The 487,587-nt window shown below is 37.5% G+C and overlaps 1 protein-coding gene and 1 long non-coding RNA gene across 2 annotated transcripts; one reads left to right on the top strand and one right to left on the bottom strand.

Moving 5' to 3' along the window:
- The first annotated feature begins 15,129 nt into the window (after positions 1 to 15,129).
- LOC123393342 lies at positions 15,130 to 19,906 on the top strand. The gene is made up of 2 exons (XR_006608111.1): positions 15,130 to 15,779; positions 18,973 to 19,906. It is a non-coding gene; the product is annotated as an uncharacterized LOC123393342 (long non-coding RNA).
- On the bottom strand, positions 17,852 to 487,181 carry PLXDC2 (plexin domain containing 2). Its single transcript, XM_004757588.3, has 15 exons — positions 487,105 to 487,181; positions 485,953 to 486,740; positions 317,823 to 318,034; positions 260,811 to 260,957; positions 245,200 to 245,269; positions 175,915 to 176,037; positions 163,567 to 163,685; positions 148,165 to 148,264; positions 131,648 to 131,743; positions 131,377 to 131,458; positions 107,536 to 107,596; positions 95,164 to 95,314; positions 93,311 to 93,349; positions 64,842 to 65,002; positions 17,852 to 21,366 (listed from the first exon to the last, which is right to left on the bottom strand). Exons 2-15 carry the CDS (start codon positions 486,062 to 486,064, stop codon positions 21,250 to 21,252), a joined length of 1,590 nt encoding a protein of 529 aa, XP_004757645.1. The 5' UTR covers positions 486,065 to 486,740; positions 487,105 to 487,181; the 3' UTR covers positions 17,852 to 21,249.
- Positions 487,182 to 487,587: the final 406 nt, after the last annotated feature.

Raw genomic sequence — 487,587 nt, forward strand, 5'->3', positions numbered from 1 at the left:
CACTGTATAACATTGATTGATTTGTGGATGTTGAACCAACCTTGCAGCCCAGGAATAAATCCTACTTGGTCATGGTAAATGATCCTTTTAATGTACTCTTGGATCCTATTGGCTAGTATTTTGGTGAAAATTTTTACACACGTGTTCACCAGGGATATTGGTCTCTAATTCTCCTTTTTGTCTGGTTTTGGTATCATGGTAATGCTAGATTCATAAATGAGTTTGGAAGTTTCCCTTCCATTTCTACTTTTTGGAACAGTTCCAGGAGAATAGGTACTAATTTTTCTTTAAATTTTTGATAGAATTCCCCTGGGAAGCCATCTGGCCCTTGGCCCTGGGCTCTGCCCTGATTTCCCTGGGCAATCTTTATATCAGATAAAGTAAATTTTTAAGCCAAAGACTATAATAAGAGATGAGGAAGGATATTATATCATACTTAAAAGGTCTATCCAACAAGAAGATCTAACAATTTTAATTATCTATGCCTCTAACATGGGAGCACCCCACTATATAAACCAATTAATAACAAAATTAAAGAAACTTTTGACATAATACAAGAATGGAGGGGATTTTAACACCCCCATCACTGAAGTGATCATCCAAGCAAAAGATCAACAGGAAATAAAGGCTTTAAATGACACAGCAGACCAGATGGACATCATAGATATATTCAGAACATTCCATCCCAAAGCAAAATAATACACATTCTTCTTTATTGCACATGGAACATTTTCCAGAATAGATTACATCCTGGGTCACAAATCAGGTTTCACCTGGTACCAAAAGATTGGGATCATTCCTTGCATATTTTCAGACCACAATGCTTTGAAACTGGAACTCAACCACAAGAGAAAAGTTGGAAAGAATTCAAATACATGGAGACTAAAGAGAATCCTACTAAAGAATGAATGGCTCAACCAGGAAATTAAAGAAGAATTTAAAAATTCATGGAAACAAATGATAATGGAAACACAGCTGTTCAAAATATTTAGGACACAGCAAAGGCGGTCCTGAGAGGAAAGTATATAGTGATACAAGCCTTTCTCAAGAAACAAGAAAGGTCTCAAGTACATAGCCTAACCCTACACCTAAAGGAGGTGGAGAAAGAACAGCAAAGAAAGTCTCAACCCAGCAGGGGAAGAGAAATAAGAAAGATCAGAGCAGAAATCAATGAAATAGAAACCAAAAGAACAGTAGAACAGATCAATGAAACTAGGAGCTGGTTCTTTGAAAGAATTAATAAGATTGATAAGCTCCTGGCCAGACTTATCAAAAAGAAAAGAGAAAGGACCCAAATTAATAAAATCATGAATTAAAGAGATCACAACCTCCTTCTCTTTTCTTCTTCTGGATCCCCATTGTTCTAATATTGTTTCATTTTATGGTATCACTTATAACTCGAATTCTCCCCGTGTGATCCAGTAAGTCATTTATCTATCTTTTTCTGATCCTCTTTATTCTCCATCATTGGGCCTTCTATATCACTAATTCTCTTTTCTGTCTCATTTATCCTAGCAGTAAGAGCCTCCATTTTTTTTATTGTACCTCATTAATAGCTTTTTTAAATTTCAACTTTGTTAGATTATAGTTCTTTTATTTCTGTAGAAAGGGATTTTATTTCTCCAGAAAGGGATTCTCTAGTATTTTCTACACTTTTCTCAAGCCCAGCTAACATCTTTATAACTCAGAACTCTAGTTCTGACATCTTACTAATGTCCATATTGATTAAGTCCCCAGTAGTTGCTACTGCCTCTTGGTCTTTTTTCTGAGGTGAGTTTTTCTGCCTTGTCATTTTGTCCAGGGAAGAATAGATGAATGAGAGAACAAAATGCTAAAAGGGTAACAGTGACCCCAGAAAAATATACATTAACCAAATCAGAAGAGACCCAAAACCGGGGGGAAAAGAAAGAGGGGAAAAAAAAGTATGATTAAGCTGATGAATAGAACAGAGGCACACACTTGATTTTGGATGTGTTTTGGTCTGTTAAAAGAAATTACCTCCTAAAATTTTAAGGAAAGAAAAAATTTATATATATATAAATATGTATATAAATAAGGGTACACATGATGAAAGGATGGAATATGACTGTAAAGATAAAAATTTTAAAAATATTCTAAAAAAGGAGTTGATAAGAAGTTGGTTAAAGAAGGGGAAAAAAAGGAGAGAATGTGATCAGGCTGGAGACAAGAATGTGATCAGGCTGGAGACAGCCATATGCTAGATTTAGGATGTATTTTAGTCTGTTAGAAGAAACTGTATCCCAAAATTTTAAAGAAAGAAAAACTTAAATGTATAAAAAAAAGTCAGGTTAAATACAATGAAGGGATAGAATATGACTATAAAAATGAAAAGTAAAAGATTTTTGAAAAGGCACTGATAGGATAAAATAGTTAAAATATGTTAAAATAGGAAAGAGGAAACATTAAAAAAATAGGAAAGAAAAAAATAATGAAGATTTTAATAATTTAAAGACTAAAGAATCATGGGGGGAAAAGCCATGAATTCTATGCGTTTCATTTCCCTAGCTCTGCAATTCCGCAGTTCTCATTGTTCTGTGAACTTGGTCTTGGCTGGATTTCTGGCTGATCTTCTCCAGAAGGGACCTGTTGCACTGATTCTCCACTGTCTCTGCCCGAGGTGGAATTGCACCGCCCTTGCCAGGGGCTGGGCTAAGCACTCTGCGCAGTTTGCTCTTGGGAGCTTTTGTTCCCTGAGCACTTTCCATAGAGTTCCGGAGGATGGGAGTGAAAATGGCGGCTTCCCAGTCTCTGGCTGGAGGAGCAGAGAGCTCGGGGCCCCACTCCTCAGTGCACCCTCGGAGAAAAACAGTCAATCTCTCCCATCTCCCTCGTCTCCAGCCAAGCTCTGTGCTCACCCGGCCTGTGACCAAGCATTTCTATCTCTGGCTCACGGTCCCGTTTGGAGTCTCCAAACCCAGCAGATTCCTGCAGCTTGTTCCCGCCGCTCCTCCCTGGGAAGAAGGGGAGTCTCCCTGGACCTGCCGCTTGTGGGGTCCCTGATCGAAGAGCAGGGGTCTGACAGTGCCTGGGATTGTGGTTTAAGGTAACCCTGAGCTGAAAGCTCACTCCCCGGCTCGGTCTCTGCTGCTGGCTTCCCCATTCTAATACCTGGGGACTCCGCCACACTCAGATGCCCCCAGTCTTCCTGTGACCCCGCAGTTCCTGAGACCACTCTGTCCCCATGAGGTCTCCACCCCTGCTTAGCCTCTGGAGCACTGTCCCTCAGTGGAGCCGACTTCTGAAAGTTCGGATTTTGTGCTCTGCTGTTCTACTCTTTGCCAGGAGCTGCCCCTCCCCCCATGGTCTCTCTTCCCATCTGTTGCATTTCTTACAAAATCCAGAGAAAGTGGTCACTTTTCTGTTCCTAGAATTGCTGCTCTTCTTCTCTCTACCTCCCGTTGAGTTTGTAGGTGTTTAGAATGGTTTGATGACGGTCTACCTGAACTCCTGGGACCCAATTATACTAGGTCTCTACTCTCCACCATCTTGCTCCTCCCTTATCTAGATGTTGTTTTATTGTCTGCCTTGCCCCCTTAGAACATAAGCACATAAGGACAAGGGATCTTTATTGTTTTCTTCTGTGTCAAAGGCAGCCCAGAGTAGTGGCAAAGAATACTGCCCCCAGGTGTTGCATCTGGTCTCTGCCTCTTACTTGCTGGATAACTCTGGACTGATTGCTCCACCACTAAGTTCCTCCACTTCCTCTTCTGTAACACAGTATCTTAATCAGTTCCAAGTGCTGTAACAAAATAGTATAGATTGGTGGCTTATGAACAAACATTTATTTCTCACAGTTCTGGAGGCTGGGGAGTCCAAGATCAAGGTGCCAACAGATTTGGTGTCTGGTGAGAACCTTCCTCCCCTGCTCACAGAAGGCTGTTTTCTAGCTCTGCCATCACATGGGGTGGGAGGAGCAAGGGAGCTCTCTGGGGTCTCTTCTTCTTTTTCTTCTTTTTTAATGATTTTGTTTATTTGAGAGAGTGTGAGAGAACACAAGCAGGGCAGAGAGAGAAGCAGACTCCTCGCTGAGCAGAAAGTCCAACAGGGGACTCGATCCCAGGACTGCAGGATTATGGCCTGAGCCAAAAGGCAGGTGCTCAACTGGCTGAGCCACCCAGGTGCCTCTGGGGTTTCTTTGATAAGGGCACTAATCCCATTCATGTGAGCTCCATCCTCATGACCTCATCACCTAAATCCCCACTTTCAAATACTATCACATTTGGGATTTAGGTTTCAACCTGTGATTTCTAAGGGGACATAGACATTTAGCGTCTAGCACAAGAGAATGCCTGCCTAAGTGGGATAATAAGATTTCAATAATTTAATATTTGTAAGATGTTTAGATCAGTTCCTGGCATAAGAAAAGCAGTATGTGAATATTTGTAAAACAAATAATATTGCTGAATTTCCAGCACACAAAATAACGTGTAGCTCTTGGTGGGGTGATCAGTAAATAGTCATTGAATAAATCCTCAAAATACACAGCAAATGGAAATCCAGTTCTTCAGTGCAAGGGTGTGCTATGAATGTGTTTTGTTTGCTATACCCAGGTGGGCCTACTATCACATTACAAAGGGACATCTGCTGTGAGAAGCTTCCTGAGTACTAGGCGTCTTTGTGCAGAAACATTCTTATTGTGGCAAGCAGGAGATGCATGTCGCAGAAGGGGGAAGAGAGGATTGGCAGAAGTCTCTGACTCACAAGGCCTGAGAAGAACCACAAGAAATATATATTTGATCTGTCCCTGTTTCCTGGCACCGAGCTCCTAAATCCTTTGGAATTTCCTGAGTGATAAAATTGCTAGGATTGTCTTTTATTCTAGGGGGAGACTCTTAGTGGACGCTTTGATAGCTTCGGGACAGGGGCCGGTCACCAGAAAGACCAAGGTAGGATGAGAAGATTAGAACTTTTAACCTCCCACCCCCCAACCCCCCCCCCATCTCCAGGTAGAGCAAAGCACCTGGAAATTAGGTTAATCAGTAATGGCCAATGATTTAATCAATGGTGCCAATTATAATGGAATCTCCCTGAGAACTCCTAAACAATGGGCTTCAGGGAGCCCTGGAAGTGTGGTGTATCCAGAGAGGGCACGGAAGCTCTGAACCCTATACCTTACCCCGGGCATCTCTCCCACTGGCTATTCCTGAGATGAATTCTTCATGATAAACTGGTAATAGTAAGTAGTCTGTTTTCCCTGAGCTTTGGGACCACTCTCGCAAATTATCGAACCCAAGGAGTGATTGTAGATTTACAGTTGGTTTATCAGAAGTTTTGGTGGTCCAGGATTTTCTGTTGGTGTCTGGTGTGGGAACAGTCTGGTAGGGCTGAGCCCTTAAACTTTGGGGTCTGAACTATCATATGATCTCCCTGATATGAGGAAGTGGAGAGGCAACGTGGGGGGTTAAGGGGGTAGGAGAAGAATCAATGAAACAAGATGGGATTGGGAGGGAGACAAACCATAAGAGACTCTTAATCTCACCAAACAAACTGAGGGTTGCTGGGGGTAGGGGGGTCGGGAGAGGGTGGTTGGGTTATGGACATTGGGGAGGGTATGTGCTTTGGTGAGTGCTGTGAAGTATGTAAACCTGGCGATTCACAGACCTGTACCCCTGGGGCTAATAATACATTATATGTTTATTAAAAATATATATTTAAAAAACCCCGAAAACCAAAAAACAAAACTTTGGGGTCTGCACTAACTTCCAGCAGTTAGTATCAGGACTGAACTGAATTGTAGGACACTCAGTTGGTGTCCAGGAAGTTGGGAGTTGGTTGGTATGGGAAACAAACCAAGCGACGACACATTTGCTGTCAGAAGTGATCTGTGGATAGAAACAGGCAGGAAGCCGTGCCTTAGTCTATCAGTATGAAGCAGGTTCTCACAAGCTTAAAACGTGTTGCTTCTTAGGAATTACATTTGAAACTACCTTGAGATATGTTGGAAATGCGTTTCTCATTTTGCTTAGAAGCAGACATATAAAAATAGTTTTTTGAGTAACAGAGGTCTTGATTTTTCTGTAAAATTGTTAATAAGCAAATTTTTTAAAAGACAGGTACCTTTTTAAATTTTATAAGCAAACGGTCTTCCCCTAGGTATTGTATTTTCCTATTTAATATTTTATTTTTCATCACTCACATTGAAAGCTCCGTCCTTTTCACTCTGGTAAGTCTCTTGGAACAGGGCAGGGAAGAGACTGCCCTAGACCTGGGGAGAAATGAGACTTTTCAGGGAGAATAAGTAGGAAGAGTCAAAGGCGCGTAGCTTTCCTCCCATGCAATTTCTAGTTTGAAAGGCTTATTTCCCCGTTTCTCTTCCCAGGTGATTGTCCCTTTAAGGCACAATTTTTAGGACTAAGGACTAGGTCCTAAGGACTAAGGCAGCATTTTTGTGACAAAATCAATGTATCTTTCATAAGCAACAGTGATAACTAAGTTTTATTGAGTGTTACAGCATAACACGAAGTGAAACGTTTTAGTGAAACGTTTGTTTGTTACAATAATCTTAGGAAGTCAGGACTATTTTAATCCTCTCTTTGTAGATGAAGGTATCCGGCCCCAGAGAGGTGGGCCATGTGACGTCACAGACCTTGTCCCCTTAATTGCTACATGGGCAGGTATCCACGGACCCGAGCTCTCCTATTAGGGGCGCAGAGAGAAGACTTGTCTCAGGAAACGGACATATGTAAACCCAATCCATGCTCCCCAGTGAGCTCTCGATGATGCGGGGATCCTGGTTTGACATTTCTCAGAAGGGCAAAAAGCAGTCACCACCGGACTTCCCTTCCTGTCTTAGCAGGGACTGAATGTTTTCATGCCTTTGAGCCCTGGCTGCCAGGTCACTTATCAGTTGTGGTTTTATCTCAAGGAAATCAAACTGGACTGCAGCCATCTGTCTGAAGTAAGTGAACTCCCACCCCAGTGCCTCAATAAAGCTTCATATCAGGCCGTAAACTAAAACAATAGAAAGTCCGCGCGGGTACCCCCTCCCCTCCCCCTCCAGGCACATCCTTTCTGCCCGCTACTGTGTAGGGTCCACTGGGGAGTCTCCTGCGATAGCCAAGCTCTTGTTCCCACTGTTCTAACAGCTGTGCTCCTTTCTGCTTCACCTTACTACTGTTTAACCCGCTAGTTTGGTCCAAATAATGTAGCTTTCCTCAAGAAAAGGACTTCTCATTAAATTTCAAAAGACACCATTTTATGAAAGGGATGGTTCCCTTTTTGCAAGTCACCATTTGTCCTTCTGGCGATGTGCTCTTGCATGTTCAGGATCTCACTTCAAGGCATCCCGATGTGGATTTAAAACATTGGAGAAAGAAGTAAGATGCAAGGTTCTATGGCATTTAAAATAATTTATGTATCCCATCCTCGAGGCTTACAGCCAGACTGCAGCAGGAGATGCAGTTCACATTCTATCAAGGCTCGCACCACATTGAATCATTTTGGAACGAAATCTAAATTGCAATTGTAAAAAGAAATCTGGGGAGAAAAATAGCCCAATGTTATTGTGCAACTCCAAAATGGTTGTAAAGCTCACCAAGAAAAATGTCAGGAGTATATCTGGTAGAAGTTCAAAGGCTGTAAGGAAAGTTTGTTGCCGCTATCAAGAGTAATGCACACTAAAAAGGGGTCGATTAACATTTATCAAGAGATGCTGGCCTTTGTGAAGTGTATTTACTCTGGGAGGCCAAGCACATTTCCCTGTGACTTTAAAGTGCTAACAACTCCAGGCTGCGAATAAACCCATTCCTGGTTGGGGTGAGGAGGGGCATTGCCTACAGGGCCTAGATTTGCAGACTCTATATGGGACTCTCATTGGTTTTCTCTCTTGGACACATTTTTGAAATTTCCAAAAACCGTAAGGACCCTTCATTTAGATTTGAAGACACAGGAGTACAGATGACATTTCTTAATGTCTGGTTCGGGGAAATCGGAACCAGTGATGGCAGTGGGTTCTAGTCAGAAACTTTATCTTTTCTCTGTCCTGCACTCTCATTTGCCCTTCTTGGATTCCTGCTAAGCCAGTGGAGGCAGTAGGGTGTGTGTGTGAAATGTGGCTGGCTATAAACTGGAGGCATAGAGGAGTATCTCAAAACTTGCCTTCTGCCTTCCCAGCTCCTTCCACCTCCAAGGCCCAAGCTCCACTGCGCTGTAATGAGACAGCACTTAAGCAGGAAAGCCAAGCTCTCTAAATGCAGAGCCTTCTATAGGACGGTATCTTCAGTCTCCCCGATGACTAAATCAGGTGTTCATCTGCTTTCTCGAAGAGCTCTGAAATACTTCAACTGACTCTCAAATTATCCAGAAGCAGTTTGCTTTGAAATCATCTTACTGTGGACTACTTCAGATCTCTGAGGCTTTGTCGGTAGTTTCTGTCAATCTTGACTTCATTGTTTCCCCACTGGATCTGAGATCCAGTTCTACCCTTTACTGACATTTGACTGTAACCACGCTAGAAGCTTCATCGTGCCTCGTATCCCCACTGGCCTCAGAAATCATTTGATCTTTCCAGTTCCTTTCTGTAATTTGGATTTGCTGAGCTTTGTAGGAACAACAGATAGTCCTGACTGAGCATTTACTAACTCGTTAATTCTAAGGACAACTCCATGGGTTACTATTAACATTAAAAAAAATCACTTGGGGTGCCTGAGTGGTTTAGTTAAGCATCTGAATCTTGTCATGATCTTGAGGTTATGAGATCAAGCCCCACATTGGGCTCTGTGCTCAGTGCAGAGTCCGCTTGAGGCTCTCTCTCCTTCTCCCTCTGCCCTTCCCCCTATCATGCGTGCACGCTCTCTCTTTCTCTCTCTCGCTCTCTCACTCTCTCAAATAAATAAATCTTTTAAAAAATCATTTGTTCATTTATTTTAGGGACAGCAGCTTAAAGTCAAACTTCAAATACTTCAATTAATAAGTCTATCTCAACTATAAGGAAATTGACTATATCTGTCAATTTCCCATGTTACCGTCATCGTGGGGGAAGCTTAACCTCCACCTCAGGCAGTCTTGGTTGTCTGGATTGCCTGGGACTTTTAGAAGATGGAGAAGGGAGTTCTTGTTGTTGAAAGAGTTGGGTACACCCAGGCGGTTCCTGCTGATTTCATGGGAAAATGTGTCAGATTGTATTGTGCTACTTCCTTGGGAGAACGGGAACGTGTAATTTGCTGGAACGGGTGGCTGCAGGGGAGGGGGGCATTTCATACTTGCTGGTGGGCTTGGGTTTTATTAGGAGAGGACCAAAGACATGGAGGCTAAGATCTGAAAACTAAGAAAGAACAGTAGTCATAGAACGGTAGCCAGAACTGAGCATTTGTCTCCAGAATGGTCTCTCAGTGTTCTCCCCTGCAATTCACCCATGACTTTGCCTGTTGGGTGATCTTTCTAAAAAAGTTTGGTTTATATGGCTCTTCTGCCTCAAAATTTTCAAGTGCACCTATTGCTCTGAAGATACCCTGTGAGGTCCTGTGGACATCATTGAGGGCTTTAAGTCTCTGGCCTCTGCCTCCTCCCCAGCCGCCTCTCTGCCCTGGCCCGCCCGTTTGCTCAGAGCCACCCTCTGGTATGCTCATGCTGTCCCCTGGTGAAAGCCTTCTGCCCTTTCTGGACCACGTTCAGATATCACTGGCTCTACGGAAGTTCTCCTGACCTCTTTTCATCCATAATGAACTCTTCTGCACCGCACCCCCACCCCCCGTGCCCGGGACTGCAGCATACTGCGGAAATAGTTCTATTCTGAGACCTAAAATACTTAATTTGCCTATTTGTGTAGATATTTGCCTCCCCCACTAGGCTGTGGACTAATTAAAAGCAGGGATGTTGGTTTTTGTTTGTTTGTTTGTTTTGGTAGCTCTGGAATCAAGCCACTGCATAGCATAGATTAGACATTAACAAATATTTGTTAAGATCAACTGAGGCAGAAAATTTCCCAACTGCCTGTCAGAAGGCTTAGATTCTGGAAAGAGTGGTTTGGAATAAGGATCCCTAAGGAGAAAACCTGCTCTCTCGAGTTATAAGCGATATGTATCTATAGCTAATTTAAATGCTGTATGATCATCAGGAGCATTTTTTCTTTAACATTTTTACTTTCCAAGAAAATGGCACACTATAAACACCGGTTTAGATGTTTTTCTCTTATTAGGGAAAGTTGCACGAGTAATTTTTGATTTGCACGAGTAATTTTTCCCTTTTGGCAACCTATAGCCAATTTACACCACTTAAAATCGCAGTTCTGAATTTACTCCATGTTATCAAAGCTTCATCGATATAGCCCAAAAGACCCATACAGAGGTAAGACTTGAAAAACCATTATTGAATTGCCCTGAGCAATGGCTGGAGAAATGCCTGGGACTGACTGGGAGCCCCCACAGCAGCTTCCAGCATTTGCTTCCCAGTCCTGGGTTCAGGTCGGTGCACACCTGGGGTTGTGCAAAGGATGGTCCAGGAATGATGGGTGACAAACCAGGGAAAGGATCTTTGGAGCTCAGAACATTTCTCTTCAGATGTTCTGCATAAATTAGCTGGGGCACACATTCAAAAGCCCCTGGAGCAAGAGGTACCATCATTTCTAGTTCAGAACAAGGGGGATGGAATAAGAGAGAACCTTTAGTAATACATTTGGAAAACCACTGGAGCTCCCAAACGAAGACTAGTGACAAGGTCAGGAGCTCAGTGGAAGCACCTTGACTGATTCTAGGACTTAGAGTTCAACAGGCAGCTAGGTCCCACCTGTCTATCTAGAAATCAACCAGGGCCTCTGTACTTTGAGGGGCAGAGGCAGGAACCAAGCCTCCACCCAGCTGCGCACTATGATGTTCTAGGTCCTTCCTTTTCTCCAGCTTGCTCTAGCTGGTATCAAGGCAGGTTAGAATCAAGAGGATTTTCTACCTTGTCCTTAGCCCGTGCCTCTGGACACAGCAAAATTTCTTCTGTAAGTAAAATGTTCCAAAACTAGTAGTGGAAAGGAAACATAAGTATGTTGAAAGACCAGGATAAAAGTATTTAAGAAATTAAAACAAAATGATCATTTATTGTTTTTAATATGTAGTCAAATATGACAGCAGTATTACACAAATTGTTCCCTTCTCCCCTTCTAAAATCCCCAATTTGTTGACTCCAACTGTAAGTGAAAAACAGAGTTTAATTCTGAAAATAGGAATCAACAGAGACAACACAGATAACATTTGGTCACCACCAGCTTCCAGACCTTTTTAAGATGAACTGTGTCACCATGGCCATCGATACACCGGCTTTCTTACAAAATTTTTACTAGGAGAAAAAAATGAAGATTTCCCACATACTGTGAGCAGAACCAGAGTTGCAGAAAAACTTGGTTTAAGTAGCTGTGTGAGGAAAACATTAATGACTTATTGCAATCATAATGATCCCCAGGTAAAAGAGATGGCAAATTAATGAACTCTAAGGAAATACATTCAAACTTAGATAATTAATCTTACAGTGATAATAATCAGGAAGCTTGCAGAAGTACAGAGCATCTGAGTTCTTGAATTTAAACCATCGGTTTCAGTAAAGGTCACACCTCATCTGCTATCAGACACCATTAGTGCAAATTCATGTACAATCATTCTACATTTGCAGGTTCAGGTACGTCAAGCGTGAGGTCATCAGGAAGTATGTGTACGTTATTCGGCCATGGAAGAATGTAGGCTCAGAATGTCTCACTGACATGGCAGAGGAAATAGGAAAGACACCCAGAGACTGGAGTAAATTTAAAGTGCTCAGTTTTCCAAACCCTGGATTAAAGCAAAATTCTGGAAAACCTCTGCAAGATTCACCTTCACCTGAAAGACACGTCCTCGATGTGAGTATGGGGCTTTGGAAAAACAGTGAGAAACAAACTTGCCATGTGCTGTGCTCTCCCACGCAGTCTTTCCTTTTGTAGGGGCTGACTGGGTTTAGAGGGTCAGATTTCCCCCCAGTGTTCTCTTTCAGGAGCACAACAGTGAGCCTTGTGATTCTGACAAAGGGTACAATTCTACCCACTTCAAAATGCATTTAAAAATATTCCCTGCACTGGTGCAACTGGCATAAAACACAGACAGCCCCCAGGGTGCCTAGCTTCTTCTCTTTTCACACTTCAACATTGCAGATGACTACAAGCAGAATTACCAGAAACAGTAGTAAATTCCTGGCATTGGAAGTTCCCATGATCCCAGCTGGCATGCAAAAAAGGCTGTCTCTTTTTTTCCCCCTGAAAATAATGTACTTCCCAGGCACTGTCCAAATGTCTCAAATGAGGCCAATGAGAGATTTGTTTTGACCAGCCTATGAAAAGACTTTCCCCTTCTCAGCTAGGGCTCTGAGAGTGAGCTACAATGTACACAAAATGTCTGTGTCTAAAGAACCTTATTTCATTGCCCTAAAATGATTTTAACAGGTCTCAGCAAGGAAAGCTCTGACTTCACTTTGAGGGTATTTTCAGAGTAGTCTCGTGGAGGACACTGAATTTGGGTTTTTATTTCTCTGCTATAAATATGACAGTCTGAGCATGTTTTTGTTCAAACCGCCTTAAAAATGGTTGCTTGGACTTGACTATGTGTCTAGTTGATAGTACAAGAAGGTCCCGAGATGGTCAAACGTCACAGAGATTCAGCTCTGGGTCCACAGGTGAAAGTATCCTTTCTTCTCCTTTCCTCAGGAAAATTTATTTTCTTTTTAGTGCATTTTATTGCCTCTGTGTGGTTGGCTATCTCATGGTCTCTGGCACAAGGGAACCAAAGAACATGACTTGTAAGTCAGATGGAACTAAATGGAAATGCCTCTTTTTGGCCCTTAATTGACTGTAAGTAACCCAGTTTCCGAGAGCAGGGGCCTTCATGATTTTAGGATTGTGCCATAGAAGAAGTACAGGTGGATGATGGTTGAGTTTCAGATTAATTGGAGACATCCTTGACTTTCTGTATATGACCTGTGTTCTAGGCTAATGGGCAAGATCTGTGCTCCAGTGTCTGAATGTCTGAATGACCTAATTATGAGCCGATCTTTGTCTACTATTGATCTGTACATTGCTCTGAAGAAGGTGAAACTTTTGCTCGATAGCATACGTCAATCTTTAATTTTCTTGTGGCTCATATTCACCCACCCACTCCTATGTTTATACCTCTCCCCACATAGCAAACTTCTAAAATAGGTTTCATGCTACGTATCTATGCAACAGGCACAAAGGTTTATAGCTGCATCATCAGTAAGTGATATTTTGGTCATGAAAATATTGTTTTTGTAATGCTAGGGAAGAGAGAGACTCTCTTTTTAAAAAAATAACATATCATTGGGAATGAGAGAAATCACTGAGATTTTCAACCAGAATCAAAACAAATATATCACTATCTGCCAGTTTAAAAATTTTTGCTTTATTCCATTATATTTTTTTTACATAATCCTCAAATGTTAGTAAATTTTAGAAATTAGAAAAGGATGAGGACCAGTATATGATTTATATTATTCCCCATCCCCAGTCTTATATTCTGGATTTAAAATCACAGAATCTTTTATTTAGTGTCAACAGTGATCTGGAAATTCACTTATAATAACGAGTTTTGAGCATTTATTTCTCTAGACATAATTCAGTCATTCATAATAAATGCACTACTGAGAAGTCAAAGATGATGTACTTCATAAACGTGTCGGGGAGAAGTGATTCAAGAAATTATGCGATTTTACTTGAATAATTACTATCTTACAAAAATTACCATCTTCTTTGGAATCATCACTGGGAGAGCAGTGGCAGTTGGATGGTTTAAAAGTTATGTCCGGTTACAAGCAGGCAGATGCATTCCAATTTCCGCCGAAATTAGAAGATCAGCTTAATCAAAATGTTACGTGACATCAAACTGTCTGATAGGACCATGGTAGAGAAGACACACTGAGGGTCTCCTCGGCTGAAACTTTCTGGTTTCTAGGATTGTCTTTCAACAGTGCTTTCTGTGTGAGCTCCTCAATATTCTTTAGGCTTTGTAATCAAGGCTTTCCATTGTGTCAGCATAGTAGCAACTTGTAGTAAATGGTTATGATGCTCCCAAAGTCTGGTTAGCAAAGGGATTAAGGGGAGGCCCGATATTCCAGTTGAGGGTTTGCTGTTATTTCTAGGAATATATTCTTGAGTGGCTCTCTTTGTAAAACTCCACCAAGCTTTCCAACTGGTGCAGTATAGAAACAAGTGTGACTCACTTGATACACAGTTAACCCCAGAAAATCACTGATCTAACAGGAGCACTGACATAAGGCACATCAAATCATTAGGAACTTGGGCTTGACAGATTTCAATATCACCACTCGGAAATTTCCAATTTTCAATAGCTCAAGATGGTAATTTTTTATTCTAGAGGGACCATAAAAAAAAACAGGTATAGAAATAGAAATAACAGAATATCAGACATAGAAAGCTCATTCCAGATATACTTAAAATTCAATGTACCAAACTTCAACTTCTATGTGCATGTTGAAGGCAAAGATGAAGGACCAAGATTTGGAGCTGTGTGATATGACAGATAGGAAACTCCTCAAAACAGAGCCTGTGATACTGAAGTTGTATGACCCCGAGTCCCCACACTGAAGCTAACATCACAGCACCTACTATTATAGCAGCAAAACATAATTACCCAACAGCCTTATCTCTTGCTATGAAAAAAACCAATTTCCAAGTTTCCAGAGATAACCAATCTTCTGATTTTCTCTCAATAAATTTGTTAACCTGAGAGATGGGGAAATAGATAAGGATGATATTGGCTTGTAACTGAAGTAGTGACTTTTACGTCCTTTCTAACTCAAACAGTTTATGATTCCAAGTCTTACTATAAATAAAAAACAAAAAACGAACTACCCTAAAGTTTAAGTGACAAGTGAAAGAGAAACATTTCTTTTTTTTTTTTCTCCTGATATATTTTGCTTATTAGATAATTCAGCAGTTTTCCCAATCCCAATCTGGGGACATTTGGAAATATCTGGAGACCTCTTTAGTTGTCCGTGTGTGTGTGTGTGTGAGAGAGAGAGAGAGAGAGAGAGAGCAAGCGCGCGTTACTGGCATAAAACCAACAGAAGATGCCTAGAAGCTCTCATATGTGCCCTATAACACATGGGGCTATTTCCACCCTACCCTCCCACCCCACAAAGAATTAGGGGACCCAAAATGTCAACAGTGCTGAGGTTGAGAATGGCTGAGGCAGTCTAATTAGCGACATGATGATCACACACACTTAAAGTGCAAATGCTTCTTTGATATATTGGTGTTTTTGGAATACCTGAAAACTATGATGTTGAACATTCAGAGAATACTGGCACAAGAAAGCGAATGGTCACATCTAGTCAGAAAAAGTTCAAGTGACCTGGGAAGTCCTCCTGGGTCGGGGACAACTTTGGATGAGTCACTTTTTGTTCTCATGAATGAAACTTACAAACCATTTAAAAATAGAGCAAACAGAACTGGTACCCAACGATATGTCATATTTCTGAAACATTCTTCAGGCAAATACCCGATAGTTCCCTATATAAGGATAATAGACAATTGGAATTGGAAGTTGGATAGAGTAATATTGATCTGACCCTACTTGCGAAGTTGTGCTTGAGGATTCCATCATGTTACAATTATCATTCAATGTGCCTGATCTCTCACTGTTTGTATTTATCACTATACACCATAGGTCCAGCATGAGAACTTGGTTCCAGCAGGTACTCAATAAATATTTAAGTAAACTGAGTGGCTGAATGAGTGAACAAATAAAGGGATGAATCAAAGTGCTCCACAAAAGGTAAAGTGCTTTATAAACACAACATAATATGAATAGGTAATGCCACAGACCTCATACTATTTGCTCAAAAAACCTTCCTATGGCAAAAAAGTTCAAATGGTTTAAAAAACAAAAATTGGGATTATATATGTTGTAAGAAAATATACTATGAAGATTCTTAGTTTTCAGATGAATTTGGGAAGAATTGAAACAAATGTATAATGATCTTAAATGACAAAAAATAGTGTTGCTGACAGATGACCACAGGTAGGTGTGAGAAGGGCATGCAAAACCAAATAAAGACACTGTAATGGCTAGAACTTGAAATCACTGTTTGTCATAAAGATGTTACTATTCTGGGGTGCCTGGGTGGTTCAGTGGGTTAAGCTGCTGCCTTCGGCTCAGGTCATGATCTCAGGGTCCTGGGATCGAGTCCTGCATCGGGCTCTCTGCTCAGCAAGGAGCCTGCTTCCCCCTCTCTCTCTGCCTGCCTTTCCGTCTGCTTGTGATCTCTCTCTGTCAAATAAATAAATGAAATCTTAAAAAAAAAAAAAAAAAAAGAGGGGCGCCTGGGTGGCTCAGTGGGTTAAAGCCTCTGCCTTCGGCTCAGGTCATGATCCCAGGGTCCTGGGATCAAGCCCCGCATTGGGCTGTCTGCTCCGCGGAGAGCCTGCTTCCTCCTCTCTCTCTCTCTGCCTGCCTCTCTGCCTACTTGTGATCTCTGTCTGTCAAATAAATAAATAAAATCTTTAAAAAAAATTTAGGAAAAAAAAAAGTTGAGATAAAACTTATATAAAAAAAAAATGGTACTATTCTTATGAACATGACAGAGGAAGATTGATCCAAAGTTCTATATTATTCTATATTAAGAAGAGTCAATACTACAGATAAAGTTAGCCTTATTAAGACTGTGTCTTCTAAGCTACTTGGTTGGTCTTAAGTGATGAAGGGGTATAGGCAAGAAAAATGGTAACAGAAATTACCAGAAGGAAGTTTTAAGTTCAAGACCCAATTCTGACGCTGGAAAAATAACCATATCTTTCTGGGAGTCAGTTTTCTGATCTGTAACATGAAGAGCTTGGATTAGATGACTCGCCGTGATTCTGGCATATGAATGTTGATACCAAAATATGGGGCGGGTTGGAAAAGTAAGAGCTAGAGTAATCTTTGGGAATTAGTAAAGCTTACTGTAATAAAATATCTGAAAAATGTCCGAAGAAATACCAAGCAAAATAACATTTCACAGGAGGAATAACCATAATGATAGGATCTATTTCTCATTTAGTCTTATTTAAATATTAATTTCTTATCATGGAAGGAAAGTTTCTTGAATCAAGGTCTGGATTCTGGCAAACGTTTTCTCAAATGGGCAACAGACACTTGAGGACATAACCACATTTACACTCCTGCAGGAAAGGTAATAATGTAAGAACTTTTGGCCGCAGAAACTAATAAATTATACTAATTACATTATGTATTATCTGCATATTAGTATAATCTAAAAGAATAGTAATCCTTTCATTTGCATTTGTAAACTTTTATAGTTTAGAAATTGAGTTCCATGTATTTTTGTATTTTTATATCTTAGTATAGTGGGCCTTTATATTTGTGTTGCAGAGATAAATATTTGAAGTTATTTATGTTAGAGGTATTTCCTTCTAAAGAGAAGCCTCCTGGTCAGCCCCTGGGCTTGCCTTTGCTGTGAAGAGTTAACTGGGAAATTACAAGAAACTAGAGAGTCTAAGTGACTCTACACAATAAGGAATTGAACTAGAAGTAGCATAAACATAGGGACTCTGTCATGGTGGTGGAGTCAAAGTTGGGAGAGACATGACAGAGGGGAAATATTAAGAGAAAATATTAAGATGGGGGAAAATCGAGCAATTTCTCCTTTGGCATTTTCTCAAGAAAATTTTTTATTGATTTGTCTTTGAATGCTTTTAGGATTGATGGACTTTTCTTCCTCTGAATGCAAATTTGTGCTGAGAGTGGACCAAGGCTGGGCTTTATATGGGTTACAGTGATGGAAGGTTTTAAAAGCCTATACATCTGTACATTTAGTTAATCTGCATAATAATAACCTTGCAAAGAAGACAGAGCAAAAATATTTTTATTTTCCAAAATTGTAAATTGAGAGTCATGGAAGTTAAAGTGATTTTCCCAAGATAACGTAGTGGAGAGTCAAAGCTGTGTCAGCTGATATTCTTTTAATTAGAGCATGTTGCCTCTTTGAGATCAAAAACTCTTGGATATACCCAAGAACTACCAAATCTTCTTTTTCTTCCTTCTCCCTTTTGTTCAAGGACAGGGAATTGAAAGACCTCTACTCTACAGCCCTGTATAACAGAATTTTCTGCAATGACGGGAATGTGCTGTGTTGTCCAATATGGAAGCCAACAAGCCACATGTGGTTATTGAGCATTTGAAATGTGACTAGTGATTGAAGAACTCAGTGGCTTTTTAAAAAATTTAATTTTAATTAATTTTAATTTAAAGAGCCAAATTTGGCTTGTGGAAAGGATACTGGATGGCACAACTCTAGAAGCTCCATGTGAGAGAGATCAGTAAATGCTCTAGGTATCTCAAACTAAAATAATAATGGAGGTAAACTGTACTTTATTATTTATTTTTAGTTTTCTGTTTGTTAGTCTATCTTAAAGTCTAAACACTTTAAAACCAAACCAACATTGTGGTCAGTGCTATCTGGTTGGCTTAAGACATTTTTCTTGACCTTTATACCAAATGTTATTTCCTCTGTAGCACTGTGTATCAGATTTTTTCAGAAGTCTGTATGTGTTCCTTTGCTATTCTTAATTTTTAAAACTGTTATTCTCTACTATGTTCATAGTATTTAAGTAATGAACAGATGTACCCTTTCTAATATGTAATGTATGTAAAGTCCAAAGCATCAATGTCCATTCCGAATTTCTAGAAACAAGATGTACATTTGCTCCTCCTTTGCAGTAAATGGCCACCAGGAACAAATGAGAAATATAAAATAGAATAAAAATTTCATGAAAAAAAAAAAAAGGGATTAGCCAGCCTTTCCCCTTACCACTAAAAGATTCATAGACAGCAGAAACTTTTTACCACTTTTGACTCCTACTTTCATTAGGAAGGGTTCTCACACTTCCAAAAAGTTTTCCCCATTTCTAGATGCTTTTAGTTCACTGAACAATTCAATTTTATGTCTTTCTTGTTTATTCATTTCCAGAATTGCCAATTCTTTTAATAGAAAATGGAAGATGAGCTCTGAAGAAAGAAAGACAACATTACAACTTCAAAGAATTGTGTAAGGAGTTGGATATATACATAAGATTTATATAGCTGTCAATCTACTGCTATTGGAAGCCACACCTATCACAAGAGCTAGTGGAAGAAGCGTCATCTTATCCTAAAAGGAATCGTCTATGTGTTCTTTATGTCTTTGTAGAATACCAGTTGCACCAGTTACATTGGCAAGTCATTTGGTTATTGCTAATCTGACCAAACCTACTCCACAAGAAATAAGTTGGGATACTTCATACAAACTGGATGCAGATACAGCAGAGAGATTGTCATCACATCCTTCAATCGCCTTGTCAGGTTTTTTTCTTTTTTTTTTTGTCCTTTTTTGATATTATTAACTAAGTAGGTTAGGAAAAAATTACTAACCTCATCAGGTATTTAAAAATGTAAAGCAAAATATATGTGATGGAAGACGGCACTAGTTTATGTCAGACGACTGTGAAGATAAAATCGGATACTGTTCGTAGACCGATGGTGTGCTGTGCGAACACTGTATACAGATGCTGAGCTGTTAGTAAAAAGCTGCTTATGAGACATCTCTGCTGCTTGATACCTGAATCTGCAAATGTTGGACACCGTCCCCTAGAAGAATCTACAGAGTCTTGGCACAGGATGTCAGTTTCGTGGGTCGAGATGTTGCGGAATTGTACACACAGGACCTGAATTTAAACGCTGGGAGCTCAGTGTACATATTAACCACTTTCCTCCTCAAGCAATGCCTTTGCTTTCCTCATTCGTGGAGAAGTTTTGAAATCTGGATTATGATCATCGGGGCAAAATGTCAACTCCATCTAAAGAGCATTTTGCACCTGCATTATTTAGCCAGGGAGGGAAGGGTTTTATAGGAATGAAAAAGCGGCTCAACTAGGCAGGAGAACGATCGGCACTGCGACTAATTGAACCACTTTTGCTAAGTGACATAAAAATATTCTAATATTAAGGATTATTTTACAACTCTATGGAAGTATGCAGTAACGCGTTTCGCGTTTGTTTTTGTCTTGATGACAAACGCACTCTGAGTCACAAGAGCCTGCCTTGTGTTAGTTATAAACAAAAATATATTTATATATATATTTATGTAACTACTATGTGCTTTAAAGAAAATTACTGTATGATTCAGCAGGGTTCTTTCATTCTTTTTTATCACCAGGGATATGCCGACTTGAATGGCTTCGTAGACAGGAATCAACAATGGCATGGGTCTGAAGTCCTGAAACAGCACAAAGTAAGGAGGAAAAAAACCAAAAACCCAACCCCCTCCCCCCCGCCAATATGTTTAGAATCCCTTAATGTTTTTGCTTCCAAAATGATGAAGGGACTCTTGGTATTGTTTCCTTCAGCCAAGAGCAACTGTGGCTTCATAGGATTTGATAGTTGGGAAAACGTAGGCAATGTATCTTAAAAACCAAATGAAGTGTTTTATTCCGAGGCAGGAGAACCGAAAATCTCCTGTGCCACTCCCTCTCTCCTAACCCTTAGCCAAGGGCTTGGCAGCCACAGAAAGGGCAGCGCATAGAAAGGACACTCATTAACAAGGGAGAGGTAGGCACAGATAAAAGATTCATTCTGCAAAATAATGAACTTGTCCGAACAAGTGGATCTAGACCAGAAAAACAAAATCCTTTTGCCACATGTCTGGTGGAAAGATAGAAAAACCTCTTATTTTAGGTTTGTTTTTTGCTCCTGCACAAGCTGTTTCTCTTAGCAATCTTGAAACATTCATCATTGCTCTTTTGAGAGGAAGGGTTCAGGCTTTGGAACACAGTTATCTTTGAGACATCAGAGAAGAATATTTGAACCAAAGGTAGAGATCCCTCATGAACTAAAGCTTTATTATTATTGTCTTTTTCTCTATCCCTTTGCAACCCTGCACCTAAGCCAACAGCACTGTCATCTTGTACTTCTGGTAAGTCCACAGGAGATGTTCTGAGTGAACTATAAAATGTCATCCCACTAGGGAATTCTGTGTTCAATGGTCAGTGGTACCTTGTATAGGTTTTAGTTTTTCTTTTACCTTTCCAGGGCTGGGCTTGTCCAGAAATCTCATCTCCTTTAGGCTATAGCAGCTTAGGGCTCCTGTGTGTGTGTGTGTGTGTGTGTGTGTGTGTTTGTGTGTGGTGTGTGTGCACATCTTAAAGATATAGGCAAATTTTTAGTCTTAACACCTGTAAGCCAGCACTGGTGCTGTTCTGTCCTAGAAATTTTAGCACTGCTCTGAGACAATGAAACCTTCTTTCTCTCCAACTGGTTCAACTTCAGCATAGGCAGGATGACCTGAACCTCTTCGAAACTTCATCGCAGGCCATCTGCTTGGGCGTCTCTGAAACAGAAAATGCAAAAATAATGACTGCCAGGGTGACGGTCATATAATTAAAGAACATATCTGCCTTCATCTACTTGTTTGGAAGAGAGAGTGAGTGTGAGTGGTGGTGGCGGGGGGTGGGTGGCAAGGCACAGGGAGAGGGAAAGGGAATTCTCCAGCAGACTCTGTGCGAAGGGAGGAGCTCGATATGGGGCTGGATCCCATGACCTTGAGATCATGACCTGAGCCAAAACCAAGAGTCCATTGCCCAACCCACTGAGCTACCCAGGTCTCATGGTATTAGATTAACTTCCGAATTAAATTTAGTAATACATTATCCCACATTGCTACCACAGGTGGAATTACCCATGCTCAAAGCTCCACATTTGCATCTTCATTATGGTCTTATTAGCCCCTCTCTGGCGACTGTCTGTTTGCTGGAGCTGCCCCATAGGAGCGAGAGCTTCTCAAAGTCACAGTTTGTGCCTTTTGCAAAATACTTTTGTCTAAGAGATTCTGTAAGTGTCTAACTTGGAAAAAATGAATTTAGTAAAAAATAAGTCTTCTGAATATATAGACACTGACATTTCCTCTTCTCTAGAAAATCAATCACCTCATTTTATTTATTAATTAGCTCAAAAGCAAAAGGCCATACAATTCTGTACAGTTCTTAGAAGTCTGTCTCAAATCAGGTGCTATACCTTTTAGTAAACACACTGAAAGAAAATCATTTACTATCTTAAGAAATTATTTATTAAGCTGAGGCTTACCATAGAGGACTTTTTTGCACTTGAAAATGAACAGATATCATGCCCTGAAAACTGAACTGAACATCAGAGGGCAGAGGCAATCTCCAGCCTAGGAACTAAATAATGGCACAAGGAGATATTGGGTCCTAAAATATAGGTTATTGATTCTGACAAAAGGTGCGCCCTTCTCCCCAGCACTCTGGCCATCAGACAAACCTTCTGTGATTTATAAATACAAGTGCTGATATGAATTACTAAGTTACAGCAGCAAGAGACACGAAAACGCATTTCATGGCTCCAGGGACACTAGAAACTATTGTTTCATTGATCAGAGTCTCTGCAGTTCTGGAGTAGATGAGACAATGAGTGCTGAAGGACGTTTCTTTCTATCTGAAGTTTATTTCTGTCGAAAGAATTTTAATGGGCAAAATGTTAAATATTAGTGTAGAGATCCTGGTGTTCGGCAGCTTTCTAGATTTGCTAATTCCATTCCACAGGCAATGATTAATGGGCGTAGAAGAGTTTTCACATCAGGTAGGAATGAGTATGAGCTCTGCTTTCTAGGAAAATATCTACTGAGTCAATTACATTCTGCCTATTAATAATATTATTTATGCCTGTATAATATGATGTGGTCAGAATGCTTTATATTCATTAGTTAAGTCCCATGGTGTATGTGAGAAACTGAATTATCCTTATTTTCCAGGAAATGAAGTTAAAACAAAGAGAGGGCTAAATAGCAAATAGTGTGTCTTTGGTGGAACTAAAGCTCATCATGGATGGAAATACACTGACCATGTTTAGGGAGCAGGACACTATAACGCATGATCGTTCCTGTCAGTGGAAAAAGGCCGGACTGCCACTGTGCTCACTATTTAGAACTTCCACTTCGGTTTCAGTTACTTCTCATTTGGACTTTTGAAGGCAGAGCTGCCCTAGTCCTTCTCTGAGTCAAGTAGCACCACCAAATCTTTGCACTGAATCTCCACCTTGCCTGTCGTCCAGCTGGCAAGTATGGCCCTGGGAAGTAGCCCTAACTGACAACGCAGCACATAAAGACATGGTGCTGTCAGGGACTTAAAAAGGTGCACAGATTATCATCGTAAGGGACAACAGGTGCTGCCGAGGATATGGTGAAAAGGGAAGCCTCATTCACTGTTGGTGGGAATGTAGATTAGTCCAGCGACTATGGGAAACATGTGGAGGCTCGTCACAAAGTTAAAAACAGATCTGCCATATGATCCAGCAGTTCTAATTCTGGGCATATGCCCAAGGGAAATGAAAACGAATTTGCTGAGATCTTTGCACCCCCTGCCCCGTGTTTATCGCAGCATTAGACACAGCATTCTTCACAATAGCTAAGATGTGGAAACAACCCAAATGCCAATCAATGGATTAATGAATAAAGAGCTGTACAATGGAAAGTTACTCAGCCATGAAAAAGGAGGATATTCTGCCATTTGCAACAATATGGCCGGACCTTGAGCATATTATACTAAGCGAGATAAGTCAGAGAAAGACAAGTACTATATGATAGCACTTATATGTACAATCTAAAAGGTCAAACATGTTTTTTAAAAAAATGGTGGTTAACAGGAGATAGGGGCTGGAGGGATAAAATGAATGGTGTTTCAGGATACAGACACAAAATGAGTATTGAGCCACAGAGATCTAATGTACAGTATATTGAATATAGACAGTACTATTGTACAATAAGTATATAAAGTAATAATGTTGCAACCTTATTATATCAATGTATCAAAGTAATGTGTGTATAACTTAAATTTATACAGGGTTACAGGTCAAATTTATCCAATTAAAGCATTTGTTTCAAATAAAAAGGAGCATAATTGATGAGAATATTGCTGTTGCTGCTACATGTGAAAGTTGTATTTTATTAAGCTCTTAGCTGTATTTCATGTTTTATACCAGGCGCTTTACATATATAATCCCATTAAAATGCACAAGCCAATCATTTACATTTTGCACAAACCCATAAAGCTAACAAGTGGCAGAGCCAAGATTTAAAATGAGATCTACTTACTTCCAAAGTTAATTCTCCTTACTATAAAAATTGGTTCTTAAAATTCTGTGGTTTGTGTACGACTCTTGAAATTTGTGAACATGGTTCTAATTTTATTTCAGTCTTAAAAATACAACTAGCAACTTCAGTTATCTGTTAGTAAGTCAGAATTACGAACTAATAATTTTCTGTCTTAGATGAAAGATTGGCGGATTACTGGTAATGTTTATCATGGATTTTGTGAGCTCATAGCAGAGGTACTCAAAATAGAAAGTACAAAAATGTTGGGTAGTGAAGCTTTCTAACAAGATACAAATTTATTTTCTGAATTAACTGCATATCCTTAAGGAAAATATCTCTTGATTTATTACTACTTATTGTAGGAAAAAAAAATACCCCAAGATTTAAAATGACTAGAGACCTCGTCATTTACACATACTTTGGTTCAGCCATCAGTGGACATCACTCATATACATTTCTAGGAACATTAAATCACTGTATATACTGCTTTATAAATTCTTTTTTTTTTTTGCACTTAAGGACACAGTGAAAAAATTTATGAACTATCTCTGTACAAAATTATTTTAAATATCTTTTTTTTAAATGTCTTCATAATTAAATCGTGATTTATATAGATTCAGAGGTTTTTTTTCCCAATTTTTTGACAATATAAATAACTCTACAATGAATACCTTTGCTGATAACTTGATGGGAATATCTCCAGTCAGCTCCTTTTATAAACTCTCAGAGGTGGAATTAGTGGGCCAAAAGAGGACACACAAATTATTTACTAAACACTTGAAATTTCTAGTATGGTACCAGATGTTGTGTTGAAAGACACATGACCAAAAAAAGGTATAGAACGTGGTTTCCACATGGAAGATAAAACCATTTCTGGAGAAAGGGATTTTCAATGTAGATTGCAAAGGTGAGAAAATGCATTGAAGAATTAATATAGGTGTCAAAGATTCTAAAGACAAGTGAAGTAGAATAGGCATAATCTCACTACACAGTTAATTCAACACTATGTTATTTGTGCAAAAGTAAAAAAAAAAAATTACCTCTTTAGATTTTGACTACATTAAAAGGGCATTACTCCCCCCATAATAATACCTTAAAATTTATTTAAAAATCTAGCAAATACCATGCCCTGGGGTCTTAAGAATTTGATGTGATTTTATCCTCTTTAACAATTCCTTGATACCTCAATCTTAGCCCTAAAAATGCCGAAGAAAGAGTAATAACTTTACCCAAATTATGCTTCTTTTCTAAAATGCTTTCACATATCACAAATCAACTAATGATCTTAAATAAATCACTTTGGAGGAGGAGGGGCAAGATGGCAGGGAAATAGGAAAACCTGTTTCAACCGGTCCCCTAAAGTGAGCTACATATCTACCAGAACACTCTGAACACCCATGAAACCAGCCTGAGATGTAGGATTATACACTTCTGGATCTCCATGGGGGTTAGAAGATGCCAGTGGAGAGGTAAAGCAGAGTGGAGATGCTCAGACTGATATCAGAAGATAAACAGAAGGGGAAGGGAGCCACTGGAAAGTAATACCCCAATATGAAAGTGCCCTGTGGTTGGCGAGCAGCATTAACTTGGAGTCTGAATTAAAAAAAAAAAAATCATTCAAAAAGAGCAAAAGATCTTAAAGGGCACCTGGTCACAGGTACGGGCCTATGCCCACGGACTGCCGGTGAACACACATGCCAGAGAGAGTGTGGTGGAGCCTTCAGTTCCTGGTCCTTGAGCCCCCAGCTTTGCGCTGGGCACAGAGTCACCGCTCGGCTGGACGCATTCCTGCCTGTGTGTGGGAGAGTCTGGTGTGGGCGCCACTCGATGCTCTCCAGAACCTTTTGTGCTCTGCGTGCACTGTTCAGAGTGTACTCCCCGCCTGTGCCTGAGATAGCCTGGTGTGTGCATAGATGGAGGTCTCTAGGACCCACCCAGGGAAGGGACACTCCCAGCCCACACAAGAGAGAACCCTTCACGATCTCTGTCGGGATCCCTTGGTGGTGGCCTTCCAAGACCTGCTTGATAGTGGGGTCTGAGCACACCCTGAGTGGGCCTGGACCCCAGACAGCAGTCCCAGCAAAGGTAGCCACCAGAAGTGGGCTCCTTGGACCAATATCGCTTGTGGTTTTAGGGGCGGGGGTGCAGAGACAAGTGGATGCTTTGGGCGACCCCTGAGACTGTCGCTAGGGCCATGCACTGCCTGTGGAAGATGGATGGCTCAGCAGAGTTTGCAGAGTGGGAGTCTGTGTGTTTGGGACCACCCAGAGGGGAGCAGACTGAGGCTTCCCTCTGAGACAGAGGTCTGGGCACAGTTTGCTTTCCACTAAACCTCCAAAAAGCCGCAAAATACCGCCAAAGAACAAAACCTCTAGAGAGCAAAAGCCTGAAAAACTGCTTTCAACAGAGCCCAGCCCCTTCATAGGGAGTAGGAGGACTCAACCCAAGCAAGACTGACTGAAAAACATGAAGCAGGCACCTCTCCCAGAAAGCTAGCCAAAAAAACGAGAGGACAACCACCACAAGGTCCCCATAAAACTGTACAACCCCAAGATCAGGGGGAAAAAATACATTAAACTCACAGTATTGCCCTAAAACCTATATATTTCATAGATACAACTATTTTTTTTTAAATTTGTTCTCATGATTCTTGTTATAATTTTTTTAACCTACTTACCATTACAACTAGAGGTTTAACACAACATATTCCATAATAAACTTTTAACTTGAACTTTTTGCATACATATACCTGTTTTTCTTTTTTCTTCTTAATATACATGTAGATACAAGCTTCAAGGTAATCCTTTTTCCCTAATCAATACTACCCTTACATAAAAACCAGTTTTAATCTCCCTTTATCTGAAAAGTTGAATCCTTTAACAAAGATATCCAGATATACCCAGGAAGAACCAAAATATCCTACCTTGCCCACACCGAGGATTTATAACCACCTTCCCATCTTTTCCTTCTGTCAGTGTTTCTGTGTATGTTTTGTTCTGGTATTATATAAATCTATTCTTGGGGTTCATTTTGGCTGGGTTCTTTTTTTTTTTTTCCTTGTCATTTACTTCTGTCAGTCTCTTTGTCCATTTTTGTTTATATACCATATAAATCTTACTTTTGGAGCTCAATCTGGCTGAGTTTTCTTTTTCTCTCTCTCTCTCTTTTTTTTTTCTTTTTTTTTTCTTTTTTTTTTTCTTTTTGGTGGTGACTTCTGATTGCTCTGAAGTATTCCAGGGTGCACCTTGCCTGGATCGTGGTTGATATATATATTCAGCTATACATCCCCTCAACCACTTCTCACCAAAATGACTAGGAGGAGGAACACCCAACAGAGGAAAAATTCAGAGACTGTGTCCTCTTCATCATAACTATTGGATATGGACATAAACAGTATGTTGGAAGGGAATTCAGGGTAACAATTATTCAGGCAATGGCTAGGTTGGAGAAAACCATTAGTGACAACACAGAATCTCTAAAGGCAGAAGGGAGAGGCGACCTGGTAGAAGCTAAAAATGCTATCGATGAGATCCAATCTAATCTAAGTAACAGCTAGGGTAACTGAGGCAGAAGATAGAATTAGTGATTTAGAGGAGAAACTGATAGAGAAAAGGGGTCCGGAGGAGGAGGAGGAGGCCTGGAACAAACAGCTTAGAAGTCATGAAAACAGAAATAAGGAAATAAATGACGCCATGTAACATTTCAACGTCAGAACTATTGGGATCCCTGAGGGGGTGGAGAAAGAGAGAAGACTAGAAGATATAGTTGAATAAATTGTGAATGAAAATTTTCCCAATCTGGAGACTAGAACAAGTGTTCGTGTCCTAGAGGCAGAAAGAACACCCACCAAAATCAAAGAATCTAAAAAGACATCAAGACACTTAATTGTGAAACTCATGGATCATTATTTTATTTTTTTAAAGATTTTATTTGACAGGGAAAGAGGGAACACAAGCAGGGCGGGTGGGAGAGAGAGAAGCAGGCTTCCCACCAAGCAGGGAGCCCAATGTGGGGCTCGATCCTAGGACCCTGGGATCTTGACCTGAGCTGAAGGCAGTCGCTTAACGACTGAGCCACCCAGGCACCCATGGATCCTAATTTTAGACAAGAGTCTTTGAGGGCAGCTCGGGAGAAGAGATTCCTTAAGTATACCAGAATAACATCAGACCTATCCACAGAAGGCTGGCAAGACATATTCGGGGCACTAAATGAAAAGAACATGCAGCCAAGAATACTTTATCCAGCAAGGCTGACATTCAAAATGGATGGAGAGATAAAGAGCTTCTAAGACCAGCAAGGTTTAAAAGAGTATGTGACCATCAAGCTGGGACTACAAGAAATATTAAGGGGGGGAGTTCTATAAAAGAAGAAAGAGCCCAAGAGTGTCATAGAACAGAAATTTACAGAGACAATCTATAGAAACAAGGACTTCACAGGCAACATAATGTCGATAAAAATGTATCTTTCAATAATCACTTTCAAGCCTAAATGCTCTCATAAAACAGCACAGGGTTGCAGACTGGATAAAATGACAGGACCCATCCATATGTTGTCTACAAAAGACTCATTTTGAACTTAAGGATACATCCAGACTGAAAGTGAAGGGATGGAGAAGCATCTTACATGCTGATGGGCCTCAAAAGAAAGCTGGGGCAGTGATTCTCATATCAGATAAATTAGATTTTAAACTAAAGACTGTAGTCAGAGATAAAGAAGGACACTACATCATTCTTAAAGGGTCTATCTACCAAGAAGATCTAACAATTGTAAATATTTATGCCCCCAATATGGGAGTAGCCAACTACATAAGATAGCTGTTAATCAAGATAGAATCATATTGATATGAATACATTAATAGTAGAGGATCTTAACATGCCACTCTCAGTAATCATCCAAGAAGGAAATCAATAAAGAAACAAGAGCTTTGAATGACACATTGGACCAGATGGACCTCATAGATAAATATTCCACCCTAAAACAGCCGAATATTCATTCTTGAGCACATACGGAACTTTCTCCAGAATAGACAACATACTGGGTCACAAATCAGGGCTCAACCGATACCAAAAGGTTGAGATTATTCCCTATGTAGTCTCAGACCACAATGCTTTGAAACTGGAACTGAATCACAAGAAAAAGTTTGGAAGGAATTCTAACACTTGAAAGCTAAAGACCACCTTGCTTAAGAATGTTTAGATCAACCAGGAAATCAAAGAAGAACTTAAACAATTCATAGAAACCAATGAGAATATAAACAGATCAGTTCAAAACCTATGGGATATGGCAACGACGGTCCTAAGGGGGAATATATAGCTATCCAAGCCTCCCTCAAAAAAGCTGAAAAATCTAGGATACACTGGCTCTCCTTACACCTTAAAGAACTGGAAAATCAACACCAAATTAAGCCAACCCCATGCACAAGAAGGGAAATAATCAAGATTAGAGCAGAGATCAATGAGATAGAAACTAGAGATACAGCAGAATACATCAATGAAACTAGAAGCTGGTTCTTTGAAAGAATCAATAAGATGGCTAAACACTGGCCAAACTAATCCAAAAGAAAAGGGAGAAGACCCAAATTAATAAAATTATGAATGAAAGGGGAGAGAGCATGCTTAACACCAAGGAAATGGAAGTAATCATCAGAAATTATTATCAACAGTTATATGCCAATAAGTTAAGCAACCTAGATGAAATGGATGCATTCCTGGAAACCTATAAACTTCCAAAACTGAATCAGGAAGAAACTGACAACCTGAATAGACCCATATCTAGTAACGAGATTGAAGCAGTGATCAAAAACCTCCCCCAAAACAAGAGCCCAGGACCTGATGGATTCCCTGGGGAATTCTACCAAACATTTAAAGAAGAAATAATACCTATTCACCTGAAGCTGTTTCAAAAGATAGAAACAGAAGATAAATTCCCAGACTCACTCTATGAAGCCAGTATTACCCTGATCCCCAAACCAGGCAAAGACCCCATCAAGAAGGAGAATTTCAGACCAATATCCCTGATGAATTTGGATGCTAAGATTCTCAACAAGATCCTAGCTAATAGGATCCAACAGTACATTAAAAAGATTATCCATGGGGCGCCTGGGTGGCTCAGTGGGTTAAAGCCTCTGCCTTCGGCTCAGGTCATGATCCCAGGGTCCTGGGATCGAGCCCCGCATCGGGCTCTCTGCTCAGCAGGGAGCCTGCTTCCTCCTCTCTCTCTGCCTGTCTCTCTGCCTCCTTGTGATCTCTGTCTGTCAAATAAATAAATAAAATCTTAAAAAAAAAAAAAAAGATTATCCACCATGACCAGATGGGATTTATCCATGGGATGTAGGGGTGGTTCAGCATTCACAAATCAATCAATGTGATAGAACAAATCAATAAAAGAAGAGAGAAGAACCACATGGTCCTCTCAATTGATCCAGAAAAAGCATTTGACAAGATACAGCATCTGTTCCAGATTAAAATGCTTTAAAGTATAGGGATAGAGGGAACATTCCTCAACTGCCTAAAATCTATGAAAAACCCACAGCAAATATCACTCTCAATGGGAAAAAGCTGACAGTCTTCCCTTTGAGATCAGGAACACAACAAAGATGTCCACTCTCACCACTGTTGTTCAACATAGTACTAGAAGTCCTAGCAACAGCATCAGAAAACAAAAAGAAATAAAAAGTATTCAAATTGGCAAAGAAGAAGTCAACCTCTTTCTCTTCGCAGATGACATGATACTTTATATGGAAAACCCAAAAGGCTCCAACCCCAAACTACTAGAACTCATACAACAATTAAGTAATGTGGCAGGGTACAAAATCAATGTACGTAAATCAGTTGCTTTCTTATAAACTAACAATGAAAATACAGAAAGGGAAATTAGAGAATTGATTCCATTTGCTATAGCACCAAGAACCATAAGATACCTGGGAATAAACCTAACTAATGAGGTAAAGGATCTGTACTTGAGGAACTACAGAACACCCATGAAAAAAAAACAAGAAGACACAAAAAGATGGAAGACCATTCCATGCTCATGGATCAGAAGAATAAACATTGTTAAAATGTCTGTACTGCCTAGAGCAGTCTATAATTTCAAAGCCATCCCAATCAAAATTCCACTAGCATTTTTCAAAGAGCTGGAACAAATAATTCTAAAATTTGTAGGGAACCAGAAGAGACCCTGAATTGCTAAGGTATTGTTGAAAAAGAAAAACAAAATTGGGGGCATTATGTTGCCTGATTTCAAGCTTTACTGCAAAGCTGTGACCACCAAGACAGCATGGTACTGGCAGAAAAACAGACATATAGATCAGTGGAACAGAGTAGAGAGCCCAGATATGGACCCACAACTCTATGGCCAAATAATCTTTGACAAAGCAGGAAAAAATATACAGTGGAAAAAAGTCTCTCCAATAAATGGTGCTGGGAAAATTGAACAGCAATATATAGAAGAATGAAGCTTGACCATTCTCTTACATCATACACAAAGATGAACTCGAAATGGATAAAAGACCTCAACTTGAGGCAGGAATCTATCAAAATTCTAGAGGAGAACATAGGCAGTAACCTCTTTGACATCGGCCATAGCAACTTCTTTCAAGACATGACTCCAAAGGCAAAGGAAACAAAAGCGAAAATGAACTTTTGGGACTTCACCAAGATCAAAAGCTTCTGTACAGCAAAGGAAACAGTCAACAAAACAAAGAGGCTACCCATGGAATGGGAGAAGATATTCGCCAATGGCACTATGGACAAAGGGCTGATATCCAAGATCTATAAAGAACTCCTCAACCTCAACACTTGAAAGCAGATAATCATGTCAAAAAATGGGCAGAAGATATGAACAGACACTTCTCCAAAAAAGACATGCAAATGGCTAACAGATGCATGAATAAATGTTCATCATCATTAGCCATCAGGGAAATTCAAATCAAAACCACATTGAGTTACCATCTTACACCAGTAAGAATGGCCAAAGTTAACAGGACAGTAAACAACAAGTGTTTGAGAGGATGTGGAGAAAGAGGAACCCTCTCACAGTGTTGGTGGGAATGTAAGTTGGTGCAGCCACTTAGGAAAACAGTGTGGAGATACCTTAGGAAATTAAAAATAGAGCTACCCACTCTGAAATTGTACTACTGGGTATTTACCCCAAAGATACAAATATAGTGAAAAGAAGGGCCATCTGTACCCCAATGTTCATAGCAGCAATGGCCATGGTCACCAAACTGTGGAAAGAGCCAAGATGCCCTTCAACAGAAGAATAGTTAAAGAAGATACGGTCCATATATACAATGTAGTATTATGCCTCCATCAGAAAGGATGAATACCCCACTTTTATATCAACATGGATGGGACTGGAAAAGATTATGCTGAGTGAAATAAGTCAAGCAGAGACAGTCAGTTATCATATGGTTTCACTTACTTGTGGAGTATAAGGAATAACATGGAAGACATTGGGAGAAGGAAAGGAGAAGGGACTTGGGGGAAATCAGAAGGGGAGACAAACCATGAGGGACTGTGGACTCTGAGAAACAAACTGAGGGTTTTGGAGGGGAGAGTGGTGGGTGGTTGGGTGAGCTTGGTGGTGGGTATTAAGGAGGGCACGAACTGCATGGAGCACTGGGTGTGATGCATAAACAATGAATCTTGGAACAGAGAAAAAATAAAATAAAGTTTTTTAAAAAATAAATCACTTTGTTTCCTCATGTGGAAATTAATTTCTGAGGGTTTGTCCACTAACATTGTAGGATCCTTATACCTGCTTGCGTGAGATAATGGACTTTACCACTGGGGGGATGATAATGATCTGAAAAACTTTTCAAGTTCTTCTATCATTGTCCCTCTTGTCTCCCTCTGCTAACTTTAAGGATTTCTAGATTTACAGGAAATCTATACAAATTAGTTCTAACTGAAATTGCTTTTCTATATCAGTCCCCAGTTCAGAGATCTCATTATGAATGAAAAAAAAAAATGGAGCAGTTCTATGACCATAATGGAATCAGTGAAGATTTAGTTCTTATAGAAGAATCTTGAACATTGGCGGTAGAATATGAGGCATCCATTCAGAAGATAAGGATGTCTAGAAACTTGGGCATGATGTCTGGCTCTGCCACGGAGTGTGATGGTTCTCAACCTGGCATTTATACTTCTTTCTCGAGGCTTAAATATGTCCAAATCTGTGTTCTTTTTAGAATGGTTAATTCAAATTGTTAGAGAAACTGATAGGGGCCATGGGGTCACTTGCTAACAGAGCCGGATGTATGCTGAAAATTGAAAAATTCAAACCAGACTGTAATGTTAATTCATTACAGAGATTCAGGATGTAATGCCTTAAAACACTGCTGAGTGTAATGCGTGGGTGATCGCTAATTTCATTTCTGAGAATTATTTATGTGATTAATCACATTCAGAAGTATATGTTCACATAGATATGTTGGCACTGGGGTGGGCTGTGCAAACAGGTATTTTCCGTAATTACTCCTTCAGAACTATTAATTGAACAGTCATCCAGATCTGTCTCAGTGGTCTGTGGCAAGATAATTAGCTGAAATATCCACAAACAAACCTGCAGGGTACCCTCTGTTAGCAGTGTACACAAAACCACAGCTAGAGATTTCTCTGCAAGCTTGGAGAGCAGAGCAGAGAGGGTTTTTTGTGGGTTAGATGAGCCCTTGAAAGGAAATTATCAGGTGTGAGCATTAAAGGAAAGGGGTGAATTTTGAAATGCAAAGCCCAGCTAGAAGACACCAGTAGTGCATGATGCCACCTGACAAGCAGTTGTTCCAAAATTTCTGATGTTTTGTGCTGTTTCCTTCAGTGAATGGTGGGGGAGAGGGAAGAGGCTGGAATCATAAGGCTCAGACAGCGTCATGGACCTGTCACTTCCCAGCACAGCACTTACGCTAAGTCATGTGTTTTCCATTTGGAAAATCGAATGATCTAGATTATTGTTTTTCAAATTCTTCTTTTTTAATTAAAAAAAAAAATAGTTTAAGCCACGGACCCTTTGTTCCAGTGAAATATTACCTGGAAGCCTCAACAGGATCGAGGAGAATAGGTTTCTCCTTGTGATGCTCACACACTCTCCCCGAGTCCTGGGACAACCTATGGATCCCACACTATCTCAGAGCACATTCTGGCAACTCTAGAAACAAATCTGCTTTTCTCACACTTAGCTGTGTATAGAAATCACAAGGGATCTCGTTAAAATGCAGATTCTGATTCAGTAGGTCTGGAAGGAGGTCTGGAACTCTGCATTTCCAACAGGGTCCTAGGTGATACTGCTGCTGCTGGTCTACACAGCACAATTAAAAAATAAAAATAAAAAAGTGAGTTTCTAGGTGACAGTCTATACTTGGAAAAAAAATCAGCCAACATATAGTACATCATTAGTTTCAGATGCAGAGCTCAATAATTTATCAGTTGCTCAACATATCACATGCCCTCCTAATGCCCGTCACTCAACTACCCCATTCCCTCACACCCACCTCCCCTCCAGCAACCCTGTTTGTTTCCTTTTTTTTTTTTTAAGATTTTTAAAATTTATTTGACAGATAGAGATCACAAGTAGGCAGAAGGCAGGCAGAGAGAGAGAGAGAGAGAGAGAGAGAGAGGAGGAAGCAGGTTCCCTGCTGAGCAGAGAGCGCAATGCAGGGCTCAATCCCAGAACCCTGGGATCATGACCTGAGCCGAAGGCAGAGGCTTTAACCCACTGAGTCATGCAGGTGCCCTCTCAGTTTGTTTCCTATAGTCAATAGTCTCTCATGGTTTGTCTCTCTCTCTATAACTTCCCATTCAGTTTCCCTCCCTTCCGCTATGATCCTCTGTGTTGTTTCTTATATTCCACATGAGTGAAACCATATGATAACTGTCTTTCTCTGATTGACTACTTTCACTCAGCATAATTCCCTCCAGTTCCATCCATGTTGATGCAAATGGAAAGTATTCATCCTTTCTGATGGCTGAGTAATATTCCATTGTATATATGAACCACATCTTTATCCATTCATCTGTCAATGGATATCAGCACTCTTTCCATAGTTTGACTACTGTGGACATTGCTGCTACGAACATTGGGGTGCATCTGACCCTTCGGATCACTACATCTGTATCTTTGGGGTAAATACCTAATAGTGCAATTACTGGGTCATAGGGAAGCTCTATTTTTAACTTGTTCAGGAACCTCCACACTGTTTTCCAGAGTGGCTGTGGCACCAGCTTGCATCCCCACCAACAGTGTAGGAGGGGTCCCCTTTCTCTGCATTCTCACCAACATCTGTTTCCTGACCGGTTAATCTTAGTCATTTTGACTGCTGTGAGGTGGCATCTTATCACACAGCACACTTTGAATAGGAAGTGTAATGATTCTCTACAGTGTCTTCAAACAGGAACATTCTTTAGAAGTAGGTAGTAGAAAAAATTTCCTCTTTGACCTTCCCTGTGACTCCAGTGGACCTTTGTGGGAACTGAACATGTGTTCAAACAACTGGGTCAATCTTTCCATATTTAGCTTTGATAAAACTGAACTGTCCAGAGGGAAGGATTTTTTTTTTCACTTTTTCATTACTTCTAAATACAAATTATTCTCTGTGCCTTTTATTTTGTGTTGAATATTATTTCAACATAAGTTATGTTAAGTTATAAATATCTGGGTTGCCAGATTTGGCAAATTAACATGCAAAACACCAGTTAAATTTGAGTTTCAGATAAACAGTGAATAATTTCTCAAAACTATACTTCATTGGACATATGTATACTAAAACATTTTTTTCTCACTTATTATTTGAAATAAAAATTTATCTAAGTGTCCTGTATTTTATTTGGCAACCCTAACCACAGGAAAACATAATGGCTTTGGGCCCTGGGCCAGTCAAATTTGCAATCTAATTAAAATATACTACTCCTATTTGTGGCTGTAACTCTTTGCATCAGGAATTGTAGGTCACTTTTTCCTTAAAAAGAGTACCTCAAATTGATTGGTTTGTCTTCTGGTGTGGTCAAGAATTCCAAGCAATATCTCTTGTGTCAAGCAAAGCCTGGGTGTTCTTTAACACATTTTTAACTCATCTTATTTTAATTGCTTTTCTCATGTGAGAGCTCTTTATCATCCCGCAGTTGCCTCTTCTCCAACCTACAACCACGGGTATATGGCCTTCATTCTAGAACTGTCCTATGGATGATGTTGAAAATTCAGTTGATATCATCATAGCTGGTACATGTCCAAGATGAAAATGATCTCAATGCACATAGAGAACAGCCAAATACTGGGATTAACAAAATCATCATATTTTTCATCTGATTTTCCTAAAGCTAAAGTATTCTTTTTTTTTTTTAAAGATTTTATTTATTTATTTGTCAGAGAGAGAGCGAGCATGAGCGAGCACAGGCAGAGTCAGAGGGAGAAGCAGGCTCCCTGCGGAGCAAGGAGCCAGATGTGGGACTCGATCCCATGACGCTGGGATCATGACCTGAGCTGAAGGCAGCAGCCCAACCAACTGAGCCACCCAGGCGTCCCTAAAGTATTCTTAAAATAAATATTAAGTGACATCTGCCTCTTCTTGAAAACATTATTTTTGGTAGTAGTCATGAAATGAAATGAATAATAATAATTACCAAAAAAGAAATGCAGTGAAAAATCTTCCTGTTTTAAACTTCATAGATATAATCATGCCAGCGAAAAATATTACAGATGAAAAATAAAATAAATAGTACCATGAAAAGGGAAAAATAGACTGGCTTAATGTATTTTTTGACCTGCATTTAAATTTACTTCATTTAAAAATAGTCATGGTTTTAACAAAAATTTACCATCTTATTTTCTTTTCAAGTTTTTATTTAAATTCTAGTTAGTTAACATAACTAAGTATTGGTTTCAGGAGTAGAATACAGTGATTCATCACTTATATACAACACCCAGTGCTCATCTGAACAAGTGCCCTCTGTAATCCCCATCACTGTCTAGCCCATCCCCCACATCCCTCCCTCCATCACCCCTCACTTTGTTCTCTATCTTTAAAAGTCTCTTATGGGTTACCTCCCTCTTTTTTTAACTTCCTTCCCCTATGTTCATCTGTTCTGTTTCTTAAATTCCACGTATGAGTGAAATTATATGGTTTTTGTCTTTTCTGACTTATTTTGCTTAGCATAATACTCTCTAGCCCCATCTATGTTGTTGCAAATGGCAAGATTTCATTCTTCTTGATGGTTGAGTAATATTCCATTGTAGACATCTGGACTCTTTTCATAATTTGGCTATTTTTTTTTTTTTCAAAAAAGACACATGAGGGGGCACCTGGGTGGCTCAGTGGGTTAAGCCTCTACCTTCGGCTCAGGTCATGATCTCAGGGTCTTGGGATCAAGCCCCACACTGGGCTTCTCTGCAGGGACCCTGCTTCCTCCTCTCTTTCTGCCTGCTTCTCTGACTACTTGTGATCTCTGTCTGTCAAATAAATAAATAAAATAAAAAAAAAAGACACATGAGGAATTCTGCTAAATGAGTCAATTCCACAATATTCATATTGTAATTTGTACATTGTGATGACAGAATTGAAGCGACTCAAGTTCTGTTTCATCATCTTCACAACCATGATGCTATCATTCTTTACCTAGGAACCTACTATTTATCTTTTTGTGTTTTTATTTTTTTCTTTTTTAAAGTTTTTATTTGAATGAGAATCTACTGTTGTTGTTTTTTATTTTTACTTTTATTTACTTATTTGACAGAAGGAGAGACAGCAAGAGAGGGAACACAAGCAAGGGGAGTGAGTGAGAGAGGGAGAAGACTTCCCACTGAGCAGGGAGCCTGATGTAGGGTTCGATCCCAGGACTCTGGGATCATGACCTAAGCCGAAGGCAGACGCTAAATGACTGAGAATCTACTGTTTTAACACATACATACATCATACTATATGAGCTGGAGACCCGCTGAGCCTGAACAAGTACAAAGGACTCCAGATTCTTAGGAATTTACTTCCTAAATGAATGTATGCAGCTGAGTCTGTGGTCAGGGGCCCTGTGTGTAACTGGGAATTCTTGAATTAACTTCACTGTAGAGGACAATGTTTCCTAAAGGACAAGTAAAACAACTGCACTAAGTGGAAGTTTGTACATATATTATGGTAGCAAAACTCAATTGTGACTGAATCAACTTTTAGAGCTTAGATTAGCAAAAGTTTCGGACACAATTTAGAATTCCAGGCACAGAGAGATAATAAAATGCTGACCTTATTTTGGACAGGTTTATTATAATTACACCATTCTCTAGAGACAATGCACCCCCATATTACCTGTACCTGGTTGCTCTCAGTGCCCCCTTGGTTGCCTTGCTGTACACAAGGAGACTCACAGTAAGTATTTGCATCGACTGGCATTCTATAGTTTATGCCTCATGAGGGGTACAAGCATCCAGATTCTTGGGTAACAAATTTTCTTCCTGACTTTCTTTCTTCCTTTTTTGACTTCAGCTCATTATTGGTTATTTTGTTGCCCAAATGACAATGATGGGTGATAGTGACTATTAGTTAATTCACGTGGGTAAAAATGCATTCAGTCACTCAAGAAAATTACTATTTAAGCACTATGTGTAAAACACAGCACTGAATTCAAGACATTTACAGCATATTTAAGAAAAATCAGGGGCTTGCCTGCAAAACCTTGAATAGGAGCTAACCAAGAGTACAGGCTAAAAATGCACAGACAATAGGTTTGAAATGAAGTATCTGCTGCAAGTATTTGACAAGGAATTCTATGAGTTTTGAGGAAAGAGCACTTCTAGAATTTGAGTCATGATGCTTTTGTGGGCACACTGAATATAAAGACAGAGAGCAGTGGGGCACCTGAATAGTTCAGTCCATTAAGCATTCAACTCTTCGTTTTGGCTCAGGTCATGATCTCAGGGTTGTGGGATCAAGCCCCGTGTTGGGCTCCTTGCTGGGCATGGAGCCTGCTTAAGAGTCTCTCTCTCCGCCCCCCGTGACCTCCCCATCTCAGCTCCAGCTCACACATAAGCACACATTATTTCTCTCTCTTTAAACAAACAAACAAAAAAGAGCAGAATAAACCACTGGCTTGTGTGCTTTGTTTTTCTCCCCTCTACTTTATCCCCTCTGGCAATTTTAATGACTTTAACATTCTCTTCTCCGGGGAGCCTCCTGGATCATTTTGAAAATACCCACTTCTATGTCTTCCATGTTGCTCATTTACTCGTCTCGAAAGAGCCACCTCCGCAGCCTGGCCTCTCAGTCTTTTGGATTGTGGGTCCCTGCCTTCCATTGGTGTCACCCAAGCTAGACCCGACTTCTGCCAGCCTGAATTCCATGGCAGCCTGCCAATCACCTCCCTGTCTGTTCCCTCCTCTGACAACCAATCCTGGGTAAGTGCTGCCCTCTTCCTCAGAAATCCTTGCCTCTTTATTTTCCTATTCCAGACGCTAAGCAGTTCCAGCTAATAGAAGAGCGTCACAGATTCAGGTTAACCCAGCTGCAAAGAATGACACGCTTGCAACTGGGAAGTCAGTGATTACTTCTCTTCTTGTTAAATCCTTATGATACATACAAACTCCAGCCAACCCCATGCTGCCCTCTGTCAGTCTTGTGTATCATCACCCATTTTCCCCTAGAAGGCTAAGCCCTTAGGAAGATGCTAATCCTTTCCCCTTTCTCTTCATTAATGCCTTTATAGCTACTCATCCTTCCTTCTTATCTGAAATAAAAAGACATTCTTTTGCTGCTGCATAATTGCCTCTCCTACTCAATCCTATCTGTGCTATGAAGTTGCTCCATTCCTCCCTCCTCTTCCAGCACCTTAAAACACTCCTTTCTTTGTTTCTTTGGCTAATGCCTATACTCACATCAAAAAGCCCTTTATTTGATGTTTCTTTGTAACCGCAGTCCTATACCTCTCTTGAATGTCTGGCTGGATCCACTGCCTTCACATTACAAAACCATATTTCACATCCTTCGGTCTGGTGCCTGCTCTCTTCCCTGGATCTGCCTTGTCTCGTGTTATAAATGACCTGATTGCCAACTTAATGCTCTCTCTCTCTTTTTTTTCCCCTTATTCTGTGACTTCTTTAGAGCACTTTAAACTGCTGGCTCCCTTTCATTTTTGACCTTCTTTCTTTTGTGGGCTTTCCATCATGGCACATTCTCTTGCGTCTTGTGTACCTTTTCGCCCTCTTAAACACGTCTTTCCTGGTTTATAAACACTAACTGTTAACGTGGCCTAAGGTTTAGCTAGGAATATTGTAATCTCTCTATTCCCCATGGCATTCTACTTTATGTTCTTGAGTTTCAATTTCTACTTCAGTAACTTCCATTTTTTCTCACCTGACTGCTTTATCTCAATCCATTCCTTTTCTTTAGCTGCTTTTTCTGAGACGGTCAACTGAAATTGGACCACCAGCTCAAAGCAAACATGCTTCAGGTTCATCCCCTCATTTTCCTTCTTAAACTAATTTTATCTCCTGACATTTCTAATTCTGTCACTAAAAAATGTAATTTCCCAGTTGCTCAGATTTTGTACTTCGGGGTTTTCTGTAATCCTTTCTTCTTTGTTCCACATTCACTGCAAAGAATCAGGATATCCTCCCCACTCACCACTAGTCAGCTGTAGGAGTTTTGACAATTGCTTAATTTCTTGGAATCTCAGTTACCTTGTCTGTAAAATAGGGATATAACAATGCCTCCCATTTGTGGACCTCATTAGAAAGTACGGACAATCAAAGATCATTGTTTGAAAACACTTTCTGACACAAAGATTTATGCAAATGAAAATAGCTAAATTCTATCTTCTTCCTCCATGTGGCTCTTGCGTTAGCCCCATTCCAGCCTGCCCACCGTATCCTAATTCTGCTCCCAGCTATCATCTGCTCATGGACTGCTGACATAGCCTTGAACTCTCCTGAGAGGTCTTCTACTCTTCTTGCTTTCTCTAGCCCCACTTTCAAGTGTTATTTCTCCTTCTTCTTCTCCTCCTCCTCCTCCCTCTTCCTTTTTTTTTAATAGATATAAAGAGAGAGAGAAAGTGTCGGGGGAGGTGCAGAGGGTGAGGGAGAGAGAGAATCTTCATCATGCTCAATGCCTGATGCAAAGCTTGATCCCATGACCCCAAGATCATGATCTGAGCTAAAAGCAAGAGTCAGATGCTTAAATGACTGAGCCACCCAGGTGTCCCCAACTTTTACTTGTTTGTTACATCATCGATTCTCATTGCTTATAGAATGAAGTCCAGATTACATAGTTATTTAAACCTGTCACATCTAACCTGCATCTATGTTAAAGCCATTCCCATACCAATCCATAGATATCAATACAGAGTCGAGTGAGTTCATTTTTCTTGCCCTTTCATGATTTAATGCTTCTAAAAAATCAGAACATACCTACCTCTCTTCTATATGGAATGCCATCTTCTCTTTGCTTAGGCCTAGTATAGCATTTTTTTTTCAGCCCTCTACTCAAATTCTACCTCTTTGATAAAATTGCCCCAATTAATCTCCCTCTCTTTCTTATGGATTTTATAGTACTTGGCTGCACCCTTTATTCAGCTATTTCATACCTCTGTTATTCCTTTTATTATTATTGAATTCATATGTGACTGGCCTTTAAGATTTTTACATTCTATATCTCTATATATTTTATATCTCTACATAAATAATAAACAAGGAATATGAATATACATAGGGTGATCATATGATGGGCTTACTGTCCAAATTAGGACACTTCTGAGAGTGAACGGAGTACTACTAACAATTACATCAGACCATAGACATAAACTAGGACAGTTCTATGCAGACTGGGATGGATGTTTATCCTAGCTATATCCCTCAGTGATATATATATATATATATATATATATATATATATATATAATATCTCTATCTATATAATATATATTTTATATATTATATCTATATATTTATATATTATATCTAATATATCTAGATATAATATATAAAATATATATATTATATATTATATAGTATATCTCTATCTATATAATATATATTATATATTATATATTATATATATTTTATATATTATGTTATTTTAGATAATATATAAATAATATTTATATATTATATCTATACAATATATAGATATAATATATAAAATATATATATAATATATTTTATATATTATACATATATAATATATATAATGATACTGCATTTGACAGTATCTCTTGATTTTTCTGAACTACATGGCTACAAGTGGTTGTTTTCTACTAAAATAGAGTAATAATTTGCTATTAGTCCTTGCTATTTGTCCTTCACTCTGAGGACAGCAAGTTACAGTGAGTGTGAAAGTAGGCCAGTTCACTGCTGCACAGTGACTTGGTTAAAAGACAAGATAGTGCTGCTCTGGTCATAAATGTTCTAATAAAAGTGGAATGTGAGTTAGTGCCACTCTGAACAACAATAAGCCTGGCTGTGTTCCTCAAGGGGTTGCTCCCATAAAGTTACTTGTTTCTGGAGCATCACTGTGTTTCTGAGCGAAGTGAAAGGAAAGCAAGTAAATTAAGTTCTAATTAATGGTGACTTTAGGTTTGGTAAATAGTGAGCTGTTTTCTGCCCTAAAGGGGCATGTACTTTAATCTGCATTTAATCACAAGATTAGGCAACAACCCAAAAGAATGACCCAAGAATGGATGCCATTCATTTGACAATTTAGAGTAATGCTTTTCAATCAAACCAGGGCAACAATAGAACCATAATGTTTTGCTGGTATTTCATGACTTGCACCAATTTTTAAATGAAAAAAAAAATTGTTTTCCTTTTTTTTTTCACTTTCATTTTTCATTTCAAATTGTTTAAATGAAATTAAAAGTTTTAGATAAAATTTAAAGGGCAGATAGCATACTTTTTACCTATTTAAGGTACCACATTGAAAACCAGAGATCCATAATGAGGTATCTTTTTTAAATTTGAGAAGCTTGACCTATTTATATTGGAATTTTGGGTACGTACTATCACTTGTCAAACCAATTCAGAAATTGAAGTTAAAAAATACTTACGATCCTGAGAAAGGGAACAACAGAGCATTAGTATGGCAGAAAAATAAAAGTTAAGGAATGTGTGCTCTAGAAGATGAATTATAAAGGTATTGTAGATGTCTTCATAATGATGTCTATAAACAATGTTATAACTGACTAATATCAGTGTTTAATCCTTTACTTAGGGCCTCCAGCAATGTTCACTGTCCTTTACTAAGATTCAAGTAATTTCCACAAAAATTTGGTTGAGAGAGCAAGACATTCATCCTGTGTAAACACTGCTAACCATTCTATTGATATTAAATGAATCAGGTTATAATCCTAGAAGGAACTCCAATCCATACAGTATCTTAAAAGTTAGAAATAACAAAAGATATCTGAGATATATGATTTAGAACCTATAGAACAGTATATACAGTTATTGCATAACTGATATTATATCCAGGAGTTGGGATAATATGGTTTGTGAATTATTTAGGAGATTTGTTCTCTTTCTCTTTATTTGGGTAACCCACCAATATTTGCATAAGAAAAGAAGGCAGGTGTGTGAAATAATGAGCCTTCCAATAAATACAAGAGTAGGGGACAGAAATAAATGGTACTCATACAACTTTTGGCTGAAACAAATGACTATTTAATTTTTTCTTTCCTTTATTTTTAAAACTCCAGTATAATTATTAATGTACAGTGACTAATGACTATTTTTTAAAATAGTGCTTGTAGCATAATGCTGATGAAAGATATCTGGGAGTCACCAAATATGGTTTCAATTCCTGGTTGGGTTAGGAGTTGAGGGGTTGTGGAGTTGACTAAAATTCACAAAGTGACTAAGTTAAAACCTGGAATTTATAGAAGGTCTGCTCCCTTTGTACTATACTCTTGCTACTTCACCTTTGTTCCATTACCATAAACACCAAAGTCTTAAGCAAATCACTTCTCATCTCTTGTTATCCATGTCCTCATGTATAAAATGAGAAAGCCACCTAACACAGGTTCTCTGCTTAGTCTGAGCATACAGCTTCTACTCTGTCTTAACCCCTGGTAAATATGTGTCAATACTTTTTAAAAAGGACAATTTTTTAAATCAATGATGTTATTTTATGCCTTTAAAACATATTATGAATGACTAAACTATAATATTCCAATAAGATTTGCACTAAAAATGTCTGAATTTGTCAAATCTTATAACATCAAAGTTGCAATTTAAAAATCTGCTCATATTTTCAAAGCCTAAAAGTGTGTTTTCCAGGAAAATGGAGTTTAATTTCTCTTTAGGTGAGATGTATGATTGCAAATAATTGTGAACTTGACTTTTGTACATTTGATTTTTCCTTAAGTTTCCTGCTACTTTCAACTTTCTATCATTTCATGATCTGTTTATTGAAGTTCCACTTGGATTATTTTAGATGAGACTATTCAGCAAATATTTACTAAGCATTGTGTTTCTCCTTCAGGACAAAAACAATAAATAAGACAAATATACTGTCCCCTGGAGCTCCCACATCGTTATTAAAGTTCCCCCAAGAAGTAAAATAAAACAATACAATGAGAAAAATCTGATTTTGTGTTATAGTCAGTCCCCTGAAAGAACTGATTGGTCAGTTCTACCTATTAACCAGAGTTAATAGAACTTTAAATCTCAATCTCTGGTTACTGATCTGTTCCACTGAAATACCAGAAATCATTTCATTTGAAAAACAGAAATATAGTGAGGCACCTGGGTGGCTCAGTCAGTGAAGTGTCCGACTCTTGATTTCAGCTTAGGTCATAACTTCATGGTTATGAGACCGAGCCCTGAGTTGGGCTCTGTGCTGAGCATGGAGCTTGCTTCAGAGTCTCTTCCTTGGGGTGCCTGGGTGGCTCAGTGGATTAGGACTCTGTCTTCGGCTCAGGTCATGATCTCAGGGTCCTGGGATCAAGTCCCGCATCGGGCTCTCTGCTCAGCGGGGAGCCTGCTTTCCCCTCTCTCTCTGCCTGCCTCTCTGCCTACTTGTGATCTCTCTCTTTCTGTCAGATAAATAAATAAAATCTTAAAAAAAAAAAAAAAGATTCTCTTCCTCTCCCTCTAACCATCCCTACCCCACTTGTGCACTCTTGCTTTGAAAAAAGGGAGGGAGGGAAGGAAGGAGGGAGGAAGAAAGGAAGGGAGGAGAGAAGGAATAGATACATACTAAATTTTCCAAATATCCAAATGTATTCTATTAAACACATTTTGCAGCTGGTTAATAAAACTTTAAATCCAAAAAATAATAATTGTTTAGTTTTTAAAATATATTTTATTTTGCCTTTTCCCTTCCATGCTCCTGTAATTTTTTGATAAAGAATATCTTTCTTTTTTTTTTTTTCTTATATAACTTTCTGTCAATATGGTTTCTCCCCTAACAATTTCATTTCTTTTGGATTTGTTCAACAACCTCAGTGGTTTTATGATCTCAGTTTTCCTTTGATTTGGGTTTATTCAACACCCTCAATGGTTTTTAATCCATCTAGCTCCTTTGTGTTCTAAGCAAATTCTAATGCAATTTTATTATTTGTCAGAACACACCCAGCTCAGTGATTTTCCCAGATTTTTCATTGTTCTAATGAACTTCTTACATGTTTTTATATTTTATATAATATAATTATTATATATTATATAATAATATAACTACAAGCATATACTACACAATATATATAAAGTATGTGTATATATATACACACACACATATATTATATAAAATATAAAGATTTTAAATTTAATTATTTTCTCTATTAATACTCCTTCTTTTAATTTTTTTTTATTAAATGGCTTACTAATTTGAAGTCATTTTCTTGCTCACATAATAATCCAAGACAATTGTTCTTATAGACAGGCAATCCATCCACACATTTTACTTCTCAATTCCCTAGAGATTATGTGTATCCAGCGATGAAACAGGAGGAATAATGTGTAAAATTAATAAAAGCTTTGACTTAAAAATGGCACAAACCACTTTTTGTTGGTCATAGCCATACTCTAATATAAGACAGAATATGAAAATTAATTTTAAATTGTGTAATTACTTACCATTTGGGAACATGAATTATGGTGAATAGTTAGCTGTCTACACTATACATACTCACCTCATTTTAATGGTTTATATGAGATTCAGAGATTAACAAATATAAGACACTTAGTACAATATATGCCAGATCTAAAGAAATAATAAATTATATCTAATATTATTACTTTTAACATTATTATATTTTAACACTCAATAAAGGGGAACTTAAGTGTGCACATATAATTATGCACATTATTATATAACATATACATATAACATAAATTATAATGTGCATACAAAAACTAACAATTGCATTTACTTTTTAACTGAGGTATAATTGATACAACATTATATTACTGGTATAGTAGCAATTGCATTTAACAAATATAAATGCAATGACATGCAGAAAAATACATTTTGTGAAGATTTCCAAGATGTTTGTTGACACATGAAGCCAGTTGAAACAATGAAGTGTGTTATAGCGATGGCCACCTTCAAATGCACAAGGACCAGTCAATGCGGGAAGTCTCTAGATGTATTCTGAGTGGTGCCTGAAGGCTGAACTCAGTTTACCAGGTCTTGTTTGATATATCTGTGGTCATTATGTTTACCTAAAATTCCCTAGCTTTCTCAGGAAGGGCTCATAAAAACAATATTGCCAGAGTTCTTGCATGTTGGTAATAGTTTATAGTGCCCTTTATACTTGACAGTTGGTTTTATTGATTATAAAGCCTTGGTCTACACAGTCCTGCTTTAATATTTTTATCCCATTTTCCTCTCACACACAAAGTTGATGATGATCTAATTAATATTCCTTTATAAATCAGATGTTCTATTTGTCGAAGGGCACAAAGGATTTTCATTCTTTTAAAAAAAAATTCACTGATTTTACTAGAATAAATCTTAGTAGTGGTGGTTTTTTGGTCAGTCATCTCAGGTACCTAGTGAGTTCTTTCAACACTTGGACTTTTTTAAAATTCAAGAAGTTTGTAAAAAATTATAGTTTGTGGTACTGATTGATTGACTGCTTTGATTTTCTTCCTTAGGGATTCCTATTATTCACATGTTGGATCTTCTTTGCAAATCTTCAATATTTGTCATTATCTCTTGTGAAAGAAGATCCAAAATGAAGTAAGCATTGATAAGAGATCACTCATAGAGTTGAAAAGATACTGAGGAAGTAGGGCCTACGTACATCTCTTGTTTGCAATTCCTGGAACATCATGAACTTTTGACTTTTGTCAATTGCAAACTGACCACCTTCTGGAACACATCCTTCTACTTTGGACTGAAATAGGGATAATGTAACACTTGTTAGCTAAATGGCCAATCCTGTATTAGATAATCAGTTTAAATTCTGCCAGCACCAATCATAATTCTTTCAAAACAAGTTATGTAACCTTGCAGTTTTTGCTTTTATAAGCCCGCACTGTCTTGCAATTCAATTTGGAGCACACTTTTGATTTAGGTCAATTCTGTCTTCTGGATTGCAACCCCTAGGACCCCAAAATAAACACTTTTTGATGTTTTACAGACTCTTTGTCTCCATTGACATTCTCAATTTTTTTTTTATCTCCTTCTTTAATTCTTTTCAACTAAAAAAGATTTCTCTTTTAACCTTTCACTTATCCTTAGTCAGTAAGAATTGTGTGTGTTTGCTCTTCATGTTATTCTAGTGTTTTTCCCAAAATGATAGTTTGGTGCTCACCATAGTTTTTCCAAGTTTCTTTAGCACCAACTTGGGTTGTTCTTTTCCGTTTTGCATTATTTTCTTAATGCTTTCTACCTCGTTTTGAAATAGTACTTTAGAATTTTTATTAGATTTCTACAGCATGTCTTTTTGATGTGTTTTCATTGTTTGTAAGAATATTATTCTGCTCTTTGTTCTTTTTAAATTATAGCATTTTTTCACTCAATTTCTACCTCCAAAATCTGTTTTTGCTCATTTTTATGTGAATTTAGTTTCCTAACCTTTTAGAAAGTGGGCCGGTTCAAGTAACACTTACAGTTTCAGAGTTCCCTCTTCTGTTTCTCTTCAATGGTGTTAAAAACATGGGATGGGGTTTGCTTTCTGAAATTTCCTGATAATTTCCTTCTCCAACTTTTATGTGAACCTCTTTATTATTATTATTATTATTATTTTTTAATGTCTGTTGTCCTTATCCTACTCTATTTTGATTCCACTCCCAGAGTTTTCTCCTAGTGTGGGCACAATCATGGAAGATGACCCTGGAAGTCAGTGCTGAGAGTTCCTTGGACTCTAGCCTCTTTAGAAACTCTTATGCATGTCACTTGTACTCACCTGCAGCTGAAGTTGGCCCATGCCCTTCCTGTTTTCTGCTACTGTCCTTATAATTCACTTGCTGTATTTTCCAGTCAATGTCTAATATATATCCAGGTGTGCTGGGCAACTTGTTTTCTCACCTTTTGCCTTCTCTCACATAGGCAATGTTCTGACAACATTCAGATCTGTGGATATTGGTGGTTTGTTATTTTCTAGTGTAAATGCTGTCCACAGGTTTTTGGTTTTGATATCCAGTTTGTTCTGTTTTTATCTGGATATTTTAAAAGAAAAAAATTTATGCTTCTACCACCATTATAATTTCCTGGAAAGTTCCATTAGTACTGACTTTTGAGATCTAAAGGAGTCTTTTTGCATTTACTATTAAATTGCATCATTTATTGCTATAAAAATCTGTTACCAAATTGATTTGAGTGAAAATATTACTGAGAATTTTTAGTATTATACCTATTTTCATTGAAAAAGAAGATAAAACATAAACAATTGTACTATGGGTTGAGATGAATAAATGAATGAATATATAAATATTGTAGGTTTGTAAAGGCAGTGAGGCAAGGCAGAGATTTATGTATCTCTTTATTATTTGGAGATCAATAGGAGATCATGATATATTTCCTTAAGTGGAGATACATGGTGGAGAAGAGCTAACTAAGTAGCTGCTTAGTCTCCTCCTAGCTTCTCCTGATCCAGAGTATGGATTTATACTCTGCTCTATGTCAGGGAAACAAATCTGCACCTGTCTGGAATTTGACTCAACTTCGTTCTTTATGGAAACATGGGGCTTTCAATTTGAAGTCTGTGTTTGCTCTAGCTAAAAGAATGGGTGAGAAGAAAAAAGCATTTTGTCCATCAGCAGTGATTATAATATAAAGATACAAATGATCACAGATTCAAATAAAATAGGAATGTGAAAAATGCCAGTTTAAATTTCAGAAACTTTTTTGAATGTGAATATTGAAAAACTTCCTTAGGCTGCTTGGCAGAATGTGAGAGGGAAGGGAAGGAACAACAGAAGTGATTTTGAGTGGCTGGGAGCTTACACATTATACCAAAAGCTCTCAGAATAATCTTAGTCTGCAGAGAAAGTTAGAAAAAGAGGGAGATAGAAAAACACAAAAAGATTGATTTATAAGTAGAAAATGTCAAGTATGCTTTGCTTTTCCTACCTATTTAAAGAAAGCATACATATTTAACTGTCAACTTCTCTTCTTGGTAAAATTTAAGAAATGTGTTTGCAAAGAGGACTATCAGAGAAAGCAAAGAATAGCACTTTGGATCTCTGGCTCTTTGTTACTTTCTTCTGTTTCAAGTAACCCCTTACTGGGAAAGAGTTGTTTAAAGCACTTCACAAAAGCTGTTACTTTTCTGACAAATTCCTTTGTTTTTATGCAGACTTTTAAAGACAAACCTATGAATTGCTTGTCCTGTAGTGACAGGAACATCAAATCCAAGGCATCACTCAATACTATGAACTCCCTTAAAAGATGAAAAGTTAATGGGTTCCCCCCACAAGTATTACTTCCTAAAGAGTTACATTCCCTGAACAGAAGAACTTTGGTGTTGTTGTGTGGGTATGTATCTTACTTTTTTATTTTGGGTTACTCAAAAAATGAGATGTCTTCAAAAACTGTAAGTATCCACCATCACACCTTTTAGTTTACTTTGCTATTTTTGTACTGAAATGTATGCAATTTTGGGGGGTGGGAGGAAGCCAGAACATCTCTCACTTACAAGGACAGAATGAATTTTAAATTCATTCTAGCTTAACCACTTATTCAAATACTTGGATCACCTCTAGTAAGTCCTCAACAAAGGACCTTCTTGAATGCTTAAATATATGTGGTGGTGAACAGCTCATCACTCAGGAGCCTTTGAGTACATTTTTGAGTACCTGCGATTATTAAAAGGTGTTTATATTGGGTCTATACTTCTATCTTCATAGATTCTCCCTAACTATCTCCATATCCATTCTCCAGAACCACTAAGAATAAGTCAGATATGTCATTTACAGAACAGCTTATTAATACTGGTGGCGAGCTGGAATGCTTTTCTTTCTCTACTTTCTCAGCTAGAACATCTCTTTCCTTCATTCATTCCTGGCATGAATTTCACGTCCTTAATATTATCCTTCCATCTCCTCTGAACACATTTTACGCTGACCATGATCCTCTACAAGTATAAGGTGCAGAATGAAGTCTACCATGTTTGGTGAGAAGTCAGCCTGCTTTTCATACAACATGCCTTTTTAGATCGACAGCCACCTACTATAAATGATAAATTTTGAGACTCCTTTTCATTATAATTCATTGTTCTTTACTTAACCTCATGCTTCATCAGTCTCCATTTTAAACTTGTACATATTCAAGATTCAAGTCCAATTACAAGCTAATGAATCACAGATATTTCAAGGTCAACAGCAAGGAAAACTTGAAAAACAAGGGAAAAAACGATATGTGACTTAAATTTAAATATAAAACAAAAAACTCTGTCACACAATTAGGATATTAGCCCTAACTAAAACCCTAGTATTTTATGTTGCATGGAGATTTGAATAATTATCACAAATTTATTTTTGTTATAGAAGAAAAAGTTTTCTCCTTTGAATAAAACAAATATCATTTCTCTTTCAAAGTTTGTGCCAAGGATAATACTTGGCACAGAGTCAGTGTTCACTAAAAACTGTGTTTTTTTTAAACAGATGATTGGCTTTCTCATTAACATATAAATATTGTAATTAACTGAGAGTAGAGAAGGTAGAAACAGAATTATTCTGACTCTATATTCTCTTATTATGGGATGTAGGGAAAGTTCTTTTAATTTTAAATTAAAAATTATTTCATTTATGTTAAGAAAGTTTGTTAGAGCAAAATAATCTAACTCATTTGCAAATTATAATTACCTTTGGCTAATCACTTCTAATAGAATAACAAAGAACATGATTATTTCTATTATTTAAAATAAATACATTTCTTTACGTTTGTATTCCCTAGATTCTAAATATTTTTAATGTCCTAACTCAAATTTAAAATTTTAATTTTCTTACAATCACAAATCATTCCTGTATTATTTATATACTAAAGCATGTTACAATAATCAACTTACGTAATTTAATTTTGTATTTTATTCAGAAAAAAAATACTATGTAGAATTGGTGGGGGAAATCTTATATTTGAATAAATTCATTATTATTGTGAAGCAATAATTATTGCTAAATTTAAAATTTCTATTTTCAGCCTCTAGAATTTGAAAAGATTTAAGCATTTATTTTAACAAAGAACAGTTACCAAAGTCACCAGGAAGTAATTACTCAACAGTTGGTACTGTAAGTAATCTTTTAAAGAGTTAATAGGAGAGGACTAGATTACCTAATACATATATCATGTACCCACAATGACATAATTTAGGTTTATAGCTGCCCATCTGAATTTCAGCTCTGCAGGTTTTATTTATTAATTTCATACTTTCAAATATTAAGAGCTTCCCTGTGGAGATGTTATATGTAAAAATAAATATATACACATATATCATTTATTTCATGGCCTTCTGCACCATTTGAAATAACTTAGGGGATGGTAATTAAGAAGGAATTTGAGCAGAGAATTCAGGGCAGTAGAAAACATTTTATTCAGGGTTTTTTTTTTTTTTTAATAATTCTTCCCAGTGAAGGGAAGAAAATATTTCACTAAATTAGAAATGCTATTTTAGCTTTAGGAATTTAAATTAAAATGTTACCCAGAAGATTAAATTATAGACAGGCAGCTATTAAAAAAATCTTTATTTTGGTGACTAGTTATACAAGGGAATCCCCATGAATTTGAACGGATATCTCAAAAACATTCAGTGAGGCACAGGAAGAAAATTTCAGTGTTTCAGAACAGAAAGTGAGAAAAGAAAACCACAGACTACTAACACTGCCTAATTTTTCTTTTCTTTTCTTTTTTTATTTTAAAGCAAACTAGTTTCAGCGGCGTCTGGGTGGCACAGTCAGTTAAGCGTCTGACTGCTGGGTTCAGCTCAGGTCATGATCTCAGCGTCTTAAGATCGAGCCCCACTTCAGGCTCCTTGCTCAGCATGGAGTCTACTTGAGATTCTCTCTCCTGCTCCTTCTGCCCCTCCCACTCATGGTACTCTAACATAAATAAATCTTGAAAAAAAAAAAAAAAGCAAACAACTTTCACTGATTCTCCCCTATATTTTGCTATTTTTTTTTTCTGGAAATATGTCATTTAATAAGGTGGCTTTTTAATGAGAGCATCAAACCATCTCAAGTTTTCCTTCATCTTTCTTCCCTCCCAGCTACTCATCAAAAGTGAAAGCCATCTTCACTTTTTTTTTTTTTTCTTTCAACATTTTTTAGTTTCCTTTAAGACCGATTAAGATTAAGGAATACCTTGTAGGTAAAACTTCATTATAAAAAACATGTGACTTCCAGATTAAAAAAAGACTCGTGAGTCTATGAAACCATCTATTTATTATATAGATTATCCAACGGATCGTGTCTTCCCAATGCCCAAGGGTTATGCATCTAGCAGCTGCAAAGCAAGATGCCAAACTCTGAGTAAACACTTTTTTCTTCCCCAGCAGCGGCCTTTGAATCCTTGCCTGGCTCCTGTCCTCTGGCTTCTTTCCTGGAGGCACTATCGATTGCCAGGAAAAGTTGAGGGCCACAGCTGCCTGTCTTCCTTTAATCATATTCTCCACTGGTCCTTGTTATGCACAAATATTTGTTGGAATGGGGAATCCCTTCAGTGGCAAGCCTGCTTAAAAGACCATTGTTATACTGCTGCTGTAGGCGGCACAGCCCTCAGCCCAGGACAGGGAGTCCTGAGTTCAAGTCTCAGCTCTGAAACTAGACTTCAAGTGACCCCAGGACACTATTTCACTCTCCTGGGTTTCTATTTCTACACTGAGCCTGACTGTAATAAAGGTGTAGAAAGGACACTTTCCACTTAGGTTCCAGGAACGGATGATTTGGGGTGGTTTTGATTAATATGGATTTTATAGTATTGAGAGCTATGCGACTGGGGTGAAGAGATAAGAATCATCCCTCAGAATGTTAACTTTGGTGGCAAGTTGGGTCAAATAATTTTTTTAAAACAAGATTTCATTTTTTTAAAAAAAGATTTTATTTATTTATTTGACAGACAGAGAGATTGCAAGTAGGCAGAGAGGCAGGCAGAGAGAGAGGGGCGAAGCAGGCTCCCCGTTGAGCAGAGAGTCAGATGCAAGTCTCGATCCCAGGACCCTGAGATCATGACCTGAGCTGAAGGCCGAAGCTTAACCCACTGAGCCACCCAGGTGCCCGCAAGATTTCATTTTTTAGAGAAAAAGAGAGAGAGAGAACAGGTGAGCATGAGGGGGGGCAAAGGTAGAGGGTTGCCTCTTTTGTAAAACTCAACATTCAATTTGAAAGCCACACCTTGATTAAAATATGTTTATAATCTTTCTCTAGCCAGTAGAATGTAAGCTCATGAGGGCAAAGATTGTCTCTTGTCCTTTTTGTTTTTCTCTGTAACTTGGGTACTTGGCACATAATAGATCAATGAATTTGAATGAATGAATGAATGGACAACTTACCAAATTGCTTTGTCAGCATTTCCCTCCTCAAGCTTCCAATTTCCTCTCCCTGGTGCTAAAGATTACTTGGTTTTTTTATTTTCAAAAAATGTGGAGAGAATCAGACTTTCCAATCTGCTCTTCTTTCTTCAAGGTTTTCTCTAAAGCCAGCATTGTCCAATAGAAAAACTGTTTGCCACTTACATAATGTTAGAACTATCTGTAGCCACGTTAAAAAGTAAAACTAAGTGAAATTAATTTTAGTTGAGGTATAAATGACAAATAACGTATTAGCTTGAAGTGTATTATATAATGATTCAATATTTGTGTTTATTGTTAAATGATCATAGTAAGTCTAGTTACTGTCTGAAACCATACAAAGTTACAAAATCTTAACTCTTGTGATAATAACTTTTAAGATTTACTCTTCTGGCAATTTTCAAATATACATGACAATATTACAGACTATACTCACCCTGCTGTACATTATATCCCTATGACTTATTTATTTTCCAACTGGAAGTTTGTATCTCTTGACCCCCTTCACCCATTTTATCCACATCTCAACTTCCCTCCCCTCTGGCAACTATCTTTCTGTTCTCTGTATCTATGAGTTTTGTTTGTTCATTTGTTTTTTAAATTCTACATATAAGTGAAATCATATGGAAATTTGTCTTTCTCTGTCTGATCTATGTCACTTAGCCTAATACCCCAAGGTCCAACCATGTTATCACAAATGGCAAGATTTTAATTTTTATAGTTGAGTAGTATTCTATTGTGCATATATATGTATATGTGTATATACATACATACCCACACACATAATTCCTCCTTATCTATTCACTCATCAGTGGACTCTTATGTTAACTTATTTCCATTTCTTGGTTATTAGAAATGATGCTGCAGTGAATGTAGGGATGTGTGTATCATTTCAAATGAGTATTTTCATTTTCTTTGGATAAATACCCAGAAGCAGAATTTCTAAATAATATGGTATTTCAATTTAATTTTTTGAGGAAAATTTTTTTGAAAAAACTCCGTACTATTTTGCACAGTGGCTGCACCAATTTACATTCCCAGCAACAGCATACAAGTGTCCTGTTTTTTCTACATCCTGGCCAATAACTGTTATTTCTTGTCTTTTTGATAATAGCCATTCTGACAAGTATGAGGTGATATCTAATTGTTCCCTAATTAGTGACGATGAGCATCTTTTCCTGGGCCTCTTGGTTATCTACATGGTTTCTCTGGGAAAATGCCTATTCACTATTAATCAGACTATTTGTTTTTGTTTTGCTACTGAAGTATATGAGCTCTTTATATATTTTGGATATTAACCCCTTAGTGGATATATGATCTGTAAATATTTTTTCCCACTCACAATAGGTTGTCTTTTCATTTTGTTGATGGCTTCCTTTGGTGTGCTTCTTCTTTTTAGTTTGTTGTAGTTTCACTTGTTTATTTTTGCTTTTATTGCCTTTGTTTTTGGGGTCAGTTTGAAAAAGTCATCACCACAACTGATGTCAAGGAGCTTACCACCTGTCTTCTAGACATTCTTTGGTTTTAGGTCTTATATTCAAGTCGATATTTTTGAGTTAATTTTTTGTGTATCATAAGATAGCAGTCTAGTTTCATTCTTTTGTATGTGGGTGTCCAGTTTTCTCGATACCATTTACTGAAGAGACTGTCCTTTCACTATTGTGTATTTTGCCTCTTTTGATGTAAACTAATTGACTACATATGCATGAGTTTAACTTTTCTGGGCTCGCTATTCTATTCCATTGGTGTCTGTTTTTATATCAATAGTTTGATTGCTATAGCTATATAATATCATTATTTCAAGCCAGGAACATGATTCCTTCAGCTTTGCTCTTCTCTTTCAAGATTGTTTTCACTATTTAGGATCTTTTGCTATTCCATAAGAATTTTAGGATTGTTTGTTTTATTTCTGTAAAAAATGCTGGAGAATTGACATTGAATAGGGATTGCATTGAATCTCTAGATTGTTTTGAGTGATATGGACTTTTTACTATAATTTATTCTCTTAATCCATGAGTGCATAGTATTTATCCATTTATTTGTGTCTTTAATTTTTTTCGTCAGTATCTTATAATCATTAGCATACAGGTATTTCATCTCATTGGTTAATTTTTTTCTTAGGAATTTTATTACTTTTAATGCAATTGTAAATGGAATTGTCTTCTTAATTTCCTTTTCTGAGAGTTCGCAGTTAGTGAACACAAGCACAACATATATTTGTGTATAGATTATCCTACAACTTTACTGAATTTGTTTATTATAACAGTTTTTTGGTGGAATCTTTAGGGTTTTCTATGTATAAGATCATGTCATCCACAACTGGTGACCATTTTACTTCTTCCTTTCCAATATGTATGCCTCTTATTTCTTTTTCTTGTCTAATTGCTCTGGCTAGGATTTTTGATACTATATTGGATAAATGTGGCAAGAATGGGCATCCTTCTCTTATTCCTGGTCTTAGATGAAAAGCTTTCAGCTTTCCATGTTGAATGTGATGTTAACTACGGGATTGTCATATATGGCCTTTATTATGTTGAAGTATGTTCCCTTTATAGCCATTTTTTGGAGAGTTTTTATCATAAACAGATGTTGGATTTGGTCAAATACTTTTTCCTGCATCTCTTGAGATGGTATGATTTTTTCCCTCATTTTGTTTAATGTGGTGTATAATGTTGATTGATTTGCAAATGCTGAACCATCGTTATATCTCTGGAACAAATTCTACCTCATCATGGTGTATGATTGCTTTAATGTATTGTTGAATTTGGTTTGCTAATATGTTGTTGAGGATTTTTTGCATCAATATTCACTGGAGTATTGGCCCAGGATTTTCCTTTTCTGTGGTGTCTTTGTCTGCTTCTGGTATCACAGTAATCCTAGCTTTGTAAATGAGTTTGGAAGCATTCCCTCTTTAATTTTTTGCAAGAGTTTAAGAAGGATATGTATTAAGTCTTCTTAAAATATTTAGTAGAATTTACCAGTGAAATTGTCTTAACCTGAAATTTGGTTTGTAGTAAGATTTTTGGTTGCTGATTCAATCTTCTTAACTAGTAATTAGTCTATTCAGATTGTGTAATTCTTCATGATTCAGTATTTGAGGATTGTATGCTTCTAGGAATTTATCCATGCTTCTAAGCTGGTGTATAATTGTTCACAGTAGTGTCTTATCATCCCTTTTATTTCTGTGGTATCAGTTGTAACTTCTCTTCTTTTATTTCTGATTTACTTGAGCTCTCTTGGTAAGTCTAGCTAAAGGTTTGTCAAATCTATTTATCTTTTCAAAGTACCAGCTTATTGATCCTTTCTTCTGTCATTTTAGTCTCTACTTCATATTTGCGCTATTGTTATTTCTTCCATTCTACTAACTTTAGGCTCTGTTGGTTTTTCTTTTTCTATTTCCTTTAGGTGTAAAGGTACATTGTTTATTTGAGATTTTTTCTTTTTCTTTTTTTTTTTTTGAGTTAGGCTTGTTTTACTATGAACTTAGAATTCCCTCTTAGAACTGCTTTGCTGCATCCCATAGATTTTAGATTTTAGTGTGTTGTACTTCCATTTTCATTTGTCTCAATTTTTTTTTTTTTTTAAATTTCGCCACTGCCCCTTTGGTTTTTCAGCAGATGTTGTTTAAACTTCACTTACTCATGATTTTTCCAGTCATTTATTGAGGCTTTGTGGGAGAGTGCAAGTGTCAGGCATATCTACTGGCTTTAGTGGGGCAGCAAGAAAGTGTAGGGCTTGGGGAAGCCCACTGGCTTTAGCAAGGCAGTGGGAGGGGCTGGGGCATGCCTGCTGCTTTGGAAGGGGAGTGAGGCAGTGCAGGGACTGTGTGCCCCTACCGGCACCAATAAGGTATTGAGAGGGTGCAAAAATGGTGCTTACCAGCACTACCATTTCTGGAGGGAGTCCCAAAAACACCTTCAATGCTTTCAGATGGGAAAATGAATCTCTTTTACATATAGTTTAGGTGCTTTTCAAACTGCTGCTGCTATTGTGGGCCCTGCAGTGATCAGTCTGTGTGTGAGCCTTTTTTTTTTTTAATTTTTTATTTTTTATAAACATATATTTTTATCCCCAGGGGTACAGGTCTGTGTGTGAGCCTTTTAAGATCAGTATGTTAGTTCCCTATAGACTTTTAGGTCTCCTGGATGGCAGCCCTATTGGTTTTCAAAGACAGATGTTTTAGGAATTCATCTTTATGATGCAGATCTCAAGGGTTAGGGTGCCTGATACGGGGCACAGACCCCTAGCTCCTAAAGAAGTTCTGGATTTGTGAGATCTCTCCTGACTGTAAGTCGCCATGTTGGGGGTAGGGCTTTTGGTAAGCATGGCTTTTCCTTGTCTACCTGTCTCCATATGGTGCTTTTATAATTTGTTGTGAAGGAGCTGTTCACAGTTTTCCAGGTCTTTTTCATAGAGAATTGTTCTACAGGTTCAGGGTGTCCATGGGAGGAGATGAGTTCAGGATACTTCTGTGCTGCTATCTTGGACCACCCCCCAAGTCAATTTTAATAATATATTTTAGTTAACCCAATATCCCCAAGATATTTTCATTTTAACATGTATTTAATATAGAAATTATTAATGAGCTCCTATACATTCTTTTCTCATAAACTTCAAATCTGGTGAGTATTTTATATGTACCCCAGTTCAAACGAGTCACATTTCTTTTTTTTTTTAAAGATTTTATTTATTTATTTGACAGACAAAAATCGCAAGTAGGCAGAGAGGCAGGTACAGAGAGAGGGGGAGGCAGGCTCTCTGCTGAGCAGAGAGCCTGATGTGGGGCTTGATCCCAGGACCCTGGGATCATGACCTGAGTCGAAGGCAGAGGCTTTAACCCACTGAGCCACCCAAGCACCCCAGACACATTTCAAGTGCTCAATTGCCACTTAGGGCTAGTGGCTACCACACTGACAGCTCAGCTCTATACCCTTCTTTTCTCTAATCCTCAGGATAAGAATTATATTCTATATAAAGGTAAGCCTCATTGCTCTGCATTATCTTAGTGTCCTCGTGAGAGGCATTGTGCCTATAATTTTTGCTTTCTTCCCTATCATCTTTAAATGAGCCCTTTGTTCAGATTGCTTTCTCCATGAGGGTGTGTTCAGTAGTATTTTACAGCATCATCAGCATGATGTAGTATTCTTAGTTTTGCTTTACAAAAAAAAAAAACTTTAATATTTTACTCATAGAATCTACTTTCCAAGATAGATTTTATCATTAGGGTCTTATTCATTTATCTTCATTTTTATTAATAGAAAACAATCAAATCTGGACATAAATATTAGCCATTGTTTAAAAGACTAAGAAAAATCAAGGGCAGTATTCAACATAAATTCCAAAGCAATTTGTTTATAGTCCACACAGAATTCTTTCGTGGGGATTCTTTTTCATGTGATTTCTACTGTAGAATATTATTTTCTTGACCTTCAGCTAGATTTATTTTATGCATCTTAGTTCAAAATCTTAAATTGTGATATGTTTAAGTAACAGTGTAAACATTTATCTCTGTAACCCATATTCATGCAACAATGAAATTTATTATAAATCACAGAATCTATGCCTCGAAATGTTCAGCAAACACTAATGTAGAATCTAAGGCATATTTAATTCTTCCAAAGAGACAGTAGTTTTATTAAAATCTGTTAAAAATTAAGGTGCATGCGATTATTTGAATATTTGTTCTCTGCTATTTTGTTTCAAGATAATAAACTTAATTTTAAAAAAAGATTTTAAAGTACATTAGTCATTCTTGTGTAATATGATGGGTTTTGGTCAAAATCAGGTGTCTTTTTGAAAATTAGTGAGAAAAGTCAGGTAAACACAAAATGGAAGTCATCTAGTAAAAAGTTAAAGAAAATATTCAGCATAAAATGTGAAGAGGATGATGGAGGAATAGAAGATAAGTTCAGGAAAAATAGACTAGTCTGCCAGACTGAGTAAACACTGAATGTCTTAGGAGAAAGAAAGTTACATATGACTCCGTATATGACGACAGAGGATATGAACAATTTAATTGTTTAATTGCACAATATACAAGGTGCTGACCTGCTTTATCACAAGGACTTCTTGACTTTCGTCTAGTTTTCCCTTCATTTTAGTTATTTTATTGCCTTTTGTCACATTCACTTAGTATTCCATTTAAGGATGTATTTCTAGATTTTAATTCCCATTTTATCCCATTTTTCCCCTATTAAATATGACGTTTAAAAACTAAAGCCCAGGGACACCTGGGTGTCTCCATCTGTTAAGCATCTGCCCTTGGCTCAGGTCATGATTCCAGGGTCCTGGGATGGAGCTCCATGTCAGGCTCCCTGCTTAGCGAGGAGTCTGCTTTTTCTCTTCTCCTTCTGCCCCTCTCCTCATGCTCGCTCTCTCTCTCTCTCTCAATAAATAAATAAAATCTTAAAAAAAAAAGGATAAAGCCCATTTAGGTACTTTGTATGAGGGAGAGGGTTTGTGTCCATAAATAACTGGTATATATTTTCTGTGAGAACAAAACACAGATAACAGCCACTGTCATTCCCTTCACTAAAAGGAGACAAGAGCAACAAGAGCTACACAAGTTGGTTACAAATCCAGACAATGATCTTTGGCGATATTTCAGTGCCATTAAATGGCTTATTGCCTTCTTTTGATTTTACTTTTAAGAATCTATTCTGAGGACATAATCTATATCCTTCTATGTTTTTACACAGCACCTGAGGAAAGCCCTCTACACACAAAGAGGCAGCATGGCCCAGTGCTTGAAGATATGGTCTCTGGAGAGCCAGGGCTCAAATTCTGACTCCACCACTAGGCTAAATTCATGATGTTGAGCAAGTTACTTAAATGTTGTGTCTCAGTTTCATCATCTATGATATGAAATAAAAAGATAACCTTTATTTACCCTATGGTCTTTGTGAGGATTAAATGAGGTAGTAATATAAATCACTTCCACTAGGTGAATTCCTTAATGTTCACTATTACCGTCATTACAGTCATAACAGGGCTAACTATAATGGCAAAAATAACAACAACAAGAATAAGGAAGAACCCCAGTGCTCCATAATATGAGATTGGTTGCATAAACTCTGGCCTATTCATTCAAGGGCAAAGCCATTACATCTCATCACAGTATATACACTGTGTAGCACAGGAACTAAGACCTATAAGCATTCAATGCCATCTGAATTTCATTATGAAAAACACACAAGATACACACTGGGTTAACATTTTAATATCACAAAAATGCAATGTGTATTACGGTCAAGGGCCTGTCCCAGTAATGGGTAGAGGGTAATGCATCTCACACTTGATGCAGTTTGTGGCTGGCAGAAGGATAACCTTCCAAAGATATGTGTGTCCGAATAGCTAAAATCTGCCAATGCTACCTTCTACAGGAAAAGGAACTTTGTAGATGGGATTAAATTAAGGAGTTTGAGATGGGGAGATTATTGTGGATTGTCCAAATGAGCCCTTGCAAGGGGGTCTTGCAAGAAGGAGGCAAAGGGATTTAGAGTTTCAGTTGATATGATGCAGAAGCAGAGTTGGGGATGATTAGAAGGGCCAGGAGTCAAGAAGTGCATGCAAACTCTAGCAGCTGAAAACAGTAAACATCTTCTGAAATCTCTAGAAGGAACCAGGCTTGCTAACACCTTGACTAATTCTACACTTCTGACCTCCAGTGAGACTAATTACACCAGTGAGACTAAATCTGGACTTCTGACCTCTCAACCTGTTAAGATAATAAGTATGTATTGTTTTAAGCTCCTGGATTTGTGGTAATTTGTTACAGCAGCAATAGGAACCTAATATATAGTCAAGTAAGGCTCTTTTCTACTTCTAGGAAATGTTAGTACTTTCTGAATACCACCTGACAGCATAAGAGACAATCAATAAAGGCTACTGACTAAATACTGAATGGAATATTATACACCATCAAAATGTTTACAAATGAAAAAATGTTATTTAAAAAAAATAACAGTTTACATTTTGGGGAAATCACAGTTAACTAACTGGGCAAACACCAAATTCTGCATACAAAAATTCCAGTAAAAAATAAATTAAAATAGTGATAGTGATTGTTTCCATATGTTGACCCTATAAAGCTGACTCTACTTTTTCTTCTTTACATTTCTGCAAATTTTCTATAACGAGCAGGTATTGTTTTCATAATGGGAGAAAGCACATCAATTTCATTTAAAAAGCAGACAGCAGTATAATGAGGCACATGAAAAGCAATTTACATAATATTGGTAAATTCAATCTTTTTATGCACCAATGACTCTAATTTAATTAGTAATTCAAAACCTTCAAATTCCTGGGTCTAGTATGTCAGTTACTGTGAAGTCATGACGGGTCTGTGTTTTGAATTTGTCAACATGGGTCAGCTTTAATAATAGTAAAGCTAAGATTATCATCTTCAAAAAATCACCTGCTGACCAGCTACAGTGAGCTACATGGGGATAGCAAGCAGGGTTTCAAGGAGGAAGTGGTTTATGTAGAAATTGGCTGTCGACCCAATGGGAAGGAAAAAGGCAAAGGGAAGAAAAGCTCAGGAACCTGCAGAAAGATTCTGTTTACTTGAGTGTAGAAAGATAAGAGAAATCTTTCTCCAACTGTGGCTCTTTGACCTTGGAGAAACCATTCCACCCCTCTGAGACCAGTCTCTTCCTTTGTGTAATGGCGGCACAGAACAAAACTATCTCTAAGATGAATGCCAAAAAAAAAAACACCCCTAAACCCACAAAAAACAAGAAACAAACACAAAAATAAAAAAAAACTTTCACTATTCTTCAGTCTCACTTTGTATTTCCACAGGGATTGCTATGTACCTATGTGAACTGGGTCCTCTGCACCGTGCAAATGGCCGATTCCATCACCATCAGATATTTCACAGTGTCTTCATTTTTACAGTGTCAGAAAATAGACTGCATGGTGCATTAAAGGCTTCAATAAGTAAGGGGTTATAGCAGCAGCTTGATGTCTGCTTAGTCACCGAAGCCTTGTAGCTTGTCACTTGTCAACTGTTTGAGGAATGCATTCATGACCCAGGAAACTTTCCTACTTTCTTCCATGAAAGGAAGCAACTTGGCAAAACCTAAAAAACAGCTTTCCAACTAAATGAAATGCTTGATAATTTCACAATTATTTTGATTTTAAATGAGGATGCCATTTCCAGAATACCTATGTGAAATTTTAATGGAAGCTCAAAATCTCAAAGGATTTTTTTTTTCCCAGAAAATATTGATAGAGTACCTCTTATTTAAAGGAAGCTTTATTGTTTAATCCAAATATTAAGGGACTTTTAAGTCAGTAGGAGGGGGATGAATCAGGTTTATAGTTAATTCTAATGTGAAACAGAAACGTAAATGCCATAGAAAGACATGGATGAATTATAATGGATAGAATTTCAGAGGAGGAAGAGAGATCATGTCCAGCTTCCAGACAGAGATGGTTCAGGGAAGCTTAGGGGACACATGGCATCGAAGGTGTTCAGATCCTGAATCAAGAACTGGGATGGCAAGAGAGGTCTTTGTTGGTGGAGGAAACAGAATAAACAAAGTCTTGATGGCATGGAAAATTTGGAGCATGTATAGAGAAAAGTAAAAAGGGAAATGTGGTGGAAGATGTATGGGATAAAGATCAAAATGATGGACAAGATCTAGACCCCAAGGCCTTGAATGCCAACCTAAGGAGACTGCATTTTAGTCTACAGACATCTGAGAACCATATAGGACTTTTGAGCAATTATTTAACTGATTAGCTCTCATCTCTCCCTCTTAAAAGGAACAAAGGTAATTCTGTAGTTTAAAATTCATGATGATTTCTCATTCAACAAGTGAACAAAATTCAAATCCACCTTTCTGTATGTCACCCAATGAGTTGGAAAAGATTTCAGATTTATAGTTTTGAAAATCTAAGGCGGGGGGGAAGATTTCCTCTATTGCTTTACTATTTCTTTGGGGTTGGAAGAGCAGTAGCCCTATTAAGATGTTGGAATGAAAGCTGCACACATGATGTCCCAGGAATTCCAACTGACCGGGGCATAGAATGGGACATGAACTTTATCCAGTGCCCTCCCAGCATCCTAATTTCAGGCCTTTTGGACATCAAGGCTTGGCTTTAGATCCTTTAGCACAGCCCCTGGTCTTCCTCCCTGATTGTTCTTGGGAACTAGCACTAAATCTGCATTTTGTACATGAAAAGAGAACACCACTTCAGCACAGTGCTCTCTCTGTAGCTGAGTGTGCGGGTGTGCCCACATGTGCAGGCACATTCATATATAAACATATAAATATACACACATTACACAAAATGGTGATGGCACATACCCTTATCTTTTTGTTATACCTGTTACATGTTATTGTTATTTTGTAGTGAAAGCTCTATTTTTCCTAAATGGTTGACAGCACGTCCACCATATTGTATTATGAATCCAGCCAATACTCAATACTCAAAAAAACATCCAAGCCAAGTCCTGCAGCCTCCAGTACCTGCTGAATTTCTTTCTACGATCAGGTGAACAGCTGGTCTAACAGGACAAAAACATTATGGTTTCTATTTTTCTTCAGAACTGCGAAAGGCAAGATAGCTTAGCTTATTTCTTTAAAAGCTCCTGAGATAAGTGAACTTATCACATGAAAGCAATCTATCAATATGCTTGTGTGTGCACGCATGTGTGAAACCCGTCTGCTTGCGACTGCAAAATGCAGAAGTCAGGTGCTGCATATTAAATACAGGTGGTGTTAGCAAATACGTGGAGTTCATCCACCAGCTTGGATTTCATGTGTCATGCCCGACACTTACCTCAATAAAGAAAATGCTGGCTGCTGACGTTGGATGGTGATACATATAGACGGTCACGAGAATGGCTGCGACTATAATGAGGACCAGGATGAGAATTCCAACAATGAGGCCAGCATGAAGGGTGCCCCCTTTCTTCTCGGCTGCGCTGTCATCTGTAGAAGCTGAAAGAACAGCACAGCTGTCACAACGTTCATGTGTGTGCTTTCAGGTTTGCATTTTCATTAGAGGAGGTGTTTATAGTTTCAATAAAATACCATTAGAACTTTTTCTTTTACTTTCTGTACATCTCTTCCTTTCCATGACACCAGTTTTAGAAGTCTGATGCTCTTTATTTGGGCAATGTAAAATCCATGCTATTCATGATTAAAAATACATTTATAGTTGTGTTTTAATTTATAGTGCAATAAACAAAATTAATAGCCTTTATTCTAAAAGTACTGTGGAGAATCTAAAACTCTAATTAACTATATAATAAATTTAACTTTGATTTTTCTCATTAAACCACTGCCACTTTTACCTATGGAAAAATTGATTACTGTTTGAAAGTTCCTCTCTCATCTTCTTCTGGAAATTTTATATTGCAGTTTAATGCTTCTTTTGATGGGCTAGAAAGTCTGTGCATTTTCAAAAGTCTGTGCATGAGTTCAAAAGCTAATTTTCAAAATCTTTTTTAAACTGAAATTCTCTTTAAAAGAGTAACAGATGGACGCTAAATGACCCTCAGATAGTTTTATCACCATCTCAAGAGAACACACAGAATATCAAAATATTCCACTATGCCACAAACCAATATCATTTGGTCTGACTTTTACTGAGATGTTTTCCACTGTAACACCCATTTTCACAGAATCAGGAAAAAGAAATTAAATTTCTAAAGTAATAATTACCAACCCAAAGTCAGTCAACCAAATAAAGCTAATCTCTAAAGTCTTCTCTTGTTCTAAAATTCTGCAATCTTTGATGACTACTCAGGTATTTAAAGATCTTAAATTATATGTAGCAGGTAACTGTTTATGTGCACACTATGACTGATTATTTTGAACCATTAGAAAATTTGCTTAATATTCATAAAAGCTCTACAGCAGTAGATTCCTAATCGTTTTTTTTAAAGATTTTTAAATTTATTATTTATTTGACAGACAGAGATCACAAGTAGGCAGAGAGGCAGGCATAGAGAGAGGAGGAAGCAGGCTCCCTGCTCCCTGCTGAGCAGAGAGCCTGATGCAGGGCTTGATCCCAGCATCCTGGGATCAAGACCTGAGCTGAAGGCAGAGGCTTTAACCCACTGAGCCACCCAGGTACCCCTAGATTCCTAATATTTTCATTACTAATTTGCATCTTTGTTTTAAATATTATTTTTGTCTATTGAACCTCATTTAATAAGCACTGATTTATTTCTCTTATTTTAGATTTTTTGCTAATAAAAAGCAAACATGACTCCCTCCCAGAATGTGTGGTCAATGTGTAGTAACAGAATTCCAGATAAAGCAAAGAAACATGACTTCCCTATTATTCCTCTCCACCCTTTAAATTTTTGTTGTTATTGTTTGTTTATTATCTGCTTGAGACCCATGGTAGGTGTTTGGTAATTCTTCTCCAAATCTAATAAAGATCAATATCCTAAAGCTTTCCCTTACATAACTAAAATTTATTGTTGAAAGAAAATACAGTTTAAACAGTAATTCATTATATAAAAAGAGAGGATTTGGGGAAGAAGGAAGAGTATAAATATCAGGGATCTGTCTCCCTTTGTAGACAATAAGTATACTGGCAGAATGTGTCTGACAACTATCTTGGCACTCTGGACTCTTATCAAAGCCTTGCAACTTTCAGGAGAAAGGCTTGGATTGCAAATTACGGTTAATTTCAATTTCAGCTCTTAACACAATAGTGGCTACCCATCGTCCACCCCTCAGTTATGTGGCAGGCAGCTGCACACGTGTTCCTGAAATAGCATACAGGAACCAGGGCAGGCAAAAAGCACCCTGTCCTCCAGAGATCAGGGATCTGTGTTCTGACCACTAATTGGTGCTTCTCATCACAGAGGCACAAAGATGTAGCCATTGGTTTCTTGTACCTTCCTCCATTGTTGCAAACCCTTCCCCCTCTGGCTGAAGTAATTTCCAAGAGATTTAGAGAGTCAGGGCTCTTTTCACCCTCTTCCACTTCATTTTTCTCTTTTTCCTCTTTTGGGAGCTAGACAGTAAAGACTAGGACATTCAAAAACAACTGCATGTATGGAGTTAAAATAGATAGTGAGGGCACATGACTAGGAAATGGCTCAGAAAAGACCTGAAAAGACATTAAGATTACACCTCAGGCTGATCCTCAGCTAGAAACAGTCTGCAACAACAATAACAACATATAAGGCAATCAACAATAAACAAAAATAATATCAAAAAGCAGCAAGCTATGGGGAAGGGGAGGGGGAGAATCTGATTTCCAGAGTTACCACATTATTAGATTCAAATGTCCAGTTTTTAGCAAAAATTCACAAAACATGCAAAGAAACAAAAAGTATTGTTCATTCAAAGGAAAAAATAAATCAACAGAAACCATTCCTGAAAAAGAACTGACAGCAGTATAATAGAGTTTAAAATAATTGTCTTGAAGATGCCCAAAGAACCAAAAGAAGATGGGGAGAAAGTCCGGAAAACAATGTGTGAACAAAATGAAATATTAACACAGAGATAGAAAACGGAAAAAAGCAGAAAGAAATTCTGGAGCTGAATATATACAGTAACTGAAATGAAAAATTCACCAGAGGGATTCAAAGGCAGAAATGAGCAGGCAGAACAAAGAACCAGTGGACTTGGAAGACAGGACAGTGGAAATCACTGACTTTGAGGGACAGAAAGAAAAAGAGCTGAGGGGCCATCAAGTAGATCAACATGCACATTGCAGGAGTCCAGAAAGGAGGGACAGAGAGGGGGCAGAGAGAATATTTTAAGAAATAATGCCCCCAAACTTCCCAGATTTGATAAAAGACATGAATATAAACATCCACGAAGCTCAAGGGACTCAAGTAAGATGAACTCAAAATGACCCACACTGAGATTCATTATGACCAAAGTTTTGAAAATCTAAGTCAAAGAGAGAATTCCTAAGATAACAAAAAAGAAAAGAGTGAAGAAAGAGAAAGATGGTGGAGGAGTAGGAGACTGAAAGATCCAGGTCCCAGGAGTTCAGCTCGGTATTTATCAAACCATTTTGAACATCTACAAACTCAATAGGAGACAGAAAAAAAAAAAAAAAAAAAAAAAAGCAGCAATTGTAGGATCAGAAAAGCAACCACTTTCTGGAAGGTAGGACATGCGGAAAAGTTAATCCGAGACAATAGGTGGGAAGAGAGACTGTGGAGGGAGGGGCCAGCTCCCAGCAAGTAAAAGAGCACTGGAGCACAAAATTGGAAATTTTAGAAGTCAGCTCCACTGAGGGAAGTTGCTCCCAAGGCTTAGCGGGTGTTAGAGCCCTCCCAGGGACAGTGTGGTCTCAGGACCTGCTGGAACACAAAAAGACCAGGGGTGCCTGAGTGTGGCAGAGCTGCCATGTATCAGAGCAGAGAAGCCAGCTGCAGAGACAGAGCAGAGCAAGGGTGCTCTCAGCTCGGGGTTACCTTAAACTGTGATCCAAGGCACAGTTGTACCACTGCTCTTCTAGCAGGGACCCCACAAGTGGCAAATCCGGACAGACTCACCCCACCCCCACTTTCCTCCTCCGGGAGGAGTGGCATGGCAGTGCACTGCAGCAATCTGCTAGGTTTGGAGACTCCAAACGGGGACATGCAACAGAGATAGAAACACCTGGTCATGGGCCTGGTAAGCTCAGAGCATAGCCAGGGACCAGGGAGATGGGAGGGATTGACTGCTTTTCTCTGAGGGCGCACTGAGGAATGGGGCCCTGAGCACTTGACTCCTAGGGGGCTGGAGATTGGGAGGCCACCATTTTCATTCTCCTCCTCCAAAGCAGTATGGAAAGTATTCAGGAAACAAAAGCTCCCGAGAGTGAACCTGCACAGATTACTTAGTCTGGTCCCTGACAAGGGTGGAGCAATTCTGCCTCAGGCAAAGACATGTGAAAATCACTGCAACAGACCCTTCCCTACACAAGATCAGCAAGAAAATCCAGCCAAGACCAAGTTCATGGATCAATGAGAACTATGGAACTGCAGAGCTAGGGGAAAGCAACATAGAATTCATGGCCTTTTCCCCGTGATCCTTTAGTCCTTCAAAAGTAAATTTTTTTAAATTTTATTTTTTCTTATTCTATTTTTAAACATTTTTCCTCTTTCCCATTTTAATGATTTTTAAACTATTTTATCTTATCAATACCTTTTTAAAAATCTTTTAAAATTTTTATAGTTATAGTCACATTATTTTTTTTTAAGATTTTATTTATTTATTTGACAGACAGAGATCACAGGTAGGCAGAGAGGCAGGCAGAGAGAGAGGAGGAAGCAGGCTCCCTGCGGAGCCGACAGCCCGATGTGGGGCTCGATCCCAGGACCCTGGGATCATGACCTGAGCCGAAGGCAGAGGCTTTAACCCACTGAGCCACCCAGGCACCCCTAGTTATAGTCACAGTTTTATCCCTTCACTGTATTTAACCTTATTTTTTTGTATACACATAGGCGTTTTTTTCTTTAAAATTTTGGGATACAATTTCTTCTAACAGATCAAAATATACCCTAAATCTAGTGCATAGCTTTAGTCTAGTCTCCAGTCTAATCATATTCTTTCCTCTTTTTTTTTTTTAACCAACTTCTTATATTTTCAATTCCTTTTTTAGAATCTTCTATAATTTTCATCTTTACAGTCATATTCCATCCCTTCATCATGTTTACCCTTATTTTTGTATATATATAAGTTTTTCATTCTTTAGAATTTGGGAGGTAGTTTCCTCTAACAGACCAAAATACATGCAAAATCAAGTGTGTGGCTCTGTTCTATTCACCAGACATATACACACACACACAAAAAAAATATTAATATATATGTTTTTCTTTTTACCCCCAGGTTTTGGGTCTCTTCTGGTTTGATTAGTGTTTATTTTTCTGGGGTCATTGCTACTCTTTTAGTATTTGTTCTCTCATTCATCTATTTTTATCTGGATAAATTGACAAGGTAGAAATCCAACACAAAAAAAAAAAAAAGAGAGAGAAAGAAAAAGAAAGAATAAGAAGCAGTACCGATGGCTAGGGATCTAATCAATATGGGCATTAGTAACATGTCAGAACTAGAGTTCAGAATGACGATTATCAAGGCGCTAGCTGGGCTCAAAAAAAGCATGGAATACAATAATAGTAGGGGATTTTAACTCTCTCCTTACTGAAATGGACAGAACATCTTAGCAAATCAATAAGGAAATAAGGCTTTAAATGACATGCTGGATCAGATGGACATCACAGATACACTTAGAACATTCTATCCCCAAACAACAGAATACACATTCTTCTCTAGTGCACACAGAACATTCTCAACCTGGGTCACAAATCAGGTCTCAACTGCTACCAAAAGATTGGGGATCATTCCCTGCATATTTTCAGACCACAATGCTCTGAAGCTAGAATTCAGTCACAAGAGGAAAGCTGGAAAGAACTCAAATACATGGAGGCTAAAGAGCATCTTATTAAAGAATAAATGGCTCAACCAGGAAATTAAAGAAGAATTAAAAAAATTTATGGAAACAAATTAAAATGAAACACAACTGTTCAAAATCTTTGGGACACAGCAAAGGTGGTCCTGAGAGGAAAGTATGTAGTGATACAATCCTTGCTCAAGAAAAAAGAAAAGTCTCAAGTACACAGCCTAATCCTATACCTAAAGGAGCTGGAGAAAGAACAGCAAAGAAAGCCTAAACCCAGCACGAGAAGAGAAATCATAAAGATCAGAGCAGAAATCAATGAAATAGAAACCAAAAGACTAACAGAACAAATAAAACTAAGAGCTGGTTCTTTGAAAGAATTTATAAGATTGATAAGCCTCTGGCCAGACTTATCAAAAAGAAAAGAGAAAGGACCCAAAGAAATAAAATCATGAACTAAAGAGGAGAGATCACAACCAACACCATAGAAATACAAACAATTATAAGAACATATGAGCAACTATATGCCAGCAAATTTGAATATCTGGAAGAAATGGATGCATTCCTAGAGACATATAAAATACCAGAGCTGAACCAGGAAGAAATAAAAAATCTGAACAGACCCACAACCAGTAAGGAGATTGAAGCAGATATCAAAAGTCTTCCAACAAACAAAAGCCCAGGGCCAGACAGCTTCCCAGGGGAATTCTACCAAACATTTAAAGAAGAATTAATACATATTCTCCTGAAAAATGTTCCAAAAAATAGAAATGGAAGGAAAACTTCCAAACTTATTTTATGAGGCCAGCATTACCATGATCCTAAAACCAGACAAATAACCCATCAAAAAGGAGAATTACAGATCAATATCCCTGATGAATATGGTTGCAAAAATTCTCACTGAAATATTAGCTAATAGGATCCAATAGTACATTAAAAGGACTATTCACCACGACAATGTGGATTTATTCCTGGGCTGCAAGATTGGTTCAACACTCACAAATCAATCAATGTGACATAATACATTAATAAAAGAAAAAACAAGAACTATATGATACTCTTCATAGATGTTGAAAAAAGCATTTGACAAAGTACAGCATCCTTTCCTGATCAAAACTCTTCATAGTGTAGGCACAGAGGGTACACACTTCTGTATCATCAAAACCCTCTATGAAAAACCCACAGTGAATATCGTTCTTAATGGGGAAAAACAGAGCTTTTCCCCTAAGGTCAGGAACACAGCAGGGATATCCACTATCACCACTGCTATTCGACATAGTACTAGAAATCCTAGCCTCAGCAATCAGACAACAAAAGAAATAGAATGCATCTGAATCCACAAAGAAGTCAAACTCTCACCCTTTGCAGATGATATGATACTTTGTATGGAAAACCCAAGACCAGTAGTGCTAAAATTCATACAGGAATTTAGTAAAGTGTCAGAATATAAAATCAATGCACAGAAATCAGCTGCATTTCTGTACACCAACAGCAAGATAGAAAAGAAAAATTAAGGAGTTGATCCCACTTACAATTGCACCCCAAACCATAACATACCTAGAAATAAACCTAACCAAAGAGGCAAAGAATCTGTACTCGAAAACTATAAAGTACTCATGAAAGAAATAGAGGAAGACACAAAGAAATGGAAAAATGTTCCATGCTCATGGATTGGAAGAACAAATACTGTGAAAATGTCTATGCTAACTAATGCAATTTACACATTTAATGCAATCTCTATCAAAATACCATAAATGTTTTTCAAAGAAATGCAACAAATAATCCTAAAATTTATGTGAAACCAGAAAAGACCCCAGAGAGCCAGAGGAATGTTGAAAAAGAAAGCCAAAGTTGACAGCATCATAATTCCAGACTTCAAGCTCTATTACAAAGTTGTAATTAATCAAGGCAGTATGGTAGTGGCACAAAAACAGACACATAGATAAATGGAAGAAAATGGAGAGCCCAGAAATGGACTCTCAACTCTATGGTCAACTAATCTTCAACAAAACAGGAAAGAATGTCCAACAGAAAAAAAGCAGCCTCCTCAACAAATGGTGTTGGGATAATGGAACAGTCACATGCAGAAGAACGAAACTGGATCATTTCCTTATACCACACACAAAAATAGACTCAAAATGGATGAGAGACCTCAATGCGAGGCAGGAATCCATCAAAATCCTTAAGGAGAACACAGGCAGCAACCTCTTCAACCTTAGCTGCAACACCTCCTTCCAAGAAACATTGCCAAAGGCAAGGAAAGCAAGGGCAAAAATGAACTATTGGGACTCCCATCAAGATTAAAAGCTTTTGCACAGTAAAGGGAACAGTCAACAAAACCAAAAGAAAATTGACAGAATGGGAGAAGATGTTTGCAAATGACATATCAGATAAGGAGCAGTATCCAAAATCTATAAAGAACTTATCAAACTCAATACCCAAAGAACAAATAATCCAATCAAGAAATGGGAAGAAGACATGAACAGGTATTTCTACAAAGAAGACACCCAAATGGCCAGCAGACACATGAAAAAGTGCTCAACATCACTCAGTACCAAGGAAATACAAACCAAAACCACAATGAGATACCACCTCACACAAATCAGAATGGCTAAAATTAACAAGTCAGGAAACGACAGATGTTGGCAAGGATATGGAGAAAGCAGAACCCTCCCATACTTTTGGTGGGAATGCAGGCTGGTCCAGCCACTCTGGAAAACAGTATGGAGACACCTCAAAACATTGAAAATAGAGCTATACTATGATTCAGCAATCACACTACAGGGTATTTACCCTAAAGATACAAATGTAGTGATCTGAAGGGGCACATGCACCTGAATGTTTATAGCAGCAATGTCCACAATAGCCAAACTATGGAAAGGGCCTAGATGTCAATCAACAGATGAATAGATAAAGAGGATGTGGTATGTATACACACACACACATACACACACAGGAATACTATGCAGCCATCAAAAATTCTAAAACCTTGCCATTAGCCATTTTACACACACACACACACACACACACACTGGAATACTATGCAGCCATCAAAAATTCTAAAACCTTGCCATTAGCAATGACATGGATGGAACTAGAAGGTATTAAGCTAAGCAAAATAAGTCCATCAGAGAAAGACAATTATCATATGATCTCTCTGATATGAGTAAATTGAGAGGCAGGGGGTGGGGTCATGGGGGGTAGGGAGGGAAAAACATGAAACAAGTTGGGACCAGGAGGGAGACAAAACATACGAGACTCTTAATCTCAGAAAACAAACTGAGAGTTCTCGGGGCGAGGGGGGTAGGGATGGGGTAGTTGTGTTATGGACACTGGGGAGGGTATGTGCTATGGTGTGTGCTGTGAAATGTGTAAGACTGATGATTCACAGACCTGGTCCAAATAATACATTACCCTTGATCCAAATAATACATTATATGTTAATTTTTAAAAGTTAAAAAAAAAAAGAAAATAGCAATAATACAGACAACAAGCAAGGAATATTAATTCACTCATTTATTTAAGAGAGAGCAAGAGAGTGGAGGGCTGGTAAGAGGGACAGAGAGAATCTCAGGCAGACTCCACACTGAGCATGGAGCCTGATGCGGGGCTTGACCTCACTACACTGTGAGATCTGATCCGAGCCACAATCAAGAGTTGAACATTTTACTAACTGAGCCACATAGCCATCCCTGTTTATTTTATTTATTACAGAGAGAGCAAAAGAGCCAATGAGTTTAATCATTCCCTACCAAAAAAATCAACTAAACACAAAAGAAGACAGTAATGCTGGAGGCACATAGACACAAGTAGCAAAAATGATGGAAAAAGCCCCTCCTTATCAGTAATTGTTTTACATTTTAGTGGATTAAAGACTCCAATCAAAAAAACACAGATTGTCAGAAAGAATAAAAACACATGATCCAACTATACGCTGTCTATACAATACTAACTTCAGATCCAAAGACACAAATGGGTTGAAAGTGCAAGCATGAAAAATGATATTCCATATAAATAGTAATTAAAAGTCAGCAGAGGTAACTATACTAATGTCAGACTAGTAGATTTTCAATTCAAAAAGTCATGAGACATGGGGCGCCTGGGTGGCTCAGTGGGTTAAAGCCTCTGCCTTCGGCTCGGGTCATGATCCCAGGGCCCTGGGATCGAGCTCCACATCAGGCTCTCTGCTCCGCAGGGAGCCTGCTTCCTACTCTCTCTCTGCCTGCCTCTCTGCTTACTTGTGATTTCTGTCTGTCAAATAAATAAATAAAATCTTAAAAAAAAAGAAGTTATGAGACAAAGGACATCATGTAGTAACAAAAAGTTTCAATACAATAAGAAGATATAATAATTACAAACATTTATCTAGCTAATGACAAACCACCAAAAAATATAAAGCAAAAACTGATGAATCAAAGGGAGAAACAGACATTTCTATAATAATAGTGGGAAATTTCAATATCCACTTTCAATATTGGAAAGAACTAGACAGAAGATAAGTAAAGAAAGAGGACTTCCCACAATAAACCAATAGCTTGAATAGACATATACAGAACATTCTACCCAATGACAACATACACATTCTTCTCAAGTGCGCATGTAAGATCTTTTAGGGTAGACCATATGTTCAGTCACAAATTAAGTGTCAACAGGTGTAAAAAATAGATATCATACAAAGAAGTTTCTCCATCCACAGTGGGATGGAGTTAAGAAATCAGTAACAGAAATCAAACTGGGAATTCACAAATTTGTGGAAATTAAGCAACAAACTTGACCAATCAAAGTATTGTCATGAAATCATAAGGGAAATTAGATATAAATGAAAGCAAAAACACAAAAACCAAAACGTAGGAGCTACCACAAAAGCAGGGCTAAGGAGGGAATTTATAGCTGTTAATATTCACGTTAAAAACAAGAAAGATCTTGAATCAACAACCCAACTTTACAAGTTAAGAAACTAGAAGGAAAAGAACAAATTAAACCCCAAATTAGCAGAAGTAAGAAAATAAACAAGATGAGAGCAGAGAGAAGCAAAATAAAGAATAAAAAAATAATAAAGAAAATTAATGAAATTGGTTCTTTGAAAAAACAAAATGGGGACTCACACACTAGCCAGTCTAGCCTCAGAGTCTGGACCCTGAGCCTCTGATCACTAATCCCACAGCTGATAGTAAACTGTATTTACTGCTATTTCTCCTTAGTTCATATTATCAATTCTGGCAAAGAATTCTGAAACATCTTTGGTAATTTCAAATGAAGAAAAATTAACTTAAATATGGTTAAAGGATTAACATTGTGCTTTCAAGAGGGTAGGGGCTGTGTCTGATCTGTCACTTCTGTCAGACTATGTCTACTTTCATATGCACTGACAATCCATGTTTGTAAGGAGGGAAGGAGAGAGAGAGGAGGAAGAAGAAAAGAAAAAATCTGTTGAAAATGGGTTGCAGCTCTTGGAATGGCCATTTCTCCAATAAAAATCAAATAAAGTTTACAGCAATTACTTTATCTGGTCTTCAGTTACCTTTTCTCTGCAATGGAGTCAGTAACAGTAACTCTCCCAGAGAGGTGCTGTGAGAATCACCATTGAACACATAAAATACTTGGGAGAGTAAGCACTTAATTAATGTAGCCATTGTATTAATATTATTACTTCTACTATGAGGCAGTTTGAGGCAAATGATGGTGTCCAATTCATGACAGCACATAAACTATGTTTTTGCCCTTAAGATTTGTTACTTTTAAAGTTTGGCTTTATTCTTAAGTATGCTTGTATCATTGTACTTTGTGCAATTGGCGTTTTTTTTTTTTTTTTCTTACTTTTAAGAGTGTGATACATTACTGTCATGGGAAAATGGGATTACTTTAAAATGTTGCTTTGGAGAAAAAGTGGCAGAAAAAAATCTCCTCAGGTCAAGAGGGGAAGCCTTGACTTTTTCTTCAAATCCTATGTGTAATTCCATTCATTCATCCTACTATTCCTCTCCTCACCTATCCCCAGATCCATCCATCTAAACAGCATCTGGTTCTGTCCCTGGGATGAGTAGTCTTTTATAGGCAGCATGTCAAGTTTCAGCTTCACCGAAGCTGTGTGTGTGTGTGTGTGTGTGTGTGTGTGTGTACGTGCGCACACAAATTGGGAGAAGAACAAGAAGACACTTTTGAGTTAGCCTCAGGCTGCCACTTCCCAAGTGAACCAGAACCTGTTGAGGAAGCAACAGGCTTTTAAAAAGCGGTCCTTCCCAGGGAGAAGCAAGAGAGCCAGAAACATGTTTTATTCAGTAAGAGCATCGGTCAGTAAAATTATCCCCGACTTGTAGGATGTAAATTGCCAATCTTTAGAACATAAAATCATAACCGGATTTATATCTTGGAAACCTCACTCACTGCCTTCATTTAGGCATAAATGTTTACTTTCTCACTTATTACTTATTTATATTTTCAATAGTGGCTTAGTTTTACTATCTCCTTTCTAAAACACTACTTTGCAGTGTGGGTGTGGATGTGAAGACACCATTTCATGTCTAATGAAGTCTGTACAGAGTCTGGTTTGTTGCTGGTCAAATAAGTATTTAATGACATTTCTGGATGATGATTTTAACAAAATAAACAATCTCCATAGATTCAGAATAGTGCTAACCAGGAGACAAAATAAATATTGAGGGATCTACGACTGTGCATATGACTTTACTCTGCGTTGTAATTAGGGCAGACCATTTAAGGAGAAATACAACAAATTCAATTCCAAAATATTACAGAGGGATCCTTGTGTCCCAAGCGAGTGCTATTTCCAAATGCTTCGAATGGTCATCTGGATGGAGTGGCCATAATTACACAAATATTTCTGGAGAGCCCATTTTTCCATTTTCATATTACTTAAGCAAGTTTTCTGCATCTCTACTCTAGCTGCCTTCTCTACTAACAAGTATTATGATAGCATATAAAAGGTTGTTGAATCTGGAAATGAAGTGATTGCTCTATTCATGTGCTTTAATTTTAAATTCTTGCACTATTTGTTTGCAGGTTGGTATCGCTGTCCCATTAAATGGTACAGGGTTTGCACACTCACGGCTACCTGCAAACAGAATTTGGGAGATCACCCGCGTTAAAAAGATGACCACCTCAAACACAAAATCAGAATTTAAAAAGTGTAAACAAGTGCTATTGATTTTCATCATTAAAATTAAGTTCATTCACCTCGAGGGTGGACAGCTCAAACTGATTTCAATCCTTCAGAAAAGACCGTGAACAAAAATGTCAATTTTGGAAACAGTCATTCATTCCTGTGGTTCGACTGATTGTTCTTAGAGATGGGCATACAGAACTGGGTCAGAAAAACTTAAGCCTATTTCTGGCACAAACTTAAGCTCATGAAAGTCCATGAGTAGTTCCCAAAGATGACGAGTAACCTAGTCCAAAGACTCAGACTCTTACTCTAGTCTTAGAAGTATCTTATACTCTCTCATTCATGTCCAAAAGTGAACAAAAGTCAAACAACAATCCTCAAGCAAATATAGTATTGTGCACAGGACAATTCAAATCTTTAGCTTTTTTTTTTTTTTAACCTTATATCGTGCGTCCAAATGAGAGGAATTAATGATGAATGATAGTAAGATACCTTAAAACAGAGCCTCAAAGCCCCCAAAAGGAGGTAAATAGATATGAGAAAAGCCTATCAAATCAAGGCCATTTTTTTTGGCTACTCTGTTGAAGATACATTTTAAAACATAAATGAAACACAGAAAATCAATAGTACCAATGAGAATATACTCTCCTCTGATCCACTGAATGACCCACAAGTTCCTAGCTTTTTAATACTTTATAAAATGCAAATCAATATTTAGACATAGAAAAGGCTAGGAGAATTTTCAAATATATCTAAGCAATCTGCTATTTTGGGGTAAGTTTTAGCTACCATGATAGTAAAGACAACAAACTTTTAAAAGTTATTTTAAATATGTATTAAAAAATACTCTAGACCTCAGGCAAATGGTTTCATTTGCTGCACTCCAAGAAAGTTTATGACCTATTGATAAGAGGAAAAATGAAAGAAATAAGGACATAGAAGATAAGAGGAAAGAGGAGGAACAATTTGACAGGTTGTTTCTTCAAAGTATCATGTTCGATTTTAAACCTCTACGTCTCCTTGCTCTTTCTAAGACCAGTATTCTTATCAGGATTTATATCAGAAAATCAGGTGATACTGATATTTGGTGTTTAGAAGTATAGTTCTTCAATATGTTAAAAAGATTTTAATACATTGCTAAAGTGATCTGTACCCACTATTAAATTTTGCCAGTAATTAAAGTCCAGAAATAAAGTAAAACTAAAATAGACATATGCCTCATCTGAAATTTTATTCACTTTAGAACTCACTCTTCTCTTGGCTTTAAAATGAAACACTACAGCCCATAAATTCCACAATGTATTAATATCCTTTGGGGGCCCAAGAGACTCATGGGTTGGACAAAGTCTTGCACTAATCTGTACAAAATTCATAAATCTTATACACATGATGTCAAAATGTTCCTTTTTAAAGCTTCAGAATGAAGTTAAACTATGAGTACTTAGTGTTAGTCTTCCATTCTCGGATTAAAAACACACACAGACACACGACTTTCCCTGTGGAATATTATCTAATCCATTTATAACCTAAACCATGTAATGGAAGAAAATCAAGTGATAATAACATTTTTAGTTAAATTGACTTTCCTTTGGAAGTTTCCCTTGTAACTGATCTCATCTTGTTGCTCATCTATTTTTCCCCTTAGCGCTTTTAAATTTCTACATTCGTGATCATGACCTTGACTTCATTCTGAGTTGCTTCTGGTGTTTCTGTTTTTTTTGATGCTTGCCAATCTGTCAATATTCAGTTTTTAAGGGTCCCTCGGAACTATTATACAAGCTATACCTAATCCACAATACATGTCACTGTGACAATACATTCATAATTCACATTATGAAATCTCCATAGGAAAGATTAGGGTAAGTACTGTGAAAAGATATGAAAATGGGTGCACAAAGCCCTGCTAAGTGCATTATGTGTGGTGGGAACAATATCTGGCAGGGACAGCGGGCCCAGCTTCTCTCCTGCAGCCTGGGCTACAACAGGGCAGCTGTGAAATTCCGTTCAGGGAAACATAAGAGAACATTCTGGGCTAAAAGAGCTTAGGGGATGACAATCCTTTTTAACAATAATCCGTTACCTTTTATCTTAGAAAAATGAAGCTAAATAAGATTTCTGTGAAATCAGATTTTAAAAAATGCTTGATTCCATCAAAATGAGGGATTTTGGATAGCAGTCACTACCCAGCCGCTTCTAGCTTCGTTATGTGATTGGTGCTTCAGAGTAGGCACATGTGTGAGCATCGAAAAAGAGGGATTGACAGTGCATACAGCAGGCATAAGACCCAAAGTAGATCTCTGGAACAACCCATTATCATTTTTCACTTCTTATGTGTATATACTATTTTTTTTTAAGATTTGAGAGAGAGAGACAGAAGGAGGGAGAGAGAGAGGAAAAGAGGAGGGGGGGGAGAGAATCTCAAGCAGACTCCCCACTGAGCACAGAGCCCGATGTGGGGCTTGATCTCACAAACCTGAGCCAAAATCAAGAGTCAGATGCCTAACCCAGAGAGCCACATACGTGCCCTGTGTATGTACTACTTTTTATAGTCTACACACGCATTTAATATTTTCAGCAGCCAAGATCTTTATTAAGACCTAACTTTAAAACTTTTCTTAACATTAGCTTTCTATATATAAAGCTGTCCTTGAATACAGTTGACTTCTCCACCTAAAAATATATTTAAAATTTATTTTTGAAAAATAAGTTGTGTCTCTACTTCTATAAAATAACACAAAGAAAAGGAATCTTAGCATCTAAATTGCCCAGCCAAATATTAAACTACAGAGTTTCACAGAAATAGTTTGCTCTTTTAATTTCAGGCCAAGTCCTTGGCCAAGTCCAACCCTAAGAAATCAGGGTTTTAAAGCACAGAAAAAAAAGTAGATTTTCTTAATGACTATATTCACAGTGAATATGGAATACCAAAAATAAGGCTGATGACAGTACTTTTAAGATTGGGGGTTCAGAATAGAGTGACTCCTCAAACCATTTAATCCCACCCATTCCAGAATGAAGTCACCTATGTTGGCAGGTCATTTATACAAAAACCTATGGGTATCATAATGAATTTCTACTTCCCTACCAAATCTACCAGGTTTTCTCAACATGGAGGAAGAACCGTCTTTACCTTGCTCCTGTAAGTGGGTAAAGAGAAAGGTATGTCCAAACCACTTAGCTAACATAGACCCTTAGTATTTCCACTCTTCGTAATCATGGCATCACTGCTGGGTCATTAGCAGGTGTTCTTAAAATTATTCAAGGAGATTGGATCCATTCTCTCACTGCAGCTGAAGTGCATGAACCTAAGGGCATCTCTCTCATAAACAGTTTTTCCAGTGGAGAGATCAAGCTCTATTTCACATGTATACCCACCATTAGGAAAACAGGCCAGTGAGGCCCTTTAAGTGTTCACCCCCAGACCACAGCAGGAGCTGGACCATGGGACATGCAAGATAGAACCTATAGCCATTATTTGAAAAAACAAAAAGCCCAGCTGCTGAGGTGCAGTAAACTATCAAAATTAAATCAACCTTGCAGTGATTATCCGTATGCAACTTCTTTTGAAAAGTGCTGAATATTAAATCCGTATTATTAAATCAACCCCAAGTTCTTTGACATTTGAATTTATGCTCAATATTAATGAAAACCTTTGGGTTTCCTAAGAAAGCATGGCTTAATTTAGTTGCCAAAGATATCATTTTGGTCTCTATGTATGCCTTACAATTGAAACCTCAGTCCTTCATGTTCTCAACAACCATACGACTCTTTTGTTATTTATTGTGGTTTGATATATACTGTCCTCCGGGAGGGTAAATGGGCAGGACGACATGCATGTGCTATGCTTCATACAGAGAGAGAATCAGAAACTCAGAAAAAAAAAATGATTTGGGTCTGGAATTTCATTTTAATTTGTGTTACCAGATTGAATAAAGAGTGCCTACTCTCAAGGGTAGGAAGAAAAAATTAAAACAACTGAGAACCAGTTTTGCAGAATATTTATAGTTTACTGCTTTGCATTGATACGGACAAAACTTAGCTCAGATAACAACCCTAGCAAGGACAGAATCAGGTCACTTGCTTGAGAAGAGAGAAACTGTGTTTATCATAATTGCCTGCCCTGAGGTTCTAGAATATCACGTTTCCTGAAATACAAAGTTCCAAGGGTTGAATGTGGGATAGAACATGGTCAGTCTGGAAGGTGAGTTTCTAATCTTTTCCACCAAATAAGCTTTGTAAATGAATCTTACGGTTGCAAGGACCTTGGTCTCAAAATGTTGAGGGTCCAGGAGCCACCATGCTCATTGTGATGTTGATGGTTGGTTCTGTGTGCTGAGATGCTAGATATCTTTAACCAGGGGGAAATGGCAGACAAATAGCTACTTTGCTGACTGCAGCATTTGAAGCAATCCTCCCTGCAGGACAGGATGGCATTGGGAAGCACAGCACATGCTCTGACACGAGATCATTGGTGGTAAAACCCAGCTGCATTCTTTACCAACCATGGGACCCTAGACAGATTACAGAAATCCCAGGGTTTCCACTGCCTTGTGTGTAGAATGGGATTACGACAGTAGTTTCTTCATACGGTGCAGTAAAAATTCAATGAGCTAATATACAAAACCCTTAGAAATGAGCTAACATACAAAACCCTTAGAAAAGTGCCTGGTATACAGAAACAGCCCAATCTTCAGTAGATAATTTTATCATTATTAGCAACTACATGGGAAGGCTCCAAGAATAATTTAAAGTAAAATATGAATCACATAATCAGAAGTGTTAAATTTTACATCTACTAATTTGAGAAGCTCGTTTGCTAAGGGTATGCATTTTTCCTTTCTTTAGTTGAGAATTTCAAGAGGCTTGGAAGAATTTATTCATGGGATTTTTCAAAAAACTCTATCTAGTTTATGAGAAACTCGTTAAAATTTCTCTCTTTTCTTTTAAAGGAGATAAAACTTGCAGCCTAGAAAATCACAGATCTTATGTGTACAATATAACACATTTTAAAAATTTCCATGTCCCCTGAACTTTCCGTTTCTCTTTTCCAGTCAATTCTAACCACACCCCATCCCACTCCACCCCATGATGGGCAGCCACGAAACTGATTTCTATTATAGTAGATTGATTTCGCCCGTAATGAATTTCACAAACCGAATAATACTGTTTGTACTCTCTAGTGCCTGGTTCTTTTTGCCTAACATGATGTTTTAAAAATGTATCTGCATCATTGTATGTATCACTGGTTTGTTCTTTATTTGTGCTGAATAGTAATCCACTGTATGAATATACTCAATTTGTTTATTTTTCTATTGACAAACATGTGAACTATTTTCAGTTATTGGCAATGATGAATAAAGTTTCTAGAAATATTCTTGTGAATACTTTTGTGGATATGTTTTCTCTTGGATAAATACATAGAAGTGGAATTTCTGGATCAAAAGGAAGATATGTTATTAGCTTTATAAAATTTGTTATTTTTCCAAAGGGATTGTACTATAGCACATTCTGATTAGTAATGTAACAGATTTCTGGTGCACCAAAGCCTTATCAGGCTTAGTGTTTTGTCTTTTTAGTTTTAGATATTGTCATGGGAACATCATGGTATTGAGTCTCTTGCTTTTTTAAAGTCAGTCTGATAATCTATCCTTTTAATTGGAGTGTGTATTCTCTTTACTTTTAATATAATTATTGGTAAAGCTGGGTTTTTTCTCCCTATTTTTCTTCTTTGTGTCCATCCATTATGTGATCCATTTTCCTCCTCTTTTGTCTTCAGCCTAAACAAATACTTCTTAAAATTCCATTTAAATTTAGCTCTAACTTTTTTGTACTTTTTCTTTAGTGATTGTTGAACTTAATGTTAACATATATTAAAGCCACTTGTGGTTGAAATTCTATATAATTTTGTAATTGAAATAACATTTGGTCACAGAAATTTGTAGCAATATTATGAATTGATGTTAAATGAGGACTTCATCCTTACTATTCACTATACATTTAAAATCTTGCACGGTATTACTTGACTATGCAGAATAAAACTATGGTGAAAATTAGTCTTAATGGAATAGCAAGTCATTGAAAATCTACCTGTTGAAAAAGATTAAACTAAATTTACCATCTAATGGATTAAACTACTTTCTTTAATCACTATGTCTTTTTAAAAATAGCGTATCTTTTCTCTCCATCTTTCTTTCTCCCTTCCTTCTCCTGTCTTTTTTCCTTTCTCCCTTTCTTCCCTCCTTCTTTCTTCAGTTAGATCAGCATATTACATGATATACATGTACTGGTGATAGAAACACACATGAAAAAAATTAGTATTTAAGTCGCAAACCTTAAGAACAGTTGCCAAACTTTGTGGGCCCCAAATACACTTTGGCATGCCCTTTACACATTAATAGAAGGCCTCTTGTTCCATTCCCCTTGGAAATGTTTCATGGGTTCTCTCAGCTCCTAGACCCCACACTCTGACCTCTCACACTTACTCTCCCCATATTACTTTGTCTCCTACTACACTGAGGAAGCAGGATGCTCAGATGAAATTCCTTCCTTCTCTCTCCCACCTATTTCTTCTCCTCCTGTCCCTACTTGCCAATATGAAAACACTACTGGTCATCTTTTAATTCCTTTCTTTATGTCTTCTTTGTACTCAACATCTATAATATGCAAATAGGCTCCTAAAATAAAACAACATCATTAGCTACAGAAATCACTACTTTCTTTTTCACTGAACTTCTTGAAAAAGTAGCCTGGCCCTGTTGACTTCAATTTCCTTTTTGCCCATGGACTTCTCAGATTCTTTCTGGGAACTGGGCTACTGTGCATTGTAGAACTGTCTGACAAATGTTAAGTATTACCTAAATTAATGGTCACTTTTTCTTTCTTTTTTCTTTTCTTTTCTCCTTCCTTCCTTCTTTTTCTTTCTCTCTCTCTCTCTCTTTCTTTTTCTCTTTTTTTTTCCCTGCTTAGCCTGTATATAGCATTGACATTGACATTTTTCACTACTTTCTCCTTGAAATGTTTTTCTCTTTGGTTTTTGTGATAGCAGACTCTACTGGTTTTCTTGCTATCTCTTTAACTCTCTTTGCCGTTTTCTAAACAAACCTTTGTGTTCTCCATTTAGTTCTGTGCCATTCTCATTTTTATACCTTCTTTCTTTTTATACCTTCTTTCTGTGATCTCATTTACTCTCATAACTTCAACTGTCATTTCTATACTGATGAGGCCTACATTTACATCTTTTGCTTGTATTTCTCAAGTGAATTTTAAATTTGAAGAGAAAAATGCTCACTGGACATCTTCATTTGGATACTTCAAAGCCAATGAGGTTAAATTAAGTGCATTGCCTACCCTCAAAACTTGTCCTCTTCTGGTAACCTCTATTAAACATAATCATCACCCATTTAGATAACTAAGCTGAAGTCCTGGGAGCCACCTTGGTCACTTTCTACCTCATAAATCACACATCCAATCAGATATTAGTTATGTAGCTTCACTTCATTAAAAAGTGTTTCTCATGTCTGGTTTCTCTTCTTTATTCCTACTGTCAGCCACTATTCTGGCCTCTCAGCATTTCTTTTATGGATTACTAGTACAATCTCCTACGTAGTTTTGTTGGCCTCAGGTTTACTCCTTTCCCTCTGTTCCCCACAATCCCTCAAGAATGACCCACTAAATATGTGAAGCTTTTCATGGCATTCCCCTGTCTAGCGGATTTCAATGGCTCCCAATGTCTTTGTGTAAATTTAATCAACTCCCTTGACTGGCATAAAAGGTTATGAGTGCTAAAGCCCCTACTTACCTCCCAACCTCACCATCCACCACCACCCGTGTACATCTTTACCCTAGCCAAATAAAATGTGGTCACCCTTTAGTTACCCAAATAGATCTTGATGTCTCATGCTACTCAGCTTCTGTCTTTGCTGGTCCCTCTGCCGAAATGTCATTCTTCTGTTCCTTTTCTGCATAAATCCTTCATATACTTCAAAACTTGGATTAAGTATCTCTTCTGAGAATCTTTCTCATTATTTCAGTTTTATTCAGATGACTTTTCTCTGCCTTCATAGTTTTTCCCGAGTCTATCATTGTACTTTTCACACCACATTTAATCATTGGTTAATTTCTTTATGTCATCCCACTAGTACACTTGCTTCTTTATGGCGGCTACCAGACCTCATTTACCTTCGTATCTCCATCATTTACTAATGCACTAGCCGTGTAAGAAATGTTCCCTGAATAAATGAAATCAAGTCGAATCAAATGAACATAAAAGATAATTGGCTGGTGACATATATATTATTTTAGCAGCACAAGGCAAATTACTATGATCACTAGATATGTCATGCTAAAAAAAAAAAATTATAACTTTACACATGCTTGCCCCAAGAAGAGTAAAAAAAAATATTGGGTGGGGGGGAATGCTGCTCCTGAGGCCTCTTGTAAATCACTGGTTCCAAAATGTAATGATATATGGGAGTTTATTTCTTCTAACAGGCGATTCCCAACACCAGGTGTTGGGCAGACAGATAAAAGAGATGAGCACAGAAAAGAAGGAAGGTATCAGTCAGAGAAAATATGTAGGAAGACATTTTGCCGACGGCAAATGGAAAATATATCTAAAAGTACCTCTTAAAACCTTTTGAAAGTCATAGATGTGTATTTCCTGAGATGTTCTGCTACATCATTTCATTCTACATCCTATCATCAGCACAAACTCTGTAATTCCTACAAACCAACATAAAGAGGGAAAAGTATATTCCAAAGTGATTTCTTTTTCTTTTCCTATACTGGATAGTGATTTTTTAAACTATTAAATGCAATTTTTGTAGGTCAAATTTGGTAAAAAAAAAAAAAAAAGCAATTTCATTGGTTCAACAAAATACAGAAAGTGTAATGGTCTTTACTAAAATAATTTTGCAATAACTAAAATGGTCTAATTTTCTATTAATGACATAACAGACATATGCTTTAGGGTCCCCTATCTCTGCTGCACAAGATGTGTTCTCTCCATGGAGACAGAGGTAATTTGTTGTTTTCATCAATGAAAGCATTGTTTTATGGGAGTCATGACGTATAGGTGAGGACCAGTGCATGGATTCAGAGTAAGATATGTCACTCTTATTTTGGAGACTGTGGCATAAATAAATCAAGAATTCACTCAACTCCTGATACCCAAAGTGCTGTCTGTGAACTGATGGTGTTGGCATAGTCTGAGAGCTTGTTGGAAAAGCAATGCTAAGGTTTGGGTTCTATCCTAAAATGACTCTAGCAAAAAATGCATTTTACAAGACTCCCTCTTCGCCCAGTAATTCTGATGCAACTTAATATTTATGTGGCATTGCATCAGACCACTTGTTCACAACTCAGCTTTACATGGGATTCCCTGAGGGGTTAAAACACATGGATGCCTGAGTCCCAGCTCCAGAGGTGGATTTAATTGGTGGGAAGAACAGTCTGGCCACTGGGGTTTTTATAAGCTGGAATAATAACATTGGATGAGAATAGCTAGATTATTCTAATGCACAGAAAAAGTTAAGAACCACTACTCTGGGTGAAATTTTAGGAGAGAAATTCTTAATCGTAGGGGATATTCAAAATCACATTCGGTAGCATAAGACATTTTCACGTCATGGCACACATATACTTAGAGTAGAGTTAGTGCTACCATGAAAAGTAGCCAAACAAAGCAAAGGATAAAACCGAATGTCAAGATATTTTACAGTTTTTAGAAATAGAAAGTGAAAGATAATCAATAGCCGTCAAAAGAAAATAAGCTTCCCTTTCCGTACAAGACTGTGATCTGTGTGAAAGAAATAGACGAAACAAAAGGCAAGAGAAGGTGGGGGGAAAATGAAAGATATGTTACTTTGATGATTTATGTATTAAAGTAAAAAAACAATTCGACTGAATGATAAATGAAACACCAGACACTTGATCTGTCACTACAGACTAGATAATAAAAATATAACCTTAGAAGTATTCTAGTGAAAAAAATCAGAATAATGTTCTAACATTTTATCTTTGGGTGAAGAGTCTTAGGTTATGTTCAGAAATAAGAAACTAAACACAGAAGAATCAGAATTTAGACTCGCCATTTCATAGCAGCTCATTGAAAGTAGATCTGTATTTGATTCTGGAAATCAACCACTTTGCAGATTTGTACCTCAGAATTAACTTGATCATGTTCTGCAAACTGAATAATGTAGCTAATCCAGCATCTCTTTGATGGGGACATACCTTCTGACTCAAGGATGCAGCCTTTCAGAAACCAGGTGTAGCAAAATTCCTAGCAATAAGAAGAAATGACAAGCACAGAGCCACCTGCATAATACATCAATGCTCTCTGGAGTGCTGTTACTTTAAATATTATTAACAATTAAGAACTCATATTCAAATATGTTTTTAAAAAGACACTTATCCAAAGGAAGAACATTTGGAGGAACCAAGAGCAAATGTAGTTTTGGTACTTTGATCATTCTCAGTCAACACTTTTTTTTCTTTTTTTTTTTAGGAGATGGGGGAGTGGCAGGAGAGGGAGAGAGAGAATCTTAAGCAGGCTCTGTGATCATCGTGGAGCCCCAGGGTGGGGCTCTGTCTCACAGTCCTGAGCTCATGACCAGAGCCGAAATCAAGAGTTGGACGCTTAACCAACTGAGCCACCCAGGTGCCCCTAAGTCAACACATTTTATTTTTTTAAGGTTTTATTTATTTATTTGACAGAAGAGAGACAGGGAGAGAGGGAACACAAGCAGGGGGGAGTGGGAGAGGGAGAAGGAGGTCTCAGCAAGAGACCTCCTGAGCAGGGAGACCCATGGGGGCCTCAATCCCAGGACCCCGGGATCAGAACCTGAGCTGAAGGCAGATGTTTAATGATTGAGCCACCCAGGTGCTCCCAGTCATAACATTTTAAATAATAAAATCAAATCAAGGATTTTAGACCTTAAAATAATTTTAACATCTGCACTGTAGCAGAATGGTACAATTCATTTTGCCCAATTGAGTTGAATCTGGTTGAAGATTTTACTTCTTAATTAAAGGACCCTGCCATTGATTCAACTTGAAAACTTCCTTCAGCTCTGGATATAATTTTATCCGGGTCTAATCCTGAAGACATTTACGTTTCCATGTAGGTGGTAAGTGTCATCTGGAAGCAACCTAATCAAATGTCAAAGAAGGCATTTAATAGTTTGACCTACTATAATATATAGCTAGGTCATTCCTTAGAAATGTAACTCCTCTAGTAAGCTTTTGCCAGGATTTGAAAACCCAAAGAAGATGTGATTTTAAATGCTTATAACCACTATTCACAGAAATACATACATTTAAAAAACACATTCTAGAAACCCTTTCATGGTGAATTAAACCTGAATTTCTAGAGAAACCAAGAAGGCTGAAAGAATTTTAAATTGGATTTTGAACATAAACAAAGAGTTGCCCTGTAGTTTGGAGAACACCTGCCCATGATTGAGACCGCTGCTGAGTTCCACAGGAGAATGAACTTGTCGTGATTTTCATAGAAAGGATAAAATGGAAACTACTGCATCAGTACATGGAAAAGAAAATTTCATTTCCAAACACTTAGAAGTATCATCAGCTGTTATAGAAAAGGAAAAATAATATAGTAGGAATAAGTAAAATCCTTTATGGTGGCATTTTCTATTTGAAGTTTGATTGTAGGAGCTCTGTATTGTAAGAAAACAGTAATACTGAGAGGTTGTCAGGACTTGGAATCTGTATTAAGGAATTTGTATTATTAAATAGAAACACTGGTCTGCCACATACTAATAAAAACATACCAATAGAAACCAGGTCTGCCACATACTAGTCAGATAACCTAACCTTTCTGTCCCTTCATTTCCTCAGCTATAAAATGAGAATAATAGCAGGACCAACTCACAGGGGTGATGCCTGGATTAAATGACCTAACTACACATGACAGCATTTAGAAAGGTCCCAGGAACATAGTAAACACTCAGCACAGATATTTTTTCTTCTTTTTCTTTTTCTCCTTTACATCTTTCTCCTTTACATCTTCCTCCAACTATTCAGAGATAGTTGTACAGATGGACATAAAACTCTACCTTTATATTGGCTCTTCTGAGTTTTGTATTCCACCATTCACCATTAATCAACACTATACATCACTGAAGGGGTCTGTACCCAGTAGATATCATTCTCTTTGTTTATATTTTTTCACATTCTTATCTCCAAATTGCTCTTAGAATTGGTCTTAGAATTTCCATTCAACCCTTAAGGTGAATAAAACTTCCCCAACCCAAAAATTATCCTGAAACTTCCAGAAGTTCTACATAGTCCTACTCTAAAGGTGGCAGGAACCTCAAATCACAATTGAAGATTCATCAAGAGTGATTTAGCAGACTGTAACTCAGTTTGGGTCCTGTGAAGGAGAAGCCCTGTTGTGTGCCTTTGGTGTCCAACTGCTCAGAAGTATTTTCTACTTTCATATCAAAGATGAAGGAAAACGTCCTGGAAAGTAATGTATAATCACGCCAGCTGTAGATTCCACTAGAAATCAACTCTTTTAACACAAAGCAATGTCCCAGAAAGACTCAGAGGCAAGGTAATCCAATATCTAAAGGCAGCATCATTAGTTTCTAGCTACATATTGACTATTTTGAAAAAATGTCACCTTCTTTTTCAGGAATGTAGAGGCCTCTAAATTAAAATGCTTTTAGAAGCAGCCAATTAAATGAAATTAAATAAAGAAATAGAATATGCTAAATTTCTTTGCAACAATACATAGCAATTTAGAAAAATTTATTAGTTTGCTTTTAAAAAATTCTCAATAAATGTGAGAAAATGTTTACATTAGGCAACCTTTTTCATTATTAGCTCCATCTTGCAAAAATCTTTACCTGGGATGGGAAAGGGGAGAATAGTTCTGAATTTTGTTTTCAACATGTTTAATCAACTAATCAAGTTAGATTTAAATTGGCAATCTCTCCTCCATCTTCAAATTCCATGAGATAAAAAACAATGAAAGAATGATATCTTAATGAAGATGTTATAAAAAATAATGTGTAATTTCCCTTAAGTACTGTTTTGAAGGAATATTTATCTTAATACTGGTCAGTTTGGTCTGCTCTAACTGTACTTTTAGAAAAAGTGCTTTAGGGGCGCCTGGGTGGTTCAGTGGGTTAAAGCCTCTGCCTTCGGCTCAGGTCATGATCCCAGAGTCCTGGGATCGAGCCCTGAATCGGGCTCTCTGCTCAGCAGGGAGCCTGCTTCCCTCCCACCCCCCACCTGCCTTTCTGCCTATTTGTGATCTCTGATAAATAAATAAAATCTTAAAAAAAGAAAAAAAGAAAAAGTGCTTAATAAACAACCTCAGGCATGAAAAGAGTTCCTGTATATAGACACAGTTAAAGTGTGATATTTTGGAATTCTGGGGGATACATGCTGCACATTAACCATCATCTGAAAATCCAACAGTCAACTTTTCTAGTATAACAAAAAAGAAAAAAAACGTCTTCCATTTGCATCAGGAATTTACTTCACTTGATTTCTCAACTTCATAAGGCAGTTTTATGCACTGCATTAAGAAAATCTTCAATGTTTTCAGATTCCTTGCTGCACTAAACAAAACTAAGGATTTTCCTTGGGATTACTGGTAATATTCTGGGGTGCTATTTCCCAAAGTACATTTCACAAAACATTCAGTTCATGAGATGCAACTTACAGAAAAGTTTTATGACTAAATCGTGGAGAAATGCCCAACACTAATTCTTTATTTCCAACTTGAAATTTCTTTAGAATAAGTGAAAAAAAATCAATCAGGAAAAGACAATTATTATATGATCTCTCTAATATGAGGAACTTGAGAGGCAAGGCCGGGAGTTGTAGCGGGTAGGGAGGGAAAAAAATGAAACAAGATGGGACCAGGGAGGGAGATAAACCATAAGGACTCAATCTCAGGAAGCAAACTGAGGGTTCCTGAGGGATTGAGGGGGAGGGATAGAGTGGCTGGGCTATGGACATTGGGGAGGGTATGTACTATGGTGAGTGCTGTAAATTGTGTAAGCCTGATGATCCACAGATCTGTACCCCTGAAGCAAATAATACATTGCATATTAATTAAAATAATAAAAAAAGAATACATGCTTCTCGAAAGCAGAGAATTTGGCAACATCTTGTTCACTTATCATGGCCCCAAGACTGTAACAGTGCCCTGCACTTAGGCATTCAGCAGGAATTAATGAATAAGCAAATGAATATAAAAGCTTTGAACAGCTCTCTAGCAAAGAAACCTCTTTTAATTTTCTTTCATCCAGAGTATCTCATACCTATTTAATCACAGTAATCTTTTTTTTTTCTGTTAGCATTATGGAATATTTATTCTAAATGTTTAGAATATTAAAAAGAGAGAGAGAGAGAAAAGAAAGCATAGAAACGAAACCACTACCCATATTAAGAATTAAGTACAACAAATACAACAGAAGCCTCTTGGGGAGCAGTCCTCCGTTTCATAAGGTAACACCAACTTTAAGACTTATGTTCACATGAAACTAAGTAGCATCCTGCTCTGAGAAGTTCTGAACTGGGGAATTGTTATTACCCCCTCCAGTGCTAAGATTTTAACCTATTTCTAGCTTGTATATATGTTGCAAATGGTCATCTGTAAAGCTATCTGCTCACACTATTAATATATTAATAAGAAAAGAATGAATGAAATAAAACACTATGATACAGACCAAAGACAATGGATAATTGATGTTAATAATGATTACGTGAACAGGCTAATAAGCAGCTTATCTTTCAAATTGATTGATATGAAATTTAACGATGCTACAATATATACCTTACCATAGAGTCAACCTAAGAAAACATCAAAGTACTTGTTACTTAATGTCCACTGAGTAATTTAGAAACTATTCCCTACAGTTGCTAAAAGAAAAAAAGAAACCCTAACAAGGTACACATTGGAATTTGACTTCCAAAATCAGCTGGGGCTGCAAAAGTAAAGATCCAAGTCACAGGGTGGCCCCATTTACGTAAGAGAAGCTGCTAAGAGAAACACCTCCCCATCTTGAGCTGAATAAACAGTTACTGAAAAAAAAAATCTCTTTTATCAAGAGCCAGGAAACTGATAGAGAAGCACATAGGAGCCAACACAGTTTAATAAAAAAACAACTATTTTTTAAAATGTAGGCAATATCTTTCACAGTCTTAATTTTGGTAAAATTTTCTTCCAAATTTTCAAGGGCCATTACAGATATTGCTAAATTTTCTTAGGAAAATGTGAAGTATGAAACTACCAAGATGTTCTTTTTGCATGTCTAATTTTTGTCCCTAGCTTCACCTAAAACATAAAAGGCCTATAAAGTATATTTCCGTATTGGTCTGTTTCTCAATTTTATTTATAGAGAATGTTGAATAGTCAACTTAGAGGGGGAAAAAAACCCATTTGAACCCAATACCTACACCATGTAGATACTCAATATACAACTAAACCAAAGAATAGCACAAAAAGAAGAAAAAGATCTGTGGATAAATTTTCACTTTATAATTGTTCATTGGTGTCCTGTAGTTTTTTATAAGCAAACATGTGGATTAGAATTTCATTCCACTATTGAAACCGTTTCGATTTTCAAGCCAAACAATAAATTCTTCCCATGTTAAATACCAACAGAGATTGAAATATAACTTCACTCTATATTAGAAGCCCACAAATCCTTTCTCATATTTAAATGAATGAAATGAATTAGTATCTAAAGGTATTTAAAAAAGAAAAAAAATCAATTCCTACCTCCATTATCTTTTAGATGCAGTGCTATCTTGGTATCATCTGGAAGAGAAATTCAAAGTTATTGTAACCAAAAAAATTTTAATGATGCATTAATCTGATAACCAATAGTCTACCAATGCCTTAATTATAACATTAATAGATTTCAAAATCTTACTCAGTGAATTTCTTAGTGCAATGAGAGTGAAGTGCTAGTTTACACAGGTAATACTACAATTTCTTACTAAGATTTTAAGATCAAAACTTCAGTAAAACATAAGATTCTTAAGATCTTGAGAAAATTATAGTTATAATTTTAACTTAAAGTTCACTTATTTTTAATCTTTGAAAATGACTTATTGTAATTAGACTCTATAGTGATGGCCTTCAATATTCATTTAAAAAAAAAGATCAGGAAATTCTAAAATATTTATGAATTTAACTTCAAAGTTTAGGTGCTTATCCACTGCTAATAAATATGACCAAAATCATAAATGAAAAGATCTTGCCCATAATGAACAAAATAAACAAATAAACATGCCTTTTTTTTTTCTCTTGTTTAAGTGGTTATATTTTATTCTAAAGCATAGGATTCAAATTGAAGTAGTATTTTCATGGGGTAGAATTCAAACTATAAAAATATTTTACAGGCTGTATAACAACCCCAAATAAGATGGATTAAAATACAACACTGGCTTTAAAAGCAATAAGATGTATTTAGCAGCTGTCCTCATCTCATTTTATAGCTTTACTCTAGTTATCTTTTTTAAAGGATTTATTTATTTATTTTAGAGCAAGGGAGAGCTTGAGTGAGGGGAGGGGGCAGAGGGACAGGGAGAGAGACTCTCCAGCAGACTCCACACTGAGCACAGAGCCTGACTTGGGGCTTGATCCCACCACTCCGAGATCATGACCTGAGCCAACATCAAGAGTTAGATGCTCAACTGACTGAGCCATCCGGGTGTGCCTCGAGTTAACCTTTACTATCCAATTAAATTTCAATTAAAAGCAAAAGTTTCAAGTTTAATTTATTATTCAAATGAAAGCAAGTTTGATGACCATAAATAAGTAAGATCATTTCCCCCCCCAAAGCTCACTCTTGGCCAATTAGTCTCACATTTCTCCCTAGTGGTACCATTCAGAATATATGATTCTATTTTAGCTGATATACTTTCTTCCCCCAATGAGTTGTGCCCATACATCAATATTTTCTAGCATTTTTGTCTTCTCTCGCAGAAGAAATGTTTTTCAAGACACAGTGCCTCTCTATAGATTATAGACCAACAGATTTTATTGTCTGTATTTAGGTAAATATTAGAACAGCATATAAGTAGAATTATCTATTTTCTCTCTATGCCTTTTGCCTTTCTCTCCTGTGACTGAAATACTGAATTCAGGTACCACAAAATTTAGCAATATAAAAGCAAGTCTGTATTTCCTTTTTAGGGAGCACAGGTAGCCAGGATATTATAAAAAGCTCAATCTTAATAATAGTCACCATATATTAAAAGAATATTAACACATCTTTTTGTTCCATAATAATTTTGTCTTTTCCCCTTTAGAAATCCTTTAGAAGTCCAGTTTGCCAACGGATAGCTTTCCCTCTAGAGAGCTACTCCAGTTCATGTCAACACAGTGACTATCTCTTCCTTAAGAAAAAAGGCAAGGGTCACCTGGGTAGCTCAGTTGGTTAAGCGACTGCCTTCAGCTCAGGTCATGATCCTGGAGTACCAGAATTGAGTCCCGCATTAGGCTCCCTGCTTCTCCTGCTGACATTTCTCCACTCATGCTTGCTTTCTCTCTCTCTCTCAAATAAATAAATAAAATCACTATAAAAAACACACTTCTAAGAAAGAAAGCAGAAATATCGAGAGTACCTTCTGTGGGCAGGCTGGTGGGCAGCTGGGATGTCACTGCTCTTCTGGTGGTCGTTAGGACCCTGAATTTTGTGGTTGTTGCTTGTACGGTTGTGGTGGTTTGAGAAGAACTTTCCATTGGCTCTGTGTTCTCACACATCTTCTCTTTGGACTAACAAGAGAAAAAATGGGAAAACAATTTAAGAAAGATCGTATATGCATTTTAAAAAATTACAAGAAAGAAGCTGAGCTGTGAAGCACAAATTACTCTCAGATCAAGATGAGGAATCAGTTATTTTTGAATAGGACAATATTTGTAGATTATAGTAATTTACAAAGTATACAAAATAGATGAAAAATAAAATGGGATATTAGTAAAGCGTTTTCACCTTTAGATATTCGGATTTCATTATTTTTGTGGTTAACCTTTCATACTACTTTTTATCTTGCCTTAAATTTTATAGTGATTTATAAAAGACATAATGTCAAAAGGGAGAAGTTCATACAAGAAGAAAAACGTGTGCAAAAAGATAAGATTTAAAACATGGTTAGAGATGTGGAGAAAGAACGCATTTCAAATCGGTAATGCTAAATTCTAAATATTTGGTAAAATGCTCCATATTACTTTATTGTTTCAGAAACAATCTACCACAGGTAGAAAGAATATTTAAAATTTTTGTTTTCTTTTATGAAATATTCAAAATCAGCCGAGCAAAAGATTGAATGACCCTCCTATAATCCCTTAGCCTATTTCTCCTTATCACAGCTAGATTTTCAAAGACACCAGGAAAAGATGCATATTTTATTTTTTATTTACAGCCCACAAATATAAATCCTCTGACCTTCACCAGCAACAATCTCCAACATCCAAACTTTTATGGTTTAGAAGCTGGTGTTTCTCCCTACCTCTTTGCTCTTCAAAGGACCCCATCCTTCTGGTAGGTTTTAGAAAATAACTAGTATGCACCTGGGAGGTACTCATCTCACTTCTGAAAATTATTATTAAGTAAATTTCTTTCTCCAACTTCTCTTGTCATTAACAAAATACAATGCACTTATTACTAGTTCAGCAAGAACTCCTGAGATGGCTTCTTTCTCATTAATGGAATATGATACAAGTTTCTTCCCCATTTCAACTCCCAATATCCTATGGGAATAAAGGTAAAGGATCCCACATTTTCTCAGCCCAGTGGTCTAATGATCTTGCTGACTCTATGTCAGGTACCACCCTTCCCCTCCAACCCCCCAGCCTGGACCTCATAGGCAGTTGGAGATGCTTTTGTTCTGAGATCACAGATCCAGTTGTCCTCTTTTCAGTCTTTCCAAGAATCTTTTCACTCAGACTCTGTTTCTCCTTTGATGACACTGAAAGCCCAAGTACAATGATTTTCTCCCTTCAACCCCCTTTCCCCCCATTACTTCAACCTCTCTTTCCAATTCCTTCATCTTGCCCTGTTTTGTTTTTCTGCCTTTTCAGAAAATCCCCAAAACCAAATGGAGTAAAAACAACATCCAAAAAACAAACCAAAAATCCCACCTGCCTTCTCCCTGCCCTATAACAAAGCTAGAAGAAGCTGGAGAACAATCACACAACCCAGGCTTGGAACTCCATAGGGTTACCACCTCTGGGCGGCCTCAGTGGGCCTTCTGAGCTGCTTGGCAACACTGTCCTGTTTCCTGGTCTCCTCTCCCTCCATCCTCCATTATCAACTGCAAACCCTCTCCACTCTACTGAAAACTCTAATCCCAGAATGCCCCTCCTAACCTTACCCCATGGGCTCACCTTTTATTTCCTTGCTAAGAGTCATCAGCAAGATTTCTCTGCATGTCTTTACCAATCAGGATTCATGCTTGAATCTGTATAGACCTGTCCCTCTTTCTTTCTGTAATCATGGAGGGAGCCCAGTATTTATAGCTACTCTCTCAACCTCTACTTTGGCCCAACTCAGCCCACTTTGTCAGGTTTTTGTGAACTTGCTCATTTAATACCATTCTTTCTCTTCAAAATGTTTTCAATCTCAGGTTTTCCTCTGCTTTGTTCCCATTAGCACTTAAACGCACTCAAGCATGTCCAGTCTTATTTTAAATGTTCAGTCCTCCCTCTTCTCCTCAGTCCTTCTTCTCCTCTTCTGACATTCCCCTACTTTTCCTTCCATTCAGTCATACTTCCAGAGACAGGTCTGCTCTGGTCTTCACAGACTCCCACTTTTCCTACTTAGGAAAATCTCTTTGTCATCCAATACAAGTTAATTGAAATTTCTTATGCTGGTGGTTCTAATACCTCCTTATGCCCAAAATCATCTATATTCTTCACATCTCACAGCATGGGGCCCAGCTAGCTGTGCACTCTCTAGTTTTGGCTTTTATGACACACACTTGCACAAATTTTCTGATAGCTTTTTACAACTCCTTTTTATTTCTCTCTCTGTTATGTGTTATGTGTATAGATCTTTTTTGACTAATCTTTTTGCTATATGCATTCTCACCAGCAATTTCCACCATACCCGTGATTTCAATTCACATGTTTATGTCGATTTACATAAATCAGTACCAACAATACACATCTCTCTCAGATTTCTGACCCAAATATTCATCTATTGACTTAACTTATGCATGTGGGTGTCACAGACATCTCAAACTCAATAAGTCTCCAATGGAACTCATCACAAATTATTTTCCTTCTGTGTTTCTATTGTCAAAGACCAGTATTAGCAAATACCTAATTGTTTAACCTAATATCCTGGACTTGTTAGCTTACAGCAGTAATGGCAGATTAAAGACTCTAAATGGGCCTCCTTCTGCAAAACCAAGTAGCTTCTGGATAAAATTTGAATTTTAAAGTATTACTAGGATTTGCAGGAAGGAAAAAAAATCTCCAAGGGTACCTTTCTATTGTCTCTCCCCCAAAACAAAACAAAGCTAAAGCTGTAGACTATGTAGTAGGAGTCATATGCAGCAAGCAAAGGAAAAATGCAGGATTTTCCCAGAGGGCAAGCAATGTTAAAAATCAATATTGCTTCAAGGAATTCAAGCCTGTGCCAGCAGTAGATGGGGGAGATAAATTTATACCTCTCCTCTCCATACTAAATAGGGAGATATGGTGTCCCCTAAAATTCTTAGGTGCTCTTCATCAAACATTCTTTGGTGGAAAGTACCATCTATTTAGATCCTTGGGGTTCCCAAGGAATAGGATAAAATAAAAATGCAATTCTAATTAAAGGACACAATATAAAAACACAAAAAGAAAACAAAACACTGACAAAGTCAGCAAAAACAATGAACAACATATTTAAACTACCAAAATCTTTAGATACTGTGATCATCTAATATAAGATGCACAAAAATTTATATATGAAATATTTAAAGAAATGAAAGGCAAAATATAAAAATGAACTAGTAACATAGACTACAAAAATGTCTTGGCAGATTTAATAAAGTATAAAATTTAAATTTCAGAGGAGGAGTCAAGATGGCGGAGAAGTAGCAGGCTGAGAATACTTCAGCTAGCAGGAGATCAGCTAGATAGCTTATCTAAAGATTGCAAACACCTACAAATCCAACAGCGGATTGAAAAGAAGAAGAACAGCAATTCTAGAACAGAAAATAAACCACTTTCTGAAAGGTAGGACTGGCAGAGAAGTGAATCCAAAGCGATGGGAAAATAGACCTCAGGGGGAAGGGCCGGCTCCCGGCAAGCGGCAGAGCAACAGAGCACAAAATCAGGACTTTTAAAAGTCTGTTCCACTGAGGGACATCGCTCCAGAGGCTAAACCGGGGTGAAGCCCAGGTGGGGTCAGCGTGGCCGCAGGTCCCGCAGGGTCACAGAAGGATCGTGGGTGTCTGAGTGTCACAGAGCTTACAGGTATTAGAACGGGGAAGCCGGCTACAGAGACAGAGCCAACAGTAAGCTCACAGCTCGGGTTACCTTGAACCGGTCGCAGGCTTGGTGAGCTTGGAGCGTGGCCAGAGGCCACGGAAACAGGAGTAATTGGGTGCAGTTCTCTGAGGGCGCACTGAGGAGTGGGGCCCCAGGCTCTCAACTCCTCCGGGCCAGAGACCAGGAGGCCACCATTTGTATTCCTGTGCTCCGGAACTCTACAGAAATCGCTCAGGGAACAAAAGCTCCCAAAAGCAAACCCCAGAAGATTACTCAGCCCGGCACCTGGTAAGGGCGGTGCAATTACGCCTGGGGCAAAGACACTTGAGAATCACTACACCAGACCCCTCCCCCAGAAGATCAACAAGAAATCCAGCCAGGAACAAGTTCACCTACCAAGGAGTGCAGTTTTAATACCAAGGAGAACAGCGGAATTCCAGAGGAGGAGAAAGCAAAGCACGAAGTCATGGCTTTCTCCCCATGATTCTTTAGTCTTGCAGTTAATTTAATGTTTTTTTCTTTTTCAATTTTTTTCTCTTCTTCTGCTAAATATTTTTAACTTTTACGCTTTTGTTTTTTAATGTTTTTTAACTAGTTTATCTAATATATATATATATTTTCTTTTTTATACTTTTTCTTTATTCGTCTTCTTTTTTTAATTGTTTCTTTTCTTTGTTTTTTATTTTTCTTTCTTTCTTTCTGAACCTCTTTTTATCCCCTTTCTCCCCCCTCACGATTTGGGATCTCTTCTGATTTGGTTAAAGCATATTTTCCTGGAGTTGTTGCCACCCTTTGAGTATTTTACTTGATCCTTCATATACTCTTATCTGGACAAAATGACAAGGCGGAAAAATTCACCACAAAAAAAAAAAAAAAGAATAAGAGGCAGTACTGAAGGCTAGGGACCTAATCAATACAGACATTGATAATATGTCAGATCTAGAGTTCATAATGACATTTCTCAAGATTCTAGCCGGGCTCAAAAAAGGCATGGAAGATATTAGAGAAACCCTCTCGGGAGATATAAAAGCCCTTTCGGGAGAAATAAAAGAACTAAAATCTAACCAAGTTGAAATCAAAAAAGCTATTAATGAGGTGCAATCAAAAATGGAGGCTCTCACTGCTAGGATAAATGAGGCAGAAGAAAGAATTAGTGACATAGAAGACCAAATGACAGAGAATAAAGAAGCTGAGCTAAAGAGGGACAAACAGCTACTGGACCACGAGGGGAGAATTTGAGAGATAAGTGACACCATAAGACGAAACAACATTAGAATAATTGGGATTCCAGAAGAAGAAGAAAGAGAGAGGGGAGAAGAAGGTATACTGGAGAGAATTATTGGAGAGAATTTCCCCAATATGGCAAAGGGGACAAGCATCAAAATCCAGGAGGTGCAGAGAACCCCCCTCAAAATCAATAAGAATAGGTCCACACCCCATCACCTAATAGTAAAAGTTACAAGTCTCAATGACAAAGAGAAAATCCTGAAAGCAGCCCGGGAAAAGAAGTCTGTAACATACAATGATAAAAATATTAGATTGGCAGCAGTCTTATCCACAGAGACCCGGCAGGCCTGAAAGAGCTGGCATGATATATTCAGAGCACTAAACAAGAAAAACATGCAGCCAAGAATACTATATCCAGCTAGGCTATCATTGAAAATAGAAGGAGAGATTAAAAGCTTCCAGGACAAACAAAAACTGAAAGAATTTGCAAACACCAAACCAACTCTACAGGAAATATTGAAAGGGGTCCTCTAAGGAAAGAGAGAGCCTAAAAGTAGTAGATCAGAAACGAACAGAGACAATATATAGTAACAGTCAACTTAGAGGCAATACGATGGCACTAAGCTCATATCTCTCAATAGTTACCCTGAATATTAATGGGCTAAATGCCCCAATCAAAAGACACAGGGCATCAGAATGGATAAAAAAACAAAACCTATCTATATGTTGCCTACAGGAAACTCATTTTAAACCTGAAGTCACCTCCAGATTTAAAGTGAGGGGGTGGAAAATAATATACTATGCTAATGGACATCAGAAGAAAGCAGGAGTGGCAATCCTTATATCAGATCAATTAGATTTTAAGCCAAAGACTATAATAGGAGATGAGGAAGGACACTATATCATACTCAAAAGATCTGTCCAACAAGAAGATCTAACAATTTTAAATATCTATGCCCCCAACGTGGAAACAGCCAACTATATAAACCAATTAATAACAAAATCAAAGAAACACATCAACAATAATACAATAATAGTAGGGGAATTTAACACTCCCCTCATTGGAATGGACAGATCATCCAAGCAAAAGATCAACAAGGAAATAAAGGCCTTAAATGACACACGGGACCAGATGGACATCACAGATATATTCAGAACATTTCATCCCAAAGCAACAGAATACACATTCTTCTCTGGTGCATATGGAACATTCTCCAGAATAGATCACATCCTGGGTCCTAAATCAGGTCTCAACTGGTATCAAAAGATTGGGATCATTCCCTGCATATTTTCAGACCACAATGCTCTGAAGCTAGAATTCAATCACAAGAGGAAATTTGGAAAGAACCCAAATACATGGAGACTAAACAGCATCCTTCTAAAGAATGAATGGGTCAACCAGGAAATTAAAGAAAAATTGAAAAAATTCATGGAAACAAATAATAATGAAAACACAACGGTTCAAAATCTGTGGGACACAAAAAAGGCAGTCCTGAGAGGAAAATATATAGCAGTACAAGCCTTTCTCAAGAAACAAGAAAGGTCTCTGGTACACAACCTAACCCTACTCTTAAAGGAGCTGGAGAAAGAACAAGAAAGAAACCCTAAACCCAGCAGGAGAAGAGAAATAAGAAAGATCAGAGCAGAAATCAATGAAATAGAAACCAAAAAAACAATAGAACACATCAACGAAACTAGGAGCTGGTTCTTTGAAAGAATTAATAAAATTGATAAACCCCTTGCCAGACTTATCAAAAAGAAAAAAGAAAGGACCCAAATAAATAAAATCATGAATGAAAGAGGAGAGATCACAACTAACACCAAAGAAATACAGACCATTATAAGAACATACTATGAGCAACTCTATGCCAACAAATTTGACAATCTGGAAGAAATGGATGCATTCCTAGAGACATACAAACTACCACAACTGAACCAGGAATAAATAGAAAGCCTGAACAGGCCCCTAACCAGTAAGGATATTGAAGCAGTCATCAAAAATCTCCAAACAAACAAAAGCCCAGGGCCAGACGGCTTCCCGGGGGAATTCTACCAAACATTTAAAGAAGAACTAATTCCTATTCTCCTGAAACTGTTCCAAAAAATAGAAATGGAAGGAATACTTCCAAACTCATTTTATGAGGCCAGCATCACCTTGATCCCAAAACCAGACAAGGATCCCAACAAAAAAGAGAACTACAGACCAATATCCTTGATGAACACAGATGCAAAAATTCTCACCAAAATACTAGCCAATAGGATTCAACAGTACATTAAAAGGATTATTCGCCACGACCACGAGGGATTTATTTCAGGGCTGCAAGGTTGGTTCAACATCCGCAAATCAATCAGTGTGATACAACACATCAATAAAAGACAGAACAAGAACCATATGATACTCTCAATAGATGCTGAAAAAGCATTTGACAAAGTACAGTATCCCTTCCTGATCAAAACTCCTTAAAGTGTAGGGATAGAGGGCATTTGGATTTGCATCCATATCGGCAAAGAAGGAGTCAAACTATCACTCTTCGCAGATGATATGAGACTATATGTGGAAAACCCAAAAGACTCCACTCCAAAACTGCTAGAACTTGTACAGGAATTCAGTAAAGTGCCAGGATATAAAACCAATGCACAGAAATCAGTTGCATTTCTCTACACCAACAACAAGACAGAAGAAAGAGAAATTAAGGAGTCCATCCCATTTACAATTGCCCCCCAAACCATAAGATACCTAGGAATAAACCTAACCAAAGAGGCAAAGAATTACACTCAGAAAACTATAAAGTACTCATGAAAGAAATTGAGGAATACACAAAGAAATGGAAAAATGTTCCATGCTCCTGGATTGGAAGAATAAATATTGTGAAAATGTCTATGCTACGTAAAGCAATCTACACATTTAATGCAATTCCTATCAAAGTACCATCCATCTTTTTCAAAGAAATGGAACAAATAATTCTAAAATTTATATGGAACCAGAAAAGACCTCGAATAGCCAAAGGGATATTGAAAAAGAAAGCCAAAGTTGGTGGCATCACAATTCCGAACTTTAAGCTCTACTACAAAGCTGTCATCATTAAGACAGCAAGGTACTGGCACAAAAACAGACACATAGATCAATGGAACAGAAAAGAGAGCCCAGAAATAGACCCTCAACTCTATGGTCAACTAATTTTCGACAAAGCAGGAAAGAATGTCCAATGGAAAAAAGACAGCCTCTTCAATAAATGGTGTTGGGAAAATTGGACAGCCACATGCAGAAAAATGAAATTGGACCATTTCCTTATACCACACATGAAAATAGACAAAAAATGGATGAAGGACCTCAATGTGCGAAAGGAATCCATCAAAATCCTTGAGGAGAACACAGGCAGCAACCTCTTTGACCTTGGCTGCAGCAACATTTTCCTAGGAACATCACCAAAGGCAAGGGAAGCAAGGGCAAAAATGAACTACTGGGATTTTATCAAGATCAAAAGCTTTTGCACAGCAAAGGAAACAGTTAACAAAACCAAAAGACAACTGACAGAATGGGAGAAGATATTTGCAAACAACATATCAGATAAAGGGCTAGTGTCCAAAATCTCTAAAGAGCTTAGCAAACTCAACACCAAAAGAACAAATAATCCAATCATGAAATGGGCAGAGGACATGAACAGACATTTCTGCAAAGACATCCAGATGGCCAACAGACACATGAAAAAGTGCTCCAAATCACTTGGCATCAGGAAAATACAAATCAAAACCACAATGAGATATTACCTCACACCAGTCAGAATGGCTAAAATTAACAAGTCAGGAAATGACAGATGCTGGAGAGGATGTGGAGAAAGGGGAACCCTCCTACACTGTTGGTGGGAACGCAGGCTGGTGCAACCACTCTGGAAAACAGCATGGAGGTTCCTCAAAATGTTGAAAATACGACCCAGGAATTGCACTACCCTAAAGATACAAACGTAGTGATCCGAAGAGGCGCGTGCACCTGAATGTTTATAGCAGCAATGTCCACAATAGCCAAACTATGGAAAGAACCTAGATGTCCATCAACAGATGAATGGATAAAGAAGATGTGGTATATATACACAATGGAATACTATGCAGCCATCAAAGGAAATGAAATCTTGCCATTTGTGACTACGTGAATGGAACTAGAGGGTATCATGCTTAGAGAAATAAGTTAAGCGGAGAAAGACAAATATCATATGATCTCCCTGATATGAGGAAGTGGAGATGCAACAAGGGAGGTTAAGGGGGTCGGAGAAGAATAAATGAAGCAAGATGGGATTGGGAGGGAGAGAAACCATAAGTGAGTCTTAATCTCACAAAACAAACTGAGGGTTGCTGGGGGGAGGGGGATTGGGGGAAGTGGGGTTGGGTTATGGACATTGAGGAAGGTATATGCTATGGTGAGGGCTGTGAAGTGTGTAAAACTGGTGAGTCACATACCTGTACCCCGGGGGATAAAAATATACTATATGTTTATAAAAAATTAAAAAAATTAAAAAAAATACAAGTTTCATATTCTAAAAAAAAATTAAATTTCAGAAATAAAAAATACATTTTTTGAAATCACTACTTCAATGGATATGTTAAACAGTGCATTAAACAAGATGATGACAGAATTAATAAACTGGCAAATTGATCTGAAGAAATTTCCCACGATGCAACACAGGGAAATAAAAAGATAGATGATATAAAAGAGGACTTTCACGGTCCTCATTTCCATTCAGCCACTTACCTACTAATCCTTCCCTCACCCTCTCTGTGATCACCACTACTCTACCCACTGATGCAGCCCAGATTGCCAGCATTTTTGGCCTGGGTTATATCCATAGTTAACTTCTTGGGTTCTTGCCTCATAACCTGTTATTCACCCGTAGCCTGGGTGATTCTTCCAAAGGCCCTGATTAAAAGCCTTTCCCTTGCCTTTGTTACTTTTTAATTGAGGAATGATATATATACATAGCAGTAAATTAGTTTCAGGTGTATAACATAATGATTTGATATTTCTGTACATTGCAAAATGATCACCACCATAAGTCTACCTTACATCTGTCACCAAACGTAATTGCAAAAAGGTTTTTTGTTGTTGTTGTGATGAGAATTTTTAAGGTTTACTTTCAGCAGTTTTCAAATATGCAACACATTATTCTTATGTACAGTCACCATGCTGTACATTAAATCCTCAGGACTTATTTATTTTATAACTGGAAGTTTGTACCTTTTGTGCCCCTTCTGTAGTTTCACCCACCACAACCACCCATCTGTTCTCTATCTTTGAATTTGGGTTTTGCTTTTTTGTGTTTTGTTTTGCTTCAATTCCACATATAAGTGAGATCATACAGTATTGTCTTTTCTGTCTGACATATTTTACTTAGCATAATGCCCTCAAAATCCATCCATATTGTGACAACTGGCAAGATTTCCTTCTTTATATGACTAAATAATCTTCAGAGTGTGTGTGTGTGTGTGTGTGTGTGTGTGTACATTCATCCATATACGCCACATTTTCTTTATCCATTCACCCACCAATGGGCACTTAGGATATTTCCTTATCTTGGCTGTTGTGAGTCATGCAATGAACATGGGGTTGCTGTTATCTTTTTGAGTGAGTATTTCATTTTCATTGGCATAAATACCTGGAAGTGGAACTGTGGGATCATATGGTAGTTCAATTTTTATTTTCTGAGGAAACTCCTTTCTTCCCTTGTCTTTAGGATGAAGCCCAAACTCCTTCAACTTTCCATGTTTAGGACTTTGTTAGCCCACCAGTCCCAGTTCTCATCACTCCTCTCCTTAGCTCCAGTTACCCTTTCATCAATCATCTCAGATATCTTCTCCTCAAGCAAACCTCCCCTTAAGCTACTTAACCAGACCACGTCCTCACCATTACTCTCCGCCATGCCCTTCTCTATATGCCTCAGTGGTCTATCCACCTGCTGAACATACTTCTTCCATTTTTATGCTTTTGGTGCTTAGAATACTACATAGTAAGTGCTCATATTAGGATCTGCACTTATGGAGAAAATTCATCTCACAGGATCGGATAGAAAATTTAACCCTACTTTTAGGCACAGAAGATGGACGAGAGTTGGTGACTTTATTGTATTAGAAGAATATAAATGCTCACCGTAAAGCCATTAATATTGACAATTTAATTACAAAATTAAAAGGAAACACTGAATATTGAAGATACTTGACTTTGAACTCCTTGAGAATAGGGGGTAATTTAAAAAAAATATATAATTTCAGTGTTCAGCACATTCCACAGAACATGGTAAATTCTCCATAGATAAATTTAGGAAGGTTTAAAATATGATGGCTTCTTTATTTCCTTGGTTCTTGGTGGGCAAGAAAATTAAGATGTCTGAATTACACTCTTGATCTTTACACAATATAGCTATTCAATTTCAACATTTTCATTGAAGTAAATGTGATTACATGAAAGAAACATCAATCTGAAAACACAACCACATTTCCAGCAGTATATTTTCATTTTAAACGATGTTGTTCCATAAGTGAAGTGAAATAGATTAGTATATATCACTATAATCCCCCAAATGAATGTCAAAAAGTTGATTAAAGCTGCATAGTCAATTCTGCACTTAAAATTCAAGTATATTCTCGATGATGTTTTTCCTCAAGATATTTATAGGACATCATAAATAAAAACTTAATTTTTAAGAAAGGTTCTAATAACCATTGGTCTCCCACTAGTTTTAAAGAGAGCACTTTGACATGATTTGCTTTCGCTAAATGAGAAAACCTGCATCACTGTCTCCATCACGCTTGTCTCGGGGTTACTGTTTCCTTGTTATACCATTTCTGACTGATTTTACACCAATTTGCAAAAGTAGTCTCTTCATCCGTACTGTTGGTTTTGTTACTTGAGCTAAAGAGATGAACAACAGTTTCCGAGATCTTAAAAAGCAGCAAGTGTTTAAGAGAGCTACCTTTGGCTTATAAGATTTGGATTCCGGTTCTATTTCCTAGCCATACATCTAACTCTGCTACCCTTTGTTGCCCCCATCCCCACCATCTCCCCTCTCCCCTTCCTCTTCTCCTCTTGATAATATGAGTCAATAACACTCCCAGGTCTAAGGAAGGATATAAGACTAAATCGAGATAATACAGGTAAAGAGTTAAGCCCAATATGTGGCACATATTAAGGGCTTGATAATTCCTGGATATTTTTGTTAAATTAGATGTCATTTTCATTAAGATGTAGCAACTCTATATGACAGCTGGGCCCTAGGAATCTTGTCATGAAAAAGCATGTGTACCTCTTCAGGGCATCCACTGTCCACCCAGTCCTGCCGATGGCGATCGAATCCACTGGAACATCTTCAGAGAGGACACATTGCAGTTCAGAAAAGAAAGTAAAGGGGTGCACAAGGGGCAGGCAGGGGGGAAGAAATGAAAAGAATTGGTAAGTAGTTCATTCTCAAATTTTCAGTTTAGCACAACATAAACTTTCTTTTCTAGAACTGTTAACTGGAGCAGCAGTAAAATATTTATAGCATGGTGAGTAACAGCTCACGCCTTAGATAGTCATGCTATTAGGATTACTCATGGCCACAGATTATTCCACTGATGTCTTCTACACCATGCAGAACACCTGGGTCCCCAAGACCCAGGCCAGTTGTTATTCTATGAAGTTGGTTTTCTTTTTAGTTATACATTTTCTTTCTCATTACCAAAACAAATGGATATAGACAAATGTTTTGCAGGTATCATTTTTTAGGATTTCAGAGCTCTTTGTTTTCCTTAATTTTTTTTTAAGACCCATAGTCACTCAAACTCTCTACTGTGAAGGAAAGGGTTAACTCAGCAGGTTGAGGTGTTCAAACTCTCCTATTTCAAAGAAGAAACTGATCCTTTTCTGGCTGCCTATAGATAACCTCCAAGCCCTTGGGATATCTCACCTGATAAGATTGACTTTGTGTATCTTGGGTGTTGGGCTATGCAAGATAGTTTATGCTAATAATATGCTTTATGCTGAATGGCTGTTTTCATGCACCTGGGTACTGGGGTCATACTGTATCAGTTTGACCTCTTGGAGGGACTGGGGACTAGAGATGAGAATAGTCATAGAGAAATTCATCCCTATCTGATTGCCCCTCAATAAAAACCTTGGACACAAAAAGCATGAGTAGGCTTCCTTGGTTGGCGACACTTGGTGTGTTTTCTCAAATTGCTGTTGGGGGACGTAAGTGCTGTCTCTACAGCTCTACTGGGAGAAGACAATTGGAAGCTTGTGCCTGGTTTCTTATGGACTCTACCTTAAATACTTTTCACTTTTACTGATTTTTAATCTGTATCCTTTTGCTGTAACAAATGGCCACCTTGAGTTAAACAGCTTTTTGGAGTTCTGTGAGTCCTTCTAGTGAATCAGTGAATCCAAATGTGTGTTCGTAAACTCCTAACATCAGTATGCCTATGTTATCTCTAAATGGTCTAAATCAACAAACATTGGCTTCATAAGATTTTGTTTAGTCCTACTCTCTTCCTTGATTGGAATAATTTTCTGCCCTCCTTATCTAACCAGCTATATGGTCCATTTATATTTTTAAGACCCAGAAATTACTACCTAGAGTCCATTTTGATAAAGCTTCATAACTGCTCTGATCACATCTGATTTTACTATTTAACTTTCCCTTTTATATAAAACTTCATGTGCATATGTCTTATTTACCAAACTTGATTGTGAATATTAAAAAAATCTTTTATAAGATTTTATTTGAGAGAGAGAGAGCACAAGCAGGGGGAGAAGCAGAGGGAGAGGGCAAAGCAGGCTCCCTCCTAAGCAGGGACCCTGACATGGGGCTCAATCCCAGGACCCCGGGATCATGAACCAGGCTGAAGGCAGGCGCTCAATCAACTGAGACATACAGGTGCCCCGATTATGAACATTTTAAAGTTAGGACTGAATCATATAAAATCATACCTAACACATGATCTAACATATGATTTCTTTTTCATATTATAAATTAAAAATATTTTTACGATTCTGTTAAAATTAAGGATTTACATAACCCCTGAATTTTAATATCGAAGTATATATTTATATATGATATAAAAATCCATATTTATGAATGTTAATATAGATACTATATATTTTTCAAAATTCATGGAGGTCATTCAACTTTTGTCTTATGTTTTCTTATAGCACTACTTCGCAACTTTTTTTCACTTGTTTTGCAATGAGTCTACACGATGATGACTTTTTCTAAGAACACTCGCCAGAGATTATGTACCATGGCATGGATGAGCATAATTTAATTCAATTGGAATGTGAAAACATCTCTACTGTCAACAAAGAAGACCATATCTATCATTTTGCCTAGACATGATCCATTAGAGCTCTGCTCTTTTATGCCTACCATCTGTGTTGAATAAATTTAAGTGTGGAATAAACATCAGTGTGTGATCTGGCATCCCAAGTTTGAGAATCCCCAGTTGGTCAAGGCCCTCTCTGGTTACCCAAAGAGATTCTAACATTTGGAGCCTGTTTAATTCCAGAAGAGGTAGATGGCTGGTCCCTCTTCCCCTTTTTGTCCTTTCAAGCTTGTTTAAATATTGAAACATGTATTGACATTCCCTTTTGCAATGGGGATATATCGATTTTCTAAAAAAATATATTTTGGGAGGGACCTAATCACAAGTCATTTTGAGAGCTACAAGTAAATAAATGGAACAGATAATGTTTAAAACGCAGTTTGTTTGTTTGTTTGTTTGTTTTAAACGCAGTTTGTTTTCACTATGTCGCTCTATTCCGGTTATATTCAAAGCCAGTGGGAATTAGTAACGTTTATATTTTAATGAGACAGTACCATATCTTAAATTTACGGGTCAGCCAAAATTTCACCTTAAGCAATTAGCCCTTTAGGTTGTTAAATTAATCCTAGGAAAAGTACAGAAACAGTGCATTTTGCTTGATTTATTATATAAGCCCTGAGTTATATTGTGTGAAATTAGGTTCCCCTGAAAATACCTGATTCTATTAAGTAATTCATTCATTTATTCACAATTGATTCCCTATTAACTGATCTACAGTTTACTAATTGCTAGGGCATGAAGGACTAAGAATGGCAAAACATTAAAACATATGATTTGAAAACGCATACATTTTTTTAAAACTCACATTTTTGTAATTTAGAAAATTAACACAACTGGACGCGGAATTTTTGGTCTCTTTTCTAACCTAGTAATCTATATGGTATCTGAAAGCAATTATAAACAAAAGGGTGTGTGTGTGAGAGTGTTACAAGCCTCTAAGAAAAATCGCCTTTCTATTATCTCTGAATTCTAAAAAAACCCTCAAATATCCTCTTTAAAAACACTTACCTCTCTCCACTGAGCTGCTGCATTGTTTTTCCTAAGACCCAATGATATTAGCCATATTATGCTCCAGCATATTGATTTCCTGACATTCTTAACACTGTTAGTTAGCAAAGAGGCTCTCTCCTACACCGGAATCACCTTGTATTGCTGTTGAAAGCAAATTCATGAATGTAGCTGAGTAAGATTCTCTGGTAGGTTCGGTCCAGCAATTTTCATTGTAAACAAGGCACCCCAGGTGATTCTTACCACACTGAATTTTAACATCACTGATTTCCGGTTTGAAATGTCCACTGGCAGGCCCCTTGCCAATCCTCCTGTCCATCCTCTAAGACCTGTTCTCCTGCCCCTTAGCGCCCCTGCCCGAATGTGCTGTGCTCTTTCATCTCTGCCTTTGAACTCGCTATTACTTACTTCTGGAATACCTTCTTTGTCTCTAGTTAGTAAATCCAGTTCAACTCCAGTCTGTCTCTTCTAAGGAGCACCTTCTTTTTTCCCACTAAGAGTCAGCAACCCCTTCTCAGTGACCCCCAGCCCCTTATATCAAGTGCTAGGGTCTATTATTACACTCTGATTGGTTGTTTTTAGCTTATTTTAGACTTGGCAGTACATGGTTCAAAGGGGGGTTAGAGTCAAACCACTAGAGTTGGAATTTTGGCTTGGGAACAAAACAAGAATGAGATCTTAGGCAAGTTATTTTTCCTATCTAAGCTTGTTTCCTCATCTGTAAAACGAGGTAAGGGAGGTTATGCAAGGACTAAAATAGTGTTTGGTACATAGTCAACATTTAGTAAATATCAGCTGTTTTTAATACTGCTATATGTTTTTGTAGTATATGTGTAGCAAGATTGACAACTGTTGAAAATGAGTGAGATTTTCATTTTAGAGGCAACATTATTTATTATTGTTTATTATGTATTATTCTTATTATTTATTAATTATCTAGGAATTAATTCTGTGTACCATACTAATGTGAAATGTGTTCTATATGTAAAGTCCTTTATCATCGCATTTGGGACTTAGTATTACAGAATTGTAGGAGAGAAAGTCTAAGTTGCTTTCAAACACAGGTCAAATATTTATGCAATATTTATAGACACACAGAGAGTACGTGGTTTTGTAAATATTCCTCAAAAATTCATTTCAATGAAGTCTGAACTCCTAAGTATGATAGGTTTCCATTTTTTAAAAAAAATTTCAAGTTATTCCCTTCATCTCAGCATTACCTATTTCCAAAACAAATTGATAGAGAGCTGTACTTCAAATTAATCATAGTGTTCTCCCCTCAGTTTCAATGGGGTGTTGATTTCATAGTCCCCAGGAGCCATGTTAAGTGAACCCCATTCATTAAGTCAGCCTAGAAAACAAAGAATACTCTCCTGGTTTGCAGCATCTATCCAATCGAGAGATTAAAGTGTAAATTTTGTCTCTTCTCTAACTTATTTTAGTTCTGTAGAAAGGGTTTCAGAAATATGACTTATTTTGCAAGGGTAATATATTCAGGTGAAGGAAGTAGAGTAAGTTAAAATACATACATAAGGGTTAGACATAAAGTGCATCTTGTACTGCACAATTAAACACATGTCATTTTACCATTGAGATGAAACATCTGCAGAAGAGAAGTTAGGAAAGAAATGTCACAGAATCTTAAGACTTGGTTAGGAATTAGTTCTAAATCAGGAGTCAGCAAATGTTTTCTGAAAAAGGACCAGGCAGTAAATATTTTAGGCTTTGCAGGCTGTATAGTTTCTGTTCTACCTACTCACCCCTGCCATTACAGGTCAAAAGCAGCCACAAATTCCTAAGAAATGCGTGTGGCTATATTCCAATAAAATTTTATTTACAAAATCAGGAAGTGGGTTAAATTTGGTCCACTTCCGGTAATTTGCTGGCCTTTGTATTATTATATAAAAAATAGAGACCTGTAAAATTCTAAGACGAGGGCAAATACCTTATCAAGGTGTCTCATGATTTAAATGGTCCTTATGTGTATTTAACAAGGTGTGTTATCTTAATGTAAAAGTCAATTGTTCATTTAGTAAATTTCATAGTCTGCAGAAATATGATCCTACAGCATCAACGAAATGGAAAGATGCTTTAAAAAGAAGCAGAAGTATTTTAGATGAGAAACGAGTATGATGATATATAATGATAACCAGCCATGATTATAACTAATAACACATTTTATCATTGGGTAAAATAGGTGATAGGTAGTATGAAACTGTAAGATATGAGGAAATAATTCTGTCTTAAAATACTAAAAAATTTAATTGGAAAGATGTTCATAAAATTTAGAATATTAATTATAATAATTGTTCTTAATAAAAAATAAGTTAAAGAATTCTTATTTCCCTTATAGGGCATTCCTGTTTTTCCCAATTGGGCTCAGACATGAAATAGATGAGTCTACTTCTAAAATTGAGAAACCGGATCTTAAAATTCTCCAGAATTTTCATGCCTGAACCACTCATTGGATAGAGCTCTAGGAATAGCAGATGAACCTAACTAAACAGTATTGTATTACAGAGATAATATTGTGGGACAAATTATGAAATTTTACATAATTTTATAACCCGACCAGCCAACCAAACAACACAGGGCTCAAGGGATTCAACTAATTGGGGGCTCTAGGGGCTTAATCAACTTGGGGCTTGAGGGCATGGATCCCAGAGCCCTGTGATCATGACCTGAGCCCAAGGCAGATGCTTACTGACTGAGCCACCCAGGGGCCCCTGTTGAATAGATCTTTATCCATTGTTTGGAACTGCCTGTTTTCTTACATAATAAACTCATATGCTAAGCTCTATTTCTTAAATTTCTTAAATTACACACTCTTTCATTAATTGCTTTGTTCCTTCTTGTATAATTCCTATAATGGTTTCATCATTTAAAACCTAGTTTTTTATAGTTTTTATAGTTTATATATAGTTTATAGTTTTTTATAACATGATTTAATACCTAGTTTTTAAGTCTTCCTTCATTGATCTTATTTTAAATTTTTTCTTGAGTAGTTTCACTCATTTATTCTTTTCTGTGATTTTTACAATCACATTTTGATGTTCCAAATAACAGTCCTATTGTGAATTTGATAGAATGTGGAAATAACTGACATCTTACTACATTCTAGCTTTCCGTCTATTAAAATGTTTTTTCAGGTGTTCTTTTAAGTGCCTCATCAAACTTTAATTGTTTCCTTTATATAGGGCCTACACGATAAATCTGTTAGTAATTACTTTATCTATTTCTGCTATTATTAAGGAGTTTCAATCATTGTGTTTTCTAATGGTTATTTCTGACATAGAATGTTATTGATTTTTATGTAGTTATTTTATAGTTATTGATTTTTGTGTAGTTATTTTGTAGTTATTTTGTAACTGGTACCTTTATTTACAAATAATAATGTTGCTTCTCCTTTCCAACAGTCGTGTTATATTTAACTTTCTTCTCCCTGTGCTTTAACCAGAAATATAGAATTCTACTACACAGTAATCATATTTTTCCTTTCTTCTTTATTTTAATTGGAATGTCTCTGGAGCGTCAATGTTCAGTATATTTTTTTTCCATTTTTGTTAAGTAATACTTATTGTTATGTTAATATACTTCCTTCTGTCTCAATCTGCTTTTTTTACTTAGAAAAAAATGTTAGATTTTATCAAATATTTTTCCCTCTAAAGCTACCAGTTCTATTAATTGCATTAAAATATTTCTTTAAACCATACAATTTATTATTTGGCCACATTTTAATTATTTCAATTCTGTGGTTTTTGATTCCTAACTATTGGGGTTTTCAAAATTCTATACTCTTAAATAATACAGGATATCTATGCGTAATCTACAGCTAACATCACATGTAATCATGAAAGAGTGAATGCTTTCTTCCCAAGATCAGAGACAAGACAAAATGTCTACTCTCATCACTTCTAATCAACAAGGTACTACACAACTGAAGAGGCAAGGAGAAGCCAGAATCCGAAAAGTGAAGTTTTTGGAGACCGTCAAATCAAATCCGTAATTGCTTCCTGTCTTGGGTCTTTCCTATATGAATGCAAAATAAAATGAGAAGTTAACTCATACCTTGATTAAGTGGCAAAAAGAAGGCAGCCATACCAGATTACAGAAGAATTAGTGAACAGCTGAGTCTCATAACGACCCTCATCAGAGACAAAGTAATATTCATTATGATTTCAGAAGATTGAAAAGTAATGATTTTACAACTAGAATGAAAAAGTCAGCAAAAACCAAAAGGATATCTTAGAGTTAAATGGTTAGACTTAAGTGTATAAACTTTTTGAGTGGGGTGGAAATTGAAGGCTACCAAAAATATTAAAGTTGAGGTATTCCCCTTTATAAAACCCTGGGATGGTACATATTACCGCACAAAACCAGGTCATAAAGCATCTGTCAGCATAGTCAGTTTCAGAACTAATCTGCTCTAGGATTTGAAGAGGAGAGTAGCTGTTGGGTTTCCTTGGTGCTTTCCCTTCTATGAGATCTAACCGACGCTGCCTTCTTCCCCCGAGTGCAACTCCCGATCAAGGTTACAGCACTTCACCTGAGGACACAACATTTGTTATCCAATAAAAGTTATACAGTGAGAGATGAAGTCTTCAGTTTACTAGGGGCTATTACCATTTAAGATCAAACTTGTTATCCCAACATTATGAAGACAATATTTCTTCACTGATCTTAAATATGTCTTTGGCAACTACTCTGAGTCTGGCTGAAAACACGTTTTAACAATTTGGTTCCTTATTTATGAAAGATTTCCAACTCCTTTAAAACACTATAACTTTTAAAGAAAATAAATGAAAATCTGAGGCTGAGGAATGGTAATTGAAGAAAGACTGTTAAGACAATTAAATAGTTTTATTTTGTGTCTTCCAAATATATATACATCAATAAGATGCCACAGAGTTTTTATTTTAGGAAAGGAAGATTATATCATTGGTACTTTTTTCTAAGAGTGAAATTAATAATCTTATAGCTTTTAGAATGTGTGGTTCTAATGTGAGAATTCCAGTCAAAAAACTATGTTATTTTCCACCTAACTAAATGTGCAACTCTGAGGTCTTTTATCCAGGCATCATATTAGCACATCCTGAAGAAACTGAGAGCACAGCTCCTTGTCTCACGTTAGAGAAGAAAACTTCCCCTGCCACACGCGACTCCTTTTCAGAAACCGGGCACTAAGAATAATGGATTCTCTAGACGTGAATTAATAATTAATAACTGGCTTAGTAATTTTCAACATGCTACTGGGGCATTTTCAGAAAAACAAAACAAAATGCTGTCTCCTTTAATATGGGAATCTGGGGAAAAGAAAGGGAAGGAAGTCAAGGTTACGGAAAGTGTTGGAGCAAGTTAATAGTTGACATGTGTTTAAAGACGGTTAGTTAAGTAATTCTCAGCTCAGCCAGGCAATATTCCTCAGGATTATTTGCATCTGACTACTGCAGAAACTGAAGGCTTTATTACTTCCATGGAAAGAACTTGAGTTTAAAATCGAATACATAAGACTGGATTCAGGTCTTGACTCTGTGAGCCATGGCAAGTTATTATTGGAGATTCAGTTTCTGTAAAATGGAGATTGTGAAATCAACCTTCCCTGTGTTTTGGTGAGAACTAAACAGGATAATATAGACAAAGTGCTTTTCGGTGTTTGACATAGTAAGTGCTCAATAAATGTGAGCTATTTTATGCTTTTTTATCCTCCATGGCCCTTAGCACTGGTCACGAGTGTTTACTGAAAAAAATAACCTAATCTATAACCAAAAATGTATGATATTCTGCAAACCCTGACACAGCTAGCTTCATTAGCCACAAAAGCAAAGGATCTTAAACAAAGAGGAGAAATATTCTCTTTTTGATGAATGAATTTTCAGAATCTAAACATTCTTGCCAAGCATTCCACTTCACTATCTTGGTACAACAGAAGTGAGAGTTGAATCTGGTGGGAAAGGAAAAAAAAAATTTGCTCCTCATGGCTGTGAGCTATTGAAGTTAACAGTCACAAATGAAACTACTGGAGGTTTCAGGATTCCAATTTTTGACACCCTTTCTTCAACTCTCTTGGCTTCATATCAAGTGTTATACTTAAATGGCACCTTCCAATGCATAAAAGTGGACAGAGCAGTGACTTTTACTTTGAGGTTGGCTGAGAAAAAGAAATATAAAGACTCCTTTCACCAATAAACTTTAATTCCATGGAGCTCAGATTAATGGCTGCTGGTCTTTCAGTGTTGTCTGCCTTCCTGAGGAACATCTACGATGCATGAATTAAGTTACCTCTGTTCTGCCAAGATAACAAAGTTAGACTCGGGCAAGGAACTAGAAATCCCTCTGATGAGCCAATAGTCCCATCCCCCCCCCCCAAAAAAAAAGGGTCTTTGTCCTAATTTAAGTTCTGATATATAGCTTCAGAATTTTCCTTAGAAGGCTGAAATCTGCAGAGAAACGGATAAAGATGGCCTTTCTAGGGGCGCCTGGGTGGCTCAGTGGGATAAAGCCTCTGCCTTCAGCTCAGGTCATGATCCCAGCGTCCTGGGATCGAGTCCCACATCGGGCTCTCTGCTCAGCGGGGAGCCTGCTTCCTCCTCTCTCTCTGCCTGCCTCTCTGCCTACTTGTGATCTCTGTCTGTCAAATAAATAAATAAAATCTTAAAAAAAAAAAAAAAGATGGCCTTTCTCGTCTCTTAGAGAACCAAAGCATGAACTTTACCCCCATTTGAACCATAAACATTTAGCAAAGAACTGTAAGGGATACAAGAGACCATTACATTTGTTACCATCTTTTTGGGAAGAGTAACCAGTAAATGGATGCAGACAGCGGCAGGCCTCTCTCTCTTCTGTCTCTCTCATTGCTAAAGAGATTAAGTGTTTCTAATCTCAGTAGGTTTGGGTCCTTGCAAATAGTCTTCAGAAAGAGGTTGCTTTAGGAAGGTTGGTATTTCTAACCAGGAAAACCTGCATTAATCACAGATTTTCAAGCTTTGCCCAGAGTTCAGCATTTGCTGTCGCAGAGGCCTTCAATGACTGATGTCCTGGGCGAGAAGGAAATGGGAGGGCATGGCTGTGAACCTCCAGCCGGATCTAATTTTATCTGTTTTGTATTTGGAGTTTCGTTTTTCAAAAATGTTTCTCTAGCTTGAGAAGAAAAAGGTTGGAAATCATGATATTAAATCATTTGTACACCTCACCCCATTAATTAATCTAGGCTTGTTATCACTATATTTTACAATGTAACTAAATCTTTCAGACAAGTACTATGAGCTCATTTAAAATATGATAATATAACATTGACAGGAACTCCAAGAAAAGAAGCATTTTTTTCTTTTTCTCTCTGTATTGCCAAGAAAATGTAATTTAAGGCATTATAATGTCAGATAATAACACCTGACCAGCAGAGCACCATTTCTTAAAAGATATTTGTTTAATGATTTTTTGATAATGCACATTTATTCTTCAAAAGATATTATATTTGTGAAATAACTTTTCTAGGATCTGGGTTAAAATAGAATACCTTTTATACACTTGTAGTGGTCCATATTCGTTTATATTAATCATTCAACCTTGAAGAGTCATTGTTCCCTTTCATTAGTTTATTCTGATTAAAGAACATCATATTTCTCCATTTGTATCTTCAGCTCGTGATAAATTCAGTGTCATCTTCTAAAGTCTTAAGTGTGATAATGCCAAGTAAAAGTAAATTGATTTTGGTGGAAACACTTCCAAGACTTTTAGAGTTTGCTGCAATGGTTTTCTTATTATTTTAAAACTACATGTGAGACAATTTTGAGATACATAATATGCATATCTACGTAGCTGAGTTCAAGTTGCCTGTTGAAGTGTGAGTTGTAATATCAATGCTTAAGAAAATACTATGTATATTTTTAGCAGTGGCTTTTAGTATATAAAACTTTGTCTTCTTTTTCAGTTTTTATTATTCTCTCCTTACAAATCTGTGAGCTCGACTGGAAGGGTCTGTTCTAAGATTGCCCTGGTTCTTTCTGCAGACTACTACTAATGTATTAGTAAACTCATTCCACTTTAGGGAATGATTCTGGTCATAAAACAGTGTTCTGCTTCCTTATTTCCTTGCTTTATTCTACATCAGATATGCCAGGCATATAAAATACCAAATTACTAAATGCTAATTCTATTAGAGTTTTATGCAGCTCATGTGTACAAATGTTCTATGTCTTATTAAAGGCAGCAAAAAAAGAGAGAAGGATTTTAAGAATTTGGGTGTGAAGCAATTTTCTGCTTCATAAAATACAGTTAGTGTCACCTTATGTTAACAGAAACCTCCTTGGATACGTGGTTTATCTCTTCAGATTTGCTTTTCATGAAACTGACTTAGTATTTCAGAGCACACCCCTTTAAGCCAGATTAAAAAAATATATATATATTTATAGCAAAAGCTATATAGACATATGCAGAATGATATGTAGACCTGAATCGTCATATTATTCTCCCAGCTCACAAGATCCATCAATTCGGTCTTCAAAATCTTTTTTTAGTATTTATTCTTACACACTATCATGTTAGTCTGATGAGGTCCTTCAGTAACTGCCCAGAGTTTCCTTAGGTGATAATCATTAGAATTACCCGATTTATCCCAGTGTCGCTGTTACTTCAGTGACATAACCAGATAGTCAATGTTTGCTTCTAAGGTAATTTATTGAGAATACATATTTTGCTTTTTTCCCATTAATTGTGTTTGTTATATGTCCTCCATTGATCTGGGAAACTTTTCCTACAAAAGGTTAGATAGTAAATAGTTCAGGCTTGTGGGGCCCTATGGTCTGTGTCACAGGAATTCCTTTGTGGAGGAGAGTGGAACTTACGTAGGGATTCTAGCTCTGCCTCAGGTCCCGATATACAAATGCAGTTAGAAGGATTCTCAGGGCGATATTAGGGAGGAGGGCAACCGCTACACTTTTGAGAGTGGGGGGAGGAGACAGAAAGAAACAGGCCTGGGGACAACAGGCCTACACCCACCTGTCCCGAAAAAACCGGGCATGTGGACACACGTCTCAGGCATCTCTATTTACAAATACTGTGTTCGACTACAGTCAGGCCTTTTGGTCAATTTTCTTGTATATTTCTCTCCTTTCATGGGCATGTTCTTGCTCACTTGGTTATTTTAGACAACCCAAGTTTAAGCTTGCATACTAAAATTTGAGTCTCTGAAGTATTTTATACCCATGCCTTTGAAATACGGCATCAAGGATTACTGTCTCTTTTCATACGCCGAGTGCATGAGTCTGAGGTGTGCAGAGGTCTACTTACACTCCATCTTTGATATATGAGTAGAAAACTTGACACAGAAAAAAGCGATACAGGACTAATTCTCCTCTGAGAATAAACCCTTTATACGCCATTTTTGCTGGATGCAATTTTAATGGATTATTCACAAATCCCCCCCCTTAGAACATTATGTGCTATTTTTATTATTTTTTCCCAATTCCTAGTTTTTATTTTTTTTTCCTGAGGACTCTTTCTTGCCAATTGTGCACTTTGCACAAATATAATCTCAATTATTGTTAAAGGAAACTTCGTATATATCTTTTACAACAAACTATTCAAATAAATTTTGAAAGAGGTTAGTGTAAATTAGCTAATAAGACCCATTTGGTAGGCAAGGGAAGGGTCTTTTCCCCTTTCCTGATGAATATTGGCTTTAGATTACTTAGCAAAGTTACATATGCTAACGTTAGGCATGAGAGATTTAAGAAAAATTTCAACCCTAGCATTTCTTTTTTTTTTTCTCTCCATCTCTCTAACCTTCTGTCTTAAAAAAAAAAAAAAATTACTTTAATTCATGGCTCCACCAAAATTTAAACCAGTTTCTAGCTTTGTGACCTGGGCTAAGTTCCTTAACCTTCCTCATTTCTCATTTCCTAAATCGATGAAACAGGGACCTGAACACTTACCTCTGGATGGTCCTTTACAGACCAAGGATAGGATGAGATCAGTGAATTAAAAGAGGTTAGTGGAAATGATGGTTTTCATGTGATGCCTGACACTTAGTAAATACAGAATAAAAGGTAGCTATTAGAATTATGTTAAGCACCTCTCTATGTAAAGCATTCTCACACTTAAAACAAATTCCCTGTCCTTGCTTTCGAAGCTCATGTGGTTGGACAGCAGCAGTGGCAGAAAATCTGGGCAACGATAAAATAAACCTGTGCGCTAGCGAAGTGCAGCGGAGGGAAAGACGAATTCTGCTCAGGGCACAGGTCAATACAGAGGTCTTACCTGGTGGTCAGTGATGTTATTTTAGGACTATAAAACCTGTGTGTTTTTAGGACAGACTATCATTGCAGCCAACATCACGATTCTTGGAGAGTACTATTCCCCCTTGACTGTGAATTGTCACTGAAGGAAACATTCTAGAGATTGGGGGTGGGGGGGGAGTGGCTCTCAAGGAAGGAGAAGAAAAATGAATCTCACTATCCAGAATTGGCAAATTCCCTTCACAGTAGCTCAGAAAAGGAAAATTTGAAAGCTAATCTTGTTCAACCAATAAATCTTATTTTATCCTGAAACATCCTTCTTTTGCTTTCCCTAATAATCGGTAAGAGCTTAAGTCGGCTTGCCCTAAACTTATATAAAAAGATACATTTTTAGAGTAGTGCTATTCTAGATGTTCTTAGAACCAAAGAAATAGGGATGCCTGTGTGGCTCAGTCAGTTATGTGTCTGCCTTTGACTCAGGTCGTGATCCTACAGTCCTAGGTTTAAGTCTTTGGGGAGCTGGTTCCTCCCTCTGCCTCTGTCTCTCATAATAAATAAATAAAATCTTAAAAAAAAAAAGAAATAACTGGACTATTCTACACATTGTTGAATTACTGGATTTTCTGCACTCTTACACCAAAGACAGGATTCCTATCATAAAATTTCTCTGAAAATTCTGGGCAGGGTAAGGTTAGATCTCTAACTCAGGACGTGACAGTAAATAAGCTCTTTAGCATTAAGAAAATTTCATAAATATCTTAAGTAGTATTTTCATATCAAGAAATAAGACATAGTCATATTTCAACTTTTCTAGGGGGTAGATTTTAGCAGAAAGCAAAAAAAAATCAGAAACTATCCCACTGACATTTTAATCATTTTCTTACATAGGTCTCTAAAGACCTGGCTGGACAACAAACATTGTATTTTGAAAGTCTTTCTATACTTTCACATTGTATTCCTGGCAAAACAAGTAATTAAACCATAAACTACTTATTAATTTTTTTCTTTTTCACCATAGTGTCAGTCTTTTCAATCTGAATATTAATCTGAGGCTCCTGGATACTCAATAGTCATGTCAATTCTTTTTTTTAACAGAAACTGTGATTTTGTTTTTTGCTTTTAAATTTTTATTTCCTTGTCCTTTACAGATATTTTGTTTTTCATCATAATACAGCACTTATTGTTTTTCACTTGAACAAAATCAATCTCACTCTTGGACAATTAACTCTCAATTATTTCCAGGGGAACTCATTACTACATTAGTGCAAGCAAGTTAAGGGACTGGAATATGTAGTGTAGCACTGAAACGTCCCATTTTTAGATACTCCATATATGTTTTTAGGTTGCATTTGTTGATGTTTAATTTTCCAAATTATAACCATAGAAAATGTAGTCACCACAGCTGGTTAAAACATAAGTAAGACTTTAAAATCACTTGGTTTATCTTGAAAAAGCAGCTATAAACAGATGTGATACTAAATAATTCTACAGATTTTATTTCTAGCTTGCCAAATGGTGCTCAGATGGAATGAAAACACAGCATTCACTGGCGGGAAAATCAAAGACAACTTAAAAGAATGCCTTGATATTTCAGGTGGGACTTGGTTATCAGGAGACGTGGCTCAAGCACCTGTTGCTTTTGAGTTTGGAAAAAACGAAGTTGGTGCCTATTCTGTATTCACAACCATCTTCAGGGACTGGCAGATGGCCATGGCAAAAGGAGAGAGAGGCCAAAATGCAAAATAGAGGATTGATAAATAGAAGAAATGATAGACAAAACCACAGTTCAATACTTCCAAAATAAATAAATAGAATTACATGCATTATATATCCAAAAGGCTAATAAATCCAGTGGCATCTCTTCAGAGAAAAGAAATGTAGCCTATATATTCAGAATTGATAAGGGGCACCTGGGTGACTCAGTCAATTAAGTGTCCAACTCTTGATTCTGGCTTAGGTTGTAAACTCTTGGGTCCTGAGCCCACAGGTGGTGATCAAGCCCTATGTTGGGTTCCATGCTCAGGAGGGAGTCTGCTGAAGATTCCCTCTCCCTGCCCCCCAACCCCTGCACACATGCATGGGTCTCTCTCTCTCCCTCTCAAAATAAATAAATAAATCTTAAGAAAAAAAAAAAGAATTATAATTGTCTGCCTCTGAAAGTTTCTTTAGCTTCAGAATTTTCTGAAAGAATATCCAAAATTTCCTAGTATATTTTAACACATACATTTCTTTTCTTTGTTTTAAAAATATGTATTTGTTTGTTGATTGATTCATTCAGTATAGGTAATATGTACATGTGATTAAAATTCAAACTCTACAAAAGGAAATATGATGAGATGGTAATAATCTCTCTTTATGCTAATTTTCAATTCATGGCAATTTCCCCAAAGGTCAACTCTGTTACTGGTTATCTTATAGATCTTTTCAAAATGATTCTATCAGAGCATCCTTCAAAATCCTTTCATGTCATGAATAAAATAACATTATAGCTTATTACACTGTTACAATTAATTCACACAAAGAGAACTAGTACACTTTTGTTAAAGCTAGGTTTGGAATGCTGAAAAGAACAAAAAAACTTTAATTTTGTATTCTTGGGGTGCCTGGGTGGCTCAGTGAGTTAAAGCCTCTGCATTTGGCTCAGATCATGATCTCAGAGTCCTGGGATCGAGTCCTGCATCAGCTCTCTGCTCAGTGGGGAGCTGGCTTTCCCCTCCCCCTCTGCCTGCCTCTCTGTCTACTTATGATCTCTATCAAATGAATTAAAAAAACATCTTTTAAAGAATTGTGTATTCTTAAAACACAATTTTGTTTTTCAAAACAAGGTAATTAATTGAAATGCTAAGATCCTTTATTTGAATTTGAAAGGATTATAAATGGCACTAAAATAAATTCAAATTGAGTTTACCTCTTATGAACACTGCACATCTAAAAATTATCTTGGCTGTATGGAATTTCTAGAATTCACCTTAGAACAGTGAATTTCTCCTTTAGTAGCAGTGATTTAATAAAAATTCAGACGAGATCGGGCGCGTTCAGGGTGGTATGGCCGTAGACGATTTAATAAAAATTCAGAAAGCAAAGATGTTCCAGTGATTTTAACTAGCTAACAATGTTCCCAGTCTCCTGAATTATTTATTATGTACACTGTACTTATCCAAAAACTTCTTGCTTTCTTTTATCAACACTTATTTCATTAACTCCTAATGGATTTTAAAAACAAGTATTTTTATCTTCAAATATTTTTTTCTATACGTCTCTTTTCCAAAGTAAGAATAAGTGTTTCCACACCACTTCTGTGTAACCGCTGAAGGCTTACGAGACTCTCAGCCCATTTGTACAAGATCAGAATTTCCACTGTACAAGATCGTCTCAGATTACTTAGGGTCCCCAGAAGAGCTTTATTAAAAAGTTCAATTCCTGGACTCCACTCTGGACCTACTGAATAGGAATCCCTTGCTAAGATTCAGAGAAATCTGCATTTTAACAGGCTCCTGGGGCAATTGTAACTGTACTAATAATTGAGAACTACTGAACCTACAGCCACTCAGAATTAAAGAATACTAGAATCAAATATATCTAGATGAGTTAATGCATTCCACATTTCAAGATGTAAAGTCAAAGAGTTTATTGATTTGTCCAAGATCAATCAGCTAACATTGGCTGGGCCATTAGGAATTCAGACATTCAATCTAATCCACTTAGGACAACAAAACAAGACTGCCTCTCTACTATACATTTGGGGGGAATTTTGATTCCTTTTGAGTAAAGCAGGAATGCTTCCTCACTTCTGGGCTCCTCCTGAACTTTGGCTGGCTGGTTCTCCCAGACACAGAAAGTCCAATATTCTTGATAAGAACTCACTCAAGAACAAGAATCTCATCTGGCCTAGATGTGGGCTACTGGGCTCACCACTTTAAGCCCAGTTTTCAGACCGTTTCAGACCTTATTCACTGCTGCTGAGTATAGAATGAAAAATTACTGTTTCTCTGAGGACTTCAGTCATTTCTGACATCAGTCAGAAATGATAGCATTCTCTTCTTCCTGTCTATCATGACTAGGCAGCATGACAATAAAGGGTTCTAATTAATTTGTCATCAACTAAATAATTTTGTTGGATCTGATATTTCAGTAAGGACATAACTTTCCTTCAAAGACAAAAATAGATTATGTTAGTTATAAATAACTTCATATTTTGTATTTAAACCCAACATACAGTTTATTGAAAATGGTAACATTTTCAGCTACCAAAATATTACTAATCTATAATTCCAATAAGCAGATGGAGGTGATTTCAACTTGAAAGAAAGTCAGCATATTGAAACACAGATCAACAAACGTTTACTGCAAATTCTTAAAGCTTGGTGAATTCTAAATGTCCATCTGAAATTCAGGGCATTTCAGAGTAGAATTTATTTTACCCCAATCCAGAGTAATAAGCCTAGAGTCATAATTAATTTTGGACCAGGGCTGCTGGACTTCCCAAGTTAGGTGTGGACTTCACACTTGGTCACCAAAGCCAATGGATGTCCTTATGTGAAAGAATCATGTAAATGTGTAATATACTAGTAGCCTTGAATATGAACTTCAACCATACTCTCAAAATGGTTACAGGCTTTGCCCGGGATATAAAAGGTCCATTTAGACAGGCATAATTATACCCTGCTGATTAATCTTAATTGTATAAAGTTCAGAGTGGGCCATATATCCTAAGAATACCTGGAATGTCTTTCAACAATTGTGGGTGTTTTGATCCTCTCTTTTTAATCTTGAAATCTTGGACTAAATTGATTAAAACTAAATCAGACTAACAGAATGCTTTATACGGCCCTCTGAGGATTACAGTGGAGTTGCACCTTACTTGAAGGCTAGATATGGCAGTGAGTAAGTAGGCAGAAATCATACTGAGTCAAAACATGATTGAAATTCCCTTAGTACAGTCCGTTCAGGAGCCTGCCACTCTTTTCATAAAACTACTTCTTCCTCTAAAGTCAGTATGCACTGTTGGATTTTGGCTGATCCTAGATGAAGTTTGTTGGCTTTATTTTAGGATCATGTGGTGTGAAAAATATCTGTTGTTTCCTTAAACCCTAAAGTCACACTCAATCCTGCAAATGTGCCTATGTGTTTAGGGGTACATCAAAATAAAACCAAAGGAGATAGGTATATTCAAGTCTCCTTGGTGCTCCTATTCAGAAGCGTTAAGATTACTGATTGGGGAAAGGTTGAATTGGCTGCATTATTTAAATTTGTTCTCTCCATTTCTCTCTTCTCTCAAACCTAGGTAGTTTAATTTCTGTAAGCTAAACGAGCATGGTAATGAGTACATTCTATTTTCAAAAAATTAGTTGTGCCTCTATAGAGTTTTTCATCTTTAATTAATTTAGGTTGATGATACATTTTCTTTTTTTTTTTTTTTTTTTTTTTTTTTTTTTTTTAAAGATTTTATTTATTTATTTGACAGAGAGAAATTACAAGTACACTGAGAGGCAGGCAGAGAGAGAGAGAAGGAAGCAGGCTCCCTGCTGAGCAGAGAGCCTGATGCGGGACTCGATCCCAGGACCCTGAGATCATGACCTGAGCCGAAGGCAGCGGCTTAACCCACTGAGCCACCCAGGCGCCCGATGATACATTTTCTATCATTAATGAATTATTAGCCACTATCTCTGACTTTACACATTTCAAAATTTTTGAAATATACTATACATGATACTTTTTTCCCCCCATTATTCTTTTTGTTACTGCAAAGAAATCCAGTTCATTCGGGGAAAATAACAGCCAGTGCCATAGTATGTTCAAGGAAATGCAATAGAAATAACAGGTCGAAACAAATATAGAGTTATTCAAAAAGATTTTTCCCTCATCTCATATATCTTCTTAAGTAAACATGTGATATTAGTATTCAGTAGCTACATGTCTTTATCATTAGTAGGGGTTCACTTGTTCTATTTATTCTTTTGATGGGTGGAATCATGGAAATTATTTATTCCCAAATAAATAGGACCTGTAGTCCTATGACTTTGATCCAAGCTAAGTAAATAAAATGAAGAAAATTCTTTAAAACGGAGACACCAAGAGACTAATTCCTCAGTTCTTAATCTGCTTAATTATAAATACTGACATTTTATGCTAAACATCAGCTTAGTCCTTATGGTAGCCATATGGTTGATATTGACAAAGCCAATGTATGGGAACAGCCAACGTGACCAATTAGAATTCTCATGAAAGTGCAAATTTCCGGCCTTGATCATCTGCATGATCAGTCCATGGATTGCTATATTAGTCTAGGTATGGTGTTAGGTGCTGTGGAAGACACTAAAATGAGGAAAACTGCATTTCTGCCCTTGAATTTATGTTCTGTCATTTCTCCTTTGTTGATTCCTCCTTTTGTCTTCAACTCCACGTGGCAAAAATTCAAATTATACACAAGAGTACATAATCAGAATAAAAAGTAATACTCATCCTCATGCCTGTCTCCAGAGACAAACATTGTTATCAATCTCTTATGTATCTTTTTCAGAGGTATTCTCTGTCTATACAGACATGTATACAAATCTATTTTAAAATAGTTTTATATAATGAAATATTAGCATCATACCTCATTATGCCATGCCAGAAACTAGCTCCTGGAATCTCTTCTATTTTCAATTTACACTCTCTCCATAGCTGATCTCACTCAGCTCCATGAATTTAAATACTATCTATATGATAATGACTCTCCAGTTTAATGTCCGGCCACAACCTCTTCCCTAAATTTCTGGCTTATAAGTTCCCACTTACTCAACATTTCCACTTGAAGTCTGATAGACATCTCAAACTGAACTTGTCCTCAAGCGAGACGTTCAGATGATGAAGGCTAATGAAACCAACGTCCCTTCAAAAGGTTAAGTTGCTTAGCATGTTATCAACAAATAACTCTTGTTATTCTTACTTATTTTGCTATATTTTCCCTTATAATGTTCTGTTTATTGTTTTTGTATAGCACTCATCACTGCCAACTCTATTTTTTGCACGTCTGTTTGCTTAAATGCTTTCTCTTCATACTAAAAATGTAAGCTCCAGGAGGAAAGTTTGTTTACCCCTGGAGTCATAATTTAGGATATTAACCTGAACACAAAGACACTTGGAAATTTTTGTTGAAGGAGTGAAAATAGGAGATATGGTTGAAAATGGTTGATTCAGGTCTTCTCAGTTTTCAGTGAAGAAACAAAAGCATTCTCACCTACAAGTAATGGGCCACCTATTATAAGTAAACATTTTTGATCATGGATCTCATTAAATGTTCTATAACTCAAATTCCTTTAGACCTTGGAGAAAGCCAATACAAACATTTTACTTTAGTTTTTGCTTCCTGAAAAACAGGAATTAAAGGACATAAACAAGCCAATTAAAAATATCTTATCTTTTCGGAGCAAGCCCGACTTGAGAGTTCAATAATCACCACCAACAGATTATCATTCAGGGGTAAATGAGCACAAAGGAGAAAGTAAAAAGAATGGAAGAAAAAAATCTGAGAGGCTATTTTTGTGCTGCTTAGGATAAGACTTCTCTTGTTTTATTGAACTTGTTAATAAAAGCTCTAAAGTCTGGGGAAATGCTTCCGGGCAGCAAAAGCAAAGTTTTGAAGCTCACAAGTCTAAGGAGAAATTAATAAAATGCAGTGGGGAAATTAAATTGAACAAAAGTGCAATGAGCCATAGTTAAACCAATTAATTAAGCAGGTCTTGATATGTATATAACTGAGTTGTTGAAGAATTAAAAATAAATCCTAGATTTTTAAACCAGTGTTTGGTATTCAGCAAAACACCAAATGGTAACATGCAGAAAACTTGTAGTTTTTAAAGCAGTGTTCTTTGATGAATTCCTTCCTTATTCACATGCATCACCACTTTCCCTTTTTCAATTAATCTTTTTAAAGCAACCATGATGCTTTCAATAATGCACGAAAGTCTTATGCTTTGCTCGATTCTCTTTTGCCTTCTTCTTATGCCAGTTTCAAAGCCATGAGATTTTCCTGCAGCCTCAGTGACAAAAATATTTATTTTCCAGTATTATGTCTGCTACTTTTCAGGAAGTAATAAAGATTAACTCGCTTAGTTCATCTGCATCCTGGCAGGTGGGAGGCAAGGCAGGTGAGGGGTCAAGACCACAGGCTGGGAGTCACACAGATGTAGTTTTAGTCCCAACTTACCACTTATAAACTAGAAGACCCTGCAAAAACAACTGGCTCCTGTAAGCCTCGATTGCCTCCACTGTAAGAAGTCTGCACAAACTAAATACATCTGAAAACTCTTTGATACTATGTCTGGCAGAGAAATCTCTCAATAAAACAGAAGTATTAATATAATGCCATTTGCAACAATGCAAAATTGCTTGTTTTGGAACTTTGAACATATATTTAAACACAGATTGATTGACGGACAGATAGATACAAACATACCTATATTTTCACCAAAAATATTCTTTAAAAAAATAATGAAATGGTTGCTGGGAGATAGGTTTCTACACTAGTGTCCCAAACCTTCAACTACAATGATATTATTTCAGTTGAGAACTATCCTAATGGTAATCTGGCTGGGGTGGCTACCATTCCTGGTTTTCCTTTGACTTTCCTAGCTTCAGCACTGACAGTCTCTCATCTTCAGAAACCCTTAGTTTCCAGACAAATCTTTTTTTTTTTTTTAATTTATTTGACAGACAGATTACAAGTAGGCAGAGAGGCAGGCAGAAAGAGAGGAAGCAGGCTCCCTGCTGAGCAGAGAGTCCGATGTGGGGCTTGATCCCAGGACCCTGAGATCATGACCTGAGCCAAAGGCAGGGGCTTAACCCACTGAGCCACCCAGGCACCCCAGTTCCCAGACAAATCTAATCATGATTCCTTCATTTGGAACCTAATGATCATTCATTCATTCATTCCTTGACTCATTTATTCACTTTCTGCAGTACCAGGTACATTCTTAGGTTCTGGAGATATAAAGACCAATCACCCTTAATACAGTCATAGCCTAGCAGAGGCGACAGACTAACTAACAAGAAAGAGTCCATGAGAACTAAGGTGACTGCTGATGATGGAGTTTCTTCCAGATGTCTGAGAAACACTGGGGTTGGGCACCTCACGCAGACTGTGGTTTAGGGAGACCTCTCAAAGGGGGTGAGCATTGAGCTGGAACTTGAATTAGGTGCACGTCAAGCCAGGGCCTTCTACTAATTCTTTTGGGAGTATTTTATGGGTGAGCTCAGTGTTACTTTACTGAACATATTAAAGTGCCATCTCCTGAGATGTGTTTTGGCTGTCATCTAACCCAATTTTGACTAACTTCCAATGTGCATATAATCTTTATGGAATGTCAACAATATATGAATACAAATGTCCACAAACTCTTAATTGTAAGGCAGTTCTTTTCACTCTGGAGATATAGGAAAGTTAAAATCTACTTTGAAGAATGTTAATTTCCTGCTTGCTTTTTCGTTATTTGACATTCACGGCACAAAGGAAATTACAGGAACAGGTTGCACTGAAAACAAAACGAGGTTATAATAAATAATGTTCTAGCCACAATACTGTACTGGTTGCCCCAAAGTTAGCAAGTTAAACATGTTTCTGAAAGCTTGTTATCAAGGGCTTGGCGTTCTATTCTGTATACTCCAATAGCACTGAAAGTGTTCCCGACCATGTCTCTATCATTAGAGCAAATGCTGCAGCAAGATGATAAGACAAAGGCTGTTCCTATAAGAAGCTCTGACGCACAAGCACACAGGAAGAGCCTGAGGACTCAGTTCTTTACCAGTGGGGAGAACTCTTCATAGACTTTGAAGGTGGACAGGGACTTACACCCAGACAGACTGTAAACTCTCTGGTGGGGGGGAGTGGGAGGGTGGGCAGGTAGGGACCACACCAGTATTATTTGCTGCTACTTTCCCAGTGCTTGGAATATAACTGATGCACAAAATGGTTGAGTAAATAACAAAACACAGTTAAGTCTTTGCTCCATATTTCCAACAAATGATCATTCACTCTCTGAAAACCTCTGTGGACTAGAAACTCCTCTTTCTGATTCATGAAAAATCAGACCACGCATTCTGTTTATGTAGAGGTCGGTTAGGGTCACTTTATTTCCTAACTTTAGACCATATCTCTAACCTTTGCTAGTAATCTTTGCGATATTCACTGGAATTTACTAAGAATTTGCATGTGACCATGCATACACTGTCCTTGTTATAGTAATGGTATGTCATACCATGTTTTCTGAAGAATATGGGCCAAGAGCATCAATTTATAGACCTATCAGTCCACCATCTAGTTTAAGCCTTATAGAGATAATAAATGTATATCAGATAACTATTTTATTGACTGAGAAGGTTTTTGGTAATTTTGAGTAATCAAAGCAATTTTTGCTTTTTGGTCATGTTTTTTTTTTTTAAACTTATATACATTTGTTCATATATACCTAATCAACACACCTGACACATCTAAAATTCAATGGAAAAGATAGAAACAACAAATCTTTGTAAAATTTTTAAGTTTTCTGTATTATTCTTTTTTACCTTTGAAGTTTACTACACCAACTGCAGTTGAAGCCAATCTGAGAGGATACACAGGGGCCACAACCATTGAACTGGAGGCATGCTAGGAAACAGGACAGAAGAGGTTTATCAAGACTAATTGGCAGCATGGAGGAAAAAAAAAAAAAAGGATGGTTCAACCAAAATTAAAATCACCCACCTACCCCACACAGACACACAAGAGAAAGATACTCATGCATAAACAGATCAGATCATTAAACTTTCCACCTAGCTCTGGTCACATGGAACTTACTAGGTAATGGCGTCATCTCCACAGCTGAAATGTTGGTAATTTTTGACATCTGTAGCTCTACTCGGTGGTATTCATAAATTGTTCTTCTTCGGACATCTGTAAAAACAAAAACAGAATAAAGTCTTTCAAGATGTCTTTGCCTCTAAAACAACAACTGATAATGAATGTAGAATGATATACTTTCTACCCAAGCTGATTTTAAAATGAAGATTTAAAATAATCAATCCCTGTGAAGAGACTGATTATAAGAAAAAAACCTGAAAATCATGTGCTGGTATATCTGGAAGTCTTTTTTTAATCATTGAAGCTGAAATGTTGATTATAGTCTCAGATACCTCACTTAACTAACAGGTACTCCAAACCATTATTACCTATGATATACTGAAAAAAAAAATCACAGCCTAAATAAAATTACTTTTTATGAGAAGATGAGTCCAAGTGCTTTAAAGGTTTAGAAGGAAATTTAATAAGAGAAAAACAGAACTTAAATCACCTTAAAAATTTAGTGCTGATATTTATTAAATATATAATATCATATCTGAGGAAAGTTAACTAATAATAATTAGTTAATAATTAATAATTATATTGCATGAATGAATTTATAATCATTTAACAGCAAATTCAACAGTATCCCTGAGGAAAAGGCTAGATGAGAGACTCTGACACAAGGTTTAATAATTAAATGTCAGATAAATATGGCAAACATTTTATTATAATCAAGACTTGATGAAATATACTTAAAATCTCCTATTAAAAAAAGACCTGAGTTTTATGCTAATGAGTATGTCCTAGCTTGGTAAATAGAAGTGGAAAAATAATGTTATCAGCATTTTTTTTTAAGATTTTATTTATTTATCAGAGAGAGAGAGGGAGTGAGCACAGGCAGACAGAATGGCAGGCAGAGGCAGAGGGAGAAGCAGACTCCCTGCCGAGCAAGGAGCCCCATGTGGGACTCGAACCCAGGACGCTGGGATCATGACCTGAGCCGAAGGCAGCTGCTTAACCAACTGAGCCACCCAGGCGTCCCTGTTATCAGCATTTTATTTAGCTCTTGAAATGCCTGTGATGACCGTAAGCCATTTCCTGAATACTATCATATCTCTCAGGAATTATTCGGGAAGCTATAAGTTTATTGAGAAAAATATCATGGTCTCTAATCTTGGGATGTCATATGTCATCATGGTTGATAGTACACATTCTTGAACAGTGTTGGGTGGTTCAAATGCTAGCATTGCTGCTAAATTGGTATCTGTGTGACCCTGGGATCCTTTGCCAGCCTCTCTGTATCTCAGTTCCCTCATCCATGAAATAGAGGTAATAGTACCTATACCACTGAGTCATTTTGACAACTAAAATGAGATAATAAATGCAAATTGGTTAGGACAATCCCTTTCATACCGCAACTGCTCAATACATGTTCAGTAGGTCAACCATACATCACGCTAGTCACATGCTGTGTGTAATGGTCTATTTCTATAGACCTAAACTCACTGAAGACGCACGAAGGCTTGGAAATAAGGTTTCCAAAAATTGTCTTCGACATTAGCTTTAAGAATTAAAATTTTCACTAAGGTCAATTGACCCAACAGTGATCTCTCCTAGGACATAGAGCAAGAATATGGTGTCCAGGAGATAGTGAGGTGTCTTTTATTAAAAGTGTTCAGGAAATGTAGATATACCTACACATCCAGGAGCAAAGTTAAATATCTACTTATAACCTACACATATCTTTACTTTTATCCTTTCATAGCTTTTCACTCATTTCTGATGATTCACCATGAAATTCTACTCCCAAAGAGGAAGAAGGGTGGCCCCAAGGGGGTTGGAGAGGTTCTAGAGCCATTTGCCAAATACATTTTCAGGTTTATCAGATTGGAAAACACTGCTTAAGAACCATAATCTAATTCATTTCTTTTTGGTATAAGGGAAAGGTACATATATAATTTTCAAGGTATAAAGTTTATCAACATTAGAGAAAATATTAATTTCATGGTATTTATTAGGTTTCTTGAGGCACACTTTTTTTTTAAAGTTTTAAGGCACATAAAAGGATTACCCATGTTCTACTTTGTCTAAATAATACACCTTGCTATATACTGCTTTCCCTTGTATTTCACTAAATAATTTTATTCTTGGAAATAACACAAAATAACATAGCTTTGTCATGAGATCACTGGGGTAGGGTTTTTTTAAGTACCTCATACTCAAGTTTGCTCTATCATATTTGTAGGTGCTTAAAATACTGGTTTTCTCTTCATTTCATATTATACTTTGAAAATCTCAAACTACTGACATAATGACTGTGAGGCCTCTGGAAGTTAATTATTGATTATGCATATTGGGTTAAGGGAAGGTGACCTTTTTTGCTATGCTAATTCTATCACCTGCTCAGACCCCTCCAACTATGGGGATGAAATGAGTTTAACAAAACTAAATTTAATGAGAATGATTTTTGTTTGATGACCTGCCAATTAATGACAGCTTCCAAATGGTCATTTTTGTTGTATTTCAGAGATACCCCTATCAGAAACAAGTAATTAGGAATGTATTTACTGGTAGCTCCTGCCAATACTAGAAGCTTTCATTTGATTCCAGAAATGTATTTAGCTCATCTGTCTTCTTTAGAAAGTCAGCCAAAATAATTCTGTACCAAAAACTCAGTCTTAGTAGTACTTAGTAGTATAACTGTTTTCTTATAACTTTACAAAACCAAGTTTGACTATAATACCCATTAGGGGCTTTTAAAAATAAAAAAATAATAATAATAATAAAAGAAACTAAATCTCTGAGCAGACTAACATGTAGAGAATAAAGTTTAGTATCCAAAATCTTAAGGTGATATGATTCAAAGTATAACTAATGAATTACATTTTTTAGAAATTCCAAGCAATATTAACAGGAGAGAACAGAGTAATCATGTGGAAACACCAGGAATCCTCTCCCAATCAATATTCACTCTGGCCGAAATGAACACAGTTTAATGAGTACCCTGTGGCCTGGTTAACCATGATCTAGTTTATTTGCCCGTCTTTAAAGCTAACATTCACATAGAGAATGTATGAGTAATTTCCTAAATTGGCAGATTCTTCCATTTATATAAATATTTTAATATTGTCTGAACTGTCAAGTAAATGATTTGCTAGCATGGCCTTACTTATGCATTGCCAATTCTTTGTGACTGGTCCCAAATGGTTATTTCTTTTCAAGTTCCAAATGAGACCACAACACAGCACCATTCAGTGAGAATTCTTTAATGTAAAGAGTATGTACTGTGCAAATACAAGTTCATTCCCATCATGATGATATGGGGAAAAAAATAAGAGAGAGAGAGAGAGAGAAAGACCATTACAACAGTGATTTACAAAAATGTAATCCACTATCCAAAATAGTAGGTTGGTGTCATTACATCAAGCATCAAGAAGATGCTTTGCTTCAAACATTTCTTTATTCCTTTTGTACTTCAAATTCTATTAAATAATAATGTAATTAATTTCATCTAAGACAACATAAAATTTAGAGGGTCATGGAGTATTAATCTGTGCCTCTTAGATTTTCTTCTTATCTTTCCTTACTGCTTGTGAAGTTTCAGGCCATTACTAAAACCCAAATGGCTAGATTTTATAAGTTACTTAAACAAGCATAAAGAAAATCAGAAATGTCATCTAAAACCAATCTTCACTTTTCTCCTCCTTCCATGTATATTTACTAAGAACTTAAACAAGATGCATGTTCTGACTTCAGTAATCCCTCTGTGCAAGAAGAGAACCCGAATGAACACTGGGACAGTAAGTGGTCAAGCATTATCTGAGGGGGCTTGTATAATCTGTGGATGGCAGGCTCAATATCATGGTTCCCACCGACCTAGGAACATGGTGCTTCCTCTAGGGGAACATACCTCTTTATTCCTGAGACTTATGGGGAGATTTTATAATGTACATTGGTAATATCATGACTTTCTTCAATCCAATTGGGTGAAATGCAGTAAGATTTCTCATTTTTAAAATCAAGTTTTTAAAAGCTTTTAGTGCTAAATCATGCAGATGTTTGGCACTTATGTAAGAAAAATTGCCTACATTTCCAAGAAACTAAACTTCCTATAAAAAATCCAACTGGAAAAATTAACATTTGGACATGTTTATAAAGGTATCCAACCAGTGTTAGTTAAAAATGGAAAAATTCTCTGTGTAGTAGGGAAGTGTAAATTAAATAGAAATAATCATTATGTAATAGGGAAAAAATGAGAAATAATTAAGGCAAAGGAAAGTATAAATTTGAAGGCAAACATGATAGAGAAAAGAAGAAAATTGAATCTGAGGCCATAATTTAAAATTAAAAAGGCAGATAACCTTGATATAAAAATTAGATTTTTCTATTCAGATTATTTTTTAGAACTATTTTGACTACTTTCTTATTCCTTCCATAGTCAGGTAACCACTGCAAAAATGAGCTTTTGATTCACTTTACTGAATGACATAAAAGTACATTAAGTTGGGTTTCTCTTCCCTAGACCAATAAATCCTAGCCTAATAGGTACTCAATAGATATTTATAAAATACAACAAAAATTTTTAAAAAGATTTTATTTATTTATTTATTTGACGGAGATCACAAGTAGGCAGAGAGAGGGGGTGAAGCAGGTTCCCTGCTGAGCAGAGAGTCCAATGCTGGGCTTGATCCCAGGACCCTGAGATCATGACCTGAGCTGAAGGCAGAGGGTTAACCCACTGAGCCACCCAGGTGCCCCTAAATACATAAATGTTTAAATGTCTTGAATTTTTAGTAATGTATTGAAGTCCTTTCTGTGACTTTTAGTATTTTACATTAGAAATGACTGGTTAAATTGAGAGACACCATCTCTGTATTGGTAAAATTTTATTTTACCTGATATTGGTATAGGATAAAAAGGCAAAGAATAAATGAATGAAAAGATTTAAAAACACACACACACACACACACAGTTTAGCCACAAGTCCCTGAAAGAATTCTGTTTTGTTCATAGATTCTAAAAAACATTCTAAAATATGTTAAATAAACTAATCAGTGATTTCTAACATCCAGAAAATTCTTAAATACTTGCTTCTTTTTAAAAAAAAATCAAGAATACCAAATAGGGTATGTTTGCAATGATGTATTAAACAATAGAACATCACTTTGCATAACACTTTCTATCTTGGAAGAGTTTTATGAGAGGATATTTTATGGGGAAAATGTCATGATTTCTTTCTCCTTTTGTTGAGGTTTGAGTGGGCAAAAGCTTATGTGGGAACCAAAGCACCTGAGGAAGCTGGGCTGGAAAGAGAAGCAATTTTATCTGCTGTAAAATGAATAATTTTGAAGAGCTTTCCATTTTGAGGACCAAGAAGGAAAGATGACCCAATTTACTAAAGGATTTGTGGATCAGTCTGTCTTAAATGAATGAAAAGAACCTGGTAACTTTGAGAATAACAAGAGAGGCTCAGTTCTTCTAAAAGAGATTTAATTGAGTTATGAAAGAAAAAATATCTTCAGTTTTATCCAGATTATTTATTTCCTCCATAGTCGTCAACATGACTTTTTTTTTTTAATTACAGTTGCTAAGTAATTATAATGGAGGAGTCCTACTAGCCAATCAAAATTACAAATGGTTTTATTCGGGGGAAGATCAGTTATAATGAAATATTTATATTTGAAAATGTATTATTTAATCATATCAAAAGTTCTAAGGTTTTTTCAAGGCAAGGAAGAAATAAAATATATGTTCTTTAAATAATACATCTGCAATATAATATTTTATTTAAATATGCTTATATGGCCTATTATTACCCTGTCCAATATGGTAACCACTAGTCACATGTATCTCTTTAAATTAAAATTAATTGAGGAAAGAAAATTAAAAATTCAATTCCCAAATGTCTCTATCCACATTTCAAGTGCTGGTAGCCACACAGACCAGTAAGACCAATATTGAACAGTTTAAATTTAGAATATTTTATCAGTGCAGAAAGTTCCATTAGACAGTACTGGTCTATGCTATTATTATGTTCTCTGACAATTAAAACTTAAGACATTCTGAGGAGTAAAAAACAAATCATCTATCCTTTTGTTTGTTAAGGTTCTTTTTTTTTTTTTAAGTCTGTAAACATAATTTTGGTCAAATTCTTTGAAAAATTGCTACCTGGCCTATAAAGCTTATAAGGAGACCACATATGACAAACTATATACAACGTCCTCTAAGAGTTCACTGAATCTCTGACTGTGTAAAATATATTGACTCTCCCAATTAGCTGTGACTTTTACCATTGAAAATGCGAACATTTCTTATTGAGCTGTGAACAGTAGTAACAACGAACAAAGAGAAGGCAAGTTGTAGCAGGAACAGTGTCAATAAATTGAAGACAGCAGAGGCTGATGAGAAAGAAGCAGATAATGTAGGGATAGTGAGAAGAATAAAGCAGAGTGTTCTCAAGGGCTCAGAAGTAGCCGTTATTGTTAACTTAGAGAAGAACCATTTCCGGTTAGGTCGGCAGGTTTCCTGTGTGGTTTCTTGGACAAGAATTCTGCGTGTGTGTAAAACTAACTTTCATATTTCTAAGACGGCGTTGCCTTATGTTCCCAAATAAAAGAACTGAGAAGGCAGGAGCGGATTTTCTGGGTTTTCTTGCTGGAAATGTTATGCTCTTTAAGCTCTGAAGGCACAGAAAAGGTGAGGCGTGATGAAGAAGGTCAGCAGCCTAGAGATTCAGATGGAAATTCAGTGTTGAAGTTGGAGCAGAGAGAAACCAACAAGTATGAATGGTGCTAGTGAGAACTGTATGTTTATCCGGGAAGATCTCTGCACGCTGAGGAAAAGAATTTGGAGGGACATAAGCAGAAGCTGAGAATTGCTTAATAAAGCTATTTAACAAGAAATTATGGAAATGACACATGACCTATGAATATATGACAATGTGAAAACTTTCTGGTAATCAAAAGAATATTGAAGCAACAATGAAATATCATGTTCTGCTGATCAAATTTGCAAGGTTTAAAAATGATAATAGCATCTGGGAGCATCTGGGGAAATGGGATATCTAATAAAAAGCTTGTGGGGAAGTAAATTGGGACAACCTTTAGAGAAAGCAATTTGTCAAAGTACACACAAAAGAACTATTAACCGCCAATGGCCACATATTCATTTTTAAAGAGTTGTGTCAACATTTATAAACAAAGATGTTCAGCACCGTTTTACTGATAATTAATATGAAAAGCAACCAATATGACAAACCAGTGTTCAGACATGTCACATAAATTATGAAATAAAGGAATTTGTTGCAGCTATTAATGGCCACATTTTAGACAGGTATTTAGCAGTGCAGAAAGAGATGTGTTATATATATTCGGTGAAAAATATTTATAGCCCAATGCCAATTTTCTTTCTTTTTTTTTGTTAAAGATTTTATTTATTTATCAGAAAGAGAGAGGGGGAGAGAGCGAGCACAGGCAGACAGAATGGCAGGCAGAGGCAGAGGGAGAAGCAGACTCCCTGCTGAGCAAGGAGCCCAATGTGGGACTCGATCCCAGGACGTTGGGATCATGACCTGAGCCGAAGGCAGCTGCTTAACCAAATGAGCCACCCAGGCGTCCCCAATGCCAATTTTCTTAAAGTGCGTGTGTTTGCGTGTGTGTCTATTATAAACACGAGTCTGGATGCAGATACAGGGAAACATTATTGGTATCTCTCTGGGGTAGATTTACAAACCAATTAAATTTTCTCCTTTGTATTCGTTATTATTTTACAAATTTCTCTGAATTAATGTGCACTATGCTTATCATCACAAGTACATTATTACATCTGGATTTCTGTAATGAATAATTGAACTCATTGTACGTAGACCTGTCTTTCAGAAATGTACCTGTGGAGACTGAAACAGCTGATCTCTGTGTTCTTTTTCTTTCTAAAATTCTATAAAATATTTTATGAAAAATGGAAGGTGATATAGAGACCTCTGGACAGACAGACACACTGAGAAGTCAAAAACCATATGATACTTAGAAAGGATGAGTTTCAGGGCACCTGGGTGGCTCAGTGGGTTAAGCCTCTGCCTTCGGCTCAGGTCATCATCTCAGGGTCCTGGGATTGAGCCCTGCATCAGGCTCTCTGCTCAGCAGGGAGACTGCTTCCTCCTCTCTCTCTGCTTGCCTCTCTGCCTACTAGTGATCTCTGTCTGTCAAATAAATAAATAAAATCTTAAAAAAAAAATAGAAACAAAAACGAAAGGATGAGTTCAGAGCGAGGGTGCCGAGGTGTTTTCTCTGGAAATGCCCTGTAGACCCATTCTCATGAACATTTGTTCTAGATGTGGTCATCTTAGCATCACTATCTTTCTAAAGTGACAATGTTTTTTGTTTTGGGGTTTTTAAAAAAGATTTATTTACTTATTTGATAGCGAGAGATAGGGAGACAGCATACAAGCAGGGGGAGCAGCAGGCAGAGGGAGAGGGAGCCCGATGTGGTACTCGATCCAAGGACCCCAGGATCACCACCTGAGCAGAAGGTAGAAAGAAGCTTAACCGACTGAGCCACCCAGGCACTCTGTGACAATGCTGATGCTGATAAAGGAACGGTACATAAGGACACAAACACAGTGCTTACTTGGTGCCAAACACTTATGCTACGTATGCTTTGCATCATAGGTATTAAGATGACCATCTTGCTTGTTAAGTTATAAGAATTAAATAAGATGCTCAAGGCCTCATGATTAGTGTTCCCACTACCGTATCCCTTATTCTTTCTGGACTGTTAACTAATTTTTATCTTTTATTTTATTTTTTAGATAAGGGTTAATTTCACCATGTGGATTTTTCTTTCTTTTTTTTCTTCTTTTTGGAAGGAGCAAAGGAATTTCCTTGTAACCTCAGAAGTGTTTACAAATTTACTAACAATGCCTGAATTCCCTTTGATATTTTAAACTATGAGATCACCTGATTTTTTTTTTGAAAGGTAAAGTCTAGAGTAATAAACTATGCTTGAAAGTTGCACTGAAATCATTTACTATTTAGAAGTTTTTAAAAACTGAAAAAAGAGTTTTTTGTTGTTGACATTATTATGGAATGGTTGGAGAAAACTTCATAATAAATAAGTAAAACCTACCTACCAGCTATTCAAATGCTTTATCAAACTTTCACCAACTGATAAGAATGGTATAGCAAATGTGGTCCCACTGGGAAAACTTATTCTCAAGGTTATAGCTTACATTCCCATGTTGCCATGGGTAAATTAAGCTGAGGATCTAGGCTCTATAACCCGTGTAACCGAAATGATGAAAAGAACAGAAAATTGATCTTATGAGAACAGGGTCCTATGTAATGCACCTTGCAATAAAGAAGAAACGAAACCGCTCATTATTTAGGATAATGATCAGTTTTTCCCTAAATTCACTCAGGAGAAGAAAATGGGGGAACAGAGATGAACTATTTAAATTCCCTGTGAGAATGACTCCTTAAAATCAGGGTTTTTAAATAAGAGAGCAGAATGTTGAAAAGGATTTAAATATTTATCTAAATTCCGACTGCACAAATAGGTAACACACAAATCTCCAGGAATCATCTTACAGCCTCAGGAAAAAGTATAACATATTATGCTCATTTTGGGTTAACCGAATCTCTGGCATAAATAAGTATGCTTTTTTTTTTTTTTTTTTTTTTTTTTTTTTTTTTAAGGCTGAGAATACAATGCAACCATATCTCTCCTTCTGTAGAGAAGCTCCTGTAACAGACACTGTTACACCTTATAAATGTGGGAACAGATTTTGAAGGAGATTTGAATTTTTCTGTTCCCCAAAAGATTTTTAAATAGAACACATCAATTCTAGTTTTCTGGCTGAAATAGGGTCCCTTCTAAAAGCAGGGATGAGTGGACCTGAAACTCAGAATTTCCATTCTTTCTTGGCTACTTGCTTCAGGATGGGGAACAGTGAGGGCAACAGGAAATGCAAATGGCATTCCAGCAGGCGGCTTGCCTGAGGGAAGCCGTTCCCTAAACTTGTGCAATTTTTTTAGATGAATGCGGAGTCTCAACTTCAGACATCATTTTGCCAATTTAGTCAAAAAAATTTATATTTGGGAAAGATATTTTTCCTCAAAATGTAACAGTTATCTTATTACATTATAACAAGGGATGAAAATTTTCAATTTGGGTTCTATGGTGTAAGCACAAGTCTACCATGCTTCAGTTCTGAGAGAATATTTGCATGTTAAAATACATTGGTAAAATTTTTTTTTTCTTTTGTACTTGTGTGGGTCTTCTGGCCTAAATAATAGTATACCAGAACATCAATGTAGACCAAGATGTCTTTTGAAGAAGCTGAAAATAACATACTTTCTCAGAAGAAAAGCACTCACAAACTAAAACTAGTGTTTTACTTGTGTAATAATTGACTCAAGTCATGCTTGATTTAACATCTCTGAAAGTAGGAATGTGAAAAACACTTGTCCTCAAAAGGGAATCAGCTGGCTCTCCCAGGACATGGCCTCTTATTTAAGAGGATGTCTTTATGTGCCTCCACATGCTAATATATCCTTGCTTTGTTCACAGTATAATTCCTTTTTGAGAAAATCTGCCTTGATTTAACAGTTCCCTCGAATGTTACTTCCCAGTAATTCTCAGCTAATAAGGAGAAACTACCATGGAAGACTCACATTCTTCATGAAGCATTATTCCCACAGATGAACATCATTCTAAATCGTACTTGTAAGATACTTACTACATTTCCAGCCAATCCAAAAAAGTCTTAGAATTTGAAGTCTAAATAATTTCCACTCCATTTACCTTCTGTATTTGAGAGATGGCATACTTAAACAGAATTAGTTCAAAGGAAGACCGAATAGCATAGGCATGTGATAAATTAGGTCTATCCCTACAGTGAAATATAAGGTCTCTGAACAAAAAACCAAAAGAAATGATCTAAGCATGAGATGTATTTTATTATCATCTCTTGCTTTAAATAAGCATGTCTAGGACATAAACATCTTCAGTACTAACACAATAAAGCATCCCTCAGGAGTCTGCTTGAAACAGAGGCTTAAAAAAATAGAAATTTTCACACTGAGGAGTCAAGATGGCAGAGGAGTAGCAGACTGAGATGACATCAGGTCCCAGGAGTTCAGCTAGATAGTTATCAAACCATTCTGAACACCTACAAACCCAACAGGAGATCAAAGCAAAGAAGAGCAGCAATTCTAGAAACAGAGAATTGACCACTTTCTGAAAGGTAGGGCATGCGGAGAAGTGAATCTGAACCAACAGGAACATAGGCCGAGTGGGGAGGGGCTGACTCCCAGCAAGCAGCGGGACAACAGAGCACAAAATTATAACTTTTAGAAGTCTGCTCCACTGAGGGACATTACTCCAGAGGCTAAGCAGGGATGGAGCCCTTGTGGGGACAGTATGGTCTCAAGTTCCACGGGGTACACAGAAGGATGGGGGGTGTCTGAGTGTAGCAGAGCTTGCAGGTATTAGAAAAGGGAAGCCAACTACAGACACAGAGCTAAGGAGTGAGCTCTCATCTCGGGGTTATTTTAAACTGTGAGCTGTGGCACAGATGGACCACTGCTCTTTGAGCAGGGACCCCACAAGTGGCAGATCCGGGTACACCCAGATTCATCTGCCAGAAGAGCAGAGTGGCAGGAATCTGCTGGGTTTGGAGACTCCAGATGGGGATGTGTGCTAGAGATAGAAATGCTCGGTCACAGGCCGGGTGACCACGGAGTTCGGCTGGAGACCAGGGACGTGGGAGTGATTGACTGCTTTTCTCCAAGGGTGCACAGAGGAGTGGGGCCCCAAGCTCTTGGCTCTTCTGGGCCAGAGATTGGGAGGCCACCATTCTCATTCCCGTCCTCCAGAGCTCTACAGAAAGCGTTCAGACAACAAATCTCCCGAGAGTGAATCCGAGCAGATTGCCTGGCCTAGCTCCTGGCAAGGGTGATGCAATTCTGCCTTAGCCAAAGACATTTGAGAATCATTACAACAGGCCCCTCCCCCAGAAGATCAGCAAGAACATCCAGCCAAGATCAAGCTCATTGATCAAGGAGAACAACTGAATTCCAGAAGAGGGGAAAGCAAAGCATGCAATTCATGGCTTTCTCCCCATGATTCTTTAGTCTTGTAAAGTTAATTAAAATTTTTAACTTTATTTTTTTCTTATTCTAATTTTTTTAACTTTTCCTCTTTTAATATTTTTAACTAGTTTATCTTAACAATACCTTTCTAAAAAAATATTTTTAAACCTTCATTATAACTTTCTAAAAAATTTGTTTTAGACCTCCATTATTATATTCATATTTTATCCTTCATTGTATCTAACTTTTATTTTTTGTACACATATAGGGATTTTTCCTTCTAAAAAAGTTTGGGATACAATTTCTTCTAGTAGATCAAAATGAAACCTAAATCTAGCACAGGGCTTTGATCTAGTCTCTGGCCTGAGCAAATTCTCTTCACTTTAGATTTCTTTCTTTTTCCAACCAATATATCTTACCAATTCCTTTTTTAGAATTTTTTAAAAAAATTTTCATCTTTAGAGTCATATTCCATCCCTTCATCATGTTTACCCTTACTTTCGTATATATATAAGTATTTCTTTCTTTAAAATTTTGGGAGGCAGTTTCTTCTAAGAGACCAAAATATACCCAAAATCAAGTGGGTGGCTCTGTTCTATTCACCAGTCGTGTGTGTGTGTGTGTGTGTGTGTGTGTGTGTGTATGTGTATATATATATTTTTAATTTTAAAAAAATTTCCTTTTACCCCCTTTCTTCTCCCCCTGATTTGGGGTCTCTTCTGATTTGGTTACAGTACATTTTTCTGGGGTCTTTGCCATCCTTTTAGTATTTTATACTCTCGTTCATATATTCTTATCTGGATAAAATGACAAGGCCAAAAAACTCAACACAAAAAAAGAACAAGAGATAATACTGATGGCTAGGCACCCAATCAATATAGACATTGGTAATATGTCAGATCTAGAGTTCAAAACCATTGCTTATCAAGGTGCTAGCAGGGCTCAAAAAAGGCATGGAAGATATTAGAGAAACCCTGTCTGGAGGAAATAAAAGCCCTTTCTGGAGAAATAAAAGAACTAAAATCTAACCAAGCTGAAATTTAAAAAGCTATTAATGAGGTGCAATAAAAAAAAAAAAAAGGAGGCTCTTACTGTTAGGATAAATGAGGGAGAAGAGAGAGTTAGTGATATAGAAGACCAAATGATGGAGAATAAGAAGCTGAGCAAAACAGAGACAAACAACTACTGGACCATGAGAGGAGAATTCAAGAGATAAGTGATACCATAAGATGAAACAATATTAGAATAATTGGGATTCCATAAGAAGAATAAAGAGAGAGAGGTGCAGAAGGTATATTGGAGCAAATTATTGTAGAAAATTTCTTAATATGGCAAAGGAACAAGCATGCAAATTCGGGAGACACAGGGAGCCCCCCCCCTCAAAATCAATGAAAATAGGTCCAAACCCCATCATCTAATGGTAAAACTTAGAAGTCTTAATGACAGAGAGAAAATCCTGAAAGCAGCTTGGGACAAGAAGTCTGTAACATAAAATGGTAAAAATATTAGATTGGCAGCAGACTTATCCAGAGACCAGGCAGGCCAGAAAGAACTGGCATAATATATTCAGAGCACTAAATGAGAAAAACATGCAGCCAAGAATACTATATCCAGCTAGGCTATCATTTAAAATAGAAGGAGAGATAAAAAGCTTCCAGGACAAACAAAAACTAAAAGAATTTGTAAACATCAAACCAGCCCTACAGGAAATATTGAAAGGGGTCCTCTAAGCAAAGAGAGAGCCTAAAAGTAGTAGATCAGAATGGAACAGAGACAATATACAGTTAACAGTCACCTTACAGGCGATACAATGGCACTAAATTCATATCTCTCAAGAGTTACCCTGAATGTAAATGGACTAAATGCCCCAATCAAAAGACACAGGGTATCAGAATGGATAAAAAAACAAAACCCATCCATATGCTGTCTACAAGAAAATCATTTTAGACATAAAGACACCTCCAGATTTAGAATGAGAAGGTGGGAAAACAATTTATCATGCTAATGGGTATGAAAAGAAAGCTGGGGTGGCAATCCTTATATCAGATAAGTTAGATTTTAAGCCAAAGACTATAAGAGATGAGGAAGGGCACTAAACCATACTCAAAGGGTCTCTTAAGCAAGAAGATCTAAAAAATTTAAATATCTATTTCCCTAATGTGGGAGCAGCCAACTATATAAACCAATTAATAACAAAATCAAAGAAACACATCGACAGTAATACAATAATAGTAGGGGACTTTAACACCTCCCCTCACTGAAATGGACAGATCATCCAAGCAAAAGATCAACAAGGAAATAAAGGCCTTAAATGATACACTGGACCAGATGGATAACACAGATACATTCCGAACATTCCATCCCAAAGCAACAGAATGCATATTCTTCTTTAGTGCACATGGAACATTCTCCACAATAGATCACATCCTGGGTCACAAATCATGTCTTAACTGGTACCAAATGATTGGGATCATTCCCTGCATATTTTCAGACCACAATGCTCTGAAGCTAGAACTCAATCACAAGAGGAAACTTGGAAAGGACCTAAATACACGGAGGCTAAAGAGCATTCTACTAAAGAGTAAATGCTCAACCAGGAAATTAAAGATGAATTGAAAAAATTCATGGAAACAAATGATAATGAAAATACAACCATTCAAAATCTTTGGGACACAGCAAAGGCAGTCCAGAAAGGAAAGTATACAGCAATACAAACAAGCCTTTCTCAAGAAACAAGAAAGGTCTCAAATACACAACCTAACCCTACACTTAAAGGAGCTGGAGAAAGAACAGCAAAGAAAGCCTAACCCCAGCAGGAGAAGAGAAAAAAGAAAGATCAGAGCAGAAATCAATGAAAATTGAAACCAAAAAAACAGTAGAACATATCAACAAAACTAGGAGCTTGTTCTTTGAAAGAATTGATAAGATTGATAAACCCCTGGCCAGATTTATCAAAAAGAGAGAGAAAGGACCCAAATAAATAAAATCAAGAATGAAATAGGAGAGATCACAATCAACACCAAAGAAATACAATTTTAAGAACATATTATGAGCAACTATACGTCAGCAAATTTGAGAATCTGGAAGAAATGGATGCATTCCTAGAGACATAAAAACTACCAAAACTGATCCAGGAAGAAATAGAAAGCCTGAAAAGACCCATAACCAGTACGACCCACCAATTGCACTATGGGGTATTTACCCTAAAGATACAAATGTAGTCATTCGAAGGGGCACATGCACCCGAATGTTTATAGCAGCAACGTCCACAATAGCTAAACTATGGAAAGAACCTAGATGTCCATCAACAGATGAATGGATAAAGAAGGTGTGGTATATATATATATATATATATATAGTGGAATACTATGCAGCCATCAAAAGAAATGAAATCTTGCCATTTGCAATGACTTGGATGGAACTAGAGGGCATTATGCTGAGCAGAATAGGTCAATCAGAGAAAGACAATTATCATATGATCTCCCTGATATGAGGAATTTGAAAGATAGAGTGGGGGTTTTGGGGGGTAGGGAAGGAAAAAATGAAACAAGATGGGATCAGGAGGGAGATAACCATAAGAGACTCTTAATCCCACAAAATAACCTGAGGGTTGCTGTGGGGAGGGGGTATGGAGTGGGTGGTTGGGTTATGGGAATTGGGGAAGGTATGTGCTATGGTGAGTACTGTGAAGTATATACACCTGGCAATTCACAGACCTGGACACCTGGGGCAAAGAATACATTATATGTTAATTAAAAAAATAGAAATTTTCAAATGATGGCTAAATGCATGATCAGAACTACTACCAATAATGGTTTTCTGTATTTCTAATAATCTGAATTTCTAATATGATGAACAGCTGCCCAAGTAACACATATGCTTTTTTTCTACAAATGGAAACTAGACTAGATAAGTGAAAATGACTTAAACAACCAAAATGCTTATCTTCTTTGGTAGGTATAGCTCAACCAAAGCTTTTACTTACTTGAATTTATACTTTTATCTTTCTTTAGATGGCTATACAAACATGATAGACATAAAAATGGCATAAAGCTACTCTTTTGCTGATAAAACAAACAAAAAAAACAAAGCCAACCCCCCCCCCAATAAAACTCATATGCCCATCAGTCAAATAATGTCATTCCTTTATGCTCTTCTTATTAATGACAGAAATATACCTATGTCACCAAGCTAATAATCCCAAAGAAAACAAAATTACACACTGTTGGCCTGGCTGTTTAATTTTGCTTTACCTATATTATTAGTTGAAGAGTACCAGAGAGATAGCAAACTCCAAGAAGAGTTATAAACCAAACAATATAATTTTCAAGCAGCAATTGGTTAAGTGATTCTGTTACTCAATCTATCACAACTGCCTGAAGTCAGTCTCCTTTAAATTTACCCCACAGCAGGCTCAGATTTTGCAATTACCCTTCTACATACTGGGAATTTGCTGGATCCTGTGGACAACGACAAAGGCATCAGACAGCCCCACCTTCACTGGGTGATTGGTCGAACTTATCTGTGTGACCAAGACAGGAATCTGGAAAAGAAAAAGCAGATTTCTATGTGTTAGATTTGAATTTCATTTAGGGGTGGGGGCGGGGAGTGTGATCATCCTATTTACTGGATAAAAGTAGGTGATGGAGATGAAGGACCAGGGAGAGAGTGAGCGGGAAATATCAGAGAAGAAAGGCAGACAATAGCAAAACATAACATCTGTTTAGTGCTTTAGATGAGCTAAAGTGACAAGAGAGTTCCTGGTCTTATAGACAGCTGCTTGAGGATGAAAGTAAGTAGATTCTCAGGGAAAGTAACTGATGCCGAATGCCAAATCTCATCGCACATATAGGCGCACCACGAATACATTCAGTGCTGGCTGTCACTTCAGGAATTGAGACTCTTCTTGTATCATTTGCTTTCCTGAATTACTTTATATTACTTTTCATGGCTTTTTAAAAAAAATCCTTGTTTACAAGGGGCCTTATACATCCAATGCCTAGAGAAAGACAAATAGGTACACAGCTAAATATATATTTAACAAACCACTGTTGATTGATACATAGTGAAACTTGGCAAGCATTGATGGATGCTGAACTTCACTATTCTGATTCAAACCTATATGGAAAACTTATGAATTATTATGGGTCATCTCAAGGTCACATTTCCTAATTTAAACCTCAGTGGAACCCAAATCTGAATATGACAGACATTTTTAACATTTACAGTTTAAAAAAAATTAAAACATTCAGAATATATGAAATAGTTACAAAAGAGACAAAGTCTTAAAGCCAATTTTTCTAGATTTAGAAAAGAATCAATGGAGATATGATTACTATCTTCATTACCAGTTTTATAGACATAAAAATGGGCATGAAGCCATCTGTAATAAATAATGGGCCAAGAAACAACAAGGGAAGGATAAATGTACCAAAAATCTTAAGGTGGAATAAGCAGACCATGGGCATCTCTGGATAATTCATTTAAGACCATATTTGATCAGACCTTGTACAAAACATAATAAACAGCACAGAAATGAGAAGCCAGGAGAATAACTTGGGCAGAAATTATAATAAGGGCTGTACTACTCATTTTTGTCCATGACATGATGAAATTGTAAAAGGGCTATTTTGTTGATATTAACCAATTAAGAGGAAATTTTAATGTATCTGAAATTTATGGAATTATCTCCAAACAAGTAAATGTAAGACAAAATTTTCTCTTTATGTACTAAATTAGTCTGTTCTTAAACAATGTTACAGTATTGCCAATTTTATGTCAGTATGTCCAGTTCTTAACCAGCATTAAGAATATTCTGATGGGGTACCTGGGTGGGTCAGACAGTTAAGTGTTCAACTCTTGATTTGGCTTGGGTCATGATCTCAGGGTTGTGAAACTGAGCCCTGAAACTGGCTCACACTCAGTGTGAAGTCTGCTTGTACCTCTCCCTCCTTCCCCTCTTCTCTCGCTCTCTTTCTCTCTCTAAAATAAATAAATAAAAATAAATACACTTTTTTAAAGAAGTAATCTGGTATTTGGACAGAAGAAACCAAACAAAACCAACATTTCTGTCCCTAAAGGTTCATTTGCTAAATGAAACTCTGACATACTTTATTTAGTGATTACTAAGCCATACTCAGTAATATACGTAACTCCTTTTCTTAATGGACATTATATATTACCCAGTATTATACACAATGTTGAGGAAAAAGTGCTAATATAAGTGTAATTTATATTTAAGACAGACTTATAGGGCTGCCTGGGTGGCTTAATTGGTTAAGTGACTGCCTCTGGTTAAGTGATCTCAGGGTCCTGGGATCCAGCCCCCCAGCAGGCTCCCTGCTCAGTGGGGCCACTGCTTCCCTCCTCCTTCTGCCTCTCCCCACCTACTGGTGCTTTTTTTTCTCTCTCTCTCAAATAAAAATCTTTTTAAAAAGACAAACATATAATTAAAGAAGAAAAGATAAAAATTAGAAAAAAACATAGACGATATTTCCAGTTCCAGTTATATTTTGTATATCCTAATAACCACTAAGTCACAATTGCTAAGTAGCATTATGTAGACATGCCTGATCAGGATTAAGTATGAAATCTTTGCTAGCTTGTATTCGTCACTTGCTTTCATTCTCCAACATCTGTGACTGCAATTTCCCTCTGCAAGATGAGATATATTTTACCAGATAATTCTGTGGTAAGTGATTGTATTTCTTCTTTTCCCATACTCAAAGCGGAACTCGAGTTTGTATTGCTATCAGTTGGAAAATACTATTCTACTACCACAAATATTATATTTTTATACAAGGGCTTGTTTCTCGGGTCACATGTTTGGGTTCCCGCAGATCTCCTAGTATCTTATGCTTTCCCTTCTTTACACATTTTCTATTCTACCATTTTAGTCTTTCTTCCTTATCTCTTTCCTCAACTAGCTACGTTCCACTTCGATTTCCTTTGCTCGATCTCTTTCTATCCTTTCACTCCCTTCCTTCATATTTTGTCTGTGAGTCAAACCCTCTCCTCTTGTGCTTTTTATCTGTGGTGAACTGATTGTACTAATGGCCTCCATCAATGGCCTCCTTGTATCTATACCCTTTGCCTTGTCACTTTTGGTCCCTTCTCACTTGGACTCTGGCTCAGTAACATGGCAAAAGATGATGACAGCAAACGTGAAGCAAAAGAGAAGATTGAAAATGTACTTGCACACTTCCACCTCTTTTCTGGGACCCTGGCCAGTTCTATGATGATATATGCTGTTGGTCTGCTGTAAATATGAGAGAGGCACATGGAGGAATGTTTCCTTTGAGCAGAGGTCATCTTTGACCAGGTAGCCTCTAACCAATCCACCAGCTAACAGCTGGCACATGAATGAGACTGTTGAGATGAGCAAAGTCCAAACCAGATCAGTAAAACTGCCAAGGTGATCCATAGGTATCTTGTGAGAAATAAGAAATGGAGTTGTTTTAAGAAACTACATTTTGGGGTCATTTGTTACACAGTAATACTAAGCAATACATTTTCTATTCAAGATCCAATAGCAAATAGCTCTGGGTATTTCTACATAAAATGAAAAAGATTTTTCCTCCTTAGGTTCAGGGAATCAGATAAATACCTTCTTTACTTCTAGGTACAATTAAACTTGAAAGATGAGAATGTTCCAGTGGAAAAGTTTCATTTTCTGCATTTTATTTTCACTCTTCTATATCTCTTTATTTCCTAGTTTATGCTTTTTCTTTTGGATTCCAAAAAAATCAAGACCAATGTGTCTAAGTTACCTAGATTTAGACTCATTAACCTAAGGAAAATCCATCCTTATCGAAATGGGTAGCATAACAAGGTAGGTAGTTTTCTGTCATTGAAAACAACCTAAATTGGCCAGCCCTTCAGGAAGATAGTTGTAGATGACCTGGAAAGATGCTTTCAAGCCTCAGTTCGATGGCTTCACTCTATAGAATGATTTTGACTTTTCCAAGCTTCAACAAGTAAATTGTTAAGTAGGGTGAAATACTCTACCTGTAAAGACAACTGAGGTAGGTAGAAATCATCCTCTGCTCCTAAGAGAAACATTTTAACTCACTGCCAGTTTTCTAGTTATACCTATTCATAGGGCAGTAACTTCTGAGTGCTGTGTCTGACAAACCACTACTACCATAAACATTTCTATTACGCATCTTAATAGAATGTGGAAATATAAAGTAGAAGTCGATTTCTGAGAACATTATTTACTATACAAAAATAATTTTCCCTGGTGCCTGGGTGGCTCAGTTGGTTGAGTGACTGCTTTCAGCTCAGGTCGTGATCCTGGACTTCCAGGATCGAGTCCTGCATCGGGCTCCCAGCTCCTTGAGGAGTCTGCTTCTACCTCTGACCTTCTCCTCTCTCATGCTCTCTCTCACTCATTCTCTCTCAAAAAATGAACAAAATCTTTAAAAAAATTATTTTTCCTAAAAGGCATATACACTCTAGATGCTCTTTGATAAGCCAGAATTCATTCACTCATTTATTAGATATTAGCTAAATATTTTATGTATTACTGTAGGGATTATAGAAGAGACTAGAACAAACACCCTGCTATCCCTGAGTGTATATTCTATAGGGCAGAGATTGACATAAAAACAAGTGAATGTAAAAAACTAGAGTATCCTAAGAAAGTGTTAAGGAGGAAACTAAAGTGTGGTAAAGAGAGAGAAGGGGATTGGGCCTTCCTTAAAAGAAGGAGTCACAGAAAGTTTCTGTGATGAGATGACTTTTCTGTAGTCATGAGCTTGCCATGTGGATATTTGAGGAAAACTCTGAGTAGAAGGATCAGTACAGGCAAAGGTTTTGACTTAATTGTTTTTGGTGTCTTTCAGAATTAAAAGGTTATCACTGGAGAAGGAGGAATTACTAAGATTGTCAAAGGAGATGAGCGGTGGTAGAGGTAGATCATAGGGAGCATGCATTCCCACAAGCTATGGCAATGACTGAGGTGTATTTCACGTTGTAGAGTGAAGGTTTAGAGGATTTTGAACAGAGGAAGGATGTTCTTTTACATCTGAAAAAGACCAATCACCCTGGCTTCTGTGTGATCATGACTGTAGGGGATAAGGGGAGATGCAGAAGCTCATTAAGAAGGTATCACAGTTTTCTGGAAAAGAGATGGGTGGCTTGGACTACACTAGAGTGATGCATGTAGGAGATGGAAGTGATGGAAAGATGGATTCCAGATGAATTGTGAAAGCACTGCTATGAAGCCAGGTCACGGATTTGAGGAGGGTGTGAGAAAGAGGAGAGCCAATGATGTCACCATAGCCTTGGTCTGAGTAGAAGAAAGAATGGTGTTGAGGTCTTCATTGGGGTCACTGTGTTGTACACCTGGGGGGTGCTTTCAGACTGCAGGCCATGAGAAAGGAGTTTTCTGTCCATGAGAAGAGGCCACCTGGGCAGCACTGGAGAAGAGTACTGAGATGTCCAGAGATGGACAGGTGAGAAGCAGAAGATTTGGAAAAGGATGATTTTATGGCAATACCACTGGCCTCAAATGTTTTTCTTTATACTTTTACAGAGTTCATGAATACAAATACAGATTTTCTAAAACTGGGGTCTTTTTAAATATATTTTATTAAATATTAAAAGAAAATGTGCAAGAAGCTCTTGGTTCCCTACATTTTCCAAGAAGGCACCAAGCCATTTATGAAACAATTGCACATAAGGTTTTGAAAACACTATTTTTGACAAGTGAATTAAATGCTTTATATGGTAAAAGATTAATGAGGAAAAGATGAACAATTCCAAGTTTTCTCATAGATTTCTTTCAGAAATAGTCTGTCTCTTTCCACCTGAGATAGTCATATATCCTTTTTACCTTGCTTTTTTGGACTGTAATCTTTTTATTTCCAGACATCAAAGGCATGGGGCTGTTCTCTAAAAGGATCATTCATCCGCTCACTTACTGTGGGTAAGGAATCGGGCTGTGTCAGCTCTCTGTGAGCAAGTCAGACCAGTCTGCAGGATTCCATGTGAATATTTAATTTAGGGACCATTAGGATGAATCAGGAGGACTGTTAAAAGTCACATTGAACTTGAATTACTTTAACTAATAGCAACAGAGCAATTGTGTGTGTGGGGTGTGTATCTGTATATAAACCATCTAGAATTATAGTCAGTATCACACAAATTAGCATAAGAGAGGGTCTGATCTTTCATTAGCATAAAAAAGTCACCTATTCTATAGAAGACTCTCTATGTACAAGGATATGAAGTACTCAAGTCAGAGAAGCTAGGGCCAATGATGATGTCCAGGCACTCTAAAAATTTTGCTTTATGGGAAGAAGTATTTTTTTTATCCTTTCTACAAATTTCCAGTCATACTCAAAATATTTCCTAAATGGGGTGCCTGGATGGCTCAGTCATTAAGCGTCTGCCTTAGGCTTGGCTCATGATCCCAGGGTCCTGGGACGGAGCCCCACATGGGGCTCCCTGCTTGGTGGGAAGCCTGCTTCTCTCTCTCCCACTCCCTCTGCTTGTGTTCCCTTTCTCGCTGTGTCTTTATCAAATAAATAATAAAATCTTAAAAAAAATATTTCCTAAGTTACTTCCTAGGGTTTTCAGGAAGCCATTCTGAAATAGTACCAACTCTAAACTATAGAAGCTTTCTTTTATTTTTTTTAAGAAGAAAAGAAATGTACCTTCATTATTTTCAAGTGCCTCTAATAGCTGCCTTTTTATGTTTGAAGCAAAGCTGAATTTTCACTCAGCTTCTGTATGATTTGTATTGAATCATAAATTTCTGATAATAACTTTTACAATTACATTCATTCCACAGGATAGTTATAGCAAAGGAACATTAACATCAGCTGAAATATGCTTCCATTTCAGCTTACACAAGCATTTATAAATTCTTATTTTTTAGGTGTTTTAATTTTCGTTCCATTTTGCAGGACACAGAAAAGTGTATTATTTAAGTAAGTATAAATTTTTCTATAAGTGATGTAAGAAGCAAATGAAGTATATAGACACAGAAAGGAGCTGCAATAAGCAGAGGAAATTAAGACAGGAAAAAAATATTAGGGATAGGCCAAGGTAGGGCGGAGCATACTGGTCTGCAGGGGAAGGTTCAGAGACAAAAGCTGTTGTCTTCTTCCATGCTGTGGTGTCATTCTCCAGGACACAGGGGCCCAACACGACCCATAAAACGTGAAGTTTTACCTCTGTCTCTAAAACAGTTAGGGAGGTAACAGCATGCTGCTTCAATCAGAGGTAATGGGGTTTTATTTTCGTCTCTCTTCTGCATGGCAATCCTCACCAAAACATTCATTAGTTTCCATTATGGACCCAGCTATCTATCTAATAGGCGGTACAGCATCTCAGCAAGGGCTTGATTGCGTAGTGTGCCTTCCAAAGTAGGAATCACATGCCTATCACTGGAGAAGAATTACCCTAAACTCATTTTTGTTCACCCACTAATTAGCAACATGGCGTCAAGCAGGTTAACATATATACACTGAAGAAAACCGAAGGCTTACTATTTTGCCCATTCTCACCTGCATTCAGCCTTTAACTTTCTACCTCATCACCTTTAAATGTCAGATCTGGCTTCTCTGTTACTCAGTAGGGCATCCAATTATAATGAGTCACGCTTTTCTTTATTATGATCAAAACAACACATAAAGTCCTCAGTATTAGTGTTTGGTTGTCTGAAAACTGCCTTTCAAACAGAAAGGCTTTCAATTAAATTTGACAATATAAAAATCCACTTGCTTTCCTGCATATTGTTAACATTTTGCACAACTATTTTAGTCTTTTTTTAGCTTACAGTTACTGAACTCCTTTCATATGCCAGGTATTGAGCACTTGGGTATGAAAGCAAAGGAGAGCCATAAGCCAGAGATAAGTTCTTTTTTGGTTGTTTTTAATTTAATTTTTTTTCAGTGTTCCAAAATTCATTGTTTATGCACCACACCCAGTGCTCCATGCAATCTGTGCCCTCCTTAATACCCACCACCAGGCTCACCCAACCCCTTGCCCCTCCCCCCTCCAAAACCCTCAGTTTGTTTCTCAGAGTTAGAGATATGTTCTTAACAGCCTTCTCTCCCCCATCTCCATAATCACAGCCTATAGAGAATCTGGAAGCAGAATAACAACATACAGCTAATAAGTAAGGACAGCCCCTCTATTAAATAAGGAGTTTCAAGCTGAATCTTTATATAAAATAGTGCTGGCCTGGGGTAAGAACAAAGAAACTGCCGTGGGAGAGACTGCAGGGAACATAACTTAAGTCCACTTCCCAGTGAACTATTGTTACATAGAAATGCAGAGCAAGTGATCGAGGGCTTCTGATTTTTCAAGGGGGCAATACGAAACTGTATTCTTATTTAAAACCCTCTGATATCTAAATGTGTTGGCAACATGTCCATTTTGCAAACACACACTCACGCATGCACACACACACAATCACTGTGAGCTCTGATTTAAAGAGTGCCCCAAATGAACTAACAACTAGAGTTGGAGCTTCATATAAAATAAGACACTGAGGCAGACGACTGTCTGAAGAAGGTTGTGCAGTGGAGCTCAAGACCGTAAAGCCATGCTGGGAACTCTATCTGGGTTTATAGGTAGATGAGGGAGCTTGCCTACCCGTGGCCTGGGAATAAAACACAAGAGGAAAAGAGTGGGGATTGGGAAACTACTTAGAAAGACGAGAGGAATGCACAGTCCTTTCTCCTCAAGAAGAGACAAAAGAGCTCTAGGGCCATGGAGTGTGAGAGCAGGAGGAGAGGATGTGGCTTGATATCGGCAAGAGCAACCTCCCAGTGACCTCTCAGGGATGAAAGTGAGGAAGCCTTCAAGGAGAAAATGCACCACAAAGATGAAATACATTCACCAAGAAAACAACAGCTAGGGCCAGGGCCCGCATTACAGTAAGTTTCTGTTTCTGTTTTCTTTTTTTTAAAGATTTACTTATTTATTTGAAAGGGAGAGAAGAGAGAGAGAGAGAGCACGCACATAAGTTGGTGAGGGAGAGAGAGAATCTTCAAGCAGAGTTCCCACTAAGCGTGGAGTCCAATGTGAGGCTCAATCCCAGGACCCTGAGATCACGACCTAAGCCGAAATCAAGAGTTGTATGCTTAACCTACTAAGCCACCAGGTGCCCCCAAATTTCTCCTTTTAAAACTGTTTTTTCTAGGTAGATCCTGTTATTGGAACATTATAAAGAGAAAGTGGTTCAATTTGTCATTTCCTACACTGTGAAAAGTAAAAAGAAATTAAAACATCAGGAGCTTTTATATGTGATATAACTAAAAAAAGTATACCCACAAATGCAAATGAATTAGATTCAAAATAAAGGTATGCAGATATCATTTTATATTTCATGTATTTAAAAATATGGACAACACGATAATGTAAAATCATCTATGTCTACATCTTTAGAATGATTTCTTAAGAGTTTATAATCAGCATTTTATGTCATCTAAGTTTTTTCAACCTTGAATCATAAATTTATTAAATAAATGTTATTTGAATATAAATATATAATGTACAGGTATATATCTCAAACATATATGTGTATATATATGTAATTCTAGTAATTCTACTGGCACAGCTATAAAGTTTTTTGGATGCATATGTATTATATAAACTCATGTCCAATGTTCTCACACACAGAGCAGTACCCATAAAGGCAAATAACTTCATTTCAATGGCAAATGTTTCACTGCTCAGTTCTTTTGGGTTTCTAGTATTCTCTTGAATTATTTTTTTCCATAAATTCTACAAGCTCAGCAAGTGTTCATCTTTCAGTACTTACAGGATGATTACCATGAATGAAGACTCATTACAGTTTAAATAAGAGAAATAGTCTTACAAGAAATTTTCAAAATGTATTAAGGGTGCCATTTAAACCTACACCCAATTGGCTATGGTGATTTATTAACTATGCATTCTTCCACAGAAACAGTGGAAGTTAGTAGATGTTACAGTGGATGTTACACTAAGGTACATTAAGTTTAAATATTTAAATGATAAAATAGGTTAGAAGGTGATTTTACTTAATAAACAATAAAGTTCTTCTATACTGATCTCCTCTAAGATTTGCTAAAGTATACAGTCAGGTATTCAACTAAGAAAATGGATAGAATAGGCTGACTCACAGGTAGGGTATACATTTTCTATGATTTCCCCCTGCTGCCATATAGAAGGATTATATGACTTTTTTTCAATTGCACTGTCTGAAATTGATGACTACCCTATCCCTCCCATGAGCTGGTTAAAAGAAAATAACCATATTTGCAAGAGAAACAAAAAGAATCACATCCTCCCCTAGTATGTATCTAAAGTAACATTAAATTCAAAATACACGAGGAGAAATAATGTGATAAATTCAAAATAAAAAAGAGAAACACAAATCCGAGGAAATGTAACTTCTGAAATATTATGGTATACTACAAAAGACAGCATCAGGATTGTAAGAAATCTGATTTCAAACTCCTAATGTTTTTGGAATGAAATCTATGATTAGGTAGATACCTTGTTACATTATCAACGGTCCCAATTTTTAGGTCTGTATCTATCATAATCAAGCAAACAAGCATCATTATTCAATAGTAACTAAAAACAGTATAAAGAATATGGGCTCTTGGTCACAGCTGGTTATTAACAGAATAGGAAATGGGAATGGTGATTTTCCAAATTCTAATGGTTTAAGAAAGGGTGCATGTTTTATTTTTTATTTTATTTTATTTTTTTAAACTACATACAACCTCTTTTCATTTTTTTTAAATATTAATAAAGCAGGAGAACCTGGGTGGCTCAGTTGTTAAGCATGTGCCTTTGGCTCAGGACATGATCCCTAGGTCCTGAGATCTAGCCCTGCATCAGGCTCCCTGCTCAGTGGGAAACCTGCTTCTCTCTCTTGCACTCCCCTGCTTATATTCCAGCTCCTGCTGTCTCTCTCTTTGTCAAATAAATAAATAAAATCTTTAAAAAAAAGATTAGTAAAATAAATAAAATAAATGTTATGGAAAGGCAAACCATTCTTTCCTGTGCTCTCAAGAGGGTTATAGCATAATAATGACTAGCTTGGAAAGACTGTCCAAGATATTGAAGTGAGTGAAGCAGTTCAGTCATTTCTGTTTTTTTCTTTTTTTTTAAGATTTATTTATTTATTTTGGGGGGGGTACACTAGAGAAGGGGGAGGTGTAAAGGGAGAAGGAGAGAGAAATTTAAGCAGACTTCTCACTGAGCATGGTGCCTGACACAAGCCTCAACAGGGGGCTCAATCTCATGACCTGGAGATCAGGATCTAGAGATCATGACCTGGGCCAAAACCCAGTCAGATCCTTAACTGACTGTACCATCAAGGTACCCTCAGTTTAGTTATTTCTTGAAAAGGAAGTTCAGAGGGAGGCAGTACAGTACAGTGATTAGGTCTACAGGCTTTGGAGTTATATTCCCTTGGATGAATCTTTGTTTAATAATTTGAGAAAGTTACTGAACCTCTCTGGGTGTTTCAGTTCCTCTCTCTATAAATGATAAAAGCAACTACCTCTTGTGTATGTGTGTGTGTGTGTGAATTATATGAGATAAATTTTTTAAAAAGATTTTATTTATTTGACAGACAGAGATCACAAGTAGGTAGAGAGGCAGGCAGAGAGAGAGAGAGGAGGAATATGAGATAAATTTTAAGCACTTAGGTCACTGCCTGGCATGTATGAAGAGTTCAATAAATGTTAGATCGTATCAAATTAGGAGATGGTTATTAAAAGTGAATGGGACTTCTGGCTATGGCAGACAAACTTGTAAAAAGACCATTTCTCCTACTGAGATCAAGCAGGAAGACAAATAACATGGAAATCACCTGTTGAAGGCATCAGGTGGCCATCAAAGAGCAAAGACTTGAAAAGCCAAGATTCCAGAGAAAGGAAATCACAGAAGTGAATGCAATACCACCTTCCTATCAATGCATCTGGCAATTTACAAGCAAGATTTAGAGACTGAGAAACTGAACAGAACTTCAGATGTGAAGCTGAGGAAAACACAGGGGTTGAGAGCCATTAAGGCAAAAGGTCCTGTAGTAAAACCCAGGCCTGGGTGGAGGTTCCTGAAGGACTACTTTCTAAGAGTAAGTGCTAACCAGAAATACACCAGTCTTTATAAGGACTGATGCTCAACTTTGAATGAGCTTAGCCCTGGCAGTATTAAATAATCCGTTATATCCTACCTGCCAAACAGAAAAAGCAAACAGTCATTGGAGGAAGAAAGCATCATCCACAAAATCAAAGTATCTTTTTAGTGGTTGTAAACAATGCCCAACATTGGAGCAAAAATTATCTGGCATGCAAGGAGATGGGACCAGTGGATGAAAATCTAGAGGAAAAGCCAAAAATAAAAAAGACATGATAGAAAGAGACCCACAGGAAACCTAGATATTACTTATCAGCCATAAACTTCAAAGGAACTATTATTATTATATTAAGGAAATAGAGGGCAAGATGGTTAATTTTATCAGATAATTAAAATCGATGCCCAAAACACAAATGGATACTGTGAAACTGAAAAATGCATTAAAGTGAACAGTTGGTAATCTGACAGAAAATTAAGAAAAAGACAATCTGCTTTTTGGGTTTTCACTTCACCCCAAGTAAATGGTGTCTTTGAAGTGAGCTAAAATAAACAGCTGTGTAACAATGGGGAACTATAACTTAGAATAGAATTTTAAATCTTTAGTTCAATAATACAGAGGTACAACCTCAGGAGAGGTAACTTATTTATTTAAATCTCCACTGTTACTCTTACCAGTATGGCTAGAAGAACATTGGGATTTTGATGGGGGAGCACTTAATGACCCAAAGAAATCTGTATTCACTCCTATTTTAAACAGCAGTAGTACCCTCTTACTTCAATCCTATTATAAGCAAAATTGTTATAAGTGCAAATGTATGTTCTAATTTTGACCATTATTGATCTAGTTTGTACTGTAAAAAATTATACCATTGGAAAAATGACTATATGAGGAACATGGCAGAGTTGAAGGTCATCTGAGTGGTTAGTATGGGCAGAGGGTATGTTAAGAGTTAATAAAAGAAACATAATTATCCACTGGAATACATCACTAGAGGGAAATAAAAATGAAATTTGTGTCAATATGTTTATTCAATGCATTACTAATTTTACTCTACAATTAAACCAAGTGCTTTGTTGGTAGTTTCTGCATACATCGGATTTTTTTCTTCTCACTCACATAAAATAAAATAAAACAAAACTGGAATTAGCCAGTTAGGAGAAACTTAGTACAGAAAGAATTATACTTAGTTCCCTATCTGTAATGTTGGTTCTGCAAATTTAACCTGGACAGGAACACAAAATTATGCTCTTTATTAAGTCCTTATGATTTCACTAGCTCTGTAACTCAACTAGGAATACTTCTAACTGTATGAGATTGTGATTGTGTCATTTATTGGAGTCAGATAGAAAGATTATTAAACACCAAACATTAGCCAATATTTATTAAAAATAGGAATATATTTTGAATTGTTATACATAATCTTCTTGGGAAAGAAAAAAATAATGTTGAGGTACCTTGGCATCACCAAATTAGAGCCTTTAGTCCTGGATTTGTCCTTAACTAACTCTGCAACCTCAAGCATGTTATTTAACCTTTCTGATGCAGTCTGCTTAGCTATAAAATAAAGATAATTTTGCATGATCTAATTCCATAATTAAGCTATACACATTTATTAAATACCTTCAGCACCAGTGCCTTTATGAATATTAAGAATATATAATATTGCTGAAGAATAGAAAACTATATTGTATGTGAAAGCACCTTGTGAAGGATAATATATTATGCAAACAACTAACTATTTTATGCTATTTTGATCATAAATGTTTTCTAGAAATGTCAGAAACATCTAGTTTTCTTCTCAAGTGCAAGGGAGCCCTTACTGTGGCAAATTTTACAAATAGAAATTTACATCAGCAAAATAAAATGTATGACAATTACTGGAAAAAGTTAAGGTATAATATGAAATAAAAAGTTGCTTTCTAACCAGAATAAAGAAAGAACAATAAGGCCAACAATAAAGCGATGACTTCTTTAGAACTCTGAGTTCAGAAGGACTAGTGTTCAATAGGATAATAGTCTGGAAATACAAAGAAAGTGTTAAAATTGCCTATCAGTGTAATATTACCCATGACAAAACAAGAAAATCAGAGTGGAAAATTTTTCTTTGATTACAATAAAGAAACAAAAAACATTTTAGAAATACCAAATCCACTACAAAGAAGGAATAGAAAAAATGAACTGTTACTCTGCAATGTGAGACATCCATGGAGAATAGTATAAATAAAGATGATGATTTTTATAATCAAGACTAGAAAAGAGACCACAATAATAAAAAAAAATGTGTTTGGAAAAAGCCTACAGTTAGTGAGATTTAAGACCCTAGGCTTACTGACTCTACTTCTTTCCAGAAACTTTGCCACTGCTCGTTGAAATAGTTGAAATTTAACATTCTATAACGATACTCTGCAGTTTTAGGATTATACTAGATTATTATGAAAACTAGAATGAGTCCCTTTGAGCTATATTCTCCCAGCTTTCAAGTAAGGTGATACAAGAATATGAAGGGCTATGATATTAAACCAAAAACCATTAAACCAGCTGTGGATAAGAAGCACCAAGCAGATCAGATTCTATGATTCTATATTATATTCTATTTATATTATTACCCCAAGTAAAAATGCTCAATACCACATGGAAGAATTCTCCAAAGGAGTGGAAATATTTTAAATGATTATAAGATTTCCAATAGCTGACCTAGTTAACTGAAATAAAACTATCCCTCACCCTATAGAAAAGATGTATTTCAGAAAATTTGACCAAAGTGAATAATTTTTAAATTTTCAACATACTTATACTAGTCAAGGATGCATTTGTTAACAAAAAATAACCCTTCAAATGATATACTGAGTCTGTATTATTATAAATACCCATTAACCCATGGGTTAAAATACTTAGCAACTTTTTAAACTATCACATCTACTGTTCCTGGAATATTATTCTTTTATTCTTTCTTTTTCTGAAATTTTTTTCTTATATTTATTTTGTTCCCCTAAAGTTTAGGTTGTCTAATGGGCTGTGATTATATTGTCAATAGACTTTCTAAGCTAAACATGTTATTATTCTAATTTAGACATTCTGTAAATTTAAGGCGATGATTTAGTAAAACTCCATTCTTTGCTTTGTGAATTTGGTAAAATGAAACACACCATAAGTTTAAATTCCATTCTTATTTCTGTCACTTAGAATGCTAATTAATTTTGCCTAGAGGGTTGAAATATACACTGGCCAAAGGGATTGTGGGTCCTAACATGCCTTCAGTATTGGGTCTTGGAGCCACATAAGTTTTCATGTATAATAATACTTTTGGAGTTAGAATCAAAACATGTCATGGAAATTGAAAGGAAAAAGAAACAAAAATAAATATGATCAGATGTAGGAGAGAAGTTCCTCCAAGTTGGAAATACTTTTTCTTAGAGATATTTCATTATAATACCATCAGAATATAATTTCATAATTCTATGAAATCCATTAATCATAATACCAATGATATCAGAATACAAAACAAAATCCAAAGAATTAACTTTGGGAGGAATGACTGAGGAATGAATCTCAGTGCTATGTATCATATTCTGAATTAATTAATCACTGCTACCTAGTAGATTAAAAATTTTTTTGTATGAAGCAAAAGAAACCAAGACATGAGAAAGCGATTTGAGGTTCACAATTATAAAATGTCCCTTTCTTGACACTTGGAGAAAAAGATAGAAGTCAAGATGAAGGGGAAAGGACATCATCAATACATTACTTACTTCTTTGTATCCAAAGATGATGCGTCCATCCATGAGGAGGGTTGCCTGGAATGTGAAGCTTCCCAGGTTGTAATTATCCTGGAGATGTACATGGTCCCACTGGACAACAAGTGCTGTGCCTATAAACCCCATTGAAACAGAAGAAATGCATTGATAAATATATATCAATCAATTCTGGTGACAGACTTCACAAAACCATGGATATAGTCTTCAAATCTAATAGTTGTGCTTCTTAAATTTTACATGGTTAATTGGAATTCATTACTGAAATAGTTTTGGGGATATTTTTAAACAATTGAGTATTCTCTAAATATTCAGTAAAACCTAATCTCATAGTGAGGTTAATATTGAGCCCAGTATGAGGGAATTTTGCCTTAGGAAGTCCATTAATGTTAATGGGTACTGTCTGCTTAAATTTCTATGAGCCACTTTCAAAATGCAACCCAAGTGGATTGAATGAACTTCAAATACATTTGACAAATGCTGAGAAAGAAAGGGACACATTCAGGAAAGCTAGAATCACTTATAAAAGACCTGAAAATGTTTCTTCGATACTTAGAATTATACTCTTCCATGCTGAAAAAAATTCCTTCAGCACTAATGGGAATTTTCTTCTCTGGTACATAATACTGCATTTCTGTCTTTGTAGTATTGCTTCAAGGAGGTTGCAAGGCAGCTTCAAGGGCCCCAAGTAAAGATTTCTGAAGCCCCCTTGAGGTACATTGGGAGGAATGAATCTCAGTGTTATGTATCATATTCTGATAGGTCAATCAGCCAGAGTCAACTATAAAACTATTAACATGAAATGTGAAGTGAAATAGCTTAATAGCCACCGATGAGAAGTCACAGTTTTGTTTTAAATGACACTGTTTATTTTCAATTCTTTTCCAAAAAGGAAAAAAAAAATGAGCAGCTAAGACTTTAGCTTAGCTCTAAGTATTGGATTTTTTGGTTGGTTAAAAAAAAAATCATGTTTACATTCTGTAAAAATGTTTTACAGAAATGAAAAGTATTTTACAGAAATTGAAATTCACAGAACTAAGAGAGATAAACTTATCTCACAGGTCAGTAAACATCTGATTGAAAAGGAAAAAAGAACCAAGATTGTATGACAGAGAGCTTCTGGGTTAGTGAACATGTGGAATTGCTGGGAGAGTAGTGTGCTCCACACCTCCTCCCACGTGCCTTGTTCTATGGGCTTCTTCCATCTGACTGCTTATAACTTAATCCCTGTATTTGATTGATGTAAAACAGAATACTGTTTGCACTGTGTTTTTGAGTTCAACATAATGCTGAAAGCTTTTGACCAAGATGTGACACGGGAGGCTTCTGAATTTCCCTCCACCCATGGACACACCCAATGTACACACAGAACTACACACAGAGCAATTTCTTCCAAGAGAAATCTAAAAACTAGCCAAGTAACTACTGTAATTTAGGCAACTGAGAAAATACCCATATTGAAACTGCATATATCTAGGTACTGTGATCCTCTCTGGAGCCCAAAAGAGCCAGCGGGCACCTCCCCCACCTTCTTCTTTTTGCTCACTCTGACAATAAAAACAGGTAACCAACATCCTTCTGGAAAGGAGCTTGCACATGTCTGGCACCCAGCTTTGGTTGCTGTCACCCAAGAGACAGCCCCCCAGATCACCTGGTTCTGATAGACAACTGGATTTCCATTTACAAGTCCCATAGGACTCCAGCAGACAAAGAAACAACAGGTATGTGCATGAGTACTTGCCATGGCTATGCTTCCAGGGCTCAGCAGAGAGAGAGTAGACAAAAATGTCCATCATGCCCTGGAAGGGTGTGACTACATACTTTATAAGCTGTAGCATGCAGGTCTGGCTTTTAGTCCATTTAGCTGTTGACTATTGTCCTCCCTAGGACCCAAAAGAGTTGATGAGCACTTCCCTCACCATCTCTCTCTGGATAACTTCAATAATAAAACCAAGCTGCTAGTATCTACCTTGAAAGAGCTTGTTCACACATCTAGTGTCCTAATTTTTACAGTTTAGCCATCCAGGATTTAGGCAGCCAAATCACCTTGCTCTGATAGAGGATTGTATTTACAAGTCCTAGAGGATGTTAGCAAATAAGCAGTTTCTAAATGGGTGAAGGAGCACCTCCTTACAGCTAGTAGAGAGACCAGGCAAAAATGCCTATCTCCCAGTATCCCTCCGGAAGAAGTTTGACTGCATACTTTCTTAGCTGCTGCCTGAGGGTCTGGCTCCAGATCAACCCCACGTGTAGGTGTTGACTATGAGCATTCCCTTTGAAACACTGATGGATCTTGGCACAGTCTCAACCACAGGGAACCTCTAAGAACAAACACTGTGATTATCAGGGATAATCATAGAGATTTGAGAGACAACCTGGAGGTTGGGCTGTGCTTATTGATGCAGTTTGTGTCCTACATAAGCCACTCTGACAGGACTAGAGGACATGGGTATTTTATCTTATGTGCAGAAACTAACAGAGTCAAGAAAATGAAAACAAACAAACAAAAAAAAACCCCCAAAACAGAAAACCAAACAAACAAACAAAAAAAACCCAAAAAAACAACAGGGAAATATGTTCCAAACAAAAGAACAAGATAAATCTCCAGAAACCTACCTTAATGAAACACAAGTAAGTTAATTTACCTACATGAGTTCAAAATAAAGTCATAAAGATGCTCACCGAGGTTACAAAAGCAATATATAAATGAAGTGAGAATTTCAACAAAGAAATAGAAAATCATTAAAAAAGTACTAAATACAAATCAGATGAAGAATGCAATAATGATGTGAAAATTTTAATAGAGTGGTTCAACACTCTAGATGAAGTAGAAGAAAGGAACAATGCACATGAAGACAGGGTGGTGCAATTCATCTAATCAGAAAACAAAAAGAAAAGAGTGAAGATAGCTTGAGGAATATATGGGACACCATCAAGTGGACTGATGTTTATAACTTAGGAATCCAAGGAGGAGAAGAGAGAAGGAAAGGGGAAGAAAGCTTGTTCAAAGAAATAATGACTGAAAACTTCCCTAACCTGGAGAAATAAACAGATATCCAGATATAGGAAGCCCCAAAATACCAAATAAGTTGAATCAGGGAGGCTACCATTTAGACACACTATAATTAAATTATCAGAAGTTGAAAACAAAGAATCTTAAAAGCAGCAAGAGGAAAGCAACTGACTGCTTACAAAGGAACCCCCCATAAGAAAATGAGAAGATTTTTCAGCAGAAAACTTGCAGGCCAGAAAGAATATGAGGAGATATTCAAGGTGCTGATAGAAAGGAAAAAACCATCAACCAAGAATACTCTACCAAAAAGAGCTGTCCTTCAGAAATGGCAAAGAAATGGAGTTTTCCAAACAAAAACTGAAGGAGTTCATCACAACTAGACCAGCTTTATAAGAAATACTAAAGGGTGGTCTTTGAGCTGAAATGAAAGGATACAAAGAAGTAAAAGGAATTATATGAAAATACAAAACTTACTAGGGCAAAGGCAAATAGAAAGTTAATTCAGAATACTCTAATATTGCAACAGTAATGGATAAATCACTTATAACTCATGCATAAAGCTTAAAAGACAAAAGATATAAAATAACTATAATAATTTGTTAATGGATATACAATATAAAAATTTTTAAACTCTGCCATCAAAAACATAAAATGTGGGATCCCTGGGTGGCTCAGTTGGTTGGACGACTGCCTTCGGCTCAGGTCATGATCCTGGAGTCCCAGGATCGAGTCTCACATCAGGCTCCCAGCTCCATGGGGAGTGTGCTTCTCCCTCTGACCTTCTCCTCGCTTATGCTCTCTCTCACTGTCTCTCAAATAAAATCTTTAAAAACAAAACAAAACAAAAACCCAAAAAACAAACATAAAATGTTGGGGCACCTTGGTGCCTCAGTGGTTGGGGGTCTACCTTTGGCACGTCATGATCCTGTGGTCCTGGGACTGAGCCTCACATTTGGGGGAGGGGGGGGTCCCTGCTCAGTGGGGAGTCTGCTTCTCCCTCAGCCCCTCCCTACAGTGCTCACACACTCTCTCTCTCTCTCTCAAATAAATTGTAAAAAAATCTTCAAAAAACCCCATAAAATGCAGTGGATGTTATAATAAAATATAGAGCTATTGTATGAGTTTGAGTTAGTTATGAATGGCTTAAAAGAGATTGTATAAACATAAGATGTTTTATATAAGTCTCATAGTAACCACAAAGCAAAAACGTATAGTAGATATACAGAAGATGAAGTAGAAGGAATCAAGCACACAGCTACAGAAAATGATCAAATCACAGAGATAAAGAGCAAGAGAGGAAGAAAAAAAAAAGGAACTACAAGACCTCCAGAAGACAACTACCAAAATGACAACAGTAAATCCATACCTATCAATAGTTACTTTATATGTAGATGGACTTAAATTCTCCAATCAAAAGTCATAGAGTGAAAAAAGAAAATATATAGAGTGGCTGAAGAGATTAAAAAAAAAGAATTAAAAAACCTATTATATATGCTCATAAGACATACTTAAAACTAAAGGACACATGTAGACTGAAAGTATAATTATGGAATACAGTATGCCATGCAAATGGAAACCAAAAGAAAGCACGTAGAATTATACTAGATATTACAGACTTTAAGCCAAAATCTGTCATAAAAGGAAAAGGAGGTCATTATGTAATGATAAATGGGTCAATTCATCAAAAGGATATAACAGTTGTACAAATTTATGTATCCACATCAGAGCAGCGAAATATATAAACAGATCTGAAATATAAACAGATCTGAAAGCAGAAATAAACAGCAACACAGTAATAGTAGGGAACTTCATATCCTACTTTCAACAATGGACAGATCGTCCAGTCAGAAAATCAATAAGGAGACATTGGACTTAAACTACCTGTTAGACAAGATAGAACCAACAGAAACATGCAGAACAGTCATCCAACAGTAGCAGAATATATATTTTACCCAAGAGCACGTGGAACATTCTCCAGGACCATTCATATGTTTGGCTACAGGACAAATCTTAAAAAATTTATGAAGACTGAAATTATACATGTTTTTTGACCAAAATGGTATGAAGCTAGAAATTAAAAGCAGAAGAAAAACTGGAAAACTCACAAATATGAGGAGGTTAAAAAACATCTTCCTGAATAGCCAATGAGTCAAAGAAGAAATCAAAAGGGAATACTAAAAATATCTTGAGACAAATGAAATTGGAAACACAACATATCAAACTTTATGGGATGCAGCCAAAGCAGTTCTAAGAGGAAAATGGGGGATAGCCATAAATGCTTTAAGAAAAAAGAAAAATCTCAAAGACAGCCTAACTTCACACTTTAAGACAGAACTAGAAACAGAACAACAAACCAAGCCTGAAGTTAGCAGAAGGAAATAATAAAGATAATAAAAATATATTCAGATAATAATAGTGGAGACTCAAGTGAAAATAGGAAAGATCAATGAAATAAAGAACTCTTTTTTTAAGATAAAAAAATTGACCAAATTTTAGCTAGAGTAAGAAAAAAGAGAAAAGGCTAAAAAAAATCAAATGAAAGTGGAGCCTTGACTACTGATAACACAGAAGTACTAAGGATTATAAGAAACTACTATGAGCAATTAAATTATTTGCCAAAAAATTAGAAGAATACAAAAATCCTAGAAGAATACCACTACTAAAGACTGAATCATGAAGAAATCGAAAACCTGAACAGACCAATTACTAGTAAGCAGACTGAATCAGTAATTAGAAAAAAAGGAAAGTCCGGGATCAGATGGCTTCACTGGGGAGTTCTAACAAACATTAGTAGCAATCCTTATTAAATCATTCCATTGTAGAAGAGAATCACTTCCAAATTTATTTCACAAGGCCAGCATTACCCTGATACAAAGTCAGATGAAGACATTACAAGGAAAAAAATTCACAGAATATCCCTGGTGAACATAGATCCAAAAGTCCTCACCAAAATAGTAGCAAGCCAGATTCAAACATTTATTCCTGGAATGCAAGGATAATTCAACATATACCTATCAGGCAATGTGATACAACACAGTAGTAAAATGAAGGATAAAAAATATATAATTATCTGAATAGATACAGAAAAAGCATTTGACAGAATTCAGTATCTTTTCATGATAGACATTCTAAAAAAAATAAATAAAATAAAATCTATGAAAGAAAAAAAATTCTTAACAAATTATAGATAGAATGTATCTTAACACAACAAAGTCCATATATAACAAGACTGTAGCTTACATCATTCTTGAGAGTGAAAAGTAGAAAGTTTTTCTTCTAAGATCAAGAAAAAGACAAAGATGCCCACTCTCTTTATCCTAAATTGTACTGGAAGTGATAGCTAGAGAAATTAGTCAAGAAAAAGAAAGAAAAGAAATCCAAATTGGGTAAAAAGAAATAAAATTGTATCTGTTTTCAGATGATATAATATTATAAAATAGAAAACCCTGAAGACTCTACCAGAAAACTGTTAGAAATAATAAACAGTTTCCGTAAAGTTGCAAGATACAAAATCAATATACAGAAATCAGTTGATTTTCCATAGACTAAGAAAGATCAATCAGTAAGAGAAATTAAGAAAAGAATGCTGCTTATAATGACTTCAAAGAAAATAAAATACCTAGGAATAAATTTAAACAAGAAGATGAAAGATCTGTATGTTGAAAACAATAAGATATTGATGATAGAAATGAAGGAGACACAAATAATGTAAAATATTCGATATTCATAGACTGGAAGAATTCATATCATTAAAATGTCATACCACCCAAAGCAATCTACAGATTCAATGCACTCTTTATAAAAATTCTAATGACATTTTTTCACAGATATAAAACAGAATCCTAAAATTGTATGGAGGCACAAAAGATTCCAAATAGCTAAGCAATTTTGAAAATGATAAACAAAACTGGCAAACATAACACTTTCTGATTTCAAAGTATTACAAAGCTTTAGTAATCAAAACAGTAGGGTACTGGCATAATAACAGACACCTAGATTAATGGAACATAATAACCCCCAAATAAACCTGTTCTTATATGATCAATTAATATTCAGTAAAGAAGCCAAGAATATACAATGGAGAAAGAATAGTCTCTTCAATAAATTGTGCTGGGAAAAGTCGATAGCCACATGCAAAAAAGCAAAATTGAACCTCTAAATCAATGTACACAAAAATAAACTCAAAATGGATTAAAGGCTTGACTTTAAGACCTGCAACCACAAAAGTCCTAGAAGAAAACACAGAGGGTAAGCTCCGCAATGTCTCAGTAGGAAAGGCAGCAAGAGCAAAAATAACAGGTTGGGCCATGTCAAATAAAAAATCTGCACAGCAAAAAAAAATCAACAAAGTGAAAAGGCAGCCTATGGAATGGGAAAAAAAAATTTGCAGATCACACACCCAGTAACATGTTAATATCCAAAATATGCAAGGAACTGATATAACTAAATGGCAAACAAACAAAAAATGGGTAAATGACCTAAATAGCCATTTTTCTAAAGATGATATACAAATGGCTAACAGGTATCTGAAAAGGTGCTCAATGACACCCATCTTGAGGGAAATACAAATCAAAATCACAATGAGATATCACTTCACACCTGTTATGATGTCTATTATCAAAAAGAGAAGAGATAACAAATGCTGGAGAAGATATGGAGAACAAGAAAGCCATGTAGTCTGTTGGAAATGTAAACTGTCACAGTCACTATGGAAAACAGTATGGAGGTTCCTCAAGAAACTAAAAATAGAACTACAGTATGATCTACTAGTTCCACTAGAGGGTATATACTAAAGGAAACAAAATCACTTCTCAAAGAGATCTCTGTATTTTCTTGTTCACTGCAGCATTATTCGTACTCGCCAAATATGGAAACAACTTAAGTGTTGTAGATGAACAGATAAAGAATACACAGGCTGGAATATTATTCAGCATTTAAAAAGAGTGAGATTGTGCCTCCATGACCACAGAAATGAATTAGAGGGCATTATGCTAAGTGAAATAAGCCAAATAGAGAAAAGGAAAAACTGCATAGTATCACCTATATGTGGGACCTAAAACAAAACCGAGCACAGTTGAACTCATACAAATAGATTTTAGAGGACTGGTTGCCAGGAGCTAGGGGATGGAGAAAATAGGAAGAGGCTGGTAAAGCACACAAGCTTTCATTTGCATTACAAACAAGGTCTGAGGATCTGATGTATAACACGGTGACTGTAACTTCTAATACTGTGTTGTCTAATCGAAATTTTCTGAGAGTAAAACAAGTGTTCTCACCAGGAAAAAAAAATAAGCTAAAAATGTGAAATGATAAATGTGCTAATTATCTCTGTGGTGGGGATCCTGTTGCAATGTATACCTATATTAAATGATCACCTTGTACACTTTCAATATAGAAATGTATTTGTTTTTTTGTGGTAAAAATTCAAATGTCCCCAAATTTTTAAAACTTTTTTTTAGGTGTTTTTCATCAAAGGGAATACCTAACACATACCCTTACAACAAGTGAAAACCCAAGTCTCTTCTTTTTATGGGCATTGGTGTATCTAGACTACCATTTTTTAATTATTAGAAAGGCAAGACGTTAGTAATAGGCAGGAAATTTCCCATAAGCATTGAAGCACAGGGGTTTCTGATCAGGAAATGCCTCTGAACAGCATCTTTTTTCTCCTTAATGCATGTCTGCAACTCTCAAGCTCTAGTCTCTTCTTGATTCACTAATTTCTGTAAGGCACTTTGATGGTGCAGAGAAACATGGAATTAAAGGGCAGAAGACCTAGCCTCTGTCCTGTCTCTACTACTGTTTGCATGACCTTGGACACAACCTTCATGAACCCGTTCGTGCTCCTACAACATGGTGGAGGAGGGCAGAATAATTGCTCCTTTCTAGGGATTTCTACATGAAATACAAGAAAATATAGTTCCCTCAAATTCTATGGAAAAAAAAGGTCTACATAATTGAGTAATTAAAATGTTCTTCATGCAGATTCTGATGAAGATATTCTTAATACATTTTTGGCAGCAGGCTTTTTAAAATAGCAATAAATTTGCAAGTCAGTTTTTTGTTAAGTAGGGCCATCAGGCTCCCCAACATTTGTTAATTAAATGGCTCTACATGCACACTGAGTGACTCATACATAACTGAAAGATTATTTAAGTGCAAACGTTATTAGATTTAAAGCTACATATCTCTATTCCGTTTTGTCAAATAACCAGTATTTCAAGGTTCATCTTATATTAAAAGTTACTGATATGTAAAACTTTATGATCTACAAGATGGTGGGAGTGGGTTTTGGAGATAATCTTGTATTTCTCTAAGTAGCCCCTAACTTACCTTTGTTCTCTAGGTAGTGCCTAATACAGGTAGTAATGGGGTAAGTAAACCAGGAAAACACTTTCTTTGGACAATTATGATGTAAGAGTATAAACTGCCAAAAGAAGAGAAAAATGAACGGGGGGGGGCATCAGAGGGGGAGAAAAACCATGAGACACTGGGGACTCTGGGAAACAAACTGAGGGTTTTAGAGGGAGGAAGGGTGGGGGATGGGTGAGCCTGGTGATGGGTATTAAGGAGGGCACGGATTGCATGGAGCACTGAGTGTTATAGGTAAACAATGAATCATGGAACGTGACATCAAAAACTAATGTTGTACTGTATGGTGACTAATGTAACATAAATTAAAAAATAATGATAATAAAAAAAGAAAACCACGAATCAAGGAATGGAATTTACAGTCCTAAAGAGGGGCTTTAGCATAGTCTATCTCCTGGTTTAGGGACCGACAATTCTAAACATTTTCTTTCACTATCAGCACAAAATCTAGTGACGCTTTTCCTTATCTCAAAGATGAAGTTGTTATTTAAGCTCATCTCTCTGAGCCCATGAGTTGCTACACCATCCTATGTGCTTACTGGAATGAAGCTATTGGAATTGAGCATCCCTGCAGTGTTTATTGAACCCTAATCAAGTTATCTCATCAGTAATGGATGCCAGCTTCTCATTTCCAAAATAAAAACAGGCAAATAAGATGAACTCAGGCCACTTCATGTCACTGTCAACTCCAAATTTTCTGATTCTGTGCCCAGGCAGACTTCTGATCATTAGTAAAAAGTATACTTTTTTAATTTGCTATTTCTAAATCATCAAATTATTTTTCTACAAAGTGTTTTTTAACTTATCTAGTTTTTGTGCATTACTATTCTGTGGCTCACTTAGATTTCAGCCATTATCTATGCTGCCTATAATATCTGGAAGCATCATCTCATTTTTAAAATCTAGTGCTTTAATGTTTACAGAAATATATTAGAAGAAATTTTCTGAACTGCTGCTATCTCTTAAAGAAATTTTGTTTTCCTAAACTATTGAATTTCTCACCCTTAAGTGTTTTTTCAGTGATCCTAATTAATCAAAGTTGGAAATATTTCAGTAAGTTGCTACTGTATAAAAGAACTTTGTGAGCAGCCTTACAGTATTCAAAAGCGTTTCATTTATTTAATAAAACACGAACAATAAATGAAAGTTATCACTGTCATATTGTGAGACCTCAGTATTCCCTTTGGTCATTACACAGAAGATAGTTCAATAAAGTAAAATATAGAAACTCTTAAGTATTTCTAGAATTCTTAGAATTAAAAAACTATATGTATTTAATTTTTTAATTTATTCATTCACTGAATAATTATGGAAGACCTACTATGTTTTGAGTTCTTGTGTTAGGCAGTGAAGATAAAATGGTTTCTTATAGTCACTGTCCTTGTTTTCAAAGAATTTAGTGCCCGGTTGGAGTGCCATCTATTAATTTTTAGAAATTACTCAAACAAAAGTAAAATTCATATATTAAGAGCTACCTAGGAATCTGGTATATGAGAAAGTATGTGGAGGAGAGATGAGAGACTTACTTACTATGCTTTATGATTTTGATGCTAATATTATGAAAACTCTGTCATTAGAATCCTGTGCCCATTAGTGAATGCCTCCAATATCGCCAATAAGTGGCACAGCTTAGAAAAGAATCAACTTTCTTCAAATCGTTTTCTATTTACTAGGGTGATTGTGAAAGGAAGTTCATGGAATAAGTTTTAGATAAGCTTCTGGCTGTAGTTATGACTCAAGTATCCTTACAATCTATTTGTACATCTTTGGCATTAGCACCTTAACTTTTTTCTAAGAGGTAGGACAGAGTATAACAGTGCTTAAAATAATAGGAGAAGGTGATTATTATGGCTAACGTGGGAGTTACTTCGTACTGGAACATACTTTAGTGTTATTCAAGTTGTTTGAAATGTGTTTCTCAAGGTGTATAACTACCTATGTTTAGCTTCCTTTTTCATTTGCTATTTTGACCTGTAAAATGGCTTCATCACACTGGTCAGACGATAACTTTTAGTAAAATGATCATATTTCCTCAAAGCTGCTGTCACTAAGTCTATACTACCCACTAGTAAATTTCCTCCTTGGTCTTTAAGATAAGAGTAGAAATAACTGTTCACACCAAATAGTTCCATTATTTTAAAAGATGAAATTGTCATTTGGACAAATAAATACTGTTTTTATATTATAGCGTACAGACATTTCTATCTTTACTTTTCCAAAACAAACTTTTCTTTTCCTATTTTCTCTGCCAAAGTTACAGCCTTCCATAAGATCCAGATATGAAAATTTATATTTGTCTTCAGAACCTTACATTTTTTTAGATTTGAATAGCATCTAGTCTAGTTTTTCTCTATTTTCTATGTCCCCAGAAGAAATAGTAGGGATAGATTGTTGTCAGTGTCCTTGCTAAATCTCGGTAGGCTCTATTTCCTATTTTAAAGTCAGGAGAACTTAATTTTCATTAGTGCATTTTAAGTTTCACTACCTTATTTTTTAAAAGGTGTGTTCATGTTATGATGTATATGTTTCATAAGTTTTGGGAATTTAACATCAATATATTATGTCACTTGCCTCTATGTGAAGATAACAAATTATCCTTATTTAACTTTTTTTTTTTAATTTGCAGTAAGGACTCACAGCAAATAGCATCAAATAAATGTATCTGCTTTGTTTGAGATGCCATTTACAGCAACTCATTTATTATAATGCCTAACAGATGTTAACAAATATTTGTTGAATGAATAAATGAGTGAATGAATGAACGAGTGACTCTTGACTATACATTTCAATCCACATATCAACAGGTACAGTATAATATTTGTCATCGCAAGGCATTTGCATCAAGCACTTTCTAATCCAATTTACCAAAAGACCTCCAGGTTAACGAAAGATTAATATGAATCTGATTATCAATATTTAAAAGTACATATTCAGTAAAGAATAGGCTAACCAATACATACCATTATCAAAATATCTGACCGTTGAATTTCTGGATACACTGGGATCGAAATTTGCCATTAAAGGTGCTATGTACTGTGTGGCCGTTAGCATTCGATGTACAACTTCTCCAGTGTATATGAAACCTGTCATTGCAAAAACATGAAATATGTTAAGAAAAGCCCAGATGAGGTTTTATCTCCAAACTTAATTGCAGGCATATTTTGAAAATAAAATATCACAGTAGCTTAAAAAAAAAAGGCGTATAATTAATGTCTTCATGTCTGATCAACAATTAGGCCTGGGTTAAGTAACAAAGTCTCATAATTTTATAGTACCTTTTAGACTGGTAAATCAGAAATCTAGAATATGTACAATTTTAATTGTAGGAAATGTGAGTATTTTCTGGAAAACATCATTAGGCTAAAAAAGGCTAATCCAGTAGGTAAGTAATTCAAATATTCAATCTGCCATTATTAATCTCTTGTTATTTTAACACTAGCTGAACATGCAAGTCCTTTTTACAAGTGAGTGAGTTTTCATGAGGTTTAACTGCATTTTCATGAAGTTTAATTGCATTTTTCAAACTGTAATTTCAGTTTGGGATATTTTAGAAACCACACATGGATATCTTTAACATAAAGATGCAGAAAATGTTCTGGACCTTACTTTCAAAGTTGAAAGAATGTTTAACATCCATGGAAAAACTTACACATTTCTGAGTTTTAATAAAACTAGAACTGTGTCAAGAAGAAAAATATTACACGTTGCAGATAAAATCGTAAAACACCGATACCGCACAAATGCCACTTTATATACAGAATTATCAATTGCAGCTTATTCTAGTGGCTGGTTGATGAGAGAGAAGTAACTATGAATAACTTTATATTGAATTAACTTTCAATAGCTCCTATGTTACAACTCTGCCAACTTCCAATTATTCACACTGGCTTTATTTATTTTGTGGATTATCCATGACAAATTATTAATCCTATACTGACTTCTTGCCTCCAAGGTATTTAGCTTCCTAAAAGGAGAGTCAGCTCAGGGAATGATAACTAATTTTAATATTAATCTAAGAAATGCACAATTAAGAACATTTATTAAATAGGCACATACACATATAATAAAATAAAGCCCAGAGCAAATTATTTGTGATAATGCAATGTAATTTTTAGGCAATCACAGGTTAACTAGACACCTGGGACTACTGTAAATCATTTTTCTGTTTTCATAAGAATTAATGAATTAAATGAGCAAGACTTAAAAAACCCACAAAATTGTGTTAAAGCTTCTGTTGCCTTACTTCATGGTCTGAATAAAGCTTGCATTGGTGCATTGTGGTCTTTATCCTTTCAAATTTTGTTTAATTTCTGGGTAAGTTACTCAAAATTTAAAGCTGCAGTTATTTACTTTGAAATTAATTTCTATCTTTCTAGCAGTGTCTTCTCTCCTTTGACTTCCTTTTCATTTTTCATCAAGGCATAACTGAATTTTAACTATTCACATTTAAAAATGTATTTTTAACTAGTAAAATTTCTATCATGTATTTTAATCATTGATTATTTCTTGTTTCCCAAATGCCAAGTGGTATCTTTTTTTTTTTTTTAATGGCTTTTTTTTTTAATTTTTTGTGGTATCTTTCAAAATAAATTCCCTATGTCTTGAGCAGAATTTTGTACATTTGCAATTTCATATAACTCAAGTCTACTGAAAGATATCAAGATAGGGTGATACAGTTATTGCTTTTATTTTATTTCCCTGTAAATTTTCAGAGTCACCATCAATGTTGAAAGTCAATGTTGAAAGTCAACCCTAAAATTATCAGGATGAAGAATAACTATTTTTCAGGACATTTGAATTATTTTTTTCTCCTATCCTCACCAGCAAGCCATTATAATTTCACCATTAAGGTGGATACAAAAATTCTGTAAAGAAAATATTAAATTATATTCTGAGAATATTCTGTAAGGGACAGTGTCTTTGGATAGTTATTTCTCTATTCTGCATTCTCCATGTACTAATGGAAGAAACTTCACTTAATTTAAAGAAGAAAGGGGGCAGTAATTTAAGAAAGTATAATTGCGAGTCCACATAAAATTAACTTTCCAAAGCAAGTCTAAGAAAAGCAGCAGCAATTCCCAGGAAAACATTTGCAAAATGCAGGACGATTAATGATTTCAGATACCCAATTCTGACTGTTAATACTTTAAAAAATAAATATTTTTACCCCGACTGTTTCTACATAGATTTGGAAAAAAAAAAAAATTCTCCATTCTCCATCGCCCAGGTTTCAAATCATGCAAATCCTTAACAGCTACTTCATCAGGAAAAAAGTTTTCCAGAACTATGATTTCCCACATTTCGAAGATCAAATCTCACATCGTTCCCACAGAAATAAATAAAAACATGGAAGAAACTGTAAATATATAAAAACTATAATTATAATTCTGGATTTGTCTCTTATTGTAACATTAAAATAAATGAGGGCTGTTGTTACTGTGAGTAGCGCAGTTGCTACAACTACTAATAACCAGGACCAGGTACCATGATTGCAAACATGTCTGCCCCTACTCTCCATCCATTACCACTGTCGCCATGGCCACCACCAAGAACAATGTAAACAATCACCCAAGGATGCAAAAAAAAAACCCACTTATTCCACAGCATGAGTTGAATTTTGTGAATTCTGAGAACACTCACTTGTTTTCTATTGCAAGCCAACTGCCAGTTTTTGGGGACCAAGGAGTGAAATGCTTCATGGGGATGGGTTCCACTTACTTCCCATTACATTTCTAAATTTTGAAAATGTCACATCAACAGCAGCTAATAATTGAGTGAGAGAGAAACCTTACAGGCCTGCTGACAGCAGGCAAGTGTGATTAGGTATTGAATAAGAACCTGTTACACAAATGTAAGAGCCCTTTTGTGGAACAAAACTTTTCCAAAGACTCAAAAGCACTTAGAGCTGCCACTGTTCCATTTAGACATTTATCTCTTTTCTTTGGCTTTTTGGGGGCATGCTCAGTTGTGAAGAAAAATACATATGTCATTTTTTTGGTTGTTCACATTTTGGAGTAGTTCAAGCGAAAATATTTTTATTATTTTTTTCAAACTTGATTGTAGCCATGTGAAGGGCTAATCATTATAAACTATCTCCTTTGATCACACATGGTTCTTATTGAAAAGGAGTCTTGGGGAAGAAAAAACCTGTTTTCTTTGTGAAAATTCCAACACCTATACTTTAGAGCACGGTTATAGTCACTTTAAATCCTGTTTTGGCCTCTGTTCATTTAATTGGACAATTCTAGAGATCAAGGTAGAGATACCTATCTTCATTGCAATCCATAAATGATTCTTAAATCGGTAGGTCAATGACATATGAGTACAGAATTTATTTAATGATACAAGCAAATGACATCTTAGTGGTGTGACTAAGTTACTTGACCTCTTTGTGCCTTAGTCCCCTAATCCATTAAATGGGGGAGTAATCATGAGGTTGTTGTGATGGTTGAATGTGCTGATACGTGAGCAGCACTTAAAAACAGTGTTTAAGGTAAACATTTGCAGAAAATAAACAATCAGTTAAGTTAAATAAGTAAGCAATCATTCCCTCTAATTCTTACCTCTTGAAGTCTTTTTGTGTCTAACATATACTAGTTGATTGGACTTAAACTAGGATGTTTTTATGACTTCAAAACTGTGCTTCATACCCAAATAGTATGATACAGGTTTCTTTGAATTATTCTAGTTTGGATTAAGGTACACCACTGACTCTAACTACAGGGCAACAGATAATTAAAAGCTTTAGTATCTAAAGTTCTACATTTGAGATAACTTCCCTTCCCTTACATTATGATGTAGTATGCACCTTGTAAAAATATTAACATCCTATTGGCTGCAAAACGTTGTTTCATTTAACTGGATGTGTCATAGTAATAAAGGCTATATTTGCCTGTGAAACAATCCATGAAACTTTAATGTGTAAAGGGCTACATAAAATATTTTATTTCATCATCTTCCAGTTGATATTTCTGACCCCAGAGGAAAGGTTGGAGCTAATGTGTATGCCTGTAGGGCATTGAACATTCATAGTTAAATGCTGCCTTCAGAGTACAAATGACTGGTGTATGTCACCATGGTCATCTATGGGATGTCCCTATACCCTAATCAAATAGATCTGAAATTTATGGTCCTTGTTCCATGAGGATTTAGAGAACAGATTCCTCCTACTGACCCCTCACTAACTTTATATATGATCTGTTCCCTTTCACCACCCTATTTCACTGGGTCATGTTTGTGCTTATTGTTTTGTCAAATCGCTCAGTATTTGTGGCAGACAACTTGCTGGAAGCAAACAAGTCAAGTCTGAGCGTAATTCAATTTACATTCTGCACAAATGCCATTTTATGAATCATAACACATTCTATAAACTACCCCCTTTCAGACAAATACTTGTTTGTAGTGAAGTCAGCCTTTTAAACAAAACCATATGCAGCAGGAATTGCTAATTTGAAAATTAAGTTGTTGTAAGTTATCGGGTAACGTTAACTCTCTGCCAGCTGCAACTGTACAATGACAGGTTTCACATCACAGGCTCTTTCTGGACAAAAATGGCTGCTAACAGACCTCACAGTTCACTGTGAGGAGACTGGTTTGTACACATGACCTCGATGGTTAAAGAAAGAAGGAAAAAAGATAAAATAGCACTTCGAGGTTCACATGAACTTACTAACTACTGGTTCCTGGGAAGTAACCTATAATATTGTCACTCACCAAATATTCTCACTTTATAATTCCAACCAGCTGTTAAGGTAAAATATATCAAATATATTTTCTATAATAAAAAATGTAAAATATTATGTTAAAATAAATTGCTTCTCCTAGACTCCTTTATTTCACTGACTTACGGCATGAATGGGAATTGTAATTCACAAAATCCATCCCTTGGAAGAAAAAAGAAGCAACAACTGACAACTTGGTTATTGGCTGTGGATTATATTCAGAAACTACCAATGTAGAGATTTATGTTGACCATATAAAGTGCTTCTCTCCAACTCCAAGGAATGAGCACAAGCCACAGTTGTGTAGATGAGGAGGAAGAGAGACTTTTGAACTGCTAACAAAATTGTAGCCTATGGTTCTTGACTTCTCCATTTTGTTTCTCAAATATCAATGTGCCTTGTTCTCAATACACATTAATTCCTAGCGGTCATTGTAAATAGCACCCTTTGTCCCCCTCCTCCAGATGCTTCTGATTAGGTAGGGTTTCCAGAGATGGTTCATGCACACTGGAGATAGTGAATGATAACCCCTTAAGTTGTGTAGTGTGTGGACATCACAACTTTTCAAGAAAGCTATGATTGTTCTTGTTCAGCTGAGAATCAAGCTCATTCCCTCTGTTCAGATTGATTCAGGTAATATTTCCAAAGCCTTACTCCTATGTGTGTGGGGGGATAGGTAGGAATTGGAGGGTTTCTTTAAATTATTTATGCTTCCACACTGCGGATTCAGGGATCCAGTTGTCAAATATTGAACTCTCATGAGGCACCAAGTTATAGCTGGGAGTTACTTCCCAGCACCTGGGGGTCTGCTTAATTTGATGGTATGTTGCTCCATGTTTGCAAAGCCTCTCTCTTGAGTCCCACTTAGTCTCTTAGACCCTACTCCCTGCGGGCAGTCTTTCTAGAAGACAAATACTTGGTTTCCTGACCTATGAATATCAACTATCTTTGGCAGTTCTGCCCATTTACTGAAATCCAATTTGGAAAACTACACAGGATGCTTTAAGTTACCAGCTGGCCTTCCAACCATGTTCCATCTTGCTCTAGAGAGGGGAACTCATGCCCTGCTGTGCCTTTAACTTCATCCCCAGGGTGCTCCATTACCATGAAAAGTAATAAAAATTGCCCTGTCCTTTCCTAAGGAAATCCATTTTTTTTAAAGATTTTATTTATTTATTTGACAGAGAGAGATCACAAGTAGGCAGAGAGGCAGGCAGAGAGAGAGGAAGGGAAGCAGGCCCCCTGCTGAGCAGAGAGCCAGATGCAGGACTTGATCCCAGGACCCTGAGATCATGACCTGAGCCGAAGGCAGCGGCTTAATCCACTGAGCCACCCAGGCGCCCAGAAATCCATTTTTTTAAATGACCAGAAATAGCCCTGGAAGCAAGATGGCCAAATATAAAGAGAGGCAGTATTTAGGTAGGAAACTTTTTTCAGACACCATCAGACCTTACTCTACTTATTCACTAATCTGTAGTGTTGCATAAATACCAGGGAAATTTAAAATAAAAAATTTATATAACAAGAGAACATCTCCTTTGAATTCTTGCCTGGAACTGTGACCTGTTCAGCCTACAGTTTACAAAACAAGTTTTATTCCACATATTTGAAATTATAACTATGCCTCTGGACTTCTAAAGATGAGTTTGTTTCCCGTCCCTTCCTTGTCCGTCTGTTTTCAGTGCAAGAGAAATACCATTCATCTCAACAGGAAAGAAGCTCTGGAAGGGAGTACAAGAGCTTTGTTTTCTCAAAGACCACCATCTGCATTGCACCACCAAATCAAGCACTTGCTTCTTCCTCTTTTCTAGCCTAACTAAAGTATTGTTGCCACGTATCACCTCAGATGGTTTTAGTTTTAGTTCCTTTAGCATTTAAATTCTAGACCCAATCTACTGCCATATATATACTGTTTAGTAGATGATATTAAATAGTTTATATGCATATATATACATATATACACTCACACATATATGTACATATATGTGCATATATACACACATGTGTATATATATACATATATATATGTATATATATATAAAATACACATGCAATGTATTTGTATGTGTGTGTGTGTGTGCATTTCTCTCCATGAGGAGTCAAAGTAGACTGGACCAACCCAGGTTTGAGTTCATCTTTTCCAAGCTGTATAATCTTACATCATCACTTACTCTCACTGAGTTGCAATTTCTTCTGTGAAATTAGGTTAAAATTAATCCCATCTCAACAACACTGTTGTGTGCAGTGAGGAAAGACTACAGGCATATAGCTGCAATTCTACCACTCAACACATATATTTGGAACATCTGTATTGCCCAGTGACATTGTTTCAGAGTCAGAGTTCTGTGGAGGCTCGTTCTGCAGCTAGATTCCTCTCCTCGTCCACTCTTGTTCTCTGCAACCGTGGTCAGTTTCCAACTGTGCTACTTCCAGTCTCCTTGAGCCATGTAACCTTTTATGGCCTCTGAATTGTGATAGCAACTGTATTTCCCCAGAAGTGTTAGTAGTCTGGTCCCTTAAGAAGGTAAACTGTCAGTGAGAGGGACAAAAACTCTTGCAAAAAAACTCTTGCAAAAGAGTGTTGACTCCACTGTATATTCATATTACACTTTGGACTTTAGAGTTTCAATATGTCCTACAATTTGAACATTCAAAACACTAGATGCCCAAAGATAAACTCACTCTATTTGAGAAAAGAAAAGAATTTATGTATTTGGTTTTGTGTGTGTATATACATATATATATGGGTGTGTGTATATATATATATATACACACACATTTTATTATATATTTTTGTTTTATATATTTCACAATATTATATTATATCATGTTATGTTATATTATTCATATTCTTCTTGGTTGCTAAGAACCAACCTGAGATATTGACAGGAATCAGCTTTCAACACAGCCAAAGAAAACAAGCAAGTATTCTTTGATAGCAAAATGAAACTTCTGTTGTGGAGTAGCAGAGTTTTTGCATCCCTACATTATTCTTATATTATTCTCTCTTGAAAGAGAGAGAGAGAGAGTCTTAGAGTATATAGATTATAAATTAACACGTGAAATGTATATTGAATATCTTAAAATCTGAAGTATAAAATCCTTAATCCCAGTTAATAATCCAGTTAGCTTTCTTCCTCTCAAAGCATTTAGGACAGGTTTTTACTCACTTCTCTGACCCAGATGAACCCAACTCATCAATATCTTGGTTAATACCACCTAGACTAAGATTTTCAAGAATGCATTTTTTTTTAATTTTTTATTTTTTATAAACATATATTTTTATCCCCAGGGGTACAGGTCTGTGAATCACCAGGTTTACACACTTCACAGCACTCACCAAAGCACATACCCTCCCCAATGTCCATAATCCCACCCCCTTCTCCCAAACCCCCAAACCCAGCAACCCTCAGTTTGCATTTTTTTCAAAAGTATAATGTATTCTTCCATAAAATTTATGAGGTCTATTATAGGAAACACTGAAGTTATTGAGAGCAGTGAGAGATTGAAGGCACCCTTCAGACCTTCTTTCTACATCCATGCCTTAGGTTTCTTTTGCAACTCTCACTCTCAAACTAAATGAATAAACAAATAAACAAAAAAACTAAGTTTATTCAGGGTCATCTCTTCATAGTGTTGTCCCAGGGGTGAGTTCATTAGAAGATATATTCTTCCAGCACAGTTATTATACAGAATTGCTTGCATTGATTTGGCATATGGTCACTGAAGCCAAAAAGAAAAGAATGTGGTTAGTACTACCATTTATCTCACAGATTAGATCCTAATTCAAGTGTAAGAGATTCTATTTCCTATAGTCCTACTGTAAAAAAATTTGAATAAATTTACTTTGATCAAAATATGAACAAAGCATTTTTCCTTGACCTTGGGAGTCTTTGCAAGGACTATTTAGATTTAAAAATTCTTAAATACGTATGTAAATACTCATACACATTCAAATATGGATATTTTGTGATGTTCAACTAATTTCTATTTCTTTATATATATAACTACATATATTAATGCTTTTAAAGATAAATGTTAAAAGATAAAATTCATAACATATGCATAGAATATATGTTTATGTATATAAGAATAAGTGATAAGCACATATGTATCAGTTTATTTACCGTCTAGACTAAAATATATAGAATAAAGCACAAAAATGACCTTTAAACTGTACCACTAACCGCTTTTACACATTTTTTTATTTATCATTTCCTTCTTTTTTTATCATTTTTACACTGTATGTTTACAACCCTAAAGATGATTAGTTTTGTGTATTTAGACTTTACAATAACTGACTTAAGTATTTTTCTGAAAGTTTTTATTTTTGTTTAATCTACATTCATGAGGGAATCATTCCTGTTGCACATGTAGCTGTGTTTCATTCATTTTTCATTCTTATATCATATTCCATCATACAAAAATAGCACAATTAATTCATCCAATCAACTTTTGAGGATATTTGTATTGCCCCAATTTTTTACCATTACAAATCATGTTACCATGAAAAAATTCTACATGTGTCCTTGTGCACATATAGAAGATTTTCTATTGTATAAACCTAAGAAGCTGTATGGCTAGATCATAGGGCATGCAAAGGTGGAAGTTCACAAGATAATGCTGAGCTGTTTTTGGAAGTTACACCAATTGACACATCTACTGTGTGTGCGCATGTGTGTATATATACACACATATATGTATATGTATATACATATATGTATATACACCAATTGACACATCTACTGTGTGTGTGCACGCATGTATATGTATATATGTGTATATATATGGCTTCATATCCCCATCAGAATTTGGTATTTCAAACTTTCAACTTTTGCTAATCTGCTAGTTGTGAAATTATATTGTATTGTGGAACTTATTTAGATGACTTAATCAAAATTATTTGATTACATTCATTAATTACACTACTCAGACCTAAGTCCTATATGACTCACCTAAGAGTGAGTAATAATGAGATTATTTATTTATTTTTTTTCAGAAACTCACTTGCCATTGAACTTTCCTTTCTGTGAAATATCTGAAAAATTCTTTGCCTTTTTCTTATTGATTTCTAGGACCTGCTTTATAGCTTTTCAAAAAAAAATTCTGATACTACATATGTTTTCTGTTTTTCATACATTCTTAAAATGTTTTCTTAATCTTAAGTTTAAAAAAAATTCTTCCTTATTCTGATGAAATACATACCTATATTTATTTCTTTATGGTTCTCTAAATATTTTATAAATCTGTTTCATTATTTCTTCCACCTAATATTATTTTTGAAGGGTATAAAACATGACCCAAGTGGTGTTTTTTTTTTTTTCTCTTCAGGGATAGCCCATTATCATTTTTTAGAAATTTCATCCTATCCTTACTAACCTGCAATATCAATTTAATTATAAATCTAGTTTGCATAAATCTATGTGATGTATCCCTGGGGTCTCTATTCCAACCCACTGGTCTGTTTATTTCTGTATAGTTATCATAATGTTTTATTATTATCTGTTCCTCTGAGAGCATCGTGAATCAACTATCTATATTTTCCTTTAAGAATATGTGACTATCGGGGCACCTGGGTGGCTCAGTGGGTTAAGCCTCTGCCTTCAGCTCAGGTCATGATCTCAGGGTCCTGGGATCAAGCCCCGCATCAAGCTCTCTGCTCAGTGGGCAGCCTGTTTCCCTCCTCTCTCTGCCTGCCTCTCTGCCTAATTGTGATCTCTGTCAAATAAATAAATAAAATCTTTTTTAAAAATCTTCAAAAAGAATATGTGACTATATAAAAAAAAAGAGTATGTCGCTATCCTTGGTCTTTTACTCTTCCATATACATACTTCTGGATTAGTTTATCAACACATACCACACATGTGGACAAGTAAAATAACCGTGTTGGATTTTGGCTGAAATTGCATTGAAATTTTAAGTAAGCTTAGGAGGAATTTGCTCCTTTTTACTTTGAATCTCCCAACCATTAAATATGGATTATATATTTATTTAGACATTCTAGATATCTTACACTACTTTTTATTAAGAAAAAAGTCCTGCATGTCATTTTTAGATTTATTCCTATTTACTTAGTCTTTTCTGAAGATATCATTATTGAAAACTTTATATTCAGTCAAATTTTTTAACAATTTGTGGTGGCATTCAGAAACTCTTTTGCTTTCGTGTATTGATTTTACATGCAGCAATCTTACTCAACTAAAGAACTAATTCTAATAATTCATCTGTACATTTTTGGGGGCTTTCATTTACTTACAATCATGTGATTAGAAAATAATGACAATGTTTTTTTCTCTCCAATCATTATATCTTTTTTCCTTTTTCACCAGCTGAATATTGCTTGTTGTATTAATGCAGAAACAGTAAGTTATTTTAAGATAGATAAGCTATCTAGCTGATCTCCGGCTAGCTGAAGCAGTCTCAGCTTGCTACTTCTCCGCCATCTTGACTCCTCCCCTAAGATAGATATCTAAATGATAAATTGAAATCTGCAGAACATGAAAGAAATATAATTCAGAATTTAAGTAGAACAGTTAACACAAAGATATTTTATAAGACTAAAAAAATATTTTGTAAGGCATTTAGATGAAATGTCACTGCTGAGGAATAATAATTCTGATGATTTCTACTTTCTATGTCTTCTTATTTCTAGAGAATTCTCTCTACACCTTAGAGAGAAATAGATAAATTTCTTTCAAGCCATTAATCTGCAGGTATCTGAACACCTTTCTTTTCTTGCTACTTCATTAGAGATGCCATTTTTCCATTTCTTTTGTAACACTTTTACTTCAATTAAGCCTTCACATCTGATTATCCAACCAAGGTAAAGCAGTAGGAAATGCTATTCACAAAATCGCTCATTTGCTTCTCAACTTACAGTGGCTTTGACCAGAACAACATTTACTGGGAACAGGCAGAAATGGGTACATAGCAAACAAAAGGCACAAAACAGAAACACAACTTTGGGACATCCCCAGAGAGGAAAGGACTAATCCAACACTCTCTTTAAGGTTAATTGGTCCTTTCCTCTCTGGTAAAACCAGTAGAAAAAGACCTTCCAAGTGCAGCTGCAAAACATTTTCTAGCCTCCCAGGGAAAATTAAAGAGATTCTTAGATTTTTTTTTTTCCCCAACACCTTCACATTTATATCTGACAAAAAGGCCCAGGGGCAAAACTATCCTATATTAGGTTGAAAAGAGGCACTTCTCAAAGGGGATTGTGGGAAAGCATGGAAAGCATATTATAAATTGATAACCTGCTTTTCTAATATATTAGCCTTTCTGGAAGAGCAGCAAGAGAGAGTATCTCAAATGCACTTTTGTATATCTGCTTCAGACTAATCAGAACTGAAGGGATAAAGTTTTTGTTTTGTTTTTTAAATTTCATTTTATGTCTGCTAAGGCAGAGAATGAAAAGGTTTACCGTGCTGGGAGGAATTCTTTGTCTGGATGTTCATTTGCAGTTCCCGTTCAATGTGTGAGTGGAGGAGTCAAGGTGGCCGCAGGTAGAATTTGGCCTCAGAGACATAACTCAGCCATAATAGTGCACCTCACATATGTGTCCAAAGTTCAGTGAAACCAGGGCCATGTTTGCATTCTTGTATTTCATCAGACACCAGTGCTAAAGTGATACTTCGTTACATTTTTTAAAATATAAAAAAATAAAGAACATCTTAAATTTCCCAAAAATTGGGAATACAAAAGGCATGTGGAGACTAAAATTTATTGGGATTCATGGTTCAGGGTTCAACATTTCCTTTTTCATACATTGCCATTGTCAGACACCCTAGGCAGGTACTTAATGACAGTGAACTATTTAAACTTTCTCTCATGAAAAATCTGGTGAGTTATTATATACTACGGTGTGAATGGGATATAATCTTTACTATGTTAACCCCTCTCAGGAGTATTTATAGGCTATTAAGAAAGATGACCCTCCCTAACCTTAAAAAAAAAAAAAAGGTTCTCTTCTATTGTCACTTACAAGGGGTTGAAATCAACCCCCATGAGTATCCAGTCACTGCTGCCCTTAAGTAGAAGGTGAGCACAGGTCCCCCCACAACCCCGTACCAGTGAAGGGTGGGGGCTAAACTTCTGTGAACATGTGTCACCACAGCTCCTCAGGTGGCTGTTACCATCCTCTGTCAGCTCTTCTGTGGCCATGCAGCTCCTGACCAGTGGCTTTACAAAAAAAAAAAAAAAAAAAATCTAATTTCATTACATAGAGTCATTCCAGACACACTTCTTCTCTTTGAGGAAAAAGTACTAAAAAATACGCATTAAGAATTTGTTTTATCTCCTTATTAGATAAGCTTTTAAGAACAGAACACTCGGGTGCCTGGGTGGCTCAGTGGGTTAAGCCGCTGCCTTCAGCTCAGGTCATGATCTCAGGGTCCTGGGATCAAGTCCCGCATCGGGCTCTCTGCTCAGCAGGGAGCCTGCTTCCCTTCCTCTCTCTCTACCTGCCTCTCCATCTGCTTGTGATTTCTCTCTGTCAAATAAATAAATAAAATCTTGAAAAAGAACAGAACACTCATTTTTTTATACATGCTGCTCAGCTTGGCTTGGCAGAGTGCCCACCATACAAGTAATAAATTGGGTTTCAACAATGAGAATGGTCCAAACACCACAGCTCCATATATAAAGCCCCCCTGGTCTGGCCACTGCCCGGCTCTTCGACTTCCTCTCTCACATCTTCTCCACACCACCCTGTGCTTCAGCCACTCCCGACTTCACGTGGGCCCTGTGCATTTTATGTACTTTCACATGCTGAATTTTTCTGCCTGAAATATGCTTTCTTCCTTCTGCGCGCTGAAAAATCCTATTCGTTTTTCGAGCTTCAATTTAAATGTCTCCTCGTGTGTGTAGCCTTCTTTTATCCTCTCTAACCCCAGAAGATCTGATTACACCCTTTGGTCTTCCATCGCTATGCTCGTCCCGACTTCTGTTATAGGTCTTACCACAACTGGTGTACAATTGTTTATTTTCACATCCACCCTGTGGTCTGTTTGCCTCTCTTCTCATCTGTTACAAACCCTAGAAGACATGGACTAGAACTTTTTCATGTTTGTGTCTCAACATAGAGTCTGGCCATCACTCATGTACTTGTCCAATTTGCTAGCAATCATTGAGTGCGGCGTATGTTTGAGGGATTCCATGAGGCACTAAGGCTGGAGGAGGGACAGGGCCTTCCCTGCCCTAGCAGAGTGGTGTGTGATAGGGCTAGAGACCAGCAGCCTGGGGAGAGCCTCAGACTATGGGAGGCCATGCCAGCCAGGGCCTAGGTTTGGGGACTAAAGGTAATGGAAGCACATCGAAGGGCTGAAGCAGAGGCTTCACATGACAAGACAAACTATACTGAAAGAACATTCTGATAAACACCACATTCAGGAGAGTGTTTATTTCCAGAGAGGAAAAGTGGAGAACCATGGAGATGGGTACATAGTAAAATCTAACTGTGTCTGTTTTGCCCCCTACCTTCAAACTGGCTATTAGGTACAGTGTTTTATGCATTTTCTTTCTATCTATCTATCTATCTATCTATCTACCTACCTAGGTATCTACCCATCTATGTTTTTGGTATAGTTGCAATATTTCAAAAACTGTAAAGTTTATTCAGCAGAGTATAGACAAGCAGGAAGGAAAACGTAACTAAAATAGGGTGAAGAATTCACTGCCTATTTCAATGATTTGTGGAAAGATCGGATGGGCTTACACTAGGAGTGAGGTGGCCAGAAGGGGGTTTTCAGAAGTAAACTACTGTCCAGATGTTTCATTGGATACAAGGGGAGAGTGCCGAAAAGGGAGTCAAATGGAAGGTGGGGTGACAGTTACTAAGATGGGGACACCAGAGGAGGAGAAGCTAAATCTAGGCTTCACAGCTGGTTTCCGAATACAGGTGTGCAAGCAATGCAGTGCCATTTCTGTTGCTCATATGCAGCAGGTATCACAGCAAAAATCGGTCGTAGGGCTGATTCCTGTCACAGACATTCCCCCTTTGAATCAGTTGTTTTTGAATTAAGCCCTGTGCACTGAAGCGGGAACCTTGGGGATCTGGCATAATCAGATTCCTTTGACAGATACACACCATTTCGAGGCTTGCAAACGGGAGGGATTACCTGCTAATTTAACCATGAAACTGGATTTGTAGCTCTGCCCCAGATAAGGTGAGGCTGCATGGACACGCATAGATCAACTACTCTTCAGGGAGCTAAAAAAATCACTTCTAGCATCATTTATTCCATTTTGACGTGTCATATGTGGTTCAAAGAAAAACTGATGTAGAGCCTGGTATATATGACAAATGCATTATTTTCCTGCTGACAATGTATTTGCCTGCAACATTAGTATTTCATAAGGACTACATAGAGAGACACAGCAAATGCATTGCATGAAAAAGATTTTCCTTCTAACCTTCACGCAGGCCTCTCTTTGGAATAATCTAAGGCAGCATAAGTATTGACATAATGTTAAATAAATACAAGGCACTGATAGCAGTCTACTTAAAAATCTGTAAAACAGAGCTCAATAAATGTAATACTCGGACTGAAGTCTTATTTTGAGGGTTCCCACCCTAATACAGATGAACAAATATGAGAGCCTAAAAGAGTAAAAAAACTAAAAAGTGTTTTTTTTTTTTTCACTAACAGTAAAAAAATAAAACACTAAAGTTCCCCATAGGATATTCTCCCACTGAATTCGGGGGGTCATGGAGAGAAAAACGTGGAGTTGAAATGCAGGGGAGGAATTCTTTTTCCAGAAGAGTAATCAAGATTATTCAATGAGCAGAGGAGCTGTTTAAAATCTAAAGCTGGGACAGGGGAATGGTGAAGGCTAAAAGAGAATTTGAACTTTTTTTTATTTTCATAAGTGAACCATTTAAGTTTATATCTCAGTAGTGTTCAACAACTGAAAGACTCAGTCGGAGACTATCAAATACAATTCAAGTGATGACCAGAATGTTGTGAGAGTGTTACAAAACACGTAAAGGTATAGGTTAGGATCTGTGAACTGTCTAGATATCAAATTCTACACCTGGGAAATTCCTTCCCTCTGGGAAAATTATGTTTGTTAGGAGAAAGGGTTACCACGAAATTGGCATGCTGCGATTTCATGGAAAGTTTACAAAAACAGTTGGTCCTTCATTCCTTTTTTAAAAAAAATTGTGGTAAAACCACCTAACAGGAGATCTACCCTCTTACCTGTTTGAGTGCACAATACAGTATTATTAACTAGAAACATAATGCTGTACGGCAGATCTGCAGAACTTACTCATCTCGCACAACTGAAACTTCACATCCACTGGACAGCAACTCTTCCAGTAAGCCCTCACCCAGCTCCTGGGCACCACCATTTTACGCCCCGCTTCCATGAATTCGTCTCTTTTGGATACCTCATGGAAGTAGAATCACACAATATGTGTCTTTCTGTGACTAGCTTATTTGACCTAGCACATAGTCTTCAAAGTTCATCTATGTTGTTGCATATGGCAAGATTTCTTTCTTTTGTAGGCTAATAGCCCATCATATGCATAGATCACTTTTTCTTTACCCACGCATCTGTCAGTGAACATTTAGGTTGTTTCTAAGCTCGGCTGTTGTGAATAATTCTGCAATGAACATGGGAGTGCAAATACCTCTTTGAGATTCTAATTTCAATTCCTTTGAATAAATACTCAGAAATGAGATTGCTGGACCATGTGGTACTTGTAATTTTAGTTTTTTGAGGAAACACCACACTGTTTCCCATAGTGACTACACATTTCACATTCTCAACAACAGTATGCAAGAGTTTCAGTTTTACTGAATTCCCCTCAACGCTTGTTCTCTTTTATTTTTCTTATAAAAGGCATCATAACAGGTGTGAGCTGATATATCATTGTGGTTTTAATTTGCATTTTTCTGACGATTAGTGCTGTTGAGCGTGTTTTCGTGTATTTGTTGGCCATGTGTATGTCTTCTCTGGAGAAATGTCTATGGAAGAACTTTGCCCATTTTTTAAATTGTTATTTGTTATTTTGCTCTTGATTTGTAGGAACTCCTTGTATATTTTGGATATTAACTATCAGATATGTAGCTTGCAAATATTTTCTCCTATTCTGTAAGGTGTCTTTTCATGTTGCTGATGGTTTTAATTGCTGCACAGAAGCTTTTTAGTTTAATGTACAGTTGACTCTTGAACAACAAAGGGATGAGGGGAGCTTGCAGTTGGGAATCCATTTGTATATAACTTTTGACTCCCAAAAGCTTAACTACTAATAGCTTAATGTTGACTAAGGCCTAAATGATAACATAAACAACACATATTTTGTATGTTATGTGTGTATTATGTATAATGTATTCTTATGATAAAATTAGCTAGAGAGAAGGTATCATTAACGACAACATGGATGGAACTAGAGCGTATCATGCTTAGCGAAATAAGTCAAGCAGAGAAAGACAACTATCATATGATCTCCCTGATATGAGGAAGTGGTGATGCAACATGCGGGCTTAAGTGGGTAGGAGAAAAATCAATGAAACAAGATGGGATTGGGAGGGAGACAAACCATAAGTGACTCTTAATCTCACAAAACAAACTGAGGGTTGCTGGAGGGAGGGGGGTTGGGAGAAGGGGGGTGGGATTATGGACATTGGGGAGGGTATGTGCTTTGGTGAGTGCTGTGAAGTGTGTAAACCTGGCGATTCACAGACCTGTACCCCTGGGGATAAAAATACAAGTTTATAAAAAATTAAAAAAAAAAGAATATCATAAGAGAGGGGTGCCTGGGTGTCTCAGTAGGTTAAGCATCTGCCTTCAGCTGTGGTCATGATCCCAGGTTCCTGAGATGGAGCCCTATGTCAGGCTCCCTGCTTAGCAGGGAGCCCGCTCTCCTTCTCCTACTTGTTCTCTCTGTCAAACAAATAAATAAGTAAAAATAAAATCTTAAAAAAAAAAATCATCAGAGAAAATACATTTCCAGTACCATACGTAAAGAATCTAAGTAGCCCCAAGCAGTTCAAACCCGTGTTGTTCAAGAGTCAACCACAGTCCCATTTGTTTATTTTGCTTTGTGCCTTTGTTTTTGGTGTCGAATCCATGAAATCACTGTCCAGCTCAATGTCATGAAGTTTTCCCCAATGTTCTCTTCTAGGAGTTTTACAGTTTCAGACCTTATGTTAAAGTCTTAACTCCACTTTGAAATACTTTCTGTGTTTGGTGTATAATAAAGGTCCAATTTAATTTTTTTCACATGTGAATATCCACTTTTTCCAATACTACTTGCTGAAAAGACTATCCCTTCCTCATGTGTATTCTTGCTTTAACCCACTGACCCACCCAGGCTCTTCTTAGCCTTGTTGAAAAACCATTAATTATGTATATGTGGATTTATTTCTGGCTTTGTATTCTGTTCCATTGCTCTACAATCTGTCTATACGCCGATACCATACTGTTTTAATCACTATAGCTGTGTAATATATTTTGAAACCAGGAAGTATGATAGCTTAATCTTTGCTTTTCTTCCTCAAGATTGTTTTGACCACAGTTCTTTGTGGTTTTATACGAATTTAAATATATTTTTTCTATTTATATAAATGTGCAATTGGCATTTGGTAGAGATTGCATTAAATTTTTGGATTGTTTTGAACAGCATGGACATTTTACCTTCTTTGTTTATTTTTTCAATTGATAACTTTTTCAAGAAATTATTTATTTATTTATTAAAAGATTTTATTTATTTATTTGACAGAGAGAAAAGGAACACAAGAAGCAGGAGCTGGAGAGGGAAAGCAGGCTTCCCGCTGAGAAGGGAGCCCAATGTGGGGCTGGATCCCAGGACCCCGGGATCATGACCTGAGCTGAAGGCAGATGCTTAAACCATTGAGCCACCCAGGCACCCCAAGAATTTATTTATTAATGAGGCGGGGAGAGAGGCAAAGGTAGAGGGAGAAGCAGGCTCTCCGCTGAGCAAGAAGCCCAATGTGGGACCCCATCTCAGAACCCTGGAGTCATGACCTGAGCTGAAGGTAGATGTTTAACCGACTGAGCCACTCAGACACCCTCAACTGATACTTCTATTATTTATTTAATAGATCATCAACTTTGTCTCCTTACCTATCTACAATTGGAATTTCATTTCCATGCCAAGTAATGAAACAATGACAAAGCTAAAAAGAATAAGCTACTTCAAAAAGAGAAGTTAACAAATATCATGGAGGACAAGGGGTGTTAGAGAGGAGAAGGGAGTTGGGGTAAATTGGAAGGGGAGGTTAATCACGAGAGACTATGGACTCTGAAAAACAATCTGAGGGGTTTGAAGTGGCGGGGGGTGGAAGGTTGGGGTACCAGGTGGTGGATATTATAGAGGGCACGGACTGCATGGAGCACTGGGTGTGGTGAAAAAATAATGAATACCGTTTTTCTGAAAATAAATAAATTGAAAAAATTAAAAAAAATATTGGAATAAGTGAAAAAGATCGGTATGAAATAAAGACTGAAATTATGGTAGATAAAAAAAAAGAGAAGTTAACAGAGTTCATTTTCTTTTAACAGGCAAAATATAAAAATATGTACTCTTAGGGCACCTGGTTGGCTCAGTGCGTTAAAGCCTCTGCCTTTGGCTCAGGTCATGATCCCAGTGTCCTGGGATCGAGCCCCATGTCTGGCTCTCTGCTCAGTGGGGACCCTGCTTCCCCCTCTCTCTCTGCCTGCCTTTCTGCCTACTTGTGATTTCTGTCTGTCAAATAAATTTTAAAAAATTAAAAATACGCACTCTAGAATGCACAATGGCTTAGACACTAAGAAATTCAAATGGGATCTTGAATAACGGAGGCAAATCCAGGGCACAATAAAGAAGACCTGAGATACTGTGCAACTGTTTAAGGGTTCCTGGGGCTGCATCTCTCGGCCATTAGCTGAATCCTGACGTGGGGGAAGATTTTATCTAATGCCGAGTGGAGATGCGACAAGTGTTAAGCTGATTTAGGGATGGTGCATAGGAACCAAAAGGTTGGAATGTACTAAACACTGCTTAAACGTTCCACCCCAGGAAGAACTTACTTTCCAGGAACTTTAAGCTGGCACACCCCCAGCGCTCACACGGCTGACTTTATTTTCTGTGTTCCATTTGGCACAGCAAGTGGCAGTGTCTCCATCACCTATGATGGTGATGCAGACCCTGGCAGTGGCTTTTACCACCTCATTCAATGGGGGCTTTGGTTCCTTGGGTAAGTTTCCCATTCAGATATGCCCACAGGTCCATTACACACAATCTGTTTAGCCCGAGCAACTGCCTCAGTATACTTCTTGCTGCTCTCAAACCACAGTCCAAGCCCATTCAGCCAGCAGGGATGCCAGAAACCACTGTGGCCCGGCCAGTCTTGGCATTCTCATCAAACTCGTCAGCACTGACAAAGTCAAGAGGCAAGGAAGTTTTCATACCCTTCTTCTCAGCTTTGGACGGGTCTTTGATGATCTAGGCTCCCTCTTCATCAAACACAGAAGTGCCAGTCTTTATGTTGTTGAACACCTTAAGGAAGGCAAAAGCCTTCCACCACCAACAGTCACCTCACTGACTTTGTCCAGCATATTATGGACCAGCTTGGGCTACTAAGGTGGACATTTTAAAAACATTATCTTCCAATCCATGAACACATGACGTCTTTCCATTTATTTGTATTTTCTTCAATTCCTTTCATTAATGTTTTGTAGTTTTTAGTATATAAGTCTTTCACCTCATTGGTTAAATTTATGCTTAAGTATTTTTCTCTTTTCAGTGCTATTATAAATGGTTTTCCCCTCTGGTTTTCTTTTCAGGTAATTTGTTATTACTGTATAGAAACACTACTAATATTTGTATGTAGACTATATTCTGCAACTTTACTCAATTTAGTTATTAGTTCTAATGGGCTTTTTTGTGTGTGACATCCTTTAGGTTTTCAACATATAAAATTATGTCATTTGCAAACAGAGATAATTTTACTTCTATCTTTCCAATTCAGATGCTTTTCATTTCTTTTTCTTGCTAAACAACCCTAGCTTGGAAATTTGCATCACATTAACTGATTTTCATATATTGAACCATTCTTCCACCCCAGGGATAAATCCCATTTGGTAATGGTTTATTATTCTTTTCATGTGTTGTTGAATTTTTTGGTTATTTGGCTTGCTAGTATTATGCTGAGGAATTTTACATCTATGTTAATCAGGAATATTGGTCTGTACTTTTCTTTTCTAATAATGTCTTTGTTTGGCTTTGATATCTTGGTAATGCTGGCCTTATAGGATATGTTGGGAAATATTCTTCCTCTTTGGAAGAATTCACCCATGAAGATATGTGGTCTTTTTCTGTGGTTGGGGTTTATGATTACTGATTAAAAATAACCTATGAATCAAAAGCAATTCAGTAATGTAGCAGGATACAAAGTCAATGTACAGAAATCAGTGGCATTCTTATACACTAACAATGAAAATACAGAAAGGGAAATTAGAGAATTGATTCCATTTACTAGAGCACCAAGAACCATAAGATACCTGGGAGTAAACCTAACCAAAGAGGTAAAGGATGTGTGCTTGAGGAACTGCAGATCACTCATGAAAGAAATTGAAGAAGACACAAAAAGATGGAAGACCATTCCATGCTCTTGGATCAGAAGAATAAACATTGTTAAAATGTCTATACTGCCTAGAGCAATCTATACTTTTAATGCCATTCTGATAAAAAATTCAGTATTGTTCAAAGAGCTGGAGCAAATAATCCTAAAATTAGTATGGAATCAGAAGAGACCCTGAATTGCTAAAGTAATGTTGAAAAACAAAAATAAAACTGGCGGCATCACGTTACCTGATTTCAAGCTTTACTACAAAGCTGTGATCACCAAGACAGCATGGTACTGGCATGAAAACAGACACACAAACCAGTGGAACAGAGTAGAGAGCCCAGATGTGGACCCTCAACTCTATGGTCCAATAATCTTCGACAAAGCAGGAAAAAATATACAGTGGAAAAAAGACAGTCTCTTCAATAAATGGTGCTAGGAAAATTGGACAGCTATATGTAGAAGAATGAAACTCCACCATTCTATTACACCATACACAAAGATAAACTCTAAATGTTAAAAGACCTCAATGTGAGATAGGAATCCATCAGAATCCTAGAGGAGAACATAAGCAGTAACCTCTTTGATATCAGCCACAGCAACTTCTTTCAAGATATGTCTCCAAAGGGACGCCTGGGTGGCTCAGTTGGTTAAGGGGCTGCCTTCGGCTCAGGTCATGATCCCAGCATCCTGGGATCGAGTTCCGCATCAGGCTCCTTGCTCTGCAGGGGGCCTGCTTCTCCCTCTGCCACTCTGTCTGCCTGTGTTCACTCTCTCTCTCTCTCTCTCTGACAAATAAATAAATAAAATCTTTAAAAAAAAAAAAAGATATGTCTCCAAAGGCAAAGGAAACTAAAGCGAAAATGAACTTTTGGGATGTCATCAAGATCAAAAGCTTCTGCACAGCAAAGGAAACAGTCAACAAAACAAAGAGGCAACCCACGGAATGGGAGAAGATATTTGCAAATGGCAGTACAGACAAAAGGTTGGTATCCAGTATCTATAAAGAACTCCTCAAACTCAACACACACAAAACAGATAATCATATCAAAAAACGGGCAGAAGATATGAACAGACACTTCTCCAATGAAGACATACAAATGGCTATCAGACACATGAAAAAATGTTCATCATCACTAGCCATCAGGGAGATTCAAATTAAAACCACATTGAGATACCACCTTACACCAGTTAGGATGGCCAAAATTAGCAAGAGAGAAAACAACATGTGTTGGAGAGGATGTGGAGAAAGGGGAACTCTCTTCCACTGTTGATGGGAATGCAAGTTGATGCAGCCACTTTGGAGAACAGTGTGGAGATTCCTCAAGAAATTAAAAATAGAGCTTACCTATGACCCTGCAATTGCACTACTGGGTATTTACCCCAAAGATACAGATGGAGTGAAAAGAAGGGCCATCTGTACCCCCAATGTTTATAGCAGCAATGGTCACCAAACTGTGGAAAGAACCAAGATGCCCTTCAAACAGATGAATGGATAAGGAGGATGTGGTCCATATACACTATGGAGTATTATGCCTCCATCAGAAAGCATGAATAGCCAACTTTTGTAGCAACATGGATGGGACTGGAAGAGATTATGCTGAGTGAAATAAGTCAAGCAGAGGGAGTCAATTATCATATGGTTTCACTTATTTGTGGAGCATAACAAATAACATGGAGGACATGGGGAGATGGAGAGGAGAAGGGAGTTGAGGGAAATTGGAAGGGGAGGGGAACATGAGAGACTATGGACTCTGAAAAACAACCTGAGGGTTTTGAAGGGTGGGAGGTTGGGGGAGCCAGGTGGTGGATATTAAGGAGGGCATGTATTGCATGGAGCACTGGGTGTGGTGCAAAAACAGTGAATACTGTTACACTGTAGAGAAATTTAAAAAAAAGATATTAAAAAATAATCTATGAATCAAAAATAATTTAATTGCTAATTATAGATAGGTTTAGGTTTTCCATTTCTTCATGATTTAGCATTTGGTAGAGTTTATGTTTCTAGGAATTTATCCATATGTTTTTAGGTTATCCAATGCATATAATTCACAGTAATTTTTTCATAGTTCACAGTAATTTTTTGTGATCCTTTTTATTTCTGTGATGTAAGTTTTAATATCTCCTCTTTTATGTCTGATTTTGTTTGAGTCATTTCTCTTTTTTTCCCTAGCTAATCTAAGGGTTTCTCATTTTTGTTGATCTTTTTCAAAAACACCTCTTGATATCTCTATTGTTTTTGTTTTATTTCTGCTCTAATTTTTATTTTATTTATTTAAATAAATTTATTTTATTTATTTATTTATTTAAATTAAATTTATTTAAATTTTATTTTATTTTATTTCTGCTCTAATTTTTGTTTTTTCCTTCCTTTTGCTAATTTTCAACTCAGCTTGTGATTTTTTTCTAGTTCCTTGACATGAAAAGTTACTTTATTTGAGATCTTCCTTTCTGATGTACATGCTTTTAATTATAAACTTCCTTCTTATTTCTGCTTTTGCTACATCCCATACCTTTTGGTATGCTGTGGTTTTGTTTTCATTTGTCTCAAGTTATTGTATAATTTCCATTTGACTTCTTGTTTGACTCATTAGTTGTCTGAGAATGTGTTTTTTGAATTTCCACCTTATTTGTGAATTTTCCAGTTTTCTTTCATGCTATTAATTTCTAGTTTCTTCCTATTGTGGTTGGGATATGTTTGAAATATTAAGACTCTTTTTGTGGCCTAATATATGATCTATCCCGGAGAATGTTCCATGTGCACTTAAGAAGATTGTTTGTTCTATTGCTATTGAATGGGATAGTCCGTATATGTCTGTTAGGTTCCATAGTGTTATTTAAGAATACCATTTCTCTATTGATTTTCTGTCTGAATGTTGTTTCCATTATCGAATGTGGACTATTAAATTCTCTACTATTATTTTGCTATCTATTCCTCCCCTCAGTTTATCACTGTTTGCTTTCTATATTCAGGAGCTCTGATGTTGGGTGCACATATATTTATACTGGTTGTATCTTCTTAATGTATTCACTTGTTTTTAAAAAGATTTATTTATTTGTTGGAGAGAGAGTGAGAGGGCAGAGGGAGAGAGAGGATCAGAGAATTTTTGAAGATTTCATTTTTTAAATTTTTATTTGTCAGAGAGAGAGCAAGCACAAGCTGGGAGAGAGGTTGAGGGAGAAGTAGGCTCTGAGCAAGGAGCCTGATGTGGGACTTGATCCCAGGACTCTGGGATCATTACCTGAGCCAAAAGTAGAGGCTTAATCTGAGCCACACAGTCACTGTATTGACTCTTTTTACCATTATTTAATGTCCTTTGTGACTGAGTCACACAGAGTCTCTGTATTGACTCTTTTTACCATTATTTAATGTCCTTTGTCTCCTGTGAGAGCTTTCACTTATAGTGTATTTTGTCTGACATAAATATTGCTGCCCCTGTTCTTTTGGTTACCAATTACATGGAATGTGTTTTTCCATTCTTTTACTCTACATGTGTCCTCTAATCTAAAGCAAGTGTCTTGTAGATAGCATGTAGTTGAATTTTTTTTCAAAGATTTTATTTATTTATTTGACAGACAGAGTTCACAAGTAGGCAGAGAGGCAGGCAGAGTGAGAGGGGGCGAAGCAGGCTCCCCTCCAAGCAGGGAGCCCGATGTGGGGCTCAATCCCAGCACTCGGGGATCATGACCTGAGCCAAAGGGAGTCTTTAACCCACTGAGCCATCCAGGTGCCCTATGTAGTTGAATTTTTAAAATCAATTCAATCACTCTAAGCCTTTTGATTGGGAAGTTTAACTTATTTACATTTAAAGTAATTATTACTATTGCTATTGTTAGTTATTTTCAGTCTGTCTTGTAGCTCTTTTGTCCATCTTTTCTTGTCTTGCTAGCCACTTTGTATTTCATTGATTTTGTAATGATATTTTTTTCCTTTCACTTTTATTTTGTGTATCTTCTATCTGTTTTATTTTTGTGCTTACCATGGAGTTTTCATAAAACATCTTAGAGGTTTAACAGTCTACTTAAATCTAATACCACCAATATTTAGTCATTCTCAACTAATTTTAAAAACAAAGTAAATATGTCTTTCTTGCAATGACTACAGCCTGATTCTTTATAATGTTTATTGACAAAACAAACATTTCACTTTGACATTTTTGGTTTAACTTTTGAACTAAACTAAACCAGATGTTAGTTTACCAATGTGTATATTTTACTTGGAGAACATCTATGCTCCAAGTGAAATATATTTTCTCTGAATCTAACACAATTGTTTTAAAAAACCTAACACTGAAAGAAGAAATTTGCCTATCTTTCAAATTACAAAACATCCTAACAGTTGCTGGTATAGCTAAAAGAATTTCAATTTTTTAAAGTAATAGGATGATAAATTTCTTTTAAAATGTCATGAAGAATTTACCATCAAGGTTAAAATGAATTTATGTGAGAGTAATAGAAAATGATAGAAGGAGGAAGTAAACCAGGCAAGATGTCACAGAAACCCAAAGCATTGATGATTTCAAAAGAGGAGGGGTTTATAGTATGAATGCCACTGCTGAACTAAAGAAATAGAAATAGAAAGAGAATTAGATCAGGCCATCCCCTAGTATTGCTCATGATAAAGATCCCAGGAAAGAGGGATGATTAACAGTGCAAGGTGATAGTTAAATAGCTATAAGTGACATGGTCTGTCATTCCGTGGCCCTCCTTGACCCAGCACTAATTTATCTGTCCAGTTTTCTCCCCAGGGTAGGCAAGAACAGGTCTTCTACCCTGCACTGTTTTTCAGTTCCTTTCTGGAAACTCTCATCTCTGTTTCCCACTCCTGGGCAGCCCTTCTTCTGCATAAACTATACCTGTCAAAACCGTACCTTCTCCAGCTTTATGTTAAACATTTCTTTCAAAGCAATCTCCATCCCTGGCAGGCAGATGTCTCACATTCCTTTGAACTTTCATGTCCGTTTTCTACTTCCCACACCACTGAGAATATTTTTGTTATATATTTACATATATACACACACACACACACCCCAAACTACTATATATATGAAGTGTTTTTTGTTTTCTTTGATAGACATATTAATTTCTCTTTGAAGAGAAAGAGGATCTGACTCAGAATTTACTACATCTCTACGACTGCTTGGAAAAGAAAACTGTGCTTTGCAAATAGTTCATTCATCCTTCCCTCCACTTAGCAACCTGAGGGCTGACTCAGTTCAGATGCTGTTTTTGGTACGGATACAGCAGTGAAAAGATGGAGAGGCTCCTGCCCTCCAGGAGCTTACTCTCAGTGTTTAAGAATTGCATTACTAGTTATGGATTTTACCAGTTCTAAAGATTTATTATACTTCCTCATTACAGTAATATTAAAAAATATATTTAAGTATTCTCTTTTGAGATGATCTTATAATTATTTTATATCTGAAAGAAAATATCAGAAAGATGATTTTCAAAAGGAAAATTACTGATGACAATCATCATTCAGAAAATTGAAGACAAGGAGATATTTTCTCAGAAAAAATAATCAAACTGATCTAATTCTTTAGAGCTAAGCTTATAAACACTGGGGCGGAACATCCTAGAAGAAAAAAGACTCTGGTATAATGAGCTTTTAATGTTTTCGGTATATCACTGGAAATATAATCTATCAGCCTAAGAGAGAAGCTGCTTTTTCACTCAAGAAGTAACAACCTCCAACGTCCTCAAGTTGCCAATCTGTATGGAAACATTTAAAAACCACTACATGACAGTAAATCCCATTAAAGGCTGCAGTGTGGTACTTAGAAAAATAATGCATTATAAAAAATGATGACATACTGTCATTGACACACTGTCCCAAACTCAATAGCTATTGCTAAATCCATCCTGAAAATAGGAGACTGAAACATATCATAATATTAACTATTAGTATTAGCAGAAATTTGGGAGACTGTGATACTCTATTTCATAAAGAGAAAGAAATGGAAATATTTTAACATCCCTGAGGGTATGAGTTAGCATTTTAAGTCATCATGGATAGGAGTCGTCTCTTCCTCCTTCTTCTTCTTCTTTTAACTAGGCAATTTATTGTCACAGAATTAGGAAAGGCTCAAAATTTTCTTTTTCTCCTTCAGAAAATGATCAAGATATTTGTTGATCTCAGTTCTGACCTGATCTTTTCATCCTTTATATATAAACAACCACAAGAAATCCTCACAGAACTTCCTCATGATTGCTTTACAAAATCTTTAAAAACCTTCAGCATTTTTTTACCCCTCAGTCTTTTTTATCCACCTATGATTTGAATTTTTCATCTATCGCAAACTTGATATCCAATGACTATTTATAAAAATAAAACAACAAAACAAAACACACACACGCAAAACAGGTTCTGGAGAGCTACAGTACAATATAGGGCTCATAGTTAAAAATACCATATTGTCTACGAAGAAAAAAACTGGTGGTTGCCAGAGGGAAAAAACTGGTGGATATAGGGAATGGGCAAAATAGGTGAAGGTGATTAAAAGGTACAAACTTCCAGCTATAAAATAAATAACTCATAGAGAGGAAAAGTACAGCATAGGGAATAGAATTACTATTGTAATAATATTGGATGGTAGCAGATGGTGACTGCATTTATCATGGTGCTCACTGAGTAATGCATAGAAGTGTTGAATGACTATGCTGTACACCTGAAATAAATGGGACACTGCCTGTCAACTATACTTCAATAATACATATTTTTTTAAAAAATTAGCACTAGGGATGTAATATAAAATATAACTATAGTTATATACTGGTCTATGGTATATTTGAAAGGTGTAACGAGAGTCAGTCGATCCTAGGACTTCCCATCACAAGGGAAATTTTTTTTTCCTTTTCTTTCACTTTATTTTTTATGTATATGAGATGATGGATGTTAACTAAACTCATCGTGGCAATCAGTTCACAATATATGTGAAGTAAAATCTTAAATATACACAGTGCCATATATCAATTAGATCTCAATAAAACTGGGATTAAAAATGCTGGCCTGTATACTTAAAAATTTGCTAATAGGGAAGATCTTCTGTTAAGTGTTCTTACAAAAATACAGAGAAAAAACAATGAATGAATGAATGAATGAATGAATGAAAGGAAACTTTAGATTATGGATATGTTCATGGCTTTGATTCGGTGATGGTTTCATGGATGACTATTTACCCCCAACTCATCAAGCTGTATTTATTAGAGATCTACAGGTTCAGGAAGAGTCACATACTTGGAAAACTCCAAAAAACATTAGAAGACTGGGAATGAGTGATAATTTGGAAAGATATCAAATGAAAACTTGTTAATGAACTTTCCTCTAATTTTAATATTGATACTAACTTAAACCCACACTTTTCAAACACTGATGAACTGGTAAGCATGCTTTCTTGACATTATATGATTTTTTTTTTTTTTATTTTCAGCATAACAGTATTCATTATTTTTACACCACACCCAGTGCTCCATGCAATCCGTGCCCTCGCTAATACCCACCACCTGATTCCCCCAACCTCCCACCCCCTGCCACTTCAAATCCCTCAGATTGTTTTTCAGAGTCCATAGTCTCTCATGGTTCACCTCCCCTTCCAATTTTCCTCAACTTCCTTCTCCTCTCCATCTCCCCATGTCCTCCATGCTCTTTGTTATGCTCCACAAATAAGTGAAACCATATGATAATTGACTCCCTCTGCTTGACTTATTTCACTCAGCATAATCTCTTCCAGTCCCGTCAATGTTGCTACAAAAGTTGGGTATTCATCCTTTCTGATGGAGGCATCATATTTCAGAGCGTATATGGACCACAGCTTCCTTATCCATTCGTCTGTTTGAAGGGCATCTTGGTTCTTTCCACAGTTTGGCAACCGTGGCCATTGCTGCTATAAACATTGGGGGTACAGATGGCCCTTCTTTTCACTCCATCTGTATCTTTGGGGTAAATACCCAGTAGTGCAATGGCAGGGTCATAGGTAAGCTCTATTTTTAATTTCTTGAGGAATGTCCACACTGTTCTCCAAAGTGGCTGCACCAACTTGCATTCCCACCAACTTGCATTTCCCTTTCTCCACATCCCCTCCAACACATGTTGTTTCCTGTCTTGCTAATTTTGGCCATTCTAACTGGTGTAAGGTGGTATCTCAATGTGGTTTTAATTTGAATCTCCTTGATAGCTAGTGATGATGAACATTTTTTCATGTGTCTGATAGCCATTTGTATGTCTTCATTGGAGAAGTGTCTGTTCATATCTTCTGCCCGTTTTTTGATATGATTATCTGTTTTGTGTGTGTTGAGTTTGAGGAGTTCTTTATAGATCCTGGATATCAACCTTTTGCCTGTACTGCCATTTGCAAATATCTTCTCCCATTCCGTGGGTTGCCTCTTTGTTTTGTTGACTGTTTCCTTTGCTGTGCAGAAGCTTTTGATCTTGATGAAGTCCCAAAAGTTTATTTTAACTTTTGTTTCCTTTGCCTTTGGAGACATATCTTGAAAGAAGTTGCTGTGGCTGATATCGAAGACATTACTGTCTATGTTCTCCTCTAGGATTCTGATGGATTCCTGTCTCATGTTGAGGTCTTTTATCCACTTTGAGTTTATTTTTGTGTACGGTGTAAGAGAATGGTCGAGTTTCATTCTTCTACATATAGCTGTCCAGTTTTTCCAGCACCATTTATTGAAAAGACTTTTTTCCACTGTATATTTTTTCCTGTTTTGTTGAAGATTATTTGACCATAGAGTTGAGGGTCCATATCTGGGCTCTCTACTCTGTTCCACTGGTCTATTTGTCTGTTTTTATGCCAGTACCATGCTGTCTTGGTGATCACAGCTTTGTAGTAAAGCTTGAAATCAGGTAACGTGATGCCATTATATGATTTTACTTGAACTATCACACACAGATTTTCTTAACTGACACTAGCATCTCTCTTCTCTCCCTCATGTAACATGTATGAGCTATGTACAGTGCACAGGGCACTGGGGAAAGGATGGGAGATACACAGGACCTACTAGTACACCTGTCCTCAGTGCCTTGACTTTTTTTCCTAAGGCTCTATGTTAGTTCATTTTACAACACCTTTTCCTAAAAACTATAGGAAACCTCTTAGAGGTTTTAATCTGATGTAAATCCCCAAAAGGACAATTTGGAATGTGGTAATCCCTAAGTTTATCTGAATAAGGATTCAATTTTTTAAAAAATTGCTGACTGTCTCTAAGCCCTATAAAACACGATGTGATAAACACCACATTTCAGTGAAGAGGGCAGGGCAAAAGGATCCAGGAATACTTGTTGCTGTAACGACCGATTTTTCATTCGTGGTTATAGGTAATAAAGTATAATCTGTCTGTTTCGAGATCAATCAGAGCATCTTGAGTAGCAATCAGCTTTTGTCCTCAAGAGACTTGTTTATTCCCTGAATTATGTCCTCCCCTTGGTTATGATATAAGACCCCAAATTAAATTCTTTGAGCAAATAGAGGAAACACAGATGAGATAAAGGTTTTCTTCACTGAATTTCTAAGGATAATATTGAAAATCTATTTCAAGTATTTCAAAGTGTGAGGAAGATAGGTAGGTAGAGGATAGGAATCTAAGAAGTCTGATAGGGAGAACTGCCAAGTATGTAATTTGTATCTAGAGCCATTTACAAAACCTATAAAAAGATTAATCTGGAAGAATTACTAAAGAGAACTTCCTTAGGAAGAATATTCTAGATTAATCTGAAATTGTTTTATTTCAGATAAATATACACATTCTCAGTCCTAAGAGGTAAATATCTAAATATCTTGAAGTAATTTCTACTCTAAAGGATAGGAGTCCAAATAGCAAAAGCAAAAATATTCTGAACAGAACAAACTCTAACACACAAAATACCCTACCCTGAATGACCCCTTTCCTGGAGTGGCTTCTGTTCATCAGGAAGACTTTTGAAAGTTACCTTTAAAGAGTAAGTCTCCCAGAGCAGTTTCAGGACCCTGACTCTGACAGTGAAAGAAGGCCAGCCACAGCATATCACTACTCTTATGACAAAGTTTCACAAGTGTAGATTTAAACTTACACTGATTAAAATAACCAAAACAGACATTCAGATGTCACCCACGATGTGCTCATTTCTGCCTTCATACTTCTTCTCAAACTATAACTTTCCTCAACTTTCCATTAATCCATTTATCTTCCCTCCAGAAATCCCAAAATTAATTTATTCTAAGTGATCATTTTTTATTATTCAGTTTTTGAAAAATATTTATGGAGCAGTAGATATATAATGGAAAACAAAACAGATGTGGTTTCCAACTTGCTTTTTATTGGGAAAGATATTTAACCTAATAATCAGAAATAGTAATATATACTAAGCAATAGTGATAAATGCCATAATATGAAGGAAATGTACCGTAAGCAGTATCTACTGTATAGATTTTAGTATAAGTATATTGTGTATAGCATATGGTATGTAGAATATAGCAAATAGCACATAGCATATGCCATGTGTATATAGTATTTAGCACAAGGTAGCTAAATGAGTGCCCTGAGAGGGTGAGAGTTGAAGAGTGCTTAGGAGTTAAGGATGGGTTGTTGGGAGAGAGTTCCAGCCAGGGGAAACAGGCTATAATTGGCCCTGAAATGATAAGGAACATGGCTCCTTTGAGAGACTAAAGATCAGCATTGCTTGGAGCATAGGAAGCATAAAGGGAACTGTAACTCCAAATGAGGCTTCCAACTTGTCTCTCTTGTATTGCACAACTCCCTCCCTCCCCCCTGAATAATTCACCTTCCTCATGGGGCTTGATGAGGGTGGCAGAGACAGTTTGTCTCCAAGGACCACCCTGAAGGACATCACAGAGCAAATTCTTATACTGTGGCCAAGTAGGGAGGCTCCTTTGATGCCAATACATCAGCCAGAATAATCTTTCCGATATCTATCCAATTATGAAAGATCCACTGTTTAGATCCTGACCCCAAGCCCTCCCACGGCTCTTGAGATAGTGTCCAAAACTCCATCATGGCCCAGACCAACTTCTGTGGTCTGGCTCTTGACTCAGGTTGTTCAGATTGTCATCTTATAAGGCCTCACTCTGACTTTTGACTCTACTTTGGAAGAGAGTTAACGAGCTTCATGGTAGCAACTACCCTGTCTAGTCAGAGATATTCTATTTTCTTTTAATTCCACCTATGAGTCATATGATCAACATGGCCAGATGTTAAGTGAGTGTGGGATCTTCAACTAGCAAATTAATTTTGCAAAAAAAAAAAAAAAACAAACAAAAAACCTGAAGAAAGTTCTTAGTGCCATAGAAGTGAGCTGGGTCAAGAAAGCCACTGGACATCCAGTTTCTGGATAAACAGAATCTATTTATTTGTGTTCCCTGTTGAGTATAGTGTCTGATACAAAATAAACTGTTGTTAAATGTTTGTGGAATCAGCAAATATTTTAAACCATTCAAGCCCAACAGTGCATTTTAAATAATCATATTTTTCATGGGATTAATTGATCAATTACAGTATAATTTAATATCTTAGTATTGAAATAAGCAAATCAATCTGTGGAGATTAAGTAAATGATACTCTGGGTCACATCATTAAAGAACAGGTCAGGGAATTGAACTGAATCTGCCTCTGAATGCCATGATCTCACAAAGCACCAGCCTCTTTCTCAGAAGGTTCTTAATGATGATTTTTTAAAAAAGATTTTATTTATTTATTTGATAGAGATCACAAGTGGGCAGAGAGGCAGGTAGAGGAAGAGAGGAGGAAGCAGGCTCCCTGCTGAGCAGAAAGCCCAATGCAGAGCTCGATCCCAGGACCCTGGGATCATGACCAGAGCCAAAGGCAAAGGCTTTAACCCACAGAGCCACCCAGGCACCCCAGGTTCTTAATGATGATTAATGAGATGCCCAACCATGGTGACAGACAAGCTAACCAGACAGACAAAGGAAGGTCCATTGGGAGATCTGGTTGTTTGTTTGACTTTGCCAGTGCCTACGCAGTTATGTTCCCTATTTCCCTAACTTGCTCAGGGATGTCAGAAAGAAGCATTTGTGGGGGAGTGAGGGGAACAGCAGTCATGTCTTTGTTCATGGTGATCCACCCTGTGAATTATCACTACCTGGTTTTCCCAGCCACTCAGCAGTTCCCTCAAGCATCTCTGCCAATTGCTTAGAGAACATATGAGCTGAAATGCACAATGCATTCTGAAGCTAAATATTTGATTTTTAATATATATTTCACTGATTCCTGCCATTAATGTGCATAATCATAATCACATTTATCATTATATTCATTTGAAGTTGGCAGTGTGAAGATTACTTGTGAATCATTCCACCTGAGACTGAGAACATGTTTTCCTATGGAAATGACATTATACATTGTAGCTAATGTCTGCAGGCCAATCTAAAAATAGGATATTGATTTATGTGGCACAAATATTTATTGCATATGGAACATTTCTGGACCAGAATGAAGTAGCAAAAGCACAGAGACAGTGATTGTTTCTCCGTATACTAATAAAAAGCTGGTGGAGGTTGAAGTGGAACGTATGGATCATCTTATTCCCAAAGGTCAAGGAGTGGGAGTGATGGTGGTGCCACCCCAAGCCCAGAATCAATAGGACCTGGAAGCTCTTAAGATAGTAAGAAGACAAGACTGATCAAAGTAAGAGGTGACTGTTGAAAATGCATTCCGTCCTCCTGCCGATTAGTTATGTTTCTTTAAATTCATTTTTTTTTATTGCTGCCTGTGTGACCTGATTTATTTATGTCCATGAGCTTCAGTTTCTTTCCATGCTTGTTGGCAACAGAACAACTACATTGATAATTTGTAGGAAAGATTAGAGATCATACACTTGATGCCCCTAACATCATGACTGGCTCAAGTAGGCATTCCATGAACAGCATCTATCACCACTGTTATTTCTACAACTACTACCATGATGTCTACTGCCAGTCTCACCACCATGATTACTTTTACTATTCACTGATTAAATAAATGAGCTGACCCTAGAGGATTTGTTTCCCACCACAGCCTTCAAATGTACTCTACTGGATCTCTTTCCTTTTTCTTGACATCTCAGGAATCACATCATTGTAGGTATTAGTGAGTTGTAAAACTTTTTAGTATTAGGGTACAGTTAAGAAATGAAAGTTTCTACCTCATCTGGTTTAAAGCCAGTTTAAAGGTAATTCCCACGCCTCTAAGCTTAGAGTGAACCCCAGGGTTCAAGGACCGCAAATGCTGGTGGTCTGCCCGCTTAATCCCAATGCCTCTGGCTCCTTGGCTTCTATCAGCAGAAGGAAAGTGTGAAAGAAAAAGGGACTGATCCCTTTTTAAAATTAGCTAGTGCTCTTTGGATCTCTCTCTTCGGGGGCAGAATGTCATGGCAGGTACCAAAATCCATGAGGAAAATTTATGGATTTTTCAGAAAGTGCCACCCCCTCCTCCTGGGCTCTCTCCCACTGCCATTCTGACTTGAGTGAATCACTCAGGTTGACACTCTTCTTCCACTTACCCACTTACCCATGTCCAGTTCTCAGTGGTAAGCCCACAGACCTTTTGTGTTACCTAACATTCCAGCAGGGGAGGGTGTTGACAAGTAACTCAAGATGGGCTAGTTTCTTGCCATCTATTAAACAATGGGAACAATGAGCATTGTTTCCGCATATCACATCTGCCCTTTGCCCTTGCTCCCAGTACAAGCTACCTTATGCCTTCCCCTTCAGACTTCTCCAGGTGGAGTGTATGGGGAAGGAGAAACATCACAAGCTTTCTATACTCCCCTGTTCTCTGAAGACCCTTCTTTCTAATGAATGAGAAATTCTCTAACATAAAGTCTTCCATACTTTGGTCTCCTCTGGAGATATGCCTGGGTTCTCTCTTTAGACTCTAGAACATCTTATCACCCATTGTTTTCAGCACTGAGAGTTGACTATTGACAAAGAAGAATATGTTTCAGGTCTTTCCTTTTATCCAAGTATACTGGAACACATGAAGGAGCGCCATGGGGAGGAGGTAAGGAAGGAGAGTGAAAATATGCTCTGGCAAAGTCTTCTCTCTCACCTGCTCCCCTGCTCCTTGTTCACCCTCCAAGTATGGAGTTCATGCCCTCAACAAAGCAGCAGTACATTTGGAAGAAAAAAAACAAAAATTGCATGTGGTGAGGCCCCTGGGTGGCTCAGTGCGTTTAGCCTTTGCTCAGGTCATGATCTCAGGGTCTTGGGATCGAGCCCCAAGTCAAACTCTCTGCTCAGCAAGGAGCCTGCTTCTCTCTCTCTCTGCCTGCCTCTCTGCCTATTGTGATCTCTTTGTCAAATAAATAAATAAAATCTTTAAAAAAAAAATGCTTGTGGTTAAGGACAGATTGGACACCACATGGCAAGAAGAAAGCAGGTTTTCCCATAGTATAAGAGAAGGTGAAAGAAAATCCATATGTCTACACAGAAGATTCATGTGTAAGGCATTTGCGTAAACTGATTCATTAAAACCAAGAAATACCTGGGATACCTGGGTGGCTTAGTCGGTTAAGTGTTTGACATTTGGACTCCCAGTTTACAGTCAGGGTCCTAAGCCAGACAAGGATCTCTTGGAAGCTTGGTGGAAAAACAAACAAACAAACAAACAAACAAGATATTGTTATTTAATAGAATCCAAGGAAAGAAAGTATTTTATGAGGAGATAGTCAGCAGAGTCCAAGGCCACAAAAAGGTCCAGGAGAATGAAGGTCAGTCAACGATTGTGTAAGGTGTTGGAAACTACTTTAGCAGTTCAATTTTGGTAATGCTAAGCCTAGAAAGCAGTGTAAGAACATTAAGGACTTTTCAGTGAAGGTATCAATCAAAAACATTTTTTAGTAGAAGCAAAAAGGAAATAGCATAGTAGCTAAGGAAGGAAATTGAGTGAACCAAAGATTTTCACAATTTTCAAGCTATGAAGTGCATGACAGTAGTTGAGAAGGAAGTGGGAAACTTGAGGAGGCTAAGAAAGGAAGGACTGATCCTGAGAGTAGGTTCCTCAGGAGTTGGAAACTAAAGAATAAAGTGATTGATAATGATTGACAGGAATTTGTTTTTAGGCTTATAATTCAGTTTTTCCTTTCTTGACTCAGAAGTACCACAAAAGTTCTGATACTGCCTTTACTGAACTGAAATGTGATCCATCATTTTCACCATGATTTGGAAGAGTGTGGATGAGTAGATCGTTACACTCCACATTTTAGGGATTCTCAGACCCCGATCCAGGAGCCTCTCCCACACAACACCAAGCAATTCTCAGACACCAGCAGAATGTCTGAACTTCAACTCAATTCTGACATCTACCCAGATGCATCTATACCAGAACTCCACAGGTTAAGAGTTCAGTCCCACAAGATGGACATTTCCCAGCCCCTACTTCAGCTGTAGTTCCCAGGCTGCTACCTCTGTTCTGACCCGCTGGCTACAGGTTGGAAGTTCCAACACTATCCTCCATAGGTTTGATTAATTTGCCAAAGTGGCTTACAAAACTCAGGGAAAACTTACTTATATTTACCAGTTTGTTAAGGGATAAGATAAAGGACAAAATCAACATTTGGATGAAGAGATGCGTAAAGCAAGGTGTGAAAAAAGAAAACAGAGCTTCTATGCCCTCCCCAGGTGCACCAATCTCCCTGCTTCTCCACCTGTTCATCAACCCAGAAGCTCTCTGAATGCAGTCCTTTTGGGTTTCTATGGAGGCTGCATTACATAGCCATGACTGATTAAGTCCCTGGCCATTGTCTGATTCAACCTCCAGTCACTCTCCCTTCCCCAGAGGTCTAGGGCTGAGACTGAGACTTCTAACACTCTAATAACTTGGTTGGTCCTCCAGGCAACCAACCTGACATCCTTACCCAAAGGCTTTGGAAAGTTGCCTCACTAACACAACAAAAACCACCTTTATCTCCCTTATCACAAGAAATTTCAAGAGTTTTAGGAGCTATGAGCCAGAAACTGAACAAAGACCAAATACATAGGAGAAATACATATTTGGCCATTTCTTGTAAGTCACAGTATTGCTCCCCATCCTCTCAGACCTTTAAACATATTATATTATCTCTGTATACCATTTTTAGAAGCCACGAGATGCCATTAATACTTTATATCACCCTTTTTTCCTTGTGACTTATTTTCATCACTGCAGAAAAAAAATATTTTAAAGTAGATGGATTACAGCTGCTGGCCAATGCCTTGAAATCTTAATGATAACAAGTTCAAATTGAATTTACTAAACTAGCAAGTGAGGATAACATGCAAGATGATATAGTGATTGCCATGTAATTGCCAATATGATTCACAACCTGTTTAGATTTTTTTTTCTTTTAGTTCTTGTGCATATAACTTGGAATGCCAACAGATAGCATGGAATTGTTATCTCAATATAGATGTGTGCCCAGCAAAAACTGAGTTTCGGTGATGGTTATTTTTGAGATCAACAGAATCAAATATCAAAATTTAAAACATATCAAATTATTGGCAATATTATTTAACTAACCAAAAGACTCCTTTCCTTTCTTTCTGTCACTTGTGTTGTCATCAATTATACTAGGAGAAAGAGAGAAGAGTCACTGGGATGACATATTCTGAGCAACTGAGCTATAGCTAACTCTGAATTAAATTAAGTGTCTTCTGACTTACACAAATGTGTGCATTTGGCTGATAACTGCATAATGTTGATTGTATATCCACCCCTCACTTTGGAGGAAGAAGCTGTTTATATCACATCACCTCCATGTTATGGATTGTCTGTTATGTTGCTATGGAAACCTACTATTTCCTTTCATTATCACACCTCCCCCTACGTGTGTGTGTGTGTGTGTGTGTGTGTGTGTATGACAAATGGAAAATACATGTAGGATTACAAATTTATAAAAACTGCATTATAAACTCCTACATGCAGACTAAGCGTTTGGTAATGTGGGCTCAGTGAGAAAGAACAGTATTAGATTTTTTTCTGCGTGAATCATTGGTTTAACCAGAAATCCTTCAGCGCTTTCTCCCACTGCTACTTATGGTTCTCCACGAGTGGTAATATTTCCATGGATAGTCAGCATTTGCTAGAATGAGATTCTCTTACTCAGTGCGCCCTTATTGTATACTTATTTCCAGGGATGAGAAAAAGACAAGCTTTTTGTTCGTTTTCTTGAAGCTACTGGGTCTGATTCCTCCTACAAATTTTGTGACAGAGAATTAGTTGTCAGACTCATATTTTCAATCAATTCATTTTCTGAATAGCTAACAAAAGAAATCTTTGGCTTTTTCTTTTGTATCAATATTACATATCGGTTTTATATTTCAAGGCTTATTATATCACAATATGCTGTGTTATCTTTTCCATAAAAGCTATTTTGATTAAAAGAAATACTATACTTGAGAATGTGTAACTAAAAGAAAATAGTATGACAAAGGATGAGATTCATATGGAGTATAATGAAAAAAATCTCTTTAGCAACATAATCACTCCTTCAGTCAATTCTAACTAGATTTTTTTCCTCCCAGACTTTCCCCCTCTTCCAGTGGAGATGAAATACTGTGAAACTGGAAACATTTTATTATGGTTCAGACTCAAACTGCTTAGCACTTTTTTTCTTATTTTGCTGTCCGTGTTCATTTTACATTTTATTGCTAAACAAAGAAACACTAGATAATACCAATAATAATGAACAAACCTTGAAACATTCTTCTGAGGATCAATAGGAAATAGACTAGAAATGAAATACTTAAAGAGTCCATTTACTTTTTTGAGAGAGAGACAGAGAGAGAGCTCACAAGACAGTGGAAGAGAGAGAAGCAGACTCCTAGCTGAGCAGAGAGACCCACGCTGGGCTGGATCCCAGGACCCTGAGATCATAACCTGAGCCAAAGTCAGATGCTTAACTAACTGAGCCACCTAGCACCCTTCCATTTTTAATTTTTAAGTAAATCTTCAGTTAAGATTATTTAATCATGGTTTATTAAAATGATGGTCCACCATGCAGATAGTCATCTTGCAAATTAATATTTAATGACATGACAAAGTTGTCATAACATAATTAGGCCATATAAAGCAATTCTGAAACAGTATGTACTATAAAGTTCCTTTGATATGGCTGGAAAAATATACTACAAAATGTTAACAGTGAGAGTTTCTGGTTGTGAACAAAAACTGTGTTTTTGTTTTTGTTTTTTTCTTTTTCTTTTTCATGCTCCTCAGATTTTCCAAATATTTCAGAATGTATCAGTTAGGGATGCTTTTGGCTGCAATAACAGAAAATCTGACTACCCGTGGTTTAAACAAATACTGGTCTGTTTTATTTATTTATGTAGTTATTTTTACACTGTAACATAGCAAGAAGACTGGAATGGGCAGTTGTTGGCACTGTTTCAGCTGCTTAATAATGACCTTTCGATTTTTTTCTATATTTCGCTTTGCACCTTTTTCTCTTTATTGGCTTTTTTTCCTCATGGTCACCAACTATTATCTTAGAAAGGAGGAGTCATGTATGATTTCAAGGTGGAAGATGGGGCCAGAGATAGCTTAGTCGTGCCAAGTTCATGACTTCAGTGCCTTCACTGAAGCCGTTTCTGAAAACTAATTCCTAAACTGATGTCTTCTTACATGTCATTTGCTGGACCTGGATCACAGGGCCACTTGGAGCAGGTAGAGATAGACGGCCCCACCTGCTTTACATTCAGCTTAAGTCACTGCCTACATTTTATGGAAATGGTGACCTCTCGACAAAAGCAGAATTCTATCGGCGGGGAAAGAATTGGCATCACATGTCCATGGTGTCATAGGCTGAAGAAATGCCTCACCTCCCCACCTCAACACCAATATATCCATACTCTAATCTCTGGGACATTTGAATGTTACCTATGGGGCAAAAAAGTATCTCTGCGAATTCTTAGGTGCTGAGGATCTTGAGGTGGGAAAATTATCCCTGCATTCTCTGGGAAGGCCCTAAATGCAATCACTTGAATCCATACAACAAGGAATGGCTAGGAGGTCACACATGCACATGCACATACATATGAGAAAATGATGTGAGGATAGAGCAGAGAGAAATTAGAATATTCTGGTCTCAAAGACTGGAGAATTGTGATCACAAGCCAAGCAATTCACACCAGAAGATGCAAGGAACACACTCTCCTCTAGAGCCTACCTGGGAGCAAGACCCTTCCAACACTGAGCGTGGCCTACAGATGCTAGTTTCCATCTCTGGCCTCCAGCATAGAACACTGAGAGAATAAATTTCTGTTGTTCTAAGCCACCTGGTTTGTAGTATTTTGTTACATCAGCAAAGGAAACAAATACAGACAGGACAGTGAGGTTTTATGTCAGCCATCTTGACTATATATATGGCTATATATATATATATATATATGACTATAGCCATATATATAGTATATATATTTATATACATACATGCTAAGTAACACAAGTACATACAAGTACACTTGTAAAATAATGTATTAGTTTTAGAAGAATATTATTTTAAAAATAAGATAATTTGTGGAAACTGAATGAACTCTTCCTGTATTTCCATTTCAAGGAAATAATATATTTTCAGCATGGAACTGCACCGAATTTGAGAAAATCTTCACAGGATCCACAGGCATCTATAACCAATCTCTACTGACTTCTGCAGAAGTTACCTGGGAATTTTCAGAAGTGGATTTGGCTACAGAAGATAAATTACTGCTACTCTGCTGGCTCCACATTTTTTTTTCTTTCTACTCAGTTACAATCTTAAATTTGGAAAATGAAATTTATAAGTTAAAACAAATAGATTCATGCTAATCCAAAAGGCATAATTGGGACAAGTTTTAAGGAATGAATTAAGGAAGTGGAAAAAGAACCTTGCTCTTAATTTTCCTACAGCAACAAAGTTAAAATAGTAATAGTATCTTTAATCCACCATGGAAAATAAGTGAAGGATGACAGAATATTGGTATTCACTTCAAAGCTGGTTATTAAATTTTTCCTTTTTCCCCTCCAGAACTCAACATGACACTGGCTATTTTCAGACTATGATCTCTCTTTCATCAAAGTCAGCGCTAGCTGTGAAGACCACCTGCTCCACGTAATTACCTTAAGCACACTCTCAGTGTCTCCTGCTTCAAATGACCTATTTCTTGGTGAAATAAGATGTCTCTTAACTTTGGCTGTGTGAAATATGCTCTCAACTCTAAATTACTTATTCACGGGAGACAAATGCTCCTGGATCAATTCAGAGCACTGATCTCTCTCAGTGGGCCCCTGAGAACTCTATTCCCAGGGCACAACAAGAAAGCAATCTGCAGATTACCAGACAGAAATGACTACAGAGGTCTGAAAACCAGCCAGAGGAAAAAACCTGCAAAACTGATCTTCTCAAAATCTCACTCAGGTAAATCTAAGAAGGAAATTAAATACCTTTTTTGCATGTAGGAAACAAATGTTTAGATTCTACCTTTAGAGAGAACATGTTGTTTGTCCAATGTTTATAATTTTATATTCACCAGTTAGCACATTTTCCCCTGACTCTCTTCCCCAACACATGCATCATAAATTTGCATGAACTTTCAAGTTTTAGAATTTTTAAAAAAATTCATTATTAAACACACCAAACTAGTAATTCTTACGAAATGTAAGGTTGGAGTTCTCATGGAATGAATATTTTCCTGTGTGATTCTCTTCTGGCATTGTTGGTTGCTTCCTTTGCCTTAAAACTATCTCCTCTCTTAAAATATGGGTATGGAGCTTTCTTTTCCCCCTGACTACTGATTCTTTGTTTTCTTCATCTGTTCTCTTCTTCTGCCACACAGTTAAGCGGTCATGACCCTCTGTCTGTCTCTTCTCCCCTGTTGTCCCCCTGTTCTCCATTCCTCACTCCTGCCATCCTGCCCTGGCTTCTTTCCCCCTTTCCCGTCTTTTCCCTCTCCTGGAGCTCTTCCCCTCCCCTCCCCTGCCTTCTCTTTTCTTTCTGGAGGTGGGGAATGGTCCTCTTTTTCATCCCAATTTCCCTCTATAGTATTTTCTTCCATGGTAAGATTGCTATATTAGGTAATAATACCACAATTGATTTCTCTAGTCCTAATTAAAACAGAGGAGTATGCAAAATCACTTACTCAAAATTGAAATGTGCATAGAGGGATTTGTTACCCACAAGTCAGATCCTAATTAGGACAAGAAACAGAGTGGACAAACTTCTGAAGTGTCACACAGTGTCCTCCTTTTATTCCTGCTAAGATTCTACTTAAGTCAGCATTTGCTAAGTTTTCCAGAGAACCTGGTTAGGTAAGATGGTCCTTGAATAAAAGAGACCAGTGGTCAGATTAATTTGGGAAAAACCACATATCATATGCCCATTATGAATTTTAATAAACATTAATATCATAAGGACTGAAAAATATTAGAAGAAATAAGTTTATTTGTATTTAACCCAATATTATGCAAGCTGACTTGACCATGCAACCTTTTTATAAGTCAACTAATCTTGATGAATGTCTCGTAACTCTGCCTAATAATCCAGTGGCCCTAGATTGTGTGCCAGCCAATGTCTATACTGCTCGACAGAACAGAGAGGGATTTTTAGCAATTCTGAAACCCACTTTTTATGCAATCTTTTTCCATTGCCTCCTCTTCACCCCACCTTCCCCAGTGTACCTTATACTTGAATAATCACCAAATTATTTGAAATCTGGAAGATACCACTTATGCCTATTTTTTCATTTTTATTGTCCATGTGCTCTCCTAAATTTTTTTGAATTATTCACAGATGTGCAACTTTAAAAAAGATTTGCTTCATTAGTTTCCCCTTTATCCAAGTGAGTCATTTGTTTCCCACTGTGTTTGCATATCAATTTATAAATATCTCCAGAAATATAAAAATTCCACAGAATCCATTGCATTTAGTAAGTTGCAAACCTACACTGTTCAATAAGGTAGGATGAACTGTACAATGTGACTTTTGAACACAAAAAATGTGGCTGGTCTGAACTGAGATATGCTTTATGCAAAAATATGCATTGGATTTTGAAGACCGAAGGCTAAAAAAGTGGAACAAATTATTTATAATTTCAAGGTTAATTACATATTTAAATGGTAATTTTTTGATATATTTGGTTAAATTAACTTTGCCTATTTATTTCACTTTTTATGTGACTACTAACATTTTTTAAATTATATATGCTCACATTTGTGAGTGACATTGTTCCATTAGATGGCATTGTTCTACAGGGTGAGCACGCTCTTATCATCACAGCTCTTAGGTGTTACTTATAATTGACCCAACTGTTTCTTGAATAAATGGAATTCGTTAGCAAGGTAAACACAAAGTTAGAGAAGGTCCTGAAATTCTGAACATTTTGTAACATTTTCTTATGAATAATAAATGTGAATATTCCAAAAACATTGTCCACATGTTACACATTGAATACAATATGGCTTTAGTCTAAGTTATCATCATTACTTAGCTATTTTACTGAAAGACCCAGAAAATTATTCCCTTCCAGAATATATCCTAACCATCAAAGTTCACCACAACTTAATATTAGTTGAAAAAGCATACCTCTAAACAATATTAGGAGTACTATGAGTATGGGATTCCAATGGTACGATTTCTTATGTGAAGTCTTTTTTTTCCCTAGAATATTCAATCAAATGTCTACCCTGCAGAGTGGTTATCCTTTTACATAGAAGAGGAACAGAATTGTAAACCTCAAGATCATACTAACCCTTACAGATAAACCCTCTGTCATTCTAGGTTAGTGTGCACATAAAACCACATCAGAGCTTCTGCAACTTTCCACGGAAACAATGCTATTTATTGCACTTTGATGATGGCAGTGAAAGAAACTCAATCATAAGCCAACCAAAGTCCTCCAAAACTTCTAGTCCTAGAATTTCTTGCATGAATCACTTTGAAGGCACAGTCCTTGGCAGCAATGCATTAGAAAACTCTGGTTTAAGACTGGACAGAAAATTAAACCCATGTAAGTTTTAGCCTTAGCTGAATCTCTCCGTGCAACTTTGGGTGGGCTGCTGACTGTCTGTGTCTTTGGATGTGCCAGAACTAAAGAAATAATTCATAAAACTTCTGTGTATAGTAATTGGAACAATCTGATGCTGAGAATGATCTCAAGCTTTTAAACCATATCAAAATTGTTTTCATAAATGCACAAGACAGTATGCTCCTTTTCTTCAGCTAAAAATCCAATGGTTAATTAAGCAACAGATGAAGACTTCATTTACAGAGGATTTAATAGGTACAAAAATATTCTGTAAATTCTTTGCCTTGTTTCTAGGTTTTATCCAAGTATATCCATGTATATCCATGTCTTCTCCATGTATAACAGAAAATAAGTTTCTGTTCATGTCATTTTTGCTGTTTCTAGTTAGTGTGGTGAAATAAGCAAGATAAGTCAGCATGACAGAATGGCTTCACTTAAATTTAAAAGCAGTTTTTATCTTTTTGTTTTAAACTATGTTCTCTTATGTGTTTTAAAGATTGCATTTTATAATAACTAATTGTGAGATAAATGTGTTTTTTAAAAAATAAAAACTGATTTATTTCCCAAACTGAACGATCAACATTCGTGCACTTGGAAAAGTGAATGTAGACAACCAAAGATTGCTACTATCAGGACTATGAATATCTGTTTTGAGATACCCAAAGCTCATATGAAGTTTAGTAAGGGTGACAGATCCTCTATGAAAATCTAATTTGCTTATACGAACTTTTTGGAAAAGAGACATATGGTCAAAGAAAAAGTACAGATTCACATGCTGTGATACACCGATATTCTCATACATTCTTCTTAGTTTAGTCCAATAAAAGAATGAGGAAGGAGGAGGAAACCAGAATAAATACAATGATGTCTTTTTATGCAAGAAGTTGTTTTATAAAAGGAAACTTAATCCAATGAAATACTTGTTTTTATTCCTAGATTTGTTTCAGTCATGTAGTTATAAACTCAGGCTTATACATTATAAGAAGAAATGATCACATGGACATTGAATTAGTTTCTTAAAGCTACTATAAAAATTTCTACAAACTCAATGGCTTAAAACAGCAGAAATCTGTTCTTACACAGATCCAGAGGCTCAATTCTATTTTTTTAAAGATTTTATTTATTTATTTGAGAGACAGGAGGTGAGAGAGAGCATAAGCGAGGAGAAGGTCAGAGGGAGAAGCAGACTCCCCATGGAGCTGGGAGCCTGATGCGGGACTCGATCCCGGGACTCTGGGATCATAACCTGAGCTGAAAGCAGTCGTCCAACCAACTGAGCCACCCAGGCATCCCCAGAGGCCTAATTCTTAAATCAATTTTGTTGGGATGAATTAAGGTACCAGCAGGCTGTACTCCTTCTGGGGGTCTAGGGGACAATCTATTCCTTGCTTCCTCCAGCTTCTGCTGGCTCCAACATTCCTTGACTTGCGGCCACATCCCTCCAACTTCTATCTTCTGTGGTCATATAGCTGGTCTCTTCTGTCTATGAAATTTCTCTTTTTCTCTTCTTATGAGACCCATATGATAACATTTAGGGCCCATCCTGATAATCCAGGATAATTTCCCTATTAAGATCCTGAACTTAACCACACCCACAGACATTTTTTCCTTATAAGGTAGAATTTGCTGATTTTAAGGAATTAGAAACTGATAATTGGGTTGTCATAATTCAGCCTACCATAGATATTAGATGTTTCTTTAAAGAAGTTGAGACATTCATTTCCCAACCTCCTTGTCAAATACCAACTTGCGTGAGATTGTATACAAATCCCATATCCAGAATTTGAATATCTCATAAGCATTTTTAACATCTTTCTAAGTTTCTAATGCTTTCCTAGTCATTGCCATTCAACCAATATTTACTGAGCACTTACTATTCATCAAGCACCACTAATATTATAGAATTTATAAAAATATTTACCTAAGTTGGAATCTTTGCTTTAAAAGCCACCAGACCAAATATATATATATATATATATATATATATATATATATATATAGTACATTAACTGAACTATTACAGATTCTGAAAAAAAGACTTTTGGATAGAGCTTAAAGTAAACATGTTTTGGGACACCTGGGTGGCTCAGTCCATTAGTTGTCTGCCTTCAGCTCAGGTCATGGGATCAAGATTCCAGGGTCCTGGGACCGAGTTCCACACCAGGCTCCCATCTCATCAGGGAGTCTGCTTCTTTCTCTGCCTGCCTCTCCCCCGTTTGTGCGCTCTCTCTCTCTGGCAAATAAATAAAACAAAAATATTTAAAAAATAAAGTAAACATGTTTTGATTTTTTTTTATCATGGGATCAATTTGAGGCTTAATTTTAAAGCTGAAAGCACTGCCCTTCAATTACATACATTACATTCTATAGTGTATTACAGAACTACAATCTGAAAAGACACCTATTCACAGAAAACATTCATTAAATTATCTCTGTGTTAAATTCTCTAGAATATAATGGATTTTTTTGTGTGCTTAGTCAATATTTGTGTAATATTGTGGTTGGAGCTATAACACTAATTTATGCAAATATTTCTTTTTCTTTTTTTTTTTAAAGATTTTATTTATTTACTTGACAGATCACAAGTAGGCAGAGAGGCAGGCAGAGAGAAAGGAGGAAGCAGGCTCCCCACTGAGCAGAGAACCTGATGCGGGGCTCGATCCCAGGACACCGGGATCATGACCTGAGCCGAAGGCAGAGGCTTTAACCCACTGAGCCACCCAGGCGCCCCAATATGCAAATATTTCTTAACAGTCTTTACTATGACAGTTACTGGCTAGATGCTGGGCTGACAGCCATGCCCTCAGAGGCCTGGGGGTGAGTGGAGGAGAAGGCAGGCAGTTCAGAGGACTAAATGCTCCACAACAGGAGGCAAGGACAAGGTATGGAGTGTATAGCGGAGGAATACACATCTCAGTCTTGGGAGTCAGGGATGGCTTCTATGAAGAAGTCCATCAAGCTGAGACCTGAAGGACCAGTAGGGAAAATGCAGGTAAGGAACTGGAGAAGGAGAACCATGTAACAGAATCTGAGACAAGGGGCTCAGGTTATTGGAACCCAGAGGTATTTAAGAATGGCTGAAACTCAGTGTGGGAGGGAGGGGAGAGATGAAGACATGAAGACAGAAAATATGTGGAAACATTGTTGCACTGGAGAAAGATTAAAAAGGACAATTGTCCAAGCCTTGGTAATCATTAGACATAATAAGAGTTAGTGAGAAGAGGGGTCAAGAAAGACAGCAGGACAAAGCAGTAGGCGGTATTTAGTTCACAGAGGAAAGAACACAGGTGGAAGCGTGCTCTGAGGGTAAGGATGGGGTGCAGGGTGTTGAATTCAGTATTCCCTTTAAGGTTTCGGTGAGGACTCAACACAGAGATGCTCAGAACACTGATGGATATGTGCATCAGTAGAAGCCCCCAAAACTTCTGGGCTGGATGTATCTGCACATTGACTTTGTAAAACATAGAGGAGTTGGCAGAGATGAAGTTCACAAGGATGCATTCATCTTGACTACAACACAGGTAGCAAAATGATTTATTACCTATGGCCTCAGGATACCAGGTTTAAAGTTCTATTCATTAAACATTTGATTGACTATCCTAGGAAAAAATTCTTCATATTAGAAATTGTACAGGGGCACTTGGGTGGCTCAGTGGGTTAAAGCTTCCCTTCAGCTCAGGTCATGATCCCAGGGTCCTGAGATCGAGCCCCACATCGGGCTTTCTGCTCAGCAGGGAGCCTGCTTCCCTTCCTCTCTCTCTGCCTGCCTCTCTGCCTACTTGTGATCTCTGTCTGCCAAATAAATAAATAAAATCTTAAAAAAAAAAAGCGATTGTACAAATGGAATACCATACTCCTGATACTTCAAATATCATTTAAAGATAACGCTTTTTCAACTATTAACATGTGCTAAATTTTTACCTGCTATGATGGAATTTTTTCTGGGGTTTCCAATAAAATAGCAAAGTAATGACAGTTTATATCAGTAAGTTTTTGATATGTAACACGTATATAATATTTATATAATATTCAAACTTATTCAAGAAAATCTACAGCTCCAGAATTTCAGGACCCTCTCTAATTTCGTGTTTACCTGACTGGTGGATAACCCTATTAAGACATTAATTATTGTTTAGATAATTCATTTCTATAACATAAAGTAAAAGAGGGTGAATCAGTGAGAAGAATGTATGCAGATGGCAAGACAAGGGGAAATACATGCACTTGATTGTTTCTAGGGCATGGAAAGAGAGGAGCTGCAGAGTCTATCTTCCTCCATATTTTCCCTTTCATCTCCTTTATTCATTCTGCTCATTACCGGGGCCTTTTCTTGCTTGGATTTTATGGCTTCCTAAACCCTCCATCGTTTTTATCAGTGAACCTGATGATATCAGTTTTGTATTTTGCTTTATTTCCTGTGGAAAACAGCTCTTGTGACTTGATTTCATAGAAATCATACCAGAATATTAAATAATAACCTGATACCCAGATAAACTTAGACATTTTTTCCTGTTTACTATTTAATTTTTCTTCTGTGGTCCAAAAAAAAATGTGGTATAAGCCTGGGAAAGGAACCACCATTTATGTCTGTGGGCACCGGGCACCCGGCACTTAGGTCAGCTGGTCTACCCAGTGGTGAGGGCTTGGCTTCATCTGCGGTGAGCCAACTTCCCTAAAGCTCAGCTGTGCCCAAGCAATGCAAATCTCATGGTTTACCAGGGTGTGCAAGTCAAAGGAACGGCAAATGGAAATGCTTCTTTACCCAAATGCAAAAACATATTGGGAATAAAAGGAAAAAAAAAAAGAAGAAGAAGAAGAAGAGCAATGGATATGGCCCCCAATGCTCACTTTCATCCTTGCCAAGACAAGGTGGAGGCCATTAACCATAAAGGTGGGACACATTCTCTCAGGACACAGAATACATCCGAGTGCTATTTATCCTGTTATTCTTCTATCAGTTAACTGCTGTTCTCTTCTGGGCTCTCTTTCACTCTCAATTAACTTTTAAGTGTGACAGTTCTGACAATCTACTATCCCCTTCTCTCAGTCTCTTTGTTTCCGGTTTTCTGTCTTGGCCCAATTTAGGTTGCATTGTGTTTTAACCAGACCATGGAAATGAAGACCAAGACCCAGTTTTCCATCCATCTTTCACAAGATAAACTAGTGATTCATCAGTTGCATATAACACCCAGTGCTCGTCACATCAAGTGCCCCTGTTAATGTCCATTGCCCATTTACTCCATCACCCCACCAACCTCCCCTCCAGTAGCCTCAGTTTGTTCCCTAGAGTTAAGAGTCTCTCTGTTTTTATCTTATTTTATTTTTCCTAATACCAAAGACTTTTCTATGTAATGTCTCTAACCTGTCTTCTCGACCTTATCTCTGTGTGTCTCACGCACAAGTCACTGGACGACTCACCACCCTCCATGCATGTTGTAAACAGTTGACTTGCATTTGTACTTCCTCTTTCTGCAACTGATTCTCCCAGCTTTCCAGCTTAACCAAATCTTACGTTTCCTTCCTGAACCAAACCCAATGCTACTTCTTCCACCAATCCATTCATGACACAAATAGCAGAAACTCTTTGTTGTTTTAAAGCCTGGGCTTTCATTATATCTCTACAGTGTGTGATGTGTGTATGTGTGCGTGTGTGCAAATTTAGCAGCTGATCCTAGAATATAGCTAATTTAACATTTCCTCTTTTCACTATTTGTGAGAGGTTTTTGAAGGTGTGTTATTTATGGTTTTATTGGAGCACTAACTGAATCACACACTGTGGACAGAACATGCTGGACTGAGTGCTACAACTAGTAGTGATTACAGCTTGTGTCCCAGCATCCTAGAACCTCTGTTTCCCAGACAAGGTCAAATACAATTTGGGGGTGAAATTATACATGATAGTAATATTTCTAAATTGTGGAATAGATACATCCCTTAGCAAATGTAAAAAGCAGCTACATTTTATTGAATTAGTATTTGCTAAGGACTGTTCAATGCATTTTGTATGTATCATAATATTTTTAATTCTCATGATCATTTGCATTTTAGATGCTACTGAAATAACCAGTTTACAGACAAGAAAACTAGCAAAAGAGGGCAAAAAACTATTAATTGCAGAGGCAGTACTTGAAGTGAGGCCATATTACTCTACAGAGCTTACTCTACTCTACCATTCACCAATATATTCTGAGGTCTACAGGTGGCACACATGAACCCATCCACCTGACGTATCCCATAGTATATACCTATACAGATAAATGGTATATCTCTACCTCTCTTGAGGACAGAGATCACACATTTTAGGCTGTTTCATCAATAATGTCCAGCACTATTCCTTGCTATTTACAAGGGAACTAGAGGCTGAGGAAGTAGGAAAAAAAAAACAAAAAACCTAGTACTAACAATAGTTTCACTAAAATGCTGAACCTCAATAATTCTTTTCAACCCAGAAAAAGATCTCATTCACCCATAATTTCACTTTCTTGTTAAATGCAAGGCTATAAATTCTCATTTGTCTTGGGATTTTTCACTGAAAATGAATTTAGTACATATTGGAAACATTTAGCTCCTTCATTGCAGCTATATAAAGTAAGCATTGGCTCAGAAAGTGCAGCAAAAGGAGAAATCCTTAATCTACACTTAGGGACCACTTGTCAGAAACAGAGTTAAAGGAGATTTGAAACTCTTCCAGACCGCCTAGGTCCTTAGTGCTATGAAGTATTCAGATTTTCACTCTTTGACCCATTACTGTTTAGATCATATTTTTGAAAATAATAAAAAAGCAATAATGATTTACATAGCCTATACTACGGGGATTTATATATTCCATTTATTTCATTCTGCACAGGCTAAAATGTACTTCATTAGCATTTAGGTAAGATACAAGAAGGGTGGTGTGACCAAATGCCATAACCAATATATCCTTGATTAAAACACCGGTTCAGGGGGGTCCTGGTAATTCAGTCGGTTAAGCATCCTCTCTTGATTTTGGCTCAGGTCATGAACTTAGGGTGGTGAGATCGAGCCCCACATCAGGTTCCATGCTCAAACGGGGCGTCTGCTTGAGATTCTCTCTCTCCCTCTGCCTATCCCTCCAAAATAAATAAATATATCTTTTAAAAAAAACCCACTGGTTCAGGATATGTCAGAGGTAGTAGAGAAATCATTAACAAAAACATCCTAATGAAATAAACACAGGCTATGAAAGGCACAATGCATTAACAGAAATACTGCTTCTAGATGTAAACTACTTATTTTTGTTTTAAAGTAAACTGCAGATATGTTGCTCTGAGTTTTAAATGAACTACTTCATTAGGTTAAGAAATTACTTTCTCATTGCTACCAAGGGGCTCTTTATCAGGCATAGTGTGTCCAACTGCCAAATATCAAGGTCTAGACACTTAAACTGCATCTATTGGAGGAAGAACAATCACTTATGGTTAGAAAGTCTCTGTGATGGTCATTCAAGGTTTTACATATGTGGCTCAGCAAACAAGTATCTCACTGGAAAATGTAGATATTTATTGGCTTGAAGCCTCTGATTAAGGCAAAAGGAATGAAAATGATGGATTGTACTTTACTACATGGAAATGGACAAAGTGGCAAAATTTTTAAACATGATTTAGCAAACCAAACATTTTCGTGTTGTGTTAATAAATTTTCTTAACTATTCTCTGAGTTATAGGTAGGTTCTCAGTATCTTCAAGCTGAACAGCACACATGAAGGCATCTTCTTCAAGTCTAAGCATGCGGGTTGGGGTAGAATTTACAAATCTAAAAGGTGGTTCCCAGACAGAATGCTGGGGTTCATGCTGACCCGAAGAGCGTAGGTCCAAAGGAAGCACATTTGAGTCCCAGTGGAAACCATGGGCCTTGCACATATGACTAACAACCAGGAACAGATTGGTATGTCAGAAAATCACAACCCCGATAATGATATTTTCAACACTTTCCATTGTTGTTCTTATTTCTGCCCTTCCAAAACTGGGACTCACAAAATTCCTTCTTCATTTTGCATTTATTCATTATCCTTTAAAATTTAGAAGAAAAGTTTGTCTTTTCATATGTCCTTTTGCCTTACACTCAGGGTACAAAAGGCTCTCACAGAGAACACCTGAATGTTAGAAAAGCCATTGCTTTTAATATAAGCCAAGTGGAAGCGGCCGAGCTGTTACTCAGCCTGGCATTTACATCCCTTCTCTGCCTACGGCTATGGTGGGCTGCAAACTCGATTTTTCAAGGAGGTACTACAAACGTTGTTCACTTTCAGAATGAGTTATTTGAATAAGGTGGTTGTAACAGATACGGTCTCACTGAATCCAATCCTCGAACGGGACAAAATAGTCTTCTCTGTTATCCCCTTGCTGAGACCTTACCTACGTAGCATCGGACTACAATGTTACAATGCTACAAAACCCAAAATTTTGCATTTGAACCTTGCTGAGAGGGTTCTGCTGATCTATTCCTTGCTTTGCTTTGGGGAAATGCTGAGGAGACTATGCAGAAATCCCTTATTTCCTAAAGAAAATAACTTAAAAAAATAAGAGTGCGTAGGTGGGAATACATCCTATTATACTGTAGAGCACAGATTTGGGGTAAGAGTTAATGAAAGACATCAGGCACTAACTATCTCTGCATACTGCCAGACCACAAAGACGGAAGAACAAGTACATGTCCCCAGTGAGAAACTCTGGAGGACAGACACAAAACAGAGGTGACATTGAACCTTGGAAGGGCAAGCCTGTGCTCTGTAGTCTAAATCTTGCCCTGTCAAACTATTACAAGAAAGTAATTAGATCCGCTATCTAGGGATGAGTAGTGACTTTTTTTTCCTCTTAGAGTTTATAGGCAGCTGTAGTTGAATTTATGCCTAAAACCTCGAATTGCTTTCTCTATGGTGAAAATGGAAAGATTTTTATAAGTTCATTTTTACTAGAGTCTCCACTGACCAGATGTGAGTTACATAAAGGCACTGTGTTTCTTAAAATGTGTTTTGTCCCCTTAGCAAGCATAATAAACATGAGACTCACCAGGAGAGTTGATGAAACTCAGATTTCTGGGTCTTGCTTCCATAAAGTGGATCCAGTAGGGAATGTAGGTGCCTAGAGGTGGCTGGGGATGAGGGTTTTAGTCTCCACCATCCATATCAGGTTGGTCTTGTCTCCCCAGTAAAATGAAAATTACTTAAAATGTAAAACGTACATGCATTTTGAAAAGCGAAATGTTAGAAAATGTTGCTCTTTTTATTAAATGAAACAGAATCTATGCAAAAATGGTGTACCTGCTTTGCCATCTCAGCTTAAAGACCCTTTCCCAGGCTCATCCCCCATCTAACCAGGTGGCTGACGCTTCGCCCCCCTACACAGAACATTGACATCAGCCCATGGGAGCAGGTCTGGTGCAGGGCCCAGAAACCCACATTTATAAGGAACCTCCAGGTAATTCACAGGCAGTCTGTTACTCGTTCTAACGTTTTATCAGTTTAGTGGTGGCCAGCTGCCAAGCATGAAATGGTGAAAAAAACAGGGCTGCTGTTCAGTTTATGAAATTACGATTTTGTAAAACAGAAGTGAATAGCAGCTTCCCGGCCTCCCCCAGTTGGTGAGAGCCTGGTATTAAGGGGTGCCAAGCTGTGGGGGAAACACTGGAGGCCCAACCGTTGTACAAACACCCCATCATCGCTTGAGGAGCAAGCAGCGCGTGCTCTCGTCTGTGACCAGAAAAGTGTGCCATCTATTGTGTCTAGGAAAAGGCAAGTGATTTAAATACTCTGTGTGGACACAGAACAGATACGTTATTTCTTGGCCAAGGAATGCACTGAAATGAGGAAGCCACTTGGACAATATTTGAAAAGCCACACCTTTCCCAACAGAGATACTTGTACAGAGACAGGAGAAATGAAATTCCTTACTTCTAACACCGCTTCTCCTTAGTACCTTCAGTAGCTAGTCCCGGAACTCTTCCTTCACCACATACTAGATTGAGGTATTGGCCAGCTGTCCCATCAGGCCAGTGTTTCCTTCTGTGCAGAAGAATATCTACTGAAGGCAGCCGACAGCAGTCTGCTGTCCTTCGTGTCTTTCTTTCTGAACCACTGTGGGGTCTGGAATTCATCCCTTCTGGCCTGCACCAGTCCCTGACCTGATGCCTTCACCGCCATCTGCCCACCTCCCACAGTGCCCCGGTGAAGCACAATAACTCTCTGCTTGGGCTGCCTGCACCTATCACTCTCCCTTCTCATTCTACCACCCTGATGTAGCCAGTCCTGAAATCCAGACAAGCTTCTGCTTCTCGGAGGAGACTGGCTCCTGATTCTTATAGTTTGGCTAAAAGACAGGTTCCGAAGAATTAGGACATTGCTGAGAACTTAAATGTCACAATGTTCCAGAAAATCTGTATTCTGGAGTTGACTCCTGCCGAGTTTGAAGACAAAAGTTACTAAGCCCTTTGGACATCTGTATTAGTTGGCTCCATAAAAAAACACCATAAAAAAATACCATACACTAAGTGGCTTATACAACAGGAATTAATGTTCTCATAGTTCTGGAAAGGCTAGAAAGACCAAGATCAAGGTTCCAGCCAGTTTTGGTTTCTACTAAGGGCTTTTTTTCCTGGCTTGTAGGCAACTGCCTTCTCACAAAGTCCTCACATGGTCTTTCCTCTGAATGTGCCCAGGGAGAGAATGACCCCTCTGGTGTCTCTTCGTACAAGGTCATTAATCCCATTGGACCAGGGCCTTCCATGATGACCTCATTTAACCTTAATTACGTTCCTAGAGATCCGTCTCCACACCAAATAACACTGGGGGTTAGAGCTTCAGCATATGAATTTTGGGGGCCACAGATGTTCAGTCCATAACAAATCCTGAAATAAAAATATCCCAAGGCCACTGAAAGAGGAACTCCACCAGTTCTGGCCTTACTCATTTCTAATTCTCTTGCCCTTCCTTGTTGGTCTGTTCCCAGAACCCCAGTGCTTACTGCTTCTAAATCTGCAAGGCTTCTTACAACAGATACAAACTAGTCACATTTTCTTATTTCTCCTCAGAAAATATCCTGGAATTTGTTTTCAGTTTGCAATCATTATAGTGTTAACTAAGCAGTTGCTAATAACATAAAAATGTGTTGTTCATTAATTAGACTGAGATATCTATTAGTCTATAACATTTATTTATTTATTTATTATTTTTTAAAAGATTTTTTATTTATTTCTTTGTCAGAGAGAGTGAGCACAGGCAGACAGAGAGGCAGGCAGAGGCAGAGGGGAAGCAGGCTCCCTGCTGAGCAAGGAGCCCGATGTGGGACTTGATTCCAGGCTGCTGGGATCATGACCTGAGCCAAAGGCAGCCGCTTAACCAACTGAGCCACGCAGGCATCCCTTACTATAGCATTTAAACCGAAAATCACTAAAATTCTTTTCAACCCTCCTTTTCCTGCCATATTCCATAATTTGATATTAACTCAGGTTACTCTCAGGAACATCAGAGATATCAAGAGAGTTGTGGTTTCTATGTTTTAAGAGGGTATTGATAAATCCTTCAGCAAACAATTTAAGCAAATATTCTTAAATTGGCAATTTTATAAACACTTGCCACTATCTATAACTCTAAAACATAAGAAACTGTGAAATAAAAGTAATGAAAAAAGCTTTATACCTTATACTTTTTTATTATTATTATTAACATACAATGTATTATTTGCCCCAGGAGTACAGGTCTGTGAGTCATCGGGCTTACACATTTCACAGCACTCACCATAGTACATGCCCTCCCCAATGTCCATAACCCCACCCCCCTTCTCCCAACCCTCTTCCCCCAGCAACCCTCAGTTTGTTTTGTGAGATTAAGAGTCTCTTATGGTTTGTCTCCCTCCAGATCCCATCTTGTTTCATTTGTTCCCTCCCTACCCCACACAACCTCCTGCCCTGCCTCTCAAATTCCTCATACTCTTAACATATTCATTTTGTTTGATAAATATATAGGATTATATTGAATGAAAAGAAATACATGTATTGAGCAATTTATTCCTGATCAATTCTTACACCAGTAAGAATTTTAAATATTAATGGTGTTTGAAAGGGTAATACATGCACATAGTAATGACCTGAAATGCAAAATGATTGTGAAAATTATATCCCCTTTGTATTCCTGGTCTCCAGCAATCCACCAATTCTCCTCTTTAAGGTTAAATACTATTAATAGTTTCTTGTATGTCCTTCTCGATTTTTCTATGCACTTGAAAGCATATATACATTCTTCCAGATCATTTCAGCAATAGTTTATGATGCAGAAATACATGCCTGTAAATATACACATGCATACACATACATTTATTCTGTGACACTGTTCTGCACCTTGCTTCTTTCACTAAGTCATGGAGAATGATCTCATTCTGTTCAAAGACTCCAGGGTACTCCATCCCATGGGTACACAAACCTTTAGTTCACCTGTCCCTAACCTGAACATCCTCATTGGCAGATGCTCAGATTATTTTTCCAATTTTTAGCAACAGACATCCTTATACATTAGTTTACCTAGATGACCCATCTAGTGCACCCAGATGACCCATTTTTAGAACTAGAAATGGCAGTGACAGTTACACATTTTATATTTTAATAGACAATAACACCAGTAATGCTTGAGAGTACCTTTTTCTCCATATCCTAAAAAAACCTTTTTGATTTCCCCAACTTGCTCTTCTAAAATCTTTTCAAACCACATGAGTGGAAATAATATATAGTTTTAATTTATAATAATATAATATATACTTAATATTTATAGTTAATTATAAATATTATAATATTTATAATATAATATTATAATTAATATTTATATATAATTAATAATATATAGTTTTAATTTGTTTTCTCTTATTAGCAGTGAGATGACATATTATTCCATGTTTAATAGCCATTTTTTAAATTTTCCCTTTTAAAAATATTTTTTATTTTAAAACAGGTTTTGATTTAAAGAAAAGTTGCAAAGGTAATACAGAGCCTTTCAATATCCTGGACACCCTGTTTCCCATACCATTAACATCTAACAGTATAGAATCTTTGTCAAAATTAATTAAACAGTGATACATAATTACCACCAAAGTTATTAGGTAAACATACTGATTTTCTTAGGCTTCACATAATGTCCTTTTTCTGTTCCAGGTCCCAAAATACCACATTATATTTTGTCGTTATGTCTCCTTAGGCTCCTTTGGGTTGTGACAGTTTCTCAGACTTTCCTTTGCTTTTGATGACCTTGTCAGTTTTGAGAGGTACTGGTTGGGTGTCTGGAAGTCAGGTGTGGTTTTCTTTTAAGCCTTTTCTCTTTGCTTGCTTGCTTATTAATTTATTCATTCATTTATCTATTTATTAATTTTTCCTCCAGTTTAAAAAAATATATGCCTAGGAGCGTTACTTTGTGTTCTTGGTTGGCTTTTGGTGAGTTCCAGGTTTGATGACTGTTTGTGATTTTAGAAAGTTCTTCACCACTATTATTTCACATATTTCTTCTCTACTCTTTCTTTTCCTTTGATAGTCCTGTTATGTTTATGTTACATTTTCTATTATTGTCCCATAGTTCTTGGATGTTTGATTTTTTCCCCGTACTTTTTCCCTTCAAATTTCCATTTTAGAAGTTTGTTAGTTTTTAATGGACCCATGTTCTTGGGCTGTGAACTTCAAAGGTGTTTCCATTTGGAGTAGTATCCCCCACCCCCACCCTGGCTGTAACATTTTCAGTCTATTTCCTGGAAGCCCTGACTTCAGTTCAGCATCTATTGTTATTGTTATTTTCCCCTGGTAGCTCTAGAGGTAGCTCTAGAGGAAATACAAAAGCATCTTCTAGCTAGGCTAAGGTGTAGGGGAAAAAAAAAGTCCTTTCCCACAGATTAGGCCTTTGTTTTGGAGAAAGTTCTATATGTATTTCACAGTGATTACTCTTCCTCTCTCCCAGCAGAGCCATGAGGGGACCCTTTTCAGATCTTTACTCTGAGAATCTGACAGGGCTTGTGGAAGTCAAGCCCATAAAAGCTTAAGGGCCCCCACTAAGACCAGAGAAGCCAGGAGTTTCTTAGGTTTATCCACACTCCAACTCTTGAAATTACCATTTAAATGTTACTACCAATTTGTGGTGCCAGTGGCCTCTGCTCCACGTAATCAGACACCTATTACGTCTCTTTGGATACACCTGTCTTTCCAGATTCTAGGGAGGGTGGTTTGTCTTATAAGCTCAGCTCTCTGATGGGTCCCACAAAAGTTACTGATTTTCAGCTTAGGTAACTTTTTCCTATTGTTGGACTGAGAATGACAACATCTAAGGTCTTTGTAATGGGGAGCTGAGATCAGAAGTTCCTGTAATTTCCTTTTTAATAAATCGCCTTTGCCACTTGCTCATTGCTTGGTTGCCATATTTATCTTTCTCTTACAATAACTCCTTATATATTAAGGAAAATAGCTCGCTGACTGTCATGTGTGTGGTAAATACTTTTCTTGGTTTTTACTTCCTTTTTCTTAACTTTTGATGTTTGAATGTCATGACTTTTTAATAGAACCAAATTTTGATATACATAGTTTTATCAATATTTTCTTTTATGGTTTCTGGGTTTTGTATTATTATTATTATTTTTGGGAGAGGGTAAGAGAGAGAGAGAGGGCTGATGTGAGTGGGGGGAAGGAGCAGAGGGGCAGGAGTAGAGGAAGAGGGGGAGGGAGGAGATAAGAATCTCAAGCTGACTCCGCACTGGGAATGGAGCCCAGTGTGGGGCTTCATTTCACCGCCCTGAGATCATGACCTGAGCCAAAACCAAGAGACAGATGCTTAACTGACTGAGCCACGATGAGCCCCAGGGTTTTGTATTATTTTTAGTAAAACAGTCCCAATTCAGGATTGCAAAGGAATTCTCTCTAGTTTTCTTCTAGGGTATTTTATATTTCTAGTGTATTTTATATTTATGAGAGAAGAAATCAAGTTAACCCACATAATATATTTCAAATTCTATGAAAATTAAAAGACTTTAGCAATAGCATTGTGTATTAGTGGGATAAAGACAAAAAATAAATGGTGTTAAAATGAACCAGTAGCCATCTGCATTGAAAAGAAGTCAGATTCCTATTTACTTTTTATAATAATAAATATAAGGATTGAAATATGACCTTATTTTCAACTTAACATTTGGAAACTCAGAAACAGAAAAATAATCACCATTACAAAATGACCAGCATTGTTTCTCCTTCCATTTTATTTGCATGGTATTTTAAAATAAATACTATTGTACGTAATTGCAATTTTATATCTTAATCATCATCATGAGCACTCTTTCCATGTTAACACACCACCTTAAACTTTAATTCTTAGTTACGTAACATTTCATAAGTCTTTTTTTTTTTAAAGATTTTTTTAAACTTATTTGACACAGATACAATGACAGAAGGAACATAAACAGTGGGAGTGTGAGAGGGAGAAGCAGATTTCCTGCTGAACAGGGAGCCCACTGTGGGGCTCAGATCCCAGGACCCCAGGATCCTGACCTGAAGGCAGATGCTTAATGACTGAGTCACAGGGGCGCCCCTCATTAAGTCTTATTGTTTTTAAACTGTATATAAGTTAGGAATACTCAATAATTTCCAAATTGTATAATCAGTTTTATTCGATTTTATCTAGTGCTAAAAAAAGTAGCTTTAAAAAAATTCTCCAAAATAATCTCTAATTATTGAGAACTGGAAAGGTAAAAAGAGAGAATAGAGAACACTGCTTATAGGAGTGCACCGGTGTAAAGTTTTGGGGGTAGCTGTGTTTTCAATGCATTGTGGAGGAAACTGATAACTCAGAGAATTACTACCTCAAAGGGGGAAAAAAAAAAAAAAAAAAAGCAGGAGAAAAAAAAGTCAGAGCTGACTTAATGACTAAAACTTCATGGCCAACCCATAAATGGTAAATCTTACCCTATTTATATTTGCTATAATTAAAAAATGTTAAAGAGCTTTTACTCTTTAACAGTTACATAATCCTTTTATTTTTTTTTTCAAAATCTAGTTGTTCCAATTTCTCCTTATTTCCTATTTTTCTAGAGTAATCTAAAAGTGCTATGATTTTCTCTGCAAATTATTAACTAAAATGATGCTTGCTTTTTAAAGTAGCTGTGGAAAATGATAATAAACCAGTTAAAAAGTGTTTTTTAAATCTTCTTTGCCTTCAGCAGAAACCTCTCATTTGAACAATAATCCAAGAAGATTAAATAAAAATATCTCTGTAGCCCCTCAGCTAGTCAGACCAACAATGTAATCTTAATCTACCATAACCCCATTAGAAACAGCCAACAAAACATTTAGAATTATTATTTTTTAATGCTATGTTTAAGCCTCAGAGCTGTATCAGTTGAAATGAGAACATCATTTTGAGCTGTTTTCATAGTACACCTACTAGTTTTCTGTGAAGTATTAAGAATTAAGAAAAGAAACTGAAAATAATGGTGAGCGTTGAAATAATGGTTATCCATAAGAAAATCTGTCTCCTTATTCAAAGGCTAACCATCACACATAAATTTAACTAGAGAAATACTTCATTTTGCATTTGTGGTTGGGTGTTTAGTACATTTTCAAGTTGGTTATTAGCAATTAAGTGACTCTCAAATCCATAAAAGGCCATCTAGATGCTGCTGGGGGGGATGTCCATCAGTTAGCCATAACTAACCTGATGCTTTGATGACTTGTCCTCAAAGTTCTTATCACACAAAGGGTAGAGTAGGGAGCATGATATGTGTGGCCTGCTGATGATAATCATGCCTGCTATCCAGTTACAGCCTATCGTACCACAATTAGAGAAATATTTCAAGATTCTTCTGCCATGTGTTACAAAATTGTTACATTTGGTGAGATAATCAGAGTCACAGAATGTTGGTACTGGGAAGTCTTTAGAGAAGATCTGCACTACAGTTACAGATGACAGATATGCCTATGCGTATGAAGAGGACATCCCAAGTCATCTAGACCCTTTATACCTCCCACTCCTGAATGGATGAGTCAGCCTTTAAAATGGAGATAATGACAAGTTAAGTCTTTAGACGTTCTCTGAGATATGGATAATGACATCAAAGAAAACATGACAAACTACTTTAAGAAGCAAGCACAGCTTTATGAAGGAAGTATTTTGAAATGGATAAAAGAGAAAAAGTATATATATAAAAGAGTAGTAATAATAATATATGCTATTAATTAGCATTTTCTATGACATAGGTAACAATAACAGATTATTAGTTAACTTAAACTTGAACAAAAATCTTTCTGGGTTAGGTACTTTTATTATGCTATTTTATAGACTGGAAAATTGAGGCAAGACAGATAGAAAGTAATTTCCTAAAGATTATAACAGCTATGACTAGTTTGACTTATAAACTTATATATTCTGATTTGAATATCAGTATGTTTATCTTAACCTAGATGCCAGACTACCTCTCCAAAATTCAGGGGGAATTGAGGGAGCTTCTCTGAATTTATTCCTGAACTGGCTTGGGTCCAAAGTCAGTCCTCAAGTGCTTAGTATTTTTCCCCTTCTTTTCCAGGATCAGACAACGTTGGAGAACCTGCTGTGCATTGCTACTTTACTAATTAGTTACCTAGACACATTTTGTTTTCATTTGGGTGATATATTTGAGCATCTGTGCAATATTGTTATTTTTCTGAATTATTGATGAAGTGACTAGGACAGGATGCAAGCAAAATATTTGTTGCCAATATTTCAAATAAAGCCTGGATCCCTGAAAGGATAAATGGTGCTTTCCAGAGGCAAGTGTTCCTAGGTGAATGTCTAAGCACCAGGGATGGGTAGACTCCTCTGTGGCTGTCATGGCAAAGGAAGGTACTATTCTAGAAATTTCTTCCTTTGTTCTGCCCATATTTCTGTCTCTCAGATTTTTCTTGATCATTCCTAATGACTTGAGTCTATTTCCTGGGTGGCCCCAGTCCTATTGCTCTAATCTCCAGCCACACTTAACCTCGGTCCCAAAGAGTCAATTAATGGAATATGATGTGTCAATACCCAGAAGAAACAAAGGGGCTTGAGAACATGCAGTTCATAAAGTCATGGTGGAAAGAAATGTAGCAGTGTTGGTGAATCTGCTGAATTTAATTCTGGACACTAGACAGTCTGGGGAACAATGAATCATCTAGGAGGACTGCTCAAATGAACTGTCTCAGGTTTTCAGAGGGACTTCACAGAGAATCATTTAGATACAGCAAAGCAGACATCACAAAACTTATCTTTCTGTCCAGGAATCCTTGAGATCTTGTTTGTTACTTTAAATTAGTGAACCGAATGGGATGGCTTTATTTTGTCCAGCATCTATCCCTTTAGTACTTTCCCTTCATGCATCAGATCTCCAGAGACCCATAACTTCTGCTTTCTCTTAATAATAACAACAATGGTAATAATAATATTAAAAGACAAAATAACTCCATTCACTTTTTCACTAGATTCAGAAAGTTAATGGATGCATTCTGTTCTGTTCCATGAGGTTATACACTTGAAAGATGACAGACTTGGTATTTATAAATCAATCATCATAAGTAATAATGAACTCTCTTCCACTCTGAAGAAGTTTGTTATAACTGTTATTAATCAAGTCCCTCTAAAAAGTATGAAATATTATTTGGAACTACAATTAAAATATGACTACTTGAAAGTGAGAACAAAAGAAGAACTGGAAGATTTGCTAATACATATCCAGAAAACCCAATCAAAATAATACACACTGTGTTTTGTTTTTTTTTTTTAACCTCCCTTATTGGGGACTTAAAGTGAAAAAAAAAAAGTGAATGACTATACACCAAATTCAGGAAATTACTCTAAATTTGAATTTAACATACCACAGCTCAAAGGGTAATGGTGATTTTTTTTTTTTTGGGAGGGGAATGCATGTAGTAGGAGGCAGGGAAAGAAGGAAGGTAAATATTTTACTTTTGTCTTTTTGATGTTTTAAATGCCATGCTCTGACTTTTCATATCTTAAAGACTGATGACATAATGAACATTTTTTTTAAAGATTTTACTTATTTATTTGACAGACAGAGATCACAAGTAAGCAGAGAGGCAGGCAGAGAGAGAGGAGGAAGCAGGCTCCCCATGGAGCAGAGAGCCCAATGTGGGACTCGATCCCAGGACCCTGGAATCATGACCTGAGCCGAAGGCAGAGGCTTTAATCCACTGAGCCACCCAGGCGCCCCATAATGAACATTTTTTATTTCATTAGTTATCATGTAGCAAATAAAATAAAATCAATTTATATTCAATACCTTACATGAAAATAGTGCTGTATGTCAGTATATTAAAAAACAACAACAACAATAACAAAACCACAACAGAATAAAGAAAACAGAGAAGGGTGAATAAAACTGCTTTTGTACCCTCAGAAAAAATTCTAAGCAGTTTTTTTTTTTTTTTCATTAAACCTCCAATTAGATATTCATGTTGAAGGGAAGGGAGGGCAAATCCTTTGTACAATCAAGGTGAGTAATACATGTTCATCATTACCTTTTTAATTTATGTCATCTTTGATTCCGATTCTCGCATACAACTGCCAGCAATTCCACACACTATTTTAATTACAAACCAGCATCTGTCTACATACTTAAATCCTGGGGCCAGAATAATGTGGATATTGTCACCCTTTCTCTTCCCCATGATTTTGAATGCATCACTTACCCGTCCCCACATTTTGTGTTATTGTAGTTAGTATGATGTACCCAGGATGGGCTCATGAAAAAGATATTTCAAGTGATGGTCACAAGAATTAAAAATCGAATCCTGGGACGCCTGGGTGGCTCAGTTGGTTAAGCAGCTGCCTTCAGCTCAGGTCATGATCCCAGCGTCCTGGGATCGAGTCCCACATTGGGCTCCTTGCTCCGCAGGGAGCCTGCTTCTCCCTCTGACTCTGCCTTCCACTCTGTCTGCCTATGCTCGCTCCCGCTCTGACAAATAAATAAATAAAATCTTAAAAAAAAAAAAATCGAATCCTTACACTTAAATCTACTTTTTTTTAAATCTACTTTTTGAAATATTTAAAATATCACCTAAGCAGCCTAATAATGAAAAAGAACCAGTTAGAATATTGATAAAGCAAGAGAATGAAAGCAGTGTGATATATATTCAAATAACACAGCTTAGTGGTATCATTAATGAAATGTTTTTATGAGATGCACAGAGTACTAGTTTTTTAATGTCTGGAATATTTGTATTCTGAAGTATCTTTTAAGTAAAAAGATAAATGAGTGCATTCAAATTCTGTTACCAGTGAACCAGAAAATAAGATGGTATTTCCAATTCATTTTGTTATTTGTATGGATGATTGAAGCTTTTGAAAATTAAAATGCTTAACAAAGACTCATGCTTATAATTTATAAATAAATGGCCAGATATTTAGTTTTTATTTCCATTTTTAACTATAAACTTAAGTGTGTTCATAATTAAATACATACATATTTAAATATAAAGATGGATCACAATAACTTAGGCAGATGTCTGTGTTTTTCAACTATTTTCTGTTTTGAAATGGTGCTGGTCTTAGCAGTAACAAAGACATCTTTTTTTTTTTTTTTAAGATTTTATTTATTTATTTGACAGACAGAGATTACAAGTAGGCAGAGAGGCAGGCAGAGAGAGAGAGAGGAGGAAGCAGGCTCCCTGCTGAGTGGAGAGCCTGATGCGGGACTCGATCCCAGGACCCTGAGATCATGACCTGAGCCGAAGGCAGCGGCTTAACCCACTGAGCCACCCAGGCGCCCGTAACAAAGACATCTTTAAGGTCATTTCAGTCTTAAAGAAATTTGTGTCTAGGAGTGCCTGGGTGGCTCAGTGGATTAAGCATCTACCTTTGGCTCAGGTCATGATCTCAGGGTCCTGGGATTGAGCCCCACCTTGGGCTCTTTGTTCACTGGGGAGCCTGCTTCCCTTCCTCTCTCTCTGCCTGCTATTCAGCCTACTTGTGATCTCTCTCTCTCTCTCTGTCAAATAAATAAATAAAATATTAAAAAAAAAAAAGAAATTTGTGTCTATGTGAACAGAGAAAGAGGGGAGGTGTGGGGGCTGGATTTTAAGGAGGCATGGGAAATGGGAAAACGGTGTGGGAGGAATGAAGCAAATTGTGATTGAAAATATCCACTTTCACATTTCACTTTCTTTTCCCCCAATCTAATGTAAAATCAAGTTCAAGAGGAATCTATCGACACAATCGAAGAGAACTGACAGTCAATAGAATATTCATGTCTGTTTCACAGACACCCACGTGTCCCTACCTAAAAATCCCAGTCCCTGGTCTCTTTAGAATGGCCTACAGTCAACTTGACTTAACCTCACTCACAGTTTCTACTTTTCTCCCAAAGCCATTCACAGTTAATAACTTTTTCAATCTGTCGAGCATTTGTCAGATAGGTCCATCTGCCTCTCACACCTAGTCAGTCACAGAAGAGATCCATCAAAACTCTATTCACAAGTCCCCATTTGAGCTGTTCTTAGCTTTACTCACTGTGTCCTCACAGATCCTTTTGCCTAGAAACCTCCACAGCCCTTATGATGAAAGAACCCGACACTGTGTCTTGCGCTGCCCCCTCCGTCTTTCTTCACTGCACCCACCCTGGCCAAGGCACGGCGGACCTTGCGGAGATACCAGATCCTTGCTGTGGACTGCCTTCTTGCCCACACCCCCCCACCTTACCCTGCTCTCCCCGGCCAACACAGGCCAGCTCTGCTCTCAAGAACACCTGATAGCTGCTGGCTAGCAAGCAAATGTATAATGTTCAAGGTATTTGCCATCCCTCTTCCCATCTACTCTCTACTAGACTCTAACTCCAACCTTCCATTCAGGATAAACTGATATATTTTGTCAGCCTTCCTGATATGTTCACTATAGGTTCAGCGCTGTCCCTTCGCTCACCATCCCCTTGTCTGGACAGTCCCATTCCTCTCCACATCGCTTCCACCTGCCTCTTTGCCTACTAAACCTCTACCTTCCTTCGAGGCCAGTATGACAAACCTGTTCTCGGTTGGCCTAAAAAGAATGGTCTCCTCCCAGAACAACCTTCCGCCCCGGCAGCATCTACAGTGAGCCTCCTCTTATGCTCAGTCATATACCCCATCCTCTTCTTAGACTCTAAGCTTTGGAGCAGGACCCCAAACTTCTCCTTTGCATATGGTGAAGTATCACACACTGTGTCTTTCTCATGATAGGGACTCCAATCAAAACTGACTCAATAAATGAATAATAAAAGTGCAAAGAAGTTATTTATTTGAAAGCTTTCAGGAGATCTCTGGTTTCATTTTGAAGGAACTCAGATTAAGTGTGTAAATTATCTCAGCTGAGTCTCCTTTAAATAGGGTATGGGTTTATATATGCAACTTCCAGGCTAGCATATTTTAAATAGAGAAAAAAAGAGTTTCTTTGCATTAGTGTTCCCTTCAAAGAAGACAGAGATCATTCAAGGCACCAGATTTTTCACTTGTTTTGAGGATCGTTTCAAAGGAAAGTGGTACTTTGAAGCAGTAAAGATGATATAGCTATTGGTTTGGGTTTTTTTTTTCCTACCAACTCAGCTAAGGGAAATCTTAGTTCATATTGGCTGAATCACTGACATGACTTTTAAGGATAAAGTAACTTGAGAAGCTGAAAATCAAAGGTGCCCATATTTTTACCGCTGTGTGTATAGATTTTGAACAAATGTGATTAAGAATTCACTTTTTGAAATTCAGTCGAACACCAGTAACCCAAATGTCAGAAAATATGCCTAATGTCCATATTATAAAATAACCATGCTTCTATCATACTTTCAAGATGCTAGTAGGCATGATGTAATTCATGATGTCAATCTTACCTTTTTCTTTTTCTCTCATTCCTTCAACATATTAATTAAATGGCTATTAAATGCCATGCAATATACTAGCACAGAAATACACAGTGGGCTCAAAAAGACATGGTCCTATCTCCAGCATGGAAGCCTTTTCCTTAGAACACCAAAAATTGTCTCTGGCAAAGACTATAATGTGACTGATGGATCTCCAGCATGGAAGCCTTTTCCTTAAAAAGACAGGGTCCTTCTGTGAATTTGCTAATATTTAGTCCTTTTTTAAAAGCTTTTTTTAAAATTTAAATTTATTTATTTTCAGCATAAAAGCTTTTATTTATTTATTTGAGGGGGGGATAGGGCAGAGGGGAAGAGAGAGGAACAAGCAGCATCCATGCAAAGCGCAGAGCCTGACCTGGGCCTCGATCTCACAAGCCTGAGATCAGGACCTGGGCCAAAACCAAGAGCTGGATGCTTAACCAACTGAGCCACCCAGGTGCCCCATACTTGGTCCTTTCTTTACACATAATTTAATAGTTTCAGAACTGAAGCCATTGGCATTCCCTAAAACCTGCTCTTCTGCTTGAGTCTGTAATTTTGGTTGACAGCATCATTTCTCTGTTTGAAGCCACAGAATTGCCAAGGCCCTCAATATGTGTCACACAAACTATTGCAATATTCTTCCAATTATGTGTACTAACACAGTCTTTTTATACTTGAAGGAGTTACACAAATGTCTGGATTCAGTTTCCTAAGCTCATCACTTACCTTAAAAAAGTACTAACGACTCCAACTGACTCTTGAGGCAGTATATAAAATTGTCCCAATCTATTTTTATCATCTTAATAAGACATTTTTTTTTTTTTGTAAACCCGCTTTCAGCTTCACGCAAACTCAACTATTTGGTATCCGAAATATACCTTACCCATTTTTTGTTCTGTGTAATTACTCAAGATATTCTTCCATGAGACCTACTCTTCTTCCTCTACACGACCCTTGACACTGAGACATCCTTCAAGGAAGATCTTAAACAATCATTTCTCTATACAGAATGTTCACAGATATCTGAGCTTTGTCATCCCTGGAAACCTATATTTCACGATTTCTATTTTCTAAGGAACTGCCACATTCTGCTTCACTCTAATAGTCCAGTAGGCTATATAATCCCAAGACAGAGGTACCTGTATTTACCTTTGCTCAGAGTAGATACTCAAAAACTCTTATTTGCTTGTTGATATTTCCAGCTACAAAGCTTATTCTGATTCCTACATAACTCTAAGTCTTCTATTAAAATATGGCAGTACTGATCAAAAGGACTCTCTTATCCTTTTGAAAGAGCAATCATGAAACCCAGTACAGGAGAAAGACTCTGGTCTTTGGTGAATTAGGCACGGGCACTCGGCCTGAATTTCTTTTAACTTACATCTTTACTTAGGCTTCCATTTTTATGTTTTTCTCTCAGAATACAGGGATATTCTCTGGCCTTTTGCTTATTTCTGCTAGTAGCACTTAAGGATTAAATTTTTTCCTGACTTCTGGGATATACTATAAAGTACAATAATTGCCTTTCTAGGGTATTGTTAATCTCTAAAGCAACTCCCAAAGGTTGTGCAGAAAAATAACACTAAAGGATTACATAATGAATCTCAGTGTTTCTTTTTAAGATTCAAATGAGCTGCCAGTCAACCTAAGTGGCATTGAAGGCATGGGGGGAGGGCCGAAATAATTGAAGCTAATATACATGAGGTGATGTTTGTCCATATATTTATGTCAATCAATTCTAACATTAAGAGAAAAGAAAAATACTGTAACAACTTCCATAAGCACCCTTTTTTTTCTAGATCTCTTCCCATTTATACAATCTTACCATATTACCAAAAATGAGTTAAAACGCAGAAGGAAAAGAAGGGGAAAAGAGGTAGAAGGAAAACAGATGAATCTAAGCTGAAAATTATCATAACTACAATTTTTTTCTGCTGAAAAGTTTTTCCAATAGCTATACTCTTTCTCAGGTTTTATTTATACCCATGACTTTGTGATAGAAGACAATAGTTTTCCCAATAAGTGTCCCTATTGAAATGTAAAGTAAATTAAAAATAATAACTATAGTGAAACTATAGATTATTTAGAGTGAATGGGTAGAAAACCACTTACCCCCAGTTGCCACAGTGATTTCTCGTAGAAAATGGCCATAAAATGGAAAATCGAAAGATAGATTCACTCTCTGCAAGGAACAACAACCAGAAAAGAAAATCAATAATGTGCATAATAGTAAATGTAAAATGAAAAGTCTTCCACTTAAAAAAAAAAAAATGATGCTTCTACTTTGCACCACTATGACTGCAGTTGGCTATTTGAACCTGATTCCTAAATGACAATAAAGGATTTCTTTTTTTCTGGTAATTAAGTGTTCGAAGTATGTGAGAAGGAAAAAAGTTGTGCTGTGATGGTCTGTTGGTTTGTTCTTCGCTTACAAAAGGAATCTGGAAGTTTCTGCTGCAATTTAAGCTACCTCTCTTAATATCACTATTGCCTTTTAGTTGTCCACTGAGAATCAGTTCAGTTTTCATGGTAACCAATTAGTTTTACAGTTCTTTTTGGTTTGATTAGTTTTCTCCAAAATAGTAGAGCATGTTATCTGCCAAGTTTCATTGGATACAACATCAAAAAAAAGTATTTTATGTAATTATACATTCAATTTGTTTTCTGTACATCCCATAATGAAAGGTAGTTTCATGGAACAAGATACCCTGCACTGTGATTTAGACCTGCGGATATTTTTATTTTTGGTGTGATGAGCTCTCCAGATTTAGTATATTATGTCCACTTTCAAAAGCAGAGTTGAAGAATAAAAAAATGCTGGTTATCAGAGAACTACTTTTCTTTGCATAGAAGAAAACTAGAGAGACTCGAGAAGAAAGCTCATAAATTTTACCCTTCTCTTTTCTAAAAAGGGGATTGAGGCTTTTAATTTTATTTGTATGTATTTTAATTTATTATTATATATTATATGTATATATTATATATTTATATTATTGACAAATATTTATATATTATTGTTTTTATATATCAGATATATCTATACATTCAACATACAATTTATACAATAAATATACACACAGAGTATATATAGTAAAATAAAAACAAAACACAAGGCAAAACAAAAACCCTAGATTTTTCATAGTGAAGTGATATGAACCAGACATTTTATCATTAGACAAAAAGCAAGAAAAGCAGTGAGTTATAACAAAGGTGACCAACTGAAATAAAAGGATCCTGAGGGGAATTAATTAGTTGGTTTAGAACCCCACAGCACATACAAACTACATATAGCAAAAGGCTTTTTTGTTAAAATTCAACAGTCTCTATATTATAGCTCTCCCAATATACAAATTAAAAAAAAACAGAGAAGTACACCTAGATTGAATTTTGCTCATTCCAATTTTGCAAATGATTGCTTTTTTATATCCATCAGAGATTTCTAATGACTTATTTTGGCATGAAATTAATGATTCAAAATTTACAGTAACTTTCAATTAGTTTTTCATTTCCTCCTTTTTAATGAAAGTTGCATCTTCAGAAAGGGTTTATCACCATTTCTAATTTTTGCTGACTAATGGCAACAATAAAACCCATTTTCACTGCACTAACTGAAATGAGTGGTTATTAATTGCCCTCAAATAAAAGGTTTAATGGCAAAATCACTTATCTCACAAAGACATCAAAAATAATTTTTATAAAGGCACTTGCTGTGGTGTATCATTCTTCATCATTTTAATTTATTTTCATACTGATGAGCAAATTGGTAAAATTTACCATCCATAGGCATCCTCACTTCCAAACTAAGAGTTGGGTTTAAACATACATTGTTAACAAATGCTATTATTTACTACCACAGATGAACCGGAAGAATATGAAATATTCTTTCAATATTTCAGTATTTTTAGAAGATGGAGGTGCATAAGTATATAAGTTAAAGACTCTGTTTCTGAGAAGAAAATAGGCTCTGAAAGAAAATTTGCTATTATATGATCATGAAGAAAAATGGCTGAAATGTTTTCATGTATAAATTACCAGTTTACCTTAGTTACCACCATGACAACCTCAATGACTCTGATAAAGAACTTAGCAATGGAAATTTAGAAAGACGTTACCTTCTCAATACTTGTGAAATCCACTCATTTTTTCTGTGGGTAATAGTTCCCAAATGTAGGTGGTTAATAATTTCCTCATAGTGTCTTGGCTCCATTTCCCCTAGAATTTGTTCTCCATACCGTCTAGCATATCACTCCCCCACTTCATTCAATCTAGATCCTGCCATCTCTACAATCATATCAAAATAGTGACCATGAGTTCTAAGACCAAACACTAACTGGCCCCTACTACCTCACAAATTTCTCTTCCCATTTTATGTTCCAGCCAGTCTTCTAGAACATCTTTTAGTTCCTGTAACTGCCACCTTTAAGCCTTGGCTCTGGTACTGCTACATGATGTCTCTTCTGACTGTCATACTCTTTCAACCTTGGTTGGTCATGGCTTCCATATTCTTTAAGCCTTGGCTCAGTTTGGTTGGTGCTCTAAATATCAACACTGACATAAAGACTTAGGGGCAGATAGTTTGTATGGAGTTATTTTGGTTAAGTGTGAGAAGATTCATTACTTAAGCATCCTTTAGCTACGTAATAAAAAATAAAGAAGAAAGACCCCAAGTTGTACATTCAACAAGGGACTCTTCTGCAACCAGAAAGGCTAACAGAACCCTGGAATTTGTCACAAAAAGCCACTGTAAACAAAAGCCACCGTAATATTGAAACATGCTTTGTACTTTACCCTGTCTTGGATCTCACCCCTTAAGCAATATATCTATGTAGAGGGACGAAGGGTTCAGCAAACCTGTCATGTGATTATTAATTAACAGTCTGGGAAAAATATAAAATAAAAGCTCAGAAGTGAAATTCTCAAGAGCATGCGTGACATAAATAAGATCAACTGAATTTGCTACTTCCTTACACTCTGTGGAAAGCAGTGAATTATTTGAAAGGAGAAATGGTAATTTTGAGACAAGCAAGCACATATGACTTCTCCATATGGGGGAGGATAAATTTATGAAACATTCTTTGAAGAGTTTGTACAGGTTTATAAATAGATCCCAGGTGGTCTGGTGCAGATTCATGGCAGGTACAGCCATGCACAACTGTGACCTTTAAAACCACATCACAATCTCCCACAATGCACCCCATAAAATTGCTGTTGGGAACAGACTATCAGACTCAATTAGGGCCATCCTACTAGACCTCTAAGAGTGTCTGCACCTCTTACTGCCTCTTCTACAGATTCTTCTTATGCTAATTGCTGTCTGTTTCAGACTAATTATTATGATCTCTGCTAATTCTTTTTTAATAACACGGGAATTGTAATCCTAAGTAAACACTATTCTAGTTTAACTTGTTTGCCTATTTCTCACCAGTATTACAACAATAAATTAATTTGCCAATGCCTGTAACACTTTAAAGACAGAAGCCTCTTAATACAAGTTAAGTATATGGAGTGGGCACATTTATCATCTTGAAGGCCATTTTTTATAATGTCATTAATAAAAACTGCTTTTTTATTTTAAGACTTTTTTAAAAAGACATCTTATGTACAGTAATAAAGCTTCACTTTCCTGGTTCCCCCAAGTGTTTATTTCATTTTTAAGACATAATCCTGATAAAAAGAGCTTGGAGCTTGCTGCAAGAAAATCAGTAGTGACTAAACTTTAAGTAATTGCTGCTTTCATGAGCTCATGATAGCAAAGTGTCCAAAGAATTTTAGGGATAATTCACTTATTGGAGAATGAATTCATGAATCAATCATTAATATTTAGCTACATATTTTAACATTTTATTTTCAGTCATTCAAATCATTTGATGTTTGAGGAGCACACATTTGTATCTTGTAGCTGTCAAATAGGTGGGATATTATTATTATTATTATTGGCAAAATGTGGTCTGTATTATTTTTCCCAAAAACATTTCAAAAAATAATCAAATAAATCTTGAGACATATGATTTTCAATTTGTTTATTTATGGCAAGCCTTAACATTGAGAGGAACTGCAAAATTTAAGAAAAATCATGTTTTTTGCTTTATTTACATGAGTATATCTAGTGACACTAGATTTCATCTGGAATACCTGAATAAATGATCTCATTTCCAATACGATTTATATATCTAGTAAATAAGAATGATTCAATAATCATTCTTCTTAGGATAACGTTTTTGTAGCTAACTATGAATAAACTTAATTTCTTAATTGTGATATGATATATCCTTCCAGAATGCACAAAACAATTGAGTAATTTTCTTGAACCTGGGTAAAGTCCACATAAAACTCATTTACCTATAAGTGCTTAGAATCGATCACCAGAGCCTTCCTCCTTTACCAATCAGAAAACACACATTTTGTAATCTTCTTTTAATGGAGCCTGATGAAGCTTTATTTTTCAATTTGCAATGGTTCTTTTCTCGTTTTTAATGATCTAGCATGGGTTTGGACTCAGAGAGACTTGAAATTATATCCCTGCTTTGGTGCTTAGTAGCTGTGTGATTTCATAAATTATTTAGCCTACTTAAGCCACAGTTTGCTCATCTGTAGTCAAGACGTTTCTTCAAGGGTTTATTATAAGGATCAAATGACCAAATAACATGTGGACCTTCATAAGCACTGAGTCAATGATGGTGAATATTACATTACACACACGAAGGTGCCTAGCATAGCAATAGTTCCTTGGAACTAGTTTCCTAAACAAAAATAGCTCCCTATTTGATTCCTAACAAAGAGCTGGAAGTGATGGGATGTCTGTTGTCTCTAATATCAATGCAGGCAAACTGCTTTACCAATAGAACCAATATCACCATTAGATACTATGTTCTGAGCCATGTTATGATGCTCTCATGTTTGTTATATTGGAATAATCACAACTACTATATTTATTGGTGTTAGGAAAATAGAATTAGCATTAAATACATCAGCCATTATGCAAGTATTTTGTCTGTATTTGTCAAGACTGAATGCTAAAATTAGAAGTTGGAAGTAAGATAAGAAACAGGATATTTGCATAGTCACAAAGTATCTTGCAAAAGATACCTGATCATCACAAAAGGAAACATAGTAACTTCACAGTGAAGGAACAGAATCTGGAAGACATCACCCAAAGCTGGTGATCAAAGTTAACATCACTAGTCACGTACCTCCTGATATGATGCACAATGAAGGACAAAATACCATTTCTGTAATACCACAAAAAGTAATTTTTGCCAAAAGCAGAGACCCATGTTAAAACATGAAGAACAGTAGACAAACCCCAAATCAGAGACATTATATGAAGTAACAGACCATTACTCGTCAGAAGCATCAAGTTCACAAAAAGACAAAGAAAGTCTGAAAAACTATCATAGATTGAAGGATGCTAGGATATTGGACAAATACATGCAATGTAGGTCTTAGAGTGGATTCTAAATAAGAAAAACAGATGGTCTGGGAACAATTAACAAATATGAACAAGGCCTACAGATTAGTTAAGAGTATAGGACAAGTGTTGATATCTTGGTATCAATAATTATACCATGAATATATAAGGTATTGACATTTGGGAAGCTAGGTAAAAGCTATATGGGAACTCTTTCAATGTTTCTTGAAAGTTTTTTTAATAAGCCTGAAATTAAAAAACAACAACAACTTCACGCACACACAAAACAAAATAATAAGTTCTAACCACTAGAAGTACTAAAGCTAGAATTTTAATCCACATATGTTTGACCCCAAAACTCTTGAGTTTTTTTTTTAAAGATTTTATTTATTTATTTGACAGACAGAGATCACAAGTAGGCAGAGAGGCAGGCAGAAAGAGAGAGAGGGAAGTAGGCTCCCCACTAGCAGAGAGCTCGATGCGAGACTTGATCCCAGGACCCTGAGATCATGACCTGAGCTGAAGGCAGCGGCTTAATCCACTGAGCCACCCCGGCACCCCAAAACTTTTGAGTTTTGATCACTATATTATTCCATCCCCCTTCTTCTATACCAGGTGTTTCTTTTCCTACCTTTTATCAGACCTTCCATAACTGTGTTTTCTACCTGGGACCCTTAATACTGTCAGTTATTCATGTTTTTGTTCTTGGTAGACATAAGAATTTCCTTTAAAATGTAGTAATAATAAGACATAGTCAGAAGGCGCTTATATGCATGAAGCCAAAGCCATAAAAAAAGAGAAAATTGAAAAATGTACAGTGTTCTTCAAGGAAACTCGGGATCTCAGGGCCTGGATGGACTGAGCCGTGCTGGGTGGAGCCACAGTGAGCCATGCACCATGAGGCCTGATGGCCACACACAGGTCCCTTCTCAACAGACATGCACACAGACTGAACTCCTTTTTTTTTTTTTTTTTTGCACATGTGCGGCGTGGATGCTTCCATTTCCTACCCTCCAATGACAGATCCAGGGTTCCTATTTTCTAAACTTAGAGAACATTTGTTTTCTTTTTTACAATTCTCAATGGTAATTGCTTGTCACTGGTTTATTCACCCAGGCCACTGAAATTGATCTCCTCACAACAGTAACATAAACTGAGACAGGAGAGGGATACAAAGGTGGGCACATAGACATGTATGTATGCAGATGTAGAAACAGAAAAATTTAAGTGGACGGGTTTCCCCAATAAGCAACTCCTAAAGAGAGAAAATGGGTGATAGAGGGCATATACCTGTAAGCAGCAGCGATACCAACTTCTTTGATGGCCTCTGAAGTAAAAATCCTGTTTAGGCCATAAATGAGCTGAGTGTATTCCAGAAATAAAACAGCTATAGTGGCCAGTATAACTCATAATATTTTGACCATGGAAAAACTTTTTTTTTTTTTTTTTGGTAAAAATACAATGTTAACCACCTTTCAAAGCCCATGTGGACAGGACATGATTGTTAATCCAGTGACTAAAAACACTGGAAACCTAATTAAAAGATCAAAACGTTCATGGAAAGGGGCTAATCAATATGTAAATATAAGGACAAGAGACTGGCTATTCCTTTCAGAAATAAAGCCCATCAATTGAATTGATTTTCTGAGTTAGAAATTCTAACTGCCTCAGCACTTTTTTCCTAACAGAACTAAGAACTTAATTAACCCCGCATATTGAATGACGCTCTGCATGGGACTGTGCCTATACTGGCAAACAAAATGGACACACTGAGCATTTACCTGATGCTCTTTAAAGGAATTAGAGGTGAAGCGAACTGTCACCCTATCTTTTGACCTCTCGCATTGCATAGTTCCCAGCGAACACTTGGCTTGCGGTAGCTTGCCCTGTATTTGCACATGTTGAAAATTATTCAAAGTAGTTTTTGTGAATATTTGCCATTCAGGCAGGGTGCAGAACAACACTGTTCAGGGGAACAGAGAAAGAGTAACAGGATTGTATAAAGAAGTCCTAGGAGGGTGGGTGGGAGGAGGACGAGAACCAGAAGCCACGTCTGGATTTTTCCACACTGTTCTAGAAGCAAGGCAGTGGATTCCGTCAGGCGTCTCAAGCTGAAGGGCACATGAGAATCATCTGGGGGTACTTGTTAAAATACAGATTCTGATTCTGCAGGTCTTGGGGTGAAGGGGTTGAAATTCTGCACTTCTAACAAACTTCTAGGGCTGCTGATACTGCCCCTAGGGACCCCACTTGGAGCAGCAAGGCTCTATGTCACATAATGGTCTTTGAAACATAAAAAGAGTGTCGTAAGGAAAACTTAGCAAGCGTGAAATGTGTTAAAAGGGTAAATAGACTGCATTCTGGATAACATTGTCACTTTGCCTGGTAACACTTATATGGCCTGAAATTTTCCATTTCAGGGACTGAGGGATAGAGGTACCTGCTAGCCAGGCAGTGGCTCACTAAGCACTGAGCAGTGACTTGGAACCACAGGATACCAAAGGCAATGACACTTGTGTTTTGTCCTTGACCAGTGAACCTCCAACAGGGCAGGGCAAGAAAAATATTCCTATGGATGCTCCTTTGCTGTTTGCAAAGGTCCTCTCTTGCCTCAGTTGATTACAATCTGTCTTCCCTTCTTTCTCATCAGTGGAAAATAACTGTGTTAAAAGGGTTAAATGTTTGCATGATGATTGTTAACATTAATGTAACGGACATCTCTAGCACCATGCCAGCCACTGAGTTGAGCATTGCATAAATGGTAAATCATTTAATACTAATGACAACCTGGGACGGTAGATACTGTGTTCCCATTTTACAGATAAGAAAAGTGATGAACAGAGAGTAAATAACACACTCAAAGTCACCCAGGAGTAGTCAGCAAAGTGAGGAATCAAATCCAGGCAGCCTGTTTCAAAGTCTGTATATTTAAACATGATATCAAGTTGCCTTTCAACTGAGATGTTAAGATTTGGCATTAAACGAGGGCCAAGTTTATCAGAAGAATAAATAAACAATTCAAAACTTGATTACAGGTTGAAATTGAAATTTAGGATAAGTTCAGTTTTACCTCTTCATCTTCCTCTGCTAACGTCTCTTTTTTAACTTTTTATTTGGAAATCATTTAAAATTTAAGTTACAAAGAGCCTTTTATATTGTTTATACAGATTCACTAATGTCTAACATTTTACCACAATTGGAAACTTCTGGATTTTTCAAAATCTGTGAAAAATGATGCCTCCCAACACAGCTCCTGGGATTTGTTCCCTTAGAAAACTTACCTGTCTCTACAATCTACCCTGTAGGGGATTAGGGCTTAGGTGCCTAATCCCTGGCCCATTTATCAGCAATGAACCTTACTTGGCATTTCTTCTCAGGTAGCAGCTGCTGCATGATAAGACATTCCTGGCAATTCATCACCAACTGAGAGTGGCTATCGGTGGTTTACTTCTAGTCCCACTGGCATTTTAACAGAGCACCTCCAGTAAATAAGGAAATAGACACCCACTTTCTGGGTCTGGAAACTGAGGCACAGCAGAAATTCTAATGGGAAGCCAACTTATAAACAAACAATGAAAGATTCTGACTATTTTCCTTAGGGTAAGCAATAGGGTATAACTTGGTAAAAGGAAAGAGGCAAAAATAAAGGTAGTGCAAATTAGTATTATATATTTTTAAAGATTTATTTATTTTAGTGAGAGAGAGAGAAAGAGGCATGAGTGGAAGGGACAGAGGGAGAGGGAGAGAGAATTCCAAGCAGACTCTACATTGAGCACAGAACCCAGCACAGGGCTCCATCTCAAGGATCCTGAGATCACGACCTGAGCTGAAACCAAGAGCTAGATGCCTAACTGACTGTGCCAACAGGCACCCTGGTATAACCAATATTTTTAAAAGTTCTAAAATACTAGCTTGTCCAAGAAATACCAATTGCAAAATGTCTTAAATTTTTTTATATTCTATAATTTCAGATTTTTCATAGGAATTAAGTATATTTTCTTTCAGTAGTATTCACTCTTAAAGAATATTATATTCCATGTTTTGCTGACTTTTCTGTGTTATAAAATATTTCCTGCAAAAGAGTCACATGAAAGCTTTATCATTTTACAACTTCAGGGTGAGAATATGTTTTGCACTCATGTTTTGTAAAATTAAGTGTTAGTAGGTCTTCGTGGGCTCATGGAGACATCTCAGAAAAGATGATCAAAAATAGGTTGGAGAAGAGAATCTAGAAGGAAAAACAGGAGTAAATGAACTTATTTATTCCACCTGAGACATGGCTGTGGGGTCCCTGTTAGGAGCTTTATGATTATGAAAGTTTCATGCAAATGAAATCTCAGACCAAGAAGGTTCTAGAGAAGCCTCAAGTGTCTGCCTCACTTGTGACTTTGAAAGCTGGGCAGAGATTTATCGATCTAGAATTATTTTACAGCTGTCCCTGGTCAGAGAGTATGAATAAGGTTACCTCCAAGACTCTAATTTTACACAAATAATGGTAAGTCATCCACTAAAGACCCATATGGAGAAATAAGATTGAATTGAACTGAAATATGATGAATTAGAGTATGATTTCTTTTTAAAGTATGCTTTTGGATTGGAAAACTAAGACTTGTTACATGCATTAAAATTGATCACTGTAGGGTTCATAAAGCTATCTTTAAGACTCTCCAAAGTCCCTTCTCTGTCTGAAGTGGTTCCTAGATTCACAGGAAGATCTCAAGGGTAGCTTAAATAATTACTAATATACATCTATGTAGGTAATTGTATCAGTAAAACATGTTTACTAAACTCAGCATATTAGGTTAGCCTAAGGAACATTTAATCTATGTTATTAAAGCCATCAGCAGGAGAAGGAATAGATCTTTCTGTGTATTTAAAATGACTGGCTTTAAGGCAGGTGGACCAACATTTCCCTGGGATGCAGAGGAACAGAACTCAGCTACTCTCATCTCATGTTAGTTTCGTGGAGTGGAACAAAGACATGCCTTTATTTTCCATAAAAGTCCCTCAACTAAAACTTTCTTCAGGACACAGACAATTATTCTCAAAATTGATAAGTGACTTAAGTACAATAATAATAGTAAAATAACCTAATTAAACCAAAATTTTGGCAGAGAGACTCATGGAGACACAACTCATGCCAGTCGGTCATTAAACTAGTGGAAAATCCCAAGATCAAAGGCCAATAAAGCCAGGTTGATGAACGGTTAGGTCTTGCTTGAAATGGAGCAGCTCACATGACAGAAAGAAGCAAGTTTAGCCAACCAGTCACAGTCAAAATAAATAAAAGCAACTTATTGTTAGTGTGAACAGAACTCAGGCAAAAATGTGTGGTCTAGATTTCTGCCTAAAAGAGACAGCAAATTACACTGACTTCTGAGTTAATCATTTAGAAAAATAACAACTTCTCAACAGATTTTCTGGTGCACAGGAAAAAATTAAATTGTGCAGTATGAGAAAACAACTGATCAAATCACCACAGACAACCAAATTTAGCCCACCAACAGCAACATTATGTAAATGAAAGACCCATGGAAATGTTAGTTGGAATGGTGTTACGTTCCTGGACAAAAAAAAAAAAAAAAAGAGAGAGAGAGAAAGAGTGAGGCAGGGAGGGGGAGAGGGGAGAGAATCTCAAGCAGACTCCCCACTGAGCAATCCTGAGATCATGACCTGAGCCAAAATCAAGAGTCGGACACTTAACCGACTGAGCTGCCCAGGTATCTCAACTTAATTAATATTTTAAAATGATGGCTTCTGTGCATCTTCATATAGTCTGAGGATCTCCACTGAGAGTAGTCCAATTTTCAAAATTAAAAAAAAAAAAGACCACATCAAAAAACATACAAGTTCCATAAAAAAAAAAAAAACCTTACCTGAACTATGACAGAGATAGAGAGCAGAATTTCATTTATTTTTGCTTGGGTTTCTTATATAAAGAATCAATCTTTCTACCAACAAATAGATAAAAAAAAATGTTAAGCTAAGAGCATGCTTACATTTGGCCAAGAGCACACTGGTGTTTTCTTGGGGAAAAAAAAAATTATGGAGCTACAACATAGATAAAAATAGAGATGTATATCTATCTACTGGAGAATCCTGAAGAGCTCTTGGGATTAACTTATTTGGGGATTGTTTTTTGTTATAAAGAATAAGGCCTCTCAAATAGCACTGCCTTACAATCTCATTTTTATTTACTATTTTCAGCATCCTTTCAAATCCATTTCATTTTTATTCTTAAAGTAGCACTAGAAGGTAATCAAGGCAGGTATTTTTTTCCCCTTTTCCTCCAAGTTATAAAACTAATACACAGAGAGGCCAGAGACTAAGAAAATGAGTTTTGGAGCCAAGGTTTCATGACTTCCGTGACCCTGGATTCCTTCTACCAGGACAGTGGTACTTCTCTAGGAATTGTGAATCAGAATTTCATAAACTCTGTTTTCAGAAAGCAAAATAATTCTTATTTGTCTGGCTGTGGCATTAAACTTTGTGTCCCACAACAAATTAAATAATATGGATATAGAAATACAGAAGAAAATATCAAACGTGTGGAATTTGAAGGTTCACACAGAGGAAAAGAAACAAGTGGGATGAGTTCCTAGGTTTATAGTCTGAAACTTCTAGATCTGCAGTCTGACAACTGTGTGACTTTGAATAAAGGACAAAAAATCTAAATAAGTTCCAGTACTTGAATATCAAGTATCTGGCTCATTGCTTGCCATATGGTGGGGACTTAGACAAATTTTCACTATCCCTCGTCTATGAAAACATGCTTCTTCCTCTAATCTATCAAAGTTAAAACTAGGTTTTAACACCTGTTTTTTTTTTTTTCACAATAATGATTTAAGAAATGTGATTCAAACAAAAAGGACAATGGAGAGATCATAATCAAGTTATAGCACACATATGTAATATACATACTAATGAGTATGGTTTACATTCTCAAAGGAAAAAGAAATTAATGGGTTTTGGCTTGTGAAGGATTTGAAACGAATGATTTCTAAGTTTTCCTCCGCCCTGAAATTATAAAATATTATTGTGGAAAGGAGAAAAGGGAAAGCTCTTACTTCAATTCTACTCTCTTCCTTTTACTAGAATATTACTATAAGACTCCAAAATGCTGTTTAGACTGCCTTTGTAAATGATGGTGGTGGAGGGGAAAATATTTCTTTAAAAAATCATGCTGGGGGCACCTGGGTGGCTCAGTTGGTTAAGTGGCTAACTCTCGATTTTGGCTCAGGTCATCATCGTGGGGTCCTGGGTTTGAGCCAGTGACCTGTCTCTGTGCCTGCGGTGGGAGGAGGGTCTCTCTTTCTCCCTCTCCCCTTACCCCCTCCCAGCTTGAGTGCATGCATGCACATTCTCTCGTATCCTCTCTCTCTAAAAATAAATAAATCTTTTAAAAATTATCATGCTTTCAAGTCAGACATTCTTTTCCCTTCCTCTGAGCCATTCCACAGCAGCCTGGGAGGGAGAGTGAAGCTGCATCTTCAGGGACACCCAGTCTTTCCCAGTTTTCTCATTTGCCTCCGGCTTATCCAGGGCTGGGTTAGTTAGCCAAATGCTTTTGAGTCTGCCCTTAGATACAGATTTTTTTTCTCTTTTTTTTGTCTAATTTGTTGACAGAACGTATATCCTTGGTCATGAAAATTACACCATTGGGTGATAAGATTTGAGAAACATCCATCTTCCCTTAGAGCTTAAATTTAAGTCCTGTTTCCAGCTAAATTACCAGAGAGCTTTACACCAAGGATTATGATGCTTACGACATCAAACAAACCTAATTAATAAAGTGGATGTGACATGTCCTGTTTGTCATTTTCCCTTGTGCTAAAGCCCCTCAGTAACATCATGGGGGGAGTAGCAGCAGTTGGTGCCTAGGTTGTGTGTGTGTTGTGTGGGGGTAGGAGGGAGGGTGTTTATGGACCCTAGGGAGCCCCCTGGTCATAATGCATTGCAGTTCTGTCCTCAACCTGATTCTTCTCCCAGGAAGAAGAATTTGGAAATCTCAGACTAATATTTAACAGACACACTGAACAAAACAAGAATGTTTGTAGAAAAATTTTTAAAAATATTGTATTAACTAAATGTGTAAGTTCCAACATAAGAATATACTTAAGTGAAGGACTCTAAATGGTGAAGTTTTCCAGGAAAAAGAAAACAAAACACTAAGAAATATTATCAATTCTGTTGTTGTAAATGGAAGCCTGTACCTAGGGGTGTGTGTGTGTGTGTGTGTGTGTGTGTGTGTGTGTGTTCTGTTGATAGCGATAGGGAAAATGGGTATAGGACCAGTTTCTAACTCTAAGAAATGTTTTCTGATGGCTAAAACTCTTGTTAAAAAACAAAACAAAGCAAAATAAAACAAAACAAAACAAAACAAGGTATGACAATGACAGAGTAGCTAAAATGAAAGTTTCTACCAATGGTAAGTATTTTGATGTCTATGTAGGAACACCAGCTAAGTCACAAGCAGAAGCTCAAGCATTTGCATTTAAGCCAATCTTTGGTGTTGAAAGCAACAGTGTTTCTCCCACACTACCAGTAAGAAAAAAAATGGCTATTACAGCATCATGATTTTTCTTGAAACTAATCAGAGACTTGAGGCCACATGGCTACTAAGGGAGCCCTCTTCCCAACAGAAAAAATATTCTTCGAGGAAAGAATATTCAAGACATTCAAACTGCTGCACTTTTGGAAGAGCAGAGGAAATTATAAAAGTGTGTAAGCAGAAATCCACTAACAGTTTAACTGATAACCTTCATTCTTGCCTAGAGGTTTCATTCACAGCGGCTGACACCACAGTTGGGCCAATTTATGGAAACTTCCTTCAACGGGATGCACCCAACATGTGAACTTTAGCAAAGGGCATTTTACACTATTAGATACTGTAATATAGTGGGAAGACTGTCAAATGCAAGAAATTTCTGATAGACACTGTCCTAATCTAATCTTTCTCATTTTCTCTTCTTTTGAAAATCTGTTCTAAATCCAACAGTGAATCATTTCTGAATCTGTCATCTTGCCCGGGGTTGCCTGAATATGGAATAGAAAAGGGATGACGGAATTCAGTAAGGCGAGATGGCTCCTTTGTTTGCTTCTCAGTCTCAGAAAACTTGTGCTCCACACTGACAATTCAGTGAATCATCACACGGTAAGTTATTAATTTCCATTTTAACTGTTAGAAGTTGATTTCTTGGAAAGAAGAAAGTCTACATATATACAATGAAGGATTTTGGCTAAAACTTTTGATATAACCATCAAATCCGTGCCTCTTTAAATCATGTAAGCCATTGACTCTGTTAGTTCTATCTTTAAATCAGTAATGGCAATTACATTTGAAAGGCCGAAGTCATTGTGTTTTTACTTTAAGTCATATTAAACAGCAAAGACATGATTTCCATGATGGTAAGATCATCGGTGTTATCCATGAGAGCAAAACTAAATACTTTTGAAAAGTTAAATCAAGAATTTCTCAGAAAATGACTATGAAAAAGTGCTGTCTCATCATTTACTAGCTGGAGACCTTTAGGCAGGTTCCTTGACTTTTCCAACACTCAGTTCTCTCATCTCCAATACGTGGATGGCAATAATATTTAAATAAAAGGGGATATGCTGTGAAGATTGAAAAGCTAATCTATATAAGCCCGTAGTTGGACATGTGGACTAGGACATGGAAAACCATATACAGTAAGTGAGGCCTGTATTAGTATCCTGCCATTACCACTATATAGATGCAGAAACTATACCTCATTATTTAATTACATTCCTTGTTTAAGGAGCCAGAGCTGGTAAATGATAAAATCAGGCTGAAAAAATGTTCAGAGATTTTCAGATTTAATTTTTTTTCCTTTATATCAAACTTCTTCACTAAGATACATAATTTGACCTACATATGCCATTGGAATCATAAATGTTTATGGTGAAATCTTTTTTAGACCAAGAGATTAATAAACCTATGTAAAATGGGAGATATCAAATTCATGTAGTTTTTTTTTCCCAATGTTCTCTAAATTCATAGATTACAAGAAGACTGAAAATCATCCCAGATCAATCTTGACTTTGAATATTCAACTCGTCATTTTGCTAGGGAAATTAATGATTAATTTATTTAATTGATTATTAAATTGGTAGTGGTTTCTCAAAAATAATTCTTTTTCATTTTCTTTAAGATCTTATATGCAATTACTAATCTAAATTGCAATTGCAGAACGAAGTAATAAAAAGTGAACACAATAAACCAGGGCTGATATGCCAATTAAAGCAAGAATTTTTTCACGGTAGGAAAAAGCCCTTAAAATGCCAAAGCACTTACTGCAGCTTGCCGATGAGTATTGGACAATATTCCATGAATCTTCACTTTGTCCTTTTCCATTTGGTCTATGTTCACCCACAAACTCCGGCTGGCAGAATCAGAGGGACCATATATCCGAGATATATAGTAATTGTGATCTGTGTCCTCCTATAATAAAAGAATAATGCACATCAAGAACAGAGACAACATGGATAGGCCTTGAGGTTATTATGCTAAGTGAAATAAATCAGAGAGGGAAAGACAAATCCTGTATGTTCTCACTTATATGTGGAATCTGAAAAAGCTGAACTCAGAAAAACAGAGTATGACGGTGGTACCAGGGGTTGTGGAATGGGGGAAGTGAGAAGATGTTGGCTGAAGAGTATAAATTGCCAGTTATAAGACATTTGGGGGATCTAATCTACAGTGTGGTAACTACAGTTAATGAATCTGTAATTATACACTTGAAGGTAGCTAAGAGAATAGATGCCTCACTACAAAAACGAAATGGTAGTTATGAGATGTGATGGAGGTCTTAGCTAATGCGAACAGTAATGGTAGCATTAGTGGCAATCGTTTTGCAGTATATAAGTTTACCAAATCAAGAGGATGTACACTTTAAACTTATACAATGCTCTATGTCAATTATGTATTCCAGCCTCAAAAAGGCTGGGGAAAAAAAGCATGCAAGTCAATATACACCTAATTTATATATATGACAGAGCTGTAGACAGAGTTCATGAAAAAAAAAAAAAAAAGAAAGAAAGTCAACCCCCAAAGGAAAGAAAAAACCCTAGAGATAGTGTCCCTAAAATTCTTAAAAAATGAACAAAAACAGTACTATGAAACTAGACATGATACTATTCTTCAAAATAACCAGAGGCGTTAAATAACCTCGAAGGAAAATGAATTAGATTTAAAAACATATAAAATAACCTTCTTTAGAGGAAATTGTTAAATAAATAAAACATAGAGGAAAAATATTCACTCTGTTTACAATAGTCTATTTACCAAAGTAATTCTAGGGATCTAATTGCCGCCTGAACAAAATGTCACTTTTGGATCTATTTACTGAAAACCTGAACTATAATTACTACTGAGTGACAACAAATCCAAACTTCTCTTCTTTAAAACTTGGGCCAGATCTAAGTTAATGATTCTAGGAATGGAAACAACACATTTTTCCCCCTATAATTTGGGTTATTAAATTCTACTTTTATTTGAAGTCACAGTATTGATTATCACCATGATGCCCATCACAAAAACTTTAATTTTCACTCAATGAAGAGATTTAAATGTTTTAAAAGGGGGATATTGCTGAGGAACATCCAGAAAAATCATATGATTCTTGCCTAACTCAGATTGCAATGAATTTTACTTTTTTTTCACCATAAAATGTGAATGTGCTTATCAATTTGAGGAGTCTGCTAGATAAAATATATTTAAAAACATTCAGGTATATGTAAAGATAATGTTTGGTAAATAGAGGGTACATGATTTGAATAATAAGGTATGGAATGCGAACTCTGTTGAATGCATTTGTTACTGAAGTGCTAATTAAATAAAATACAATTATTCTTGCTATCTAGTCAGAACAGAAATTCCAAGAACCTTTTCACAAGTCATCAGGCTATTAATATATAAAGCTGTCTACATAAAGGAAAGGAATTTCCTAGGCAGTATTCTAAACAGATTTTTCCCCGTGAATAAAAGAAAAATTATGGCCCTAAATATAAGTCTTGAGAACAGTGATTAAATGTTAACAGTAAGATTAAAAAAAAATCCTAGGTAAATCTCCAGCCTCTAATTAAACTCTAGGTATCACATGCAAATTATGGGTATAACCATGATGAAAAATAAAAAAGTTCTTCAGAGAAAGAAGAGAAAAGGAGATACAAAGAAGAACCATGAATAAGATTCCATGCAGCCCAAGAGAGATTTAATATTCTAGTGGTTTTCTAGCACTCCCTTCCAGAACATTGTGACACTGACTGCCTGGGTTCTAGGAGGGGAACAAGCATTTTGTTGTGTCTCTAACATATACTCAGCTCCTCTCTGCTGTCTGGTGCTTCACCGCGGACGCTGTGATTGGGTACCCTCTTTGACACTGGGCACAAGCCATTCGACACCCATCATTCCACCGGTCACAACAGCCCATGGCATTAGAAGCACATAACCTAAAATAGACCAATTAGTGAGACATGTAGGAGTTTATATAAAAAGAGATAATTTGCCTTATTCTGATGGCTGAGATGGCTAGTCATATGACTTGCAACTATTGCCACCATTTTGCTACCATGAGGAACCCCCACCTGACGATAAAGCAAACACAGACAGAGATGAAGTCATCATCTCTGCAAGCACAAGAAAGCTAGCACCCCCATCCAGTGCATTTCGTGCACCCTGGGCTTTTCACTTAGTTGAATCATTAAATATTTGTTATGAAAACACCTTGAATTGAGTTATTGTCAATTCTGACAAACACATTTCCCTAACTTCCAACCAAAAGAGACTTAACTTAAGCAACAGTGAATAAGGTAATCTCTACAGACTTATAGATCTGGATAATAAACATCTATTCAATTCTGGTATTCCAGCTAATTACACGGCAGAAACGGACACTTGCATCTATACTGCTGGAAATCGTCAAGCCTGAATTATAAAGGATAATGATTCATTTTATATTTCAATGAATTGCATATAAAGGGGGTTTTGAAAGAAATAGTAAATAAGTTTAAATAAAAATTTTAATTTTTCTCCCTATTGCTAGTATTACTCTAAAGAGTTCAGCAAACTGAGGTCAGAGATGTGACCTTCAGGTAAATTAGGTATCAGAGTCTATGATGTTGCCAAAACTTACCATATAAATACCAAATAAATATTCTCTTAAAAATTATAGACTTTCAGTATAGAGTTCAATATAATTGCTACAATTGACATATTTAAAATGACTTTGGTATTTCCCTCAACTCCTAAGTCTCTATAATTAATCAATAGATAGTCTTAAAGTTAACATAAAGAATATCATTATGCTTAAATAATGGACTGTTTGCAAAAATACACATGATCTTTTTCTAATTACAATCACTGTTATGTCTAATAATAATGTTCATTTTTACGTAAATCAGAGCTGCCCAAAATTATGTCACATCTTTGAAAATATTGAGAAACTAAAGACTGGAGTTTGGTGTTTGACTTCTATAGCCCAAGCCTGCCAAGTTGTCATGGCAACTTTTATTCAAAGAGGAAGACAATTTATTGCTTACCCAGAATTTAGAGACACAAGTTGTTAAATTCCAGGGAGAGGTGTTTGGCTCAGTTTTTCAAGGAAAGCCATAAAATAGATATCTCAAAAATGTGACATTTTAGCCCTACTAAATTATTCAAACCACATCTTGTTCTTTATGGGAGTAATGGTACTTAAAGAGTTGTCAAAAACCACTTCAGGAACAAAGATTCCCCTTTTCTGCTCGAAAGCAAACTATTTCTAATGCCATAGAAAACAAAACAAAACACTACTGTGATATGCCTACTTGCCAATTCATTTAGGAAACCAACTGTTACTGAAAGTAGATGGCACAGTAGGTAGCTATAAATCCTATAAATCCATGCTTCTCAAATATGCCTGCAAATGTGCAGCTGTAAACAGAGGACATACACCAAAAATACAGGGGGGAAATCATTGTAACTATAGCTAACCATTCTGCAACAATCAGTTTATAATATTCCTAACCCACTCTTAACCTGTCTTCTATCATCGGTGTTTGGTGTTACATTGGTTTGATGATGGGTCATTTTTATGGATGACTTACACTGTCTCATACAGTAACAGCATCTGAATTCTAAATTTACTTCACTGAGAATAAAAACAATAAACAAAAACAAAACAAGTACAGGTTGTATGAACATCACTGTGCTGGTCATTTGAAATGCATGAAAATGAATAGATAGAACACATAATCAAAGTGCTAAATCAAACATTTAGCACTGGATCAGCTGGTTACCTCATGAAGACAGTTTTGCAATGAATAAAGGGATATTATGATTTGAATGGTTCTTATGAAGCGTGAGAATATATACCAAATATATTACATTCTCACATACATGAGTTCACAAGGACTACATACTGCACATAAAGGTAAATGTTTAAAAATAATAAATTACTACTTGTGTGTATTAAGTTCCTCAAAAATAGAGTTAAAAATAGTTCTCTATGTTCTATAAAAATTAATGTTGATAAAAGAAACTAAGAGAACATGATACAACCATAAAAGAAGAAAAATAATGAGCTGGTAGTATTCAGGGAAAAAATTACAGCAATGAATTCATTAGTAGCAGTAAGAAAAGGGGTGTGTGGGTGGCTCAGTTGGTTAAGCGGCCCACCCTTGATTTTGACTGAGGTCATGATCTCAGGGTAGTGAGATAGAGGCCCGTGTGTGGCTCCGACGTGACCATGGAGCCAGCTTAAGATTCTCTCTCTCCCTCTCCCTCTGTCTCACCCCACCAAAAAGAACAGAGTAAAAAATTAAAATTAAAAAAAGTAATTTATAAAAAAATAAATTACTAGTTAAAACATAGAAAACAGTCTTGAGAAATGTACACAATGTGTAATGGAAAAGAAGAAAATAAATACTGAAGATGGATAATCATATAAATTATAGAAAAGAAGAGATCCTGTATATCAGATAAATGATATATATACATATACACAGTGGCAGAGAGAAGTTTTTTTTTAATGTATTAGATGAACCATTTTTCTGAGGCAAAGAAAGACTTGAATCTATATACCATGCCCCAAGAAAATCTGCAATAGAATTTTGGAATATTAAGAAATTTCCTGGGGCGCCTGGGTGGCTCAGTGGGTTAAGCCTCTGCCTTCGGCTCAGGTCATGATCTAGGGTCCTGGGATCCAGCCCCACATCAGGATCTCTCCTCAGCGGGAAGCTTGCTTCCTCCTCTCTCTCTCTCTCTCTCTCTCTACCTGTTTCTCTGCCTACTTGTGATCTCTATCCAATAAATAAATAAAATCTTAAAAAAAAAAAAAGAAATTTCCTGGTGAGATTTCTTATAGGTTCAAATAAATAAATAAATAAATAAATAAAGGAGCAGGGCATTCCCCAAGATGGTGTTGTAAGAAGAACCTAAAATCACCTCCTCCCAGGGACACACCAGACTATGACAGCAGGATCATTTCCCTCTGAAAAAGATCTGCAAGCTGGGTGAATGGCTTCTCCACAGCAAAGGATAAAAACACCACACCGAGATGGGCTGGAGACAGAGACAGGTCTCCCCAAAATCCCACCACTGGTGTTGGGGGCATACAATAGGGAGGGGGAACTTACTGCCTGGTGCTTCTCCTGGAGGAGTGAGGAATTGGTGACAACCTACATCAGACACTCCAAGCCCTGCGATCTGCACCAGAGAGATGACCCCTAAAACATCCGGCTTGGAAAACTAAAAGTGCTGATATCCAAGGGATCTGAAGTGCTAAGGGAAACTGAGATTTCCTTTTAAAAGTTTCCAGTAAAGTCTCACTTACCTCCAGACCCAGTAGGGGGTGTGGGGGCGGGGACAGTTTGGAAAGCGCCTAAACTATACATGAAATTCATTTGCTAATCTAAAAATATTTGCTACAAAAATGAATAAATACCCAAAGAACAAATAATCCAATCAAGAAATGGGCAGAGAACATGAACAGACATTTCTGCAAAGAAGACATCCAGATGGCCAACAGACACATGAAAAAGTGCTCCATATCACTCGGCATCAGGGAAATACAAATCAAAACCACTATGCGATATCACCTCACACCAGTCAGAATGGCTAAAATCAACAAGTCAGGAAATGACAGATGCTGGCGAGGATGCGGAGAAAGGGCAACCCTCCTACACTGTTGGTGGGAATGTAAGCTGGTGCAGCCACTTTGGAAAACAGCATGGAGGTTCCTCAAAATGTTGAAAATAGAACTGCCCTATGACCCAGCAATTGCACTATTGGGTATTTATCCTAAAGATACAAACGTAGTGATCCAAAGGGGCACGTGCACCCGAATGTTTATAGCAGCAATGTCTACAATAGCCAAACTATGGTGAAAGACCCTGGAGCCGCACCCAAGAATCAAACAGCACGCCTCCACTGGATGCAAATTGCAAGAGGTTTATTGGTTACACAGGCGCCTGCAGACGCATCAGCCTTTGTGGGCTGAGCAAGCCGGGCTAAGTTGGGGAGCAGATTATATAGGCCAGGGTTGGGGTGGCGGGAAGCAAGCTTACAGAAGCAGATGCTTGGTTACAGGAATCTGATTGGTAAATTTAAATCAAGCATTGTCAGGCACTGGGTTTAAGGCAAGGACACAACAGTTTGTTCTGGTGGGCCTTGGCTCAGCACTCTGGAAAGTCCCAGGTACACTCTATTCCTCATTTGTCTTTTCTTTTGACAGACCGGGTGATCACAGACAATAGACATCCTGGTATGTGTTCCCATCCGGCTATGGGGACAATCAAGCCTTAAGCAAGGGGAGAGGGGGTGCTGTGGGGACATCAGGTTACTTAAACAAGCCTTTAGCAAGGGGAGAGGGGTCTTTCAATGGAAAGAACCTAGATGTCCATCAACAGATGAATGGATCAAGAAGATGTGGTTATATATATACAATGGAATACTATGCAGCCATCAAAAGAAATGAAATCTTGCCATTTGCGACAACATGGATGGAACTAGAGCGTATCATGCTTAGCGAAATAAGTCAAGCGGAGAAAGACAACTATCATATGATCTCCCTGATATGAGGAAGTGGTGATGCAACATGGGGGCTTAAGTGGGTAGGAGAAGAATCAATGAAACAAGATGGGATTGGGAGGGAGACAAACCATAAGTGACTCTTAATCTCACAAAACAAACTGAGGGTTGCTGGGGGGAGGGGGTTTGGGAGAAGGGGGTGGGGTTATGGACATTGGGGAGGGTATGTGCTTTGTGTGAGTGCTGTGAAGTGTGTAAACCTGGTGATTCACAGACCTGTACCCCTGGGGATAAAAATATATGTTTATAAAAAATTAAAAATTAAAAAAAATATAAAAAGAGGTAAAAAAAATTTAAAAAAAGAAGAAAATTAAAAAATAATGAATAAATAAATAATCAATCAATAAAAGCACCTGTTGTATGGGGCACCTGGGTGGCTCAGTGGGTTAAGCCGCTGCCTTCAGCTCAGGTCATGATCTCAGGGTCCTGGGATTGAGCCCCACATCGGGCTCTCTGCTCAGCAGGGAGCCTGCTTCCTCCTCTCTCTCTGCCTGCCTCTCTGCCTGCTTGTCATCTCTCTCTGTCAAATAAATAAATAAATCTTTTAAAAAAAAAAGGAAAAAAAAAAGCACCTGTTGTAGAGCCAGAGGACAGCTGAAACTCTCCTTGGAGATGGAGATACTGCCGAAGGCCATTTTTACATTCTCCACTTGCCCTGCTAGTGCAGGTAGATGAGCTTGAACTTGGCATCCTCCTCCCACCTTGCCAAGACAGGTGGGGCTGAGTGGTGATGATGGCACCATCCCACTGCCCTCCTGAGGCTGGAGGGTGCAGGCCCTTGCAGTATGTCCTGCTCCCTGCTTGGGGCAGGTGACCGCAAACGGTCATGGGGTTCTCCAGCTCCCTAACTATAGTCTGTGAGAGAAGGCAGTTACAACACTTTGCTCCCTGTTCCCTGGCTAGGGTTGGTAAGCATGAGTGGTTGTGGTGTTCCCCAATCCCAGCCTAAAGCAGACATGCGCACAGACAAGGAACCCTCCTGTTGCAGTCCTGGAGCCCACAGGTGTGTGCAGTGAAGACAGTCCCCGCCTCCCAGCACTGTGAGTAGCCAGTGAGCATGTCCTTCCCCCTACACTCTCTAGCTGCCTAGCTGAAGCCAGTGGGTGCATGCAATCCACACAGACACCCGCCCCCCCCCCCTTTGATTAACTGGCTCCTTGAAGAAGGTAATAATCAGAGAGTGTTCCTGGCAAGCCAACACAACCCAGTCTTCTTGTGAAGAAGGCCCACTTACTTAATCTGGAGCTTCAGCCTGAGAATCAGCTTCCAGTTTCCATGAATTCGGAGGCCATGGAGGTTCTCCCAAAGAATATAAGGGAGACACCAACCTTGCACACCCCCATGGCCTCCCTACAGCGTGAAAAGACATCCCAGAAAGGAGCTTACATACTCACCTGGAGCCCTGATTTTTGCAACTGTCACCCAGAGGACCCCTCTAGATCTCCTGGTTTGGAGGCCATAGGGATTACGATAATGGCCCCACAAGACTGTATGTATTTGCAGACTGTAAAACTGCTCCCTTGGGGCCTGGCTTCTTGTGTCTAGCCTGGAACTAAGGGCTCCGTGAGATCTGTCCACTTGGAATACGGATGGATCCTGGCACAGTCTCAAAAACAGGGGCAGACTAGGAATAAATTGGGGGACTTACAGAACTACAAAGAATCAAGAGACACCCAAGAGCTAGGACAAGTCTGCACAAGAAGGCTCATCACCTACACAAGGCCACTTCTTTAGACTGCGAGAGGTAGTTGTTTTCACCTGATACATGGAAGCACAGGCAGAGAGTCAAGGAAAATTAGGAAAGAGAGAAATATGTTGCAAATAAAAGAAAAAGGTAAAACCCTCAGAAAAAGACCTTGATGAAACAAAGAATTCTTTATCAGGTAGAAAAAAAAATTCAAATAGTCCTAAAGATGTTCACCAAACTCAGGAGAAGTATGGATGAACATCGTAGGAACTTCAACAATGAGGTAGAAAATATAAGAAAACATCAAACAGCAGGCACAGAGCTGAAGAGTACAATCACTTAGCTGAAGAACACACCAGAGGAATTTAAGGGGTCCAATAGCAGATTGAATAAAGAAAAATGAATCAGCAAGCTAGAAGACAAAACACTGGAACTCAAGAGGAACAGGAAAAAGTAAAACACACACACACACACACACACACAAACTTAATAGTGATGGCTTAAGGGATTTAAGGGACAACATCACTCAGAACAATACTTGGAAGAAAAGATGCTCAACATCACTAGTCATAAGGGAAATGCAAATCAAAACCACAAGGAGATATCACCTTATACCTGTCTAATGATTATTATCTAAAAAAACAAAAAATAACAAGTGCTGGCAAGTTTGTGGAATAAAGAGAACACTTGTGAGCTGTAGTAGATGGTTCAGCCACTATGGAATTTTGCTCAAAAAATAAAAATAGAACTACCAAATGATACAGCAATTCCACTCCTGAATATCCATTTGAAAAAAAACAAGAACACTAATCTGAAAGATATGTGCACCTCTGTGTTTACTGCAGCATCATCTACAGTAGCCAAGATATGGAAACAACCTAAGGATCCGCTGTTAGATGAATGGATAAAGAAGATGTGGCATATATACAATGTACTACTACTCAGCCATGAAATACAATGAAATCCTACCACTTGTGACAGCAGGGATGGACCTTGAGGGCATTATGCTAAGTGAAATAAGTCAAGCAGAGAAAGACAAACACCCCATTATTTTACTTCTAAGTGGAATCTAAAAATCAAAACCAAATAAAACCCAGAGTCACATTCAGGGAACAGATTGGTGGTTGCCAGAGGGTTGGGGTTGCAAAAATGGGTAAAGGGGATCCCAAGTATAAACTTTCAGTTATAAAATAAATAAGTCATGGAGATGTAATATTCAGCATCAAGATTCCCCACACAGTCCCATCAGTAATACTGCATTAACTTTATTTGGTAACAAATGGTAGCTAGACTTATTGTGGTGGTCATTTCACAATGTACATAGAGAAATTGAATCACTATGGTGTATATCTGAAACAAATATAATATTGTAGGTCGATTATACCTCAATAAATTTTTAATTAAAAAATGAAGCAGAAGCCTTATAGACATCTAGAAAGACAAACCAACTTATCCATAAGGGATTTCCTCCTCCATGAGAGGGAAAAACCTTTGATAGTCAATACTTCTCCATGAGATCCAGTGGAAACAGCATCTACATAATCATTGTGCAGAAGAAAATGATCACTAAAGCAATTTTTGTGCAACAAATCTGTAATCTAAGTATAAAGAAAACATATTCTTTCTTTCTTCCTTTCTTTTTTTAAAGATGTGTCTGGAGTTTTGGGAGCTTGACTACCCTATGTTCTCTTACACATAGACCTTGAGAGATTGAAAGTTCTAGCAGACTGTCACAGCTACTTGTACACCCTTGATTGAAATATGGTTCTCCTCTATCAGGGGAGGTAGTCTTTCTCCACTGCCTGGACAGCTTCTGGAGGGACTTGCATGGAGTGTTGGGGAGGAAGGGCACACCCACCTAGCCAGCCAGATCAGCTGAATTGACCCTGGCAATCAATGAGGTGACAGATGTCATAGCCAGGCCACTCTCGTATCTACAAGCACATTTTTAGTAAATAAAATACAGAGAGAATATACCATAAATGAGACTTTTTCAAAATGTAATGCTGAATTATATAACCAAATAAACCAGGGGGTGAATCAAATATGGTGATAGGAATGGAGACACTATAGTTAACATTCAGATGATGAGCCTCCACTCAATGGAAATTACATTAAGAAAAATAAGACAATTTAGTTATTACGGTTGTAAGTCAGAATGTAGATGATATGGATCATGAAACTATAAAAATAATCGAATATCATGTTCCATGCCAGGTAATAGAAATGTGAATCTAAGATACATAAATATAGTTTCAAAAAATAATAAACCCAATTTTTTAATTTTAATGCAAAAGTTAATTTTAATGCAAAAGTATGAGACTAGTGGCCCACAGATGGCATGTATGTTGCCAAAGGATAGTAGATATGGAGTTAAATTCATTATTTTTCTGAAATATAATACAGTGCAATCTCAATTTTATAAAATTACATCCATCTAAATATAAATGTGTATCTCTACTCTCCTACCTCTCTATTCTCTCTGATTATACACACACACATACACACGCACAGGTACAAAAGATACTTACCATATACTGATTGATTATTTCTAAGTAATGGGACCTAGGGGAGTTTCTTTTCCCTTAACTCTATTGTCTGAAATTTTATAATAAACATTACATATAACCACATTTTTTTCTTCACATAAAGCATTAAAAAATGTGAAGATGCTTTAAGGTATCAGTGGCTGTTTCCTGAAATTAAACCACCAACATATATCAAGAGACACAAGGCCACAATGTTATATACAGTTAATATAGAATTACTATGATAGGTGCTTTGAAAAGTGCTTAAGGAAGACTCCTTAAAGATATGATAAATCAGACATTCACACTCAGTGTAGAGCCTCAAGGTCAATAAGTTAAAATGGCTTTGTGAAATAGCTGATAGATAAATTTCCATTAAACATTTTCTTTAAAATATTAGCTCCAATAACCTAATTGATGTAGACTATAATCTTTTTCTCTACCTACTGTAAATGAAATCAGCACTAACAGAAGCAAAAATATTCATTTCTACTAAATTTTGAGTGAGAAATACTTAGTTTGAATCTACATAAAATGATTTTATGTTGTAAGTGTTTTATAGAAGCATGGCTAAATTATCTCTCTTCTTTATTCATTCATTTATGCAGAAATCATTTGTTTCATGTGTATAAGGTACAACATATTCTTAGTGGGAAACACTGTGATGGAATGTATGGGAGTTAATGTTGAAGAATTATTCAACAGCACTTCTAGATCTTGGCAATGTTTATAATTCTATGAGAAACATTTAAGGAGTCATTTATGTCTTTCTTTTAGCTATATCCTAGTGTAATCTGTGAGCTTATTTCTAGGACCTACTTTCAAGGATTTCAGAAAGAAACAGTAGGCTGCAGACACAGCTAGATTCTGGCGATGTCGTGGGTACAGGAAGGAGGGCGAAGAGAAAGGTAGAATGGTTCAAGACATTAAACTTGCAGCCGGTGATCTGATCTCTGGTTCTCACCGGCTCAGCTGCTAGTGAGTTCTGTCACTTTAGTGAAGGCTATGATGTGTTCAGTTCATTACAGTGGATTGAAGCTGTGAAATTCTCTGTGCACATAATTCCTCTTTTGCCAGAGGTAAAATTATAGAGTAAGGCGAGCCTCCTGGACTTGCAGCAGCAGCCCAGCGGAATGAGAGGCAGTTACCAGTTGGTCTGGGAGCATTGAGGATTGAGGACATCATGAGACATGGAACAGACAACATGGAAAGAGACGTGAGATAAAAAATCCCACCCGAACCCCCACCTTTCCCAATTACATTAATAAGAAGGTGATCTGTAGGGTATGTGATGTGGGCAGATACTTAAGTTATAGGAAAATCTTTTAACAAAAAGCAAATGATAGTATTTTCACTTTCTTTTACAGGGTTGCCAAAGAATCAAATTAGACCAATGTATTTAAACACAATTGAAAATCCTATGAACAGAGTTTATAAAGGAGTATTAAATCAAATTAAATATAGGCGTGATCATTTTATCAGTTCTTCGCAAAAGTTTCATTAAGTAACTTCCCAAACTGTAAGATTAGTTGAGGGGGGAGGAGATGAATTTTGAGGTCAGATTATTGTGCAAGACATAAAATATAGAATTCTGGCAATATTTCCACTATAAAAGTTTCCATTTCTCCCGTAACAATTTCTCACATACAGGAGATCATTTCTCATGCTATGTAGAGAGAGGCAAACTAAGGCCAAGGATACACAACACACTTATTGGTGATCTTTCAAAATAATAGGAACATTGGGAGTCTACAGTTCAATTAAGTGATTACCTAGATCTCCAGGAGTTTTTGAGATGTGGTGGCATGTGTTCGTGTTGACTGACTTAGTAAATGAAGCATAACATATTTTCCTCCTGCATATAGTATACTTCTATCTCTTTCTGATAGAAACCTTTAAATCTTTGCAGAATGAACCTGGGACACTATTCCAGGCTTCGAGTGCTCAGGAAGAAGAAGCAAGAGAGGCAGTCTGGAGCGGTCTTGAATGAATTAATCACATCTTTTATAAATACAAGCACGTGATCCCCTGTCCAATAGTGGCCACTGAAGAGGGGAATCACCAGCTTATAAGGAATCGTTAAGGGCTCCAACTATCTAGCAAAAACATGTGATTGAAAAAAAGAAGACTTAAAATCTGTATGAGATTTCTATTTACATGTACAAGGTTAGTATTAAAATAATGTATCTCAAAGGAGATTTGGGCTGAAGTACAATTTCTGCCTCTAAATAACCACTCTAAGTTCTGGACTTTACTCTGTATAAGAAAGGGTTGAGCTCAGTGTCTCTGAAAGTACCTTCAGCTAAGGTTCTAAGATCCAACAGCCACAAGGTAAATTAAGAAGTGACTGCCAGGTGTGGGTCAGAAGACTCTTCGTCTGACTTGATAATTCATTAAAAACAAGTGTACAGTTTGAAGAGCCAGTATAGGTAGCTAGTTCTAGTTCGTACTGGTATTATTTCAATAGGAACTTAACATCCTTATCGATGAGTTCTAATTGGCTCTCAGATTGAAGGCAAATTCACAGACCTGTTGTAGGTGGTATAAAAATCCCTGGGGAGACTGTGCATAGCATTTCTGCAAACTGAGTAAATCACAGGTCTTGCATACACACCCACTACTACTTTTCATATGTCCAATATAATTGTGATGGGTAAAATTTGTAATTTTACAGTGTTACTGAATACTGTGTAATTCATGGCATTTTTTTTTTAAATCGGCTGGAAAGAACCAATAATGGTGTGGAGGGCCTCAAGATGTTCTAATAACCTAAAAAGACCATCATAACTAAAAAGGATGGGGATTTCCATTCTAGATTTAGCATCTGTGATAGGGCAAGATCTCAGGTACCACCTACATACTATCATAGTCAGCTTAGGCTGCCCTAACAAAGTATTGCAGACTGGGCTGCTTAAATAACAAAAAATTATTTCTCACAGCTCTGGAGACTCAGAAGAACAAGATCAGTGTGAGAGTTTTCTTCCTGGCTTAGAGATGATCACCTACCTTCTCACTGTGTCCTTATGGGGCAGACACAGAAAGTTCTCTGGTGTCTCCACCTTCTCTTATAAGGAAAAAATCCCACTGAATTAGGCCCCCACCCTTATAATCTTATTTAATCTTCATTACCTCCTAAAGGCCCCGTCTCCAAATACAGTCACATGGGGGTTAGGGCTTCAACATAGGAATTTAACATAGTAATTTGGGGAGGACATAATTCAGTCCATAGCACACACAGATAGCTCCTTTATTAAGTTTGGATCCGTAAAACAGCCTGAGATTTTTTTTTTAATTTTTTTATTTTTTTATAAACATATATTTTTATCCCCAGGGGTACAGGGAAGTTGTGATGCAACATGGGGGCTTAAGTGGGTACGAGAAGAATAAATGAAACAAGATGGGATTGGGAGGGAGACAAACCAGCCTGAGATTTTTACCTTTGAAAACTGATGTCATTCTCCAGTACCAGTCAAAAATTGCCATTCAAGCTAACATAGGAGGACTTTGGAAAATCCACACAGTTCTCTGCTTTAGCCCATTTTGTAGGGGAAACAAACAAACAAAAAACCCTGAGAAACAGTGGACTAATTATAATTTCAAGAGAATTATAGAAAAATATATTCAGGAGAAATTTTCAAAAATTTTAACTCAGTTGAGAATTTTCACATGTCAACATTTGTAGAAAAACTGGATGGTTTTCTCCTACCAACTGGTAGCCAGTTGACCAATATTCTCAGTTCTAAGGTAACCGCTACTACCCCAATACTAAGCAGTCTGATATTTCAAATGACAGGTATTAATATACTTTTATTTAGTCAGGTTTATTTTTTTTCCATGCCCTCACCAAAAAGTTTTGCATCTTTCACAATAAAAACTTCTCTCTAAATAATGATAATATGACTCATATTATTTAGTTTTTCTCACTTCCAAAGTTTATAGCATGGGTTTTAAGGGAAAATCAGTATGTAGAAAAGAGAACAGGAATTAGAAGAAAATGTCACTTTAAAGCAAACTGTTGTGTGTGTGTTTCTTTAATACAAATCTACGCTTATTTGACCTGTGACAAACATACTTCACAAACCCAATAAAACGTGAAAAGAGGGAATGTTACTTCGTAAACTATAAATAAAGGCATATACTCTCATACTTTGAATGCGAAAATGAAGGAAAAAAAGAGTCCCTTTCTTTCAGCTTCCCCTAATGAAGAGGTGTTTTCAATAAGCTTCAACAGGTATCTGATATTGAATCAGATTTCTAGATTTTTCTTTCCATACTGAATTCCTTTCTCTATCCTTAACATCTATCAGTGGATTTTTTTCTGGCCGGTCTTTTTGTTTGTCCTTTATTTTAAAACTAAGTGAATAGTTAATCACATGTTTATGGGAACTTTTTGATAAGTGTTGCTAACACATATGATATTCCAAGGCCTCAGAGTGGCACATACTATACTTTACACAATGAATCCTTACAGTACAGTAACTCAATGAATGATAAAGAAACACGAAGTAGCTTGCCAGGCATCACAAAAATCCCAGGGATATAAAAACAGTTCTCTAAAACTTCAAATTCTATGCTTTCTCCACTTCCACAATACATTTTAGATATTAACTTTTTTTAGGACCTCAAAAGAAAAATTACATTTTGTTGAGTTTTTCCCTGAAGCTCCTCGGCCTTCTGTAACAGCTCTCTCACTGGCCCCCTGCATCTCTCTATTTTCTACAGCAGGGAGCAATCTTTTAAAAAGTAATCCTCTTAAAGCAAAAATCTGATCAAATCGCTCTCCTGCTCTAATGAGGCTTCTCATCAAACTTAGAACAAAATTCGAAGTCCTTACCAACACCCTGCTTTGGACACAATCTCTTCTACTTCATTTTCCTTATCACATCAATCACACTGCCTTTATTCACACTGTCATATTCCCATGAATATGACAATATTCCCCCAAATCGTACCATGCACCTGTTATTTTATGCATTTGGAATGATTCTCCTCTATTCTGTCATGCTTTAATACTTAAACTGCTTTAATTTCCTTTAAAACACTTGTTTTTATTAGATTTTTTTTCTTTTATCATATCTTCTCACCTTTTAAATCTCTCTCTCTCTCTCGAGTTCGTCACTATATTCTAGGAATTAGACATTGCCTGTTACATGATAGACATTTGATATTTATTTATGGTAGACCTTCTTTGTATTTTACAAGGCTAGTTTCTCTGGTTTTATCATTCTTGGAAAAGATGTCATAGCCGTAGATTCTCCTTCACAGCAAAAAAGAAGTGGCAGAACAGACACATAACCAATCCAATTTATTCAGAAATACATTTTATTCACTATTTAGTTTACTATTCTTGAAATTGCCATACTCTATTACAAAAACCCACAAGCCACCTCTATCAGTAGTCTACTGTTGGGTAACAAGCAACCACAAAACTTCGGGAGTTGAAACGACTATCCATTTGTTCGGGATTCTATCGAGGTAGACTGGGCTCAACTGGACATTGCCTCTGTACTATACAGTGTCAGAGGGGTTTGTTGCTGGTTTGTGCCAATTGGCAGTTTGGCTGGAGGCTGGCTGGTTTCTAGATGGTGTTGGTCACATGACCAGCGCCTCTAGCTCCATGTGCTGACTCATTCTCAAGGAGGCTAGATTGTGCTTATTCAAAAGGTGACACAGAATCCAAGAGGGTAAGAGCAGCAGCTTTAAGACCTCTGGATGCATTCCTCAAAAGTTGTGTAACATCACTTCCATCCTATTCTCTTGAGCAGAACAAGTCACAAGAAATGGTCTGGAATCAAGGACTGAGAAGATAGATCTGCCTCCTTTATAGGCGGAACTGTAGGAATTTTTGGCCATTTTTAACCTCTGCCATCACAGTTTTCTGTTCCTGACTGGTTGAACTATTTGGCTAAGAGTAAATATAAAGCTATTCCGTTCCCCAGGAGATACTGCACTATATTTACTTTGTTAAGAGACCATTTTGACAAAACCATTGAGCAACTTCTATTAAAAAAAAAAATATGGGCGCCTGGGTGGCTCAGTGGGTTAAGCTGCTGCCTTCGGCTCAGGTCATGATCTCAGGGTCCTGGGATCGAGTCCCGCATCGGGCTATCTGCTCAGCAGGGGCCTGCTTCCTTCCCTTCCCCTCTCTCTGCCTGCCTCTCTGCCTACTGTGATCTCTCTCTGTCAAATAAATAAATAAAATCTTAAAATATATATATATATATATATATATATATGATTTTGTTTGGCCCAGAAGTACTTTTAACAATGTAAATCTTCCTACAGGTATCAAAATAGATACCTGTAAGATCATTTCAAATGATAAATTCCTCTAGGATCACATCGTAGAAGGAAAATATTGTTGCCAACTCATTTAACTAAGGTAGCTGATGTAGAGGTCAAGCAAGGGCAGAGCAAAGGGAGGCGAGCTGCATAGTTTCATGAGTCATTAAAAATAAAGAGGCAAAAAGGAAAAAAAAAGCAGTCTGTTGAATAGTTTTGTTTTAAAATTACTGATGTTAGATTCCAACAAATACTTCCATAATTTGGTTTTGCTGACTTTGCAGTAAGAATCCCTTTCAGATCTATAAAGCTGGCATTTATATCTTACAATAAAATTACAGGATAGCTAGGAGAGATTTTATTTCAGTGCAGACTGAGAAGTGTGTTTTTTTGTTTACTTTTGTTTTTATTTTTTGGTTTTCTTTATTTTTTTTTCTTCTGTCTTAGAAAATCACACAGGGGAAAAATCAGTGTTATTAGCTTCTCACTTTCCTGAGAACTAGCTGAAGGTACCAAGAAAAACACATGCAGGTCAAATGTTCAAGAGATATATAGTCTAATGTAGGAGGATGCTGCAAAATGGCCTATTTATTTACAACCATTTCTTTTAGGTGTCATTCATTGAAGCTAACAAGTATTTATGATATACTGATTATATATAGAGGAGGCCTTGAGCCAAGTGCTGTGAAGGGCAAAAAGATCTTTATGATATAGTTCTCATTCTCTAGAAACCTGCAACAGAGTGAGAAAACGCAGGCACTCAAATTTCCCTATTCTAAACCAGTATAAGTTTGACTACTTATACCACATTATTCTAATGTAAAATCACTTTTTTAAGTCTTATAAGGAGAAAATCTCATTTAGTTGGTTTTTTTTTTAAAGATTTTATTTATTTGACAGACAGAGATCACAAGTAGGCAGAGAGGCAGGCAGAGAGAGAGGAGGAAGCAGGCTCCCCACTGAGCAGAGAGCCCGATGCGGGGCTTGATCCCAGGACCTGGGGACCATGACCTGAGCTGAAGGCAGAGGCTTTAACCCACTGAGCCACCCAGGTGCCCCTAGGATTTGTTTTGTTTTGTTTTGTTTTAAGATTTTATTTATTTGACAGAGACACAGCGAGAGAGGGAACACAAGCAGGGGGAGTGGGGGAGGGAGAAGCAGGAGCCCTACACAAGCCCCTTCCTGGGGCTCTATCCAGGACCCCAGGATCATGACCTGAGCCAAAGGCAGATGCCTTAGTGGCTGAGCCACCCACATGCCCCCTCATTGAGTTTGTGTGATTTAAAAAAAGGGGGGGGGGTATTCATAGAAGACAGTGTTTAATCTGGGCCTTGAAAATGATTTGGAACTAAAGAGGGTGACTCTAGTCAGAGGGACTGGTCTAAGCAAAGAAATTAGCAAGAAAGATACCCCAACATTATGCCGCATTATGGAAACTAACTAGAACAACACACACATACAGGGGAGTAACGTGAAATGAGTATAGTTAGATATGTAGAATTTAGATGGCACAAACCCTTGGAAGTCTGAACTTGATTCTGTGCAAAATGAGAGTGTTGGAAGTATTGGATTAAATGCGGATTTAGATAGAATTATCTAGAAAATAGGCTGGACTAGAGAAGGGAGAGATGATAATTTATCACTGGTTTGAAAGCTATTGCATTAGTGGGGCACCTGGGTGGCTCAGTGGATTAAGCCTCTGCCTTCGGCTCAGGTCATGTTCTCAGTGTCCTGGGATGGAGCCCGGCATCGGGCTCTCTGCTCAGCGGGGAGCCTGCTTCCCCTTCTCTCTCTGCCTAACTCTCTGCCTACTTGTGATCTTTCTCTGTCAAATAAATAAATAAAATCTTAAAAAAAAAAAAAAAGAAAAAGAAAGAAAGCTATTGCATTAGTCAAGAATGAAACCATACAGCCACAAGTGGGTTACTGAGAGGGAGGAGAAAAGGGAAAGAGGCTTTTGTGGGAAAGCTGCCAGAATTCAGGAAAGAAAAATGCATTCAAAAATGACTCTGAAACATTCAGTCAGGAAAACTGGGACCACCTGGTTAGTTCAGGGTTACTGATGTCAGTTAACATTTTAAAGCAGAGCTTGGCATTTCTACAGGTCATTTTAAGTGATAGAGGATAAGCAGTCAGACACCAAAAGAAACAAAAGTCATCCAAATCAGTAAGGAAGAAGTAAAACTTTCACTATTTGTAGATGATATGATACTATATGTAGAAAACTCCAAAGATCCCACCAAAAAACTATTAGGACTGATGATTGAATTCAGTAAAATCACAGTATTCAAAATCAATGTACAGAAAGCCACTGCATACAAATTACAAAAACAATCCCATTTACAATTGCAGCAAAAAATAATAAAATACCTAGGAATAACCTACGCAAAGAAGTAAAAGACCTGTATTATGAAAAGTATAAAACCTTGATGAAAGAAATTGAAGACGACACAAACAAATGGAAAGACACTTCATGTTCATGGATTAGAAGAACAAATATTGTTAAATATCTATACGATCCCAAAGCAATCTACACATTTAATGAATTCCTTATCAAAATATCAACAGCATTTTTTCACAGAACAAACAATCTTAAAATTAGTATGGAACTAAAAAAAAAACCTTAAATAGTCAAGGCAGTCTTGAAAAACAAAAGCAAAGCTGGAGGCATCACAACTGCAGATTTTAAGTTACATTATAAAGTGTAGTCATCAAAACAGTATTATACTGGCACAAAAATAGACACATGGAACAAAAGAGCAGAATAGAAAACCCAGAAATAAGCCCACAACTATATGGTCAATTAATCTTTGCCAAAGGAGGAAAGAAAACCCAATGGGAAAAGGACAGTCTCTTCAACAAATGGTGTTGGGAAAAATGGACAGCAACATGCAGAAGATAGAACCAAAAAACAAATAATTCAACTAAAAATGGGCAGAAGATGTGAACAGATATTTCTCTATGAAGACATACAGATGGCCAAAAGGCACACAAATAGATGCTTAACATCACTTAACAACAGGGAAATGTAAATCAAAACTATAGTGAGGTATCATCTCATACCTGTCAGAATAGTTAAAATCACAAATACAAGAAACAATAGTTGGTGAGGATGTGGAGAAATGGGACTCTTGTGCACTACTGGTGGGAATTCAAACTGGTGCAACCACTGGGGGAAACAGTATGCAGGGTCCTCAAAAAATTAAAAATAGAAATACCTTACTATCCAGTAATTGCACTACTGTGTATTTACCCAAATAATATAAAAACACTAATTTAAGAGGATATATGCACCCCTGTGTTCACTGCAGCATTATCTACAATAGTCAAATTATGAAGGTAGCCCAAGGTCCATTGATAAACGATAAAGAAGGTGGGGGGGAGGCAGTGAGAGAGAGAGAGAGAGTGTGTGTGTGTGTGTGTGTGTGTGTTGGAATATTATTCAGCTATAAAAAAGAATGAAACCTTGCCATTTGCACTGATATGGATGGAGCTAGATGGTACAATGCTAAGTGAAATAACTAAGTCAAAAAAATAAGAAGACAAGTACTTTATGATTTCACTCATACATGGAATTTAAGAAACAAAACAGACAAGCCGAGGCAAAAAAAAAAAAAAGTGAGAAAAACAAATCAAGAAACAGACTCAAATATGGAGAACAAACTGATGGTTAGCAGAGGGGAGGAGGTGGGTGGCGGGGAATTGGGTGAACCAGATGATGGGGATTAATGAATGCACTTGTGAAGGGCATCAGGTGATAAGAGGAAGTGTTGAATTACTGTACTGTACAGCTAAAACTAATGTAATACTGTATAGTAATGAACTGGAATTAAAATAAAAACTTAAGGATAAATAAATGCAAATAACAGAGGAAATTAAATGCCATTTATTTCCAAATACAGTGCATACCAAGAGTCACAGAAAGAAGGCCTTAGAAGCAGCCAGACTAACTGAGAAGACCCCCATATTCAAATAACACCTGTGTTTCTATCTTTCCCTCACGGAGGACTTGAATAGACGCTCAGAGTGGGATGATGCCATGAGCGAACGAATGCCTTTAAACTGTAGCAATTGTGCCCAAACTTGTACGTGTTAGAATCCCCTGGACATCTTTTAATAGCTAGAACATTCTCCAGGCCAATTAAATCAGAATCTGGGCTGGGGTACAGAGTGCATTCTCAACGTGCAGACAAATGTGCAAATCACTGAGCAAGAGCAAATATCACCACTTAGCTGAAATCTCCAAAGAGCAACTGAACATGTTCTGTGTCTACATGATCATGTCCAAATCAAGATCTTAGAAATACATAAAATATCAGCTTCTTCTTAGAGAGCATAAAAGTTTAAGAGTTTCACTTCTCTAATGTTTAAGGATTTCACTTCTCGAAGATGCAATGTTGAACTTACTACTTTCCCAACCACAAACAGCAAGATTTATATTTCAGAGAACTATAGGAATAATAAATAGTCCTTCATCTGTTTTTGAAATTGTGACCCTTAGAGCTCTAGTCATGCTGACATCCACCTCAGTAAAGAAGTCTGGGTCCAGATTTCTCTTTCTTAATGAATATCAGATTTGGAGAATTTCTGAAATGTTTTCTGAATGTTTCATAGGTTTTCTGAATGTTTCATAGGTTGCATTTGTACATGTCCCAAATAGTATAAATTTGGACTCCCCAAATCATTATTTCTGCTGCATTAATTTGATGTAAAAAATTTACATGTTTTTCCCCCCCTAGGTATACCTGCTTTGAAACAAGTCAAGATCAAGCAACATCAAAAGTGCAAAGGATATGTTGCATCTTTCTGAGATAACAACACGATGGTAAAGATCATTAGTCCGCAAGCCTAATCATCAAGCTCTGTATAAACATGCATTTGGAAGAATTAAACAATTATAAATTGAGTGTGACGATACCAAACACAGGTCCATCCCTGTCATTGCAAATGGTAAGATTTCGTTCTTTTTTATGGCTGAATAATATTCATATGTAAATAAGTAGTGATCCACATAAAGAGGCTAGATTTAGCTTTGACAAGTTTAACTTTGTGCGCTTTTAATCATTAGCACTGATCCACATAAAAACTGCAATTGAACCATTTTCCTGAAATCCCATTTCCCTTATTCTTTTCTATACTTTCAAAAGATGAGTCATGTGACTGACTTGACCACTTCACTCTTGTTTTTGGCATTTGATAGCCTGGGGTGGACACTTGGAGAGGAGAATAATCCTTTTTCTGTTTCCAGGTGTTCACGGTTCAAGTATCACCCAGCTGCCTTTTTAGATTAAATAACTTTCCTTTTGACATTAGGACACTGAAAACACTTATTCAGGAGAATTTCATTTTAAAAAGTACAGTAAACAAAAAAGACATAGTCCCTGCATTTATACAGTTTCCAGGCTAGTAGAAGAAAGAGGCACTAAGGGATTGTATTAATAACATACCCTAGGGCCACTTAATTTACTTGTATATCTCAAATGAAAAGTTCAAAAGAAACCAGGACAGGAACTCTTGGATGAATGTTCTTACATTAGAATTCTATATATATTTGATTACTTGCATAAGCAGAGAGTTTCCATTTCATGGATTCCATGGATTTCCTCTGCTCTCTGATCAGCAATGTAAATAAAAGTTGCTTAGAACAGTCACCAAGTGATGATAAAATGAATTCAGCTAATTTATAGATACAATTCAGAATATTGCTTAATGGTAAAAGCATTAAAAACAACTTGGGTAAAAAAAAAAAAAAAGAAGAAGAAGAAGAAGATAGAGTATGTCAGAGCTATCCTTGGGTTTTCCCAAGGAAGAAACACTACTACCCCAGAGACGAAGGATGGAGACAATGGGGAAAAAGACTTTTATGTTCACCCAGAGAGCCATGAATGTAATAAACATTCCTTAGAATCAGACAAGTGAGAACAGGCAGGGAGGAACAACATCAGTGTTCTGTTAAAACTAGGTAAAATCCAAAGTTCAGTCCAGGTCTTGTGCTAGACTATTTTGACTTGATGATTTATGAGTAATCAGTCCAATATGTATGACATAGTTTCTCAAATCCAACACATATTTGATTCACTGATGTAGTGGAGATTTTGTATAACTCATGATGGCCCAGAGACTGCAAAAATAGAGCCAACAATGGTCTGCAAATCACATAGAGGAATAATAGCTTAATTCTTAAAGCCAAAGATGCAAAACAAACAGAATGCCTCGGAAACTAAGTGATCACTTCCCCCCAGAATATATTCTTAAACAATTAAATCGTTCACACGAATTTTTTTTTTCATTTTTGTTTAAATTTTGTTACGTTTTAAATATTAATTCCAGTATAGTTTACATGCAAAGTTACATTAGTTTCAGGTGTACAACATAGGGATTCAACAATTCTATACGTTACTCCGAGCTCATCCTGGTTAGTACGTTACTCCGAGCTCATCGTGGTTAGTGTGCTCAGTTCCCTTCACCGATCTCACCCACTCCTCCCACACACCTTCCCTCTGCTAACCATCAGTTTGTTCTCTATATCTCTATGTTTAAGAGTCCGTTTCTTGATTTGTCTTTCTCACTTTTTTTTTTTTTGCTTCTGCTTGTCTGTTTCGATTCTTAAATTTCACGTGAGTGAAATCATGTGGTATTTGTCCTTCTCTGAATTATTTCACTTAGCATCATACTCTTTAGGTCCATCCCTGTCATTGCAAATGGTAAGATTTCGTTCTTTTTTATGGCTGAATAATATTCATATGTAAATGTATATTCACATTTATACACATATATATCACTTGTTTTTTAACAAATTGTTTAAAGATTTTATTTACTCATTTCACAGAGAGAGAGAGAGAGAGAGCATAAGCAGGAGGAGTGGCAGAGGGAGAGGGAGAAGCAGTCTCCTAGCTGGGCAGGGAGCCTGGCACGCACAGGGCTCAATTCCAGGACCTTGAGATTATGACCTGAGCTGAAGGCAGATGCTTAACCAACTGAGCCATCCAGGTGACCTCATACATAAAACTTATTTATGCATTCATCTATCAAGGGACACTTGGGTTGCTTTCATAATTTGGCTATTGTAGATAATGCTGCAATAAACACAGCAGTGTATACATCCTTTCAAATTAGTGTTTTTGTATTCTTGGGGTAAATGTTCAGTAGTGCAATTATTGGGTAATAGTGTAGTTCTATTTTTAACTTTCTGAGGAACCTCCATACTGTTTTCCACAATGGCTGTACCTGTTTGTATTCCCACCAAAGTGCAAGAGGGTTCCATTCTTGCCAACACTTGTTGTTTCTTGTGCTGTTGATTTTAGCCTTTCTGACAGGTGTGAGGTGATATCTCACTGTAGTTTGGATTTGCATTTCCCTGCAAGTGGTAAGTGATGTTGAGCATCTTTTCACATCTGTATGTCTTCACAGAGAAATGTCTGTTCATGTCTTCCCATTTTTAATTGGATTATCTGTTTTTGGGTTGTTCAGTTATGTAACTTCTTTATATATTTTGGATATTACCCTTTATCAGACATGTCATTTGCAAATATCTTCTCCCATTCCATAGGTTGCCATTTAGTTTTGTTGACTGTTTCCTTCACTGTGCAGAAGCTTTTTATTTTGATGTAGTCCAAGCTGTTTATTTGTCCTTTTGTTCCCCTTGCCTCAGGAGACATAGCTAGAAACAAGTTGCTATGACTGATGTCAAAGAGATGACTACCAAGGCACCTGGGTGGTTCAGTCAGTTAAGTTTCTGACTGTTGATTTTGGCATAATCTCAGGGTCCTGAGATCAAGCCCAGGGTCAGGCTCAGCACTGAGCATGGAGCCTACTTAAGATTCTCTCCCTCCCTCTCTCTTTGCCCCTCCCCTAAATTTGGATGCTCTCTCTCTCTCTCAATAAACGAGGAAAAAAAAAAAAAAAGAGGTTTCTGCCTGATTTCTCTTCTAGGAGTTTTATGGTTTTAGGTCTCTAATCTATTTTGAGTTTACTTTTGGTGTATGAACGTGGTCCTTTTATTCTTTTGCATGTTGCCGTCTAGTTTTCCCAACACTGTCTGTTGAGGAAATGCTCTTTTTCCCTTGGATATCCTTGCCTCTTTGGTCAAAGATTAATTGACTATATAATTGTGGGTTTGTTTCTGGGCTTTTTATCTTGTCTCATTGATCTGTGTGTTTATTTTTGTGCCAGTACCATACTGTTTTGATTATTATAGATCTGTAGTATAGCTTGAAATCTGGAATTGTGATAGCTCCAGCTTTTTCTTTTTTTCAAGAGTGTACTGATTATATTTTAGGATTATTTGTTCTAGTTCTGTGAAATATACTGTGGATATTTTCATAGAGATTACGTTAAATCTGTAGATTGTTTTAGGTAGTATAGACATTTTAACAATATTTCTTCTTTCAATCCATGATCATGGAATGTCTTTCCATTTGTTTGTGTCCCTTAAATTTCTTTTTTCTTTTAAGATTATTCCTTTGAGAGAGAGTGAGTGAAAGAGAGAGAGCACAGGCCAGAGGAGAGATACAGGGAGAGGGAGAAGCAGCTCCCTACTGAGCAGGGAGTCAGACATGGGGCGCAATCTCAGGACCCCAGGATCACAACCTGAGCCAAATTATGTTGCTTCATTGGTAGTGTATAGAAACACAACAGATTTTTTGTGTATTGATTTTATATCCTGCTACCTTTCTTACCTTATTGAATTCAGTTATCAGTTTAGCAGTTTTTGGTGAATTTAGTGTTTCTGTATATAGTATATATATATATACATATATATATATATATATGCACACACATATACATATATATGTATTCTGTATATAGTATTATATCATCTGCAAATAGTGAACATTTGACTTCTTCTTTGTCAATTTGATGACTATAATTGTTTTTTTCTTGTCTGACTGTTGTGGCTAGGACTTCCAATATTATGTTTAATAAAAGTGGTGAGAGTGGATATCCTTGTCTTCTTCCTAATCATTAGGGGAGGACTTTCAGTTTTTCTGAGTATGATGTTAGCTGTGAGTTTTTCACATATGGCCTTTACTGTGTTGAAGTATGATCCCTATAACCTACTTTCTTGAGGTTTTCATCATGGATAGATGTTGTGCTTTGTCAAATGTTTTTTTTGCATTTACTGAAGTGATCATATTTTTCTCCTTTCTTTTAGAGATACGCTGTATCACATTGATTGATTGGCAAATATTGAACCACTCTTGCATCCATGGAATAAATCTCACTTGATTGTGATGAATGGCTTTTTTAATGTATTGTTAGATTTGGTTTGTTAGTATTTTCTGAGGATTTTGCATCCATGCTCATCAGAGATAGTCGTTGTAGTTCTCATTTTTTGTAGTGTCTTTATCTGGTTTTGCTATCAGGGTAATGCGGCTTCATAGAATGAATTCAGAAGTTCTTCTACCTGTTCTATATTTTTGGAGTAGTTTGAGAAAAATAGGTAACTTTTCTTTAAGTGTTTGGCAGAATTCACTTGTGAAGATGTCTGGTCCTGGACTTTTGTTGGTTGGGATTTTTTTGATCACTGATTCAATTTCATTGCTGGTAACTGGTCTGTTCAAATACACGGTTTCTTCCTCATTCAATTTTGGGAGGTTATGTGTTTCTAGAAATTCATCCACTTCTAGGTCACTAAATTTGTTGGTATATTGTTTATCATGATATTCTCTTATATTCCTTTGTCTTTCTATTGTGTCAGTTGTTATTTCTCCTTTTACATTTCTGATTTTGTTCATTTGAGTCCCCCCCCTTTTTTTTTTCAAGTGAATCTGGCTAAAGGTTTATTGATTTGGGTGATCTTTTCAAAGAACCAGCTCTTGCATCCATTGATCTGTTTTATTTATTGCTTTGTTTTGTTTTTTAGTTTCTATTTTATTTATTTATTTACTTGACAGAGAGAGAGATCACAAGTAGGCAGAGAGGCAGGCAGAGAGAGAGAGAGGAGGAAGCAGGCTCCCTGCTGAGCAGAGAGCCCGATGCGGGACTCGATCCCAGGACCCTGAGATCATGACCTGAGCCGAAGGCAGCGGCTTAACCCACTGAGCCACCCAGGCGCCCTTTAGTTTCTATTTTTTTATTCCTGTCTAATCCTTATTATTTCCGTCCTACTATTTTCCTTTGTTTGTTTATTTCCTAGTTCATTTAGGTGTTAGGGTAAGTTGTTTATTTGAGATTATTCTTGTTTCTGCATTGTTACAAACTTCTTAGAATAGCTTTTGCTGTATCCCAAAGATTTTGGACTGTTGTAGTTTCATTTTCATTTGTCTCCACGTATTTTCTTATTTCCTCTTTGAATTCTTGGTTGATCCATTCATTGTTCAGTAACATGTTATTTAATCTCCGTGTATTTGTGCTCTTTCCAGATTTTATCGTGGGGATGATTTGTAGTTTCATAACATTGTGGTCAGAAAAGATGCATAGAATGTATTTGATATTTTTGTACTTGTTGAGGCTTTTCTTGTGGCCTAATACATGATCGATCTGGAGAATACTCCATGCGCAATGGAAAAGAATGTGTATTCTGCTATTTTAGGAGGGCATGTTCTGAATATCTGTTAAATCCAACTGGTTCAATGTGTCATTCAAAGCTACTGTTTGCTTATTGATTTTCTGTTTGGGTTATCTGTCCATTGATGTAAATGGGGTATTAAAGCACCTTACTATTATTGTATTGTTATCAATTAGTTCCTTTATGTTTGTTATCAGCTGCTTTAAGTATCTGGGTGTTCCTACGTTGGGTGCACAAATATTTATAATTTTAATGTCTGTTGGACTGTCCTCTAAATGATTACATAGTGTCCTTTGTGTCCTGTTACAGTCTTTGTTTCAAAGTCTATTTTGTGTGACATGTTATTAATCCCAGTTTTCTTTTCACATCCATTTTTGTGATAAATATTTCTCTCTCTTTTCACTTCCAATCTTCATGTGTCTTTAGGTCTGAAGTGAGAATTTTGTAGGCAATGTATAGATGGGTCTTTGAAATCCATACTGTCATCCTATGTCTTTTAATTGGAGCACTTAGTCCACTTACATTCAAAGTGATTACTGTGGCACCTGGGTGGCTCAGTTGGTTAAGCTTCTGCCTTTGGCTCGGGTCATGATCCCAGGATCCTGGGATTGAGCCCCATGTTCGGCTCTCTGCTCAGCAGAGAACTTACTTCTCCCTCTGCCTCTGCTGCTCCCCCTGCTTGTGTTCTCTCTCTCTCTCTGTTTGCCAAACAAATAAATAAAATCTTTTTAAAAAGGTAATTATTGATAGGTATATATTTATTGTATTGTGTTAATTTTGTTTCATGGTTGCTTTTATAGCTTTTCTCCATTTCTTTCTTCTCTTTCTCTCTTCTTTTATGATTTTTTGGCTTTCTTTAGTGATATATTTGGATTCCTTCCTCTTTATCTTTATATATCTATTACTGGGTCTATTACTATATATCTATTACTGGTCTTTCCTTACCGTTCAAAGAGTCACTGCTTACATTTCATGTAGGGCTGGTTTAGTGGTCAGGGATTCTGTATCTTTTGTTTGCCTGGAAGATTATTTATCTCTCCTTCTATTCTCAATGACAGCCTTGCTAGATAGAATATTCTTGGTCCAGATTTTTTCCTTTCAGTGCTTTGAATATATCACGCCACTCTCTCTGGCCTGCAAACTTTCTGCTAAAAAATCAGCTGATAGTCTTGGGGATTTCCCTAGTATATAACTATTTTCTTTTCTCTTGCTGCTTTTAAAATTTTCTCTTTATCACTGTATTTCTGCCATCCTAATTACTACCTGTCTTAGTGTGAACCTTTTTGGGTTGATTTTGTTGGGTCTCTCTGTGCCTCCTGGATCTGGATTTCCATTTCCTTCCCCAGATTTGGGAGGGAATCTGTTTCAGCTGTTATTTTTTCAAATAAATTTTCAGCTGTTATTTTTTCAAATAAATTTTCTATCCCCTTTTCCCTCTCTTCTTCTGGAATCCCTATAATGCAAATGTTATTACATTTGATGGTGTCTTTGATGTCCCTAAGTCTCTTCTCATTTTGCATAATTTTTTTCTCTCACCTGCTCTGCTTGATTACTTTCCATTACTCTGTCCTCCAGGTCACTGGTTCATTCTTCCAATTCATCTAGTGTACTATCTTTTCCGTCTAGTGTATTTTTAATTTCATTTATTGTGTTCTTCATCTCTGATTAGTTCTTTTTTACATCACTGTAAAGGATTTCACTGATGTCCTCCACTTTCTTCTTAATTTTGGTTATTTATTTATTTATTTATTTATTTATTTATTTATTTTAGTGGGGAGGGGCACAGGGAGAGGGAGAGAGAGAACCTCAAGCAGACTCTTCACCGAGTTTGGATCCCAATGTGGGTCATGATCTCATGACTCAAGCCAAAATCAAGAGTTGGAACACATAACCAACAGCACCACCCAGGCACCCCTTGTTAAAATTACTTACTTACTTACTTAATTAAATCATGTCCTCCACTACTTTCTTAAGTCCAGTGAATATCTTTATGATCATTTAGTTTAAATTCTCTATCAGCATATAACTTATCTAGTTGCCCAGCTCTGTATCTGTGGTGTATTAGGAAAGACAGCTACATATCCTGAACTTGAAACTAGTGGCTTTACAAAGCAAACGTTCTGTACTGCCCTAGGCGGCCGACTATTCACCAAAACCCGGCCCTTCAGATGTGTCTACTGTGTATGAAGTGTGCGCCCTGCTGTTGTGGCTGGACTGTTTTTTCCTTCAGTCCAGATGTATGCGACGGCTCCCTTTGCCTGTTATGGGCAGTGTTTGGTCCCTGTCCTGTTAGTGGGCCAGTCTGGGGACATCTTGGCCTTGGACATCAGACCAGGCATTTGCCAGAGATTCAATAGCACTCAACTACAGGGCACTTTCTCTGGGTTGTCCCCTCAGAATCTTTTGTTGGTGGGTGGGGCCTGCAGTCAAACCAGTTGTCTACCTCTAGCCCACTGTTGGGTTTCGATGACTGGTATGTGTTTATCTTTCCTTCTCTCTGGGGAAGGAGTCATTTCAGAGCAGTGCTGGCCACTGTACGGGCTGCTTGCACACCACCAGGCCTGCGGCCCTGCCCTCAATGGGTCTTGCCTAGAGTGTACTAGAGAGGGCAGATCCATTGACCTGCAGTGTTCTGGGGGCAGACAGTGTGACAAAGCGGAGGCACTAGCAAGCTTCGAGTGTTGCCATTCCTCTGCACTAAGAGCCTTACAGTGCACAGACTAAAATGGGTTGCCCAGAGGGGTGGATTGGCAGAAGCACAGCTGGGGGGAGGGGAGAGGCAGCAGTACTAGTAAGTTAGGTAGTGAGTCCTGCAGATAGCCATGTGTTTATGTGGGAGTCAGGATGGAGAAAGAAAAATGACGCTGGACTGTTCCTTTGCTCCTAGAGGAGCTTCCTAGTGATTTCTGTCCCTCCAGGACACACTCTGAGATTGGTAAATAACTCTCTGTCCCGTATGCTTCAGGTATCTTTCAAGCTGCTATTTCTGTGCTGTATCTCAGGGGAGCTGCATGTTGTGCTGTCTTTTTAAGGGTCAGGACTCAGTGTCTTCTTACCCACTGGCTCTCCCAAAGTTGACCTTGCTGATTTTTTAAAATTCTAGGTTTTAGGTCTTGCTGATTGTAAGAACTTGTGAAATTTAGCCCCTCTGGGTTTTCAAAGACAAATGTCATGAGGCTTCATCTTCCTCCGCAGGTTTCCTGGTGTGGGGGTTTGTTTCTCTCTCCTCTCCCTGCCATGGCATCCCTCCTACCCACACACAGTCCTGGTAGTGTTCCTGACTGCTTCTTCATACCTTCTTCAGTGGGGCCTCTTCTCTACATTTAGTTGTGGAGTTTATTCTGCCAGTCTTTGGGCCATTTTCTGGGTTTTTTACATTGATGTTACCATTATCTAGTTGTATTGCGGGAGGAGGTGAGCCTGGAATCCTCCTCTACCATCTTCCCCAGAAGTCTCTGCAAGCTAATCTTTTAAATAAAGAGTTTTAGAAAGTGCACACCCAGGGGTGCCTGGGTGGCTCAGTGGGTTAAAGCCTCTGCCTTCAGCTCAGGTCATGATCCCAGGGTCCTGGGATCAAGCCCCACATCGGGCTCTCTGCTCTGCTCTTTAAAAAAAAAAAAAAAAGAAAAGAAAGAAAGAAAGTGCACACCCAAAAATAACTTGTTTGCATAATTATCAAGGCGCTTATAATATAGACAAACATTTTAGAGTCTTAGTAAAGAATTTGCAATACCATAGTTTTCGAGGAGTAATGTGAAAAAAATAAGGATAACTTGGTAAATTTTTAAAGAAGATCCATTCAGTTATTCACCTATCCTTATTTATTCTAATATTATGTTCTATTTCTTTTTAAGGCTTTTTTTCCTGAAATGATAGGGATTTTAGATAATATATATTTTAAATGTCATTATTTTTCAAATGAAAACACTGAGTCCCTTCTTTCCATTTAGGTTTTGTAATGATACGCAACCTCTAGAGGCCACTGCCCCAGTGTTTTTCAAACCTTCCCCTTTTGAGGTAGGTTAGAACACCTTGAATCAAAAATACTGGTCCTACTCTTAATCTCACAAAACAAACTGAGGGTTTCCAGGGGGACAGCGGGTAGGGAGAGAGTGGTTGAGTTGTGGACATTGGGAAGGGTATGTGCTATGGGGAGTGCTGTGAAGTGTGTAAGCCTGACGATTCACAGACCTGTACCCCTGGGGCAAATAACACATTATATGTTAATAAAAGAGAGAGAGAGAGAAGTATTGGTCATAAAATAGCTGAGCTACAGCCTAGAGAATTTCTCAAACTTTGATAAAACATGTTTTGTTCATAAGGTCTCTAGGGAAGTTGCAAGGTTTCTATCTTCAAAGTCAAAACTCTCCCCCAGCCCACCCCACAAAATGGTAATAATGAATCTAGCAAATGAGACGTGCATGTGTTTCACATTTCTTCTTCTTGACACGGGGCTCTGAGGAACACCTAAGGTCATATTGGCTGCCCCTGAGTGCTGATAGGCTACCCTGAAGGCATAGAGAGCCATTGTAAACAACTCTAAGCAGGAGTGCAGAAGTGTCTGAAGTTTGTCTCAGTGTTTCTGATCTTCTAATGCTTATTCCAAAAAGCAGCTTCTGAGGGTCCCCTAGGGATCCAGCTATCCAAAGAGCGAATAATGCCCATGTAGCACTTTAGGCCCCAAAGAAATGCAAACTGCTTCCACATGGCTTTCAAAGACCTCTGAGCTTGACTTCCCTCAAGCCTCATGCTTCTTTCTTCTTGGGACTTGCTCTTTCTTCCCACCTTGGCATCTTGGCTCCCCTCAGTTCCTGGAATCCTCCTCCCTGCTCACCACCTTCTCAAAATGCTGCTTTCTCTATCTTGAATGTTCTATCCTGCTAGCTCCACCAGTAATGTCTCAACATAAACTTCACTTCTTTAGAGATGTTTCCCCAGCTATCTTAACTTAGGAGGCCTTCACTCCGAACTAATAACCCTTATCCCTGCACCCATTTTGTTCCTTCATATTTATGTCTCTAGACTTATTTCTTACTTTACCCCCATGAGACTGTAAGCTCTAAGAAGGCATGGTTCATTTCTGCTTTATTTACTAAAAAAATACTAGCAGCTAACAGTGATTAGGTATTTGTTGAAAGAATAAATTTTTAAATAATGGATGAATAAAACCCAGGAACCTTTTATCTTATAAAAAATGTAATAAAAAATATCAGTCAATAAATAAATTTGTAAAGTATGCATACATTTAACTATTTACCCAGTAATAATTTAAGGCATAGTTGCTAGTCCACTACTTGATACACAATAGTTTTGGGATGAATTCTTGCTGAGTACAATTGTGATTTCAGCATTTTAATAATACATCAAATAAATAAAATGTGGCCAGAGAAGAAAGATCTAAATGACTGAGGTTTATAGGTCAAGTCATGTAAGAAATGAATGGAGAAGAGAACCCTGGAAAACAAAGAACTTGCCTTACTTCACGCAATAGTCAGAAGGAAGATACAAGAGTGAATGTGCTGGGTATAAAAGTTGCTAAGGATGAAAAAAACATTTTAATAAATTAAGATGTCAAAAATAAAAGTTTCTCTCTTAAGACAGGTAAAATTCCCATGGAAAGACTTTGAACAAGGGCTATTGGGGATCTTAGAGATAAGTTTCATGAATCTGGGTAAGAAACACTTTTTATAATATCTCAGATTATTTTATCCATGATTAACTATATCTGAACTACGTTTAGTTCAGGCATATTAAAAAATATTTCCTGAAGTAATTGTAGTTAAATAAACAATTTGTTATTTAGGTAGGAAATAATCTAAAATCAACCTGAACTATATAAGAAAACTCTAAGGTTTTTTTTGTTTTTGTTTTTGTTTTTTTTGTAATTACCATTTTTCCTTTCTACATCTTATCTCTGTCTTGTATTAATTTATTTACGTCAAATCCCTTAGGACAATATTTACCATATGCAATATATTTTTTAAAGATTTATTTATTTATTTGAGAGAGAGAGAGAGAATCTCAAGCAGACTCCACACCAAGTGTGGAGCCTACCTCAGGGCTCGAATTCATGACCCCAAGACCATGACCTGAGCCAAACCCAAGAGTCAGACGCTTATCCAAAATGAGCCACCCAGGCACCCCTGTGACATCTTATTCTAAATAGGGTTATCAAGGGTGCAAGAAGAAAAACACCCATCATTCACTGCGGTTTACTGAAAGATGTATGCAGTTGTGAGTGCTTCTGTCCACACAGGGAAAATGTGGGAGAGAGGTGAAGAATGTAGTCATAGAGTTCCATTTCTGAGAAACTGCAGCCAGAACTTTCAGACCATTAAGAAAATACTATTTAGAAATAATAGACCATGAGTAGAGAGATACACAGAAAAATGAGGGTAAGGTCTCTCTCTAGTGCCACAAACAGGGAGTCCATGCGAATGAAGAAGACAAAGCTTAGTTTGGCAAACTTTTCTTCATGAGAGAAACTATCTTGAGCTCACTGAGAAATGTGTCATGAGGAAACGGGTGGAAAGAAGATGCAATTTGTGCAGCCAGGCACATGATTGGAGAAGAGTAGATTCTCATTAATAACAGAGTAGCCAAGTTCAGATCAGAAGTTAGGTGTTCAAACTGCAAATTTCATAAGGACGTCTTCTAGGAATTTCACATCATATGGTATTTTTCTACATACATCCAGTGTCTTTGTCCCCTGGGGTTGCAATAACTAAATACAATAGGCTGAATAGATTAAATAACAGACGTTTATTTCCTCATGGCTCTAGAGGCTGGAAGTCTGAGCTGAGGGTGCCCGCATGATCACGTCCCAATGAGAATCCTCACCCTGGTTTCCCACTGAGTCCTCATATAGCCTTTTCTTGGTGTGTGTGAATGGGAATAGAGCCCTCTCTCTCTCTTTCTCTCTCTCTCTCTCTTCCTTTTCCTGTAAGGCCAACAATGCTATCAGACTGAGACCTCCCCCTCATTTAATCTTAATTACCTCTCTAAAGGCCCCATCTCCAAATACAGTCACATTGGATGTTAGGGCTTTGACATATGGATTTGGAGGCAGTGAGGCACAATTCAGTCCACAGGACCAAGTATCAGGTATCAGGAATCAAGAGACAGAGCTGCAGTGGCGCAGTGCATAGGAAAGGGCTGGCTGGCATCAGGAGCTGGAAACAGGCCATGTGAATCCTTATCTTGTCTCTGTCAATAATCTAGGCTGAACCCAGTTTCTTCATCATACCTCTAGAACAAGTGTTTTGTGGAAGGTACCAATTACATTCAGAGAAACTGCTGTAAAATTGAAAAGCAACACAAAATTCTCAGATAAAATGTTTGCTCCCTGAAGAGTTATTTGGTTGAGCTCCATTCTTGTTTTCTTCTAAGTCTATGTGCAAATTAGAAATGATTATGGCAAGGGGCACGTGGGTGGCTCAGTGGGTTAAGCATTTGCCTTCAGCTAAGGTCATGATCCTGGGGTCCTGGGACCCAGACCCTCCACTGGGCTCGGTGCTTGGTGGGGAACCTGCTTCTCCTTCTGCTGCTCCCCTTGATTGTGTTCTCCCTCTTGCTCACTCTCTGTCTCAAATAAATAAATAGAATCTTAAAAATAACAAGAAAAAAATGTTTATGTCTTACATATATATATATATGTATATGTATATATATATATGCACACACATAGATATATATATCTCCTCAACACTACTGAATACATGGAGATCATATGATTGTACAGTTTAATCTACTTATTTATTATTTTTAGTAAGCTGGTTAGAGACACAGACAAGACCAGACTTCTGCTTGTTAAAAGTTGAGCCTTTTGCCAATGTTTCAAATCACTTTGATTTCCTAAATTTGTTGTACTTCTAAGTCTAAAAATGTCTCAGTCTTCTAAAAGAAGCAACAACAAAATGTTCATGTGAAGAAATGTCATTGCTTAAAAATAATATTTATATGTAATTAAGAGTATGTAGAAGTTTTTCTCTTTTTGTCTGAATACTTCTGAAACATAGACTACTGAACCAATCCTAAACAAGCCAGAGATTTCTCATGATAGTGGTTTCATATACTGTAATATTTTTGAGGAACAAGAAAATAATCTTGGAGACTTCCTTCAAAATAACCAGTGACATTAAGACCTCTAACACCATCTTCTACTTCTTGTTTTCAATAGCTTGTTTCCAATGGAAACAAAAGGAAGTTGTCCACTTAGACTGTATTCACATAAAAGAGGTATAGAGGAAAAGTAGGATAGAAGAAGTCTGGAATATATGATCTAGAATCATTTTTTTTTTTTGACACTGAATTCAGCTCAACATATAGTTTCTGCCTCTGAGATGCACAAGAAGGCAGCTATGAGGTGATTTCTGAGAGACAACATGGTATGTTTGTGTCAATTAAGAAACTGATTAATCATCTGTGCGGTATACACTAGCAACAGAATTTGTTGGCCCATTGGATAGATAGGCCTGTGGACATATTTTATTTTACCATCACTGTATTAGTCCACATGTGATTAAGAAAAACAATGAAAGAGGGGCACCTGGGTGACTCAGTTGGTTGAGTATCTGTCTTCAACTCAGGTCATGATCCTGGGGTCCTGGGATCAAGCCTCGCATCAGGCTCCCTGCTTGGCAGGAAACCTGCTTCTCCCCCACTCTGCTCATGTTCGCTATCTCTCTCAAATAAATCAGTAAAATCTTGAAAGAAAGAGAGAGAGAGAGAGAGAGAGAATCGCCAACATTTAAGTGTTTTGGTATCTCTTGAGAAACTACAAGATCTGCCATCTTGTGCCCATGTTCCCATATGGCCACAGTCTGCTGTCCCGGGGTAACAGACACCTCACTAGCTGGGTATTCTTACTCTGGTCTGCTACACTGCCCGTGTCCCATCGTTCTCCTACATCCAGGAAGAAATTCCCTTGACTAAATCATGCTGCGTGTGCCATTATTTATTTATTTATTTATTTTTTGGACTATGACTGGCATGACCCCAGGGACCAGAACCTGTCAACTGAATGTAAATTCAGTGATTATCTTTAAATATGGGACTGAAGAATCAGAACACTCAGAACCCAAGCAAGGCAATTTTAGTAAAATCACAGGAAAACAAACTTGCAGTGTGCTAGGAATTTAGGAAGTGAAATCTTTACTATATGGAATTCTGTTTGATGGATATCTACCTGAAGGAAAGGGAGTAATCAAACCGAAATGGTGGTTGGTACCGGCATTTTAAAAACGTAACTCGATTACTTCATGTTAGAAGTAGGCAGGTATATAATCCATCCAGCAAATGGAAGGAGAAACTCCAGATTGATCACATCACAGGGGAACTTGGAAATCTGTCTCTCCTGATTCCCTACCGGTTAGGACATCGGTTAGCCTGGGCATGGAAACCCGGGGCTATAGATGGAAGGAAGAAGTGGGTATGCCACCCTGCAAAGGTCCTGTGGTTGATGAGCTGCTCCCCCTCTTTTCTACTGAGAGGCCTGGGGCCCCTGCCTATGTGGAAGCACTACTAGGGTGAGCAGTCAACTGACAAAGCCCCGTTAGCACTCCGAGCGGGTCAAGATTCATAGCTGTGGTTTCAGGTTTCGTATCAGTAGCTTGGACAGAAAGCAGTTAAGCACATCTAGGTTCCTAGTCTCTGTCCTCAGGAATGTGTGTTTCCGCAGCATTTTAATTTCTGGTTTTCTGGGAGGGGAAGCAGAGAGAAAGACTGGAAAGGGGATAAAATCAGCCACAGGAGAAGCTAAATGACTAAAGAAAGAGCAGAAGCTGAGGCAGCCGGCTCTAGCACGGAGGATTCCTTTCCCGGCCTTTGCAAAATGCTGGGGGCGTCACTTCGCTCCAGTCCAGAACTCTGTTATGGAGTGACCCTGCTACATTCTGGCACACTGCTGTCTCTTACTTGGGTTTTGTATGTGGACAGACTCAAATCTGTAATCCCTCAAAAATACAGCTTTGGGGATGAGAGGAGAAAATCTGGGCAGGGAGCATGAGCTTTCCATCAGTACAAGGAGATGGGGGACTCCCGTGGAAAGAAGCTCTATTTCCAGATGGGCACTGAGGATGTGTCCCTGTGTCTGTACAGGAGAGCAGGAGGGGGGCTCCCCACCACAGCCACGGGATACGCACTTTCTCTGCACCTCTGTAACTGCCTTTCCCTTGTTCTTCATCACTTCCTTGGCAGAAGTGAATGGTACTCAGACCATCTGAGTGCACAAACAAATCTACTGTTGCACAAAGAATCCCAGCGGATGAACTATAATTGCATACCCCACTTCACTACTCATTTTAATGTGGAAATGGCCAACACAAACATCAAGCTTTTGCTGGTAATCTAGTGTTAGTCCTTGTCACATTCTGTTTTACTCACAGTCCAAGCCACAAGTGAGTCTTGGTTTGCTTGGTCAAAAAAGGAAGGAAAGTCTTTCTATCTTTTCTGGGTTTTGTGTTTAACCCTCGCTTAAATACCACTCTTCCTGCATCTAATAAAATCTGCTTCAGATCAATGAATGCTTTATGAACATGAACAAAATCTTCAGCCTTGTCTTCTCTATAAGAGGTTGTCATCTGAGTTAGACTTCCCCAGTCTGGCTCTTTTGAAATAGTCTGGTCATTTCATGGCTTTATGGTTTGGAGAAATAGCCACAGAGTTTCATTTGCCAAACCTTGCTTTAAATAGAGAGGCCTTTTCACTTTCTCTAGAAGGGAACTTACTTTATACCTCTCCCATGACCTTGCAGTAATGGAGACACAGGAGGGCAGATTTAGACCCCAAGAGGTCAGTTGTCTGTGAATTTCTAGACAAAAGCAATATTCAGCGGAGACGGCAACTTTACCACTAAGGAAAAAGAGGGACCACAGCGATCAAAACAGACCAGGAAACAAGCCTCACAGGGTCCAGGTACTGAACAGGGTCCATGAAGGGAGAGAATTGGCGGGCCCCATCAGAGCTGCTCCATTATCTGAAGCCCAACATCCTATGTCCTTTCCAGTTTTCATAATGTCTAATCCCCATTATTTAGAGAAACTCATTATGATTTGATTCCTTGTCCTCTCTTCATCTTCCAGCATCATAATCCAAAGAACATATTTAAAGCATTCACTGAAGCAAAAGGGAGACTTGGCCAACCTTCCAAGTAGGTGTTTAATTTTTAATGTCCCCATGGGAAAAAAATGTGCTGGTTGTATTGCTTAGGAAAATAGGACACTGAATTCAAATACAAACTAAGGGTCAGATAGAAGGGTGCTATTCAAGCCACCGTTAATTTTCTCCTATAGAGGGAAGTTTTATTAACCATGATTAGGACTGATGAACACACACATATATGTACTTGTACATACACACAATACATGCACACACAAACATCCGTAGATAACACACACAAACATACATTTACAAATTACCAAAATTAATATTTACAGGCTTTGAAGAAAAAAGTCTCTAGGATATGTCAACTTGGCCTACACATATGGGGTTTTTTAAACTAACTACCTACAATGCCAAATTCTTCAATTTTAATTTTGCAACTGCAGACCAAAGAAAGACAATGGCACATTGGTGTAGCAGCTACTGAGCAGATAGAAGATCACAAGGTAGAAAGCAGTGCTAGAATGAAAAGGAACAAAGCAAGAAAATTAATGTTTGTCCCAGATTCTGCTTCCATGCTGTCAACTTTCTCGTTGCTTTGTTTCAGGGACCGTTTCAAAGCAGGAAATCATTTCCTCTTTCTAGATTCTTTATTGCCAGCATTTAAAAAGTCAATAGGAAATCAGAAAGGACAGTCCCACAGTCGTTTACCATTTATTCTAATTTGCATTCACAAGTGCTAACCAACTTAAAAAAAATAATTCCCTTTGAAGACGGTTAAACATTTTTCTTAAGGACATAAAAATGCATGATTTTTTTCTTTTGTTCTTTTATGTAAATGATTTTGGTTGTATGCAGAATATATCATATTCTTTTTTTAAGTAACAAAGTGAAGAAATATACCTTTACAAAGCAAAATTAGAAAAAACCAAATCCTTCAAGTGGCCATTACAATTGTTCAGCAACAAAAATGCCTGAACAAAGCATGTCAAACACATGCTAAATCACAAGAAAACCTCTTCAGTAAGGCAAAATAACATTTTGACCATCCTGGCAAAAGTGATCTTGATTTCCATTTCAGTTCTGTGTAGACCAATGAGTGACTGACCTGTAGCTTCCTTCTGGTCTGTAAACAGACTCTTGTTGGATGGGTTGTCGGCAGGAGGGATGGGGAGGCTCTGAATACAGTGATTATTTCTGTAGATTTCTAGTAAAGATACCACTTTCCACAGGTTTCTGAGGAACAGTATATATACAAAGATTAGTCTAAATCTTTTGTTTACCGTGAGAGACAATTTTACTACCACCAGGCCCACTTAGTAATGTGAGGAAAATTTCTAATGATAATTATTATTTTGATCTGGCATATTTCTATATTTATTCATAAGGTTGTTTCCTCTATTCTTTAGATTTCTTTTTTTCCAATTTGAATATGACATTTTTCTATTCTGGTACAGATTAATTCCGCTCACTTATAAAATCATGACATCTGATTTCTCACTGGGCAGAGAAAGAGGATAAGTAATTCTTTGTTCAAATGGTATTTAAGAAGGAGAATAATTGTTTACACTTGATTTTTAAGATAATAGATCCCTATGTAGTACTATTTTTAATGAATGAATTCACTGTCTTTTTAAGTTCTTTGGGAAGGTTTGATAGTGTTTCTATGTAAACATTTCCAGAACATGACATTTTAAATGATCTTTTACTCTATACTACTTTTAAATGACAGAACAAGTTAAAAAACACATTCAAATATGACCACTGTGCAAAGTCTAACCTCAGATAATTGGAGACTATTACAACTTAAAATTTTCTTAGAGAATAAAAAAATCTGACAATCACAAGTCATTGCATTTAACTTTGAAAATTATAAAATGTTCCAGGCTAGAATTCACAAAACCCTAAAAGGTTAGGAAGAAGCCTTACTAACATTTTTTTTTTTTAAGGCAGAAAATCCCATCACCGGATGAAATGCTTTTAGTTTTAGAAGTACCTAAAAGACTGTAACTAAGAGAAATTTTTAAGTTAAACAGATAGAATTTTGCTTTGAAAAGACTTTCTTTCAAATACCTTTGGTCACAAGTGGGATCAGTACTATGAATCCAAAATACGACAGATGATAGATGATAGCTAGAGGTGTTGTCTAAAAGGTGAATGTTAGTGTTTTCTATAGCTTTACTCTTTGAGCTGGAGATTGGGTAAACATATGACATTTACAAAAAAAGGCTAGAAATAATTCATAAAAGAGAAATAATTTCAGTAGTGTTTAATCCCTTCATTCAACTCAGTGCCCTGGATTCCAAGCTATTATTTCAATTTAAGAGCTCAGGCCTGAAATACTGTATAGAAAATAGCTCAAAACAACTGTCCCCAAGGGCTGCAGAGTTCAATCCCTCTCTTGTTTCTAGACAGCTTCAGATACCTCTGCGTTGCTGAGGCATGAACAGAAAGGTTTTCTTTCTTTCAAGAGGAAAATTAAGGTATTTACTCTTTTCATTCTGAATGTTAACCACCCTTTCTTAAAAGGACCTTCATATATTTGATGCCTTCCTTAATAGAGTATAGAGTGCCACATTAGCAAATTTCTTTATGACAGAGGCAAAAGCGATGCATATGAATATATGTATGCATGCTTTGTTACAAAGAGACCCTTCTCTGCCTTAAAGCTGCTTCAGAAATACAAGGTGAAGGGAAAGTCCCCTGAACACTTAGTAAAAATATACATCATTGCTTAAAAATAAAAATGCAATTTTTCATACCTTCAGTGTAAAGAGTCAGGAAATTTTAGGTGTCTCCTGTATTTGTAAAGGCCAACTCATCTGTAATGTAAAGACTTTTGGTGTTTCCATCTAAGTCATAATATTTGGCAAAGACTCATGACATATCTTTGAAAAGGTCCACAGGAACTTTGGGGGTCACGTAAAGTTACAGACCATCACTGTTTATCAGAGGCCTGTAGTCTTTATTTTTCCAGTGCACTGGGGCTACATGACAGAGTGCAGGTTGATTTGTTAGATAAAATAAGTGGTGAGGAGGGAGGAGTCAAGATGGCGGAGAAGTAGCAAGCTGAGACTGCTTCAGCTAGCCGGAGATCAGCTAGATAGCTTATCTAAAGATTGCAAACACCTGAAAATCCATCGGCAGATCGAAGAGAAGAAGAACAGCAATTCTGGAAACAGAAAATCAGCCACTTTCTGAAAGGTAGGACCGGCGGAGAAGTGAATCCAAAGCGACGGGAAGATAGACCCCGGGGGGAGGGGCCGGCTCCCGGCAAGCGGCGGAGCAACCGCGCACAAAATCAGGACTTTTAAAAGTCTGTTCCGCTGAGGGACATCGCTCCAGAGGCTAAACCGGGGCGAAGCCCACGCGGGGTCAGCGTGGCCTCAGGTCCCGCAGGGTCACAGAAGGATCGGGGGTGTCTGAGTGTCGCAGAGCTTGCGGGTATTGGAACGGGAAAGCCGGATGCAGAGACAGAGCCGACAGTAAGCTCGCAGCTCCGTGTTACCTTGAACCGGTCGCAGGCTCGGTGAGCTCGGAGCGCGGCCGGAGGTCAGGCAGACGGGAGTAACTGGGCGCTGTGCTCTGAGGGCGCACTGAGGAGTGGGGCCCTGGGCTCTCGGCTCCTCCGGGCCGGAGACCAGGAGGCCGCCATTTGTATTCCCGTCCTCCGGAACTCTACGGAAAGCGCTCAGGGAACAAAAGCTCCTGAAAGCAAACCCGAGCGGATTACTCACCCCGGCCCCGGGTAAGGGCGGTGTAATTCCGCCTGGGGCAAAGACACTTGAGAATCACTACAACAGGCCCCTCCCCCAGAAGATCAACAAGAAATCCAGCCGAGACCAAGTTCACCTACCAAGGAGTGCGGTTTCAATACCAAGGAGAGCAGCAGAATTCCAGAGGAGGAGAAAGCCAAGCACGGAACTCATGGCTTTTTTCCTGTGATTTTTTTTAGTCTTGCAGTTAATTTAATTTTTTCTTTTTCATTTTTTTTTTTTCTCGCCTTCGGGTAAATTTTTTTTTTTTTTTTAACTGTTACCTTTTTCTTTTTAACGATTTTTTACTAGTTTATCTAATATATATATATATATATATATATATATATTTTTTACATTTTTCTTAGGTGTTTTTCTTTTTTTAAAATTCTTTTCTTTTCTTTTCTTTTTTTTTTTTTTTTTTTTTTTTTTTTTTTTTTTTCTCTTTCTTTTTGAACCTCTTTTTATCCCCTTTCTCCCCACTCACGATTTTGGATCTCTTCTAATTTGGTTAAAGCATATTTTCCTGGGGTTGTTGCCACCCTTTTAGTATTTTACTTGCCCCTTCATTTACTCTTATCTGGACAAAATGACAAGACGTAAAAATTCAACACAAAAAAAAAAAAAAAAGAGGCAGTACCGAAGGCTAGGGACCTAATCAATACAGACATCGGTAATATGTCAGATCTAGAGTTCAGAATGACAATTCTCAAGGTTCTAGCCGGGCTCGAAAAAGGCATGGAAGATATTAGAGAAACCCTCTCGAGAGATATAAAAGCCCTTTCTGGAGAAATAAAAGAACTAAAATCTAACCAAGGTGAAATCAAAAAAAGCTATTAATGAGGTGCAATCAAAAATGGAGGCTCTCACTGCTAGGATAAATGAGGCAGAAGAAAGAATTAGTGATATAGAAGACCAAATGACAGAGAATAAAGAAGCTGAGCAAAAGAGGGACAAACAGCTACTGGACCACGAGGGGAGAATTCGAGAGATAAGTGACACCATAAGACGAAACAACATTAGAATAATTGGGATTCCAGAAGAAGAAGAAAGTGAGAGGGGAGCAGAAGGTATACTGGAGAGAATTATTGGGGAGAATTTCCCCAATATGGCAAAGGGAAAGAGCATCAAAATTCAGGAGGTTCAGAGAATGCCCCTCAAAATCAATAAGAATAGGCCCACACCCCGTCACCTAATAGTAAAATTTACAAGTCTCAATGACAAAGAGAAAATCCTGAAAGCAGCCCGGGAAAAGAAGTCTGTAACATACAATGGTAAAAATATTAGATTGGCAGCTGACTTATCCACAGAGACCTGGCAGGCCAGAAAGAGCTGGCATGATATTTTCAGAGCACTAAACGAGAAAAACATGCAGCCAAGAATACTATATCCAGCTAGGCTATCATTGAAAATAGAAGGAGAGATTAAAAGCTTCCAGGACAAACAACAACTGAAAGAATTTGCAAATACCAAACCAGCTCTACAGGAAATCTTGAAAGGGGTCCTCTAAGCAAAGAGAGAGCCTACAAGTGGTAGATCAGAAAGGAACAGAGACCATATACAGTAACAGTCACCTTACAGGCAATACAATGGCACTAAATTCATATCTCTCAATAGTTACCCTGAATGTGAATGGGCTAAATGCCCCTGTCAAAAGACACAGGGTATCAGAATGGATAAAAAAACAAAACCCATCTATATGTTGCCTCCAAGAAACACATTTTAAGCCCGAAGACACCTCCAGATTTAAAGTGAGGGGGGTGGAAAAGAATTTACCATGCTAATGGACATCAGAAGAAAGCAGGAGTGGCAATCCTTATATCAGATCAATTAGATTTTAAGCCAAAGACTATAATAAGAGATGAGGAAGGACACTATATCATACTCAAAGGGTCTGTCCAACAAGAAGATTTAACAATTTTAAATATCTATGCCCCCAATGTGGGAGCAGCCAACTATATAAACCAATTAATAACAAAATCAAAGAAACACATCAACAATAATACAATGATAGTAGGGGACTTTAACACTCCCCTCACTAAAATGGACAGGTCATCCAAGCAAAAGATCAGCAAGGATATAAAGGCCTTAAATGACACACTGGACCAGATGGACATCACAGATATATTCAGAATATTTCATCCCAAAGCAACAGAATACACATTCTTCTCTAGTGCACATGGAACATTCTCCAGAATAGATCACATCCTCGGTCCTAAATCAGGACTCAACCGGTATCAAAAGATTGGGATCATTCCCTGCATATTTTCAGACCACAATGCTCTAAAGCTAGAACTCAAACCACAAAAGGAAGTTTGGAAAGAACCCAAATACATGGAGACTAAACAGTATCCTTCTAAAGAATGAATGGGTCAACCGGGAAATTAAAGAAGAATTGAAAAAAATCATGGAAACAAATGATAATGAAAACACAACGGTTCAAAATCTGTGGGACACAACAAAGGCAGTCCTGAGAGGAAAATATATAGCGGTACAAGCCTTTCTCAAGAAACAAGAAAGGTCTCAGGTACACAACCTAACCCTACACCTAAAGGAGCTGGAGAAAGAACAAGAAAGAAACCCTAAGCCCAGCAGGAGAAGAGAAATCATAAAGATCAGAGCAGAAATCAATGAAATAGAAAGCAAAAAAACAATAGAACAAATCAACGAAACTAGGAGCTGGTTCTTTGAAAGAATTAATAAAATTGATAAACCCCTGGCCCGACTTATCAAAAAGAAAAGAGAAAGGACCCAAATAAATAAAATCATGAATGAAAGAGGAGAGATCACAACTAACACCAAAGAAATACAAACTATTATAAGAACATACTATGAGCAACTCTACGGCAATAAATTTGACAATCTGGAAGAAATGGATGCATTCCTAGAAACATATAAACTACCACAACTGAACCAGGAAGAAATAGAAAGCCTGAACAGACCCATAACCAGTAAGGAGATTGAAACAGTCATTAAAAATCTCCAAACAAACAAAAGCCCAGGGCCAGACGGCTTCCCGGGGGAATTCTACCAAACATTTAAAGAAGAACTAATTCCTATTCTCCTGAAACTGTTCCAAAAAATAGAAATGGAAGGAAAACTTCCAAACTCATTTTATGAGGCCAGCATCACCTTGATCCCAAAACCAGACAAGGATCCCACCAAAAAAGAGAGCTATAGACCGATATCCTTGATGAACACAGATGCGAAAATACTCAACAAAATACTAGCCAATAGGATTCAACAGTACATTAAAAAGATTATTCACCACGACCAAGTGGGATTTATTCCAGGGCTGCAAGGTTGGTTCAACATCCGCAAATCAGTCAATGTGATACAACACATCAATAAAAGTAAGAACAAGAACCATATGATACTCTCAATAGATGCTGAAAAAGCATTTGACAAAGTACAACATCCCTTCCTGATCAAAACTCTTCAAAGTGTAGGGATAGAGGGCACATACCTCAATATCATCAAAGCCATCTATGAAAAACCCACCGTAAATATCATTCTCAATGGAGAAAAACTGAAAGCTTTTCCGCTAAGGTCAGGAACACGGCAGGGATGTCCATTATCACCACTGCTATTCAACATCGTACTAGAGGTCCTAGCCTCAGCAATCAGACAACAAAAGGAAATTAAAGGCATCCAAATCGGCAAAGAAGAAGTCAAATTATCACTCTTCGCAGATGATATGATACTATATGTGGAAAACCCAAAAGACTCCACTCCAAAACTGCTAGAACTTATACAGGAATTCAGTAAAGTGTCAGGATATAAAATCAATGCACAGAAATCAGTTGCATTTCTCTACACCAACAGCAAGACAGAAGAAAGAGATATTAAGGAGTCAATCCCATTTACAATTGCATCCAAAACCATAAGATACCTAGGAATAAACCTAACCAAAGAGACACAGAATCTATACTCAGAAAACTATAAAGTACTCATGAAAGAAATTGAGGAAGACACAAAGAAATGGAAAAACGTTCCATGCTCCTGGATTGGAAGAATAAATATTGTGAAAATGTCTATGCTACCTAAAGCAATCTACACATTTAATGCAATTCCTATCAAAGTACCATCCATCTTTTTCAAAGAAATGGAACAAATAATTCTAAAATTTATATGGAACCAGAAAAGACCTCGAATAGCCAAAGGGATATTGAAAAAGAAAGCCAACGTTGGTGGCATCACAATTCCGGACTTCAAGCTCTATTACAAAGCTGTCATCATCAAGACAGCATGGTACTGGCACAAAAACAGACACATAGATCAATGGAACAGAATAGAGAGCCCAGAAATAGACCCTCAAATCTATGGTCAACTAATCTTCGACAAAGCAGGAAAGAATGTCCAATGGAAAAAAGACAGCCTTTTCAATAAATGGTGCTGGGAAAATTGGACAGCCACATGCAGAAAAATGAAATTGGACCATTTCCTTACACCACACACAAAAATAGACTCAAAATGGATGAAGGACCTCAATGTACGAAAGGAATCCATCAAAATCCTTGAGAACACGGGCAGCAACCTCTTCGACCTCTGCGCGCAGCAACATCTTCCTAGGAACAACGCCAAAGGCAAGGGAAGCAAGGGAAAAAATGAACTACTGGGATTTCATCAAGATCAAAAGCTTTTGCACAGCAAAGGAAACAGTTAACAAAATCAAAAGACAACTGACAGAATGGGAGAAGATATTTGCAAACGACATATCAGATAAAGGACTAGTGTCCAGAATCTATAAAGAACTTAGCAAACTCAACACCCAAAGAACAAATAATCCAATCAAGAAATGGGCAGAGGACATGAACAGACATTTCTGCAAAGAAGACATCCAGATGGCGAACAGACACATGAAAAAAGTGCTCCATATCACTCGGCATCAGGGAAATACAAATCAAAACCACAATGCGATATCACCTCACACCAGTCAGAATGGCTAAAATCAACAAGTCAGGAAATGACAGATGCTGGCGAGGATGCGGAGAAAGGGGAACCCTCCTACACTGTTGGTGGGAATGCAAGCTGGTGCAGCCACTCTGGAAAACAGCATGGCGGTTCCTCAAAATGTTGAAAATAGAACTGCCCTATGACCCAGCAATTGCACTATTGGGTATTTACCCTAAAGATACAAATGTAGTGATCCAAAGGGGCACATGCACCCGAATGTTTATAGCAGCAATGTCCACACAATAGCCAAACTATGGAAAGAACCTAGATGTCCATCAACAGATGAATGGATCAAGAAGATGTGGTATATATACACAATGGAATACTATGCAGCCATCAAAAGAAATGAAATCTTGCCATTTGCGACAACATGGATGGAACTAGAGCGTATCATGCTTAGCGAAATAAGTCAAGCAGAGAAAGACAACTATCATATGATCTCCCTGATATGAGGAAGTGGTGATACAACATGGAGGCTTAAGTGGGTAGAAGAAGAATTAATGAAACAAGATGGGATTGGGAGGGAGACAAACCATAAGTGACTCTTAATCTCACAAAACAAACTGAGGGTTGCCGGGGGCAGGGGGTTTGGGAGAAGGGGGTGGGATTATGGACATTGGGGAGGGTATGTGATTTGGTGAGTGCTGTGAAGTGTGTAAACCTGTTGATTCACAGACCTGTACCCCTGGGGATAAAAATATATGTTTATCAAAAATAAAAATTAAAAAAAAAAAAAAAAAAAAAAAAAAAATAAGTGGTGAACACTTGGTGTGATTTAGTGTACTCAAGAGGTATTAGTATCTCTAAAAATTAAGTTTGCTTCATCATAGGGGCTGGCAGATTCATTACGCTCCAAATCTTTATGGGCATAATAAGCAGTGGCCCCGATACTCCCCCAGATATAGTAATAAAAATCATGCTATTGACACGCCTGTGCCAACCCAAACCTATTTAGTCTTTGAGCTATAATCACTTTCTTACTCTGTTTCTGATTCTGAAAAAGAAAAAAAATCACAGAAAAAACGAGTCCTTAAAGTTAATCAATTAATATAGAATGAGGGTGTCCAGTGAATGACCCCAAAAGCGGCCTCTCTATTGCCCAGAAGCTACCTATCTAAGGAGACACGTTATGCACCACACAATGAAATGTACTCAATCTGAACCCAGCTTTCTGTGGCACCTGGTAACCCCAGTCCAGGTGCTGGTCCTTCCTAAAGGACTGGCAGGTAAGCCTCATGGCTTGTGCCTGACCTTTGGAGATATATACATACATACATACATATATATATATATATATATATTTTTTTTTTTTAAGATCTTAATTATTTATTTGATAGAGATACAGATAGAGCAGGAGAGAGCACAAGTAGGGGGAAGGGCAAAGGGAGAGGGAGAAGCAGGCTCCCCACTGGGTAGGGAGCTCTATGCAGGGCTTGATCTCAGAACCCGGGGATCATGACCTGAGCTGACTAAGCCACCCAGGCATCCCGATCCTTGAGTATTTATTTCCCTTGTGCAATGCCAGTCCCATGCTTCTCTCCAAATAAAGGGGAAAACCAAATGGCACACAGCCCTGCCTGGAGCACTGACCCTCAGTGGGACCCTTCTTCATGGACTGCCCAGAGAATAGGGGACTCAAGCATCTGCTGTCTTTTTTGCTCCTGACTTCAGGCCCATACTTAGTGGACACTTGGGCCTTCACCCTAAGACCCTTGCTCAACATATTAAAAACTGTACACATTCTGGACTACCAAAATAATTAATCTGTTTTTTCAGTAAGATTTTTAAAAAAAAAAATCAATCTAAATAAATATCTAGACCTATGGCATTAAGCAGTACTATAGTTTTTGATATTGGAAATAATAATTTCCATAAAAGTGTGTTTTGAATGTCCCATTGGAAGTTGGTCTGGACAAAAAGGAAAAAGGATTGCAAGATAATACAATAAGAATTCAGTTGATTAACAGCTACCTGGTGTTCCCTCTGTTAGGGGTTTTCTCTCGCTGCCCTCGTTAATACAAAGAAAGGCAGAAAATAATAGCTGGGTCCTCATGAAAGGTAGGAAATTGAGGTAGGAAAACTCTGTGCAATATTTTTACAATTAATCTAAGGGGTCTGGGAGAGGGAGGTTAAATGTGTTCTCTTTATACATGAAGAACACAGGAATATTATTCACTCTAAAACATAATTCTTGTTCTGAAATAAATTATATGACTAATACACTTAATAATTTTACAACCTGTATGTATCACTTCAGAAACTATTTCCATGCTGTTCCTGCAAGTAAACTCAATTAGCTAATGGTGAAGCATCATAGAGATAATTCCGTTATTTTTTACGGAACTCTTTGAAGGGCGGTTATGGATCTTTTTTCATTTTTGTTTCAATAGAGAGCTGACATGTCAAGCTAAGAATAATCTATAATTGAGCAAGATATATGATACTCTATTTTAATCCTCATTATCTTTTTAGAGGATGAGCAATAATTGCAGGTAAGTTCTGCCTGACTTACTATTTTCAGTGCATTTTCTTCTCTGAAGACTAAAAGTCCTCATCAATATTCTAGAAGAAACCAAATGGGATTCAATCAAAAGTTTAAAACCAGGTATTTTTGCCAATGACCCAAACAGAAGGCATAAAAATAGACTTTGTTGTCAGTGTACGTACAACCTTTGGCAATATGAAGTTGAAAACATCAGGCCAGTTTCCAACCCATATGAGATGGGAGGTGTCAAGTGTGTGACAGGTCACCCTGCCAGGGAAGGAGATAATAGGGATCCATGAGGGACTCCTGGCATCAAGCAAGCACCAGAATCGGGGGCAAGATTTCGGTCATGGTGGCTGGTATAAGTTAGTGAGTCAAAATCAGTGTATTTCTGAAATTCTTATGGTCATCCATAACTTTCCTCTAACAACCATCTCATTTTACCTGACGACAGTTCTCATCTAAATTTAATTCATCTCTCCATCCCTCAGATTTGGGCTTTTGGATGCAAGTCCCACTCAGCTGACCCTCTGCCCCCAGCAGTATTTTAGGAGCATCAGTGCAATCCTGCCTTTCCCTATTTAAAAACTTTCAGTAGCTTCCATGTACCTTCTTGATCAATTCTCAATTTCTTAGCACAGTGTTAACACTTGTGTCCCCCCAAACCCCAGATTCATAAGTTGACACCTAGTCCTCAATGTGATGGCATGTGGAGGTGGGGCCCTTGGGACATGATTAGGTCACGAAGGTGGCATCCTCCTGAATGGGATCAGTGCCCTTATAAAAGAGACCCCAGAGAGCTTTCTATTCCCTTCAGCCATGTGAGGACACAGCAGAGAGACAGTCCTCCATGAACCAGGAAGTGGGCTCTCCTCAAACAACAAAATCAAACCTGCCAGCAGCTTATTTTGGACTTTCCAGATTGCAGAACTGTGAGAAATAACTGTATGTCATGTAAGTCCCCCGGTCTCTGGTAGTTTTGCTATAGGAGCCTGAAGAGATCAGGACACATCACCTAAAAGGGAGTTTAAAGCCTTGGTCCTGCCTATCTGTCTAAAACTCTCTGTCTAGAAATACCCGGATGCTTGGCTACCTTTTAATGTTCTCTTCCTCACTTGCTTTAGATGATGCCTTGTCTCTTTGTTAATCCCGGCTCTCTACAGAATAAGGGTCTTCTTCTAGGTGCTGATTAACTTATGCAGTACTTCTCCTCCTTTCCAATCACACACCCTCACAATGCTTGCTTTCTCATCTTCTGTGGAACCAAATCTGACACCTACATTGCATTTGGGAAATTTCAATTCACTATTGAGTGGAGTAAGTGTGCTTCTCCAGGATTAATCTGAGCACTCCCTTCACACGGCTTTCTGATTCTGCAACCACATACTGAAGCCTCTGCGAGTTTAAGATCTCCTAAAATGGAAATACCTCATTAAAAAAAAAAAATCTACACCAGCTTTTCACATTCATAATAAATATAGTAGCAGAGCTATTCAGTATCAGGTGATACTTTTCTTTCTTTTGGAAAATGTCACAAAGCTGCACAATCATATTCCTCTCATATGTAAGTATTATCTTCTGTGACTTCACTAAGCAGAACGGTGGCCCAGGAAAGAATAGGCATGGCAGTATTTTGTACATTTTCCTTAATCTATTTCTGTGAATGGGGTGATCTTTTACTAACCCATATTTATATTCATTTTTATTATTGTCAGGTCTTTGAATTTTTTTTTTTTTTTTTTGGTCTTTGAAATGAAGAAAGTCTTGCTTACACTTGAGACACAGCAGCGGTAAGATTTCCATTGATGAAAAATGTTCTGATGTATTCTCTATGTCGCAAACATACCGGGAAGAGTCTGCTGACATTCCGCATTATGGAATGTCTTTTTCTTTGTAATACAATCATCAAAGCAATCATAATCTTTTTTTGATAAAGTATTTGCCAGTGACTTCTTTCCTTTCAAGTGGATTGCTTAATTATGGATTGCAATAAAATAATATAGCATATATCATAACTTCATGTGCAGTGGTTAGTGACTGCTAACTTTTTAAAGAAATGTATTGTGAAATTCGTCAAAGGAAGATGTGGACACAATTGGAAATGTGCTATAGCAGAAGATCAAAAAGAGTTGTTACATATGCAAAAAGAAGAAAAACATTTGGCCTCTGGATTTTAGCTACAGCCATCATACATACTTGCTGACCATTCTCAATTACTCCTTCCTCAGATAAGAGCTTTAATGTGAACATAGATGATGCAATGGCTGTATATGGCCACAATTTTTAATTTGGTACCAAAACAAGAAATCCACAGACAGGTTGTTGACAGGCAACTCAATTTAACCTAAGATTGTTCAGGACACTTCTATCTTCAAAATCAATAGCAAAATCTGCTTTGTGGTCTAATTCTCTGCAACTCAAAGGGTGGCCTGTGGGCTGGCCACACATGCAACCGCTGAGAGGCACCGGGTTCACTCAAAATTTCTGAGTCCCTTTGGATCATGGAGCTACACTTACATGATCCATAAACCCTATTTTATTTTGAAAGATTCCCTTCTTCAAGCCATCCCAGTGCTTTTGAATCAGGCAAAAAAAAAAAAAAAAAATCACAGTTGACCATTCTTCCTAGAAACATTTTCATTGTACTAAAATGGAGAAGATGAAGCTCAAAATACTGTATGGAATAAGCAACAGAAACTCCAGGTTTGGTTCAGTGTGTGAGAGAGGAATTTGTGACAGATTTCTGTAAAGTGAAGAACTATAAGTTACCAACATGGTGATAGGAATTGGCTGATGAAATTGACCTTCATGAGCATCAATAATTCTCACCAAACACTGCTCAGGCCCTCCCATTCCAAAAGGTGCCACCGAAGCTGCAAGAGCTCTGTGCCAGCCAAGAGAGGAGCAACCACCATCAAGGTGAAGATACACGGACTGCTCGTCCACACTCGGGCCCCACACTGGGGCCATGGGATCCACAGAAGGCTGCTCTAACACGGTGATTCAGCCTTACCTAAAAGTCTTGGGAGACCTTATGTCCCCAAAGGAATGAGAAAAAGCAGCACACCAGTGACCGCTCTTAATCCCCACCCGTCAGAAGAAGGCACCGTCATGTGTCCACATGAACAGAGAAAGTATAAGAAGAAAAAGGCAGGCCTAGGTCAACATTCAGATCAGCAGAGGCATTTGCTAACTGTTGAGTCTCTACTTATTCATCAGGAAATGCAAATGGTTTCACAACATCTTTATATCTTCAGGGGAAGAATATTAAAAGGAAGGGAGGGAGGGAGGAAGGGAGGAGTGAATTTAAGAAAAAAGAAAAGAAAAAGGAAAAGAAAAGAAAAGAGAAAAAAGAAAGCAATGACAACAACAAGAAACTCTGACTGGAAGAATTTTCCAGTTTTCCAGTCCCTCTATTATCTGTTCTTGGGCAGAGCCAGAAAAAATACTGTCACCGAGTTAAGAGAATAACAGTCTTTGTTTATGTCTGAATGAATTTGTGCCAGAATAGTAAATATGCTATTGTCTTTTGTTTTTGTCTTTGGTGAAAGTGGGGTAGAAAGTCTAGACAATGGCTCTAGCAGGGGAGCCCATGCACAGGAATGCCATTCTGGGGGGTTGAAGGCTCACTGGGATACAGATTATTTTCACAGCCACTACTATAGTCAGGGCTCTGGGACAAAATAATTCCCACTCTTGACATCAACTCTGGAAGCATCTAAGGGAAAAAGCACACATTGTCTTTCATGCTCATTGCTTGTATTAAGCGATATAAATCAAAATGCTTATTCCCAAGAGATAAGAAAGACTTAGTCACAATGATGGCACAGAGTAGCCACTCTATCACCATTTGGTTCCTTTCTTCCTTATTTCTGTTTAACTCCATCAGGCAAAATATTTTCCCTAAAAGAGACACAACAATGTTCAAAAATGCCATTTTAAGGGCCAGGATAAATAAACTTTGCAGAGAAGTTTCAGATGTAGGCTTTTGTTTCCAGAACTAGAGGCAGTGCCAAGGAGTGACTTATGGGACTTTAGTCCCCAATAATCTCCATCAAACCCCAGAACCCCATCAGGATAAATAAACTCCTCAAATAAAAGCAGCCTTCTTGTTATGAAATCCAGCTTCAAGAGAGGTCTCCTTCCCCCCACAATGAAACTCTGAAGTCACTCTCACATTGATATTGGGGTGCTGCCACTGTCCAAAATCATCACTTAATCAACATACCATTTACTTTTTCCTTCTCTTAGAGAAAGCAAAGTCAAATAGAAAGAATAAATCTTGGGAGCTGGGTGGGCCTGGGTTTAAATACCAGGCCCTTTATTAAATACTAGCCCCTTTATTCATTAATGGAAGAGTTTAGGGAAAATACTAACACTAAATCTGAAATTGCCCTCATGTAAAGGTCACTGAGATTACCCAACGAACCTGGCGATGCAAGTCTCAGTTCGCTGATACCAGGACCAGATAAAATAATCTCCTTAAGGCCCCTGGCACATGTCAGCACCGAGCAGTCACCCACACACAGCTCCCTGCACCAGCACCATCCTTCTTCCTTTGTTTTATGGACTCAAAATCCCTGACATTATGGGTTCTCCTCTGTTTAAGGTAAGAAAAGAGAAAAACTGGCTGAATAACAACATCATAGCATAACAACAACTGGGATTGTGTTAGGAGGAGTGTTCATACATCCCCGAGCAAAGGGATTTTCTATTTTATGAACGATTCAGAAAATTCAGCATCCTGCGTAGAGATCACAGAGTTCAAGGAATGTGTATTCTCCCCTTTCAATCTCAGTAAGCTACCAGTTCTGGGCAGAAGAGTAAACACCTCTGATTCTGTTCCGCTCTCCTTTCTTTATGTGGCACCCCAGCTAAAGAGTGCTCAGGGAAGAATTATGTTGCCCTCTCCGAGTTGCTATAACAACACTGTTGCCAAAATAGCAGGCACTCTGCAGGAGTCAGAATAGCCTCTTACAGATATTATATGACTTCTGCTCCTGGCACCTCCTCTGTGTCCTGTTAAGGGGCCTGGCTGGGGCAGCCGGGGAGCATGAGTCCCATACCAGCTAAGGGGATGGAGAGGGGTTTTGAAAATCGCTGGGCCTCTTGCATACACAGAATCCCAATGACTTGTGCTTCACCTCTTCTGAAGATTCCTCTCACTCTGTAGGAACAAAATGATGCCTTGATACTATTTGGAGAACGATGTAGTGTCTGTTTCATGAAGTTGAGTTCTTTTCCTAAATAATGAGTATTTCACGGCAGTAAAAAGAATCTTGTCTGGTTCTAAAAACGTATAAACCTGCTACCTGGGAGAAAATATTCAGCTCAAGAGAGAATATTCAAAAGACAATATTCAAGAGACAATATTCAAAAGGTCAATGGCCAGACCACAGATAACCACAGAACTCTGACCTCCAACCTCTATAGCAACCAGTCCAGTAAGCCAGAATGTAAGCTTGGCAGCAATCGGCACTGAATGGGCAGGAGCTGATGAGCAACTGACAGCTTTCCTATTTTTCTTCCCTAGGTCCAACTCAGTATATATGCTCCCCAAATCGATCACAAGAGATGCTCTGCTTCCAATTGGCCCATCTCCAGCTCCTCCATGCCAACAACTTCCAGTGAGCGCATACCTGAAGACTTTTTTTAAAGACGTATTTATTGAGAGAGAGAGTGAGAGAGAGCACATGCATGTTCTCATGCCCACAGTGGGGGGGGGGGGGCAGAGGAATAGAATCTTCAAGCAGACTCGCTTCTGAGAGCAGAGCTGTAAACAGAGGCTTGAGACCCTGAGATCATGACCTGAGCTGAAACCATGAGTTGGATGCTTAACTGAGCCACCGAGATGCCCCATCCTTCTCTTTTTTTAAGTAAGAAATTTTCCCACTCCCTTGCCTGCTTTGGAGTCTCTGCCAGAGGGACATGATGGAAGCTGACTCTTGCTAGAGCAAACTGAATAAATAACCTCCATTCTCATTTGCGTGTTTTTTTGCTTATTTCCATAAGATTGACCTGTTTGTTTTTGTTAGATCTAGTGGACTAACAGGATCACATTTTATGATTTGCAATGCTAAGGACTATGAGAATTTAAGCCATGTAATACCACCCTTGAGGCCTCTGGGCAACCTTGTAGTCTGCCCAGAATGTGTCCTCAGTGAACTTCCATCCTCATCAAACCCATCTCCAACTCTCTTCCTCCCACTTCAGGGCTCCAACCATAATAAAGAACCGCTCACAGTCATGGAGTGAATGACCATTTCCGTTTGCCCAGAACTGCCTTGTTTCTAGCACTGAAACCCAAGGAAACCATTCAGCCCCAGTTCAGGGGGGACCATCGGTCACCCTATGAGACTCTCCAGCATGCCCCAGCATCTAAGACTCTGCCATCGCAGATGTCATTCCCTCTGCCCGGAATCGTCTTTTTCACCCCTGACAGGAAACCAGCCTGGCAAACTCCCCTCAACCTGCCAAGCCCCTGCCTAAATGTCCGTTCCCAGGCTGAGCCTCTTTGAACGGCCCAACCTCAGTCCAGCAGGTGATCTCTCCTTCCTCCATGACGTGCTCTAGCTTGTATATATCCTTGTACATATCACGTAGCACCGTGCTGATCTGGTACACAGCGACTGCCTTGCAGGTGCTGTATCGTGTTCCTCTTTGTGTCTCCTCTTGGTCGTCCCCACAGCAAACCAATGTTTGTGTGTTTTGTGAGTAAATCTACTCATAGGTGATTCAATGGCTTAGCTATGATGTATTTAGTTATTTCATATAGGTAAAATTATTGATTACTGAATTACTGAATATGGACTAATTATTTATTAATGAGTTAAATTAATCCTTACCAAAAAAATAATCCAAAAGCTCCTGATTGAACAAAAGGCGGAGCCTGTACCCTGGTGAATCCATTTCAGTTACCCAGATGATTTCCCTACCTCAATCTGGGTGGTATTGTCCTGCCCATCATCCAGCAGCAGGTCCGTGAAGCCTCTGGGCTCTGGGGAGTCTTGGCCCATGCTTGCTCGGTTGGAGTCTACTGCCTTGAGAGCATCCAAGCTCCTTTTCCACCGGTGGCTGAAGGCATGTGTGTCCACTTTCACTTCCTCTTCTGTTTGCGGGAAGACCTGAGCAACTTGATAGTGCCAGTCTGTTCGAGCAAGAAATAAAATAACGAGTTACCACTTGTTATGAGTCATACACATGCTAGCTAATAGAGCAGAAAGATAATTTTGCCTGTCATGAAGACAGGAAACTAACTCCTAGCAGGGAAATCTGTTTAATTGTAATATTTTGAGTCGGTATGAACATCTCTGAGTAGAACGGAATTTTCAAACACGCCATAAGTCGTGACAATGGTTAATGGGCAGATTCAGCAGAGTCCCTAAAACAGATGTGCAGCCCTAAAGCAATGCATTTTTATTCTCTCCCCTCCCTGCCCTCCACACACACACTTCATAAACATTCTCTAGTTGTTCTGAGAAAATAAGCTACAGTCCCAACAAAAGAATGAAACCTAGTGTCTGTTAGCACATTTGAAGAAAATAAAAGCCAGACATTATTAACTTGTGAGCTTACATTCCTTTCACACAAATTCTCCTAGGGAGGAAAGAGGCAACCGTGTATTCGAATGGGTTAAATAATATATGGAACGATCTTTGTGTAAATGTGTTAACCTGCCTTGTAGCTCACCAGTCCGATTTGGTCCATTGCCTACCTCATTTAGTAAGTAACACCCTCAGGAGGCATCGTGAAGGCTCTTGTTCATTTGTGCCTTTCTCACCTTGGGCTCTTGTCAAGGCGGTAAAGGATGACAGTGATAGGCACTTCGAGAAATGGATGGGAAAGCAAAGAGACCAAATCACAAAGGTATTTTAAAGCCATCAGCAGGGACTGGCCTCACTGACCCAGCTCATCCTACTACTACAGGAGGGAAAATAAGATTTAATCATTACTCCTAGTCTTTCATTTCAGTAGGTCAGTAGGGGAAGGTGTATCACAAGTATGGGAAATTCAGTTTCTGACTAAGAGGAACAGCCTTCTTCTACACAACTATTGCCCAAAGATATGAATTGACAGTCTTTATAACTGGCAGGATACAGGTTCAAAAAGGGCTACGAGAGCAGTGATTTAATTATAGCTGCGATGTTGCCCTCAATAGGAGAACATTCCAAGAAACGAAGATGTATTTAATGTGACTTGCAATACCATTGTATCAGCTACTTAGCACTCTAATAACTAAGTTAAGGCTACCACTATTAATCACTTGTAAATGGTCTAAAATATTCCCTTTTCATCAGGAAGGTGACAATAACTCTTCCAGACAGAAAGGATATTCCTTGGTTTCACCATGAATTTATCTTCTTCATGCCTTGGCAGATACAGCCCAGAGAAAAATACCACCATAGTTTTGGTAATCTACACTTTTCCCCGAGCTCATAAAATATTAGAGCTTAAAAGAACCGTGAAGACAGAAATGGCCAAGAGTTCCACAAAAAAGAAACCAAGAGCCAGAGAAATGAAGCACCATGCACAATTCCCAAAATTGTTGTAAGGCTAAAAAATCTCATGTACATAAAGGGTTGATCATGTTCCACCCTGACACACACGGTAAACATTCAATAATTATGTCTAATGAGTATTGTTACCATCACTATAGAAAGTGTTTCTTTTTTAACACTGTTGTCCCACTGGCCATTGAATGGTGCTCAGTAAATGCCTGTTGAATGACTAATGGATAAATGAACTGTTGACAGTCTCTTTGGAGCAAGAATGATTGGACCAGCCAGAATTAAAGGAAAAAATATTGTACAAAGATTCAAAAGAGCTGGGGTACATTTTTTTTTAGGTTTCCAGGATAGGGGGCCCAGCATAATTTAAAAAACTCTGTGCTTCGGTTGCCCTATATTTTAAGAGGGAATGAAAATATCTTACCTATGAAAGAGGACAGCTTTACCCGAGGATGTGTCAGGCTCTAAGACCTATGATTCTAAGCAACGCTACATAAAGCAATTTTATTTGCTTTATTTATATATCCTGCCTCATTACCAAAAAATATATGAGGCAGCTTACAACAAAAGCAAGCAATATAGTTTTATAATAACCAGATAAGACCTGCTGCCCAACACTTAGGTTGAGTTTAGAGGTGTGCGTTTGTCCTGCACTAAGGGGGGTGGCCCTCCGAATACAAATAATCATATCAGAACAACTAGAAATCTATGCAGAATTCTTGTTAGAATGTCAATCTAGGTAGGAAATGTAGCCAGTGTAATGCAGTTAAAAGATTAAATGCTCCTGGATTTAAAAATGTTTCTTAAAAAGAATCACACAAAGGGAATAGCTCCAAGCAGAGATTTGTCATTCCTCTAAAATGTAAATCAGGAAGTCTACCTAAAACTTCCCAGAATTAATCTTTATTAAAATCTTCAAAATAGAATTTTCAAAACAACTCTTGGTTTCTTTGAAATGGGTGCTATTGTTGGATATCAACTGCCTGATCTTAATGTTATTATTATCTTCTGAAGAATTATAATAGAAGACAAAATATGGCATTTTCCATGATGCCTGTAGGCCAGTAACGTTATAGTAGCCCTTGTGATTCTTCCAAGGGCAGGGAGAGATGGATGAATAAGTAACATTGGAGGGGATGTCTGCACAGAAAGTCAACTTCTCAACTGCCTGGAGTCCCCTTTTTCATTTTCCCCCTACCCTAGAGAACACATGAAAAGGCGCTTCAAAACTCAGGGGTGATAAAGCCCACGTCCTCCATTGTTAAATTAATTAAACAAAGAGATCAATAGATTGAGGTGGTTCTGATACCTGAGAAGTGTATGCAAACAAAGCAAATCCTATACCTATAAATGCCTCCAGGTTGAGAAATCGAGACCCAAGGATAACCAGTCTCACACAGCCAACTGTGCTTCTCTGAATCAGGTAATTGCTTAAGCCAAGCAAACAGTTTGCTTTCTTTTGCCTTTTCCCCCATGTAAGTCTCTCCCCCAGCCCCTGTTTCTGTGGCCCTCCTGATCCTTTCTAGCTCAGTGTTGCTGGAATGAAACTGATTTTTTTTACGTAAATTCGTGAAATTTTTAAAAATATGCCTCAGTTTATCTTTGAACACCACTTAAATTGAAATAGACTCAAAATGGATGAAGGACCTCAATGTACGAAAGGAATCCATCAAAATCCTTGAGGAGAACACGGGCAGCAACCTCTTCGACCTCTGCCGCAGCAACATCTTCCTAGGAACAACGCAAAAGGCAAGGGAAGCAAGGGAAAAAATGAACTACTGGGATTTCATCAAGATCAAAAGCTTTTGCACAGCAAAGGAAACAGTTAACAAAATCAAAAGACAACTGACAGAATGGGAGAAGATATTTGCAAACGACATATCAGATAAAGGACTAGTGTCCAGAATCTATAAAGAACTTAGTAAACTCAATACCCAAAGAATAAATAATCCAATCAAGAAATGGGCAGAGGACATGAACAGACATTTCTGCAAAGAAGACATCCAGATGGCGAACAGACACATGAAAAAGTGCTCCATATCACTCGGCATCAGGGAAATACAAATCAAAACCACAATGAGATATCACCTCACACCAGTCAGAATGGCTAAAATCAACAAGTCAGGAAATGACAGATGCTGGCGAGGATGCGGAGAAAGGGGAACCCTCCTACACTGTTGGTGGGAATGCAAGCTGGTGCAGCCACTCTGGAAAACAGCATGGAGGTTCCTCAAAATGTTGAAAATAGAACTGCCCTATGACCCAGCAATTGCACTATTGGGTATTTACCCTAAAGATACAAATGTAGTGATCCAAAGGGGCACATGCACCCGAATGTTTATAGCAGCAATGTCCACAATAGCCAAACTATGGAAAGAACCTAGATGTCCATCAACAGATGAATGGATCAAGAAGATGTGGTATATATACACAATGGAATACTATGCAGCCATCAAAAGAAATGAAATCTTGCCATTTGCAACAACGTGGATGGAACTAGAGCGTATCATGCTTAGCGAAATAAGTCAAGCAGAGAAAGACAACTATCATATGATCTCCCTGATATGAGGAAGTGGTGATACAACATGGAGGCTTAAGTGGGTAGAAGAAGAATAAATGAAACAAGATGGGATTGGGAGGGAGACAAACCATAAGTGACTCTTAATCTCACAAAACAAACTGAGGGTTGCCGGGGGCAGGGGGTTTGGGAGAAGGGGGTGGGATTATGGACATTGGGGAGGGTATGTGATTTGGTGAGTGCTGTGAAGTGTGTAAACCTGGTGATTCACAGACCTGTACCCCTGGGGATAAAAATATATGTTTATCAAAAATAAAAAATTAAAAAAAAAATTGAAATTTGGGATGTTTGATTAATGTGTCAAATTCTTATTTTCATGATGAATATTCAAACTAAGGCTTTAGCAGGATTACTGGGGAAGGTAAATTTCACAGACAGGGAGGTCTCCTATAGAAGACATGCATACATACTTACCCTTGTAATCCCTAGACAGCTATGGGATTTTGGTGGGGATTCCCATCCCCCACCCACTTAACTTTTAGCAGTATTTTATAATTTTTTTTCTCTCTTGCTTCATGGTCACATTAACAGCAATTACAGCTGTTGATTGGTTTGTTTCCATTATGGATACACTTGCTCCTCCTAGAATTTGCTACCTTCAACACTATAAACCTGTCTCTTGATTACTTGCTGGCTCTCATATTTACAAAGATTAAACAGGATCTAAGGAAGGAACTGAGGGTTTTTTTAATAAGAAAATTTGTGAGCTTTAGGGCTTGGCTTCTGTGAATTTTCTTTTGGTTGCTATTTTAGATCTAATTATTTTTCTCTGGTTATGTTATGAATAACAAGAGGAAACATTTCTATATGCTCATAATTCAGTACTCCATGGTTCATCAAGACTGGAGTATGAAATTGGCTTAGATTTTGATCCCATTTCAGAATGATTTTTAGACAAGATAAAACAAGTCAAGAATGAATGTTTTACAGAAATAAAGACTGAGAAAAATTGGCAAAACCACAGCATGGTTATCTACATTGTAAATTATTCCTGTGCTCTTCATTTGCTTTCAGACTCATAAAAATATTTTTAAATTATTCTTTAAATCACCACCAAAACGAATTACTCAGAAGCAAGCTACAGGGATATAAGTAATGTAATTTTTCCCTTCCCAGCTGTAGTGAAAACAAAAGCAACAGGAGGGATCTTTGAGTAGTCTGGCTGAACAGATTGTTTGTGTTCTGTCCACTGTATGTTAATTAAACCACTGATGGAAAACTTTCAAAGATAATTTTCTCCAACATATTTTGCTGTAGTTGTTAATCCCATAGTTCATGGAAATATTAAATATCTCTAAAGACTCCCATTTGGATATAGTAGAAAGCTTAAAGACATATTTCTTTATAGACATATTATTTCTTTAAAGATATATTTCTAAGAATAAATTATCATTAACACATTCTTGAGATATTCCATTCAATTAAAATAGCAGATAAACTATTACTGAAGAAGGTATTTCATTACATTCCAAATAGAACATTATTATGAAACCCAATAGTGTCTAGTTAATCTGAGAGTAAAAACACAAAATTCATCAGTATCCTCAAACCTTTCAAGTTTCTTTTGAACCATCATATACTATAAAATAATTTAAAACAAACAAAAAACCTGTACTGGGCTGGACAGGCTTATATTTGTGTCTTATTTGAATGATTTTATTAAAATCGCTTACATTTAATCAACAGTTACATGTTTAAGCATTGCTATATGTTGAAACCAACTTTAACAGTATTTCTTGTGTCTTGTATACAAATCATACAGTACGTGCCAAACCACAAAGAAATCCACATAAATTGACATGCATCTTATGTAATTGGGATCTATCTGTATAGCTTTTGACAAGCATTTTAGTGTATACTTTACAAGTGAACAAAACCATCCCTGTGAATCCTCTGCAGAAACATTAGGAGTGTTCACTGCTAAGAGATTTCGCTGCCTAGATCCATCTGAAAATAGATGAGAATAGATTAAATTATCTGATTGAGGTAGACTCCTAAATATGGCTTTCCATCTAAATCTACTATGGAAGTGAAGATGAAATTCTCTACAAATGGTTCTATCCTTGGTTATGTCCAATAATGAAAGGACTACACGAGTTTGGGGCTTTGACTGACAGCGTCACAGAGTGAGACAGCTAAAGGGGGTGGGGGGGAAGCATACAGAGTGTTCTGTTGAGAGATAGCAGAGTGTTTCAGTAGGCCCTAAACATCACAGTCTATTTTATACTTCTCACGGGATTATTTGAGCCCCAGTGGTTGAGAACCACAGCTCTGGACTCTAGTCCCGACACACATGCCTTAGAGCATGTCCTCGTCATCTCTTTCCTCCTATCTGATCTTACTGTCTTCAAACTCTTCCTTCTCCTATCTGTTCTCCATCTGCTACCAGAGACAACTTTCAAAGCTATTTACTTCTCTCTTCTAATTAAAACCTCCAATGGCTCTTTTACCAGCTACAAACACTCCACATTCTTGTTCCAACCACTCTCCCCACTCTTTGCACCCCTGCCCCCATCATGCCCTATGCTCCATCATGTAGAATTTCTCAATTATCTCTTTATTTGCAGTGGATATTGTCCCGTTTGCATGGAGGAAAACTCTTTCACCCCTGTCTTTGGGAAATCTCACAATTCCTTAAGGATCCAGCTCAAATATTCTCCTGTTAAAGGAAGTTTCTCTTACTCCCTTGGGAGAGCTGGTTGAAGTTTTTAATTATAATCCAATACTTCTCTTTACCTGCCTCTTTAAACACTCTCTGCCTATCCCCACTTGAATGTATGATTTTGCAGAGAAGAGTTAACTCAGCAGACCTGAAACAGCTATCCTTCGAAAATGCTGTTTGTGAGGTTGGCCCTTGGCTAAGCGTCTGGGAACTTGGAATTAGGGAGGGTTCCCGCTATTCTCTAATAGATAAGAGTAGCTCACTATGGCTAAACTAAACTGTTTGGACAAACAATATGGTTTATGCTGAACACCTGCCTTCCTTCTGGGAGTGTGGACTCTGGTACATGGTAGGCAGAAGGTGGTTATGTGAACAGCTCCCAGTAAAACATCGGGCACTGAGTTTCTAATAAACTCCTCTGGTTGATAATATTTTACATCCATCATCAAAGGTTTTTGCTGGAGAAATTCAATGTGTCCTATGTGCTCCTGCTGGAGAGGACTCTTGGAAACTTGACCTAGTTTTCCCCAGACACTGCCCTAGGTGTCCTTTCCCTTTGCAGATTTCTGTTTGTATCTTTTTGCTGTAATAAATCATAGACATGAGCACAACCATATGCTGAGTTATCTGAGTCCTCCTAGCATAACACCAAACCTGGGGCTGGCCTAGGAAGACTCCTGACACACAGTTATTTCAGATCAGAGACTCTATCTTACATTTTTTATTCCATCATTATAAGCATAGGTATTGACATATAGTAGTATCTAAAACCTTCTGAAGAGCAAATGAATGAATAAGTGAATGAATGATTGACCAAGCTGCTGCTCGTCTGAGACATAGTCTTAAAAGCTTATGTGTCTAATCTCTTGTCTAACTTCTTAAGATTCTTAACCACTTCCCTGAGCAGCTGGATAAAAGGATGGAAGAAAGAGAAAACTATGGCAAAAAAAAAAAAAATCTACAACAGCTTTTATTTATCTGACATGAGTTTGACTCAAAAATAGCTCTCTGGCCAGTTGGGTGATGTTCAGCAACACTTAAGGTTGCAATTTATCATCTTGGTTCTTTTTGGTTAATGAAGTCCATAAGAAATCCAATACATGTCTTTGAAGAATGCAGGCATGGCCCAGTGAGATTGAAAAGTTATGAAGTAGGGCGCCTCAGTGGCTCAGTTGGTTAAGCAACTGCCTTCGGCTCAGATCCTGACCCCTGGGTCCTGGAATCCAGGCCCGCATTGGGCTTCCCCTGCTCTGGGGGAGAATGCTTCTCCTTCTCCCTCTGCTTGCTACTCCCCCTGCTTGTGCTCTCTCTCGTCAAATAAATAAAATCTTAAAAAAAAGAAAAGTTACAAAGAAGAAGAAACAAGGAAAATTTTAAGTTAAAATAGGTGGAAAATTACAAGTTTAAAGCATTAATAGTTTTATTTTATTCTTATTTATTATTTATTCTTATTTATTAAATAAAATAATCAAACTTTTTAATATTATACAGAAAGACAGAATCTTATGGAAAACATTTCTAGCTTTATGAACAATCATGAATGAGATTTAAGAAAAGTTTAAGGTACTGCTACATATTTATTAAAGTTATAAAAATTAAGTACAAAGAATAAAATTTTGTTAACAGTTATAAAAGAGTTGTTTATGCATGGCTTCTAAGTATGAATTCATAATAATCATGGTAATGCTGATAAAATAATTAAACTTAATTTAGGATTAATTAAATATGATGCATTGTTCTAAATATCTGCATACATTAATGTACTTGGCATGTTTTATTATTAACCTGATTTACACAAGAGAGAATAAATGCATATGAGGTGGTAAGTAATAGATTAGAAAAGTAACCAGAGCTGGAGCCAGAGGCCTGGTCTTGATTGTCTAATCTGCCTCTGATTAATCTTTTGGGTGTCAAGTTAGCAATCTGTCACAAACTCTGAAGACATGACACAAAGAAACAATTTAAAAGGGAAAAAATAAATTAGACAAAACACACTATTGAAAATGGCAAAAATCTGGAAAAATCTGGCATGTGAAAGCAAAAAAGGAATAAAATATCCTGTCAAGTTGACAGCCAATGGGAGGAAATGAAACAATGCTAAGGTAAAAACAGAGCAGAAAGTAACAGCACATTAATACTGATTATGTTTTTTATTATATCTTGAAAGAATGGGAAGGACTTGAAAAAAAAATAATTCATTTTTGTCATTGTTGTTGAGGATTTTCTATTAACTGCTTACTAGAAATTTAAAAGAAGAACTGAATTCCTTCAAGTATACTGCATATGTGTTTTATGGGGATGATAACCTCCTGCTTCATAATAAAAAAGATGATTATCAAAGAACTCAGGCCATCAGCTGATTTTTCAGATAAACCTGTCAGAGTTGGAGAATAAACTCATTTCCATAATCTACAAATAATCTATAAAGATCTATAAAGAGAGGAAATAGCACTTAATTAAATCTGAGAATCTATCGTCTAATAAGGTGTTTGAGATCTTCTGAAGAAAACATTGCACGGACCCAGGATCCACATGGAAAACTTAGGTATGTGACTTCTTGCTATGTGGAAAATGAAAGGGGAATGTTTTATAGCCTATGGTCCCTTCCAGCTATAAAAGTCTATCATCTACATATTTTAGGCTATTTGGAATCCTATTAAATATTCAACATTTATTTTCAGGTTTACTATTTAATTTGTGAAAATTCATATATTATGAGACTTTAGAGTCTCCATAGCACAACCAAAAAGTAAAACTGTCTGGTAAAAATAACTTCACGCTTCTCGGTTGCCTATATTCAGAATGCCTGTGTGTGTGTGATTTTTTTTTTTATTTTTTAAGTTTTTGTTTAAATTCTAGTTAGTTAACATATAGTGTAATATTGGTTTCAGAAGTAGAATTTGGTGCTAATCACTTACATATAATTACCAGTGCTCCAGAACTGGCTGATTTAAAAATAAGGGCTTTGCACTAAAAGCTAAGCCCCAATGCATGAAAAGTATAACTCTGCTTGCCAAGGGAGATGGAAAATTCTGTAAACAAGGACTAGTCATGGCCAATAGCTTCTCTGGAAAAAAAAAAAAAAAAGTTGAGTCTTTTGAGCCAGACCAGGCCAGATGGAATCAATTGGTATAATGGTGCCCAGTGTCAAACATTATATCCAAATGCCTAGGGCCCAAATCACTGAGGGTCTTCTATTAAATTACAGCTGCCAGATGTCTGATCTACTCAGTCCTGCTGCATATTGTCTTCAGACCATATTCAGTTTGTGGGGTCAGAATCCATAATGGCCCAATGTTGAGCCCAGGCTGACTTAGCCAATGACCACAGATGACAGCCAATGTAAGCATTTCGATCAGATTGTTTTAAAAATTTTATCTGACTTAAATCAAACCATACCATTATGAGAATGGCCCCAGATTTCTATAGGTTAAATGCCCTCTAGAGATTTATGTGGACTTGGACAAGGGGTCAATAATGCCTACAATTTCCTTAGCACAAAATTATCCTCATTGTTCATGTTTTTTTTTTTAAGTTATAGTCCTAAATTTATAAATATAAGGTTAATATGGACCTGCATTTTCATTAAAAGATGACGGCAGTAAGTGTAAGCCATATCATATTCTTAGACTCAAACCCAGCAGTATTCTTCTGAAATCAGACTGATGATAAAGTTCAAGCTGAACAAATCAACAGATTAGCTGCATCTCCATTCCCTTCTTGCCCCCAAATAATGAGCAATGCTTTCCATACACGCCGGCAACAAAGGGATAAACACCTCGATCTGGGCTCTGCCCCTGGTCTGTCCCCATTAGCTAGCCAGATATTAGTTGTTGAATGCTGAATAGCACCCCTAGATAAAAGTGAAAAATACAGCCACAAAATCTCTACTTTTGACTTCCCTGCTTTGTGCTAGGGTTGAAAATACAGCGTAAACAAAATACAGTCTGAGGATATTCAACTTTGAGCCTCAGTCATTACACAAAACACACAAACACAACAGAAAACCATTTAAACCATTTAAAAATGTTAGGCAGAAAAACAAAAAGTCCTATTTCAGTTTTATGTAAATTTAAAAGACCAGCAGAAAAAACATTAATAGCACATATCAAGATTAATGCCATGTGCACTTCTATTCAATTTTTTGATCTACAAAATGACGCTCATGTATGGTTTATTTGAATATATACAAATACAACCAACCTAATCTATTTTTTTAAAGATAAGCCCTCAATTTAAAAAAAAAAAAAGACAAATGTCATAAATAGGTAACTCACAGCAAAGAAAATATAAATAGTAATAAATATGTTAAAGTAATTTCACATTATACAAAGTCAGAGAAATTCAACACAATTGTTTCATATATTAAGTTCACAAAAATTTATTGTAAAACTTTATTTGTCAGTACTTGAGAATTTTTTGAGGCAAATATTATACTCTCTAATATTGGTAGGTAGATTCAAATTTTAATAAAAATTTCATATTGGCAAATTTATAATCTGTAGCAAAAGTCTTCTAGGTTTTGGTACTATGAAAATATTCTAACATGCACAAAAAGATTTATGAATTAGTATAAAATCTATATATAATATGATTTGAACTAGGTAAAAGAAAAATATATACATTACACAATATAAAATTATATATATATTATATACATATATATACACACATAAAAAATGTATATAGGATATACATTACACACTATACAAATACACAAAAGCAGGGGTGCCTGGGTGGCTCATTCTATTGTCTGCCTTTGGCTGGGGTCATGATCTCAGGGTTCTGGGATAGAGCCCCACATCAGTCTCCCTGCTCAGTGGGGAGCCTGCTGCTCCCTCTCCTGATCACCCCTGCTTGTGCTCTGTCTCAATCAAGTAAATAAATAAAGTCTTTGAAAAAAATACACAAAAGAAAAAATAAGAGAGAAATACATTACAGTATTATCAGTCCTTTTTTCTGTGTTATACAGGATGGAAGCTGCTAAGTTTTTTTTTTTTTCCATTTGTTCTCATGGCATATATTTATTTTACCCATCTTCTACATTGTTGTACTTCTTTTTTTTAAGAATTGTTTATTTATTTATTTTATTTTTTTTCCTCAAAAAGCTATAACTTTTACTTTTTTTTATATAATTTTTTTTATTTTTTATAAACATATATTTTTATCCCCAGGGAAGGGGGTGGTATTATGGACATTGGGAAGAATTGTTTATTTATTTTTAAAGAGAGAGAATTCATGTGCACTTGAGTTGGGGGAGGGGTGAGGGAGAGGGAAAGAATCTCAAGCGTATTCCCTACTGAGCACAGGGCCCAGCACAGGGCTCAATCTCACAATCCTGAGCTCATGATCTGAGCTGAAATCAAGATTCCTACACTTAACTGACTGAGGTCCTCAGATGCTCCAAACAAAGCTGTTTTAATTAATTAATTAGTGTGGAGCCCAACATGGGGCCTGAATTCATGACCCTGAGATTGATACCTGAGCTGATATCAAGGGTCAGATGCTTAACTGACTGAGGCATCCAGGGACCCCTACAATGTTTCACTTCTATAATGGGCGGGGGGGGGGGGGACAAAAAACAAAAAACGAAATACCTAAGTCTCTACTTTCTGATGTTCAAATCCTAATATTCTGACATGGTTAAATCTTTCCTAACCATCAACATAGAATTTTCCAAGTGAGATTATTATAAAGTGATCTCATAGAGCTTTACTCAAAACTAATTGCAGTTGTTTTTCTCATAATTATTGATTTAATGCCATTTCTATATAAATGGCCATGAGCTTGTCCAGGAGAGCTTGTGTGCCTTCCTGTTACTATAATAATGTTCACTAAAACTGCTTAAGGTGTCCAGTCTGTTTGTCCTTCTGGGATATGTCATGACATGGTTGGGGTTATGACCTGGTGTTTTCCATCATGACAGCTCTTAAAATAATCTCACTTCTCTGCTTAAATTCTTAGCCTTGAATACGTGGGTATGTAGGGTCATTTCTTGAGAAAACTAGAAGCATCTATGCCAATTTTTCTGCAATTTCCTATACTTTCCTAACCTTGTTTTCTATATTTGAACTTGAAGAGGGTTACAACACTATAACTCCAAAGTCTTTTAAAATGTTCATATAGTGTAAAAGAAAAGAATTTTCCTGTTATTCTATTTCTCACATTTGATTCATATACTTAATGAAATATACCTTCATACTACCTTGGAACCACAAAGCAATGGGCAGAACTACTTTGCTTTGATATCTACAAATAACTTTACAGAAAAGTTCTTTCCCAAAAAGTCACAGGAAAAAGACTTAGCTTCTGAATACCAAAAGCACTGTGAAGCAAAGATTCATAAATATTTGTTGCAGCAGAAGCCATATAATTATTTAAACAAAACTGACACTTTGTTATTTATGTTTAAATTCAGAGTGCTTTATGTACAAAGATGCTATTTCCTCCATTAAGTAGTTTTTGAGTATTTACTAGCTGATGACTTGCATAAATCATCCACTCAACCATGTCCCCTTATGAATAATGCAAACTAGTATTAGGAGTGAAGTATCCTGAGATAGAAAAAACATATTCCAAACAATCTCTATCACAAGAATGGGAAACTTTAAGCCAAAAATTGAGATAATGGTGAGAAATAGAAAGTTTGAACATTAGTACAAATTTAGTTAAGTTTGGGTCTTTCACAAACTGTATCATACTTTCTACTCCACTAAACTTGATAAGATTTTTTTCACTTTTGTTTGGAAAAGAGTCATACTTAAATTTGAATTTCAACTGTCGTTCATTCAGATGGCAGTTTTAAAATAAAGTTCTCAAGAATTTCTAAAATGTTATGAATGTCTGGATTTAATCATTACTTTCCTAAATAACAGTCCCTAATTAAATTGTGTGATTGCATATATTTATGCTGATTACACAATTTAACTAACATTGTAAATAAACCACAATCAACAAAATTACATTAAAAAGAAAAGTAAGACAGTGAAAACTGTACTAAAATTAGACTCAAATTTCTATGCTATATTCCTAAAATATACAAAACACAGTTGAGGATTAAGCTATCAAAGTAAGACAGAATTCACAGTAACCTTTCAATCCCTTAGAGATTAGCAGCACTCTGAGACTTTTAGAATCCAATTGTTTCGTTCCCCTTCTCTCCTTGAATTTACCTTTTAGTAAATGCTTTTTTTACCCATATAAACAAATTGCAGATAAACTGCAAAGGTCCCTGCTTTAAGTACCTGCTACAATATACATTTACATAAAAACTTCCTTCTACCATTGTGTCTTTAGTATACAACCAAGAAAAAAAAAATCTGAATTTCATAAAATAATTAAAAGCCTAAAACTTCCAGGGCACCTGGGTGACTCAGTTGGCTAAGCATCTGCCTTTCTGCTCAGGTCATGATTCCAGGGTCCTGGGATCGAACCCCACGTCGGGCTCTCTGTTCAGCAGGGAGCCTGTTTCTCCCACTCTCTCTCTGCCTGCCTGCCTCTCTGCCTACTTGTGATCTCTGTCAAATAAATAAATAAATAAAATCTTAAAAAAAAAATCCATAAATGATAGACTTTAAATAATTTCCTTATAGTGAGTATCTCCCCACTTTATAAAAAATATATTCATATAAAAGGGTGAATAACCTGAAGGGTTTTTAAATATTATTAAATTAGAAAACTACCTTTCATCTAATATGAAAAATTAAATCATTAAAGAGAAAATAGGAGAAAATTTTAAATACCTATTATTCTATTCTAGGTGTAGGAGGCCGAGTTATCACCTTAGTGAATATCCTTCCCTGATATTTCTCTGCATGTCTCCTCCTGTCTTTGTACCAAAATGTGTGGTGTGCAAGCTCACATGTGTGTGTCTAAATGTGTATAGGTTATTTATTTCAGCACTAAAAACAAATATTTTTCCGTATTACTGACTATATTCTGTATTTCATTGACAATGCCTACCATAATTAATGCCTACCATAGACTAATCCTCAACTGTTGAACTTCCAAGTTGATACTGAAACCTACATTTCTGTGAGCAGCCTCACTTCTTTTTCAGGAACAATTTTTTTTTTAAGTTTTATTTTTATTTATTTATTTGACAGAGAGAGATCACAAGTAGGCAGAGAGGCAGGAAGAGAGAGAGGAAGGGAAGCAGGCTCCCTGCTGAGCAGAGGCTCTATCCCAGGACCCTGAGTTCATGACATGAGCCGAAGGCAGTGGCTTAACCCACTGAGCCACCCAGGCGCCCTTAGGAGAACAATTTCTAAAAAGTGGGTTTGTACTCTGTTGCACTCAAGACTGTTGCCAGTTTGTCAGTATCCATGCTCATCAATATGACAGGAAGATGGGTAGCCCCCCGCCTTGTTTTTTGAGAGAGAGAGAGAGAGAGAAAGTGAGAGAGAGTACACCCATGCATGCATGGGGTGGGGAGAGGGAGAAGGAGAGAATCTTAAACTGGTTTCATGCTCAGTGGGGAGCTCAAGGGGGCAGGTGTGCTGAATCCAAATCCCTGAAATCATGACCTGAGCCTAAATCAAGAGTTGGATGCTTAACCAGTGGAAAAACTCAGGGGCCCCATGGTTTCCTATACCTTTATTTTTGGCCTATTCCATTGGGCAACATACTCCCCAAAACTGGGGGAAAAAGTTTCTTCTTTCCTTGAGAAGCTCTCTATTAAAACATTATTGTGTTGTTGTCTCCTGCTGCTGCGAAAAAATATCCACCTCTGTCAGACTGTGCCAATTAGATCCTAATAGCCTAGTGAATCTTCTGGAGAAACTGTCTTACCTACAGAAAGATGTGTACCATTCATTTATCCCTAACTGGGAGATTTTTGTTTAATAGGCAAAATTCTTATTAAAGTACACATCAAATATTTTCTTTGACCCATATCATCATCTGTATTGGGCTGTAGGATAAAATAGTAGCACATTACTTTTTGTACAGTAAGTTTTGAAACTCCATTACCATTTTTATAAATTCTACATTTTGTTAAGCATATCCAAGACCTGTTTTTGTTTAATCATTTGTACTCAGAGTAAGCCATAGTAAACTGGTTTTATATTCACAGACATCTAAATATGGCACTAATAAGCCAAAACTAATTTGCAAATTTGTTGATATAAATATCTTACACCTTATCAAAAGGGCTAAAAACACTGGCTTAGAAAATAACATTACTAAAAGCAATACAACACTTGACTTCAGCACTAAATAGGGAGAATATTAACATATATTATCCTTTCCAAATTATATAATTTAGACCTACTGTCACATACTAAATATTTCCTTTTTAGTATCTCTGTAGTATGGGTTAAAGAATGCTGGTCCTAAAATTCACTCTAAGGTAAACATTCATTTTTGACACTTCATATACAGCATTACACATTATTTTAGTCAATTCTCATGTATTACAGGTAACAGTAGTAGGAGAATTATTTGACTTTGAGGGAAAGTTTAGCTATGTTCATAGACAGAAGTCATGATTTGACTTAACTGCAGTCAATAACACTCCTGCCTATTTACTAGAATAAATTAATGCACACTAACATATTTTTATTCTACCCAGATACTTCTCTTCCACATTTCCCAAAGGAAAAGCAAAATGCTCTGAGGCGAACTTTTGAGTATATTACTTATAAAGAATGACATGTGAATAAAGAGAAGAAAACAGATCAGCTTGTTCTCGTTTTAACTTTACATAATGTCTCCCATCTCACAACACACTGCTCTAGAGTGAAGTGTTTTAACCTGCCTTTTGTTATGAATTACTTGGCTGGGTAACAGACAAGCAGTCTGGGATTATTTTTTTAAAGCCATCAATATTCTTCAGTGCTATTTAGAATGCGAAGGGAAGGCTTTCTTCCTTTTTTTCACTTATCAATCAAATACTTCATGAAGTTTAATTAAAATTAAGTAAAAAATATTCTGTGTTAGTATAAACCTTAAATTTGTTAACCTGTTATTGGATTTTCAAAAACACCTGTTTAGAAAACTGATTTAATTTCTATGTATATGTAAATTTATATTTCTAAGCTTAAAGTCAGGTCTGTACTAAGAATCCTAATCCCACTTTTACCATATTTTGGGTACAATCAGAAAGATTTTGCACCAGTCTGTAATATTTTTATCAATATCAGACGTTTAAAACATTTCAAAGCTCTCTGCAAAATGCCTACTGACGTTCTTGTTTAAAAGTGTTTTCTTCTCAATTCATTGTAAATGCTTTCATTTTATGCATTCGTTTATTCAACATCAGATCACAAAACCTTCCAGCTTCAGACTATCCCAAGGCTTTCAGGTGGTATGTGGAAGCGTCAGCCAAAACAAAGGCCCAGGCAAGAAGGAACATCCTACTGGAGGACTGAAAGGGGGACCTGTGTGTCTGGAGTGGAGGGAGTCTAGGCAGAGTAGAGGGAGAAGAGGCTGAGAAGTAAGCCTCACAGGGTTTTAGGAAGCTGGACTTTACTCAGAGAGTTAGAAAGCCACTGGAAAGCTTTAACCAGGAAAGAGCATGATCGGACATGTTTTTAAAATATCATGTCCACTATTCTCTTCAGAATGGTTTGTGGAGGCCTAAGATATATGGTTCATCCCCTTTGGCTAAACTGATAACAGTAAAAAACAAGTAAACGTTTCTATTCTGCAGATGCTCAATTACCACATGGAAAGACTAATATGTTCATTCAATAAGGGGCTGGCCAATTCCCATGAGCTCTTAGCAAAAAGAGTGGACCGTGAGAAGAAAAATTAGTAATTAGGCTGACAGATGACTAACAATTTAAATGTCCAGGATCATTAATTTCCCATTTCACATATTTAATAAGACACATGATATATTTGAATATAAATTTTCCACATGTAACATCATCAATAATTTGTCTATGTGAAAATAGGAAAACAACCAATCTCCACTATAATTCACTTAAATAACCTTCACTGTAGTAAAATATATAGTTGACTCTTGAACAATATGGGGCTGAACTGCATGGGTCCACTTCTATGTGAATTTTTTGCAGTACAGAATAATAAATGTATCTTCTTTTCCTTATAATTTTAGCATTTTCTTCTCTCTTGTTTACTTTTATTGTAAGAATACAGTATAAAATACATGTAACATACAAAATACATGTTAGTCAACTATTCTCAATAAGGCTTCTAGTCAACAAGAAGCTATTGGTAGTTAAGTATTGGGGGAGTCAAAAGCAATTTGGGGATTTCTGACTGCAAGTGTTATCAGTGCCCCTAACTCCCATATTGTTCAAGGGTCAACTGGATATTTAAATTCCTTGCCTAAAGGCATGGCATGGAGAAGCATAAATAAGCTAATTTGTTCTGTCCCCATCTTTTTCTGTTTAATATTCCAACAGGTAGACAGAAATATAATTTTAGCTTAAATTAAAATCAAAGACAAGAAATGTGGAGTGGCTTATTGTCCATAAGCAGAAACTTCATAGGAAGTTTACATTTGTACCAGAAGTCTAACCAAAGATTGTTTTCAATGTATTCATTGTGCTAATAACTCAGGAATGCATATAGTTATTAAGTTGGTTTCCTGGACACATAATAGATCCTCACAGTTCTAGAAGATGCTCAATAAATCTTTGTGGAGTGATTGAATAAGCAACATCATCTTGGGAGAAAAAAAAGCAGAATGTATAATTTCTTTTTATGAGAATAAATGTGAATGGGGGAATTACAGGTAGCTGTTCCAAAACCAAAAGGCCTCTAAGTTGAACTTTCATAAAATTTCTACCTTTTTTCTAAAACTAACAGCAAAACCCACCCAAGATATTTTCTCAAACTTCAGAATCACATTTTATTCCTGAGGATTCATCAAACCTGATCCCTTCACAAAGATCCTGGGGGATTCTGAGGAAGGTAGATCAGAGAATCATACTTGGAGAAACAGTGCTGCTAGTAAAACCCTGAGGAATTCTATTTCTTCTATGTCTCTGGCCTTAAAGGTCATATGTTTATACTTGTGGAGGCACCTTCCAAAGCAATGTGTGGAACATGAAGGAAAACATAAAGTAGCCTGTGGAAATTGGTTCTGATTTTATTCTGCAATGGAAAATACTTGTTCCAATATTTGGAACCTTGTTTTAACTTCTTATCTACCAACACCATTTTGAAAAGTGCTTTCTAAACTATTTCTCCTTTATTCACAATAGCCCCTTGAGTTATGTAAGGCACTATCACTGCTCCCATTTTATAAGTGAAGAAATTCAACCCCTAGTGGCTACCGTGCATTGTCTGAAGTTCCACGGCTAGTCATTAGCTGGCTGACACCTGGGCCTGGGCTTCAGGAGTCAAATTAATTTTCAGTTCCCATGCTAAGGCTAACTGGGCTGCTTAGGGTCATTATACTAGTCACTGTCGTGCCAATATTCAGTCCTTTCGTTCATATCCCCACCTCAACACCAGACCTTCTACTATGGTGTCCATATACCTAACAACCAGCAATAGTGAGCCTTGAGATAGGGGCACTTGACAGGGATTAGAGATACTGCGGACCTGAATTATTTTTGGAACTTGAATGATACTCAGATGAGTCTCAGAATAGTACCTTCTACTCTTTCCTGCCTGATACTTTGTCAATCCATAAGAATATGCAGTCTTATGGCAAATTGCTGGACCCACAATAGTGACAAATTTGAACTACTTTTCTAACCTATAGCTGAAGGACGTCTTTTATATCATGAATATTGCGCTCTGGGGTGATGGGCAAACAAGGTACTCAAGAAAATTTAGAACTCTGTTTCTCAAACAGACACACGATTGACCTGGGGGAGATTAAAATGCAGACCTTGACTCTGTCCAAAATGGGGCCTGAGATTCTGCCCCTGGCCCATGGAGCATATTTTGAACAACAAGGTTCTGGAGAACTAGGTTAAAACCAGGACTCCAAAAAATAATAGCAATCAAAGGAGACCACCACTTAGAGGGGTGGGAGGCTAACAGCTAGTCCAGGGGCCAATTCCTCCACCCAGTTTTGACCTCCAAAAAAGTCAAATGGTCATTTAGCCTCCAAAAAGAAAACAAACAACAATGAAGAACATTAGAAAGCCACACATACCAGCACAGGCACATTTATGCAGTTGAAGAAAACTTCTTCCTTCCCTCGTTGTTGTTCAAAGATAAATAGTGTGTTGTCTTTCCTGGTTTGGCTAGATTCATTTAGAAAAAGGAATGGAGCTAAAAATTACCCACCACAGGGTGGATTGCATCTACTTACTGATACTCATACCAAGTGATTTACTCAGTAAAGGGTGAAGATCTGAAATTTTCTCATTATTGATTAAATGGGGGATAAAGGCAGAGAGATACGTTGTATAGAAGAGAATTTATAACATCAAATGCAATATCAATAATTCTAGATGTAAAAATATGCTAAAGCACATCCAAGTGGAATAGAAAAGCATGAGCTGCTATGAACTTTCTGTAATAATATATTTACATTTTAGCTGATTCACTATTCAGAGGGAGAAAACTGATTTGCAGGTCTACTGTTCTTTGTTCAATAGCAAGAATAATAAGAATATTGTATAGTGATTCAATATCCCCTGAATGATATCAATGATGTGTATGTGGAATGAAGTTTCCATAGTTTCTTTCCTTACAATCCTTTGTTTTACTGCCACTGACATTAATAAAAAAACTAATTCTTACTGCCTTCTTTTTAATGTTAAAACCCATTACTAGATGCTGAATAGGCATCTCAAAACAAACAAACAAACAAACAAACAAAAACAGAAAAAAAAAAACCACCAAAAATCCCCAAAATGAAAAATACAAGACATCCCTCAGGAGGTGAATGGATAAGAGGTGACACATTCAGACGATGGACTATTGTTCAGCACTCAAATGAAATGAGCTATCAAGCCCTGATAAGACATGGAGAAAACTTAAATGCATATTACATAAAATAACAGTCTGAAAAGGCTTCATAGTGTGATTCCTGCTATTTAACACCCTTGAAAATGCAAACCTATGGGGACAGCAAAAGGATCAGTGGTTGCCAGGGGTTAGAGGATGGAGAGGGATAAACAGGCAGAACCCAGGGGATTTTTAGGGCAGTGCAATTACTCTCTTTGATACTATAGTGATAGATACATGTCATTATATTTTTGTCCACAGCCACAGATTTGCAAAATTAACAGTGATGCTTAATGTAATCTATGGACATTGGGTGATAATGATGTATCCATGTAGGTTCATCGACTTTAAGAGATGTTATCACTCTGGTGGGGGAGGCTGTTAGTAGAGTAGTCTATCCTTGTTTGGCGGCAAGAATATATAGGAAATCTCTGTGCCTAAGGGTACCTGCCTGGCTCAGTCAGTGAAGCACATGACTCTTGATCTTGGGGTCTAGAGTTCAAACCTCACCCTGGGCGTAGAGATTACTTAAAAATAAAAAAGAAGAGGAAATCTCTCTGCCTTACACTCAAGTTTTCTGTGGCCTTAGTAATATTCTAAGGAATAAAGCCTAATTTTTTTAAATGTCTTGCTTTTGTTAGTTAAAAATTTAGTTAGTGACCAAGATTTTCATTTTTTGATATAAGAAGTGTGTTTCCAATTCTATATAAACACAAATTAATTATGCCCCCCCAACATGGGAGCAAAAAAAAAAAATTAAATTAAAAAAGGATTACTCTTGCTCGCATTACTAGATTGTGTTGCAAAGAAGAGTGTGTCCTTTAAGTAAAATAAAGAATCTGTGGTATTCATGAAGAAAAATATATGTAGGTGATGATCAAACCAGCATACTGTGATACTGCCCTTATAAATGGTTAACAGAATGGAAGAATGGTTGTGAATATATCTAACACAAATCAGTCAAATTACCAACCAAGGACTCAAAGATTAAAATTAGTCACGTGACATGTCATTATTTCTTCAGAAAAAGACTGAAATATTACCTTAGATGACCTCTGACTTTAAGAAGATTTTACAAAAATGAGTTACAGAAAAATGAATGCATTTACTCTGTGGGGGAAAGGGTCCTTTGTCACTTGTACCATCAGTCCAACGGCATATCCTCTGCAGAGGTAGGAGTGGAGGACACCATGCATCTTGGACTCATTGTAACACCACACCAATATCTGTTTTACTCTTTGTCAAGAGCTGCAGGTGCTTCCACATGCGTTTTTTCACCTAACTGACTGAGCTCAAAGGGAAGGAGGGTAAGGAGGTTATGAATGGTTAATGATCACAGGAGGCCTTTACCATGAGTCAAGGCTGGGGTTTCATCTCCAGAAATGTTGTTCCTGAGGAGCAATTTTGAACTCTTTCCCTCTGCTGTGGGTCCTTACTATCAATGTCATGCTAATTTGAAACAACCCATTATTCTATGGGTCACATAATATCAAATTTTGTGTTTATATGAATAGACACCACATATAGTGAGTTGGCTTTAAACCGGCAAAAAGGGGCATGCTTAGTCACCACTGAGAAATGAAGTCCAGTTATTCTGTGAAACCCCACCTCAACTGTTTAGGTTATGCAAAGATGCTTCCAGATTCTGGGTAAATTTACTGAGAGAAGCGGTTTAATGCCAGCGTTGAGTCCCACATTTCTTCTATTAGAGCTCTTCGACACATCGGGTTTAGAATATTTTCACCTATTAAGTGAACTCCAACTGAAAGAGATTTAAGTTTCAATTGCATCTCAAATTATATAGATTGACAAAAGGAAAGAAGTGTGCACCACAGACTAATGCACCAGGACTCCTATCTCTTCTATCAGTTTATCTGTAAATGTCCATGCCAACTATCTCATCTTTTAGGCCTACATTGTGAAATAAGGATTGGAAGAGGCAAACACTAAATTGTTCAAAATACACTGCTCCTTCAATAAACTAAATATAAAAAAGTTTAAAATTCAACTTAAAACACACACACACCAAACCATATGGCACCACTGAGAATCTTTGATTGAAGGTCAGTCTCATATTTCCATATAAGAAGAGGGATCAGCAAAAAGTCCACATGAGGACATAGTAAGAAGGTGGCTGTCTACCAACCAGGAACAGAGCTCTCACCAGAATCTTAATTTGTCAGCAATGTGATCGTGGTCTTCTAACCTCCAAAACTGTGAGAAAATAAATTTCTCTTGTATCAGCCATTAAGTCTGTGGAATTTTGTTATAGCAGACTGAGCAAACTAAGACAATAGACTTATCAACAAATGTAACCCATCCTGTACTGTGTGTTTAGCTGTTAATTAGTTTCTATGAGGCACACAGAGAGGTTCATCTCAAGTACAACTTGCTAAAATATGTCAGTACCTATAAACTTCAACTAGATATAACCACTACAAAGATCTATTCATTTAAACATAAAATAGATATAAAATAAAACACAATCATTTGGTTATTAAAAATTCAAAGACCCTCCATCAAATTGATGTTCAGTCTCATCTCTTGGGTGCCTTGTGTGTCTACTGTTTAGCAAAATCTAATTGAAATAAAAAGCCTGAGGCAGTACAAAAACCATCAAAGAGAATTTGAATAACACTTTAGATACTTTGATATTACTTCACATAAACCCAGCATATCTGACTTACCAAGAAGGGGAAACATTTTTAAGAGAGATTTTCAGTGATAAAGATTTGATTGGAAGTTGAACCAACTTCCAAACTCTTAGAGCAATCTGGATTGTCTAGACTTAGCCATTTCTTCACTGTGAATATTCGAGGGGTACCTTTATTTTAGGAGGTGGTCAGAGGCAGCCTGCACGGCCACATATTTAAGAACTTAACTGACCCTGGTTGTAAGGCAATCTGGGTAAGTGGTATGTTCAGAGAATCTAAACCAGGGAGGAAAGCAAAAGCTATAGTGAGTCAAGGTGATAATTTGAAGAATCTGCTTAAAAAGTACTGCTGAGAGGGAAGAAGTACAGTTTATTCAAGTTGGCTCAGATTGTTCTGAAACTATCTACTGAGTGTGTGCCAAATACTGAACTAGGCTCAGGAAATACAAAAACTGGCATTAAACAGAAGTATCACAAAACTGGTTTTACTATTCACCTTCTTTGTTTCTACGGGAGCATTTGTCAAAATGAAGAAGAGGAAGAGGAGGAGAAGGAGGAGGTGGTGGAGGAGGAAGAAGAGGAAGAAAAAGAAGAAGGAGGAGGAGGAGAAGGAGAAAAAGGGGAGGGGGAAGAAGATGGGAGAGGAAGAGGAGGAGGAAGGAGAAGAGGAGAAAAAGGAAAAAAAAGTTCCATAGCTGCATAGTATTCCATTGTGTATATATACCACATCTTCTTGATCCATTCATCTGTTGATGGACATCTAGGTTCTTTCCATAGTTTGGCTATTGTGGACATTGCTGCTATACATGGATGGAACTAGAGCGTATCATGCTTAGCGAAATAAGTCAAGCAGAGAAAGACAACTATCATATGATCTCCCTGATATGAGGAAGTGGTGATGCAACATGGGGGCTTAAGTGGGTAGGAGAAGAATCAATGAAACAAGATGGGATTGGGCGGGAGACAAACCATAAGTGACTCTTAATCTCACAAAACAAACTGAGGGTTGCTGGGGGGAGGGGGTTTGGGAGAAGGGGGTGGGATTATGGACATTGGGGAGGGTATGTGCTTTGGTGAGTGCTGTGAAGTGTGTAAACCTGGTGATTCACAGACCTGTACCCCTGGGGATAAAAATATATGTTTATAAAAAATTATATAAAAAAAAAAAGTTCCATAGCTAATAACGTTTAAGAAGGTTTGGTTAAACCAAGTTAAATATATTACAACACTTGTATTCAATAGTATGTGAGTGTACCAAAAATCTCTAGCTCAGATGACTGCCAGCCTGGAGAATTATTGCCAAGAAGCATTTCATATTGTTCCTGTTCCACCTGAATAAATGCATTCACAGTCCCACATACACACACACAAAAAAAGGAAAAAAAAAAAAAAAGCTTGTAAGCAATGCTAGTCACTATTACTATGTTCTTGTTCAGTCATTTCCATAGATAGAAGAAACAATAATTATGAAGACTTATCTTTTGTAATTGATACCTTGCAGAATGGTCAGTGACCCACCACTGATATAATTCACTGGCCTGCATATCAAGCTTCCGATTTACATTTCAACTCATCAAAGAGTGGGTCCAAGTGTGATAAAAAATTTTAAAGTGCTAAATTTCATCTGAACTTAAATGATTGATTGACAGTACATTATTTTAAAATCTCAAGTTTAAATACCGAGTAATTACTGATGGGTGAAACTAGAAACAAAATGTACATGATGTTGCTGTGGTTCTGAAACTCTATGACCCTGAAGTAACACTGAATTCTTATGTGCTACCTGACTTTTCATTTTGCTATGCAAATTAAGTTGCAATTTAACTTAAGCACTAAAACTTTTCTATAGACAAGTTTTTTTTTCCCCAAAAAAGATTTCTAGACAAATAAATCCTTATTTTTTTAAAGATTTTATTTATTTATTTGAGAGAGAGAGAGAGAGCACACTAACAGGGGCGAGGCAGAGAATCAAGTAGACTCCCCGCTGAGCAGGGAGCCTGATGAAATGTGAGGTTCCATCCCAGGACCCCAAGATCATGATTAGAGCTGAAGTCAGATGCTTAACTGACTGGGCCACACGGGTTCTTTCTAACATCCCATAGTGGGTTAAAGATAAGCTATAATGAAGCAAATAAATGAACAAATAATAAATGATACTTAGTCTGCAAATATAACAGAGAAGTTGAGACATAAAATTTGAGAACCAGAAAGACTTTAAAGATGAGTCTACTGGTTAAAGATGGTGAACTGCTTCTAAACATCTGCTTCTGCTCTTACTGTAAAACCCACTGAATCCAAGTGTTAGGATATTTTACTACCATAAATCTATAAAACAAAATCAAAGTAAAAGGAAGAACTACAAAACCTTAGCTGTCAGAGAAACAGAAAGTTGGTTTACTAAGAAATTGGATCTACCAACTCCAAGAGGAAGTGGGGGGATGGGGGAGCTATAAATTGAAGAGAATGAAGAGGTAGCTAGACAGCCAGATGACCCACTCAACCTAGCAAGAAACTAGAGGCTTACTGTCTGGAAACAGAGGGGACACCAGGTACTACAGACTGAGTATCTGTGTCCCCATAAGATTCAAATGTTGAAGCTTTAATGCCAAACATGATGGTATTTGGAGATGGGGCCTTCAGGAGATAATTTAGGGTGAGATTAGGTCATGAGTTTGATGTCCTTATAAATGGGATTAATATTCTTATAAAAAAGAGAAGACATGAGATTTCTCTTTCCACCATGGAAAGAAGGTAGACATCTACAAACCAGGAAGAGGGGTGCTGAACCAGACAGCACCTTGATTTTGAATTTCCCAGCCTCCAAAGCTGTAATAAACATTTGCAGCTGAAGTCACCTTGTCTACTGGTATTTTGTTATGGCAGCCGAAATTGGGTAGGACAATAGGCAATGATGAAAGCAGGGACACCACCCTGTTACCAGGAGATTACTTAACTTGAAAGGTTATAATCTGAATATGGAATTACCTGCCCTTTGTCTCATCACTCACTGGTCTCCTAGAATGCTATGCCCAGGCTTAGGTTCCCTAAGTAAGTGAAAGGAAGATTTTTCTCCAAAGGATCTTGAACCAGACTAGATTCTGATCAATAGCTTTGGGGTGGGAGCTGGAGGTTCTAAAACTAACAGCTTCCAAGTGACATGGATGCTGTTGTTCAAGGCTCACACTTTTAGTCACAAGTTATAGAATCTGACCAAACAAAAGACTGACAGAGACTGATATTTGAGATATTTCACCAAAAAAATCCCAGCCAGATCATAGGGTAAATGCCAATCTTACAGCATCCCACTCTATAATATGAGCCAAGGGCTTTGAGATATCTGAGGAATGATGTAATATAAATGTAAATATAATATAATATAATATAATATAATAAAAAGAGTGAAACGAAACAGATAAAGGCAATTTGAAGGAAGCCAATGAGGTGACACTATCATTAGTATCCTCAAGAAGATTAGAAGCTATATGTCACCCATGATATAAGAACAGGTTTGTTTTTTTTTTCCTTTTTCTTCCTTCCTTTCTTTCTTTTTTTTTTTTAATCAGAAGAAAAGGAAGCTCTCAGAAGTTCAAATTTTGATATTAGGAATAAAAGAAGGCTTTACAAGAGAATATTGAAGGGGGAAATAAGCAAATTAAAAAAGACAGAAAAATAAGGAGAAGCACAATGAGAAAAAGGGAGAGAGAATATTATTCTAGAAGACCCCACATCTCGGTAACAACAACTCCAGGAAGAAAGAACAAATAAACTGGAAAGGAGAGAAATATTAGATAAATCAGCTAAGGAAACTTGCCAGAATTGATGAGTTTCCAGATTGATAGAACCCACTGGTGCCCTGCAATGGAAAGGAATATATCCACATCTGGATACATCATCTTGAAGTCTTTGAACACTGTGGATATAACAAACTAGAAGACAAAAAAAAAAAAAAAGGCCTTCACAATTGCGAGGGAAAATGAATACAATTTTAAATTCTAAACACAGTCAAATTTTGCGTGACAGTAGACCACTTAGTCTACACAGAGTCTCAAAAACCTACCTCCTTGGCTTCTTTTTTTTTTTTTTTTTTTTTTTTCAGTTAACTACTGGAATATATACTGTACCAAACTCAGACAGTAAATCAAGGAAAGGTGAGATGAAGGATTTATGAAACAAGGGATCTGACTTGAAAGAGATGAAGGGAATCACAACAATACGGCACAGCTCAGCTCTGGAAAGTTCTCTCGTACTCGTCATCTCTGGTAAGATCTCTCTTCATCACTGGGAAGCTGAGAGGATGGAGGCGATGGGGACTGGGGGTTATTTACACACCCACAGTGTGAGTGTTTATTTAAGAGATAATGATAAAAGCGAAAAAATCAGAGCCAGCACTAGAAGCATATGACTTAGGTACGTGCAGATAAATATCAAGAGAATCAGTAAAAAAGAAGTGAAACAGCTGCCTCTGGAAAGTAGGAAATGAAAAGGCTGTGGGAAAAAAAATGATGGTTTACCAACTCTTTCAACTGTGTATTCGTACTACTTTTTTATGAAAATAGGAAGGGTAACAGTGATTAGTCTAACATATTCATTTTCATCATGAAGAAACTCAGAGATTCAGAATGATGACTTTCTCCAGGTCCCTCAAGTTGCCTTTAAGAATCAAGATGCGAGTATTTCATTGTTTTATTATACAAACTGGCATAATTATGAATTAAGCATAATCACAGTCACAAAAGATTAGGTAATTGTTCACTCATTCATTTACCAAAAATCTACTGCGTGCCAACTAGGTTCTCCAGGGCATAATAGTTAGCAAAACCAGACGAGGGCCCTGTCCTCTTGAAGTTTACAAGTTGTTAAGAGACATTAATATGACATTTATAGCTAACTAGAAAGCCATAAGATTTGGAAATTAAGTCCCCTCATTGTGCACTCATCTGTTTCTTTGCTACATTCCTTGTGAAAGTTTTTCTCCCCACATACAATCTAACTCTTGACTTCACTTAAGACACAGTAAATGCCAAGAAAATTTATTTTTCCTTTCTTTCTCAAGTCACCAGCATGTGAAGTATGGCCTTTAAGCGACTTCATGTTTCCATGTTAATGTTGCTTGGCCGCCAACTTCTCAGCCCATAGACTGGCTGACAGCCCTCCGGGAGCCACAGAAGCCACAGGCTGGTTGGGGAACTAACAATTTCTATCTTGTGGTGCAATGAAGATCCAGTAATAAGCTGATTTTGTTGAGAACTGTGGCACTACACTAGAAATTGGCCACTTACCTACTTCCTGATGGAAATGTGACATAAGAAATTCTACTTAAAGGAATAGTCCCATAATTTAGAGACTTCAAACCATTCTCTGACTTCTCCAAAACTGCCTATCAAACTTGCTTTCCTCCTTTCTAGACTCTCAAAAATACTTTAAAGAATGTTATATGTTATATTATACATAAAACAGTAAATATTTTAATATTTTAAAATATTGTACATAAAAAATCATGTCTTACTTTCTACAAGTTGATCAAAGTCATTATGATTCATTAGTTTCATCTGTAACACTCCCTTGAAAAAAACAAAATGTTCTAATTCTGTTCTTTATTATTTACTCCAAATGAAAACTTGCTCAATCCATTTTTGGCAGTTTTTTAAAATCCTTTTTCATTCATTCTCTTACTGACTATTCTGCATGTCAGATGGAGGCAGAATGGCGCTCTCCCAGGGAGCTCAGTCCCCATAATGATAGGTATTCAACCAAAGGGTGCTTATTAATGGTTGTTCTTGGGGCTTTCTGGTTGGTGGGCCACCATTCCCAAACCACTTCCTCACAGACTGGTAATTCATCATCAGAGGGAAAATTCCATTATAACTTAATTCTGTACCAGTGAAACTGGTGTTTTTCTAAAGGTAAATCTGAAACCTATGTCCTTTGACTCTATCAGATCCATGAAAGCAACTTGGTTGTATATTTCTACTTACTAATTTCAGGTTCTAAGTAGAAATCAGAAATTTCTAATTAGAAATTGAGAAGCCAAAATATCTTTGAGCAATATCCTTATTTGCCTACTAAGTCCCCTTACAATAATGAGGACATCAAGATAATTATTGATTACACTGGCAATATAATAATAATAATGGTTTGAGTTCCCTCTAAAGGGAAAAGATCATGTACAAAGTGGTCCGCCTCTCTTGCCTCAAAGAATATAACCCTAGTGTCTGAGCAGTTTTATTTACTCCTTACCTCTGATTTAAGACACAACAACCCTGATTGTCCTGTTGAAACATTAACTAGCCTATAGTACTTCCACACTGATTAATGGTAACAGAGGACTGAGACTGTGTGATGAACCCAAACATACAGGTAATGGTAAAACCTGCTTTTAGCCAATGATTCTTCACCTCTTAAAACAACTCCTTCATCATGCAATGATTAGCACATTAAAATACTGCTTTATCCACTCCTCTCATTCTCCAATAGCTTCTTGAAAAATAGACGTTAAGAGGTAAGCATCAGAATCCAAATTGGATCAATTAATTTGCATAACCTAACAACTTTAAAATTTATAAAATAATTTAAAAAATAAGCTGTACTATGAATTAGCCTTATTTTAAAAACTTACATGAACTCAAAAATCTTACTAAGGCAGAGAAACAGGAGCAAGGAAGAACTTCAAGATACTAGGTATAGCTGCTTGATTTAATCCCAACACATTATAGGGATTGTATACTTTTTAGGTCCAAGCAAACTTCTGTCAAATTCTTCTGTAATACTGGAATGAAGCTCAGAGTTAGAAACCCATGGTAGGACCATTTCTGGTCTAGATTCGTCAGGACTACACAGGAGCACCAGTGGAGCAGCAGGCTTATTCACTTGGAAGTGCCTGCAGGTTCCATGTTATTCCCCTCAAATCCCTTCCTGAACCATGGTGGTATCCCTGGGGGCTGCAAAGCCATATCACAGGACTTAAGAATCTCATAGTCAAGAGGGTCTAAAATATATCTTTATGTTTGCACAATGTGACCAATGGGAAAATGCCATGATTGTCTTCTAAGTCAAAAGAATAACCCAAGGTAATGTCTTCATTAGATGTAGAGAAGGTTACTACATGTGCTTTACAGTTAGCAATTGCTATGATAATCCTATCCTGAAGGATTATGGGAGTAACCCAAAAGAGTTTTCGCTATCAACAGAAGGCTTAAGTTCCCATTACAGGTTTACACAACACAAAGGCATTCACTATTCCTTGATTCTATTTGCCTCGTATGAGCTATCTTGGAAATGTTGTTGTAATCTGTAATCCAGGCTTCTTATTAGGTAGATAGTTGATGCATAAAAGGTCTGAGAACCATCATGAGCAGAGAGTTGTTCCCAAACTATAAATCAGCCATTCATTCCCTGAATAAATTAATAAAATACAGTCAGGGTTTGATCAAACCCAATGATACAAAATATTTTCTTCATTTTGTATAATGGACCAATGCCTAGTAAGAAAAAAATACAACATGTGAAGGTAAAACTTCTTCCGGGGTGGAGAATAGAGTGGGGATGGAGGGAGGCAGCCTAATGTACGACTACATGAACAAGATTTGGATTCTACCAACTCCATCTACTATTTCATTTGGATTAAAACTTTAGTCACTTTTTGCAGCAGTCTTAAGCCTTATAGTTTTCCATATTATGGAGAAAATAGAAAAAGTGGGGGTAAATAGACCGTTGGGTCATACGCAGTACTTTCTTCTTTGAGTACAGTACTTTATTTTCCAAAACAGGGTATTTTGAAACATTCTGCTGTTTCCTCATATTTATTTGTCTCCTGCTTTATGACCAGCCTCACCTGTTAAAGTACAGTAATTCATCATTTCAACAAAGTGAAAGCTTTTCTGACTAATTATCCAGAATATAATCATTAAGAGAAATTATCTCACTTTATTAACCGAAACACAGACCAATAGCCTACAGGAATCTACAGAAGTGTTCCCATGACATGCATAAAGTACTCTAAGCTACTCATTTGTCTCCAAACTAATAGTTTGGCCTTTTTACTAAATTCTCACTTTCTACCGCATTTTCCAAAGAAGCTCTGAAGTATAAAACCATGAGTGTACCAATTTTGGATAGTATTAGCAATTTCTTTATCCATCCCGTATCTATCAGTTTCCCCATGAATAAACTTTAATTCACTCCCAGATCCATTGGGGAGGGGCAGGAGGGCAGTGAAATATAATGTCAGGAAGGCTAGTAACATACTTTTAAAATGAGCATTTTCAGTTCAAACCACGGTTTGGTTTTTGTGGGATTTCATTTCCACTGAACAGAAACCAAATACAGATGCATTTGATTTCTCTTTAAGAGTTGGTTATGGATGATTAGAAGAACCAGAGAAAATGCAACAGAGAAATACTGAAGCAGTGTAGACAAATAAGTGTATCTTGCCTTCTATCATGGTTCATGACCCTTTTGCATTATAAAGATAAAATATATGGTATACTGCAACTTAGACTGACAAAGTAGAAGAGAACTGAACAATTGTCAAAGGTGATCAGCTACATGTATATAGTATCTTATAATTCGAATTAAATAAAGCTGTGAGGTCCTTCAGCTATTAAAAATGTCATCAGCAATGAAGCTAATTTATATCTGACCAGGGCTGTTACAGTAAGTGATTACTTACAGATGCCAAGCACCCCAGGGAACTTTTGCCACCTGTTTTCAATTTTTGGATTGGCAGCCTCACCCTGACAAAGCTTACTGGTTTAACACTAGGTTGTGCCATCTGTTGAAATGATGTTGGTCCTTGATCGATAGTTTTTATAGAATACCATCTACATTGCTGAAAGACATTTATTTTGGCTTTTCCCTACATTCTGGCATTATTTGTAATATACAAAAATAAAATTCCCTGAATGAACTGCATTGTTCAAGTGTTAGAGCTCTACATAGTTGTTGAATAAGTCCTGAGTGATATTCTCTTCCAAACCAAACATAGACTTTTAGAAACAAAGGCGATATGAGGTCATCATGCTTAATTCCTCATGTACTACAGGAACCCCTTCCACTATCAATTCAAACGTTTGACTTCACCTTCCATTTGAACATGAATTCTATCTCACAAAGCAGTCCATTTCTACTTTAAAGAGGGGGCTGTCTCGTAAAACCTTTCCCTCCATTGCATGGAGGCCATATTTATTCGTGACTTCCCCTGGCTGACTATTCTTCTCCCCCTGGACTGACATAGATGAATTCTAAACCATCACCTAGGACAGCCTTTGAAATATTTAAACTAGCCATCGAGAAAGATTAAGTCTTCTGAAGGCTAAATATTCCAAGTTCTTTCAGCTAATACACATTGTATTTGTTCCCTTGACTTCATCATCTTAGTTGTTAGAAATCGAATCTGTTCTATCGATGCCAGTATAAAATCTTTTCCTAAAAATGAACACAATACCAAATAACAGTTTTAACTGGGATGCAGTCTTTGATGTTTCTGAAAACTAAACTGTCAATATAGCCTAATAGTATATTTACTTTTTTTTTTTAATTTGACAGAGAGATAGAGCACAAGTAGGCAGAGCAGCAGGCAGAGGGAGAGGGAGAAGCAGACTCCCCCACTGAGCAGGAGGCCCAATGCAGGGCTCAGTCCCAGGATCCTGGGATCATGACCTGAGCTGAAGGCAGCTGCTTAACCAACTGAGCCACCCAGGTGCCCCAGTATATTTACTTTTGATGAATTTTGCTCTGTCTTTGACTCATGTGGATTCCCCTCCCCTCTTTAAGACAAAAAAGAAAGCAAGATCCTCCTTCTAAGTTGTATTACCAAAGCTCTGTCACCTAACTACCTCAAATTAGTTCAAGATTCTAGGCACACATGAGCGAGGTGTTATCTGCAACTATTTTCAGGGCACTCTCATGTCACTCATGTGTGCCTGGATTCCAGCTAATTTCAAGTGGTTAAGTATGTTTTCCACATATTTTTCACATACTTTCTTCTAATACATTTATTATTATCATTATAGTTGTTTTCTCTTAATATGCTTTATCTACCTTTTCTAGGTTGAGCACAGAAGTTCTTTTTTTTTTTAAGATTTTATTTATTTATTTGACAGTTAGAAATCACAAGTAGGCAGAGAAGCAGGCAGAGAGAGAATGAAGCAGGCTCCCGCTGAGCAGAGAGCCCGATGCAGGGCTCGATCCCAGGACTCTGAGATCATGACCGGAGCCGAAGGCAGAGGCTTTAACCCACTGAGCCACCCAGGCGCCCCAGAGCACAGAATTTCTTCACGGTAAGGAATGAAGCAGGAAATAAATTAAGTGGTTTTCATGGGTTAAAGCCCAAATAATTAAATACTGTTTTTTGAGCCCATTTTGTTCATTTATTTGTCCTTTTAAACTCCCATATTTTTCTGAGTTCATTCAGACATAATTTAATTAATTTCCTTTCTTTTCACTTCTCTGATACTATTGCCATCTTCCCATCTTTTGGATTCTGGACATGTCTTTTGAAAAGGTAGCTCAATATGGGATACTTGATAACTCATACTGGTTCCCTAAGTTGATAATTTTTCCTTGACAAGCCTTACCCCAACAAACTCTAGAATGAAGTGGTTCATAGAAAAAGGTGATGTGATATACATTACACTAAAACATATATGTAAGCAATTTTTTTTTTTTAGGGGTAAGGGATGTGATGGTGTCATTATGGTCACATTGAACACAAGGTTGGCTGGCCCAAGTGCGTATAAAATCTGTGCCATAAAATAAAGTCTTGCCATGAGGTTGCCATCTGTTAGCACTCATGAAGACAGGCTGGGATTTATGTCTGAACAGGCCATTCAGGCTCCGGAATGTGGCTGTGGATACAGCTACCCCAACACCAGCTGCCATAGTTGCATTGCTAGGTCCTCAGCTTCCCGCAATATTGCCTCCACATTCCAGGTCTGTCTGTGCTGGGAAAAACATGGATACCAATTGTTCTCTTCTCTGGGAGTCCAACTCACCAAGTGTGGGCCTCAGCACAGCTGGGGGAGTTTCAGGGGCCCAGTGTGGCTGGACTTGAGTGCTAAGGTTTTGCTTTTATTCAATATATTTAAAAGATTAAGGGAAGGGAAATGGAAAGTGGAGAATGTGGACTAGAAATAAAATGCAAAACTGCATGCTAAATTCATGACACAAGAGGATGTAATAAAATAAGCTCATATTTCTCCTATCTCAGAGTAAATCTAATACACAAACATAAAGTAGAACAAATACGATATTTTCTGTCTCTCCATCCAAAAATGTACAAATATACCTGTTTAATGATTACTGACATCTTACTTCCTGATTTATAGTGGCATCATTTAATTCAAATCACAATATTTATTTATTTCAATATCACATACCTATATCTATCTACCTATCTACCTACCTATCTATCCATCTAAGAGAGAGAGCTATATTACTTAGCTCTGGTTTAACGTTTGTGCTGTTTTTTTTGTACTTGCAGTTCTATAGTTACATATTTCTCTGACTTGTCATCATGATGATAACAATGTGATACCAACAGCACATCCTAGTTTTCTTTAATTCAGGAAAATGATTGAAGGTCACTTGTTTCATTTTACTGATATCTAAAAGAAGCATCTTCTAGAATTGAGAATGGGATCTTATTAGTAAGAAGGGCATTTCAAATCCATTTGAAGACTACTGGGATATAATTAAATAGGAACTTCATTCCAAAACTAGGACACACAAACCCAGTGTTAATAATAGCTATTCTGGGGCATGCTGAAGAATCGGAAGCTAATCATCTTGATTTCTGAGATTCGTACATTTAGACACTTTCATTTAATTAAAAAAACAAATAAACAAACAAACAAAAAACCAAAAAAAAAAAAACAACCCATATTTTGCAGAGAAATCTATTGTGCTCTTGGGGATCTGTGGAGTACAATAATAAGCAAAGTTTGGCTTCCTCAATCCTCTGTTTCACCTAAGCCAGGGGATTTGCTGGTACCACAGACATGACTTTATTATTCAAGATGCAGATGTCATGTTGTCTTGGCCATGCAATACCCAGGTCATGTGGAAATTGTTTGTATTAAGGAACCCCAGGTGATATATTATGGAATTAAGGTGATAAAAAAAAAGTGAGTACATTATGCTGGACTACATGAGGCCAAAGGCACACATATCTACATTTTCAATGAAAGAACAAAAAAAGTTAGACAACAGTCTGTACCAGTTTTATAGAATTGTCTGTGAGATTTTATGATTGCTGTAGAATTCCTTCTCAAAACAGTTTGCACTCTATCTTGAAACTCTGTTGCACTAATCATTGCAAGGTCTGGTCATTTTTTATGTGAGTGGCAGAAAAATTTTGAGGGAGTTAAATAATCCAATGGATCATCTAGCTTAATAGCACCCTCAAGCAAAATGATGTTCATTGTTTTTGAGTAAATGCAGATTATTTAATATTGCTCTAAAATACACTATTGTAGAAAAGTGGCCAAATTTCCAAATTTTTCATTTGAAATATTCAAAACCTCACATCCTAAGTATTTGAACAGGAGCTTGGCTTGCAGGAGATTTGTTGTAGCGTGCTCTCAGGAACAACGCTTTTCAAGGACTAAGGAGAGCAGAATTAAAAAGAGGGAAAAATTCAATTGTAATACAGTTACAACAGAGGCCTGGGCAGATCCCAGGAGATGCTGTGGAGCTGGGAGGACCTTTAAGAGTTGTCTTCTGTGGAGACACAGAACCCACTTACAAGGGCCCTTTACTACTAAGGACAATGCGAAGCTTTGGAGATAATGGGAAAAAAAATAAATAAATAAAAAAGAAAAGAAAGAAAGAAAGAAAGAAAGAAAAATGGTGCCTGCTCTCAACCAGTTCGAGTCCAGTGGGGCAGAAAGGCATGTAAGCAAATGATGACACAATACTGGGTGACCAGTAATTAGCACCGTCCTGGGGGAAAGCCTAGCATAAAACCCACAGCTCAGAGTTTTTATTATAAGATACTGCCAGGATGCTGTGCATTTATTTATTTTCCCTTTAGTGATAACTTTTGACTGCTTTTAGTATATTGCTCCTTTTGACTTTCAGAGTTATTTCTATGGTGATGAAAGATGGAAAGCCATTTAATACATTACGTATTAATGGGAAGGTAGGAAGCTAGTAGTTTGAAACAATCCAACCATGAAACTTTTTTTTTTTTCTCTCACATAGAGGACTGATACTGGAAACCTGAGGTTCCTTTCCCTCTTATTGCTATGCTCATTCACCTAAAAACAAGCAAACAATGAAGCTGTACGCCTCTTACGGTGCACTGATGCCAGCTCCCGGGAATCAACTTCACACATCTCTTGCCAACTCCATTTCCAGCGATGTCCAGTTGGTAGCTTAAAATTGGTCATGGTGGGAGTATTTACACCAAAGAAATAGGCAAATGCTAGAAATTGGGACTGTTTTCCTTCCTCAGAGAGCTGGCTGTTAAACATTTACTGGCACGCCGCTGCTCATAACTATATTATTTTGGCAGTAAAGGTTTCCTAGTGGCCACATTCTCAATAACGAATGAACGCTGTTTGCATTTACATATGCCTAGTTTTAGAATCATCGTAGGTGGAAAGTGAGAGACTATGGGCAGCTTCCCAAAGAACCAGAGATCAAATCAGTTTTCTGACTTCAGACACAACCTAAAACCTAAAGAAACAGAAGCTTGGCTCTAATCAGTGACAATCAAAAGGGCTCTTCAGACATTTCCCATAACAGCCTCTGATAGCTGTGTCCTTGGGTCAAGTACACCAAATGTCAGATGAAAATAACAGTAATGAAAAGTGATCATAGCCTTTTAGGGTATAGAGTGTGTTACTTCTGATTTCAGGGGAAAAGAATGTCCTGCGAAATACTTCCCCTGTTAAGTTTATTTCTGGAATGTTATGAACCTGCTGTATAAGGTGAGTTACCAACACAGAGTAAAAAAGAAACTGTATAAAGTCTCCCAGAGAAAGGGGTGTGGAGGGCTCTGAGCCATAATCTATTATACAATCATGAGAGAGAAAATTTTTAAAACAATTCACAAGTACAGATGGCTGAAGATGTTTCAGTGGAAAGAACAAGAAAACTTAAAAATGAGCCCCCTAAAAAATGAATAAATCATAAGCAAATGACTTATTAGCAGTCTATCAGAATCAAGTATGAATTAGGTGCTATACTTCTCAATATCAAAATCTACGATTCTTAAGCTATAGCCTGCACTCCTTTTGCTCACCAAAAAAACCCGTTTTTAAATGTCTTACCAAGTATGGCCCAATTTGGTTATTTCTTTAGCTAAGGTATATTATAAAAGCTGAATTAAATATTTATAAGTGCTTTATTTGAATTTCACTGTGATGCTGGGCACACAAAATGACACACTTTTTGAAGTTTACTGGCACAGAGACTCTTCTGCTGCCAGCATTTTAATCAGTGACTTATGTGACTTATCATGTAATATTCATACCAGCCATCACTCCCATTTCAGCAGTTTCTTACCTTCATTTAGGGCAGTGGTTCTTGAAGTGTGGTCCCAGACTAGCAGCATTACCTGGACACCTGTTAGAAATGCAAATTCTTGGGACTCACCTTAGAACTACTGAATTAGACGATAGTTGATAACCCTACTGTATAATCAAAACTTGCTAAGAGAGGAGAATTTAAATGTTCTCCAAAGAAGGTAAATATGGGAAGTGATGGATGCGTTATTAACTCGATGGGGGGGGGATCCTTTCACACTAATTCATGTATCAAAACATCATGTCATATGTACCCTTTTTTTTATAATTTTTTATTTTTTATAAACATATATTTTAATTATAATTTCACTTGCCAACTATATCTCAATAAGGCTGGAGAAATAAATAAATAAATGTCGGGGCACCTGGGTGGCTCAGTGGGTTAAAACCTCTGCCTTCGGCTCAGGTCATGATCCCAGGGTCCTAGGATCGAGCCCAGCATCAGGCTCTCTGCTCAGTGGGAGGCCTGTTTTTCTTCCTCTCTCTCTTTGCCTGCTTCTCTGCCTACTTGTGATCTCTGTCAAATAAATAAATAAAATCTTTAAAAAAATAAAATAAAAAAATAAGTAAACTTCTTTTATACAAATATTTTATATATTTATATGAGTTTTAATATATATTTTATTTCTATTTATTATATAATATTTTAAATTTATATTTATTATAAGGTAAGCTGTAGATATATTTATTATTTATTATAGAAATATTTCATTTATATTTCTTATAATATCTCTATATTCTATTTATATTTATATATTATATAAGTATCTATTATATGTAATATAATATATATTATATACTTAGATATTACATATAATGTAAATATACTATACATTATTCAGGAGATACTTCCTGAGTGAACAGCTTTTTTTCACTGTCTTTGCCAGTTAAAGAAACAGTGTAGGGTTTTGTTGCCTTGAATAAATTCAGATTTGGGCCCTGCTTCAGAATTCATTTTGGTCACATTTTATCATATTACTATTATAGAGAACCGAATCCCGGTTTCAGTCAAATGATTCTGTATCCATTCCTTTTCACTGTAAGCTCTCCAGAAATATGGTTAGGCATGACAACAACCAAGTGCTTTAAATTCGGTACAATTTCACCTCTGGTGCTCATGCCTTTATTTCTAGAAACAAGTATTTCTAACGCAAAAATGTTTACCGAATTTCAGCTTTACAGTGGAAAAAAAAACCTGTAATTTATTTCTTTCCACATTTAAACAAACAAATCTCTAGTCGCAGAAAGTCACCTTTTGTCACACAATGTTCCGTTATCAATTGCTTTGGAAAAAGGGGTAGCAGAGGTGAAAATTAGAGCAGGTTCTTTTTTCAAAACTGCAACAGTCACCGCAATAGACATAACCGATTTAAATTTGTAGGCAACTGTTTCTTGGCAAGTGCATGATACAAGGGATAACATATTATCATTTTGATGGGCTTCCTAGCTCAGTAAAGATATCACCAGTGCAAAGCAATCAAGTTTCAACTCACAAATCAAGGCAGACCCTAATGAAGCTAATCAAATTGACACCTTTCATAGGTCACTGCAGTGCTTCCCAGATCAAACATTCCTCCAAGACCTCTCTGTCTTTAATGTACCACCTAAACAACAAATGCTGGTCCTGGGCATCAATGCCATTGACTTTTTAGAGAAACACCCTCATTGCCAGAGTCGGCTTTGATTTCTTCCATAGCTTGCTGGAAGGTAACCTGACACATCTCATGAATTCCAGAACTAACCATGTCATATGACGAGAATTCCTGAAGAACCTTCTTTTGTGCCTCTGGTCTTAATGCAATTTTTGTCACTTTTAATGTATGAGGTTTTGCTAATATTTGTTCTCTCACAAGGTTTCTTTAAGACTGCATATACATCAGAAACTTAACAGAATGCAAACAACAAAGGATTCTTAAGTTACACATATTCAAATGTGCTTGGAGCTCCCTAAGAGTCCAGTTGTGGCTTAATATTGAACACCAATGCATCACTATCCTATTTGGTTGGGTTGCTATCATCTTCGTTGACACATTCAGTGAGAATGAATGGTTTGTACTCTTGAAAATAATGAGCTTACACAGTTTACATTGCTGCTATTGAATTTAACCACCACATAACTCAAACAAAGTAATCACTTCATTTAAGGTTCTTCATCAGTGTGCAAGGAAATGTGGAAGTACTATCCGTAAACACTGCAGAAATATGTTGTAAAAACCCACAGAAAATATCCTGCTAACAAGAGCTAAGTCAATTCAAACACAAAGCCATGCTACTGTCATCACCCACAGCTTCCAGAAATTGCTGGCAATACAGATGTACAACTGAAGATGAGGTATCACAGCTCAAGGCAAGTAACTTATTGCTGCTCTACTTTCTAAGGCACTAAAATAACTGCATACTTAAGCCTTCAACAATTTTATATCCTCTAGTCTTTACAGAGAGCAGGTTGGGTACACTGATGATTTGTTCTTCAATTGATTATGCAAAATGGCAGTTGAGTAGTAATGAATAGGTCATGTCCCATGCAAACAGACCTTGCATGGCTGTCACAGCTTAATGTAAACTTTTGTTTGTCATGTGGTGGGGAAAAAGGTGTACTCAGATACTGTAATTCCTTGATCGAAAGGTAGCAGGGAATTATCTGTTTGGAAAAATATCTTTAAGTGTTTGATGGTATGAGTGCAAGTTCATAGAAGTTGGATATTATTCAACTTTATGGGATTAGGAAAGAAATGTTCTACCTTCTTGAAGAAGAAGACAAGAATTCAAGAGATTAGGGAATAGAATAGGGAAGGAAAAGAAAGAGAAGCTGGCCAGATCATGAGGCTCCATCCTTCAGAATACTATATAGTTGGAGTACACCCAGGGACCCTGCAACAGCAGACATAACCTCTGTTCAGTTGGTCAGTTTTTGCTACTGCTGTGCAAATCCCTTCTCCAAAATTCCCCTTCTACATCAAGTAGTAGGAAAACCATTAAGATTTGTGTAAGCGGTCTTTTGGGGGAGGGTACTCAGAGTTGGTGCTGATTTTCTTTTCTATACCACATAGCACAGTACACAGAAAATATGCAGGAGTAGAACTCTAAAAGCTAGAGACATATAAAATGTCCCAGAAATTTTCAAAAATCCTGGAAATCACTCTATATTTCTATAGGTCACAGAATTGGGGATGCAAGTATTGAACAAACTCTTCCTAGATCTTCAAGATACGCAGGTCCTTAAAGTTCTCTTTGGCTTACTGGATGTTTTCCATTCTAAAGAAATCTGGTACCCCTAATCAGAGTATGTTATAAGACATACATAGGTTCCCAGTTTATGACTAACTTAGGTTTAGAATGACTAATTTAAATAAAGATCATTGTGATTCACTCTACACTCTGGTATATTTCAGTTAAGAATATTACTAAATTTTTTTAATTAAATTTATTTATTTTCAACATAACAGTATTCATTATTTTTGCACCACACCCAGTGCTCCATGCAATCTGTGCCCTCTATAATACCCACCACCTGGTACCCCAACCTCCCACCCCGCCACCACTTTATTCTCCTCAGATTATGCTGAGTGAAATAAGTCAAGCAGAGAGAGTCAATTATCATATGGTTTCACTTACTTGTGGAGCATAACAAATATCATGAAAGACATGGGGAGTTGGAGAGGAGAAGGGAGTTGGAGAATATTACTAAATTTAATTTCAGTAGTACCAAGGGCACAAGCTATTTCAAGATTGGTAATTTAAGATGTGAATTCTTTTTTTTTTTTTAGACTTTAATTTTTTATTTATTATAAACATATATTTTTATCCCCAGGGGTACAGGTCTGTGAATCACCAGGTTTACACACTTCACAGCACTCACCAAATCACATACCCTCCCCAATGTCCATAATCCCACCCCCTTCTCCCAAACCCCCTCCCCCCGGCAACCCTCAGTTTGTTTTGTGGGATTAAGAGTCACTTATGGTTTGTCTCCCTCCCAATCCCATCTTGTTTCATTTATTCTTCTTCTATCCACTTAAGCCTCCATGTTGTATCACCACTTCCTCATATCACAGACACAATACATTGAATGAAAACCTGGCCAAGGTCCTTACTAAGAAAGAAGCCAAGTAGACAAGAGCCATAAAGAGACCACTCTAATGCTAGTTTTCTTTTCAGTGATGAATCATTTTTAGTAGCTTTTTATTGAAAGACAAATTTGGATAAGACTTCTATTCAATTTCTGAAATTAAGCAAGTTCTTTGAGTTCATTTTCCTTTTTTAAAAAATTAGAAATGTGTTTCTCAGCATCACCAAGATGATCATTTTGGGAATCTTTGTTACCGCTTCCTTAAAAATTCAGTAATTTTATAAGAAAAAAAGGATCCATCAAATGACTTTTATGGAATGGATGGTAATCCTGGGTAAACTGCTTGACATCTCAGGATTAATTTCTTCATTTGTAAAATGAGTATTCAGTGGGATGATAGCTAAGGTCCAAATCTAGGGTTAATTTCTTCCCTCTGTTCAGGTGTCGGAAAGAAAAGTAACTTAGCTTCTAGTTCCACTTCTAATCAGAAGCTTGTCTGCAACAGGCCACAAAGAGTGGTTCAATGGTGCACACAGCAGTTGCTGAGGACTCAAAACTTCCTCTGGTGATCACAAGATTATATGCCTTGACAATCTGGCAAACTGCCACGGTACAAGATCTAGGCCAATCTGGGAGCCTGACTTGAAAAGCAACAATAACAAAAATCTTACACGATAGTTATCTGGTTTAGAGTTAAACACATCATTTTTTGTGTGTGTGTGATGATCTATTCTCTATACCTAATAGAAAAAAAAAATCTCCCCTCCCCAGACTAAATTCTATACAAAAATTAAAAAAGATAGCTATGATAGTGAAAAAAGTCAAGCAGAGAAAGTCAATTGTCATATGGTTTCACTTATTTGTGGAGCATAACAAATATCATGGAGGACAAGGGGTGTTAGAGAGGAGAAGGGAGTTGGGGTAAATTGGAAGGGGAGGTAAATCACGAGAGACTATGGACTCTGAAAAACAATCTGAGGGGTTTAAAGTGACGGGGGGGGTGGGAGGTTGGGGTACCAGGTGGTGGGTATTATAGAGGGCACGGATTGCATGGAGCACTGGGTGTGGTGAAAAAATAATGAATACTGTTTTTCTGAAAATAAATAAATTGAAAAAATTAAATAAAAAAAAGATAGCTATGGAACTAACCAAGTCCTGGGCTACATCACAGTCCTTGGAGAACACATACTAAATCTTAAACACCCTGGCCAATAATATTCCACATACAATTCCAATTAAATTTAGAAAGAAAAGAGTCTGATGACAGAGATACTTGGCCTTATCAGACAGTTGACTGGATAGCTAAAGAAGATATGCCAATTTTCTGGCTTATGTGTTTAGATGTCAAAGGATGATATAGTTCATGGGTTATAAAAATCTATTTTAGATCTGTAGGTTTTATGTCTGATAGAAACAAGCATATAGTGAGTGATCAGGAACTTCATCTTGGTTCAGGGAGAGTCCAACAGTCACTCTCCACAATAACAGGGAGTAAGTGTGTATGATGCCATGAAATTAGTCATCTGTGTGTGTCTTAGACAGTAATTTTATAACAGGAGCCTTATTGCTGTAAAATCAAGCTTGATTATACCTTCAGATGATAAAAAAACAGATGATTAAACTCATCCACGCTTCTCTATATGAAATGCTAGCAATGTACACAGAAATAATGATTTTCATTTAAGAATGTGTTAATTCAAGAAGATATTAGATCTGATAGAAAATAAATTAGATTCTAGTTAGGAGCTGAGGTGACAAGATCCAAGCTAATCTAAATCACACAATCTCAAAAAAAAAAAAAGTCTAGATATTTGATCACCAGGAGATAATCGTAAGTAAAGTGATGGATATTTGCTAGCCTTTCTGGTACCACCTAATATACAGAACAGGTACCAAAATGACATATAACTCAACGTCTAAAAAAAAAATCATATTGTCCTAATAAGTTTCATTGTAAAAATTAGATTTGTATTGCAAGGGGACATATAAACAGAATATAAATCAGTACAACTTTCCTGAAGGCAGTTTGGTAACATGTATTATTATTTGTATACCCTTGATCCAACAAGGCTATATGTAGAATTTTTACTAAAAAGTAAATCAGATGAATGCACAAAGATAAGTGTGCAAGTGACTTCATCACCATGCCATTTATATCAAAAATTGGAAAATAATCTACATTACTGGGGTATGGTTACATATGCTAGATGCAATAATTTCATGTAACATGATGCTGCTATAAAAGTGATTATTCCATGTGTTGACATTGGAACAAGATATTTCCAGCATAATACTGACTCAAAACACTTATAATTAATGCAATTTTTGGAATACAACATAATCTAAATGTATATATGAAAAGCTCTTTGGAATTTGTGTATGAAAATATTAAAAGTGGCTACTTCTGGGTATCAAATACACAAGTCTTTTCATTTATATGTATTATACTTTCAATATTTCACATGTTCTTACAATGAGCATTTATAATGTTTATAGTCAACAAAAAAACGGTAAGGAGATCAGTATCCCTCTTAAAATATAGCATGCGTTAGTAGTGGACCCTATCTGATCTGAAATCAATTTCCATGTAGTCCTCCTTAGGAGACTAGAATCAGAGAACTCAATTGATTTGCGTTTGTTTGCAAGTTCATTAAGCTTCAGTTTTCAAATGAAGCATAGGCATCTTTTTCATGATTTGTAAAATTTCCACATTACTGAATTTCATATATTGAGTTGCCCTGTAAGATAGAGAGGCATTCGTGCCTTACAAATCATTCAAGTGTCTAAAGAGTAGATAGATATCTAAAATAGCTCTTTTATTAGAAAGGATTATTCCCAGGAGCTCCTCTTAATTTCGATTTCTTGAGTTTTCACTATCTGCACTATAAAATAAGAGTAATCTTATGATAAAAATATGAGTACTAATGAAATCATGTCACTCTAGAGCTCCTCAAAATGTGCCATTTGGGATGGGATCCTGCCATTCCTAGGAAACATCACCACTTACGGCACATACACACTCGGAGAACTGATTAGGTATCCTATTCTAATTCTTTTCACCATATTCATGACTGTAGAGACCTTGGACTTTGAGCATTTTACAAATGTACACTTTCCCCTAGTGTTTACTCTGAGTTATAATATTAAAATGTTTTCGGAATAAAATTCTGGGGTTTCAAAGACAACCCAGGAGACCTACGTCCTCCATTTCTCTTTTGCAAGAATGCAATGGAAGGAAGACGGATGGAATCTTTCCCCCTGGCACAGCAATGGGACTTGGCCTCATTAAAGAGAGGACATTTCCAGAGGAGAAAACAGTTCATTACTGATGAGAGAAGAGAGAAAAGTCAAGAGAAGAATGGCCGAAAGAGACTTAAATTAAAGGATATATTCAATGAAAGAGGCTCAATGACAAGTAACTTAGGGAACAAGGAGGAGCTATCTATGCACAATACATTTTTCTGTTGATTTGTTTTGTTTTTGAGGATTTGTGAAGGGTATATCAAGTGCTTTCAGAAATAGGGACCTAGGAACTGCTGGTTCGCTAACTTCACCTAATTGCCTGAAAACACAGTTTGACAACTAATTTAAAGCACACACAGAAGCGAGGAAGCCTGTTAGGAACAGCCAAGAAGACATCTTTCTACATTGGGGGCGCTGCAGCCCGGTAAGCTTTTCCCAATTCCTTTCATCAGTATCCTCCGGGTCTTCACTGCACCCAGACCTCTATCCCACACTCATGGTATACTGCATCTAATTTTTGATGGACCCATTTCCTAAAGGGTCACAAACTTGCAGTTGGTTGGAAACACTGGAACTACAGATATATTTTGGTTGTCCAGGACAGTGATTACATGATACGAATTTGAACGCTTTAGTGTGGGACACACACTGCTTGTTTTCATCCTCTGTTGTCTCATGCCTGAACACCATACACAATTCACTACCTTCCAGGAACCTGAAGGTCTTGGAACTAATATAAACTTGAAAGTGGGAACTCTAACTTACTCTGTTTGCATTTCTACCGCTTAGCATAGTAACTGACTCACATCAGAAATTTAATAAATTTTGTAAATAAGTACAAAATAAGAAATGGTAAATGGATTTTAGAAACAGAGTGGAGGTTTGAAAAATAATGATGTTCCCTCTGCCTGGAGTGCTCATTCTCTGAATAGACACAGGTTGAGTTTTTGCACCTTCCTTCAGATTAAGCTTAAATGGCAACCTTCCAATAAAGCCAGCCTTGAACACATTACATAATACTGTAAATCGGCCTCACCCCTGCTGCGGACTGCCCAGACCCCATGCCCTGCTATCCCTTGCCTGTTTTTCCAAAGAGCATGCTTCCTTACTGATTTGCAATTTATAAAAACATTTATGTGTTGCTTTTGTTATTTGTTACCTGGCTCCTCAAACCTCCAGCATCTATACTAGAAATGTAAACTCTAAAAAAGCAGGAATTTTCATCTGTCTTGCTCACTGTTGTATTGTAGATGATAGCAAGGACCAGGCCGAGCAGACAGTGGTGCTCAAAAAGTACTTGTTGTACTCATTAATGGGGGTGTAAATAACACATGTGGCTGGTGCGAGAGTTTCTTCCTACGTCTGGAATGTTTTCCGGACTCGGTCATTCTAAAGCTGCAAGAAGAGAAGGTGAGTAAAGTGGACCACTCCTTGTCTTTCCTCAAATCCAAAGAAAATCACATCTAGACACATAAGAGAAATTGTTGAAAACAAAATATTACAAAGAAAAGCTCCAAAACAGAGAAAACAAAAGACATTACTTCCATGGGGACAATGGTAAGAATGCACGGCACCATCAAAAACCATGAAAATCAGTAGATAATGCAGCAACCTCTTTGATGTAAAGGAGGAAAATATTAGCCAAAATGTTCAATCAGAATACTATAGCAAAAGCAAAAGTTAGGCCAAATAAAGGCCTTTTGAGATCAATGAAAGCTGAGAGAAATTGTTTCAAGCAGAGCTGCAAAAGGAGACTAGGTAGGAACTCAGATATGCAGGAAGGAAAGAAGAGTAAGGAGAATGTTGGAAATGGTGATAAGAACGTGGATGAATATAAAAATGCGTATTTTTCTCCCTGCTTCATTCTTTAAAAGACAATCTAAAGGAAAATAATAATGTATTATGATTTTATAACATATTAAGAAATAAGATATATGACTAAAGTAACACAAAGTATGGAAGGGGATGTAAAAAAATCTTGCGATTATAAGGTATTTACATATAAAGTAACATTCATTCAAATAATTCTACATGGGCTTTGATAAGTTATGATTATACACTGTAACCCACACAACCACTAAAAGAATAAAGAAGGATAGCAAATAAAGAGGAATAGGTAAAAAACCAACATGCCAGAACATATAAAACAGAATATTAATAAATAATTAATACAAAAGAAGGAAGGAAGAAGATACATGGAAACACAGAGCAGATGGGGCAAACAGAAAACTAGCAAACTAGCAAGAAGGTAGATTTAACCCAACCATATTAATAATCACATTAAATTTCAATGATCGAAGCTTTCAAATTTAAAGGCAGATTGTCAGATTAGATAAAAGAAGCAAGAACCAATTATATGTTGTCTGTAGTAGAGACACTATTTCTACACAAACACAGATGACTGAAAAGGAGAAGGATGCAGAAAGAGGCCCCTATACCCACACTGGTTTGGTGGAGTTAGATCACTGTCAGACAAAACTGATTTCAGGACTTGGGGTATAATCGGAAATAAAGAGAGGCAGCAGCTTAATGAAAATATGGCCAATTCTTTAAGAAGCTATAATAATCCTAAGTATATACATCCCAAATAAACAAACCTTTAAAATATATAAAGAAAAAAAAGAAAAAGAAAGAAAGAAAGAAAGAAACAAACAAACAAAAGAAATGGAGAAAAGAAAATCTAGAATCATCGGTAGAGTTTTTAACATCCTTTTAATATGTTTTAGAACAACAAGGCACATACTGATGCTATTGAAGATGTGAATGACCTTATTAAAGCAACATAATTTAATTGACATTTAAAGAACGTTACAATTAGCAACTGCAGGACATATATACATTTTAAGTGCACATGGGCTATTCAAAAGGACATTCTATCTGATGGTTACAAAACAAATCTTTTAAGTTTTTCAGAAATTAAATCGTTCAGTATAATTCTTTGACATTTGGGAATCAAATACCTCATGGGTTGAAGAATAAATCCCATAAGGAATTTGAAATGTTTTAAGTGATATGATAATGAAAACAGAATCCCAAAATTTATGGGATGTAGTTAACACAGAGGGAAATTTATAGCTTTAAGTATTGATTTAGAAGAAAAGGAAAGGTGAAATTAATGATGTGAAATTCATCTTAGAAAGTGAAGAAAAGAGAAAGTGAAAGAAAAGGAAGGGAATAAAAGAATTCTATTCCAGGAAAATCTTTTTTATTTCAATAGTCATATTTGAGAACATGCAAATTTGCAGATACAAGTTTTGTAAAATTGTTAAGTGGATCTTTCTAGAGTTCAAATGATAATTTAGGGCTATTCAAAATGTGAATGATATAGTAGAGTAAGTAAACATATCTAATTAGAAAATTATTGCAGTCTTTGTTTACCTTCTAAACGTACCATAAAAAGAGTAAAATGCCAACTTTCTACATATATTAGAATGATAAAACATAGCTTAGAGAGAAATGCCAGCAGCTATTAAAAGAAGGACTATCATGTTAGGGTGAGGAGTACTATAGTTATTAAATGGATATATACCAGGCATTGCGTATTTATTTTGATCTCATTTAGTTCCCCAAATAATCATATATTAGTGCAGTAGTACCTTTTGCAGATGAAGAAACTCAAGGTAAAAAGTAGTTAATGTTTCATTCAACCAGAAGGCAGTCCTTGGACCAGAGTGTGTTAGAAACCTTAGGTTTTCTCTCCCTAATCCTGGATCCTGGTGGTGAGAGAAGCAAGCCATGTACTACAAAATGGGTAGGATCTATGAATCTTCTGGGGATGGACTTGGGGTTGTTATTTTGGGGTGGGAGGGAATGTAGTTCAGTTTGCTATGAAATCAAGGTAGGGAAGAGTGAGAAGCAATTACAGACTATCAGTGCAGAGAAGGTCCACAAAGAGCCTCATCTGGGCTTGATAAAGTTGGCAAGAAAGAATTTAAGATTTTTGAGCAATAATATAATTATACATTTGCTTTAGGAAAAGTGTCCTGAATTGATGGGAGAATAAGAGAGTCAGTGAAAGCATCCTTCAAGTGACCCACCCCTTAAGCAGGCCAAACTAAGTAGACCTGCAAATTTTTTGACTGCTTAAACTGCAATAGTAAACATGTTTTTCAATCCTATATTCGATTTAATACAGTTTTGGAAACAATGTCTATGACAGCAATCTGTATTAAATAGCATGCTGAAGTTAAATCAATAAACTGAACAGAATCCCCAAGTAATAGTGTTTCAGTCATTCTAATTTCTTTAAATTAAATTTAAAATAAATCTATGTGAATGAAGTTTTATAGTGAAAATTGAATTAAAGCTCATATTATGTTTTTGTTCTCTCTGTAACAAAGTCCTATACAGACCATATAGAATACAGATGGACGACCAAAACTCAGATGCAGAAGCAAGTAATAAATTATTCCACCCTACAATATGCAAATCATATGAAACATCTGAATGGATAGAGAACCCTACATATTCTACCTGGGTTTTCCCCTCAAATAACATTTACAATCACTTTAGCTACTATTGTTAAAGATTAGCTTAGAGGAGAATTTCATTCAAAATGTTAGTAAGAACAATAAAGAATAAAAATATATCCAGTTTTGTCTCCAAGAAATAGCGTAAAAGGGCCGATAGAGAGAAAATCGATCAATATGCAAGGCTTGCTATATTTTTTATTAACTACCTTCAAAAACATTGCTTTTAAAGATAAGCCCATATATTTTGCTTAACTGAATCAATTGTGCTTTCTTAAAATTATTATACTAATAATCTCTGCCTGTTTCAGTGTCTACCTAATCTGTCCACTTTTCATCAGAGTTAGCTGGATTTATACTGCTTGCTATAAATTACTAAACCTCTAAAGACTCAGGTCAAGCTTTTAACATGATTTAAATGCATGCTTCTACCACTCGTCCCACACTTCTCAAAGTTATCAGCTTCCTTTTCTACACTCTGAAATTAAAAGACAATCACCAAAACTGTAAATCACTCCTAGAGGTCATTTAGAGCATGATGATTATAAATTCCTTTAAGAAAAATAATCTCAGTGTTCGAGAAAGATACTAGATCGACACCTCTGAAATTTGAAATATCTTCCCCCTTCCAATCTTTCTATTTTAAACCAGATCCAGAAGAATTCATTTGAATGCTAACTTTGAGACTGCTGTAAGTCTGAACTTTGGTCCAACTGTAAATGAGATTGGTATTTTTGATAGACCCGTTTTTTGTTTTATTGTTCACACCAAAAATAGAAGTTATGTCTGATTTCTCCTGTTGCCTCAGCCTCCAATTCTCTGCACACCCTTTGCTTCTAACTTTCCAGGGTGCATGCACTCACACTCACAGACCCACAAGAACATACACCTAATGCTTCAGCAAGTTCTATTGGTTCCACCTCCAGTATCTATCCCCAGTGCTTCCACTTCTCCCCCTCTCCATTCCACAGCCTTTATCCAAATCACCAGCACCCTGGCCTGAGCTTCTACAACAATCTCCATGGTTACTCTGTTCTCACTGCTCTCTCCCTATAATTCATTTTCTACATAATCTAAATATTAAAAAATGTAAATTGGATACTGTTATTCTGTCACTTCCACTCACACTTGACATTTTTCACTGGCTTTCCACTGGCCTCTAAGGTCCTGACTAAGTTAATCACTGCCTCTCTGGCATGACCTAGGACCAATCTTATCCTTCTACATGCTCCAGTGATGTTTCTGGTCAGGACGCAGAAGGTTCTCCCCAACCTATACCCATTCTCCATGTCTGTGCTGTTTAGACTCCTCCTCCAGCTACCTGAATCTTTCATACTGATCATGCATTTCCTTCATCCCACTCCCATCAAGACAAGAACAGGTAGATCCGTTTAAAATTTGTCTCTATATCTCAATCTTGTTCCCCTCCTAAAAAATCTGAAGCAAGTAACAACTAGCCAATTACTCTACAGAATTTACTTATCACTCAGTATTTTTCCAAAAATAGCTGCTTCTCTAATAGATCACACCTGCACGGGTCCTTTCAACTCCAGCAATCATAACACAAAGTCATAGTGTACGTCTCCCTCTATATTCTCTGACCCACACACGGAGGCGATGTTTTCAGTCTGGAATCCTCTGGGATTCCTGTTTCGCGTGGTAAGTGGAATTTCCTATATTTTAATTCTTATTGGTTTCATACAGCCAAAGATTGTTTAATTTTAGCTGAATTACTTTTGGTTTGGTTTTGAGATCCTGTGGGAGAAGCCATATTGTATTTATTCAATAAAAGTTGAGTGAATTTAGGCAATTGATTATCATGACTTATATGAGGGTCATAAGAAATCAGTGTCATTTCCTGGAAAATTAGCAGTCAGTCATCTAGTGGAAAAGTGGACTTAATAAAGAACACACTTTAGGGCCCAAACAACAGCTGCCATGAAGTACCAAGCGGGCCAAGGGAGATTTGCCAGACACTCAAGTTTGTAGACATGCCTACTTGTGACTCGTAAATTCTTCCATTTGAATCAGAATCTGATACTCAAGAAAATAGCAAACAAACTAGACTACCATCCCTAGCAGAGATGGGACAGAAGAGAAATAAGAGTTTTAAAATGACAAAATATCATATATTAATGACTAGAATTTAAAATCACCTATATATTAAGATAAGATACAAAGCTTCTGTGAAAACTCCAGCTCATCAGTCAAAGCTTGTGTTTTGCTCAGCAGTTCTGTTTTACCTCCTTTTTCATTATGAATATAGCAGCAGAGACAAAACTCAAGGAAGTAAAAGTTTAGGGGTACTTTCAGCCCTAACTCTCAAAACCTCTGAATTGTAGTAAGCCATAAGAAATTGTGTGTGTGTGTGTGTCTGAGTTTGTTACAATTTGACTCTAGTAGAGAGTAAAAGGAACAAAAATTATCACTCATCTCTCATAGTGACTACAATTAGCCCAAACTGGCAATTTCTAAATTTGGAGGAAAAAAATATTCAATAAATATCAAATGTGACTGCTTAAGCACTTATATGCAGGGTAATGTTAAATCTTTACCTGCAGTATCATACAACAGCAAATTCAGGAGACTAATGCCCTAAATCCTAACTATTAAAAAGGAATCATTGTAAGTTGCATATGTTTCTGAGAAATAATAGGGCTTGTTTAAATGGGGCAATAACGTGCAGGTAAAGATTCTTATTTTGCTGTAAAGATTGAAGGTCTTGTTAAAGAGTCATTCATTCAAGAAAAATTTATGGAGCATTCAATATAAGCCAAGCACTAATATGGCTCCACAAGATATTTTTCAAAAGAACTGGTTACAGAGCTGTATGTGTCTTGTTCTTAATGAATACAGGTGATTGTGAACATGGATCTGAATCCTGAGTTGGTCTATAGACCAAGGAACCAAAGGAAGCAGGTCAAGATGGTTTAACTAAACACTACCAAAGAGAGGCTTATGCTCATATATGCAGTATATAATTAGTACACATTCATACGTATTCAGTTTTGAAACAATCATTTTATAGTCTGCATATAGTAAAATTGTTTAGAACCTGCAGGTGTGTGGTGCTCCAATAGAGACTGTACCATGTACGTGGATTGGGGGAGGGGGAGCAGAGGGAGAGAGAGAATCTTAAGCAGGCTCTGTGCCCAATGTGGAGCCTGACAGGGGGCTCGATGGCATGATCTTGAGGTCATGATCTCAGTCAAGAGTCCATTGCTTAACAGACCCAGGCTCCCATTAAAGTGTTTACTTATTAACTTCAGGAAAGAGTCCATTTGGTTTTCTAGATTCATGAGGAAAATATCAGAATGGTGTACACCCCATTTTTCCTGTTTGGGGGATCTGAATAAGTGATGACTGAGGACATGGAAGTGTGTTCCGTAAGTTCAGTTCAAGGTTGTTTGTAGGCAGGAATAGGATTTTTGAGCTATTTGGATACACAGAAGAGGTTAAATTCAAGATATTACTAATATCCAGACAAAAAGCTTTCGAAACTTGGCCTTTGCCTTCTCACAAGTTTTTAGATCAATTCTTACATTTTCCCCCTTTATCTTTAAGCTTATATTTGAAATTCTAGCAGTAAGTGTCCTAACCAGTTTCTTGGCTTTAAATTCTCTCATGAATCTATTCTGAATACATCACCAAAATGATCTGTGAAACAAACAAGCATACAAAACTACAGTCATTTACCTCACTCCTCTGCTCAAAGACCTCCAGAGGCTCACTGGAAAAAAACCCCTTATTTGGAGTCTGCACCAGGAGCCTCCAAGAGCGAGCCAAGCCTCCCTGCTGCTAGCAGGGATCCCCTCTGCTGTGTCCCCCGTTCATTCTGCTGCAGCCACACTGGCTTCTTGTATTTCTTGCACAGGCTGCACCCATCCTACTCCCAGAAGCTTTCGTACTTGCCATGATTTCCTCTTTCTGAAATGCATTTCCCCACATCATCTGACTTTCTTCAGGGCCTTCAAAGTCACTTTTCTCTGTCATCTGATCTACAATTGCCACCCTCGGGGCGCCTGAGTGGCTCAGTGGGTTAAAGCCTCTGCCTTTGGCTCGGGTCATGATCCCAGCGTCCTGGGATCGAGCCCCGCATCGGGCTCTCTGCTCTGTGGGGACCCTGCTTCCTCCTCTCTCTCTCTGCCTGACTCTCTGCCTACTTGTGATCTCTGTCTGTCAAATAAATAAATTAAATCTTTAAAAATAAATAAATAAAATAAAATAAAATTGCCACCCTCTGTCCAAGTGCATACTTCTCTTCCCTGCGTTACTTGTTCCTTGTCTCACCATTAGGTTATCTGTTTTGTTGTTTTTTTTTTTTTTTTGTCTCAGTTAATATGTCTCTAATTTGTCTCTAACATCTTATCTTACAAGACAAACTGCATGAGGGCAAAACGTTTGCCTGTTTTGATCACTATTTCCCCAGTGCTTAGCATATAGGAGGCTTTCAACAAATATGTGTTAGGAGGGAAGGAAGGAAGGAAATATCACTTTAAAGAAGTTCTCCTTCAGTTTCTCAATTTGGTCCCCAAAAGTTGGGTTATAAAATATGTTCCTGTCTACTGAACATGTTTAAAAAGATCAGTGCATCTTCTATGACTCAGTTAATAGTCAACAGAACACATATATCTATATATATATTAACTACTCTTATTGAACATGTGTTATATAACTGCAGAAAGTGAAATGTATCTATTTACCCCATTTCTATTTAGTAGTCCAATGTGTATGTAATCCCACTTACAGAATAGCCTCTAATATCAAATTAAATTGTCATTTTCTATTTGTCACAGAGTAAATCAGTATATATTAAGAAATGAGGATTCTTTTCACATCCTAATATAAGTACATTCCTGTTATTTTATCCCCATAATAGTACTGTGAAATGTTAATCTCATTTACCATATTTCAATTGAGGTTAAAGGGGCACCTCTGATTTACCCCCTACTGTTCCTATTAATTGTTTTAGTTTTTCTCTTCATCTAACCTCATGCACTCATGAAGATACTCAGATACTTCTGCTCTGACAAGCAATGGAAAAATAATCATGCAGAACAGCTGTTAATTCTCCCATTTCTGCATATCAAAAATTTTTCCCACTTGACTATTAAAGGTCAAATTTTCAACTAGCCTTCACACATCCAAAGAACTAGTATTTGGACATGTAGAATGCTCCTGCAGAAATTCACACTCTTCAAGAATGAATCTAGTATATTCTATCCATTACAAACAGCTTTATAATGAAGATACATAATATATGTATACTTTATTAAATAATAATGTAATACTTTATAGGTTTAAAAATACAAAAGAGATAGGCAGAGGGATTTCTGAAATAATAATAACCACTTTTTTAAGGTAAATTCTATTATAATTAACATCTTTACATGAGAAAGTAGAAATTAGGAGAGGTCAAGCATGCCTCAGAGCCATGGAAAGTCCTTAACTGACGCAGCTGGAATACGTCCTCAGGTCTGTCTCTCTAGAGCTCAGAGCATTCATTTAACTACCACACAATAACAGAATTTTTCTGATTCCAACCACAGTTTTTCACTGAAACAATCAGGCATAATTTACAGAGAAAACTATTGGCCATAACAGGGGACGTGGAGCCAGCCATGGTTGGTCACGGGGTTTGAAGTGGAATGGGAAAACCAGTTCATTCTCCGCTGAGGGCACTGCTTTCCTTCTATTACTCTCCTAGACAGAAACAACCCCTCTGCAATGTCATTGTCTGCCTGCTTGCTCTTAAGACCCCTGTTTATTTATTTTTTTCTTTTTCCATTTTCCCTTCATTGGAAATTGAAAAATGACATCAGTGGAGGGCCTTTCTGTTCAGTTTTACCCTCACTCTAGGCCCTGATAAATAACATGTTGAATATTTGAACCCAACACTGTGTAACACAGCCAAAGGATATTTTGGGGGTACTAATTGTATGAAGAACTGTTTCACAAATTATCAACAGTGAACTGAAAATTCACTTCACAAGAAGTTTTTGAATAAGCTTATTTAACCATTTCAACCTCTAGCATTTTTAAGGGCCTATGTGGGACATGATCTCATTTAATTATTGAAATGGGTAATACAGCCTCTGACTTCAAATACCCTATTAGACCCTTAATTTCACAAGACTCATGTCCATAGTTAAGTTCAATGATTCCACAAAAAATTATATAATAAACAATATACTTGATATACTATAATAAACGATGTACTTCTCTAGACCCTGAGAAATATCAGCAAACATATGAGCAGGTGTGAGTAAAACCTATCCATCCTTTAGTATATGTGCTGCTGAAGTGAGCACAACCTATCCCTCCTTTAAAGGAGCTTTTAATATTAATTGTGATAGTAAAGTAAATGCAGCTATGAACTACAGCACAAGTTACAACTTGCTATAAAGCAGAACACCAGAGTTGCACCAAAGAAGAGAGACAATAATTACCAGGAGGGGATTGCAGAAAGTTTCCGGGGAAGAGGCAACATTAGTGTAAGATTCAGTAGGCTAGGGAAATATTTTCCAGGATGGATTACATGCACCACCTCAGCAAAGTGTGGTAGCAGTATGGCACAAGATGTTTTTGGAGAAGGCAGATACCTAATTATCAGAAGCATCAGTGAGTACAGGAAGAAAGTCAAGTCACAGAAAACTTCAAGACCCTTGCCCAGTGACATGGAGCTAGTTTCTGGGTCAGGACCCAAGCCTAGTAATCTGGGTTCAGAGACTGTTTTCATAAGCAGCGCACTATACAACACCACAGACTTAGTGGCTGAAACAACACAGGTTTACTAGCAATGAGTGTCACTGGGCTAAAATGAAGGTTTCTTTAGGACTGCATTCCTTCTGGAGGCTCTAGGGGATAATTCCTTTTTTTTGGCCTTTCCAGTTTCTAGAGGTCAATTGCATTCCTTGGCTCCAGACACCCTTCTCCATCTTCAAAGCCAACAGTCTGGTTAGCATCTTCAAATCTCTCTTGACTCTTGCTCCCCTGCCTCTCTCTTTTGCTTATAAGCACCTTTGGGATTACACTGAGCCCATCCGACTAATCCCAGATAATCTTCCCACCTCAAGAGTGCTGATTAGCAAATTTAATACATAATTCCTTCTGCAAATTTACTTCTCCCTAGACACTTGACATAACATAGCCACAGGTTCTGGGGAAAGGGTGTGGACCTCTTGGATGAAAGGAGTAGTCTGTCTACCCCAAACAAGATATTAAATTTGGCTGGAGCAAAAGGATAGATTGGAAGCTGAAACTGGAAAGAAAGGTAAGAGAGAGCACTGAATACTAACGAATTTAGATTTTTTTTTTTAATGTAAGCAATGAGAAGGTTGCTTCCCCCAAGCCCCGCATTTTTTCAACTATACTTAGATGTTAACTCACTCAGTCGGTGGTATATAGAATTAATTGAAGAGTGAGGTGATTGGAAGCAGGGGATTCAGTTAGGAACCAGCAGATTGACCTGAGTCGCCTCGAGAAAATTCTCTAATATGCCACAACTGATTCATGATGATGTGGACAGTCTTTTCAAAATTGAAAGCATTCTGCCTGATCTAATGCTTATCCTCAATCAATGGGTGGAAGGAATTTGAGCAGCAGACAGTATTAGGTCCAGTTTGAATGAATGTTCTTTTTCATGGTCTTGTCCAAAATTATAACACTGGGTTTGAAAGCTGGTGTGAAAAGACATTTCCAGTCCTCTGGAAACCTTGTCCAACTTAGCAGCATAATATAAATCTTTCATATCTGATTGGAGTGAATTAGAAGTTTTGTCGCATTGACTGAAAGTGGTTTGCTGAGGTTAGATATGGGCTTTTCTCACTCCACAAGACTCTGTTAATTCATCCGTATCAGTGGGCAACTGAATTTGCTCTAAGCATCTGAGTGTTCTTGTGAGGCACAGACAAGATGACAGGGCAACACTGTGGAGTCCTCTGCAAGTCAGATGAACCTGAAGACAATACAGATCACAAAACTAAGCACTCACAGCCAAGGATTTTGCTAGTACTGCAAGGCTAAAAGCCATCTTCCAGTTCCATCAGGGCTGCAGAAGGAAATATAAACCAAGGCCAAGGGAATTGAATCCAGGCCAGGATGGCCTTGGCAAGGCTGAGGGTCAGTGAGTGTTGCCAACATGGCATCCACTTCCAAACAAATTGAAGGTTTGCAGAATGGGATAATGCCTAAACACCAGTGCAAATGCATGACTTCAGTCGGCTACAAGCACAGCAAGATTTTTTAAATAGTTTCATCAGATTCTCTTGTTAGCCACACAGGATGCTGACAGAAATTCAGGCCCCCCAGAGATGAGCCTCACAGTACAGTTGGTAGGTCAGCAGATGCCCTGAGAGAGCAAGACCCCGAGTATTCGTGTATCTTGACAAGCAATATTAACATAACGTTCACTGCAACACACAATCTAAGTATGCGTCTCTTAATAAAAATTTGCCAACCACAGAAGTTAACAAGAAATACGTATTTCAAATACTTAATAGCTGACATACCCATGTGTATTAATACAAATTCTGAAGGTTTCATGTCAGAAGTTTGGGGAGAAACAGATTCTTAATCTAGACTTTATTTCCATCTCTTCAAAATACAAAAAAAAAAAAAAAAGGAATATGATGGCTTTCTAGTGGAATTATACTATCATTTCTTGATTTTTTTCCACAGGATATTTATGACTACCAGGCTACAAGAAAATCCCTTGGAAGAAATTTTAACCAGAAAAAAAATTCTACGTTTACTGGAAAGGATATCTCACACTGATTTCAGGTTTATGAGAATAATATTTTTAAAAAATTATAAGTTAAAATTCTTCAAATCACTATCAAATTTACTATGTAGCTACTTCTGCATAACAGCTACCAGAAGGTTGAAAATAGGCCACAGTTGAGAGGAAAGTAGTAAGAGTTGGCCTTCAACCATTATAATGGTGCAGAGGCTACATTCTATCAGGTGTGGCAAATGATCCTTCCAATGAACAATGCACAGCGAAAGTCTATCTCCTCATGAAACAAACACAAATCACCATTATTACTACCTACTCTTTCAAGTAAAAACGTCACTGAAATAACTCATTTTCTGAGGATGGGTCGATTAGATTTCATAGTTCTAAAAAGACCAGACAATACTTTTCTTACTTAGAGAAATTTTTTTAGATGGTACTATACCAGGAAGAAGGGAAAATATCTGACAAAGACTAGGAAGAAAGCCCAGTGACACAGGGAGCTTTGTTTGGTATAATATTCTAGAAAGCCTGACAATATTTTGCTTTAATAGATCTTGACCAGTAAACTAAAGTTAGGCCAACATCATATGGGAATGCTTATGCACTAAGCCACTCTAGGGACTAGATTTTGTATAATGGCTATGCCATTAAAGAATTTTTTGCCCTGGCAGAGGGGAGAAGTGAGCTCTCTGTGGTCTTGTTTCTGGGAGGAAGATGGCAAAGAAAGAGAATTCCTGAGCATAAGAAGCTTACAGTATTTGTCTGAGACCTCATGTATATTGTATAGAACATTGGGGAAATGCTTAGATTCAACAGCCCCTTGTGTAAGAATATGTACTTGTATTGAAAAGCCCCTATCATAACAAAATGCCTGTAAGTAAGAAAAATACCCTATTAAATAAACCAGCAGCAAAGCAGGGCTAATTCTGTATTATTCCATGATTAAATATGCTATTATGTGTGACTATGCACGTTGGCTGTCGCTTTCTCCTTTTTCTGAAGGTTTTCAAGTTACATCCTGATTTTTAGCAATTCTTTCTATCAAGGAAGTACACAGGATAGAGAAGAAGCCAAGCATAGAATCATCATAGCATCTGTAAGTAATAGCAAGAAAAAGAGGCTTTTTTAAGGCAGAAAGATTATAACTAATCTCTAGAAATGCGGATTTGAATTAACTGGGGATGCAATTATTCATAAATGCATCTCCTTGTTATTACAAATAAGCCCTGGTAGCCTTGACTTTTCTCCTATAAATACTTAAGTTAATATTTGGTTAACTTAGGATGAAACTATATGATCTATATTGAACTGGATCTGAAAAGAAAGTATCCTAGACTTTTTTTCGTAGTGTTTTTGGAGAACCTGATATTAGGTTGATGAGGAATGCTTAGTACGTAAACAGTACATAGACAACTACAGAATTTTCCTATCATAAGGAAAATTTAGGGAGTCATTTAATGCAAACTCTATAAGACAGTGCTCAGAATTATTAGGAGAAACAACTACAAAAAAGCAAACAGGAGACTATCCCGCTTTTTAAGGCATAGCAGAAGGTATCCTATAATGCCTCTCAGCACACTGCCTAATATTCAACAGGCTTTACCATCTGGACAATCTTTCCTTTTCAACAGTATTGCTTTTCAACAGCACTTCTAATACTTCAGTTTGAGTCCATTTATTCTTTCTCTGGCCTTTGGAAAAGACAGAGAATGGCTGCAAAATTACTGCCATCTTTACAAAATAGCGACTGTGGATACTTATTAAATCTTTCCCTTCGTTCCAGATAAATAACACCAGGGCTTTCTGCTTTTTGTATTCAACTCTTCAATCACTTTGAAAACCCTACTCTAAAACCGAAGTTCTTATTTTTCTAAATGTTAAAGGCTGGAGACAAACACAATACAAAAAAGGCCTGATTAAAGAATGGATGTACTTCATCTCATGAAAGATACAATGTATATATTTGGTTGAAATGAAACAAGAACTACTTAATAAATGTCAGTACAATCTAAAGTTATGGAGGCCTGGGTGGGGAAGGCAAAGAAAGATAAAAGAAAATCTAAGATGACGAACCCAAGTTGCTATGTACATTTTCATGAACGAAAGATAAAGCTCTGTCATTTTCATAGTCATGAAAGGCATTCTTTCTTCTGTAAAGATGTTTAAAATCATAACCATGGGTTAGGCATCATTTATTTTCAAGGAAGACTCCCATTTGAGTTGGCTTAAGAGAAGTTTTTAAAAAATGAATTTCTAATAAAGATTCAGTACTATGCTATATAATCCAATATGTAATGGCTGGAATGAATTGAACCCAGAACTGAGAAGCCAGTAAACAAAAGTCTCTGCCTCTTACTTTCTTACTGTCTACAGAGAAGCTTCTTCTGTTCCAAGAGCTACACAAGGCCACTGATGGCACCTGCTTTCAGCAGAACAGTCCAATAATACAAAATTAACTTTCTGTCATAATCCCCAATCCCAGGGGAATGGCTGTGATTGGCCCAGCTCTGTCCAGGGACCGACCTGCTGTCAGTGCCAAAGCGAGGGCAGGCCCAGCCTGTAAAACTGTTAGCTCGCTGCCCACAAATGCGGTTCATGGGCAGACATGTGGATTGACCAACACAGCACAGAGGTAGCACCGTGATGAGAACACATTATCTCTACAACATGAAAATACAGAGCAGACACATGCAGTACAGCCTTCATAATCCAGTTACTTTGAAACTTACATTCTCTGGGAAATGTCTTTGGAAGTTCACATATCTAGGAATCAGGAGCATTTATTTTTGAAATAAAATATAGCAGGGACAGGGGCATTCTACCAGGGACCAAGAGCCCTGTGACATCACTGCACAGCTTTGCAAATTTGATCAAATCCTGTTTGATTTTGCTTTCATTAGTTTTGCTTTTATTATTTTATTTGCCGATAAAATTAGAAAGCTGACCTATTATTAATCTGAAAGTCTTCAGGCCTACAAGTAAATAATATTAACACTCTATTTCATAGCATGAAACCAGCTCCTGAATTGACAACAGGACAGTTTTTAAGTGCTAAGTATACCCTCTATTCCAGATATATCTCAGGTTAGAAATAATCAACATATACAAGTATGAGGATTTAATGACGTATTAACAACTAACTGACAGAATTGCTTTCTATAAGGATTTTAATTCAAATGCCTCTTTGTCTTATAAACTCTTGTTAAATTTCAAAAGTACCAATGTGTCTCAAATTCTTTTATTAAACTTTAAGAATCATAGGCATTTTTTAAGTTTATAATAAGTAATAAGATGAGTAAAGTTAATTCACAGAATCAAAAAAAATAAGTAAGTTTGAAAATCAATTTAATTTCTCAAACTTAGGAGGGCGATTATTAGGGATCTTGCTCTCATTCAGAGCAGGTGAAGGTAGAGACCAAATCAATACTGGCACTCTTTCCTTCTTCCATACATGTTTAAATACTGGTAAGACCTTAATAAAAGGGAGGGGCACCTGTTGGCTCGAGCCATGATCTCAGGGTCTGAGATGGAGCGCCATAAAGGGGTTCCACATTGTGGAGTCTGCTTGAGATTCACTCTCTCCTTCCACCCCTTCCCACACTCATGCTAAATAATTAGATGATAGGGGCACCACTGTGGCTCAGTGGGTTAAGCCTCTGCCTTCAGCTCAGGTCCTGAGCCCAGAGTCCCGGGATCGATCCCCGTGTCAGGCTCTCTGCTCGGCAGGGAGCCTGCTTCCTCCTCTCTCTCTGCCTGCCTCTCTACCTACTTGTGCTCCCTGTCTGTTGAATGAATAAATAAAATCTTTTAAAGTAAAAATTTTAAAAAAAATAATTAGATGATAGAATAGATAGATAAAAATCTTACAAAAAAGAAAAAGACTTAAGAAATGCAACTATACATAGGTTGAGAAAATTTAAAACCTATGAAAATGCAATTATTTTCAGAAAACTATTTTAGAAATGGTTGAGCACTAAAAAGACTTTCTTTTTTCCACAATTAAATAAGTTTTTATAAGTCAAGAAATGCAGGTATCTACCCAGGTAAAGTATACAGTGAGGGAATTACTTGTCTTGGAGAATTCAATTAAGGAAAAAATACTTATTCCATTACTATCCTGTTACTTGAGGCCAGCATTCAAATTTATTTTAAAGAGATAAATCATATAAATAATTTCTTTAAATCTATATAATTTTGAATATCAGTGTACATTTAAAACTCATAACCTCTCAACATTTTTAAAACTTTACTAGAATATGTCAACAGAGTCCAAGCATCTTAATACAAATCATCTTATAATAGTCAAAGTTTCTTACTTCATTTTAAATGAAGTAGATCCCCCAGAATGTAGTTATTAGTATGATATCAAACCATGTTATTCTTCAATCCCCCATTTTCATAAAACCCTCTACTCTTGAGAATCTTTTACATGGCTGTGTTAAATCACCTAAGTTCTTTCCAACTACTGAAAATTATTCAAATTTAATTTTATTAAAACAACAAACTTGAATATATGTAAGTGTACCCATTATATAAAACTATACATATATATAGATAAATATCTATATATATATCAACTATACCAAGGTAATTCTCTCCCTGCCTTAGCATTCCAAGTCCAAGTAAGCATCTTTCAGATTTCAGAAGTTACAGCTGGAAAAACAGAATTCCCTTCACAGTTCAAAAACCTCCACATTTTCTGCCATTTGTGCCACATTTGTCACATTTTGCCCAACCGAGTGTTCTAGTACAACCCTATAAATATTGGGTCTTTTTCAGCCATTGTACTGATTTCTTCCCCCTACATATCACCATGTAACATTTCTTCCAAAGAAAATAATGGTAAGGAGAAAAATTTAAACCTCTTTAACCCCTTTAAGCCTACCATTTTGTGAGACTTCCTGGTTAATGAAATGAAAGTTTCAGAGTGTCACTGGATAGATCCTGGAACTGCAAAGTGTATATATTTCATCTTGGGAAAAGCAAGTCCCCAAATGCTGAGTTGATGAAATTCAACTATCACTGAGAAAACTCTTTGACCTGGGGTTGCCCTTTATCTACAGATAGGACTCTCTGGGATTCCTTCTTTTAAGATATTTTCTTTAGATGGTCCTTCCTTTCTGGAGGGGGGCAATATATCAACCCAACCTAAATAAACCTGGATCCAATGCCAACCAAGCCAGTGTCAACCAAACCAGGGCCGGCATGGTTTTACGCTCTTGAAGTCCTACTCCATTCCCCTGAAAAATGGCTCTTTTCCCTCATTAATTTATAAAGTTCCCCACACAAATAATCCCAAACGGGATGCTCAAGTACACTAATTGGTTAATTTGTATTATTCAACAAATTTGCACCTTTTTATCCTTAGTTCATTTGAACCTTCTCAACTGCTAGAGCAGGAAACCTTGAAATCTTTTTGGATTCCACTCTTTGAAGTGTTTCTCTCCTTTGCCACTAATACACAACTGGCTCTGAAATTCACCCAACTGGACCTCAGTGCTATTCTTCATATCCATTCACTCCTTGCTTCCCATTTGTGATGGTTATGTGTCAACTTGATGGAGGGCAGGGATGCCCAGAGAGCTGATCGAACACTGTTTCTGGGGGTCTGTGAGTATGTTTCTGGAAGAGAATCACATTTGAATCACTAGACTGAGTGAAGATTTTCCCTCACCCCTTGGGTGAGGCATTATTCAATCCAGTGAGGGTCCAAATAGAACAAAAAAGCAGAGGAAGGGCAAGTTCCCTCTCCCTTTCATCTTGAGCTGCATGTTCATCAGAGATCCTAGTTCTCGGGCTTTCAGACTTGGAATGAATTACATCCCCAGCTCTCCCAGAGCTCCAGCTTGCGGAGGGCAGACTGTGGGACTTTTGGGCCTCCACACTCATGTAAGCCAATCCTTCAGTGAATCAACCTAGCAATCTCTTTCTCTCTCCGCGCGCACATGTGTGTGCATGTGATGTAGATATAGATATATACATATATATCTATATATCTATATCTACATATAGATACATGCATATCTATATCTATCTATATATATATATATATATATAAATAAATAGATGTGTATTTCTTACTGACTCTGTTTTTCTGGAATACCTTGACTAATACACTGTTCTCACTATCACTGGCCTAGTTAGGAACATCATTACTTCCTATCAGGACAATTGCAAAGGACTTCTCACAGGATGTCTTGATTCTTTTTTTTTCTATTCTAATTTATTATGCACACAACTGCCAGTTTAATCTTTCTATTACCCAACTCTGTTACAACACTGCCCTGATAATCAACTTTCATTTACTTCTGCTTGCCTACCCCACAGAGGCCCATCTCTGAAGTTTCATTTCAAGGTCATCCACAACTCAGTCTCACTTATCTTTCTAACTGTATCTTCCTATAGTACAGGTAACAGAAATTCTTGCTTCTGAGAGATCACACTCCTGCCCTAGGAAGCATTTAATGCCTTTGCCTGAGTCAGAGACTCAAGCTTCCCCACCGTGCTACTCACATATGGCGACATAAGATAAGCAACATTTGCTATACATAATGTATTGCAATGTTGTAAGTATGGGTATGAGATTTGCAAATGAGAGAGGCCAGCAATGCCACCAAGCAAACAGAGATTTTGAATTTTTATGACCACTGAGCAGTTAAATGCAAAAGGCATCCAAGACCGAAGGAAAATGTGTTAGCTATTGCTTACACTGTGCCTAAAGCCACAATTATAACTGGCATCCCACAAAACCAAAACCACACCACATAAGTGGGTTAAAAGCTCTCCCAAAGGTGTTCTGGAGATGGAGCCATTACCAAGGACTGGCTACTGCCTCCTTCTTATATGTCAACATGACCAGGAGCCCTTTCTCATCCTGAGAAAAATTTTACTTCAATGAGTCTGCCAAGAGATGGCAGATCCTCCAATGAAATTGTGGCAAAAAAGCCACATCACTATATCACTACTTTCTTTATGCCCCCTTTTTCCTGACTTACATTTCAGCAATCTACTGGTATCCTAGCCGAGCTACGATAGGATGACATTAGGAAGAAAAATACAGTCTCTATCCTCATGGAACTTGCAACTTCATAGGAGAAATGGATATAAAAACAACTGATTATAATGTGGTGCATATTATAATACATGTTAAGCTAGAATAACTATGGGGGCATAGATGAAACAATTCATTCTGTGGTGGGTGAGTGTACGTGCATGCAAGGATTAGAAAAGGATGGAAAATGAGGAGGTATCATGGGCACTGCCCTTACAAATTAGGCAGAGGTGACATGTGGGAGATGCTATGAAGCACCATCAACATGGCCAAAGCCCTTGGCAGGTTCTGAGTGTAGAGCAGAGTAGACAGAATGTCTGGAGACACAATGATGTGGGATTAGCACCATAAATGACATGCTATAGGGGAATGTTTGATTTCTGGGCACTGGAGATCATTAACTTGCCCCACAAGCAGATAAATTTCATACTTTGGAAAAGATAATCCTGATGAAGTTATGAAGGATAGAACTGAAGGTGTGGAGAACCATACTACGTTAGACTAGGTATGAGAAGTTGAGGGTCAGGTGTAAGTCTCACTGTAATTGAAAAGCAGGGAACAAATGCTGGAGACATTTCCACACTCAATAAGAATACAAAGATCTAAAATTAAAAGGTTAAAAAATGCTAAGATGAGCTCTCAATATCTGCTCATATATGGAATATTCTAGAATGTGGTCATTGTTTTGGAATAGAACACTTACACAACAGCCACCTTTTTACTGTGTTATATACATTGTCTCTGGATGTTTCCATGTCCCCATTTCAGAGAGTGGCTAGGAGACATCAAGTGAATTGCCACTGAAACCCAGGTCTGTCACATTCCAAGGCAGATGAGTTGCGACAGGTGGGGTGGGGGTGGCAAACGCATGACTGCAGCACTTGCCAATTTCCATTGTATAAGGACTCCACCATGGACAATTTCAAGCTACCAAAAAGAAGTCACTGAATGCGGACTTGCTAAGAGTCATGGCCAGTTGGCCCTCACGTGAGGCTGGGTTAGCCTGTCCCAGTGCACTACCAGATGGATCTCGTAAACATGTTGTCAGGCATTATATAAAGCAGAGGTCAGCAAATTCAGCCAGCCATGGGCCAAATCCAGCCAGCATCTGTTTTTGTAAATAAAGATTTATTGGAACACAGCCATGTCCATATGTTTATGTATTCTTTATGGCTAAACTGGCATAGAAATGGCAGAGCTGTATACTTGCAACAGAGACTCTCTGACTGCACCCTCCCCCCAGGTCTAAATCTTTTTTATCTGGCCCTTTATAGAAAATATTTTCCAACCCCTGATAAAAAGTGTAGAAGAGGTGAAACTGATCTATGCTACTAGAAGTCAGAGTAGTAGAGACTCCCAGAGGAGAGGTGGGGGAGAGTGACCAGAGAGAGCACAGGGGAGTTCTGGGTTCCAGGAATGTTCTATTTCTTTATCCGGATGTTTGTTACCCAGTGAAAATATCTCTTGCTTGCAACGAAGATTTATCTATATTTCTCTATGTAAATTACACATCAACACATTAAAAAGTTTGTTAAAAGGAGATCAAGACATTGAGAGCAAGTTGTACAATTTATAGTGATTTAAACTTTTTCTTTGTTTATATCAGAATAACACTAAATACGTATCTTTATGTTTGATTTTCAACAAATACTGATGGATTCTATAGATCCATATTAGTAACAGACTGACAGGACCTATCTAGTGGGTATGGTTCTTTTTTTATTTTTTTTCAAAGATTTTGTTTATTTATTTGACAGAGATAACAACTAGGCAGAGAGACAGAGAGAGAGAGAGAGAGAGAGAGAGAGAGGCAGGCCCCCTGCTGAACAGAGAGCCCGATGCGGGACTCCATCCCAGGACTCCGGGATCATGACCTGAGCCGAAGGCAGAGGCTTAACCCACTGAGCCACCCAGGCGCCCTGGGTATGGTTCTTGCCAAAACTTTCCTTCTAATGACTGGTTATAATGCCACTGTTCTAAAATGTGCTTTCAGAATAATTCCACTGAATGTCATTTACAATTAGGCTGTTGATGGGCGTACTACACATCCTTGGCTGGGGGGTGCTCTTTGCCTCTGTGATTCTCCTGAATAGGACTCAAGAAAGTGGGAGGCAGGTCAATCATATCAGTTTGAACATTCTGTTAGGTGACTGCACTAAGACAAAAAGAGGCTTGGCAGCGGCTAACCATCTATGGCAACAGTCTAGATGTGTCGTACAGGAGCTAAAGAGGAAGAAGTCATCACCAGACCTAAGCTCCAAGGTATGACCTATGTGTCTCTCAAAGAGGAAATGAAAGGAGCTGGAGCTCACGTTGCCTCTGGCTCTTCCATGGACCAGGTCCCAGCATGATAACTTTCCAGATTGGATTGGCGATTCCTCTAGCTCTAGGCCCATGCCACCTGTCAGCTGTCAGGACAGTGCGCAGCCCTGGCTCTAGCAGCTGGTCAGCCTGCTACCTAATGGTAACATTCAGGAGCTCAGGGATGCTGGTAAAGCCTGTGAAGAGGCCGTCCTCTTGTCAGAGGCCATTAGGATCCCACTGGCAACCTCTACCACCCATGAACTCTGACACAGGTCCAGACCATGCAGTGCATATAGAAGAGGAGAAAAGGCTAGAAGACTCACAAATAGTCAATGATTTGTTGAGCATGATCATGAATTTTTTTAAAAAATTTCTCCACTTGATCTTCAACAGAAGTATATTTCCCCTTTCTGGAAAAGGGGCAGCCCTGGGGCATTTCTGAGGCCAACACTCAGTGAGGCAGAAATACTGTTGGCTCTAACGGCCAACATATCTCTTCAGATACATTAGAGATCTTTTCCTGGGATATTTTCTTAATGAAGAAGTCATTGAGCAGCCTGCTTCAATTTAGGAAGTTAATGATAAAAGAAACAGAGCATCATTTAGGTCTGGATGAAAACCTAAATCATATACAAGGGCTCTTTGAGAAACTCTGGGAACCCCTGAAGAAACAGTCCTAAAAGCAAATTAGTTTGGATAGAAAACACCGCAAAACTAATACATTGCATGTTTCTTTTGTACCAACTGTACCCAACATGGAAAGAGGAGTAGAAATTATACTGATAATTCTTCTTTTGCTGCCAAAACCCCCTAGCAAATTGTACCTGAATCTGAGTGCAGAACTGAAACACAGTCAGGTCATGACTCTGACGAAAGTGTGTCCTTGCTTTCCACCCAGATGAGCAACACCATTATTACAATGGGGAAGCTCACACTGTGAGCCCTTACTTTGGGCCAGAAGCTATGCTACTGATCACATGCACATCAACCACATGTGGTAGGCGCCATGTCCCTTTTGGAGAAGAACTTGGATGTGACATGGATTAACTCATTTGTCTAAGATCTCACAAAAATCAAATGAAAGAAAAATACTGCATGCTCAGTACTGCTGTTTACAGTGATTTTGTTCCTTTACTCTGCCCTCAAAATATTATCTAGCCCCTCTCTGACAAAGGGAAGTTGTATGTGTGGCAGCAAGGGTGTTCTAGATAAAGGGACATAAGCAAAGATAACTGAATATGCCAAAACCCCTCTTGTGCATCTCCAAATCACTTTCCACCTGACCCAAAGTCATGACCTTGATTCTGCAAATCCCAGCTGTGATGGATTACCTAAGCAGAGCACAATGAGTCCAGAAGAATATTTGGTTTGGAAAGGCTGGTATTTAAATATGCTCAGAAAGAACGTGGGGTTTTTTTTTATTCCCATGACATTCTGACTTTAAACTTTGCAACTAGAACCTCTAATACGAGATATGGGGGTAATCTATCAAAAGATTACAATTTATTCAAAAGTCATTTCATATGGAAAGCTATCTTTTGGTCTCCTGCAATTGACGGCATACACGGTCAGTGTCTTGTTGTGTAGAAGAAAACGTAATTGTAAAGCAGAGTACCAAAAATACAAGGAAATCATAAAATGCCATACAGTGAGGCAAACACAAAAATAAATGGGAGTTGAAAGCAAGTCTTTGAAAGTACGTGTTTATTTTAGTATTTGTTAAATGAGTTTTGGAACCTCGCTAAAAGAGCCTCTGTAACAACTCCAGTTGGCTGACTACACAGTCTCGGTGCGGGAAGGAAGGTGAGAAAGTCTACAGCCGTGCCACTCGGAATATACCTGGTCTTGTCTGATCTCAGAAGCTAAGCAGGGTTGAGCCTGTTGGTACTTGGATGGGAGAAAGGAAGACAAGAATGTAAGATACATTCAAAATCAGGAAAGATGTTTCTGTACCATGAGAAGAAAAAAAAATAAGCAAGTGGAAAGAAAGACAAGAGGAAGAAAATGAGGAAAAAAAAAAAAAAAACCAGACCCTTAGTAAAAACCTGGCGGCACTGTGGGGATCAGGAGTAAGGATAACACCAGCAGTTGAGCTGGTATCTATTACTTCTTCAAAATGTTTATGAAAACAGCGAAGATTCTGGTGCCATAAGGCAAGGGAACAGGGAGGATGCGGACGGGAGCCCCAGGGGACCACGAGGTTCTCTGAATAGCATGTGACTGCACAGGAGCAACAATCTGTTTGTACAGCCATGGAAGTTCTTCGGGCAGGAAGTTTTTTTTATCAGATTTCATTATTTAACTTAAATCTACATTTATGGACCCAAACTTCCCAAATTAGAAGGTATTTCCTGTTTTGAAATTAAACACATTAAGTGTATTTCCTGAATTAGTCATCCTCAAAGCCCCAGTCTTTTTTTTTTTTTTTTTTGCTATGTATGTGGGATTTCATCATGGTTCATTCACTGAACCAGGGAACACGTAGGGAAGCCTGAAAGGTATGTGCCTGGCAGGAGACAGTCAGAGACACTGACAGGCAATCTGCCTTCTCCTCCTGCCAAGACGTGTCTGCCCCTCCTAACGGGGACGGGGGTGGGGTTGGGGGCCAGCAACACAGTTGATAAGCATGCTGATGAAGCTCAATTTGGACCTCTGCAGAGAGGAACGGCCGAAAAATATAACTTACCCACTTTAAATCTATCACACAGATACAAAGCCAAAGCTAGGGGATGCTCATAGTTACTGACATCATAAAGAAATTCTTCTTTACTTCCAAAAAGATTTGCTGTGGGGCTCCTTTACTGCATTGGCCCACCGGAGCATTTAAACTATATATTTTAAATGATTTACTCACACCTCTTAAATAATGTATTAACTGTGAATTGCTGAACAATGTGCACCTGTAAAACAGCTGTTTGGCTGAAGCTTAAGGACAGTCATCAAAGGCAGCCTGGCTCATAGCCCGGCCGCGGGCACTACAGGGGCAGCCTCCAGAGAGGAGTGAGGAAGGGAAGCTTGCTCCGGTGGCTACTGAAGGAAGGCCCAGATTCAGCTCACAAGGGGAACTGGATCCCCATGACCCTTTCTCCTTCTCTTCATCTGTACTTCGTTAACTCAAAGGAGGGTGGCTGGGGAAATCACACAAGCGTCCTTCCCGTGGGTTTTCAACACTTGGGGAAGACAACACTTGCTGCTGCATATCCCATCTTTCAGCAAACACATGGACCACCTCTTCTTTTTCTTTCTGAAACACTTCTGTTTTCACTTGTTTAGCCATCTTCCCAGATGGAGCTGGCACATTTTGCGAAATCAGTGTACACCTCTGCATATCATGAAACAACCCTTTTTTTCTCTAGTCATACTATGTATTTGGCACAGGGCCAGTGTGCTCAAAATGGAAAAAAAAATCTGAATACAAATATCAGCTTCATTGCATTTCATTGATAAGAGTCAACAATCCTCTAAGTTGGCAAATACTCCTCTTGACAACCGTGAATTATGCTAAGATCACAGAGCTAAAGACCTTATTAGAGGTTTGCAGAGAGCTCAAGTGGAAAAAAAAAAAAATCCCAGCTTTTTTTTTTTTTTAAGAAAGGTTCTTTCCTTCTATAAATCAGTAAATGTTTGCTCCTGAAGTTCTATTCCAACCGAGACATACCATCCCCATTTTAAAAACTGATTTCAGACAATGTCTTAATGATACAGTCTTTCCAAATAAAATTTCAGAATTTGGGGCTACAAAGAGTAAAATATCTAAAATGTAAATGGCATTAAGAGAATTTTCGGGATTCCTGGGGAGCTCAGTCGGTTAAGCATCTGACTCTTGATTTTAGCTCAGGTCATGATCCAAGGGTCTTGGGATTGAGACCTGTGGGGCAGGCTCCATGCTCAGAGGGGAGTCGGCTTTTCTTTCTCTCCCTCTGCCCCTCTCCCCCTCAAATAAATAAATAAATCTTTCAGCAACTAGATATGAATAGCCCAGAGGATAGAATGAGTCTGGGGGACACTAACATGAAATTGTGATGGGACATGTGGTCATCAGGCAGTGTCTGGTATCAGTATCTCAGAGTGTCTGGGTGGAAAAGCAGGTTTGTCTTACAGTGTTCTTCCCGACCCATAATCTTTTTCTTTTCTTTTCTTTTCTTATTGCTAGCCATTGCTTAATTCTCTCATTCTGCCCAAGAGAAGAAAAACTGATCTCAAGTCTGTGTTTGTGTACAAATACCTTCAAAGTCAGAAAGAAAGAGATCTATGGGAACTTTAGGACATGACTTTTTAAGAGATTTCTAGTAAGAAAAATGTCAGTCAGCTGTTACAAGGTGAAAACAAATGTCCTCAAATAAATATAGGTTCCTTTGACAGTCTATGTAACATCTCATGTTGCTGAAACACAACCTAATTACTCCATGTACAGAAGGTATTTCTAGAACTTAAAGCTTAGGCTAACTTTCCAAGATAGAAATTTGGGTTAGGTATATATAAATCAAGGGCTCTGGCCCCTCCCATTCTCTGGTAGAAAACTATTACCCTCTAGAGAGTGGGCCCTTCAATGAAGGATAAAAAGCCTTTATCTTCCCTTCCGATGGCCAAAGCTGACACACTTTAGGATGAAAGGTAGGACAAGGGTCATCTCTAAATAAAACGTGCCAAAGCCCAAACTGCTCTCCTTTCTCCCTACCACGGCAAGGTCAGCTGAACTAAGCCCCACCACACACTTCGTCCTAAGACGGTCTCCCAAGAACCCACCACACTGTTAACGAGTGTGAGCACTCTTTATTTTCTTGTAGTTACTTAACCTCTTCTTCTCAATTTTGTAAAACAGGCATTGTTTACATAATAAAAATCTATTTCTGTAAGAGCTTTAATTACATCAGGGTACTCATTCACTCCCTGATACCTTAAGCAACAAAGCTTATAAATAGTATACAACGCCCATCAGAAGCTCATCTTTACTTCCTCCCCCAAGCGTAGAGTCCTTCACGATATACAATGACACTGAACTCCTCATTATCCCAGGAAGGTATTTCTTTTCATGCTTCTCTGCTGTTGTAAACTTGTTTCTCTACGTGGATTGCCCCTCTTTCCTCCTTCGTTAGAAAAATGTCAACTCATCCTCAAGTCAAGTCAAATACCAACCTGGTCTGGGAAGGTTTCTAGGCTCTTCGAAGCGGTGTCACCTCTACTTCCCCACTGCGTGTTCAGTGGGTGTGGTTCACATCTTACCTGGATTTACTGGAGTTTAATGCTCTGTGTTCGTTCTCCAGGTGACATTGATCTTTTCTTTAATCCTTTGGATTCTCAGAATTCTAGCAGGGTGCCTGGAATGTGTTAGGCACTAAAAAACAAGTTGAAGGACTACCCGATAAATGAATAAACATGACTGAATTTTGTCAGGAACATCGGCTTCCTGGTAAATTAGAGAAGGAAAAAGAGAGGAAAGAAAGGCTGATGTGTCTGGGGCTCGAGCAGAAGAAAGCAGGGCACGGAAAGAGACGGAAAGAGTCGAGACAACAACCATTATCCAACTGCGGAAAAGTCCTTAGGTCAGGAGCTACTTGGAAACTTCTGAAGTCTGTCTTACTAAATGACACAGCAATCAAAATGTCAAGGCCTCTTATTGGTGGATGGATATTCAAATAATCATCCTGTCTCACTGATACGCCACCACATGCTTTCTCATTTCATGAGAAAGTCTTCCACAGGCCACATTTCTCAAAGGCACTGTTGGCGATGGGGAAGGACATACTTTCAAGCAAGACTGACATTTGGATTCCACTCTCATTATTCTCTCCCCTACAACAGGAACACGTAAAAAGTAATTCTGCATTTCCCCATTTCCCCCAACTTCTATTGTGGAGAAAGGGTTCCCATCCACCCATCCTGCCATTGCCTGTTGTTATTCCTCGGCCAAGAAAACACAGTGAGGCCTGCATGCAGATTTCTACCTGTGGGTGCCTCTCTAGTGAATAACCCCTTCTCTTCTACTCCTTTGGGTGATTTTCTGACATTGTAACAACCACAGATAGAATCCTACATCTGGCCTGTTTACTCTTCGCAAAGTAAATATACAGTTAAAAAGGCAATTATACCCATTAATTATTTTTTCATTTGCTGCCATCTTCTCAGTGCCAAACTGTAAATCCCATAAAACTAAGCTGGAATGGGGACACAGGCTCTTTAAATGGTGACATAAAGTCACCTGGATCCTCGGCTAAGCATGACTAAGAATCATTATTTTTCTTGTTTTTATTGCTACTTCAGGATTAGCATGAAGTCACAGATTCATAATTCATGGAGAGTATTGTGTAACTGGCAGTTTTGCTTTCTCCAAATTCAGTCCTGGTATAAACCTGCCAGCTAGAGTTACATTCTGTGTCCTCTCTTTTACCCTCCAAAGTTTATTTACTCATCCTTGCCCTATCTTGGAAAATAAGGGAGAACACGAATTCTAACTCCTTGATGTTACAGATCACTTGTTCTGTTGAAGGCACTCATGTGGATGCAGGAAATGTCCATACGTGGGGACTCTCTAATTGCCCTAAATAGGTATAATGAGCACACTGTATAGCTGATATACTCGGGCCCGAGACCGTCACTGGAAAAGCTCACAGGCTGCATGCTTTCTCATTTCACTGTGTGGGAACCAGCAGGCAACTCCAACTCAGGGAATGTTATTCCTCACCTAAGTACCATCCCACAGAGGCTGATGAAAGCCAAGCTTGGAATGGACAGATCCTGCACAGAAAACCTGACTCATCAGTCCGTGATTTTCATAACCCACCTCCTCCACCCCCGCAACTGCAGTTTCTCACTCCAGGTGGGGAGAAGGCTGCGTGAAACGCAGGTTAGTTAAGTAAAATATAATTTTGCATAGAACTCCACAATGGAGTACTCAGATACCGTCTTTATTTTCAAAGATGCTGATGCAAATGCCATTTGATTTTACAAACAACAACAACACAGACCCAAGTCTCTGCATGCCTTCTGGCACCGTATACACTGAAATGAACAATCATTCACAGCAACTGCCTTACTATTTTGCGAGTCTGTTATATTATGTCTATCAGACTGTCCACCTGAGGCCCGCTTGAAAGACAACTGTTTGAGGGGTGCGATGTACCACCAGGTTATAAATTCACTGGTGGGCCGAGGCTCACTTAAGCACTCCCTGCCTCTGGCTTCGTTGTGGTCCTCGCTGAGCTGCAATAAGGTTGTCAGACTTCCCTGCAGGACCTGGGTGACCTTCTCTGGCGCTCTGATGTTAAATACAGCTTACTGGTGTCACTGCTGGAAGTTAAGTGAGTTAACCGTGCTGTCTAGAGCAGGTCCACACATTTATATTCTATATAGTAGCAGTCTGCAGACCTTTAACTTGGCCCCGATTTTGAATCCATTTTCTGTCAACCTCCCAAAAAGCACAGAGAGGTAATAGATAAGAAATACAACCTCATTGTCATACGGAACAGGCCATTCTAGTATCTCTACAGATGGTAATAAAATGGGCACTAGGAAACCACACCTGCCACGTGGGGAGCTCAGTACCTTTTATTAGCTCCAAGTCTCCGCAGGTAGGGCAAGCAGACTCATGGGTACCAAGACCTACATTACTGGCGCAGAAATTAAACATTCAAGAAGCTGAATGTCTTTATCAAAATCTGCTCCTCGGTGAGAAAAAGAAACATGGACCCAAGTTTTCTGTCTTCTTCTCATAGCTCCTCCGAATGATTTACACATTAGACATAATGGTCTGGTGATTAAAAGCCATTTTTCAGAACAAACAAAAAAACCCCAAACAACAAGTTCTATTCCAAAGCACGCTAATCACTTTGCTACTCAGAGAGATCATTTTCCATTGCTGTTTCAATGTTTTCTCCAACAAATAGATAAGGACATTACTGGCCAATACTACAGGACCCCTGCTAAGGAATCTGAGGCCTCCATGTACCTGGGAGGTCAACCTAATTGCCTGCTCGTATAGTAAATTTGAGGGAATAGGATAAATTATGTATTGATAACTAACAATAGCAAGATGAGCTGAATATTTTCAACTTTATTTGATACAAAACTAGAGCAGCTCTCACATATGAATTTTTGTTAGAAAAAAAAACCTCTTTTTGCAAGTGAGGCAAAGATGCGGTTTTCTCAGTCTTTTTTTCCTTTCACCTTCCCCTGACTGCCATGATTTTTTCTTTTTTTACAAGTTATCTTTACTTGCCTTCGTGTAGCACTTGGGTAAAACACTTTTTTTCTGCGTGCATCAGATGAAAACTATTCAGTTTAACAAATATGTACCATAATGCCAAGCCTTCAGAATAACATTATAGCAACATAAAAAAAGATTATATAAGCCCTTCTCTCCTAGAAACTCTTCTACTGTGTTGAATATAAGTGTATTTGTATTTTGTAAAGTGATTTGGATTGACAATGTTCTAATTAAGCAAAACTTTCCTGACAGGTCACCTAAGAGAAATTTCAGCTGTTAAGTAATATTTGGGGGTGGACTGTCAGAGAAATAAACCTTTTAGCAAAATCATGAAACCTTATTCTTTCTAAATCAAACTAGAACTCAATAACATACTTTTCTATTTCACGCCGGCAACTTGCAACTTCCTGGGCTAAAGAAATAAAGCACTGAGCCGCCTATAAAAATGACTCAAAAGGTTTCTCAAATATAAACACTTTTGGCCAAATAGCATTTGGGCGTGTTACAAATAAACAACAACAACAACGCAGACACGTATTAGTGATCAGATTTCCTTTGGAATCCCAAAGTCTCAAAATTAAGAGAGCTCTGTGTTTAAGAGTCTCAAAGGATTTGAACAACAGTTCAGTTATTTTTTTTCAACCCTCAAAAATGTTTGGTACCATGTATGTTAGAAAGGAAATAGTTCGATGAGTCAGTGTCTGAGCTCTTGTTGCCTTGAAGCCAGTCCAAAATGGGAATTTCTGGCACTTCAGACCAACTTCATGAACTTTAAAAACAAGTTTTAGTGTTAGAATCACTAGTACATTTTGCCATTCAAATCTCTCAGTTAAGTCCCATATACACACTCTGAAGGGTCAAATGTTTCTTCCCTCTTCTTCACTAAGACCTGTCCCGCATAATTAAGCCATAAAGCAGGTATAATGGGACCCGTGCTAAGTGAGTACTCTCCCGTCCACCAGATTAATGACCAGGAGAGGGAAACCTCCCCAGCAGTCATAGCTCCTCCCTCCTGATCCCCAAGACCATGCTGAGTGAACAGTTACTGCTGATGTATGTCTAATCCCCTTCCCATTCCAACATGCATACATACATATGCACATCAAGAAACAGCCCATAAAAGGACGAATTAGGGTAAGCTGTGTCCCTCAACTCGCAGTAGGCAGAGGTGCAAAGCCAGCCTCAGGGCCTCCATTAGCCTGGAGAGTGCTTTCACGCAAATTAGAAGCAGGTGTCTCCTGGGTGGGGCACAGAGACTCTGCTTTCTTGAGTGGCCCTGGGGTACTGGCTTTGGCTTGGGGTTGGCATGGTCTTGGCATGCAGAATGGAGGCTGGGTGATTATCCCTTGCCTTTCTTGGCTAGTGCCTCTGTGAATAGCACAGACCATACAACTCTCCGACAAAAGCCTTGTCTAACCCCTTGACCCCTGTAAGCTAGAGCCACAGCTTTAAAGAAGAGAGGACAATAGGCATAATGGAGACTTCAGTGGAAAGAATAAAACTAAAATTAACTGTCAACCTTCGTTTTTGTTCACATACATGTAATGCATGGCTTAAGTCAACTAACCATCTCAGAACATACCCTCTATGAAAGCAAGAATCACATCATCTTGGAATACTCTCCAAATCCCCAATTAGGTGTCACAGCTTTCTGGGGGGTAGGCTCTCATTACAGAGTTATGAGGTCGATGATCAACAGAGATGAAATGGTCCCTCTGAAACATCCACAAAATTGCGAATACTCTATACTTCATCCATTGTCTTCTAATGATGTAGTGCGGATCTCAATTCTAGCTCCATTTCTTAATTCTAGCTCATAAAATTAAGATGATTTTAGACAAGTCCATATACCAAATTATGCCTTCTAAACTATGAAACCAAAAGGTTCTGTTTTTAGAAGAACCATACAAATACAAGTTAATTGAGTAAAATATTCACTTAAACAAATAAAAGTAACTTGAATTTAGCTAGTCATTTTGAAGCACAAAGCTTCATGACACTAGGTACTAGAAGAGACCACAGAGGTCAGAAGACAAGGCTCAAATGCCTGCAGGGACTTAACGAGTACCATTAATTAGTATAGTGTCATGAAATCAAGATGCATGCACAGTGATGAAAACCATGGGCATGATGATGTGTATCAGCAAGGGGTGTGGAGGGAGTAAGACATATATGTCCTAGTGTTATGGACTGAATGTTTAAATCCCTTCATATGTTGAAACCCTAATTCCAATGTAATGATATTTGTTAAGCGAGGTTTGGGTCAGGTAATTAAGTCATGAGGTGGATTAGTCCCCTCAAAAGAAGAGGCCAGAGAGCTAGTTAGCGCTCTTTCCATCGCGTGCAGATACAACAAGAAGATGGCCATCTAGGAACCAGGGAGCTGCCCTCATCAGACATTGAATTTGCCCGTGCCTGGATCTTGTCTTCCCAACCTCTAGAATTGGAAGAAATGTAAGTCTGCTGTATAAACCACGAGTATGGTATGCTTGTTATGGCTGTCTGAACAGACTAGGACAGCATCTAAAATTGGTGAAGCAAGTTGGACACCTGGGTGGCTCAGTCGGTTAAGTGTCTGCCTTCAGCTCCCGTCATGATCCAAGGTCCTGGTTCTGGCTCACTGCTCAATGGGGAGTCTGCTTCTTCGTCTCCCTCTGCCCCTACCACCCGCCCACTCGGGCTCACGCTCATGTTCTCTCTCAAATAAATAAAATCTTTAAAAAATAAAACTGGTGAAATGATTGCAAGTTTCAGCTCCAGTGACTTGCTGCTGAGTGGGGATGTTATTGTTATAAAATTATTCGGGTGTTTGGGAGTTGGTAAATGGCAAGTTTTTTCCTCCTTTTAATCTACTGGTCCTAAAATCAGCTTTTTCTAACTATGTGATATCTCTAATGCTTAAAACATAACCTCTCAAATACTAAAAGTCAGTAAACACATCTTTGCCTAATCTCTTCTGCCGACAGAACGTTGCCAGTTTTCACAACGTCCACCACCTTGGACTTTGCTACTCACCCAAGTGCAGTTTGCTAATGTCAGTATGAAAACGGAAGGTCTAGAGTAGAATACAAGATCGAATCTGAACACATAATAACCAAAGTGCAAGCTGTAGCAATTACAGGCAGACAGAAGAGAAAAATGAAATAAACCAGGTCTGAAGAGCTAAAATCATCCCTATCCGCTCAGGTATATTTCAAAAAGGAAATTTATAAAACCAAGCATCTCCATAAGAAACAAGAGCAGATACAAGATACATTGCTTCCTTTTTCTGAATTCTTTTTGCTCCTTGTTTTTAATTGTGTAGATTAAGTAGCAGCTCAATTTGCTAATTGCTTTCCTTAAAACAATTAACTATTAATTATAGTCACTGTTATTAGCCCTCTCCAATTCTTCCAAGCTGCAGATGTTTTTACAGCAGGCTCCCAGTGAGATTGGCAGTTTAGAATATTCTCTGCCAGCAAGCTGATTTCCTTTTAGCAAGCATCTACATGCAAGATAATGTCCTTTGTTAATAAGGTTTTTATGCAAATGAAAATGAACACGACACTGTAAATGCACATGCATTAGCAATTAAAACTGAAGCGCCTGTAAGATAGATTTTTATTTTCACTTTTTGGGGTAAAAATCCTGCATTGGTTGAAACGCCCATTTTCAAACCACATACTATTAGGAATAATCAGAAGCCATTTCTAGGAGAGTGAGATCCTCTCTGCACATTTCCCCATGATTTATAGCCACAATGCCATACAGTCAAAACCCTACATTTACAAACATACTCAGTTTATTTTTAAGGTTACATGATTTCCACTGCACTTCACAGGGTCTGTATTAACTCATCAAATGTGTCCAGTTAACTGTCCAGCTTGCTTCCTGTGACCCTCAAGATACAGTAATGCACATTTACACTTGAGTTAATGGTGCTTTTATGTCCTGCCACTCGACTGGTATCCCATACATGATCTAATAACTTCTTATCGACCCAGAAATGCTTAGCAGACCGTTACCCTGAAAGGGAAGTCATCCTTACACATGCCCTTTAGGAAAGCTGCAGTTGTTGTCTGAGGTGAAAAAAGCTTTAATGACCAATTTACGTCGTACTTGTCCTCCAGAAGATGCAGAATAGGGGAAATCAATGCCTGTGTTAATCTATTACCTTTTTTTAAAATATGCTCTTTCCCACAATTTTTCAACCCTCGCAACCCCTACTCAGGTGAAGGCAAGCCTCTCTTTTTTGTTGTTTTTAAACAGGTGATACTTGAGACTTACTTTACTTAAAAAAAAAAAATTCCATCAACAACTTCTGTTTAATATCTCCAGGTCAGAAAATACCAGTATGCGGACGGTCCTCCAGGCCTACCTACGTTTCTCAGCATTTGCACCACCTATCTTTCCCAGATTTTCTTCCTGCAGAGTCTGCGGGGACCTTGAACTCTACCTACCCGCTGTGCTTCTTACCACTTAGGCTTAGAAAACCCACCTCCCCTGCAAAGCCTTTTTTTGGACCACCGCAGTCCAGGTTCATTATATCCTATTCTGAGCCTGGATGGGACTTCCCGACTCTGCCTGCAACTGGCTGTAGGTTGGAAACAGCAACTGTCTTGATCTCTCATAGGCTAATCTCCCGTTTTGTTGAATGGAAGACTGCATGAACGTGGCACAGCCTCGCGTTGCTCATCGAAACCCAGGGTTTGACCTGCTTGACATTGCTGGCAAGAAGATAGTATCTGGATAGCTACGATGTATACATTATCAAAAGGCTCAAATGGAGTCCGAAAGCATAGATGGAAATCTGAAAGGACTGATTCTAGTGATGGAACGCCTGCAAAGAAAGGGGGGAAACAGCTCACTAGTTCCTTTAAGTCCCAAGAGAAACATGGTGTGTCCAACTTTGTAGGGTTCATCAAGACGGTGTGCGGAGAACTTGGCAAATCGGGTTCACTGCTTTAATGGAAGAGAAAAACTGATCAGGACTGTGTGTTTTCTTTGTTGTTCAGCTCTCTAGTTTATGAGCTATTCAGGGGAAGCTGAAAATATTGAAGCAGAATATAAGCATTTAATTTATTTTATTGTAGTACATTCAGATGAGCAGGTTTTAAATACCTGTTTAAAAGTTTACTCAGCTATTGACACAGATCAGGGACTTTTGGAGAATTAAAGGGCTTAAAGAGACCCAAATTGTCTGAATCCCTTTCTTACTGATGTGAGAAAACACCAACAGCCTGATCTTAAAGGACAATTATTGAAATTCAGATTGAACATGAGCTTTTGACAACTAGAAACTGCATTTGCTTCTCAATTGCTAAATGGATAGGAGTTTTACTGAGTCAGACATTTTAAAGAACAGAAAAACCACTGGAGAGGATTTAGGTTCAAAACTCAAAGGAGATTCCTAGAATTTGATGAGTAGGAAGTATGATTTAAATTTCTATAATATTATTGATGACCAACCTCAGGATGGGGCTAAATTATAATGTAAATACACTTGAGTTTATCAGTTTATGAGCAGGCCTGGCTGAACTCAGAGCAAGCTGCAGACCACCAAGAACATAAAACATCCTTAATTTTGTCACAGCAGTATGTGAATCCGGGTTCCACGCTGTTTCTGCGGCCAGTGCAGAGCAGTGCTTGGGGTCAGCAGGCTCTGTGGAAGCCTTCTTCCTCACAGGCCCCTAGAACCAAATCCTCTGTCACTCTCAGTCATTACAAAGCTGGGGTTGAATTGAGTCAAGCTCTCCCTGAACAGACTCCACAATTCCTGAGAAGAGCTGAGACATTTTAAATATTAGGGTGCTAACTTAGATGAAGAAAATCAGTGAAGAGCCACTCCTGAAGGTGAGCCTTTCAAAAAGAAGAAAGGTCTTCAGACTCTTGTTTGGCGGTATTTCTGTTATTGTTAGATATTCCTGTTTTTGAGGGACTGAAGGTCTGTATTTAAACACCACTGCTAGAAAAATTTCTATTCTGTTCTATATACACATCGGATTTTGCTCCTGAGCTTCAGGACTAGAAAATTAGGAATATGCTTAGATCACATAATCATTTAAACTACAAAATGGCGCCTGGGTGGCTCAGTCAGTTAAGCTTCTAATTCTTGGTTTAGGATCAGGTCATGATCTCGGGATCCTGGGAAGAGCCAGGCCTCAGGCACCATGCTCAGTGGGGAGTCTGCTTCTCTGACTCTCTCTTCCTTTCCCTCTGCCCCTCCCCTCCTCAGCTGGTGCGTGCATGCATTCTCTCTCTTTCAAATAAAATTTTAAAATAAATTTAAAATTTTAAATAATTTTTAAAATCTTAAAAAATTAAAAAACAAAAAAATAAACTACACAATAATAATTATGACTATAATTCTCATTTTTGAGCACTTAAAGTATACCAGCTACTTCTCATATTTCTAATATTTCTAATTTACTCCCCTTTGAAGGGAGACCTGAATTCACTACAGCTCTATCACTATGTAGCTCTGCAAGATCTGTCTCTGAGCCTCAATTTCCAAGTCTCTTAAACTCTGAAATAATAGTGACTTCATAGAGCACCATACGATTGAAAATACTAAATAGCCTGGTATAGTCCTTGCAAATAATTGTTAGCTGCTGTTTCTCTTGTTCCTAACTTGAGTTTTTTTCCCCCAACTTCCCTCTCTCATCCACTCATAAATATTTTGAAAAGAAAACAAAGAAAAAAGTTCCTCCACCTAATTTCCCCCTCAACATTTTATCCACTTTGACACAGCTCACACTCTTATCCATAGAACATTTACAAGCCAGATGCACTTTGTTTCAGAGTGTGAGAGAGGTGAACAGGGAAGGACCTGCTGGTCTTTGGACTCTAGACTCTGAGAAAGAAGAAAAAGGAAAATGTCCTTATTCTTATGCATGCTGTTGAGGCTACCAGCAGCCACTTTCTGATTTTAGGATGCTGCAGTTAAGGGAATATGGGGAGGGCTTCCATTCTAGAAGCATGGAGAAGCACATCTCCCATTTATCACACCTAAAACGCTAGAGGAAATCAATGAAACAAGCAACAGATAACTCTGAAAGGTAGAAAACTGATGGAAGACTTTTTAGGAATACTCAGACACAAAGAACTACTCATTGACCTGATTTAAAAGGACTGTTGAAAGAAGCAAAGACAGCGGAGATGGCAACAGAAGGAAACTTAGAACATCAGAGTAAGAGAGAACTATAGAACTAGTAAATAGATGAGTAAATACAATAGACTACAATTCTTCTTCTGAGTTTTACAAATGATGCTAGATGGTTGAAATCAAAATCATATTTTAATGTAGTTCTCAACATATAAATAAGACATGTAAAACAACTAAATTATAAAATGGGAAGAGAAAAGGAACCTAAGTGGGGGTAAGGGACCTACATTTCACTTTAAGTGGCAAAACACTAACATTAGACTATGAATAAGTTTCAAATGTGTTACAGAATTTCTAAAGTAAGCACTAAAAAATACAAAAAGATGTACAAAAAACACTATGACTGAAGCTAAAGGAACACTAGAAGATGATTAAGTAAACCATAGGAATGCACGGAAAGGGAAGCAAGGAAACACTCAAATAAACCAAGTAGAAAAAAATAATAATAAAGTGTCAGACTTAACTTCTAACAAAATATTGACAATTTCATTAAATGTTAAGTGTTTTAAATATACCAATTAAAGGACAGGGATTGGCAGAGTGGCTCAACCAAATATGGTACCTATGAGAAACTCATTTCTACTATGATGTTATAGGCAGAATGAAAGTAAAGATGTATAAAGAAAATACCAATCATAAGAAAGGTGTTATATCACATCAATTAGACTTCAGACAAAAGAAAATTACTAAGAACGGAAAGCTACATTACATTACAATAAGAGTGTCAGTACAACAAGAAGTCATAAAAGAGTGTCTGCTTTCAAGTAATAAAGATGTGGCAATAGACTCTATTACAATTAACCTTGTGGCCTTGGACTTCATTAGTCTATATGCTTCTCTAAGCCTCAATGTTCCCATCTCAGAAATAGTGAGACGGTGTGTGTAGGGGAGGACTAATAATGCCAAAGCTGTTCAAAGATGTAAATAAGGCTACGACACAAAATTATAAAAGCTCTTTTCCTTCTACTACACTATAAATTTTGGTCTGAAAACTGAAAATGAACACAAGAAATCTTCCAAGTTGACTTTTCAACTCTTTACATAATTATTTTTTCCTTTCCATTGGTCATGAGTATTATTTGCAGACGATGACCTTTTGCTCTAAGCAATTCTTTGGAAGGAAAAGAATCTCCTGGTAAATTAATAAAGATCTTGGAAAAATCAGATTCCAATCAACTTTAGCGCTCACTGTGTAATGACTGGTGAACTGGTGTGAATCACTGGAAAAATCTGTTGATACAAAATACAATGGTTAAATACAAATGGGGTGGAACCTAGCTGCTTACCATTGTCACCAGCTTCTTCTTTTCAGACTTAAAATAGTAAAGAAAGTAAGGAACAGGAGAGGTAAATTAGACCATACAATTATTTAATATTCCACAAAATAAGAAAAATTGCAAAAAAAGAGAACAAAAAATGATTACCCAAGCAATCTCACTTGATGGATTTTCTTCCCTTTTCTTCCCTTTCTTTCTTTCCTTTCCTTCCTTTCATCCTTTGTTTCTTTTTATTTTTCTTTCAAGTTTCCATGTGTATATTGTTATCTTCCTTTCTGGTGGAGAATGGAAGATCGTATCTTTTCCTTTCAAGTATAATGCTCGTTACACTCTGTGTGTGTGTTTTAGCTACTCTAACGCATGTGATTTGGATTGAATTAAAATAAACAGCTTTAGTTGACATTAACTTCTCTATTTTCAGACAGAATGGTCTAAGCCAAAATTTAATATTCCCAAATACCCTAGAAAAGATTCAAAAGAAGAAAAAGAGAAATGTACCCTTCCAAAGTTATACTACTGCTTGTAACTGATAGGTGGACCGCACAGCACCCCAAATAACAGGTACTACCATTTTCATTCATCATAATTGATCAAAAGAATGGAGTGGAGCAGGGTGTCTTGGTTGCTCCGTCAATGAAACATCTGAATCCTGGTTTAGGCTCGGGTCATGATCTCAGGGTCCTGAGATCAAGCCCCAAGCTGGGCTCCATGCACAGCACAGAGTCTGCTTGCCCCTCCCCCTCCTCCTCTGTTCTTATGTGCATGCTCTCTCTCTCTCCAAAATAAATAAATAAAACTTTAAAAAAAAAGAAGAGTGACGCAAAGGAATTTACAAATTCATGCTAATTAAATTTTAACTTAATTTTAGGAAATGATTTAGCTATCAAATGAGTTACTAAGTGATAACTGATAATAAATGAATCAAAACATAAAATTTCAAGTAACAATATTAGGTTTGAAGTTGTGAATTTATTAATCAGAATAAAACTGATGTTCATAGGTTTTTTTATGGGGGGTTCAATTCATTATGTGTTACTGTATTCAAAACATTCAGATACTTTGAAAACTTGTGAGACCTTTGATATCAGAGTTTATTAAAGGTCATGCTCTCTCAGGTCAAAGCTTATGAAGACACAGTTACTAAAGCTGAGTTTTAGATAATTAAGTTGTGGTAGGGAAGCATTCCGTGGGAACACTGCTCCAGTTCCTGGTTTTCTGTAGTTGAAAGAACCAGTAATTTTTAAAAATGCAATTAGAGCATCAGATTAGAGCATCAAAAGGAAAACCGACTGACTAGATTAAGAGTTAATTAGTTCATAAATTTACTTTTTCATCTTTGCTCTCATGTCTCTATTTTCATGTTCTTAGACTTTATATACCACTAACTTCTAAAACAATTTGTAGCAGATTTCATTAATCATAATGGTCAATACGATTGTTCTAAGAATAAGTAGAATAGGAACAGGGAAATAGATGTCACTAATATCTGATATCAACGGATATTACTAACATTATTACTTCCATTGGCCACAGCCACTGAATTTGACTCTGAAAACATGTTATGATATCAAGGTCATATGTATCAAAAGGTGACTAAGGCAGTAATTAGCTCTTTGCTCACCTGCATCAGAGATTTTTGATAAATAATTTTATTTTCACCCCCCAAAGATCCCTTCCATAGCAAAATTCCAGCTGTGACAAGGTTAGACAATTTACAAAAAAGTGCAAAGGGGGGAAAATGCAGACTGATTTCTGCCTATTTGATTAACCTGATTTCAAGATGAGCTTGTAAAAGTCCTTAATAAACTAAGTTTTTGTTTGCTTATTTTTAAATCTCTGCTAGTTTATGGAAAAATAGGCACAACTGAGACAAAGCAATCCACATCTCAGCTTTACTGCCTCTGTACACTCAGACAGAAATCCTTGTAGAATGCCAAACAAGGGAAATGCTTCAGGGCCATTCATCTGCAGTCCTGAGATTCTGTGATTGAAAGTAACATGTGGAATCAGTTTGAGAAAAATAAACTTTAGTCGGGGGAAAATGACACAAGTAATAAACCTAGAGAGAGTGGAGACTGAAAAAAGGAAATAGCTCCAGGGAAATATTTTGAGATGCAGCAGACAGAAATTTCCAAGCCGGAGAAACAGAATTTGCGTACATGAAACATACTATGCTGGAATATTTTTTTTATGCTTTAATTTTTTTTTATAAACATAAAATGTATCATTAGCCCCAGGAATACAGGTCTGTGAAGCGCCAGGTTTACACACTTCACAGCACTCACCATAGCACATACCCTCCCCAATGTCCATAACCCCACCACCTTTCTCCCAACCCCCCTCCCCCCAGCAACCCTCAGTTTGTTTTGTGAGATTAAGAGTCTCTTATGGTTTGTCTCCCTCCCTTCCTACCCCCAAACCCTCCATGTTGCATCTCCACTTCCTTATATCAGGGAGATCATATGATAGTTGTCTTTCTCTGATTAACTTATTTCGCTAAGCATAATACCCTCTAGTTCCATCCACATCATCGCAAATGGCAACATTCATTTCTTTTGATGGCTGCATAGTATTCCATTGTGTATATATACCACATCTTTATCCATTCCTCTGTTGATGGACATCTAGGTTCTTTCCACAGTTTGGCTATTGTGGACATTGCTGCTATCAACATTTGGGAGCACGTGCCCCTTTGGATCACTACGTTTGTATCTTTAGGGTAAATACCCAGTAGTCCTATGCTGGAATATTATGTATTTTCTATGTATTTACAACATTTGCATGAAATTATTTTAAATACTGAGCTGCAATCCCAAATACAGTGTAATACATCTCACTGATCAAATACTTTTGTTCCTTAATGAACAAAAATAGAGAAGATAGAGAAGATCAGATGTTTCTTGGCATGATAGGAAAAGCTCTCAAGTGGAGACAAAAGTGCTGGGTTCTACCTGACTTCTCCACCAACCGCACTGGCTTCAGTGGGGACATCAATTCCCTTCCGTGCATCTTCCATTTTCTAATGACAAAGGTGAAACAAGAGGACCTCAGAGATCCCCCAGGCTCTAACTCTCTGTGAATCCATAAATCTAACCACTCCCAGGGCTTAGGATGTTTAACAAAGGCTCTATGGAGACTGACATTATAATTTTTACTGTCACAAGCAAATGGACTCAGCTATAGGGTAAGATAGAAGGGAAATTTTGCAGGACAAAACAATAATCTTAGAGAATTTGAATGAGACAGCTAAAAAGGTCCTATTTAACATTATTCTGGAGCAAACTATAAAATGTTTAGAGTTAAAGGAGGCATCATGTATTTAAAGTTAAGTAAGAATGGTATTGAGAATGTATATCTTAAAATGTGTCTAGGTAAAATATATGTAGAATGGTAAGCTTTCAATCTTCATTCCATTCAGGAGACACAATTTCAGATTTTAGATTTTACTATGTCAAAGAGATCAAAAAGCTCACTGAGGGATGCCTGGGTGGCTCAGTTGGTTGAGCAGCTGCCTTTGGCTCAGGTCATGATCCCAGCGTCCTGGGATCAAGTCCCACATCGGGCTCCTTGCTCCTTGCTTCTCCCTCTGCCTCTGCCTACCACTCTGTCTTCATGCTCTGTCTCTCTCTCTCTAACAAACAAATAAATAATATCTATAAAAAAAAAAAAAAGCTCACTGATTCCTTTCTTATCTTTGATTTTGTCTTCAAGTAAGCACACTGGATCATCTGTACACATTCTCAAATATCACAGCTCTGGGTTGATGGAGATTAATGCTGGCTGCCCCTGCAGCCCACTTCCGGGAGAGGAGGACCAAGGCTCAGAGTGCAGATAGTTGCAGACACATCATTTGCCTCATCTGGACATTGGATTTAATAGTGGTATCTACTTCGATACATTGTTGTAAAGATTAAATGAAGTAATCCATTGAAAGCACTTAATAAATACCAGCACACATACCACGGGTCACATAAATGTCATTGTTTTTTTATCATTATTATCAACATCATCATCACCATCATCATTATCACCACATCCTAGACAATGTTTAATTAATTTCCAAAGATGAAAGAAGTTGACAAGTTCAAATACATCAAACCTGCCGGCAAAGATACACATAAATGGAGAGTTAACTAATTCTTTTGTGCCCTCTTCCCAGGGCTTCTCCTGCCATTCACAATCTGGACTACAAAGATTGGGACATCACTCTCTTCACTCAGGTCCTGTGAGAGTATGTGGCTGATTAAAATCAACACACACACTTATTTTACTTTATTCCCCAAATATTTCCTGAAAAGAGTACGATTAGGATTCCTAGGTCCTAACTACAAATGGTGCCATAATAGGACATCCTGCTGACTTCTCCCCATACACTAACCATAGAAATTTTATAGCACTTAAGGAATTAGAGCTTTAGAGGCTCATGAACAGGGCCTGGCTTACAATAACATTATAGGACCCGTCATCATCACTATTATCCTTTTTGTAATGACTTAGAAGCTATCTATTCTCTCTTACCATTAGAGATCACGTTTCCCAAAGTAGGGCTTCTTCTTGAGAAATTTAGTACATTGAATATTGCTTGACCCCAGAAGAATTTGGTAATGATGAATAACTGATACATATGTGAATAAAATAATGAATTAATAATCAAGTAATTACAAGAGAGTAAATCAGAGCCAATAGATTTGTTGGTCATATTCTACTCTGTTGTGGCCATCTGGTCATTCCTCTAATCTCTTGCCAAGCTGGTGTCAAGTTTGATTTGCAATTTTGGAAAAAATACATGCTGGCTTCTACAAGCTTTATTAGTTTCTTTCCTCTTGATAACTTGTGTTTAGATATTATAATTTGAGGTGGTAGGAATCTGGAATAAACTCTAATTTTTCTATGAATCAAAAGTAAAGACTAGTTTGGACTAGGTAAAAATGAATCTAAATGAAGAAAAGGAATTAGCTTCATGCTTTCATCCATATGAGTGTGTGTATAAAACCTCTGCCATACAAGAGTGACCAATACCCTGGAGGTTTTGATTCAGGGATTTTCAACTTTGTTGAGTCTGGTCACCTTATTCATAGGGCCAGAGCTTCTGTTCTGATCTACAGAAACTGGGTTACAGAGCAGTAACTTACACTATGCAAATTTATGAGAGGCTGATATCCAATCAGAATGCCAGTATTTGCATTTACATACACCACTGGAAACAGTCAAGAAGATTACTTTACTGGTGGATTCTTTCTCTGTTTTTTGTTTTTCCCTTTTCTTGGTGTTTTGTTTTGTTTTTGATGTTCTTTTCCAGAGGGAGAGAGAGAATCTTAGGCCATCTCCACACTCATTGTGAAGATGGATGCAGGGTTCAATCTTGTGACCTGAGATGGTGACCTGAGCTGAAATTAAGAGTCAGACATGGAACTGACTGAGCCACCCAGGCAACCGGGTGGATTCCTTCTTCAAAGGGAACTTTATATGGTGACAAAATTATAATTGAAAAGCTGCTTAGTGATCAAACTACGAAAAAAATAAATGATCTTAATATAACAATGTGCAGCAGAGAGAGACAGGGCTATCTTCCCCACTGAAGTAGTGCTTTCAGTGTCCTCTCTTTAAAACACCCCCTTCCCTGGAAGCGTGAAAATCCTATGGTCAACATCCTCATGTAGTCTTAAGGATCACTGTGGGGAGGAAATAGATTATATATATATATATATATATATATATATAAAATACATATTTTATATATATATATAATACATATTTTATATATATATATATATAATATAATAAAATATATAATATATATAAGGTGCATTGCCAGATAGTCACTTTGTATCAGTATTTTAAAGTTGGGTTATGTGTACCCCTGAGGGAACAAAAATGCTTGCCCTCTTGAAACTAAACTTCTATATTTATTGTGTCTTATAACTGATCTCCTTGGAAATACCCTTCAGTCATCAGGAGCTCCCTGAAATGGTGCATTTCTTAGTATTGTTGAAACCTCCTAAGCACCAAGCAAGGAACATTTACAAATACGCATGTCAAAAGAGCTTCTATAGACAGGGTCCTTTTAGGGATCCATTTTCAAGTTTTTGGTTTTATGTTTAAAAACTTTGTATCATATGTGGAATATATTTATGAAATTTTGATCAATTATATAATCCTAACTATTATAATTCAATCCAGAAAAATAATTCAACATATTGAGAACTGTGGCCACAGAACAATTTTATAAATGTTATTTCAATTTATGTAGGTATTTTTATTGCAGAAATTATGATAAATACATCAGTGAAACATTTTCAGGCATAAAATACATTATGTTAGGATAAATTTTGTGGAATATAAATATGATTTTAGGGATTAAAAAAACATGCAAAAAATCTGATTTATAAAACCTTACCTTTTTAAAATAAATAATGGTGGATTATAGATTATTGGTATTTTTGTTTATACTGGATTCATTTCAATGTGATATCATTCTTTCATTAGCCAAAAATTGTTTCTTTTGCAACACCAGTAGTTGAGACTTATGATAAAATATTTCAGATGTCAACTTTAAAATGACAGAGGAAATGAAAAGGTGTCTAATTTTCTATTCGAGGGATATAAAAAAATAATTGAAGAGCACTGAGGCAAACTGATCACCCATTTTCTTTTCTTTGTTTATTTTTTTAATTACTCATTTTCCATTAAAAAATTCAGTGTCTCTGCCCAAGCCACAGCTTTTAGAAAGTTAATATGTTTCCACGTGCTATCTATATTTTAGAGGTTATATTAACATTCCATGCTTCCCTAATCCTATTTGTATGTTATTGCTTAGTTTAAGGTTACTTTGTTGTTTTGTTTTTCAGATTCCTGACCTCAACCATTTTCAGGTTGCCTTTTCATAATTTTATTACCAGAACACCATCTTTCTTCATGTTCCTATATTATCCTGTTGCTTCTCAGTGTAGTGTGCAGATGGGAGATAGTGAGGCCATCGTAAGGAAGGATGGAAATATCTCAGAGAAAACAATGGAATGGTCAATGAGAGCTTCTGAAAAGTAAGATACAGATGGATAAAGCTTTACCCTTTTTTTAAAGTACTCATTGGAAGTAGAAACAGCTGTATCTTTAAAGGAAATGATAATACAGACTTATCACTACCATTTAGGATGAGACATTCAGGCTCCCAGTTCTCATGAAAATAAAATTCTAGTTCCTGAAGATCAAAGGAAAATTTAATAAATACATTTCCATGGTGTGGGGGGAGTTAACATGCTCCAGTAAACCTTTCCTAAAATGTTTATGTTGTCACCTCTTTGAAGTTGATGGACTTCAATTATTGAGTTGGATGCATGCTTCTTTGCTGAAAGAGAGCGAGAGAGAGAAAGAGAAAGAAAGGGAGAGAGAGGGAAAGGGAAGGAGGAAGAAAGGAAGGAAGGAAGAAGGGAAATAAAAAATACTCTAATAGGTGATAGGCTACTATCTATAACTCTGACGTCTCTTCATTGCCAATTATACCGCGCCAAGAAACTCAAGTGAGCTTGGATTGAAATCCAGCTCATGTACTTTCCATCAGACTATGATGTCCAGGCTTGTAATGTTCATGAAGGAGTATCTATCTCTTATTTGTACAAAGGTGACTAACAGTAATAGGCTAATAGGCTATAGGCTATTAGTAGGTAATTCTTTAGGTAATAGTTAATAGTAAAGAGTATCTAATAGGCTAATAGTAGCCTATTCTCCCTGGCTCTGAATTCTCACATTTGATCTTATCTTCAGAAAATCACGTTGGCTCCACCTTTAAAACAGACCCAGAATCTGACCAACTTTCAACAATCTTCTCTGGCACCAAGTCACCATAACTCATGTCTGGATTATTGCAATCACCTCTTAACTAACCTCCCTGCCACCAACTTTCCCCCATTGTAGTTTATTCTCAATACGGCAGCCAGAATGATCCTGCTAAAATGTAAATTAGATCATGTCTCTCCTCTGCTCAAAACACTCCCATCCGACCCAGAGTGCAAGCCCAAATCCTTACAGTGGCTATCAAGCCAATGTGCTCTCCCCCGTTTGCCCCAGATTCCTGAACTCATCTCTGACTTTTCCACTCACTTATTGTGCTATAGCCACATTGTTCTCTGCATTGTTCCCTTGAAACACCAGGCATGCCTCTGGCTCAAGATATTTGTATTTATTGTTCCTTCTGCCTGGAACCCAGACATCTATGTGGCCCATTCTGTAGTCTCCTTAGAGCCCTGGGCTAAATGTCACTCTTCATGTGAAATCTTCTCTAACCATACTATTTTTAAAAGCAGCAATACACACATGTACACTATATTAAGCACATCTTTTATTGTCTGTATCTGTTGTCCTACCATACTTGAGTAATAGTAAAATCTTCATTTTAACACACACACACACACACACTTTGGTTCCTTTCTTTGCTCTACTTTGTCCCATACCTGTTAGAATGGCTGTATCAGGTAAGTGATAACAAGTGTTGCGAGGACATGGAAGGAAAGGAACTGCTATGCGATACTTCTGGTGAGAATATAAATTGGTAGAGCCACTCTGAAATACAGTATGGAGGTTCCTCAAAAATTTAAAAACAGAACTAATGTATGATCCAGCAATTCCACTTCTGGGTGAAATATTAAAAAATGAAAGCAGAGCTTTGATGAGATGTCTGCACTCTCACATTTATTAAGGCATCACTCAGAATAGCCAAGATGTGGCAAGAACCTAAGTATCCGTCAACAGATGAATAGATAAAAAGGGTATGTATAGGGGCGCCTGGGTGGCTCAGTGGGTTAAAGCCTCTGCCTTTGGCTCAGGTCATGATCCCAGAGTCCTGGGATCAAGCCCCACGTCCGGCTCTCTGCTCTGCAGGGAGCCTGCTTCCTCCCCTCTCTCTCTGCCTGCCTCTGTGCCTCTCTCCCTACTTGTGATTTCTCTGTGTCAAATAAATAAAAAAAATAAAAATCTTTAAAAAAAAAGGTATGTATATACATACATTGCATAATAGTATTTAGCCATGAGCAAAAAGGAAACCTGCCATTTGTGACAATATAGCTGGAGCTTGAGGGTAATACAGTAAGTGAAATAAATCAGAGAAAGACAAATACTATATATCACTTATATATGGAATCTAAAACAGTCAAACTTATGGAAACAGAGAGTAGAATGGTGGTTACCAGGAGCTGAGGGTAGGTGAAATGTGGAGATTCTGGTCAAAATGTGTAAGCTTCTAGCTATACCATGGGTAAGTTCTATAAACCTAATGTATAGTATAATGACTATAGTTAATAATACTGTATTATATACTTGGAAGTGGCTAAGAGAGTAGATCTTAAATGTTCTCACCACACAGAAGAAATGGCAAGCATGTGATTTAAGATGCTATGGTGGTGATCATCTTACAATATGCAAGTCTATCAAACCAATATTGATACCATTGACATGTTCGATGTCAATTAGATCTCAATGAAGCTGAAGAGGGGGAAAAATAGACAAGCTGATATTCCTGACAGTAGGATGCTCCATTCCACATGATACCAGCTGGAATGGAGACTTGAGAGTTGGTCTAGAATTTCAAAGATGCTACCTCAAATCTGGGATTCTCATTTCCTTAATTTTTAAAAATCTTTTTCTTAATGGCATATATCCTTGACTTACACTGACAGATCCCGACACAGAATGCTCTTTGAAGCACTCATTATTTCCAAAATTTTATAGATGTTTTGGAGGATTCTGTCCTCTAACCCCCACCTGAAGACAATGACACGCCATTTCTTCTCCGCCTGCTCCTACTCCTTTTTTTCTTACTTAATCTAAGGAGGATTTTTGTTCCTTTTAAAGAAATGTCATGTCTTTTCCTAATGGACACTGTGAATCCTGTAACTTTGTGTTTTCCGTTCTGCTGTAGTCGTCAGAAAGGTCAGAACCAAATCTCAACTAAAGGATTATTGAAAAATATATAGTTCATATATTGTCATTCCAGAGTACCACTTTGCACCATCCACCTTGTAGTGTAAAATCTGCTGTTTTGTTCTCCTTGTTTTCTCCATCATGTATATCTATTCGTACTTCAATCTCGCCATATTCTTTTCAAGTCCTTCTGAAATGATACAGATATTTAAGTCAGTAAGGCAGCAAATGAGATTATGTGCCTTTGGAAACAATCATCTAAGTTCAGAAGGACATAGAAAAACAAGTTTACTGTGGCTAAACTGAAATCTTTAGGAAGTGTGTGATAAATATCCTATAGATATTTTTATATCTCTTTTATTTTTTCCATGATGTATCTAGATGTAGCTAGAAGATTTTGAATAAAATCATACTCTAACCATCCAAGAGATCATGACAAAAGGCCAAATAATCAGAAGTTCTTGGCTCAATAAATATATAATAAATATTTAATTTTATGTACTTGAGAGAGAGAGAGAGCGCCAGTGGGGTGCTGGGAGGAGAAAGGGGAGACAGGGAAGCAGACACATGCTGGTGGGGCTCCATCCCAAGACCTTAGGATCATGACTGAGCCAAAGGTAGATGCGTAACCAACTGAATCACCCAGGTTCCCCTTGACTCAATAAATATAAAGATGTAAAATAAGAATCAGAATAGGTAAGCCACAGATTACAATAAAAATACTGTAATTTTATTAAAATATTTATATCACGAATGTGGGGTTTAAAGAAATCTAACAAAATAAACATTGTGTTCTGACATAGTACTAATTTAGTATCCTACTATCTTCACATTTAACAACTATCTGAAGTTTAATTTTTGCAGATTTTTTTAAACAATCCACTTTTTCCCCAATAATAAGAGTTTAGTAATACCTTCATACCAAATATATTTATCTATCTACAACTACGAGCAAGGTCTTATTCCTTTTTATACTTTGATTGTGGTGACCTGTCCTCACAAAGTTTTTTTGTGGCAACTTGATATGGTTCATGGGTATTTATTCTCATATCATATGTGCAATCAAAAAATCCTGCATTAATTCTGTAGAAACGATATTTTAATTAGGCAGCAGTTGGTACTTTAAAGGCCAGTATGTTTAACTACCAGAGCATCGCCAGCTCTCGCAGCAGATGGAGGGCAAACAGGTTGTTCGTTCTATATAAACTATCTGGTTGGAAAGGAAATTGGACATTATGCTAACTTACTCTTATCCCTTAAGTATTTAATTATCAGTGAAGTGTGCAAATCTTCAAGTGTAACACACACACACACACACACACACACACAGGAGAAATAACTTGAAGTGTAAACTTCAGAGAAACAATTGGCCTGTGAGGTTTCACAAGACTGGGGGTGGCTCTCAGGGATGAGAAGGAAAAGCAAAGGAGCTCAGGGAAAGAGAGCAAGAGGAGACAGTAGAAGAAAAATCCCAAGTTCTCTTCCTCCTTGTGACGCCTGAGTGAATTCTGCATGGGGTGAATGGGGTGCCTTTTGAGTTTTCCTTCTGTTTCTTTCTGTTTTGGAGCACAGACAAGTGCTGAAAAAAGGAGGGTGTAATTCTTGAGGGCAAGGAAAAAAAGTTTGATAACTGCAGTGATCGGACTTGGAAGAGTTCCCAGCCTACACCGATAAGGGGACTTCCTCGTCCTCTCCTGTCCCAGACACCCCTCAGGAACACAGAGCCAAAGACAGAAGAGATATAGATTTGTAAGCCCTAGGTACTGATCCCTAAGTTACAGTCAGCTTTTCTCATTGCTGTTAAAATTTTGTTATAGCTGTTAATTTTCTCCCAGTTGTGTTTGCTAGACTAAAGTTGGTTTTGATTGTCGTTGTTAATTAAAGCTAATTTTTGTTGTTGCTGATAATTTTCTGCTGGTTCTGCTTATAGGTTTAGACCTGTTTTAATGTCTCCAGATGAGATACTGTAGTAAAATTCTTAAGTGGTAAGAAAATAAGTGATATATGCATAACCATAACAAAAGTTGATAATTTTTACTATCTAAACTCCTAGATGTCAAGTTTGAACTGTCTACCCTACTCCTGTACTTACTGAGTGAATGACTCAAGGAAAGGAAGGTTATGGAGAGACAGGTATTTCTTCAGTTTCCCTGATTACAGAAGAAGAAATGTACGGTAAATGATAGCAGAATCTTCAATTTTGGAAAACCAAAGCTCTTAGCTCATCCTCCTATTTGAAAATCATATTTTTATATTATTTATTATTTAATGATGAATTATATTTCATATATATTACTACCTATGAAAATTATCATATATAACCATATGTATTCTAATTAGGGACATAGAACAATATGTTTTCAGATTAGGGTTATCTATTAGAGACCCAATATCAATTCTTAACTCTACTATTAACTAGATGTGTAACCTTGGCCAAATCATTTAATTTGTCAGGGAATCAGTTTTTTCACCCATAAAAGTGATAGGAATGGGCTAGATGACTTCTTAAAAAAATACCACTATGGAATAGTTTAAAAAATAAACTTGTTGGGGCGCCTGGGTGGCTTAGCAGATTAAAGCCTCTGCCTTCAGCTCAGGTCATGATCTCAGGGTCCTGGGATCCAGCCCTGCATTGGGCTCTCTGCTCAGCAGGGAGCCTGTTTCCTCCTCTCTCCCTGCCTGCCTCTTTGCCTACTTGTGATCTCTGCCAAATAAATAAATAAATAAAAACTTGTTAGAATTTTTTAATACAGTAAGAAGGATATATTTATTTTTTCTATTTCCTAAAGTACTTTCCACATTTTCTGTTGATAATACTATTAAAGAGATCTGTGAAAGAGATGTGACAAAAAGATATAGTAGACTCATTTCATTTTGGATTACAGAGGATATCTGAACAAGACAAGTCTTGTATTTATTGATAGAAGGAGAAATATCACTGTCCTTTTGAAGACAACAGGATTCCCCAGGTCATAACTGCCCCCAGTTGTTAAGAAAAGTAGTCCAATTAAGAGGCTCTGCAAAGAGATATGGACAAAGGAATGCCCTGAGCCCCCCTTCCTCACTTTGCTCTCTAAGGAATATGTGAATTGTAGAAACTGGAAACCAGTTATTTCAAATGAATCTTCGATTCACAGGATGATGGCACATAGGAGAATTTCATATTATTTATGGAAAAGTTTGGGAAGTAAAATTAACTTCTTAGGATTGTACAATAACATGGAAAGTAGGAGTCCTTTAGTTTCTCAGGGATTCTTAGGATCTTGGACACTTCAGGGATACCCCAGAAATTACATTTTTCATTAAAATGTACCTTTCTCCTCTCCCAGAAGATTTCTTAAGTCCTAGCTCCAGGCTGTGATGCTGGGTCCAAGCTAGTTTCTCCTAAAGATTGGGCTTTGACTTCCTGTGGGATCCAGAGGCCTGGGGGACTTCTTTGAGCTTATTCCACTTTCAGGAATGGAATCCCACCAGGTCTGACCCCTGGGCACTGATGTAGATTCAAAGGAGTTGACCTGTTAGCATGGCTGACCCCTGACCATTCAAGTCATTTATTAAATCCTATTCATAAATATTCAGTTTCTTCTTTAAAATTCATATATGAGACTTCAAGAAAGGAAAGGACTGTGTGACTAGTTGATCAGACCTAAGCTGTCATCTGCTCTTCTGACATGCTGATGAGAAAATAAAAAGATATTGAAGTATTGTTTTACTAAGTACAAAATTTCACTTACTGTGGGTTTTGTCCCTAACATAATTTTCAACTATTTATTCTATACATTTCTAAAACATTGCTCTTAATTTCAAAAGGATTGCTTCTTTGCAAGGGAAGCCATTATTATGTAAGTCATAGATCATTTTGCACAGAACTTCCACCTGATTTAAAGTTAGACTTAAGAGAGTTATCAGATGGAAGTTTATGGCATTCTTGAGTAAAGGAGCACTTCCCTCAGTTTATTTATATTAGATGGTTTTCTAGAGACATTTAGGACTTTGGGGATGAACATTATAAAAATGTAGGCATAGGCATTTGCTGCATAAAAAATTAAGTAGCCCACAGATCACTTTATTATAAGCCATCAAATATTTCAACTGATGAAATAACAGCATATGGTAAAATTTTTTGCCCTCTAAATGGTATTTAATGCTTCCTACAAAAAACATCAAGAATATTACACATTTCTGACATATACTCAGGCTTGGAAATATTCAGTGGGACTTAAGATTCAGCGTAACAATAGGCTTTTACATGGATACATATGCAATTTTCAATCACAAGCACACTGGACTCCTAGTAAAACGTGTGCTTGTCAAAACTGTAGCCATTTTTGAATCCTGTATCAAATCAATTCCCCACATCTAGGAATCCCAACAGCCTGCATAAACTGATTAGGAAAATGAGTAGGTAGGTTAGTCTCCTTGAAACAGGATTATATTATAAAGGTCAAAGCCAAGCCCTGAGGATGCAAGATAAAATAAACCTAGATCTCTAACTATCTATAGAATTAATCTGCCTTGGATGAATCTTCTTCCTGGGATTACAATAGTGAATCACAACAATGACAAAGGGCATTTCAACTAAGTCAAAGGTACAGAAGCAAGTCTCCTCCTACTGTCTGGCTTGGGTCTTAGCTTATTCCATACCCCGAGAGTTGTATTTGAAGATAAACAAAGCCATACCAAGATTTACTGCTGTGTAGGCACAGAGAGAACATCAAAACTTACTGCTGCATGAAGTGACCATCAAATGTGGAGGCAGTTAGTGGGATACAGTGGAAGCAATTTCAAAGTATAAGATAGCTTCTCTTTATTTACAGAAGCCATCTTTCCTTTAGATCAAGTTCTTACCAAAGGCTTGAACTTTCATGGCCAAAGATGAAATAACAGGATATAGCTTGAATTACAAAATCATAGGAAACAATAATCCTGTATATGACAAACAATGTACATAGCAGCCAGCAATTTTGATTGGAATCGTGGTTGTAAGTTTACATCTAAAATATCCACAAGTAGAATTATTTCAACAAGTACCCTTGGCATGTGATGTCATGAACCAGCCCTTTCTTTATCTGCACTGCGATGGCAGGTTCACATAAAGGGAGTAAGTGCAAAACTTGGGAGCCAGACTGCCTGGGTTTGAATCCCAGCTCAACTTCTTTCTGGACAAGTCAAGTCACTTACCCTCACCATACCCAGATTGACATCTGTCATTCAGATATAATAGCACATACCTGCTTAGGTGATTTTGAGGATTCATTTACAGCGTGGCTGGCACCAAAGTAAAAGAAATTGAATAAATTGAATAAATATTTACCAAGTACCTACAAAGTACCAGGTGCAAATGACTCATATAGTAAATACTTAATGTAAGTTGAGATTTCTTTGTACTTTATTAACATTCTATAGATCTAAAATTACTTGTTTTTCTTTAACAAAAGGAAGTGTCTCTTTATAGGAGTCTCTTTTTTGCCCCCATAAACGAGCAAACTCATTAAGAGAGAACAATCTAACATGAGAATGAAGTCATGCTACTTTTTTGTTTCCATAAGGATTTTTAACTTATTCTGTGAAAATGAAAATCCCATTTTTTAAATCAAAGAAGCAATTTCACATGTAATATCATGTGGCGTTTACTTTGTTCAGAACTTAAAGGTAAAACCAATTCTTCATGTTATTAGACTTGAGCTTTACTTCAAAAATACATTATAACAGCTAAATGGAATTAATCTAGAAGCCAAAAAAAAAAAAGAGGTTTCCTTAATCATGCCTGGTTTTAAAATCACCCCAGAGGTAACCCACCTCCCAAAGGCAGTGGGTCTAAAATTAGGCCTTGTTTCTAGCTAGGGAAGATGCAGCGAGCTTTTAAGCAGGAGGCAGAGGTCGGGACCCCGTGGCTTTCATTTGACAATGCCTGCAGCAAGTACTCGAGCAGGGAGTGCAGCTCAGAATGTAATATTTCCCGTGTTAGATTCTGTGGCTATGCCATTCAAAAGACTGTAAGGCAATTTAACAGGTGTGGATGGTCATTAGGGAGACTGTGGAAGGGACCAGGGAGAAAGGAGAGAGATGTGCACAGGAGGGCGTTGAAAAGCCAGGTGGGCGCGTGTGTGAAGTCAGGACAAGACAAACTGGAAGCTGAGAAACAACGTGCTTTCATGCACATACAGGGACACGCAAACCTTGCACTATCACAATTTTATTCCTACAAAGAGAACAGAAATACTAACTGCACCATATTTTTTTTTAAAGAGGATAAAGCATATTGTGCTATATTTTAAATCCCTTCTGCTGGGAGAAGAAGGCGTGGCAGAATGGCAAGAAAGGAAGAAGAATGGAGGCTAGATCCCAGAGATGCTGAAAAGAAAAAAAAAAGTGAGAAGGTCAGAAAGAAAGAAAGCACTCGGTAAAGCAGAAATGAAGGGAAAACAAAGGAATACAAGGGGGAAAAAATGTCCTGCTCCATGAATTACCTGGAGCAGGACATTTCCAAGTAGCTACCTGCATTTCAAACTCCCATTAACAGGAGATTATATATATATGTATATACATATGTATGTATATTGTATATACATGCACATATATATAATATAATATATATGTATATACATATATATAATGACAGGCATATGAGAGAGAAATACTTAACATGACTTTTATATACATACACATACATCTAAGTATATTTTATGTATATTTTACAAGTATGAGGACACGGGGCACTGGATTGTATTAAATAGATCTATTATATGTTTATACCTAGTTGAGTTTAAAAAGTGGGACTTAGCAATCCTTGATTAAAAAACAAACTGTGAAGTGTGTAAACCTGGTGATTCACAGACCTGTACCCCTGGGGATAAAAATATATGTTTATAAAAAATTAAAAAAAAAAAAAATGTAAAAAAAAAAAAAAAAACAAACAAAACAGTCCTCCATCATGATTATAAAGTTTAAAGGGATTGGAGAAAGACCAGTGCTGTCCCCAAATTTAGAATAATACACTCCCTGCCCTTCACTTTCGGTAAGCTGTCAAACTTGTCACGTAGTGGGCACTAATAATGAAAGGAGAAGTAAGTGAGTGAATGAATGAATGAATGAATGAATGAATGACAGACAACTGACTCTGTTAGGAAGCCAGTTCCACCATTTGCCCTACCTAGGACTACTCGGACCTTCGACTGCTTCATTGATAAAACCCAAGCTAATAGAAAATGTACAACCCATACTATTTTTTGTGAGAACGCAGTGAGCGCACTGAGATAAAGGTGTTACAGTCAGCGCCGATCTGAATTATAGTGACTACCTGATGATACTACTAGGGAGCCCATCACAGAGCACCAGGCAGATGATCTGTCTTGGTCCATGATTTTCCCGCCTGTAGATGTCTAAAATTAAGGCTTGAAATTGCAAAATTACAAGCTTTTGGTGACACCAATATATAATTTGGGTGATGCCTTAGTAAGACAAATAGGAAAGGCTAGAGAGCAAGGAAAAGAAAGCAACCAAGGAAAGTAATTCAATTCGCTCGTATAGTTGTGGTCACTTAGTAAACCCCCTTTTCAAGAGTGCCTGAGTCATTAAATGAGGATATATTTTGAGGGCACTGGGACACCATCTAATTGCATGTTCCAGCAAGTTATTAAATGAGACCCCAGTGGTTTGAAAACAATTAAAGAATCATTTAATGAATGGCACATCAGTATATTTGGAGGATCCCAAGAGGCTTGAATGAGTTAATGTGTGGTTCTAAGTGCATGATTAATAGCGGGAGTTAATGTTATGGGCAAGAGAAATAAAAATAACTGGAAATGGAGAGAATCAACAGAGTTTGTCACCATATAAATTTAAATGTATCCAAAAGGTAGGGACAGTACCACTTCCACAAAATGTTATCATTGTCTTTAAGTTGTAAAGTAGGAGAAGGATGAACACTAGCACTGGACCATCTTTCCAGAGGAGCAACAAGTCGAAATTTGGGCTCTATTAAATTTTCATAAAAATGTTTCCCAGAGGTAGATGGATTTTTTTCCCCCTACTAATTTCTGCTGAACATTAAGATCAAAGCGTGGGCTAACCTTGAATAAAGATTTATATTATATTACCCCCAAGTATTTAATTAACTTTCCTAAGAGCTGAAATTCCTTTGGACTTGGCCTCCGAAGATGAATGCTGGTTGGCACCGTCAAAACCGCCACTCTCGTCCTGCACACTCAGGTGATAGAGCGTTTTGCTTGATTTATAGCAGGTGTTCTTCTTTTGTGGCATTTTTTAATCCCTGAGTTTTTCATTGATTTCACGACCCCTCCCCATTTCCCCGGGGATGGCCAGGCCTAGGGCGAGCTCTGTCTGACATACTTCCCAGACGCCTGTCACTTGGCCACCTGGATCCGTACAAGTGTGGTCTGTCCCAGCACTGACTGCATCTCGGTTCCATCTGCCTCATGTAATATGTCCCTCAGTCTGCACTAAACTTACCCAACAGGGACTGGCTGTACCTCCTGCCAAGCTGTACTTACACAATCATCCCCCAGCCTGCTCTTCTGGTCTTTATGGACTTCTTCTCCCTCAGTCGTCCTTCAGACACCAGCCTCTACCAGGTCTTACCCTAGTCTGCTGCCCCCTGCTCTAGGTCATCCCTTCCTGTGTATTTATTAATTTTTTAATCATTATTTTGAAGGCTCTGTAGTCTGCCAGAGATCAATAACCAGAAGGGGGAAAAAAAAAAAGGACTTGGCTTGAAAAATAAAATCTGTAATTTATGCCAAATCCTAGATACAAGTGAATGATTGCCTGATAATTTTAATACTCCCAGAATTCTCAGGGAGTAAAATTCATATCCCTTCGGTCCATTTGGTTCAATAAATATTTATTAAACAATACGTTCTTATCATTCTCTTGGCAAAGCTGATAATTCAGTCTCTAGTTTATTAAAAAATTGACAGTAAAATAAAGGAAGGGTAAGAAACCTCCTCCAAGGTGAATGCTTGAACTGTAGAAATCCATGAACCCCCGCTCACAGGGGGACTCCAAAGCCTCCTGCAACAGCAGAAGCAGGGTGATCTGTAAGCCCCTCAACATGCTGCTACAAAACAATTTCTCAAGACAGAATGTGGGCTGTGGAGAAGGAATTCAGAATCTTGTTTTCTCCCTTCTTTTGGCTGGCTCAGCGCTAATGTCATCTTTAAATGACTTACATCCTGCTGATGCTGTCTATGTAATTAGAAAAGCTGTCTATCCTATTTCAAAAAAAAAAAAAAGAAAGAAAAGAAAAGCTGTCTATCGTAATTCAAACAATAATCTATTTTATTTTTATTTTTGTGTCAAATGAACTGAATAACTTTGAACACTTACACCCAAGACGAAGGCTAACACTGTCTTTGAGATCATTGCGACTTCGGAGCGGTCTCCACTACTTCATTAACCCCGATCAACAGGGAACACACACATTTATATTTCAGATGCTCAGCAGATACCTGTGAGCACACATGTGTGTGCACAAGCACACACACACATTTCATATAGCCTCCGTACTCCTGAGCCACATTTTCACTCACATAAATTATTTTTCAAGTTTCGATCACTAGCTTCTCTGAGGAGAAGAGTTTCACTGAATGCCAACGATCTAGACTAGAATGAACACATCATCTGTAACCACCAAAGAGACATAATTAAAAGATTAAAAAACATGCGCCTAATAAGCCCTAATAAGTAGGGCTTATTCCCACTAGTGTGTTCTGGGGACCCACAAGTGTTCCTGAGACCCTTACAGGGGACCATGAGGTTAAAATTATTTTATAATATTGATACCCTATTTGTCTTTTTCACCCTCATTTTGCTCATGAGTCCACAGTGGAATTTTCCAGAGATTACATGTTGTGTCATAGCATAAGAGACTGACTTCAGATGCAGATATGCAGATCGAGCCATCTTCTGTTAAGCTGACTACTAAAGATATTTATAAAAATGGGAAACATATTGCCCAAGTCTTCTCACGGTTTTTGTTTTCAGAAATTTAGTATTTTTTTCAGAGAAAAGAGTCACTTATGTAAATGAGTAGTGATTTTATTATTTTAAAGGAAATGATTAGGTAAATACTTTAAATTTATTTTTAATTTCTAATACAGTAAATATCAAGAGATATAACTTACAACAAACGAATTACGAGGCTCTTTTCACAAGCTTCAAGGGATCCCGAGACAGAAACATTTGAGCATCACTGGTCTAAGTACATTAAAGATGAGTTTCTGCAGCGTGAACATGTTTAAGGTGGGGAAGCTGGATGACTGAGAGGCATGGACGTTGAGACCAAATGACTGAACTTCATTTTAATTTTCTTTATCCCCTCTCAGCATCTAGGATTTTTTTCAAGAGAGGGGATAAGAGAAAGAAAGGAAATTGTAGGAAAAGAGAAGCCAGAATACTGATCTTAGGAGCATTATTTAAAGTACCGCAATATTCTAGAAAAAAAGAAAAGGAGACAAGACTTCTCAGCATTCCTTTCTTCCTCCTTACTGAGACTAACCAGCCCTTTGAGATCAACCATTATACACTCATATAGGAGGTAAAGAACTTACACATAAGGAAAATAGAAAAAAATGATGGGCTTTCTCACGGTCTCCTTAAATACCTTCCACTTTTCTCATCATTCCTCATAAGCCATGCATTGTCAAATTTTATTGTTTCTTGTTTGTTTGTTTTTAATAAATTTTAGTCTCCCTGAAGTATATGACAAACAAAGAAACCAAGGCTGGAGTTCAAGCAAACAATATAAAATGGGGCTCTCATTTTATCTGTTCTTAGTTATGTGCTTCTGGATAACGGCTGGTCACAGTGTAATCTTGGCTGATGTTATCAAGGAGTTGACTAGTATTTGAACTTACTTTAAACAAATCTTTCTGACATATGCTACTGTGTATCTACGTCTCATCTGTTCGTTCAGACTTGTTTCTTTGAATCCACATGCAGAATTTCCTACTTGTCCTTATAAACCTTCCACACTATTAAATCCGATTCATTGAGATAGTTCTCTCCCACGTTGCTTCAAGACATCTATTAATGGAAGCAGGACAGCAGCAAGGAAAAAAGAACCGCCTGACTTTGGAGTCAGACAGAACCAGATTTAAGTCCCAGTTGTGCCAGTCGACTTCCCCGCTAATCTCGTCCTCCATCCTTCCATTATTATCCTAAACATGGATTTTTAAAATCCTGATATTGGCCTTCTGCACTTATTTTCCCCTAATCAGAGGATAAAAATTCCCTGGTCCCTTCATCTTCCTGGCTCTATCTGCTGTTGAATAATGAACTGATGTTTACTGTGTGAAGTTGTAATGGAAATAAATGTAAATGAAAATCTTAAGATCTTATAAGGAAAAGCAAGTAATTCTGAATTTCCATTAGCCCAAACCTTATTTTGAACAGTCATATTGCTTCAGAATGAGCCAGAGTTCCATAATTAGGAATCCATCAAAAGAAAGTCCTGTAGTCACTTAAATAGAAACTTAGTAGGCACTCAATATCAACTTTAATTAAAACATGTCAATTTTTAATAGATGAATTGGAACTGGAACCAGCAGTCAAGACCTTTCCAAAAGAGCTAACAGCATACGGTGACTGTATAAAGAAGCAACTGAATATTAAGTGAAGCTAGGCATTTTTTCCATCCAATTAGAAGAACACTGAGAATTTGTAAAATATAAGTATTTAAATATGAGCACTGTATAATAATAAGATATGTGAAATATATAAAATGTAATGACACAATAATTAAAAATTGCTAGTAAATTACAATGCCTTCTAAAACACAAAACTGGACAAGTTATCTGAACCTACTGGTAGCTGCAGTAATTGAGAAATAGATAAACAATTTAATTTAGCACTAAATCAAATACATTAGTTCTTGAAACCTTTTCATGGTATCAGTGATGCAGTGGATTTTTAAGATTTTTGTTGTCATATCTGCCTTTTCAATCAATTCACAGCAGGCTTATTAAGACTTTATATAGCGGGTGTTAAAAACAGGCGTCAAAAAGTAGAAAAGTTCTAATGAAAGTTCTGTTATCTGGCATCATAGAGTTATTGTTTAATCAGTAAGTCTAGTGGGTATTTCACTAAATTGTAAAGTTGCTTCACAGTTACTAATTCAGTGAAATTTTTGTGCAATTAGACTCAGCCTATTAGTTTAAAAACTCACAAGGTAAGGGAAACACTGGGAGAGAAAGTCAAAGACTACATCTTAAAAGAAATAAAATATATATGTAAAGAGAAACGGAAAAAAAAACCACCCAATTCTTTCAAAAAAACTTAGGCAGGTTCAAGGCTCATTTGAGCATAACTTCGTGTTAAATTCTCTCCTGTGTTAATTAATAAATGTTCCAGACCTCATGAGACTGTTACAAAAATTAAAATCAGATCATTGATAGAAACATGTTTTGTAAACTCCTAAAAGCTATAATCATATAAGGTTATTTTTTAAGAATCATTTTTGCTGATTTATATAGCATTTTAAATGGATCTTGAAAAAGCAGAAATTGAAAAAAAAAAAATTCCAGGGACAATAAAAGCATATAACAATGTACAAAGAGTAAAGATAAATTTAGTATGAGTTGGATGGGACAGAAGTCTACAAAGAGAATAATGGGGACGTGTCTGCCTTGTGCAGTCAGTTAAGGACTGACTCAAGGTTTCAGCTCAGGTCACGATCTCTAGGTCATGAGATCGAGCTCTATCTCAGCCTCTGAGCTTAGCGCAGAGTCTGCTTGAGATTCTCTCTCCCTCTTCCACTGCCCCTCCTAGCTAGTGCTCTCTCTCGCAAATAAATAAATAAATCTTCAAAAAAAATAAATAAATAATGAGTGTCAATATAGAAGAAGCTGAAAAAAGACAATTAATGAAAAATGCTGGAAGCTTTGTTTATATCAAGAATTCCAAAATACCCCTCCTCTGCCTAACACTTCGTATGCTATATTACCAATGTTAATAACATGTCTTTAAAAAAATAAAATAAAATAGAGAATACTTTCCTCACTTATCCTAAATAGAAAAGCATTTTTTAAAACATCACTATTCAAAAAAAAAATTTAAAAAGGTAAAAAGTCACTATTCAAATTGGTCATGTAATAGATAATATAGAATACCAAGATAATTAACATACTCAAAAAGTGGTCGCCCAAGTTTAAAGTACTGATTATCGTATTGTATTCTTAATGTTTTGAAACCATGGCTACACACTGTATCCTTAAGTCATGGTCTAAAGTGTTATCTCATGCTGTGGTTTCTTTCTTTCTTTCTTTCTTTCTTTCTTTCTTTCTTTCTTTCTTTCTTTCTTTTTAAGATTTTATTTATTTATTTGACAGAGGATCACAACTAGGCAGAGAGGCAGGCAGAGAGAGAGAGAAGGAAGCAGGCTTTCTGCAAAACAGAAAGCTCGATGCGGGGCTTGATCCCAGGATCCTGGGATGATGACCAGAGCCAAAAGCAGAGGCTTTAACCCACTGAGCCACCCAGACGCCTCAATGCTGTGATTTCTTATGCAGAACAGTCTTACTACTCCAGAATATCTTCAGTCCATATGCATTAAAGCAATTAAAATGTTTCAAAACTCTCCATAAGAGGTATTTATTTCCTAACAAAACAGCAGAAAGAAAGGAAAAGCCCCTAGATCAGGGGTTTCTAAATGTTCAGAATGGTCAAGCTCACTAAATCAATTCAGAGGTAGGTCTTATGTTATCTACTTGTCATCTGCATTACACACATAGTTTCAAATTGGTGGTTCACCTTTACTTCTTACCTTAACCTATCCTATAAAAGACAGCTAAATTAATCCTTACAAATGCACTTCTACTGCGTGTTCCAGATCTTAGCCTTAAGTGGATTCCCACTGCCTACTGAAGTACAACCTCCTCAGCTTGAACTCCAAGATCTTTTAAAACATGGCCATGGAGTGGCTCATCTTCCCAGAAGCCCTCTTTCCTCTGTGTCTACACCATAGTCCAATAATTCTGAACTGATTGTTACTTGTCAAATATACCTCACAATTTTCCGGAACTATACTTTTGATAATGTTCTCCTTACTCCTAAAATAGGCACTGCACACATCTTGCACTTAACAGCAATAACACTTCTTTATATTTCTACTCTGTGTAGAAGCATACATGTACCATCCCTACCTGGGAGACAGATATACTTCCAGGGTGACTCTCCCCTTGGCATCTCGACTGTGCGATGCGGTCATTTCCACAACCAGATGTGCTAGCACTGGCTCTTTTGCATTTCTAGAACACACTCCGTCTTCTAAAGTGTTTACTTGGGGCTCCTGAGTGGCTCAGTTGGTTGGGCGACTGCCTTCGGCTCAGGTCATGATCCTGGACTTCCAGGATCAAGTCCCAGCTCTTCGGGGAGTCTGCTTCTCCCTCTGACCTTCTCCTCTCTCATGCTCTCTCTCACTCATCCACTCTCAAATAAAGAAAGAAAATCTTTAAAAAAAAAAATTAAAAATAAATAAATAAAGTGTTTACTTCTCTGGATTCTCTTCTTTTTTTTTTTTTTTAAGATTTTATTTATTTATTTGACAGAGAGAAATCACAAGTAGATGGAGAGGCAGGCAGAGAGAGAGAGAGGGAAGCAGGCTCTCTGCTGAGCAGAGAGCCCGATGCGGGACTCGATCCCAGGACTCTGAGATCATGACCTGAGCGGAAGGCAGCGGCTTAACCCACTGAGCCACCCAGGTGCCCCTCTGGATTCTCTTCTATATGTCCTATCCTCCATCTTCCTCTTCACCTGCATCCATGGATCAATGCAACTGCTCTGTCCTAAATATTTCTCGGAAGACAGATACGGTATAAGTAATTCAATAAATCTATAATTTGGTTATATTCTCTTTCAAGCAAAAGACCCTGCTTTACTCACAACTGAGTGAGTGTTGTTTCGTGCTTCCGATACTTTCACGGCAGCAGTGGTTTTCCAAATACCTACCAGACCCTATATGATACTACCATAGTTTAATGAAAAAAAAAAAAAAAGGAAGTTCCAAATAGTAATATGTTTCATATATAAATCATTAAACAAACATCTATATTTGTTAAAATACAAGCACCTAGTGAAGTATGTAGCACATAATGGGCATTTAAAATTTAACAAATAAATAACAGAATTATTATATATACATAAAATTTGGGATATATATATACACACTAGCTCACACAGGGAGATATAAAACTCACTGATCACTTGAATTTTACAAAATGCATCTAAATATTTTTTTTTTTTTTTTTTTTTTTTTTTTTTTTTTAAAGATTTTATTTATTTATCAGAGAGAGAGAGGGGGAGAGAGCGAGCACAGGCAGACAGAATGGCAGGCAGAGGCAGAGGGAGAAGCAGGCTCCCTGCTGAGCAAGGAGCCCGATGTGGGACTCGATCCCAGGACGCTGGGATCATGACCTGAGCCGAAGGCAGCTGCTTAACCAACTGAGCCACCCAGGCGTCCCGCATCTAAATATTCTTGATAAATAAGAAACTGCCAATCAATCAGCAAACCTTCACTGAGTGAGTTCTAGAAGCCCAGTGTTACAATACCCATACAGTATTTTATAGGTCATCAATGCTAATGTGATCCTATTTTAAATATTTCAAGTGTAATCATGCTTACTTTGCATTTGTTTAATGGTATTCTTCAAAGTTGTAATTTGCAGAGTTTTAATTAGCTGCCCTCTCATGACTTATTAATACCCTAAACAAAGGGATCCCTTTTTCTTTTTCATTTCAGGTGATTAAAAAATTTGGATCCACAGATTCTCCAATGATTTATTGGCTAATTCTAATGGCAAAGATAAGAACAGCTCACTCACTTAAAAGACTAGTCAACACACCTAGGGCAGTGGCATCAATAAAAACTAAGGCAACCTGGTGATTCACAGACCTGTACCCCTGGGGATAAAAATTTATGTTTATAAAAAATAAAAAATTAAAAAAAAACTAAGGAAGTTAAAGATTAGACCGTAAGACAAAAAGGAAACATCCTCTACACTTGTGGGTAAGAAACCTTCTATTCTAGCTTCTCCATGCTGTGACTCAAATTTGCTAGCAATTCTAAGAGAAAATAAAAAAATACCTACTGGGAGACATTTTGAAATAGTATGACACCCAGAAAAAGCCAGAGTTCATTTTACATATCTTCTATAATATAAGAAGATGATTGGGTAATTTAAAGGTGAGAAATATTAGCAGAAAAAAGACACAAAATAATATGCTTTGGCACTAATACCAAACCGAGCTGTGAACCATGTAGTGTAATTAATATATCAGAAAGACCTTAAACCATTTAGTTTCAGTTAACTATTGGGCACAAGGACAGCTATTGATGAATTAAATTATCCAAATGCCAATGAACACTTATTATTAAAGGAGTTTGCCTAGAATTGATCACTGTACTTATCTACAGATTTTCTTTGGGAATTCTCAGAAAGAGTATTCTACTTAAATTTGATTCAAGATAGTATTTATTGCTCCAATGTGCAATTCTCAAAGTTTTAAAGTGTTTGTACTTTTTTCAAATATATTTTTAACTGTAAGAGGGGGAAAGAGCATTTATAAAGTTAAATATCTTAAGTGATTTTCAAAATTATTTAACTTAAGATGTAAATAAACATTAAAAACATTTTTAAAGTGGGCAAATAGTATAATTTCAGTCTTCTGTTCTGACATGAGCCATGACCACAAAGAATACAATTTCAAGAGTCTGATGAAAAGCATATGAGATGCTTATACAGTATTTTCCAAATATTTATATTCACATATCTTACAGTCAATATTTTTAAGTACAACATTTTTAACCTATAAAGCAGTAATTCTAGGTTATTCCATCTGACAAGTTCTTTCTAGCTCAGCCCTACTCTAAAGGTCTTTGCTACCCGTGTACTCCAGTGCATCTTCCCAAAAGGAAAAGTTGACTTGGGTTGTGTCTATTGTAGCAATACAATAGACACCTAAAGCTGCTTTAGGTCCCCTCTCCCACTACACAAGGTATTTGCTGACATTATGTTACATAGAACACATTCTTCCATTGATACTAACCCATGCCAAAGACCCAGGAAGAGGCAGAAAAACATATCAAAACGTATGTATTTTAATAGGGAATATCTTTAATAGGGGATAAGCTAAGTTCTTATTAAAAAGGCCAAAGTAAGTGACTTGATTGAGTTATGGTTTTACACATGTCTCCAGAGGGGGGCAGCAGTCAAGAATGAGTGAGTAGTGTTGCTCTGTGAGGTCACCCAGTGACCCAGATACCTTCCACTTCATTGTTGCACTAGAGTCTGGCCCTTACATTTGTAGTTGGAGCTGGATTACCAGATCTCCATTTCTCCCACAAGGAGGAGAAGCAATGTTCGCTTAGGTGATGATGCAGGTGTTGCAAATATCATTTCTACTCGATGACTGGTGAAAACCTAGTCACCTGGCCATACCCAGATACATGGGAGGGGGACGAGGGGGAAAACTGGCTAGGAAGCTCTGTGCCCAACTAAAAATTACATTACTCTGGAAGAAATGGAGAATGGATTTTGCAGGCAAAAAGCAACCTATCGAGTTGGGTTTGAGGGCAATGTAATATAAATAATGGTGATCCACAAAAGTTTGGTCTAGTCTCAGTTCTGCTACTGACTATAGGCATGCACTGTTTCACTTTCTGTTTGTGTCTCTCTGCCTTATTTCAATCATCCTTAAAATAAAGGGTTTTAAGCAAATATAATTTTATCTCCACAAATTCAGTGATCAATCTATGTTTAGTGGGATTCAACTTTTAAGGCCATCTTCAACTGAATTTGCATTTTACATATGATCACCTGCTTTGTAGGCTTCTTTAAAAGTGGGCAATCTATGGTTAATACTAATTTAATTATCAAAATATCATATGTGCTTTTGTGTGAGATTTTTTTTAAGTATGTGCTGTTATGTCCCTGAAGAAAATCTAAGTTTAACAACTTCAACCTAGTTAAAAGATAGAATTATAACCCAACAACAGTTAACAGTTGTTATAAGCATAAATGTTTCTATCTACTATGAGATAATATGATAATCAGGAATCTGGAAAATACTGTGGAATTAAATGAGGGAAAAAAAAACCACCTTGATATATGTTGTTACTCTAACTAAAAATATTCATGAGTGATTCTGTCATTAACTATTCAGATTTAGTGATGCTTTGTCTCCTCTTAAAAAATTGTTTTTCTTTCCTTTTATAGAGGAAATACACCTACCTCACAATATTGACTAAGAAATCAGAAATCACAGTTTTGTGTGCAGTTCACTATATTCAAGCTCAGGAAGAGACCTACTTTCTACCGAGATTTTCAAATCTTGACGCACAAGTTTTTCTTGCTGGTTTCCAAATAATCTTTCAAAGTTAACAAAACTCTCATTTTGCCACAAATAGAAAAAAAAACAAAAAAATCTCTTACTCTGTAATCCTAAACCCCTCCCTCCTAACCCATGTTTTTCCCTTTGGTTCCTTTACCACTCTCCCAGAACTGTGATGCAAATAAGACTTGAAATAAGAAATAGGGAAGTATAAAATCATGGGCCAGTGTTTGGACTCATAATCCCCACCACTGAATCACACTAATTTTATAGAGTTCAGTTGAAAAAATGCTCCAGGAAAATGCTAAGAGCTTTTTTCCCCCATCCCAAGGCAAAAGGTTACAAAAAAAAAAAAAAAATTCAGGAGTGCATTTGCATTGAGTGTTTTTGCATATATCAAGAAAATCAACATGCTGAGCTTTTCTCTCTAATTAAAATGTCCCATATTTTATATGACATTGAACTAGAGAGAGCTGACAAATCTCTCACCTCTCTGATTCTCAAACTTGGATTTCATTTTATCTTGAAAGGAAATTATATAGTTGAAATTGAAGTTGAATTTCAACAGAAATTTTGCTGTTGACTTTTTAGAAAAGTTGAACTAATTACGTTAGCTTGTATTTCCATCTTCCTTGCAAACCACACATTCACAGCAATATCTCTAAATCCTATTTGCACTCAGCTTAGCATTCTGGGAAAAGACTGAACACTGATCAGCTTGTGCATGCATGTGTGTGTGCACACACGCGCACATGTGCACGTGCACACACACACACACATTCACGCCCCATAGAGCAACTCCATTTCTATTTCACTTACTCTTAATTTCCTTGACTAATTTGGGACATTTCACTTTCCCTATAATAATTACCAATGGTGCTAGCTGGCTTAAACTTAACTTGGTTACTTAAATTTACTGCTTAAGGACATGTCTAAAACTCACATTATCCTTTTTCATCTTTTTGGTCTCTCTGATGATTCCTTCAGAATAATAAAAAAAAAGAACATTTTATCCTTTTACCCCCATGATGTTAAATACAACTTTTCATTATTTATTTTTCATGACACCATTAAAGAGTAAAATTCAGAAGGGCCAGTGTGCACACTTAGCATTTCCTTTCTATATTTTTTCCTATCACATTTTCTAAAGTTAACCGAAGAACTAAAATGGCACACTCTCCTTTCCTCTGCACCACTGTTCACACTGAATCCCAGAAAGGAACATCAAGGCTGAGCTTATAACATGGAGAATAGCTCTGGAATTCTGATTTTAGTTTTGGACACACAGTCTGATATGTTTCATTAGAGAAATAGGATTAGCTCAAAGAGTGATAAGGTTAGGTGTCAGAGAAGTCATTTAGACCACTCCTCCACCCCATGAGTCAATTTCCTCCGCTGTGTTTCTGACAGCTGCTTCCCCAGATCATACAAGGTTTAAACTCCTTATCTTAGCTCAAGAACCTCTAAGAGCAGGTTCCAATGAACACTCCCAGGCTCACCTCTGACGAGCCCCTAATTTCAATCACCCGATAGCTAGCCCTCCACCTGCCTCGGCCTCGGTCCAGATACCAATTCAGCCTCCTAACATCACTTCCACCCTTCTATGCCCAATTCAAAGGGCATTCCTTTCAAGGAGCCCTGCCTGGTCTTTCTCCAGCTCCCCAAAAGGAACTCCCTTTTCTGCCCCTGACTCTCTCAGCCTGTTAGCAGTGTGCACGTGTTCTCCAACACTTAGCACATCACACCTTGCGTTGAGTGTTGTGTGTTTAACTTATCCCTCTCCTAGGGGTATAGTTCTCCAAGGGCAGGGAGTCTCCCTCTGCATGTTACAGTCTTAATTTTGAATAGGTTCAAGAATCCCTGACCGTCTGAGGTTGAGAAAAGGGACAGTGATTGGGTAGAGAAGGGACAGTGATTGATCTGTTCATGCTGAACAGAGTAAGACTCCTTCTATTTCTGATTAAGTGAGTTGTCCCCTTGATACTAACGAGGAGGAGATTTGACAGTTGAAAAGCAACTCACTCACTTGTTTCATGTTTACCTAAGATAAATTGTTTCTAAACAGAAAAAACCTTTATCTTAAATGCTCCCCATGCTTCTACCTTATGTCATCTTCCTGCCCTGGACTGGATTTCATTCTGAAAGCTGACTAGTAGTACTACACATTTTACTGATTGCACCAGGAGAAGAGATAGCAGCAGAGATAGTTCAGCTGCAGTCCTAAGTGGCTGACCCCAGCTGTTTATTGGGATAAGCTTATGCTTAGGCAGGAAACGCTTTATACAGGTGTCCTACCACTTGCTGGAATGGCTCTCCCCTTCTCTACCTCTTCCTTGGGCACCTTCCGGCAAGTCTAAAATTTTAAGAATATGGAAGCCTGGTACCATAATTAAGAAAAAGACTCATAGATGTTTTATAATATGTCCTCATAAGAACTGAAAATCGGTTCCATGTATTGTTTCAGAAACATTTCCTGACTCCCCGATACCATTTTAGGCAGTACTAAACACTGATAGGCTCCCACATACCCACTTAATCCCACTTTGCAGTAGAAATGGAACTCTGTATGGCACCTGGGTGGCCCAGTCCCTTGGGCCTCTGATTCTTGATTTTGGCTCAAGCCATGATCTCAGGGTCCTGGGACTGAGCCCCACATCCGGCTCCACATCCCCACACCCAACAGGGAGTCTGCTTAGGATTCTTTCCCCTTCCCTTTACCCCACCTCCTGCTCTGGCACGCACTCTCTTTTTAAAATAAATAAATCTTATTTAAAAAAAAAAAAAGAAAAGAAATGGAACTTTATGATACCAAAGAAATGAAATGAAATTTCTTATATTGTTTAATAAGAGAGTCAATTTTTTATTGTTTATATTCTGAGAGTTTTTTTTTTTTTTTAATAAATGTTCTGGTCAATTCCAGAATCATCTACATAACTGCTGGTCATACTCTGGATTAAAAAGTGATTCTCTGCAGATGGGAAGTAGCATTAGATCCACATTAACGCCAAGTTTAGGAAGACTTTCTACAAAACAACAAATATATACTCCCCTAGGTATGCAGGGCAATGAGCATAGAGTCAGCAAAATTCCATGGAAAAATCCCTTATTGTTCCTGACATTTCTCTAGGCTCTCCCCATCCTAAATCACCAGAGTGAAGGACTCTGGGAACGCCATGGACAAACATTAGCATTGAGCTGTCCTGCGCTCTGGCACACAGGATAAGAACACTGCATGAATACCCTTGTTTTGAACCAGTACCCACCCTTTTACTGTATTAGGAGGTTTTCTGTCAAAACAATTCTTTGGTGTCATGTAAACAGCCAAAATGTTCTGTGAGGAGTTTGTGCAATCATTTGAATCAGCATAAAGATCAGACATGTGGAAAAAGGGAGTTAACAAAACAGTCCTAGACTCTTTCCTGAATACTGGTGACCTTCCGGTAGACCCAGAGAAACTTTAAAAGCATTTCTCAGGTTGCAAGAAAATGAAGCTCTTTATATTTGGCTTGACTTAGCCCAGAGAAAAATCCGAGTCCCATGCCCACAGAGCCTCACTGCTGGGGAACATCCTGAGGGATGAAAAACATTTTCCCCAACCCCAACTCCCCCCACCTTGTTCCTAGCTCTCTTCCCCGCATCCCTTCCCTCCACCCTTTGTGCAGCTCCACAGCTGCCTCCCCCTCCCTCTAGAGCATTCCAGCACTCCAAACCACATTTGTCTAGGTGCGGCTGAGATACTTTTCTCATTAGTTGAGCTAAAGCAATGTCAAAAAATTTTCAGGGAGTCTTACTAGCCATTTAAGTGTGAAAATACAAAAACAGAGAAGTAAGTACAGGGTGTTCTTATGACAAAATATCTAAAGACTGACACCAACTCTGCTGGGCTGACTCTTTTTATGAGGCCACAAATTCCTGGTCCTGATTCGTGTTCCTGGCAGGTGTAGAGGTTCTTCTGGCCTATTACACCATCTAACGTCACCATCGTTGGGGTTACTGATATCCTTATGGCTTCCCAAACCTGCTTTTCACGTTTTCTTTATATCTGGGCGCTCCCCATTAAGGGACTGAACATCACCTTGGGGATGAAGCTGCTACAGTTTTTCCGTTGCTCTATCTGAGTTGCCTTCCCAGATGCCTTAATTCAGTTTCTGGGCTACTTTATGGCTAATGGTCTCAGAAATTCCTTTTCAAGCCAAAGAAAAATAACTCAACAGTTTTTTCTAAAGGGAAAAAAACTTGCCCATTATTCTAGATGAGCATTTTGGCCTAGTTGTCCCTGAAAATGTGACTGCTGTTCACCCAACAAATATTTATTAAATGCCCAAGAGGTAGCAGGCATGCCTCCAGAGCCTAGAGATAGAGTAGTGAATAAAACAGAGAGAAATTCCTGCCCTCATAGGCCTTATAGGACATACAGTAAACAATGCATACGTCACTATGCTAGGAGACAAGCATCATGGGGGAGAAAACAGAGCAAGAATAGAATATTGGGAGGGCAACATACATAGTTGAATGGAAAATATCAAGACAGTCCTCACTGATAAGATTATATTTGAATATTGGGTTATTTTAGTTCAAAGAATCTAAGAAAAAATAAGTCATAATAAATAAAATATGTCACTCTTGTACATCTGACACTGTCATAATACTATAATCTGTCTTCTACTTGTTGATTCACTCAATATTTGATTCACTCAAATCATTACTGATCCACTCAATAATTCCAGGGAATTATTGGAAGGTTTCAAGGTATGATATGTCCCCATGTCAACATAGTGTAGTTAAAAGAATGACAATGTCTTCATGAATCCTTTTACCACATACGTGAACTACTTGCTGTATAAGGTCCTGATTCTGTAATAAGGAAAATGGTGCTATCATTACCCCTTGCTTTGCTGTTCTTCTTTTCTTTAGGATACTAAAAACTAGGATCTCCCAGTTTCCCAGAGGATTTCCATCTGCCTTCTATCCCCTTTCCAATTCCTCACTGTGAAAAAGCATCACATCAGTTCCTAATGGTGGTTAGCAGCGAGGCTGTCTGGATTCAAATCCTAGCTCTCATCAAGGGCAATTCAGACTAAGTCTGGGTTTGTACATCTGTACAAAGGAGATAACAGCACCTGCCTGACAGGGATGTCGCGTATGTGGTATGAGAAATGCAGAAAGAGCATTTAAGACAGAATCTAGTACACAGTTAGCAGAAAACAAATTATGTATGACAGATTTTTTCCTCTTCATCTGACCTTCACACCAAACCATCATGGCAATCTAATACCACAGCAAAATAGTAGAAGTAGAAGTTGAAACAGTAGTAATAGTAGTAACAGCAGTAGTGATTGCAGCAGATTATAGCAGATCTTCATTTAATACTCACTAATGCCAGGAAATGTCCTAAGCATTTTATGTACAATATTTTGGTTACCTCCATCACCCTCAACCACAGCAGAGAGAGGGGGAACTTGGAGGGTGGGGTGAGCTTGGTGGTAGGTATTACGGAGGGCCTGTATTGCATGGAGCACTGGGTGTGATGCATAAACAATGAATTTTGGAACACTGAAAAAAAAAATAGAATCCAAAAAACAACCCAAAAAAACAAAAAAAACAAAAACCCAACCAGATGCCTTGTTTTCTATTTTCATCCTCTAGTAATTCCAACCTTTTCCTTAGAAATTGCATTTCTAGTCCTATCTTTTCTGAATTTTAGTGATATTCCATAGCATCTCATTAATTTAAATAACTTTCTAATAGTCATTTGAAGTAAGACCCTGGATTTGTTTCCTTTACCTCATTTATTCAAAAACTCCATTGAACAATCTTTCCTCTCCCTCTGTGAGTCTACAGACTTTTCTCCTACTGTTCCTCTAATGATCATGTCTCACCAGAAACTGCCTTTACTTTAAAAACATGTACATTTAATTTATCTTTGTTCGCTTGATCTTTTGAGAGATGCCCAAAACCACTGAGAATGTTTGATAAGACTTGACACCAAGTGGTATGCTCACCATGGCTTATTAAACATTTTAATGACCATTCAATTTCTGTCTATTCCTCTATGATGAATTTTATATATTTGCACTTGTTTTTTGAACAATATAGATAGGATTCTAGCATAATCAGAAATATAATACATTGCTATTACATTAAAGTAGGAATTAAACATAGTTAAATACGAATGAACACTAGTCAATATAATAGTAATGCAACATTAATTAAACATTTAAACTTAGTATTAAACACTCAAAAGTAATATAATACTAATTAACCATATTGTGTTTACTCTCATTTAATCCTCTCAACAATCCTATAATAGAATAATTAAGTTTTATACAAATGAGAGGAATATAAGTTTAGGGAAATTAAACTAACTTGTTCATAGCTACTAAAGGTAGAAAGGCGTACAGGCAAATCTTGAACCCTGAGTTCTATGACCACAATGCTTATATTAAATTATCCTAATCTGCATGTAACAATCTGTAGGATAGGGCAGAGCTAGCATATATTTAATTGAAAATTATCAAAGAGTATAAACAAATGTGAAAAGTGAAACAATCTTAAAAAAAACAAAAATATGTTCAATGTTTTAACTAAGAGTTTCTTATTCATATTTTTGAGTCAATAACAAGTATGATGTATCCTGGTGGTTTCTACACAATTGCTATGTTCCAAAATAATATCTGAAGAATGTAGTGCCAAGGCAAAAAGTATATGTTGATAAAATAAATAAAAACACTAGAAAAATTACTTCAATGATAATTAAGGTGTTTAACTAAAAGGGATGCTTTTTAATAAGTCAACAGAATTTGTATTAGCAGTACACTTTACATATGCACTGGGCAGTTACTTAAGTGAATGGGAATAAAATAATAATGGTTGTATATTTTCTTTTAATGGTACAGCTTGAAACTTCCTTTTGAAGCAACCTTAGTCAGAAAATGGAGAGACTACATTAAATTCAGAACAAGCACAGTGTCTATAAGATGTTGCTTTTTAATGCTGAGAATGTATCCATAGTTGGCAAAAAGTTGTGAGGAAATCCTCAATACCACACATCTCTGTTAATTGTATGCACATGAAGATAATTTAAATAAGATTTCAAATCTACATATGCAGGGGCGCCTGGGTGGCTCAGTGGGTTAAGTCTCTGCCTTCATTTCATCTCAGGTCATGATCTCAAGGTCCCGGGATCGAGCCCCACACTTTCCCCCTCTCTCTCTGCCTGCCTCTCTGCCTACTTGTATCTCTCTCTCTCTCTGTATTAAATAAAACAAATATTTTTAAAATTTTTAAAAATCTACATATGCAACTGATGGGTCATTGAACACTACATCAAAAACTAATGATGTACTACTACACAGTGGCTAACTGAACATAATAAAAAATAAATATAAATAAAAATAAAACCACTGATTATACTTTTAAAGGTCCTCAAGCCCCCAAACAACAATTTTTAATTTCTAAATGTAGCACATTTACAGATGGTAAGTTTAAAACTAATTGAGACCTTCTATTAGTTTTTAATGCTAATGTTTACTGATTTTTTTTTTTTTTTTTTTTTTTTTTTTAGAATTCTATTTACTGGGGCGCCTGGGTAGCTCAGTGGGTTAAAGCCTCTGCCTTCGGCTCAGGTCATGATCTCAGCGTCCTGGGATCGAGCCCCGCATCGGGCTCTCTGCTCAGCAGGGAGCCTGCTTCCCTTCCTCTCTCTGCCTGCCTCTCTGTCTACCTGTGATCTCTGTCTATCAAATAAATAAATAAAATCTTTAAAAAAAAAAAAAGAAACTTTTAGAATTCTATTTACTAATAGCGGCAACAGTCAACCAAATTTCATAGGATCACCTGTTCCAGCTTCTCAGGGATAGATTTATAGATACGAACTACATATGTTTTCCTGGGATTTTCCTATCTCCATCCTGGTCATCATTCCCACAGTTTAGAATAACCTGAGCCTGCATACATGATTATCTTTCTCCTCAGTTTCACCCAGGAAATTTCACCTCATTTCCTCTTATTTTAAACACCTAAAGAGCTCAGAAGACTACATAGCTCAGGAAGATGATTTGTACAATGCAATGATTCCTCTCTTCACTGGCAATGAAGTATAAAAAGGATGAAGGTGTGAATTCCTGGAACTGGGATGGAGATGAGGTGCTCTGGCTGTTGTAACAATAACCGGCAGGGCAAGGCAGTCAGAGGCGCCATTTGTCAGTTACGAAACCAAACGAGGGATTGAGGGTATCCATGTGTAGGCGTTCATCATGTGTCCATTAGCTACAAGTTAAAAACTGTGGGAGAGAGCGCTTAAAGAAATGTGTTAAGGAGCTGTGAACACCTGCTTTATGCTTACAGCTGCCATCATGGTTTGTTCTTTATAAATGTTCTATTTTCTCTAAGTTTCAATTCTTTACAGAGCTTCCTGAGATGACCTGAAACAGAAAGTAACACCCCTCAATTAGAACTTCCACAGGAACGTCCCAGGACTTGGAGGTATTTTTAGAGGTTTTTTCCTCTCCAGTATATTATGGGATGATAAATGGCAGGGAAGTAGGAAAGTGAATGATAATGGTGTGAGAAAGCCTTAAAAACACGAAACCAAAGAGGATATCTTTTGGTCCATTTGGTCCAGTATAGGGATGGCTGGACGTCCAGAGCATATCAGAGCTTTTTTTAAATTTGCAAAGTGAAGCACCATTCAACTCTACTTCTGTCAAGAAGAAAAACACGTTTCACAAGAATAAAGAAGAGTCAAGTTTTTCCATCAGCCTTCTGAATTCTTATGCTCAAAAAGAAAGGGTAAGATTTTTAACCTACAGTATAACCGAGTCAGAAAGCCCAGGAGAGGACTCTTCTGGTTGTGTGGTAAAACAGCTAAAAAACTCATCTCAACCCTAGATTCCCTCTTCACAATCCCCTCTTGCCATGCTGAACTCTAGTCTTTTTCCTAGGCCACCATCCTCTCTGTGTCCCCTGAGCATTAATTAAGCTGACTCTTGCTGCCAGGAATGCCTCTTCTGACTTCTCCAACTTTCATCTAGCCTTTGGATCTTGGAAGTAGTGTTACCTCCTCCAGGAAGTCCCTTTTGACTCACCCTTCTAATCTATTTTAGGTGTCTCTCATATGTGAGGGCAGCCTGACATGAATTCCTTTCTAAGCTCTTTTGCTATGCTCCTGAAAACACGTATTGACTTGTTTGTTCAGTTCACTTATCTGTGATCCCTTTAAAGTGTCTGCATCTTACTCATCATCACATCTCCACTGCTCAGCACAATGAATATTAAAGCTGTTCAATGAATAATGATTGCATGTATAATTAAGTGAATTAGCTAATTCTCATGGAGAGTCCACTTTCCCCTTTCTAACAATCAACATTTCATCAGCACTTTTACGGCGGTGTTTAGCATTAACAGAAAGGCAATGTTATTTTGATGAAAAGTACTCTTTAAAAGTGTTCTATTTTTTGATTTTCCAATTATTTATACTCTAGATATTTCCATAAAGAAAAGAAAGCTTAAGATAAAATGGCATTTGTCATACAATGTAAGGATCCTAGAGCAAAAATATCACTTGGCCTTTTGGGGAAAATACTATTGGTCCGGCCTATTCAACCTGGTTGGAAGAGAATTTTCTGTGAGAGTGTAAGACAAGACACTAAGGGAACACGTAATTCTGAGCACCAGCCACAGAACTAGTCAAGGTGACAACAAACACAGGTCATGTGATGGAGTTTACAATTATGAATTAAAGTAAAAGCAATTTATCAAATCAATCAAATAATATATCCATAATATATCCATAAATAACAAAACTTTACAATAAATTACAGCAACTAAAACATCATTACATTGATGTTTACTTCAAATGCTCTTAAAGAAGATGCATTTAAGTCAGTAGACCAAATCAAAATCACAATCCTGAGAAGGATCTGCAAGAGCTATTTCCAGAGTTTACCTACGACTGCATGCCAGGTAGCATAAGAAACAGAAACGTGATTAATCAGCTGAAACCATTCTTTCTCATAATCGAATAAAAAGGGTCTGTCCAGTTTTATCACAAATGGCATTTTGTGTCAATTCATTTATTTTGGTCCCTCTCTTAGCACATAAGGTGTATTATTTGTGGATAATTAGCTTGAAGTGGTCAGACACCCATCATGTATTTCTTGCATAATCATACTTCAATTGCATATTTAGCAAACCCAATATTCTTTCCTTCCAATGTATTTTTTTAAACAGATTTTTTTTTAAGATTTATTTATTTATTTGACAGACAGAAATCACAAGGAGGCAGAGAGGCAGACAGAGAGAGAGGAGGAAGCAGGCTCCCTGCTGAGCAGAGAGCCCGATGTGGGGCTCGATCCCAGGACCCTGGGATCATGACCTGAGCCGAAGGCAGAGGCTTTAACCCACTGAGCCACCCAGGCGTTCCTCCTTCCAATATTAAAAAACATATTTTAAGAAGTGTGTTCGGTCTACACCTTCCTTAAAAATCCATTTTTCCTTTCTCTCTAGTCTAGTGTATGGCCTAGGACCTTCAACCAAATTTTTAAAAATGCTCATTATTTTTTAAACGAAAACCAAGTTAAACCATGGGACTTAATTCTTCTTCCCTTCACATACTGAATCATTAACTCAGCTACACTTTGAAAGAAAGACGAAAAAATGCCTTTATTGACTTATCTGTAAAAACTAGCTGAAATAAGTAACTGCTGCCAGATACCAGTGTCTACCCCCAGGAATGCCTTAGGCAGGGCAGTGGTGCTCATCTGCCTCCAAGGATGTCCTGCCTCCTAGGCTGCTCCTCACAACGGGACAAGGAATTTCTAAGCAGCCCAGCTGTCAGTTCATAAACAGCAAATGCGAAGCGTATGTGCCCGCACTATATACCAGCCCTGCCAACACCTCCATAATGTCATGTCAGCCGGCAGCTGCTTCTGAACACTTCCCGGAACTAAATACTATTTTGAACTGGGGTCTGTGCAGATGTCTTTGTCAATACAAAGCTTCCATGAACATCTACCCAAGATCCAAGATTCGTCTAAACAAAACCTGGCAGGGGGAGTGGGGTGGCATGGGGGTAAGGGTCCGTAACATAAGAGTAACGCATTCACATCTTCAGCTTCTCAGATGCCATTAAAAATTGAAATACGACAGGAACATTCAAATGTGTGAGTGAGGTGGGTTCATTTTTGGATCTCAAAGGTCAAAATCACCTTCTCTTTTTCTCTAAAACCAGAAAGGGACAAGAAAGAAAGGCTCTGACCTGTTACTTTGTTCACAGAAGAGAATGAATATAAAACAGTCACTGCTTTGGCTGATTATAGTAAAGTCTTCACAACCTACTTCTGCTGTCCCTCAAAGCAGATTCAAACAGTGCAGGAGCTCCATACAGCTCATGTCTCTCACTTCTAGATCCTGAAGAAGTAAGAGATGAGGGTCCCCGGGACTAATGGCAATTAAAAAACAGATGTGAACCTACAGTAAGTCTAAGAAACTTGGTTAACCCTTGGGGAGATATAAATGGATCCTACACCATTTGCTTCCATTTTTCCTTGACTGGGAAGGTCAATGTTAAAAAGAAAAGGAAAACGAGTTACCACAGGGTACATGTTATATAATGTAGCTATAATAAATGCCTTTGATAACAATACTTATAAAGCAGGTAAGCTTTCTCATTTGTGACTGGTGAGCCTATTCAAATTCTTCAACTTGAAGAAGACACAGTGGAAAGAACCCTTTTGTTCTCCCTTCCCACAAGCCTATTGCTATCACTAGGGCAACTCTTGAGTAACTACTAAATTTCTAGTGCCTGGAAAACAGTGAACATTTAATAAATAATATGGCTCAGCAGTTACTGGCTGCATAAAATCTTTGCTTCTATATTGAATGAAATTACTTGTGCAATCTCATATTTTACACAAAAGCACTATATCTGAGTTAGACACTATATAAATACTACATATTATTAAATAATATAGTTATATCTAAATATCTGAATCTAACATCTACTTATATATATTATACATTTATATGTGTAATTACTATGTACTGAATACTAGAGAAATACCATATAAATACTAGTCAAAAGTGAATCTCATAGCTTTGTAAAGAAGACAAATAATTTAAGCTATTTAATTAAAACTAATTGAATTGTAATACTTTAGCTTTAAATCTCCTTAAGTCAGGCTATGTTCCATATTATCATATTCATTCTTAACACCTGGCCACTGTAAGTTCTATAAAGAAGTGGGTAGACATTTGGAACATCATTAATACCATCTCCCAGATTTAGAGTTGAATGTCTTTAAATATCATCATTTAATATCAGTTTTTATATTTAGAGTTGAAGAAAACGGTCTAGCATTTCCTTGGGAGTTTGAAATAAATACCACTTCCTAATCAATGTGAGTAGTTTACAAATAAAATTTTCTCAGGGTGAAAGACCAGACTACTGATGTAGCTTCCATATGGGTAAGGAAGGGTCTTTGCTGTCAAGTCCATCATCCAATGGAGATGTTAGCATGAAGCCAATTATCTTAGAATTCAGAAGGAGTTATAGAAGATGTGCTCCAGTTCTTACTGAGTAGGAGCGAGGAGTCAGGGGAGCTGCAGGAAAGGTTAAATTAAAAAAAAAAAAGAGAGAGAGAGAGAGGACATTTGAACCAAGGCTTAAAAGATGACTAAGAAATTGCAAAGCAGAAAAGAGGGGCAGAAGGACACCATGGACAAAAAGGACAGAGAGTGTATATGAGAGACGATAGTGCATTAAGCAAACACAGGTAAGTCAGGGAAAGCTGAGAACAGTGTGGCCTACAGTAAGGCTAAAAAGCCTACATGAATGCTTTAATTAAGCGTTCAAACAATCTGATAACAACTAGGAAGACATCAGTGATTTAAGCAAGGAGGTGGCCAAGTGAGATTTCACTTTTGGAAAGACCAACCAGGCAAGAAAAGAAAGGAAGCAAGATAACAGACTGAAAGAAGCAGAACTGTGAACAGTCTACTGAAAAAAATAGTTCAGGAAAGACACTCAGAAGTCCTTTACTGGGGCACCCAGGTGGTGCAGCTGGTTAAGGGTCTGACTCTTGGTTTGAGCTCAGGCTGAGATCTTGGGTCGTGAAATCAACATCAGCATGGGGCACCACACCCAACACTGAGTCTGCTTGAGACTCTCCCGCCTTCTCCTTCCCTTAACCCCCAACCATGCTTACACACTCTATCTCTAAAGTAAATAAATCTATCTTCACGTTTAAAAAAAAAAAAAAAAGGCCTTCGATGGCCAACAGACATGAAAAAGTGCTCCACATCACTCGGCATCAGGGAAATACAAATCAAAACCACAATGAGATACCACCTCACACCAGTCAGAATGGCTAAAATTAACCAGTCAGGAAATAACAGATGCTGGCGAGGATGCGAAGAAAGAGGAACGCTCCTACACTATTGGTGGGAATGCAAGCTGGTGCAACCACTCTGGAAAATAGCATGGAGGTTCCTCAAAAAGTTGAAAATAGGGGCACTTGGGTGGCTTAGTGGGTTAAGCCTCCACCTTCAGCTCAGGTCTTGATCTCAGGATTCTGGGATCGAGCCCCACACGGGGCTCTCTGCTCAGCAGGGAGCCTGCTTCCCCTCCTCTCTCTCTCTACCTGCCTCTCTGCCTACTTGTGATCTCTGTCTGTCAAATAAATAAATAAATAAATAAAATCTTTAAAAAAAAAAGTTGAAAATAGAGCTACCTTACAACCCAGCAATTGCACTACTGGGTATTTATGCTAAAGATACAAATATAGTGATTCAAAGGGGCACGTGCACCTGAATGTGTATAGCACCAAAGTCCACAATAGCCAAACTATGGAAAGAACCTAAATATCCATCAACAGATGAATGGATAAAGAAGATGTGGTATATATATATGCAATAGAATATTATGCAGCCATCAAAAGAAATGAAATCTTGCCATTTGTGACGATGTGAATGGAACTAGAGGGTAACATGCTTAGCGAAATAAGTCAAGCAGAGAAAGACAATTATCATATGGTCTCCCTGATATAAGGAAGTGGAGATGCAACGTGGGGGGTTTGCGGGGTAGAAAAGGAATAAATGAAACAAGATGGGATCGGGAGGGAGAAAAACCATAAGAGATTATTAATCTCACAAAACAAACTGAGGGTTGTGGGGGCGAGGGGGGGTAGGGAGAGGGTGGTGGGGTTACAGACATTGGGGAAGGTATGTGCTATGGTGAGTGCTGTGAAGTGTGTAAACCTGGCGATTCAAAGATCTGTAGCCCTGGGGCTAATAATACATTGTATGTTAATAAAAAATTAAAAATTATATATATATATAAAGTCCTCCATTCAGGGTGTATCTTGTGGGGCAGAAAGAATGGAACAAATTTAACAGATAGCAAAAAGGTAAAATGACCAGACTTTGCTAATCAGGTGGTTGCATGAGAGGAGTGAAAAAGATTAGATTAAACTTACTCACTTATTCTGGCACTGAAGAGTGTGTACGCATTGATGCCTCTCACCAATACTAAAAACGCTGAAGGGAATGCATTTAGCTTCAAGCACACTAGGGATCTGGTGTTTCCAACAAACATGAATAGAGCATCTGGTTAGGCCCCACACACTTAAGCATGGGACATAATGGGTACTAATGGTAAACAAAATAGGAATGCTCCCTACCCTCATGGAAGTTTGCTTCTTCCAATGGAGAGATATCTTGACTTCTGTCCCCCGAAAATGATAAAACAACACTTTTGCCCAGTTCTCCCCTTGGTTTATTTCCCAAGCACAGGCAATTCCCGAAATCTTTTTAAAAGAAGCCAGAATAGCACATACTTAGATAAACTTTTAATCTCTATTTCTGTGCTCATTCATTCACTCCCCCCCCCCAACTCATTCCACATTTATTTACTGTCTTGTCTTTGTCAGGGTGTGTGAGACATTATACCAGGTGTTCTTACTGCTAGAGAATCTTGGTACCATGGCAAGCACAGTGCATGGCTGGCTGGCACTGGTCTGCTCTTAACTTATTTTGCCAAGTTTCTAAACGTCACTGGATTTCCTTCAGCAGTCAATAAGCACAAGGGATTAGACCAAGGGTTACAAAGTATACTGCAAAGCCCAAGCTATTGTAGAGCCCAGACCACCCAGAAAGAGAAAGAAGGGAGCAGTGCCGAGTTGGCAGCCTAACCCCAACTTTTATCTCTGTAACACATTTCACCTCAGAGCAAGATATCCCTTTCTTTAAAAAAAAAAAAAAAAAAAAAAAAAGTTTCTGAGTCTAAAATAAGTTAAAAATCCACTGAGTGGAGAGATTTCTAAGATTCCTTAAAATTCTGAGGCAATTCCTCTGCATTTTCCCTAGAGAAAGATTTTAATGGTCATATGTCCCTAGGCCAACCTACTACAATTTATTTGACCGATAATATGTCTGAAATATAATACTAATGGTATGACCTAAAATATGAGTCTTGGGAATAAGAAAAAAAAAATAGTAATGAAAGGAAGAGAAAGGTGTAAAAGTATTTGATTCTTGGTACGTTTGCAGTTTCTCTTCCATATCCTTCAGAACTCTCTTCAACCTTCTCTCTTCCCCATTAATGGCTTATATAGACATTGTAATGCCTTTTGGGAGGGTTCCTTCCTTTTATGGACCACTTTACAATCCAAAATATACTCTATCCCTAAAACTACTCACTTTCCTTCTTCCTAAACTCTCCCCTGTGCCCTCTACCCTCAATCTAAACTCACAGTTCTTCAGTACATCTAATTTCAACTAGATGGAGAGAAGAGAGAAATCTAAATTAATTCATTCCTGATTAGCCTGAGAGCACCTGATCTTACCAAAGATATTTCTATTTTTACAATGTAATTGTTGCTAATTTATGGTTTCATTTTTTTATTTGAGAGAGAGCAGAAGTGAGAGAGATCTCAAAGAGAGGGAAGGGAGAAGCAGATCTGCTGCTGAGCGGAGAGCCCAATGTGGGGTTCTATCCTAAGACCCTGAGATCATGACCTGAGCTGAAGGCAGACAATTAACTGACTGAGCCACCCAGGTGCTGCATGGTTGCTAATTTAAATAAATGTCTAATTTGATGCAACTAACTGCAATTCCAAAGTAAAAATAAGTGATTTTGAGAACTTATTGCTCCTTTTATTCAGTATTTGTTTATAATCTATTTTGTCCTTCACACTGCCTCAAGCACTGTAGATTTCACTTGACAAAAGAGAACCTGGTCCACTCTCAAGAGCCCACGGTTGAGTGGGAGATAGCAGATGAGCTGAACGGTACAGGTTCCTATCAGATGAAGTACCATGGGAAGAGTAAGTGGCAAAGAAAGATGATTTGGGAGACCATGACCACCACCGGGGGGTTTCTGCTTGAAAACTGGCCCCTAGAAATGATTTGGGAGATCAATGATTTGGGAGACCATGACCACCACCAGGGGGTTTCTGCTTGAAAACTGGCCCCTAGAAATGATTTTGGGAGACCATGATTTGGGAGACCATGACCACCACCGGGGGGGTTCTGCTTGAAAACTGGCCCCTAGAAATGATTTGGGAGACCATGATTTGGGAGATCAATGATTTGGGAGACCATGACCACCACCAGGGGGTTTCTGCTTGAAAACTGGCCCCTAGAAATGATTTTGGGAGACCATGATTTGGGAGACCATGACCATCACCGGGGGGTTTCTGCTTGAAAACTGGCCCCTAGAAATGAGCAGCTGTAAGTAGCCTTCTGTTGTGACTCCACTTTTGCTTCTATTCCTCCAAGAGGCCAGTTGGCTGGATGACTGACGAGTCTCAGTGTCGCTCCCAAGGCATCAGTAATAAAGGCAAACAGAAGGAGGGATGGTAATTTATAATTTCAAGGTCATGTTTAAGTAAATCAAAGAACAGTCAAGTCCAATAAGAAATGCATCCATTGGGACACCTGGGTGGCTCAGTCAGTTAAGTGTCTGTCTCTGGCTCAGTTCATGATCTCGGGGTCCTAGGACAAGCTTGACATCAGGCTCCCTGCTCAGCTTATCCGGGTCCCTCTACCTGCCGCTCCCCCTGCTTGTGCATGTGCTCTGTGTCAAATAAATAAATAAAATCTTTAAAAAAAAATGCACCCAAATATATTTAAAATACCCAAATTCTGAATTCTGGAGAGAGAGGGGAAAAAAAGTTATTTTAAATATTCTAATAATGAATCACTAATTGGTCATGAATCCACTAATTCATTGAAAATTAGGTGAACACTATTTTTCTATCTCTATGCCTGTGGGTGTTATTTGGCCTACATAACAATACTTCAGAACATAAGCCTGCTTGACCACTGAAGGGATGGAGAAAAAGTACAACATCTCTAATACCGTGTTGGTTTTGAACACTGAATCGTGATGCATCATCCTTCTTCAAAGTCTCTGGCCATGAATAAAAACTTTCCAAATTTCCAAACTGTCTGAAAATGAACCCTTCAGACAACTGTGATGAGAGAAGACAATTCTCTATTTCTACTAAAGAAAAGGAGAACTATCTGTCTGTACCATTTCCAGATATCTTCTAAAGTGTTGAGGGAAGAATATATTTAAGTGAAGGACTGATTCTTGGTAATGTGCACAAACGGAAGCAATTAACTCCCATTAAGCTCTAATTAATGGATTATCTGATCCATTAAAGGGTGTGCAGTTTGCAATTTTAATATTAACGCAGAATATAAGAAGAGGGTAGTTCTCAGGTCTGAGTGAAAGACACACACGGAGACTTAACTCTAGCCAATCTTTGTCTTCTCCTGTCATTGAAATAAAAAAACTGTGTAATTTTAATTATATTACAGAAAACTGAGGGGTGCCTGGGTGGCTCAGTGGGTTAAAGCCTCTGCCTTTGGCTCAGGTCATGATCCCAGGGTCCTGGGATCGAGCCCCGAGTCGGGCTCTCTGCTCCGCAGGGAACCTGCTTTCGCCTCTCTCTCTCTCTGCCTGCCTCTCTGCCTGCTTGTGATTTCTCTCTCTCTGTCAAATAAATAAAATCTTTAAAAAAAAAGTCACTTATATTACAGAAAACTGAAATAACGAACAAAATCACTTCCTATCCAGTATGGGTCTGCCTGGCTCTGTAACTTCAGGTGGTAAATGTTCAGGCAGTAACTTAATTTCTGGATGCTTTAGTTCCTTCCATTGTAAATTGGGTAATTTACAACTTGTGAGAGTTTAATGAAATAATCCACATAAAGTGTATGTGTAAATGTCTCTCATATAGTAAGTTAATAAATTATAACTATTATAACTATTATTTTCCCCCTTATTAAAAAAAAAGTTAACCACAGTAGAAATGCATGGCCCTAGCTTATTAAAGACCTTCAGGCAAAACATGTCTGTTTTGCCTGAAGGTCTTTAATAAGGAAGTAATTTCAGTAATTAGCATTTTCTTTATCTTCATCACCAGAGTATAGTATATTTTGAAAGATACAATTAAATAAGGTATTTAAGAATAATACTGAGATAAGGCGTTAGGGAAAATAAACAAACTTTTCAAAATTGTCAGAATTTCAAAGATGAATGTTTTTACTTTGTCTTTTCATTCATGCCTAGGGACAGTTCATTTTTGGCAGGAGGCAAGCAGATGAAGCATGTGACTGGCAGCGCTGAGCTATCTGAGAGCCTGGTGAGATGTAAAAAGAGATGAAATGAGCATGAAAACTCAGCACAAATTTCTAGTTCTGGCCAAGCCTACAGTAATTGACTAAAGGTTCTCAAACTGTGTGTGAACTTTGTGGACAAAGTTGTCAATCCCCAAATCTGGTCCAAGTTCAACACAGATCATCAAGTCAACAGATAATGGTATCTGTCAAAACTTGCTTAAGCTTAAGGAGATGTTGACACACTGTGTGCGTGTGTATATATCTTTAATATCTTTTAGTGTATCAGTATATTTTATTACATTTTTTTAGTATATAGCAATATCATTCTAAAGTCTTAAGAGCCAAAAGTAAGTTAAAGAGTTAAAGGGTTAACAAAAGAGTTAAAGGGGTGGGGGGGGCATCTGAGTGGCTCAGTGGGTTAAAGCCTCTGCCTTAGGCTCAAGTCATTATCCCAGGGGCCTGGGATCCAGCCCAGCATCAGGTTCCCTGCTCAGCAGGGAGCCTGCTTCCTTCCCCCCTCTCTCTGTCTGCCTCTCTGCCTACTTGTGATCATTGTCTGTCAAATAAATAAATAAAATTTTAAAAGAGTTAATGGCATATTTCCACTAAAGAAAAAAAATCAACAAAAGCATGTGAAACACTTGTAAAAAATAAACAGTTCACACAAAAAAAGACTGTGTTACTTATGGTAAATATAGTTAACTGACAAAATATCACCAAATAAAAAAATATGAGGGCGCCTGGGTGGCTCAGTGGGTTAGGCCGCTGCCTTCGGCTCGGGTCATGATCTCAGGGTCCTGGGATTGAGTCCCGCATTGGGCTCTCTGCTTGGCGGGGAGCCTGCTTCCTCCTCTCTCTCTCTCTGCCTGCCTCTCTGCCTACTTGTGATCTCTTTCTGTCAAATGAATAAAATCTTTAAAAAAAAAATATGATATGCCCAATTTTTAAGCAGCATACAATATTAATAACAACTAAGAATTTTGAGTACTTGGTTTGGTATACCAGGCACTAAACTAAGACCGTTATATTAACTCATTTAATACTATGGATTTTTACAAAGGAAAAAGCTAAGTCTTAGACCATTTAGGTCAACTTCTTAAAGTTACACAGCTGTGAGAGGTGCACTGGGACCCAAATTCAGGTCTATTTGATGCCATAAATATAAATCTCAATATCAATGAAGAAAAAAGTAAAGGACGTTCATTTCAAGAACTTCAAAAGCCAATAGTAGACAATAATTTGAAATGAAACTAGACTTTAATGAGCCTGGTAAGTCTGTTATATTAACTTAGAAAAAGATGGAAAAATATATGGTATTTGAGTTTTAATTATTTGTGTACTTGTGTAAATCCCCTCCAAAATATTGTCATCTATACTACTACAGATGGAAAATTATATTCAACAAATATTTGCTATATGAACCAGGCACAATTCTAGGCTTGCTGGATATGTCCATAAATAAAACAAAGATCCCGGCCCTTAACTAGTTTACATTTTAGCTCCATTATAGTTGAACCTATTCACAGTAATAACAAAAGTGATTTTTAAATCCATGGGAGATTTTTTCAAGTTGTGATTTATGAAAAAATTTAAATGAATGCTATACTGATAAAATTTTATTGTTTTAAAGATTTTATTTATTTATTAGAGAGCGAGGGAGAGAGAGAGAATGCTGGGGGAGAAGCAGAGGGAGGGGGACAAGCAGACTCCATGCTGAGCATAGAGCCCGACCTGGGACTTGAGATCACAACCTAAGCTGAAATCTAGAGTCAGATGCTTAACCAACTGAGCCACCCAGACGCCCTAAAAAACTCATTTTAAATGAATACCAAATTAATATTTTAAACTAAACTCCCAAGGCCTCTATTTATGCATCATGGGTCATGTTCCAATTGTACATATGTTTGCAGCATAGTGCACTTTCCTTCCCAGTGGAAAACTGTTGTAAACGCTGGTTAGACTCACAGACGTATGTTTACACAACAAACTATTGGAACTCTGAAACTTAAAAATTACAGTCCAAATTCTTGGTTTTGAATACAGTGCTCATAAAAACGTACAACAGAGGAGAAGGAAGTAAAGACCATAGCTCAACCTCTGTTTACTGTGCAAAACTGGCTAAAGATTGGTTTCTAAAGCGGTGAAACGTGTCCCTGGAACTCTCCAGTAGCACCCTCTGCCCGGGTACGGATTATATCCACAGGCACTGTGCTCTGGGAAAGCCAGACTAGTCTAGAATTCACAATCAGTGTGCAAGGGACAGGGACTCAGATTTTTACTTCAAATAAAATTAACACCAGTAAAAAAAAAAAAAAAAAAAAATATATATATATATATATATATATATATATATATATATAATTAACACTATTAAAAAAAATCTAGGTCCTTTGCCTCTATTGACATTTCTCAAGCAAAACATTTTGGGTTGGATACCGCTCTGTTGGGGTCTGTGGTCCTGTGACTCCTAGGATGTTTGGCACATACCTGCTCACTTCCCAGTAGATGCCAGTAGCACCCCTGGAGCTAGGACCACTCCCAATGTCTCTAGACATTTCCATCGGTCCCCTGGGAGGCACAATTGCTCCGGGTTGACAGCCATTGATTTATATTAAAAACAATATATCTAAGCCTTTTGGCCACTGTATTTTAAGCTAGTCTGATTGTTGTGGAAAGACAAATGGGCATTTTCTTTTAAGATGCTATCATTTTAGTCAATTATGTAGAGACGGTACTCAACACATCAGTTTATGTGATGTTCACTGATTTCCCAGGCCTCAGCCACTTCTCTGGACTCAGGCCAGAGCAGTCCCCAGCCGTTCTTGCCAGTCCCATCCTATAAAAGCCCCCAGATGTTGCTGCAGTGGCTTTTTCTCTTGTGGTCACAGACGAACTCAGCTGCCCGGGGATAGAGGGCCAGGCTTCCGTCTGCTGTGCCCACCATGGCAGGAGTCACGGAAGATCTGCTGTACAGGGTCTGACCCATCCAGACCCGCAGAGATGCTGGCTCCTTACAGAAGCTACCACAGGGGCCAAGTGCAGAGGAATCAAAGTCCTTTGGGGCAAGTTTTAACTGATGCAAGAAGCCAGGACACAGACTAATCCAGGTAAAAATCTGTTCCAAATGTTGTATACAACCTCTCAGGAGACAACTTGTCCATTCAAGCATCCAGTTATGTTTTCTAGCGAAACCGTAGCCAGTTCTACAGCGCTTTTTACTGACCTTCCTGCCCTCACTCTACACTTTCTCTTTGCCCTCACTCTAGTGTTCCAGGGACTATACATTCCCCCAAAAGCAATAATTAAAAAAAAAAAAAAATGCCTCCAGCCCAATGTTAACAGACCCTGAACTAAAACAGAAACAAAAAGCAAAGGGGAAAAGAGAAGAGGAATAAGGAGGAGAAACAGAAGATGAAGTTGTTATGGCGAAGGACTATAATTACCGCCAATGTCCGTACTCTTTACATTTCTTATGAAACAACATAGGTATGACCGGTCCTGCTTCTTGTGAAATGAGACACATAACCTCAGAACAAAAGGAGGTTATTTCCCACTTTAAATTCAACAGGTTCAGATAACAAAGGGCTCTGCACTGGATACCTTGTACATCCCCTTAGGGTTTAAAACTATAGCCCTTTTTTTTTTGTATTTTCTGTATCTGTAGCCTTCATCCAGCACTTGAAAGAATACATTACAGAGCAGTTAAATAAATGGCTTTCTTGAATTCTGTCCAAGATTCAAATTACTCTGATTAGTTCATATCTGTAATATTAATAAAAAGCATTCTCACTCTCATCCTAGTGATGATTACACTGCTTCTTTTAGTGTGCCAGCATAAGGATTAGAAACATCACAGCAATATGGAGAGATCAAAAATATTTTTAACAATCAGATTATTTTGCTTACTAATTGACTTAATGCTCTACCCGCCTCTCTGCCTACTTGTGATCTCTATCTGTCAAATAAATAAATAAAATCTTTAAAAAAAAAAAAAAAGTTGGGGGGGCACCTTGGTGGCTCAGTGGGCTAAAGCCTCTGCCTTCGGCTCAGGTCATGATCCCAGGGTCCTGAGATTGAGCCCTACATCGGGCTCTCTGCTCAGCAGGGAGCCTGCTTCCCCCCCTCCTCTCTCTCTACCTGCCTCTCTGCCTACTTGTAATCTCTGTCAAATAAATAAAATCTTTAAAAAAAAATTGACTTAATGGTAATTTACTAACCTCAAAAGGGACTTGCAATATGCACTATTCTGAGGGCTAAACAAAATAACAACAACCCCCCCATAAAACACACAGAGTTTCCCTACCCTGAGAGTGCAAAGTAGGAATATTGTCTGTTTTACTGAATATGCCTTCTGATGTCTTGATTACCCACCACTTGCATATTATATTTTCTATAATCAAGAAACTTTAGGGGCACGTGGGTGGCTCAGTGGGTTAAACCTCTGCCTTCAGCTCAGGTCATGATCCCAGGGTCCTGGGATGGAGCCCTGCATCGGGCTCTCTGCTCAGCAGGGAGACTGCTTCCACCGCTCTCTCTCTCTCCCTGCCTCTCTGCCTACTTGTGAGCTCTGTCAAATAAATAAATAAAATCTTTAATTAAAAAAAAAGAAACTTTAGATGAACTATGAAACGTAACAGTATCAAGACTGCAAAACACACACACATACCTTTCATTTCTAGAATCCATTTGTATTTCTCATTTTTCAATGATTTATCATCTTTATCACTGGATCTAGACCAGTCCTTCTCAAAGTTTAATGTGCTCTGGAAGCACATGAGATCCCTTTTACATTGCAGATTCTGGTCCAGTAGGTCTGGCTTTTCTTTAAAAAACCCCAAGTGAACATGATGCTACTTCATCAACCACACTTTCAGTAAAAAGACTCTAGATTCCCTTCTCGGAGCCTGATTCAATCCTTCTTTTAACTAAATTCAAGTATCAGGCTATTTCTTCACTGAAATCACCCCAGTGCCTTGGTGCCATTGTCATCACCTGACTTTTCACCTATGTCTACGTCTTAAGTATGTCACCAACTTGACTTCTTGAGGAAGAGAAAAGAGCTGAATGGAAGCATGGACTATTCTCTCTCTCTCTCTTGTTCTCTTGCACCATTATAGACTGCTTCTCAGTCATAAGTGGTACCGAGGAAAGGGGACACGAGGGCACCAAGGCAGGTTAGGAGGAGTGGGTGCAGTAAGTAAAACCTTTGTCAACAAGTACCAATTCCTTGGGGTACCTGGGTGGCTCAGTGGGTAAAAGCCTCTGCCTTCAGCTCAGGTCATGATCCCGGGGTCCTGAGATCAAGCCCCGCATCAGGCTCTCTGCTCAGCAGGAAGCCTGCTTCCCTTCCTCTCTCTCTGCTGGCCTCTCTGCCTACTTGTGATCTCTATCTGCCAAATAAATAAATAAAACCTTTAAATAAAAAACAAAAGGCAAAAAACAACCAAGTATCAATTCCAAGGGTGGCCACTCCCAAAAACAACTAAAATTTCCAAGAACTAGCACCACTGTAATTCAGGTCAATGGAGCAACTATGTATTGAGACAGTATTATAGGAAAGGTCCTAGGCTGTGATGTTAGATTACTCTTACAGATGGTGACAAAGAAGCAAGAGAAAACCAGTCCTCTGTTTGGGATACGACCACCCCTGGCTAGATGACTTCTCCCCACTGCGGTCCCAAAACATAGCACTGGGAAAATACTATTATTCATTCACATCCTTATTGGTGTCATTAAAGTACCTTGTTATCTTTGTCTATCTCTGTCCATTTCTTGTGAAATCCTTTATTTTTAAATACTTTCAAAAGTAAGAAATAGACCTTATTATTCTTTGCAACTTTTGGAGTTACATATTTTTAATGCTTGGAAGATTATAAGCACTCACCAAATGTTCGTTAAACCAAGCTAAATGATACGGAGGGTTTTCTATCCCTGAACAAGATATCCCTCCTCTAGATCCAATAGCAAAGCACTGCGAACTTTTGGGCAGAATCCACTTTTCACTTAGCTCTAGGGTCTATGTTGTCACTGGAGAATTCTGCCTAAGGCATTATTTGCTTTCTTATCAGCTACTCAAAAGTGCATTAAAATTCATGACTTTTTTAAAGTACAGTATACAGGCTATTTCATTTAAAATGCATATTTTGGTGACTCTTATAGAGAATTTTAACAGATAGTAACTCAAATGTAGATTATTTGCTTCAGAATCTCTCAGTATGGGGTGTGTAAGTAGTGGCTGTATAGGAACCGATTAAACTGGCCTTTCATGATTAAACATCCACGAGATATTAATCTTTTTAGCAAATTTCCTTTGTATTTTGCCTCTTAATTACAATAACCTATAAAAGAGTAGATGTTCAAAAGTTTCAGGACACAACATCTATAAACAATTCAGCTGACTTCTCACTGAAAATGTTAAAGTAGTGAGACTTGCTAAAAGAAGAATTAGTATTATGTACTCAAAATTACTGTGGGGGAAAATACATATTCAATACTTCCTTATTCAAAGAGCATGTGTGTGTCTAAAAAAAATCTGTCAGCTAAGCAGGTGCAGTTTTCTTCTAGGTAAGATAAGGGATGCTTCTAATTTAACTATACAGTGCAAGAAAATTGACAAGGAAAGCAATTATTGTCAGTGAAGTTGAGCAGTGAGGTTAGCACCAAGCATAGTCTTCCCCCTCCTTGCTCCGTTTAGAGGCTTCAAAACACATTGATCAAGGTCACTGAAGTAAGATGGTGGTTACTGAAAATGACCTCACGTCTATCAAATTACTCTAAAATAATTCAGGGAGTAAGTGAGTGTGTCTTAAAGAACTACACTTGATATCCCAAAGACTGCCTCATCTGGGTAGTCCCCAGTGCCCATATCACAGGCAAAACAGAACTCCTTTTAGGAAAGAAATCTGAAAAATTTCTGTTTATTAGTTAATTTGTTAAATTATTTATTAATAAAATTTATTATTTTCTCCTGTTCCTTCCCCTGCTAGTAAGTGCATATTTCACTTTATATACCTTGAATCTCACAGTATCCTATTTGGCCTACTGAAACAAGAGCACTTGTTTGTATCTATGTAAGCTAGTTTACAATATATATTTAATAACTTTGCCCCATAGGAAAGAAAAATTCATTTTGATGATTTCATTGTTTTTTTCCCTTGTATCTCTGATAAACATGTTTCTTTTGTAATGAAAACGCCATTTTTCATTTAAAATACTATACATATGTGTGCATGGGCTGAAAAACATTTGTTTGTTATAAATTCCACAAATCACTCTATTTAAATTAATGCCTGGGTATATGGAAGGATCAAAAGGAATGTCAAGAGCTATTAATAGGGCATTAGTAGGGATTCCTTATTCGTATGATAAAATCTTAATTCCCACTTAAAGTTTAAAGCCTCTGTACCGCTGATTAAGAATATAGCAATGAAATGAAATTGTCTTTTCTGAAAGGTTCCTTTCAAGGAATGAAGAATGAGTTCATTAAAAAATCTGCCATCCTCTCATTCAAAAGCCTTTGAGGCAAAGAGAATCACTTCAGTAAATTCAAGTGCACCTAAAAAGAAGAGCTTGTGGGGGCCGTGGTGAAAGGAAAGACAGAAGCAGTCCTAGTGGGCACTTCACACGAACATCTGAAATCCCTTTTAATCTGCACCGAAGATGTTGGAAATTTAAGTTAAAAACAAAAGCAAAAAAAAAAAAAAAACCAAAAACCAAAAAAACAACAACAACAAAACACACACACACACAAAAACAAAAACAAAAAACAACAAAAGCAAATGTCTCTACTTCCGGTATGATCACTAAACACTTTTAATTGATTTTAGCCATTTCTCATGCATGCTTTATGTGAGCTTCTCTCCCATCCAACTGAAAATTTTAGTCAAGGACTAAGTAGAGATTTTATAAACATCCCTGTTACTCAACAAGCCTCACTGATTGGCTGCTGGGCACAGAGCTATGCTAGGAAACTGAGAAAAGTCACTAATAAAAGATACAGGTCGGGACGCCTTGGTGGCTCATTTGGTTAAGCAGCTGCCTTCGGCTCAGGTCATGATCCCAGTGTCCTGGGATCGAGTCCCACATCAGGCTCCTTGCTCAGCAGGGAGCCTGCTTCTCCCTCTGCCTCTGCCTGCCATTCTGTGTGCCTGTGCTCGCTCTCTCCCCCTCTCTCTCTCTGATAAATAAATAAAATCTTTAAAAAAAAAAAAAAGATACAGGTCTTCTCTTAGAAAAATGTACAACGTATTTGAGCTAATTCCCGGTAGCAGGCACACAAACAGTACAAAACCACCACTCCGCAGGAACAGAAGATAACAACAAAAACTGAGGGCAAACTTCTAAAGAAATGATCCATTCTGCAAGGAAAATCGGGCAACACTTCCAAGGAGTAGGTGCCTCTTGAGTCTGATTTTAATTGCAGACAGAGAACTGGATTGAGAAGGAAAGAAATATTTTCTAGGTGAAACAGCATGCACAAAAGAAGTTTGTGAAGACAGATTAATTCCCAGCATAAAATGGGATCCCACTGGGTCTGGGACTATTTTATTCTAACCCAAGTATCCAATTGCCTTGCACTCAATAAATATATTAGAGACATAGTTCTGCAGTTAGGTGCACAGATTTAGGAGTTAAAACAGTGTGGATCACAGCCCCTGCTATATAATAATTGTGTAACCTTGGGGAAATACCTCCCTATAAGGATCCTTTACCCCATCTTCAAAGTGAAGCTAATCATAGAACCTATGCGATCAAGCTGCCCCAAGAACACCATACTTGGCCCAATGTGTGACACAATTTAGCACACAATGTATGTTAGCTATGGCTGGTTTGGGGCTGAAAGAAATTGAGTCTGGGACTCATAGAAAATGAGAGTTGGGGTTGTAGAGGCAAAATCAGTTTAGGCAGTGATTCTCATACTTCAGTGTGTATGAAAATCCTCTGGAGGGCTGGTTCATTCCCAGACTGCTGGGGCCCACCCCCAGAGTTTGTGGACTTAGTAGGTGGAGGGCGGAAGCAAGACTCTACACTTTGAGTAAGTCCAGTCCTCAGGCGATTCTGCCCCCCCTCACTTTGAGCACAACTGAGGTAAAACCTACAGGCCAGGCAGGCACTTTCCACCAAAGGAGATGACCTGATTCAGTGATTTTCAGATGTGTTGCATAGGTCTGCGTGGAGACCCAAGTGGGTCCTGCTGAATGGCTAGGATTTCTGCCCTATGTATTTATAATGGCTACTCAGAATACTTTTTTTGCTGCCCATTAAAATCTACTATTTGAACTAATCTGGACTTTTTTACTCTCGGGCCAGATACAAAGCCTGCACATTCCAATATTTGGTGCAAAAATGCCATAAAACACTTTATTATTTTCAGTAAGGGCCTGAATTAGAAAGGGAACAAAATAAGCAAGAAAATCTTTTTGTGGCGAGCCTTGTCACACTTCTCAAATGGCCACTTGAGCAGAACCAATTATGTGCCTGGAGGTCTTAGCCTCTGAGAGTTTTCCCACCATTTCCCTTTCCCCACATTGTGTGTCTCAACATTGGCTCCCTGATGGGTAACCGATTTCAAACCCTCCTAGAAGAGTATGGTGAGATAAACAAAGTCTGTCAGTCAGGGCTTATTATGAACCCAAGCAAAAAACTCAATTATACTTTTGTGGACAAAAATTGTTTACAGTAGGGCTTATCCCTATAAAGAAAAAAAAAAAAAAAAAGCTATTTTATGTGAGAGAAAAAAAAAAAAAAAAAAAGCTGAATGAATAGAATGTATCACTAACACTTCCCTTCCGAAAGTCAAAAGACTCGAGGAGAAGCTGATTCATAACTCATCACTAAGATAACTTTCTTCTTGTCTTCTCTCTAGTTTCATTAACTTCATAAAGCCCCGAGGTCCCCTTTCTTTTCTTACCTTCTTCAGTAAAAATATCAAATCTTAAGAAAATATGAAAGATAATTTTTTTCCTTTACATTTTCTCCTCCTCCTCCCCTAAAAATAGCTTTTTTGTCACTACCCAGATCCAAATTACTCACCTTTGGCACAAGCACCAGGTTGATATTTACTCATTAGGGTGGTTGCCATGACTACACTCAAGCTACCAAGCAAGAAGTGAGAGGTCTGACTCATAAAATCTAGCACCGCTCCGTAAATTTTTGGCGTGGTTGGGATAGTTTGGAAATAAGAGAATTGACTTCAGGGAATTAAATAAAAAGCCTCCATAGATGGAGCCTATTGACGTGGTCACCTTGGCGTGGCACTACTTACTGTGGAGAACTATTTACCACGGGGTTTTACTCGGTGATTGACACGCAGGAGTAGAGTTCCCACAGGTTCCAACAAACACCTGTTCTTCTCCTGGCATGGGCTTAAAATTACACTCTGCCTCCTGCTTACAATAAATTGTCCCTTCTCGACACAGCTCAGTTTAACATTTCAGCTGACAGAAAGTCACCGCAAGTGCCTCTCCAAAGGTGTGGCCAAAAATAAATCCGACACACTTTTTATTGTTTGTTGGCCCACCTGTGAGAGCTTTGTGCTAGGGCACACCTGGTGAGAAAATCAGACCTGGTGCGAGGGCCTTCTGACACAGACCGGGAAGGCGATGAGCACAGAAGTTAAGGGACTCGTCCCACATGTTGAGAGTGTAAGACGCAGCATGAAAACCAATCTGAGACCAGTCATCTCACTAAGGAATAACTCGTATTCCTTCCCAGCAAGTACCTACCACACTCACGCAATGAATAACCAGAATAAACCAAATCGAGACATTTTCTCTTACAATTAGATTCTGAAAATATTGAAAGAAAGCAACTGGGCTTATGTTCCCAGTTCGAATATCCATCTAGAACTTGGTGAAGTTGGGATGTTATAAATCACCTTCTATATGATTTGGGAAGCAAGACTTTATCTATTTTGAGTGTCTGTGGCTTACTGGTTAGTCATTTGAGTGAGTTAAAGCTAGTTGATAGCTACCATTAAGTCACTAGACTTTAGCTAGAACCCATGAAAATAAGCAGTTTAACTCAGTTTTTTTGTTAGTAATTTTCACCGGAATACTCTCTCCACAGGGGCAGAAAGCATTGACTCAAGAGCAAATTTACTTAATAAGCTATGATAGTAAATCCAGTTTCACTATCAAGAATCATACTTATTTCTGAACAAATTAAGCTTTTGCTCTTCATAGTCATGTCATAGAAGGTTCTAGAAAAGAAAAACCAAGGTAATCAACGTTGGGGCCATTGCCTTCTATATATACAAATATACTGTTGTTCTGCTTTTTCTATTCTTGAATTTTCTCCCCAAGTTTTCCACTTTTGTTTCCTTTTTTTTTTTTTTTTTAAGATTTTTGTTTGACAGAGAGACATAGTGAGAGAGGGGACACGAGCAGGAGGAGTAGGAAAGGGAGAAGCAGGGAGCTGCTTAAGGACTGAGCCACCCAGGCAACCCTCTTTCCTAACTTTTATCTTTTTCTCCTTGAACATCTCTTCACCAGAAAATATCTTATAAGAAGTTCCCAGTGATAACCATGGATGGAGTTCTTAGGTAGATAAGCTGGACATAACAGCAGTTGACACTTTGGAAATCCAGAAGATAAAAATAAAGTATTGAATAATTATCAAATTAGTATGCTAGCTTTGAATTCTGAAACATGTAAACAAACGTAAAACATAAGAAATTATTCAAATGCATTTGCTATCCTTTTAAATGAAGCAAATTATGCTTACCACATGAACATTTATTTTCAAACAATATTTCAAAATAGATTAATTATGCTAAATAAGATTTAAAACACTGGAATTCAGTGTTTTAATTAAGAAACACAGGATTCAACACCCTCACTGCAGAAATAATAACATAGTTATGTAGATATTAAAGTAAGTTTTATAGAAAAAAAGTGATATAAGGAGAAAACACTACTTGGAGCATATATAATACAGAATAAAACATTTTTTTAAAGTCAAGGTATTTAGAGAAACTCTGCTAATAAACAGTCAACAGATATAGTTCTGAACTGCTTTTTAAAAAATACTTCTATCAGTTTTATTTAATTACATAGGATAATATAAATATGATATCAGATGGCAAAAAGAATTTACCCAGCAAAAAAGAAAGGGCACACTTATGGTATACATGATGAAAAATGCACAACTATGAGGAAAATATTCATTTATCCATATACGAGGAAAAAGCCTAGCCACAAGTTTGGATCTATGGCTTTTTTTAAGTTTTTAACATATTTAGCTACCTTCAAATTCACCTTGCCTAACCAAGAGAACTTTTTTATAAGTTAGACTTCACAAATCATCTTTAGGCTTTGGATTTCAGTTCATTTAAGTTAAAGCCAGAATGAGTATTATTTATTAAAGATGTTCATTATGCTGGGAGCCTGCGTGGCTCAGTTGGCTAAGCATCTGCCTTCAGCTCAGGTCATGATCTCAGGGTCCTGGGATCGAGCCCCCCATTGGGGCTCCCTGCCCAACGGAAAGCCTACTTCTCCCTCTACTACTCCCCCCAGCTGTGTTCCCTCTCTCTGTCTGTCAAATAATTAAATAAAATCTTAAAAAAACAGATGTTCATTTTGCTGGGCTATAGACATGTAGAGAAATAAGAAGGTTCAATGGTCAAAGTTCAAGTAGGTCGAAGAGAGGATAAATCAAGAGTGGGCAAAAATACTGGCGTCTGTAGTTGTTAGGAAACATTTTTTATTCTTTAGAGAGAGGGTAGGGTAGCGTAGGGAGTAGCAGAGGGAGAGAGAGAATCTTAAGCAGGCTCCAGGCCCAGCACAGAACCTGAGGCAGAGCTTGATCTCATGACCCTGAAATCACAACCTGAGCCAAAATCAAGAACTGGATGCTTAACTGACTGAGCCACCCAGGTGTCCCAGGAAAGTTCTTATGAAGGAAGAAGCAGGGGTGGAAAGTGGGTGCTTTTGGTTGAATCCTGAAAAATAATTCCAGTATTTAAACCTGTTACTATACATACACCAGTGTTTATTTCACAGGCTTCAAATTAAATATTAAGATACCCTTAAATCTTATCTCCATTCAGTTAAAAACACAAAAAGCCCTTATTTGTGAAATTTGGTACTCTCTAACTTCAGAGTCCTACTCCAGGTCTGAAACCTCAAAGAAAATATAGTCATCTGAAGATATCTGTAAACATTATCATTTATCCTTCTCAAAAATTTGCACTTTCTACCCCAAGTGATCTCCAACGGGGGGTATAGCAGACCATCCACCGGGTGCCTTGTTCCTTTTACTTTCTGTTTTGTTCCTCTTTCATAACATACACACTACTATAGTAGCACAAGCAGACAGATATAAATAATCAATGTGGAACACCAAGCATTAGCACTTATCGAGACTTTCCTATGTGTTAGGTCCTCTGCTGTCATGAATTAGTTCCTTTAATCCTCAAAGTCACCCTAGTAGATGAGAATTGTCATTATTCTCATTTTATAAATGAGTAGAGGAAGGCCCAAAAATCCAAATGACTGAGATTACAGTTAGTAAGTGGTCAAGCCAGAATAGATAATAAAGATGATGGGGCTTTTTAAGAACAAAATAGGGGTGCCTTCGTGGTTAAGCGTGTGATCTTGGTTTCTGCTCAGGTCATGATCTCAGGGTCCTGGGATCTAGGGTACCTTGGGTTCTGCGCTCAGCAGGGAGTCTGTCTGCAGATTCTCTTACCCTGCCCTCTCCCCACTTGCACTCCAGTGTGTACACTCTCTCTCATATAAATAAATACATTTTTTTAAAAAAAGCTAAACTAAAAAGAAAGAAACACACTGAATCCTACTATTGATCATTTCTGACCACTGAGTGATGGTCAAGATTCTTCCTCCTTGTACTACTTTGTTTTTTCTAAAAATACCTAGTAACTGATGGGAATTATGCTTGTAACTTGGAAGAAATAAGGAAAAGCACATACTCTCAATATTAATACACTTCAATTTAGTGAGAAAAAAAGTAGAAAACCAACAGAGACACCAAGCAGCAAGTTAGAAACTTAGCAGAAGATGGAAAATAAAGGAGCATGGACTTATTTTCTCTCATAATGCACACATTTCAAACAAGATCATGGTCAAATAAATATGAACAGATATAAAAACAAGTTTCCATCTCTGAAGCTAAGATTTGAAAAGTAGTTAAACTGAAAAAGATCTAAGATTTGGAGAAGGATTTGAAAGCTGATGGTATGGGATACATCTAATCAAACCTGTTTGTATGCATGTTTTGTTTTAAATTGTGATGGGTGAGGGAAACAGATCAGTGCCTATTCTATATGGCTGAGGAGAGCTCTCTGCTTCATAAGGATTCTAGACAGGCTTCTAGAATTAAATTGGCGGCAGTAATCATGTTGTTATTAGTGTAATTGCTTTCTGACATCTGTTTCCCTGTCATAATCAGTTTTTTGATAATAGCAATGACATGAATAGTATATATCTAATCAGTGATGTTCAATGCTTTGCCAAAATAAAAGTGAAATTATATGCCAATTATATATGCTTCTCACCAAATACTCCTCAACCATGTAATATTATATTTATGATATATGGTACAGTAATGAGGATATGCCAGGTATTGCCCTCTGATAGTAATTTATTTTTGATAATTTTTATGTTTCCATATAAATGAGAAGGTTCTCTATAAAGTAGCAAGGAATAAAGTGTATATATTGTTGCTCAAGGCATAATGAAGTACAATTTGTTAATAAATTGTGTTTCTATTTACATTTTCATTATCAAAGCTAACTAGTCAGGGTAGTCTGTCTTAGAGCTGTGAACTTGGTAAGCTGTAATGAGCTCAGCTTACTTTTAACAAGCTAAGTTTAAATTTAACTTACTCTCCATAAAGTGGAAAGAGTATTCCAGTCTGATCTTGCCATTACAAATGATGTCGTGACCTCTGAAAGTCATAAAAACTTCCTGGGTTTGTTTTCAATTATTCCTCTTATATCAAAAATCGCTTAAAAAAATAATAAACAATAAATAAAATAAAACCAAGCAGCAAAACAGATAAGAACCCCTCTACTGCCTAGCTTACTCAAACCTTCTGAAATTTTAGATTCTTGAAGATCTAAATGGTTATTTTTTAAAAAATGAAAACAGGTGAATACCAGTTCAGCCTTCATTATCATAAGGTGCTAATGCATATTTAACTTGCCACAGGAAAGTGACTGGATGTACGCTTAAAGTCTGCATTTGGAAAGGTACACTAATACACATGAATACCCACTGAGTTTCTGTAAAATTTATCATTAATGAGCGCTTTCTATGCACCAAACTGGGTTCTAAGCGTTGTCTATATTCTACATTTTAATCCTCACAAATAACTTGGTGAGGATTATTTTTGTGATTTTACAGGGGAGAAAATCAATGCATTGAGGGTGGAGCTAGTTTACCAAGATCATAGAAGCAGGAATTCAGAGGACTGGGAATGAAACCCAGGGCAGACCTTTAACTATAATTCTAATGGATATTTTCTTTTTATGATTTTATTTATTTACTTATTTGACAGAGAGACAGTGAGAGAGGGAACACAAGCATGGGCAGTGGGAGCGGGAGAAGCAGACACCCTACTGAGCAGGGAGCCTGATGTGTGGCTCAATGTGGGGCTTAATCCCAGAACCCTGGGATCATGACCTGAGCCAAAGGCAGACACTTAAGGACTGAGCCACCCAGGCGCCCCATCTAACAGACCTTTTTGAGCACGCTGCCATGACACTCTTAATTCCAAAACAGAACAACAATGAAAACAAAGCCTCACCAGTGTTAAACGCAACACATATAAAGCTGTATTACGTAGTTAATAGTCAAAATACTTCCCAGAGTAACTGAAGGCTTTCGTATTTTCTAGAGCCATTTGTTTTTTACTATCCACCTTAGACATAAAGCAACTAATAAGTCCACAATTATTAAATGCACAAAGTAAAAATTGTACACCAATTTACCAATTAATTTTATTGAATACTAACCCAAAGATAACTGGTCATCTTAATGAATAATAATTTCGATTGGTGTCATAAGTAAACCTCTTTATTGGAAGACCTTCGGAACAAAAAAACACCCACACTCTTAAATAGAAGGTTTTAGAGTAAATGGTACACACTATTGGCTTTACAACACTAAGACAGTATAAATCATAGAAAGTTTACCTACATATATATAAAATCAAGAAAATTAGAATTTCTTGACTATGATCGAGAAAGACATTTATGTAAGTAATTGGAAAAGGTTAAAGAGAAAGTTCACTACATAATTGTCTGTGGGGTGGCAGGGTAAGAGTTTCACTACCTGCTCTCACTACCTATGTTATCTTAGACAAGTCTCTTCATATCCTAACTTCTTTTCTCTTATTGATAAAAGCCAGTGTTCATAGCAGCATTATTCACAATAGCTAAAATATGGGAGCAACCCACATGTGCATTGATGGATAAATGAAAAGCAAAAGGTGAAATATACATACAACAAGGAAGGAAATTCTGGCACATGCTACAACATGAAGGGACCTTGGGACATTACGCTGAGGGAAATAAGCCAGTGACAAAAAGACAAAGACAAATATTGTATGATTCCACTTATCTAGAGGAGTCAAAATCAGAGAAAGAATGGGGGTGGCCAGGGCCAGGAAATTAGTGTAAAATGGTTACAGAGTTTCAGTTGAGAAAGACGGAGAGTTATAGAGATGGATGGTGGTGATGGGTATTACAAATGCATTTACTACTACTGAAATATTCACTTGAAAATGATAAAGACGGTAAATTTTATGTTATGTGTATTTTACAATAAAAAAATGGGGTGAAGAAGTCAATGGATCAGTATAGAGAGTAAGTACAGTATTACATGGTAAAATGTTTTGGAGACATACAAGGGTGTAGTGCCTTTTCATTTTGCCTCCTCCACCTTTCTTCCTTCTGTAAACGGAGCTGCCTCTAATCCCAGCTGACCTCCATCTGCACATTTGCAAGAAGAGAGCATTCCTCTAACAAACGGTAGTTCAGAACCTGCGATGGGCCAAGCCATGGGATCCAGCAGTGAGCAGTAGACCAGGTCCCTGCCATCAAATGGTAATGGAAGGACAGTACAGGGAAAAGACAAAGAAACAAAAGTTTTAAGTGTGGAGGGAGGTAATATCAAAGAGTGGCTACTGTCTAGTGAGTAGTCAGCAAAGCCATTATGAAAAGATGACATTTGAACTGAGGCCCAAGTAACAAGTAGGACTCCGAGGAAGACATGAGTGGGGGCCCTATTCTGCAAGACAGGAAGTAAACAATAAATAATCGTGGTTTGTGATGAGATCAAAGAGGTAAGTGGGCGCTTGTAAATAAAAGGCCATGGAAAAGAGAACAGATTTTATATTTCTATTAATGGGAAGGCATCAGAATCTTTAAGCAAGAGAGCACCATGACTGAATTTATACCGTGCAAAAAAAAGGTGTCATGGAACCTGGTCTCCTGGTCACAGGGCCACAGTTCTGAGGTGGACAATGCAGTCCTTTTCCAGAACTTTTGACCTTGGGACTAGAAATGTATCAGGCCAAGCCATTTTGGAGTAGCTGAGGCCTGAGGGCACTCACTCTGTGTTCTGTCATGTGGACCAGTGAAGCAGAAGGAGCCTGCTTAGAGATGAACAGACAGGCACAGAGATGACAGAGAGTCTCTGAGAGTCCCTGTGGCCTGGTCACATTGTTCTTCTTGGGCTCTGTGGGACCTCCCCCCAATTCCCTGCTTTGAGTTAGTTCAAGTTGGATTTCTCTCATTAGAGAATTAGATGCAATTATCATTGATGTTGTTACTGTAACTGTGGGTTACATAAAAAAGTAGCAGTCTTCATACATTGTGTACTTACATATTCCAGTAACTCTGTGGTACATTATTTTTTTTAAAAGATTTTATTTATTTATTTAACAGAGATATCCCAAGTGGGCAGAGAGGCAAGGCAGAGAGAGAGGAGGAAGCAGGCTCCCCACGGAGCAGAGAGCTCGATGTGGGGCTCGATCCCAGGACTCTGGGATCATGACCCGAGCCACCCAGGCACCCCGTGGTACATTATTTAAAGTAACTAAGAATAGTGAGGCAAGGTAGCTCAAATGACAGCCCAAAGAAGTGGTGGGGCTGATTTCAAACCCATGTTTTTCTGACTACCAAGTGTTCGCCAGAACTCAGCACCACCAGCAGCTTCCATCTGTGACCCGGACCATCCTGTGGCAGGATGGGACCCGACAGGCAGAACAGGAAAGGAAAACCAGCAGCAGGCAGTTAACTCTTGCTCCCAAAAGGGCCAGTATTGAACAAGGAAGATCACGGAATCCCTTATCTCCCAGGGTCAAAAAAAAAAAAGAAAAAAAAAGGTAAATCTATACACAAGTATTGACTTAAACCCCAATGCCTATTGTCCCTTCTTTCAAAAGGGTGTGTAATTGCCTAAGAGACAATACTTACAAAGATGGCAATTAAAAAATGAAACATACAACTGATTACCAAATTAACAGGTGCTCATAAAACGTGAGGGAACTAAAAAAAAAAAAAGAAAAGGCAAAGAAACATGAGAAGACGTCACAGCGGGCTTTCTGATAATCATGGAAGGGACCAGATGGAAGGTACCTTGAGTTGTTTAATATCAGTCTGATGTTTCAATCTTTATAAGAACAAATATTTGAAGTAAATTTACTTTACACTTTTCAAAATTGTTTCAAAACTTTCATTAAGCTAAGAAGACTAACAAACTGATTTGTCTTTTTTATTGGGTCATATATACACTTGATCCCAAATTTCAAATGTTGTATTTGTTACTACATGCTAGAAAACACTATAGAGTTGAAGTTAACAAGTAGTATGTAAAATATCAACAATGGGTGTTGTTTTAATTATTTTATACATAAATAAAGCATAAAAAAATCTATTCTAGAGAAACAAGTAAGTATTGAGAGATTAGAAGTTTTACTACGAAAGTGTCACCTAAATTCACTGAATTATAACCTTTCTTTCCTTGATTTTTTTTTTCCTGTTTCACCAGAATGGAAGTATTAGAAAAACTAAATGGTTTTATCATGGTGAATTTTTTACTAATGTCTTAAATATTAAGGGTCTTCACTGGACAAGAAATAAACCGAACAAAAACAAAAATAAGAGAACCGTATTTCTGATTTCCAGGAAAGTTTATGACAAAGCAATTTACATGGACAAACAATGATAAATGACCTAAGAGGTTCAGTTTCGTGCTGAAGTGTCACTCTAGATGCACGCACATTTCCATTCTGCATTAGCATTTCTTTATGTCCTACAAAGCAATTTTCATGAATTTTGCATTTTGTTGTTTTGCTCTTTGCAATACATTACAAAATTTTAAAAGGATAGATAATTTAAGAAAACACAAAGTAAGTAAGGACCTTATGGCTCATTCACAAATACCATTGAATTATCAGAGCCTGATCTAAGCCATGCCATTTTTCATTTTGTACTTCCCTCCCCACTCATTGAGTTCCCATCTCCCTCCTCCACCTCCAAACACACACACACACACACACACACACACACGCACACACACACACTGAGGACACAAAGCAATGTTCCAATTACTAGAGAAACAAACTTATAATCTTCCTTGAAAGACCGCCTACAGATGAAGGGTTTATTTGTTTCAACCTTTTTTTTTTTTTTTTAATTTCAAACTTGCATAAGCTTGATTTTTTTTTTAAATTTTTTTTTTAACTTCAAGCTGGTCAGGAATGTCTTGCTGGGTAGCATGTTACGGTTGATAATAATCAGTCCTTTTAAACTCTTCTAGCAGTTTTATAAAGCAACTCTTACCTTGAAGGCAATTTTGGAAGGAAATAAATACCTCTTTCATAAGACTCTGCCAGTTCTTAGTGAGAAGAGAGTTCCAAAGTTTTTATGAAAAAATATTTTGACCCTTACTTCCTTGGTTTCTTATACACAAATAATTGTTAGGTTAGGTCACAAATATTTATTGAGCACCTACTATGTGCCATGCATGGTTTTAATCACTATAAAATTCATCTTGAAAACAGCCACAAAAATTAATTACAGTGAGAGAAAGCATCCCTCTTTTCTTAGTTTATGAGTTGAATTCCTGGCCTCCCTATTAATAAAAGAACAATGAAGCCATTACTCTTTTTCCTTCAGGGTGTGACACTGGCTTAAAATTTTAAAAATTCCTGAAACTTAACAAACTGTCTTAAATATGCTTTTCTATAATACAACTATTATTAATCATTTTATGACTATTTTATAGCCCAGACTTAACTGATAAAGGAAACATTCATTTTTCTTGCTGCTATTGATGAAATTCCTGCTTAAGTTGAAATTTTCTTTCCCTTTATTTGAGATATTTCATGGATTTAAAGATCTGGGGTTATACAAATGTGATGTAATCTAAGTTTTCATTAAATTTTTATTAGCTATCACAGCAAGTTTTTCACATGTTCTACAATAAAGTATTCCTCAAGTGAAGCTGTATCCTCCGAGAGATAACAATTCTAACAGAGTATATTGTATTTGTAACATACTCATATTCTCAAGCCGCCCATCTATCTACTGGCGGCCTCCTCCATACCTATGCACAGATCCCCAATGCTAGCCAAACTCTCTCTTGTCCAGATGTTCCCCTCTGGCTACTTCCTCTCTATCATTTCTTTCTCAGTCATTTTTTTTTTTTTTAAGATTTTAGTTTTGTCCCTGTGTCTATTTCCTTCACTCACCTTCACAACTTACCATACTGAAATTTGTCACCCATTCGCCCCCACTCATCTATCCAAACCACTCTTAATAAACTCACAGATGATCCCTCTTTGCCAGCTCCAGTGATCTGGCTTTTCCTCCCTCTCCGGGTTGCACTCCTCCTTCTCCCTCCTGGGCTCCTTCCCCCATTCACTCTTCCCAGACCACACTCTCTAGGACAGAGATCTCACCCTCCACTTCTATCTCTTCATGCTTCTTGTCTGGTTTCCAACACCACTAATCCACTGATGATTCCACATCTCAATCTCATCCACCACCTCCACCTGGTAGAGCTGATCTTTCTACTGGGATGCCCCATAAGCATTTCAGTACTTGACAATTTTAAAGCTGAACCCATGTTTCTGTTCCCTCAAGAACCTGGGAATGTCTCCCCTCATTGGAAGCCTTCATCATTTTCCATTCTTATTAATCCAGCAATTCCTAAATCAGCAGTCTCCAGGTCTGCACCTTCCTATGTGTTCTCCAGACCAGAACTACAGACCCTTGTAAAAGACTTAGTTGAGCCTGTCATTTAGCTATTAAAAATCTGTCATTGTCCAGTTGTCACTTTGAGAAGTGAGTTTCCATATCTGTCTTTGGTAGACAAGCCCCTTCTTAGCCTTGTAAACTACCCTTTCCCTATAGGCAACTGATCTCCCCAAAGAGCACACAGTTTTCTAACCTTCAGGTTGTTCTCTCTGGAATGTGTACCCACCTTCTCCAAACTCCTAATTAATGCTTACACATACTTCAAAGCAAAACTGAAACACACTTCCAGGAAACCTTTCCTGACCATCTGGTCTAAGTCCTTTGCCCCAGAGCTTGCTCTCCGCTGCACGCGCGCACACACACACAAACACACACCCCACATTCTCTTAGAACTTCCGGTTAATCTCCTATATTCAATACTACACTGTAACCCCTACCTGGCAAGGTATATATATATATATATATATATATATATATTTCCCCCTTTACATCACAGATAGAACGTATCCAGCAAATGGTGGCCAAATGAATAAATCATTTTCCTGAGAACTAAACTTCACTATCAACACCAATATAATGCCATATTAATTTCAATTTATTTCAGTCCTATCTGTCATTTTGAAACAATGACAGAGTAAGTCAGTAGCTTCCAATTTATGAATTAATCCAATTGGATAATTTGGATTATCTTGAAAGATTATATTCACTTCTGATAATATTAGCCAACAACGCATCAATAGAAAGGTATTAAAATGGTATCCTAGGCACTATACGCTACACACATGGGCATAAAATGAATATTGGTTTGATTTTCACAGCCTACCTCCCTTTCTGCTTACTGTCTGCCTCCCAGCCTGTCTTTGCTATTCCTGTTGTTTTGCCTCTGTAAGCCTTCCACCTTGACATACACATACATCCCTACACACTTCCAGTGACTTCATGCTGGCCTTGGTCTAACCAGGGGGCATGCCTGTCCCAGTCTGATCCTGAACACTCTATCTCTTTACCACATCTATTTTATATAGGTTTCAAATAGAAAGACCATGGCCCTTCCTCTTGATACTGAAATTTCCCAAGATAGACTACCTCAACAAAATGCCTGACTCTAAGTCAACAACCACTAACACATCAGTGCAGGAGACAGTAGTATATGAATGTTCCATTGCTCACCAGTAACACCATGAGTGCGCCCACCTCAACTAAAACACCAAAGGCCTCTGTATAGTCGTGGGAAAAAAACGCTAAGTATGAAATACTCAGAGAGCTCTAGATTTTTAAAGACATCCATTCATTTCTTCTTTTGACATTTCTTATCTTCCCATTCACTGATGAAATCTTAGAACAGCTGTCTTGATCTTACATGTGTATTGCTTACTTTTTCAGAGACATTCACTCAGACACAGGTAGCATTTTGGATATCTGTATAAATAGGGCATCATTATGCAAAAAAAGTTAACTTGTCATCTAAGAGGACTGTGTAATCCCACACAGCAGTTTATGTATCCCTAGAAGCAAGTACATTAAGAAGGTCAAAGTATTATTTTCTTGCTTCAGTGTAGATGACACAGCATAATTTTGTTTTGTGTCCTCAGTCCAGGCCAAAACAAAACAAAACAAAATAAAACCTGCTTTGGGGGAGCTTCGTCTCATTTTACACAACATGGGTTTGTTAAAAATAAATTCTTTGCGTGTTCTTTTAATGCATGTTTTATTGGAATAGTGTTCTTCAAATCCAGATCTCGCCCTAGGCGATCACTGAGTGAGGGGGAGGATTCTGAAAAATAGCAATGCTTTGCATTCCCAAAGCTAGTCATGCAAGTCAAAGCCTGTTGGAGGTGCAGCCTGGGCGCCGCTTAATGTTCACACAGCCATCAGAGCAACTAACTGGCCTTGGTTTTTCTTAAACCTACAACACCACCAGCACACCTCCCTCAATGTACTGCTCCCATACTTCTTTATTTCGAGGGTAATCGGACCAAATCTTTAGAATACAGAAATTTTTCAGCACAGTGATTGTGCTGGAATAGAGGACTAATTTTATTCCCATATTACAGAGGAAGAAATGAGGGCCTCGGGGGTTAATACTCCTTTTTTAAAATATTTTATTTATTTATTTGAGAGAGAGAGAGCATGAGAGGGAGGAGAGTCAAAGGGAGAAGCAAACTCCCAGCTGAGCAGGGAGCCCCGAGTGGGACTCCATCCTGGGAGTCCAGGAGGATGACCTAAGCCGAAGGCAGTCGCTCAACCAACTGAGCCACCCAGGCACCCAGGGGCTAGTATTCTTGCACAAAGTCACCTAACTGGTAAATGGCAAAGCCAAGGTTTGGACCCAAGACTGTCTGGCATCAGAACATCCTCTAACAACCACAAGGCAACTGAATGTTGTCTCCCACAGAGCCTGTCCCCCACCTCGACCCTGCGGTCCTCCTCCGGCTTTGCTGCTCCCACAGGCACCTGTGTGTCCCTGTGTTACGCTCATGCTTGTCACAGTTCTCCCGCGAGACTCATGCTACATTTGTGCTTGTGTTCCCCTGCGGACCACCTTCCTTAAGTGTAGAGACCATGTTTTATTTTTTATATAAAACAGTGAATTATCAAATTAAATTGACTGAATAAAAACATCTTCCATCTGAAATTATCCTGCTGGAGGAACAGCTGAAATAATATGAAAATTAGGCAATCTGAACTTTATAAAGGGATTTCAAATTATACTGTGAAAATGTCATATATTTTAAGCACACATCACACATAAGTACGTAACATATGGCAATCCCCAACTTACATATAAAGAATATGATTTAGAATGCCTAGGTTTCCAATTAACTTACAAGAGCGTATTTTACTCTAAGACATCAATTTATTCCTCTGCCCCATTAAAAACATTGATTACTTATTGGATAAATGAATGGACGAAGGAATGAATCAATGCCCTCATTGGAAGTAAAATAAACATCTATGGACCTCTACACAATAAGTAAGTAGAGGATTTTAACTGAAAACCTACCATGTGCTAGGTGCTATGTCTGAAATACAGTTTTATTATTTTCATTTTATTTTTAAATTCCTAATGGTCTGTAAAATACCAACAAAAAAGTATTAAGTGAAAAATAAATAAGTATTGGCTGTAGATAGATTTTGCCTGATTAATTTTTCCCCTTTTAATTCTAGGTACAGATTAATGGACTAACGAATGCTATGATATGATACCCATTAAAGAGTTAAAGCTTTCTCCTTTCAACTGCCTGGAACGTTTATCTATCCCCACAACAAAAATAAAATAATAGGAAGTACAGGGCAAATGCAAGGAAGACACAAGATTAAACAAAAAGAAAGATTAGAAAAATAAGACCCAGGTAAGAGAATTTAATGTGCAAAATGTAAGAGGAATACAGTATTACTTAAGAAAACCTACAGGGCAGAATTTCAACCTGATATCTGAGATGTGAATTGTTTTAATGGTTAATGAGATGACACTCTACCAGATGAGCTAATACAGAAAAGTCATTTAACGAACATTTATCGAATGCTTTCTATTATACATCAAGTAATACGGAACTGTCAAGGAAAAAAAAAAAGGAAAGTAAAACATGGTTCCTACCCTCACAGACCTTACAGTTTAGTGGATGAAAGAGTCATTAAATACTTATTCAGATACCAATATAATAAAAAAATATGTAATTACGAAGGCTTTTCAGTGGCAAGTAATCAATCTCACCACAAAAACTGGAATTTTCAGGTTTACGCTATTGGGAAATCCCAAGACTGTCTACACAGGGCTTTAGACTTGCATCTTCCCAGTGCCATCACTGATGCATCCATCAGACACTCAAAAACAAAACAAAAACAAAACAGGAAGGGGTGAATTTGAACCTGGAGAGGAAAGCCAGGACCTGATGACTGATAGGCCTTGACTGTTTCCCTTGACTAAAAGGGAACGGTTAATTGATCTGATGTCCATGACACAGGGGCATTATCAGCAGCCACCTGAACACATGCTGAACTGTCTTGGGGAAGCATGACATTATGACAGAAGGCCCAGGAGAACATCGTAAAAGTCAGAGAGAGGACTCTGGTCCCAAACACTGGTAAGGTGCTGTTTCCGACAGAAAGGGGTAAGAGATACTCAGCAAATAATACCAGCTGTTCATACCAGAAAACTAGTATAGACCAGAGAAAGAATTTTATGTTTCTAGGAAAACAATAAATAGACAAGGGTAATAAAAACGTGCCTGAAGAATAGCAAATATAAGTTGTAGAGCAAACAGAGGACGTCAACCTGAACGCGGGTCAACTCCAGCAAGTGGGTCACATTCAGGGCTTTGAAAGGTGGCGACTCACACTCTCGAGTGCAGAATTAAGAGATACTTTACACTCCTTGGTAGAAAACAGTATTTAAAAGTCTTTCCAATGATTTGTATTTGGAATCCTTTTAATATCTCATCTTAGAGACTATTTCCCAAGTTCCATCTTTAGCTTTAAGAGAACTGGAAATTAAGCAAATTATGCAAATAGCATGGTTCAATTAATTGTTATTTCATTGTTTATCCATATGTCCTTTTAAACTATGGAAGAAGCAAATGAACCAATTTTAATATTTTTTCAGGCAATTCAAGTTGCTGGTTTATAAATCATTGAATAATTAATTAATAAATGTCATTAATGAAAGTATGATCATTTAAGTTTCTGTTCTTCCTAGCTTAGTAAATGAGCTGATCATTCCTAAACCATTATTTCTAAATGAACTCTCAATTCTTCATAAAATCATGAAAATTTTCCCTTACTCCGTACTCACTCAACCTCTGGCTTGCCTATATATCTGACTCACTGATATTTAAATATGAGTCATCATGTCAAGTTATGATGTAAAAATTCTGCTCAAAGAAATATGTAGAGGGGCGCCTGGGTGGCTCAGTGGGTTAAGCCGCTGCCTTCCGCTCAGGTCATGATCTCAGGGTCCTGGGATCGAGTCCCATATCGGGTTCTCTGCTCAGCAGGGAGCCTGCTTCCTCCTCTCTCTCTCTGCCTGCCTCTCTGTCTACTTGTGATCTCTCTCTGTCAAATAAATAAATAAAATCTTTAAAAAAAAAAAAAGAAAGAAAGAAATATGTAGAAATTAGATACACAATTCTTTGCCCGAGTAATAAATCTGAACAAATACTGTGTATCATACCAGTGGAACACTAACAAGATTCTTTTGTTGAACAAATTTTCAAAGAGGACTTCTATACTTGGAGCTAGTGATTCAGTGGTGATCAGTCCCACACGGCCTCTAACCTTGGGCAGCTCACATGACTACACTTCCAGTGATGAGAAGTGATAGGACGAGGACATTTAGTTGTCTAGAACTTGGAGCTGCCAAACAAACACTCATAACATTATTCAAGATGCCAAAAATCAAATCCAAGCTGAGACCTGAAGGACAAATAGTCAAAGAGAGGAGGAAGGTGTGCTCCAAGAAGAAGGAATGGCGTGTGCAGTTTCAGAGGGAGAGAGTGTGTGCTCAGGAAATGGGAGAGCAGGTGGGAGGAAGTGATGGGTTTGAATCCAGGGAGGCAAGCCAGGACAAAATTACTGAAGGCCTTGACTTTAGGGGGAGAGCAAAAGGAAGGCAGGAAACATTTTCAAGAGAGGAGTGACATAACTAGATTTTCATTCTAGAAAGATCTTTCAGGCTGTGGAATGAAGAATGGCTTCCAGCAGGACAAGGTTGGAGGCAAGGTATGAATCTATTGAAGTAAAGTGGACTAAAAAAAAAAAAATGGTGGCCTGCCAGAGCCAGAAAAATAGAATGAGGGATGGAGAAAAGCAGTCTGGAGTCAGACATCAGGGCTTGGTTTTAAAAAATTGGCTTCCTATTGGCTGTGCCTATTTTACAAACCTCTCTCCTAAAAACAGCTTGACAAAACTGACATTGCACAAGCCTGGCTTCCTGCATAAAGCTGTTTTGCAATGTCCAGACAATGAGACTATAATCTGCAGAAGGACTTTGAATCATGCTTGTTTTTAAAAATATCTAAAATGAACAACAGATGTTAAAAAGATAACGAAGGCTAAATAACAAAGAAATAAAACAGACTGCCTGGCTTGTCAGTTTATTCCTGATTAAAAAATATCCAGATGAGTACACAGGAGTGCAGAGCAACAGCCCGTCAGGAGGAAGAAATGAGGTTAGGATTTGCAACTCAAGCAAATTATAACCCTTTAATTTATACATGCTTGTAGTCTGAAGAAAATCATAAATCTATTACCTTTAAATGGTAGTAATTTATAAAGTGTACTTTCTTTCGGTGTAAATCTCCCATGAAATTGATACTAATTGGCTGAAGAGCAAACATTAAGGAGAATCCTAAATCCAGGGGCTTTTACCATTCTCACCCAAGCTATTTCTTTTCTTTTTTTAAAAGATTTTATTTATGTGAGAGAGAGAGAGAGTGTGTGTGTGTGTGAGGGAGAGAGAGAGAGAAAGCACAAGTGGGATGGGCAGAAGCAGAGGGAGAAGCAGACTCCCCGCTGAGCAGGAAGCCCGCTGCGAACTCCATCCCAGGACCCTGAAATCATGATCTGAGCCCAAGGCAGACACTTAACTGACTGAGCCGCCCAGGCGCCCCACCTGAGTTGATTCTTATGAAGGAGCAAACCTACAGTCTTGCCTGGAACTGCTGTGCTGGTCCAGAGAGGGTCACTAAAAGGGACACTGTACGAGTGTCACCATTTCCATGTATTATTTGCCTAGTCCTCACCCTTCATTTGTAGTAGTTTCCAAGGAGTTAGGAAGGAACATTCTCCCCCTCCACTGAGTTACTCATTTTAGTTAACCTATGGTTTCCACCTGTATTTCCTAAGAAACAATTACAGATGTACCATTAGTTTCATGATGTGATCAGGAAAACACCACTAGTTCTCAATCTAAGAACACTGTTTCAACTCAAAAAGATCACTGCCAAACAGTCACTATTAATAGTTTGTCATGAAATGCCATAGTACTTGCTCTGGCTTTTAGATGCTATTGGAAAGAAGTTATATCGTCTCCAAGGTGTTTAGAAATTGAAATCTTTACTAAATGACCCTGAGATTTAATGTGACTTCAAAGTCCAACAGAGTTTTTAGTGAAATCTGCAAAGTTTACTCTAAACAGATAATGGAAAAGCAGAGTCTTCTAGAATAGCCAGGACACTTCTGAAGATCAAAAACAAGGAGGACAGGTTTGCCCAACCAGATATACTTATTATAAAGCAAAAGAAATTAAGATTGTGTGATAGCCATATAGTGATAGTTATCAGGGTTTCCTCCCCCACACCACTCTCCCCACTCCACCCCGCCGCCTGTATATTTGAAGTTCTTAATCTTGGAAGAACTATCAGGGCTTGTCCCAGGAATTATCTTTCATAGTAGAACATTCATAAGCCCAATAGCCCATGAATCCTGTCTTTAAAATATAAGTGGAGTAGCCCCTGCATAGGAACATGAAGACACATTGTAAGGAAACGGACAGCATGAGTATTCAAAACTGCACTGATTGAATAACTACACTGATTGATGAAAGATGGATAAATCACTTGTGGGGGGAAAAAAACTGGAAGGCGATGAGGCAACTGTGGAAAAATTAGGACCAACACAAGTACATGTAATACCTGTGTATAAAACAGCAAGTGATGTTATTATTATTATATTGAAGTGGTGAATTATTACACAATTCAGTCCCAACCAAAAGTGTTTTGTGACACATTCATCAGTATTATGCAAGACTTGCCATATTAAGAAACATTACCACAATACTCTGATATAGGAAATCGTTTTACATGTACTTCAGGTCAATTGAAATGCTTTCATAAAATTCACTAATTTGAATGGGAGAAATTTAATTTGAATAAAAGACATTTTAAAAACTATGCAAAATTTTAAATTCCAATTTACAAATCAAAACAGATGCAAATATACGTCACCCAAGATATAGGGTATCCTAAGATGTTAATTAAGCTATGAAAATAAAACACCAAGCAGTATCTTTTTAAATATAGCAAGAATGCCTTCAAACTAATGTGAAATGGCATTTTTTTAAAACTAGATGTCAACTTTATTTTTATAGAGCATCCAGAACTGTCAAATAGGTATAAAATACTCTTGAAATTTGTGTCATGTAAACAAAAAAACCTCGAATGATCCTCTCTAGTCCCACTTCAAACAAACACGTATCAAAGAACAAAAATGCAAATATATAGTGATACATCTCTTCGTTCAACATTTGTTTCTTAGTTTTTCATAGTTCAATTGTGAACATATAGTATGCTTTATCTAATTTTCAATGTGAAACTATGGACTAGCAAAATAATTGAGGTTTTTTTTTTTTTTTTTAATCAAATGTTCAGGACAAGATTCCTTCAAATAGGAATCCATTTGCACCAAGAATATGATTTCAGGATATCAAAAATCATTCCACATATGTTTTCTCAGGAATATCTTGCAGTGCAGACTACAGTGATATGTTGAAGAAAAGGCAGAGCAGAAGAAGGGGAAGGAACAGTCAAAATAATCAGGTTCAATACCGGACTTGCTCCCTGTTATGCCTGCAGTAATTTCAGTGGGCTGTTTTGACTGAACAAGTGAATAAAAATACACCAGTTAAGCAATCAGATCTGTTGTGTCAGTGATAGCTACTGTCTATATTTGTTTCTGGAGAGAGTTAAGCAAATATGCATAATAGAAATACAACCTAGTAGACTATTTCACATCTTGAAAGTCATTATTATTTGTGAATTTCATATTCTAAAGCGATAAACTCTGCTTATCTTGCTTCTCTTTTAGGGTTTAGAGAAATAAGTATTTTATTGGATGTTGAGATCATGGTTTTCAGAGACAAAAAGTTGGCAGCTATTTACAGATAACACAGACACAATTAGCAAGTGTGTTACCCAAAACCAATACCTTAAAAAATGTCATTGCAAGCTGAATGTTCCATATTCCAACTGGACCAAGGAAAATATGATCCTGAGCAAAATAAACCAGGGTATACTTACCAAGCCTTGTGCTTAAAGAAAATACGTCGGCTTTACTTACACTTCTGCCATCAGTGAACACTTCAAGGAGTATGTAGAAAAGTGACTTTTAAAAATTCTGATTTTTATGCAGTTTATCCACAGGGCAAACTCTTTACATCCACTATATTCTCAAAGCCTCAATGAGCTAACAAGCACCTTACCTACAGGAGGAGACTTTGAGCAATATGATTCTATAAAAATTTTCCAATTAGCTAGTGAAAAATAGCAGATGAGGAGAGGGAGAAACCAAGCAAAAAGACTCCAGAAAAGTAGAAGGGAAGTCTGCAACCCTTGTCTTTATGACCCTCTCAACAAAAACCGCAGGCTGCTCTCTACTAGACATCTGAAGCCGTAACAGTGACCATCACAGATTTTAATTTAGAAAAGGAAGAGCGCTACTAGTGCTTACATCTGTTTGGGTGACCTCTGGAGGAAGGGATTAAAACTCTGGATTTCAAGGGAGGCCACAGAATTTCCAATTTCATATTCGTGTCTGCAATCTTTAACAGGTTACCCGAATTCCAGACAGGTCCCTGACAAGACCTCAAATTCTGTACAAATACCCAAATCGGTACCACTATTCCACATCTTACCACCTTCTTAATTAAAGAGGGCAAAATGAAAAAGATGCCAGAGAACAAATACAAAATGAGCTCAAAGTCCAGTTGTAACACAGTGTGGAGTATTTACTACATAATATACTATATAATTTATAAATTACTATATATAATACTATATGTTTACTATAGAATATCTAATATGCTGGGTTCTTCCCTCAGATATTATTGTGTTCATCTGACCAAGTAATATGTGTCACAATGAATACTGGCAGAAACTGTCTTGATAAAAGTATCCCTACTTAGTCTGTCATTCTTCAATAACTTCCTCAGTTGAACAGAACCATTGTTTGGAGGCTAGTGAGGGGAGACATTCTGTGTGAACCTTAGGGAAGAAAAAAGACTTCTCAGAGCACAATACTATGAAGACATAATTAAAGCTTTGAGAAAATGTGCTTAGACTAAAGGCAAAGGACTGGAATTAGATTAAAAGAAAGCTGAAAAGCAACAATAATATATAACCTTATGTATTACACTGATCACTCTTTGTTTACTTACTTCCCATCTCTCAAACAAATACAAGACCAGATTTTAAGTGAGGGAAGTTAGGCAAAAATAAATGAGTGGGAAAGAGAAGATGAAGCCCCAGGTAAGCTAGTCCACAAAAAAAAAAAAAAAAAAAAATGGGGAACGACCAGAAGGTTTATACACTTGTTGGATGCGGGCTACAAATTGTGCTCTGAGCTTTCAAGAAACCAAATTTAAGAGGTAATGTATCTGATCACTACTCACAATATCCAGAAGGTAACAACAAATTCAATGAGAATAACAACTCTATTAATACAGAAGATTTCTCTCTTTCTCTTTCCTTCTGCCCTCACTACTCAGGGAGCAGTCACTGTGAAATACATTGCATAGTACCACTAATTCCACCCCTCCCAACAGCCACGATAACAAATTTATGAGACTGCTTTCAGCTTTTTTTAACTTTTTTTTTTTTAAAGCCTCCTTCAGTGCAGGTTGATGGTATGAGGCCTGAGCACAAATCAATTCAAAAGTAATTTCACAAAGAACTAAAACTGTTTGAACTATTTAATAGTGTTAATCTCCACTGAAAACAATCACCTATATCGATATATATACACATACACATGTATGAATATATGCATATGCATTTTTATATTTACAAATGTAAATATATGTATATGATTTTTCATATATACACACACACATCTGTACACACATATATATAAACAGTAAAGCTGTACTCATTATCTTACAAGTGAATAACAATTTCAATACTTTGAAAATAATTTCCACCCATATTCCATCCTATACACACACACACACATACACACACACACACTGTACTTTAAGGTGTTAGATTAAGAACACGAGTAAAAATTCATTCAGAAACCAGAAATATAGTTGGGGGACAGAATGAACTTGTTAAAAGTTCTGTTAATAGAAGCTTTAAGGTAAGTACGATCTACCAGAAGCATTATGACAGTTCAGCAGATCTCTGAATTCTACTCTCTAGTTTTAAACAATTAATTCTGTGAAACCTATCTATACATTCATTTCCAACTGACTAATGGAAAAAGTCATAAATAGGGTAAAAAGAATATTTTTAAAAGTCTCCCAAGGTGACATTCAAGGCAATAGTTCAGCTTGAACCATAATTCCATTCGGTTCAGTCAGTCCAACAGCTGACTGAGCATTTCATGCATGCCTCTGTAGAGGACACAGGCGATTCAGAAATGAATGACAATGGACCCTGACCTCAAGAACATGATATATGGTCCAAAGAAGTATATGAAAGAGATGCAGAAATGGGAAGGGGGGGAAAAAAACAACAATAACAACAACTCTCACTCTAGGAAGCAGAGTCAAACAAGTGCCCTTAAAAAGGCAGAGAGTTCTCTGGAGGGTTCTAGGTGTTAGGGGAGATAAGCCTGTAAGGAAAAGTAAGACGGACAGAAGGAGGTGGACTAGGGAAGGACTAGTACATACCATAAACACTCAGGGAACATCAAGGGACCTCAATTAGAGGGTTCAAAAACAGGGAGAGAGAGAGAGAGAAGTGAAACAGTAGGTCTAGGCCACATGATCTCGAAGATCATGGTGATGAAACTGTATTTAATGTGGTAGGAAACATCTCGAGACTGCACACTCATGATCACAGCTGTGGATCAATTCATTAATCTTGAAAAATATACGGCTTCTACAATAGGAAATATCTTTCAGGAAGCAAAAACCGGACCAAACTAATGAATCCATGTTGTCTATATCTTTGCAGGAAACTATCTTATAGAGAAGAAACCTGTTTGGAGCAAATTAGTATCTTCTATTACTAAGTTTTACTCAAGTACATTCTACTTGATAAAAACCTGTTTCTGAAGATCATACTTAACAAATGCATACACTGTCCTACTTAAAATAATTTTAAGTCTCAATACAGCCAAGAACTAAAGATCTTACCCAACCTTGGGCTTCAACTTGGATCTATTCTCTAGAGGAAAAAGGACTCTCACATTTTTTGTTTTAAAAATTTTTGCTTGCAATCGTGAATCATTGATTGATTAAAAATCAACCTGCTTTTAGTCCATTAATCTGACCCACATATACTTTATAGAGAATATTCAGTTCTGCTATAATTTTCTGTTCTAGGTATATATGCAAACGGAAAATTTATACTAATGACAGTAGGTCTCAACAGAGATACTCTCATAACTCCAAAAGGTAGTAATATCTCAAACTAAGTCTTTTAACTTCAATGAAAGCTGAAAATAATAGAAAAATGTCCCAACAGATAAACAACTAAAATAAATATGAATGACCTGCTAAAAGTAAAGTATTTCTCTCTAGTACACAGTAATATTAGAAAGTTTAAATAGTGGGAATTCCATGGAGTCCTAAACGATCTTTGCTCTCTCTATAGGAGTACTGAACTTCTTTGTTGCATTAAGATACATTTAAGAGTAATAACCAGGCCAAAACAACTCCGTAATATTAGGCCTTTTGTCCTCATTTAAATTTTAGAATTCTTTGAGACACTAATACATCCTTCTCCTTTGACACTGTTATTAGACTGTCTTTCAATCAATTTAGGATATAAAATGAATGACTAACAACACAGAGATAAAATCAGATTTATAGAATTTAGGATTATTCTAAGCTTATTTTTGTCTAAACATTGGGAGTTGAGAAAAACTAATATGGCAAATACTTCTAAGATATATATAGATTATGTTCAATCTCAAAAATAAATTCATTACATGATAATGAAATTTTAATCATAAAGGAAATATTTTAAAGCTACATTCTTGAGAATTCCACAATAATTTGTTAAAAATCTCCAACAGTGATGCAAAAAAGGTTATTTGGTTTTTTCCACTATACAAGTACACCACAAGAATGTATTTGAAATATAGACTTTTACATAATAGGAGGTGCTATATAAATACTGAATGAATGGTTATTTTCAATTAACATGGGAAATAAATACTCACTATTACAAACTGCCACTCATTAACTTGAAATATCAAAAAATATTGCCCATAAGAAAAACAAAGTATTCAAGATCATTAATCTGAGACATTTGGGAAAGAATGGGAAGAACAGGAGAAAATAGCAGTTTCTCTGCCCTCTGGTGGCAACAGAATCAACTGCAGCATTTCTAAAGTAATGCATAATTAAATGCCCTGTTATGAAATCAGGTTGTTTCTCCCTGTGCCAAAATGTCTGTGATAAAAATCCTGGTTGCTACATGACAAATTTCAAGGCCACTGGACTTTTTAAAATTTCTTCATTTTGAACTTTTACCTAAACTATTTACAAGGGAAGTTGTTTTTTTTTTCTTCTATTTGTTTGCTATATTTTATATATTCAATAGGCTAACCATTTAACTCCAAGATTATTCAACTACATGTAGACTGACATCCAGTAAAGAAGCTACTTCAGTTTGCAATAAATCTCTAAAACATTTACTGAGACATTTAAAACAATTCATTTTTTCCTCAATCCTATAAATATATGGGTTTCTAGAGTAATTTTCCACCACAGATACTAGTTTATAATTAGTCTGTAACACCTGTACATTTATGTTGAGCAATTTAGGCATTTTCTAATCCACAAAGCTTTTAACTATCTGGTCGATTTTAGAATGCAGTCTTTATTTCATTCTCAATTTGAGATATTAGAATACAAAATGTATTGTAAACATGTTCTTTTCTCAGTAACACATCGTTTATGAAAGAAGCTCAGAAAAAAAAATATTTGCTGACCTTTATTTTATTTTTTACTGTAAATGCATTATTTACTTCCAGTGCAAAGAAGTTTTCAAATAAACAACTTGGGATGTATTTGGTTACACACATCTCTAATGTCCTTTGGGATGAAGTAAATTGTTTTAAGCATCTACTTATTCCATGAATGTGGCTATGCCTTATCAATATTATAAGGCGAAAGTCTTATTTTTTAAGCCAATGAAATGTATCAGAGAAATAAACAAGAAAGAATAATCTACTGATATGATACCTAGTAAAGAACAACCTATGTCCATTTATGCAGAAAATTGCATGTGACAAAGACAAATCAGTATCAAAAATAGTGGAGTTCTAAGGTGTTTCAGTTTTAAAAGTGTCGTCATCATGTTCCCCCTCCTCCCAACCCACACACCCCTCCAATCATGAATTGGACCACAGAATCAGAATCTGTGCCTTCTCTATAAGCATTTACACCAGGGGCAGAGACAGTGCTTTAATAGATTTCTAGGTCTTGGATTGGTAAACTTCATTCAAGAACTTTCTCCAAGATTCACCTCACCTGGAATCCCCAGGCAACCTCGGTAGGCTTCCATCTGCGACTTTCATGTTTGACATTTGTGGACACCTGTATACTTTCTGAGGAAGCACTTAACCACCCCGCAACCCCCACCTTCAGAATTAAAACAAAACCTTGATTATTCTAATCTGAAAGTTTTTTTTCTTTTTTTTTTATTCCCCCTCCCAGTGTTTTTGTTCATTTCACCTCCTCTGGAAATCTAACCTGAGTTCACAAATTTCTGTCAAGGTCTCTCTCTCTCTGCCTGTTTCTTCACTTTCTTGCTGAGGGGCAGAAACGGTGAGGAGGCACCCAATTCTCAGTGGCCAGTGTCGCGGGAAGCACCAGGACCTCGGCTCAGCAGCACCTAGCCTAAGAGCCGGCAGGCCGTGGGTGGAGGGCTGCTCCGCGGGCTCCGCGCTGGTCCCGGGGGCGCGGCTCCCGGCTGGACGCGCACCTGGCTGGCATCCGCCTGAGCAGGAGACACTGCCACTGGGAAGATGCAAAGACCAGGTCTCCGCGTGGGGGCAACGCCAGGGCACTTGGACGAACCCCCGGCACGTTCAGGCCTGTCTGAGAAGCCGGACCGCGGAGGACAATGGGGGATAGGGATTGGTCTCCAGAGGCGCGCCCGTCCCACTTCTGCCCCCTCCACCCCTCCTCTGCGCCCCACCACACCTACCCCGCCCCACTTGCAGAGCCCGTTTAGCCCAGACAGCGAAAGGGAGCTAAGGCGGGGATAGCCTATGGAAAGAAGGACTGGCCACAGTAAATTTTCTCCAGCTGGTGGGGGAACCCTGCAATACCAGGCTGCCACGACGTCCCCCACCCACAGCCCCCATCACGCACTGGCTTAGTTTGTCGCGGCAGCAGGGAAGCAGGAGGAGCCAGAGGGGAGACTGCCCAGGGATGCCAGTTCCCGAGAGAGATATCTACAGAAGGAGGTTTGCTCTTACACACCAGAGCCCTCTCTCTGCGACTTGGCGAGACGGTACCACCCCCTGTTGCTCAGGTGAAGGAAACCTGAAATGCTCAAGAAAACCCCCAGTCCCCTTCTCTAACCATTCTTTTCCCCATTCAGAAAGTCCGAGTTTACCCGAAAAGCAATCGCAGTAACTTTCCCAAGGGCAGACATCTAAAGTGGGGGGTGGGTTGAGAATGGGGGGTGGGGGGCGTTAGCGAGGTCTTCAGTGGCTCACAAAATCAACAAGCAAAAGTGCATCTTACCATTGATTTGGTTTCCAGGGTCCCCTTCAGTGAACTGAAACCGGTCCATTAAAAAGTGGCAAAGTAACACAACTCCGGCAGCGGCCAGGTCGGCCCTCGGGAACCTCGCCATGCCGCCTCCGCGACCTCCCTCCCCCTCCCGCCGGTCGTTCCTCCGCGCCGTGTGCTCGGGGGCTCCGGGTGGGAATGGGGACCGTGGGGGACGACGGGCAAAGCTCCGCGGACCGGTCTTGGCTGAACCTGGAGCCTCTGTAAATTTCGATGGGATTTCACACTCAGGAGCTGGGAAGAGGAAGAAGGGAGAGCGGGGAGGGGGGGTGCAGTTCTTTCTGGACCTCCGGGTCTCTCTTCGCAACTTGCCACAACACTCGCTGCCCTCACCCCAGACACAGGACAGCAACTGCGGGGAGGAAAGGCCACTTGCAGCCGGGTCTCGCAAACTCTCGGTTCCGCACAGGCAGCGCCACCGGGGTCCCTGGAGACAGTGACTTTCGAGCCCCCGCGATACGCTCCACTGGGTTCAAAACAGATCTAATTCCACAGCCAGCGCGGCTGCCTTCTCCAAATCCAAGAGGGCTGTCGGCTCAGAAGGAACTTTCCCCAATGTTGGGACGGCCCCCGTGGGAGGTTTGGGTTTGCGGGAAGGGGGTTAATGTGGGCTGGCGAAACCCCTCCGACAAGTTTTTCTTCTTTTCTTCGCCCGACGCAGGGCGCGCGTCCTTTCTCGCAGCCGGAGGGATGGGCAGCCTTAAAGAGCTGAGCCCAGGGAAGGCTAGGGCTGCAGCAGTCTGAGGTCCGAAGCCAGGGGGGGAAAAATGTGTGTTTGAAAAAAAGAAAAGGAATGGGGGGGGGAGGAAAAAGAAAGAAATGGGGGGGGGCGGGGGAAGTCAGGCCGAACCCTATCGGGAAAGGGTTCCTCCTGGTTTAGGAGGAGGTGGCCACAAGCCTCGCCGAGCCCGGGGAGTTTGGTGGCGGAGGAGGCGCCACCGCCGCGGAGCTCCCCCGCGCTTCTGCTCCACACTTTGGGGAGGGAAGGCAGTTCGCAATTTGCCAGATCTGCCGCTGCACCCTCCTCCCTCCTCCCTCCTCCCTCCCCCTCGCTCCTTCAGGCTTCTCCCACCTTCCTCCCCGAAACCAGCAGCTAGCACCGACCTGTCCAATGGCTGCACTTTCCTCGGAGCTGGCAGAGGAATCGCTGAGAGATTAAGCCGGAGGAGCAAAGCAAGGGGGAGTGAGAGGGCAACTCCAGCCCGGCGCGCCCCCAGCAGCCGGCTGGCCAGAGTCGGGAGAGGAGGCGAGGGAGGCGAGCTAGGAGAGGAGCGCCGGGCTGCACCTCCGCGCCGCCGGGGCGCCATCCTGCACCCAGCTCGTGGCCTTTGCAGCCCCGCCTGCGGTGCCTTCGCCCATCTGGCCCCCACGCCGCCTTCGCGCACGACTGCGGGAGAATCGGGGTCCCGCACCATGCTCAAAGATGCCAGCGGCTGGCGGGATCTTCCTGGGCGCTAAAGGGTTAATTACAGTTCGCCATTCCCGGGAGGGCTCGTGTAGCTGTGGTTGGAGTGTGAAGAAAGCAAACCCGAGAGAGTTCAGCTACTGACCCCGAGAAACCCTTTCGGACCCCAGACCTTCCAGACG

This window comes from Mustela putorius, unplaced genomic scaffold (assembly GCF_011764305.1).
Source record: "Mustela putorius furo isolate JIRA1106 unplaced genomic scaffold, ASM1176430v1.1 tig00000827_pilon_pilon_pilon, whole genome shotgun sequence".
Classification (NCBI taxonomy): Eukaryota; Metazoa; Chordata; class Mammalia; order Carnivora; family Mustelidae; genus Mustela; species Mustela putorius.

Coding starts and splice junctions, on each gene's coding strand:
- PLXDC2 (XM_004757588.3), bottom strand. CDS start 486,064: ATGGCGAGGTTCCCGAGGGCCGACCTGGCCGCTGCCGGAGTTGTGTTA. Junction 245,270..260,810: donor ATACTCATCGGCAAGCTGCA/GTAAGTGCTTTG, acceptor TGTTCCTTGCAG/AGAGTGAATCTATCTTTCGA. Junction 131,744..148,164: donor CAGGATCCAGCAAATTCCCA/GTATGTAGAAGG, acceptor TTGTTTTTACAG/ATGTCCGAAGAAGAACAATT.